The following is a 487,587-nucleotide window of genomic DNA, read 5'->3' as shown; positions in this document are numbered from 1 at the left end:
GGGACACGGGCGGGGAACCGGAGGTCAAGTCCTGGGTAGAGGTGGTGTCCTACGGACTATATACTAATAATTCGTGGATTTGCGGAGCAGAATGAAGCTGCCCGGCCTTCTGGAGGGAGAGAATGGAGGAGAGCAATCCTCTTCTCCACTCTTGTTTGCTTTCTGGTGGTATGGGGCTCAGTGGTTGTCCCCGGGGCAGCCTTTCCCTGGACCAGGGAACGCGGGCAGTGTTAAGGCATCCTCTGGCTGTGCGCGAAGGTGGGCAGAGAGAGTGAGGCTGGGGCAAAGGCGCCTGTTACCGCAGGGTCCCTACTACACTCCCACCCATACAGCGGAAGACGAACGGTAATGACAAGCAAGGAGGAGCTTCTCCAAGAATGGCAAGCGAGACTGAACGAGACACACCGGGGAGGCTGTAGGTCTGCAACTTTGCCTTACGCACTAGGATACCCACCTCCCCAGCCGCTGCCAAGTCGCTGGGCCGCAGGTAACATCAGTCCTCTGGTTTATTCTGCCAGACCCAGTTGGTGGCTTACTGGATATCACTCGGGGGAGCATAGGACGCGGGAGATCCAGCCCAGGACACAGTCTTCTAACCCCCACCCCATAAGTACCATAGTCCGCGGTGCGCAGGTCCCCGCGGCACCTGCTGCTCTAGCCCAAAGGCGCTAGACTGGGAAAGTCTCGCCGCTCCCCCAACCTCCAGTCTCCCAGCCTTCCCAAATCCTAGGCTACCCCTTCCCAGGAACGTGCGGAGGCGGGAGAATAGGACGACAGGAAGGGGGTGGGGACATAGACTGTCCCAGCCTTCCCCTCCCGCCACCCCCACCCCAACTCGGCAGCCGTCACGTGGTGCCTGGAGTGGGTGGGTGGGGGGAGAAAAGGCGAGACTTTTTTGGGTGCTCCGGATCGCCAGTAGTTCTTCAGCTTCAGCAGCCAACTCTGTAGGCGCCGCTCTCGGCCGGGTAGCGCAAGCGAGAGGAGCCGGGACCCGCAGCTCTGAGCCCCAGCGCGGGCTATGCTGGAGCCGCGGGCGACACCTGCGGCTCCTCTCGGCGGCAGCAGCACGGGCCCCGGCAGCTTCAGCAGTCACAGCCACTGCGGCCCGGGCAGCCTCCGCTGCGGTGGCCGCTTCTGATGTGCGCCTGCTCGCTCCCAGCCCCGCGCCTCCGGGAGGATGTGGGTCCTCGGCATCGCGGCAACTTTTTGCGGATTGTTCTTTCTTCCAGGTAAGAAGATGAAGAGGAGAGCAATCCAGCCAGGCTCAGACACCCCATCTACCCTCTGGTCTCTTCGCCCCCAGTGTGCCCAGCTACGGGCCAGCGTTGTTTGGGGATGCCCAGCGGGAGTTTGGTGGTGGCGGCTGTGTCCAGAGGCGCTAGACTGGGAAAGTCTCCAAGTCCCGCGCTGCTGGAGGAGAGCCGGGAGCGGCGGATTTACGCGACTCCCAGCTGCAGCTGCTTCGGCTGCTCTGTCCGGAGAAGCTGGGTTGGGGAAGAGGGAGGGTCAAAGCAGTGCTGTGGCCTCTACGAAAGAGAGAGGACGGCATCCCCTGAACCCCGCCAAGTTGCCAAGCGTTTCTAGCAAACCATGGGAGTGGCGCCGCCGACAGGTGAGCGGCGCCCCGCTGCAGCCTGCTGCCGAAAGGCGACAGGGCTGGGTTGCTGCACTCCAACTCCGAGCTCTATCAATGTGGGGCTAGAGGGGGCACACAGGGGCAGAGGGAACGCTAGCAATTAGTTTTAGACAGAAGCATCCAGACCCAAGGAGAGCACCCGCTGAAGCAATGATAGATGCAGATGCCTGGCTTCCTCTTTGCTACCCAGCTCCGGACTGAGCTCTGCAGAGCTGGGACCCGGACTGCTAGACCCTAAGTCAACGCTTACCCTGAAAGTCCGCGCGGGGAAAGAGCTTGCAGGGTAGCGGTCCAGGAAGCGCGCGCAAACGTACAACACAGGTTGTCTTCTACCAGCTGCAGCCACCCTTTCCGCCGCGAGAACAATTCGGGAGAAGGACCTGAGGACTTAGGGCGCAGTAACACTTGGCGTCCGGCGCCTCCTCTCGGGTTCCGGGGTTGTAGCGCAGGAAGCCTCGGAGCAACAGCACAGGAACGCTGACTTCAAATATTAAATAAATATAACTGAAAGGGCGTCTGTGAATGCAATCATGAATGGTGCCAAAATAGTAATTAAGTAATTTGTAACCAATTAGCAATTAGGCAAATCCTCTGGCATAGACTGGAGCTGAAGCTCCTCTCTAGAACTACTTCGACGTCGGGTTTGTATCCCACCCTCCTCTTTTCAACTTCTTGGGAAAAGAACCCAAGTGGTGTTGGATGAGCTCTTTGTGTCTAGAGCAGGGATCTAGGGGTCGCAGGCAGCGTTCCACTTTATCCTGGGAGAACCTCGGTACCCACCTCCCTCTGCCGGTTTCAGCTACATCTATGAAGACACCAGATCCGCAAGCCTCCTAGAAACCTAGAACCGACAGCTCTGTGGGGCAGGAGGCAGTCGTGGGATCTGGGGTGAACTCTGTGCGAGCCCGTTATGAACCGACTGCATCTGTTCTGCAGGCTTTGCGCTACAAATCCAGTGCTACCAGTGCGAAGAATTCCAGCTGAACAACGACTGCTCCTCCCCTGAGTTCATCGTGAATTGCACGGTGAACGTTCAAGACATGTGTCAGAAAGAAGTGATGGAGCAAAGTGCTGGTAAGAGCCCTGGTGAGACTCTCCCTCCGCCCTTCAGCCTGTTGTGAGGAGGGCGGGCATTAAATTACAGGAAAAGGGACTGACTTTGATTTAATGTGTATGTACACACACTGGTTATCACAGATTTACTTTTACAGTGCTGGGAAAACGACGAGTTCCAAGTTACTTTAATCTCATTAGAGTTAATTACCAGGGCTTCTCCCCAAGGGACTTGGGAGGAGAAGTGTATTTAAATCAGTGTCTCTCCTCTTTTTATTTACTCCCCTCACCTCCCCATTCTAAAAGCAGATCAGAGGGCGGAAAATATATGGATAACCAGCCTCAGCCTGGGAAACTAGACAGTAGCCTGTGAGCGATGTCAGCCTGAAATATGGAGCTAGTTTAAGTTCCCAGAGGTCAGAGCTTGAAAAATGTGTTTTGTCAGAGAGCCACACCATATTTCTTTGAAGAACACTATAGGATCTTTATTTAATTTTAGAACTAATGCATCAAATTTCAGGCACAAATTGCTAAGATCTTTCAAAGAAATGTTTCCAGCACCACTGGTGTAAGTAACTGCTGGTTGGCTGAGTAGGGGGCCTAGGTATTATAAAAGGGATAAAGGCGGGGGGAGCAGAATTCACTTTAGTTAACTAGAGTAAGGACTCCCCAGCATGCCCCCTAATTGTCTTTTCTCAATTCAAGTCCCCCAAAATGTAACTGAAATTTTAAGAAAATATTTGGAACTGTTGCTTCACTTCCAAGGTCAAACCCATAAAAAGAGATATTGCCATTTAAAAGCTATTGAAAAAAATGGGAAATACCATCACGTGATTAATGATATGAATAAAGAGGAGCTCTGCTCCTCTTTAGTTCAGCAAACTGCCCACAGAGCCCCACAAAGTGATTAGAACTATTATGTGATTCCCTTAACCCTTAATCAATGCAAGGATGGTAGTTTTAAAACCTGCACCTTGGGAAAGTAGTTTCCTCTCAATAAGGACCTGAAAATGTCTTGTTGCTCACCGCATGGTTATTTGGGGAGTATGTCTAGCTCCCCATAGCTCATCTCCTCACTGTTCTGTGATGTGGTGTGTATGCGTGGTTTTACACGCTGTTCTTTATGTTCTTTAAAGCTCTTTATTGGCCAGGATGTGGATTCTTTCTACCAAAATCACTCTTCTGGGAAGGTTGAGTCTTAACTGCTCTCAAGAATAACTTGTCCCAAGAAAAGCAGTAAACATTTTTTTCACATGGGATTGGGGGCTATTAAAAAGGCAGAACAAAACAAAATTTAATGGTGATTCTCTAGCTAAGACTGTGGATAATTTTGACAAATGATTTCTTATGTACTGTATTTCATTCTTACATTTTACCCAAGCCCCACATTTCTTGCCCTTCTACCAGAGGGACTGCTGTGGTTTTAGTTTAATCACTGGGAATATTTTATTATTTCTTCCAAGTATTTGTAGCTTTCTTCCTTGGAGTAGATAGAGCCAGACAAAATGAGGAGGTACTGTGAATACCTGAAGAACTTTTTCAGCATCCATGAGGCCTCTGATTACCTGAGCATTGTATTTTATAACCTGGGCTATTGTTGAAAAAGTGATATGACCTGAATTCAAGTAAGAAGGGGTCCTTTTTTTTTTTTTTTAACCTCCCCGAGGAACACTTCTTGTATATCTAAGAGGAATACAACACACTTATTTTTTCACCTCGCTCCATTCTCTTCTCCAAACCACACTATGAAAAGGCAGAGCAGCCATTATAACTCCCACTGTATCCAAAGAAAACTTCAGCACAGAGTCCCCAAGTGCCTGACCTGAGGTTGCTTGCTTTTTAGTAACCCAAGATGGATGTCTTATCTACAAACCGGGTTTCTCTAGCCACAAGTTATTAGCCAAAAGCATAAGTTCATCTCAATTGTGAAGTTTGGAAAACAAGAGCAGTTGTTGAACACAAAAGAAAAACCAGTTATGAGGGAAAGGCACTAGGTCCAAATGTGCACAAGGCATTTTGATCCTAAATTTCAATAGAAGTCAGTCAAATCCACTTGTTTCTGCATCAGAGAGCAATGCCTGGGGGATGATACTCCCTAAGCACTTTCATGTTTATTTTCATGCGATCATTAGAGATCGGTTAAATTGTATCAACAGGCATGAAGAGCAAACCTAAAACTTAAATTGTTAAATGACAACAATGTAGTATAAACATCACAGCAACAAGAACTAACTTTTGTTGTGCCCTATGTATCTGGCCCTTTTCCTAGCACTAAATATAGTGGTTCATGAAATCTGTTAATCCTCTTTTGAGAACTGTTTCACCATGCTCAATCAGTCAGCATTTAATTCCATCTGTGGTCAACTTCTCCACTCAAGAGAGAGAAAGTAATGCCTGTTAAATGGTACCATTAGGAATTAAAATCAGAATTAAGGCATTGAGGGTCTTGCTGCCTTAGAGTTGAAAGGGCCCATTGATTCCTACTTACAGGAATCTTCCTAGAGTTTTGTTCAACTCCACGTGGACACCTCCTTCCCCCACAACCTAAAGTTCATTTCATAGTCCATGATATATCTGGCCATGGATCTTTTATAAGCTCCCCAAGTAATCCTGGGGTAGTCTAAATTAAGAATTGCTGACATTTTTGTGTTAAAACAGAGCAAGCTCCAGAAAAGTTTGATACCTGATCCAAGCCTACCGCTCAACTGTTAGTAAGAAGGACTTGAAACCTTCTTCCCAAGCCAAAATCTTTGCTATAATACCACCCACCAGCCTCTTATATAATCAAACACACCATGGGTTTGCCTGAGAAGATAATTCATGTCAAGTTCTAAGGACTTAGACAATTTTTATCAAGTTTACCTGACAGGCTCAGTAGACAGTCCAGATAGTAGATGTGGAAAGAACATGAAGATCAACCTGTAGGATTGTTAAAATTTGAGTGCTGTGTGGCCTCACATTTTTCATAGATCTTGAAAAACTAGAACTTTAAATGGACTTAGAAAGTTTAATGAACTAAACCAGTCTGACATTAAGCGGTAATGAAAGGCACAGTCTCTCCAAAAATACCAGCGGTGCAGTATGCCCAAGCCTTCAGTTAGTCCTTTCTGGATTAAGTCTGCAAACTCAGCTCTTATGAACTTTAAGTCAGGTACATTTAATTTTCAATTGGGAAATACATTTTAAATTAACCTTTACCTATCCCCCAGAGTGGCATTCCTATTAGGTGTTGAGATTATTTGCTGTTGCTCCCTTTCCCTTTGGTCATTTCTAGAATAATAAGGCTTAGGCTATGGGAAAAGAAAGTTTGCTACAGCGTCTTTCATTGTTCTTACTAATTGATATTTAAATGTTTGCATAACTAATGACATGTGCTCTCACCAGCTCTGCAGTTAATGGGTTAGTGTCTATTTACCAGTACCCTTGATAATGACACTTCTTTTGCTCTTGTTTATCATTGCATTCCATAAAATATTTCAAATATTGATTTTCATTTCAGAATAGAAGCTTCCCCCACCTTCCAGCATGAATTTTTAAACCAGGGTATAAAGAATGTGAATTTGCATTTGTTTGACAGTGCAATCTTGTAATTAGAGTTTTTCCTCTTGACTAGATACAGTGAAAGGGGCATAATTTAATTTTTATAGACTAGCCAATTTCTACCCTTAGTAAAATATAGCTCTGTCAGTGAGCAAAATGTTACAGGTTCTCCCAAACCTTATTTAAAAGTTAAATGCAGTATATTGAGAGAAAGTTCATGGTCTGAATCAGTAACCTAATCGATCTCTTCACCCATCCTTTGCAACATGCATTAATCTATTTGTCTGTTTTGCAATACAAGACTTACTGATTTACATGCCATGTTGCATTCTACATTATAGCTGTATAAGTAAAGGCGATTTTCCTTTTGGATTAGTTAGTTGCTCATTAAGTTGGGCAAGGATGGCTGTAGGCTTTGGGTAGGTTCATTTCATGATCTAAATAAAGGATAGCAAGAGGATAGATGTCCATAGAACAATCAGTCACACTCTTAGAAGAGAGAAATGGAAAGGTAATCACAGCCAATATTTTCTTAAGTGTAGCTCTGCTTAATTTTACCAAGATTGAGAATCATAGGCTCTAGTTTGTCCTTGGTGTTGGCTTGGCAGGAAGGAGACACAGTTCTGCTCATCTGTCTTATACTACTGTCCCTTTATCCTGGATTCTTTTATTTAAGATGTGTGCATGCATTCAAGCACATACACATACACATACACAATGGCATATGTCTGTGTGAGTTTATTTTAATATTTTTGCCTGTGTATATTTGCATATGCCTAAATATACACACATATGTAATCCTTGTAAGAAAAATATTGTCTTTATAGATGTTCAGATTACAAGTTATTCAATCCATGTTATGTTGTAAGCATAAAGACATTGTCTAACATTTTTTCCTGAAGCACTTTATTAGGTATACTGGTGATATTGGTCAATCTTCTGGTGTCTTTCACCTGCCCCTTATCTTCCTTCCTCCTGTCGGGCCTCTTTGTTATGTCCCTTTTAGATATCCCACCTGTAGTTCTTAACTTTCTCACTTTTACACCAGTTCGAATTAATCAGATATATTATGATATATGTTCTACAAATAAAGAACAAAAATTTTAAGATTCCCATCATTTAACTTTGGAAAAGGAAACTTCAACAGGTTAAAGAAAAACTTGAAAACAAAAGGAATTCCAATGTCAAGAAAGATATCCGCATATATTAACAGCAGCCTTGCTAAAAAGGTTTCCATGTCCACTTCAATAAATGTATATGAATTATACAGGAAGAGATTCTGTGCCATGAATGTCAATATCACTCCTCCTTGCCTTTCCGGACACTAAAAGAACACCTTTCTCTTTGGGGCAAGACATTTTGCCAATCAGCTTGCTCACTTAGTTCTCCAGATGCATCCATCTCTTTAATGTGACAGGCAGAGATGGCTTGGGAGGAAGTGTTTGGAGGGGGGATATCACATGCCTTTAGTCCCTGGATTCTGCAGTAAGTGAAGCATTTGTTTATGTTAACTTTCCAGCTGAACAAGCAGCCATGCTGACCTCCCATCTCCACAGATGAAACGTTTGAAGATTGATCCGTCTCTCCCATAACGCTAATTCCTCCCACTACAATTTCATGAAAGCTTCCGTCATTGATGAGTTTCCTAATGAGTTTAAACAGAGAGGCTTCAAAGCTGGTTTTTTTTTCCCCCAAGTGGAAATGAAACAAAGTATGAAAACAAAACACACCATTTCCTTTGAACTTTGAAAAGAAAATCAGTTTTCCTTATATACTCCTGAAACAAACAAACAAACAAACAAAGAAACCCTAAATCTCCAGCTTCTCCAGCCTGTGCTCACTTGCTTACCTGCTCTCTTTCTCTCCCATCTGTATCCTTCCCTCTCTTCCTCCCTCTCTCTACCTCTCTTCCTCCTTTTCTTTCCTTCTGGTAGAATGACTGAGTTAGTTTTAATATCCAAACTAGGCAAATATTTCCTAGCATACTGTGCAGAAGGGCTTGGCACTTCAACCTTTGTTTTTCACTCATTAATTGGAAAGGGCACTTAACTCCATTAGGGGAGAGAGCTCCCATGTTCCAGTCTTTCCATACTCGAGAAATTTGAGGTACTTAATGTCTAGGAGCTTACCTTCTTCCCCTGGAAAATGTAGAAACAGGCTGACTGTTTTCTTATGAGATACAGCACCACAATGAAAAATGCAACCATTTTAACCCCCTTAAAGGAATTGGTCTTAAAAGTGGAGACTTACCTAGATGCTGATGGAAGTTGCTTTTTCCACTATCCATACCTGCCTTGGCTGGATGGTCCAGATATCCCAGCACTAGCTACTATGCACACTGTTCCATCATTTCTCAGATTGACAGAGTACTCAAATTCAACCTTTCATTCCTTGTAATGGCATCCTCATCATTAGTCTGAAAGGCTCCCAGTGTGATCATATCTCCACTGGATAGACATGGACATGTCCTGCAATTTGCTCAAGATCGCACTGCCTGGGGACTAGAATTCTAGTGCCAGGGCATTTCTAATTACTGTGGTACCATTCTCCAAAAATTTTTTTCTTTTCTCTGAGCTTTTTTAAAAACAATTTTATTGATATATTTTACCTACCATAAAGCTCACCATTTTAAAATGTACAGTTCTATGGGTTTTAGTACATTCACAGTTGCTTAACTGTAACCACTATCTAATTCCAAGACATTGTATTGCCCTAAAAAGAAACCTTATAACCATTACCAATCCCTACCATTTTCCCCTCCTCCCAGCCCCTGGAAACCATAAATCTAATTTCTCTTGAAATGGATTTCCCTATTCTGGACATTTCATAAAAATGTGACTTTTGTGATTGGCTTCTTTTGCTTTGGATAATATTTTATGGCTCATTCATGCCATTTTCCATTATGTGATAACTCTTTCCTCTTACCAGTGTAAGTATCTGAAGAGGTATCTTCAGTTTTAGCAGATGTTTAAATGAGTAGGATGGGATGAGATGGGATAGGATATGGTGGTGACCACTAGAACTCCATGAACTAAATAGTTAATTTGCTGAGTTGAAGTAAAACCCGTGCCAAGAGCAAGTCTTTCTAGTGAGCTGTAGAGCAAAGGATTTCATGTTCCTCCAACAACTGGTTTGTGCTGAATATTGGAAGGTCCATCCATTGAGCAGTTAATCTTGAATTGGTTTAGATTAAACATAAAACTCCTCAGGCACATGAATATGAATATGTAGTCCTAATGCCTGATGCTCTTGTCAGTGGTTCCATCTGCCACTTTCCATACATGGCCTCATGCACAGGCAGCAACCCTGAAGCATCATGCCCCTCCAGAGGCTAGAAGGACCTTAACCTTTCTTGTCCATCACTTTCATTCCATAGATAACTTCACTACGGTGCAGTTTTCTTTCCCGAGAGTGTGATCATCTTGATCCCTTTCTCTTTCTCCTCTTGAGAAGGCTTGAGGCTAGAGCCAACTGAGATTCTGGGGAAAGATTTTGATTAAGGAGATCAGATCCTAGCCTGATTTGGTCACCCCCAATGACTCCTGGGTTCCTAAGTCTAGAATTCCTCTCTGAAACCAAATCATTAATAAGAGTCCTTGTATAGGCAGAACTACTGTTTTCATCAGCTTTTTCACTACTGTGACTAAAAACCCAACCAGAACAATTATAGTGGAGGAAAAGTTTATTTGGGGGCTCACAGTTTTAGAGGTCTCAGTCCATAGACAGCCAGCTCCATTCCTCAGGGCTTGAGGTGAGGCATAACATCATTGTGAAAGAGTGTGGCAAAGGGAAGCAGCTCACATGATGATCAGAAAGCAGAGAGACACTCCACTCGACAGATACAAAATATATACCCCAAAACCACGTCCCCAATGCCCACTCCTCCAGCCACAGCCTACTTGCCTTAGTTACCACTCAGTTAATCCCTATGAGGGGATTAATTCACCGCATTAAGATTCTCAACCCAATCATTTCTCCTTTGAACCTTCTTGCATTGTCTCACATGTGAGTTTTTGGGGGATACCTCACATCTAACCCATAACTACTTACCCCTGTTATTTCCTGTCAAAGACCAAGCTGTTTTCTCCTTGTTGTTTTCACTGTATTCTGGGGTGTGGGGGGTTAGTTGCTGATAGGAGACAATGCATTTTCTCTCTTGGGTACTTTGCAAGAAGGCATATCTGTAACTTAGGAGCTTCCATCAAATCTGGGATGATTGAGCCTATGAGTAAATCAAAAAATTGTGATCTATGCCATTAATTCTTTCTAGATGAGGTAAACTTTGGACCGTGGCTACATTGTGATTCAGAAACTGTTTTCATAGACCAGAGCTGTAGGGCATGTTCTCTTATTAATAAATTGCTTCCAATTTTCTGATTGCTGCCAACACTACAAAGCAAAGCAGGAGATGGACTGAATTAAGTGTTTTAGATAAGGTGAAACCATTGAGAGTTTGTAATAAATTGCTTTTTTTAAAGGATGCGTTAAAATAGAATAGAGCAGTGATGGTTCAAGCTGTTGATTTCAAGGGTTTTATGACTTTGCAAACCATAAGCAGGATTCACATGCAAAAGTGATAAAGTGTTGTATTATTTTAAGGAAGTTGTGATACTTGGTCCAGCGCGTTTCATTTCTCACCGGACATGGACAATAGCTTTTTATGTTTTTCTATTTCTTGGACTTGTTCACAAGCGCGGTGGAACGACTACAGACAGTGCCAGAGGCGGGTGGTGCCAGGCGTGCTGCTCTGAGCCTGCCGTAGTCCGAGCACCCTGCACACGGGATGAATACGAATGTGCAGAGCTTGATGCTGCTCTCCACCGAGACTTCTTCAAAGAGCATCAGCGAAGCAGTTGTATTAAGTAATACCGGGCACTAGGTTTTACGCACTCTTTTACTGCTTATGCAAAACCTAACAAACCATTTGGGTCTCTGGTAACTTAAGAAAACCTATACCAAATAGCAAGAAAGTAGGCAGGGTGACTAGTTTTCCACCCAGTTAAGAATCCAAACTGAGAGTGTGAAGGGATCTCAGTTACAAAGTGAGATTGTCTGGAGAGTTTCACTGTCTTCAGAGGGTAGGGCAGTGGGCGGGAGCTGCGCCTGGAGACAGATGAGTTAACTAACTTCCCCTGAAAGGCTGGACAACTTCCTATTCAGCCTGTCACTGGCTTTTGGAAGGGAAAGAAATATAAAGCAAATCAGAAGCAGCTGTTTGGCATAAGAGGGGGTAAAGATGGTTTGCTTAAGCCAGCCTCTGTGACACCTGAATCTGTGTGAAAAAGCCAGCTAGGGGACCTGCTCACCTGCACCCTGTTGGGAAGCATCTCTAGCAGTTGCTGTAGTGCTGACAGGAGCCTAATAGAAGGATGTTCTGGCAAGTTCAGCTTGATCCAGTGTTCTCCAGCCAGCAATTTGCCTAGTGCCAAATCATTTTCATATTTTAGGGTATATTTTTCTAATTCAAATTGAAGTACAGCTCCATTCACTAGGGCCTATTATTGTTCTTCATTTCTGTACATGGGCTCCTGAAAGGATGCTTGTTGTCCAAGCATTTTTAAATATTATATCAAAAACAAAGGTGCTCAAATCTTTAACATAAGAAAAAAATAGAATAAAGACAGGTAGAATGCATCTACACTTTTTAGTTAAGCTGGAAGTAGCTGACTAATGCCTTTGTCCTTTAAGAAATCAATCTGAAATATAATGCAACCCCGGATTTTCTAATTTGTCAGATTGCTTTGAAGGCTGACCTGGCTTCACTTTGAGTAGGAGTGTTTTCAGGAAATGAACAGGTGTGTGGGCACATATACTCTCCAACCAAGCTAACTTGGGATCAAGGCAGTTGGGGAAGCAGATCAACACTAGCCAATCTTATTACCAGGAACTCAGTTACACCAATTTCAGCCCTGGTCTTGAACTCTATGGGGAAGAAACAACTTCCCCCCCACCCATATAATGATATTCCTCCCTCCAAACCCCTAGTCCTCTGCCATACAGGAGATGCACATTAAAAATACCTACAGATCAACTCCACAAGACACATGCAATTCAGACTTTCAACTGGAGAATGTACAACTTCTAAACCATTTAGTTGGAGCAAAGTAGACCACAGAGAAAAGCAAATTAAAAAAAAAAAAGTTTTTACTCTCCTGCTATTTATCCTTATATTATTTCATCAGGCTCTAACAATCCAACTAATTGCTTTTATCTTTTTTTGGGGGAGTGTACCAGGTGCACTTAACTACTGAACCACATCCCCAGCCCTTTTTTATTTTGAGACAGGGCCTTGCTAAGTTGCTTTGGGCCTCACTAAGTTGCTAAGGCTGGTTTTGAACTTGTGATCTTCCTGCCTTAGTCTCCCAGAGCCCTTGAGATTATAGGTGTGCACCACTGTGCCCCACTAATTACTTTTATTCTTGCCCTTTGTATAGAATATTATTAGTGTCATTATCATGGTATTAACAAAGCCTGAGTGCTAGCTATTCTAGGGCCTGTCATAGCCCCTAGATATCAAGAAACATTTCAGTCTATCCCCTCCATTATTAAAAAAATCAGTCAGTTGTTGCTGCCATGAAATTCACTTCTGTTTTTGCCTACACCTTGGACCTTGCTTCCTCTGTAACTTAAAAATGCTTTTGACTGTAACAGGGACTTAAACCATGAAGATATTTATTACTTACAAAAGGAGATAGTCCACAAGGAGGGGGTCTTGGGGTCACTTCCATATCACAGCAATGCCATCAAAGACCTAAGCTTTCTCCATTTTCCTGCTTACTTTTCCAAGCATGGTGTGCTTTGTATTCAGGCTCAAGGGCACAAGGCTGACCACTATGTTCCATTTGAAGAGACAGCGCTATGGAACTTTCGTCTTCACCTTTGCCTTTTAATAAGAAAACAGAAGCTTTCCTAAAGTCCTCCAAAAGAATTTTGCTATTTCTTCTCAGTCAGATCATTATCTCAAGGCCACTAGAAGCTTTAAAGGTAGGTATTGGAGGGTTAACTGTCAGTGTCTGCCAAATTACCTTTTAAGACACGCATGCACAGTTGAAAAAAAATTGATTTCAGTGCTTCCAAGGACTCCAGGAGAAAGGACATGGATAATTTCCTCTCTCAAATATCACCTGCTCTTTTTCCTAAAAACACTGAGATGCATAGTCAAAGGATCTTAATCCTGATCATTGCCACCTTTTGAAAAGGAAGGAAACGTATACCTACATGCAATGTCCTGAAATTTAGCACAAAATATGCATGACATTCCAGAAATCTTGTTCACTAAGTGTTGTCATATAAATTTATAACTAAATTTCAGTTTGAGGCTATTTCCTGCAGAGGAGAATGCCGTGTTTGTGGTGACAAATATAGGGTTGCTTTGGGTTAAATGCTTAGCTGTTCTTGGATCATTTCCATCTGGAGTCATCTTGCCCCTTTTTCCTACATTTGGGTGAATTTGTATGCAAGATATTGATTAAGAACCTTTGGGGCTGCGGTTGTGGCTCAGTGGTAGAGTACTTGCCTAGCACGTGTGACGCACTGGGCTTGAATGTCAGCACCACATATAATGAATGAATAAAATAAAGGTCCACCACAACTAAAAAAATTTTTTAAAAAAAGAATCTTTGGCCCCCACTTTGTTAATCTTATCATTTGAGAAAAATAATGAGAAGGACATCAAAGTTACAGATGCAAGCTCATGTCAGGCATGGTGGCGCACACCTGTAATCCCAGCAGCTGGGGAGGCTGAGGCAGGAGGAACACAAGTTCAAGGTCAGCCTCAGCATCTTAGCAAGGCCCTGTTTCTAAAAAAAAAAAAAAAAAGGCGGGGACTAGGGATGTGTCTCAGTGGTTAGGTGTCCCTGGGTTCAATACCCAGTACCCTCAAAAAATAAATAAGTAAAAAGGAATAAGAGCATAGTTTTACTGAGTTTTTTGAATAGCACTCTAATAAGTCATCAATCCGTTCCCTCCATCCCCCATGGCAAACTGGAGAACAAAGACACCAGCCGAGGAAAAACAGGTGACTTCACAGAAAATTTCCTGGCTCAGAAAATTATAAACAAGCAGAGAAATCCAGATCGAATGCAAGACTAAAGTAAAACTAACAATTGGCATCATACATTATGGGTTGGTTGTTTGCTTGCTATAATTAAGTTGGCATCAGTGGTTAACAGCCTTGAAAATTAAACTCAACAACAATAACAACAACAACCAAAAAAAAAAAAAAACTTCTGGAAAGGGTAATCAGAGTCTTCTGCATAATGAACTTAGCACACCCAGTTATAAGGAAAAAGAATGCATTTTTTCTTTTTTTTGTGGTGCTAGGGATTGAACCCAGGGCCTTGTGCCTGTGAGGCAAGCACTCTACCAACTGAGCTATATCCCTAGCCCAGAATGCATTCTTGGGGTAGCTTGTTTCATGTCTATTTTGTTGCTAGGCTTATTTTAATAAACATGTTTATTTTTATTCTTAGGGGTCATTGGAACCCCAGAGTGTTAGTCTCAATTTCCAGTTCCACCTGCTAGGCAAAGATGGGCCAATGGGTCAGCATCAATATGAATGTGCAGTGCAAAGCTTGGCACTTTTTTCTTTTTTTGGTCCTTCTAAAATGGATTGTTAACATTCTTGTTTGGTTCCTCTGGCCATCTGCAGCTAAAATGGAGGGGACTTCTTTGGCCTTTGAATATTTCACATCCGTGGCAAAGGAAAAGCACTTAAGAGCCAGCACACAAAATTGTTCAAAAAAGAACTACCTTCCAGGTCTGCTCTCTTTATGCCTGATCACCAGTGCCCATCATGGCAGTAACAGGCATAAATATAGATAAGCCTCCTCTTCCTGAGTTTTTGCCATTAGAATGCAAAGAATGTCATATTTTCTTATGTGGTATTCTTTAAAGAGAAAAAAAATACTTGGGAAAAGATCGAAGATCTTTTTTCTTGCCATTTCTTTCAATACTCAGTGAAAATGCATGTAGTTCATTCCAATTACCCTTTCCCAAGCATTTTTCTTTGAGGAACTCTTCCTAGTCCTGCATAGAATATTTATTGTGATGTGATCATAACTATGGTACAGTAAGCGTTGGGTATTTTTCAAGTAGAGAAAGATTAGTCTCACTCCCTGACAGGCATTCACACAAGTAGTAGTTTACCATAGAAGTTGGACTTTAAGCTAAATTGCATATGGAGTGAAAAGTAATGTACTATTTAAAGGCTCCATTTAGAAATTCTGCATTGTTGTACCAGCAAACAGAACAGAAGCAAAGTAAACTACTAGAAAATTTAAATGCATGATGGTCCATAATGGGAGAAAATGAGGTTTTTATGCCTCTATTTTAATTGAACAATGTTTCCTAATCCCCCAGAGAATATTAATTTCTAGGACACTATGCAAACTGGGACATATGTAACCTATTGGGGTCTAATAAGGGTTCAAAAATTGTCAGTCTTCCTTTTTATTCAGGCTCTGATCAAATTGGGAAATAAATGAGGAACAAGGCAGATGAAGCCAAAAATATCACTGTTGTAACCAAGAAATACTAAGATGGAGGGAATAACTTTGGAGTAAGAGATTGGTTTTTGAATTAGCATCTCCAAATTAGTTGGTCTACCCAGTCAGAGATAAGGCCAGATAGAAGAAACATCTTGCCCTGAGGAGCAGAGCAGAATATTTCTTTAATATGAATCAGTAACGCTAAAGAAGGGAAAAGTATGAGAGGAGAAACATGTTCCATTAGAGTCTACCCAAACCTAGCAAAAAGATATGTCACTCCACCTACATTGGGGAAGAGAAAGTAAAGGTGGAGGGAGATCAGGAGTTACACTAATTCAGTTCCCTTCATATGGAAGAAAACACCAATACCAAGGGAGAAACATTCCCCCAGTAATCTTCCCTCAAACCCAACATACTGAAAAAGAGTCATTTTAGGATCCCCCAAGTACTTTGAGGCAAGAGTAAAACAGTTAAATAACAGGGACATTTAGGGTTATGCTTTTTTACCTACACATGGACATATACACTCCACTGGTCATCAACATGAGCAGTAACAAACCATTCTTTGTGGCAGCATGTGTTAGGGTATATGTAACACAGAGCATATAAACGTGTCCCTCACATGTACCAATGACTTTCAAAAACAGGCTTTTTATTTTGAAATAATCCGAGACTTACAAAAAAGTTGCAAAAATTGTACAGTTTCTGCATACCCTTCACCAAGCTTCCATTAAATGTTAACAACATGTGTAACAGTATTTCAGTGATCAAAACTAAGAAATTAGCACTGGCACATTACTATTAAGGAACCCATGCTTTCTACTAGGATTTCCCCAGTTTTTCCTGTTATGGGACCAGGGTCCCATATTGCATTTCATTGTCGTGTCATTCTCCTCTAATCTTGAACATCTCTTCATTCTTCCCTTGTCTTTCATGATCTTGACATTTTTTTTAAGAGAGCTAGTCAGATTTTTGTTTGTTTTGTTTTGTATACTAACCCTCAATTTGGGTTTGTTGGACGCTTTATCATGGTCAGATTGAAGTTTTGCAGTTTTGATACGGATTCTCAGAACTGATGTGCTGATGTGCCCTTCTATGGCATCATGTCAAGCAGTAACATGCTGTCAGTTTATCTTATTACTGGTGATTTTAACTTGAGCATTTAATTCAGATGATGTCTGCTGGGTTTCTTCAATGTGAAATTACTGGTTTTCCCTTTACAATTAATAAATAACATGAGGGAGAAAATTTGATATTGTATACAAATATCCTGTTTCTCTTCAAACTTTACACAATAATTTCAGTATCAATTATAACTATAGTGTTCTAATCTTAATTTCTATTTACCTCTTTCCTTTTACATTTGTTAATTAGAATTCTTGTGTAAAGAAGAGCTGTCCCTTGCTCTCCATTTATTTATTCAGTCATTTTTAGTAGTATGAATTTATAGATATTTACTTCATATTACTATGATTACTTATTTTATTGCTCAAATTGCTCCAGCTTTGTCCACAGGGTGGTTGACCCCTATGACCATTCAACGTGCCCCATAATTTTTCAAACATGTCCTTTTTGGCCCAAGATATTCCAGGCTTATCTCAAATTTTCCCTCCCCAACCTTGCCTATTACTTTTCCCCAGTAGCTGTTTCTTTTAATTAAAAACAAACGAACAAACAGACCACAAGCCAAGCAAGCTGATCTTTCTTAGTCACAGCTATTGGCTGGCACAGTCAAAGGTGCTCTCTAAACACTCTCATCTTATCCCTCACCATTTTACTCTGTTAGGTAGTATCCTTGCTTTTTTAAAAGGGTAAATTAAAGTTCATAGAAGTCAAGTGCATTCCTCAGAAAAGTGGCCCAGGGAGGATTCTAGCCCAGGTGTGTTGAATTCCAACAGAGTTCATGTTCTTTCCACTGAGTAAGAAATTATTTCAGAAGTAAAATGAAACGGGGATATGATCTGCTTCAGTTTCCTTTGGTAGATGAAGAAACAGGCCAAAACAGGAGAAGATCAAGACTTTTGGAAGCCCCAGAATTTAATGGGATAAGTTAATGGAAGAACCTGCTCTTTGGACATTTTAGCTCAGAATTTCTTTACATTCTGACATTGTCAGTAATTCTTTCCACCTTGTTTTCACTGATAAAACTATTAACAATTTCAACTCATTATTGAAACATCCATTGGTTACCTTGTGACCAAATACCATTGCCTGTCAGGTTACCAATAACTATTAATGGAAATTTTTGAAACTGAATAGTCACTTTGACAAGCCAAGAAATAATACATCAAAGAATGCACTGAACAATAGCTCCTTTTACAACCAAATACCTTTTTAGTAAGTAACATGGCTATATTAACTCCAGACTATCTCTTTGGCAATATAAATTCACTTGAAAATAGTATTTTCTAAAAGAAACAACTATTAATTTTTTTCTTTTTTTACTTCTCATCATCAAGTATGATGTTTCAAAGGAGACTTAGAAAAACATAAAATTCCTTAAAGTGCATCTAAAAAATTCCAGCTAAGCCCAGTAGGGAAGAAAGTTACCACACTTATTTTATATGACACATTGAAAAGTTTTTTTGTATGAAAAGTAGAAGAGAGAAGAGCAGAACCCAACCCTCTGGACCCAGCAGGGTTACAATGAGGACATTACAGAAAACAAGGCATGCTGGAACTTTTGTGTTAGACCTCCTTAACTGAGGTGGCTTCTGAGTCATGCTAGACATTGAAGAAAGAACTAGACAGGAAGTCAAAAAGAGAAAGACGGGTGCCCTGATAGAGAACCTCAGGGGAGGCTCTGCACAGGTTTTCCTGCAGGGTTGTGGTTTTAAATAGAACAGCACCATAAGACATCTAAACGCTAGTTTTACTCAACAGGCCTGCATCCGGGCCATGCTGGTTACAGCCTTCAGGTCGTGACTCCAACTTTGCCTTTCTTTTTCCTTCTCCCCTGTAGCCACTGCTCTCCATTCCTGTGGATTCTGAACCAACTGCAGGGTTTGGACCTGCTCTGAAGAGCAGGCTTACTGCAGAGACAGTTCAATGAAAAAGCATTTTAAAATAAGAGAAGATTCTACAAATCCTATAAAACTTGCGAAGGCCTTTGATAGAGTGGCCTTTGAGTAGACACATATGGAACTCAGAGAGACCCTTTTTGAGTTTGTCTGAAAGCAAATGTTCCAAACTGTTGGTGGCTTCCCTCATATAAGGGCAGAAGGAAAACTGAGTGGAAGGGGCAGTTTTATATTGTAGCAGTGATGGGATTTTGATAGAATAGAACAAAGGTCAGAAAACTCTGACACTCAGGCCAAATCCAGCCCATTACCTATGTTATGAACAGAATCATGTCCTACCCAAAATTCATATGTTGCATCCCTGGTCCCCAATATAATACTATTTGGGAGAAGGAGCCTTGGGAGGCAATGATGAGGTCATGAGGGTAGGGCCCTGGTCTGATGGGATTATTGTCCTTATAAGACAGAGAAAGAGGTACCTTAGCTCTCTTTTTCTTTTTTGTTGGTACACACAGAGAAAAAATTATATGAGAACACAGAAGGCAACTAGCTATCAACCAGGAGGAAAACCTTCACTAGAACCGAATTCCCAGACACCTTGATCTTGAACTTCTAGTCTCCGGGACTGGGACAGTATAGATTTCTGTTAAGCCACATGGAGTGTGGTATTTTGTTATGGCAGCCCTAGCAAAAAACTATATCCTATTTGTGATATTTTGTTATGGCAACCCCAGCAAAAAGCTATATCCTATTTCTGTAAATAGTTTTATTGCAACCCACGAAGCCTACTTGTTCCCACCAGAATATCAGAATAGACTAGCTGTGACAGAATATCCTTTGACCTGCAGAGGTCAAAATTTTTATTATCTAGTCCTTCACAGAAAAGCATGTCATCCCTGGAATGGAAACTTCCTATGTACAGTGTGAATTTTAATATACCAGGAGGATATTGAAGGGCCAAAGGAAAGAAACCATCTTAGTGAGCAGTTGCCAAATTAGCACTGGCCTGATCCCCCTCAGGAGTAACTTAGATTACTCACCTGGTTACTTATTGGCAAATAGTGAGGGCGCATACTCTCAACAGTTGAAGTTCTTGAAGGGCAGGTGCCTGGGGGAGCCCATCCTCCAGTGAGGCTGACAGGGCATGTCAGCCATGACAATGGTATAAAGGAAATGACTGATTAAGCACCAGCCTGGATGGTGATGAAGAAGGGGCTGCCTCACCTCTCTCTCCATGGCTGCAGCTCCTTGGGGTGTTGGAGACTTCCTCAGTCCCTGCAATAGAGGGGGAGCCAGGTCGTAATGCAGAATGAAATCTTTGCTCTAAGTGAGAAGACTTCTCCTTAGAAAAATTAAAATGTGCTTTTACAGTCTATGTACTTTCAGCATCTTGAAGAATTAATTTGGAAAGTTAGATCAACTGTGTCAGAATTACCTGTGGGTTCTGGAAATCTGCATATTTAAGGAATGCCCAGGTAATTCTACACACAAATGTCTGTGAGGCAACACCATTTGAACACTTCTCGCGTGGTGAAATTCTAGCATGGCTCTTATCAGGAACAGGGAGCACCTTCAGGCAGTCCCTTGGTGAAGTACTAAATACTTGGCAAAGTGCCTTCAGTGAAGGAAGGTTTGGGCCAAAGGGATAATGCCATGTCAGTGTTCAGTTCATTAAAATACATGTAATTTTCTGCTGCCAGTCAGGTCAGCTTTCAGGCTTCTGGATCAGAATGCTAGTCTGAGAAGCATGTTCCAAATCTCTGTAATGTGAAATTCCAAAGCTCAGACTCTTCTTGAGCTCAGCTTGCTCTCAAAAGGGTGTTACAGGTACTTTTTATTCTGCTTTTTATTCTGCTGTGGTGACCCAGCTGTATTAGGAACAAGTAAAAAGAATGATACTCACACAAAGAGAAAACACCATCTTTTTTCCCCCTCTTTGTTATTAATAATTCAACCTTGTAAAGCAAGCCTGATACCTGATGGAGTGCTCACTACCTAGGAAACGGGGCCAGCCAGCATTCACAGCAACTTCCAAACCCTCTTGCTTTCTCAGTCCTTCTGTACCATCTCCTGGTTTGCCTTTGGTCATCCTCCATCTCAAAGCAAAACTAACATGTCTGCTGAAATGTGGCCCAAAGATGGTCCAGGAGGAATAGAGCTAGAGTGTATAAAGCTGGGGGGAAGTAGAAGGCAATAATTTTAAGTGTTGAGTAAATAAATCAGTGATTATTGAAGTCACTATCCCCTCTGGGTTAAGCACCCTGAGGTATGTAAATGCAAGAGCTAGCTACTTGTATAAATTAAAGGCATGAGTCAGAAAATGTCTCCTGGGCAGAGATGATAATAATAATGACTACAGCAGCAAACACCTACTTTGTGTCCAGCACATTTCCAAATACCTTACACATAATAATTCATTTAACTTGGAGGGATCATTTCTGACGTCTGTAAAACAGGACACACCATAGTGGAGAAATGCTATTGAGCATCTCTTTGGGTGCTTTTAAATCTAAATATATATTAAGCTCCAGCATTTAGGGTATAGAGGATTCAGTTCCTTTTTCCTTATTTCCATATTCTACCTTTTCAACATAACTCCTGGTAGCATACATTCCTCCATAGCCTAATTTGATAGGTCCTGTGGAACAGGTACGATTGCTACAATGGAATGAACCCCCCTGGAAGTAACTTCAGTATTTTATTTTTCCTTTCCTTCATTCCTTGGCATGCCCCTCATTCACAGCCTAAATAAGGCAGATTAATAGAAATTAGTTCCTTGGGGAGAACCATGTGTGGTAATTTTGAAGCAAGCATGCATAGCCACCCATCTAAATCCAAGAGCCCCCAGGAGGCCATCACCTCTCTAAAGACTTAAAGAGGATTAAAGTTTTAAATGCTGGGCGTCTTGATTAATTTGGTGATAGTGGGTGGTGTGTTGCATGAACAAACATCTGGTTTGCAGATTAAACCTGTGAGAAATGACTTGGCATTGATGGGATACATCTCTGTGCCCCTGTGGAGTAGAGCGGCAGGAGCAATTCCAAGCTGGGATTAGCCCAGCCAAATTTGATAGACAGCCCTTCATCAACCAGCAGAGCCTGCTGGCCCTATGTCTGAATCTCCATTACCAAGATCAGAGCCTCTCACAGCTCTGCTTGTGTCAACCAAGGCCTGGAGACTTGTAGCTCTATGTAACCTTACTACTCAGTTCGTACTGACCTAGGAATAAAATTCCAGCCACAATTTGTCAGAAACATTCCCACTGTCATGGGACCTGAAGACCCCCTTTGTATTATCCTCCTCCTCCCTTTCATTTACTCATTTCTTCCTTTGATAAATACCATTGAGTCATTATGTGCTGGACACTGTTCTTATTACTAGGGGTTATATTCTATTAATAAAGATAATTTAGTAAAATATCATAAAATATTAGAAGTGATTAAGAGAAAAACCGCATGGGAGTTGTGGTCACAGGAAGCATCTCTTAGCTATTTGGGGAAATCTCCAGGTGTCTTGCTTCTGCTCTTGGTCATTACCTTCTTTTGCCCTAACCCAGCAGTGGTGGGCAACTGGGAGCTCAAGGTCAGACATAAATGTTCAGAGGAACCCACCTGTAGCCAACTGCAGCCACAGTGCTGCTGAAGTCACCCGAGCCATGGCACCCTTACAGGGAAGCCCTATTTGTGAGGATGGGATGCATTCTGGCCACCATGATATGGATCTTCCTGTCACCCCACTGCCACTTGCCACTGCTGTGTTCACCAAGTAAGTCTTAGAGATTACAGTGAAGTGGGTTTATATTCATCAATTCTATTAATTTGTAATTTACAGATGCAATCTGTGAGTATATTCTCACTGTAAATCATTCAGAAATCACAAATAAATCAAAAATGGTTCTTGACTATTACCCATCCCTAAAGGGAATACGCTGTTTAATGCACAGCTTTCTGGACCTCTTCCTCTGATTTTACTTAGAAATATAAACTCACACACTCAGATATGTACACACATTCCCCTACCAACCCTGCAAGAGTGGGTATGTTATTGCTTTGTGGGGCCTTTTTTTTTTTTCTCCTTACATACATGGTATATTTGAATGTCATTTTGGAACTTCATTTTTCTACTCATTGTGAACTTTCCAAATTAGTATAGAACTTTGTAATTTCCTTTCCACTGCTCTTTGACATCCCATGGTATAGTGTGTTTTGTCTTAAAAGGTAAATGCTGAAGAATGGAACTGTTGGATATATTTTAAATTATTATTGGGCTGGAGGTTTAGCTCAGTGGCAGAGTTCATGCTTAGCAAGAGCAAAGTCCTGAATTCATCCCCAGCACCACATAAACAATATATGTGTATATTATACATCGTTCCAATCTTATGCTGATATATACTCCCACCAGCAGTTCATGAGAAGGCCTTTTCTGCTTTCACTCACAAACCTTCCTCCCTCAGGCCCAGCCCTGAACTCATGGAGGCTGGACTAAAGCAAAAACAGAAAGATACACACAAGTCACCTTGCTCTGTGATCCCAAGACTCTGGCTTTGGGGCACTGTCTCTGAGAGTGTGTTCATTCCCAGGAGCCTCTAGAGCAAACAGCTAGAAGACCTTTGATGCTACACTGGGAAAGAGAATCCATTTGATAAAAGGGCTCACAGGGTGTTGCTTATTTTAAAAGGTCATTTTTTTAAAAGGTACTTTATTCTCATGGTCCTGATTTTAAGTAGTTAATAAAGTTAACAGGTGGGTTTTATCTTACTCCCAACCTATGGTCACCCAGTACCACTCCTCAGAGATAACTATTAATATCTCTTTGTTGTATATTATTTCAGAAATATGTATATGTAAGTAAAATATGCACTTATGGGTGTAACTTTTACCATTTCCCCCCAATGGATGCATATTTTTCTATGGCAGGCAATGTAATAGAAGGTTTGAGCATATAGATTCTAAAGCCAGGCTTCCTGCATTCAAATCCCAGCTCTACCACATATTACCTTTATGGCCCCTAAGCAAATAAGTACTGTCTGTCTCAGTTTCTCCATCTGCAAAATGGGGCTTATTGCTAGAGTTACAAAAAGATTAAGTGGGTTAATATTAAAACTGTATCTGGGACACAGAAGCATAAATTTATTTGTTAGTTTACAAAAAGAAAGAAAGAAAATAGGGAAGGTAGGAAGGAACTGTCCAGTTGCAACTTGTTTTTAACAAAATACCTGAGTTTATTCCTCATTCTTTTACAGCTGTGTGAAATCCTTTGTGTGAATAAGATACTGGATGTTTTCCAGCGCCCTCATAAAGAGTGATCATCTATTCTTTTTCTTCTCAAAACCACTCTGATTAATAGCCCTGTCAATGGACATTTTGCACGTGTGTGAATGTCTGCTGAATAAATTCATCAAAGTGGAATTGCTGGGTCAAAGAGTATGTGCATTGTAATTTGATAGCTTGTTGCCTCTTTGCCTTTGTGGAATTTACAACTGTTTACCCTTGTGAACAACAGTGTGGGAAAGGGCCTGTTTCCCAGACCCCTGAACACAGTGCTAGTGAGCTTTTTGATCGTTACCCAAGTGATAAATAAGAATTGTATCTCAATGTGGTTGTAATTTGCATGTCTCTTTATGATGAGTGAGGGTGCGTATCTTTTCATGTGTTCTAAAGCTTTGTGTCCTTGTCTGCAAACTGTTCCTTTGCTTTCTCCTTCTTATAAATGTGCTATTATTTATTTATTCCTTACTGACTCATTACTTCTTATTTATTCCTTACTGATTTCTAAGATATTTTGACTTATTAAGGAAGTTTGCTCCTCGTGATTTGAATTACATTTACTTTCCCCGTATTTTACCTGTCTTTTCACTTTTGTTTTAGGGAATTTTAAAAATTGTTTCTGTAGTCTAATTTATCAATCCTTTTGTTAATGGTTTTGAGTGTTGTGCTATGGAATAGCCTATAGCCTTTACTACTCTTATGTGATAAAAGAAATTGCACACAATTCCAAAGGGTCTTTTAGTACTTTTATGGTCTTATTTTTTCCAACATTTTAATCTGAAATCCACTTGGCATTTATCATGATAAGCTTGTGAGTGGTGGAATGGTCATAGTTCTGTACTCCCACCTGCCCCCTCCGCAACCTAGCAATATATCTTATTCCCTTTCAGATGGATACATTGGACATATCTCCACCCTTTCCGCTTTGGAATTTCTCCAGTGGCTTTATGTAGCACTCCTACCATCCCTGGTTTCCATATGCCAAATCCAAAGACATTTCCTATAAGCTCCCTGGAAGCTGTGTGATATCTAGTCACATATTCCTTCCAGGACAATCCTTAATATTCCCCAAAACCACTCCTGTTTGTCCTTGGACTTCCTTTTCATTTCTAGCTGCTTGCTGAGGATAGAGTTCACCCTGAATGCTCTCCTTTATTTATGTGAGACCCTGGGAGAGGTGGCTTTGCAGATTCCAAATGATCAGCCTCTCTGCCCCAGCCTCCCTATACAGCCCCATCTTACCAAAGGTATCATGTCACTCTACCATGAGTAAAACACATTTCTGATTTTTCAGAGTCCTTATTAATCTGAAATTCCCCATTTCTCATGGTACATTTTCTACCTATTTCTTCTACCACTATCACAGTTTAGTATTAGGCATTTTTTCATTGTTATTTATGAATATCTCCATGGCCAACACCTACACACCTGCACACTGACCTTTCATGAAGTTTAAAACCTCTTTTTTCTTTAACCATGATAAAGGTTCATGAGAAGAACTCCATATGTAACTGTTCCATGTTCCCCATGCCCACTCCTAACACTCCCTGTACAGCTTCCTCCCCTATTTCCTTTATTTTTTTTTTACATTTTTTTATTGTTTCTTTTTTGTTATACATAACACGAGGATCCATTTTGACATAATTTAGAAAACATGGAATATAATCTGCTCAAATTCAGTTCCTAATATTTCCTACTTCCCTTCCCCTGCCTCTCTGTTCCCGTCCTTCTACTCTACTGATTTTTCTGCTATTTACTTTTAGATTTCTTTTTCTTTCTGGTTTGTGTCTTTTGAATAAACACAATGGTGAAATTCACTGTGGTATATTTATGGATATACATAGGAAAGTTAAGTTAGATTCATTCCTCTTCTTCCTTTGTCTCCTTTGTCTCTTCTTCCTCCCCCTTAGTTCCCTTCATCTAGCCCAAAGCTCCTTCTTTTTTTTTTTTTTTTTTTGATGGAATCCCTCTCTCTTTTCCCTTTCTCTCTTTCCTTTTTTTCCCCCCCTCCTTATTTGCACTAGTTTCCACATATCAGAGAAAACATTTGACCTTTGGCTTTGTGAGTCTGGCTTATTTCACTTAGCATGATTTTCTCCAGTTCCATCTATTTTCCAGCAAATGCCATAATTAGAAACCTCTTTAGTCACATGCATTCTCACCCAGAGCATCTCTAGCTATACTCTTCAGGCTAGGACTTCCACTATGAAGGCCAACAATTGCTTTCAGCCTCATGGCTCTGGCTCCCAGACAATATATCTGTCTGCCAGCAGACTCCTTTCTCTTTCTTCTCTTTTAGAACCCAGGAAATTCCCCTTTTTGTGTGGAGTTCTCAACCTCCTCCTTTAGATAGTCTTTTTGTGGCATTGGGATCAGTTCATGAACCACCAGATCAAGAGCTTGTTCCTGGCCATAGATCTACTCTCCTCCCAACATCCCTTATGAAGATAAATTGTTTCTGGTTAAAGACACGAGGGTGTCATCAGATGTACAGATTTTGGCTTTGCTGGCTCTTCTCTTCATAACCTCATGTTCTCTTTAACCTATTCTGTCACTGATCCACAACCCTAAAAAGTTATGCTCAAAAATAAACCTCCATCAATGTCACTATGCAAAAATGCAAATTGAAGAATGGCACATTGGGTGTGACACCATGGACACGTGTGTGCAAGCACACTCTGTTTCTCCATGGATATGTATGTAAATATACAGAAGTAGGCACTGGAAGAGGCACACCAAACACAATGGCAGTATGCCTCAAAGATGCCTCAAAAGTGACTGTGAAGGCCTTGGGTTAGGCAGTGGTGGTCAGGGGCCTTTTTATTTTTATTTTTTATATATTTATTTATTTTTTTAACCTTAGCTGACTGTTTGAAATTTGCTGCAGTGAAAGATGTATTCAGTAAATATTTTTGGGTTTTAAAAATTCACTTAAGGAAAAGAAGTTCATTGTAGTTGAACTGGCAAATGACAATACTTTTAGAATTTAAGAAAAAGACAGTGAGTAAAACTTAAATTTCCTAAAAAGGGATGATGAATAGAAAGCGTAGAGAACACTGAAGCATATTCCTTAGAAATCAAACAATGCCTCCCACACATACACATACACACTTCCTCTGTGCATGGGCTTTATATTGCTAGAGCTGTTACCTTTCAGGATTTTCTAAAAGTGCTAGAAAATCAGTCCTTACAAACATGCAGTTATAGGGGAAAATGACATAAAATTGCATGTTTTAAGGCAATTCTAAAGCATTTCTTTACCTCCCACTTTTAAGTTTTAGACAGTTTGATTCTTTACTGTTTCTACATACCCAAAGTGGTAATTCTCAAGGAGGAGGGAACTCAAGCCCAAACTACACCTGTGGGGAATTAGTAGGGAAAGGCCCTTGCTACTGGTGGGATGTGCAGAGCAGTCAACAGACAGATTATTCACTTCCAAGTTCAGCATCTGTCAAAAAAAGTAATTCATATAAAGTAACCACACACAACAAAAACTATCTTCCAAGTAAAGTCATACCCACCCCCCATTTCCATGGCTATTTGGATGTCTTTTGTGCTGGCCACAGAGAGCCAGAATTCCAGTTTCAAATATCAGCTATTCCACTATCTACATGTGTGACCTTGGGCAAGTTACTACACCCTTGGCTACTGGCCCTCAAGCCTCTGGATCTGTAATGGTAAGGGTGGTCATGAAAACCTCTATTGGAGGGCTGCTCTTGGTATATGTTAGTCAGTTTTCCATTACAGTAACAAAGATGATGAACTGAGATAATCGGCTTAGGCAAAGGAAAGATTTATTTTGGTTAACAGTTTTGGAGGTTGCAGACAACAGTTATGGGATGATGGCATGGCAACACATCATAGCAGAGGACATGTGGAGGAGCTCCCCATCTCATAGCCAGGAAGCCAGGTAGGAACTGGCTAAAACCCCTCAATCCCCCTTGAGGACATCCCCCAGTGACCCAAGATCCCCTACTAGGCTCTGTCTCTTAACGTTTCCACCACTTCCCTGTTGTGCCTTGCTAAGAAACAAGCCTTCAACACATGGGCCTCTAGCAGACACTCCAGATTCAAAGTACAGCACAGTTGTAAATGAACTAGGATATGGAAGGCATCTGAATAGTGTCTGAAATCCAGGAGAGCTCTTAGATAAACTTATTATTCAATATGAGTGGACTCTTGGCTTTCAAAAGTCAAATGATTATCTAGGACACCCTAATTTGTTGACTGCACTGCAACTGGACAGGGCACATATGTTCCTTCAGACAAGCCCTCCAGTCTTCTCAGGAAGCTCCTTTTTGTGCCCAGATGGTGTACATTATTGAATGCCCGCTCTTTGATGCCAACTTGGCAAATGACCATTTGTCCTAAGGGCAGAGCTTCTTCCCTTAGGATGAGGTTGTCCTGGGCACACTGTCAGCCAGACCACCTCTCCATCAAATCCACTAGACCATCAACTCTGGGAAAAATAAGGGCCTGTGCAGTAGGGCCTGGATTAATATTTTTTTTTGGGGGGGAGGGTTGGTCTTTAGTCAAAGAATTCTAGGATATAATAAACACACAGTTGAGAGCCATCTCTCTGTGGTCACTGATAAAGTAATAACAGCGGTAAGATCTAGACATGCTGTGTGTGGTCCTCCTGGCATGAGATATTTTGAACCAAGAAACGTAAATAAAAATCTCTGTGTTGAGTACAAAGTATGAACACTGGCTTAAAAAACAGGCTTTGATTTTAACAGCTCTTTGTTCACTGGTATTGGCATCTAGAATACCTTTGGAACATTTTTGTCAAAAGTAGTGAAAGGATGACTGCCTCTTTCATATAGATCTTGTGTATTTGGGAAGTTCAGTGAAACAACCCTGGGTCCCACCAAGTCGCTGGCTCTGGGAGGAGTAAGGAAGAGCTGTCCATTTGAATTTGGGCTCTCAGAGGAATGACTGCGCTTTGACCAACACCTTAACCCAGCTCTGTGGGTCTGTGTTGCAGGGATCATGTACCGCAAGTCGTGTGCATCGTCAGCAGCCTGTCTTATTGCCTCCGCCGGGTACCAGTCCTTCTGCTCCCCAGGGAAGCTGAACTCAGTGTGCATCAGCTGCTGCAACACCCCTCTTTGCAACGGGCCAAGGCCCAAGAAAAGGGGCAGTTCTGCTTCGACCCTCAGGCCGGGGCTCCCCACCACCATCCTGCTGCTCAAATTAGCCCTCTTCTTGGCACACTGCTGAAGCTGACAGAGATGCCATCCCTACCTGCATTGTTCTTCTGGCCCTGGCTCTTCCACCTCCCCCACCTCTTCTGAGTGTCCTTTTATTCTGGGTAGAGAGGGGTGTCTGTGTTCTCTTTTGGTTCATTTGCAAATAATGAAAGAGCTCCCTGTAAAACACTTTTGTAAGCTCTGAATAAATTCAGTCAGACTGAATTTTCAATGTGTACTCAAGGGAGGGAATGGAGCAAAAGTTCAGCACCCCTGTCCTTGTAAGCAGTCTAGACAAGGCTGGCAGAATCAGTCCTTAGAAACCGCAAAGGTGGGCATAAACCTTTCCATATCCTCTGGCTTCCATACTGTCCGTGATGGGGGCGCAGTTTATTTTGTGACTTGCTTTCATGGGGATAGGGTCGGTTCCCATTCAGTTTCCTTAACATTCACACTTCATGCTCCTGAAAACCATTCTCTACAGCAGAATTGACTGGCTTCGACTCTGAGCTGGGCTGTAGTGACTCCTGACTCAGTTGCTGGGACTGAGACTCCGGCTTGGCCTCACTCTGAAAAGTGCTTAAGAAAACCTTGTTAGTTCTCCTTGCAGAAGAATTACGCTGGGAAGCAAAGAAGATGAGCGGACTGCGGATGGAACGGGCACTGTCAGTGGTGGAGCGCCCATGGGCGCGCAAGTGCTTCTCCTGGTTGGCGTGCTGGAGTGTCAGGTGGCAGCGCAGCACCTGCCCAAACACTCTGCGGAACTGCTGCGAAGACACGTTGTAGAGGAGAGGGTTCACCACGGAGCTGAGGTAGAAGAAGGTGTCCGAGAAGGGGAGGAGGATCATGTACGCCTGGAAGTAGGACCTGGTCCAGTCATGCTTGGGCTTGGCTGCAGCCATGATCCTCCGAATCTGGTTTGGCATCCAGCATACGGCCAATGTCACAACAATCAGCCCTGAGTAGAAGAGAGAAAGGAGAGGGGAAAAAATAGCATGAGAACAAAAATAAATAATAATAATAAAAACCATAAAATATTTAGCCCCTCGGTTCTGTGCTTACTGGCCAGGAAATGGTACCAATTTTTCAATGTTGTGCTTGACAGCTTCTTTTGCCACTAGCAAAAGAGAATTTAACGCTGCTTCAAGCTCCAGGGAGTTGGCTGTGTTAAAGACCATTAAATGCTTTAGACAGTGTATTTATACCTGTTGATGCCTGTTAATTTTAAGAATGTTTTCATTGTTGCTTGTGTATCCAGAAAATATTTTATGTTGTCCATAAATCTGGTTTTGTCATTTTTGTTTTAAAGAAATAGATATATGCAAACAGTATAACCATATTAGGTGAAACAATATTTGTATTTTAAAGTATGTTTTCACAAAGAAGATCCAGTGATTTTTTAAGTCAAATGGAAGGAGTTTTTCTTTAATGAGGAAGCGTATTTAGCAACACTGATTTTCCGTTCAATTCTAAGGGAAGCAAAATCAGGGGTAGTCTGTCACTGAGAATGTTTTTTGGACAAATATGTGCTAAGTATGCACAGCTATAATTATGATGCTCATATCTACAACAGCACCTCTGCTTCTTTTCAAACACTTTTAGATACATTACCTCTTCCACCTTCATGTGGGAAACATTCTCCAAAAACAAAACAAAACAAAAAAAAAATACATTAAACTTCTTTCAAGTTCAACCAGGAATGTACTCACTGTGTTTGTAGCTCAGTCCCAGCAGACCAGAAACCATCTGGCCCTAGTAAAAGGATGCCACTCGATGGCCCCTGTGTAGGTCAAATGTTTGCTGCATGTACATCTGTTTGCATTCTCACTTGCTTGCATCAGATTTATGTAATCATTGCTATTCTGTGATTCTGACAGAGGCAAAGATGCTATATAGCCCACAAACAAATAAAATGGCAGTTATCATGAGAGTTTTCTATAGTGACAAAACAAAACAAAAGGAAGACCTGGGCTTAGCCTCACTCTGAAAAGTGCTTAAGAAAACCTTGTTAGTTCTTTTTTCTCAAGAAATTAAGAACATAAAACATAAGTTCCCATGTAGAGAGCTGATATGTTCAAGCAGTATTTACATGTTCAAGAATACTTCCTCCTTCTAAGTGGGAGTCATAACATAATCATAAGGAAAATTCATTCACATTATCAAACCTTCTGATTTTCTAGGGAAGTAATGATTGACAGTGATTACATATTGCCTGTGATTGATGGTAAATATTATTAATAAATGTTCAAGGAAAACAGCCATGTGCCCATGCCCTGCCTGATCATCCCTTGCCTGGTGGTGGAGGGACCCTTGGCATGTTCTTGTTCTTTGCACTGAAATAACTACCCTAAGGACAAATCCTCCACAAAACCTGTCTATCAGCAACAGTGGCCTAGAAAACTCTGCCCTCTTGTTAATTTCCAAGGGTTCTTCCTGTCAGACCTCAGCACAGGCTTTGAAATACAAACCAATTTGCTTATTTCTTCCCTTTGAATTTGTTACCCTGAGAACAGTCAGTAAATCTAAAAATAAAATAGGCAAAGAAACATATTGATCTGATGAAAAGGCAAAAAAAATATATACCATCTTAAGTCAAGAATGTATTCTGAATCACCTAGTTACAGCTGTTGGATGAAAACAAAAAAGTCAACATTTTTCTCATTTAAAAAAAAATGCTTGCATAAGAAAGAGGGAGCTTTTTTCAGGGCCTTGAGGAGCATGCTTCCAGTCACCTGTGCTATCACACATTTGTTCTTCAGTTTCTGCTCCTTGTTTTCATCGAATGCAGTTCTGAGTGAGTGATTCCTCCCATCTCATTGTGAAGGGAGATAGAAAGTCTCCCGTACCTGGGGAAGCTACGTATCTTCACAAAGTTTTACATTTTTTTTTTCTCTTCACTGTCACTGAATTTCACAAAACAACTACAGTCATCTACATCTGAAGATGTTATTTCTGAGAATATGGAAATTGAGTGCATGGTTTTAGATATGTGTGATGCTACACGGTGGGAGGTTGTTCTTCTGGTGGCAGAATCTAAGAAGGAGGTGAAAAGCACCTTGTATTACCAGGGACTGAACATTGCACAGCTTTTAAAAATCAACAGGCAAAAACAACAAGAAAGAAGGTGGCGTGGGGCAAGGGGAGAGAAGTTACAAAACTGCTTCTCTTCTGCCCTGTTTGTTCCTCCTTTTCTGGATCTCTTGCTCACACAACCCTTATTCTGTTAGCTCCCTAAAGGCACTTGCCTGGTCTCAATTGTCCTTGATAGATCACCCCATCAAAAAAAGCAGTTTAGTATAAACCAAGACCCAGCATCCAGGTAGGAGACAAGGGATGGGGACAGATCAAGTGCTATGGCTTGCTTTGTAGTTTTAGCTGGGATAAAAGTGTTGCCCTGAAATTGAAATGAGTTAGTAAGTGGGAGAGAGCTCAGTCTGAATAAGTAGCAGAATATGGGGAACCAGATCAGAGATTCTTACTGATTAGATAAAAAGGAAAATTCATCTGTCTGGGGATAGAAATAGGCAGATATGACAGCAAGTACAAACTTGAAGAACAAGAGACACAGGATCTGAATTAGAAATGAATCAGAATTTTAAAATTAGGCATCTGAAAGGTCTTGAGATACAACCAAGAATAATGCTGAATAGTTACTGAGTTTTCTCTATGCCAGTTTCTGTGCTGAGCACTCTATTTGTCATGTGTTGCTCCTGACGTCAACCTGGTAAATTCTGACCAGGGAAGTCAAAACAGCAATTTATTTAACAAAAGAAAAAGTTTAGTCTCAGAGGAGGTTGGCTGCCCATGTGCTACAGCCAGGACACAGACTTGCCAAGCTTCAAAATCCATTTTACCTGTTTCTCTCTCAAGACACAATATTGTCAGTTTGAAAACTACAGAAACAAAGCCAAAAAGTAAACTTTAACTAGATTATACCATGTAAAATGAGTATAGAGCTGCTCTGCATACTAAAAATATATAATGTAGCCATAAATTTGACTTAAAAATTTCAAGTCGTCACATTCAAAAGTTAGAGGTAGGTGAAATCAATTTTAATAATATCCCCTAATTCAATGCACATATAATTCAGTTTCACATGTAATTTCAACATGTAATCAATATAAAAATTATTGATGAGATATTTCTACATTCATTTTTCATATGCCTACAAAACTCAGTGTGGCTTTAATTTTCATGGTATATCTCAATAGGTCCAGATGTATATGGCTAGTGGCTCCTGTACTGGACAGTGATGATGAATAATTCTTCCTAGCCCCTCCTCAAGGTAGCAAGCCTCCCTATTTCATCCTCTTCCCATGTCCCTAAATGCCCCTTTCCTGGCCACATATTTAGATATGTCCAATCACGGAAGCTCCAAGGAATCTCCTCTGTAGCCTCTCTTTGCAAAAATGTATGTATTCTTGGTTTATCCAGTCTTCTCATATAAAGCTGTCTATAGCAGAAAACTCTGAATTATTTAAAGTCCAATTCTGAAAGTACAAAGATGTATTTTGCCTGTCTCATTCTAGACTTTGCCTAACCATTCTGGAATAATGCAAATTGTGCCGGTTACCTGGCAGGATCATTGGAATATACTTCCCCCACCTCAACTGAAGTTGGGAAAAATGACTGGTGACTTTCTTCCTGTGTTTTGGAAGATAATTTTATTCTAGAAAAAATGGAGCTTTGGGCACTCAGGTACAGTCAATGACAAATGTGAGACATGTACCCATGGATGATGTAATAGAGGTTAGCCTCTCCAGGAAAGGAAGTCAAACTAGTCCCCTTATAAAATTTGTCATTTTAATAATGACAGATAATTGCTCACTTTTGCATTTGAAGAAAAAATAGTTCATTATTTGAGATGAAACACTGTTGAGAATAAATACCACACCCGAAGTTAACTTTCTGTTCTGGCTATTTATAATTGATTCAATGCTAGTCCCAGTTATTCTGTATTCTGTATCTAAGACAAAGCTTTAAAGTCTTATTCATGCCTTAATAGAGGATATTAACGATCTGACTAAATTTATGTTTGACTGCAATCATTTGGATATGTATATTACATTTGGGAAAAAAAAATCTATAATGCTTTGGTCTTTGTAGTATAACATTCAGTCCACTGTTAAATAACTTTAGTATGAACTTGAATGAAGATCTGTGATCTGAACCCACTCATGTAAAGCAGGTAAACTGTTTTAACAAGATTATTGATAGAACTGCATTATATTCCAGACAACCTTGCATAGAGAGTTATGAAATACCTTCATATTTTATCTGTTTTTTCCACAAACAGTACTTTCATTTTTCCTCTTTGATCACTACACTAAAATGACAAGAGCCATTTGATGATGACACAGATTCATCCTTAGCAAAGTAATGTTTAAAAATAAAAAAACGGAGATGCAGACATACAACAACATCCTGCACGGTAGACCAATGTTTCAACAGCACTCGAGTCAGTCTACTTGGTTTAATTTTCAGAAGTGCCTAAGGTTCTGCAGACTGGGATGTGGCACCCTGATATATCTGACATGGTGCTCTGTTTTCTCCCCTCTAACCTTTAAAGTAAAGGTAACTATTTGTGTGTTCCCCAGAATGTTTTTTAGAGTCTTAGAGAATGGAAGAGCAGGAAGAGACCTTGAAGTCCACCCCTTAATCTCACAAAGGAGGAAACTGAGACTAAGGGATTTGCCCAAGATCTCTATGGGTCAGGGCAGCAGAACTCCTTCACCCTGCAATGCTGATCACAACACTGGACCCTACCCTCAGTTGCCAAGTGAGGCTATTATTTTTTACTACAGTTCCCCCACCCTCCATTTTAGGCTCAAGTGCTGACCATTCAGAAAATGGAATGTAGAGAGACAGGTCTACACAAGACCTCCTCTCAACCTCTTAATTCAGCTTTAAAACTGGGTCCCCACAAAATAGGCACTTAGGAAAACTCTGGAGTACATGTGCTCCACTCAAAGGGTAAAGCCCCAGTCCAAGGTAGTTGAAGAATGTTTAAAAAACAAAATATAACTTCAGGTCATGACCTGGTACCCTGGCTACAGGGACTCCACCTCTTTGTCCATCCATCCACTCATATCCATTCATTGACCTATGTCATTCATGCACTCATGGGTCCATTTTAATATATCATCTATCTTCTATCCATCCATTCATTCATGTATCCATTTTACGCAAATGTCTACTAAAATAGGTTATTTAGCTAATACTAAGCAGAAAAGATCTGAAAACATGATCTCTCCTCAATAAAGGTAGCTGTGTGATTTAAATCCCCAAAATTTCCTTTTCTTCCTGATATTGGAGTCACATTTCATTAAAATATAAGAACTTTGAGGTACAATGGGAACTTAGAGGATGCTTTGGGATTTCTATGATGATTATGGCTGCTCTATTCTTTTCTGCCTATTTCTGCCCCCACGTTCCAATTCTAACTCTGGTTATAATTGGCAGCAATAATTCACTCAGCAAACCTCTTTTAATTGGTTGTGGTCTATTATGGACCCTGTCCTAGGTAAAGATGGTAGGAAGCTGAGAAGAGCAGGGCAGCTGCAGCCTGGTTTGCTAAGGACCATGAGAATGGTCTGAGCAGAGCAGCATGGCAGCAAAAAGAAGCCTTTGCTGACCTTCCCCCATAAGGACAGTGAGAACTGGAAAGGGCAGCCTGGGCGAAGACATAGCATAGCATGGGATGGAGCAAAGCCATGGCACCCTTCTTCCTGAGAACTGCCAGGCTCAGTGTGGCTGCCACAAAGGGGTGGGCGGAGATGACAGGAAACCAGCATGGTTAGAGAATACTCCATCAGGGTTTGTGGACAATAAATTAACTTGCATATAGTAGGGGGAGGAACATCTGCTGTCAACTGACATTTAAATAGCAATTGCCAGTGGAAAGTAAGCATATGGTTAGTTGAATGAAGAGTCAGGGAAAGAGAAATACATTCAATAAAAGGTTTTAATGCTTTCTTCATTTATACATTAGTGTTTGCCAATCTGCTTCTGCAATCCTCTTGATCTCACTTGCTAACCTTGTCTTACCCAAGAAACCCAATAGAACACCAACCTAAACTTAGATTCTAATCTCTAAGACAGTGGTTCTCAAAGAGGGGTCTCTGGAACAGCAGTATCAGCACCACTTGGGAATGCACAAGAAATGCAAAATTTCAGGCTCCAACACAGAGCTATGCAAACAAAGATTCTGGAGGTGGGATCCCAAGATCGGGAGTTATCAGACCCTCCAGGTCATTCTGGTGCTTGTTCCAGCTGGAGAAAACTGGTCTAAGAAAAACGTGAATTGAGTTGAAACCCTTATCAGTGGGCATGGGCCCAATCACTGACTCCTGCTTGCCTTTGAAGAATCATTTTAACATATATCTGTGGTCTGAACTGACAGTAACTAAGAACGGCCTCCCTCTGGTTCCTCTTTCTGATGACCACCTGCCAGTCCCTCTCCTTTCTGAGCAACCAGCTCTCCCCTTTCATCCTGTTATCTTCTGCTCTCCTTTCTCCCTCTGTATCTCTTCCCTTCTATCTTCTCATTTCCCCCCACTCCTTTCCTCTTCCACCTACATTTATCTCTTTCTTTACACGTTTCCCTGGTATGTTAAGCAATGGCATCTTCCCTTCCTCTCCTCTCTGCTTTTCCTCCCTGCCCACACCCCACCACCCGCTGTCTTTTCCAAAAACTACAAACCAAGTCACATGCAATGTGTCAACTCATACCTCTCCTTTTCCATTATTTTCTCAGATGGGCCTGAGAAGATGACTGGATCAGTTGCAGAAAGGTCCTTAATAGCCAGCAGCTGGATGCCAGAGAGGGCGATCCACACTCGTTGCTAAGTTTGAGTAAAGTAGAGAAGCTATGGATTCAGCTCAAATGGGATGTAGCTAGACATGAACTGAGTGTACCCACCACTGAGAGCCAACCCTAGGTCCCATATCTTCTGACTCTGCTAGGACTTGCTTGGACAACTTGCAGTGACTCTCAGCTTAGTGATCCTTGTCTAAACAAATCTGCCTTCTTGCCCTCTTTCTTATTGAGAAATTTTCTTTAGGAGAAGATAGAAGAGCTGTTGGGGCTTGGTTTCCAGAGAAGGGCACAGGCCACAGCTTTAAAATGATGTAAACGCCACAGATGGCTGCTTCTGTCCACGAAGACAGATGGTTTGATGTCCCATCCTTGCCCCAGCAATTTGATGGAGCCCAGGAAAGAACTCTCTCCTCAGTGTGACTCCATCCACCATGTGGAGGCCAGAGACCTCTGCAATGTGGCACAGAAGCAGATTCCAAATGGTCTGCAATTTACTAAGCATTACATCCATCTCATTCTGCTCTACAAGCTTCAGTCCAAGAAGAAAACTATAAATCACTACAGTAACAAATATATATTTCTAAAATAAGCCCTCCTGTCTGAGAGCTGTAAGACAGGCACTTGCACTCAAAGTAAATAGCATTTAGGGTCGTCATTGTGGTTTAGTGCCTCTGTTCCTTTATTATGCATGGAAAATGAACAACTGGAATTCATTAAATAAATATTTTTCTATATGGATCTCAACTGTCTGTGGCTGGTGTGGCTTTCTATGTAGACAGTCTGCTCTAAATGCTGTGATAGTAAAACCCTCAAATGTGGTATAGCTACACAGTGTGGTATAACTATGTAGGCCTCTGACTATTTCTCAGCATGGCACTTGAAGCCAAAAGCTTCTTACCTCTAGCACACAGTATGGGAGTGGGTGATGGTAACAGGGATTTGATGCACCCAAATCTGCCAGGGAGCTGTGGGCCATGAGATATGGAAACTCGGCTAGGGCATCTCCCACCACGCAAACACTAAGCATGCCAAGTTACTACTGATTAACAGGTGAAAGGCTGCATTTTCTAATAGAATTTAATTCCTTGTAAATATTAGAGAAGTAAAACCATAGAAACCTGGTGCTAAAAAGACCTGTAGGATACTGGTGAGCCAGCAAAACTCCTTGAGATATGGGATGAGGTGACCCAATTCTCACAGCCCAGGGTCTCTCAGTCTGGCGGTGTTTGCCCTTCTGCAAGCTCCCAGAGCAAGCCATGCTGCAGAAGCAGCATCTGCATTTCAGGATGTCAAGATAAGCTAATGTTCCTGCAGGCCCTAGTCCCTCCCCCTCTCCTTTCCTGAGGTTCCCTTTGGGTACCCAGAGCCTGGGAGAATCAGTGATAAATGCCTGTGACTGAGGCAGAGGAACCCTTTCTTTTCAGATGGGTGAGGCCTCTTCTGCAGCTCAGGAGAGAGAATCAGTCTCTTAAAGGCTAGGTGTATGAGGTATTGTTGACCTATATTATCCAAAAGGTAAAGTCAGACAGCAATACACTTCATGTTACTGCTTTGGAATTAGTGATAAGAATTAAAGGCAAGAGGTAATTTCTTCCTTTGCTTTTCTAAATATGGGTGCATTAGACAGCCAGTTTATAGCTGTCATGCCACAAACTCAGTGACTTAAACAACAGAAATTTGTTTCTCACAGTTCTGGAAGCTGAAAGTCCAAAATCAAGATACTGAAAGATTCAGTGCCTGCTGCAGGATTTCTGAGAGAAAGAGGAGAGATGGAAAGAGAGAGAAAGAACTCTTCCTCTGCTTATAAGGCCACCAATGCTATTGGATCAGGTTTCCACTCTTATGATCTCATCTAACCTTAATTATCCACTTCCAAATACATTCATATTTTATGTTAAGGTTTCAACCTATGAATTTTGGGGAAACACAATTCATAGTATGTGGTGTGACACCCCCTACTGACTTCTGTACACCCGTCTCCATGACTTCACACCATCCAGTCGCTTTGGTCTCAGGCCTCTGCACATACTGATCCCCTACCTGGACCACACTCTCCTCATCTGTTCTTCCTCCGTCCTTTCTCCCTCCTCTCAGTTCCAACTGCCCATTCTTTAACCAGCTCTTAGTCTAGAAGTTTCTCCTTAAGTGTTACTGCCTCCAGGAAGCTTTTCTTGTCTATACAAGTCTAAGTCAAGTTCCCTACTATGAGTTCAACAAGACCTCTCCCACCTCATCCTCATAGCACTACAGTTTAAACTAGACCATACACTCTATGAGAACAAAACTCTGTCTTCACTGTTGTATCCTCAGTATATTGCATAGTAGCTGATCAATAAAAGTTTTAAGAGGGAGCGGGGAGAGAGGAAGAGAAGGGCATTAGATACTTCAGGTGAGGGGCTGGAATAGTAAGGCATTTAACATACGTGCCTGTGATGTATATAGAATTAATGTGAAGCCAGCTTCTCTGGCCAGCAGGGTCAGTACTAATTCTCCTGACTCAAGTCCTAGTATCTGGTTCATTTCCATCTCCATCCTGAGGGAAAGAGGAGAGCTGGGAATTGACAGAAGAAAATACGTCATTCAAGCAAGATCAGAAACCCTAGACCAAGAAGGAGGACTGGAGGAGGATTAGAGAGTCTTGGATTCTGACAACTGCTTTCAGGGACCAGCAGTTTTGGCCTTAAACCCCCTCTGGGCTGACTGACACTGGTTTCTTTCCCTGATCCTCTCCAAGATGGCTCTATGAGATACAAACAGAGTATAAATTAAGATCATTGGGTGAAAGAGAATATAGAAAAACACATTTACCAGAGAGACATATTGGAAGACATTCATTTGTCCCAAATAACTCATCTTGAGCGCCCTTTAAATCACAGTCTCCCATGAAGATACTCCAGGTATTTGTCAGAGAAGCTGCAGGCAAAGACCAATAGAGAGGGCTGAGCTGTGCTCCGAAGAGAGAAATATAAAGGGATGAAGAAGAAAACCCCAGAAGAGCATCCAAGGAAGGCACTGTGTCTATATTCTATGCTGTGTGACCTCACAAGAATTAAATCTAATAACTATAATCCCCAAATTTCCCTCTGGGCACAAATAGATTACCATGGGAGAGGACCTGAAAGTTGAAGATAGACAGATTGACTCCTTTTCGGCCCCATGCCTGCCACAAATGTCTGGAGAAAGTACTCCCTGGGCACCTTAGGCTTTTCCTCCACATGATCTGGGCACCTTCACCAGAAAAGTCCCTCTCAGTTTTACTCTACAAAGCTCAGGATTCTCATCTGCACAATGGAGATAACACCAGTGCTGATTGAACAATGCAATGAATGCATAGTGCTAAGTGGAGTGCTGGCTGCCAGATAAGGGCAGCCATTGCTGGTTAAGACTACCATCACCTCCATGATCATTTCCACCTCTGAAACAACCAATGCCACTGGAACCAGCACCTCCATCACCATCTTCATCTCTACCTCAACTTCTATAATAATCACCACGACATCCCCATACCATCATCATTATCACCTCCACTAAACCATCATCCATCACCTCATCTATTATCATCACCATCATCATCACTACTGCACCACCAACATCATTACTGTCACCAACACAGTTCCCAGACGTCAGAGATTTAGGGAAAGGCAAACTAAAACCAGAAGATGTCAGATTCCAACCAATCCCAAACTCCCAGATAAAAGCCAGAAAAATGTGGTGCCTTTCCCAGGGCTATTCCGAGCCCTGAGCCCTGTCTGAACCCTCAATCCTCACTCAGCTCCTCTCCAAGAGGGATATGACAAGAGATATGGATGCACTCAAACTGTCTGGTCACCTGGTTAATTGTCCCAAAAAGCCTCTATTCCAGGGACCTTGATCCTTGCTTCTTTCCTTCATTCTTCACTCTCACTATAGAGTGGAGGGGGCAAGGACTGGGATTTGGAGTCCACATGGGTTTGAATCTCACTTTAATTATTAGTTATGTGACTATGGACTTATATCTCTGTGGAATGGATAAAATTATGGTATCCTTTACATTATTGCAAGAAAAGCTAAAGGAGATGAACTCGTGTCAAGCCCTGAGCTTAATAGCCATTGATGAATGGAAGCTTGTGTCACTTATTACACAGTACAATCAGCTGCCCCAGGATAGAGATAACTAACACACAGCTAAAATTAACATCATGCATATATCACAGACACTCTTCTAGGTGCTTGACTTACACTTGCTTAAGCTCCACAAGATATCCTCCACTTAATTCCTTAATTCTATTGCTATTAAACAATTAAGAAAGCTGAGGTATGGATGGGTTAAATGAACTATGAAACTCACACAGCTGGCAAGTATCAATACCAGAAGTTTGACCCAGGGCACATGGTCCAGAATCCATGCACTTAAATGCACTGCCCCAGCCGACCCTCATCTGCTGAGAAGCACCTCAGGAGATCAAAGATCAAATGCTTGCTGAGTCTCAAATGCAAACTAAAATAATTCAATTCAAATGGCCACAAGTTCAGAAATGAATTTCTTCATGGTGAAGAACACAATCTCAGCTGTCAAGAAATAAAGATCCTCTCTAATGCATCTCAATGACAAGGTAAGGTATTGTCAAGAAAGTGCCCTTTTACATTTAATGTGAATACAGTAAACTTTTCTGTTACTAAGAGAGATGCTTGATGGAATCAAAAGAAGCAAACTAATTTGAATAGGAATCTAGCAGGCTAGACCATTGCAGATTGTCTGCTTTTGATTAGGTTTATTTTATGGCAGGCAAGAACCTCCATCCCACACACCCCCTTGCCATGCTCAGGAGTAATTCCTGGGAAGAAGAAAAATTTCCTATGAAAATTTATTTAAATTCTGAATTGAAGAATGTTCTCACCCATCCCAGGCTGACTCAGCCCCTCCCCACCAATGCAATCTAGAAGTCACTTTCAAAGTAAATTAGAAAATGATTTAAGTTCCCCATTATATGTTTATCTCATGTAAGTTAGCAGTGAAATTGTTAGAAGAATCTACTGTTGAATGCCAGGACCAGAAGCAAAAAATGAAATCAGCTGATCTGAGAGATACTGAAAGAGGTGCACCAGGCACTGGGCTCATCCTGTGTTTGATTTAGAGCTCAGAGTCCCAGCTGAAATCAGTAAAGCTCCGAGGAAGTTTGAGGAGATGGTATCAGGCTTCTAAGATAGGGTTCTGTAGGAGAACGATTAGATGAAGATGCCTTCCCATTAATGATTTGAAAATGAAATGACTGTTGCATGACACGATAAGAATAAATCTCTCCTGGTGGGTTTTTATTTGATGGGGTAAAAAAAAAACTTTGAAGAAATAGTCTCACAGGTTTGGGAACATTAAGTATAATTTCTCTCATCCAAAGGCAGCAGTGTCAGAGATGAACATTATTATAGATAATGAGTACAGTAGAGTACAACAAAGAAAAATTCTGCATCAATTTTTAAAACTGGTCCCCATCTATTTTCCTATTTGCTGTCTCCTCACCTGATCACCAAGTGACAAAGCACCTTGGGTGCTGTCCTCATCTCTCTTCCTCCTGATGGGCATCTCTAGTTTGAAATACTATCTCTAGGGATAGACAATTCCCAAATCAATGTCCCCAGCCTCAGTAGACAGCCATAGCCAGGATCTTGCAGCCAACTGTTTACCCAATGTCATGGCTTGGATAGGTTGGATGGCCCATAATGGGACAATCCATACTAAGTTAATGACCAGCCAAACACCCAAGGTCATTCTCGGTCCACTAATCCCAATCAGAATATCCTCTTCCACTACACACTGAGTTTTCCTAGCAGGAAATCTGTAAGTCCTCCAGTTTTACTTCTTCCTCCCTCTCACACCCAATTAATCCCTAATCCTGTTGTTATACATCCAACATCTGTTCTCTTCTCACTGTCTCTACTGCCACCCCTCTAATAGGGGTACCATTAGTTCTCACCCGGACCTGACAGCCTCTCCCCATCCCAACCTTACAGTCACTAATGCTCAAGCCATTCTCTGTATAAGCTGAGGTCATGGTAAGTCACAAAGCCGTTCATGCCCCCTGCCTGTGCTGAAAACACTTCAATTATTGACTTTAGCATGAGGCCCCCAGTCCATAACAAGTCCTATGACATCTGACTCAGTTCATGTCTCATCTCTCCACACACCACCCTCCTGCTTAGGGACACTGTGCCAGACTCCAAACCTTTCTTGGTTCCTGGAGCCACAACTCCCTTCCACCCCAGGGTTCTTCCCCAACCAGTCTCTTTCCTCATCTTAATCCTTACTCATTTTTCAATGTAAATGAAAAGCTGTCGGAGACCTCCCTGCTGGTTCTTCCTGTTACAAATGCCTGTGCTTCTTGCCCATGCTGTGTACATCTGAACATATTTAGTTGGAGCTTGTGTAGTTCATGTCAGTCTTCTAGTCATGTGAGCTCCATGTGGGTTAGTGCAGGTAGGCCTGTCCTGTTGTGTGTCTGCACTGCTGGACAGCATTGGACACATGGCAGGGATACAATACATTTGAGAACTGTTGACTTGATTCTCCCAATGGAGTAATGAAGTAGATGTGGTAGAAGCTCATATTCTCATTTTACTGGTGGAAAGGGTGAGATGAACTACACCGAACCAATCTGGTTTGGAATACAAAGAAAATAAGTGAAAGACAGTATAAAATTTGGACCTTCTAATTAAAGATGTACTCCACGTTTGTCACCCGCAGTGTCATTTCTCCACATTCCAAATCCTCTTCCTGAAATCCAGTTCCACAGTTTCTGAACCCAGAGGTTGGGCCAGAGAGTGAGGCAAACCTGGGAACTTTCCTAGGATGAACTGAGGACTGTCATCCAGCCTTTGTCCTTAAAGACCTAAGTAACTATGGAACAGCACATTCAAGTCACTGATACTGGGCTTTTTTGAACCTGGAATGATCACAAAGAAGACAGATGAGTTTCCTCACCTGTAAAATAAGGAATTATCATAGATTTCTGAGACCTTTTATAGATATAAAACTGTGGTTGTTTAACCAGTACTGCAGGATCCTCATCTAAAAATTATGGACTGGTCAGCACAGTTGTGCATGCCTGTAATCCTAGTGACTCTGGAGGCTGAGGTAGGAGAATTGCAAGTTGGAGGCCAGCCTCAGCAACCTAGAGGGACCCTATCTCAAAATTAAAAATCAGAAAAAGAACTGGAGATTTAGCACAATGGTAAAGCACCCCTGAGCTCAATCCCCAGTATCAAACAAGTAAAATTAAATTAAGAAGTAAATAAAAAGTATGGGCTGCATGAATCACATTTTACAGGGGTTTGTGTATGAACTAAATTTGATAGGACATTTATAAATTTTAGAATTTCCAGTCACGCAGATTCAAGGGATTATAATAATTCCTGTATATAAAGTTCCCAGTGATTAAATTGCCTTGTCTTGCCACACAGTGTGGTTCATGGCATCTCCTGAGAACTTCTTAGACATGCAGAATCTCAGACCTCACCCTAGACCTGGTGATCAAAATCTGCATTTTAATGAGATACTGGTTGACATGGTGCCTATATTAGAGATCAAGCTTCTTAGCATCATATCCAGGCCCTTCATGAACTACCTTTTGCCTGTCTTCTGAACCTTTCCACCAGTCCCCTGTGAGCCCAGTGCTCTAGTTTTTCAAAAAGGCTTACAATTCTGGGAGGCTCTATGTATCTACCCAGGGTAGATTACAGAAGATTCCAACCAGCTCAAGTATCCTTTCCTCTGAGACGAGCTCCCTGACTTTTCAAAGAAAAGGGACCTCCCCAGATCTTTCCTTCCACAGTAGTGTCCATGCCTGGCTCACTGTGAGCACCTGGAGAGTAAGTCTCATGTCCCAACCAACAACTCGTATCTGGTATAGCCCAGTAGGACTTCAATATGTGCTTATTAAAAGCATGAAAGAATATTGACTTCCTTTAAAATATATGTCAATGTTCCATCCACCTGAATTTCAGATTAAACTAGAATCTACTGTATTCATACATGCATGTACACACACACACACACACACACACACACACACCATTGTACTAAGAAAAATGATTTGGGACTTACAGAAGAAAAATCGAATAACTTTTCCCAGCTCAACCCCAGAAAAATATGCATAGAAAACAGTGGCTTCAGATTATTCTAGAACCTACACAGTGATGGAACAGGAGGGCAAAGGAGTGGCTCAGTGATTCCTCTGGGAGGCCATCAGTGGTAAGAAGCAGGACTCTGGCTAACTCCTGCAAAGTCTCTGGCTGGCACCACACTAGAATCTGAAGGTCTCTCAGGTTCTATAGGACAAAAAGCCTGTGGCATTCTGAACCAAGTCTGAGACACACTGGAAAAAGATGCAGGAGTCCAAATATTTCCTTTAGGCAAACAAGTAACAATAAGAAAAGTCAAACTGGGAAGCAGAGGGTGGCACAAGCCTCTGGTCATCAGGTTTCAGAATCTTTGGCACTCTGCTGAGAATAAGAGATTGTGGGACAAGATACTTGAGGATGGTGGCCATCAGCAGGAGTAAGATCAAGGTATGTGTATGTGTGTGTGTAGCAGACACCCATGCTCTGAGTTGCATTTGAGGTGGGAAATGGAGGAAACATTTAAAGCACTAGAAGAAGAATGAGGGGCATGGGGGACCAGGTTGGCCTGGTGTATGTTGGAAGTAAGCACAATCAAAAGCCCAGGGTGTACACTCAAGTTAGAATGGCAAGAGTACAAACAACAATCAATCCTGGCAAGAACGCAGGGGAAAGGAACTCTTATATGCTGTTGGTGGGAATGTAAATTAGTACAGACACTATGGAAATCAGTTTAGAGGTTCCTCAAAAAGCTAAAAATAGAACTACCATATGATCCAGCTATACCACTGCCGAGCATCTATCCAAAAGAATTAAAGCCAGCATACTTTAGAGACACATGCATACCCATGTTTTTCACAGCATAATTCACAATAGGCAAGTTATGGAATCATTCTAGGTGTCCATCAACAGATGAATGGATGAAGAAAATGTGGTATATATACACAATGGAGTTTTATTCAGCCATAACGAAGAATGAAATTATGCCATTTGCAGGAAAATGGATGGAACTGGAGACCATAATTGTGAAAGAAAAAGAATTAGACTCAGAAACATATTGTATGTTTTCTCTCACAAGTGCAAGCTAGAGGGATGAAAAGGAATGCCATTGCCATGAAAGTAGAAGGGAGAACATTAGTAGAGGGAGGGGATCAGGGAGAGGGAGAGAGGGAGTGCGTGCTGAGGAGTGAAAGTGATCAAATTGTAATTTCATGTATGTGTAAATATCCTACAATGAAACTCACCAATTCTCCACTAATTGGAGAAAAAAAGAAGCAGCAGCAGCCACAGCCCAGTGTGTGACTTCAGAGTCACCTAGGAAGCAATTGTGCCTGCCTGTATCAGCACTGGCACAAACAGGCGCCTCCTTCACCTGATCACAGATAGACCAACACTAGCCTTGGAGCAGTTGAGACATACCCAGCCCTGGCCATGCCATCACTGGAGAAAGGGAGGCCCAGTGCAGGTGAGAGACTCATTCAAGGTTGTTCAGCTTGGACAACTGCTAGGAAAGGAGAAGGACCTGGGTCAGACCTTTTCCATTCCCCTTGGCCAGGGCTCCTTCTTTCAACTCTGATGTCTATGATTCATGCTGCTCTGGACACTGATACCCCAGTTCGGAAGGTAGCACTCACAGCGGGTAGAGCTTTAGAACCAAGAACTATGGACTGAGCCCCCCTCACTGACTAGCAAGTTACTAACCCTCTTTTCTCAATTTCATTGACTGTGAAATGGGGAAATTAATATCTTCTCTGCAGGACAAGTGGAATACAAAGTGAGATTTTTGTCAATATTTGATATATTAGTACTCAATGAATGTTATTTTCTTTCCTTTCTGCTTCTTGGAATCCTGAGTTTGAAGGAAAGACAAAGTAGAATCTTTGCTACCATCCCATCTCAAGCATGCTTTTCTGATCCCTGTGGTACTCAGGTGGTAAGGTGGACATCAGTTTTTGCACCTGCTTAGAATGAATCCTCCCCTCCTCTGCCAAGAGCATCCTAACATTCCTTTTCTATCATTGACTCAGTGGGGATCAGTCCCACTCTCTACCTGACAAGGTGCTGATAGAGTGAAGCGGTGGACAGCCAGAACCACAGTGGCTAATTCTATCCATGATGAACCCAGACCCAGCCTTCAGACGTGGTTGCAAATTCTGGGAAGAAATCATCCACTGGAATTGCTAAACAGGGTAAACGCAAGCCTACAAACACTGTGGCCATGACTTCCCAGCATGCAAGAGCATTCCCTGAAGGTTCTCCTTTATCAATACAAAGAGAGAGGAAGAGAAGAGAAAGCAAAAAAGAGTATGATTTTGAATATTATTTGAGCCTGGAGTCTGTAAATCCTGAAATAAGGTCTACCTGTAGACTTTTCAATTACATGAGCTAATACATTTTCCATTTCTTTTCCTTTTTTTTTCCAACTTGAAAACGAGTTTCTTTTACTTCCAACCACAAGTATCCCAATGACTTATTTAGTGATGTGCAGATTAGATTCTTGAGACCCCAAAGTGACATCACTCAGTCTCTCCAGCATAACGTGAACCTTTCCACCTGCCAATAAACATTTGCTTTTGCCCATCTGAATTAAGAGAAAGATAGAAGGATAGCTGTTCTCCATTACCCATACCACTGGGACTTTTTTATTTGAATTCCGATTTCTCCCCTTTCTCTTTATTGACAACAGAAACACAATCCTGTCCTTTCACAGGAAATCTATGCTTATTTACTGTTTACTGTTGCAAAACAACAGCTATCCTTTTTCTTCCCTCTTGCAAGCTACTGTTGAATGTAGAACTTACAGTTGGCAGGAATGCCAGGGGACACACTTGTAGGACCTTATTATTTAACCAGTGAGAAAGCAGAGGGTGAGCCGGCAACCAGCACCATCAGCATCTGAGTCCTCTGACTTCCAAGCCAGGCCTTCCCTCTGCCCCTAATGCATAAATAGAAGATATCAGGGCATCTCGATGACTTTACACATGGTCGCAGTTTTTATGCATTTGTTTAAATTTTGAATACTTCCCAAAATTCCTTTGGAGATATCCTGGTAGCCTTGGATTCCAGTCCCAGCTCTAGGCTAACTAGCTATGTGATCTTTGGAATGTCATTTAACCATTCCAGGCTTGTTTCTTCTTTAATAAAATTAGGAGGCTCAACTTATAGGATCATAAAATGTCAGAAGTAAATTGGATCTAAGGCAAAATCATGGACAGGGAGAAAGCAGAGTGCTAAATCAGTGTCACATGGGAATAAAAATCCATCCTAGTCCTGCACTCTGAAGGTGAACATCTTTAAAAGATGCAGGAAAGGAGACCATTGAGAGCACTGCAAAGCTGTGCCCTGAAAACATTATTCCTTCTTCATTCTTATTCCTACAGGAGTCCTTAGTACCCTGGGATTTGCCTTCTTAAATCTTAAAACTGGAACACACTGGGTACCGACCCTTCCTGTTTGCCCAATTTTCCTGAGGTCCTGGTTTGTCCCAGCTTGTTTATTATCTCCCCTTTTTTTATTTTCAAAATTGTCCAGCATCAACAGAGGACTCATAGAATATGGAAAGCATTCCCATACAACACCAAGAAAAAGTAAGACAATCCAGTGGGGGAAAAAATGGACAAAAGACTTGAAAGCACACTTCACAAATGAGGTCATCCAAATGACCAATATCCCAATGCAAAGATGCTTCTGACCATGAGTCACCAGAGAAATGCACATTCTAAGTATATTGAGATATTGCACATAATTACCAGAATTCTTAAAATAAAAAGATAGGGGGATATGAGGATATGAAATATGATCGCCCACCGCCCGCGGGGACAATCACAACGCGTACGCTCTTCTTGAGCACAGGAACCAAAAGGCCAAAAGGACCTTTATTAGAGGAAGTGTCTGGGTTATATAGCAAGCATAAGCCAATCAGAGTCAGTCTGAGATATTAGCCTATCAAGGATCAGTCTCCAGGCAGTTACAAGAATCGCCTCATATACAGCAGCCAATCAGAGTTACTTCCAGAAACTTGTTTATGAGTACGGCTTATTCTGGCAAGCTGCCAGGTGCCATCTTAGAGCTCAGGCCAGGGTGCAGCTCTGGGGCCCTCAGAGCCCGCCCCTGACAATGAAACAACTGTAATTCTCCCGTTCTGCTAGTGGGAGGGCATAATTTGGTATAATTACATTGAAAAACTATTCAGTGGTGTTTGCTGAAGCTGTGCATGTGTAAAGCCCATGACCCAGCAACTCCACTTCTAGGTAGACAGCAACAAAATTACATAAAATCTGTGCACCTAAAGACACATACAAGAAAATCCATAGCAAACTATAATAGTACCAAATGGAAACTATGCCAAAGCTCCTCAGTGGCCAGATGTGTAAATTAATTGTGGAATATTTACACAATGGAACATTATACACTGCATATGGCAGTGAGAGGGGCAGGCTACAATCGTACCCTACAGCACGGTGAATCTCACAGTGTTGAGTGAAGAAGGCAGACACCCAAGACTACATATTGTATAGCTTTTTATATATAAAATACAAAATCAGGATAAGCTAATGTATGATATTAAGAGTCAGAATAATGATCATTCTTGGAGGGTTCAGGGCAAGGAGACACAAGGAGGTTTCTGGGGTACTAGTAATACTCTGATTCTCAATCTGGTTATGTAAGTGTATCCAAGCTATAAACGTGTCATTGTTCACTTTGGGTATGCATGTTGTATAATTAAAGGGTCCAATAAAAAGTTTGAATATGATTTTAAGAAGTATTCCAGTGTAGAAAATAGATGCTATAATCACTATCATGGGCTGAATTTTGTTCCCCACAACCACCTTCAGTTTGATGAAGCTCTAATCTGCTGTACTTCAGAACCTGACTATTTGGGGAGAGGTTTTTAAATAAAAATAGGTGATTTAGGTAAAAGGAGGTAATTGTGGTGGGCCCTAATCCCCTAGGACTAGTGTCCTTTTAAGAAGAGGAGATTAAGACACAGAAGGAAGATATGAAGACAAAGAGAAGAAGGCTATCTACAGGCCAAGGACAGCAGCCTCAGAGAAACCCAAACTTCTCGACACCCTGGTCTTGGACTTTGAGCCTTCCAGTTGAAACAAATTAAATTTCTGTTGTTTAAGACATCCATTCATGGAAGCCCTAGCAAATTTGTATAGTCACTCTGGTTATTCTAGGTTTCTTATACAGGCCATTGAGAAATCAATTAAGCTGTTCCCTGGGAGGTGCAAGAGTCTTGGGCTGCCATGGTGGAGGGGAAGGAATGGTAAGGAGTATGGGGGCTGCTCTTCTATCTCAGCATCAGCAATTGGGTTGCTTCTGGCTTCCTCATCATTCCAGAACCTTCCCTGACTTTAGAGCAAAGCAGCAAGCACTGGTCCCAAGGCAATTTTGCTGATTTCTCCATCTCAAAGGAATCACGACACACAGAATCTTAGGATTTTTATTTAAATAAGTGTATTAGTCAGCTTTTTCACTGCTGTGAATAAAGGACCCAACCAGAGCAATTTTAGAGGAGGAAAAGTTTATTTGAGGGCTCATGGTTTCAGAGGTCTTAGTCCTTAGAAGTTCCATTCCTTGGGCTAAAGGTGAGGCTGAATATCATGGCAGGAGAGTGTCATGGAAGGAAGCGGCTCAGGTTATGGTGATCAGGAAGGAGAGAGAGTCTCCATTCTCCAGATACAAAATATATACCCCAAAGTCATGGCCAAATTCACATCTCTTTCAGCCACACCCTACCACTTCAGTTACCACTTAGTTAACCCCTATTAGCAGCTTAAATCACTGATTGGGTTAAGACTCTTACAACCCAGTCATTTCTCTTCTGAACCTTCTTGCACTCTTCACACATGAGTTTTTGGGGGACACCTCACATCCAACCATAATGATGTCACTGAAATTTTTAGTGTTAGAAGAGTTCATCTCATCTGGTCTTTTCATTTTATAAAGAAGAAGAAAGAAATGTCCATAAAAGTTAGGAAACTTAGCCAAAGTCACACAACTAAGTTAATGATAGAGCTGGAACTAAATCAGAACTCTTATGCTCCAGTTTCCAGACCGGGACTCTGTGTTCTGAGTCAATTTGCCATCAACTTTTTGGAGGGCCATAGGGAGGAGGTATGGGGAGAATAGTTTAGCTTTATAAACTTTTAACTTTACCCCTGACTTTGAGGTGGCACCTATACGGGTGCCTGTCCCACCCATCCTCTCTTCTTCTCCTACCATCCTCTCCTTGTTTTTCTTCCCTGCTCACCTCCAATCTTCAGGTTTTCCTTTAAGTATGGGGAGCCTGGAGTTCAAGGCACTAGATTTGTCTACCTTTATGGCTTTAAGCAAGTCACTGAAAAACTCTGTCCTGAGGTTTCTTCTGTTCAAAAGATACCTGCTGCCCCTCTGGATGATTGAGAAGGCTCAGCCCTCCTGAGGTCCTCCCACTTCCTCTCAGCAGGGGAATGGGGTGAGGTCAGGGGAGTTTGAGAAGGGTCAGGTGGAGTGGCCTCTCCATGCATATCCCTTCCATCATTAACCTGTTCCCACCTATACCTCAAAATGGCAACTTGACAAGTATTAGGGTAGGTGGGCACTCTAGCATGTGCCCAAGGTTTACAGTGATAGAGACACCTGCAAGGCACTGGCTATCTTACAAAGAGCTGGCATTGCAGATGGCAGGAAAGCCTTACCCCTGATGACACAACTGGAAAACAAAGTGAAGCTGTGCTCAATCTGAGTTAAATTGTGTTGCTGCCGCTCTTCACATGGTCTGCTCAGACCAAGGGCATGGTAGCCCTGGACACCACATATAGGGAGCTGTAAGCTTTAAGTCATGGTCATCTGCAGCATTGCTAGTGACACTTTTATTTCCCTGTTAACTTGCCCTTTGAGAGACACTTCAGTAATGAGCTAAGGGAGTTCACCTGAGTATAGCCAACTCTAGAGAGGAGGCAGGGACTTGGAAACCTTCCATCACAGCTGAGAAAGGGACTTGGGGGATGGAGTCAATGCCACGCAAGCAGCTGCAGCTGAATGAAAACCACCCAAGTGGGAGAGACACAGAGTAGACCTTTCCAGATTCCTCTGGAGAGCAGACACATCAAAAATAGGAAGGTCATGGGTTGATAAGTTAAGTGGACCCTGCTGGATGAAGGAAAGAGAAAAGAAAAATGAGGTGAAGGAAAGTATTCAGGCAAATTTGGCCCCAAAAGACACTGGGGGATAGGGAGGGGAGGTGTCCTGCAGAAGCAAGAACCCTCATTCTAGGACTTTCTTGTCTATGCAGAGCACCTGATCTGTCCAGGGCGGAGGGAGATTCTGAGCCAAGATGTGAGTTATTGACACTGAGTGCTAGTGTTTGCAGTGAACCTGGGGACTGTGTGGCCTCTGAGATTCTAGGACCAGAAAAACTGAGATGGAGTAGAGGGGAGGGGAAGGTGGGAGGAGATGGTTGAGTGGGTCGCTAAAGACCTCTCCCCAGAATGTTCCTTGAAAGGATGTGTCACATGCTAAAAGGTGTTGTGGGATCATGGCACAGAGAATGAGGAGCCCTTTTGGGAAAACCTCCAGTCCATAGGGCCCCACCGCTAGCATCTGGAGCTAAACTGTGTAGTGAGACCAGGACCTCCGAACTCAGTAGGGAATTGTGTTGATATTTAATTATCTTTTATGCAAATAAAAATATCCTAGGAAGTTGGTGACAAATACAGATTTCCAGATACCACCCCTCAGGAATCTGCATTCTGCATGGGTATATCCCAACTGACTGACACGAGTGGACAGACCACACACATGAAGCCCCAGAGGCCTAGCCAAGGAGTTGAGCATGTGGACACCAATGTATTTATTAGATTACCACCAGGAAGGGCAAAGCTGCACACAGTGGAGGGGAGCACCTGGGGGCAGGCTTCATTCAGAGAGTTTAGGCAGGGGTGAGGCAGACTGTTACACAGGACACAGACATCCCGCATGACAACCTCCCATGTAATTCCCACTCTAGGGAGAAGCCTGATGCCCCACCGTCCGCAGAAAGGGAGCAACACTGGAAAGAACAGGGTTGGAATCTGGGCTCCCTCTGATTTCTTGACCTTTCTGTACCTGTCTGTATGTATACTAGGTCTGATGTTGGCTGACACCGTGTTACACCCTCCAAGGTGGGAGGAGAGGAAATAGTTACCCCTTTCCTCCTGGGACTGAACAATAGTGCCATAGCTGAAGGCACCAGTCATGGGCATGGCAGTCAGGGACATATGAAGCCGGCTGCAGGGCCATTAGCGGTGCCTGCCTAATCTTGCACTGGATTTCTCAGCCATCTCCTTCCTATCCTCCACCCCCACCTGTGGGTCTGAAACTGCTGCCACTTTCAGTGACTGCAACTGATGTGACTAGAACCCACCACAAATTCAGCTCTGGACCCAGCAAAAGAAAGAATGAGCATGTGTCATGTGGTGACCTTGTGCAGAGCCGGGTTGACCTCAGAAGGAGAAGCAAACATTGGGTTGCAGAGCCCACATCGGGAATCCTGCTTACTGGAAGATGTATGGGTGGGATAGAGCTGCCAGGGCCCTGAGCAGAGACTGACTACACTCAGGCTGCTGGGGTTGCTAGTGGCCTAAACCACAGTCAATGCACCTGCAGACAGTCTGGCAGTCTTCAGCAGGTTCCTTTCCCAAACCACAGACTAGCGAGTTGTACCCTCTTGGCCCTAGCATTCTGGTCCTAGAGTTGTCCTTGCCCTTAGCCTTGCTCCCACCTTCAAAATACCAGTGGTTCCCTTGAGACCTCCCCAAGCCCAGGGCCAGCAGTGAAGCTGGTGAATAAAGGTGTTGTAGGGGGAAACTAAAGACAGAAAAGGATGGTGGTAGAATGAGAGATGATGAGAAAACCCAGGTGCCTGCTTACATAGGAAGTGGGCTCTGTGTGCCCCTGACACACGGATGGTGACCCCATCCAGCCCAGCCTCCCATCCCTCCAATGGCAGCTTTGATTTCCCAAGGTTCCTTGGCACCCACATAAGGAGAGGCTGTGTACTTAACACTTCTTTACTCGTTGTCCCCATTTAGTCATAATAGAAGCCGTGTTCTCAATCTATTGTCACATTTATGATCGAGAAAGCCCTAATTCCCTGCAATAATCTTAAGTGACAATTCAAGGCTAAATGTACTTTAATGTTTTTGTAATGCTTCTGAAGCAACATCTCAAAATTATAATATAGCCCCGGAAATGACTAGTCAAAGTGAAAGAGGGAATGAGCAACTCGAAAATGAAATGAAAATCTAGCAAATTGATATAAGGCTGAAATGATGAGGTTCAGTAAGTTTCAGTGATACAAGTGGGAGAATGCTGGGGTGACCTCTGTCAAGTGGCCAGACAGCCTGGCGGTGGAACAGACATTTATCTCATGGAATGTCTTTTTTTCCAACTTTCCCTGCTAATCAGCCAGAATCTTCTCACCTGGCTTTTCTTAGGGTTGGAAAAGGAGGAGACATGTTTAGGATGAATCAATCTGTTATTGTTTGGATATGAGGTGTCCCCCAAAAGCTCATGCGTGAGACAATGCAAGAAGGTGCAGAGGAGAAAAGATTGGGTTACGAGAGCCTTAACCTAACCAATAAATTAATCACCTGATGAGACTGAGTGGGAACTAAAGGCAGGTGGGGTGTGACTGGAGGAGGCAGGGCATTAGAAGTGGAGATCTCTGTCTCTCTGCTTCCTGATCATCGTGTGAGCTGTTTCCCTCTGCCACACTCTTCTGCCATGTTGTTTCTGCCTCACCAGGAGCCCTGAGGAATGAAGCTGGCTGTCTATGGACAGAGACCACCGAAACTATGAGCCCCCCAAAAAACTCTTCCTCCTCTATAATTGTTCTGGTTGGATCTTTTAGTCACAACAGCAAAAACAGAACCCTGTAGACTAAGAAGCATTTTGGAGAAGGACTATAGCAAGAAGACTAGAGGGAGGTCAGTGTAGTGTTGGACCAGAGAGTGCCTACTTTCTGCAATTAAGAGGTAATACTCTTAATTCCATCTATTTTTTTCAGTGCTTTCTCTGGACCATTGTCTCATTTATTCCCAGCATTACTCGTAAGTATCAGAAAAGGACAGTGAAGCTCATAGAGGTTAAAGACTTAGGTGAAGTAAGCTGTGTGGCTTGTGTTTAAGTCTAAATTCAAAGCTTATGACCTTAATCTGAATTTTTAAAAAGTGTTTAAGAATAAAAAGGCTTTAGAAAAATAATATTACCCAGAGAACAAATGAAAAGATATGCTGGGGAAAACATTTTCTACACATATGACAAACAAATACCTAATTTACCCAATATAAAAAGAGTTCTTAGAAATCAATAGGAAAGAACCAAAACAATACTCCCTTAAATAGACAAGACATGCACAGACAATACTAATGACAATAAACATGTAAAAATTAACCTTATTAATATATAAAAGAAATATATATATATATCAAAACAATAATTAAATCTCACTTTTCACCTCTCACAATGGCAAAGGCTTTATAAGATTGTTAATATACAACATTAATGAGGTTCAGGTATAGAAGGGATAGAGAAACTATCTCACATGCATTTAAAGAGAAAACCAGATCAACCTCCTTGAAGGCAACTTTGTAACAGCCTCCAAAGCCCACAGGTACATACCATTAGGCCCAGGAACTCTATACCTAGGATTCTAAGTCATAAAAACCTATTCAAATATGCAAAGATTTCAGTACAAGGAAGTTCACTGCCAGGAAATATTAATACAACTCAAATATTCATCAGCAGAGGATACTTAATAATTATAGTACATCCCCATATAGCTGTTAAAACAAATGAGTCAGTTCTGTGTTCACTGAAATGGACCCAAGGCTACATTGCACATTAAGTAGAAAAAAAGGAATCCACAAAACATATGTATCATTTGACTGAACTATTGGAAAAACCAAAGAAATGTGTCCACAGATAGTTGTGTGCCTGTGTATTTATAATTATATATAGAAGAAAGGGTATTACACTCGAGAGTGGATACCTCTGGGCAGTAGAAGTGGGAGGGGAAGACTTTTAATTTCTACTTTATATACTTCTTTCTGCTTTGAGTCTTCCAATAGTTTATTGAACAGAGGAACTTTCTCTGGGAGGGTAATGAGAGAAAAACTACACCATGGTGTCACTGCAATGCTGCAGAGAATCACTGGAGCAAGCCCAGTCTTTGCCCTCGAGCTGTTCAAACTCATAGAGAAAAACATCCCAGTAGCAAGAGATCCTACAAAACCAGATGGAGGAAGACCCAGGACAGAGAAAGAGAGAACCATTTGCACTTTATAGGGGATGGAGGAGGATAGTAATTGACTAAAGAAAGTTTCTTAATAAGGTCATGGGTCTTGAGGAGGGACTAGGATTTTCCTGGTGGGAATGGCAGAAAAGTGTGCCCAGGAGAAGGAAAGATGAGCAGGGCAATGAGAGAATATAGAACAACACTTCACTGGATAAGATGAAGGGGTCCCTTTTTTCTCTAATCCAGGTGCTAGCAGAGCTAGCCAGAGCTAACAGCCCCAGTGCACAGGGCAGATGCAGACAGGTTGGTTGGGCAGAGAGAAGACTATCAGCTCCTAAAGTAATCCAAGGAAACTCACTCAGCTCAGCGCTGTGTTCTTCAGTCCACATTTAGAACCAGGGTCAGTCTAAAAGCTCAACTGTGAACAAGTCAAATTGGAGAGTGGAGATTCTCCAATTTTCCCTTCATATTACCTCAAGAATCTCCTCTGTACATTGCATTTCTCAGTACATGGGCACTCAGAGTCCCTCTCACCCCTTGCCTTCCCTCACACTCAATCCCTGTCATGGAAAAAACTCAATGTCTTTACCCTGCTTGGTGGCAGATGTCCTAAGGGCAGCTCGATGCTGGGAAGTCAGACAAACCTGTGCCAAATCTTGGCTTTGTCTCTTCCTAGTTGGGCAAAGGACAACCTCTCCTAGCCCCAGTTTTCTCATCTGCAAAACTGAGATAAACAGGAAGCTCATAGGCTTGTTGGGAGGACAGTAAATAATAATTGAGACTGGTCCTGGCTCAGAATCCTGAATATATCAAACTCTCAATACACAGCAGCTCTTCTACAGAGGAGGGGTGTTAGAGACTGATAAAACATTTCAGGGTTCAGTAGAAAGACAATAGGGAAGGGAAGGTTTGCAAGAGGAAGGGGAGCTTTCTACATTCCTGTGACTCCACCATGATTATTTCATCTGTATTGAAGGATCATCTGCCTAATACATTTGGGTCAAAATCAGGGGTTTCAGGTAGCAGGTGGGCAGTGAAATAAGCAAGGTGCCTAGTGCACAAAATTTAAGGAGACACTTCATTTTCAGAGTTATGCAAGTGCAAAGTCAGTGAGAACTCCCTAAATTGTGTATGCAGAGTGCCTGACTTGCTTTACCCTAGTCTTGGCCCAAATGGAAACAGTGGCTTAGAAGTGAAACTCTATGAAGCAGAATTTTAATGAAATAGAGACACCGATGTCGGGAGGAAACAAGCAAACAATCCCCATGCCTGGAAAGATGTATGTGTTTAAGGGTGGGAGGAGAGGGGCCTGAGTGCAACTGTAATTAATGACTTACCTGCCCTTGAATAAGAGCTTGCATTTAAAAGGCCCTGATATCACCTGTTAATTGCCCTGACCCTTTCCCCTGCGATTTTCAAGTCAGCTAGCATTAATGCACCCCAGGTCCCTCTCCAATAAAGCACAGCTCTGTTGGGAGCTGCCCTAGTGCCTGGTCCATCTCTGCAGGGTGGAACTGAGTTTTTAGTTAGAAAGGCAATGTGCAGTGATGCCTTCCAGAAAGGCATGCAGGTTGAAGATAACACCAAAACAGAGGTGGCCCTCCAGGTGAGGTTGAAAGAAGGCAGGGGTCACCTTCCTGTTGGAGATGCAGGATTCTGGAGAAGCACCCTGCAGAGCTTCCTTTTGTTTTCAAATATTGCAACATTTGCACTTCCCTGTGTTAGGAGCTCATGGCTATTATCACAATTCCTGATGACAGATCATGGAAAATAGGTCTTTCACAAATTCTTATCAGGTCTTTGCCGATAAGATTTAATCGGTAGGGTCCGAAAAATTAAAAAAGTTCCTCTTAACTTTTGAAGCAGTAAAGTAACCAACATATATGGGAAGCGGGGAGGTAGAATGGATGACAGAACTAGGAAGGAATGATATGCATGGGTCCAGGAAGGAGTCCTCAGAGAGGAGGTAAACTTTAATTCTGAGAAAAATGAAGGCTAAAATTAAAAAAAAATAAAATAAAAAATAGAAAAACAAGATAAAGTCATTCTTGGGGAGGAAAAAAAAAAAGATCTAAGGTTTTTGGAGTTCCTAGAGTGTATGATGATACTTCAAGAAAGCCACCTAGGATAGGATCTTGCAATTCAGCATGAAGAGAGAGATGCTAGGAAGATTAAGAAGAGAAGCTTCTGAGCAAAGGGAAATTCAAACTGAACTAAGCCATTAGTCTTGATTTTAGGCTTATAATTCTGCAGTATGTGTATGCTTATATTGGTACTTGATTCATCCTGAGTATTTTATAGGAAGGACAACACATTCACAAGTTTGTTCATTTATTCATTCATGCATTCACTCTTGTGCCTTTGCTAACTATCTATTATGAGGTAGACAATGTGTTAGACACTGTTTAACACTGGTATACAAGCATGAAAGATAAGATGTTTGCCCTTAAGAACATCATAGTCTAGTAGAAAAGGCAGATAACTAGCCAACTTCAATAGAACCTGATAGTGATGACGACTATCCTTCAATATCTACATGAGGAGAAGGATGAAGACAAGTATCAGGATGAGGATGAAGATGATAAGTTAACATTCGTTAAGTGCTTGTGGCATACTCTTCACTGTGGTTAAGTAATATTTATATAGCAATGACCATTGAAGAGTTTCTGCCTCTGAAAGACTTACAGTTCAGCATGGGAAATAAATTTATAAACAAGCAATTTTACCTTAATGCTGTGTTGTTTCAGCTTAATGTTGTGTTAATCACTTCAGGTGATGGACAAAAATTATTGTTACACCAAATCTCAGAGGGGTGAAGGAAATCTTTCTGAAGAAGGAGGAGTTTAAACTCAGATTTGAATAATGAGTATATTTTCCCTAAACAAAATGAAGGTAGAAGTAGGTTTCTGGGAAGATGTAGCAGCACATAAAAAAAATTTACACAACAGGGGAGTTTTTTCCAAAATAAGATAATGATTTATAAACATGTTTATTTTCCTTGCAAAGTGCTTATCTGGAGTGTGTCAGAGTTGAAGAAAATAGCCCATGCAACAAGACAAGAAAAAGAAGTAAAATCAAAATTTTGATGAATATAAAACATAAATTCTCTTTTTTCACGATTGTATAAAAGAAAGTCAAAAAGCATCTATGAAGACACTGTTAAAATTAATGAATCAATTTATAAAAGTCTGGATACAAAGTCAATTTTAAAATGGCAAAATTCCCAATGGCATTTGAAAATTTCTAGCAATATCTAAAAATCATCAGGAAGACCTCTGTACTGAAAACTATAGAAATTAAGGGAAAAAATTTAGAAACATAAATAAAAATGGATATGCCATTTTCATAGTTAGGAAATTCAATGTAAAAATTTAAACTCTCCCCACATTAAATCAATGAAAATTCCAGCAGATATTTTATAGACATCTCCAAGCTGATTCTAAAATTTACACAAATGTAAATAAGAATTATCACATTAATCTTGAAGATAAGGAAAAAATAGAACTTCTGCTACATATTATAATCTATTCTAAAGGTATAATAATTAAGACTGTGATATTAGCACAAAAATAGACAAACTGACCAATGAAACAGATGATCCAGAAATATACCTACATAGGATTACCTGAGTTATGACAAAGTAACACTTCAGAGCAGAAGGTAAATGGTATATGGTGCTTAACTAATTGTATCTCCAAGTAGCAGAAATAAATGTGTGCCTCGCCTGAAAACATGCAAAAAAAAACAATTCTAGAAGGAATACAGATCTAAGTGTGAAAGATAACTTTCATAAGGAAGCATAGAAGAGAACCTTATTGTCTTGGAGTAAGCAGTGATTTCTTTGCAGGAACTGATTAAAACAGGCCCTGATTAAAACCACAGGTCAAAAAATTAAAATGCATCTCTCAGGTCACCAAAGGAAAAATCAATCAAGGCTTGGGAGAGGTGTGTGAGGGCAGGTCAAATGAGCAAAAAACAGGCAGGGAAGAGATGTAAGGGTCCCCCAAGAGGAGAGATGTGTATGTCCTGGGGGAGTTCTGAGGTGGAGATCAAATTTTAATTGGATTCTATGAAGGAAGGAAAGCCATGGAAGGTGAAAAGGACAAAGATGTGTGGGCCTTGCTTCTTGGAGCAAAGAATTATCTGACTTGAAGTCCTAGAGCTTACATGGTGATTTAAGCAAGTCAATTCAGGGCACTGCAATGTGAGATGGATGGAGAGTGACATGAGAACACTATGAGTAGGATAGGTTTCTGGGAAAAGAGAAATGCACACTGAACTCTCACACTTGCTTGCCTTTAGGCTTAAAATTCTGCAATGTAAGTATGCATGTAGATGAGAAGCTCAGTTTTGGTCATGGGGGCAACCAATTGATTTTGCATAATAAAGTCTAATGCCTCAAATTAAACACTTCACTAATTGTCCCTGAGTAAGGGAAATATGAGATGCTTACTACTTGTAGATGCTCATAGAAGGAAATCCTTTTAGAACAAATGCAAATAAATTTTAATACTTTACGTCATATAATTTGGATCCCAGGTGCTGAGGAGACAGAGATCTGGGCATACCAAGGGAGCAGAGGAGACAGAGATCTGGGCATTCCAAGGGAGCAGAGGAGACAGAGATCTGGGCATTCCAAGGGAGCAGTAGCATTATCAGATAAAGATTCTTGGGGGAGAAGTGCCTTGAGCCATGTATACTATTTATAGCACACTATTTACAAAACCACCTTCAGAAACCTTTCCTAGGAGAAAATTGGTCATAGCAACTTCAAGAGATGGATAGGGATGCTTAATTGAACTAAACTGGGATATGCAAATTGTTTAGACTTTCTCCAGTGTTCTGGGGCTTACTGATTTCTCACTTAAACTTGCACTTGCTCTGTCACTTGAAAATAAAAACCAAATCAAGCCATAGACACTTCTCGGGGACAGTAATGGGAAAGCACGTATTACTTGAGTTACTTTCAACATGTCAACTTGCCATTAATCTTCACCACCTGGCATGGTTAGGCATCTTTGGCAGCCAAGTAAGAGGCCTAATAAATCTAGATGCCAGTCTTTCTGCAGGCCTTATGATTGCAAGGAAAGAAAAATTGTGTTCTGCAGCTGCTGTTCTCCCATAAGGAATTAGAAGGGGCACTTTGCCCTGACTCAGAACATTAAGAAGTTGGGTGCTTCAAAATCCTGCAGACCATGATGTGGCAAAGATAGCTAACTATCCTACACGGAGACTATTTCTCAGCTTCCCTGGAAATCAGACGTGGTCATAAGATCCAGTCAATGAATTGAAGGCAGAAATGATTGTAACCCCTTCAATTCTAGTCCTGGGAATTTCCTAGATCTATTTAGTCTATGCCCTTTCCTCTTCCACTGTCCTGATTTAGACAGCTTGGTGACTTGGAAGCCATGTATTGACTGTGGCAGACCCCTGGAGTGAAATGATCTTAGATCTCTGAATCATTATTTGGGAAGTAACTCCCACTCTGGATTTTAAAGTAGTGAGAAGGAATCTTCTATCAAGTCGTAATGAATGATACATTCTGGAGTTGTTAAAGCAGTCAGTGTTATCTTAACTAATACAGAATGTTCCTGTATGATGACCATGCCTAGGAAGCTTGGTGATTTGACAGATTTAGTACTAGAACTCGGGTCATTGTGAACCAATAAGCATCAAACCAAAATATTAATATTAATCATAAACTATAGGTAGCATATAAATATGTACAGTGGGTTGTTAACCAAAGGGTGTTTAAATTGAGTCTTGGGTACCAGGTAGAACTGGAGGTATGAAGAGCACTGCAGAACAAGCTTGCACTAGATTACAAAGCTGGACAGTCAGTCCAGCTGGAGTATAGTGTACAACCAGGGTTGACGCTGAATAGGTACCCTAAAAAAAGGACACCAGCAAAGTGCCTCCCAGACTAGGCTAACAGGTGCAACCCCCCCTCCTTCTGTTGGGGTGGCAGGCAGGAAGGACTGGGACCCAAAAGACTTGCTTTGAGTGTATTGTGGGAGAGCAGATAGATGGCACATACGCGGCAGAGTAGTGACAGAGTCCCAGATAGAAGAGGCTTGGGATAAGGAGGGGCAGCTAAACTCACCATGAGAAACCCAGAGCCCGCCAGCTTTCCATGCATCAGAAGTTCCCCCTGCTGGCGGGAGTCTGTCGGAGGGCCCAGCTGCATCCCTGCATGAAAAGCCATCTAGAATAGTGGCTAGGAACATTGACTTGGTGTTCTCCAGTTCCATCCACTTACCAGCAAATGCCATGATTTCATTCCTTTGTGGCTGAGTAAAAATCCATGTGTATATATCTCACATTTTCTTTATTCATTCATCTGTTGATGGGCACCTGGGCTGGTTCCATAACCTGGCTATTGTCAATTGTGCTGCTATAAACTTTGATATGCCTGCATCACTACAGTATGCTGGTTTTAGTTCATTTGGATAATATCATTCTAAGTGAAATAAGCCAGATTCAGAAAGTCAAGAGTTGAATGTTTTCTCTTATAGGCAAAAGTTAGACCAAAATATGGGGGAAAAAAGAGGTGGATCCCACTAAATAGAAGGGAGATCAATGGAGTAGAGGAACGGGATTGAGGGAAAAGGAGGAGGGATGGGAAAATGGAGAAATAGTGGGATAAAATTGGTTAAATTATGCTATGTATATAAATGAATTTCACTTATGTGTGTGTGTGTGTGTGTGTATATAAAACAAATTTAAAAACTATAAATAAATAGGAGAGAGACAAGTGGAGTACAGAAATGAGAACAGGGGACAGGGAGAGGAGGAGGAAGCAGGGGAGGGAAAGAAATAGTACTGGGGATTGAAGTAAAGCAAATTATATTCCATGTATATGATCATGTCAAAATGAACCCCAATATTATATACATATAATGCACTAATAAAAACATAAAAAAGAGATATCCCTGTTAAGGTGAAGGATAAGTTGTTGTACCTGGTCCCTCCCCACTCCCACCCAAAAAAGAACATTGATTTGGGAATTAAACTAGACCCAGATTCCAAACCCAGTTACACCCTGTTGTTCTTAGCTGTATGATATTGTACAAGAGACTTTACCTCTCTGAGCTTCAGTCTTTCCCACCCATAACAATTGGTTTAATACCATCCTTCTCAAATATTGCATGAGCTACTTACTATATGTGAAGCACGTAGTACAATGTCTGGCACACAGTAAGAGCTCAATAAATAGCTGCTCTTAGTATTCTGGCCAGAATTAAGGAAGAGCAACTGGCCTGACAAGAGTAGAAGGAGACACAACTGACAATAAAGTAAAATGACCTATTTTTCCCCTTGCAACCCCTCTCCTATCACCTGGCTGGATATAGTACGTCATTCTCTCTCTGAGGTTCCATAGCCTGCTTACCTCAAATCCGTTATCTGCTGTCACATGCCCTCCCACCTCTGAGTTTCAAATAAAGCATGCAGGCACTTTTGTTTCACGTCACACACTGGAAAACATCCTCCCTCACCAACCTTAAACAATGACACCCTTTACCCCTATTTATTTATTTGTTTATCCATCTATTTATTACTCTTGCAGGTCCATTTGGCCCTGTGATGCTGCTGGGTCTTCTGAAATACTGCTGAGAGATCAATCATGAAATCCCAGCTCTGCACTGAGGCCTCAGTAATGAGCTACTTCATGCCAGGAAAATGCCATCTCAAGTGCTCATCGATTCCACCCGCCCTGTTCCCGCACCCGCCCCAGCTTCGCAGCGGAGGAGCTAATGGCTACTTAAAGGTGAACTGACCCCAGATGTTCTCAGAGCACCAGCAGGGGCCCCCAGGGCAGCAGAAAGGGCTGAGAAATGAATACATGCGGTGTCTGTGGCCACTCTGGCAACATCCCGGGTGCAATGGCTGTGTTTCTGTTCCGTGGGGTTCCAAGGAGCGGGGGCATCTGTACCTGCTTAGCAGTGACCAGTTTGCCAGCTTGCCAGCCTGCGACAGGCCACTCAGCAGGCCAGCATTTGAACTGTAAACAGTCATTTGACAGATGACAGGATTTTCTAGAGCTGAGTCAGAAAGAAAACAGTGGGACGGAGGCCTACAGAGGAGAAACCCTCACAGCGAGAAGCTGACAAAATTGGGCCTGGAAATGACAGGAAGCCAGGGGATGTTCAGAAGTCATGTGCAGGGGGCTCTCTTTATGACAGCTGGGAATTGTGCATGGACTGAATTTGTTCAACAATTTAATCATCATAAGTGGTGTATCCAACATGCCCAATTCTGCTGCCCACTCCCATAGAAATTGATTTCAAGGAGCAGCTGTTTTATTATGTTTGTTGTTGTTGTTATTTTGCTTTCAGTGTAATTACAACAAATGCTGAAAATCAAACTGAACAAATGCATCATTGTCAGAGATGGTTTTTTCTTTATAGATGATAGGCATTTTCTTTTTCCTTTTTTAATTTTTAAAAATTTGTCACTTAAATTGCTGATGTTTCAGTGGGGGGAGACAGAATATTTAATTGCATGGCACTGTATATCATATTCCTCTCTCCAGAGGTTTCATTATAGGCCTGAAACCAGAGAATTACTCTGCCACCTCTTGCCTTCTCTTCCAGCTATTTCTGGGTTTTAATAATTATTCATTAATTGCACACTATGATAAGATCCTCACTGTTTTGAAACATTCTCCCTCTGGCCTCCATACTATTAAAGACCCTGATTGCCTGCCAAGAGCGTAAAATTAAAAATCAAAGCACTACCTCTGAAAGGTTTAATACGTGCCATATTGAAAGAGTTTTTGCAGCTTACAGCCATTTTATTGCATCAGCAGCTCGAGGGAAAGTGCAGCTCTATGTTGAAATTGTTCTCCTTTGAAGCATAAGTCAACAGGACCAGCATTGGGGGAATTTTTCTCACAGCTGTTACCTCCTTTGGATGAGCTGCTTGTTCCCCTAGATAAAATTTGCCTCTTGCTGATGTCAGACCTCAAGGATAACTTTAGACTGCAGGAGAGAATCTCCCTCAAGGTTCTCTAAATTATAGACAAGCATTAGTTTAAAAGGGTGAATCCCACTCAGACTGGCCCCTGAGGCCCTTAGAAATAGAATCCTAGACATTTTCCTGCAAAGCCTAGAGCTACCCTACTTGCTCTCCCCCTTTAACTCTGGACTTCATACCCCTTAAGGGAAGAGCAAGAGACTGATGTTATGGTCAACCCAGTGAACTTTATACAGTATAGGATGAATGAATGAATACAGAAGCTTAGCCAAGGACAGGAAAAAGACAAGCTAGAATTTCTTTAAAAAACAAAACAAAAACAACTAACATCTTGCAAATTTTGCAATTACTGTCACCCACTGAAATATACAGCCCAGAGCAAGCTAATACTTGGGATACAAAATGATACCCAAATTATCTTTTCATGCGGATGCTCACTGCTTTCTTTTCACCATGGAAATGCTCCAATTCACATCATCACAGACTTTCAAAAAGTTTCTCAGACTAGACAGTTAGTGGGGAAAATATACACTGAGGCCAGAGCTAAGTAGCACTGACTGAACTGTCTTTCCTTGATTGTGGCAAAGGTGGCAAACTGGGGAAGGCAGAGGCAGGGTTCTCTGTCCCTGGAGTCCTCCTCTGCATTCACCTCCACCCCTTGCTCACAAGCAGACTCAAAAAAGAAAGCTGAGGGGCTGGAGGTGTAGCTCAGTTGCCAGAGTATTTGCTTTGCGAGCATAAGGCCCTGGGTTCAGGAATGACTTGGTGGTTGGTGAAACATGATCATTTTGCATAGAAGAGAGTCAGGATGACAGAATAATCTGGAACAGAAGAATGGAGATGGACAACAGGAAATGGGGCACCCACTGAAAATCTTTTATTAAATCTGAACCATTCAAAGCTCCTGTTGCTCCCTCAACCAATAAAATGGCAAATCCTGACACCCAGAACCACTGCAGTCTGGCTCCATACACACTCTCCCCTGGCCCACATGAATCTCACTGGGTTCAAGGAGGATCTGCTGACTAACAGTATACTGGGAACCTTGATACCATGTCTTCATTTTGGATGTCCTAAATAGTAGGCATACATTTGCTGGCACATGAAGGCTGTCAAAGCCTGTAAAAACGCTCCATTTCACTAGTCTATTGCTTTCTAACAAACCATTCTAAAACTTAACAGCTTAAAGCAAAAACCATTTTAATATGTCTCATGCTTCTGTGGATGGACTGGGCCTGCCTACATGGTTCTTAACATTCATATGATGGCAGCTGAGGCTTTTCCTCTCGCAGTTAGAACAGGCTGGAATGTGTCAGATGGTTCCCTCTCATGTTTTGCCCTTTGGTGGGATGGTTCAAAGACTGACCTCAGCTGGGGTGCTGGGATGGTGGGACATTGTCTCTTCATCTCCATGGAGTTCCAAAGCCTGCCCTTCTCACATAACCACATGACCTCTTTGGCAATGTGTGCAGATGTCCAGATGTTTTATATGGTTTCTCAGGACTCACCAAAATCCCAAAATTGGAAACTGCCAAGTCTTTTAAATGCTTAAGTCCAAGACTGACAAGGTGTTATTTCTACTGCATTCTATTGGTTAAAGGGTATCACCAACCTGACACAGATTTGTGAGGGAGTAACTATATAACACTATGAATCATCAATGTAATATGAAAATATCTTATATGAATATGTAACAATGAATCCCACTATCATGTGACATTATAGTGTACCAATAAAAAATTTGGAAAAAAAGAAAATGTCTTCTATTTCATTACGTAGGATCATAAGTAAGGAAAACATTTTCAGTTAGAAGTTAATGAAAATATATTTTTAAAATTTTATTCAAGTTCTTGAACCTCCTGAATTCTATCCTGTGAACTCCTGTGGTTCAAAGGACCCCAGATGAAGGACTCTTGAGTTGAGAGCTGAAGGCACTCCTAAAAGAATATTGGCACAGCAGACCACAGACTGAGGATGGGTATCATCCATGTAGTCTAGTCCAGGGTTACAAACTCATATGCATTTATAGGCCAGGTACCTAGGGGAAGGTATTAGCATCTCTTCCCAAGGAGCAAGATGATAGGGAGAGTTTCCGCTTGAGGTTGAGTGAGACAGAAAGTGCCTGCCCCATCTACAGCACATGACTTTCCTCTGCTTTCCCTCAACAACAGGGGGAGGCTCCTGGTTGTCATTTGGTCCAGGCATTATGGAAAGGCCACAGAAGTGAGCAGAAGGCAGGCATCCAAGACCACAAAGAGAGGTTCTAGAGAACCCAGGTTTCTGGGCTGTGACTGGAGGTGAGTTCCAGGATCACAACTTTACCAGCTCCCATTTCCAATGACTTTGACATTGCCAAAGTCATCCCTTGTATACTATCTCCATTAACATCCACCTTGCAAGAGAAAGAAACTCTCATCCCTCACACGGGCAGATAGAAAGCACTTCTGATCACTACACCTATAACCACTCCTCAGACCATCCATAAAGCAAATAGCTCATTTCTTGATTTTTCCCCTGAATATCCTTTTTCAAGGCCTAAGATTAGAGCTTACTTTAACAAACATGCAAAGTCATTTGTTCCAGAAACCTTATAACCCTTGTTCCTATCCTTCCTAACCTGACAACCCCTGTGTTTTGATTCTACCTGCTGGGGCTTTGTCTCTATAAAATATTGAAATTTGCCTCACCCCTTGCACTGTTCTGATCGCCCCCTTTTCTAACCTCTGATTGTGCTTTGCAGCACTAACCTCATGTTCCCTTACCATCTTCTTACTGTTAAGTGGCTTACATCTCCTTCTCAAATATACATGACTTTAAAAAGAAGACCCCAAGAGGTGGTGCCTAAGGAAGAGTTGAGCATTCTAAAGGTGGGACTTCGGAAACGGTGGATGCAGCTATCATGCAGCACAAGTGCCTTCTGGTTCTCAGAACTTCTTACCATGCACAATGCTTTAAGTCTTACTTTGATCAAAAACTTGTCGATGGCTTGGCATTGAGTTAAACCACTTGGTATGTTATATTTCAGTTCACCCTCACCACAATATAAAGATAGGGAATATTTAAAAGTTCATCTTACAAGTGAAGAAACTGAGGCACAGAGAGGTTCAATAACTCACCTGTGTTCACAGAGCTATCACATGTACCTAACCAGGAATTCACCCTTCATTTGTGGCACTAGAACATTTCTCACTCTGTATCAGATTACAGTCTTTATTTTGCAGTTCTTTGGCCATGTTGGGAGCAGAAGCTCATAGAGGAAGCAGCAAGTTGCAACCAAGACCCTCCTTCTGGACAGTTCTTCCTTAAACCCCCCCACCCAGGCCCCTTTCTGCTCAGGGGTGAGACTTTGTGTTCCCAGGTAGGGGAGACCACAGCTGGGCCAACCTGCCATGGCGTCAGGTGGCAAGCCTGCTAAATGAAAGTGACAGCAAAGCCCATGAATATGTTTGTAAGAAGACAACTCAGCATCTCAATTTAACTTGAACAAAATTCATTTTCACTTGGGGAATGATCTCCCTTTGGCCTCTGCTACCCTGCCCTGATGTCTCCGTTATTTAAATGTGTGCAGCTGGAAGTGTCCACTGATCAGTTGGCCCCATGCCCCTCAGGGATTCTTAATGTAGAGCAAGGCACTGCTGGATTCATTAATTCCCATACCAAATACCATCAGTCTTCACTGAATGCTTGATGGAAGATATATTTTAAAATCCACACAGGGCAGAGAAGAAGATGAATCTATAGGTTTCTATGGGCTTCTGCCTTCTTTTGCTGTATGCCCCATGACATTTTCCTAGGCCAGTGACATGAAGGAAGGACCTGGGGCAATGGGACACACTTCAGCTCCCTGCATCTTTCTAGAGAGAAGAGATGTCTCTGGAACTTCTGATGAGACAATCATCTTAGCTATGCCAAGAAGAGTTGAGCCTCTGGCCAGACCACTGGGCCAGACTAATGTCCCTGGAATATACTCATTCCCACACCTATGGCTTAGCTCATGGCCTTTCTCCTTGCCTGGGATGTCCTCTTACCCCATCCCACCCAGCTCCTCTTCATTTGCCTCTTTCTGATGCTGACTTCTTCCTGAAGCCACATCACATGACCCTGATCACAAACAGAAAGCCTGCTGGTGAAGGGCACAGGACTGGCATCAGGCTGCCTGGGATTATGTCCCAGCTCCACCATTTACAATTGTGTGAACTTAGGGGCATTTCTTTCCTAAGTACATATTTACCACACCTCAATTTTCCCAACAGTAAGATGAGGCAAATAGTACCTACATCATGTATGCTATAAAGATTAAACAGATAATACTGTGAAGTGCTCAGTATGGTGGCTGACACACGGTAAGCACTCACTATTAATTATTATTATTATTATATAGATTCATTTCTTACCCTCCATACTCTATCCCACTATGTCTCTTTAGCTTCAGCTGCATCAAGCTGCTCCCCATTTTCATATTTATATGTCTTTTCTCCTTTTAGTTCTCTTTGCCTAAAATTCTCTCCTGCTGCTTCTCACCTAGCAAACTCCTACTCATCTACAAAGTCCAATTCAAATATCCTTTCCTCTGGGAGGTCTTCCTTAAGCAGCCCAGAGAGAATGACTTGGCCCCTTCTCTATGCCTTCATAGAAACTTTATATACGTCCTTGTACAAAAAAGGCACTTACACCTCTGCTTTATGGTTAGTTGTTTAAAAGTATATCTCTGCCCTCAGACTACAGACCTCTCAAGAGACAAGTCGTATTCATCTTTATGTCTACAGCACCAAGCTCGGAGCAAGATGCTGGGTTTAATTGGATCCTTCTGTGTAGGGGTTGTATTCTCTCCCCAGGACTGTTGGCTCAGCTTCTTGTGATTCAAGGCCAGTGTCTTTTATGTCTTCATAGCTCAGAATTCAAAGGTTTTTTTTTTTTTTTTAAAGGGGTGATAATGAATGCCCTCAACAACCATAGTTTCTGAATGCAGTTCTTAGAGTAACAGTGGTTCAAATGAAGAAATCACCTTTCTTCCTTTCCTTTTTTAAATCAGTCTAGCGAAGCTGATGGAACATCTATCATGTGCCTGGATATGGACTGCCTGCTGGGAAAGAGAAGGAGTGAGCATGACAAATGGTGACACTTACACCCACATCAAGTGGTGAGAGCTAGAGGACAGTGTCTCCACCTGACTGTCTCACATGGGCTGCTACTGCACACATACACAGAATAGCCTGAGACTGGGAGTAAAAGCAGAAGTTCACATGCTACCAAGTTGACGTGGTGGGGAGAGAATGGATGCAAAATGCAGAGCATGGCTTATTTAGGGAAAAGTTCCAGAAGTTGGCAAGTCCCAGGCTGGGTTGTGAAGCAGATGTATGCAAACCCATGTAATCAGCACAAATACACACGCATCCAGGTGCACACACCCTCAAGTGCACACAGATCTTTTCCTTTCCCTCCCTTCCCCATGCCTAACACTCTGCCATCATTATAGTACACTACTTAAAAATCAGGCCTAAATACTACAGTGGCATGAAGCTGTGGCCTTAACTACTTGGAAGGCTGGAGACATAAAAAGTCTGTTAAGAAGAATGTTGACATTTCTGGCTTTTGATTGATAGGTCCTGACTTTAGGAGATTTCAATAACACATTTCAAACACACACGCCTGGGCTGGGCTTGTGGCTCAATGATAGAACACTTGCCTAGCATGTGGGAGGCCCTGGGTTTGATTCATGGCACCATAAATTAATAAATAAATAAATGTCCATTGACAAATAAAAAAAATATTTTTAAATGAGAAAAAAACTCATACATGCCCACAAATGATCACCTTTAGACAGGACTTCTGCTGGACCAAACAACAGAAGCCTCCAAGGTGTAGATTGGTGTGGGTGGCCTCTGCTTGGGGAGACTCAGCTGTGAATTGGACATCCCGAGTGGATGATGGACAGCATTATTGGATGGACACCCTCCAAACCTAAGAGGAAAATTTCCCCCATACCTTAATCATGGGCAGGCATATGGTATATTAAGAATGGCTTCAAATGTCCCCTCCTTGGGGAGATAACCTCTAGGACATGCCTCATTTGGCAAGGAGAATTGGAGCTAGATTCCAACCTCAGTGCATCCCCTTGACTAGACCCACTGGTAGGGCCCAACTTACACAAGCATATGTGATGGTCTTCTAGTTCCCAACCCACTGGAGACCTTCACAACCACATATTACTCCCAAGCTTGAACATTGGAAAGCACAGCCCCTGATTCTTCCCCCTATGAATAATAAGCTCATTCATATAGCTCAGTGACAAAATATCAAAGCAAGAGGGACCTTAGAAATCACCTAAAACAGCTTCCTTATTGTCCCTCCTTCCAATTATGGACATCAAGCTCCCCAAAGAGTACAACAGTTTGCTCACAGTTTACTTTGTGGTGCTGAGACTAGAATCCAAGCAGTCCAAAAAGCAGCATTGGCCCCAGGCAGAGAAAACTCTTCCCCACACTGTAGGCATCCCTTCTAGTCATTGCCTAGGGTCTTGAAGTTATTACAAAAGGACACAATGCAGCACACCTATCCCTCAGAAAAACATGAAAACAAACATTCCACCATATTCTTCTTATTGTGGACAGCAGAAGCATCTTGACATATTAAAGAAAAACAACTTTTTCAAAAGTTTTATTTCTAAAGTTGAATGGGGAGTAAAATCTGTACCTTCCTTTGGAAGTTTGTCAAAAATGCAGTCCTCTCAAGTCTGGAAGTCCCACACCAGCAGGAGCCTCTTCCACTCCTAGTGGAATTTAGGCCTGAAGAACTGGATGAATGGAGAGCCCATCCTTCCTTCATACAAGCCATCTTACACAGTCATAAGGATGGTTTGGAGATTGCCACTCAGCCTTTCTGTGGCCTCACCACCTGACCTTACCAATTGTTTGCACGTTTTCCAGCTGCCAGTCCTCATGTCCTTCCTCTGCATGTCCAGACATTACTCATGAGTCCAACCCCTGCCAGCTGTGTTCTTAGTTCTTTGAGGACTGGTTTTCGTTAGATGTCCCTGGTAACCTGCATAAGTACAATGCTACTTATAAAATCTCAAGGCCCTAGACTGCTAAGCTTTGAAGGGACTACTGTGGTTTGAATGCCCCACCCAACTCATGATGAAATGTAAACCCCACTGTGAATTTTAAGAGGTGGGAAACTTCATCCAACTATGGTATTTGGAGGTAGGACCTTTGAGAAGTAATTGAGGTTAGATGAGTCCATAAGAGTGGGGCTTTGATCCAGCAGGACTGATTTTTAGGGGGAGATGACTCTTGGGCTAGAACACTTGGGCTTTCTGACCAGGGATACCCTGAACTGGAACGAAGGTCTTCACCCGATGGGGCCACCCAGTCTTTGCTTCTCCAGAAATGTGAGTTGAAGATCCTTATTCTCTATTTATTGCTCAGTCTATGGCATTCAGGTATGACAGCAGAAAAACAACAGGGATTTCCAGGATTGCCTACTCAGGACTTTCAGAGGTTAGCAGGGATCCACATCCCCTACAGAGCCTATAAGAGCCTGTCTGGCCTTCTCACCTATGTGAGAGGTCATTTTAGTTTGCATTGTGCAGAATTATGAACGTCCTCATAAATTCCAAGTTCCCTATTAGATCTAGATGCTGGTGACTCTTTTTTTCTAGTCAGCCCCTCACCCTACAGAGGGGTGGTCTGATCCTTCCCCAGTTCCACCTGAGGGGCAGTAAAGCTGAACCCTTTGGAGTGCTAGGACTCAGTCATCCTGGTCGCTTTGTGTATTTTCCACCATATCTGTGCCCTTTTCCTAATTCATGTTAGAAAAAGGAGCCTTTAAAGAAGTGACAAAAAACTATAAAAATTAAAAAGACAAAAACAAAATATCAAAAGGAATTGCTTAAAAAATAAAAGCAAAAACAAAAATGAACCCATCTCAAACTATATTAGAAATTTTGAGGGTGGGCCAGAGTCATCATTATCTACTTTTTAAAAAATCACCTTAATGATTCCAAAGTTCAGCCAGAATTGAGAGCCAGTGGACTTCTCGAAGCCAACCTCAGTCAAAACTAATTGAATACCTACAAACAAAAGTTTTAAATAACTAAGACATTAAACCAATTTGTATGCATCAGCCTATGATCATACTAACTAAAGATAAGGTTGAAATTCTGCAAGGATAGTGAAACCTCAGGGGCTGCCACCATCTCACCCTCCTGCCTTTGAATTGGAGACTGAGGTGAAGCTAAAAGTTACTAGCAAATCAGCAGAGCTCTGCTTGGCTGTGGTGGTTAACACCCTCAGCACAAAATGACAAAGTCAAAGGCACCAAGACTGCTCCCTGTGCACAGGTACTGGGCTTTGGGTATGGGGTCGGTAACCCCCATGTGACCACCATGAGGCATATTCTCTTTCCTAGACTCTGATTTTGAGGGCATTTCCACCTAGTGGGTCAACAGTTATAGGAGGTACCCATTCATGTCACCTAATAGAGAATTTTCCATGACTTTTATATTACTTTTTTGGCTTGGGTGTCCCTATCAGATACTCTTCAGGTGATCTATAAATGGTTCATGAACATACATCTAGTGGGGAAACTACACACCAAATTTCTATCCCTTTACATTGCCTAGTAAGGTCCATACACTCAGAATAGTATTAATTTCTCAGGCAGGATTTCTAAGAGTGTTTCTTGCTCGACTGCTTCCTTCTCTACCTGACAAGTGCTAATGATTTTAGAGTCCACTGAGTAAAGCCTTGACTTCCTTCCTCAAAGTGAAGCAAAAACCTTTACTTCCTGCCCTTTGAGGAGATTGATGAGTAAAGGTTCCTCTGAGCACCAGCTGCCCAGTTCACCTTCCCAACATTCCCAACAAAAGGAATGAGCCTATGAAATTCAAAGCCAGGGAGAAACTCAGAAGAAAGGATCCACGGAAGTGCAGGTGCAAGAGTCAAAGTTGTTATTAGTGCCCGAGAATGAGTAGCTGATGTTCTGGAAGGGAATGAAAGCAGAGCTGCCTACATCTAGGTGAAGTTACCCCCGTCCATGCCTCCTGATCTCAGCTGAAGTCAGCTTTCTATTCAGGTGTTTAGAAAACAGAGACTGGGATCCTTGACTATTCTCTTGCTGTCTGGGCATTTAGGTCTAGCATTAGGCCAAGAGTTACAGGGTTACAGAGTTTTTCAAGCCCTATCTCTACTCTTGTTCTGACTAAAGTCTGGTCCCATCTCTCCTACATTTATGACTTGAGTGCTGAATGTCCTGCAATGGGAATTGGCACAAGGGGAAATGTGTTTCACCAAAAGCAAGACTAAAGCATAGCAATCAAACCACCGAGAGATAATCATAATAAGCCACAGCAATATAACACTAGCTTTGCACAACAGACATTTCTGATCAGAAGGCAAATCAATGGTCCTCAAGCTGGGTTGTGTCTGAGTGTTCCCTGGGAACTTTTTAAAAATATGTACACTGAGTTCCATTTCCAAAGACCTGGATTTAATTGAACTAGGGTTCATTTTGGTCATTAGAATATTTTCAAAGCTTCTGAGGTGATATAATATTCCTAGCCAAAGCTGAGAAGCACTGAGGCAGAGGGACACTGGAAAAGCAGAGGTAGAGACCACAAGAGAGGCGAAGAGAATTAATAAAACTTGGAGAGAGAAGAGGGAGGAGGGATTTATACTGGGATTAAAGTGAAAGAAAAGGGAATGAAGAAAGAAGCAGAAAAAGACCACCAGGCAGGAAAGAGAAGGGAAAAGGGACCAGCCCAATGGAGATCATGCAGATGGCTGAGGGACAGGGGAGGGGGAGGGCTATGAAAACAAAAAGAGAGCAAACAATTCAGAATAGATCCAGATGGCAGAGAAGGAAAAATGCATGGTATTTACTGAGAGTTTACTATCTGCCAGACCCACTGCACAGGGGGGTTATGAAACAGAAAGGGAGACAGGCAAAGAAAGGAGGAGGAAAACTATGATGCTCCCCAAAGGCTTGTGTGTTAAAGGCTTGGTGCCCAGTCTGGGGTGCTATTAGGAGGTCTTGGAGCATTCAGGAGGTGAAGTCTGGTGGGGGGTTTAGGTCATTGGAGGTGCTCTCAAAGGGGATTGTGTGACCCTGGCCTCTCCTCTTTCTCTTTTGTACCTGACCATGAGGTGGACAGGTTTCCTACCCCTACAAACTCCTGTCATGATATGCCACCACAGACCCAAAACAATTGAACCAATCTGTCATGAGCTGAAACCTCCAAAACTGCGAGCCAAAATAAACCTTTCCTTTTTGTAAGTTGACTATCTCAGGCATTTGTTACAGTAATGGAAAGATAACACAGAGAGTAAGGAAAACCAAGCCCTTAGCCACAGGCAACAGAAAAGGAAGGGAGTTTTCATGCAAAAGCAAAACTGCCTGAGCAAACACAGGCAACCTGTTCCAGAGAGCCCAGTCAACAGTCTTTTGTAACCAATTTCAATAAAATTACAATGAGGGCAATAAAACCCAGGTTTTTCATTAAGCTCAAGTTGGTCTTTTTCCTTCCGCATGCAATTAGTCCCTAACACCCTAAAGATGTTCTTCCTAGTTCTGTGCTAGGGAACAGATCAGCCTGGAGAATGAGCCCGGCTCCCATGACCTAAGAGGAATTGCTTCTTCATGGGGGAGGGGGGGCCAGGAAGATCTGGCTGCTTCAAAAAGCTCTGCATTTGCTGAGGCTCTCTAAAATGAACTCTTCTTAGCATCCATTTTTTTTTTCCTTCTCTGAAAACAATCAAAAAAGAAGGGACTGCCAAGGGAGTCCAGGAGCACAGTTAAAATTAAAGTTTCTCCAGCATTTTCACTTGAAACATACTTTAGTGGTTTAGACCTCAGCAGTAAAACTCAGGCTGCAGCACTGGTTCTCATGGTTCAGGGTCTCAGTAGGAGAGGAGTCCACGAAACTGGATTTGACCACAGCAGAACAGGGCACATTGTGACCACTGAGTCACGATACTGAGTACATGCTTCTGGATGTTAAACTGGCTCCATAATCTCCCTCCGCACAAAGAACGATTTGATAAAAGTGGAATGAGTCATCCTCGTTACCTGAAGGAAAGGATTTGATTCCACAATTAGCAGGAGATACACTTTGAGTCATTTCAGTGGGCGGGTGTGCTTCTTGCCTTCCTCCATGCAGTGAGGAAGTGATCCAGGACAGCCGCCTGCAAGTTCTCAGAAACAAAAGGAACTCCCTCACCCACCGGAAAGAACCAAATGTAGAACTTTGGGAACTTTAGCTTCCGGTGGGTTGTGAATTAACTCCGCAAGAATATGCTATTGGTATCACCACCCACTGGCCAGTCCTGATGCCATCGATAAAAAAGAAAAAGTCAGTTCACCCCTGAATACCCAAGACCACGGCTCCTTATACAGCCTTCACTATGGCATGCAATAGGCCAAATATTCCAAGTGCTTTACAAATATTAAACTTTTTAATCCTCAAAACAACCCAGCATAGTACAGAAACACAGTCACATCAATGTTTCTAGCCGTTTAATTCACAGTAGCTAAACTATGGAACCAACGTAGGTGCCCTTCAACAGATGAATAGATAAATAAAATGTGGTATATATACACAATGGAATATTATTCAGCCTTAAACAAGAACAAAATTAGGGCATTTGCAGGTAACTGATAGAGAATATCATGCTAAGTTAAATAAGCCAATTCCAAAAAACTGAAGATGGAATGATTTCTCTAATAAGTTGATGCTGATTCATAGTGGGGGGCGGGTAGGGAAGAATGAAGGAACTTTGGATTAATCAGAGTGAAGTGAGGGGAGGGGTGAAGTGGTGGGGATGAGAAAGATGGTAGAATGAGGCAGAAATTATTACCCTATATACATGGATGAAATTTTTTTAAAAAATAAAAATAAATTTAAAAAAACCCTATAGAGATAAGTACTATAAAATCATTTTATAGATGAGCACACCAAAGCACAGGGTGGTAAAGTAGTTTTCCCAAGAGAGAAAGTGGCAGATTTGGAATAAAACGCATCCTGCCAATCGGACCCCAGAATCACCCTTTCTATTCTACTTTTAAAACCTCAGTCCTCCTTGCCTTTTCTGCTGCCCTCTCCTGCACACTCTCTCACTCCCTTTCTGCTGAGTGAAGTTGAAAACTGATGCTATTATAGATTATTCAGGATCTGAAATACTCCAAACCCAGAGCCAAAGTGTTTGGTTAGGTTTGGATAAGAGGCAGGCAAGAGATTAAATTATCTGCATAACTGTTTCAATTCACTACTATTAAATATTTAGTGAACATTTACTATTTGCCAATTTCTATGCCCAGAGGAAAAGAAAAGATATACCAGATCGGACCAAGCAAAATCAGTTTTTTATTACTCTAAGATCCTTTGACATTACTATCATAAAAATTTTACTATCTAATAAGAGGCAAGATACATGCAAACAGGGACCTTTACATACACACACACACACACACACACACACACAACTAACAGCTAAACAAGACCCTTTTCAGACTTAGAGATCACTTTAGCCAAAAAGGACCTGAGAGATCATTAAATCCAATATTTCTGTTTGAAAGAATTGTGTCAAACACCCTAGACTTGCCAGGGTCACCTGGCACCAGCCCCACCCTTACAGGCAGTTTGAAGGCAGCATGGGTGAGTGAGTATGCAGTAAATGGCAGATCATCTCCTGATTGCCAGAATGGTAAGATTCTCCCCTACTGGCTGTCAGGAGTCATTCCTGTTGAATCAACCCCGATTACCTTAAAGATGTGACTGAGTAGTTTGGCACCATTCAGGCTTTCAATAGCATGGAGGCCTGGCGGAAGGCACCACTAGAAAGGGGATGGTTGGATACAAAGACAGAAAGAGCTCCTCCAAAAGCCAGCCAGACAGTATGCCCATCCTCCAGAACCACAAGATCCTGGGACTTGAACCTCCAAGATATCCCATCGGTTTCCTGTGATTTTACTTCTCTAACCAAGGCCTGGCCCTGAACACCAGCCCTATTCATTTGCCTACTTGCCTCAGTACTTAGATGACTAAAACTCACATCAAACCTAATACATTCCAATACAATGCCTGGTATCCTCATGCCAAAGCCTGCTTTTCCTTTCCCCATCCTATTTAACCCTGCCCTTCCATGTTCAAGTCAAAACGTAGACATTATCCTGTGTGTAACAGAGAATGACTTGCCTTTGTCTCTAGCTCCTGGAAAAAATCTCTGAACTGAAAGGAATGTGTTTTCATGTTGGGGTCCTCAAACCATGCTTTAATGATTTAAGCTAATGTGATTTTTGGTGGGTCCCTAGATAATTTTTGCTAATATGATAACTCAGATGGGTCTGGTCACACCAGAAAGATCAGTCATGTGATTAGAGGGTTGGAATTTTTGTGCCAGCCTATCCTTCATGGGGGAGACTGAGTCACATGGGAAATGATTCAATCCATCATGTCTATGTAATGAAACCCCAATAAGCACTCTGGACACTGGTTGGCAATACACTGAGTATTGTCATACACTGGGGTCAGGAGGGCAAGGCATCCCTAAGGATGGAAGCATTTTCCTTTGGAACCCTGTCTTCATCCTACAGACCTCCTCTAATTTATATCCTTTGGCTATCATAGAAATGTAATCATCAGGGGCTGGGGAGATAGCTCAGTTGGTAGAGTGCTTGTCTTGTAAGCACAAGGCCCTGGGTTTGATCCCCAGCACCACAAAAAAAAAAAAAAAAAAAAAAAAAAAGAAAAAAAAAATGTAATTATCAGTAAGTTCCATGAGTCTTTCTAGCAAATTATCAAACCCAAGAATGATTATAGAAACCCCCAAATTTGTATCAGAAGTTAAGGTGGCCCTGGGGATCCCTGAATTTGCAGTTGTCCTCTGATTAGCCACAGTCTTGTGGAGGACCACACTCTTTAAAGTTCAACTGCACTCCAGTTGTCCAGATACCTCTATTTCTCTTGGGTCCCACATCTCATCTTCCAGGAAATTCTGATGATTTCAGTATTATAATTTCTCCAGAATCTGATCACTTCCCACCATCTTCACCACTTCTACCCTAGCCCAGGCTATAAGCCTCTCACTTGGATCACTGTGTTAGGTTTCTAACCACTTGCCTTACTTCCCCTCTGGCCCCTTTATCTCTACTTTCAAAGCACAGTGTCCAGAGCGATCTTTGTAAAGCCTCAATCAGATCAGATCAGTCACTCCCCAGTTCAAACCAGTGGCTCCCATCCAACTCCAAGCAAAATATCACTTCTTTATTCTGGCCCCCAAGGTCTAGTTCTCCCATCATCACCACCACCATTTTCTCTAACATCCTTTCCCACTACCTCTTCTTCCCTGGCTCTGCTCAGCCACATGGACCTCACCTAGCATACCAGGTGAGCCCCCACCTAGGGCCTTCACACTGCCTAGGTCTTCTACCTGGAATGCTCTCCCACCAGATGTCTTCATGGCCTGTTCCACCACTAACTTAAGTCTTTGGTCAAATGTCTGTCTCAATGACCCCTGAATGACCACCCTCTTTAAAATTTCATTTCTGTGCTTTATTTTTCTCCTTCATACCAATTGCCATTTAGCATGCTAAATGTGTAGTATTTATTTTCTTATTGCCCCTACCAACTAGGCAATAAATTCCATGATAACAAAGATTTTTGTTTATTTTTCTCTCAATGTGCAGAATACCACTTGGCATATAATGGACTCCTAACAATTATTTATTGCACAAATGGATGAGTTCTTGTTGACCAAGTAAACTTATGAGTATAATTTAAGTTCTCATTCATTGCGGTGAGAATGTGAAATGGTACAGCCACTCTGGAAGGCAGTTGCACTATACACCAACCACATGATATATATATATCATGTAACCCAGAAATCCCAAAACCTCCTCCTCAGCTATTTACTCACATGAACTGAAATCTATATTCACATAAATGCTTGTACATGATTGTTTCTAGCAGTTTTATTCACAAGTCCCCCAAACTGGAAACGATCAAGATGACCCCTCCTGTACTATGCTTATCCATTGTGAATGTGTTGACCTATGGATACATAAACTAGAATCTGCATGAAGTGTGTTTCTTATTCTACATTCTCATAAATTATCGACTTGGCAATTAAGTCTTTACACTTCTCTCTCTAGGTGGTTGGTGTGAAGACAGACCTACTCTCACTGTGCTGGCAGCAAGGATGGGGCAGTACTTGGACTTAGATGCCATCATCATGACAAGTTCCATTTTCTACAGTCTCTTGACCTTCGTCGGCAGTTCCTTAACACAGCACCTGGCCCTACCGTCCCAGCGCAACACATTTACACGGCTTCAGCAAATGATTAGTAGGGCACAAAGGGTCATCGGTCCTGCCCAGTCCACTTTTCATTTTACCCATGTGTAACAGGGTCAGAGCACTTGTCCTGGGTCACTTAGCTAATAAGGGGCACTCCTCTGAGGGCCTGGTCATCGTGCGTGCATGTGTGTGTGTGTGTGTGTGTGTGTTCACATGTGTGCACACGTGTACCTTCAACCTCATTTGTTCTGTTTTCTCCTTCTGGTCTAAACTTTTCCCTCCCATTCTTAATTCCTCAGATTTTTCTTCTTAATCTAATGAGAAATAAACTTAATAACTAGAAAATACTAGCAACGAAACTCAAAGATTGGCCAGTCTATGGTTTGTTTAAACTCTGCTTTTCAGCATTTTGCAATAGACTGTTTCTCAATAGCTTCATGTTTTTGCTTGATTTTGACTAAACTTGCTTTCAAGTCAAAGGATAAATGGTAAAGTCAGTTTGTAGTTTAGTTCCGCTATAAAAAAAAAAGAAATTAGAGAAGCTTAATTTCTACAAAGGCATTTTTGTGGTTCAAATTAATTTTAAACCAAGGTAGTACACCCACAGGGGCTTCTGAGAAATAAAATTAAGGTACATCTGTCCCTTTCTCCGGCATATTAAATTACAATGCCTTTCCTACCTTCTCACTTACTTTAATAAAACTCATCGCTGAGACAGAGCTGCCCCATGTCCTGGAGCAGTAGGGAGTAAAGGAAGACATTCCTTCAAGTTAAGTGTAATTTTAATCTTTATGTGTGTCACACTTAGAGCAATGGGACACCTTTTATTTGGAAAATACTGTCAGCTTGAGCTGAAAAATTAAAAAAACCAAACAGGAGTTTGGTAATGCTCTTCAAGCGAGAAAAACAAAAGGAAAGATCCCACAAACTCCCTTGGTCTAGGAATAGAGGCCATTGCTCATGGGTACTTTTGCACACACAGCCCTGACTTTCTTTGATATGCCTGGTATGCAGCGATTTCAGCTTGGGATAAGATATCCAAGCTGGAACTCAAAGAGGAGCATGGTGCTTATTAGTTCAAAGGAAATTAGCTTAAAGGATATGAAAATTTTATCAGATACACAAAATTAATTGAAATTACATCTCTGTCTAGAAGATGTGCACATGGAATAAAAGATCTGCTGAAATGTGACAATTAAAATCTCATTATGTATCAGTCCCCAGTGATCTATGGGAGACTTGAGTGGAGGTGGGAGGGGAGGCTGGAGCCTCTTGGCTCACCAACAGATGTGGAGGAAACATGGTTGCCAGGTAACCACGCAGTAACCAAGGAGGCAGAAAGACAGTCAGGGGACACTTGCCAGAAAGGCCACCTCTGGGCTTTTGTTGAAGACATGGTTTCCATGATGCGTTACCTGGACCTACTAACACAATAATCACTGGAGAAGTTGGGAGGGTGAAAATCTCTTGGTCAGTAAATTTGTTTCAGGTGAATACAACTCAAGCAACTAATCTGATGAGTTTTAGAGAAATAAATCAACTTTACCAATCAGTTCCTTAGGCATTATACATGGCCTAAGTTAGAGCTGTTCTTACAGTTGGAGCAAGAATGGGCGGTTTTTGCCCTTGGGTCCTTCCTTCTTGAATCTACTTTGTCACTTAAAGCTAAGTATATTTTTCAAAGGTTGCTGCAGAAATATCTCCCATCTCAATCTGGTCACAGTGGCATATGCCTATGATCCCAGTGACTCAGGAGGCTAAGGTAGGAGATTCACAAGTTTGAGAACAACCTCAGCAACTGATTGAGACCCTGTAAAAAATAAAAAGGGCTGGGGATTTGGTTAAGTGGTAAAGAGTCCTGAGTTCAATCCTTAGTACCTAAAAAATAAAATAATAGTAATAATAAATTTCCCATTCCACATACTCTTCTACAATGTAACTTTTTCACACCTACACCTAGAGATGAAATCCAATCCTCCTCCTCTTAGTGTGAGGGGCTTGGGATTGCTGCTACCAATGGCATATGGCATGGGGACATTCTGTGATCTCTAGGGCCAGGTTATAAGAGATGATGTAGCTCCTATCTTGTTCACTGGAACATTCAAATGTAGAGTCCTGAGCATCCATGGATGCTGCAGGCTCTTAAGCTAACTCTCCTGAGGCCACCATCCTAAGAGAAAGACAAGTGACAAGCAGTCTTACTCCTTCTCTTTCAGGCATCCCAGCCAATGTATAAGGGGCTGGACCAGTTTCCAAAGAACTTTAATCCATACATTGCTAGACACTGCCTACCTTTTTGAACACTGCCATCTTCTCCATCACAACTATAAGGCTTTTCCCTTTTTCTCCATCTTCCCTCCCCTCAAGTTACTTTCATAGACTAAACCTTGAAGGATGCCAGGATTCCATACTTTATTAGCTACACTCAAAGCCCTGCATAAGAGACCAATACCAGTACCAATAGTACAAAACTCACACATCTTAAGGAAACTGACTTTCAATCATTCCTCTTGACATGCATAATAATCTGCTTTCCATTTTCCATCACCAAGAAACAATGACATGACCAGGGAAAGATAACTTATTTTAACGTTTGTTAAACCTTACAGAAAAGCAAAAGATAATCTCAATTTTCAAGTATTTTACTATAATTCAAAGCCAAATGATACAAAATTTGAGACTTTTATAGGGGACCTTAACCCTAATAATACTGATCCTACTCCAACAGTCGCTATTTTGTAACAATATCCTATTTATTTGTCTATTATGGAGTTAGCTGAAAATAAGTGACTAAATGACCCAAGGTTTCCTAATGTGCTGTAGAACCTCGGTTTCTATGTCTTTCTTTGGAGTTATTTTAATTTTTTAATAAAAATATTTTTTTAAAAATAAATATTTATTTATTTAGTCCACTCTCAGCAGGTATAGAGCTGATAAAAAACCACAATGATAACCATGGATTAGAATTTCATGGGTTCACCCTTCCTGAACTAAAAACTTATATCCACAGTCCCCACTGGAGGACTTTAAAGTGTTTTAATCACGGGAAGGGGGTACATATCTTTGATCTTTTAATGGTGCAAACTCTTAACAATTCAAGAAATGCCCAAATTTTTAAATCCTACTCTTTCCATTGCAAGCAGTTTATGATGTCTTGTCCTGGGGAGCATTAACTAGAAAGAATAAAACTAACCACTTGTCCTTAAAATCTGGGAATATTTCTGAGAATCATTTGAAGCCAGGTAGAAGGAGAAACAAATCAAAAGTCACAGTGGACACAAATCTCCAATTCAGTCACCACCACATTCATTTGAAAACCCAGCATTCTGTGTGCCATGCAATAATGTCTGAATAAATCCCTCCAGACTATCTTCAATTATAAGCTTGAAGGCTATTGCCTTCTGGTTTAAATATGATGGTGCTTGTCCGACTGACTCTTGCCAGCAGCTTTGCTACGGAAACTTGACTGATCTATATCCAGCAAGGCAGGAAATGAAGCCTCTAAATTGTTTAATTCCACCTAGGATTTCCAGGAAGTTCCCTAATGTTGCTTCAGTAGAGTGAATCCTCAGGGATGCCACCCAAAACAACAGACCTTGCAGGTGGTATGGCAAGTTTCTCCTAAAGTTTCTCATTTGGCTAGGACTAGAATGGAAGGAGACTTCAGTTAGCCAGCATGCCTTTCCAAATTCAGAAACTGAGCGCGCCTGTCACTGGAAGGTTTTTAAATGAGTTCCCTGAATAACACTAGGCGCAGGGTCTGCGATCTGTTGTGGCGCCTTGGGGATCACGAACATACTGCTCTCATCTATAAATACTGTCTATAAATGTTGCAAGTGGATGGCTTTATATTTTTGTTGCTTCCTCCTCTCTTATTATTTTAAGAGTTGGAGGAGACAACACAGATATTTTACTGTCTTGAGGAACACCAAATGTTCCAACATTAGTGTTATTAACATGTATATTTGCTCCAGCGCTTGGTTCTTGCAGCGGTGACTCCTACCTTCCCACCAGCTCCAACAGCCGGGAATCACACAACACTAATGGGCATGTTAATGAACTTTCTTCAGCGGAATTGGTCGCTCCAAAAGGGGCATTAAAAAAAAAAAAAAAACCGAAGAGACTGATTGCCGTTTGTTGATTTTTCCCTTCTTCGTCCCCCTTGCCCAACTAAAACATTAAAGCCAATTCAGGAACTCCCGCCTCCTGAGCGCAGGAATGAAGACAGGTAGCGACGCGACCAGGTCCTGAAATGCGTTTCCCAGTACGAAGTGGCGGATTAGAGGCACTCAATTAGAAAACACCCGGTTTCAGCTGACCTAGGTGAACAGCGTCGTGTTCACCCCCTGCTGCGGGGCGAGTTCAACTCCACCAAGAAGCGCGCGGGGCTGACACAACAGCTGCGTGCTGAGGGTTCGGACAGTGTCACCTGAAACCTGCCTGAGGAGGGGGAAGAGAAATATAGTGGTCGTCGGAGACCGTGGAGCTGTGACGGCTTTTGGGTGGCTCTGAATGCAACCTTCCCACGCGCTTGAATGCGCTGGGAGAAAGCAGATTTTCCGCGAATTCAGAGAACAAATGCGCCAGTGCAACCCACATCAATCACCTGGAGAGACCACAGGGAAATAAATCCTTCTGCTCCGATGAACGTGGTTGAAGGGCTTGCGGAAAGGAGGGCGAGGGACCCCTGGGAGCAGGAAGTGATTCTCCTCCAAGAGCCCCCGAGGAGCGACCAAACATTCCTAGACTGGAACAGCTGGAATGGGGATTTAGGGAAACGGACTGGTGGTCAGGGATCCCCCAGAGCCTAGTTAGGGTCTTTGGTGATGTGACTCTCTTTCAAGAGAGCCCCAACCTTGCCAGGAAGTGGTTAGAGATGGAGGTTGTTATTCTACATCAGTGGCATACCTCTTGAAAATATTATTTATTATTTCATTTATACAAGAGCTCCTGATATGTTAAAGAATACTGAAATACTAAACCAGTACGAAAATATTGGTTATTTTTGTGTTGTGTCCTCTGGCAGGGTGGACTTCTTTGCTCACCACCTGGGCCCTGATGGTGAGGCACAGGTCTTCCTGGATCTAGTCAATAGCTCTTCTCTGTCACCCAGCAGGTTGATGAGGAGGTTTTGCGATCTCTGGAAATCAGTCTCCATAAATTCTCTCTCCCACTGTTAAAAGTCCCTAACCATGAATTTGCAGATTATCCAAATGAATGCAGTCAGATTAAGAGGATTATTCAGCTATGGGGTGGGCCAATACTGGTAATCATGTTATAGGCATCCTGTTTTCTACCAAATTGCTTCTGAAAGCCTCATTTGCATTGGAGCAGTATGCTTTTCACAACAGGGTGTTTCACTTAGAAGCTTCTAGAAGTGGGTGAGTCCCTCCCACACTCCTTTTACTTTCCTTTGTGAAATGTAACCTGTTTTCCTGTGAAAGAACTAGAACTTTATCCAGCCCATCCCCCTAGAGGGACCACTAGCTTACCAGGGCAAGGCACAGAATCTTCTCACTTGCCCTCACTCCCCTCTAGGTAACTCCCAGGCTTCTTTGTAGGAAGGAAGCCCTGGGGAGTGTCTGTGCCTTCTCTTGTTTCAGAAACTTCCTCTTCCTACTCAAAATTCAATAACTCCCACTTGGGGAGAGTTGCTTCAGCAGTGTTTCTCACATTTACCTATGAATTGGTCAGCTGCTTTCTGACAGTCTGTTTGCCTTAGAGATCCCTTGCTCACATCCCTTAGAGCATGGCTTCCCTCCAGCATTTCACACATAAACTGTTCTCTGTATTGATCACAGCTCTTTAGCCCTGGGGCCTCAATCAAGGCCAGTCTGTCCCTTCTGCACCTGAGTCCATGTCTCCACTGATGTGTCCCACCATTTTAAAGTACAGCCCTTCCTTCAAAAGACACCAAAAATTCTTCTCCCCTGCTGGAAATGACTCACAAAGGCCCATTTGTTAAAGGGTTAGTCGCCAGCCTCTGGCATTACAGGGAAGTGGTAGAACCTTTCGGAGGTGGGGCCCTGTGGAAGGACTAGGGGGCATACTGTTGAAACAGATATTGGGACCAGGACCCTTTCCTCTCTTTACCACTTCTCACAGACTTAAAGTGAGTAGCCTCCTCTGCCACACACTCTCGCCATGATGTACTGTGTGCCCCAGGCCCAAAGCAAAAAACCAAGTTACCATGGACTGACAACTTTAAAACACTGAGCCAGAATAAACCTTTTCTTCAGGAGGTTGATTTTTTTGTTATTTTGTTGCAGTGTCAGAAAGCTAACATAGGACCCCCATAAGAAGACTGACCTCAATTGGAAGTTTGGTTAGTGTTCTTATAACAGTGTTTTTATTTTAAATTAGATTAACCATGCCCAATGTGGAGGCAGTTGGTAACACTTCTTTTTGAGGGGTGCCTGTATATGTTGGATCTCATGTAGGAAGAAGTGTTTGCTAGCAGAAAAAAACCCAGAAGCTTTAATTAAAACATTGTGACCAACAAGTAAATATATTTCATGTTATTACTCAGTAGACAAACACGTGGCATATCTGGACTATAGTTCATGAAACAGTACGTACTACTTTGAAGAATGCTAATTTCTCTATTCAGTTTTTTTGTTTTTTCAATTCTTACTGTGAATTACTCAATCTATTTTGCAACTTGCCAATGGGCTGCAGCCCAGTTTGAAAAGTACTGTTTTAGAGAGGTAATGAGGTATGAGAGAGGTGTGGGAAGGAGAGTAAGACTGGTCCAGGGACCTGATATAGCTAGGAAGAGCAGGGAGGTCCTCTCTGCTGTCCACTTCATATTCCTTGTGGGGAATCCCAGCTAATTGGGAGCCCTCCCCCTCAGAGATGCTCAGTCAGCTTGACCACTTGACCACTTGACCACTGCTGGTAATCCCCTTGGTTCCAAGAGGCTCCGACAGTGGGCAGGGTGGCCAGGTCCTGCCACTTTGTCTGCATTGTTTATCTCCAGCTTTAACGTAACCAAGAGAAAGGAGCCAGCAAATGATCATCTGGTCTCCTCCAAATGGCTTGGAGAGGCATCATGTAGATTGGAAATAAAACCTGCCTGAAAGACAAGCTGCATCATTTAAGGATTACTTTATCCAAGCTCTTCCCCCATGTAATCATGAATAGAAACAGTAGCTCACCAGGATCTTTAACATCACAGTCTGTGTTTCTCAGGAAAATTATTGATAATCTATTGTACAGTCTTTTACCTGCACGTGCTCCCCACCAAAGCAGTACTTGGCAATCTGGGGTGATTGTAGAGAGTCAAACCAGCCTTCTTCTCCCCACTCAGCACCTGTAGCTTTGACTCAACCAGACATGTCCACCTGCAGATGATGTGTAAGAGACCCTGAGGACAGATGGCTGGCCACATCCCAGCACACCTGTCACTTAATCACCCTGCTCAGATGTCTGGCATGTGACTCCAGCAGCAGCAGGGGAAGCCAATCAGCAGTGTCTCCCAACCACAGAGCCATCTGCCTTAACTAGTTTGGATTCTTGTGTTTTGTTTTTAACAGCTGCAGCAAACAATACCATAGTTATATAAAAACTCAGTAAAGTGGAGTTCTTGCCACACACATTCTTGTTTAGATAACTAGTCACAAAATAAATCACTTCCACTGAAAGATGGGCCCTGAGAGCAACTTACTTCATTAACCACTTAATAAAGGATTCTCAGTGGGAATAATTCCTTCCCTGAAGAGGGCAGCAATGAAAGTCAGTTTGGTTTCCTTAACAATCCCCCTCCCCCTCCAATTTGCCTGAGAGTCAATCTATATCTCCTGAGAACTTAAGGCCCTCCCTCCTTATTGATTCAAATTGCATTTCTCCAGAAATACTGGAACTCCAGTGCTTGTGCTAAGTCAGTGACCACCTGGCATTTGATTCTAGATTCTTGGTGTTTGATACCAAGAGCAATAGAGAGAAGCAGGGAAAGGTGCATGAGGAAAGATAAGGTCATCAGCCAGAGAGAATGGATTTTGTCCCCAGGGAATTTTTAAAAGCATCTGTAAGCCCTTGCATGGCTGTTGAATATATACTGGGACTCCTGGACTTATTAAGTGTTTTACCAACTTTTAGATCACTCTTCCCATAAACAAACAAACAAACAAACAAAAAACCACTACCCCTTTCTCAACAATCCTATGAAGACTCCGGACTGAGTATTGCACAAAAGGAAACAAATACCTTATAGAGGACTGAAAGGTTTCCTCCCAACTGGCCTTTCTTGTTCTGGTTTCCTGTCCTTTGGTTAATCAAAATGATTTAACAAAATAAACCCCACAAAGAGAGATAGTTGCTGCAAAACTAAGATATTCAGTGAATTTTCATAAATCGTGCTCTGCCCAGAGCTTTTCCCCAACACTTCCAGTCATTTGGTCCCTTCATTACCAATGATACGGTACTGCTGTTGGGTTATTTCTTCCTTAACTTTCATACTATTTTAAAGGAGAAGTCAGTTTTGCTATGAATTTTCAATGAATTTAAGCAAAAGGAAAAATTACAAAGTTGGATTTGAATACTACCCAGTGCATTTGTTTCTGTTTAATACCTGGCTTGGGACATGGTTGGCATTCTCTGACTAAGGTGAACACTTATTGCACCATATCTAGTAAATATGGTTGAGTATGTAAATAACAGTGTGTAAGTAAGCATGCTTTCAGTTTCTAAAGACAAAATTCTCATGCACAATCAGAAACTTGCATTGATAAAGTCAATTGGCTACTCTCTGCCACCTACACTTTCTAAATGTCCTGACGACTAACAGAGAGCATTTGAGTCAGTTGAAAGGAAAGGGTTTCCTTCATGATAAAAATCTCAGGTCTGGAAGTAAAGCCAGTCTCTTGCTCATTAATGCAGTTCTTTTTGCCAACAGACAAAAACAACCAACATTTAGTGAGTGCAAGGCACTCCAGTACCTGCTTCATCCTTTAAACAAGCCTGAGCAGCTTCACAGGTTTCACAGATGAAGAAGCTATTGGTAATAGCAAATTACCAATATTGGTAATTTACACAATTGTGCTGGAGCTATATAGGTAATATGTGTAAACAGGATTCCACATCCAAATTTTTCCTTTACAGTCCATATCAATAATCCTTTTGCTAACACATCTCTTGTAGAATTCACAATTTCCAGAAACTCCAGGTTTTAACAAAAGCCAATTTTTTTAACCTAAAATGAATGAAGCCAATGTTTCAGTAAAAGATGGAAACTGCTGGCAATTCACAGCCAGTTTTTCCAATATCACATAATCTTTTTGAGGCTTCACAGAGAATTCATCACTTCATTCCCACCATGGAACTTTGAATAGAAACATTTAAGAACAATCAAGAAGGAAAATGTATGTGCTTCATGCTGAAGAATTATTTCAGGATAAATCAGAGGAGGAAATCATATAAGTTTTCAACAGATTCCAAATATCTTTGCTCAAAAATACAATAGAAACTCAGTTTTCAGTCAACTATGTCTGGCAGACCCCTCTTAATATTGTTAAAATGTCAGCCTAACATAGCAACCGATAGCAAAATATATGGAGCAAAAACTGGGTAGAAACAAAAAAAGAAAGACAAACCCACAGTTCCAGTTAGGATTTTAACACCCCTCTCTAAACAAGTAATAGAACAACTAGACAGAAAATCAGTAAAGATATAAAAGAACTCAACAACATCATTAGCCAACCGGATCTAATCAAGATTTATAAAACAGTCCACCCAATAGCAACAGAAAAAAAATTTTTTTTTCTAGTTTCCCATAGAACCTATACCAAAACCAGTTCATATCCTGGACAAAAAAAAAATTAACAAATTTTTAAAACTTGAAATTATGTAGAATGTTTCTCTGATGACCATGAAATCACACTAAGAATCGGTAACAGAAAGACAATAGAAAACTCTCCAAATACTTGAAATGAAACTGCACTCTCACTCTTCTAAATAATCAATGAATCAAAGAGGATAACATGAGAGGAATTTAAAAATACAATGACTGATCTCAAGGATGGAAAATGGAGATGGAACATACCAAATGTGTGGGACAGCTGAAGAATGCTGAAAGGAAAGATTCCAAGCATTTAAAGCATATATTTAGAAAAGAAGAAAAACTAAAAACAATAGCCTTAAGTTTTCATGTCAAGATCTTCAAAGAAATAAAAATTTAAAATAAACCCAACACAAACAAGAGAAATAAAATAATACAGGATAGAAATGAAAGGAATTGAAAACAGAAAAACAAAAGAAAACAAATGAAACAGAACTATTTCTTTCAAAGGATCAGTGAACTTAAAGAATTTCTATTAAGACTAACATAGAAAAAAAAAATAAAGGAAGCATAAATTACCAAAATCAGCAATAAAATAGGTGATGTTGCTACAGACCTTATAGATATCTAAAGAATGCCAAGATCAAAACACAAGCAACCCTATACAACACATTTAACAACTTGGATGAAGTAGTCCTATTCCTCAAAAAACACAAAGAATCACCACTTATCCAAGAGGAAATAAATAACTTAAATAGCCCTGTAACTATTAAGGAAATGTTTAATTTTTTAAAATTACCAAAAAATAAATCTACAGCCCAGAGGATTTCAAGAATTCTACCCAATATTTAATGAAAAATGAATAGCAATTTATACAATCTCTTCCAGAAAAGAGAAAAAGGAACATATCTCCATTTGTTTTTTGATGCCAGTGTCACACTAATACCAAAATCAAAGCCAGTACCACTATGTTTAAAAAAAGAAGAAAACTAAAAATAATATTGTCATGGTTATTGATATAAAGATCCTTAACAGAATATTAGCAAATTCAGCAATATATTAAAATAATGAAACACTATGGAGAATTGTAAGTCAGTAAAGATTTATTTCAAGAATGCAAAGCTGATTTAATACATGAATATCAGCCAATATAATCCATCATATCAACAAACTAAAGAAGAAAAATCAATGATCTTATCAACTGATGTGGGAAAAGATATTTGAGAAAATTCTAAACCCATTCATGATTTAAAAAAAAAACTCTTAGAAAAAATAGGAATGTAGGAAAATTTCCTTAACTTTTTAAAGACAATCTAAAGTTAACATTACACTAAATGAAGAAAGACCTAATGCTCTCCCTTTAAAATTGAGACCCGGGAAAGAAAGTCTATTTTTTTTTTTACCACTCTTACACAACATAGTGCTAGAAGTTCTAGTCAGGGCAATAATCAAGGAAAATAAATTTTAAAAGATTGGAAATTAAGAAGTACATTTGCTCATATTTGAAAATGACATGATTACTTACATAGTAATCATTTAATTTACTTAAATGTAAAATGTAAAACTACAAAATTTTGGGAAAAAAAGTAGCATGATTACTTATATAGTAATCATGTCATTTTCAAATATGGGCAAATAATGACATGTTACTTATTTCTACGAGGAATATACTTATATACTTATATTGCTTATAGAAAAGGAATCTACAAGAAAAAATACAGAAATAATGAGCTCAGCAAGTTTACAAGATAGAAGGTCAATTCACAAAAATTTATTGTTTTCTACATACTAATAATGAACATCTAGAAATCAAAATTTAAAAGACAATTCCACTTACAATCACTTAAAGAAACTAAATATAGGATGTAAATCTAACAAAACCTGTAAATCTTGCATGATAAAAGCTATACAATGCTCTCTAATAAAAATAAACAAATATTATGGCTACTAAAAAACACTACACAATGCTGATGAGAAAAATCAAAGATTTAAATAAATGGAGAGACATACCATATTCATGAATTGAAAGACTGAACACAATATAGATGCCAATTTTCCTTGAATTGGTATGCATACTTAAGGCAACCTTTCTCAAAATTGCTGTGAGAGTGTTTGTTTATGATGACAAAATTATTCTAATATTTATGTGGAAAAGCAGAGGAACTAGAATATCCAAAGCACCCTTGAAAAATAATAATAAAGTGGGAGGAATTCATCTACCTTCATTTGAGACTTATGTAGCTACAATAATGAAGAATGTGTTATTCTCTGTAGTATAGTCACGTAGATGAACAGAATGGAATTGAGAAAACAGAAATACACTAACACATATATACCAAACTGATTTTTGACAAAGATGCAAAAACAATTTCAATGGAGAAAAAATAGCCTTTCAGTAAATGGTATTGGAGCAATTGGATATTGCAAAGCCAAACAACAACTGAAACAAAAAACTTGGCCTAAGTCTCACACCATATATAAATTAACTCAAAATGGATGAAAGACTTAAATGTAAAATGTAAAACTACACATTTTTAGGAAAAAAATAGCATAAAATTTTGGGGACTTAGAACTAAGCTTGGCTTTGTTCACCAAAGGCAGAATCCATAAAAAAAGAATTGATAATTTGCATTTCATTAAAATTTTGCTCTCTGAATATCCCTGTTAAAAGGATGCAAAGAAAAGCAAAAAGTTTGGAAAAAATATTTTCAAGCCATTTATTCAACAAAGGACTAACATTTGGAGTATATGCATAACTCAAAACCCAACAGTAAATTAAAAAAATTTTCAAATTAAAAAAATGGGTAAAACATTGCATAGTCTACTTGGGCTGTTATTTTAAAATGCTACAGGCTAGGTAACTTACAAACAACTGAAGTATACTTCTCATAGTTCTAGAGGCTGGGAAGAATGAGATCAGGTGCTGGCAGATTCAGTGCTAGTGAAGGACTGATTCCTATGAGCTCTGTGGTATCTCTTTTATAAGGCCACTAATCCCATTCATGAAGACTCTACCTTGATTTCCTAATTACTTCCTAAAGTTTTCACTTACTAATACATTACTTTGGAAGTTAATATTTCTACGTATGAACACTGAAAGAATACAAACATTTGGACCACAGCAGACAGGAAAATACATTTCACTGAAGATACATGGAAAACAAATACAAAAGGTTCAATGTCATTAGCTCTTAGGAAAATGCAAATAAAGCCACACTGAGATGTCACTGTACACTTATCAGAATATTTAAAATAAAAATGTGACAATGCAAAATCCTGGTGGGGATGCAGGAAAATGGATCATTCATACATTGCTAATGTGACTGTCAAATGGTATGATCACTCTGGAAAACAGTTGGACATCTTCTTTTAAAATTAAACATGCAACTACATCTGACCCAAGAATTGCACTTTTGAGTATTTATCCCAGAGAAAGGAAAGCCCACATTCACATGCACACTTGTATATAAGTTTATAGCAGCTTTATTCATAATAGCTCCAAACCAGAAACGACCTAGATGTCCTTCAATGGGTGGATGGTTAAAGAAACTATGGAGGATCACATAATGGAATTATTCCGCAATAGAAAGGGACACACAGTGTGATACACACAGTGACCTGGATAAAGCACCAGAAAATTATGCTGAGCATGTGTATAGGGAGAGGGGATTTCAAAAGGTCACATACTGTATGATTCCATTACATAACACTCACGAAATGACAACACTACACAAATAAAGAATAGTTGGTGGTCTCCAGGAGTTAAGGATGGGGAGGATAGGGTGGGATGCAAATGGAATCTTCGTGGTAATAGAAATGCTACATTTTTAAACTATATCTATGTCAATATTCTAGTTATGATATTTTATTATAATTTTGGAAGATATTATCATTAAGAGAAACTAGGTAAACGGTGTAAGGGATTTCTATTATTTCCTGCAATTGCAAACAAATCTATGTTCACCTTAAAACATTTAATTAGAAAGCACAAAGAAAGAAAACACAGGTGTGTATTCAAGTGATTGTAAGGTGGAGGAGAAATTTTAAGAATAAAATCAATGGACAAAATTATTAAATGAAAAAACTGATGGATCTACCCGTAAAGCACTTAATGCTTTTTCATATGTGAAAATGAACTACCACAAATTATTTAATAGCATACTATATTGCTATAAAAAGAATAAGGAAGCTCTTTGTGTATGGATATAAAGTTGAACTCCAAAATATAAGATAAAAATGCATAGAGAAGTACATATATTACTTTATCATGAGTGTAAAAAGGAAAATGAAGAATATAGAAATTAATTTATAAATATGTAATATGTAGAAGAAAGTCCACATATGCATGCAAGAAATTGGTAACTATAGGTTCAGTGGGGGAATTCAGTAACAGGAAAGCAAGACTGGTGAGAAGACAATTTATTCTCTTACTACTTGTCAAAATTTGAACAATGCAAATGTTTACCCTATTCAAAAGATAAATTATTATTTATCAGACAATAATAATAGAAAAATAAGAAGTTTTTTTGAAAAACAAGTTTTAAGTATAAAGAACAAAAGTTAGTAATAAACCTAATAGATATTGCAATGTCCTTAATATATAAAATTTCCTGTTAATCATTAAGTGATATATATAGAGTTCCTGTTAATCATTAAGAAAAATGTACAAAGAACATAGATAATTTTTGAAAACTAACATAAAAATGACTAATGTGCAAAATGATAATCATTCTTATTAGTAATCAAAGATGTGAATTAAAAAGAGGTAATTTCACCTATCAAATTGGCAACAGATTTTAATATTAATACTCAATGCTGATAAGAATCAATAAATAAAACTCTACCTTGCCTCAAGAATGTAAGCTGGAATATCTTAAATGACAAGTCCGTGGAAACAATAAAAATGACCAAGAAGACAGAAGTGTTTAAATATAGTATGGTAGATTCTTACCTTGGAATATTACATAGACATTCATGATGATTTTGGAAAATAGCATTGGTTTATGAAGTTCATCATGTAATAAATAGCAATGTATAAAACTGAATACATAAAAATATAGCAATTAAAGTTGTAGAGCTCTCTAGCTTTGACTTTCTTGATTGTAGAAAAGTGATAGATATTTTGGAAAATAATTAAAATTCAGCGCTTAACTAACTTGCTGGGGATCCAAAGTTATCAGATAAAAGTTCAAAAGGATTTCTTACTCCATCTGGTTTTTTTCTCAGCCAGTAGAAATTTTCTTTTCTTTTCTTCACATTACTTCTATCAGTGGCAGCTAAGATTCGCATTCAATTAGTTTTAGAACATTCTCTTAACCCAGCTTAGATTCTTGGATATGGAATCTTTTCCTTGCCTATTGAGCTTGTCAATCAATCCATCAGATGGGAGGGACCCAGGGGATAGATCTCAAAGTTAAAGGAAGAGCAAAAAACAATTTACCACCCAGGAATTGCTTCCACTTTGGCTCTTGTGTCTGCCTCAGTGGAAAGTGGCAAATGATTCTGATTACCTTCTTGTCACTTTGACTGCCAGAGGCACTGTCTGCCAGCCTTGCTGTGAGCGTGGCACTCTGTCCTGTGCAAGTATTCTGCTTGAAACTGCCTGACCCTCCCTGCAATCCCCCTCTCTCCACATCACTCTGAAACCTTCCTGATTGCTTTTCTTATTTAGGAATCCAAAGTGTCACTCAACAAAAGGAGAAGTAAGCAATGAATTGGGTGATGGCCAAAGCCTCCCTGGTCAGCTACAGCAACAGAAGGAGAGAGAAATGGAGGCTTTTGAAGCTCTTCCAGAATCTTTGAAAAATCATATTTTCCAAGTTTCTCAACATAACTTGTCTCAGAGCCTTAGCAAAACCATACTTCCCACTTGGAAATCTCAGACCTATGTCTGGCCATTCCTGAAAGGTGAGTAGGGATAAGAGCTGGAGCAGTTACTTGACAAGTTGGATGATAGGGGAGTGAGGACTGGACATTCAGCTAGTGGCCATTAGGAAAGAATGTCACTATTTATTTTCTTTTTCTTCTTGTAACAGAACCTGCACCTTCCATCTGCAGAACCCACTCTTTCTGACTCTGTCTGTATAGGTTGGCATGTGACACAATCCTAGTCAATGACAGCATCCCATTTTATTAGCCAAAACAAATTCAGGGTTGGGTAGCTAACCCAAGGAAGGCAAATCATAATCAATTCTGTGATGTATTCCCTAGGACCATGGATAAGCGGAGCTATTTACTTGGGATGGATACCTGGCAGAGTGCAAGCCAATGGATATAACTTAGCAAAGGACCTGAGACTGATGACAATAGAGCTCAGCAGTCTCCTGTCAACCCTGGCACCATCTGGACTCAGGCAGACCTGAACTCCTATAATGTTTATTTTCATAATTCAACCAGTATCTCCTTCCTTTTAAAATATAATTCAGAGTGAGATTTCTCTCTCTTCCAACCCAAAGAGTTTGTAGTAAAACAATCAGCCTATGAGGACACCCTAGTGCTCAATCTTATCTGGACAGATAGGCCCTGGGGAGTAGGAAGAAAGAAGACTAAATACAGGACCAGGGATGAACTCCTCATCTACAAACCCCTCAAGAACTTGTCCCACAGTTCTCTGGAGAAGGGACTTACAATTAACAGGGGGGTGAGAAAAGGTGCTGGATTAAGTAGCCAGCAGGGCTGTGGCATCTGATTACTAATCAGAGAACACCTGGCGAAGAAGGAACAAAAGTGAGGCTAATTTGGACACTCCAAGGTCATCTGCTGCCATGTAAGGCAGTTTGGTAGAGGGAGGCGCCCCAGTAGCCAGGAAGGCTCAAGGTACTTAAGTAGTGCAGGAGAGGCACCCCACAGGTGTCAGTGGCCTGTGGGGAAGGGGTGCTGCACAACAGATCACTTAAAGGAAGGACCCCAAACCACAAGCTTACGCCACAGTGCCTGCCCACCACACCTCGTAGCTCATGGTGCTTTTTTTTTGGTCTGTCCAGCTTAGCCTCCTCCTAAAGGCACAGCTGGGATCTCCCACCCTCCCCATGAATTTGCTGGCTATTCCAGGACTCATAGATCTTCTCATCTGGGCTCCACTAGCATTTAGCATCTGTGCCACCATTTAGCATTTAATTATACAGACTTTCACTGAATGTTTGCTTTTTATGGGGTTAGTTTAATCTCCTCCAAGAGAATGGAAGTTGATGACAACCAGGCCTGGCTCCCGTTGCTTGGGCGCTGTCCACACTCCTGACTGACACCCCCACAGTGCCCTGCCAAGGCCTCCAACAACACTCTCCACCCACTCCATAAGATCCCACTTCTGCTTCCCAGCCTGAGTTTACAGTCACTTCCAAGGACAAGAGTAATGAAACTCCAATTTAGACACCCAACTGTTTGATTTTAATTGCCCATTCTATCTATTTGTGAATTTTTACAGAGTAGTTTTCTTTTCAAGGAAAGATCTTCATTCCAGGACCTTGTGATGGATTTTTTTAACCCCTGATTTTCTAGTCTCAGATATTGCAGAAAAGGGCTGGGTTTTCAGAATGTTTAAAAAACATTTTTAGCCTGATTACAACCAGAATTATCAAACTTTCACTGCAGAGTAATTTTAATTTACTATCCTGAGTTTAGATGCCAAGTCAAAATGTGACCCTTTTATGAACAGACAGTACAAGATACCTCCCCTCTTCGGCCAAAACTGTCCTAGGAAGACATAGAATCAGAAAATAACTCAAATTTTGGATCTAGGAAGACAATCTTTGTTTAATACTTTATCAGAAATAAATCAGAGACCTGGCGAATAGATTAGATGTCAATGTGGAAAAGGAAATTTAAAGTACCAAATGAATACCGTTTGGGCAAAATACATTCATTCATCAGCAAAAGTGTGTATGTTATTTTATTTTTATTAAAAATAAAAATAAATTATTTTAAACTTATTTTAAATTTTATTAATTTTAATTTTGACTATAGTTATTAACTAATATCGATTGAACATATTCATGGATTTTCCATGCTATTTCCATATATGCATATATAATGCTTTGTTCTAATCTACCCCCTTCAATTCTTTCCCTTTCCACTTATCTATTAGTCCCTCTCCTACTCTCAGATCCTCATTTTTTAAGCAAATGTTTTTGACCTCCCACTCATGAAGCTCAGAGTAATCCATGCAACACTGAGAGAAGCCCTGTCCATGGTGCCTGCTGTGAATGCTCCCTATGATTACTTCTAGGCCCTGGGACAAAAATAGCTCCTGCCTCCCAGAAAGTTCAAGGCTATAGTAAGTGTTAAGGAACTTAGCCAAGATCAAACCTCTTCCAAAAGTGGCCCAGGATTCTACCTCAGGCTGGTTTTTCCAAAGCCATACCTGTTCTACCAGGCCATGTTGCTTAAGAAAGATCCTGGGTTTGGTCACAAAGTGATCACTGTGACCTGGAGTAAGTGAGTTTCAGGGACAGACTGAGAGAAGAAGGTGCACTGTCGTGGACTGGGAAGGGGTGGTGGTGTGGGAGGGGTGATGAGTCTGGATGACTCTTCTTTGAAAAGTGGAGGTGAGGACATGAGTAGTGGAGGGGTTCCTTCTTTTCTCTTAACATAGGAGAAACCTGAATATGTTTTAAAAATGGATAAAGAAGAGTAATTTGTGAGACAGAAACTGAAGGTTTGGGGGAGAAAAGATGGTCAACAGGTAATACAGCAAGAATTCCAGATAGGTGGGAGGGGAAATATAGGTACTAAACATGAAATAGATATAGAGATCTTAGAGGACAGAAGAATAAAATAAGAATGACAGAAGCAAGCAAGGCAGTCCCCTTGAAGGGGTGGATGTGTATGTGGAGCAGAGATCAAACCCAATGGACAGAGTGGGTTCTGAGCACTGGTGGTGGTAGTAAGAGGTTAGAAGACACTTCCCAATGGGGACAGATGTGATGGAAGGGGCAAAGAGCAGGACAACTGGAGCCTAGATGAAGGTGGAGGTAGGAAAGGAGGAAGACACAAGGACCACAGACATGGAGGAAGAAGGAAAAAGTGCAAGTGGCCATCATGAGGGTAGTCAAAATGAGGCCCCTATTGCCAAATGGAGACTTTGAGCCAACGCTCACCCCAAGACCTGCTGTAGGGGAAGTGGCCCCCCAAAGTGTGCAGTACTCTGAATCTATGTGACACCAAACTCCAGGCTCATACTCAATGCTGGGGGACCCCCATGCCTGACAAGCTACACAACCCTCTCCTCATCACAGCTCCTGTTGCATGTGGGAGGCAGCCTCAGAGAATGTGTGAGTCCACAGCTCCAACACAGCGTTTGTACAATCAGTCACAGGCATCTGTGGGCTCCCCACATCTATCAACTCAACAGCCAGATGAGCTGGAAATGGAGCTCAGTTAGTTTCACTGAGTCCAACTTCAGTGCAGACTTGGTCAGTCATGCTCAAATTATTTGAATAGATTCCCAGCAGAGGGGTCATGGGAAAAACTTGTTCAAGCTTTCTAAACTATTAGAGTTCTAGTCATTCCTACAAAACCCCACCATCTCTCTTTTCATTCTTTCCAATTATTTTACCTCTTACTCATTGCAGCAGAAGAAAAGTAGACATATCAAAAAACTTACAGCATGCCAGATACTGCAAAATTCATTAAATGGCACCACAGCAAAAAAACAAAAAACAAACTTGGAGGTAGATGCCAGTCCCATTGTATGGATGATGTAACCATGGTACACAGAGTTTAGTTGAATCAATTCAGAAAATCAGCAATTAGAATTTAAGCCTGAATCTGACTCCTACAAGATTTGCACTGTCTTCCTTCACTGCACAAAACAATCAGTAGCAGACAAGGTCTGCCCACCAAGGTCACTGACTCTTGGTGGCTCATTTGTGGTGGGTAGATGGCTTCACCAGAATTTGCAGAGCTTTACACTTTGCAGGAGATGCTGTGCATGGCAACTTGCAGGACATGCTATAGAAGGCCTCTTTGGAAACTTCCAGCCTGGGATCCTGATATGCTTTTGGCCCACCCTTGCAGTAAGACTGGGTAGAACAGGCAGCCCTTCAAGGAAAGAAGTCTTGAAGACTAGGGTTTCCTATTTTAACTGACTTAGCAGCTCCATGTTAGGAACCTGCTTACTTTTTGCATTCTGCAGTCCACATCAAAGAAATCCATCTTCTAGTGCATTTACCTATAGTCAAAAGACAGCTGCAGTGGCTCCAAGCATCACATCCTCACTCAACAACTTCAAAGACTGTGAATGGGAAAAACAAACAAACAAAAACTTCCTTCCTAAAAAAAGAAACTACTCCTGAATCTTCTTTCTCCCTCTTCCACCATCACATCTCATTCATAAAAATGGCATCATTTGCCCAATCCTAAATGAGCCATTGGTGAAGGGAATCAAAATGACTTGATTTTCTTGGACCAGTGATCCTGGTTGCACATTACAGTCACCTAGGAGCTTTTAATATCTATTTCAGATCAGTGAAATCAGAATTTCTAGGGGTGGAGCCCAAGGATCAGTATGTTAAAAGAATTTCTCAGATGTTTCTAATGGGCAGTCAGGGTGGAAAACCACGGTTGGACTAATCAAATTTCACCACCTGATGCTGAGCCAGATGCCTGAATAAATGCCAGGTTCTGTCAACCAGGAAGGTCAGTGAAGACAGGTACTGGTAGTTCAGTTATTGTGGTTGTCAGGACCAGTCCCATTAACAGGACTCTGAAGAAACACAAGAGAGGAAAATGCTCAGGGACAGTGAAGGGCACTGGAGGAGAAAACCCATTACAGTATGACCAGAGAATATATATCTGGGAGGATACCAGTGTGCAAACCCCAAACCTTTACCCAAAGCCTTCAGTAACTTGCACATCACAATACATCCTGTTTCCCACCATGCCCCCCAGGCCCATCCATACCATAGGACTGAGTTTGATACCCAAAAACATTGCAGAGAGATTAATCAGGTCATGGAGGAGGGAATGGTGGGGTGGGCAGTGGCAGATCAGCCCTGGGAAGAAAATCGTAGATGGGTAAAAAGACACTGAAAACAAAGACTCCTGGCTTTGAGATTTTTGTGGCCTAATGCTGCTTCTGGTCTCCTAGGAAACTCACCCAGTCATGTGTGCTCATAAAGAATCTAAATGGGACCAATGTCTCTGCAGGCTCACAAGAGAGGATTCACAGAAAGGCTGTGACTTGCGAGATGTGAGTCCTTCCACCTCTCTTCTCAGTCTTTCTCATTTATAAATGTCAGTGGTTCTCAGTCTCAACTGAATACTGGAATCAACTGGGAAGCTTCTAAAACATTTCTGATACCCTGGCTGACCCTCACACCACTAATCCAGAATCTTTGGGGCCAATCATAGGCATCAGTATTTTTTATATTAATTTATTTTTAATTGACATATAGTAATTGCACATATTTATGGAGTAGAATATGGTATTTCAATATATGTATACAATGCATAGTGATCAAGATAATGGTAAGTAGCACACCTATTATCCAAAACATATAACTTCTTTTTGTATTAGAAACATCAAAATTCGTCTCTATTAGGTAGTTTGAACTATTCAATTAATATTTGTCAACCACAGTTATCCTACTATGCCACAGAACATTAGAAGTCATTCCTCCTATCCAACTGCACTTCTGTATCAATCAACCATCAGCTCTCTATCTCTCCTTTTGCACCCCTATAGATAACCACTATTCTGTTCTCTACTTCTTTGAGATTAAATTTAGCTTCCACATAAAAGTGAGATCATGCAGTATTTGTCTTTCTGTAAGCATCAAAAGTTTTAAAAACTTCCTAGGCAATTCCAAGCCAAAACTAAGAACCACTGTCTCAGGTTCAAGATCATAGTAAACCCATGAGTACTCTCATTTAAAAAGCAATCATGTAATGAGAATCCTTATCAGTGGATCATAGTTTTGGGAGAGTATAAATGTGTTAGGTTTGTAGACCAGTTGGAGAGGGATTCCACCTGAATCTTCCAAACAACATAGATGACTTTTTTTTCAGGATGGCCCAGGTATCTACAAACCTAACACAAGCCAGAGTGGAGAAGAGAAGGGTAAGGGAGTTGGAAGAGGGAGGGGGTTATAGAAGTGTATTGTTTCCTCACTGCCTACCCAGGGCAGGGAATGAACTCAGTTTGGATACCTGGTAACAGGGAAATAAAATAGAAAATTAACCTGAGCACAGGATGAAAGGAGAAGGGAGGGAAATCCATTAGCAATGACCCAGAAATTTACAATAATTGTGTTCATTAGCCACATCCATTTATTGTTTTCAATGTCATTCTGCATGTTTCCAGGGATGGATGGCCATCCATGGAGACAAGTGATGTCACACAGGCATCCAGGGACTTGGGTTAACTTACAGTCAATTAGTTGTTGGCACAAACAAGCAGCAGTGCCTTTAGTGTCAAAGGGCTTAATCTGCAAACTAGTACTACCACTTTCCTTCCAGCAGCATCAAGCACAATGGCTGTTTTCAAGGGAGACTCCCACCTCAACTACTTTAGTTTAACCAACAGGATAAATATGTTCCTGACAGTTGGTTTTCTCATTCATTCATGACAACAGATTTTTTTTTTCCAGGTGAAATGGGCTCTGTCAGAGACCATGGGAGGACAGCTATGGAAGTGTTCCAACACTTTGCTTTTCATTACAATCACCAGGGAGTGTCCACAAACCCTGATGTGGATGTCAGGATGCTTCCTACCCAATTACAACAGTATCTTAGGGTTGGACCCGGGCACCCATTACTTCCTGAAGTTCCCCTGGTGATTCCAATGCACAGCCAAATTTGAGAACCAGTACACTGGAGGAGTCATCCTTCACCCAAGATACCCATTAGAACCATCTGGGTGCCTTTAAAAACACAAATGTAAGGACCCCACTCTCCCAGACATTCTTAATTAGTTGGTTTGATTGCCTGAGCAGGCCTGGGCATTGGGATTTTAAAGTCCCCTGGTAGGATTCTAAAATGCAGCCAGTATCAAGAAAGACCGAGCTGGAGGGCAACAACCAATCACAACCAGGCAGTGGTCACCTTACCTTAATGCACTGGTTCTTGGACATTAGCCAAGCTCATAGTTTTGGAGGACTTGAGAAGAATAGGAAGGTCTAGATATGTCCTACTTTGCTGAGCTAGGGTCCTCACCTGCTTTATAGATCTCCAAGTGAGTCTCCTACTCACCCATGCTCATTAGGTGGAAGGAGACATGGGTCAGTTTTATACCTGAGCAGTTTCTCATGCCCTGAACTTTCATAAACTGGATACTTATTGGAAATGCTCAAGGGAAGCATACATTTGAAAGAATACTGTTGGCAGATAGGTCTTCGGTGAATTCATTTGTAAATGCAATCACCACCTCTCAACTTGGGTTCTGAAAGAGTAAAGCTTGTAGAGTTTGTGTTTTACCTTCCTATAGCCTGAAGTTTCTTGTTTTGTTTTTGTTATTGGGGATTGAACTCAGGGGCTCTTAACTACTGAGTCACAATCCCAGTCCTTTTTTATTTTTAGACAGGTCTGAGTTGCTTATAGCCTCGTTAAATTGTTGAGGCTGGCTTTGAACTTGTAATCCTCTCACTTCAGCCTCCGGAGCCAGTGTGATTGAAGTTTCCTTTTTAAAATTAATTCAGTGTTAACCTCACCTCTGGAATCAGAGTGAACACCGGCATTTAGCAGAGTAGGATCCATTCTATAGCCCTGGGGGCAAAGGACAGGACCCCCTTCTGTGTGGCAACAAACACTGCTCTGCCATGCTTTCATGGGATAGATGCTATTTCTTTCCAGGGGAATATTTTCATTTGTGTTATGTTTGGACTTGTGTAAGGCTGAGAAAATCCTTGCAACATTTACTTTGGATTTAAATCTTTCTCCCAACAATTCAATGAACTTTCGATTCTTTTTGTTTTGCTGCATGAACTGGTTGTAAGACTATAGATTTCAAAGAAGATGGGTTCATTCATTTATTCATTCTACATATTTTAAGTGCTTACTGTGTGTTTGATATTGATACTATGTAAATAGTAGGTGGTCCCTGCCATTGACTGACTCATTCTGAGGTTGGAGGTAGCACTATGTGCTGGGATGCTCCCAGAAAGAATATTTAACCTAGTCAAGGTTGCCCTGGAGACTTTCTGTAAGTAATAACACCTGAATAGGATCTGAAGGAATAGGGAAGAAAAATTGGCCAGGCATACAGTAGGGGCTACCTTACATTCTGGAGGAGAAATGAGTCTCTACAAATGTAAAGAGCATGGAGAAAGCCTGCAAGGCAGCTCAGAAAGGCCAGAGTATGCTGCCCTTGTTGGACCCACAGGACCCAAGTCTGGAGAATTAGGCAGGGTCAATCATAAAGTGTCTCATATAATATGCCAAAAGGCTTGTATAATGCACCAAATAATTTTTCCAAAAGCAATAGAGAGTTACTGAAGGATTTTGAGCAGGGGATAAAACATAATCCAATTAGAGTTTTAAGAAAACCACTTTAGTGACAGCATGGAGGATGGATTTGAGGGAGAAAAGATTAAAGCAGTGGCTCTTAACCTTGGTTGCATGTGGGAGTCATCTGAGCTTAAAAAAAACCACACAAGCACCTGGGTCTCGCTTCTCAAATTCTCATTTATTGCTTTGGGGTATGTCCTGGGCAGTCAGATTGGTACAATCCTCCTTTGTGGTTAATCTGTTAATCTGAATTGGGCAAGAGTGCCCAGACATTTGTTCAAACAGCATTCTGGGTATATCCGTGAGGGTGTTCTTGGATTTGGATCCACAGACTGAGTAAAGCAAATGATCTTCTCCATGGAAAAAGCAAATGATCTTCAGTCCATGGAAAATCCAATTAGAACAAAAAGGCTAAGAGGAGACTTCTCCTACCTGACTAACTGAGGCAAGACATTGGTCTTTTCTGGTCTTGGCACCTGGACTGAAACATCAGCTCTTCATGGGTGTCAAGCCTGATGGCTTTCCGATCAGAACTTACACCATTAGCCCTTCTGGTTCTCAAGTCTTTGGATTTGGAATAGAAAAACCTCAGCTCTCCTGGGTCCTCAGCTTGCCAAATGCAGATCTAGAGGCTTAGTCTTCATACCACATGAGCCATTTCCTTATACCAAGTTACACACAGACACACACACACACACAGACACACACACACACACACACACTACTGGGAAATACTGATTAATATATGCTCCAGTCAACTCTCCCATATGGCCACAGTCAAAAGTAACAGGCATTTGCAGAGAGGTCAGGTGGAGGCAAAGGGAGCACAACCCACCTTCTAGATCTACTGATTCTGCATCTAAGGACTCAACTATCAGTGAATTCTAAAAACTTGGGGAAATTTTTCATCTGTACTGAACATGCAGACCTTTCTATCATTGTTTCCTAAATAATACAGTATAACAGCTATTTCCATAGCATTTTGATTGTAACAGTAATCTAGAGATGATTTAAAGTATATGGGAGAATGTGTGTAGGTTATATGCAAATACCAAGCCATTTTATATAAGAGACTGGAGTATCTGCAGATTTTGGTATCTGCATGGGGTCCTGAAATTCTCCCTCAACCATGGATACACACAGACAACAGTAATTTGGGTAAGTGAATGAAGGTGTGCAATGCACTAAGCAGTTGTTAGGGACAGGCCCATTGTTGATAGCAATGAGGCAAGGAGAGGAGTTTAGAAAAACTCCCAAGTTTGGGGTGTCTGGGAAGGGAAGTAGGGGTACAATACATTTGGAGTGTGATTAGAAGAAAAAGTAGGTTTGGAAGAGAAAGAATTTGTTTTGAAATGTGAGGCACTGATGTAGATCTGACCAATAGGGAGATGAACAGAAGAGGAGTGGACCATATAAAAAGAAGGTCCACATCCCAGGTGTGGGTGACATACCCAAAGAAGAATGTTTAGGGTTAGCAGAGGAGGGTTAGAAGAGGAGAATAGAGCTGGGATCAGAACTCTGGGAAATGTTAATTGCAAAGACTAGACTGAGGAAGAGGAATCAGGAAGAATCTGAGATAGAGGGGCCAAAGAGAATCTGGAGAGCCATGAGGAGCACTGGCAATTAGCACTCTAAAGTGCTGTAAAGGACAAATTAGACCAGGACTGAAATCCTGGACTGGCCATCAGAAAGTCACTGTTAACTTCAGACAAGCTATTTCAGAGAAGTGGGAAGACAGAAGTCTGATAGTGTAGGTTACTGGGAAGAGATGAGAAGAGATAAAGAAACTGAAAATGGGGGTTTGCTCTTTGAAACAAACAGGTTGTACAATGAGGGTGAGAGGCCATGGAGTAACTAGAAGGGGATCTAGGATCAAGGCAAGTTTCTCAGCAGGATGGCTGTAAGATAGTGGGGCACTGAGCAGGTTTCTGGAGGAAAAGAACTGGTGAAGGAAAGAGCTCTAAGCTGTATGGAAGAGGAGAGTGATGGGTGCATTGAGAGCCAGCAGGAGACCAGAGAGAAAAGGCTTCCAAAGCAGAGCAGAAGGTTCAGGCAGGCACTGGAAAGAACATCATGGTGGTGGGCTATGGAAGGGAGATTTGAGGCAAGCAGTAAAAATTTAGTATCACCACTACCAGGATTGGAAGAAGGAGCTAGCTTGCTAATGATCACAGGCATCTCTGAGAGCCCAACAGAGACTGAAAGCAACTCAAATGTTATTGCCAAGTGGGGACAGCTAAAATCTATCAGGGCACAACAATCAGGTAACAGACTCTGACCTTCAGTGCCATCATCCACCTCCATCCACCCAATTTTTACTCCTGCATGCACTGATTCAAAGTCTCTGTACACAACAGCAGGCTAAAGGCAGCAGTCTAGGAATTACCCTGGAACTCATTAGAAATGAATGTATTATCCCAGATCTCATTCTGCATAAATCAAGACTCTGAATGAGATTTCACACATCAAAGTCCCAAGGCAATTGGAATACATGTTATCATTGGAGAACCAATTCTCTGGCCTTTTCCAACTGCTTGTTGCTTCTGAATATGCCACAGTATGTGTGTGTTGTCCTCTCCATGGAACACTGGTCTCTCCCTTCTAGCCAATTCTATTCCTTTAAGACTTTGTGTCAAGGTTATCTCCTCTCTGACTCCCACTGAGAAGAACCATTTTCTCCCTTGAATGTGTTTCCATAGACTTCATCTGGGCACTGTAGTGGTTTGGATATGAAGTGTCCCCTAAAAGCTGCAGTGTTCATTCAGGAGGTGAAATGATTTGATTGTGAGAACCATAACCTAATTCATAGATTAATCCATTTGATGGATTAAAAATTTGAAAGGACTACTGTACAGGGGGACAATTGCAGGCATATAGAGTGTAGGGGGAGGAAGTTGGTCACTGGAGTTTATATTTTGTTACTAGAGACTTGCTTTCTCTGCTTCCCAGCTGGCATGATCTGAGCAGCTTTCCTCCACCATGCTCTTTTACCATGATGTTCTGCCTCACTTGGACCCAGAACAATGGAGTTGGCCAAACATGGACTAAACTTCTGAAAACATGAGCTCAAAATAAACTTTCCCCACTTTATGTTGTTCTTGTCAGGTGTTTTGGATGCAGCTATAAAAAGTTAGCTAACTCAGGTACTGCCATATTACTTTCATTTATCCTCAGCACCCAACACAGCCCAGGTGAAGTTATAGTTCTGAAAGTTGCCTATAGTCAGTGAATGAAACCCAGGATCCCATTCTCAGCCCAGTGCCCTAACCAAAGTGCTATGACCATTTTATACACAAGGAAAACCATACCTGTTCTTAAAATAAAGCTATTCTTTAAACCTAAGTCCCTCACCTTATATTGATTGATATTACCCCATAATTTGGGAAAATATTACATGTGCTTACAAAAAGTATACGTATTGTAAAAATAAAAATATTACATGTGTTCTGAAAATTCAAAAAGCTGTAGTTCACTCAAATCATTTTATGTTCTACATAAAGTTCAAATCTCAGTCCTAACCTGGACAGCTCTTTTCCCAAGTGGCTATAAAGAAATGCAGAGTTTAAAAACATCAGAATATCATTAATTGTGTCATTTTCCAAGTGTGGAAACTTTCTAAGGAACTGGTCTTCCAATAGAGCAAGGAGGATCAACTAAATTACAACCATCTTTTTCTTAATCTGTAAACTTCTGGGTATGAAAACCCAGTTCTTTGCCTTTATTCTATCTTTGGGAGGGCTTGGCATAGAACTTGTGCTTAATAAACCTATTTCTAATCAACCTCCTCTACCTATTACAGTGAAACTGAGCCAAGAAAGCTGTGTTAACTGGGCAATCTGTCGAGTTATATGTTTATCTCCTCCTTCCAGATCTGCCCCTATCATTTGGAATTATCCCTTGCAAACATGGGCTGATCTAATGTTTAAGAACTAATGTTAAAGAATTGTTGTATTATTAAATAAGTCAGGAACTCAGGAGCTTCAGGGAGCAAGGGAAGAGCAGAGAAATCTACCTCAAAGGGATCTCAAACCCACCATCTTGTTAATCAGGTCGGAAAACAAAATGCTTTTTTTTTCAATGTTTTCAGAAATTCTAATATTGAAAATTCTTTCCCTGCTGTCCCCAGTTCATTAAGACCTGCTTGCCAGTTGCGTTGTGTGGGAAAGAATCTATCTCTCTGTCACTGATGTTGCCTTAAAAATGGCAAAATTTTTGAAATTGATGCAAAAAAATTCATCTTCAAAAAAATAAGAATTTGTCAAGAATTTGTCTCAGAGTCCTGGGGCTTTTGTGCATCTGGAAGAGATGTGTGGACCCCTTCAATCAAAAAAGGGCATGAGAGGAAATGAGAACAACACATGTCCTCCTCCACAAGACCCTATTCCAGAACTTTCCATAGATTATATTACTGAATCTTCACAAGAGACCCTCAAAGAAGGTACTGGTAATCTCATTTTATGGACCAGGTAACTGAGGATTGGAGAGGCCAAGAAAAGTATCTAGAATGTTATAGCTAGTGAGACTATTGAGAATTATACTTCCTTAGATCACATTCTGCCTATCTCAAAAGCTATGCTTTCAAAGCAACAAAAACGACACTAGTTTGGAATGCATACTGTTTTTCTAAAACATGTCTGTGTTAGTCAGTTTTTCATTGCTGTAACCAAAAACCTTGACATAAACAACTTAAGAAAAAGATTATTTTGGCTTATGGTTTCAGAGATTTTAATCCATGGTCAGCTGACTCCACTACTCCGGGTCAGAGGTGAGGCATAACATCCTGGTGGAAAGACCTGGTGGAGAAAATCTGCTCAGCTCATGGAAGCCAGGAAGAAGAGATGGGATGATGGAGGCCTGGGACAAGAAATACCCACCTAATTCTTCCATCCATGACCTATTGGTTATAGTTTCTACCACCTCCAAATAGTCAATTCATTTATCAATGGATTAATCCACTGATGAGGTCAGAACCCTCATGATCATTTAATTGTTTCCCAAAAGCTTCACCTCTGAACAGCATTGCCTTAGGGCCAACCCTTCAGCACATGAGCCTTTGGGGAACATTTCAGATCCTAACCATAATAACATCCTTTGGAATTGGCACATAGTCGGCGCTTAATAAATGTATTCATATAATACAAAAGAAGCATCATGAGCTAACTTGAAAGGCTTTCCTACCAGAAATCTGATTTCCCTTGTCTCTCATGGTCATTGAAATTCTCAAGTTACCCACTCTATGGAATTAAGCCAACTGAGGCACTTCATTAGAATGCCAATGTTTCCTGCCATGAAGGGAATTCCAAATGAGAACTCATTAAATGTTTATTAACTGTTTATTTTACCCAAGGCTCTATGGTAGATGCTGTGGAGAACACACACACACACACACACACACACACACACACACACACAAAAACACGTGCCTTCAAGAAACTTAGAAGTTATACAGTAATTTAGGATTTAAACAATAGTTCAAGGTGGCGAATAGAAGAGTTGTCACCAGTCCTCTCTAATTCACCTGTACAAACTGAGTTACCAAATAAATTTTATACCCAACTTCTATAGGTATTAAGACATAACAACCTTACTGAATACCTTAGTAGCTTTCAATATGAATTTCAGTAACGTGTTTCCTGCCACCCACCTGAGGAAAGAAACCTGAGATTGCATTCAAGTAGAATGGAAGAATGGAGAATGTATCAAAACTGGCTGTATAAAGTGGGAATGGCTTAAGGAGTATGTATTGAGGGGGAGACTTTAGAAAGAAAAGCCTTAGTTTGGATTTGTATATGCCACATAGACTTGTCTGCGTAATCACATCCTATTACTTTAGCTGCCTTAGAAAGGGAGGGGGGCAAGAATGGAGGAAGGAAGGACTGTATAGAGGGAAAAGAGGGGTGGGAAGGGTGGGGGGGAAGGGGGAAAAAATAACAGAATGAATCAAACAACATTACCCTATGTAAATTTATGATTACACAAATGGTATGCCTTTACACCATGTACAAACAGAGAAACAACATGTATCCCATTTGTTTACAATAATTAAAAAAAAGAAAAAAAAAGAAAGTATAGATGCTGCTTTCCTAAGTGAAACATTAAAAAAAAAAAAAAAAAAAAAAAAAAAGAAAGTCTCAAATACTCTAGTTAGAAAGAAAATCAAGCCTATCCTTTGACAACCTTTGTTTCATGTACAAAGGACGGGCAATTGGAATCATCCAGACCCCTTCCTGGTCACAGTTTTCTCAGAATCAGACATGATAAGTTAAAAATTTGCTTAGAACCAGTGGTGTGCTCCATGGGGCTTGTATGTACTTGCTACAGAAAGATAACTGTGAAATTGGAATTTTTGCAAGATAGTTGTTAAACTGTTGGTAACTGGCCAAGGTGGGAGCATTTAAACTGTGGAAATTTGCAAAAGTTACAAATCAAAGCTTTTTACAGACAATCCTCAATTTTTGACAGTTTGACTTAAAGATTTTTCAATCTTATGATGGTGTGAAAACAATACAAATGTACAAACTGTATTTCAAATTTTGAATTCAAATATTTTCCTGGGCTAGTGATATGCAGTAGGATACTACCTCATAAGGCTTGGTAGTGACAGAAAACCACTATTTCCTTTCAGTCACACAATCAGAAGGGAAAACAACTGACACTCTGCAGTATGCTGAGTTTCTAAACTCTAGTAGGCTAGGTGTATTTGATGAATTTTTTTTTGGATCAGAGATTGAACCCAGGACACTCTACCACTGAACCACATCCTCAACCCTTTTTTGTATTTTGTTTGGAGATAGTGTCTCAGTGAGTTGCTTAGGGCCTCCCTAAATTGCTAAGGCTGGCTTTGAACTCGAGATCCTCCTATCTCAGCCTCTCGAGTCACTGGGGTTACAGGCATGCCCCACTGTGCCCAGCTACTCAATGCATTTTGACTCACAATATTTTCAACTTATAAAACATTTCTAAGTAAATATACCTAGTGTAAGTTGAAGGGTACCTATATTTTTTTGGAATGCCAATTGGCCAGAACACCACTACCTTGTCTTCTCTTTGATTTATAAATTTACATAAACTCTGTCATAAACTCCTCCTCCTCCTCCTCCTCCTCCTCCTCCTCCTCTTCTTCTTCTTCTTCTTCTTCTTCTTCTTCTTCACTATCATCATCAACAACAACATCATCATCATCATATAGGAACTTGTTAGAAATGCAAATTCTCCCGCTTCACCCCAGATCTAAGGAACCAGCAACACTAGGGAGGGGGCCCCAGAAATTTATGGTTTAGCAAGTCTTCCAGGTGAGACACTAACCTATAAAACCTTATTCCAAAGTGTAAAGCAATCAAACTTTTGCCTTCTACCATTTAAATATTGTGTGCACATTTCACACACATATGTAATAAAGCATTAGGTACCTTAGAGTTCCATTGTGTCTAAGTTCCATCTAATAGTCAGTCTTGAAAATGGTATTCAGGCCTTTTTACTTTCTTCCCACACTGAATCATGAATAATCTTTGTGACCAACAGAGTATTCAGAAATGTCAATCAGTGACTTCTGAAGTTAAGTCATAAAAGGCATCACAGCTTCCACTGTTTTCTTGAGGCACTTGCTTTGGGGGACACAATCACCAAGCTATAAGGACAGTTAAGCAGGCCTACGGAAAAGTCTATGTGACTAGAAGAGACACACCAATAGCCAGTCCCAACTTGCCAGTCATCCAGTCATGAGAGTGCACCATGGGTCCTCTAGCCCTACTTGACCTTTCAAATGACTACAGCCCTGCATAATTAACTTTCTCTCTCTCTCTCTCTCTCTCTCTCTCTCTCTCTCTCTCTCTCTCTCTCTCTCTTTCTTTCTTTCTTTCTTTCTTTCTTACTTTCTTTTCTTTCTTTTTCTACTGGGTATTGAACCTAGGGGTACTATGCCACTGAGCTGCATCCCTAACCCTTTTAATTTTAATTTGAGACAGAGTCTCACTAAGTTGCCAAATCTGGCTTTGAACTTGGGATCCTCCTGTTTCAACCTCTCAAGTTTCTGGGATTACAGGTGTGCCTTAGTCCCTGGCTAACTTCTGACTGCAACTACATGAAAGACCTAGAGCTAGAACTACCTGGTTAGCCCCTTCTTGCTTTCTGTATCCATAGAAACTGTGAGATTTAAGGCACTAAGTTTTGCATAATTTGTTTCACAGCCATAGACAACCAATCCACTCTACCAAGAGTGGATGAAGATAAATGTGGCAGCCATCTCTGGGAGTTTGAATGGCACAAAGATATTTGAAACATATTTTCCACAACAGGTTAGTGTTTATATGGGAGATACATAAGCACTAAAAGTAAAAAAAAATTGATTCTGGGGATTGAACCCAGAGCTATTTTGCCATCGAACTGTATCCCCAGTCCTTTATTATTTTTTAAATTTGAGACAGGTCATTTCTAAGTGCTGAAATTGTCACTAAATTGTTCAGCTGGCTTGAACTTGCAATTCTCCTCCCTCATCCTCCCAAGTCACTGGATTACAGGTGTTTATCACCACACTCAACCTAAAAGTAAAAGTTTTTAAAGGAGCATTACTTATTGTTGACTTAAGAAATAATACAAGTCCAGGGAAAAAAATGCTCATGCAGAACCTTTGAGAAATGAACTGTGCTACAAAGTCAAGTTTTCCATTCTGCTTTATGCCCCTGCCAAGCTTTTAATCTGTTCCCTTTCTAAATGTTCTACTACATACTTACTTAGCTTTCTCAGCACAGCAAATAGGAAATCCTTTTTGCTGATGAGGTAAGGCTGCTGTTGTGAAACTAGTTTATATTGGGCACTCAGGATGTCATTGCAGCTGTCATTTGGGGGTCAGGGCTGCATGTCAGTGATGGCCCTCAGTATGCCTGGGCAGCATAAAAGATAAGACCAACCCTTGGCTTCAAGAGTCTACATATATCATTTCATTCATTCCTTACAAACTCGTGTTCATGCCTTTTTCCTGGTGTGAAAACTACAACTTGGAGCAAATGAGTGAGATTGGACTATAACTGACTCCAAGTCATGCTTTTCAGAATCCACCATGTGGCCTTCAAGGAACTCTTTCTTTGCTCAGAAATCCCGTTGCCTTGCATTTCATAATATTTGAAGGTAATACATGTTCACTAGATAAAGCCCAAAAGGTGCCCAAGTCAGGTTTCCTAGTCAACCACCAATAGCTCTCTTCTCTGGAGGTCACTATGTCTTCCAGTTTTTTGTGTGTTTTCCTCTCTCTTTATGTCTAAACACATATACCAAACACATACAAACACAACATATACACATATCCATAGATACAGACACATACACACACATACGCACACACCCCTATCGGTTCATAGAGAAGTTTTGATATTATGAGATTAAAAGACCTTTCAATATTTAATTTTAGTAAATTTCTCATAAAATTTCTCCTTTTGACCTAAGTTCAGAAGTTGAGCTATAGTGCAGGGTAAAAAGTGTCCTAGGCATTTATTGTCTCCACAGTTTGTACCCTGTAAACGTCTACAAATGAAATGTTTTGTTAACTTCAGATAAGCCTTTGGTTCTGAAGTAATGTTCCACTAAAGACATAAAAACATGATGGAATAAGACACTAAAAAAATAAAGAAAAATTCCTCTGCCCATCCTTGCACCAAGCTTGTGATCCAGATGTATGTGAGGGATATTGATAGTTTTGGGATAACAGGAACACTTAGAGCTACTGCCCTCTTTTTCCTTAATGTTAGAAATCTCTGATTATGAGCCTAGCCTTGGGAGAGGAATTGTTTTTTGTGTAAACCAATTAAGGCCATCCTTTTCCCTATTTTTCCAACTTCTCTATACCGTGGTTTAACTCTGGACAATAAGATCTAAACAGAAGATGCCTTGGGCATTTCTGGGAAAGCATTTTTTCTCTTTATAACAAGAAAAATACAGTTGGCTCTTCCCCTTCCTCTTTCTTCATGCATCAAATGCAGACATGATGTCTGGAACTATAGCAGTCATCTGATGACCGTGAGAAAACCGTCAAGAGAATCACACATCAAACTTGACATGGAGCTGCTGAAAGAACAACAAAACATCTTACATCCACACTTCATATTATATCAGAAACAATAATTTAAGCAGCTTTGGTTAGGTGTTTTTTTGTTTTGCCTTTTTTTTTTTTTGCTTCTTGCAGCTGAAAGCATCCCTAAATAATACTAATGGTGATGAACTGCAACCGCAAAACTTAGAGCAACAGAACATGCAATTTTTGCTCTTCCTCCACTTAAACCAAGGGAAACAGCTACAGCAGGCCTGATCTACCTTCCCAAGTCACATCTTTCCCAAATCACACATGGTAAATCCAGGGTAAATTTTGCCAAAGTTCTCCAAAATGGTGCAGTTTAATTGGCATTATAACTCATATTATAGTTAGAAATGCATATTGGTATAATGGAACAAACATATATTACTGTGACCAAAATACCTGATAAGAACAACTTAGAAGAGCCAGGCCTGGTGGTGCACACCTATAATCCCAGCAGCTCGGGAGGTTTAGACAGGTGGATCACAAGATATCAGCCAAAAGTGAGGCACTAAACAACTCAGTGAGACCCTGTATCTAAATAAAAAATACAAACTAGGGCTGGGGATATAACTCAGTGATCAAGTGCCTCTAAATTTACTCCCCAGTCCAAAAAAAAAAAAAAAAAAAAACAACAACTTAGAAGAGGAAAAATTTATTTTTGGTTCATGGTTTTAGAGGTCTCAGTTTATGGTTGGACAACTTCATTGCTCTGGACTTGAGGTGAGGCAGAACATCATGGTGGAAGTCCATGGCAGAAGAAAGCTGCTCAGTTCATGACAGCCAGGAAGCAGTGAAAACAAGACAGAAGCCAGGGACAAAATATAATTCCCAAGGACACATCACATCCCCAGTGACCTACTTCTACAGCCACACCCTACCTGCTTCCATTTTACCACTCAGTAGTCCTTTCAAATTATTAATCCATCAAATGGATTAATCCACTGATTAGTTACAACTCTCCTAACTTAATCATTTCACCTCCTGCATTAACATAGGAGCTTTTGAGCAACATCTCATATCCAAATGTGATATGAGATGTACCCAGATGAAGCCTATGGAAACATACTCAAGGGAGCAAATGGTTCATTCCACATCCAAACATTCCTGCATTAACTATCACATGAGCTTATGAGGGAACATTTCATATTCAAACCATAACACTTAGTGAGCATTAACATTGTGATTATTCTTCTATGGGTCTCATTTTCTCATCTATAAAATGAAGAAGTTATACTGGATAATTCCTGGGGTCCCTTCAGATCTGATATGTTATATAAACTGTGAACCAAAATAAACTATTTTTAAAACTATCAAAATTTCTCTGTTTCCTCCTAATTTGCTGGCTGTTTTCTAACCACTATAGTTGACATTCTAATTCCTTGGGTAAGTTTCAAAAAAACAAATTCATGTGAATTTGCTCATAAAATATATCTATCCTGTCTTTTCAAAGTACATTGGAACAAATGCAGTGGCAGCTTCATACCATGGAAATGACAGCTGCAACAGAGGATCCTACTGTGTTTTCCAGGAGTGAGGTTCTTCCATCACATAGAGCTGTTTCCCAGTACCCAAAGACAGGCCTGCCTTCTTCCAGAATTGTTAAACCATGATGGACAGATTCAAATTCTCCCTGTAGTCATTCTTCCCATGTTCGCTAGCTATCTATTTTCTCCTTTTAAAATTAGCATGATCTTTTTGTGCTTCTGTCCTTGATCTTTCACTTAAGGGAAATTAAACTATTTACAATAGATGACTCTCTCAGTACTTAACTTTATTATACTGCTTGCATATTCATTATTGTCCAGGCTGCCATTTAGCTTATGCTGTGTGGTGAATTCTGAACTAGGCAACTCAGCTGGATAATTTGATAGGCTTTCAGGAGAAGGCCCAGATATCTCCCTTTTATCTTTTTTCAGCAACTTGCACAGACCCATACACATGCATGAAGCCAGTCAAAGGCACTGCACTGAGATATTGGCATTGTGCCAGTCATAGCTTGAGTTCTGGGTAGTCAGAAATAAAAGGGTCCTCTTGACCTTAGAATCCTACGATTAAGTAAAGAACATAGATAAGTGGATTAATACTGTACTACAAGGTTATAAGTGTAGCCACTGAGGTATGTGTATAGCACCATAAGCCCAGCCTAACCCCACATGTGGGGCCTGCCTTGGTCCTCCTCCCAGGTATTTCAGGTACCTTTAGAAGGGGCCTAGAAATCAGGTCCATATGTAAAGTCTTGGTCTCTGGTATGGTGGTATTGGGTAATGCTACAGACCTTTAAGAGATGGATGTCTAGTGGAAGGTCCGTATGTTGTTGAAAACACCCCTCCAGGTAACTGTGGGACCCTCATCTCTTTATGCCTCTCTGCTCCATTTTGAGATGTTCCATTTGCTCCTACAGATATGTGAACATTCACTGCCCTCACCAGAGGACAACTAAGTAGAGATGTGTGATCTTGGATTTTGAACCTCCAAAACTGAACTGAACAACCCTTTCTTAGGTATTTCATTATAGTAACACAGCCTAACATACAGCCAAAAGGGTATGTTTATAAGTATATACACTTTTTAGACGGTTTCACAACACTATGGATTCTGGAAATATGGAATCCAGATAATGAAGACCTTGCCTTGCTTTTGAAATTTCTAAACGAGCTATGTAGAGGATGAGTTTTCTCAGACTTTTGGGGATGGGTATGGGGCTGTAAAGAGTCTTGTGGTCAGAAAAGAGCAAGTTCAAAAACACTACCCAGTATAGGTGTGGAATTGGGGCTGGGTACCCAAAGGGAAACAGCGCTTTGTTCTCAAGGCTGCCTGTTCCCTCTAGGACAGTGGGTGTCTCTTACATCTCTGATGGACAAATAAAACAGTGGGACCACAGAGGAAAATCTCTCAAATGATGGAAGGATTTAGAAATAAGCCCCTAGCAGAAGAAAGAAAAAGGAAAGGAGAAGAGGGGAAGCTGAGGGACAGACTAAGTTCAGTCTTTCTAAACTGTAAAGAGTTGTCAGAAAAAGGGAATTTCTCTTCCTTATTGTTGACAAAATAAGCCAAAATGGTTTCTGGGGTCACCTAGTATCCCAGGAAAACCACCCTGACAGTGATACTCACTGGGGAGATACTGAATCCCTCTCTCTGGAGGACATTAAAAGGAAGATGGATTCTCATCACCACTGGATGGTTTACTGTGGCCCAGCTCAGAGTAAAGTGCAGATTAATGGACTCCCAGGTCCCTTCAAGTCTGCATATCTTCTGCCAAAAAGAAGTTGTGTGTTCTGCAAGTTCCATCATAAAATCAAGGGCATGTTAAATGAACATGCTTACAGCATTCCAACCACTCCAATGCTGATAATTTCTTCTCCTCCTTCTTTTTAAATTTAAAAATCAGACTTTCAAATTATTAAAAAAACAAAGGACTATAAATCAGGTAGAATAATTCATTTGGCCATTTTACAATAGATATTCCCTCTTACCAAACAAATTGACCAGCTTACTCCATTTTCTAGTCCATAGAAAGTATTTTTTATTCTGGATATTTTGAAGAGTACAAAAAGTAGAGAGAATGGTATAGCAAAGCCCATATATTCATTACCCTGATTCAACAACATAGCTAACAAAATTAGTGATATTCTGTGGAATTAAATGTCCTCAATTGGTCTAGATCATAGCTGGTTTGCTCAAATCAGCATCCAAATATGGATCTTGCATTGTATATTTGTGTTCTGTCCCTGAATTTCTGAAGTCTCACACCCTTGACTATTGCAGTAACCCACAAAAAACAGCTCACACTCCAGATTTGCTTCTTTGTGGTATTTCACTTGTTCTTCTGTTTCCTGTATTTCTAAAAATTGGAACTTGACTTTTCAATTTGACTAATTTCAGGTTCAGCTTTATTTTGGCAAGAACTCTTCTGAGGCAGTGCTGAATGGTTTGTATTTCAGGAGGACCACAGGACTGTTTCACTCATAATGATGCTATCATTAATCAGTAGGTTCAGGAGGTGACAGTCAGACCCCTTGCTATGGTAAAGTTCCCTATCAACCTTTAACTATTGATTTCATCCATGGATAGTCGTTGCCTGAATCAAAACTTTCACCAAGGATTGCAAAATTGTGATTTTTCTAATTTTACCATTCTTCCACATTAATTTATACATCCCCTTTTTTGTCATATATTTTGGTTTTAATGAGGAAAAAATTTACCCAAATATGCATCAATGGAAGTGGTTGATGACACTGCAGGAATTAAGGAGTATCTCTCACCTAAAACTAGAGATTTTGGCTTAGGAGATAATGGTGATGTGAAGACAGAGGGTAAAAAAAAAGAAAAGAAAAGAAAAAGAAAAAACTCTGAGCTCATAATATAAGAGAAGCATTTTTAGAATGGGGGCCATAGGCCTGGGGATCCAGCAGGTTTGAATACTCTTCTATATGGTCTTCATGCTGGCTATAAGTCCTGAGAAGTATGTGGATTCATGGAAAGAAAAAATAAAACGCATGAAAGCAAGACTGGGAAAAAGAGGAGGGGAAGAAGGAGTATCAGGCATGTGAGGAAAGTATCTGAGTGAAATTTGGAGACACCAGGGCATCTGATGTCAAGGTGGGTGAGAGAATTCAAATCTACGTGCTTCTAGAAGGCCTGAAAGGTGAGTCTGTTGAATGAAGGGTCCAGAGGCATCCTGACTCCACTCACCGGGTCTAGAAGGGAAAACCAGTATAAGCCCACTTACCACCTTTATCCATGGGGAGGTCCAAGGGCCACTAATGCTGGAGAGCAGGCCTGGCAAGGTACCTGCTGTAGCTATCCCTCCTGTGCCAGACTGCTCCTGACTCAGATCTTCTTTATTTCTTCTTCAGGGGAAACATTATCATCCTCATTTGTTCTCTGTTCCCTACACAAACCTACCTGGAGAGAAAATGGATATCAAATTTGCTTACACAATCATCACCAGCTTAGTTAGCTGCTTTTGAAGGCCTAGAGTGTCTATATAGATAAGTTGCTCCAGCTGACACTATTTAGTAATTAGAATTTCCTGCTATAAAATGAATTTGTGACCACACTGCCACTCTCGAGCCAGGCAGTGTGTAAAGGCAAGAAAGGGGAAACCTCTATAAGAAGTTACACAACCATGCTGGGGACTGTCTCTTTGGCTCAGATATTTAAATGACAGGGACAAAAGATGGAGAGAGAGACATGCAAGCCAAGATGACTTTTTAAAATAGATCTAGGTATTGTTAGAACTTCCTTCAAATAAAAGCCCCAAATCATTGAGTGTTATGAAAAATAAAGACAACAAAGAGGTATATAAATGATATTTGCAACAATAAAAGAAAAGGACTGACACACTGGTGACGGCATGGCAAAATGGTAGGTAGCACAAAACAAAGTTTTGAAGTCCCAACTGGGTTTTTATTTCTTTTATTAAAAAAAGAAAAAAGAGTCTTTCCAAAAGGAGAAACAAAATTAGTCAACAAATAGAAGAAAAAAATGTTCAACATCTCTAGCAATCAGGAAAATGCAAATTGAAACTACATGGTGATTTGATCTCACTCCAGTCAGAATGGCAACAATCAAGAGTATGAACAACAATAAATGCTGGAGAGGTTGTGGGGGAAGTGTGCACTTATGCATTGTTGATGGGACTGCAGGCTAGTACAACCACTCTGGAAAGCAGTGTGGAGATGCCTCCAAAAACTGGGGATGGAACCAGCATATGACCCGTTATCTACTACTTGGTGTTTTCCCCAAAGATCTCAAATTGGCATACTATAGCAAAACAGCTATATCAATGTTTTTAGTAGCAAAATTCACAATATTTAAATTATGAATCAACTCAGGTACCTGTCAATATGTCAATAAATGGATTAAGACACTGTGAAATATAAATTGTGAAAATACACACACATATATATATCACATGTGCACATGCACACACACACACACACACACACACACACAAACACAACAATGGCATTCTACTCAGCCCTAAAAAAAGATGAAATTATTGCATTTTCCAGTAAATGGATGGAAATGAAGAATATCATGCTAAGTGAAATAAACCAAATTCAGAAATGTAAAGGTCAAATGTTTTCTCTCATATATGAAAGTCTGAATAAAATTAAGGGGGAGGGAAATGTTTTCTCTCATATGTGAAAGTCTGAATAAAATAAAGGGGGAGGGAACATAAAGAAAGGAGATAACATAAAGAACCAATCAAATACAAAGTAATAGACAAGCAAAAGCAAGTCTAGCAGAGTACAGTAAGGAGAACAGGAGCGTTGGGGAGGACAGGAGGGAAAAGGGGAAAAGGGGGAATCATGAACTGAAATCAATTTCCACGCATGTAGAAGATTTTTGGGATGAACTCAACTACTAAATATAACTCTAAAGTTCTTATAAAAAAAAAAAAGAGGGAAAGAGTCTTCAAATTGGGTAGTGCAGAGTCAGTGTCCTAGAAAACAACTGAAGTCCACAAGAACTCAGGAGGTGTAAGAAATCATCAAGCTACATCAGGCACTTACTTATGGGTGGAAGTGGAGTGCTCAAAAAAACTTTAGAGAACCTGTTAATAAAGCCCATGGGTCCCTGGAGAAGCCAGGAGACTGGAGTGGAGAAAATCCTGCTTCCTATAAAGAGGAAAAGGCTGATTTCAGAATGTATAGGTAGTACATTCTGACCTAAAACCTCATTAAAAACATAAATGCATTATTCAACAGGTTTGTGAGCATCACAAAAAGACACACTGATCTCTTCTACCAATGTATATTAACAATAAAGATGCCACATTCTGGGCTGTACATTACACGACACTCTTAGGACAAGTGTCTTAGAAAGTCATTCTGAAGCTCTCAATTAAGAAAATCAACACTGGTCAAAGTAAGATGATGCAGTAACCAGGCAAGGATTTGATCTTGTTGCCTTTCATAGTGTGAGATAGTAAAACGGACATTAAGACTCATGAGGAAAGTTCCTGTTACATTTGGAGGGATGGAGTTTGGGGAGAAAATGCATAGCCTTAACCAAAGGAGGAAACCCCACTCAACACCCATCATGTATAGCTTCAGGTATGACATACTCCAGACACCAAAGATGAATTAGACTTTGCCCTGGATCCAAAGATACCACACTATGGAAATCTCACATGTAGACACCATAGAACCCTGTGTGTTCATGCCCGTGTGACAGTATGAGTTGCTTCAAAAGGGAAGGGTCTAACTCCTGTCCAGACAAAGCTTCTAGCTGAGCTGGGATATGGAGGTGCATTTGATGTGGCTCCTCACGAGAGAAGAGGATGTTATCTGCTCTGAATCTAGGGGGGGAAAAATGAACATTTGATTTGAAGATAATGACACAGGAAAAAAGCTGAACACAGCATGTTCATGGGAAAGTGTAGAGTCCAGTTCTCCAGAATGAAGGACTGAGGCTCATTCCTTCGTTTGTTCATTCATTCTATAACTTATTAACAGTGAGATGCTATTCTAGACTCTGACACTCTAGTGAGTCTGAGAGACTCAGCCTCTGGCCTCATTGAGCTCACACTGTAACTGAGGACATGGAGAAAACAAACACAAAACTCATGCTGTTGTTTTCTGTATTATTTTTTGAATATAAAATATTTGATACATACACAGATAAGTATTTTGTAAATAAACTTATAAGGCACTCACTGCAAACTGGAGAACTCACTAGCCAAACCAAGGCTACATTTACATCCACTTATAATTAGAATGAGTGCTTAGAAGAATATGTGTGTATGTGTGCTTACATGCATGTATGTAAGAGAGAGAGAGAGAAAAATACAACGATGAATCACAAGGGACCTGCCTGTTCTGGGAGAAGGGGATTAAGGAAGCTTCTCTAAGTAAGTTTGTTAAGAAATGAGAATGTATAGTCAGGCAGGAACTTTGAATGACAGTCAGGCATAGGATTTAGACTGCACAATGCTCAGATTAGTAGTAACAATAAAAATAATAATGGCAAACCATCCTGGGGACTTACTGTATATTCTGCTAAACACTGTACATATCTATTTGAACTTTGCAACATCCTATAAAGCAGATCTTGCCTTCCTTATTTTACAACTGAGGAAACTGAGATTCAGCAAGGTTGAGTGATATATGCAAGGTCATAGAGCTGGTAAATTGAGAACTGAGAGCTGACATGTGGCAAAATGGGGCAAGAAATGAGAAAAATTACATTTGCTGGCTTAGCAGAGTTATATTCCTTTCACTTGACTATTTTCTAAATGATGTACTTCAAATTACATATTTATTCACTAAGTCTATCCATTAGGCATCTAATATGGGGCACTACTTTCAGCTCAGAGAAGATGGTCTAACTCCCTGGGCAGATGGGCCTTTAGCTAAATTTATAGCCAATTAGTGCTGGGAACCAATAGCATTTCCTCCTATGGAAAGTTGAGTTCGTTTTTCATCAAAATATTATTTAATGGCAAGACCCCAAGTGGAATGTTCCAGAAGACCTTTAGCAATTGTGCACTGCCTGTTATTTAAACTAAAAACAATGCTGTGAAAAATTGCACTTCAGCACGAGTCGCACCAAACAGAATTGGCCGGCTGAAAAGGAGACATGATGATTGAAATATTTTCCAGACTATTACATCCTTGAAGGGTTTAAACAGTGAGGAAAAAGACAGGGAAGGGGAGGAGGGTGATTTAGGGTGGTTCATTTAAGAACAACAGGATTAAATTAACCTTGGGAGGGGTGCAGGAGGGAGAGTGGCTGGGAGAAACATTATGCAAGATGCAAGAAGCTTCCCGAAGGAGAAGTGTTCTGGGCTGCAAAATTTTCCAGCCCAGCAAAGCAGGCAAAGCCATCTATCATTAAAGTCATTTACAAGCAAACTTGACAAATTGCTGAGAAAATATATGATGGGCCACATTCCTAAACAGTGTTAGGAATGGACAAACTTAAGAGGTCTTTTCTGCCTTTAATTTGGGAAAAATTGACAATTTCTTGACACTGGTTTTCCTGCATTTTTGAAGCCTCTTTTCCTCCACTTTAAAATAGATATCAAGAAATCAGGTCCCCACTGTGATTTTCAGGTGTCATATCAATTATAGCTATAATATAATTTTGATCCAGGAAAAGAGATGGATTGCATTACAATTTTTAAAACTCAACTAACTGAATGGTTGACTTCTTAATCCTAGTTTAGTTATAATTTTCAGTCAGGCTGCAGAAATTCTAAATTACACAAGGCAGCTGAAAGATTAAAAAAAAATATTTCCAGAATTAAAACCCGGCAGACCTAAACATTTATTGACTTCTCAGCATATTGAGAAAAATCAAAAGTGTGCCTGTGGGGGAAAGGGTGTGACAGTTCCAGCTTTGTCAGGCCTGAAAATCTTCTATAAATCTCCTCAGCTATCTTCAGTGCTTTGCTATTTCAGAGACATCTCCAAACTCCAAATCCACATGACCAGAATTAATGTCTGTGCATTGCTGCCCCCTGCTGGATGCTTGGAACCCATTTTTGTCTGGGGTCCAAGAAAATTCCATTTGCAAATTTCAATTACTTTTCAATTCCCTTTCCTTCCATCTCTCCATTCCCTGACAGCTCTCACCTCTCCAAAGGACTCTGGTAGGAGACGGTTCCATCTGAGCTGATGGGCAAACAGTCCTTATAGTGCAATTAGTGGGCTTTCTCACAGAGTAACCTCAGTGAACCTCCATCTGCATGGCTGGCCAGAGGTGGTGAAAAATATGAAACGCATCATTTTGTTGCTCCACGTAACACTTTATGAAAACATTCCCTCGAATAAACATTAATTCAGGCACCAGTGGTTTATCTTCTTAGAGGATCCAGGGGTAGCCAAAATGTAGCCAGCCCTTTCTTTCCTCTCTCCCCTTCATTGATATTTTATATGCTTCCTTCTTGCCCATAAGGCTGCTACAATCCTGGGATCCCACCCACCTCAAATGCCATTAAAGATCAGGGCTCTGCCCTGAGATGACAACGAGCCATCAAGGTATCAGGGTTCACTGAGGCCTGGTGGGACTGTACTGAGTTTATTTTTATAGTTATGTGTCTGGAATATGGCATGCTTCAGAAGAGTGGAGGGAAGGAAGGAAGGAATTTCAGTAGGGATGACCCTGTCTCCACCGTGCCAGGTAGTGGGAGTCCAGGAGGGACAAGTTACATGCCACCATCCTTACCCAGCTTACAACTTAGTGGTCAGATCTTAGGCTCTCATCCACAAGAGCTGAGGTCTCAAAGTCACTCTTAACAAAATCCCTTCCAGCAGTATCACCCATACATCTTTCTCAGAGCTTCTTTGCCTGCCCCCAGATCTGTCCAGTCTCCACCCTCACCGCATTCAGCCCATGCTTGCTGGTGTGCCCTCACAGGCCTCTTGCAATAAAACAGTGATTCTCACAATTCAATGAGGACCTTAGGCACTAACCCAGACCTACTGGACTAGAGACTACAGGGGGAACCCAGCTACTTGTGTTTAATAAGCCCTTGGAGTTATTCTAAGACATACTAGAAAACTGTTGCTATACATTTTTTCCATTTTCTCCACACACCAACTGCCAACCAAAAATGGCTCTTGCCTAGGTCACATTAATGTCGATGGGAAAAAAATAAAATTAAGAAGTTTGATAAACTGTTCTTCATACCAATAACTGATGCTGAAGGATTATTCATCCCTGGAGGCCTTGAATGAATATGAAACCTCTTGGGAAATTGGTTCCTCACCTGCCAGGTTCTGGTCAGAAAAACTCTTATTGCTCTTTCTGGTCAGAAGAACTCTATCACTCCCCGCTTCTGTGTGGATTCTCCACGGGTGACAACAGTGGTCATGTAGCCTCATGGCATCCCCTAGGAGCTTGATGGCAATGCATAATCCCAGGCCCCACTCCAAACTGGTTGATTTGAATCTGATTCTAAGGAATATGTCTAATTGGTCCTAGGTCATTGAAAGTAGAGAAGAAATATCAGAGTCAGATGCTTTCTGCTTGTTATGTGCACGCACACACACACCACACCACACACACACACACACACACACACACACACACACACACACCAGGGATTGTGGGATGGTTTTAGGACAGTCTGTCTTATTCAGCTCTGGGTCTTTGGGATCTGGAACAGAACCACATATATTCAATTTCAGTATTAATAAGTGTTTGATGAGTAAATAATGAGAGTGAACAAAGGACTTCCTTTGCTAACTAGGGATGCTTGAAAATTAGAAAGACAAAATCCAGGAATAAAAGTCTAATTGTGTGTTTTCAAGCACCATGGTGCTCAATAGAACCTGCAAGGTTATGGATGGGGGCCCTTAAATCACATCACGGGCTCAATTATAAGTGACGTTTACTCAGCATTTGTTAAGCAGCTGCCAGGCATCCACTGCCTGCCTGATTTCTCACCCACTCTGGAAAGGGAGTGAAGAGCTGTCAGCTTAACTAGTGACTCTGGTGTGGAACCCAGAGGAGTCCAAAGTGAGGGAGTCGGGGAATAGCAGTTTTGAAGACCAGGCAGTGCCATGTCACAGATGAGGGGCAAGCATGCAGAGAGGTCAGGTGGTCACTGTTCCCCATCCAGTCTTGCTGGACTGGCAGATAAGGGACCAGAGCTCAGACTTTGGACTAGGCTCTTTTAAATACCAGTATTATGCCAAAACTCACCACAAATTTCTCTTCCACAATTGCTGCCCCTACTACCTCCATATGAACAGTGATGCTACTGTGACTGCTAAGACCTAATCTACAATGAGATAACAGGTTCCTGTTTCTCTTGTAAAAATCCTAGCAGACAGGTAATATAAGGATTAAAGTGGCTCTGCTCCCTGTGTCACCCAGCTTCACCATCCTTAGGATGTCATTTCATGAACATGGTGGAAACTGGGCCTCCATCCCCATGCTGGGGTTCCAACCCTGAGAAGGCAGATGAGGAGACAGGGAAGCATCAAACGTGCTTTTAAGGATGGGACTTGAGCTGCTCACATTCCTTCTGCTCACATCAGCCTGGCTGGAACTTAGACACTTGCCTCATGGAGCTGCAAGGAAGACTGGGAAGGACAGGCTCTACCTGGGTGGACTTCTGCCCAGCTCAAACAGGATCCTTCCTTTATTAGAAAGAAGGAAGGGAAAATAGAGGTTGAGGGACAGTCTCTGCTCAGGCTGCTCTACTAAGTGAAGTCACTGGGAGCTTGGTGTCTGGAGGAGTTCGGTGTTATAATGGAGAACAAAGTCTCTACAGGAGAGCAGGGCAAGTAGGAAAAGGATGAAGAGGGAGGACACCAGACTACACTGTGTGGACAACTCACTGACCCTTGTATGAACTACAGTTGACCCTTCATATCCACGGGTTCCAACAACAGATGGAAGTAATTGGGGGAGGGGAATGTCTCTATACTGAACACAGACTTTCTTTTCCTTGTCATTATTCTGTAAGCAAAGCGTTATAAAAACTATTTACATAACATTTACACTGTTAAGTATTTTAATGATTTAAAGTATACGAGGAGATGATATGTGTAGATTTTATGCAAATACTGCACCATTTCAGATGCAGAACTAGAGCCTCCTTAGATTTTTGTGTCTGTGAGGGGGTCTCGAATCAATCCTCTGTGGATACTGAGGGATGGTTGACTGAGCTTTGCAGCCTCCAAAAACACAACCCTCTACACACACACACACACACACACACACACACTCAGAACACATATTTGCAGACCTTCTCCACACATGGGGCTCAGTTTTCCATTGTGGTGACAAGATGACCTTGTTCCTCAGGTTTTCCCTCATCAGTTCTCTTCAGGCTCACCTGGGCCCTGATTCCCTCCCTGACTACAGAATTCTCATTCCAGCCTCCTCCTCCTGGAGACTCCCAAGACCCAGCATTCTCATCACCTCTTGCCTGAGGAGCCATTCCACAGCCAAGGCTGAACCTCTCAGACGTCGGATTTGCTTAAGGAATAATGGTTTCAGCTCATTCCCTAGGATGTCAGCAGAAGGACCAGGGTCCACAGAGGCAGCTGATACCCACTGAGGGGGAGACAACCTGAGCAGATGAATCAAGGTAATTTCTGAACCATCGCAAAACAACTGCACCATGTCTGTAGTAACAGGCTTTACTTGAGGTTGCTTCCCAGGCAGCCACTCTGCCCCCCAACATGCACACACCCTGCTGTAACCAAGTCCAGTACTGTTCACTCCCTCACTGGCTGAGCCATGCTTCCCAGAGCATCCCTGCACAACTCCAGGGGTACTTCCATAATTTCTGACCACCCCTGACTTTTGCTTCCCCCCACCCATCCCTGTCCATATTTCTTCCTTCCCTTCCCAGGGGTATGATAAGAAGTTCTATTTGATGTTGCATTTTTCCATTGAGAGTTCATAATATTTTCTAGCAGAAATGGAAATGAAGATTCAGAGAAGTTAAAGAATTTGCCCAAGGTCTCACATAGTAGTTACTGGTAGATATGGGATGAGGAGCCAAGCTTGTCCATGTCCACCTGGCCTGGCAAGCTTTCTGTCCTACCATGCAATGGTGTTGGAAGGAGGAGTCTGTGAAAGGTGATGGGTTCTAAGGGCAGGGCCCTCATTAATGGGCTCTTGTAAAAGACCCTGGAGAGCTGCCTTGTCCTCTCTGCCATGTGACTGTGAGGAGACCATGGTCTATGAACCAGGAAGTGGGCCCCCACCAGAACTGACCTGTAGGTAGCTGAACCTCAAATTTCTAGTCTACAAAACTGTGAGAAACAAATTTCTGTTGCTTATAAGCCACCATCCTGTAGTATTCTGTTGTGGCAGCTGGAATGGACTGATACCTCTCTCTGAGGAACAATATTACCATTCCCTCTATTTTGCTGATGGGGTGACAAAGACCAGGATAGAAAAGGAATTTGTTCAACTGTGCCTCTGTCTCCTCTACAGGTGTCAGTGCAATCAATGAGATAAAAAGTCCCAACCTTTCGGCCTACATCTCACCCCAAGTCACCCTGCCTACCTCTGCCTCTTTTCTTCAGGGTTACCCACATTCCTCAATACACACAACAGGGTGACCTACTTCATTTTCCTTCAATTTCTAGTCGTTGATGAGGAAGGTAGAGTTAGTGGATAATAGAAAACCATGTAATATCCAAAATGTGCTTCTTTTGCTCAGGGAATTCGGGATATGATTTCCTTTTCCAAAAGGTCTATTATTCCAACTAAGGTTCAGGTTTATTACAGAGAAATTCCCTGTCTCCTTAGCTGACCCTGGTTCCCAGAGGGAAAGAGAGACTGAAAGACCAAGCAGTGGGACAGAAGTGTCACCCTAGCAGAGGCACCAAGCAGATAATCCATAGGGAAGCCTGGAAGTGGGCTGCCAGTGTGGGAGCACCACCAGTCAGATTGATTCCAGGTTTTATAGAGATTGTTTTCCTTTGATAGACAGCTCATCTGGAGGAAAGACTCTAACCCCAACCGAATTTCAATTTCACACTATACTCTGGAGCCAAAGGATGTGGGCGGGTGTCCTGGTCAGTGGTCAGCCAGGACACTGGCAGCTCTCAGGGGGCATTTCACAGTGATGGCAGCAAGATTGCCTGTAATAGCACACTTACAGCTGATGGGCAGCAGCTGAGATAAAAAGACAAACCTGCAAGCCCAGCAGCCAGGCGAGGGCTATTTTAACACTGAAATAAAAATGATCCTTAGCAGGCTTGTCCCTCCTCTCCCTTCCCCTTGTTCCTCTAGCCAAGCTTCTAAAAGGATATTCTAGTGTCCTTCTCACAAACAGCACAATCCTGAGGTCCACCTGGCAGATGGGGCTCCAACAGGACTCAGGCAATGATAGTGTTCTAGAAAGTGGGGATGTGGGGAGCTCATCAAGATGCTCAGGACCCCTGTAAGATGGAAGATCCAGGGCTGTGAGGCTCATGCTTGCTGTCCTGCTCACACAGCTAGCTCTGCAGAGCCCTGTCTCAGCTTTAGTGGGCCTTATCAGGTGTGAAAATTCTAAGTTTTTTACTTTACAATGGAAGGAAAGTTTTCTGCCACTTTAGAGGAGTTTTCACATGTGGATGCATGCAAGAAGTTTGGGGGATGGGAGTGAAGGAGATTTAGAGGGTGGAAGTACAAGAAGTTTGAGAGTGGGAGAGTAATAATTGGGTGATGGAGGTACAGGAAGATTGAGGGGGTACTTAACCAGTTTGGGAGATAGATAAATGGAGAAGGTATGAGTGAGGGCACACATGGATTATCTTGATCCTCCTAACACTAACACCCTACTTTCTCTGCTCATACATACGTGGAGGGAAAAAACAAAACCAAAACCAAACACGTGTGTGTGTGTCTGTGTCTATGTGTATATATATATATATATATATATATATATATATATATATATATACACACACATATACGTATGTACAACAACAAAAATGTGTGTGTATATGTGTGTGTGTATATATATGACTTGTCTGGGGCTTTGCAGACCCTAATGTTTCCTCCATCATAATTCTCTGGACTGGCTTACAGAGTCCTCCACGTGGGCCTCTGGCCTCTTTGCAGACTGCATTTTCCAGAGTAGCCCAGCGACACCCATCCCACACACTCCTGTTATGCATTCTTGTTATGCCCCTTCATAAGAGGGGCTCTATTTTCCACCCCCTAGAATCTGGGCAGGCCCTATGACTGCTTTCATGAACAGAATATGAGAAGCAGAAGCTCCAGCCGCATTAATCATCCATCAAAGAGGAATCACCCAATCAGGTGCTACCCAAATTATGATCAAAATAAAATGGTTGTCTGAAGCAACTACTTGGGATTGAACCTAATTTGTTACTACTAAGTAATGAAAACAACTCCTCTAGTCCAAAATGTTTTCCCTGATTCTAATTCATTATTAGTCAGCCCTGTGGGTTGAAGCTCAAACCTTGCTAAGTATAAACAGCATCTAGAGATAAAAACTAGAGCTTATCCACCCACTAGGACTGGAGCACAATAATGAGATCCTTAGGAACTAGCCATGCCCTGAGCAAAGGGGCTATTTCCCCTATACCATGATATGGGAAGATAGAAGAGAAAGTCCAGAATATTTGGGTGCTGAGTGGGGTGAGCAACTTTGGATAGTAATGCTTAGGGAGTGGTGGAGCCATTCAGTAACCCAGAGGATACCTGCAGGATCTGAACCTTCCCTGGCTGGACTGTGTGTCTAACATGAAAAAAACAAAAAACAAAAAAATAAAAACAAAACATTCTGGGTTGAGTAAAGGATCCCTGTGGACTTCAGCTACAGGAGGAGCTGAACTCTGCATGTACTTCAAAGACTCCAGAGCTGGCCTACCCTTGGTGGAAAGAAACCATTGGCCTGGCAGCCTACTGGAATAAAACCTGCTAAGAGGCAGGATGGACAAGAGAGGGTCCCTCCCTGCTCTGATCTCTGCGAGTCCTCAGTCCTCAAGTCTAAAACCCTTGTGGTCAATTGTGCTTGTGAATTCAGAATTCCCCAGATATTACAAAGGAAATATAGTAATATAGTGTTTCTACTGGAAGCTACAAAACATCTCCAACAAGTTCTGGGAAGAATCTTATACCTACCCTGCCCTTAAACACACACACACACACACACACACACACACACACACACTCATTTCTGCAGCAAAAGAAATAAATGTTCACTCAGTAGGATAAATACCAGCAATATCTCCATATCAGGTTGGTTAAGATTTGGCTGCCACATGAATTTTTCAGAACTTTTTTGTGCCTGTATCTGTGGACCTGTTTTGTTCACTGTCAGTCTGTTTTTCCAGGAAGGGCATTTGTCAAGGTGTCAGTGAAAAGGTCACTTCCAAGCCAGATGCTGGGATATGTTTGATGTTGACTTTCTTGGATCATTTATCTCAGAGGTTCCCAGGAAGTGACCCTCCTCCCCTTTGGACACCATCAGTTCTTCCCATCTGGCTGCAGTTCAGGTAATGAAGGAATAGTATGAAGGGACATGTGTTTCTTGGCACACACATGCACTGTGCCTCTCCAACTGGCTTGGGGATCATGTCTGGGACCTTTCTGTGCCTCCATGAACTGTTAACACCATGCCTGGCACATAAGGAGCACTTGCAACCGTCTGACTACAAAGGGAAGGATCCATTTCTCCATCTTTTAGTAAGATGGAGCAGAAATAGTCACAGTATTTGTAATTCCACTTGCTTCTCAAACGGGGATAAAGATTAAGCAAATGGGAACTTGTTCTGTCTTCCAGCAGCTGGAATATGTGCATGCTTCACCATAAATGATGATGAAAGTCAGGAAGCACTAGTGAGCATAAACAATCCCTGGCCTGAGCTTATATATAACACCCCTTGCATTATAACCCCATACTGCTGTCACACCACGCTGTCCCAACATTTGTAAGGAAGATATTATTACCTCCATTTTACAAATGAGGACATGGAGTTTGTCAGGATCTCACACTCAGTCAATTTCTGAGCTGAGACTTCAACCCATGCTCTGAATTAATCCCTATGCTCCAAATGCAGGAATTTAGAAGTGACCTCCAACTTGAGGTGGGACTGAAGAAGTTCGAGAAATGTGGGGAAAGAAAATCCAGGGAGCTTGATGGAACTCGAGGCATTCCAGCGGTTGTCTGAAGGAAAAGGAGGGTTCGAGCAATGTCGATTGGGCAGCTGATGGGTACAGGCCAGTTGGGTCATGGGGTCCATAAAAGCAAATGTGGAAAGACAGGAGAGCACCAGCTTCCACTGGGGATTCTCAGTGCTCCATCTGGGCTTCAGTACAACTTGTGTGAAGTGATTTGTAGAAGAAATTATCCTAAGTGTGGATTTAAGGAAGAAAAGGAAAGGAGATTACTGTAATAGTGTCAGTAAAATAATAATAATAATAATAATAACGTGGCAATATATTAACATGTGTCGATTCTGAGTGCATGTTATATGATCCTCTGTTCCTTCTATATCTTACATGTTTATTTCCTTTAAAATTCAACTGATGGGCACTAGTTTTGGAAGCTTTTTCATTTCAGATTATAGACATTGGATTTATTCTGTGGGTGTCTTGGGAAGTGAACATTTTATTTGGGAGAGACCCAATCACAGCTGTGCTTTGGAACAAAGATTCTGGCAAACTAGAGCACAGTGTACAGATGGGCAGTCAGCCACCACCACTACGTACCAGCTTCAGCCAGCAAGGGCCTGAGACCCAGTTATAGCTGATCAATAGCAAAGTGCAGGGTGCAGCTTGTCCCAACTCCTGGCAATTCAGATGTCAGAGACAGCTGGATGGGAGGATGGGATCCCCCTCTCTGTAAATTAACATCACTACCACTGCTAGCCTGGGAGGTAGGCACGGTTGTTCCATGCTTACCTATGAGAAATCTCAACAGTGGCAGGTAATCCATGATTACCACATCCAGGTAAAGTCTCTTTCTGGGACTGATGGATTGGTGAAGAAAGTGTGGCTTTAGCTGAACACTAACCATGGAAATGCAGACCTGCTTATTTCCCCGCTTCTCAGGTGTCTCAGACTGCTGTTGAATCCAAGTAACTACCGCTGGAGCTGCCATGGTTTCTAAGGTGACAGCTTTCTCTACCACAGTGGTTCTCAAACTTGAGTATGCATAGAATCACCTGAAGGGTGCTAAAAATACAGATTTCTGAGCCCTGGTCCTAGATTCTGATTCAGCATGTCTAATCTGGGATCACTCTGAAAATTGCTACTGATCATGGTCCCAACTCCTCCCTCAGGTAGCAGGTCTTCGGCATGCGCTGAATCTCCACAATGCCCTTCCTCATAAGATCAAGGTGAAAAATAAATTGCCCAATGTCATACAAGCATTGAGCAGCAGGGCTAGGACTGGGTTCTCTTCTTTTTCTATACTTCTTATTCCCTAAGCCCGCAGTTGATGACTGCTAGAATTTTCATGGGTCCAAGCTGAACTGAATAATACAAGGACATTGTATTTCATAACATTAGTTAACCTGAACTCAATTTAATGGGTTGCTCGTTTTTTTCTAAGATAGGCCATTTATATTTTAAGGAGTTCAAACACTTTTATGAAATGATGATGGCAAGAGATGATCATTTTCTTTGATGTTTTTCTTTTTACAATCTTTATCATTAGCAAAATACATAGGTGAAGACCCAAATTCAGTCCCTTCTCACTCTCGTTTTTAAAATTTCTGGTCTGAGAAATTCCTGGTGACAATTCACTGCCACGTTGCCTCCAAAACCTACAGGCTTCTTCAATTTACAGAGTCAGAATGACTCAGAGTGATTTGTCAATTGGGCGGGTGGCAGCAAAGGCAAAAATGACAGGTTCTTTAGAGGGTGTGGCCCTGTATGGGGTAGCCCTCCTTCTCCTGGGGCAGCTGGAAACCACATGGCCAGGCCTTGGGGAAGCATTTACTGTTCTGGCAGCTACCATGCTGAGAATAAGGCAGGTAGTAAGGAAAGTTCACATCAAGGCAGCTTCCTGCTACTGACATTCATTTCTATTCTCAGGTACTTGTTAGAATAGAAGGGAGCTGGCTGGTGTCCTCATGTGGAAGCCCCTGAGTCAAATAGAGGGAACCTCTGCTTCCTGTCCCAAATGTTGCAGAAACAAATGGTGGCTTCCACTCATGTGAGAACACAGGATGTGCAGGGTCTACACAGGTGGGCCCTGCCACACACAAAACCCAGGGCTGACTCATGCACTCCTACATATTGGCGCTGTTACCTTAGGCTAGCTCAGCTACTCAGTGTCTCTCTCTCTCTGGCTTAGTTTCCTCTCCATTAAATCAGAATTGCAGTACCTGCTTCATAAGGTGGTTGTAAAGATTAAACGTGTTAATATATTTAAAAAGCAACAAAGAACAACGCCTCTCATAGATAATATGTTTGGATGCTGTCTTCTGTGGTTACTTAGTATTTCACAATCTCATTAAACAAACATTTATGGAAGTCCACCATTCTCTCAAGGGGGCTCTATGGAAACAGAGATGGATAGGATAAAGTCTTGCTTCTTTAGAACCTCCAGCAGACAAATAAATGAGCAACTTCATTAGAGAGGAAGAAGTATATTTGCAGAAGCACACAGGTTAACATGGGAGCACAGGTAAGGAACTGCCTGGAGAAGTAAGGATGGGTGTGTTGATGGTTTGCATCACAACACAAAGTGCCCAGGCTGACCTCCAGATGGATAGGACTCTCACGGCAAAGGATGGGAAAGTAGATCGCTATGCCACATCTGTGGTCACAGTTACGCCACAACTATTGACTTGTAACAAAGGGAAGGGGAGGGAAAGCCATAACTTGTACCAGCTTGAATTATAAAATGACTGAATAATTTCAGTAGTTCTTCAATGCTCATAATTATTTCAGGGGGAGGAGAGAGAACCCCTTAGAGATACACACAGAATAGGAAACCCCATCTAATGAATGAAGACACAGTACATTAAAGATGGAAATTAAGAATTGAAGAGCAAAACAATTGAATTCCACAAGTTTTTTTTTTTTATTATACAAATTGCTAATCAGTATCCAGTGTCATGTTAGCTAATTTGTTCAATAAGAGCAAAAAAGATAGAAAGAAAGAAAAGGATCCCAGAGACTGAGATGAGGCAAACAGCCTGGTGAAATCAATTGTGTGTGAAATGTCAGAAAGTCCTTGACACTGTTTTTAGGAGATGCAGGGAACTATGCTGAGGATTTTTATTCTGGATCTAGAGTCATGGAGTTGTGAAAAACTCACCTCTATGGTGTGAGTCCGAGGCAAATGGCAGCACAAAACCTGAGTTTTGTCATGTGGAGTGTGCATTCTAACGACTGACACAGCCCATAAACAAGTGAATAACAACACAGAGAATTTCAGAGAGGAAAATAAAACGAAAATCATAGGAAGACTGTAAAGCAGTGTGAAGGCCATCTTCCCACCCAATATCCATCTCTTGCCTTCTTTACCTACAGAACTCCGAGTTTTCTGGGGTAATATTTCCCAGGCTCCTTACAGCTGGTGGCACCTGAGCCATAATACCCATATGACCGAGGAGCAAGCAGGTTACTAGGTGGACATCCAGAAAGAAGTCTCAGCATGCTGCCCCTCTGCCCTTATCCCTTCACCTTTCCCCCCTATTCCTGTTTGAAGAACAAAGTCATCCTGTCACCATGAAGAGGAGATACTAAAACAATGACAAAGGAGCAACAGAACAGACACTGATAAGATTGTGATTCACTGCACCAACCTTGAATGGCCCATTGCCAGGCTTATTATTAGATGGGAGAAAAAGAATCCCCAGTCTTGTTTAAGTTATTGTTCCTTGAATTTGCTTCTACTCATAAGGTATTACAGTTCTTAGCTGAAACAGGTCACTGTCTCTGGTCCCTTCCTCTGTATTTCTTTCTCATCAGAGTCTGTAAGCAATCCAGAAACACTTGTAGGGGAGGCGGGGCTAGACAGTCCCCAGTGAACCTGATTCTCCCACTTTCTGCTAAAAACATTTCAATGGCTCCCAAAGCCATCAAAAGGGACATTACATTCTTGACTTCTTAGGCATTATGTCTCCAATCACCTCCTCCTTTTAACAAACACTACATTTCTTGAGGGATCCAGAGAATCCGTGAGACTGGACCAACCAATACATGTTTGCTGTTGTGCATGGTATGTAGAGTAGGTAGTCTGGACTCTGTAAAGAAAGGATCTTAAAGCAGATACCAGGTGGATGAGTCAACTTCAACACCAGTCCTCTCTTGCGGGAGAAAGTGCCTGGGCTGATCCTTTCTGGGAGTTGACTGAGAGGTCATGCTTCACATGTCAATCAAGAGGAAAGGCAGTTCCCTCACGCCCAGAAACCTCTGCCTCACTGGTCCAATCCATCAGCAGACATCCAAGGCACTCACTGAGCATTAGGTACTGACCTTGGCATGGGGACTCAAAAATGCATGAGGCAAGGTCTTTTTTAACGTGGCAGATGGGTGCATAGCATTATGACTAATATGTTTATATTTGCTGAAAGCATTATAGCAATGACGAGCAAAGGTAGTTAAACTACCTGGGGTGGAGGGCAGGACATGGCTTAGACATGCCCTCCTGGAAGAAGTGGGGCCTAAGCACAGTTTTATAAAGGAAGCCGACTAAAATTTGGTGAGGAAGAAACCATAGGAGTGGGGAGGGAGGGATCATTTTGTTAGAGTGATGTGAGGCTGCAGAGTTGGAGGAACATAAATTATAAGTCAGAGGGGGGATAAAGAGAGGAAGGGGAGAGAAGGACATCAGCAGGGGCCAGACCATAAAACAGCTTATACACCCCTGTAATGAAAAATACAGCCTCTGATCTGAGGGTAATGGGGAACCATTGAAGTATATTTAGCAGCGTGTGATGGGAACCCATTTGCATTTTAGACAGATCTCTCTGATGGTTGTGTGGATGATGAATTTGAGGCAAACAGAGTTGGCAACCAGGAGACCAGTCAAAAACCTCGTAGCTCTGAGAGGAAAAAGGGTGGAAAGAGCAATGGCAAGATTGTGGCAGACTGAAGCCTTTAAAGTGGCATCAGAGGGCCTCCTGGGCTGGCCAGCAGCCTAAAATGTAGCTAGCTATAAACATCCCTAGGCAGGAACCTGGGTGGCTTTCCTCCCTCCTCCTCCTAGCAACCCATTTCATTAGTGTGAGGGTCTCCAAGTGATGAAAGCCCCCAAACTCCAGGCTCACATTACATGTCTCCTAGTTTGCAGTAATCAAGTTCAATGACAAATGGAGTCCTTGTGTTATGCCTCAGAATTCCTATTAAACTTTTATAATATTAAACAATTAAAATATTCTCCTAGATTTAAGTCTGCACTTTCTTCAGGAACAGTGCCAGTGAGATAAAATACTCCACAGCTTCTTATTCCCCAAACATATATTTGACAATATGCTTCGTGCTATGTTTGATATCAAAGCAACAGCACTAGTTGGAAGTCAAGCTTCCAAAACAATTTTTTAAGTGCACTTTTCACAGCAACAAATAACAGTAATAATAATAAAAAACAACCTTCCTTTTTATAAGGCCACAATTGGTGAAGCCAAGCTCTGATAATGAGGAAATGGGATATTTATGAGGATCTGTTCTACCTTTATTAGTGGGCAAGGCGGGGATGGTGACAGGAACTGTAGCCAATTCATAGAGATTGTAAATTTGCCAATGACTTGCAAGACTAACTGTAAAAATTAAAATGTAGGTTTTGCACACTCTTTATGGCCATTGAGCACACAAAGCCCACAGTCACTGTTACAGGTTAGGTATAAGGTGTTCCCCAAAATCTTACAATGCAAGAATTTTCAGAGATGTAATAATTAGATTAATCCACTGATAGGGATTAACTGGGTGGTAACTACAGGCAGAGAGTGTGTGGCTAGAGGAGGTAGGTCATTGGGGGTATGTGACTTTGGGGTTTATATTTAGTCCCTGGTGAGCAGAGCTCTCTCCCTGCTTCCTGGTTGCCATATGCTGAGCTGCTTTCCTCTACCACACCCTTTTGCCATGGTGTTCTGCCTCCCCTGACCCAGGCTATGGAGTTGGCCATCTATAGACTGAGACCTCTGAAACCATGAGTCAAATAAACTTCCTCCTCTAATTGTTCTTGTCAGGTCTTTTGATCACAGCAATGAAAAAGCAGACTAAAACAGCCTCCAACCTTCGAAACTCAAAGAAGTAATGCTTTATTATAATTGAAGAAATTCAGTCTAGAGTTGACCTGTCCCACATGGTAGCCTCCAGCCACATGTGGCTATTATTCATTTGGAATGAGGCTAGACTGAACTGAGATGTGTTATAAATGTAAGGTACGTTTTAGATTTTGAAGACTTAGTACCAAAAAAAAAGAACATAAACTATTGTGTTGATGTTTTCATATTGTTTAGACATCAGGAGACTGAGGCAGAAGGCTCAAAGGTTCAAGACCAGTATTTGCAAATCCTGTTTCAAAATAAAAAATTCCACTGGGCTAGGGATATAGCTTGATGGCATAGCATCCCTGAGTACCATCCCTAGAACTGAAAAAAAAAAAATGACTTTGGAAAAATAGTAGTTTGGATATATTGAATTAAATAAAGCATATCAAAGTCAATGTCACCTATTTCTGTTTAAATTTTTAATATGGCTACTAGAAGGTTTTAAATGACATATGTGGTTTGAATTATGTTTGTATCAGTGATCTGGTCTGCAGAATTCATTCAAAAGGCAGTTGTCAGGGATCAGTTAGCAGAGGAAGACTGTCTCTGCAGACCTCTAACAATTCATTAGATGTTGGCCCACCAGAGGACGCAGCTGTCATGAAGCAGGAGAACAGGGCGGGTGAGACAACTCTCAAGGTCCCTCACCACCAGGTCTCAACCATGCATTATCTGGCAGTACATGGAGGTTCATCAAGTTGAAGGAAATAAAATTCAATAACAATTTTTATAGCGAGCTGATTTTGCTGTTGCTCATTAGTGGTTGTGAGCTAAATTAATTTGAGCTTGATTGTCCCCTAATTGGAGAGGGACATAAATCCAGCTGAATGTGCTATTACCGATGACACCTTGATCCTGCACAATCTCACACATCTGCATTTACAACATTCTGCATGAGAGGCGAAACCCCAGCTTCCAACAATTATCCAAAATGTAATGATTATTGACCAAGAACATTATAATAAATGGTATAATGTGCTAGGTCATAATATATTTTATTAGTAAAGGCATGAATCAAGTCTTCATTAAAATAATATGTTAAAGTACAATTATTATGACTCAGGAAATTACTAATTGTTATTAAAGTGAAGAATATGAGCCACTTATTATGCCAGTACAGTTACAGTGCAATGATAATTTACCATTTCCCTCAGAGAGATAAAAAAGCCCCCCATGGATATATCAATGATGTCAATGGTCTCCTCAAACTCTGATGTTTCCCACTTTCTTCATCTAAAGTTATACCCATAACAAGTGTTCAACAGATTCTTGTTCTAAGAAAAGATAGAGACATAAGGACTAAAGGCCATTAAGACATATTCTTATTTCTGACTGGCCATCTGTGCACAGTGAGCAGGTCATCCCATGCTTGAATTTTACCAACTCTTTCAACAGTTAAAAGCATTGACTTGTAAAGTTGTGTGTTTAAAGGTAGAAACTGCCTGCGAATTAAGAAATGAATAATGTGATTCGCCCCAACTTAGAAGCAAAAGGATGTATTAGTATTTAAGCATTTCCTTTGAGCCAAGACACTTTCTCTCCTTTCTTCAAACAGGAGGGCAATGATTCAGATGAGATAGATTTGGCTGGAATGAGAAGGATCAGATTCTATTATGAAATCAATTTTGTCGTAATGGAGGAGAACTCCAGTCATATGCTACACTGGGCACTAGATAAGGGAATTCAACCAGAATGTTACCCTGAATTAAGGGACTTAGAGGACAACTTTAAGAAGAGGAATACATTCCCAGGCATGCAATTTTTAAAGACATAGTAAAGTTTCCCTCTCCTAACTGCTTCTCTGTTCCTTCCTACCACCAACCTCTCTACACCCCAAAAGGTAATTATTTTTATTAGGGTTCTGTGTATTCTTTTAGAGTTTCTATATGTTCTTTTAGAGTTTCTTTTTCCATGACTCATGAAAGTATATATTCTTATTTTTCCTCTCCTTTTTCTTTCTTTCTTTTTTTTAAACACAAAAGTAGCCTAGCTCACACACAGTGGGGATAGTAACTTTGATTTTTCATTTAGAATTTCAGAGATTTCTTCATATGAATACACAGAATGTCTGCTTTTGTTATAAGCTGCTTCATTGGGTCTCATTATACAGTTATAATTAACCAGGTCCTACAGAGGGATACTGCATGATGTTTCATGTTTTGCTATTAGTTTATAATAATAATGTAGGAACTTTAAGCTAGCACGGTATCATGCATATGAAGTTATCTTCCTTCCTTTCTTTGTTCAGTTCTGCCTTCCTTCCCACTTCTCCATCTCCCTCACAGCCACTCCCTCTCCCACCCTTCCCTTTCTTTTACTCCCACAAACGTTCCTTGGGTGTCCCCAATCCCGGCAACATATACCTCTCCATATTGAGATCTGAAGAAATGGCCAATGATGCTGAGGATTTCAATCCCCTGAAAACCCACTGGGCAAGAGAAGGGCACAGAAGTCAGTCTCCATGGGCTCAGAAGGTAGAAACAAAGTGTAGGGATGACAAATGAATAGGTTTCCTTACTCATTGCAAGGGTTGTAACTGAGACCCTGTATCCAAAGACAATTAACATGAGAAGAGCATAAAAATTTACTTAATATAGGTTTTACACATCCTGGGAGTGTTCAGAAATAAAGACCTAAATTCCCAGGGAAGGTGGGTACAGAGTCACACACCTGTAATTTCGCCAACTTGAGTGGCTGAGGTAGGAGGATCACAAGTTCCAGGTCAACCTGGGCAACTTAGTGAGATCCTCAACAACTTAGCAAGACTCTAATGCAAAAAAAAAAAAAAAAAAAAATATATATATATATATATATGTGTGTGTGTGTGTGTGTGTGTGTGTGTGTGTGTGTTAAAGAACTGGGAATGTAGCTCAGTGGTAAAGTGACCCTGGGTTCAATCCCTAGTATACACACACATATATGCACACACACACACAAATCCTAGAGAAAACTGTGTATTTTTATGAAAAGTTTTTCAGAAGTATGATTGGAAAACAGAAGAGTATAAGCAAATGGTGAATAAGATGTACTTATACAGATCTTTCTTGTCCCTCTGTGTGACACTTTTTCTTTCCAGGTACATATAGGACAGGACCCTTGTCATATGAGGGTCTTCAGGAGAGAAGAAAAAAAGAAGATCAAAGAGTGACTTTCCTAGATTTAATGGTCTGCTTCAAGAAGGAAGGGGTGAGAAAAATTCTAGCTACCATGGCCCTCTTCAGGAGAGAGGGGTGGGGGGGAAAGGTCAGAAGATCTGCTTCTGTGGTCTTGTTGATTTCCTTCAGATTGAAATAGTTAAAATGTCAAGGTACCCTATTTTGGGATATTATGTACCAATCCCCAGCAAAAGTGACATGTGGGACTGGTATCTGAGAAGGACCAATAGGAAGGAGTCAACTGTCAAATATTCAACAAATATTTATTAAGTGAATACTGTGTGCCAGGCATTGTTTCATCTACTGGGGACACGGCAGTGAACAAGAAAGTCCCATCCTTGGGAACTTACATTCTAGCTGGAGAGGTGGTCAGTTAATAAATCAGTAAGAGATTGGCTACATGTCAGTGAGTCACAGGCTCACATTTGCTCATCCACTGCCCACAGGTAGTCACTGTGGCCAGGTGAGAATCAGAGAGTGAGGAGTAGCAAGTGGTAATCCTGCAGAACACCACGTTTCACCAGGGACTTGCCAGAGTCACATGGCAGGTACCACCAGAGTTACCAGAACTGGTACCTACCACCAAGAATTGAATGAACTTCATATGGGCTGATGGTCACCGCCACTAGCTACTACATAGGGAATGTAGGTTTTCTGAAAATATATTACTATGCTTTTCCCTTTGCATTTCCTCAAAGGAAGTGTCTTCCACATCAGTCAGAAGTAACTATTGTGCCTGGTAGGGTGACTGATGGATAAATCTGGAGGGTTAAGATTATTATAAAGAGAAAGAAATGGTTTTTCATGTTTTTGTTACCAAAATGGCATATTTTAAAGACATTAATCTTGACTGCCAGACATGGTTCAGAAACAAAAGACTTTAAAAATGTTTTCTCTGGCATTTATTTAATATGTCCAAACCCAAGTTCAGAGGTGTAATCACAGTGTCATATACAGAGTAGAGGGTGCTCCTCTACCTGTGCCTAACAGCCTCTGAGCAGAGTTGCTGTGGTGCAAAAAAAAATGCTTCAGGGAGGCTGTGAAGCCTAAACCTGTCTCTGTGGGCCGGGGGAATGTGAGCAGCAGAGGTGGAAAGAGCTGGAGGGGAGAATTCAGGAAGTTACCAAAGACCTGGGAGTTCTGCCATAAAGAGAAGTGGGGATAGGAGACATGGGGACAAAGTCAGCTTGATGTAGGTAAGCCTACAACCTCCCAGGTCACCCTCTGCTCCAGATGTACAGTGGGAAAGCCTCAGCCAAGGGGTCCAACTTAGTGCATGAGCAGGAATGGGTATGGGCAGTGGAAGAGGTGGCTAGGCCACAGACTCTTGAGTTCTGACATGCCACTGTAAGGGGTCATGGAGGAAAAGGACAAGGGACAAAGAAGTCAAGAAAAGAAGCAAATGGTCTGGGCCAGAGATTCTAGAAGTGAATCCCATTATGAACAGGCTGACCAGCACTGTCTCTGTGTTCACTGGGAAGGGGAGCCTGCCTCCTATGCCACAAACCAGCAAGGAACCCCCAGAGGTGTCTTGGGAAGAAATCGAAGGGAGACCACTGCTCACTCAAAGAATCTCTTTAAACCAGTCATAATGGAGAACTTAACTTCGATTTAATTGAATACTCAAATTGAAAGGAAACTCTCAAGCTGGAAAAGACAAAGATGTTAATTGACAAGACTGTTTCCCAGCTATCCAGGGAGAAAAGAAAGAGAAAATAGCAGAGAAATGAATCTACATTTTTTGACATACCTCAGTATAATGTATGCAATAGCTGCAATACTCGGATTGCTGACATTAATTCCTTCCCTCACTGTATGCACAAGCTGTTCCTGTATGGAGAGGCAAAACCCAGGGGCCCTCCATTCTGCATTGACTTTAGGGGTTTACTTGATCAGTGCAGCAGAAGTGGTAGCATTTGACTTTCAATGCTTGGTCATAAGAAATCCTGTAACTTCTACCTGGGGCTTTTGGGCTGCTCATTCCTGGATACTTTCTTCTTAGAGTCCAACCACATGCCACATGGAAGCCACATCTAGGTGCAGCCAGTGTGACTCAGCCATCTTGGACAGACCAGCCCTTTGTGCTCCAAGCTGAGCATAGCCCCAGCTGACTCATGTGGAGCAGAACTACCCTATTGAGCCCAGTCAACTCACAAAATCATGACAGATAACAAAATAGAGTTTATGTTATGTTTTTAGGGGTCCTTGTTAGGCTTCAATAAAGAATAAGAACATTAACATTAACTGACAAATCTAAGTTTCCCAGACACCCTGAGGATAAAAAATAAGAAGTACATACATACATGGATAAATGTATACATGCATGTGTTACATAGTCATGTCTGCTTGATTTCTGTTGCCATGACAAATACCGAAGATAAATTCACTTATAAGGAGAAAAAAATTATTTTGGCCTATGGTTTTATCACTTGGCCCCATTGCTCTGAGCCTGTGGTGAGGCAGTACCTCATGGCAGAAGTATGAATTGGAGGCACCGCACTGCAGTCAGGAACCAAACAAAGACAGAGATAAGGAAGAGCTGGGGCCCCAATATCTTCTTCAGGTACCTGCCCCCAATTACCCAACTTCCTTCCACTAGACTTCACCTCCTAAAGATCCCACCACCTCCCAGGCATTAGACTGGTGAGCAAGCCTTCAGCATGAAACATTAAGATCCAAACCATAACAGTATGTATGTATTAGAGAGTGGCAGACGGCCAGTATCCAGATGTAACAGAGGTAGTAGGCATGAATGTATGAGTGTGCTCTGTGTAACTATAGTCACGCATGGCAGGACCCTGCATACAGCAGTAGTCCCTTAGTAATGCCGATTCGTATTTCCTAGTGACATCACAGCTGTAGTTACATGGTAGCATTACTCACAGGTTTGTTGTCATGCTGTGTAAACAGACCTATTGCACTGTCAGTGGTATAAAGTGCAGCACATACAATTATGTACAGCACATAACACTGGAAAAATAATAATAAGTGATAATGTTGCTGGTGATTGTTATTTATGATGCTGTACTTTTTATCATTACTTTCAAGCATACTCCTATTTATTTAAAAAAGAAAGTTTACTGTAAAATAGTATGCCCTATTACTATTTACTCTAGCAGCCTCATACAGCTTATGTCTATTACATCTCTTGATTGCATCAAGAGGATACATCCAGTGATTGACCTGTACTGCCTTGGTTTGTATAAGTACACTCTATGATGTTCATACAATAATGAAATCATTTAATGACACATTTCTCAGAATATTTTTTCATTATTAAGCAATATGTGACTATATTCTGAGCAAAGCACTAGTATATATTTTATAGTCATAACTTTACTCAATTTTTACAACAACCCTAACAGATGGAAACTATTGTTAACCCCTTAGTACAGATGAGGCCACAAGGCTCAGAGAGATAAGGTAACTTCCTGAGGTCACACAGTTGATAAAAGGCAGAGAAGTAATTCCCCTGATTCCAAAGCTAAGGTCCCCAACCTCTTCTTTGCCTGAAATAATTCCCACAAAGACAAACCATAACCACCAACCACAACCAGACTACATCTACATGGACAGGACTAAGAGAGTTAAGAAGCCATTAAAGAGTGCTAGAGAGGAAAAGGCTAGGCCCCACCTTCAGTCTTTTGGGAGACCTCTGAATGAGTATCTCTTCGAGAATCCTTTAAACTTCCCCACTGCTGGGTTTGGGTAGTGTGCTGAGCCAACCCCAGTTAATCTGGCCTGTTCTCCCAGTGAATGGTTCGATACTTCCCCTAATGGTCTGTATGCTTTAGATTTACTTAGAGTTTAGCAACTCCTGCAAAGTTTGCAGGTACAGAACCACAGAGGCAAGAAGGAAGAAATACATCATCACTCTGAGTCACACACTCCATCCTAGGCAAACAGAGGACCAATTTACAGCTTGACTCCCTTGAGAGAGGCAGAAGGGAGCCCTCAAGCAAATACAGGACCAGCTTCTTACACATGCATTGTTTGGGGGCTGGGGACTTGAGATAGGTAAAAATACTGACACTCAATACCATGAGATGTTCACCACTAGACCCTGTGCTTTGTGATACACAGACAGCAGACGGTTCAAGGTACGGAGTCTACAGGAAAACTAGTGCCGGTAGCCTGGGTTTGAGTGATCATTTGGTTTGGACTACAATATCTGAGTTTTCTCATCTGTAAACCGGGGAAGACATTGGTGATGGCGCCTTCTCATGGAGTAGTAAGGAGGATAAATAGCTGACACTAAGAAATGCTTCATCAATGATGCCTGGCACATACTAAGCACTAAGTAAGTGTTTGCTGCTATTTTCCAAGACAGCAAATGGCCCCCTACCCTAACATGCTACTTCAGGAAAAATTAATCACCATTCTCTGAACAGCCAGTCCACAAGCTTGGCAGAGAAGTCCAGAGCCCTCTCCCAGCACCACATCTTTTGACTCATGAACCCTTCTCAGAATAATAATCTTTCCAGTTGCTTTCAGAATTTTAAAAAGTTCTGTCATTTTTGTTTAGAATCTCCTACAGAACTGATTTTTAAACTCAAGATGTTTCATGTAGGTCAGTGTAGTAGTAAAGAGTGAGTCAGAAATTTATTTTAATTGTAATTAACAATATTCATGATATATAGTTAAAATTTTACTTATTTCCATTTACTAAGTGATGCACATGGTTTAATTTCCTTGAGATTAATTATATAAGAAAAACACAATTTACTGACAATGAATTCCAATGTGTTATACCTTATCAGATGTCGTTAGAGGAGTGAAAATATTGAAATGCAGATTGAAGTTTGTATTCTGGTGCATCAGAAACAAACACACCTGACTTTTATCACATGATGCTAGAAGCTCCTTCAACAAATACCTTAAAAGTGAACTCAATAATTTTTATAATTTTAGATTTTTCCTATTAGATGATGAAATAAAAGGATTATGGTTTAGACTCTACCCCCACTGTCAGCCTTTTTTGGCATTTCTCTGCAAATATCACATTTTGGGTAAAGAAAATTATTCTGAATAAATGAAAAGACAAATTGGATATAATCACGTCTCTATTATCTCTTTGACATTTGCTTTTGGAGTTTGGGAGCTACCCTGATGAACTGTGCACACAGGGCAAAAAAAAAAGAATGTAATATAAATTGAGGTAAAGATCACCCAGAGTCACATTTGAAGAATTATCCTCCTTGTTCATTTCCTATATTGCCACATCAGTGTTCCTTACCCATTTCATCAGCTCTATTATGGTAATAAACAAAATAAAACCAAGAACAAAAAGAACTAAACCCTACACGGTCGTCAAAACTGTAGGGCAGTCTCTGGGTGGTGAACTGACCCAGTTCTCTCCCTTTTCTTGCTTATAGTTCTCAGGAAAGATGGCAATGTGCTGGGAATGCAATGTTCTGAGATACAGAGGGACTGGCTGGAACAGCACAGGCTCTGTTCCAGTCCCAGCCCACCCGTCAGGGACAGTATGTTTTTCAACAACTTAGCCCAGTGAGTCTGCTGGTCTCCTGGGTATCAGGTAGAGACCAGGAGGTGAGAGGATACATCACATTGAGTGAAAGATGGAGTAATCAGGGTAGAGTGAGGAATCAGTTCCCTCTCCAGTCGTCCTGCTCAGCAGTTTCCTACTCCACCCTCTTCCCCACACAGTCTGATCACTTTGAATTTCTGTGAGGCCTGTCCCTCTGTGTCTGCCTCCCCTTCTCTTGGGAGAGTAAAGAACCTGTGCATTTAATGAGTAGTCCAAGCACTCAGAATTCTGCACCCTAGAAACTCTGGGCCTCCTGGTCTAAGCAAGAGACTGGTGGACAGTGGAAACATAAGGTTGGGGTGGGCATCACTCTGTGACCCATCCTCCCTTGTGAGCATTTCTGTTTGTAAAATGGTGAACCAGAAGCCTCTGCTCAGCTTCCAGTCACTGACAGCAGATGACAGCTCTGATGTGCTCATCACCCTTGGTTGCAAGTGACTGCTAACTGCTCTAAACAGCAGCTGATTAGATATATGATTTTTAGTGAACTTAACAGGAGGAAAAATCTCCTCTGGCTTGAGGGTCCCAATTAAGTACAAGATATATTTTCTGTCCAAATGGGTGGCTTCCAGTCTTCGAAGAGGAAATCTGCATTCTCTATTGTTTGGACCCTGAGCATGTAGTCTTCAATTCTCAGAAGGTCGTGGAGTCTTAGACAAGAACTCAGAAGCATGATTCTGTTTAGACCAAAGGCACACTGTAGAGGATTCAAGCAGAGCACAGAGAAAGGAGCTGAGTGTCTTCTAGAGTCCAGTGATAAGCATCTGGAGAAGACTGCTTTGTGGAGTAAAGAACATGGCTGGCCTTTGTCCCTGGCTCCTGGGAGGGAGTATCCATACCTCTGGAAATTCCCCCAAGTAACAGAAGAGTAATTGTTACACAAGGTGGGCCCCTCAGATCCACTTTGCTAAGGAAGTGGCTCTTGATGAACTCCTAGATGGCTTCAGAATGGGGGTTGGTCATGCCAGAAAGACCAACCATGGGGTTAGAGAGTTGGGTCACTGAGTCATGTTATCAGCCTGAACTACCAATATTGGGAAAGGAACTGGAAGTGAGAGATTGAGTTGAATCAAGTGGCAGATGATTCACTCAATCCTGCCTACATAATAAAATCCCAGTAAAAAATGCTATATATCAAAGTTCACTGGTGATTCCTGGTTAGTTATGCTAGGAGGGTGACACGTTTTGAGGACATGGAAGCTTTGTGATTGGGACATTCTCAGACATCAATTGTGCTTCTCTTCTTTTGTCTGGTCCTGATTTATTTCCTTTATAAGAAAGCTGTAATCATAAACAGTGGTTTCCTAAGTTCTGTGGGTTGTTCTAGCAAATTATCAAATCTGAAGAGGTCAAAGGAACACCTAAATATATTGCTAGTTGGTCAGAGGTGCAGGTGGCCTGAGACAGTCCTCTTCCCAACTTTGTGGTTGGATCTGGAGCAAGATCAACTTTGAGGGGGATTCTGCCTTTAACCTGAGAAATTTGAAGTAATTCCAGGTAGCAAGAGAACTGCATGCAAACTGCTAGAGTTCAAACCCTGACCCTGGGCTGTCAACCTGTTCCATCTATTGGGGCAAGTTCTTATCCTATCCAATCCTAACTCAATACCAACACCTAATGCAATGAAGTAAGAAAACACATATGAACGGGGCGATCCAAGATGGCAAACTAGAGGATGACTGCATCTCCTGTCACTCCAGAACCCAGGATTCAAGAAGGGGAGGCATTGAGAGACTCAGACTAACATAGACCCATGGGGTGAGTCTCCCCCACTGGGTGAAGCTCGGCCCGGGTAGCAGGCCCGGACAGGAGCAGCTTCTCAGGGCAGGGCAGGGCAGCTAGAATCTTCCCCAGGCAGCTCTGCTACCTCCGGTGGCGGGCTCCTTCCATGGCCAGCTTCTCGGAGCAGGCCACCCAGTAAGAGACTTTCTGCACAGAGCCAGCTCCAAGTCCCAGAGCCAGCAGCGAGCTCCGGCCCACAGGCAGCCTCTGGGACCAGGGCAGAGCAGCCAGAGACTTCTCCAAGCAGCTCTGCTCCCTCTGGCAGCAGGCTTCTTCCACGGCCAGCTTCTTGGAGCAGACAGCCCAGTGAGAGCCTTTCCGCACAGAGCCAGCTCCAAGCCCTGGAACCAGTAGCGGGCTAGGGGCAGCTTTCTTTGGAAGCACTGCATTATCAAGTTCCTCCAAGGCTTCAGGCTACTGAAGGCTGGGAGGTGATATACTGAAAATCTACAGGGACACTATAAGCCAATAGAGGAAATCTGCAATATCTCAGAGTCCCACTGATATCTGACCAATATGAGAAAACAAGGGAAGAAAATGTCCCAAACAAACCTAGATACTATATCAATAAAACCCAATGACAGCACAGCAAAAGAAATGTCAGAAAGGGAGTTCAGAATGCACATAATTAAAACAATTAGGGAAGCAAACGAGGAGATGAAAGAGCAAATGCAGGCATTAAATGATCGTACCAATCAACAGTTAAAAGAGCAAATACGGGAAGCAAGAGATCATTTCAATAAAGAGTTAGAGATACTGAAAAAAACAAACAAACAAACAAAAATCCTTGAAGTGAGGAAACAATAAACCAAGTTAAAAACCCCATAGAAAACATAACCAATAGGACAGAACACCTGGAAGACAGAACCTCAGACATTGAAGACAAAATATTTAACCTTGAAAACAAAGTTGAACAAACAGAGACAATGGTACGGAATTATGAACAGAATCTATAAGAATTATGGGATATCATGAAAAGGCCAAATTTAAAAATTATTGGGATTGAGGAAGGCTTAGAGAAACAAACCAAAGGAATGAACAATCTATTCAATGAAATAATATCAGAAAATTTCCCAAATCTGAAGAATGAAATGAAAAATCAAGTACAAGAGGTTTATAGGACTCCAAATATACAAAATTACAACAGACGCACAAGGCACATTATTATGAAAATACCTAACATACAAAATAAAGACAGAATTTTAAAGGCTGTGAGAGAAAAGAATCAAATTACATTCAGGGGGAAACCATAAGAATATCAGCAGATTTTTCAATCCAGACCCTAAAAGCTAGAAGGTCCTGGAACAACATTTACCAAGCCCTGAAAGAAAACGGATGCCAACCAAGAATCTTAAACCCAGCGAAACTTACTTTCAGATTTGACGATGAAATAAGATCCTTCCATGATAAACAAAAGCTAAAAGAATTTACAAAAAGAAAGCCGGCATTATAGAACATTCTCAGCAAAATATTCCATGAGGAAGAGATGAAAAACAATGATGCAAATCAGCAACGGGAGGAACTAGCCTAAAGGAATAGCCAAATAAAGGAGAAACCAAATCATGTCAAAAAACGAAAATGAGTCAAATGACTGGGAATACAAATCATATCACAATAATAACCCTGAATGTTAATGGCCTGAAGTCATCAATCAAAAGACATAGACTGGCATTAGATTAAAAAGAAAAATCCAACGATATGCTGCCTGCAAGAGACTCATCTCATAGAAAGAGATACCCATAGAATAAAGGTGAAAGGATGGGAAAAAATATACCATGCACATGGACACAGCAAAAAAGCTGGAATATCCATCCTCATTTTAGATAATGTGGACTTCAAACCAAAACTAGTCAGAAGGGATAAAGAAGGACATTACATACTGCTTAAGGGAAGCATAAATCAGCAAGACATAACAACCATAAATATCTATGCCCGAACATTGGTTCATCCATGTACGGAAAACAAATCCTTCTTAATTCCAGAAATCAAATAGACACAACACAATAATACTAGGTGATTTTAACACACCTCTCTCACCACTGGATAGATCTTCCAAACAAAAATTGAATAAAGAAACCATAGATCTCAATAACACAACCAATAATTTAGACTTAATGGACATATATAGAATATACCATCCAACAAAGAACGAATATACTTTCTTTTCAGCAGCACATGGATCCTTCTCTAAAATAGACCATATTTTATGCCACAAAGCTACTGTTAGCAAATACAAGAAGATAGAGATACTACCTTGTACTCTATCAGATCCATAATGGATTGAAATTAGAAATAAATGAAAGATTAAAAAACAGAAAATTCTCCAATACCTGGAGATTAAATAATACACTATTATATGATGAATGGATAACAGAAGACATCAGAAGGGAAATAAAAAAATTCTTAGAAGTAAACGAGAACAAAGACACATCATATCAAAATGTCTGGGACACTATGAAAGCAGTACTTAGAGGAAGATTTATTTCATGGGGCGCATTCAACAAAAGAAGTAGAAATCAACAAATAAATGACTTAACACTACAGCTCAAAGCCCTAGAAAAAGAAGAGCAGACCAACACCAAAAGTAGTAGAAGACAGGAAATAGTTAAAACCAGAGCCAAAAATCAACGAAATTGAAACAAAAGAAACAATCAGAAAAATTAACAAAATAAATAGTTGGTTCTTTGAAAAAGTAAACAAAATTGATAAACTCTTAGCCACACTAACAAAGAGAAAGAGGGAGAAAACTCAAATTACTAAAATTCGGGATGAACAAGGAAATATCACAACAGACACGAGTGAAATACAAAACGTAATTAGAAGCTATTTCAAAAATCTATACTCCAACAAAACAGAAAACCTCGAAGATATCAAGAAGTTTCTACAGACATATGAATTACCTAAACTGAATGAGGAGGATATACACAACTTAAATAAATCAATTTCAAGCAATGAAATAGAAGAGGTCATCAAAAGCCTATCAACAAAGAAAAGTCCGGGACTAGATGGGTTCTCAACCGAGTTCTACAAAACCTTTAAAGAAGAGCTCATTCCAATACTCCTCAAAGTATTCCATAAAATAGAAGAGGAGGGAACCCTCCAAAACTCATTCTATGAAGCTAATATCACCCTGATACCTAAACTAGACAGAGACACATTGAGGAAAGAACATTTCAGACCAATATCCTTAATGAACATCAACACAAAAATTCTCAACAAAATTTTAGCAAATCGCATACAAAAATATATTAAAAAGATAGTGCACCACAATCAAGTGGGTTTTATCCCAGGGATGCAAGGTTGGTTTAACATCCAGAAATCAATAAATGTCATTCACCATATCAACAGACTTAAAGTCAAGAATCACATGATTATTTCAATAGATGAAGAAAAAGCATTTGATAAAATACAGCATCCCTTTATGCTCAAAACACTAGAAAAAATAGGGATAGTGAGAACTTTCCTTAACATTGTAAAGGCCATCTGTGCTAAGCCCATGGCTAATATCATTCTAAGTGGTGAAAAACTGAAAGTATCCCCCCTAAACCTGGAACAAGGAAGGGATGCCCTCTCTCACCACTTCTATTCAACATTGTCCTTGAAACTCTACCCAGAGCAATTAGACAGACCAAAGAAATTAAACGGATACAAATAGGAAAAAGAAGAACTCAAACTATCCCTATTTGTTGATGACATGATTATATACTTAAAGGAACTGGGAAATTCCACCAGAAAGCTTTTAGAACTCATAAGTGAATTCAGTAAAGTAGCAGGTTACAAGATCAATGCTCATAAATAAAATGCATTTTTATACATAAGTGATGAATCTTCAGAAAGAGAAGTTAGGAAAACTACTCCATTCACAATAGCCTTGAAAAAAATAAAATACTTGGGAATCAATCTCACAAAAGAGGTGAAAGACCTCTACAATGAGAACTACAGAACACTAAAGAAAGAAATTAAAGAAAATCTGAGAAGATGGAAAGATCTCCCATGTTCTTGGATGGGCAGAATTAATATTGTCAAAATGGCCATACTACCCAAAGTGCTATACAGATTCAATGCAATTCCAACTAAAATCCCAATGATGTACCTTAGAGAAATAGAGCAAGCAATTATGAAATTCATCTGGAAGAATAAGAAACCCAGAATAGCTAAAGCAATCCTCAGTAGAAAGAATGAAGCAGGGGGTATCACAATACCAGATCTTCAACTCTTATTACAAAGCAATAGTAACAAAAATGGCATGGTATTGATACCAAAATAGACAGGTAGATCAATGGTACAGAATAGAGGACATGGACACAAACCCAAATAAATACAATTTTCTCATACTAGACAAAGGTGCCAAGAACATGCAATGGAGAAAAGTAGCCTCTTCAACAAATGGTGCTGGGAAAACTGGAAAACCATATGCAACAGAATGAAATTAAACCCCTATCTCTCACTCTGCACAAAACTCAACTCAAAATGGATCAAGGACCTCAGAATCAGACCAGAGACCCTGCATCTTATAGAAGAAAAAGTAGGTCCAAATCTTCAACATGTCAGCTTAGGATCAGAATTCCTTAACAGGACTCCCATAGCACAAGAAATAAAAGCAAGAATCAACAACTGGGATAGATTCAAACTAAATAGCTTTCTCTCAGCAAAGGAAACTATCAGTAATGTGAAGAGAGAGCCTACAGAGTGGGAGAATATCTTTGCCACTCATACTTCAGATAGAGCGCTAATTTCCAGAACATATAAAGAACTCAAAAAACTCTACACCATGAATACAAATAATCCAATCAACAAATGGGCTAAGAAAATGGACAGACACTTCACAGAAGAAGATCTACAAGCAATCAACAGATATATGAAAAAATGTTCAACATCTCTAGTAATAGGAGAAATGCAAATCAAAACTACCCTAAGATTCCATCTCACCCCAATTAGAATGGTGATTTTCAAGAATACAAGCAACAATTGGTGTTGGCGAGGATGTGGGGAAAAAGGTACACTCACACATTGCTGGTGGAGTTGCAAGTTAGTGCAGCCACTCTGGAAAGCAGTATGGAGATTCCTCAGAAAGCTTGGAATGGGACCACCATTTGACCCAGCTATCCCACTCCTTGGCCTATACCCAAAGGATTTAAAATCAGCATACTACAGAGATACAGCCACATCAATGTTCATTGCTGCTCAATTCACCGTAGCCAGATTGTGGAACCAACCTAGATGTCTTTCAATTGATGAATGGATAAAGAAACTGTGGCATATATATACAATGGAATATTACTCCACCATAAAGAGTGATAAAATTATGGCATTTGCAGGCAAATGAATGAAATTGGAGAATATCATGCTAAGTGAGATAAGCCAATCTCAAAAAACCAAAGGACGAATGATCTCGCTGATAAGCGGATGAGGACATATAATGGGGGGTGGGAGGGGTTAGTGTTAGGGTTAGGGTTAGGTTTAGGGTTAGGGTTAAGGAGGATGGCAAGAATGGAGAAAGGAAGGACTGTATAGAGGGAAAAGAGGGTTGGGAGGGGTGGGGGGGAGGAGAAAGAAATAACAGAATGAATCAAACAACATTACCCTATGTAAATTTATGATTACACAAATGGTATGCCTCTACTTCATGTACAAACAGAGAAACAACATGTATCCCATTTGTTTACAATAAAAAAAAAAATACATATGACATGCTCAGAGCAGTACTGACGGCTTGAGTCATTCATAAATATCCCCATCGCCACTGATAACTACGTACTCCCAACTCCTGCCCTGGATTTTCTGAAGGCCTTTTCAGTCTCTTTTAAGGTCCTCTCTAACATGGAATTCTCTAGGCTGCCCTACATCTTTGCTCATTCACTGAGCACTGCCTAATATTATTCTTTAGTTATTTGTGTATAAATAAGAGTATTTCCTATTTACATTCTTATTTATTAGCATTTCACATGGAAAGAGATGGACAGATATTCACCAAGTTTGAAGACATGTTGGAATGATCTGACTCCAATAAAAAGGCAGTGTACTCAAAATCTTCTTTGAGGTATCACTAGAACACCCATTGCTTTTCTTTTGCACCAAGAAAACATTACCCTAAACAATCCAAAAAATGAACTCAGAATTTTTAGCTGTGGGAGAACTTTGTAGGTGTGACCAAGTGTTCATTGATTCTTTCAAGTCATTACTTTCTAATTCTGCTTTATGTGGAAACACAAAATACATTACACAAAATGCCCTGAGTAGGAGCTAAAATTGAGAAAGGTGGGTGCTTTCTACATTGGTCTGAGGAGAATCTCTGTGTGGGAGAAACAGACTTCTCTAAGGTGAATAAAGAATGCTCCCAGAAAGAGTGTTTCACAACTAGCTAGGATAGAAGTTCTCTCTTGAGGGCTGCAAGCCCAAAGAATATTTGAGCATCCCAAAGATAGGCAGTCACCATTCAGAATTTCTGGAACCTAGGCCCACAAGGCTCAGTAACAAATGACTTTTTGAAATATCTTGCTGTCTTTCACAAGTATTGGAAACCAAAGTTCCATAGGAGAATTGTTTTGCCAATTAGGAGACATAAAATGCATATTTAGATACCCAGGCAAGAGAAAACAAATGATGGCTTTAAACTCCCAGTTGCTAATGAATAATATATCAGTTTAATATAAAAACTTGGACATAATTGTAGGCCCTGAACTGTTACTATAATGGAAGCATGAGCCTAAAGTGACACTGATCCAATGATAAAGTCAGGTTGGAGCTATTACTGGGACTGGAATCCAGGTGGTTTTCCACAAAGAGCTGTGAGTCTCTGCAGGGTGTGGTTTGCAGTAATGAACGTATTCACTGGATACTGTTGAGTCCTTCAAACCACTCTCTTCTCTTTTAGACGTTCACATACAGGATCTGTTTCTCAGTAACCATCAGGAAGTCATTAGGACAGATTCTCCAAATGCGGGGGATAGATTTGTTTCAGCTCCTTCTCCTTGGGCAGCTTCCGGTGAGTTGGAGCAGGAATTTGTTCATATGCTCTCTAGACTATGTGTTATAAGTAGGGTGTTAGGAAGAGCTTTGCTCCAAAGTGGGAGGTAATTACAATTCTTAAGTAATGATTATGTACAAGTCCTATTTGAGCCAACATCTGTCTTTTTTACTGTTTACATAATGACACATGGGCAAGAAAGGTGTGCTAGTTTGGATCTGGAATGTTCCAGGAAAAGCTAATGTGTTGGAAGCATGGACCCCAGTACACTCAGGTTCAGAGGTAGGGCTTTTAGGCAATAATTAGGGTTCTGATCTCATTAGTGGGTTCATCCGTTTGCTGAATTAATCCACTGATAGCTGAATGAACTGACCACTAGGCAGTAACTGGAGGCAAGTGGGATATGGCTGGAAGAGGTTGACCACTGGAGGTGTGGCCTTGGACTGTCTCTGCTTCCCAGTAGCCATGAGCTGAGCAGCTTTCTTCAGTCATTATGTTTTGTCTTACCTCAGGCTCAGAGAAAAGGAGTAGGTGAACTATGGACTGAGACCTCTGAAACCATAAACCCAAAATAAAATTTTCCTCCTTTAAGTTGTTTTTGTCAGGTATTTTGGTCACAGTGACAAAAAGTTGACTAATGCAAGAGATAAAAAGTGGAAGTCCAGAAACAGATCCTCTGCTATCCATCTGGGCTGGCTTAAGAGTTCTTTCTGAAGTTGCTGAAAGTCACAAGAGATAACATTATCTTGTAAGTGCCCACACCTTTATTCTGTTGGCCTCTCCCACCTAATCAAAACCACTCTTCCTCTCAAATTCAACTTCAAATGGGCCAATGAGGGTTAGTGAGTACGGGAAATATCTTAGAGGGAGGGTGAGTAGAACACATGACAACCTTAAGAAAATCCAGACAATTTTCCCTTTGCTTGAGGATGCCCATTTTAGTGAACCCTTATTGGCTATTTGGGATTCATATACAATGACATGTTGACCTTCCTGTTGATCACATCCTTCCTATGTATACACACAGCTGTCCACATACAGTTCAGGATGTGGTCCTCTGGAAAATCCTGTGATCACTGGCTTGGAAGTTCAGCTTTGAAAGAAGCACACAAATAAGGATGTCACCAGATAATTGTTCCTGTCAGGATGGCAAATTTTCACTGTGGCTGCATAAATATGGAAGTAAAATTTAGAAACCAAACAGATATTTTAAAAATCAGTGCAAGTCAGTTTCTTTCCCTCCTGCCTTTGACATTGTCCTGTGCTGTTCCACACCCAAGGAACCCGAGTACTACTCCATGACACCACGGAGCTGTCAGATCTCCCTAAACCAATTCATCAAGGCTGCTAATGGCTCCTGGCATCGGGTGTTCGGGCCATATTGCTGCAATTCAGGATCCCGGCAGCCCAGCAACATAGGACAAAGTGGAGCTGACGAGAATATGCATCGAATTTGCATATATTTGCACAGCATGTCAGAAATACTTCTAATCTCAAACAGACCCTGAGTTGAGGTGAACTGGAGAGAAAGCAAAAAGGTTTGGTAGAGGGGGTGATGGAGTTTGGCCAATGCCTAAAATCTCTTCTCCCAAATGAGATCTATACTTCCATTTTAATCACCTCACTGGTGATTACTAATTAAAAAAAAAAATCATCACTGGGTTATTTTCAGACTACCACCTTCATTTTAAGGTGACTGATTTATTTATTCGTTTATTTATTTTTGACTATGTGCTTCATTTAGCAGCAAAGGGAGTTCTGATGAACAGATTTTCCTGCTGGAGGCTAACATGTCTTCACGTGCCTGAGAAAATAACAAATAATTACAGCGACTCTATATAGGAAATGTACACTACTGTCCTCTGATATTAACCTGTCCAGCAGGAGTGATCAGCAAACCCACTGAGTCAGACCTTCCCCTTGTTTTCTGAAATGAAGGGGCATAAATGAAAATGTTTCCAGAAGGGGAAAAGAAAGGCAAGCAAAACGGCGTCAGGACTCTGCACACCATCTGCACTTGCATAGATCACTAATGGGGAATAATTACATAGCTCCTGCAGTCCAATAGCTGCAAGTCTCTGGAAGCGAGACTGGTTTTCCAGGCCTTCCCAGCGGCTGTGGTCTGGCAAGAGTGAAAATTGGAAGTCCGAAGCCTAAATGGCTCATTAAAAGAATCTTGAAAAAGAGACTTGCTCTTTGAATCTTAAAGACGGTAATGGGTAACCCAGCAGGCTGTACAGAGAAAGCTTTTCCTTGTCCCTAAATTAATTTTCAGTGTCTAGGGACCCAAGAGGAGCAAAGTCTTTAAAGGTAAGGCTCAAGAGGGGGAGGGAAGGGAAGGGACCAGGAGGAGAGGAAGAAAATACATGCTCTTGCCAGATACTGCTAAAACTTCTCCAAGTAGACTCCCCGGGAGAAGCACTCACCAGCTGCTCCCTGGCAGGAAATTTAAAACTGTCAAGAAGTTCCATTTATTGCTGGCTGACGAGTCTGCAAGGAAGGGATGCTCTGTGCGCTTTGAGTAGAATTTCAATCCAGCCGTTCCTCTCCGCTGCAGAGGTTAGGGAAGAAGATAGATCGAAATGGGCAGGGATGACCATGCTTATCCAAAAAGTTTGGTCAGAAAAGGCAAGTCAAACAGTCAAGCAATGGAGAACAGTCTCCATCACATGCTGACCTTGGCAGAGACCACCTCCCTGGGGGAAGTCCACACTAAGGTCCATAAACTGCCATCCCACAGCCTGTGTCTCCTCTCTAGCAAAGGTTAAACCAGATGTCCAGTCACCCACCCGCCCATTAACTACTGCCACTCTCAACTCTTTGACAAGTGTTAAGGTTCACTTGCTCTATTTAGATCCTATATCTTTTCCAAGACTGAATTCAACCCAAGTCCTCCCTGAGGTCTTCTAGACATGTCGATACATATGACAATCTGTTTTTTTTTTTTTTTTTTGATATCCCATACATCCCTACCAGAACCACTCATGGTGACACAAACTCCTACATGGCATTGGTAAAACATTCTCGCCCTGGTGTCCAATTTGTCTTGAACAAGGCTGAAATCTCTGGAAACCTCCCAGGACTGTGGATCGCATACCCATCTCTCCCATATTCTCAGGGTATCCCCTTTACCTATGTCATTTTCCTTAAGTCCCCAAAATCAATTCTACACAACTTTTTCCATTTACCATCCTATCTTTCCCATGATTAAAGTAGAACTTCATTTTGTTCCAGAAGGCATTTGAATAAACTTGGAAAAATGCGTTCAGGATAAGAAACATAAATGGAAGGAAATGAGGAAACCAGGTGAGGATAGATAAGCTAGGAATATGTGGGATGGATTCACACAAAAAGGTGTGCCTGCACGTTTTCTCATCTACCACAAATGGGATGCCAACTTGGCTTAGTTTTTCATGACCAAAAGCGTATAGAGAAACATAAAACAAGACGAGTGTCCCTGTGATAGAAGCAATGCTACTGTTCAGGAGAGGCCCAGTCATGCCTAGAATTAAGTCTAAGGGAAGTTTCTCCTCTGGGTTTCATAATGGGAACCCTGGGTGAAGGACGATACAGTGAGCAACAGGAATCAAGGCCTATATGACAATAGGCATCTTTTCATGGCTAGGAAACAAGGCAAGATAGAGGTCCGCCTTTATAAATCTTGAATTTTACTAGAGGAGAGATGGGCAAAAATACACTCATGGTACACTGGTTTACTGGAGAGACTAGAGATGTAGCTGATGGAATGTACAGAAGGAAATGTCCCTCAGAAGGATGCATAAGTGTCAGTCAGGTAAAACTTGCATCATTTTTGTAACATCCACTGGTCTGGTCAGTGAATCTAAAAACTGATTCAGGGAAGGCATGACCAAGACTCTTGAAAGAGTTCCCTACATCCTTCACTGTGTCCAACTTGCCTTCTGCTCCCCTCCCTCCAGAGAAACCACATGAGCCATGAAACCAATGAGGCCACTTTGCCACTAAAAATGTTTACAGTCCTTAGTTGACTGGAAGTGTTTGATGCATGTATTTCTTTCTTTATTTTTATTGTAAACAAATGGGATACATCTTATTTCTCTGTTTGTACATGAAGTAGAGGCATACCATTTGTGTAATCATACACTTACCTAGGGTAATAGTGTTTGATTCATTCTGTTATATTTTCCTTCCCCCCACCCCTCCCACACCCCTTTTCCCTCTATAGAGTCCCTCCTTCCTCCATTCTTGCCCCCTCCACTTCCCATTATGTGTCATCATCCGCTTATTAGCGAGATCATTTGTCCTTTGGTTTTTTGAGATTGGCTTATCTCACTTAGCATGATATTCTCCAATTTCATCCATTTGCCTGCAAATGCCATAAATTTATTATTCTTTATGGTTGAGTAATATTCCACTGTATATATATACCACAGTTTCTTTATCCATTCGTCAATTGAAGGGCATCAAGGTTGGTTCCACAATCTGGCAATGGTGAATTGAGCAGTTATGAACATTGACGTGGCAGTATCTCTGTAGTATGCTGATTTTACATCCTTTGGGTATAGGCCTAGGAATGGAATAGCTGGGTCAAATGGTGGTTCCACTCCAAGTTTTCTAAGGAATCTCCACACTGCTTTCCAGAGTGTCTGCACTAATTTGGAGCCCCACCAGCAATGCATGAGTGTACCTTTTTCCCCACATCCTCGCCAACACTTATCATTGCCTGTATTCTTGATTATTGCCATTCTAATTGGGGTGAGATGGAATCTTAGGGTAGTTTTGATTTGCATTTCTCTTATTACTAGAGATGTTGAAAATTTTTTTCATATATCTGTTGATTGCTTGTAGATCTTCTGTGAAGTGTCTGTTCATTTCCTTAGCTCATTTGTTGGTTGGGTTATTTGTATTCTTGGTGTAGAGTTTTTTGAGTTCTTTATATGTTCTGGAAATTAGTGCTCTATCTGAAGTATGAGTGGCAAAGATATTCTCCCACTCTGTAGGCTCTCTCTTCACATTACTGATAGTTTCCTTTGCTGAGAGAAAGCTTTTTGTTTGAATCTATCCCAGTTGTTGATTCTTGCTTTTATTTCTTGTGCTATGGGAGTCCTGTTAAGGAATTCTGATCCTAAGCCGACATGTTGAAGATTTGGACCTACTTTTTCTTATATAAGGTGCAGGGTCTCTGATCTAATCCCAAGGTCCTTGATCCATTGTGAGTTGATTTTTGTGCAGGGTGAGAGACAGGGATTTAGTTTCATTCTGCTGCATATGGATTTCCAGTTTTCCCAGCATCATTTATTGAAGAGGCTATCTTTTCTCCATTCCATGTTCTTGGCACCTTTGTCTAGTATGAGAAAATTGTATTTATTTGGGTTTGTGTCCATGTCCTCTATTCTGTACTATTGATCCACCTGTCTATTTTGGTGCAAATACCATGCCATTTTTGTTACTATTGCTTTGTAGTATGGTTGAAATTCTGGTATTGCGATACCCCCAGTTTCACTCTTCCTGCTAAGCATTGCTTTAGCTATTCTGGGTTTCTTATTCTTACAGATGAATTTCATAATTGCTTGCTCTATTTCTGTAAGGTACATCATTGGGATTTTAATTGGAATTGCATTGAATCTATAAAGCACTTTTGGTAGTATGACCATTTTGACAATATTAATTCTGCCTATCCAGGAACATGGGAGATCTTTCCATTTTCTAAGGTTTTCTTTAATTTCTTTCTTTAGTGTTCTGTAGTTCTCATTGTAGAGGTCTTTCACCTCTTTTGTGAGATTGATTCCCAAGTATTTTATTTTTTTGAGGCTATTGTGATTGGGGTAGTTTTCCTAACTTCTCTTTCTGAAGATTTATTACTTATATATAAAAATGCATTGGATTTATGAGCATTGATCTTGTAACCTGCTACTTTACTTAATTCATTTATGAGTTCTAAAAGTTTTCTGGTAGAATTTCCCAGTTCCTTTAAGTATATAATCATGTCATCAACAAATAGGGATAGTTTGAGTTCTTCTTTTTCCTATTTGTATCCATTTAATTTCTTTGATCTGTCTAATTGCTCTGGGTAGAGTTTCAAGGACAATGTTGAATAGAAGTGGTGAGAGAGGGCATCCCTTCTTTGTTCCAGGTTTAGGGGGGATACTTTCAATTTTTCACCATTTAGAATGATATTAGCCATGGGCTTAGCACAGATGGCCTTTACAATGTTAAGGAAAGTTCTTACTATCCCTATTTTTTCTAATGTTTTGAGCATGAAGGGGTGCTGTATTTTATCAAATGCTTTTTCTGCATCTATTAAAATAATCATGTGATTCTTGACTTTAAGTCTGTTGATATGGTGAATGACATTTATTGATTTCCGGGTGTTGAACCAACCTTGCATCCCTGGGATAAAACCCACTTGATTGTGGTGCACTATCTTTTTAATATATTTTTGTACGCGATTTGCTAAAATTTTGTTGAGAATTTTTGTGTTGCTGTTCATTAAGGATATTGGTCTGAAATTTTCTTTCCTCCATGTGGTTCTGTCTAGTTTAGGTATCAGGGTGATATTGGCTTCATTGAACGAGTTTGGAAGGGTTCCCTCCTCTTCTATTTCATGGAATACTTTGAAAAGTATTGGAATGAGCTCTTCTTTAAAGGTTTTGTAGAACTCGGCTGAGAACCCATCTGGTCCCGGACTTTTCTTTGTTGGTAGGCTTTTGATGACTTCTATTTCATTACTTGAAATTAATCTATTTAAATTGTGTATGTCCTCCTGGTTCAGTTTAGGTAATTCATATGTCTCTAGAAACCTGTTGATGTCTTCGAGACTTTCTATTTTGTTGGAGTAGAGATTTTCAAAATAGCTCCTAATTATGTTTTGTATTTCACTCGTGTCTACTGTGATATTTCCTTGTTCATTCCGAATTTTAGTACTTTGAGTTTTCTCTCTCCTTCTCTTTGTTAGTGTAGCTAAGAGTTTATCAATTTTGTTTATTTTTTCAAAGAACCAACTTTTTATTTTGTCAATTTTTTCAATTGTTTCTTTTGTTTCAATTTCACTGATTTCAGTTCTGTTTTAGCTATTTCCTGTCTGCTACTACTTTTGGTGTTGATCTGTTCTTCTTTTTCTAGGGCTTTGAGCTGTAGTGTTTGGTCATTTATTTGTTGATTTTTTCTTCTTTTTTGAATGCACTCCATGAAATAAAATTTCCTCTAGTACTGCTTTCATAGTGTCCCAGAGATTTTGATATGATGTATCTTTGTTCTCATTTACCTCTAAGAATTTTTTTTTTGCTTTTCCTTTTTTTAAATTTTATTTATTTTTTTTATTGTAAACAAATGGGATACATGTTGTTTCTCTGTTTGTACATGGAGTACAGGCATACCATTTGTTTAATCATAAATTTACATAGGGTAATGCTGTTTGATTCATTCTGTTATTATTTTTCCTTCCCCCCCCTCCCCTCCCACCCCTCTTTTCCCTCTGTACAGTCCTTCCTTCCTCCATTCTTGCCACCATCCTTACCCTAAGCCTAAACCTAACCCTAACCCTAACCCTAACGCTAACCCCTCCCACACCCCATTTTATATCATCATTCGCTTATCAGCGAGATCATTCGTCCTTTGGTTTTTTGGCTTATCTCACTTAGCATGATATTCTCCAATTTCATCCATTTGCCTACAAATGCCATAATAAGAATTTTTTTTTATTTTCCCCCTCATGTCTTCTGTTATCCATTCATCATACAATAGCATATTATTTAATCTCCAGGTGTTGGAGTAGTTTCTGTTTTTTACTCTTTCATTTATTTCTAATTTCAATCCATTATGATCTGATAGAATACAACGTAGTATCTCTATCTTCTTGTATTTGCTAACAATAGCTTTGTGGCATAAAATATGGTCTATTTTAGAGAAGGATCCATGTGCTGCTGAGAAGAAAGTGTATTTGCTCTTTGTTGGATGATATATTATATAAATGTCTGTTAAGTCTAAATTATTGATTGTGTTATTGAGATCTATGGTTTCTTTATTCAATTTTTGTTTGGAATATCTATCCAGTGGGGAGAGAGGTGTGTTAGAGTCACCTAGTGTTATTGTGTTGTGGTCTATTTGATTTCTGGAATTAAGAAGGAGTTGTTTGACGTACGTGGGTGAGCCACTGTTTGGGGCATAAATATTTATGACTGTTATGTCTTGCTGATTTATGCTTCCCTTAAGCAGTATGTAATGTCCTTCTTTATCCTTTCTGACTAACTTTGGCTTGAAGTCCACATTATCTGATATGAGGATGGATACCCCAGCTTTTTTGCTGAGTCCATGTGCATGGTATGTTTTTTTCCCATCCTTTCATCTTTAGTCTGTGGGTATCTCATTCTGTGAGATGAGTCTCTTGCAGGCAGCATATTGCTGGATTTTTCTTTTTAGTTCAATCTGCCAGTCTATGTCTTTTGATTGATGAGTTCAGGCCATTAACATTCAGGATTATTATTGTGATATGATTTGTATTCCTGGTCATTTGGCTCATTTTTGGTTTTTTTGACACAACTTGGTCTCTCCTTTATTTGTCTATTCCTTTAAGGTAGTTCCTCCCTTTGCTGAATTACATCATTGTTTTTCATATCTTCCTCATGGAATATTTTGCCTACAATGTTCTGTAGTGATGGCTTTCTTTTTGTAAATTCTTTTAGCTTTTGTTTATCATGGAAGGATTTTATTTCATCGTCAAATCTGAAGGTAAGTTTTGCTGGGTATAAGATTCTTGGTTGGCATCCGTTTTCTTTCCGGGCTTGAAAAATGTTGTTCCAGGCCCTTCTAGCTTTTAGGGTCTGGATTGAAAAATCTGCTTATATCCATATTGGTTTCCCCCTGAATGTAATTTGGTTCTTTTCTCTCACAGCCTTTAAAATTCTGTCTTTATTTTGTATGTTAGGTATTTTCATTATAATGCGCCTTGGTGTGGGTCTGTTGTAATTTTGTATATTTGGAGTCCTATAAGACTCTTGTACTTGATTTTCCATTTCATTCTTCAGATTTGGGAAATTTTCTGATATTATTTCATTGACTAGATTTTTCATTCCTTTGGTTTGTTTCTCTGTGCCTTCCTCAATCCCAATAATTCTTAATTTTTACCTTTTCATGATATCCCATAATTCTTGTAGATTCTGATCATGATTTCTTACCATCTTCTCTGTTTGTTCAACTTTGTTTTCAAGATTAAATATTTTGTCTTCAATGTCTGAGATTCCGTCTTCCAGGTGTTCTATCCTATTGGTTATGCTTTCTATGGAGATTTTAATTTGGTTTATTGTTTCCTTCATTTCAAGGATTTCTGTTTGTTTGTTTTTTCAGTATCTCTAACTCTTTATTGAAATGATCTTTTGCTTCCCGCATTTGCTCTTTTAACTGTTGATTTGTGCGATCATTCAAAGCCTGCATTTGCTCTTTCATCTCATCATTTGCTTCTCTGATCATTTTAATTATGTACATTCTGAATTTCCTTTCTGACATTTCTTCTGCCATGCTGTCATTGGATTTTATTGATGTAGCATCTAGGTTTGTTTGGGGCATTTTCTTCCCTTGTTTTCTCATATTGCTCAGGTATCTTCCCCTCTAGTAGTGAAACTCTGAGATATTTCAGGTTTCCTCTGTTGACTTATAGTGTTCCTGTAGATTTCCAATAACCCACCTCCTAGCCTTTAGTAGCCTAAGGTCTTGGAGGAACTTGATAATTCAGTGATCCACAAGGAAGCTGCCCCTCTAGGGGTGGTGGCCTTCAGGTGGGGTATATACCCTGCTAGTGGGCAGAGTTGCCTCCACTTGTTGGCTGATGGTCAGCCTGAGGGGGACTAGACTGCAGGCTGGGGCACGGCTGATCTGGGCCTGGGTCTCTGGTTCTATCACCCCAGTGGGAAATCCTCGCCCAGAGGGGAAAACTCACCTGGTGGGGAAGTCTCACTGGGCAGCTCTCCTCCAAGAAGTTTCCTTCAGTCTGGAACTACTGCCTGGTCCAGGGAGCCTCACTCCACAAGTGAGTCTTTCACTTGACAGCCCTCCTCTGCAACATTCCCTGTGGTCCGGAACTACAGCCTGGGCCAGGGAACCTGGCCCTGCAAGGGAGTCTCTCACTGGGCGGCCCTGCTCTGAGAAGCTGCCTGTGGTCCGGGCCTGCTGCCAGGTCTGGGGTAGCCTCGCCCAGTGAGAGAGACTCACCTGGTGGCTCTGAGTTGGTCCTGAGTCTCTTAATACCTCCTCTTCTTGAATCCTGAATTCTGGAGCGACATGAGATGCAGTTGCCCTTTAGTCCACCATCTTGGTTCTCCTGATGCATGTATTTCTATTGATCATTCCCTACCTGGAATTCCCTCCTTTTTTCATTTCATTACCACCACCACCACCCCCACATCATTCATTCCTGGCTTTCCTCCTACCTCTTCAGTTACTCTTTCTCCCTTAGTTCTATAACCTGATCTTTTTTTAAAAAATACTTTTAGGTGTAGATGGACACAATACCTTTATTTTTTATTTATTTGCATGTGTTGCTGAGGATCGAACCCAGTGCCCCACACATGTGAGGCAAGTGCTCTACCACTGAACTACAATCCCAGCCCTGTAGCCTGAGCTTTAAATTGCTTCTTGAATGGTAACCTTCTCTGGGATGTTGAGCCTTCTGCTCCTCTCATTCAACAACCTCTCTTTGTGATTTCAACATACCCAAAATCTCTGCAAATGACTCTCATGTCTATTTAACAAAGCCTGTACCACACTGCTAAAACCGAGGCCCATGAGGCCACCTGCATTCTAGAGAATTCTACATGACTGTCTCATACGTATCGACCATTCAACTGTTCCAAATTTTTCCTTTCCAATCCATTCCTCTCCCAAATTCCCTATGCTCATGTGGTCACCATCTCTACCTAACTGCCAAATCAGAAACCTCAGACTCATCCTCCATGCCTCCTCTTTCTTCCCTCATACCTAATCCTGTTCATTCCACCTTCAACATACACTTCTTATTACTACTTTCTCTCCATACCCATGAATAAAGGTTAGTAACCAATGTTTGTTGAGGACTTATGTGCCAGACATTGTTTTAAGCACTCTAGACTACACATAATGTGTCATATAAATCTTCCAATACTTGATAGAGTAAATGTCATTAATATTTGCATGCCACAGGAAAAGAGATGGAAGCACAGAGAAGTTGTGTGGCTAGCTCTAGGTAACACAGCAAGGAAATATGAAGAGAGGGTAAATTCAGGCAATTTCTGACTTTGGGGTCCACATACTACTGATGCCTTCGAATACTTATCACTCCGATTGCTACAAATGCTTCCTCCTAATTAATCTTCTCCCCTATAGTCCTGGCCCTTCTCCACATTGCTGCCCCACAGTGATTTCTATTGAAAACTCAAATCTGATCTTAGCACCCTTTGTTTAAAACTCTTCCATAGTTTCCTCTGCACCGCAGAATAAATTTTGAAATTTATTAGAAGCCCGACCCTTCTCATCCACCTGCACATACGCCATTGGGAATTGTGCCAAGATTTCTGGGCAACACAAAATGCAGTTCCAATCATTAAGAAAGTGTTGAAAAAGTGAGAAAGTGAAATTTACAAATGAAAAGTTAAACATAAAATGCAGCCTGAGATTACAATTTAAAGAAAGAGAACTCAGCCTGTATAACTTAGTGGTAAAGAGAGCAGACTGTCGAGTCAGACTTTTAATATACGCAGACTTATCTCTCCAACAAGAATTTTTTTTTTCATCCAAGCTAGGCGTTTGTGAATGATCAGTTCAATCCTGGTTTAGTTTGAAAGATACTTTAATATTCCCATATTGTTCCAGTTCAGTACTTTTAGAAAATGAATAGTCTTGGTTCTGGTTCAAACTGGCTTACTAGGTGTTGCTGTTTTGAAAAGTCCTTGCTTCAGTGCTCAGCTCAGTGGGGGGAAAAAAGTGATTAATTTGGGGCTCAGCTTGGTTCAAGGTTCACAAATTAGAGCAGTTCCTTCCATTTGTGGGTCACACTTGAGCTGATGCCCCAGCTATGAATTCAGCTCTATTTAATGTGGTCTTTCACTCCAGGGGTCCCATACGGCCCCCTTGGCCCTCACACAATTATCTCAGCCTCCCTCCAACCCAAGGAAGATATTTGCACAGAGCAGTGTCTCAGGGTAGCCTGGCTCAGGGTTCCTGAAGCAGGGGGATATAAGGTCAGGGCAACTTTTCCTTGGCTGAGGACTGGCTATAGGAAGGAAACCCAACCACTCCCTGGTAATCTTAACTGCTTTGCCTCACACAGGGTGTGTTCTTCTCACCTGGTCTCTGACATCTTCCATGGTCATCCCTAAATTGGCCTCCATTTCTGCTTCCCATCTTCATATCCCCATCTCTTTCCCTTGCTTTGTTCTTCTTTATGGCATTTATTTGCAAGTGGCATGCTCGCAATTCTGAGTTGTTATCTTCCCAACTAGACTGTCAGTACTATGAGATCAGGGATTTTTATTCATCTTTTTCATTATTATATCCCACCCCCACTTACTGTCTAGAATATAGTGGGAGTTTATTAAATATATATTAAATATTGAGTGAAATGTCTCTTAGCTTTCTGTTGCTATGACAAAATAACTGGAATAATAATCTTATAAGAAGGAAAGGTTTATTTTTGACACATGGCTTCAGAGATTTCCATCCAGTCACTTGGCCTGGTTACTTTAGACTTGTGTTGGCACAATACCTCATGATGGCAGGAATACATGGCGGAGGAGGCCTCTTTGCCTCATGGCTGCTGGAAAGCAAAGAGAAAGGGAAGAAGGGCCAAGGTCCCAATATCCCCTCCAAAGACACATCCCCAATGACATAACTTCCTTCCACTAGGCTTCACCTCCACCACCTCCCAATAGTGCCACAGGCCGGGGATCAAGACTTCAACACATGGGCCATGAGGGAACATGAAGACCCAGACTATAGCACTCCCTTGGTGTAAATCCAGAGCAAATAGTTAAAGATATCTTAAGAGAAGCAGAATTTGGCCTAACACCTGTATTTCCTTACATTATCAAGGATATGTCATCCTTAGTGGGTTTCCCCTTCTAATATGTCCCCTTCCTCTCCTTCCCTTCCATCTTTTGCTGTCTTCAAACGCAAGTGTGGAGTACAAAAAAGTATATGTGCATTAATGGGCTGCCTCCTTTGCTTCCAAACTTCTTTTTTTCTCTCTCATTAGTGATGAATTCCTTTGGCTCTGCTAGGCAGAAAGGCTGTTGGGCTCCACATGAGCTGGGCTCTGGCAGAACAGGGTAGTATGCTTGATGCTTGCACAGAAGGCAGGGGAGAACAGAAGCAAGCAGGGAGATAGAAGCCAGGTGCCCAGAGGACCACCAGGGGAGACACATGGCTCACCAAGATGTTCACGGGGCCTCAGCAGAACTGACCCATTTCCTGCAAGCTTCTGGGCCTGTGTCCAAAGTGACTGGGCCTGAGCCTGTCCTCCTCTCTAAAGTAGCTTTTCAGTGACTAGTTATAGATTACATTTGCATTTACATCAAAAGTGATAAAGTATACAGCCCTCTTAACGTGGCAAATTTTTGACACTGCAGTGCATCAATAAAAGAAAAAGAATTAGAATAAAGATTTGATCCACCCATATCAACATTCTATTTAATTGGTCAAACAAATGTCTCACTCCCCCTCCTTGTCCCCATTCCTAGTCACACATATCTATTTCTCTTTCTCAGGACATACAGCCACAGTGATTATCCCAAGTCAAGTACATGGAGCCCTCTAAGGGCTAATTGGAAAATTCTCTGGGCAAACGTAGAGTCACATAATCAAGTAAGTCCAGGAGAAGGAAGTAATCAAATTTATGTGTTTACTATTTAGTTTCCCTGCTGGTCAATATGGAAAGCAAATAGGACCTTAAAATGGGCTGATTTTTAGAAAGCTACACACAGTTTTAATCCAAATACTTTTTTAAATTGTTTTTTATTTTAATTTTTTATTTGTTCTAATTAGTTATAAATGACAGTAGAATGCATTTATGCATTTTGATAAATCATACATAAATGGAGTATAATCTCTCATTTTTCTGATTGTACATATAGTAGGATCACATTGGTCAGGCAGTCATACATGTACATGAGGTAAAACTGTCTGTTTCACTGTACTATCCTTCTACCCCCATACCCATTCCCTTCCCTTCCCTCTCCTCTCCCTACATCAAATAATTTTATTATATTTGTCTTTGGTATTATACTTTCTCTGGGATGTGTCTAGGTATAGACTTTCAAATTTGATCTTCTTGAGAACTAACGTACTTCCTCAACTTATTTAATCTCATTAGTTTAGGGAAAGTTTCAACCACTATTTATTTGAGCATAACCTCTTTCCCAGTATTCTCTTTTGTCCTTGTGAATGCTTACTAAATATTTGTAGACCTTCTCATTCTATCCTTGTAAACTCTCTTTCATTTTTTCCTCTCTTTGCCTCTATGAACTGCATTATGAATACTTTACTTAGATTTATTCCAGTTCACTAATCTTCTTTTAATCTGTGTCTAACTGGTGGTTGAATCTATTAAATTTCATTTATAATAGTTAAAGTTTGACTATTATAATTTTTATTATAATTTTATTGCTAAATTTTTTTTTTATGGTTTGGATCTGGAATGTACCCTAAAGATTCATGTGTTGAAGGCTTGGTTCCCAATGCAGCAAAGTCCAGAGGTGGGATTTTTGGGAAGTTATTGGATCATGAGGGTTTTGACCTCATCAGGGGATTAATAATTTGAGGACATTATTGGGAACTGGAGGAAGTGGGATCTGGCTGAAGGAAGTAGGTCACTGGGGACATACATTCAGAGGTCTCTGGTCCCTCCCTTCTGAGCAACTGTCTTCCACTAGGCCCTTCCACCATGTTGTTCTACATCACCTCAGGCCCAAAGAAATGGAGCCAGATGAGCAAGGACAGAAACTCCTAAAATGGTGAGCCAAAACGAACCACTATTTTACACATGTATTTGTCTCAGGGACAAAAAACCTTGACACAAATTTTGATTTTGTTCTCTGTCAAATCCTTCTGACCACTTAAAATATTATGCTCCTTTCTTATTTTTTAATTTACTTTATTTTTAAAACATATTAAATCTAATTATAATCTGTGTTTTCTAAGGCCAACTGTCTGTTGTTTTTCAGGTTCTCATTGTTAGTGCCTTATTTCCATGGTTGGTTATATAAATTTTCCCCTGAAGCATAAACTCATTTTTTTCCCCCAAAACATTATCAGTGCAAATTGTTTGATACCTGAGTTACAGATGAGTTCCTCCAAGGAAAATGTGTTTCCTTCTCCCAGGTGAATCAGACACAACCAACCTGGATTTTACATTAAAACTCAATCTTCCAGAGGCTTCTTGGACCACCCATACACTGTGAATTTAAGCTGCAAAAACTATATACAGGTGTATAAACTCTTACGGGAGAATCAATCTCTTATATTCAGAACCAAGATTTGAGATAGACAGTTTTCCTTGTCATTCCCTGGGGCTCATTCCTTCTCAGCCTTACTCTGAGCAATTTGGAATCCTAACAATGTAGGTTGGGATAGTGGGAATCTCTAATTAAACTTCCCATTTTGGACAAACCATCTGAGAGTCCTATATGGAACTTTTTCATCTCTCTCCTATGACTGTACAAACCAATAGTCGAGTTCACCTAAATTGGCAAGTGACCAAAAGGGGTCATAGTACCTCTTTGTTGTCCACTTTTATTTAATCTGTGGCCTCTGAGTTTTTTACTTTTTGCCACTCCTTGTGCCTTTTGCAATGATAAGTAGCTTAGCCAGCATTTTTCACTTCTTTTAAGCAGGAAAGTTGTTATTATGATTTCTCATCTGCTAAACAACTAGATATAAAAGGCACAGAATTCCCTTTACCATGCAGCCCCAGGGATATGTTAGCATCCATCAATGGGCACAGGTATGTTCTTTGGACACTGGCCTTCAGTGCTAGCCATATGTCTATAGCTAGTGCAACACATCTGTGATAATAAGTGAAGGTGAATTTCACTAAAACATAAACTTTAAGCTTCAGAAAGTTCCTATGAGAGGGAATTTGGATCATTAACCCAAGCAGGATCCAGGGTCTGCATTATGCACTCAGTTTCATGGGGTTGAGTATATGAGGTTGAGTGGAGACATCCTCATCCAGACCTGGGTAAACTCCTACACTCTCATTATTCAACCAATAAGGGGGAAACTGACATACTGTTTGGATTCCCAAAATGGCATATTCCCAGTTACCTCCAACCAGAGTATTTTGCACAGAAAAGTTGTTATCTTTTTTACTAGGACAAAGTTCTCTGGGTATGAGCTCTGGATAAAGTTCTCAGACACCCCTGAGGCTTGTGCCCTGTGCTCTGGGAGAGATTGCAATACTGAAATACTCAATATAAATATGGATGCAGTTTGAAACATTTGATGACATCCAATGGGGGTACAGACTGAAGAGCAACTGGATACTGGAGAAATGATGCCCTCAATGGATGAGGGTTAAATATCTTTGTAAGTGACAGCAGCAGCCTGTTATTGGAGTCTGGAATAACACTAAAAAACTGATCAATCACAAGAACTGGAGTTAGCCTTCATTCAGGAAGTGAAGGGGTGCTGCCACGCTCCATAGTCACATGGAAGTGAAAGCAATATACAAGGCTTCTTGCACTGCCCAACATTTGTGCCCTGCACCAACCAGTCACTGATGAGACAAAATGAATATGATAAGATGTGGGCCAGAACCCACAGGATGCATGGATGTGAGCTGACCTTGTACTCAACTGCTCCAACTGTCCCACCACTAATTATCTACCTTAAATGTCCATCACTGAGCAACAACACAACAAAACACCAATAAGAATAGTAATTGACATATCTTGTCTGCTACTTCTGTGTCCAGTACATGTCTGAATACATATAATATTCATAACAACACTATGTGGTGATAATATCGCCTCCATTTTATAGAAAAAAAAAAACCTGAGTCACGAAAAGTTTAAGAAACACACACAAAGTTATAAAACCAGTGCATGGCAGATATTTGAACATGGGTGATCTGGTCTTTGCTTTCCATTGTTTATGTATATTTCTGTGCACTGTGAGATATTATTATGGTACTAAGTGTTGTAAGGTTACCATGTATGTTAGTTTAAATATTCACTAAGTACTCACACTATAAGTACTTCTCTTTATAGAACATGTGGACAAAGTTTGATTCTAAGTCAACACACTGGAGGAGAAATTGGTATTATTATAAACTATTTTGGCTCCATCTGATTTGTAAACTAATAAGAAATTAAGGGTAATGAAATCAGGAGCCTTGAAAATGTAGGTTCACAGGTACCAAAAAACTGTTAACAATCTGGTATCAAAATATCTGTTGTTTCCAATGCTTTTATATACAGGAATGTAGATTAATACCTAGTGCAGTCTCCAAAGATGGCAGACATAATACCTTCTGTCCAGGGCCTTTGCCAACCAAATCTAGAATCAATATTCCCTCCCTTTGAATCTGGGCTAGACTTTTACTTGCTTTGGTTAATATAATTTGGTAGAAGTGATGCTTTGCCAGTTCAAGATCTGTTAAACCTGACAACTTTCACTTTTGTGCTCTTTGAAGCCAGCCAACTTCTAGGAAACCCAACCATGCTGAGTTCACCGTGCTGTGAGGTGGGCCAAGCTTGTCATGTGGAGAAGACTCAGGGAGTTGCTGCAAGGAACCCCTATCCTAACCCTGCTGCTCTTTAATTTCGGCACAGAGGCACCACAATGGGGCACCAAAAACACCAAGTAAGCCCTGCCCAGATTATAGAATCAAGAAGAGTAACAGATCACAGATGTTTTAAGGCCCTAATTTTTAGAGTGGTCTGATACCCAGAAATAGGTAACTGAAATACATTGTTCAATGGGATAATCTCTAGCTCAGCTTGTCAAATCTGCTATAAGGTCATTGGACATGCAGAAAATTCATAGCGCAAATAAAGGAAGGAGAGTACAAATTAAGATGTTCTTTGTTTACTTAATAAAATTATAGTTCAATAAAAAAATGTGTAAACAATGAATGCCATGCACAAACTAGCCCACCCATTCCAGAACTGTTTCTAAAGTCATCTGCCTTCCCCTGGAAGCCACCACGTAGCTGTTCAAGCCCAGGACAGAGGTCCAGGACTTTGGCTGTCTCTCAACCAAGAAAACCTGGTGACTTCTATAAGAAAAAGTTCTGTAACTCTGGATCTTGCCTAGAGAAAGGCAGGTCAGAAGCCTTTTGTTAAATGAGGAGTACAGATACCATAACCAGAGACATGTTGAGTATAAAGCCCTATAAACACTGAAAGGAGATGAGGGAATAAAAAAATCTTTTAGTCCTTCAGGCTGAGAAAGGGGAAATATCATGAAAGAGGAAGTGAACCAATGTGAGAAAGGGAAATAAGTCAAGTACCAGGATTTGGACCTAATCAGTTAACTGCTTGGTCATAAGAGAGGCAAATGGACTGGCAAAGGAACTGAGCACTGAGCCCCACTTGGGATGCTGATCCACTGCTTAGCAGACATCAACAACATTGAGGGAAGGGTCTGCATGTTATTGTCCAGTCCAGGGAAACACCCCACTTCCCTCTGCTGTGTCCTTGTTGCTCTGTGTGTCAACACTGAGGGTTTAAATAAGGCAATCTCTCTTGGACTAGATTCTTTAAATACAGCTTTAACCCACAAGCAAGTGCTTGCTGACAAGGTCAGGAGGAAGCCAGGTATGGGGAGCTGAAGCCAAAGTGGGGTGTTTGCTGTGAGTGTTGTGTTCTTACCCAAGATTAAGGAAATTGGGTTGCAACTGCCTACAAAGAGAACCTGGTTTTGATTTGAGTCCTTCCCTTAAACTCTGCTCCATTTCAGAGTGCCATTTCAACCATTTTTTGTATATCATAATTCAGTAGTTCATTATTAACAAAATATTTGATTTGATGACTGTCAGTAAGGGATAATTTTCAACGAGAGATATTCCATCAAGATTCAGCAAGACAGAGTTATATTACTCCTCACACGAATCTATTTCTACTACCACCAGATATTTTAATTGATACTCTGCTTCAACATCTTCAACCTATTGTTAAGTGTGTGTCTAATAAATTCTGACTTGTGATTGTCAAGGGCATGTCTAAATGATTTTCATTTTGATGACATCCATTCTGTCTGCTCTACCATTATTTTCTAATATTCTGATTCTCAAAGGAGCAGGGAATTTCAATTTGTCCTTTAACAGGTGAAAACTAAACTATTCAGGGAAGGGAGCCAAACAATGAGGCCAGCACTTCCTCTTCCCATTATTTTTATCTTTGTTAGACTACTAAAGAATCCACAAGAAAGTTGCGGTATGCTAAGCAAACTATAAGGAAATTCAGGTGGACATGGGCTTCCTAAGTTTGTGAAGAAATAACTGTGGTCAGCAATTCTCCAGCATACAGAGGTCAGGACCATGGGACCCTTGTGTCAATCTCTCCTTCTTCATCGTCAATGATCGCATAAAATGAGGGAATCTAGAACACAGGGGTGATAACAGAATAAGATAGGAAATAGGACCGAAAGGAAAGAAACTGGGAGTTGAAGATGGACACCCCTGGGTGTGAATTCCTGTTCTGCTCCTTACTGGCTGTGTGTACTTACTCAATACCCCTGAGCCTCCATTCTGTCTTCAGTTAAATAATGTCCACTTGTAGAGTTGCTTTAAGAAGTAAATACTTGGTCAAAAATGTTCAGTACTCACTCAGTAAATAGAGCTACCATTATGATAGTAATGACTAACATCAAGTTTATGATGGTTATCATCCAATGTATGTAAGATTATAACCTCTTTATTGTCAGATGCCACCAACATTCTCTTCAATTTCTTCCTTCCTTCCTTCCTCCCTCCACTCCTGACACTCATACCCTACAATATCTATGTGAATTTCTCCACTTGCTTTGAACGTAGTCAACAGGAATCACATAGTTAGAAATATACAATTATATTTAGTGAACTGATTAGCACTGACTAAAGTTGAAGTCTCCTTATTACATTTTTGAAGGGCAATATAGTGATGTGCATTGAGGTCTTTAAACACATACAATAGTACCTCTCCCTATCCACAATTTGACTTTCCACAGTTTCAGATATTCATAGTCAAACAGTCTAAAACTATTAAATGGAAAGTTACCAAAATAAATAATTCATAAGCTTTAAATTACACAGCACTCTAAGTAACATGATAAAATCTTGCACTACAGCACTCTGTCCAACCTGAATCATCCAGGGTATCCATGCTGTATATGCTACCTTCCTGTTAGCAATTAGGAGATCTTGGCTTTTAGATTAATCATCACAGTTTCACAGTATTTGTGTTAAAGTAACCCTTCTTTTACTTAATAATGACCACGAGGCATAAGAGTAGTGATGTTAGCAATTTGGATATGCCAAAGGAAGCAATCTATTTAGGGTTCAGATATCCACTGGCTTTCTTGGAACACATCCCTTGTGAATAAGAGGGACAGATGTATGCCATTTTAAATGAATATTCTATTTTAAGGAGTTTATGCTAAGGAAATAATAAAGGATATGCACTAAAATTAAGTTATAAGATTGTTTTCACAGTTTTTCCTAATGACTATGATGACCATATTCTTTATTGTTCAAACCGGGACACCTTTAAGATTAAAAGGCAATGCTATTGTTAATCATTAAACAAGGCATAAAAAGTGTAACCCAAGAGTGCAAAATAGAAACAATTTAGTCATGCAGATGTGTGTGCCTGATAATTTTTGAAAAATTCAGATTGCAAACAAGTATACACAGTACAATCTTTTACACACACACACACACACACAAACTCACCTGCACAGACAGTACTCTACCCCCACGATATTGAAGGACAGATGACAATGTTAATAGTGGTTTATCTCTGTGTGATAAGACTATGGGCCATTTTTATTCATCTGTATTTTATAAAATTTCTATAATGAATATGTATTGCATTTACAATTTCAAAAGCTGTTATTTACAATTTCTTACAGAGTCAAGTATTATTTTATGAAACTCCTCTCAGAATGTAATCTGTTCTCCAAAGCCTAAGGTGAATTTTCTAAGCACTTGAGCCTTTCAGGGCTAAAATATTTATGCAATGTGTTAAACAAAGCTCAATCTCACTTCAGCATTTGCAACCATATGCTTACAAATATCAGTGATACAAATTCTTTCTGACATAGATGACACAATAAAGACCATAAAATTGCATCCCATTATAGTCCCAAATGCTGGCCTTTGAAAATGTCCCCAAGTGTTTCTTTCACCTCCTGGTATAGCAAATATTAAAAAGATACTTTGCAATACTCAAGTGGGTGATTATCTGGTAGACCAATTCACACCAGGTGAAAACCAGGCTATTTCATTGCTCTTCTTTTCCATCCTTGACAGAATTCTCTTAACTGTGAAAGCACAGATTTGAAATTACAAATCTACTACTGCCAGCACTCTGGGAATCTTGAGGTGGTGACCTTATAAAACACTGACATGAATACATTTGTAAATCTCGCGTCCCTGTGAAATGTCTAAATAAAGAAATAAGCTCATACCTCTGAGGCTGCTTCCAGCTTAGATGAATAAGTGCCATATTATAAAGGGCATTGTGTCCATTTGACCTGTTTGGGAATTAAGTTTCTAATGAAAAATGATGGGAATTCTGTTTTTAAAGGGTGAGAAAGAGCATTTTTCAGTAAAGGAAACTTCACAACTCCCTAATTTTCAAAACTACTCCTGAAGAACTTTTAACCCCAAATCAAAAGATTATGTAGAAGAATTCATAGGAGATCTGCATTCCCAAATGTGCAGCCCACCTTCAATTCGAAAAGATAGGAATGAACCATTGAGTGAGGCCAAAGAAGTAATTGAAGGTCAGACACATGGGAACATGTGAGGAAATGCAAAGCAAAGAAGAGCTTCCAGGAAATCTTAACACAGTATAACTAGACCAACTCCAGCACCACTGGCCATAACTGCAGTCAGAATTTATCCAAAATTCAATTCCTTATCTCTTCACATAAATCACTCTTTCTGGGAATGGCTCCATCATTTTCTCATTAGCACACATTAGAAACTTCCAAGTTGTCTCTGACTACTCCTCTCCCTATCCAGTATCCAGTAGGTGCCAAATCTTGCTAATTCTGCCTTGATAACTCCTATTTCTTTTTTTGTCCCTGTCCTAGTTACCTCTCACCAGGACTAGTGCAACAACCTCCAAACTGATTTCCCACTTCCTCCCTCTTCTAACTTCAACACAAATTACACCACATCACAACCTCTGTATTCTTTAAGATTATTATGATTATAGTAAAAAAATAAATAAACTTTATTCATTGAGTGTACCCACGTTGTTATAAATGCATTCTACTGTCATGTACAATTAACTGGAACAAATAAAATAAAATAAATTTTAAAAAATGAAACAGATCTCTTGGAATTTTCCATCTTGCAAATCTGAAACTCTCTACCCATGAAGTAACAAAGCCTCTTCACCTCCTCCCCCACATTGTCTAGAAACTACCATTGTACTTTCTGTTTCCATGAATTTGAGTATTTTATATACCTCATATAAGTAGAATCACTCAGTATTTATCTTTTTGCAAATAGTTTCTTTTACTTAGCAGAATGTCCTCATGTTCATTCATGTTGTAGCATGTAATGGGATTTACTTTTGGAGGGGCTGGTGCTCAATAATATTCCCTTGTGTGCAAGTATGTGTGTATGTGTGTGTATACATACTACATTTTGTTTATTCATCCATCAATGGGCATTGGGTTTTTGCCATCTCTTGGCTGCTGTGCACAGTGCTGCTATGAATATGGGTATACAAATATCTCTTTGAGAACTTGCTTTCAATTCTTTTGGAAATATTTCCAGAAAAGTGGGATTGCTGGATCATGTGGTAATTTTATTCTTAAGCTTTTGAAGAACCTTCATACTGTTTTCCATAGTGGCAAGGCCATTTCACATACTCACTAACAACACTATACCAGGAGTCCAATTTCTCCATATCTTTGCTAATACTTGCTGTTTTCTAGGCTTTTTGTTCATGGGTTATAGTAAACACCTGCTTAGGTATGAGGTGGTATATCATTGTGGTTTTGAATTAAGTTTTTCTGATGATTAGTGATGGCAAGCATTTTATCTAGAGTCTTGTTGCCCCTATCTGGTCAGGTCCTTTCCCTTGCTTAGGAGTTTGCCTAATGAATCAAGTACAAATCAATTCAAGTTCTTCATAACCATACAACATCCATTTATTTCATACTATCTCATTCCACAAATCTTCCACACCAGCCCAATTAAATGCTTCATCTTCCTTCAAATAGATCTGAAGCTTTCTTTTCCTTCTACAAATATTTACAGTTCAAATCCATCTCCCTTAAGTGGAGTGCTTTGTTTTCACAGTCAGAAGTCTATATTCTTTCAACACTCAGTGCTTGCTTTTATGGTATGTATCACATTTACCTTTTCTATACCAATTTATTCTCAGGTCTCATCTCACTATTGAACAGGAAGTTTCTTCAGGCCATAAATCAGCCCTGTTCAATCATTTACCTCCCACAGTGCCTGGAACACTGTAAGCCTTTAATACATAGTTATTGAGTAAAGGACTCAAAAATTTAAGGTGTAATCTGTTGGTTAAGACCATCAAAATGTCTACAATTTCAAATCAACAGTACTGTTCTCTGTTTTATGTACTGGGGAAGGGAGCAGAGTGGGGAAAGAAGTTTTTTGTTTGTCTGTTTTTTAGTCATCCAGACTCATCTTCATTCCCTTGACCACGTTATTTAACTTCCAACTTAAAAAATAAATTGAATGCCAAGTAGAGCCCACATCTAGTAATTGAACAGCCAGCTATTGTATTTACCCTCCTAGTGGCTACCAGCTGACATTTAAATACTCCTCTTCCCTTTCCAAATATTAACCACGTGCAGCTGGTCGCTTGGGTTCTGAAACAACATTTGATGAAGCACACTTCAAATACAATTCTGGAAAAATATTCAATTACTTCATTTTCATTTTACTCACTAAATGGTAGCTTCCCTCCCAAGTTCAATTAAACTCACTTGAAATTAGAATTCACAAGAATGCATTTCATTTAGATTTACTGGAAGATGTCAGACACCAGTTAATTGGCCTTGAAGCAGCACAGCCATGAGGTCCCCCCTGACTGAGCTGTCCATCTTTGACATGTAGCTGTTCTTGTTAGATAGCATTGATTGGGCAGCTCATCCAGTATTTGGGGGCCAACCAATAGCTATACAATACTCTGACAGATAAATTCCATGTAGATTTTAAATGACTTGTGGGCGCCCTTCAGAGATCATCAGTTTGGGTCTGGGGTGGTCTGTTTTCTGTGTTCAGTAACTTCTAATTTATTTGAATAATTGGATAATTTTGCCAGATAATTCAACAAACATTTAGCAAGAACCTATCCTGTGCCTGGCACTAAGTCAGACACTTCTTTTATTCTGCAAGTTATTAATCCCTCCTTTGTGCCAGGCATTTGGCCAGGGATTGGGGGATATAACTCCTCCCCTCAAGGAATCCAGCAAATGTTTTAGACTTGTGCTTGGCTGTCTGTGAAAACACAACATTCAGCAGTTTGTGGTTTTTTAAGAGTCATTATAATGCTGAGTCCCAATTAATTTCAATTTTTCTGGAACAGTCAAATTTCAAATAGTTGGTGGTATACCAAATTAGGTGTGAGACTGTCTGAATTATTAATATGGTGAGGGTAAAGGGGATAGAATAAGCTGCTATAACATTTTTTGAAGGTTATGGTCTTGATTTCAAGTTTATAAATTGCTGGGATTAACTCCCAGCGAAATCATGATATCAAATGTCTTCCCAAAGAGTATTTACCAAGTAGCCATTATGTAATCAATTTTTTGTGAGACAAGAAGGAACATGAAAGCAGAAGGCAATTCATATTCATTAATTATCCCAATTGTGTATTACACATGGTATTTTCTTTTAAATCAGGTATGTGGAAGGGTTAGATATTTTAGACTTTACACATCTTTGTATATAGTCGTTACACACTCTCTGTTGAAACTATAAAAAATAGTCAATTTTCAGTGAATGTCTGTGACTATGTTCCAATAAAACTTTATTCTATAAAGGGGCGGAGGACTGGATCTGGCCTTGTGACCACACTTGGTCAATTCCTGCTTCACACCATCTTCCCTCTGTCCTGTGCTCCTCTAAATGCTCTACCTAAAAAGCCCTGCCCTGTGCCTGTCCTTCAAAGTCCTGTTCATGTACCTTCCCTCTTCTGATTCAAATTTGGGAAATCTCTGAATAATAATAATTAGCTTTTTCAATAGTACTTGAAATTTTTCAAAACCTTTTCTCTCTGACAACCATCTTCTAAAACAAGTAATTCAGGCATTATTACCTCTGGGTTCATGAAAAACTGATGTGATAGCATCTTGAGAATTGGGAATGGTGAGTGTCAGAGGCAGAGGATCAGCAGGAACTGTGATCCTGAGTCTGTGGTTCCTCCCACCACAGCTGGAGGCTGATGCTGTGGAGTCTTGAATCTCACTTCCCTAGAGATGCCCAGTGAGGTTTGCAGCAATGCCTGGGGAAAGATGGATTGTGGAAGGGACTTAGCCATTCACCATCTCTTCTTTCCTATAAGTGACTATTCAAAGGCATAACAGCCTGTCCTCTATGGCTTAGAAACAAGCTACTTTATACTGTGACCATCTTAACCAAGCATCATCTGCTTTCCCTCCATCCCTTCCTCACTTATTTTCTCTCCACATTCTCAGTGCCTGGGATGATATCTCTCAAAAACATTAAGACAGACACTTTACCTAGGCTTTTTTTTTAGGGAGTTTGAAGTAGAAAAATTGGGACCAGGAGACCCTTAGCATAAGGTTATGGAGCTTTGGAAACCCTCAGTATAAAACTCTGGAAAAGATCAGGAAGCAGTCCTTAATATCCAGGGGCAAGTTGAGTATAATTACCATAATGTGCAGTGAGGTTGGAGTAGCATCTGGAACCCCTTGACCAATAGAAATCTATGGTGAAGGCTAATAAATCATGGTGCAAGATAGGTACATAGCTGGCTAAGGTGTTGCCTGCCTGGTATAATAAAAAAATAATGCACACACACACATACACACACACACACACACACAAACTCACAAAAGATCGTGAGCATAAGGTTGACATCAGTTTACCACAAAGGGAAATCATAGTCCCCTCATCCACTTTCCAGATTGTCAGTTCATAGACCCAAAACTCTGTACCCAAAGTGTGGATTAGCAAAGCCCTACAATTCTCTTAATGTATAGTCCATTACTTCCTATAATAGGACCTGTATATCCCTGTTCAAATGGTGGTAAATTCTGGCACTGGTTATTGTTGTGGAGACCATGAGAGGTAGTGAAAGAAAGACTGAGATGTCTGGGTCTCTTTCAGCAAGAATTCTACACCACTACAATACTAGAAAATACACTTTAATTCTTCTCCCAAAGAGACTAGAAAACATTTTCCACAGCAACTTAGCTTTTGAGAAAGACATTCCAAGAACTGTTAAGTTGGGGGAAGGGGGGAAGGGAAGATTGGGGGAAGGGGGGAAGGGAAGAATGGAGGAAGAATGGATTGTGTAGAGGGAAATGAGGGATGGGAGGGGCGAAGGGAAGGAAAGAAGGGAATGAGATAAACATCATTACCCTATGTACATGTATGATTATACAAATGGTGGTGACTCTACTTTGTGTACAATTGGAGAAATGAAAAGTTGTTCCCCATATGTGTACAATGAATGAAAAATTAAAAACAAAAAGAACTGTTAAGTACATGGTCTAAGCTAACACTAATACCAAAAGCCCTAAAAATGCAACCATGCCGCTCTTGTTAGAGTGAGAACATGCTGAAGCACAGTTGTAGCCCAAGTCACAGTGTGCCTACTGAGTCCACTGGGCTACATCAGGGTTTCTTCTTCAGTGACTTGTTGGATAATTGGAACAGATACACTTAGCAATGAGCAGAACTCTCAAGTTTGTTCTCTGACTGTAGATGAAGAGTCATTATGGTAATAAGTCAGATAAAATTGCCCCCTTTTCTTCAAAGATGATAAATTATATGCAATACTGCATTCCTGAAGGAACTGAAAAGATTAGTGTCACAATCAAAAAACTGAAAGAGGCAGAGATAGTGGTCCACATCACATTTCTTAATTTACTTGACTGTCCTCTGCAGAAACCAGATGGATCATGGCAGATGACTGTAGGCTGCTGTAAAATTAGTCAAGTGGTAGTCCCAATGTCAACTGATGGATTACACATAATAATATCTTTACTAAAGCAAATCAACATGGACTCTGGCATTTAGCATGTAGCTACTGAGTTGATAAATGGTTTTTTTTAAAAAATACCTATTATAGCAATGGGATTAAAACCAATTTTCCTTTCCCTGGCAAAGACTACAATACACTTTCACTGCATTGTATCTGTGGCTATGTTCACTCTCCTGTCATAATGTAGCCCTTGGGGAACTTCATTTTTTAATGTTCTACAGAAAATCACACTGCTCCATTACCTTGATGATATTGTACTAATTGCACTGGGGAGTAGGAAGTAGCTTAGATTCCTCATTAAGAGGGTGAAGGAGATAAAATCCTCAAATACTTAGAACCTAACAAGTTTTTGACTTTTTAAGAGCTTCCAGTGGCTTGTGGAATGGTGGACACCCCTCTAAAGTAAAGACATGTTTGCATCTTGAACAGTTAGCTAGTACTTGTTGGAATTCCTTGAATTTTAAAGCAATAATTACCACACTATGAGAAATTCCCCAAGATATATTAATCTGGTGACTCAGGAGGCTGCCAGAGAAAGAGAGGACCCTGCAGAAGGTTCAGATGGTGGTGGAGCTGCCCTACCATTTGATCAGCAAATCCAAAGAGAAGGATGCCGGGCAAGCTACAAATGAGATCTGTAGAGAAGATCTAAAGAATTCTCTGCAGCATAAAATAATTCTATTTGAAAAATATCTTCTTATACATTATTGTATTTTAACTGAAAGTAACATCTGACACTGAAAGCCCTATGACTATGTGACCTGAGCTATCCATCATGAGCTAAGCTTTACAAAATCCATGCAGTTATATGGTCAAATTGGTGTAGTAGCAATTCACTGAAAGATTAAAGAGGTACATTTGTACTAGACTCAAGCAGATGATCAAGAGCAAATATTTTAAAAACCTACAGTTAGGTCATTTACTTTCATGGTACCAAAACCACTGTTTCCCCACAAACCATAGGCATGACCTCCCATTTTCTAAAACCACCTGGGGGGTGGGTGGGAATGGACTTGGGCCTAGTTCACAGGTGAGTCATAGGATATGTTGGCACTGGAGATAGACTGCTGCTGTATTACAGTCCCACTCAAGAATGCCCTCCCGGGAAGCAAATGTGCAAGCAAACAGTTAGTCATACCTGTAGTACAGAGAGGAACTTGTGGAAGTGGTAAATGGCTTGGCCAATGGGTCCTGAGCTGAGGGGAATAAATTTCAAGGTCAGTCACAAGGAGACTAGATGAACATATAGAAGTGACCACAAAGCTGGAAAACTTTGCAACACAAATTAATGCCCAGAATCTTCTCCAGATAAAGTTCTCAACAACCAAGTTAGACAAGATGATGTTAAAGGCTATTAGCAGGTTTCCTTCCTCAACCCTCTGGACTTGCCCAGGGACGGAAGGTATGCATAGACCCCAAATTATGGGTCCCTTTTCACCAAGGCTTGTCTCTCTATTTTCATGACTGAATGACCAATTTATCAGCAGCTCACACTGACGCTTAGTCCTTAGTGTGGCACTATTCCTTGTGAAGACCAGCCTGATGGCAGGTTGATTTCATTGGTCCCCTTTCTCATTGAAAGGAACATCAGTTCATCCTCAGTGACAGAAACATACTGCACTATGAGCCTGCCTGCCCTGCTTCTAATACTTCTGTCAGAAATTTGGAGCAAAGGCTTATAAAATGCCTCCTCTATTGAGAGTTATCCAGATAGCATCGTCTCCCACCAAGGGATCCATTTTATTGCAAAGGAAGTACAGCAATGACCTGGGGCTAACTACTCTTTGCCATCCTCAGAGTAAAGCTGCCTGAAAAAATGGCACAGCAGCCTGCTGAAAGCTCAGTTAAGGCCTCAACTCATGAGCGAGAGGAGAGGGGGATAACATCGTAAGACTGGGAACTAATTTCAAGATGTGCTGCAGAGATTGAACTGATGGCTGATAGGTGACACAATGCTCCCAAAAGTTAGAATAAACTGATCTAGGTGAACCAAGTGGTAAAGGTAGAAGAGGCCCCACTCCCATGATCAACTGGTAGAATTTGTGCTTTCTCTTCCCACAATGCTTGCACTTGACTACATTCCAAGGCAGGTCACAAACACTAGTGGATGCAGTAAAGCTTCTATAGAGCTTGAATCTACAACTACCACATGATCACTTTAGGCCCTTATGATACTAGATCAGTTAGCAAAGAAAGGACCTTGTGTGGGGTCATCTTTTCCAATGAAAGCTGGGAGGTAGGAAGTTGCCAACAAAGAAATGTTTTTCTCTTCCTTCTACACTGATGAACTATTGCAACTCAAAAGTGGTTCACTATGTCCTGTCCAGAGATACCTCATGTAACTGGAAAACTGAGTATATCTTCTTGTGATGCTGTGGCAAACTTGAAACAGATACCTTTGCTTCTACTTGACCTCCTTATTGGCCTCATTTCTTTCCCCCACCCAATACTCTGCTCTGGGAATACAGTGCTCAATAAAGCATCAGTATGTAAGGAAACCCAGCTAGGTGAGACATCTGCATGGTACTAAGAAGTACCAAGAAGCAAGAAGCCAAGAGACAGTGGATTTCAAGTCAAGCTGAATGCCCAAAGGATAAGCCATGGATTGATTGAGCTTTACACAAAGAGGTTATACAGAGACCTCAAACAAATCTCAGCCAAGCAGGCCCACACTAAGAAATCCACAGGGGAGAAACTGGCTCCCTGCTGCCTTGGTGACAGGTACACTGAGTGTCAGGTGGGAGGTAGGAAATCATGAACTGGCTCATCATTTAAGATCCTGACCAAATGCAGCTAGAAGCTCTTCTATATTCTTTGCCTTCTCTGTCTGCCCTTCCTGAGTTGGGAGTGATACCTCTTCTCTTGGCTCTCACATATGCTTCCTTTACATTACTGGTTCACCCATTTGCTTCATAATTCTAGGTTGTCCACATTCACAGCTGTCTCTTATCACTTCATTGCTTAACCACTGCCATGTCTCCCGTTTGACTTAGAATAGAAGCCAATGTCCTTACAATGGCCAGTAGAGCATTTATCATCCACCTCCAACCCCATCTCTCTGACCTCTCCTCCTTGCCCACTCTGTCTTCTCATACTTTTTGGTTCTCTATCACCCAGACTTCCCAGTTACTTTAGAAAGTACCAGCCCCAATGTGGTCCTCAAACAACCTTCCATTGGATATCTTCAGTGCTAACTCCCTCACCGCCTCAAGACTTTGTTTTGATGCCACCTCAGTGAGACCCAGTTTAACAAACTTCCCTCCTTAACACATATATATGTCTACCTTCATCCCAACCCCCACAGCACTCCCAGATCCACATGACGACAGCTCTACCTCTGTCTATAGAAATGCTGGTGTCATCACTAACTGGGAAGATATTGTGGTGCACAAAGACATTAACTCCCACTCCCTCAAACTCAGGAACAAATGCATCAAACACTGGAGGAGGCCATATCCACTCATAATTACAGTCCTCACCACATGAAGGTCAGTCTGCTGACTGCACTAAGAAGCCACACCATCTCATGTGGTCACCGTTTACCTTCACCCATACACTTGTTCCATCCCATCACTTCCCAATACTTACCTGGCACCTGGCAGACTTCCAGCTGTTACTCTGTCTGTGGCCACTGTTGCCTTAGCAGATCCCACCTGTTGATATTTTCTTATACTCAGAACTTTGGGAACCACAGTCATGGCTAGAGTGGGAGGTTGAAGAGGGACAGTTGCATCTGGCTGCCTCTCTTCCTATCCATATGTAAGCAGGGCTTGCCTCTAGGAGTCAGAAAAGTTTCTATTAACAGTGACACGCCCTGCAGGTGTTTCAACAGTAGAACCAGCTACTGAATTCAGACTCTCTCAGTGAGAGCAAAGTCACTTTCTCCCATTAGTTAATTGTCTCTGCCTCCTCCTCCTTGCCTGCATAACCAGAGGATCATTTACCTACACACACTCCCTGTTTTATTAAAGCCGAAGGAAGTACAGGCCTCAGTATAGGCCTCAGTATCTCCGCCTGTTTCTAAAAGGTGTTATTTGTGATTCAATTTCACATGGCCTGCAGAGGCAATAAAGGGCAAAGGGAATTACCCTATAATGTATTCCAAAAGTGCTCCCTGCACACCCACACTCCCGAGGATAACAATTTGCCAATATAACCTTTAATTAAATGAACAGAAATCATGCAGACCCCATGGTGTAGGAAGTCACTAAATAGAAGAAAATTATGTATGAGTTGCCCCCAGCCGCTCATTTTAGCTTGAATAGGATTTGTCTGTAGGAGTTTAAAGTGCTCTAAGCTAAAATGAGAGGCAGTTCTTTCCCCTATCAGCCCTGTAGATGGAGGGGTCTGTCCACAACCACTGACGTGAGACTAGGCGCCACCTAGAGTCCATACACGGGGAAAAAAGAGCAACTAGCAGAAAGCTGAGCCACCACCAATCCCAGATAATGGCTCCAAGGCCTTTGCATCAATTGAACAACTTTCCAGCAAGGCAGACTCTTGCCCTCAATTCAGAATCACTGCCTAGGCAGCAAACATCACTGTCAGATCTCAAGGGCAGCATTCCCTGGTTGGAAAACAGCAACATTGTGGATAAAATCAACAGTCTCCTGCAATCCTGAAATGACCATCTATGTGACAGTGTATCTTACCTCAAGTGGAGAAAAGCCAAGTGCAGTCCTTTCTCTCACCCACGTCCTCCTTTCCAGGCCTGTTGACACTGCCCTGTGCTCTACCTTCATTAAGACCTGTATGTCTGCTACCAGACAGAGACTTAACCTGTCCCATACTTCCTCCTTCTGCTTCACATACATGCTATGACTGGAACACCATTCTCAATTCTGTGACCCTTTTCTGCTCAAAATCCACCTGGATCCACCCATAGGATAACCTAACCTCTCTGTTTCATGTTCCAAACTGCATCTAGACTTCACTACCATGACACTCTTTCACAAACCTAGCCTCATCCAAGACTGAACTATTTCTGCACCTGTCACCTCCACGTCTTTGATCACTATGTGCCCTCTGAATGCAATGTCTCCACCCCCACCATTTCCATATTTGTAAAACTTCAGATGTTCCTTGTGGGCCAGGCTTATTTCTTTCCCTGCCATGAAGTTTTCCCTCCCTAGGATTACTCAAATCGTTCCTTCTCACAGCTCCTCTCACATTGTACAAGTACTTTTCCTCCTACTCTAGAAGGCAAGGAACCTACTCACTGTTGCATTTGGGTCTATGTATATACTTCAACCATAGGTACTTGATAAATACTGGTTAATTTTGGAGATTGTTTATTTTTGTGGGACTTGCCAAGGGATCAGCTTTATCTAGCAGAGAAAAGAATCTCCCATCCTGCTACACATCAAACAGTGGTGGGGGACAGGGCTTTAAAGGAGATTTTTTCCAATAGCTCAGGCTTCAGGAAATTAGAGTTAAACCACAAGGCTCTAGAGGGAGGGTGAGAAAGGAGTGGAATTTAACAGTTGAATTTTATTAACTCAGGGCTACTGGATACATAATCTAATTTCTCCTGGGAAATTCTCTGAGGCTTAAGAGAAAAGTGGAAGCAGATTCACTCTAAGAGTGTATGAAGAGTTAATCAATGTAGATACTGCCTGACCCTTGGGTCCTATCATTCCAGTTTCCTCCAGAAAACCTTCCTAACTGTTCTGGGCTACTGTATTCCCTGCTTTTAGCTGACTTTACTACCATATAGCCCAATGCTAAATTATATATCACCTTTATTATCCATTAGAGTTTCATGGGCAGTAACTGTAGCTGACCAACTTGACTACGGAGACATTACATCTGGAGCTTCTGCATGCCCCACAAGGACCCATGCCCTGCTAAGTATATGGCTGTGCTCAATATCTACCTATAGAATGACCTCCTCCTTTTATGCTTCTCAAGAAGACTGAAACACTGTAGTGACTCCACTTGGCTCCAAAAGGGATTGGAGAAAATTTCTTGTGATATTTGTTATTGTTCGATATTTCTTCTACACCTACAACTGAGAGTACCACTGTCAATTAGTAAACATGTATAAGCACCATGTGTGGCAGATACTTTTCAAGGTGTTAAAAAAGATAAAACACAAGGTGATTGGGTGACTTTGCCATGCAAGAGGAGTCAGTTCATGGTTCACTGTGTGATGGAAAACTTCTACATACTGAAATATAATAACAGTGCAAGTCAGGGTACGCCGGTTTAAGGAAGCTATTGAAACATCAGGTGATATCTGAGAGCAAAGGTCACTCTTTGCTCTGGATATTTTCACTGAAAAAGAAAAAGGACAACCCAGAAATTCTCTACCAATCCTTCATCTAAAATTATGTAGTCTTGAAGAGAATACCAGCTGGTACCCAGCAACTAATTTGCACACAGTAGGAGTTCTTGCTCGGCTCACTCAGTGTGTTGAGTTCTTGAAAAGGGCTCAGGCTGTCATACCCCTGGGGGTTACACTGCCCTCTTCATACTCAACCCTGCAGGAGAGGAGCAGCCAGAAGCCTGGCACCCCAGGGATTTTCTAGTAGACACCACAGAACTCAGTTGACCCTGACTTCATAAATGGGCCCCAGAGCTACAAAGCATGCTGAAGCCCTTCCTGACCTTTCCAACAAAGTACATTTCATTACTAGCTGGAAGGGAAACAAAAACCAGACTGCAAGGAAAATAAAGTTGGAAAAAAGGACAATCCTGTGGAAAGAATAGTGTTTTATTTACTTTTTTCTCTCCCACTCTTTCTCTTTTTGAACTTTTTGTAGTGACCCTGCTATGACAAAAATAATTGTGGGTGAAAAATCAATTCAAATTATAATTGCTGAAAATTGAGAAAATATTTGAGACCTATGTCAGTGATAAATAGTTCTTTAGTTATAGTTCTTTAGTTCTTTCTCAGCTAAGAAATGGGTCTGTCCAAGTCTCCATTGATGTTAATGTACAATGACTGCTCAGAGAGACTCAAGGTCAGGGGAATGTGAAGCACAGGTCACCCAGAAAGGCTCAGATCAAGAGACGGATGATGAAATGGGCTTTAAGATTTAAGCTTCTTTTAAGCCTCTTTTTCCTCATTATAAAAGAAATACTTGTTCATCACAGAAACAACAGAGCACATATAAGCAAAAATAAAAACAAATCATGTAGCAAACATTCCAGCACCTGAAAGAGACACAAGTTTAAGAAGCCTTTTCTTTATGCTAATGATAGTTTAGCTGCATTACATGCACTGCCTAACTGTACTTGCACAATGACTCTGAGTTTATGACATTAATGATCATGAGGGTTAATTAATCTTCTTGAGGTCATATAGCTATTCAGTGGTAAGCAAGAAAAGGAATCCATCTTCGTTAAATTCCTAAATCCTCTACTCTTCATTTTAAACAACTCTCTTCCTCTTCTGAAGCAGGAAGTTGTTCTCCTTTCAAGAGCTGTGACTAACCTAGAACACTGGGCAGATTCCACCTTAAAAATGACAAGGGAGATTCTATGCCTCTTCCTTGCCACTCAGGGATTCCCCAGGAACAATGATGATTGTAACAAAGAACTATATGGTAGCCAACATCTTCACAAGTAGCACAATGGGTTGGAGGGGGGCTTGGAGAATCATGGAGAAGTTACACTCCATGACTGACTTTCCCTTCATCATAGTTACATATTCCAGGAGCCACTGGAGCTCCCAAGGACTGGGTGATGACTATCACCTGATTTAGGAACAAAGAAGAAGGATACCTCTTCAGATATAGTTCTAGTAACATGTCCTACATATTTATTCCAGGTGACTGCCCAGATCTGGTCAGAACATCATGTCTTCTTTCATGGATTTTTGCTTCGGTTTTATCTTAATTGATGCCTTCTCATTGAGTGAAAGATGCTGTTTCTAGGGGTTACAAAAGGAACCAATCATTTTTACATATTCCAAATCACCACCTACTTATTACAAATTAAATGAATTGCATTCACAAATCCTGCTAATAAGCAAGTCAAATCCTTCTAATAAGCAAGTTAAATCATCTCTTTAAAACACTGGTTTATAATCACCAGGCCTGCTAGCACCTTCCAGCTTTAGGAAGATAAGACATCATTTCTGTTAATTTTCTGGTCCTATCCCATGGCACCTGAGAAGTGGTTCCCATCTTCTTAGAAGATAAAAAGTGTAAGAGAATAAGACTAATAATACCAGGATCCTCAAGATCACCCCTACATTTGGATACTTGTTGAAAGAATTCACAGGACTGCCTACAGTTATACTCTTGGCAAAAACTTGTTGCATCATTCTAGGAAGAATATACAGCCAAATCATGAGGAAAAGACACAGGTATTGTCTGGGAAAATCCAAGCACAGGCTTCCTTCTGCCCTCTCCTCCCAAGAGAGACTACATATAACCCTTCTTTCCTGGGCAATAAAACACAGCAATATTCGTGAGATGGTTTTGCCCAGAGAAGCTAATTAAAGTCTTCCTACCAGAAGTTTTTGTTGGGAGCTCATCACTAGAACACCCTCTAAAAATTCCAGATGCCCTGAAGGAAAGCAAGGGTTCAGCATAAACCAATGGTTATGCACAAACGGTCCAGGCAAATTGAGCCACTCTTATCAGTTAGGGAACAGTGGAACTCTCCTGAGATCAAGTTCCTAAGTGCCAGCCAAAGACCAACCCTGAAAGCAAGTCTTTCTAAGGATAACACCCTCAAGACTTCGATGCTTAACTTACAACACACAGTTAACATTGAGAGCCTTGTCTACATGTATGTGGTCTCAACAGAGTGGAAGAAAATCATCCAGTGGGTGGCACGGCCCTGGGCATTCCTCATGATATGCTCATAGAGACTTTCTTCAGCCTTCTTATCACAGTTTCAATAACAAGAACTATGTAATTTTCAATTTAACATCTATCTTGTGACTGGAATCCAGACTGGCCTGTGGCTTTCTTTGACCAATAGAATGGGGCATACACAACTCCGTGAGTCCCAGGACACTGGACTGAAAAGGTCGTGCAATTTCTGTCCTCACTGTGCTGGCATTTGTCCTCAGATCACCATACAGGAAGCCAAAAGAAACCAAGGTGTGGAAGGTTGCAGCCCCACCCACTTCCAGATGCACAAGGGAGCCAATTGGGAACCTTCCCATCCTGCCTGTCTTGCTGTTTAATGAGTCAGACCAACAGAGGAATTAATGGATAACCTACAGGACCATGAGAAATAAACTTGTTTCAACTTACTAAATTCTGGGTTGGTTTATTATGTGGCAATAAATAACTAATAAATAAAAGTGGGGCTTGTTTTCTTTGCACCTTGTTTCTTGGCACTCTTGTGAAATTTATTTTACAAATGAGTTTATTTACTAGTTTATTTAATAAGTTTTAATTTAACTTCCCAAGGTAGGTCTTTCTCTGCTTCTGTCTTTCTCTATCCATTTTCCTAACCCTAGACCAAACTTGATGCACAAACTGGAATAATAAAACAGGATTTTCCTTCGTAAGAGAGAAAGTTGTGCAGGTGGCAGTTCCCAGAGAAGACAAAGAAAATAGACTGTGTGGAAGACACTCTTAATGAATCATGTGTTTATCATCAAACAGAAAGAAGAAACAGAGATTCTGGACCTCCAAGAACCTCAGACCATCCCATAATAAAAGAGAAATCCATACTGCCTCTTCCCCGTGTCTTGCATAGGGGAGCCCAGTTGTCCCCTATATGGCCTCCCTTTTCATTTCCTCTTCCTTCTGAACACTGTGCCAGTTGTAAATATCTTTCAGCTCATTTCTTGCCTGTCTTCTGTTGGCCCATTTCCATACTAACAGCCTCTAGTTTCCAAGGTGTTTGTCTACGTTTAAGTCAGCCTTTACATTGCTGTGACCAAAATACCTGACAAGAACAACTTGGAGAAGGGAAAGTTTATTTGGGTCTCATGTTTCAGAGGTACCAGTTCACAGATGGCTGACGACATTGTTCTAGGCCCAGGGTGAGACACAGATCAAGGTGGAAGAGCCTAGCAGAGGAATGATGCACTGTTCATGACGGAAAGGAAACAGAGAGTGTGAGGGGAAAGGGGCTACAGGGAAGATGAACCCATCCAGGGCATGGCCCTTGTGACCTGCCTCTTCCAGCCACGCCCTACCTACTTACAGTCACCTACCAGCCAGTCAGTCCTTTGGAACTAGGATGGACTAATTAAGTTACAGCTCTCATAATCCAATCATTTATCTCTGAATATTACAGCATTAACACAGGAGTTTGGGGGGAACACCTCATATCCAAATCATCACCGTCTCATTCTCTGATGGATTCTGTCACCTAGAACAGGCTGGTGCAGGGCAGGTTTTCTTAAATAAGTATTGATTGAATGGATGAACATATGGTTGACTGGATGAATGAATAAATGGACAGAGCATATTTTTTGGTCTGGTTATTCTAGCCTTAAAGGAGGAATAGGAAGAAAGGCTGAAACAAGCAGAATAACATTATTATAGACTCACAGGCTAAAAATAATAACATTAGTACTTATATAGTATGTTTTGGACACTGGTTTAGTATTTTACATTCATTCAATCTTTCCTCTACATAAAAACTCTGGAAGTAAGTTGCTTTATTTACATCATCTCCAGTAACAAATGAGGAAACGAAGGCATGGGGCAGGGGAGTGATTTACCTCGTGTCCCCATTTAATAACTAGCAAAGCCTGCACCTGGACCCAGGCCTGCTGACTTTAGATGCTATTAATTATCACATGGCACAACCTCTCCAAGACAAGCCAACAAAGACTGGAGCATTAAAAATCAAATGTACAAGGGAAAAGTTGGAGAAAATGGGGAGACAAGGAGAAAGAGGAAGCAGTTTTTCTCACTGTAGTAGAAACCCTGAAATTAAGGCTTGCCATCAGGAGCATCCTTGACATCTGGTGAAATGGGGAGGGCTTCAAAAGGCTGGACAATTAGGTATGCTCCCTAATCTGCTACCACGAAGAAAGCCCAGTACAAACAACCCTCATTATAAAAGGGACAGGTGCATTCTTGCTTATTCCTGAGTGGTGGTTTCAGTCTCATTCTAGCCTGCAAAATTATTCAAACAAGTCACACCTATCTTCCTGGTAGCCATTGTCCCTGTGACAGTCACTCTGAGCTGCCTGATTTGGAATATTGGGCTACCAGGAAAGCTTGGGCGCATGGTGCTTAACAGACGCCTACTGAATTAATACAATAAAATGAAAACTATAGGTAGTAAGTGCTTCATGATTAAGCTCTTTGCAAATACCCCACTGCCACTAAAGTGGTTATGGGGGAAATTACTTATGACAAAAAGCTACATAGAAACAGCAAGCAAAAAAATTGTTTGTAAAATAAGGTTTTCACTTGATTTTTTAAAAAGCTAACTGTATGAGGAAAATTACTAAGAAGCTACAGACTAAAATGATTATAGCAGTTGAGTTAGAGGGCTGAGATTATTTTGAATGTTTCTTGTTCTTCCTAGTTTCCAAATTTTCTGAACTGTGGTATGTGACTTTCAAACTTGAAAATACACTCAGTAATATTTTTAAGTAAGCTCCTCTTCAGCAGGAATTAATGTTGAAACCATTTTTTACATGCCATTGCCTCTAGCACAATGCTAGGAGTCCAGGAAGCACTAGAAAACATCTACTGTTGGTGGCAGAGCAGGAGCCAACCCTGTGACACACTGGGAAGGGATTGTGAGGTCGGAGCCAGAGGTAGGGGCTCCAGCCTGTGCTGTCAGGAGCCACTTTGTAATTACAGGCGAGCTACTTCATTTATCAGCATCTCATTTTCCTCATCTGTAGAATGAGAATACTACCCATGAGGGTCCTACATTATTATTCTCAGGCAAGAGTCATCAAAGGAGCCAGATGGCTTTGGAATGTTCTTGGCAGGATCCACATTCACATCCTCTCTGCTCCTCATACATCCCCGCTCTCCCTCCCAAAATGCAACACAGGCCAAGTCCCTCAAACATTCCCTCCCCCTTCCCAGTCCACTTTTCTACCAGGGATGGAAAGTCCTGGATTGCTTATACCGTCTCATGAATTCCAAGATGTCCCTGCTGGCCTGTTCTTGGCTTTGCTGACCCCAAAACACAGCGCCCCTACCCAGAATGATCCACTTCTCAGAGTTGGATGTGCTCTGTAGTCATCCCATATGGGGTCACTATGTAAGTGCCTTATTGATAATGAATGAAATTAAAACGACTAGTATTTCATCAACATAGAAGTTAAAGGTAAGGTGAAAAAAAGAGAGAGTAAAAACAATGGCAGAGTTTTCAAATCCATCATGTTTTAAGTATACCTTCCCAGAAATTGTAAATTAACCTTTCCCTCCTCTTTTTGTTCTCTCATATTTAGAGAAGCCATGGTTTGTTCCAATAAGTCTCCAACTGGCTGAGGTCACAGAGACTGCTCTGGTTTGAATTACCATTTTAGCTTCTCCAGCCCTTTATCTTGCTGAAACATCTCAGCTTGAGCACTGATGAGCTCATTGATTGGTTTCAAATGCACATTTCCATTCTACTCCAAAGGCTTCTTTTTCTCTAAAATAAAGTCTTCTCCCCACACCCAGGCCATCTCAGACCCAGAGCCTGATTCTAGCATAAACTGACCTTCAAATGAGCCAAATTCACCCATCAGAGAAATTGCACCTCTGTGGTTTGTGGGTTATCATATAAAGGGCAAGATCAGACAGCAAGGTCAGGAAAAACACACAAAATGTGACCTTGAGTGAGTCTGTGCCTATTTCCTACAGCTAGAACATAGGCACTGGACTGCACTAAATCAGTGATCTTTTGGAGTCTGGAAGTGAGGGTGAAGATGGAGAAATAGAGTCCTAGGAGGTTATACTAGGATTGCATGGGTTTTTTGTTTTTTTAATTTGTTTATCAAACTGTGTTAGTAGTCAACTTTCTGTCTCTGTTAAAAAATACCTGAGATAATCAACTTATAAAGAGAAAGGGTTTATTTTGACTCACAATTGTAGAGTTTGTAGTACATGATTGCTTGGCCCATTGCTTTGGGCCTGTGGCAAGACAGCACATTCTGACGGGAGTGAATGGTGAACAAAACCACTCACTTCCTGTCCAGGAAGTAAAAAGAGAAAGAAGAAAGGACTAAAGTCCCATAATCCCTTTTGAAGTCACACCTCCAATGACCTCGGGACTTCCCACAAGGTCCTTTTAAAGGTTCTGGGACCAAGTCTCTAACACATGGGCCTCTGGTGCACATTTAAGATCCAAACCATAGCACCACCTACCCTACAATCCTAGTTTTTGAAATTCTTTTATTTAAGGAGGGCTGGGGACCCTTATGATAGTCTTGACCTGGTAAGTCCCTCTTCCTTTTAGTTCTGTGAAGGTTTATGGAAAATAATATTCCTGCAAGACAACTCCCCAGGAAAAATGGAGGAACAGTGTGGCTCAGGAGAATTAGTCAAACATTAAACCTCTCCCAGTACATCCTTTCCCAATAACAATGGGACCTGAGGGGAAAAGCAAACTTTCATCCCTTCCAGGGTCCATCCCCAGCATCTCCACCAAAAGCAAACATTTACCCCTTCCCAATCCCAGTGGATCTTGAAGGAAGGAGTCAAATACTGAAAACGCTGGGCCCTGGACTTTTACCCTTCCCATGACAGATGAGCCTGGAAGGAGAAAAGCAAATAGTGAAGCTCTAGATAGCAATGGAGCCCAGAGGAAGGAAGATAAGCAGTGAACACCAGTTGTGAGCTTTTCCCACTGACAATGAGTTTCAAACTATTGACAATCGCCTTCCAGAGTTAAAATTTTAACCTGTACAATGAGGTCCCTGACTGTCCAAACTGCACATCCACAGTCTTCAATGAAACTATAAAACCCAGACTCCTTCTGTAACCCGGGGACGATCTCCATACTCAGAAAATGAGCCCTACCTCTCCTGTGCCTGATCAATTGATTTTGCTACAGAATAAAGGCAAGCATGCTGATCCGAGGTTTGCCTCCTGTCTCCCGCTTCCATCATTTGTGGGTTGTGAGCTTACATTTTGACACTCAGGAATGTGACTATAGGATATGAGCTACAGGAATGTGATCATACTGATACTGCCAGTTACAGTGAGGATGGGTCACGGTGACCATGAGTTTCCATAGAAGTTGAAGTTTGAACATTGGCGAAACACTGAGGCCAGCATAGAAAGCAAGTTTTATTTAAAGAATAGAAACAGACTTCTCAGAGGAGGAGGAAGGAGGCCATGGCAGGTATCCGAAGAAGTGGGAGCATCCGGCCCTTTTCATACATCTTAGATTTTTTGTTGTTGTTGTTCTCATGCCCTCCTTCCCCTTTATCTCTCCCCAACCTGCATAGGTGACTAGTGGCCAGGGTGAGCCGAATAGTAAGGGTCAAACAGGCAAGGGGGAGGGCCAAAAAGTGGAGTGATTCAGGCAGTAAGGTAACAGCCAGGAGGTATTAATTAACAACACTTACAACTCCCTGCAGAGAGGAACAAGTCCTGGGACAGGTTACCTTAGCAACAGGTTGCAGCAGGAGCAGGAGGAAGGGCTTTGGAAGGAGGAGGGAAAAGGGCAGCATTTGCTTTTCTTTCCAGCCAGTCCCCATCTTCCTGATCCGACCCAATTACTTACTATCTACAGTGACCGTCTTTTTGTGCCCTGGCTTCAATACAAGTGACAAAGGCTCTAAACAGGGAATATCAACTTATAAAGAGAAAGGGTTTATTTCTCTTCATGGAATGGAAACATCTTCATGATTAAATATCTATCCTATGTAATACATGACAAGGACTCAGTTATCCAACTGAGTAAGAAGAACGTCCAGGAAGTGAGTACACACACTCAGAAATGAAGAGGCACAACTAAAATATTTCAAATATTATAGAAAATTCTAAGACTACGGTAATAATCCAGAAGCATGCATGCAATTAGTGACTACAGTGTAGAATAATTTGTGCCAGTATTAGAAAGGATGCCCCATGACTTAGTCAAAGATGTTACAATCAGGACAGTGGATGCGATGCCCAGGGTGGATATGAATACAGTGGAGATTTAGAGGCCGATGGTCAGCATAAAAGCCTTGGGGGAACAAGGAATCTGACCTCACTTGGAGATGGTCAGATAGAGAAAAAGCTGCCTCTTGGGGAACTGGAAGTATGGGAAAACAGGCTTTATGTTAATGAAGAAAAAAAGACTGCTCAGAACAGGCTGAGGTTTTCCTATGTGAATGTTAGAGCACACAACTGATACATTCTTCCCTTCGTAGCAGTAACCTTAAAGTAGGAGATACAAACAAAAATTCTACCTGTGATGAACCCAGGAGACATAGAACTGTGAAACACAAAGTAGGTGGCTGGGCACGCAAAATAGTGGAGCCCAGAGGTGAAGAGTGCACATTCTGGGGCTGTTGTTTTCAGGAGTGAGAAAGGTACACTCTAAGGAGAGGAGTAGACCCCAAAGGATAGAATCAAAATCCCATCTTTGACAAGTGGCCCCATGTTGCAAAATGCTGTCAGCAAGTCTCCCTATATCCAACTTTGTTCTGTGAAGCAGAGATGGGTTGAATAAGGAGTCATACAGGGCACAGGTGCAAAAAGCAGACTTTGCACATGATGGGGGAGCACAAAGGCTTGGCATTATGAATAGCTTTACAATTGCTTATTTCATCGCCTGGATAGAGGCAAAGACTAAAAGGCTCTCATGAAACACTGGAATGGAGGTCTCATCCCTAAACAAACTTCCACAAATAATTGGTCTGAAGGAGAAAATTCAACTAATTCAAAACTAAGTCATACAAAAGAAATAAGTACAGGTTTAAAAAATAAGGAAAAGAACAGGAAAATTAACAGCAAACAATATTTATAGGAGAAATATCACCTTAGAGCAGACCGACAAAAGATGTGACTAAACACTTTGCCATGTATTTTTTAAAACTGAATGAAGCAATCACATACACACAGAAAGACAACAGAGATACATAAAAACTTATGGAAAATGTGGTAAGCCAGAAGAATTTGAAATATGACCTAATGAAAATCAGGAAATAAATGAAATTTCTCAAAAATAAAATCATTAGTGAAATAAAGGCAAAAATTGAAATCACTACAAAGAAAACAAGACACTACTGAGAACACAGGACATAACAGTCATAGGAAAAATGAAATGGAAATAAGTGAAGAACTTGAAGGGATAGAGAAAAATGATAGACAAGGAAGACTGACACAAAGCATAAAAGAACATTTAAATATATTATTCAGTAAATATTCTCAGAAATAAAAGAAATCATGAATATATTGAAGGTTATGTAGTATCAAGAAAAAACTAACAAACATAATTTGGTACATTTATGAGTCTTTGAAAATAATAAATGAATCTTTGGGCCCCCAGGCATCCCTCACTTAATGGGGAAGCAAGACTCAGACTTTACCATTACTTCATTTAATATTAGAAAACTGTGGAGTAATACCTTTGAATCTAGTCGTCATGGAACAAAGTATGACTCAAATATTTTATACCCAGCGAAAGTATTGATCATTATAACAATAACAAACCAGCATTTTTGAGCATACAAGAGCTTGAGTATTTTTTTTCCATCTTCAAAAGCTATTAGAGGAATATCTTTTAATCCACCCAGAGACGAATGGAAAACAATAGCCAAGGCCTAGTGAGAAAGGCTGAATCTGTTGAAATATAGCACTGAGCCTAAAACAAGTTGGGTTCACTATTAAAAGCAGGCTGGCTGGGTACAGTGGCACGTGCTTATATTCCCATTGGCTGGGGAGGCTGAGGCAGGAGGATTGGAAGCTCAAAGCCAGCCATAGCAATTTAGTGAGGCCTTTAAGAAACTTGGTGAGACTCTGTCTCAAAATAAAAAATAAAAAGGGATGGGGATGTGCTTAAGTGCTTAAAGGGCTCAGTGCTTAAGTACCCCTGGGTTCAATCTCTGGTACCAAAAACAAAAGAAAACAAAACAAAAACAGGCTGTAATTGTCATAAATTCTGACAGTCTACCTCTACTACAACTGACAGCGATAAAAGGAAGGAGTAAGAAGCTACTGTCTTCATTATCTTCTATAACTAGGAGGTCAAAAGTATCATTAAAAATTGATATATTTATTAATAGCGGAAAAGTAAATCTTTAAAAAATGGCATAACTAACTGAAACAGTAGAAGATGAGAAGAAAGGAGAAGAAAATACTAGGAAAAGATTAATCTGCCACAATTCTCTCCATGTAGCCTGTTGTTCGACCTGTCTCATATAATCACCCCTCACCTAGCTGCTTGGAGCCCAAAACACTAATAACTTTCACCTACCCATTCATTCATTCACTCAACAAATATTTACTGAGCATCTAAAGGGAGCCGGGCATCTTCTCAAGGCACTGACAACGGAGCAGGGAGCAAAATAAGCAAGGTCCCTACCCTCGTGAAGCTCACACTTAATGGGGGAGACATACTGGACTTTAAACAAATAACTATAACAACATGCCAAGTAGTGGTGAGTACTATGAAGAAAACTAATATTGAGTGGGGAGAGAGGGTAGTGAAAGGATGAGGGTGAAAAGGCATCAGAAGCCAGAACAAAAGCATGGACGGAGACTTTGAGTAGGAAAAGGAAAAGCATTTCATGTGGACAGAACATCAAGGCCTATGACCCAGAGACAGGTGAGAAGCTGGCAATTATCCAGGCTACTCAAGCCCAGGACAGAGGCATCCTGCTTCTCTCCCCACAGTAATGGAATAGTTCACCCACCTCTGTACATCTGAACCTTCCTCCCCTCTCTCCCAACCCCACACCCACCCTTCTTGATGGCAGTGTGCTCTCAGCTTGCCCCAGTGCTGCCCACAGCACCACCCTGACAAACAGCACCTGGGTCCCCTTCACCTCTTTCCTCAGCATCTCTTTTCAAGATGCTGGAGCAGGTCATGATCCCACCAGCCCTTTTCCTTTTGCTCTATCTGTAAGGATTGGAAAACACTGGAATCTGGACTGAAAATCAGAAAAAAATTAAGCATGTAAGGCAAACGATCAGGAAAACTTAGGTCTTTTCACTAAACTGATTCTAGAGTCTTTTATAAGCAAACAAAAAATGAAATCCAGTAGTCTGCTGGAACTGTTTGAAAACTGGGAATTGTAGATATCAGTTAAAAGGAAATAATGTGCTGTTATTGATATTGTGTTAGCTCAGCAGCCTAACACTGGAAAGGAAGAAGTTCAAATTCCATACAGAAAGCCTTCTTGTCTCTTCTCCACTGGTGTTCAATTCAATGTCCCTTCCCTAGGCATCTGCCACCAGTCAGTCACCTGGCTGGGGCCTCAGAGACTGTAGGCAAAGAGAGCAGGGAAAGAAGAATTAACAAGTATGAGGAGGCTGCCAGGTGCCCACACTATGCCAGGTACTTACGCTTTCCCACCAAACTTTTTCAAATCCCAGGCATAGAAAATGACAATAATGCAGATTAACAACAACAACAACAAAAAAGGAACAATCATAAGGTTAATGATGTCAAAATTTATAAGTCTCACTGCTAAATCCCTATAGTGAAATATCCATAGCCAAGTAGGTACCAGCAGGAAGATGGGAATTGACTCCACACACCTCTGATTCAATGAAACACAACTATAAGAGGGCACAGCAGAAGGCACAACCTGGGCAACCTCCCGCTTGCATCAAGTGTGTGCTGATGGGCAGTAGAGGCCTCAGCCCACACAGCTACCACCAAGAGATAAAGGTTCTGCATCCAGACATGCCAGAGAGCTTTGATCCCAGCATGCTTATGCAAACCTCAGTCCCAGAAGGTTTCCATGGGGTCCCCCTCCACCATGTTGAGGCCTGGACTTTGAGCAAAGGGCAACAGAAACCCAGTAGCTTTACACCATGTGGCCACCTATGGAAGCCAATATATTAAATTCTACCATCCATCTCTCTGCCCCACCTTCTCTACTTTTCAAGTTATCTGACTCAGCCCACACACTTCTGCACTCAAGGTTTTCAATGACCTTTATAAGATTATATCAGGGGATATTACAAGATTTAAGGAAGAAAGCAAGGTAGGGGATATGGCAAAGGGGGGCGGGAGAGAAAAAGATGTGAGACCACATTGGGCCTACAGGAGAAGAGAGAAAAGAATTACTTGGTTCCTTTATATTCCAGGTGGAAGGCCGACAGGAAATGATAATAAATGCCAATCATCCAGGCCTGCTGAAAAACACTTTAAAAAAATCAGTGCTTCATTAAAAACACACTTGCTCCCAGTTCAACTGGGGAACAAAGATGATGAGAATTGAAGTGGAATGTTTTTGAAAAGTGAAAATAACAAAAAGGACTGATGAGCAGCCCTCAAACCTGATAACTAAATGAAAATTCAGCAGCTCCATGAAGAGAATGAGCAGCAGGGCCAGAGATCTTATTGGGAGAAAGGAGATTTGCAGAAACCTTGCCGAGTGTCAATAGCAGCTCTAGCTACATTGAAGGCTCGGCTGCTATTACTCAAAAACTCAATCGCTTATTTTGACTATTCTCCACTGCTCAACTATGGCTACGAGTAGAGGATTTAATACCATCTGCAGTGGTATTTGTAAAGCTGCAGTTTGCAAACAGCCTGCAGGAGTTTGCAAAGAGCTAGCTGGGAAAGGCAAAATCATTTTTTCCTGAAATTTGCGTTCTCCACATCTAACAAGGCCCTAACCCTCCCAATCACCCAGGAGGGTACTGAGAAGGTATTTGGGGCTGCACTTTGTGGACAGAAGGGGAAAAAAATCAATTTCAGATTCCCTGGGTCAGACCTGACTGCATGACTAATGAAAGGAATGATTCTTGCAGTAAATATACTTTTAGGTGAGTTAGTGGCAGTTGGCGGGAAATGGGTGTGTTGCAGGTTTTGACTCAATGAGACATGAAACAAAGCATGCCAAAGTTGTAAGACAGCTTCATCTAGTAGGTCTCTGCATTAGTGAATATCCCTAGAAGGATAAATGTCAAGCAAAAGATGTGGTCCAGGAGCAAGAGGAGAACTGTGTCATTGAATTGAGGCACGTCCAGTATCATTTGTGAGTTATAGCAGACAAAAAGGCCCCCATGTGCATCTGACAAACCGCAGGGGTCAGCGCCCAACAACCAGCCACCAATTCTCACTTCACTCACAAAACACATATTTCATGGACAGAAGAACGTTTCTTTTCTTCTGCATGTGCCTGAGCAAAAATTGAGATTCCCAAAAAAAAATTTAAGAAAAAGCTTTTCCTGATTTTTGTCCTCTAGCCATCAATTACCTTCTGTTTGGTTATCAAGTGAGAACCCAGACTATCAACCCTATAAGCAGCTTGAGGGCCACTTTCATGTGACTTTACTATTCCATTGTCATCACCAGCACCATCTTGCTATTCCAGGACATGCGTGCCCAGGAAAATTACTTGATCATTCATTATAAGAACTTCCAGAAGGACCCATCAACTCTTCCTCAGAAGCATTGCTCAACAGACAACATTTTTCCTAAACTTCTTGGAATCCTTTGCCTCAAAAATGCTTGCCTTGCTCTTCTCACCAACATTAAACTGTTACATCCCCTAATCAAGTCCCTTCCCTCCCCCCGTGAAAGATCTAGATCTGCCTTAAACCAAGCTCCCAATTCTTGACAAAAATCCAACCATGCCTTCCCAGGCTCCAAGACTGCAAAGTGGTATTTTCCCAGTGCAGCATCCTGTCAGAAGGTGATTATACTGGGCTGGGGATATAGCTCAGCTGGTAGAGTGCTTGCCTCGAAAGCACAAGGCCCTGGGTTCAAATCCCCAGCACCACAAAAAAAAAAAAAAAAAAAAAAAGAAGGTGATTATACTGATGATATTTGGAAAGTGGGCACTGAACCAAAGGAAGCAAATGGTTAAAAGCTGTGTCAAAATGCCAAGCCATACTCAGATAAATAATCTCATTCTTTCTTTCTTTATTAATTTTTAAATATTGGAGGTGGTGGTGCTGGTGATAGAACCCAGGGGCACTTTACCTACATCCCCATTCCTTTTTCTAATTTTTAAAATTTTTTACTGGTGCATTATAATTACACGCAATATGAGATTCATTATGCTGTATTTCTACATGCATATAACATAATTTGATCCATTTCATTTTATTTCTCTCCCCTTCTCCCTCTCCCTGATCTGCTTGCTCTCCTCATCTCTCTTCTACATTTATTGTTTTAATTAGTGCATTGTAATTATATATAAGTGGATAGATAAGTGTGGTATATTCATAAGCACATGGCATAATTTGATAGATTTTATTTCCAGTTCTTCCCCAGGTGCTCCCCTTCACTTTCCCTCTCAATTCCCTTCCTCTACTGTACTGGTCTCCTTTCTATTTTAATGACATTTCACCTTTTAAAATTATTGTTCCCCCTCCCCTCTCTCTAACTTTCACATGTAAGAGAAAACATTCAACCCTTGACTTTCTGAGTCTAGTTTATTTCACTTAGCTTAATGTTCTCCAGTTCCATCCATTTACCCACAAATGATATAATTTCATTTTTCTTTATGGCTGAGTAAAATTCCATTGTGTATATATGCCACATTTTCTTTATCCATTCCTCTGTTGATGGGCAAGTTGACTAGTTCTATAATTTGACTATTGTGAATTGAGTTGCTATAAACATTGATATAAAACCAAACATACACTTTTTACTCTGACATTCTAAAGATTTTTCTCAATGAATTCTTCTCCATTACTCCAGCTTTGCCAAAATATTTGTGAACACCTGTAATTTCTGTTCAGTTAAGACTCTGAAAGAGGTAAGCTGTCCTCAATCATTGTGCACTCTGAGCAGGCATGTGAGACACATTCATAATCATTCATGCACATATTCATAGTCATTCACATATTCATAAGTATTATCAAACCAGTCTTTTGGGAAAGTTATGAACCTGAACTATGGTCAGTCTAGCAGCTAAGGATCTCCATAAGCACAAGAGTGAGAAGCAGGCTTCAGTAAAAATGGCAGTCAATAATGGAGAAAAGGCAAGTACTGGTTAGCTTGGAAGTTACCTGTTGATCATTGTGCCCAGCCACTCTCAGTCCTACCTGCCTGATTGTGTTCCTCTAGGCAGAAACTGTGCCACCTCTAACCCACACTACCAGTTCTGGGAGGGTGTCCAGATGGAATTCTAAAACCTCAGGAAGCTGGTCCATTTAATTGTGCATGACCCATGAGAAAGTGTCCTAGTCTGCTTTGTGTTTCTGTAATAGAATGTCTGATACTGGATAATATACTCAGAAAAGAGGTTTATTTGGCTCTAATTCTGGGCCTCAAACAGGATGGCACTGGTGTCTAGCGAGGGCCACCTAGCTATAGCACAACATGGCAATGACATCACATGCTGGAAGAGCATGCAAGAATGGCTTGTGTGGAAGACACTCAACCTGTGGGATGCCATTCTTAAAACACCTTGCTCTCATGAGCACTGATCGAGTCCCACAAAAGGAAGAACAAGAACCATCTCCTGTGAGAAAAGCATTAATTCCTCTTAAACACCTTGTCAGAGTTTGTATCTGGACTGTCCCTGCAAAAGTTCATGTGTTCAAAGCAGGGTTCCCAATGCAGTGAGGTTCAGAGGTGAGACTTTAGGCAATGATTGGAACACCAGGGGTCTGATCTCAGTGAATCAATCCATTTGATTAATTTCAGCAAATGGGTTAATCCATTGATAGCAAAATGGACTACTGGCAGGTGTGACCAAGCTGGAAGAAGTAGATTACTAGGGGCATGCACTGGAAAAATTTGTCTTCAGAATTTAAAACTCCAAAGACCAGTACTCACATAAAGAAGGAATCCTGGTCCTGATGGAGGCACTGAGAGAAAAATGACATCTTGACAGAGATCAAGATTGACAACCAGAAGTTGCAGCTTCAAGCCGTAGAGATGGAAATTGCCCAGGTGCTGGGGAATTCAAGGATCCTCAAGTTTGGATACCAGTTTATGTAGCAGAGGCCACCAACAAGCGTGGCAGCTATCATCACAAAGAATAATGACCTGTTTCATAAGAAGAGAGGTGAAGGGTACCAAAGATAAATTTTCATAAGGGATGAAGTTTCACCATGGAAACCATTTAAAAACAAACCAACAAAAACTTTTCTCCTTCCCCTTCAGGACCACTTTGTCAAAGGTTGTTCATTTCTGTTAACCACACAGCTAGTAATCTAATTGTTATTCTTTTTGGCACTATTTATCTTGGATTTTTTAATACATGCAATTATTTTATTTGCTGGTAGGCACCTCTGGCAACTTTGCAAAAATAGATGAATTCAGATCTTAAAGAGTGACAACAAATTGAAGCTGATTTTAACCCCCCCACACACACACTCACACACGCATGTGCAATAATAAAATATCTGAAGCATTACAAAAAGTTAAAACAAAATCTCAGCAATGAAGCTCTACTGAAAATATAAACCCAGTTTCTCTGTGCCATTCAGACTTGGTTTCTATTCCTAATAAGTTCTTAACTCCTTGTTATTATATAATTTTATCTTTGTCTCCTAACAACCATAAGGGCCTAGAGAAAGACTTGGTGTTTAACATATCTTTATCTCCGTATGGGTAGAGTCTGCTGGGCCCAGGACTTGGGAGGTGATAGTAAATAATTAATAATGACTGGAGGGGTAGGGCAGGGGTGAAGGCTAAGGTACCTAGAGCAGCTGGGAGGGTATGGCAACAGGCCCACTACTTGGTTTCCACTCATGAATGATTTACAACCAAAGCTGCAAAATTCAGCACCTCTCTACTAGGCAGTACTTTGTCTGTTTCATGCTTTCACCTTGTCTGCCCAACACCTTCTTAAGTCCCTTGGGACCAGGTCTGGGTTATTTCTGTCCTTACACATGGAACATATGTCCAGACCCCGATCATATTGCTTTGCGTCTCTGCACCATGACACACGCTGTCTCTGAATATCAAAAAACATCTCCCCCCCCAGTCTGTTCTACCTGACTCTACCTCCATCTCTGCCCCTACTCCACCTTCACCCTCCCATTCCACCTCCATCCCACTCTTCTCCTCCACTCTATTCCATCTTTCCCCTCCCTCATTGCTGTTCCTGATCCCACCTCTATCCACTCCTACATATTCTCCATCCCTGCCCTCAGCCTATCTTTATTCCTGCCACCTTCCCCCTTACTCCTTTCAAGCTTAGCCTTGACAGAATCTCCTTTGGGAAGCTTTCCAAGACCCAGGCAGAAGCACAAGATCCTTTTCCTGGGAAAATCCTAGCATCACCGGGCTGTGAGTTCCACGAGGCAGAGATGTTTACCTGCTTTATCCTTTCCTGTATCCCAACAATGGCCTAGCACGATGTCTGGCATAAAACTGAAACTCCATAAACACTTGCTGAAGGAACGAATGCCTCCACCAGCACATTGCCTTAGCTCTGTTTTAGCTCTTCTGCTCTGAATTGCAACATCTGATTGGTGTGTCTGTCTACTCTGTCGTATTAGAATAAAACAGAATTTGGAGACCATTTTTTAAAGGATTTGTGCCTCTGAGGCCCAACATGTGCTAGCCACGTAGGAGATGCTCATCAACTGGGTGAATAAAAAGGTGACTGAACGTGCTATCCCTTTGTTGGGCATCTAGTGGAAAATCTCAATAAAAATGTATGCACTGCTCCAGTCTAGAAAGCTCTATACCAATTAAGAGAAATTTTAAAACATGACTTGCAAATCTGCTTTAATCCATTAAATAACTGAGTAATAACCATTAGCCTATTATCTGAAGAGTTGCTCTGTGTTCTCTGATGATTCACACCCCACTACATGCCATCTCCTTAGTCTAAATAACCACCCTGCCTCCTGGTTTGCCATCCCTCCCGCAGGCTTTTCTGTGCTGATTCCTGTAACTGAATGAATGTCCACGGCAGTTGACTAGGTCAGACAAACCTATTTCCTCCCAAGACTCCCCTTGACCAATGACCTTCACCTCTCATCAGTACAGGGTCTGTGCTTGAACAACACCTGGTACAAATACCAGCAGTGTCTCCTTTTTACCCTAATATGTTTCTAAGAGTCAGGTCATCATTTCCCCATAGTAACAGGGTTGTGTTGGAGAGTTACATTTCAAGGTTGTCCTCCAAGAACAAATTAGTGCAAAATAAATCACAAGTATGACCAGAAATTTGTCATAGAAGAAAAGACAACAATAAATCTCTGTATACAGTTTAAAAGCCTCATAAAACAATGAAAGAAAAGACTAGAAGGCAAGCATAAATGTTCTATGTCAACTATAGAGGGGCTCCATATGCCAAGGTTGAGTATATTATGTCATAAAATTAGGCCTAAAATAAATATGATAACTCTAATATATGTATTAGTCAGTTAAACTTTTCATTAACAAATCATGTTATTTGCCCAGGAGGGATTTTAAAGGAGTGATTTGGATGCCACAGCACTAATAAAAACTCCAAGCTAAGAGACATAAAGCAGTCCCTTTGTTTTCAAATTTCTATGTAACAAAAAAGGGCCTTTAAAATGATCCCATTTTAATCATTCAACTCTAAAAATGGAAATTATGGAGACATGAAAAAAAATGACAAATTTAAACAAAAAATCAGAATATATATAATTTATATATAATGCACATTCATATGCATACACATATGAATGTGGACTAGAAATATGCAATTGCGTGTATATGTAGAAGTTAATATGTATTAGGGTTTGAATATGGATTTCTCCAACAAAACTCACTTTGAGGTGATGAGAAGTACTGAAGCCTTGAAGAGGTGATCGCGTCTTTAAGAGGGATTCATGCTTTCTCGTGGGAGTGAGTTCTTGCTTTATTGACACTGGATTGGTTAAAGAAACAGTGTGTTGTTACAAAGCAAGACCTCTTGCTTCTCCTGTATGTGCACCCACCTGCCCTTACTTTTTTTTTCCCTCATATTAAGATGCATCTTGAGGCCTTCACCAGATGCAGTCCCCTGATTTTGAACTTCCCTAACACTTTTTTAAAAATAAATTATCCAGTCTCATGTATTCTGATATACCAAGAGAAAATGAACCAAGATGCTATGTAACAATGAAAATAAATGTGTTAGAATAATGACTCATGAACAATATTAAAGGACTGTTTTATAATTTTTAAAAACTGTGATATTGCTGTCTTGTTTTGAAAGGGGTATTGGGGAGGTGGTAGGAGTCAGTGGATGGACCTATGAATTGTATACAAGTTATCTGGCTTTCAGTTAGGAGTGTTTGGGAACGTGTCATCCACTCAAAGATTTCCTTTCTGTAATAAGGACTGACTCAATATTTTCCACTGGATCCTCACTGGTTTTCTCAGGTTAATCTAAGCTGGTAGAACCACTGTTACTATGAACTAAAGCACATCAAAACTGAAGGAATCAGGAGATATCAAGCCATCCTCTCCTTCATAGCACCTGTGGCTGATAGCTCTGGACACTTGACCAGCAGGCGATCTTTGAAATTACAAGGCCATTAGCCCTGAATTTTCAAAAGGAACTGCAACACACCTTCCCTCTAAATTCTACAAGTAGGTATCAAGACTCTAGCAAATAGATGCAGTTAGAAGCCTACTTAGATTATAGTGGAATCTCCTAACTCCACAGACTAGTAATTTATAGAATTCAACCACCAGCTAGTAAAATGAGAAAAGATCAATAGTTTGGGTGATACTAAGTTGGAGTTGTACAAGAATAAGAATGAAAGCCCACATAAATATTTCAAAGTTACTAATCAACCCAATGAATTATTCAAGAAAATGTATTCTACCCTCTTTCCCTGACAAACACACTTTAATAATAACAAACTTAAAAAACATGTTTAGGGATGGATGTGTAGTCTAGTTACATTTGCATAGCATGCATGAGGCCCAGGTTCCATCCCCAGTACCACAAACATAAATAAATAAACAAATAAATAAATAGGCCGTAATATGACTAAAAGTTGTAAAATACCAAAGATTAACAAATTTACCAATTATTGTGTGTGTCTGGCTATTCTGTGAATGCTCCAGAAATGTCAAATGAGTGATACAATAAAAAAAGAAATAATTTGTAAGTTATTATATATTTTTCATCAGATCTATTTTCTTGCCTGCATTGTAGCAAAATTGCTAGTAATGTTATTAAAAGTAAGAATTTTAATATTATGTGTATTCTACTGATCATAGTAAAAACAATAAAATTTCTACATAAAATTTAAACATATTTTACCAAAATTTAAATTGTAGTATAATTTAAACTGTAAAGTATAAGCTTATAAATTGGTAATTTACTTGTAAATTCATAGAGTAAAATTAAAATTATAAGATGTAAATATTAAAATTTTCCATGAAAATAAAAAACAAAATACTAATATTGTATATCAAAATTTAAATCAGGGTTATTTAAATACAGTTGATTTTCATTTGCATTTTAATCTAAATTAAATCTTCGTAAATAGGTTTATAATAAGGTTATCCTGCCAGGAGCAGTGGCACATGCCTACAATCCTAGCAGCTTAGGAGGTAGAGGCAGGAGGATCACAAGTTCAAAGCCAGCCTCGGCAACTTAACAAGGTCTTAACAACTTCATGAGACCCTGTCTCAAAATAAAGAAATAAAATAAAAAGTACTGGGTGTGGTTCAGTGGTTAAGCAGTTAAGTGTACCTGGATTCAATCCCTGGTACCAAATGTATATGTATACATATATGAATATATACATATATACACACGTATACATATGTATGCATATATACATGCACACGTGTATAATATATATATATATATTTATAAGGTATCCTTAATTACAGTAGTCAATGCCTAATATAGTCTAGTTGCTAATGTAAAGAATCAGTATTATGGGCTGGGGAGATAGCTCAGTTGGTACAGTGCCTGCCTCACAAACACAAGGCCTTGGATTCAATCCCCTGCATCACGAAAAAAAAAATCATTATTACCTAATATGACATTTTTAATATTAACAAATGCTCTTTACTTGCTATGTGCAACTGTTGGAGAATGAGGAGAACCTCTGAAACCACAAACTGTGTCAAAACAGAGAAGGAGGAACATGGCACTTAGCACTCTGGGGAAACCACACTTCATTACATGGGAATCTATTGCATCTGTGCTATGAGAAAGGAAGAATTTGATGAGATAATTAATGTTATTTTTCTCTTACCTAAGCTCTTCTGCCACTCAAATCTTCCCTGTTCTCCAAAGCCATGTCTGATTCTGCCATTTGCAGTGGAACAAACCAAAAGCTTTCATGGTGATTCAGACACGCCCACCTTCTGTATCATGGACAGACCAGAGATGTTGGGAAGTATTTCCCTGGGACTTGAGCTGTGTTGACTGCAATCAAGAGAGTGGATGTTTAGAGTAGGGTCATGAACCTGTCTGAAGGGCAAAGCATCTGTGTGCTCTTCCTGAGAGAGAGAGACAGAGAGAGACAGAGAGAGACAGAGAGAGAGAGGTATGCAGGGTCTTCTAAAGCACAACGCTGAGGCTGGAGTCCAGACATAAGGATCCAACTACAGGACCCTATGTCACTCAGGCAGGGAGTGAGTTTGTGATGGAATCTAGAATTTACTATTGTCTCCATGGATTCATTGGAATCACCATATGTTTCTAAAAGGGTGTTAGGTTATCACTCAATGCAATTTTAGTATCTCAAGATTCACATATTTCTATTTCTTAGATCCAACTGCTTCACCTACTTTCCAACTGAACAATCACATCATTTGTTCCAACAGGGAAGGAAAAAGTGCTTGGGTGGGACTTACTGAGAATGTAATTTGTCTGTGGTATGAGATTTCTAAGGGATTTTCAAAGGCAATTGTGACTCAACAGGCTTTTTGCTTCTAAGCCAACTTTAAAGCTTAGTCCCCAAATAAGAGATGATTCCACCATGAGGGAGTAGGAATGATAGGAATTGAAGTAAAACGGTCTCAAGCAGCAGGTAGAATTCAAGGCCTGAGTCAGAGCACATGGTATCATGTTCCCAAAGTCTCCTTCCAGGGTCAAGGTTTGGCAAGTCTGAGTCTTAGATCTCAAGGGCACATAAAATTTCTTTTCAGAGGGCAATTGACACCCTCCTATTAGTCCTAGTGATACATAATCTTAAATTAGTTTAAACAATGTGCTTTTCTCCCAACACCTAGCATAACAGATGAATTGAAGAAATGGAAGCTTGGCCTCAGTGGCAAAAGAAGTCACTGATAAAGCACATACGTTGCTCATTCATTAGTGACCTTCCAGAGCCACTTCAACACACAACACCAATCAAAGCAATTTTGCTGCATGGCTTTGTGAAGAACAACTGTCTCCCTGACTTGAAGGCCAGTCAAAGTCTTAAGTCTTCACGTAGCCTCAGCTTCTTCTTTGGTAGGTGTTCAGTAAATATTTGTTATCTGAAAAAAAAGTCATGAATGCATGGGAAGAATGTCTGTTTTGGAAGACAATTCAGTTGCTAAACCAGAAGTTTATAAACTCATATTTGGAATGCAACATAATTGTAAATAGAGAACTATCTGCCCTGACCACAGTACCTCACAAGGCTTTGCCTCCTAGTTGCTGGTATACATTTCTCATTTCCTCTTCTGGAAGCTCCAGGGAGCACACAGGTGGGCGAGTTGTTTCCTCTCATTTGGGGCCAAGAGAAGAGGCTGAAATCTAACAGACATACTATGATTATTTACAGAAAGAATGAAGGAATAAAGAATGGAGAGAGTCACTTCAGCTCACATGGGCTTTACTGGGGGCAGGGCTAAGACAGAGAAGCCAAGAGTCACCAGTCCCTTCCACAGCCATGGCGTCATGATTCTGAAGGAGCAGCAGTCCAATAAAATAGGTGAATGGCCACTGTGCTGTTCCTTCGTCCACCAAGAAGAAGGATGACATCACCAAACTCCAGACTTTTATACACTAATTTATGTTGGCTAAGGCCCTTATCCACAAAGACAAACAGCAGAGAAGAGTGTCCTTCAGGAGGATGAAAGAGAACTGGCCAGATGGAATGTCAGTCTGGAGCACTTAGAGTCCCTTGGTGCTGCTAAAAGTTTTGCCCTGCACAGGGCACATGTGTCTCTCAAGTCCTTCCTGATGCCAGATGCAGCTGAGCCACTTCAACCTCTTTTGAGATTCTTTTTAGTGACAGTGCTTCCATTAATATCCTTTTGATCTCAATGACTGAGAAAGATTTAAAACCAGCACACCTTCTAAAGGGCTTTGGCAACCTCAGCATGAATTCCTTCCTTCTTCAATGACCTGGATGGCAGTGGTGATTCTGTTTGGTTAACTAGTGGATCTCATTCCCTTTTCCACTAACCCATCAATCCAATTTGGCATTTACTGGTCCACTCCTGGAACTCAAATTAATATCAAGGGTACTTCCAGCTGCTCTTTCCTTTTTATCTATCAGGCATGTCAGTTCCCTAAGAGGCTGTCCCTGTGTGTCGGTTCATAGCCCTAGGAAGGGGGAAAGGGAGATTGGAAGCCAGCAATCTAGCTCCAGAGCATAACTTCTCAATTCACCACCTTCTTGACCTAGTCTAGTGGAGAATCACAGCTCAAATCATTGTGAGCCAAGTTAAGGGGGTGTTCCTCAAATCTTCCTGCCACAACAAAGTTCGCTGCAATTAACTACTGACAGAAAACTGTCACCAGCCCTTAGTTCAACATTTCTTCCAGCAGTGGTGAAAGCAAGAAATGACACAATCCTATGGAGAAGGCTGGAGTCTGTATCTATGATGGGGATAGGGGAACTCTCAGATGTTTCTCCAGAAGTCTGGCTGAGCGTCAGGGAGTTGCCAGCTGTCCACAGACATCTGTGGCAGGGTCTAGGAGTCACAAAATGATGAAGTAGAATGGGGATAAGTTGGTACCATGTTTTGGTGTGCACCACAAACTGACCATTCATCTTCAAATCAACTCCCTTGTAGACAAATGTGTGGAGCAGTCTGATGCAGCCCTGCAGGAAGGTGGGCCCTCAAGGATAGATAACTGGAGACAGCATGAGCAGGTGAGTGGTGTTCAAATTCTTTACAAAACAAGCAAGGAGCATAGGGCCGAGCAAACAGAGCTTTTCCTTGTCACCACTCACTAGCCCCTCGGTCTCCATGTTGTGAAACCTGATTGGTGACTCAGAAAAAAAAGTGGAGGGGGCGGATAGACACTCCGTACATTCTTGTTCAGATTTTGAAAAAATCACTTCTCTCTTCAGAGTCCTCTAAACCCATATCGGAATGGAGCCATTCAGGAATGAGCCCCTGCAGAATCATCTGAAGCAAATTCAAGTATTTCTCCCAAAACTATTCTTTTTCTGGAAGGCATTCAATCGTGATGTTCCTCAAACTTTCTGTTCTCCTCGTAAGTGGTAGCTTTTTGTTATATGGAGAAGATAAGAACGATCTCAACCCTATCTGAAGGCATCTAATTTTCTTGTAACAAAAGTACCACCGTTGTCAAGTGGAGCCTCGTCTGAGCTGCCTGCACAGGACAGCTCTATATTTTCAATAGAGCTGTTGCAGTAATCTGTCCTTCACGACCACTTGCCAAGAGCCTCTTGGCATATACCTCAGTGATGTCTGAAAGGCTATTTCTATCCCCAAAACCTTTATTTTGAGTTCACATTAGCCTATCATCAAAGTACTGTTACTACAAAAATAAAATGAAATAAAAATAAAAAGTAGCCATTCACCTTTGTTTTTTCTTGATTTTAAAATAAGTGAGGGGCTTGGTTGCATTGTGATTTTTCCAGGTTTAACTGATTATTTAGATCAAATTTCACATTGCATGTTTATTACAAATGACCAGGCGGAGTGTGATGAGAAACCATGTTTGCTATTTGGCCTCCCGAGTTATTTATTTTGGAAAAATGGAAAGCTGCATCATGAGGGGATATTCTTATGAATGTTGTTATAAATGGCATCAGGGCCACAGCTTAGCATTTTGGCATTTGGCACTAATCACTGACGAGCCACATGTCAAAAGAATTAAACAGATACGTGCTCAGTGCTACATGTTAATGTGCTTCCAGAGTCGAGGGAGGAGTTCCTGACAGCCACAGAGTGAGGAAATGAACAGTCCTGTGCATCTTTCCTTCTCTTCAGTGTGTGCCCTTAGGGTATGACAGAAGGCAGGGAGAATGACAAAAGGGTGATCCAGAACTAGGCAAGGCTGTCCACCTGAAACAAGAGGGCGCTTTGGGATATAAGGCTCTGGCACCGGGGCTTTGCCTCCAAAATTTTTTCTTTAAAGGGCCAGATAGTAAATGCCTTAAGTTTTCTGGGACCACATAGCCACAATCCACAGATTCCTCTTTTCTTTTTCCTGCAACAGTTTCATAATGTACAAACCACTTTTCCAATACTCTGCAGATACCATGTACAGAAACAGGACTTGCCCACGGGTGGCTTGCTGGCCCTGACTTAAGGGCATTAAGTGGTTGTCTGCCATTGGCCCCAGACCTCCTGAGCACATAAAACCCATGACTCAGTTCAGGAGCCTCCTATTTGAGTCAGAGCTGTGACCTGATTACAGGAGCATTGCTCATATGTGAGTGGTTGGATGTTGCATATTGGTCTCTACCCTGAGTGCAACCACAGTCCTTCCGGACAGGAACTGAAAATACGCTTCCAGATTAAGCACACATGCTGCCTCTTCCAGGAAGCCCTCTTTGACAGCTGTATCACACCCACCCTGCCCATGTTCATTAGTGTACCAGCCTTTCCACACATGGTGATAATGTTAATGAAAGCATAACTTCAAACTACCAACCTCCTCATGACACTTTAAGGCTCACCCTACACTTTCTCCAGCATTGTCTCCACAGGCTGTAAAAGGTCCATTGTGTTGCCCAAGGTCACAAATAGAAAACAAACTTGAACCTGGGGCTGTCTATCTCCAAAATCAATGCTTCTTACACAATTCACCTGATCCCAGTTCTTTCAAGTGTCTGCCTAGTGGCTGGCAATTTCCTTGTAATCAAAGGTCATGCCTTGGGCTTCTCCGTAGTCCTTTCTGACAGAGTTTAATAAGTAAAGTCCCATTCACAGTGGCTGCTCACTAAATACCTGTGCTGACCTGAGATGTGAACCCAGGAATGTAGACTAAAAGTCCCCAAGATGCCACAGTTGCAAAGCAGGAAAGTGAGAGAGGCAGCTGTTGCTGCCTCCCCCGCACCCTGCCAGCCGGCCCAGACACAACATGACTGTCCCAGAGGGTAGAGCTTGTGAGCAGTCCCCATCCACACCTCACACTTCCAGTCACCTCCAACACCCTTCCCAGTCAGTCACACACCTCTCTGTGTCTCTCTTCCCAAGAGAGCAGCCAAGGAAGAGTACAGTAAAGTGCAAAATTTTTCAAACTCTGCTCAAGACTAGCATTTTTGCTAATGAAATGAACACAGCAGAAAATATCAAAATGTATCTCAAATTTTAAGGAAAGCAAGGGTGAATATGTTTCAATGACACCTTTGTTTGCTGTGCATGTACATATGTATATTGTGTTGCAATATAAAAGTTCAAGCCATTCTCACAAGGTGGTTAATACCTCAAGCCCTGCTGTCAGCTTGCCTGGGTTGAAATCTACCTCTGACTCTTAATTGTTACGCTACTTTAGGGAGATTCTTTAAACTTTCTGTGCTTCAATTTGCTTATACCTAAAATGCCGTAAATAATTGCACTCAACTCCTAGGACTTTTGTGCAAGTTCAATGAAGAAATACACAAAACACTCTTAGAACACCAAACAAATAACAAGTACTAAAAAAGAAATGTTGGGTACTATAATTAATGCTCACATTCATCCACATAATACCACTGCAAGATGAGGAGACACGCTGCTGTTATCCTTATTTGACTGATAGAAACCGAGGCAGAGAACAATGTACCAGGCTCAAGAGCCAAACCAGCTTGGAGAGTTTCCAGCCTCTTCTCTACCCACCAGGCAGCACTGCCCCACATCTATGAATTTTCTTTCAGCCCAAGAGCTCTTTACTAAGCTGAATATAATTACAAATATTAACTGCTACCAACATTCCGCAGCTATGTGATAAGGATTGATGGGATACTGTCTGCAAAGTGCTCAGAGCACCTCACAGACAAGTGCAATATAAATCCAGAATGTCATTTTAACATTCTCATTATTATCATTAAAATGGGCAAAATGGGGAGAACATGATTTCAGTGCCTCAAATTTTAATGGGCATTAGGAATGTGGGTTCTGGGAACAATTGGTTACTACAACGCCTGCATCTCAGATGGACTAGTGTGACATAAGTAATGTCTAAGCCATCAACTGTTTATTTCATGATGAAAGTCATCTTTCCCTCCCTGGGGCAGAGTTTTTTGTGTTTGGGGAAATAAAGCTTGGCTTGATGACAGTCTTCCAAAAATTTATTTTGATTTATTGATTGCCATGGCCAATAATGCCTTGGCCTTACAGGTATGTGCAGAAAACATCAAGATGATCATTTATCAAAAGCTCCCACCCAGAATGGGCTGCCAGGGCCTGGAGCTGCTCTTTTCTTCCAGTAACTTCTCACAGGACAAAGGTCAAGGGCAAACAATTTCAGAGGCACAGAGACCTCAAGGAACCTCTAGGCCCAAACTTTTCCTTTAGAGATAAGCACATCTGAATGTTGTCCAGAGGCTCCTCAAAGCCATCATGAATCACCTTTCCTGAGCTGTCACTTGTACTTTCTAAAAAGAAACTGCAAACATGTTTACACTGGATCAGGGAATAACACAAAGAATGAAATGCAATTGCCCATGCATTTTTACAGAACAGGGGAGACTTGATAGACTTTCTTCTCTAGGGTGTGCTTAGGTCTAGAACCTAGAACCCCCTTTATGTGTTATTTGTAAGAGGACTTCTAAGACAACTCTTCAAGTTCACCTCCTCCATGCTTCACAGAAGGAAGCAGGCTCTGATGTGTTCAAGATGATACAAGTAGTGGCCCAGCAGAGACTAGAACCAAGTTCTCTTGAGTATTCCACCAGAACTTTTTCTGTAATAACAAGGTCACTATAGACAATTAGTGCTTACTAAAGATTTTCTACATGTCAGGTGGGCACTACACAGGAGAACTCTGTATACTTCCCATTGAATGTGAAACCAATCTTGGCTGTGTCTAACAGAGAGGTTACAATACAGAAGATCTGAACTGAAAGGACTTTGCCCCAAGTCACACACTCTTGTAGGGGTATAAAGGGAACTGGAACACATATTCCTTTTGTTCTGTTCCACAATGTCTCTTTATAGGTTGGGAGACTGGGCTCATGTATACTTTCTTGTATTCCTTTGCCAGCCATAGCAGTTTGAAGAACTTTCCCCCAAGATATCAGGCCCTAAACCCTAAACTATAAATGCTACCTTATAAGGAAAAAAGTTATTTCTTTGCAGAAGTGATTAAGATAAGGATCTTTAACCCTGGATTATCAGAGTGGGCCCAAAATTGCATCAGAGGCACTCTTAGAAGAGGGAAACAGAGGGAGATTTTATACACACAAACACAAACACATACACAGGATGTTATGGTATGGGCACTTTTGTCCCTCCTCCCCCACAAAATTCATATGCTGGAAACCTAATCAACAATGTGAAGGTATTGATGTGGCCCTTGGAGGATGAATAGATTATGAAGCCAGAGCCTTTGCATGAGTCCATTTTCTGCTGCTATAATAAAACATCCGAAGTTGGGTAATTACAAAGAAAAAAGGTTTACTTAACTCCCAGTTTTGGAGTTCAAGTTTGGGCAGCCGCATCTGTCTGGCTTCTGGTAAGCACCCACCTGGCTATATCACAGCATGGAAGAAGGCATTAGGGTGGAAGAATGCACTAGAGGGAGAGATCCCATGGCAAGACAGAAACCAGAGTGCCAGAAAAGGTCAGTCTGACTCTTTTTATAACAACCCACTCCATGGAAAGTATCTTACTCTAAAAAACCAGCATTGATCCCTTTGGAGGGCAATGTCCCAAATACCTTATTTTCTCCCCCAATGCTCCTCCTTTAAGGGGTCCACCACTTCTCATATCACCACACTGGGGACCAAGCTTCTGGTATATGAATCTTTGGGGAACACACTCAAACCATATCCAAACCCTTATGAATAGGATTAATGCCTTTAAAAGAGGCCTCGGAGATCTGTCTTCTCTTCTATCATGCAAGAACATGGCAAAGTAGTCAGCAGTCGGCAATGTGGAAGTGGGACCTCACCAGACACCAAACCTACCAGTGTCTTGATCTTAGATGTCCCAGCCACCAGAATTGTAAGAAATAAATCTCTGCTGTTTATAAGCAGCCTCTTATAAAAGTAGGTGCAGAAACCTCTGCCTAGGACAGAGAAGATGATATGAATGTAGGAAAAGATTCAAAGATAATGACCTTGGAGACTAGAGTGATACAACCATAAGCCAAGGAATGCTAGCAGCCACCAAAAATTGGAAATGTCAAAGGATGAATTCTCTCTTAGAGATGCCAGAGATTTTAAGACCTGCTGTCATCTTCACTGGGGCCCAGCAAAATGAATTTCTAACTTCTGGACTCCAAGACTGTGAGAGAATAAATTTCTTTTTTAAGTCATGGAGTGTGGGATGATTTGTTATAGCAGCTACAGGAAACCAATACCCACCTTTGCCATCACTCACCCCATTTAAGATACAACACTTACATACTTAGGCCCTGTCCACCAAATGTGAAACCCACACATGTCACAATCTCTCTTAGTATCTGCAGGTACATAGCTCACATCAGGTGAGGCTTGCCTGGTGTATGGTTACTCCCATTCAGGAAACATCACCAACGGAAGTGACCACTGTGAGGAACTGCTTTGGAGAGCAAACTACTCACCACTTAACTTGCAAGGAGGGAAAATAGTTCCTATTACAGTGGTCGAATCAAGTTGATTAAAAAAAAAAAAAAGCAAAGATCAGCACCCCAGCGTGAAACTAAAACCTTTTCTGAAGAAAACTCTTCACAAATTACTAGTTTTTCTTTCTTAAATAACTTTTTGTATTTCTAGAAGACAATGTATTCATTTTCCCCATTTTCTATGGTACACATCCTTGATATCAAAGGTGGGATTTTACACCTGAACAAGGAATCTCTGCTTAAGGCCAATGCCTTATTGAGATGTGGTTGGAAAATCCCCAAGAGACAAAGCTGCCATCCAAAAGCAGAGGGAATATCTGACTGGGAGGCACAGCTAGAGAGCTTTGTTTTCCAGGTCAAAGTTCAAACTCAATCTGATTTTGTGGTGATGAAAAACTACAACCTGATACCCAGTAGGTGACCTCACAGAATGACTCAGGGTCCCAGGCAGGAAACACCCAGTGGATTTAACATTAACCAGCTTCTGGCAGTAGCATTTTGGAGGCAGGAGGTCTTACTGCTGGTCCCTCCTCTCTGTCCCTCTAACGTGCTCACACACTGAGATGATCTGACTCCTGGGAAATGTTGCCCAGGACTAAGTAGGGTGAGAGGAAAGTATGGAGAAATAACCACTATTAAATTGAACCAAGTTGTGCCTAAAGCTGCCTCCCTACATATTTTAATTTTAGCCTAAAGTTGCTTCATACACAATGAACTATAACCTAACAATGTGTAAACAGACTGTAACTTACCCTAGTAACAAGTAGCTAAGGCTCAGCCAATCACAGCAGCTGAGCTTCAGTCAGCCACAGTCAACCAGTCAAGTTATCTCCGTACCTCATTTCCGCTTTCTGTCCATAACTCTTTCCAGATCATGTTGCAAGCAGAACATTCTGAACCATTTTGGGTTCATCCCACTGCCTGATTCCAGAATTGCAAATGAAGACAATTAAAATCTGCGGAAGATTTGTTGTAAATTTTCTCTTTTAACACTAGAGAAGAGAGTCTGGGAAAAGTTTGCAGAGAGCAAAGAAAAGAAGAAAGTCTGGGAAAAGTCTGCAAGAGCAAAGAGACTCAAGGATGATGAGGCTTCTCACCACAGACCAACCCTGACAAGGCCCCCGCAGAGGGTGAATTTGAGCCTAAATGGAGTGACCACAAACATGGAAAAATGCAAGAAGATGATACGCCCTTGGTGGTGCAGCCCAAGCCAGCTACAAATGCCTGCTGCCTAAATCCTTGAACAATCTGGTTCTTTAGATTTTCCTTGAGATATTCCTTATACTTCCAAAATTTTTCTATTTTATTTATCCAATTCAGGATTGGGTTGGTAGTGGTTTGTTGTCAAAGAATCTTTTTTTTTGGTACTAGGGATTGAACTCAAAGGTACTCGACCACTGAGCCATATCCAAGCCCTATTTTGTATTTTATTTAGAGACAGGGTCTCACTGAGTTGCTTAGTGCCTCATTTTTGCTGAGGTTGGCTTTGAACTTGAGATTCTCCTGTCTCAGCCTCCCAAGCCACTGGGATTAATATAGCCACCAACTTCAGGGCCTCCACAGCCAGGCTCAGCTTCCTACCTCGTCCTTAGTCTTGGCTACACATTAGAATTACCTGCAAGCTTAAACAGTACCAATGCCCAGGGCTCCAGGGCCCCACCCCCTAAGGATCTGATATAAATAGGCTGGAGGGAGGCACTGTTAACACCCCCAGGCAACTGTACTGTGTAGCAAGTCTACCACCTTTGATGATCCTTGACAGTCAAGCCTGCCCATGCACTGCCACCAGAACCCAAGGCCATTCCACACTGAACCTCTGTCTTTCTGCAACACACACCATGGTCTTATCAGTCTGTTTGCACTCCCTTCTGCCTCTGCTCCTCTTGAAAGCCTTCCATGGCTCCCTATTGCCTCCACATGCAGTCTCTTCTTTAGCCTAGCTGTCAACTTCCTCTATATTTGCTCAATAGAATTTCCAAACTAAATCCACCATTCACTGCTCTCTTCAGGGTCCTTCATGAGGATCTATTGCCTCTTTTCTGGACATACAGAGTTCTTAGTGAAAACAACAAAGCCCACTTCAATTTCTACTAGAAATGAGGCTATGATTTATTTCATATAATCCCTATAAGAGCCAGAGAATCTGACATGCAGCCAGGGATCATATCAGTTTATCCTACCAGACTACACCAGTACAGTGGTGCTGCCAACGTCTGGCCCATGATGTTACCTTAGTTCTCCTCTCTTTGCCATTTGTCACACATTGGTCCTGTCCCCAAGAAGACTCCATGCAGCTCCTCCTCATTATTCTCTTCCAAATGGTTCTCTCGTGCTAGCCTAGGTGATTGGCCCAGCCAAGGTCATACACTGTCTGCAAGGGATGCTGGGAAAGCAACCTTCTGACCATCGTCTTGGGGAAGTAGGACTCAAAAAGAGGGAATTCTCCAAACCCAGGAAAAGCACCAAATGGGTGATTGGTAGCTGAAAAACCAGATAAATGTCCACCAGACTTGGCATCATGCTTTCTTCCCTTCCACCCTGGCTGTATATCGCAAGTACCACCTGGAGCACAACCTCCTGTAAGGACCCATCTCTCTGCTCAGGGAAAGAATGTGGACTTTGGAACATGTCAGATCCCAACTCAGATCTCAAAGGTCGATGACTTTGGGCAACTCTACGATGGAATGAGGATAATGATACCCTCAGGAAATGAGGGTGATGTTGGAAAGAACGGACGCCAAACATCGAAGCTGGCCCTTCGACTGGCCCTCATGTTCTGGCTTACTATGGTGCAGCATCAGAAAGCAGAAGGCAACATGTGAAGCACTTTGAGTGAAGGCCTAATCCTCATTTCCTGGGTACCTCATACCTTTCTAATTTTGATAGAACATAAGGAAGAGGAAATTCCTGCCCTCACCAAGATGTTACTGAGATCAAAATTCTCACCACCTTGCCAATGAGATCTTGGAGCAAGATTTAAATATCTATTTAAAAATAAAGTAATGGGAAGTGTCTTGTACCTAAGTATATGGTAGAGCAAATTCCCACCAGTTTCAACTCCACAGCACTTATCACCTCTAGTGAGTTTAGTTGTTCCCAATTCATCCTTTTCTAGTCTTTTTCAAGTGAAGAATCCCCTCCAGGCGTTGCAGAACAAGACTTCTCACACTTCAACACTAGGGCCCAGAGTTCCGAGGGATCTGCTTAGAATGCAGGTTCTGATTCAAGTTTATAAGTTCCCAGGTGCTACTGCTGGTTGGTCCACTGGCCACAATGAATATCAAGGCTATTGGCAATGCCTCTGGAGTGAAGTCAAATTATCCACTCTATTAAAAATCTGGAGCTAAGAACTAGCTTGTTTCACAGTCACAACCCTCTAACCTTCCTTAATTGAAAATTTTAAGCTTCTGGTAGGTGCCACCTCAATACTTTTATGCCACAGTGGAGAAATATTAAACTCTCTGAAAGGAGAGAATAGGATCTTCATCTCTACAGTCCAAAGGGTATTATGCACATTTTAAGTTTTATAAATATTTGGTAAATGAACCTTCAAATGAAATATAAAGATCTGTTTAAGTGATTAGAACATGGTAAAGTCAATCTAGGAAGGTTTCCTGGAGGAAGTGGGCTTGCAAAAAAATTCAACAATAAAGAAAATCTGAGACCCAAGAAAGAGAGCAGTTGGCTTCTTCACAGATTTCCTTCATCCTCCAGACAGTAGCCTTCAGTCACCAAGGTGACCCATTCATCACCTCTGTCAAGACAAACTAGAATTTGAAAAACAATGATAACACATCAACCTTCTTTTTAAATATAGAATATGCAGCTGTCATTTCAACATGATATTTAATTTTTCAGAATGGCAGCATATACAAAGTAGACCCATAAATTTCCCCCAAAACTGTGCTTCTGCTGAATACATCATGTCTTCCAAAGAATTTTAATGTATAAAGCCAAATGTAATATATAAAGCCAAATGACTTTTGTTCAAACACTGTGTGTGAAGTGTCTTATTTCTAAGGTAGGGTGGATTTTTTTCCCCTTCATTAGAGAAAGAGGATGGTTTATCTCTCCAAGTGCAATGAGCCTCATCATTCCCTACTGGGCCTGACTCCTGTTTCTGCATGCCTTTGGTTTCATAGCCAGTTAGACATTTAACAAGTACAATAACAACTTAATGCTTCAGTCTTGCCTCCTGATCTCTGTCTGTCATATCCTGGTAATACCACTGCTCTCCAACAATACAGCCACCCTTGAGATGTGTAAAACAGTGGGATGAGATGTCTGAAGAACCCTCTTCCTGCCAGAATGGATCCTACACACTGTAAGTGCAAACAGGAAATTTTGTCAGGTTTCTAAATTGGCAGAAACCTTAAAGTTAGAAAACGGTAAGTTTGTTATTCCAAGACATCTTTCTTATTCCAGCAGCTTTCAGCTGTGGGGTTGGCTTTCTCTCCCTACTGCTTTTTCCATCAGGAGCTAAATGATGAAGGATATAGTTTTGTGGTGAGGGAGGCTTCTGGAAGCAACAAAGCTATCCACGCATTACTGCATTTACAGAGCATTTATTCAGCACCTACTAAGTGCCAGACTATGAAGAGGAAGAGCAGCCAGTGCAGTGAGAATTACAAGAACAATCCAATATAATTTTTTTCTTTGATGACTAACATATTCAGGAATCCAAAAATGCAGCTAGTGGGACTCATACCTGCAAATATGGAATTGGTGAAACATGAGTCTGAAAGTCCAGTGAGCCGTCTGTGGTGTCCTGGACTGTGGTAAACTTCTAGATCACTGAGTATTGAGCAGGTGATCTCTAGACGGTTAGTGAATTTGTGAGTATCTGGCCCAAGGAGACAGTTCTGAGATGGTGAGACTGTTCAAAGAGAAGTTTCTAGAGATTGGACCTGTCTAAAAAGACCTAAGTAAGGCAGGACATGTGTTTACTTGGAAGCCCATAAACAGCCCATAAACAGGGTTCATTGAATTTTCATTTTCTATTACTACATAGCAAATTATCACAAACTTAGAAGCTTAAGGCTTATTAATTAGGGATAGCATGGCTGGGATCCCTGCTCAAGGTCTTAGGGTGCAGGCCAGGACAAGTTCTTTTCCAGAGGCACTAGGGAAAAACCCACCTTTGAGTTCACTCAGGTCCCTATTTCCTTGCAGGTTCTCAGCTCCTAAAGGTTACATGCATCTTCTGCCATGTCCAGCTTCATAGATAGAGCAACAAGGAATTTTCTCCTTGTCAAAACCTTTGAACTTCTAAGGACTAGGTGACTTGATTAAACCCACACAGGAAATGTCCCTATTTTAAGGTCAACGGATTCAGGACCTTAATTACTTCTGCAAAATTCCTTCACTGTCACACCTAGATTAGTGTTTGATTAAATAACTGGGAAAAGGTAAGTGTAGCCGGGGTCAGGAATCTTGGTGGTCATCTCAGAATCCTGCCTATTACAGGGAAATAGAGGAGAGGAAAGGAGAGCTGAGATCACTTCCTGAGCATCATAGTTTAGGGGGGTCTTCTTCCATTACAGGAGCAGCACCCACTGTTTGAATGGCAATCAGTCTATGAAGAAGTATAAAGAGTATACAAGGTCTGTGATTTCAGGAGGCTCCAGGTATAGTCAGGGGACACAAGTGCCCCCATCTGAGGAATAACTCAGATGGCTCACCATGCATAGGAAGATCATTATAGACCGGAGTTGTCCCAGAAACTCCAAGGAAGAAGTAAGTGTTTGATATTGTCAATGAAGAATGGATAGACCTTTGTACCACAAAGATAATCTTTAGGCCTGCTGTAACCTGGTTGTGCTCCTTGAAGATACCTACTAAACAGAGCCTCAGCTATGCTGGGGCAGTTTGAGCTTGTGTGCCGGGAAAGTGTCAGGCACTAAAGAGAAGCAGAGTCACTCTCTAGCCATGAGGGCTGTGGCAGCAGCAAGACTTGGGAAAACTAAGAGAGAGCAGACTGGACTAATGGCAGAAGGACTCACTAATAACAGCTGCTCTACCACAACTGTGTACCAAGGAAGGGCTGTTGCCTTTTTATTCTAGGAATACTCTCAGCCCTTTTTCCCAAGTTGCAGTACAATAAATGCCATCACCTAGGGGAAGAAGTACAGGTTCATTGGTGCTTTTTTTTTAGTCTTTAAAAGCCTTCCTTGGCCTCCAAGGCTAAAATTTCAAACTCCTTAGCTATGGTCTCATCTGGAACTGACTGATCTAGTCAACCATGCTGGGGTCCTGGCACATTAAAGGGAGACCTATGGAGTTTTCAATCCCTTTTCACCCTTCACAAAGTCTGGCTTTTAAGATAATTGCCCAGGTAAAGAGGTCAAGAAACACAGACTGGGTTTGCAAAACTGATCCAGGACACCTCTGTAGCAGGCAGTACCTGTGTTTGCCTCCCCTGAGCAATAAGCTTCAGGGTTCAGCCTGAAGAGAGATGACTACAAGCAAATGTACTTTAAGGGGGAAATAAAAACACATCAGTCTAAAATTTTCCATGTGTTACCTGCACTGCATCCTTTCTCCATTACCCTCAGTACCCACCCCCTCGTTAGCAAGTGGTAAAATGCCTGTTAAAATATAATGTTTAGAGTTGCATTACCGCATAAGCACTTTTTTAAACAGAATTCAACAAGGACTATTAAACACCACCCTAACCTTGATTTCATGGTACTCCTGTTAGATACATATGGTTAAAGCTTATCTTCAGGAGTCCATCAGCACAGACAGTTCTTTTGCTCAGGGGAGAGAAAAGTGTTGTTCATGATGACCTGACTTTTTAGAGGCCTCAAAGGAATCAGATCCCTTTCAAAGAAAGCTCAGGCTAACCAGAACATTTTTCGAGGGATTATAAACTTCCACAGGAATACATGTCCAAGGGAAAACAGAACTTTGCCTTCCAAATCCAAGTGAATCTTGCTCACTTATGTATTCAATCAACAAATATTTATTGATCATCTGCTATGTGCCAGGTGCTGTGCTAGGAAGGAGGTACAATGTCAAGCAAAATTAGAGATAACTCCTGCCCTCAAGGAAGGAGAAGGAAGACAGAGGTCAGTCAAATGATTACACAACTAGATGTAAAATTACAACTGTTTCAAGGGAGTTTTAATGAAGTAGGAGAATGAACCAAGTTTCCCTGAGGAGATCCTGGAGAATGAGAAAGAGATTAACCTGGTAAAGTTGGTGGGGTTGGGGATAGGCAGAGCATGGAATGTGACAGAAAAACATTTCCAGTGGAGGAAAAGACCAGGTACCATCTATCAAAGGAAATGATGGGGACCCGTGGGTCAGAGCAGTTAAGGAATATAATAGGCTACACATCCAGTGAAGTCCATGGTGTCTGGATGAACAGGCTTGCTAATGAATGGGGTCTCTGATTCCAATGTTCTCTTCCTCAGAAACTACACATCTCTCCAACAGAGAATTGATATCTTTGAGACAGCTTAATTATACAAATAAAGCAGATTATTATCCCCCTTAAGTTCATATGTCAAAGCCCTAAACTCCAAAGTGACTATATTTGGAGATGGGGGTTCTTTAGCAAGTAATTAGGGTTAAGTGAGGTCCTAAGATGATAGGATTAGTGTACCTCTAAGGAGAGGGAGAGACACCCCCAGTGTGCATGCACAGAGGAAAAATCATGTGAAGACAGAGTGAGAGGGCTACGTGCAAACCAAGGAGAGAGGTTCAGGAGAACCAACCTTGTCCAGCACCTTGATCCCAGACTTCCAGCCTTCAGAACTGTGAGGAAATAAATGTCTGCTGTTTTTGCTCCCCAGTTTGTGGTTTGTTGTTATGGCAACCAGAGAAGACTGATACGAGAGGAAAACAGGCAGCCAGCAAGGAGAGGCTTTTGAATCAAGCATTCTGGTCTGTGATTGACATGAGAGCCACTGACTGGCTTTAGCTTGTTGGGGTTAGAGATTGGTCACCAAAGAGGTCCCAGGGGCTGGGATGCAAAGAACAGCCCTGACAAGGGCAAAGTAGATGCAGATTCTTCCAGGGATGGCAGACCTGGAAGTTAAGTCGAGGAGCCTCACCAGACTTCAGGCTTTCTAGAAACAAAGTAGAAAGGGCACTCTGGGAGTGTAAGCTCTTTGAAAGTGCTTGTCAAGAAAGGTGCCCACCATCGAATGTGGCTCAGGGAGGTTGAATAGCCTCCATTGACAAGAACATACAGCAGCAATGATGGTCAGTCTTCTCTCCAGTGCTCAGTAAGCATCCAACAAACAGAGGAAGAGAAGCCATTGGCCAAGGAGGTGACAGAAGGAAAAGGAAATGAGAGTTAATAGGGTATTCAAGTGGTGGATCGGAGGACCTTTTCCAGAAACTCATGACAGGGCTTCTTGACTCCCTTCAATATTCTTCCTGTGTGCTGTCTCAGCATACAAACAGTTTTTATTCCAAGCAGTTTTTAGCATTTATCAGCTGAATGCTTTCCTCAGCTAAGGCCTCTGCTGCCTGAATATACTTTGGCAGCCCCCATGAGGCATTCAACTACGACAGATGAACAGGCTTAAATGAATGGGGTCTGGGATTCCAATATTCCCTTCTTCAGGAACTATGCATCTCTCCAACAGAGAAAAGAAATCTCTGAGACAGCCTGATTATACAAATAAAGCAGCATTATTATATTTGTCTGCCAGGCTGATCACAGGACATTTGCAATTTATGACAGATATCACAAATAGAAAAATAAACATGAAATATCATTTATTACAGGCGCATCTATATCAATAAAGGGGAAAAAAAGAAGGCAGACAATAATATGAATATTTGAGGCAAAACTTTTTCTGATATATTCAAACATTTGAATCAAAACACTATCTTGCACTAAAAAGTCACTGATTTAATTCTTGTAATATTTCCCTGAGAGATTGGATTGATACATCTTTTTACACCACAGAAAAAGCCTTTGATAGGAAAATTAAAGGTGAAAACAAGATTGTAAGACCACTATTTAAGTTAGTCAAAAAAAACAACTATTAAAAAATTCTCAAGGCACTTTAGAAGTATTTTAAGATGATGATTCTCATGTAATCCTTGATATATGCTGATAAAACACAGAGGTTAATTCTTTAATTATATTTTGGAGTTAAGGCCTGCTCATGGGTACTGAATTTCATAAAGTCAATGAAGAGGGAGCTGAGGACACACAGGAATCAACTGCCAAGCTACTGACAAATGAAGGCCTATCTGAATTAAACCAGGTAATTTTGGAACAATAGAAAATTGACAAGGATGATCTCAGGACAAGTGCTTCAGTGAGGATGATTTAAATATCAAAAATTAAGAGAAGCCCTTAGGAGAAAGCATTCTTTATAATTTTTCTGAGAAAATCAAGCACAAAGGCTATCATATAGTTGCATCAGAAAAATTATTCCCATCGAAAAGCCACACGTGGGCCCCCCCACACCAAGGTCAGACACCATCACTGAGCCCGCCCGCCCCTCCACCAAGGTGGGTCACCACACTGAGCCACCCCACCACCTCGAACAGACTGGCACTGAGCCCCCGAGCCCACCCCCACACAAAAGATGGAGGTCGGTAGCTAAGCCTGCCCACCTGCCCCCCTACTGCTGAGGGACACTGCACTTGCCTCCGTGCTGACTCAGCGCACCCTCGCTGGGGCTCCCCAGCTTCTCTGAAGGCTGGTGCAGGCATTTTGAATTATTCCTGAGGGTGTGGCCATCATCATTGGAAGGGCAGCTCCCTTCCTGAGACACCTACAGGAGACTGGAGGCCCTTTGATAGGTACCTCCATTTACTCACTTACATCCTACACCCTTCCCCACCCTCTTGTTCACAACTAGAAACACTGTAAATGGCAATCGAATGAATCCTCTTTATTTTAACAATGTTAAAGTCTTTATAGGGGCTAACTGGTTCAGGGCTGCATTTTCTGTGTATTGGATGCTACTGGTATTGATCTCCCCTTCAAAGGAGAAGTAGTGGAAAACTGCAGGGTCATAATAAGCCTGCTGGGGGGAACTTCGGTATCTCTGATCTTCACTGCTAGAGGGGAATATAGAGAAACAATATGAAAAAACAGGGGAAGAAAGTGTCCCTAACAAACCAAGATGCTATTGTGATAGAATCCAATGACAGCATGGCAGTAGAAATGACAGAAAAAGAGTTTAGAATCTGCATTACTAAAATGATCCATGAAGCAAAAGATGAAATAAGAGAGCAAATGCAGGCAATGCATGACCATTCCAGTAGACAGTTAAAAGAGCAAATGCAGGAAGCAAAAGAACACTTCAATAAAGAGAGGTTCTGGAAAAAAAAAAACAAAACAAATACTTGAAATGAAAGAAATGATAAGCCAAATTAAAAACTCAATAGAAAGCATCACCAACAGAATAGACTATAAAAGCAAGAAGGGCCTGGAACAATATATTTCAAGATCTGAAAGAACATGGTGCCAATCAAGAATCCTATACCATACTTCAGATAGAGCACTAATCTCCAGAATTTATAAAGAACTCAAAAAACTCTACACCAAGAATGCAAATAATCCAATCGACAAATGGGCTAAGGAAATGAATAGACACTTCACAGAAGAAGAGCTACAAGCAATCAACAAACATATGGAAAAATGTTCAACATCTCTAGTAATAAGAGAAATGCAAATCAAAACCACCCTAAGATTCCATCTCACCCCAATTAGAATGGCGATTATCAAGAATACAAGCAACAACAGGTATTGGTGAGGATGTGGGGAGAAAGGTACACTCATACATTGCTAGTGGGGCTGCAAATTAGTGCAGCCACTCTGGAAAGCAGTGTGGAGACTCCTTAGAAAACTTGGAATGGAACCACCATTTGACCCAGCTATCCCACTCCTTGGCCTATACCCAAAGGACTTAAAATCAGCATATTACAGAGATACAGCCACATCAATGTTCGTAACTGCTCAGTTCACAATAGCCAGATTTTGGAACCAACCTAGATGTCCTTCAATTGATGAATGGATAAAGAAACTGTGGTATATATATATATATATATAATGGAATATTACTCAGCCATAAAGAATGATAAAATTATGGCATTTGCAGGCAAATGGATGAAATTCCGAAATAGACCATATGCTATGCCACAAAGAAGCCATTAGTAAATACAAAAAATAGAGATACTACCCTGTATCCTATCAGACTACAGAATATCATGCTACGTGAGATAAGCCAATCTCAAAAAACCAAAGGACGAATGATATCACTAATAAGTGGATGATGACACATAATGGGGGGTGGGAGGGGTTAGTGTTAGGGTTAGAGTTAGGGTTAGGGAGGGGGGCAAGAATGGAGGAAGGAAGGACTGTATAGAGGGAAAAGAGGGGTAGGAGGGGTGTGGGGGAAGGGAAAAAATAACAGAATGAATCAAACAACATTACCCTATGTAAATTTATGATTACACAAATGGTATGTCTTTACGCCATGTACAAACAGAGAAACAACATGTATCCCATTTGTTTACAATAAAAAAAAACTAGAAATGAACCAAAAAAAAAAAAAAAGAATCCTATACCCAGCAAAACTAACCTTCAGAATTGACAATGAAATAAAATCTTTCCACAATAATCAAAAGTTAAAAGAATTTACAAATAGAAAGACTGCCCTGCAAAACACTCTCAGCAAAATATTTCATGAAGAGGAAGTGAAAAACAACAATACAAGTCAGCAAAGGGAGGAACTACCCTAAAGGAAAAGCCAATCAAAGAACAAGTAAAAAATCAAAAATAAGCCAAAATGACCAAGATACAAATCATATCTCAAAAATAACCCTGAATGTCAATGACCTAAACTCAATAATCAAAAGACATAGACTGGCAGATTAATTAAAAAGAAAGACCCAACAATGTGCTGCCTTCAAGAGACTCATCTCATAGAAAAAGACATCCACAGACTAAAGGTGAAAGGATGGAGAAAATCTTACCATGCACATGGACCCAGTAAAAAGGCAGGGGTCTCCATCCTCATATCAGATAAAGTGGACTTCAAACTAACATTAGAAAGGATAAAGAAGGTCATTTCATACTGCTTAAGGGAAGCATAAAACAGTAAGGTATAACAATTTTAAATATTTATGCCCCAAACAATGGAGCATCTATGTATATCAAACAAACCCTTCTCAATTTTAAGAATCAAATAGACCAAATACATTTATAGTGGGGGACTTTAACACATTGCTCTCACCACTGGATAGATCCTCCAAACAAAAACTGAACAAAGAAACTATAGAACTAAATAATACAATCAATGATAGAGACTTAATGGATATTTACAGAGTATTTCATCCATCACCGAGTGAATATACTTTCTTCTCAGCAACTCGTGAAAACTTCTCCAAAATAGACCATATGCTATGCCACAAAGAAGCCATTAGTAAATACAAAAAAATAGAGATACTACCCTGTATCCTATCAGACTACAATGGAATACAATTAGAAGTGAACGATAAAATAACAAACAAAAACTACTCTTACACCTGGAGACTAAATAATATGCTATTGAATGATGCAATGATAACAGAAGACATCAGGGAAGAAATAAAAAAATTCTTAGAGGTAAATGAGAACAATGACACAACATATCAAAATCTCTGGGACACTATGAAAGCAATACTAAGAGGAAAGTTCATTGCATTGAGCTCATACATTAAAAAAATAAAAAGTCAACAACTAAATGACCTAATATTACATCTCAAAGTCCTAGAAAAAGAACAGCTCAGTACCAAAAATAGTAGAAGACAGGAAAAAATTAAAATCAGAGCTGAAATCAATGAAATTGAAACAAGAGAAACAATTCAAAAAATTGACAAAACAAAAAGTTGGTTCTGTGAAAAAGTAAACAAAATTGATAAACCCGAGCCACACTAATGAAGAGAAGGAGAGAGAGAAAACTCAAATTACTAGAATTCGTGATGAAAAAGGAAAGATCATGACAGACACTACTGAAATACATAACATAATTAGAAGCTCTTTGAAAATCTATACTCCAACAAAATAGAAAATATCAAAGACATTGACAAATTTTTAGAGAAATATGATCCTCCCAAACTGAATCAGGAAGATGTACAAAATCTAAACAGATCAATTTCAAGCACCAAAATACAAGAAGCCATCAAAAGCCTACCAACCAAGAAAAGCTCAGGACCAGATGGATTCTCAGCTGAAGTCTATAAGACCTTTAAAGAACTGATACCAATACTCCTCAAAGTATTCCAGGAAATAGAAAAGGAGAGAACCCTTCCAAATTCATTCTATGAGGCTAGTATCACTCTGATACCAAACCAGACAAAGACACATCAAGGAAAGAAAACTTTAGACCAATATCCCTGATGAACATAAATGCAAAAATCCTTAACAAAATACTGGTAAATCGCATACAAAAATATATTAAAAAGATAGTGCATCATGATCAAGTGGGGTTTATCCCAGGGATGCAAGGTTGATTCAACATCCAGAAATCAATAAATGTAATTCATCACATCAATAGGCTTAAAGTTAAGAATCACATGACTATTTCAATAGATGCAGATAAAGCGTTTGATAAAATACAGCACCCCTTCATGTTTAAAACACTAGAAAAAATAGGGATAGTAGGAACATACCTCAACATTGTGAAGGTTATCTATGCTAAGCTCACAGCCAACATCATTCTTAATGGAGAAAAACTGAAAGCATTCCCTCTAAAAATTGGAACAAGACAGGGACACCCTCTTTCACTACTTCTACTCAACATCATCCTTGAAACACTTGCCAGAGAAATTAGGCATACCAAAGAAATTAAAGGGATACAAATAAGAAAAGAAGAACTTAAGCTGTTACTATTTGCTGATGACATGATCCTATATTTAGAAGATCCAAAAAATTACACTAGAAAACTTCCAGAACTAATAAATAAATTCAGCAAAGTAACAGGATATAAAATCAATACACGTAAATCAAATGCATTTCTATTTATAAGTGATGAACCCTCTGAAAGAGAAATTAGGAAAACTACTCCATTCACAGTAGCCTCAAAAAAAAAAATACTTCGGAATTAATCTAACAAAAGAGGTAAAAGACCTCTACAATGAAAACTACAGAACATTAAAGAAAGAAATTGAAGAAAACCTTTGAAGATGGAAAGATCTCCCATGTTCTTGGATTGGCAGAATTAACATTGTCAAAATGGCCATTCTACCAAAGGCACTGTACAGATTCAGTGCAATTCCAATTAAAATCCCAATAACATTCCTCATAGAAATAGAGAAATCAATCATGAACTTCAACTGGAAGAACAAGAGACCTCGAGTAGCCAAAATAATCCTGAGTAGAAAAAGTGAAACAGGAGGTATCACAATACCAGACATTAAACCAGACTACAGAGCAATAGTAACAAAAACAGCAGGGTATTGGCACCAAAATAGACAGGCAGACCAATGGTACAGAATAGAAGACACAGAGACAAAACCACATAAATACAGTCATCTCATACTAGACAAAGGAGCCAAAAACATACAATGGAGAAAAGATAGCCTGTTCAACAAATAGTGCTGGCAAAATTGGAAATCCATATGCAGTAAAATGAAATTAAACCTCTATCTCTCACCCTGCACAAAACTCAACTCAGAATGGATCAAAGACATAGGAATTAGACCAGAGACTCTGCACCTAATAGAAGACAAAGTAGGCTCGAATCTTCATTATGTTGGCTTAGGATCAGACTTCCCCAACAAGACTCCCAAAGCACAAGAAATCAAAGAAAGAATCAATAAATGGGATGGACTCAAACTAAAAAGCTTTTTCTCAGCAAAGGATACAATCAAGAATGTGAAGAGGGAGCCTACAGAGTGGGAGAAAATCTTTTCCACATGCACTTCAGATAGAGCACTTATCTCCAAAATTTATAAAGAACTTACAAAACTTTATACCAAAAATACAAAGAACCCAATCAATAAATGAGCCAAGGAACTGGACAGACACTTTACAGAAGAAGATATACAGGCAATTAATAAATATATTTAAAAGTGTTCAACATCTCTAGTAATAAGAGAAATGCAAATTAAAACAACTCTAAGATTTCATTTACTCCAATTTGAATGGCTATTATCAAGAACACAAACAATAGATGTTGGTGTGGATGTGGGGAAAAAGGCACACTCGTACATTTCTGGTGGAGTTGCAAATTGGTGCAGCCAATCTGGAAAGCAGTGTGGAGAATCCTCAGAAAACTTGGAATGGACCCACCTTTTGACCCAGTTATCCCATTCCTCGGTTTATACCCAAACGACTTAAAATCAGCAAACTACAGTAACACAACCATATCAATGTTTATAGCAGCTCAGTTCACAATAGCTAGATTGTGGAACCAACCTAGATGCCCTTTGACAGATGAATGGATAAAGAAACTCTGGTATATATACACAATGGAATACTATTCAGCCATAAAGAAGAATAATATTGTGGCATTTGCAAATAAATGGATGGAATTGGAGAATATCATGCTAAGTGAAATAAGCCAAGCCCAAAAAACCAAAGGCCGAATGTTTTCCCTGATAAGTAGAGAATGATATACAATGGGGGTCAGGGGGGTGGGGAGTGAGAGAAGAATGAGGGAACTTTAGATTATATAGAAGGAAATGAGAGGCAGGGGGTATGAAAAATGGTGGAATGAGACAGACACCATTGCCCTGTGTATGTGTATGATTACACAAATGGTATGAATCTATGTCATGTACAACCATAGAAACGAAATGATGTACCCCATTTGTGTACAATGAATCAAAATGCAGTCTGTAAAAATTTTAAAGATAAATAAAAAATAATAAAAAAGCCACACATGATTCATTCTGAATAATTATAAGATTAACCTATACTTATAATTATGATCTTTATTTAAAATATACAAGGTAAGTTTCTTCTCTTAATTTTCACTTTCAAATCAAATCAAATCTCTTTTCACATGATATTTTGGAGTCAATTTTAAGGGAACTATAAGGGTTCTTTTCAGGTCCCCAGATGAAGAGGATAACAGTCAATATCTCAGAGTGCTCTCTTCTTCTCCTGCTTTTCCTCCTCCTCTTCCTCCTCCTCCTCTTCCTCTTCCTCTTCTTCCTCTCTCTCTCTCTCTCCCCCTCACCCCCCCCCATTCCTCTCATCCCCTCCTTTGGTTTGGCTTCTAAAACTGGAGTCTAAAACCTAGAGGATGTGATTCTGATCTTCTCCCTGCTTCCACCATTATCTAAATGTACATCAACCTTATTTTAGAGCAGTCCATGAAAGCAGCAAGTCTCACCTTTTTCCAGCCAAATACATACAACAGCCATCCTATTCTTCCATGAGCAACCCAAGTCGGTGTGCAATTTCTACCACTAGATGTAATTCCTTCCCTTTCTCTCTGACTCAGAAGAGCAAATCAGAAAGTTAAAAAAAAAAGTTCAATTACTATGGAGTCTTCAATCTTCCATGATGGTCCTTTAATTTTGTAACTTTATGATTATGTGTAAAAATCTTTTCTTCATGACCTCTATTAAAAGCCTGTCCCTGCCCTATATGAGGTCACTTCATGCTCTTGAAGATACAAATACAAACTATATCTTGAACCACTCTGTTGTTTGACTTTGCATGGGTAATATTTGACAGGAAGCCATGTGTCCATGGACCTGGGTGCCCTATGTATTTGAGAATCATTCCAAGGGAAAGTTCTGGGAAAATCTTCCCTGAAAGGAAATCTTATTTTGCACATGGTCAACATCCAAGGAGCAAAGAGCCATATGCACTGGTTCCTTTCCCCCAGAAGACACAGAAAGTCAGACCAGCAACTTCTATTCTGACACTGGACAAGTATCACCATGGCCACATTAGCAGTGACCTTGTAAGGAGAGATAAGCTGCAGTGCTGATTTCTCACTGAGCTGACAAAGGACAAGAAGAGAACTCATGTTTCCAGGAAAGTGCACTTTTGAATTATTATTTTTTCTTCTGCAAATTGCTTGAGACATCATAGGCATCTGAGCAGTTTTTTCCTCTCCTGGAGTTCCCAATTTGTTTTCATTATTCATCAGTCCATCACCTCAACTCGACTGAGGAAAGATGGCAAAAGATGAAGAAAGGAAAATTAATATTTTCTACACAGACTTCCTCATCATAGATAGATTTATGAATTTTGTTTCCATTATGCGGAAATTAGGATTTTTTAACCATGAAGGGGGAAGAAAACCCTTAATTGTATTTTTATTGCCTTGAGAGCTCCAAAGACATCTTGTGTGATGTCGTCATTTACATTTCACATTAAATTCAAAATATGTTTGAAATGAGCAAATATTAGTTTTGATTTGATCCATCTGTTAAATTAAATACTTAAAACACAGTTAAATCACTATATTAAACTCAGTGATTTGTAAACAATTTATATGTTCATTTGTTCTGAGTTAAAAATGCCCCAAAGCACAAGTTATATGAAGCCCCAAAGTAAATTGCATTGTATTAATCTGATGGATGCAGGCCATGATTTCTTCCTCTTCACTCCATTAATTTATTTCCTAACTTGAGTTAATTAGTGAGGTCCCTATTTTTAAAAGCTCTTTGAAATTCATTGGGAGAAGGGGACATTTTCAAGAACTGCTTTAAAAACCTACTGCTGAGGAAATGGGCTAAATACAAAGGATAAATTTCCTGAAGATACTATCACACGTGGAGCACCTGACTGCCCTTCAACAGCCTTTATACTGGCCATGCAGTGGGTGATTAATATACAGTTGTCATGAGAAAGAGGGAAAGAGGTAGAAGTAAAGGAGAAGAGCAGACCTGAGATCAAACCCATTCCTGGTCATTACTAACCCAAGGGTAGGATCCCCACAGTCCTATCCACCTCCAAATGAAAAGTCTGTGGCATTCTGGTTTTATGCTACCCAGTGGGGACTGACTTTAACTTGGAATATCCACTGAGAAAATAACTGACATCTACTCAAAAATAAATAAATAAATAAATAAATAAATAAATAAATAAATAAAAAACAAATAAATAAAGACTGGTCAAATAGAGAGCAAAAGTAAATCAACTATTTTTTTGTTTGGTCAAGGTAGCCAAGATTTCTAAGTTAGAATGGGAAGGGGAAAAAAAAAGAAAATTCATTCACATTAACCTATAAATTATAGCAAACAGCTTAAGATATGCCTAAGAGGATGTGGAGAAAGGGAGAACTGGCCTTTTAACAAATGTTCAAGTTTTAAGCTAGTGCAATGTCCATTTCTTCCTGTTTTGGACAGCAGCCAGTGGGCAACTATGACTGAGCAGGGTCCCCACATGATCTTACCTGCCATGACTCCCTACTCCAGCTTCCCGTGAGGCTGGCTGGAGGAAGAGCAACTCCAACAGGCTACTCTAGATAAAACCTTCCTTGTTGAAGCCTTATTTCATTTTTCCTTTGCCAAGTGCCGGTCAAAGTCATGGCCAGACACTCATTTTCCTGCCCCAAGATGTAGGGGGAGGAGAATCTTGGTACTGTACATAGAAGATTTTGATCTGTCTTCTGTAAGCCACAAATTCCTCCTCTATAAAATGGAAGCATAAATCACCAGCACAGCTCCTGAGGCAGAGTTGGCATCCAAAAATTGCAAGCCCTACCCATCTCATTTTGCACACTTAGATTAAAATCAAATCAGCTGTTCACTGATACACCAAAAGTCAGGAGCAAGGCCGACACAAAATCTACCTGCCATCCAATATTCTTCCCTGTCTAACCCCTGATCCTGGAACCAGTTACTCAAGTTTCCCACACCAAAACAAACAGCACCATGATTTATCCCCTCTCTTGCCACCACACTGCAAAGGGGAGAAGGGAGAAGAAGAAACATTTGCAGTATCAACTCCCCCTTGACTCACACACCTGCAATGCTGTTTTTCTTGTTTTTGCTTTAAAAAATTTTTTAAACCTTTGTTCAGACACTTCATGTGTCCTTGTTAAAATCCAGTCTCCCAAGTTTAGTAATGAAACCCCATTTTCTGAAGACTTCAGGGCCTTACAGACCACAGTCTCCTTTGAAACACCCCCTTTAAACTCAGAGAAGCCCTTGTATCACAACAAAGTTTGGAAAACAAACAGCTTTCCCTACATGGGAATTGGGTACTTTAGGAGATCAGTCAAGTCCCGGAAATCTGCAAAGCTGTAATTTCTGAATCAGACAAAGAGGCCATTCAGTCTTGCCATGTTTCTCTGCTCTGGAAAGAAATGATGCACAGCCTCAAAAACCCAGGCTCCTGGGCAGGACATGTTTGAGAATTCCATTTTTTTTTTTTTCAAACAAATAGAAGATCACTCCAGGGGGAATAAAATAACAGTCTACTTTCTCCAGAGGAGGCGAAAAGTGGGAACAAAATCTAATTGACTGAGAAAGGTCCTACAGGATTGAGACAGTTTGAGATAAGAGGGCTCCCTTTATCTCTGCAGAACTTGGTTCTTTGCAAAGGACTTTCACCTCTTCTGCCTTACCTAATTTGTCCTTCATATTTCCCAGTATTATTATGTCTATTTTACCCAAGGTATTCAGTGACTTGCCCAAAGTCACAGAAATGGTATTCCAGACCTTCTAACCCCTAGTGTTCTTTCTACCATAACCCACGACAAATCCTGAAAACATAGAGAAGAATCATAAAGACCCAGATCAATATCAATGCCCTCATTCTGCTATGACTCTTCAGCCTCAATGAACTTAAATTTATACTTCTAGGGCAAGACTTTCCAAGAAGAGGACCACAGGAAATGTGAAAGGTGGGATGCTGCTCCCAGGTCACCCTCCCTAGTGACTCACTCAGGAAGATGATGGTTTGCCTCCTCGCAGTCCGACTCTCCTCACTCTCCGACTTTCTCAGCTGCAGTTGGTGCCCAGTCCCGGTCAGCGTGCCCTGCTTGCTCCTCATGAGCACTTGCATCATGTTCCAGCACATGAAGGCCACTGAGAGCAGGACCAAGAGGTAGACGATGAAGGCACCAAAGATGCTGGACTGGAACACAGTCCAGCGGTTGGAGAGGTTGGTACAGATGGACATGTTAGAGGTCTCAGGATGCTCGTGGTGGCGGGTTCGGGAACGGTTGCAAGTGAGACCCCGGTGATTGGGCACATACACCAGAGGGTACTCAACACCCAAGGCAAAAAGCAAGGGCAATGCCACCAGGGCCGAGGTGACCCATACAAAGGCAATCAGCAGTTTCACCTGGCAAGGCCCAGACACAGCCTTGTACCTGAAGGGATGACAAATGGCAACATAGCGCTCAAAGCTGAGCGTCAGCACATGTAGCAGCGTGGCGTAACTGCAAGTCTCAAAGAGGAAAGTGTGAAGCTTACAGGACAAGGAATAGCTGGGTGTGGTCAGGGGGTTCCAGATGATGCTGTAGAACTCCATGGGCATGCCAATGAGGAAGACCAAGATGTCTGAGCAAGCCAAACTCACCATGTGATCTGTCACCTCCTTCTGCAAGTAGCCCTTCTTCTGCAGTACCTGGGTAACCCGAATGGTGATGCTATTCCCCAGAATGCCTACCACAAAGATGATCAGGTACACCAGGAAGAGGGTGATTTTGATCCAGGTGGCCACCTCAAACTCTGGGACATGGCTGTGATCAATGACCCTGGAGCAGTCACTGCTGGAGCCACTGGATGAAGCCATTAAGAAAAGTCACTCCACCAGATTCGAAAACTTCTTGGACTTCCTTTTCTCCTCCCAACAGAGACTGGACTTCTTTGGCTGCTACTCACAAGTGGACGCAGGATTTCCTCTTGCTTGAGATCACTTGGCAAAAAGGATAACTCAGTATTTCATGCGCTTTCATGGAAGCTTCCTGGAGCAGACCAACCTAGGAGAGACTGGTGGAGCCTGGGGGTGGGGTTTTAAGAGGAGTGTGCTTGAGTGAGGCGGGGAGAAGGAGGAGGAAGGAGGTTCTATTCTCCCCACCCCCGCCGGGCTGAGATACCCGCAGTCCCTGGCGCTCTCGCCCTGCCCCTCTTTGCACTCGCCCTGACCCGCCCTCCAAGAGCACCCTTTCTGGGGTTGCAGGAGGCGGGGAAGTCAGTGATCAATCATTAACCACAGTCGATTGTGATCTGTGGGCAGATCTAGCCTAGCCGGGGAGTTTGACTCAACACATAGGTATCGTCTCCGGAAAATGATGGCCCCTTCTCCGGGGTCACCACGCAGCCACTGCCTAATCAGCAGTTGGGGTCTGCCCTGAGGAGCATTCCAAGGAGATGCAGCACCAGGGAAGCTGGAGTGCGCGCGCTCCGGACTTTGAGAAAGACAAACTCCCCTAGCCCGCCCCGCCCCCGCTCCCACCGCAGTCCTAGGTCTCTTCAAATGTTAGGTCTTGGCCAGCTTGGCGGTGTCTTGCCCTGAGCACACGCCTTCGCGTCCGCTACCGGCCGGGCGGTCCCGGAGGAGCCAGCAAGCAGTCGTCCCTTGGTGCCCTGACTTTGGGACATTCGGGGCGTCTGCTCTGAATGGCTGGAGTGTGCGCTGCCTGGAGCCGCTGCTCTGGTAAGTTGGTTCCATCCAGGGCAACAAGATCCGCATTAAAGCCCTGCCTCTGTTCAAAGCCTCCCAGTGCTCTAAGGGCCTTCTGACTGGCCTTCCTGCCGACGACAACCTTAGCGGGAGTGTGGGGTCCCTCCTTTCAGTTTCACTCCACCACACAGAGGGCTCTCTCCACAGCTGCCTCAAGTCTTTAATTGGGAACGTGTATATGGATGAGGATGGCCCAATCCTTTGGGATGCTCCGAGTTGGAGGGAGTTATGCCCAAAACACCAGGAACAGCAGGACCAGGCTAATGTGGGAATATTGGGACAGGGCCCCGCCATAGAAAAACTACATTGAGGATCATGACATTTTCCCTCTCTGGCGAAAGAGAAAATCTCTAACAGGTCCGTTTTCATCTATTAATTCCAAAATCAGAGATTTGGAAGGAGGGAAAGTGGGGAGGGAGACTGTCCTTTGTATTGTAGGACACTTCAATAGCCAGGGCCAAAATGTCTACAGACTTTGCTCAATGAGGTGGGGAGGATTGCTCTAAGCCATGAACCACTGGCTTGAGGAGAGTAAACTAATCGGCTTCCCAGCACAGACCCTGTGCTGAAACATCCTTAAATTATCACAACGGCCACACTGATGTGATCATTTTAAAGACTAAGGACCTGGTGTACCCAAAGGGTAGGCAGGTGCTTCCCCAAGGTCATAAAAGAGCATGTGAGAGCAAGATTTCACTTCTATGCAGAATCTTGAAAGAAGGAAAAAAGGAAGTCAGTCAAATACAGGGGCGCAAACAGCAGAACAAGAGTGGTTACCAGAGGCAGAAAGGGAATGACAACAGGAAGTCACAGGTCAAGGGTTCAAAGTTACAATGTAAAAGATGAATAAATCCACCATAATCCCAGAGGCTCAGGAAGCTGAAGCAGGAGGATCCAGAGTTCAAAGCCAGCCTCAGCAAAAGCAAGGCGCTAAGCAACTCAGTGACACCCTGTCTCTAAATAAAATACAAAATAGGGCTAGGGATGTGACTCTGTGGTCAAGTGCCCCTGTGTTCAACCCCCAGTAACCCCCCACACACAAAAAGATGAATAAATTCAGCATTCTAACGTACAGCTGGAGGACCATAGTTAATGGTGTTGTAATATGCCTTGAAATTTTGCTAAGAGAATAGATTTTAGCACACACACACACACACACACACCCTGTCACAGATTTAATTTCCTTGACTACAGTAATCATTTCACTATGTGTGTGTGTAAAAGTGCTATGTAGTACATCTTTAAAATATTCAGTTTTTTAAAAAGTGAGAGAAAGACTTGAAATTAACTTGGATCTGACCCCTGAACCCATCTTTTAACCCTCACAGAAGGGAACTCTATGAGAATGGCAGGTGCCCAGGCAATGTGTCTTGAATGAAATAGGGGGTCTGTATTTTCTGAGGAAAACCCAAGACCCACAGTCTATGACCTCAGGGATTACTTGCCCTGGGGAGGGAGGGCTATGTGGCCACCAGATCTCTATAATTAGCTCCATATGTGGTTTCAATGTTTTCTGTCTCTCTATATACTTGTTCTCTCTGTTAAATTACAAACTCCAAAGCCAAGGAATGTATCTTCTTCCTCTCTAACAGCTCTCCATAGCACCCTAAATAATGTTTTACTGGAGACCTTTCCATCCCCCACGTGTGCTATTTGACCTCCTTTCTAGCAAAGAAACTCCTAACTCACTTCCTTTTGGGTATATGTTTTTAGCTAGAGGACCTAGATGACATTCTACCTGTCCCAGAAAACTCACGAGATAACATGATGTGGGGTAGACTGGACCCTTGGAACTTTCTTAACTCCAGACTAGAATCCTGAGTGGGCTCCTCTGCAAAAGCCCCTGGTTGCTTGCTGCTCCAGAGAAATTGAGAACAAGGTGATCTAGGTCAGACGTACAGACTTCCCTACCCCCAACACACATACACACACACACGCATACACACACACACACTCACTCACATGCACCTATGCGTACACATTCCACATCCTTGCTTCTGACCACTTCTTTTTTCTCAAAAGTATAAACAAGCTAGGGCCCTTTCCAGTATCCCCCACCCCAGTCATAGATCTCTGCTTTGAAATTCTCCTGTTAGTATTTTTCTAAGCCCCTATTATGCATCACACACATTCATATAATTCATTTCTTTCCATCCTTACAACAATGTATATTATTGCCCCCATTTTACAGATGAGGAAATTCAGGGGTGGAGGAGTAAGTGACCTGCCAGAAGGTCTAGAGGCAGGATTCAAACTCATGCCTATCTGACGCACCATGGTGTAATCTTTCTGTGCAAGACAAGACTGTGCCAGATGGAAGAACGTCATTCTGGGGAAAGGCATTGTTTTCTGTCACCAGCCCTGATACTGTTCATCTCTCCGACCTCAGTAAGTCCATCATCCTGCAATATATTTGATAATCCCAGTTTGTTCGGCTCAGACAAGAATCCCATTACTGTCCAGTTCCTTGCATCAATTTTTTTTTCTCCCAAAGTGTGAATACAGATTACAAATGCATACCCAAATGGCGAGAATCAAGCTAATTAACATTTGTCCCTTACAACAGAGATGGAAAAATACATTTTGAACAAAGGCCCAGAGAATTAAATTTTCATTTCACCTTTGCTTTTCCTAACCAATTAAAAACTGTTTAATGTGTTCTTATTGTTGATAAGACTGGCATGGCACCTGGCCTGGGTCTGTGTAATCTAGATTTTTTTATTAGTTTATTGCATAGAGAGAAAAGGTACTCAAAAAGGAGAAGGAAGAACACTTTAGGTACCTTTTTATCTCAATTCTACTCAGGGTAACTCTACTCTGGGGCCTACACAAATTTACATTCACATCCTACATATTCTAGACGAATTTAGGGGTCACAAGACCTAGTAGCTTTCATGCTGTTTTTTTTAAACATTAAATCTCATTTTTAAAATATAATCTTATACTGGCACCCAAGAAAATACACACACACACACACATTTTTTTTTTATTGTAAACAAATGGGACACATGTTGTTTCTGTACATGGAGTAAAGGCATACCATTTGTGTAATCATAAATTTACATAGGGTAATGTTGTTTGATTCATTCTGTTATATTTTCCCTCTCCCCCCCACGCTCCCACCCCTCTTTTCCCTCTATACAGTCCTTCCTTCCTCCATTCTTGCCCCCCTCCCTAACCCTAACCCTAACCCTAACACTAACCCCTCCCACCCCCCATTATGTATCATCATCCGCTTATCAGAAGATCATTTGACCTTTGTTTTTTTGAGATTGGCTTATCTCACTTAGCATGATATTCTCCAATTTCATCCATTTGTCTGTAAATGCCATAATTTTATCATTCTTTATGGCTGAGTAATATTCCATTGTATATATGTATATACCACAGTTTCTTTATCCATTCATCAACTGAAGGGCATCAAGGTTGGTTCCACAATCTGTCTATGTGAATTGAGCAGCTATGAACATTGATGTGGCTGTATCTCTGTAGTATGCTGATTTTAAATCCTTTGGGTATAGGCCAAGGAGTGGGATAGCTGGATCAAATGGTGGTTCCATTCCAAGTTTTCTAAGGAATCTCCACATTGCTTTCCAGAGTGACTGCACTAATTTGCAGCCCCACTAGCAATGTATGAGTGTACCTTTTTCCCCATATCCTCGCCAACACCTGTTGTTGCTTGTATTCTTGATAATCACCATTCTAATTGGGGTGAGATGGAATCTTAGGGTGGTTTTGATTTGCATTTCTCTTATTACTAGAGATGTGGAACATTTTTTCATATGTTTGTTGATTGCTTGTAGATCTTCTTCTGTGAAGTGTCTGTTCATTTCCTTAGCCCATTTGTTGGTTGGATTATTTGTATTCTTGGTGTAGAGTTTTTTGAGTTCTTTATAGATTCTGGAAATTAGCGCTCTATCTGAGGTATGGTTGGCAAAGATATTCTCCCACTCTGTAGGCTCTCTCTTCACATTACTGATAGTTTCCTTTGCTGAGAGAAAGCTTTTTAGTTTGAATCTATCCCAGTTATTGATTCTTGCTTTTATTTCTTGTGCTATGGGAGTCCTGTTGAGGAAGTCTGGTCCTAAGCCGACATGTTGAAGATTTGGACCTACTTTTTCTTCTATAAGATGCAAGGTCTCTGGTCTGATTCCGAGGTCCTTAATCCATTTTGAGTTGAGTTTCGTGCAGGGTGAGAGATAGGGGTTTAGTTTCATTCTGTTGCATATGGATTTCCAATTTTCCCAGCACCATTTGTTGAAGAGGCTATCTTTTCTCCATTGCATATTTTTGGCCCCTTTGTCTAGTATGAGAAAATTGTATTTATTTGGATTTGTGTCTGTGTCCTCTATTCTGTACCATTGATCTACCTATGTATTTTGGTACCAATACCATGCCATTTTTGTTACTATTGCTTTGTAGTATAGTTGAAGTTCTGGTATTGCAATATCCCCCTGCTTCATTTTTCCTGTGAAGGATTGCTTTAGCTATTCTGGGTTTCTTATTCTTCTGGATGAATTTCATAATTGCTTGCTCTATTTCTGTAAGGTACATCATTGGGATTTTAATTGGAATTGCATTGAATCTGTATAGCACTTTTGGTAGTATGGCCATTTTGACATTATTAATTCTGCCTATCCAAGAACATGGGAGATCTTTCCATCTTCTAAGGTTTTCTTTAATTTCTTTTTTTAGTGTTCTGTAGTTTTCATTGTAGAGCACTTTCACCTCTTTTGTGAGATTGATTCCCAAGTATTTTATTTTTGTTGAAGCTATTGTGAATGGGGTAGTTTTCCTAACTTCTCTTTCTGAAGATTCATCACTTATGTATAAAAATGCATTAGATTTATGAGCATTGATCTTGTATCCTGCTAGTTTACTGAATTCACTTATGAGATCTAAAAGTTTTCTGGTGGAATTTCCTGGTTCCTCTAAGTATATAATCATATCATCAGCAAATAGGGATAGTTTGAGTCCTTCTTTTCCTATTCGTATCCCTTTAATTTCTTTGGTTTGTCTAATTGCTCTGGCTAGAGTTTCAAGGACAATGTTGAATAGAAGTGGTGAAAGGGGGCATCCCTGCCTTGTTCCAGTTTTTAGGGGGAATGCTTTCAGTTTTACACCATTTAGAATGATATTAGCCATGGGTTTAGCATAGATAGCCTTTACAATGTTAAGGAATGTTCCCACTATCCCTATTTTTTTCTAGTGTTTTGAGCATGAAGGGGTGCTGTATTTTATCAAATGCTATTTCTGTATCTATTGAAATAATCATGTGATTCTTGACTTTAAGTCTATTGATATGGTGAATTACATTTATTGATTTCCTGATGTTGAACCAACCTTGCATCCCTGGGATGAAACCCACTTGATCATGGTGCACTATCTTTTTAATATAATTTTGTTTGCGTTTACTAAAATGTTGTTGAGAATTTTTGCATCGATGTTCATTAAGGATATTGGTCTGAAATTTTCTTTCCTCAATGTGTCTCTGTCTGGTTTAGGTATCAGGGTGATATTGGCTTCACAGATGAGTTTGGGAGGGTTCCCTCCTTTTCTATTTCATGGAATACTTTGAGGAGTATTGGAATGAGCTCTTCTTTAATGGTTTTGTAGAACTCGGCTGAGAACCCATCTGGTCCCAGACTTTTCTTTGTTGGTAGGCTTTTGATGACTTCTTCTATTTCATTACTTGAAATTGGTCTATTTAAATTGTGTATGTCCTCCTCGTTCAGTTTAGGCAATTCATATGTCTCTAGAAACCTGTTGATGTCTTCGAAATTTTCTATTTTGTTGGAGTATAGACTTTCAAAATAGCTTCTAATTATGTTTTGTATTTCTCTCGTGTCTGTTGTGATATTTCCTTGTTCAATCCTAATTTAGTTATTTGGGTGTTCTCTCTTCTTCTCTTTGTTAATGTGGCTAAGGGTTTATCAATTTTGTTTATTTTTTCAAAGAACCAACTATTTATTTTGTCAATATTTTGAATTGCTTCTTTTGTTTCAATTTCATTGATTTCAGCTCTGATTTTAAACTGTTTCCTGTCTGCTACTGCTTTTGGTGGTGGTCTGTTCTTTTTCTAGGGCTTTGAGCTGTAGTGTTAGTTCATTTATTTGGTGATTTTTTCTTCTTTTATTGAATGTGCTCCATGAAATAAATTTTTCTTAAGTACTGCTTTCATAGTGTCCCAGAGATTTTGATATGATGTTTCATTGTTCTCATTTACCTCTAAGAATTTTTTAATTTCCTTCCTAATATCTTCTGTTATCCATTCATCATATAATAGCATATTGTTTAATCTCCAGGTGTTGGAGTAGTTTCTGTTTTTTACTTTTTCATTTATTTCTAGTTTCAATCCATTATGATCTGATCGAATACAAGGTAGTGTCTCTATCTTCTTGTATTTGCTAATGTTAGCTTTGTGGCATAATATATGGTCTATTTTAGAGAAGGATCCATGTGCTGCTGAGAAGAAAGTGTATTCGCTCTTGGTTGGATGGTATATTCTATAAATGTCCATTTAGTCTAAATTATTGAATGTTTTATTGAGATCTATGGTTTCTTTGTTCAATTTTTGTTTGGAAGATCTGTCCAGTGGGGAGAGAGGCATGTTAAAATCACCTAGTATTATTGTATTATGGTCTATTTGGTTTCTGAAATTGAGAAGGATTTGTTTGACATATGTGGATGAGCCACTGTTTGGGGCATAGATACTTATGATTCTTATGTCTTGCTGATTTATGCTTCCCTTAAGCAGTATGAAATGTCCTTCTTTATCCCTTCTGACTAACTTTGGCTTGAAGTCCACATTATCTGAAATGAGGATGGATACCCCAGCTTTTTTGCTGAGTCCATGTGCATGGTATGTTTTTCCCCATCCTTTCACCTTTAGTCTATGGGTATCTTTTTCTATGAGATTAGTCTCTTGCAGGCAACATATTGTTGGTCTTTCTTTTTAATCCAATCTGCCAGTTTATGTCTTTTGGTTGATGAGTTCAGGCCATTAATATTCAGGGTTATTATTGAGATATGATTTGTATTTCCGGTCATTTGGCTCATTTTTATTTTTTTTGACATGACTTGATTTCTCCTTTATTTGACAATTCCTTTAGGATAGTTCCTCCCTTTGTTGATTTGCATCATTCTTTTTCATCTCTTCCTCATAGAATATTTTGCTGAGAATGTCCTGTAATGCTGGCTTTCATTTTGTAAATTCTTTTAGCTTTTGTTTATCATGGAAGGATTTCATTTCTTCATCAAATCTGAAGGTAAGTTTCGCTGGGTATAAGATTCTTGGTTGGCATCCATTTTCTTTCTGGGCTTGAAAAATGTTGTTCCAGGCCCTTCTAGCTTTTACGATCTGGATTGAAAAATCTGCTGATATCCATATTGGTTTCCCCCTGAATGTAATTTGGTTCTTTTCTCTCGTGGCCTTTAAAATTCTGTCTTTATTTTGTATGTTTGGTATTTTCATTATAATGTGCCTTGGTGTGGGTCTGTTGTAATTTTGTGTATTTGGAGTCCTATAAGCCTCTTGAACTTGATTTTCCATTTCATTCTTCAGATTTGGGAAATTTTCTGAAATTATTTCATTGAATAGATTGTTCATTCCTTTGGTTTGTTTCTCTAAGCCTTCCTCAATCCCAATAATTCTCAAATTTGGCCTTTTCATGATATCCCATAGTTCTTGTAGATTCTGATCATGATTTCTTACCATCTTCTCTGTTTGGTCAACTTTGTTTTCAAGGTTAAATATTTTTTCTTCACTATCTGAGGTTCTGTCTTCCAGGTGTTCTATCCTATTGGTTATGCTTTGTATGGAGTTCTTAATTCGGTTTATTGTTTCCTTCATTTCAAGGATTTCTGTTTGGTTTTTTTTCAATATCTCTAACTCTTTATTGAAATGATCTTTTGCTTCCTGTATTTGCTCTTTTAACTGTCGATTGGTGCGATCATTCAATGCCTGCATTTGCTCTTTCATCTCCTCATTTGCTTCCCTGATCATTTTAATTATGTACATTCTGAACTCCCTTTCTGTCATTTCTTCTGCCATGCTGTCATTGGATTTTATTGATGTAACATCTAGATTTGTTTGGGGCATTTTCTTCCCTTGTTTTCTCATATTGTTCAGGTATCAATGGATCGCTGAGATATTTCAGATTTCCTCTATTGACTTATAGTGCCCGTGATGATTTCTAGTGTATCCCCTCTTATCCTTCAGTAGCCTGAAGTCTTGGAGGAAGTTGATAATGCAGTGCTCCACAAGGAACTGCCTCTCTAGGCGTGGTGGCCTTCAGTTGGGGTATATTCCCTGATAGTGGGCAGAGGAGCCTCCACTTGTTGACCAATGGTCATCCAAAGGGGAACTAGGCTGTGGCCTAGGCAAGGCCTGTTTACCGTCCTTGTGGGAAAACCTCACCCGGCAGGGAAGACTCACCCGGTGGGGAGGTCTCACTGGTCAGTTCCCCTCCTAGAGGTTCCCCTCAATCCACAACTACCGCCTGGGCTGGGCAGCCTTCCTCTGCAATGTTCCCAGGGGTCCGGACTTACCTCCTGGGCCTGGGAGCCTCGCCCTGTGCAGAAGAGTCTACTTAGGCTACCCCTCCTCAGAGAAGCTGCCCGCAGTCCTGGAACCTTCGCTCTGCCCCTCAGCTTGTTTCTGTGCGGCTCTTCCACTGAGAAGCCGCCTACGTCCTGGGACCATGCTCTGCACTTAATCACCTGGAAGTGACCTGCCGCACGCCTCTTCCTCCAGGCAGCCTCCCGAGCTCTGGTGCGGTCACTCTGAGTCCAAGCAACTCACTATGTACCTCCTCCTCCAAGCAGTCGCCCAGAGCTCCAGTGTTGTGGCTCCAAGTAGCGACCCACCACACTCCTCCTCCTCCTCTGGGCAGCTGCCTGGAGCCCTAGTGGGTTGCTCCGAGTCCAAGTGCTGTGCTCAGCGGCCTCCTCTACAATGCTCCCAGTTGTCGGAATTCACTGCTCCAGTGGTGGGAGGGGTGTCTTGTTGGGCAACTCTACTTCACAAAGTTCCCTGCGTTCCGGGACTACCGCCCCATCTGGGACACCCCCCCAACGGGAGAGACTCACCCAGCGGCTTTGAGTTGGTCCCAAGTCTCTCCATATCTCCTCTTCTTGAATCCTGAGTCCTGGAGCAACATGAAATACAGCCACCCTCTAGTCCGCCATCTTCCCTTCACACACATATTTATATATAAATATATTGTTTTTTTAATTTAAATGTATTTTGTATGCTCAAATTGATAACATTTACTCATTTGAAGTCAACTAACAATTTACATGTACTCTGATTAACACCTTATTTACAAAGATTCATGGTAAAAATCATAAGGACCTTATATTAAGCTGCATTTCACACATTTTCAAGAATTATAAACAGTGCAGATGACTTATAATGCAATATTATACCTTATAATGCAATGTGACTAAAAATTAACATAAAAACCATAAGACTGAAACAAAAAACTCTACCATATCAAAAAAGAATTTTAAAATCTCTAAAACAAGTCTTAGTCAAAAAGAAAGCCAAAATCAAAATTACAGACTATCAAGAGAACAATGAACACAAAAATAACACATATCCAAACTTATGGAAATAGCTACAGGAGCTCCTGAGGGAAAAATTCATAGCCTTAAATGTTTCTAATAGACAAGGAAGAATGAAAATAAATGAAGTCATAAAAGGGTTAAAATTAAGGAAGACAATAAGAAGGGATTAACAAAGATGAAAGTAATTATGAAGGAACTAGATAGAACTAATAAATGAACTCAAAAGTCCTGCTTTCTTTTCTAAATTAGAACTTTTTAAGTCCTACTTTTTAAAAGTCCTGCTATTTAAGTCCGACTATTTTTTAGGCGCCATCAAGACCAGTTCCGCGTGATCAGCCTGCACTCCAACCACGCTCATCAGAGAAGACAAGTGCTGTGGTTCGTATTTTAAATGTCCCCCAAAGGCCCATGTGTTCAAATCTAGGTCCCCAGCTTGTGGTACTATTTAGAGGTGGTGGAGCCTTAGGAGGTGCAGCCGAGCAGAAGATACTAGGTCACTGGGGACATGCCCTCCAAGCAGGTAGTGGGACCTGGCCCTTCCTTTATCTGTTTCCTGATACCATGAGGTGAGCAGCCTTCTCTGCCATGTGCTCCCACCATGATGTACTGTGCTACTGAGGTAGGGTAGAAAAGAAACAAAAAATAAGTGAAAAGGAGACAAAAGGTCAACAAGAGAACTCCAGGTTTTATCTTAAAGCCTTATGCTAATGTTCCTCACACCTTCAGTACACAAGCCAGTTATCTCTCCCAGACTGGTCACTCCCAAATTTCTGGGAAATCTACAAATCTTCACTTAAAGTTACTGGAAATTCACCTGTTTATGAAAATTTCCCTGTTCACTGTTAATTAGCCCACTAGTAGATGTACTTTTAAAATAGATTGAGCAAAGGGAGATATGAAACCTCTAACTCAGGGCACTTTCCCAATGTTATCTGTTGATCACATGATGGAGAACACATCATCCTAAGGATTCTGACAATTGTCAGAACACCACAAGCCATCTTGTGATCATCAGACTGATGTCATGCCCACCCACCTTCCCATACACACCCCTCACCTTTTAAATGTCCTTTTAAAAAATTACCCAAGACCCCAAAAGCATGTCTCACTCTCAAGATGGTCCACATTCTCCCTTGAATCTGTACTCCTTGCTTTTCTAAATAAACCTCTCTGTGTCAATATCTGAGGTATGCTAAAATCCTTTTCTGTCACATACACTAAGGATCCTATAATCCTGAGTTAAGTCTCCCTCTCTAGGACCTCCTTAGAATCCCTCCAGTGACACTACCATAGGCCCAAAGAAATAGGACTGAAACTTCTGAAATTGTGAACCAAAATAAACTTTGTCTTCTTGTAAGCTGATTTGTCTCAGGTATTTTGTCACAGTGACAAAAGGCTACTAACAAACTGAATTTACAAACAAATGAGGTAAATCCTGGGGTCACCTAGACTTGCTTTCTGGAAGCACTTGCTGACATGTGGCAAGGAGAGCTCCAAGTAGAGCACAGTCACCTTGCTACATGTAATGAAAAACAATTTCACCTTTTTTTTCACCTTTTAAAATGTGGTTACTAGAACATTTTAAATTAGATGTAGCTTGCTCTCATGACACTGAAAAACTAAGTGAAAAGGTTGATAAACTTTATTTCATACAATTAAAAAAAGTTCTTCCAGGCAAGAAACACAGTGAACAGAGGTTAATAACAAATGAAAGCTTATAGAAAACACATGTAATTGTTATCACACCATGATGAGTAATATCCATAACAAACTCAAAGCAGATAAAAATATACATGCCTTTATTAAACTGATCAATCAATTCACTAAGAAAAAAGAAATGGGTCAAAGAGATAAATAGGTACTTCATAAAAAAATGGAATCCAGATGGATAATAAACAATGAAAAGTTACCCAACCTCTTTAAGCAGTGAGGGAAATGCAAATTAAAACCACAATTAAATATAACAGCATACCTGCCAGATTGGTTAATGATTAAAGATAACCCATACCATCTGTCCCTGACGGTATGGTATTATGGTGACTCTCATACATTGTGTATGGAGAGTAAATTAGTGCAATCACTTTGGAAAAGAGTTTGGCAGTATGTCTGGTAAAGTTAGGTGAAAACGTACTTCAAAGTCAGCAATTACTCTCCAAGTTATAGCTCTAAACTGCTGTCATCAGAATTCACATAAGAGAAAGTTTATAGCAACATGGTTAGTGATTATCACAATCTGAAAACCATCCAAATGTCCATCTATGTGAAAATAGATTTTAAAACAGAGCATAAAGACTTTACATATTCATGAAAATAAATACCCTACTGCTACAAAGAACAATGTGGTAAAACCTTAGAACTATAATGATGCATGAAAGAAGCAAGACACAAAAGTCCACTTACATAACACTGAAAAACAGACTAAAACAATAATATTGAGATATGTGTGTGTGTGTATATATATATGTGCATATATATGTATATATACGGCATGTAAGTCCACATATATGTGTGTGTGTTTATACATATGTGCGTATATACACACACAAACACACACACACACACATACATATCCAATATTATTTTTTGGTCTCTTTTAAATGTTATGTAAGTGGACTTTGTACCTTGCTTCTTTCATACATCATATATATATGTGTATGTGTGTATGTGTGTATATGTATATACACACACATATGTGTGTTTGTGTGTATATATGAATCCTTGAGGGTCACACTCAAACTATATCCAAATGCATGGACCCTGAGGGTTTGGAGTGTGACCCTTTAGGTTCATGTGTTGAGAGTTTGGTTCTAAGTGTGGCAATGCTGTGGAACCGTGAAGAGGTGGGGCCTAGTGAGATGTCCTTAGGTCTTAAAGGAGCTGCTCTCAGAGATTAAAGCAGTTCTCATAAGACCTCTGAGGTCTCAAGAAGGTGAGTGTTGTAAGAGTGATTATCATCCTTACAAGATAGCATCTCTGGCTTGCTATCTTGCCATGTGATCTCTTGCTCCAGCACATACTCACACCTTGATCGCATCCACTGTTAGACCTTCACCAGAGGCTGAATCAATTAGGCTGCCTGATCTTAGACTTTCAGTCTCCAAAACTGTGAAGTTTATAAACCTCTTTTCTTTATAAAGTTATCCTGACTCAGATATTTCATCATAGTAATAAAAACAAAGTACCAAATGGATCAGGGGGAGGGAAGAGGGGTGGTAAGAAGAGGGGTGGGGAATGAGAGTGATTGAATTATGTTATGTGTACATATAAATATGGCATAATGAATCCCACTATTATACATAATTATAATGTACCAATAAAAAAGTAAACCAAGACATATTAGGTTATATAAGAATATATATCATATATAACATGAAATAAAGACTTTATTTATAATACGTAATGTATATAATATGTATTATATGTGATATTTATATTTATTTATATATAATACATATTTTTAAAATGTATTTATTTATTTAAAAGCAAACGTATAATTTCCATGAAAGAAAAGAGGTCACCTTGTGGGTTGGGTAGGTGTGTGACCTGGAAATGCCCAGTGGATTGGCGTTGGGGACTTCTGAGTGCTAACAGAATTCTATTTTAACACCTGGGTAGTAGTTACATGGTAGCAATTATATGATGCTTTGGTTCATGATTCCCTATTATGTCGTTATTTTATCTTATGAACTTTGTGTGTGTTATATTTCATATTACTGTAACACAAAAAATTTTAAAGACAAATAATATCTATGTAGCTTGTTGGATCAGCTGAATCAAACTTGTTTTTCACTCAGTGAGATGACAGGGCTGTAACCAGTCACTTCTTCAGGGACAGCAGAAGTAGCATGTCCCACTATTAAAACCTACTGTGTTACAGACCCTATGCTTGTTCTGATCTAACCTTTCCAGATGAGTGTCAGTACTTCTATGTAGGTATCTGTTAAACACGCACCCACTGTCTCCTCTCCAGTCTACTCAGAGCCTGGTCCTTCACATTTCCTGGCAACATGAGTATAGGAGCAATGACAAGTTGGACCCAAAGAACCACTAAAGTGTAACCTGAAGACTTTGTCCCTCCTTCTTTCACCCCTGGAATGCCACCTTGGCAGGCAGCCTGAGGATACAGCTTCCTGAACCAGAAGAACAAGGCCAAAGAACATCCTGTGAAAGATGGCTCATCTTCATGGGAGCTTCCAGCTTCACAAATTCAGTGTGTTGATGGTCCTTCCCGGGCAGCGATGCAATGCTGTGCCACTTCCATTCTTAGCTGAGCCCTAGCCCAAAAACGACAAATTTTTTTCTCAGAGAATCATGTTCTCTCTTTCAAATCAAAATTTTAGGTAGTAGTTTCCCTTTCTTTCTCCATCTAGAAAAGGGGGTTAAAAAAAAAAACAAAAGGAAAAATATCCTAAGAGTTTGGGTAAGGCACAGCTGACAAGTTGTGGTTTCTGTTCAACATACATCTTTTTTCTTCCTTGGATCTGGCCATACTGAGCTCACTGAAAAGCAAGGAGCCTCTCTGTCACCTGTTAGATATTCCATCTCAACTTGAGAGCACAGTGGCCATTAAGTCCAGGGACGGCCAGGGGGAGACAAGCCCCCATGTGTGTGCTCCTCTCCACTGCTTTGCGTTCTGGTATATTGGCAAAGCTGCTGCAGGTCAGTGCCACCTGGACAGCCTCCGATTGCACGCCTTGCATGCTGCACATGGCAGGCTCAGAGTGTAGGGAAACCGCAGTGCCTACTCTTCAGCTTCCCCATCCTAACCCTCATAAAGAAGCGGAAGTTGAGTCTTTTTTTTCCCCCCTCATCTTCAAATACTTCAAGCAACCATCTTTTCTTTCCTGGCACTATTTTTCCAGCCCATTTGAGAAGAAATCCCACATAGCCTTAGATTCCAAATTTTTGAGGGATATTCTGTTTTTATTCTTATGAAAATTGCAGTCATATCGTCTTATAGAGTAGCAGTACATGGTCCACCACGTCTGGCTGTGAGAACCTACACTATTCAGTTCACGAATAGTCTTCCATCTACTGACTGACTCTGTTGAGCACACTGAAGCATGAGGATTAAGAGGACACACTTGGAAGCCAGATCTCCTGGTTTGAATCTGGGCCCTGCCACTCACTTAGCTTCTTTGCACTTTAGTGTTTCATATATAAACTGCAGATAACAATAGGACTCATCTCCTGCATTTATTGTGAGGATTAAATAACTTTGCATAAAAAGTGCCTGGCATATAATATATAAGTACATCTATACTAGGTCTTTTCATAGGGGCAATATTGGTCAGTATGTAAAAACACGTTCTCTGGAGCCAAACTGCCTGGAGTAGAGTCTGTTTATCCCAGTTATAGAACCACGGGTAGTGTTCTTCACCTCTGTGCCTCACATTCCTCATCTGCAAATTTGAGGACTAACATCAGTCCCCACCTCAAAGAGTAGTTTTCAGGACCAAATAGCATAAGAAAGATAAAGCTCCTAGGACAGTGCCAGGCATATGGACAGTGATGTCACTGGTGTCACGTTCACAGTCCCTGAGCTGCTGTTGATCCCACTGTTGAAACTGGGGCTCTGTGAGGTCCTAAAGCACATTCTAAACACTCCGGGTCCCACCATGTTGTGAGCGAGTAATTTTAAATACTACCTCTTACTGAATTCTGCAGAAATCAGATCAACAGATACTGGCTCAGTATATCCTTTATGGAAAGCACTGTGGGAATTAAAAAGTGGTAAGATAGTCAGTTCTTTGAAAGGGTTTATCTGCAAGTCAATCCAGGAGCAGGTCAATGGTTAGATCTCATAAGACAACAATTACCAGTCTGGAAAACAATCCCATTTATAATAGTATAAGAAGAATAAAATGCAAATAAATTTAGCTAAGATAGTGAAAGACCTACAAAGTGAAAAATATAAAACACTGATGAAGTATAAAAATTGAAGAAGACACGAAGAAATGAAAAGATATTCTGTGTTTACAAATGGAAATAATTAATATTATTAAAATGTCCATACTAACCAAAGATAGAGATAGATTCAATGTAATTCCAATGGCATTTTTTTCAAAGAAATAGAAAACATCATAAATCAACATTAATTGAAAGTGTTTTCTATAATAACTCTATGGTTTGTGGTTCTTATGTTATGCCTAAAATTTTTTGCCTATCCCCAAATGAAAATACTTTCTCCTATATTTATTTCTAGATATTATGTTGTTTTATATTTTGCATTTATACCTATGATACAATTTGAGTAAATTTTCTTAAATGGTGTGATGTAAAAAAAAAAATAAAAGAAGAAGAAATAGAAAACTAATTGTAACCATATGAAACTACCAAAAGCCTTGAGCAGTCACAATCAATGCTGAGAAAGAAAGACAAATCTGGAGGCTGCAGTAACCAAAACAGCCTGGCACTGGAACACAAACAGACACATGGACCAATGGAAGAGAAGCGAGATCCCCCTGAATAAATGAATAAATTAATAAACTCAAGCATATGCGGCCAACTAATTTTTGACAAGGCAACCAAGAAGACACAATGAGAAAAGGGCAGTCTTTTCATTTAGTGATACTGGGAAAATTGGATATCCACATGAAAAAGAATGAAGTTGGACATTTATATAATGCTACACAGAAAACTCAACTAAAATGGATAAAAGATATGAAAGTAAGATTTGAAATGATAAAACTCCTATAAGAAAGCATTAGGGGGAAAAAAAACCTCCTAAATATCATGCCCCAAATTCAGGCAACAAAAGCAAAACTAAACAAGCAGATCTATATCAAGCTAAAAAGCTTCCACAGAGCAAAACAATCAACCACTAAAATTAAAAAGCAGCCATGGATTAGGAGAAAATATTTGCAAACCACGTATCTGATCTAATATATATCCAAAATGCATAAGGAACCTAAACACCCAATCACAAAATACCAAATAAAACCAAACCAAACAAACCATGAAAAACTTGATTGAAAATGAACAAATGACCTGAATAGACATTTCTCCAAAGAAGATGTAAAATGGCCAACAGGCGTTGGGTAAAGTGCTCAGCATCACCATCATCAGGGAGATACGAGTCAAAATCACAATGAGATAAACCACCTCACCCACCTTAGGTCATTGTGGAGGGCAATTACCCAAAACAAAAGAGAAGCTGTGCTTGGTGGCACATGCCTGAAATTCCAGCTATTAGGGAAACTGAGACAGGAGGGCTGCAAGTTCAGGGCCATCATGGGCAACTTGGCAAGACCCTGTCTCAAAATATAATTTAAGTTTGAATCCATCCCATTTAACTTAACTAAGCTTCTTCTCAGTAAAGGAAACAAAAATGTGAAGAGAGAGCCTACAGAATGAGAGAAAATCTTCACCACATGCACCTCAGATAGAGCATTAATCTACAGGGTATATAAAGAACTCAAAAAACTCAACACCAAAAAACAAATAACCCAATCAATAAATGGGCTAAGGAACTGAACAGACACTTCACAGAAGAACAAATACAATCAATCAACAAATATATGAAAAAAATCGGGGCTGGAGTTGTGTCTCAGTGGTAGAGTGCTTGCCTAGCATGTGCAAAATGTTTTCTCTGATATGTAGATGCTAATTCACAATGGGGAATGCTAGGGAAGGATAGAGTTACTTTAGATTAGGTAGAAGGTAGTGAAGGGAGGTGGGTATGGGGATAGGAAGGACAGTAGAATGAATCAGACATTATTACCACATGTACATATATAAGTATACAACTGGTGGTAGTCTACATCATGTAAACCAGAAGGAGAAATTATACTCTATTATATATGATGTGTCAAAGTGCATTTGGGGTAACCAAATAAAACAAATTAAAATTAAAAATTATAAAAATGTAAATTAGTACAGCCACTATAGAAAACAATATGGGGGTTTCTCAAACAAGTAAAAATAGAGCTACCATATGACACAGCAATCCTGCTGGATACATATACAAAGGAAATGAAATCAGCACCTTGATATTTATCCATGCTTCCGTGTTCACTGTAGCATGATTCACAACAGCAAAGATATGAAGACAGCCTGTGTCCATTGATAGATGAGTAGGAAAAGAAATCGTGGTACATATACACAATGGATTATTATTTAGCATTAAAAAAGAAGATACTGCCATTGCAATGACATGGATGAACCTGGGGATGTTACGCTAAGTGAAATAATCTAGACACAGAAAGAAAGATACTGCATGATCTGACTTACATATAGAATCTTTTAAAAAGATGAAAACATAGAAAGTAGAAGGATGTTCCCAGCGGGTAGAAAACATGGCAGAAATGGGTCAGAGAACATAAAGTTATAGGTATGAATAGGTCTAGAGATCCAATGTCTAGCAGGAGGACTGGAGTCCATAGCTAAGCGTATTACAGACAGAATATTGAGGAAGTAGATTTCACATGCTCTCACCACACACCCCAAAACAGGTGACTATGGAGCGTGGTGGAGATCCTGATTTGCTTGACTGTAGTCGTCATTTCATTAGGTATATGCTTATCAAAGCCTTGTTGCACACCTTAAATATATACAGTTTTTAAAAGGAAAAAAAAAATTGCCAAACTAATCTCTCTTTGCCTGTTAGCTGCAGCAACCGCTACAGACACTTACAAAAAGAGACAAAATTCTGGTCTCTGAAAATTAGGGATGCGCGTATGACGTGTAGGGAATCTTTATAATAACCAGATATTTCATCCAGAACTCCCTATTTTCAAACTGCACAACACAGAATTTACTGAACAACAGGGACTCCACAGTTTCCAACTTTATCTTCACTAAAAATGAGCTTTGCGCTGTTTGCAGAGTTGTGGCAATGAAGTGGCAACAGGCCAGGTTAAGCACACGGCTTGTGGCCTCAATGCTTTTTATAAGTGCAAAATGAAAAGGCTACTCTAAGAGGGTCTGCAAGTGTGACCTTAGTTGCATTAGCATCTGTGTGGGCTGATGGAGTCAATCAGCCTGTGTGACAGGCTTCAGAACAAGCAGCACCAGCCCTGCCACACGCTCCTTGTCTCAGTGCAGGCTTCATTGTGAAAATTCTTTGATGCATTCAAAACAACCAGGCAAACAAACGCACCAACTCCAGAACTGAAGTCAGCTACTCAAAACCATTTCTTTTTTTTTTTTTTCAAGTTCAGGCAGCCCCCATCCTAACAGTATTAACATATAGTTAATACTGACCGCAACAGTTGTCATAGCTGTCAGGCCGTTTTCTTTACCACTATGAAGCTTCGCCATTAGGAATCCACTAGTTGGGTTCAAAAGTACAGAAACAAACAACAAAAAGCTGAGATAGCTGTCTCAAGCCTATGTCGACCTTCCTCCTTCAGCTTACACTGCGGATAAAATGGGTATTTGTGGATCCAGTCAGACACTGTGATTCTGTGGAATAGCATGTGTTATGAGTTCTGGACCTTCAAACACAGTCCACTTCAGGTTGGGAATAAAAGGAGGGATTTTGTATTTATAATATCTTCCCCTACCTTAAAAACATATTTTCCCCATTGGGAGGATGTTTACAGTTTGACAAATATGAGAAAAAGCGAACTATCTCACAATTCCTTCCAATGACTGCTTTGTGGCCATAAACAAATCCTTCACTGTTGCAAACAGAGAAGTCAACAAAGAATGACAGAGATATACTAATCCAAAACTCAGTGGCAGCTCATCTCCATCTTTGTCTAGGAAAAACAATCAAAGTCAATTATATCCTAATCTCTAATGTTTTAACAGGCTGGAAGGAGATTTTGAAAAAGAAGAATAAAGCTTTGAATGGAAGCAACTAGTGGCTTAGAGTCCTTGACTATGAAAATGGTATTGGGACTGGATCCAGGATTCCTTGGCAGATGGAATCAGCACTAAGTGTCACATGTTCTGCAAGAATCAACATTGTAGGTTTGGCCTCTTCTTTGGGCAATAAGCCCAGAGTTAGTCCAGATGAGCTCTTGACAACTCCGATACTCAATATTGTTACCAGTATATCCCACAATGGGTGACCTTGTTAACACCTGCTCAAGTGTGCTAGAACATGTGGTTTGTGCCAGCTGGGAGACCAGCAAGAAGCGTGTCTGATCTGGTCTGATTTGCCATCACTATTGGATTGGGAAGGCAGACACTTGGATTTCATGTGCTGAGGACATAAAAACAAAGCCCCAGCAATTTAGGATGATTGAGGAAAAAAAATAAAAGTGATCACTATGACATTATTGTTGCTGCTGTTAGTCTCACAGCTTTGCTGGAGGTAATGAACCCACACATGGGAAACTCTGAGGGATAATCAGCAACTAGTACAGTAATTGCTTCAGGTTATGGGAGAACAAACTCTTTAGTATGACTTTCAAGATTGCTTTAAACCTGCCTTCACCCAAGTTTCCAATATTTCCAACCTTACATCTGCCAACCATGGCAGATTGTATTTTCATAGCCGAGTAAGAGATGGAAATTGCTAAACTGATGTGGTCCTGTAGTGATAGAAATGGCATCAAATTATACCCACCCTTCAACCTCATTATAAATCCTACTTCCTCTGGAACATCTTACCTTCACATCCCAAGCCATATTCTTTTCTCCCAATAATGAGATACTTAGCAATGTGCTGAAGTCACTCCAGACCATGAGAGCTCATTGTGTGCATCTCCTCCCAGCTCTTTCAATGACTTCACATTAGTTGCTTGAAATTGATCACAGAGTATTTACACCACAGAAATTGGCAAAGGATACACTGAGGCTTTCCCCACTCTTTTTTTTTTTGGAAAACTGGTTTTTAAGCATCACCCTCTGGAGATATCTCTCACCTGGTATCCATCAGGGGTTAATTTCTGGAGTGGATGATGTAATGTCAAAAAAAATGAATCTTGTATATTTTAGAATAACTAAAAGGAGGATCTTAAAGGGCCTCACTACACAGAAATTATTAGTATTTGAAATGATGGTTATGCTAATTAGCTTGATTTGATCATTCCAGAATGTATATATGTATTAAAACATCACATTGTACCCTATAAATATATGCAATTATTATTTGTCAAAAATGAAACTTTAAAAAATGGATCTTCTGAGAATAAAACTCTTAGAAAATAATTGGATGCATTGGAGGAAAGAAGATAAGGACTTCCTAAACCACACGGAGCTCTGCTGGCTGTGAGTCACTTGGCTCTGCTATGGATAACTTGCTGGTTGCTGGATTCTCTTCTTCTTCACTTTTTAAATTTTTTTTTTTTAAGAAGAATGTTGCAAAACTTTTACAAGTCTGCCAAGGTGGTTAGTAGATAAGCTTAAGCAACTCCCAGGGCTTCTATAGTCAGACTGGGGAGGTAGCTGTTTGCTGACTCCTGGACTTTGGCCACCAAAGCCAGAGATGAGGGAATTGACCCACTTCCCTGCTCAGTTCTCACTTGCCAGTGAGGAAGAGTTACTTCTCTTATACCTACAACGTGGATACGAGGTTTCAGCTTGAAGCAGTTGCCTATTATGGACAATGATCACATTTTCTGGGTTAAATAGTGCCCCCCAAAAGATATTGAAATCCTAATCTTTGACACCTCAAAATATAATTTTAATTGGAGATGGGATCTTTGCAGATAATAATCAAGTTAGGATGAGATCTTTAGGTTTTTGTTGTTCTAATAAGAATAAGAATTATTCTAATAAGAAAAGAGAAGATAGTCCAGCTAGATGGCGTATGCCTGTAATCCCAGCAATTTGGGAGACTGAGGCAGGAGGAACACAAGTTTGAGGTCAGTCTCAGCAATTTATCAAGACCCTGTCTCAAAATAGAAAAAAAAGAAAGAAAGGGCTGGGGATGTGGCTCAGTGGTTAAGCACCTCTGAGTTCAATCCTGTTACCAAAAAAAAAAAAGAAAAGAAAGAAAGAAAGAACAGACCCAGTGGCAAACATGAATGCAGGAAGGACTGTGTAAAGACAGGCACTTGGGGAGAGCGCCAAGTAGACTTTATTTAAGAAAACAAGCAAGAGGAAAAACAACAACAAAAAAAACTAAACAAAAACCAGGTAGCAGGTTGGATCTGACTCATGGGCTATGGCTTGCCAACTCCTGGCCAAGATTCTCCCCCTAAGTGATGCGGACTCATTTTCCCAGGACTTCCTCTTAGGTGGACTGTGACTCCGGTTCTCAGCTGAGCCCCTCTCCAGCTCAGATGGAGAGAGCTGCTTCTTCCAAGGTCAAACCCGCTTCTGAGGGCAACCTGGACCCAATGACCGTGGAGTCTTGATTGGGACAATTCTAAAGGGCTCTCCCCACTCCCACTGAGATCAGCTGAGTCCTTTGTTGTAATCACCACAGTTCAACTTCTCCCTCTGCCAATTCCATCTTCATTGCCCACCAGGTGTTGACTCACCAATAGTCCCCATAAACTCATGCCTGGTGTCCAGTTTCTAGATGAGGACACTCAATCGGAGATGGAAAATAGAAGATGGAAAGTAAGCAAAGGGGCCAGGCACGGTGGTGCACGCCTGTAATCCCAGCAGCTCGAGAAACTGAGGCTGGAGGATCAGGAATTCAAAGCCAGTATCAGCAAAAGTGAGGCACTAAGTGACTCAGTGAGGCCCTGTCTCTAAATAAAATACAAAATAGGGCTGGGGGTGTGGCTCAGCGGTCAAGTGTCCCCTGAGTTCAATCCCCAGTATCCACCCCAAAAAAGAAGTGAAGGAATAATAAATAAGGACATCCCAGGATAAGAAGTGGAAAAATACTAGATTGAGTCAAATAAATACTAGAAGAGATAGTGAAGAAAACACCACTGGTCTGACACCGGCAGAGTGAGTGTCCGACACTTTGATTCCGGCACTAAATACCTGGAATTAGTACAGACCCCTTGAGTAAAGACTATCCCATTTCAGATGCAAGCAGCAAGTTCAGGGTGTCCCTAGGTCACCCACTTTTTTAACACAATGGCTACAGATATCAGAGTTCCACAGCATCCTCAGGTTTAATCTTTGCTCACATGATTCACACACCCAGGAAGGCATGTGTGTTACCCAGCTCTCCATTATTGTGACAAAACACCTGAGATAATCAATTTAAAAAAAAAAAAGAAGGAAAGGTTTATTTTGGGTTATGGTTTTGGAGGTCTCGGTGCAGGATCCCTTGGCTCCATCACTTCTGATCCTGTGGCAAGGCCAAATGTCACAGCAGGGAGCACATGGTGGAGCAGAGCTGTGACCTCGTGGCAGAAGACAATCAGGGAAAAGGCACTTGTTTTTATGACAAAGCCCCTCTCCCCAAGCCCATTAGGCCATGTGTCCATAAGTGGATTAATCCATCTATGAGTTCAGGACCCTCATGATCCAACCTCCTCCCAAAGGCCCCATCTCTGAACACTGCTGCTTTGGTGACCACACCCTCAACACATGACTTTTGGGGGACATTTAAGATACAAACAGTGCTATACTTATGATCAGAATTTTATGATAAAAAATACAGATCATGAACAGCCAAATGAAAAGATGCATCAAAGGAGGCCTAGCAGGGCCCTAAACACACTTTCCATGGCCTCTGCTCTCAGAATCAGGATGCCACATGCCACCCTTCCACTTATTAACATGTTCACCAACCAGGAAGCCCCCCGAGCTTGGCATCCAGGGTCTCTATTAGGGTTCACTGCCTAAGAATGATTGATGAAATCACTGATTGAATTCAATCTCCCGCCACCTCCCCTTTTCCTGGAGGTAGAGCTGGCTCAAAATCCCAACCTGCTGAAGACAGGTTTGGTCTTTGTGGTGGACAGCTTCTCTCTTGAAGATACTACGGATGCACTAGGAGTCACAGAAACACCACAGAGTTTAGAAGCTCCATGCAGGAACCCAGGACAAAGAACTGCCAAAATATTTATTCTTCAGCAATTCATCTAGACCTATTAGAGAGAAATCTAAATGGAAAAGAGAATATTACCTGCAAAGAGTTCCTTGTATCATAGGTCTCATCAACACCACTAGAGGAACAGACTTTTAAGTAATATTTTTTAAATGTGCCAAGAAAATAATTCAGACCTTAGAATTTTCTGTATGTATATGAACAAGTATTCAAACAATAGATAATTTGAAAAAATAATTATATGCCATGTTGTCACATATGTTGATTCTTATAATGTCATTGCTATCAAAATACAGGGGTTGTGGGTACAACTCAATGGTAGAATGCATGCATAGCATGCATTTCAGGGTAATGAGTTCAATCCTGAGAACTAGGAGAAGGAAAAAAATACAGAACTGTTGGAACACCACAAACTTCTCCCTTATAGTTACACACATGCTCTCCCTTATAGTTACACCCAGTCTTCTTTGACTTACAATTGCTAATCCCTAATCTGTTCTCCATCTCTATATTTTTGTCAGTCTGAGAATGTTATATTTGGAATCATACATATGTGGCCCTTTAAGTTTTTTTTCCCAAAACAGCACAATTGCTTTGACATTCATTCAACTTATTGTGTATATCAATAGTTCATTCTTTTGCATTGCTGAATAGTATTTCACAGTATGGATTACCACAGTTAGTTTGCTCATTCACCTGTTGAAATAAATTTTGATCAGTCCCAGTTTTTGGTCATCACAAATAAAACTGCTATGCACAATTTTGTACAGATTTTATGTGGATACATATTCTCATTTACTTGAGGAGTACAATTAGAGTACTTGAAGAGTATAATTATATAAATGTGTTTAGTTTTGGAAGAAACTGTTGAACTGTATTTCACAATGACTATGCTGTTTTACATGCCTACCAACTAACATCAAAGATTCAATTTTTCCATATATATCTTCACTAATATTTGGTATTGTTGCTATTTTTTATTTTAACTACTCTAATAGGGGTGTAGTTGTATCTCATCATGGCCTTAGTTTGCATTTCCCTGGTGGTACTGAATTGAACATCTTTCTATGTGCTTATTTACCATCCATATACCGACTTTAGTACAATGTCTTCTCATGCCTTTTGCTTGTTTTCTAATTGGATTTAGAAATTTTTATCTCATTAAAACTTCATTTATTAGGTCCAGACCCCCAGGAACGTTGCCTGGGAAGGCTGCCCTGCCCAGGTGGTAGTTGTGGACTGAGGGGAACCTCTAGGAGGGGAACTGACCAGCGAGACCTCCCCACTGGGTGAGTCCTCCCCACCGGGTGAGGTTTTCATACAAGGACGGTAAAACCAGAGATACAGGCCCAAACAGGCCTTGCCTCAGCCCGCAGCCTAGTTCCCCTTTGGATGACCATTGGCCAACAAGTGGAGGCACCTCTGCCCACTATCAGGGAATATACCCCACCTGAGGGTCACCAACCCTAGAGAGGCAGCTTCCTTGGGGAGCACGGCATTATCAACTTCCTCCAAGACTTCAGGCTACTGAAGGATAAGAGGGGATAAACTAGCAATCTTCAGGGACATTATAAGTCAATAGAGGAAATCTGCAACATCTCAGCAGTCCACTGATACCTGAACGACAAGAGAAAACAAGGGAAGAAAATGCCCCAACAAATCTGGATGTTACAGCAATAAAATCCAATGACAGCATGGCAGAAGAAGTGTCAGAAAGGGAGTTCAGAATTTACATAATTAACATGATAAGGGAAGCAAACGATGAAATGAAAGAGCAAATGCAGGCATTGAATGAATGCACCAATCGACAGTTAAAAGAGCAAATACAGGAAGCAAAAGATCATTTCAATAAAGAGTTAAAGATATTGAAAAAAAAACCAAACAGAAATCCTTGAAATGAAGGAAACAAGAAACCAAATTAAGAACTCCATAGAAAGCACAACCAATAGGATAGAACACCTGGAAGACAGAACCTCAGATATTGAAGACAAAATATTTAACCTTGAAAACAAAGTTGACCAAACAGAGAAGATGGTAAGAAATCATGAACAGAATCACCAAGAACTATGGGATATCATGAAAAGGCCAAATTTGAGAATCATTGGGATTGAGGAAGGCTTAGAGAAACAAACCAAAGGAATGAACAATCTATTCAATGAAATAATTTCAGAAAATTTCCCAAATCTGAAGAATGAAATGGAAAACCAAGTTCAAGAGGCTTATAGGACTCCAAATACACAAAATTACAACAGACCCACACCAAGGCACATTATAATGAAAATGCCTAACATAAAAAATAAAGACCGAATTTTAAAGGCCACGAGAGAAAAGAACCAAATTACATTCAGGGGGAAACCAATACGGATATCAGGAGATTTTTCAATCCAGACCTTAAAAGCTAGAAGGGTCTGGAATAACATTTTTCAAGCTCTGAAAGAAAATGGATGCCAACCAAGAATCTTATACCCAGCAAAACTTACCTTCAGATTTGAAGATGAAATAAAATCATTCCATGATAAACAAAAGCTAAAAGAATATACAAAAAGAAAGCCAGCATTACAGGACATTCTCAGCAAAATATTCCATGAGGAAGAGATGAAAAACAAAGAAGCAAATCAGCAAAGGGAGGAGCTATCCTAAAGGAACTCTCAAATAAAGAGGAACCAAGTCGTGTCAAAAATAAACAAATAAATGAATAAAATGAGTCAAATGACTGGGAATACAAATCATATCTCAATAATAACCCTGAATATTAATGGCCTGAATTCATCAAGCAAAAGACATAGACTGGCAGATTGGATAAAAAAGAAAGATCCAACAATATGTTGCCTGCAAGAGACTCATCTCATAGAAAGAGATACCCATAGACTAAAGGTGAAAGGATGGGGGAAAACATACCATGCACATGGACCCAGCAAAAAAGCTGGGGTATCCATCCTCATTTCAGATAATGTGGACTTCAAGCCAAAGTTAGTCAGAAGGGATAAAGAAGGACATTTCATACTGCTAAATGGAACCATAAATCAGCAAGACATAACAATCATAAATATCTATGCCCCAAACAGTGGCTCACCCGTGTATGTCAAACAAATCCTTCTCAATCTCAGAAACCAAATAGACCATAATACAATAATACTAGGTGATTTTAACATGCCTCACTCCCCACTGGACAGATCTTCCAAAAAATTGAACAAAGAAACCATAGAACTCAATAACACAATCAATAATTTAGATTTAACAGATATTTATAGAATATACCATCCAATGAAGAGTGAATACACTTTCTTCTCAGCAGCACATGGATCCTTCTCTAAAATAGACCATATATTATGCCACAAAGCTAATGTCAGCAAATACAAGAAGATAGAGACACTACCTTGTATTCTATCAGATCATAATGGATTGAAATTAGAAATAAATAAAAGAGTAAAAAACAGAAATTACTCCAACACCTGGAGATTAAACAATATGCTATTATATGATGAATGGATAACAGAAGATATAAGGAAGGAAATTAAAAAATTCTTAGAGGTAAATGAGAACAAAGAAACATATCAAAATCTCTGGGACACTATGAAAGCAGTACTTAGAGGAAAATTTATTTCATGGAGTGCATTCAATAAAAGAAGTAAAACTCAACAAATAAACAACCTAACACTACAGCTCAAGGCCCTAGAAAAAGAAGAACAGACCAACACCAAAATTAGTAGAAGACAGGAAATAGTCAAACTCAGAGCTGAAATCAACGAAATTGAAACAAAAGAAACAATACAAAAAATTGACAAAATAAATAGTTGGTTCTTCGAAAAAATAAACAAAATTGATAAACCTTTAGCCACACTAACAAAGAGAAGACGAGAGAAAACCCAAATCACCAAAATTCGGAATGAACAAGGAAATATCACAACAGACACGAGAGAAATACAAAACATAATTAGAAGCTATTTTGAAAATCTATACTCCAACAAAATAGAAAATTTCGAAGATATCAACAAGTTTCTAGAGACATATGAATTGCCTAAACTGAACGAGGAGGACATACACAATTTAAATAGACCAATTTCAAGTAATGAAATAGAAGAAGTCATCAAAAGCCTACCAACAAAGAAAAGTCCAGGACCTGATGGGTTCTCAGCCGAGTTCTACAAAACCTTTAAAGAAGAGTTTTTTCAATACTTCTCAAAGTATTCCATAAAATAGAAGAGGAGGGAACCCTCCCAAACTCATTCTATGAAGCCAATATTACCCTGATAGCTAAACCAGACAGAGACACATTGAGGAAAGAAAATTTCAGACCAATATCCTTAATGAACATCGCCGCAAAAATTCTAAACAAAATTTTAGCAATTTGCATACAAAAACATATTAAAAAGATAGTGCACCATGATCAAGTGGGTTTCATCCCAGGGATGCAAGGTTGGTTCAACATCAGGAAATCAATAAATGTAATTCACCATATCAACAGACTTAAAGTCAAGAATCACATGATTATTTCAATAGATGCAGAAAAAGCATTCGATAAAATACAGTACCCCTTCATGCTCAAAACACTAGAAAAAATAGGGATAGTGGGAACGTTCCTTAACATTGTAAAGGCCATCTACGCTAAGCCCATGGCTAATATCATTCTAAATGGTGAAAAACTGAAAGCATTCCCCCTAAAAACTGGAACAAGGCAGGGATGCCCTCTTTCACCACTCCTATTCAATATTGTCCTTGAAACTCTAGCCAGAGCAATTAGACAGACCAAAGAAATTAAAGGGATACGAATAGGAAAAGAAGAACTCAAACTATCCCTATTTGCTGATGATATGATTATATACTTAGAGGAACCAGGAAATTCCACCAGAAAACTCTTAGAACTCATAAGTGAATTTAGTAAAGTAGCGGGATATAAGATCAATGCTCATAAATCTAAGGCATTTTTATACATAAGTGATGAATCTTCAGAAAGAGAAGTTAGGAAAACTACCCCATTCACAATAGCCTCGAAAAAAATAAAATACTTGGGAATCAATCTCACAAAAGAGGTGAAAGACCTCTACAATGAAAACTACAGAACACTAAAAAAAGAAATTAAAGAAAACCTTAGAAGATGGAAAGATCTCTCATGTTCCTGGATAGGCAGAATTAATATTGTCAAAATGGCCATACTACCAAAAGTGCTATACAGATTCAATGCAATTCCAATTAAAATCCCAATGATGTACCTTACAGAAATAGAACAAGCAATCATGAAATTCATCTGGAAGAATAAGAAACCCAGAATAGCTAAAGCAATCCTTCGCAGGAAAAATGAAGCTGGGGGTATTGCAATACCAGAACTTCAACTATACTACAAAGCAATAGTAAGAAAAACGGCATGGTATTGGTACCAAAATAGACAGGTAGATCAATGGTACAGAATAGAGGACACGGACATAAACCCAAATAAATATAATTTTCTCATACTAGACAAAGGTGCCAAAACTATGCAATGGAGAAAAGATAGCCTCTTCAACAAATGGTGCTGGGAAAACTGGAAATCCATATACAACAGAATGAAACTAAACTCATATCTCTCACCATGCACGAAACTAAACTCAAAATGGATCAAGGACCTCGGAATCAGACCAGAGACCCTGCATCTTATAGAAGAAAAAGTAGGTCCAGAGCTTCAACATGTCGGCTTAGGACCAGACTTCCTCAACAGAGTCCCATAGCACAAGAAATAAAAGCAAGAATCAACAACTGGGATAGATTCAAACTAAAAAGCTTTCTCTCAGCAAAGGAAACTATCAGCAATGCGAAGAAAGAGCCTACAGAGTGGGAGAAAATCTTTGCCAATCATACTTCAGATAGAGCACTAATCTCCAGAATCTATAAAGAACCCAAAAAACTGAACACCAAGACTACAAATAACCCAATCGACAAATGGTCTAAGGAAATGAACAGACACTTCAGAGAAGAAGACCTACAAGCAATCAACAAACATATGGAAAAATGTTCACATCTCTAGTAATAAGAGAAATGCAAATCAAAACCACCCTAAGATTCCATCTCACCCCAATTAGAATGGCGATTATCAAGAATACAATCAACAACAGGTGTTGGCGAGGATGTGGGGAAAAAGGTACACTCATACATTGCTGGTGGGGTTTAAAATTAGTGCAGCCACTCTGGAAAGCAGTATGGAGATTCCTTAGAAAACTTGGAATGGAACCACCATTTGACCCAGCTATCCCACTCCTTGGCCTATACCCAAAGGACTTACAATCAACCTACTACAGAGATACAGCCACATCAATGTTCATTGCTGCTCAATTCACCATAGCCAGATTGTGGAACCAACCTAGACGCCCTTCAGTTGATGGATGGATAAAGAAACTGTGGCATATATATACAATGGAATATTACTCAGTCATAAAGAATGATAAAATTACGGCATTTGCAGGCAAATGGATGAAATTGGAGAATATCATGCTAAGTGAGATAAGCCAATCTCAAAAAACCAAAGGAAGAATGATCTCGCTGATAAGCGGATGATGATACATAATGGGGGGTGGGAGGGGTTAGTGTTAGGGTTAGGGTTAGGGTTAGGGAGTGGGGCAAGAATGGGGGAAGGAAGGACTGTATAGAGGGAAAAGAGGGATGGGAGGGGTGGGGGGAAGGGAAAAAATACCAGAATGAATCAAACAACATTGCCCTATGTAAATGTATGATTACACAAATGGTATGCCTTTACTCCATGTACAAACAGAGAAACAACATGTATCCCATTTGTTTACAATAAAAAAATAAAAACTTCATTTATATTGAGGACCCAGTGAAGATATTTTTATACATCCTAGCCTCAATAGGCTTATCATTAAAAACTCTATAAAGACTCTTGGAGAAGTCATCTCGACAAGAAGAAAAATGAATTCAAAAACATGCTACAAGATGTATGGCAATGGAGGATGAATATAACTTAACAAGGTTTCTCACTGAGTAAAACTGCTGAAAGCAAAAGAATTAATGCATCCTTAGCAACATGGAACCTGGATCTGATAGGCAAGGGAGGCTGGAGTCGAGGAAGACGCAGGGGAAGGCTTTGGTAGGCTTGGATGTTGAGTCCCTGGGAACTGGGGTTTAGATCCGACATGCTCTTGTTTCCCGGCTGGGCCACGTCTCACGCGCGCGGCCTACTCCAGCTGGGCCACGTCTCACGCGCACGGCCTACTCCAGTGCCTGGAGCACAGTGTCCATGGAAACACATGCGACAGTCTCAACCTTGTGGGTGTCAGAGTAAATGGAGAGTCAATGTTGCTGTCATTTGAATGTGTCTCCCAAGTACCTGTGTTGGAATTAAGTAGCTGAATTCTGATACAGCAGTGTTTAGATCACAAGCTCTTCAACCTCGTGAATTGGTTAAGGCCATCTCTCAGGTCTGGTTGGTTCTCATGGGAGTGACTTTGTTATAAAACGAGCCTTTCACACAGGCTCACATCCTTCTGTTCGTGACGCCCTCTGCCATATTACAACACAAAGACCCTCACTCTAGGCCGCCACTGTGCCTTTGGACTTCCTAGCCTCCAGAACCATAAATTAAATGACTTTTCTTTATAAATGACCCAGTGTGGTGTTTTGTAATAGCAACAGAAAACAGACTGAGACATACATGTATAGAAGGGAACAGGTTTGCCTTCATTTTAGTCCATTAACTCACCCCTTCCTTTCCGTCCTCCCACTCCAGCTAGTTATCCCAGTAACCATGAGGTCTGCCCATGCTGCACAGAATCGTAAAACATAGAGACGGGCATAACAATCATCTGCTTCCAGTTGTTCAATCAAGGAGACTTCCTGTAGTCAATAAAGGCTGATTGGTATCAAAGACTCAAGTAGAAAAATCTGGAAAAGAATGCTCATTGCAGGTGATGCTAGGTGCTAACACACAAATACACATTCTCATTTCCCTTTCCTACCATCCCTAGGCCTATGCTTATCCTCTCTGCAGAGCGAATGGATGAATGAAAAAGAGCTAGAGAGTAATTAACTGAATTACCATAGGCCCAGTTTTCCTGCTTGTGAGGAAGCACTTATAACACAGGGCCTCAAGTTCTACCTCTAAAAGGATGCAAGTTTTACCTTCACAGGTGCTAGGAAATTTGTTTCTGTTCGTTTTGTTGTTGTTGGAAGGCTTCTGATAGATATAATTGTGAAATGATTTTGGACAAACAAGGATAGGAACTGCTGGGGAGTGCCCACCTTGGGTAGTGTAAAGTCAGACTTTCTTCATTACTCCAGAGTGACACCCCACTGCTTGAAGAGGGGGCTATTTCCTGGCCATCCGAAGGGCCAGGTGTCAAAGGAAACCATTTTTCTATAGCAGCCTCAGCTCAGCACACAAACACCTGTCTCTAGGCCTTTATCTCCCTGGTTATTTTTCCTTTCTCTTGAATTGTTCCCAATTAGTAAAGGCCCCTCATTGGATATTCTCTTCTAAAGGCCATTGATCACTGAAGTGGGAACATCTTGGTATTGTCATGAATATGTCACAGCATAGCTGGGAGCATGGAAAAGTGCACATTTCTAGAGCAAAACCACTCTGGATTTGAAACCTGGCTCACAACCACTGTGCTCCTCAATTTTCTCATACATAAAATAGGAGTAATGCCTGCCTCAGAGGGAAAATGGGAGGAGTCAATGAGATAAAGTATATAATACATAATAGTGGGCACAAAAATATAATGCTTATTAAATAATGGCTCTTTTATTTCCTGTAAAATGACAATGACTCCTAAGGACCAGGAGGGGATTTGAGTCACATTTAGAAGACCATGTTAAACAGACAGATCAGACATGGTGCCATCACAGCCAACATTCCGTCATAACTGAGGTCTTCAGCAACACAGCATGAGTGATTCTCTGTGCTTTGGGGAGTGGCAATTGAATAGACTGGGTGGGCACCACTCACTCCTGAGCCTGGCTAAAGACTGGTCAGGCTCTTCCCAGTGGAAGAGCAATCATGAGCCAAGTCATGAGATCTGAACCAGGTTTCTGGAGTAGGAAATGAGCCAAAGGAGGAGAGATTAGGGATGCCAAGTAACAGAGACCTAGTCAGCCAGGAAAGAAATACCAAATCCACCCTGGAGGACAGATGCCATTGCTGGAGCCACACTGTTTCTTGACTGGTTACCCAGGTCCTGTAGCAGCTCAAGGTTTTGGAGCAATAAGCCCTTTTCTCTCAGTTGACTTGAATCAGTCTGTTCCTTGGAGCCAAAGAAACTTGCAAATATATTCTGTAACATACCTCAGTGAAAAGGAATCTGCAGTTTGCTCTCCTCTTTGAAAGAAATGGGTGGGCATCTCAAACTGAGCAATCACTGCAGAAGCACGTGCGTAAAATGACCAGGGAAAATGCAGGACACCCATAGAAGACAGATATCACCAGTGTAGCAATACTATTCACTTATATAAATGCCCTGGGTAGTGAGTATTTGTCAGGTTCTATTCTGACCAGAACACAAATCTCCTTTCTAGTTCTTGGACTCCCTCAAGACAAGTCTTGGTGATGGGCAAGGCATAGTCAATCAAAAGTGAGAGATCAACTCTTTCTACCTCTGGCATTGCAAGCATAGACACATGACCTTAGTTCAGTCAATGGAGGACCCCAAAGGATTCTGAATTTCTAAAAATGACAGATGCATAAAAAGATACTATTGCATTAGATTGGCAGTGGTAGCCCTATATAGCCATGGCAATGGCATGCCATAGGAAGGTTACAGGGCGGGAGAGTGAGAGGCCCAGGGCAGGGGAGTGTACAGTGGGTGTGTTCAGGAACAGTGGGGTATACAATGGAGAGACAGTAGTTTGAGGATCATCAGGGTGCTCATCAGAATTATTCCTGCTACCCATCTTCCCTTGGTCTTTCTCTTGGGGTCTCTGTTGATTCTATAAATTCCAACCATTCTTAATCTATAAATTCCTTTTTCACCTAACTCATTCAAAGTTGATTTCTGATGCTTACAACCAAGATCTTTGGTTGATATTTGGTGCAAGAAAAACATGTCATCAGTGTGTATAGAAGGTGCTGGGAACAAGTGAGACTTTAACTGGTTTTTGTGTGCCTAAATTTTAGACCCATCAATTAAAACAATGGAGTGACTGATTAATGAGATGTAACCCAAGGGACCTAACAAGCAAATACTCTGAAAGTCTCTCCCAATCCTACTTTAGTGGGTGCTGAGATTTGTCACCAGTTCCCCTTTAGAACCAGGCACTCGCTTCCCAGTTACCATGAGTGTTGGCTGCTGGTGGATCGTCACAGCTGCCTCCTCTCTGGGAATCACTCTCAGCAAAGGAGTTTCTACACCCATGTCTATGTCCCCTCCAAAGGGATAACTTGCAGTGAATAATTAGTCATTGCCTCTTTTGGAGTCAACAATAAAGCTCGGTCCCAACCTCAGAGTTCTGTGGACTCAACTGAGTCCTTGGCTGTCATGGCACCATGCTTCAGCTTCTCTCCCTACCTAATTCTCTCTCCTCTCTCCCTATTTCATTCTCCCAATGGGTCTTGTTCCTCATACACATCTCCATCATATTACACTTTCCAGGAAATCCAACGTAAGACACTTGCCTACTATTATGCTTTAGATCTTAAATGTCCCTCAAAGGCCCAGGTATTGAAGGCATAGTCCCCAGACTGTGGCACTGACAGGAGGTGGTAGAACCTTTAGGAAGTGGAGCTAATGAAACCAAGTTAGGCCACTGGGGTCGTGCCCTTGAAGAAAATATTGGGACCCAGGTTCTTTTCTATTTCTCTCTCTTTTAGCCTCCTGGCTATCAGGAAGCAGACAGCTTTGCTCTATTACCTGCTCCCTCCATGATTTACTGCCTCACAAAAGGCCCAAAGAAACAGGAAACCAAGTGACCATGTACTGAAACTCTTAAACCATGAGCCAAAATGAATCTTTCATCCTTTTAAGTTGTTTATCTTGGGTATTTCATCACAGTGATAGAAAGCTTACTAGCACACCCACTCCATCCCAGGAACCAATTTCTCTCTCCTTAAACAAACAGAGCACACTGCTCTGACACAGCGGGGCTAGCTACCCAGCTGCTCTTTCAAGAAGTTGCTCTGGACAGATCACTGACTGCACCCTGGACCTAAAGCCAGCACCACACAGTTCCTCAGGGTTAGACACAGAAGTAGACTGTTCTAGATAACAAATGGTTACCCCTACAAAGACTGAAAGTAATTCTGTTCCAAACTTTTGGAAAGGAGTTCTAACACCTATCACACACAAGTCTCTGCAGCTATGCCTATGTATTATAACCTTTTCTTGCTGAGGTGATTGTTCTTTTTGGGGTAATTATTCTATTCATATACATAATAAAACAGACACTGTAGCAAGCACATTAATGGATGCTTTAGAGATATTGTCTCTAAACATTTAATAATTCTGTATCATTTTATTTTTTCTAGTGGTGGACTGATAGACTCAAAAAAAACCTCTGATTTATAACATTTGTCAATGTCTGTGGTACAAAGACTCCCAACATGACTAATTTCAACCCATCTACATGACTTTGCTGAAACCACCAAAGTGATGTCACTAAAGGTGGATCAGAGAGTCTAGTCATTGGCTGGTGTGAGCCAACTCCAACACCCACTGCTTATTTCCCTTTGGCAGATGGTGTGTCAAAGGTTCAAAGAAAATCACCTTGCGATGCCTTCACTGGAAGAATGTAAATCCATGCCTATATTACCTTTAAAAATAGGAAAAAATAATATCTCACATTAAAAAAGGTCTGGAAACATGGCACTTCCAAGAGTGTCTAATGTCATTTCTCATGTTCATCTTTGAAACAACTGTTCTTCCCATCTTTCTTTGCGGCATCTCAGAGCCAGCCAAGCACCCCTAATGACCACACATGACTATCTCAGTTCCCAGCATGGACGACAACATCCAATAAGCAAAAATCTTTTTATCTTCTTTATCAAGAGGAAAATCAGTACATATTTTTATATAAGTTCACAGGACTCCAGGAACACACATACTATTCTTATGTAGAGATGGGATTTTTGTTCTTTGTGCAGGAAGGAAAATCTTCTTTGTTTGCATGATGTTCTTCACCAATGTCCCTGATCTTGTAGCAGTATTCTAAATATCCTGGACCTCAGACACCAGGAGACTCGTGGCATGAAGGGATAAGGAGACCTCACAATTGTCCCATGTTGTCACCGACCAGTCATATGACTTTTCTCTCATTTAACCAAGAGATTAGTTGAGTTAAATTATTGCATTTTATGACTTTTTGTTTTCATGATCAAACCCATTCTGGAATCTTGAAAAGGTAAGTCCAAATAATGGAAAACAAAATAGTGAATGCAACACTCAGAGCCCAGCATTGGAAGCATTCCAAATTTTACCTTCCTTTCTCTCTCTTCCCATTGGTAATCCTCTCCTGAACCTGTGAAACTTCTGTAATTAAAAAAAGAAAAATACATGAGAACACTTCATCAAAACATGAAAAAGGACTTTCCTGAAAGTATGTGTAAGCTGTTAGTAAGGGTAAGCGGCTTTTGAAAACAGGGGCAAATTGCCAAGGAAGCCTCTGGGCCGCCATTAACATTATTTCCCTGACTTTGTTTATCTGCTGGTCATGAGTGTTAATAAGTGGATTCCAGGACATTCAGTTGCTTACTTTGCTCCAAAAGATAGGAATAAAGGTTCTGCTTTGATGTGGCAGAGGTGCAGGGTGCCACCAGGCAAGTTTGCCATTCTTGGCACTTCCAGACTGCCACAAAGCTCTGCGGCAATTTGTCTCATCAGCAAATTCCACCTTGTCCTGGTTTTCAGGGTGCACTGTCTGCTCATCTGTCCCCAGTTCCCTGGCAGGCCTTATTTCTGACATTTCCAAGAGATACAACTCTTGACAACTCAATGCAAAAAGTCACTTTTTTAGCCAAAGGCTCTGGGGTTGAGGCCCTGGAGACAGTGTAGAGATAAATAGGGCTCTGACAGCCAACAGGCATTGCTGAGCACCCACTAAAGATTATGTTTAAGACTTTTAATCACCTTAGTGAATAATGTTATGTCCATAATGTAGGCATGAGGCTCAGGGATCTTCCACATTTGCCCAAGGTCACCTTGCTAACCCAGGATTTGATTCAGGACTGTCCCATGGTAAAATCTCTGCTGCTTTCTGAATTTAACCCTAGGACAGGACCTTGAGAGAAAAGATGAGGCTAGAGATACTTGGGGGTCATGAGCCAAGAGAAAATTGGTTAACCCCAGAAAACATGAGCGAGCTCTCTCAGGGTGATCCGGGGAGAAAAGCAAAAGCCCAAAGTCAAAAGATGAGAATTTATCTGTTAAGGGAAGAAGGATGTGTAGAACTCAGAGAGATTAGAAGCCCAGGAGAGGAGAGTTACAGTCCCCTTTGTTTTGGTTTTTCAATTGGGGGTGTAATAGAATGACTTGTCCACTATTCATCCAACAGCTTCACTAAGTGCTTATTCATGGGGTTACAAAGGCCCAGGCAGGTAAGTAATACCAAATGAGGTGGCTGACAAGAGGCAAGAGGTAAAGGAGGGGACTGTGGAAAACTTGTACCTGTCAAAAACAGCAGCCAACTCTCAGATTCAGTTGATTCCAGCAAAATCTTTCAGTTTTTTCAAAAGGACATGAAATTTTCAGTTCTATGTTATTTCAATAGAACATAAACTGGAAGTAGCCTGCAGGTCATGAGTTTTCTTATTCTGCCTCAAAGGGCCAAAGCATTCCTACCTCAAAAAATATTAACACCGGTCCCAAGGTTGCCTAGGTTCTGGGGTGTCCCAGAGCCCAAAGCTAAGTGTGTATTTTTCATGTATATTTTTTAAGTTATGGTAAAAAATCATATATTATTTTTCACATGATCTGATTTGGCAGAACAGAATTTGTAGTGAAAGTGATTAATATTAAATCTTGACAGTGCCAGACAAAAATGGTACTAATGAGAAGAGGAAGGTTAAAGGTAACCTCCAATTACAGGTTGAAGCCAAAGGCTGGAAACAAGGCATTTTGAATGACTTTGCAGACAAGAAGCTTGATAGGAAGACTAGAACACGGGTAACAGTCAGTAACATACATGCAGGCAGTAAGGGACTTTCCATTTTTCTTCTCCACTTCCTCCCTTAATAGGTGCATGTTGGGCAGAATAACAACTGCTCTTTGAACTGTAGAGAATGCTAGAAAAACAAAACAAAATAAACAAACCCTCGTCTAAAGACAGTCATCACTTAATAAACCATGGGAGAACTGTCTGTCTTGAGGTTGCCTGAAGGAGCTTTCCACTGGCATCCATGTGTTTGTGGGACAGCATTGTCCTCCAACAGTCAGTAAGTACAAGTAAAACTAATTTAAGGCAAGTCTGCCGGAGCCTTCCCTGCCTGTGTGCCTGTGTGTCTGTGTGCTCATCGCACATTTCTCCAGGTCATGCTTACAGTGTGCTTTACTGGGTAAGGTAGATCTGCACTCCCTGTATCAAAATAGATCACCTGTGTGAGGTCCGACCTGATTTGCAGTTCCTGCCTACCTGCCTCCACAGCTAGCATGCTGTGACCATTCAAGTCTCATCTATAATCTCAGTCTTCTAATTCCGTACTCTAGGATCTGGCATCACATCACCCCTGTGGCCAGTCTGACCCTCAACCTTTTCCTTTGTCTTGGTTCTCAAACCTTGTGACATTTAAATCCTGCCTGAACTCTGAGAGCTGCCTCCACTGGTACCCTGGGGCCATCTTCCACCTGTCTGCTGCGATGCCTGCGTGCCTCTGGAACATCTTCTCTCCAGCTCCTCTGCCATAGCATGATCTGCACCACTCATTGCCTGTTCCCTATCGGCTTGGCTTGACCTTGGAGCACTCTTACATCACATTTTGAAAGACAGCATGTCAGAACTTAAGAAGAGAGAGAGATTGTCCCAGTCCCATAAGCACACAGAAGATGAAGCCCAAGAAAGGACTAACATTATCAGAAAGGGAGAATCATTCAGCCTGAAAAGAGAAAAAGGGAAAAAAAGGAGAGAGATAGGCAACCATAATTTCTCTTATCTAAAATATTCATTCCTGTTTGACCTTTGGAACAAAAGTCAGGCTTCCTCCAGCAGAGGTTCGTGAAGCACCAACTGTACAAGGTAAGGTAATAGGAGTCAAGAACAGAGACGACTACAACACAGCAGAGGCTCTGCCCACAGAGATCTTCCATGAATGGGGAAGACAAAGATGGCATTGAGTGTGATCCTCATGTTAGGAGAGGCTCACAGCCTGCAGCTTCTGTGGATGAGAGATGAGGGGGAACCCTGGAATTTGGAAGCCAGGTGGCTAGCATTAATGAGGTAATGAGGCACATTCAACACAGCCAATGTGCACAAATTATCATGCATGTGTAGGAAAGAGCCTGAACCTGGAATCATAAGGGTTGGGCTTGATGTGCAGCCCTGCCCTTGTTTTCCACACAACACTTGGCAAATCTCTTATCCCATCTTGTTAGAGCCTCAGTTCCTGGTCTATGAATGGGGATTTTTTAAAAAGCCTGCCCTAGCTGCTACTTCACAGGTGGTAATAAGAACCAAATGACATTCTGAACAGAAATCACTGATAAATGTGCAGTTGCCTACCTTTATTGTCATTTCTGAGTTATAACTCCACATTCAACCCACACCAGGGTGATCAACTCAGCCGCTTTGCCTGGGACTTTGCTGGCTTCTGCAGTGACAGTCCCAGACTTCAAGAACCTCTTCAGACTCAGATAAATCAGGGCAATTGGCTAGTCTGGCACGTATTCTGACCACAGGAGCTGTGAGGTCCCTGCTGATCATAACATTGTTTTAAAATTTCCTAAGGTGTATAATTCAGTGTTTTTTATTTTTTGTTTTTTGTTATATTCACAAAATTGTGCATCCATCAAAGCTACCTTATTCCAGAAAATTCTCACCACCCCAAAACCAACTCATTTTCAGTCCATCATAATTCTCCCCTACTCCCCGTTCCTGGCAATGACTAATCCCATTCTGCCTCTACGAATTTACCTATTTTGGATATTTGATGTATGTGAAATCAAACAATATAAGGCCTTTGTGTCTGCGTATTTCACTTAACATAACTTTTTCAAGGCTCATCCATGTTGTAACATGCATGATCAGTACTTACTGATAATACTCCATTTTATGGATGTACTGCATTTTATTTATCAATTAAGAATATTTGGCTTTTTACAACTTTTTAGTAATTGCAAACAGTGCAACTGTGAACATTCATGTACAAGTGATGGTGTAGACACATGCTTTCATGTCTCTCAGGCAGCTCTCTGGGAGTGGAGTTTCTGAGTCATGTGGTAATGCTGTGGTTAACTTTTGGAAGAACCATCAAATTGTTTTCCAAAGTAGCTGCAACAAGTTGCATCCCACCAGCAGTGTATGAGGGTTCCATTTCTCTACACTCTTGCCAACATTTGTTATCATCTTTCTCTTTGATTATAGTCATTCTGATGTGTGAGCAGTGGTACCTCATTTGTGGTTTTGATATGCATCTCCCTGAAAGCTAATGATGCAGAACAATTTTCATGTCCTTATTTGATCATGACATTGTAATTCCAAAAGTAATGGTCATCTCACTGTCCCAAATCTCCTTGTATAGACCTAGTTCTGTCAAGGCTCCTACTTCTGGACAGAGAAAGAGAAGAGTCACAGTCCAGGTCTTTATCAGGTTCAAATACCTGTTCACTGCTAGAGGAAAGTCCAAATTCTTTTGTGGCATCCTTCACTATTACTCTCTAATTTGCTTTTACATTCTCAATTCTTTTTATTTTCCCTACATGAACTCTTCACTCCAACCCTACATGATCTATTTATTGTGCTCTGAAATACATGGTTCATAATTCCCCTTTGGATCGCTAGCTGAAGGAAATCTCAGTTCATAAACTTGAAAGTATAAGAAATGTCACATCTTCCCATTTTCTATTAATCAACAAGTTCTACCCCTTACGACTTTCCTGAGAGACAGGTAAGAAATTCTGCCTCAGTCACTCTGAGGGCTCCGCCCAATCCTGGAATAATATCAGAGTTTCAGGGTCTTACACATTATCAAAACATAGTAGTGGGGATTGGAGGGTGGGGTGTAATGTAGATTAGCACTGAGAATGCTTCTGTTCTGATACTCATGGCCCCTTCAATTCTGGTGGCTCCTCCAAAAATGCCAGAGGCACTACAGTCTTCCAGAGTCTAGAAGTCACTGAAGCAGACCAGGTATCCCCTCCAAAAGGACCCCCTACTGTGGGGAGAAGCATATGAATCATTGCTTTGAACTCTACAGCCTTGGACAGCAAGACTGCCGCTTCTGGGAATCTTTCCATGTGAGGGTGCTGAAGGACATGCCCATTTGCAGGTGGCCTGGTTATCCACAATTGCAGAGATTGCAGGGTGTGATTTTCTATTTCCTTCCATTCGACATCCTTTTTTCAAGGATTCAGCATGAATATGAGAGCGAAGTCAGAAAGCAATCTGAGAGACTTGTACCATACTAATTCAAAATTCTTCCTAGCCGGGTGCAGTGGTGCACACCTGTATGTAATCCCAGCGGCTTGGAAGGCTGAGGCAGGAGGATCTCAAATTCAAAACCAGACCAAACAACTTAGTGAAGCCCTAAACAACTTAGCATGACCCTGTCTCAAAAGCAAAAACAAAAAAATGGGCCATGGATCAGTGTGTTAAGTACCTCATGATTCAATCCCTGGTATCAAAAAAAAAAAAAAAAAACTTCCTTCCAGTTACCATATATTCCAGTTATTCCATTCCTTAGTACAGAGTAAGAGAAACAAAACATGTCCACACAAAACTTGTAATGAATGTTCACAGCAGCTCACTGAGCTTATTGATAACAACCCCAAAGTCTAGAACTCAAATTGATGATCCAATTAACTAATGATCAGTGGCATATTTGTAATATTGGAATATTATAATTACATGTGGAATATTCCTCAGCTGTGAAAAGAATGAAGTTCTGCTGTAACATGAGAGAACCTTGAAAATTTTATGATAAATGGAAGATGCCAGACAAAAAATGTCACATTGTCTGATTCCATCCATGTTAAATGTCTAGAATCCACAAATCCACAAAGACAGAAAGTAGAGTAGTGTTTGTTCAGGACTAAGGAATTAGGGAGATTGGAAGGTGATGGCTAACAGACACAATATTCTTTTTGGAGTTGATGGGAATTTTCTAAATTTCATTGTGGTGATGATTACACATTCTGTATGTATACTAAAATATTATTGGTTTGTACACTATACATAAGCAAGTTGTTTAATATGTGTATTATATATTAATAAGCTATTATGTACTTACCCCATTATCCTTAGACACAGACTGTTTATTGTCTTCCTTAGGATGTCATCCTATAAGTTCCCTCAATCTTGCAAATGGAACCCTACTGGACTTTCCAAGTGTATATACCCAGGTACTTCTGAATTTGCAACAGGAACACCACTGAGGTTACCCTCAAGGATCCAAGCTACAAGTGCTTGTTGATAAGGATACTATCAAGCAGCATTTGAACTCTTGTCCTAGTTTGAAAAGAAATTAGTATCTAAGAGTCTTGCATTTTTCACTGATAAGTGAGGGTGTTTTCCAAAGTTATCCATCACCAACCTCAATCCATTTCTTCACCTGTATCTCATTTAGGACTGAGAATGACACAGATGTGCCAAATACACGTCTATTTAATGGTCCCACACCATTAAATATAAAATCCACAAACTTGTTCTACATTGTAAACATCTAGGTCTGATTAAAATTTTGTGATACTTCATATTCACAACAACAGGCGTAAATCAAGTGTTAATAGGGAAAGTTTAGTATTATTAACATTACCATTACTGGCCATATTTCCAATAGAGAATCTATTTTCCAATCAAGATGAAGAAGTGAGAAGATGAAGAAAGATTATAAAGGATGGCCCTTCAATCACCACCAGAAAGAATACTGATCTTTCAAAAGGAACTGAAGAATGGGACCTCTGGAGTCAAACACTGGGGCTAGAGAGGCTCTGTGTCAGAAGCCATTTGTACGCTGACTAAAGCATTCAGCCAGCATTCTTAAAAGGAAATTAGAAGGAAGGGAATCAAGTGAACCAATTTAGTGGAATCCATTGCTACAGATTTGGTAGTACAGTCTGCACTGTGAGCAAACAATCAGGCCAGAACTAACACCAAGAATGTGTTCCCTCCAGCCCTCCAACAGAGTAAATCCCACCCAACACCATCATCCCACCCTTCCCAGAAGCAAAGGATATTAAGTGGCATCAAGTCAAGACTTCAGCCAAGAAAGGAAGCTCACTGGGCTACAGCCAGTCACAGAGTTGGTATGGAGCAGTTCTCACATTTTCTTTGAGCAAGAGCTATCTTGCATGTTCTGAAAGGTGAGTTCAGCTGTACCAGAAGAAACCCAAGCCAGAGCTTTAGAGAGCTCTGAATAACATCACCTTACTTCAGAGATACAGGACAGGCACAGGGGAAAGTGAGGCCCAGAAAAAGGATAATGATCAACAGAAAACAGGAACTTTAACAACTGGTACAGTCAGGAGTGTGTCTTTAAGAAGGTTCATGCCAGGCCAGCAGTCAAAATCAAGAAGGCAAGCTAAAAGTGGGGCATCTGGAAGAAAAGAAGTCAGGGCTGTGAGACATTTGTCCACAACTGTGCACAGGTCTCCATGGGTGGATGCAGGGAGCACAAAACTACCTTGGTGCTGCTAGGACTGAATTTCCACCACAGCTGTGGGAGGCAACAGGTACAGCTGCAAGGAGTAAATCAGTCTGGTGGGTGTTTAGCCTGATCCTTAAAGTATTAATAATAGGTTGCAACAGCCTCAATTGATGGCAGTTTCACCAACCTGGTGGCTCTCAGTCCCAGGTTCTGAGAACTGGTTGAAGATATGACATTCATGTGGCTTCTTCTTGACTTTAGGTGGCCTGATTGTGATTCTCTCCAAGTCAGAATTTAATTTCAGCAGGGAAACTCATCCTTTAGTACCCTTATTGATAAGGAAATGGAACACACAGGACACAAGATCATTTATGTCATTTTTTCCTGAAAACAAACACATTGTATTTTAAGAATTTATGGGCTTCAGGCTCATACCCACAAAATGTCTTGGCAGTCCCATAGTGGACCAGTAAAAGCAAACTGTCAGACCAGGGCCAGGAAGGATGTGACCCATTCACCAGGTAGTTGTGTGAATGTCAGAGAAACAGGATGTAGTCAATTTGCAGACACTAAAGGGATAGGACAGGGTTAGCCAAGCAGGAGTACTGCTACAAAAAGCTGGTGTTAAGAGAACCTGGGTCAGAACTGGTCCTTGCCTTGCCCTGGGAATTTGATACTCCTCTGCTAGGGGACCAAGAGCAGCTCACCCTGTGGTGAGCAAAATAACTGGAGGCACAGATTCTGTCAGGCAACCAACAATAACTCACCTGGAACTCCAGCTCCAGACCCTTGCAGGCGAGAAAGTCACAGATGTCTTCAGGCATGGCCATACAACCCATGCTGTGGCCCAATTCAATGAGTGCGCCTCTTGTTGAGTGCAAAGTCGATAAGCACAACGAGGAGTTAAAGGAGAGAGAGGCTTATTTCTTACAGCAAGCAAGAAAAGCACTGGAGTTAATTTTTCAAAGCACTGTTCTCCTGAACAAAACAAGCAGGGGCCTTTATTGGGGATGCTTATGAATATTCATATAGTGAAGACCCCTCATCTCATGGAGAGGTGAACACCTTCCTGAACACAGAATTTAGTCCTTGTATATTTCTCCAAAGTACCTGAACTGAAACAAAAAGTAAAACAACTCCGAAGGGACATTAACACTTTTAAAGGGTCAGCAGCCCACCCACAACTCCTCCACCCCTATAAGTATGAGAATCTGCCTATAAAGGGGCCTGCACCTCGCTGAAGGCAGATGTGACTTAACACAGGCGAAGGGAGTTTGAAGAACTGTTCAGGAAGTGAGGCTTCACTGGTCCCATTCTCAGGGTCTAATGGTAACCCTCCAATTTTCTCACAAGCTCACTTTCAATTATTCTGTCACAAAATAGTTGAAGATTAATGACAAAGACCCTCTCTTGACCAAATTTTAGTTAGATTCCTGAACCTTCTTCTCATTTAGGCCTCTACCTCGACTTTCCGTTGTCTGTCCTTCATGGGGCCCCAGGTTAGCAGGAATCCTGCTCAGTCCTTCACCACCCTTGAGACCTGAGCAAGTTCCTCATCCCCTACGCTGAGTGTCTAAGTCCTCCACCTGCCTTTAGCAAGAATCCTCACACCATTGATGTCTCCTCTTGGTAACTGTCCATCCACTGACCCCTTTATTCTGTTCCCCAGCTATCATCTCCAGCTCTTTGCTGTATTTGGAGTTGAGTTCAGAATCTCTCCCTGTTGCAATAGTTGATTGACATTACAAGTCTCAAATAAATTCTTCCTTACTGTTTCACCCAGTGTCCAGTGGATCTTTTTTCTTCTACAGCAACTCCCATTATATTCTTTTCTTAAAGTGCCCTTCTTAAAGAAAGATAGTGGCCCTATACCTGCTTTGTCTTCCATTTAAATCATCAAATGACCATCACACTTCACACAGACCTTCTTACTCTAAATTTTCATTCAGTCTCCTTTGCATGAAGGTTTGATGGTTTTGCTGATTAATGCAAATGGCACTAAGTACCCTGAGAATTTCATTTGGAAGTTAAGTGGAAAAACCAATTGTGCATTATGTATTTGAAATTACTTTCATTGGAATGCCTTGGAATGGAATTATCAAGACTTTCTTTAATTAATTTTGTACAGAAGTTTATTGTGAGGCACTTCTGGGATAATGCCCAGGCTCTGATAAGAGAGGTGAAGGCTGCCGGCTGCCATTTGAGTGCTTGAAAGCCTTGTCTTTACAGTCTGAAGAAGTCTCCCACCCTGTGCCTGTTCCCTGGCAACTCACAAATGGGCTCAATTGCAGGCGGAAGTGAAAAGGAAGGCCCAGAGATGGCTTCCCTCTTCTGTGCTCATCAATTATAAATGAGACTATTTTGCAGGTGAGTTGAATATGAATGGCAGTGGGCTTTGTCAACCTGATAAAGGAGTGGGAAATTTCAAGAAAGTAACTGAATAAATAAAATGAAAGACACTCAATAAGGTGAAAGTTTCACTCTTAAAGGGGAAAACACATACTTGGGTTCGGAAAAATTCATATTTTTTTTTTAAAGTGAAAAGTTTCACCTCCTAGAAGAGAGGAGGTTAATCACTCTAACAAACATAATTCCACTTCCCAGACTTTTCCAGAGCACAACACAGATGTAGAGCCCAGCTGTGGTGGGGCAGGGTTTGGGCAATGCCGCAAAACCATAGAACAGTTCCAACTTCCTTTAAAGACACTTCATGATTTTCAAGATTTACCCCCAAATGTGCTTTCTGTTGTGGGGAATTTTTCACAGTATTTCCAATAAGGATATTTTAGCATATACTTTGCTTTAAAAAAGATTTTCCCTTATTTTTATAAAGTTAATACTTGTTTTATTTTGCATATCACTTCCAATTTTTTAAAAATCAAACTACTAAAAAATCTTCAAGTGAACTTTGACTCTTAACTCTCTGATCTGACTTTGCTGGAAATGGAGTACTTTGGGCTGCTGAGCCTGTGAGGAAGTTCAGAGGACATTTTCTCGGTTTTCCAGCGAGTTAGCTGGGATTGCTGTCTTCTATCAAGGCTGATGTGGACAGTTATTCTGCATAGCAGAAAATTCCTTTGGGCAAATCTGGAGAGGAGACCCCAGAGCCAGGACCCTGCCCTTTATGTCCCTACAAATATAGGCAGCTCCAGAGAGAGGTTGTATGGAAGATCAAAATACACTGCCCCAAATATGACCACAGGAGACCAGAATATGACACCCTATGATATGCCTCTTTCACACAGAGCTTATTTTGAGCTGATTAGTTTGAGAAACTGCAGACACAGGATTGGTTCTGAAAACAGATTAGAGGTTACTCTCTGGTAAGATAAATTTTTATCTATAAAGGAAATCTCCATGAGTAAGAGTGTCTCCCCTCTGCACCAGGAAGAAGGATGACTCCAGATCACTGGAGATGCCCATCAATAGAGAAGGCATTGAGGAACCTGCAGAACAAATCTCATCCTTGCTCACTGTGCTGTTCCTAGGTACCCCCCAGAACTATCATTCCCCACAGTCTTCTTTTCTGTTTGTTTTTGCTTTTACAGACAATGGTGGTGAAGCCTGACCTTGAAGTCATTTCTTTGAGGTTCAGTGGTAGAATGTTTGCCTTACTGGTAGAGCATGAGTGTGATGCCCTGGCTTTGTTTCCCAAACAGGAAAAGAAAAGGTATCTCTGAGATATACAATTATTCCTCAGTATCCACAGGGTTCAGAATGTAGGACACAAAAATCTGTGGATGTTCAAATCCCTTACATAATATGGCATAGCATTATCAACATACTAGAGTGACATGGCCACGCCAATGTTTATAGCAGCTCAATTCACAATAGCTAAGCTATGGAACCAGGTTAGGTACCCTTCAACAGAAGAATGGAAAAACAAAATGTGGTATATACACACAATGGAATATTATTCAGTCATAAAGAAGAATGAAATTATGGCATTTGCTGGTAAATGGATAGAACAGGAGACTATCATGCTAAGTGAAATAAGCCAATGCCCCAAATCCAAAGGCCAAATGTTTTCTCTGATATGCAGATGCTAACACATAATAAGGGGCAAGGGTGTAAAATAGAAGTTCATGGGATTAGACAAAGGGGAATGAAGGGAGGTGGGGAATGGGAATAGGAAAGACAGTAGAATGAACTGGACATAACTTTCCTATGTTCATATATGAATACACAACCAGTGTAACTCCATATCATGTACAACCACAAGAATGGGAAGTTATACTCTGTGTATATATAATATGTCAAAATACAGTCTACTGTCATGTATATCTAAAAATAACAAATAAAAAATTATTAAATGGCATAGCATTTGCATAGAACCTATGCACACCTTGTTCTATACTTTAAATAATCTCTAGATTACTTATAATACTGAATATAATAAAATTGCTATGCAAATAATTGTTATACAATATAACAATTGTTATACAATATAACAAGAAGAAAAAAAGAGTCTGGACATGTTCAGAATAGATGCAATATTTTTTCAAATATTTTCTCTGTGAGTTTGGTTAAATCCACAGATGAGGAACCCACAGATATGAGGAGCAACCATTCATTTTCCCTTGCACATTGTGTTCATGTTAATAAATATCCGTCTGCTTTTCTCTTGTTAATCTGTCTTTTGTTACAGGAATATGTCTAAGAACTCAGGGAGAAGGAAAATTAACTCCTCTAGAGTTTTCAACCATTGATCCAGTCCAAGAATTTGCAAGTTTTTCTGCAATGGGCAGATAGAAAATAGTTTAGATTTTGCAGGTCAAGAGGCAAAATTGAGGCTACTCTGTAGGTACTGACATAGCCACTTAAACTGTAACTGTTTGCACTTGTAAGAATCTTTCTTAATTGATGGATCATACAGAAAGAGGTGGAACAAAAAGCTAAATCCGTATGATTCCCCGTATGAGGTACCTACAAAGGTCAAAATCATAGAGAAAGTAGAATAATGGTTTCCAAGAGCTGGGAAGAGTGGGAGTCAAGGAGCCGTTGTGTGATGTACACAGAGTTTCAGTTTTGGAAGATGGAAAGGGTTCCAGAGGTGGATGGTGGTGGCAGTCGCACACAACATGAATGTGCTTAAACCAGTGGATTTTATGCTGGAACATGGTTAAGATGTTAAATTGTATGTCATATGTATTTTACTATTTAAAACTAAAATGTTTTAATTTTTTTTTCAAATTTAAAAAATACAGGTGGGGGCCATATTTGCAGTTGGCTTGTCAACTCCTAATCTAGTCAGATAGCATATCGAGACCCACATCTGCTTCTGAAAATGATGAAGGAGTTAGACAGTCAAATGGAGATGAGGCTTCATGATGGGGAATAATAATCATTCTCATCTATTCACATAACATCTGAACAGCTGTGTTCATGTAGACAGAGCATCACTCTTATGTTACAAAACAAACTTAGAGCAAGGCCTTCCTGTGCTACACCTTAGATCTCGTTTTTCTTCCCCTTGCCTCTTCTTCCTTTCTTCCTCTCTCTGAGTAGTTCCACATTCTTTCACTTTCCTCCCCACTTGTCCCTGCCCATTGTCTGGGCCACAGGATTTTCTGCAGGGAGGTGACCATCCAGGCCAAGGATGCTACTTGCTGCTGGTTTGGATCAAATGCCCATCTTGGAAATTATTCTCTTTGGGGCTCTATACATTATTCTATATATCCTCTCCTCTGTCAATATTTCATCGTGGCACCATGATACAGATGAAGAAAAGTAAAATAAAAAGTGACTCTTTATTGAAAGTTTATTTTGTGCAGGGTCCTATTGTAGGCACTTTATTTTTTTTTAATTTATTTTTATTGTAAACAAATGGGATACATCTTATTTCTCTGTTTGTACATAAAGTAGAGCATACCATTTGTGTAATCATACATTTACCTAGGGTAATAGCTTTTGATTCATTGTTATTTTTTTCCTTCCTCCACCCCTCCCACCCCTCTTTTCCCTCTATACAGTCCCTCCTTCCTCCATTCTTGCCCCCCTCCCACCCTCCATTATGTGTCATCATCCGCTTATCAGTGAGATCATTTCTCCTTTGGTTTTTTAAGATTGGCTTATCTCACTTAGCATGATATTCTCCAATTTCATCCATTTGCCTACAAATGCCATAATTTTATTATTCTTTATGACTGAGTAATATTCCATTGTGTACATATACCACAGTTTCTTTATCCATTCATCAATTGAAGGACATCTAGGTTGGTTCCACAGTCTGGATATTGTGAATTGAGTGGCTATGAACATTGATGTGGCTGTATCTCTGTAGTATGCTGATTTTAAGTCCTTTGGGTATAGACTGAGGAGTGGGATAGCTGGGTCAAATGGTGGTTCCATTCCAAGTTTTCTAAGGAATCTCCACACTGTTTTCCAGAGTGGCTGCACTAATTTGCAACCCCACCAGCAATGTATGAGTGTACCTTTTTCCCCACATCCTCGCCAACACCTATTGTTGCTTGTATTCTTGATAATCGCCATTCTAATTGGGGTGAGATGGAATCTTAGGGTGGTTTTGATTTGCATTTCTCTTATTACTAGAGATGTTGAACATTTTTTCATATATCTGTTGATTGCTTGTAGATCTTCTTCTGTGAAGTGTCTGTTCATTTTAATTCTTCCAACACTTTATACAAGACTCTGGAGTGAGCCTGGGTTGTTTAATCATTATGGATTTGGATCCAAATCTTGGTTGCATTCGTACTTACTATGGGAACTTGGCAATGACTTACCTTCACTGAGTCTCAGTTTCTACATAAAAGCAGAGATAATATTAACTAATCCACAAGGATTAAAATAATAAATATGAATCAAGTATTTAACATGGTGCCTGTCATTGCACAAGCAGTGGGTGCTGAGGAAATATAAATCTCCCTCTTTCCAAAATAGAGGGAGAACATGAGCAATGTTAATTATGTTGTGTAGGAGACAGACTGGGCAAGATCATCAGAAGTGAATGAGAGTTATGTGGACTGTGGTTGATGATGAAATGGTATGTTCAATAAATTTAGTCTATGAAACAAACTGACAGTAGACAGATTAACAGAAGAAAAAAACAAGCAAAATCCATTACATGTACCAGCATGGGAACCACACACAATGTGAATCTCAACCAAAGAACCAACCAAATGACTGAGGCTTAAACAGCATTTGGAGCTACAGAAAGAACAGGTGATTGAGGCTTGTGTACTAAGGGAAGGTGATGATGGGTTTATGGAAGGGTGAGGGGAAAAAATATACTGAGACTCAAGGTTGGCTTATGCAATAAGACGGACAGTAATAAAGATAGTCTCTTGGTGGCATGGCTTGGATCTATAATATCCCTCAAAGGCCTAGATGTTGAAGGTTTAATCCTTGAAACAGCAATGCTCTGAGGTGGGACTCTTAGGAAATAATTGAATCACAAGGGCTCTGACCTCATCAATGGGTTGATCCATTGATGGGCCCATAACTGATTGGGTGGTGGTAGATGCTGTAAGGGGTAAGACCTAGCTGAAGGGGGTGAGTCCTTGGCAGAAAGCACTTGGGGGACTATATCTTTTCCTGACCCCCTTCCCCACCCCCCCCCCTCTCTCCTTTCTGGCCACAATGAGGTGAGCAACTTTCAACAGGCTCTTCCACCATGAAGTGCTGCTTCATCACAGGCCCAGAAACAATGGAGCCAGCCCACCATGGACTGAATAGTCTGAAACCATGAGCCAAAATAAATCTCTCTCCCTTAAGATGATTCTCTTAGCTATTTTGTCACAGCAATGAAAAGCTGACTGACATACCAGGTATCAGTCCTCAGAAGACTACCCGTGGTCGTCTCCTCCTGGGCCAGGCGTCACACCCCCGTCTCTTCTCCCTGCGAAAAGATACTTGAGAGGTGGAAAAGGGAATCTCAAGAAGAAAGCTCTTCCCTGTATCCATTGTTTACTAATGTGGATTGATGTGAGTTTCTTTTTACAAGAAGACAACTTTTCAGAGCCATTTTGTGTCTGCAGAGGTCTGTGGTTTTTCTGAATCACCAACTCAGAATATGTCAAAGAAGCCTGTTTGGGGTGGGATGATTTCTCCTCCACAGGGGGAACAACTCTTGGGTCTTTTCTGGTTAACTTTTCAATTCAAGATCTTAGCTGAGATCCTAAAACCTCCTCTCACTAGATCTAAAGGTGGGGAGCCTCAATGGTACCTTGATTCTGTAGTATGTGTCAGCAAATGTGAAACAGGAGTCAAGCCATTATTGAAGGCTTTGGTGATAATCTTTAAAGAAAAAAGGAGCTGTGTTAAAGAAGAATTTCAGGGTCCTTAAGCATCTACCTTCTTTGGAAATGAAGATAAGAAAGGTACCCCATGGAGATAATAGCTGTTTCCCCCACATTTTGCCAGGAAGCCCATTTGCACTTTTAAAAAATAAAAAATAACAGTGGATGGATCCTGCTTTAGCTCAGGTTTGGAACACTTCTGCTGTTCAAGCTTCTGAGGCATCAGGGAGTCCTTTAATCCAGATAGAGACCAGCACCTCTGGACACTTTCAGGGCCCTCACTTAAATTATCAGCTTCTACTGGTAAGGCTAACTCATCCTGGGTGGAGGTTCCCAGGAAAGGCGTGTGCCTTAGGCTAACTGAGCAAGAGGATATTTTTTAAGAGTTTTCAAAGAATATTCTGAGTCAAAAAGAAGCCAGAAATTTCACTGAATCAAACATTACCCTGAAAGCTGATAAGCAAGAAACCTTTTGGTTGTAAGGAAGGGGAAATCACTTGAAGTAACTAATACTGAAATCATTTGCTTCATTTTTTAAAATTAGGATCTGTTGCATAACAGCTGGTAGAATGTCCAACTGGATCTCAAAGCAATGAAAAACCATTAGAAGCTGGAAAATCCCCATGACACATTAGCTGTTGCTACAACATGATTCATGATATACAGCAATAGTGACAAAACCTTGTGCGCAAAGAGCAAAACGTCTTCCTTTCTCACACCTCTGCAGGTTGGCTGGGGCAGCTGTGATCTTGAGCAGCTTATCTCCTGGCGTCCTGGAGGTCAGCCGATGTGGGATGATGGTGGAGTCAGCTCTGCTACAGACCATGAGTCTGCAGTCTGCTTTATGTCTCTTATCCTTCTTGGAGAAGCTGATGAGTCAGACCATGATCTTCTCATGGTGTAAGAGAGCAAGTGGAAACACTAGGCCTCTCCACGTCGAGGCTTGGGATTATCCCACCATCACAGGCAGGCACATTGCATCAACTCAGACCAAATATGCCTCACCTTATGTAATAAGAACAAGTTTACATGGTGTAGCAGATGCCAGGTGCTCTACCTGGATGCCCTTGAATCCCCCTCACCAGTTCTCTGCATACATCTCTTAGCTTTTCTATGCTTTGTTTCTTCTGGACAGCACGTTACCCTCTTCAGAGACTACCCTTGAACTACTAGGACGTGTTCGAGTATAAACGCCCAGCTTCTTAGTCCTGAGGCAGGATAAACTGTGGGGGAAATTTACACTTCAGATCTTCCCACAGGATCAGAATGAGGCTGGGACCTCATTTGAAGTGACATCCCTGCTTGGCTCCTTCCCCTTCTCCCATGCCTCCAGAGAATGCTTCATAAACGATTTACATGAGAACCCCCTCTCAGGGTGTGCTTTGAATCTGGCAGAAGACCAGAGAGAGAGTGGGGATAAGGAGGAAGCGAAGGACCAGGCTGCTATCCAGTCCACATGTGGTATCTAGTTCTGTCTCTGGAGCTGTTCTTTTCTCCCTTCTCTCTGTAGACAGATATTTTCTGAAACATTCTTTGTCTTTTGCTGCCCATAAATTTCTTTCTTCTTCATTTCTTTCTCTCTCTTTTTTTTTTTTTTTTTTTTTTTTTGGTACTGAGGATTGAACTCAGCGGTACTTGACCACTGAGCCATATCCCCAGCCCTATTTTGTATTTTATTTGGACAGGATCTCACTGAGCTAGTTACTTAGCATCTCGCTTTTGCGGAGGCTGGATTTGAAGTTGCCATCCTCCTGTCTCAGTCTCCCAAGCCACTGGGATTACAGGCACACACCACTGTGCTGGGTGCTCCCCACGGCTCCTACCTCTGGCTGTGCCTTGCTGTATGTAAACCTAGGAAAAGTTCAATTTTCTGAACAGCACACCTTGAAACCCCAACCCACTTTGTAACAATTAATCAATCAGAAGTGCCTATTCTTGTTTCTACTAATAAGCTTCAGTGCTGTCTGGTTAGATGTAAAAGTTCTTTGTTGAAAATCCACATATAAAGTCTTGCTTCCCTCACAGGCTAAGTGCAGGACCTCCTAATTGTGCACTTCATGACTGAATAAGACAATAATGGAGAGTGCTCCAGCCACTGCCCTTCCTGTGTGAACATCACCCCCTGGATTCTGAGGACCCCTTTTTTCCTTGTGGAGCTATGACACTAAGAATCCCAGCTTCTCAAGGTTCGTCTGGCATCCTGGAGTTGCAGCAACAGATTTGCCCTGCTTTGATCTGACCCTAGTATTCCCGAGTATCTGTCTTTGGAGTCAATGAGGACAAATTTAAGGAAAAGTATAAGTAATAGGCAAGAAGGCCTCTCTATTAAACCCCAACCATTGATTTTCACCCTGACACTGACCTGGTAATGCAATTTCTTACAGCAACTAAATCCTTTACTCAGTACTCTACACTGCAGTCCTTGGAGACAGTTCAGATTCACCACACTTGACCAAGGTATCAGCCCTAGTCCAATCAGTGGATAGTGGAAGTAGGACTGAGTCACGTATGACTACTTCATTCCATGCAGGGGCTGGAACTGAACCTATTTCTTTCAGGAGGGTTGTGGGTGGGGAGAAATGATTAGGGTTTCCTGAACAACCAATACCAACTGCTAAAGAGGAAGTAATGATTCCTCTGCAATAGCAAATGTTCTCATCTCACCCCACCCCCCATCCCATATGCATGCCACTGCTTCCACGCTCCGCTCTGTGCATGTATCCTTAGTTCATCTAACAATTGGGCATCAGTTTCCTTTTCTGAAAAAGAGACTCATGAAAACACCTACCTCCAAGACTACGTTAAGACCAGTGCCTGACACCTGGTAACACTGGTTGCAGTTGGAGGTGTGGTTAGGAGACAGTCCCAAGGTGAATTCATTGTCCAAGCATATCATTAAGGACACAGATTTTCTTCTTCATCTTCCATTCAGGAATTTGACTTTTATTCTTAAGCTTATTACCTCCTGATAGCAAAATGACTGCCAGAGAACCGGGCATTGTGACCTCAAATAAACTCATCCAAGGGAGGAAGGAGGGGTGGTTAAGAAGAGCTTTCCTCACGTGTTTCTCTTCTGTAATCAGAAGAATTTTACCCAGAGCACTGTAGGATACAAGGCCTTTAATGCTAAAGCCAAGAAAGTTGCAGGCAAACCTGGGTTGGTCACCTACTTAATGTCAGAATTGGTTCACATGGATACTTCTACTAAAAAGGAGGCCAGCATACAGAATATGGGATACTGTCTCTTGTGGGTGGCAGGGTCTTCCAGTAGGAAAAAGAGGGACAGGAATAGTTGCTGAATAAGAGGCGAGTCACCTGCCATACAGGTATGTCTCCTCACTTCTTCCTAAGAAAATCCCAATTTTTGTCAGGAATCCACCCTGACCACATGACTCAGCCAATCATAGCAGTCTTATTTCTGGTTCCTTTACTTGTGACTAAAAATGGCCGTGTGATATAATCTGGGCAATGAAGCATGAGGCTTCCTTTCATGTCAGGGCATGGTTTCTTGAAAAACTTAAGTTTTTTCAGTCTTAAAAAAGACTCAAGAAAAATGAAGTTATCATATGACTCAGGAACCCCACTTGTGAGTACGTACCCTAAAGAATTGCAAGCAGGGTCTCCGTACTTGCACACTAATGTCCCAATGGCATTATTCCCAACAGCCAGACTGGAAGCAACACCAGCATCCATTGTTGGATGGAGAGATAAACAAAATGTGGTATATATGTATAATATAATATTATTTGGGCTTTAAAGAGGGAATTCTGTTTTCTAATTATTGGATTTTTTTAGTTATACATGACATTAGAATCCATTTTCATATATTTATACAATTATGGAATGTATCTTTTTTTAATTAGGATCCCATTCTTGTGGTTGTACATGATGTGGAGTTTCACTGGTCATGTGTTCATATATGAACATAGGAAGATTATGACCAATTCATTCTACTGTCTTTCCTATTCCCATCTCTTCTCCCTTCCCTTCATTCCCCTTTGTCTAATCCAATGAACTCCTATTCTCCCCCACCTTATTGTGTGTTAGCATCCACATATCAGAGAAAACATTCGACTTTTGTTTTTTGAGGATTGGCTTGTTTCACTTAGCATGATAGTTTCCAGATTCATCCATTTACCAGTAAATATTACAAAGTCATTCTTCGTGACTGAGTAATGTTCCATTGTGTATATAGATCACATTTTATTTAACCATTCATCTGTCGATGGGCATCTAGTTTGGCTCTATAGCTTAGCTATTGTGAATTGTGCTACTGTAAACATTGATGTGCCTGCATCACTGCAGTATACATTTTAACTCCTTTGGATATATACCTAGGAGTGGGTTAACTGGGTCAAATGGTGATGACACTAAAGGGAGGAAATTCTGACACATTCTACCACATGAATGAACCTTGAGGACATTATGCTATGTAAAATATGCCAGAACACAGAAAGACCAACAGAAATACCAACAATGTATGATTCCACTTAGATGAGGTAGCTAGTGTAATCAGGGGCTGGGGAGAGGGTGGGTAATAGGAAGTGATATGGTTTGAATATTTGTGTCCCTCTGAAAGTTATGTTGAAACTTAATCGCCAATGTAATATCATTAAGTACTAGGGCCTTTGGGAGGTAATTAGGTCAGGAAGCCTCTGCACTCATGAGTGGGATCAGCATCCATATAAAAGGGCTTGAGGGAACTAGTTTATCCATGAATCCCCTCCCACCATGGGAGGGCACCGCATTTGACCTCTCCAGAGGATGCAGTCACAGGCATCATCTTAGAAGGAGAGAGCGAGCTTTTACCAGACACTGCGCCTTGAATTTTCCAGCCTCCAGAAGGATGAGAAACAAATTTCCATCATTTATAAGTTATAACATCATCAATGGAATAAGATGGGGACTTGTTGTTTAATGGATACGGAGTTTCCCTTTTGTCAGGTGAAGCGTTCTCGAGATGGGTGGAATGGTGTTTGCACGTAATGTGGATGTCCTTGATGCCCCTGCCCCATATCTTTAAAAGTAGTTAAGATGGTGGATTTTGTGTTATGTGTTTTATACCACAACTGGAGAAAGGCTGGGGGAGGAAGGAGTTGCTCTAGGAAGAGAAGAACCTGGATTTCATTAGGTGAGGTCGTGGCGCTCCAACTCTGTAGAGCCATCGTGAGACAGTGAGGGAGCCTCCCTGGGAGCCAAGACAAGTGCTGAGATGTCAAGGTGCGAAGGAGAGAGACCTCATCCTTAAAGACTTCACTGCGCTGCCGACCTATGTAGCCTGTAGCCCCTCTACTCTCAGTCTCTTTATTGTTTAACTGTTTATTTGTAGGGGACTCAGCCTGGCTGACGCAGCACTCACATGTGGTTGATGTGAATACTTCCATATTAGCAATTCTACCTGTTCCCGTGGGTCTTCTTATTCCAGGCTGTTTATCTGAACTTTGGACAACTGCTTTTCCTATTGGCATAATCTATGACCTCATCTGAAGGCCTGACCTTTGACCTGCCGCCTGTCATGTGCACAGGAGGGTCGTAGCTACTATCCCCCTCCTTCTGGACTATTAGTTCTGCTTCCTTGCTACAAAAACCCTTCCATGTAGGGCTCCTTTGACACATTTGTGGGCACACAATGCAGGCCTAACCCAAACAAGGCCCTTTCTTGGACCTGGACTGAAACAGTCATAGAAGAGGGTCTCACCTCCTGGGGTTTCCAGGAGTGTGCGTGATGTAAGCCAGGAGCTGCTTGTGGTCACTGGCACACCCTGGCACTATTAGCCTGAGCTGCTGCATGCTGGATCCTGCCAGCTTCTGTTACCCTGGACCAAATAATGGTGTTCTTTAAAGATGGCATCTGTAGATCGTACCCTGCCCAAAAACTGACCCAATAAGAACCATGCTAGAAGCTCTCACCCCACTAGAAAGCAGAAGCAGGAAATATTGCTGAGTTAGTCAGTTTTCCACTGTTATGACAAAATACCTGGAATAATCAACTCAAAAGAAAAAAACGTTTACTTTGGCTGATAGCGTCAGAGATTTTGGTCCATGGTTGTTTAGCTCTGTTGTTTGGGGGTTGTGAAGACTCAGCACATCATGGCAGATGTGCATGGCAGAGAAGGCTGCTCACCTCAGAGCAGCCAGGAAGCAGAGTGAGAAGGGAGGAGCCCAGCTCCCAATGTCACCTTCCAGGGCACAGCCCAGTGACCTAACTTCCTTCTGCTAGGCCCCACATCCTAAGAATTCCACCCTGACCCCACAGCCCCAGCAATTGGGAACAAAGCCTTCCTTCAACATTTGAGCCTTTGGGGGACATTTAGGATCCAAACCATAGCACTCTGCCTTTATGTAAATGTGCCTGGGGCAGTTGTGTGTGGGGCGGGTGCTGAGTTGTGATCTCTGTCATCTCTTAGAGATGGAGTCCCTGTTTGTCTTCTTTGGAGATGGCAGGCCAGCCCTAGACCTCAGGAACTTTGCAGGGAGGTCCAAGGCTTTTGTCTGGTTCCTGTGCATCTTTTTTTTTTTTTTTTTTGGTGGTACTCGGGATCGAACCCAGGGCCTTGTGCTTGCAAGGCAAGCACTCTACCAACTGAGCTATCTCCCCAGCCCCTGTACATCATTCTTTCCAAGAGTAATGACTTAACCTCTAGTATTCATTCTCAAGTAGATTCTACAGAATCACACGAAAGACAGACAAAAGCTGCGGACAGTCCACACGGCCCAAGTCATCCTGTTCGTCCCCTCTGAGTCACCAGCCCAGGCTGCAGTCAGTCTTGAAATTGACAAACAGCACAGCTCCCGGGCCTCCCAGCTAGGGCCCTCAGGGAAATTGCAACTGTGTGCCCTTTAGCACAAACAATAGAAAGAGGATTAATTTTTACTTGAAGCTATGCACTTGACATAAAAGTTCCCTAAAGAATTACTAGTCTCATGTTGAGAATACCTGTGAGCTCAGGAAGAGATTTCACACTTGACTGAGATTCATTTATCAGTTCCATTAAAATCAGCAGAGCCATTTTCTAACCCTGTTGATTTCATCTTCTTAGAAAAAAGAAGCTAGAAAAAGAAAAGAAAAAAAATATATCCCAAACTGAAGATAAAGCAAGACACACCTTCTTTTCATAAAGTCTCCTCCTGAGGTGTCCCTTGTGCCAATCCTAATCCCCCAAGAGATTTATTGGAGGAAAAGCCCATGAAGAGGGAGAAGGTGTAGCTGGGGAGAGACTTCAGACCCTGACCAGGTGTGAGGGCTGTTAATGGAGGGAGAGAAGGGAGGCTGGGCGATCCAAGATGGCGGCCTAAAGGGAGACTGCACCCCCTGTCGCTCCAGAACCCAGGAGTTAAGAAGGGGAGGCATTGAGAGACTCGGACTGAAATAGAGCCACGGGTGGGTCTGCCCACTGGGTAAAGCTCGGCCCGGGGGGCAGGCCCAGATAGAGGTGGCTTAGCGGAGCCGGGCAGGGCAGCTAGAGTCATCCACAGGCAGCCCTGCGCACTCCGGCGGTGGGCCCCGCCCACACAGCCAGCTTCTCCAGGTTCTCGGAATGGAACTGGCCCACTAGTGAGAGCCTTTCTGACCAGAACAAGCTCCGAGTCCCGGAGCCAGTGCAGCTCAGCGTACTCTGGCACGCAAGCAGATTCAGGGTCCAGACAGGGCAGCCAGAGATTTCCCCAAGTAGTCTGGACCCCTGCGGTGGGAGGTGCCGTTCAAGGCTAGCTTCTCAGAGCTGACCGCCCAGTGAGAGACTTTCTACATAGAACCAGCCACAAGCCCCCGAACCAACGGAGAGCCTCGATCCGCAAACAGCCTCTGGGATCAGGGCAGGGCAGCCAGAGACCTCTTCAGGCGGCTCTGCCCACTCCAGCTGCAGGCTCTCTTCTCGGGGCGATCCAAGATGGCGGCCTAGAGGGAGACTGCACCCCCTGTCGCTCCAGAACCCAGGAGTTAAGAAGGGGAGGCATTGAGAGACTCGGACTGAAATAGAGACACGGGTGAGTCTGCCCACTGGGTAAAGCTCGGCCCGGGGGGCAGGCCCAGATAGAGGTGGCTTATTGGAGCCGGGCAGGGCAGCTAGAGTCTTCCCAAGGTAGCCTTCCACACTCCGGCAGTGAGCTCCTCCCACACGGCCAGCTGCACGGTGCAGGCCCACAGTGAGAGCATTTCAGCACAGAGCCAGTTCCAAATCGTGGAACCAGTAGGGGGCTAGGGACAATTTTCTTCGGATACGCTGCTTTATCAGATTCCTCCAAGACATCAGGATACTGAAGGCTGGGAGGTGATACACTGGAAATCTACCGGGACACTATAAGCCAATAGCGGAAAACTGCAATATCTCAGGGTCCCACTGACAACTGACCAATATGAGAAAACAAGGGAAGAAAGTGTCCCAAACAAACCTAGATACTACATCAATAAAACCCAATGACAGCACAGCAGAAGAAATGTCAGAAAGGGAGTTCAGAATGTACGTAATTAAAACGATTAGGGAAGCTAATGAGGAGATGAAAGAGCAAATGCAGGCATTGAAGGAGGAGATGAAAGAGCAAATGCAGGCATTAAATGATCGCACCAATCAACAGTTAAAAGAGCAAATACGGGAAACAAGAGATCATTTCAATAAAGAGTTAGAGATACTGAAAAAAAAACAAACTGAAATACTTGAAATGAAGGAAACAATAAACCAAGTTAAAAACTCCATAGAAAGCATAACCAATAGAATGGAGCACCTGGAAGACAGAACCTCAGACATTGAAGACAAATTATTTAATCTTGAAAGCAAAGTTGGCCAAACAGAAAAGATGGTAAGAAATCATGAACAGAATCTACAAGAATTATGGGATATCATGAAAAGGCCAAATTTAAGAATTATTGGGATTGAGGAAGGCTTAGAGAAACAAACCAAAGGAATGAACAATCTATTCAATGAAATAATATCAGAAAATTTCCCAAATCTGAAGAATGAAATGGAAAACCAAATACAAGAGGCTTATAGAACTCCAAACATACAAAATTACAACAGACCCACACCAAGGCACATTATTATGAAAATACCTAACATACAAAATAAAGACAGAATTTTAAAGGCCGCAAGAGAAAAGAATCAAATTACATTCAGAGGGAAACCAATAAGAATATCAGCAGATTTTTCAATCCAGACCCTAAAAGCCAGAAGGGCCTGGAACAACATTTACCAAGCCCTGAAAGAAAACGGATGCCAACCAAGAATCTTATACCCAGCAAAACTTACCTTCAAATTTGACGATGAAATAAGATCCTTCCATGATAAACAAAAGCTAAAGGAATTTACAAAAAGAAAGCCAGCATTACAGAACATTCTCAGCAAAATATTCCATGAGGAAGAGATGAAAAACAACGATGCAAATCAGCAACAGGAGGCACTAGCCTAAAGGAATAGCCAAATAAAGGAGAAACCAAATCATGTCAAAAACAAATATGAGTCAATTGACTGGGAATACAAATCATATCACAATAATAACCCTGAATGTTAATGGCCTGAATTCATCAATCAAAAGACACAGACTGGCAGATTGGATTAAAAAGAAAAAATCCAACAATATGCTGCCTGCAAGAGACTCATCTCATAGAAAGAGACACCCATAGACTAAAGGTGAAAGGATGGGGAAAAACATACCATGCACACGGACACAGCAAAAAAGCTGGAGTATCCATCCTCATCTCAGATAATGTGGACTTCAAACCAAAACTAGTCAGAAGGGATAAAGAAGGACATTACATGCTGCTTAAGGGAAGCATAAATCAGCAAGACTTAACAATCATAAATATCTATGCCCCAAACATTGGCTCATCCACGTACGTCAAATAAATCCTTCTCAATTCCAGAAATCAAATAGACCACAACACAATCATACTAGGCGATTTTAACACACCTCTCTCACCACTGGATAGATCGTCAAAACAAAAATTGAATAAAGAAACTATAGATCTCAACAACACAATCAGCAATTTAGACTTAACAGACATATATAGAATATACCATCCAACAAAGAACGAATACACTTTCTTCTCAGCAGCACATGGATCATATTTTATGCCACAAAGCTACTGTTAGCAAATACAAGAAGATAGAGATACTACCTTGTACTCTATCAGATCATAATGGATTGAAATTAGAAATAAATGACAGAATAAAAAACAGAAACTTCTCCAATACTTGGAGACTAAATAATACACTATTATATGATGAATGGATAACAGAAGACATCAGGAGGGAAATAAAAAATTTCTTAGAAGTAAACGAGAACAAAGACACATCATATCAAAATCTCTGGGACACTATGAAAGCAGTACTTAGAGGAAGATTTATTTCATGGGGTGCATTCAAAAAAAGAAGTAGAAATCAACAAATAAACGACTTAACACTACAGATCAAAGCATAGAAAAAGAAGAGCAGACCAATACCAAAAGTAGTAGAAGACAGGAAATAGTTAAAATCAGAGCCGAAATCAACGAAATCGAAACAAAAGAAACAATTGGAAAAATTAACAAAATAAATAGTTGGTTCTTTGAAAAAATAAATAAAATTGATAAACCCTTAGCCACACTAACAAAGAGAAAGAGGGAGAAAACTCAAATTACTAAAATTCAGAATGAACAAGGAAATATCACAACAGACACGACTGAAATACAAAACATAATTAGAAGCTATTTCGAAAATCTATACTCCAACAAAATAGAAAGTCTCGAAGACATCAACAGGTTTCTAGAGACATATGAATTACCTAAACTGAACGAGGAGGACATACACAACCTAAATAAACCAATTTCAAGCAATGAAATAGAAGAGGTCATCAAAAGCCTACCAACAAAGAAAAGTCCAGGACCAGATGGGTTCTCAGCCGAGTTCTACAAAACCTTTAAAGAAGAGCTCATTCCAATACTCCTCAAACTATTCCATGAAATAGAAGAGGAGGGAACCCTCCCAAACTCGTTCTATGAAGCCAATATCACCCTCATACCTAAACCAGACAGAGACACATCGAGGAAAGAAAATTTCAGACCAATATCCTTAATGAACATCGACGCAAAAATTCTCAACAAAATTTTAGCAAATCGCATACAAATATATATTAAAAAGATAGTGCACCACGATCAAGTGGGTTTTATCCCAGGGATGCAAGGTTGGTTCAACATTCGGAAATCAATAAATGTCATTCACCATATCAACAGACTTAAAGTTAAGAATCACATGATTATTTCAATAGATGCAGAAAGAGCATTCGATAAAATACAGCATCCCTTCATGCTCAAAACACTAGAAAAAATTGGGGTAGTGGGAACATTCCTAAACATTATAAAGGCCATCTACGCTAAGCCCATGGCTAATGTCATTCTAAATGGTGAAAAACTGAAAGCGTTCCCCCTAAAAACTGGAACAAGGCAGGGATGCCCTCTTTCACCACTTCTATTCAACATCGTCCTTGAGACTCTAGCCAGAGCAATCAGACAAACCAAAGAAATTAAAGGGATACGAATAGGAAAAGAAGAACTCAAACTATCCCTGTTCGCTGATGACATGATTATATATTTAGAGGAACCTGGAAATTCCACCAGAAAACTTTTAGAACTCATAAGTGAATTCAGTAAAGTAGTAGGTTACAAGATCAATGCTCATAAATCCAATGCATTTTTATACATAAGTGATGAATCTTCAGAAAGAGAAATTAGGAAAACTACCCCATTCACAATAGCCTCGAAAAAAATAAAATACTTGGGAATCAATCTCACAAAAGAGGTGAAAGACCTCTACAATGAGAACTACAGAACACTAAAGAAAGAAATTCAAGAAAACCTTAGAAGATGGAAAGATCTCCCATGTTCCTGGATAGGCAGAATTAATATCGTCAAAATGGCTATACTACCTAAAGTGCTATACAGATTCAATGCAATTCCAATTAAAATCCCAATGATGTACCTTGCAGAAATAGAGCAAGCAATTATGAAATTCATCTGGAAGAATAAAAAACCTAGAATAGCTAAAGCAATCCTCAGTAGCAAGAGCGAAGCAGGGGGTATTGCAATACCAGATCTTCAACTCTACTACAAAGCAATAGTAACAAAAACGGCATGGTATTGGTACCAAAATAGACAGGTAGATCAATGGTACAGAATAGAGGACATGGACACAAACCCAAATAAATACAATTTTCTCATACTAGACAAAGGTTCCAAAAATATGCAATGGAGAAAAGATAGCCTCTTCAACAAATGGTGCTGGGAAAACTGGAAAACCATATGCAATAGAATGAAATTAAACCCCTATCTCTCACTCTACACAAAACTCAACTCAAAATGGATCAAGGACCTTGGAATCAGACCAGAGACCCTGCATCTTAAAGAAGAAAAAGTAGGTCCAAATCTTCAACTTGTTGGCTTAGGATCAGATTTCCTTAACAGGACTCCCATACCACAAGAAATAAAAGCAAGAATCAACAACTGGGATAGATTCAAACTAAAAAGCTTTCTCTCAGCAAAGGAAACTATCAGCAATGTGAAGAGAGAGCCTACAGAGTGGGAGAATATTTTTGCCAACCATACCTCAGATAGAGCGCTAATTTCCAGAATCTATAAAGAACTCAAAAAACTCTACACGAAGAATACAAATAATCCAATCAACAAATGGGCTAAGGAAATGAACAGACACTTCACAGAAGAAGATGTACAAGTAATCAACAGATATATGAAAAAATGTTCAACATCCCTAGTAATAAGAGAAATGCAAATCAAAACTACCCTAAGATTTCATCTCACCCCAATTAGGATGGCGATTATCAAGAATACAAGCAACAATAGGTGTTGGCGAGGATGTGGTGAAAAAGGAACACTCATACATTGCTGGTGGGGTTGCAAATTAGTGCAGCCACTCTGGAAAGCAGTGTGGAGATTCCTCAGAAAGCTTGGAATGGAACCACCATTTGACCCAGCTATCCTACTCCTTGGCCTATACCCAAAGGACTTAAAATCAGCATACTACAGAGATACAGCCACATCAATGTTCATTGCTGCTCAATTCACCATAGCCAGATTGTGGAACCAACCTAGATGCCCTTCAGTTGATGAATGGATAAAGAAACTGTGGCATATTTATACAATGGAATATTACTCCGCAATGAAGAATGATAAAATTATGGCATTTGTAGGCAAATGGATGAAATTGGAGAATATCATGCTAAGTGAGATAAGCCAATCTCAAAAAACTAAAGGACGAATGATCTCGCTGATAAGCGGATGAGGACATATAATGGGGGTGGGAGGGGTTAGCATTAGGTTTAGGGTTAGGTTTAGAGTTAGGCTAAGGAGAGCGGTAAGAATGAAGGAAAGAAGGACTGTATAAAGGGAAAAGGGTGGGAGGGGTGGGGGGGAAGGGAAAAAAAATAAACATCATTACCCTATGTAAACATAAAAAAATAAATTAAAAAAAAAAAAAAAAAAAAAAGAAGGGAGGCTGGGGCTGAAGGAGACTCCACCAGGCTAATGCAGACAAGTGCCCTGCAATGGGCAGGAATGGCTGGACTCTCCCGCTGGTCATGCTCAGTATTGACTGGGAGCAGCCCAGGAAAGCAGGGCCTCTGAGGAAACATGGTGATAGATCCTGAGTTGCAGCAGCTAGTTATTGTCCACTACCTCTTCTTCTTGCAACAGGTTCTCTTGCATGGAGGTGGCAGTGGTACACCCCACGGCCTCCTCAGCACCCCTCAAACACCCCTCTGCCTCCTGAATCCCAGCTCACCTGCTACTCTGGCCCTCATCTTATTACCATTTCAATAAATGCTACTTAGGCAAGGGAACACAGAAGAACCACAGCAATTCGTTCCTTCATCCTTCATCAAGCACCCATCTACCACTTGGAGACACAAGGACAATTTAGATTTATTGTGCAAGAGACTCAAAGTCAAGGCCAGGGGTTCCCAACATTGGCGGCACATGGAAACCAGCTGTGGAGTGTTAAAAGTGGGGTCAGAAGGCTATACTCTGCAGAGCCCCCAGTTTTCATGTGACACACCAATGGATTATATACTTTTAAATGTTTGAAAAAGTGAAAAGAAGAACATTTCATAACTTGAAAATTATTTGAAATTTTAATTTCAGTATCATACATGAACTTCTATGGGAACATGGCCATGTTCCTTCCATTATCTATCATGTATGGCTGTCTTCATGCTGTGGTGGAAGAATGGAGGAATTGTGACATGGACTGCATGGACCACAAGCCTAAAATATTTACTATCTGGACTTTTATGGAAGAAGTTTGCCAACCCCTGAGTGAAGGCACTGAAAGTATCCACACAGTTTCTGTAATAGAAGCTTCTTGGGGTCCTGGGAAAAGCTGTTTTGGAGGCAACTCAGGTGAGCCCCTGTGTTCAGATACACCATATGCTAAACCCCACTAAGAAGAAAGGAGAGGAAATGACAGGTCTGTTGACAATCCTCTGCATTGCCTGCACTTGCAGAAAAGTTTACTCTACAGACTAAATTAGAGTAAAAATTACTCTGGTCTACCTTGGAAAGAAAAGTTGTACTGCTCACCTCTCCAAATCAATGAGCTCTTCCTTGTTCCTAGGCAAGGCCCAACAAAGCAGTTTCTAGCATTAATTTCATTCCCTCTGACACAATCTTTAGACCTGCCTCACTTTGCCATCTTTTATCTTTGCTTCATATCCTCCGAAAAGAATCTTGGACCATCTGAGATGTTGATAGAGTTTTAAAATCTATAATTACAGCTTATAACCCTGTTTGTGTGTATGATTCTGGGGACTGAACACAGAGCCTCCTGCATTCTGGGCAAGCACTCTACCACTGAGCTACAGTGGTAGCTAGGGGTGGGGCTTCTTCTGCTTGCAGTAGATACTTTTACCTGATTTAAAGAATTTTTATTTTTTATTTACTTATTTTGAGATGTGGCCTCACTATATTTTCCAGGCTGGTCTTAAATTCCTGGGTTCAAGTGATCCTCCTGCCTGAATCTCCCAAGCAGCTCAGGCTACCAATGCATGCAACCATGCCTGGTTTGTCACCTAAACAGAATAAAAGGTATAGTTTTGTTTGATATGAGCCAAATATAGAAGAATCTTCTCTCAAGAATATAGCTGGGGAAGAACTTCAGTGATAGAACGCTTGCCTAGCATGTGCAAGGCCCTGGGTCTAATTCCTGGCACTGAAAAAAAAATATGGTTGAAGAGATAGAATAAATAAACACAAATAATGGATGTACATCTCACAGAGGCTTAAAATTCACCATAAGAGGACCAGGGTCATAGCTCAGTAGTGGACCCAGTGGCCCTGGGTTCAATTCACAGCGCACGCATGCGCCCATGCACACACACACACACACACACACACACACACACAAGAAAGAAAGAAAAGGAAAATGCACCATATGAAAATCTAATATCACACAAAGTTAGAGTGAATAGTAAATGGTGCTGGTGGGAGATGCTGTCAAGGTAGGCACTTTGCTTTCTTCTCAGTTCCGAAAAAGAATTTCAGGCTGAGTCCAGCTTTGAACCTGTTAGCTTTCCCTTCTTCCCATAATCACCTGCATGCTCCTTTTGTTTCCCCAGCAAATGCTCTGTATACTCTCCATTATACTGTGTATTTTTGCTTGGTGACAGTGTGTGGAGAACCCTCTCCATGGAAAATTAGTCTCTGTTTTTTTTTTGTTGGTTTTTTTTTTTTTTTTTTTTTTTTTGCAGTGCTGGGGACTTGAACCCAGGGCCTTGTGCTTGCGAGACAAGCACTCAACCAACTGAGCTATATCCCCAGCCCTAGTCTCTGTTTTTATTTCAGGGATAATCATAAACTGTTTCCTTTACTAGTTCTAATAAGAAAACTTCACAATAACAGCAAGAACCAGCAAGTGAACCTGAGTCTGATGAGACTTTTTATAGATAGTGCTGAGGTATAATACAAAACCTCTTTTGACATTTGGATATGGGAAGTTGGACACATTTAAAGAATTTGCCAGCATAAAGAAAGCTGGAAAGGTTGGTCTTCTCAAGGACTTCAGTATTTTATTGTTGATCACATTAAATAAAATATTAAAAGTCTTAGAGGATGACTCCTTTCTTAAAAATCTGTTTTAGAGCTCAGTGGCCCATGCCTGTAATCCCAGTGACTTGGGAGGCTGAGGCAGGAGGATTGTAACTTCAAAGCCAGCCTCAGCAAAAGCGAGGTGCTAAGCAACTCAGTGAGACCCTGTTTCTAAACACAATACAAAATAGGACTGGGAATGTGACTCAGTGGTCAAGGGTCCCTGAGTTCAATCCTAGGTACCAAAAAAAAAAAAAAAAAAAAAAAAAAAAAAAAAAAAAAATATATATATATATATATATATATATATATATATTTTAGGAATTGGGAAGGGAACAGGGCAGGGGGGAAAGGGTCAAAGAAGAAGGGTGGATGAATGTCATCAATATATTTCTATACTGATAGTTTGGTTTTTTCCAAGAACTCCAGGAGGTGGATGTATTATCTTCATTTCATGATAAGTAAACAGGTGCAGGGAGGTGAAGTGTGGCCACAGAGCAGAGACATTTCACTGTTAAAACTACACTACCTCCCACAAGTCATCTGTCACTGGCATTCAAAGAAAGGGACGGTACTTGCTGGACATCAGGGAAGATTTCAGGGGTTGTGAATGAGGAAATATTTGCAGGCTTTTGTGGGGGAAAGCACTTATGATAGAGGAAAAAGCATTAAAAAGATCTTTCTTGTTTCTCTTGGCTTTTTCTTTTTGTTTGATTTGTTTTGTTTGCAGGTGGAATCCCTCTTTCTAGTGCCCATAACAATTCTTTGCTCATAGTGGGCACTCATATGATAGATAGTAGTGCCAGACTGGACAGATGTACATTGAAGAGATGCCCAGGTTCACTTGGTAACAGCTTGAGAACTGGACCTAGTTACCTGAGTCAGTGCATTTCTCTTTTCTAGTTAAGGTACTTTAATCTTTGTATTTTGTCACTTGCCACTAAAAGAATATAGCCTGAAAGCAACTAGTTAATAGGGGGATACATCTCACCCCAGAGCCTTAAGCGGTAACCAAAAATTCTCTTACCTTGCTGTTGGCCCCACCTTCCTTGGAATTGGTGCCAGACAAAGAAAGTTGCTTTGAGCATGGCAGGGAGAAAATATCAGGAATTCCTAGGACAGCCTAACTACTGCTAGGAAGACAGCAAGCGCACTATCCACCCCCACTCCACCCAGTCTTAGGTTTGTCTGAGGGGGTCTACTTGCCAGCCTTGTCTCTAAATCAGGCAGGCCCAAGCAGCTACATTCTGGAGAGCAGCTGCAAAGTCGGTCGTGCGGATGCCTAATTTGGAATCTAGATTAGTTCTTACATAAATGAAAGGAAAAGATATGTCCGCTGGGATTATTTTCAGATGCATTCAAGAGAAGAAACATTTGATGGATTATGTTGAGAAAAGAAATTGGCATGAAGAACCCACAACCTTTTTAATGCTCTGGTCTCAAAAGTGTGTTCCCAGATTGTACCAACAAAAAAACTTCAGAACTTGCTAGCAATGCAAATTCTTGACCCTAGCAATCTTTGTTTTAACAAACCCTCTGGGTGATCTGATGTCCATTTTAATGAGTTTGAGAGCCATATCAAAAGAGGGTAAAGACTGTGGTTTACTTCATTCCATCCATAAAAGTGTCTTTATGTGTGATGTTCTGTGATTTAAAGTGATCTAATTCTGCATCAAAAAAATTCAAAAACAAAATGTTATTATATTCCATAGAAGTAAGTGATAAGGCTACTCCAGAGCACAGGAGTATAGCAAATGCCCCCCAATTAATCAATTAATTCCAATATTGCTGTTGTACATAACAGGAGTAACTCTGGCAATGCAATACCTGGTGGGATAGGAGGTAGATTTCTGAACCTGTCTTTCTATTTGAGGCTTCTAAAGCAGAACTATCAGTCACTCACATTGTAGGTTAAATGAGGGACCCCTTCCTGCTGACACAGGAACATTCAGAAACAAAGGACTACATGGACAAGAGAAAGAATATTCTTCCAGTATGCTATAGAAGAGATGAAATTTGAATGGAAAAGGAGATGAAAGGATGTGAGGATGGATAGAAATTTTTCAGGTTAAAGTTGAGGAAATTTGCATTTTTAATTTCTGTCTTTTCCATTCACCATCAACCCTCAGTTCCTCAGTGGAATGGACTTTGGAGGGAAATGTAAACCAGGATACCACAGAGATTGCTAAGCTAAATGCAAAGGTGGGTCCAGATGAAGGTCTCCGAACCTTGAGGGAAGGAAATGCTAGGATTTCCCAGAGCAAGATGACAGCTCTCTCCCACCAGCCACACTGGTTTCCCAGTTTCACTGCCATCTCCCGCCAATGCTTCTGGACTTTCTGTGAATCTTGTCCTTGATCATCTTTCTGGATGTAATAAAAAGAGACCCTCCCATTCTCAGTCAGTCTGTTTGCTGACTTCCTAGGAATGTGCCAAGGTTTTGCTATGGGGACCACAAAAATAAATTATTTCTTTCTGCCTCTAAGCCATGGAAGGAAAAGACAAAGGTAGATTGTTAAATGTGTGGGCAACTTAGGGTTGTATGAGTTCACACAAAAATGAGTGGAAATCTAACAAGAAAAAGGAAAATAATATATGCTTGAAATGCCTTTCTGAAAAATAAACCAAGCTTTAGGGTAAAGGGGGATAGGTTTGATTGACCTCCACATTCCAATCAGTTTTCATCATTCCAAATCCACCTAAATATCTTTGTGTTATCTGTGAACAAAGTTGGTCGATTGATGATACATATGGGTCCCCTCAGTTGGGCTGCTGGACCTGGCTCTAGATGGAAATAAAGTTGATGTGGGCAAGTCCATCACTGGAGAAGGGGTGGCATCCCAGAGGGTGCAGCCCACAGGCCCGTCAGGAGCATCATGGGAAGGGACATCACAGTCCCCTTCTAACCAGAGATGGATGGCACCCTCACTCACAGACCCTTTCCTCAACTCGGTCAAGCTCTTCACCTCCCCTAAATTCTCTAAGTTCATATCGTCCTCTCTCTGCATCCACAGGGGACTGGCTCTAGGACCCCGAGGATATGAAAGACCCACAGGTCCTCAAGTCCCTTATATAAAATGGTGTAGAATTTCTATATCCTCCTATATACTTTCTTTGTTTGTTTTATAGTACTAGGAATCAAATCCAGGGCTTTGTGTCTGCTAGGCAAACTCTCTACCACTGAGCTACATCCCCAACTTTTTTTAAATTTAATTTTATTTTGAGACAGTGTCTTGCTAAATTTCCCAAGTTGACCTCAAACTTGCAATTCTCCTGCCTCAGCCTCCTGGGCAGCTGGCACTACAGGAGGGCATCACAATGCCCAATCTATAGGCTATACATCATATCTAGATGACTTCCAGTACTGAATACAATATAAACAGTTGTTACATGGTGTTATGGGGGAATCAGGACAAGAAAGGAAAAGTGTGCATGTTCAGTGCAAGTGCAACTAGTTCAACATTTTCCATCCACTGTGGTTGAATCCACAGAGGCAGAATCCACAGATTTGGACAACAGAGTGTGCTGTGCATATGTGGAAAGATACTGGCAATTGCCACCTCGCAGTCCTTGAGGCTCAGCTACCTTCCAAATATGCCCTGCATGGACGTTCTCTGCACCACCATGCTCATTTTGTCTCTGACTTCCTGTTCAAATGACTCACTCTCCTACCTGGGAAGAGGCAGATCTTTCTACAGCATTGCCAGGTTTTTTTTGCTAAGTGCAACTCCGAACAATGCAAGATCAGCCTTGGGTGTTGACTTCACAGCAAGGTTGGGCCGGAGCTGGGGTTCACTGGCCCAAGCACATCCTGCCAAAGTGCAAGGGTCCTTGGAGCAGGGCACCAGCCACCCATCCCCAAACACCTCATTGCCTGGTGGGGGGGCTCCTGGATCCTTTGGCTCCTCCCATCTCCCATCACATCTTAGGGCTTCTAGAACAGACTCCAGAGGCGCTCTTTTCACCCTGTATTCAAGAATTCAAGACACTCAGATTCCAGAGTTGAGCTAAATTAAAGGAAAAATAAAAGAGGAAGAGAAAAAAAAGTGTAAATGAATAAGGAAGGAAAGATTTCAATTTTTGCTACCATTGACCTGCATATAAATAAAGATGACCTGATTTCCAGACCTTGTGGATTATAGTCACAACTTTTGCGTGGATTCTCTGCCTCAAGAGTGACACAAAAAGTAGTGGGGAGAGAGCACGTCACCAAACACTCAGCCTGTCCTTCTGCCAGGGTGCCTGGAGGAGGGGGATATGTCCAGATGGCTATGGCAGGCAGCAGAGCTGGCAGGTATTGGAAGGCACTGCCGAGAGGCCCCACAATTGCCCCAAGCAGATCCTTGCCTGAGCTGGCAACTGCAGCCACTCAGTTCCCTATCACCCTGTCATCAATCATGAACTTGGAAAATTTTTCAGAGCTAGAGTTTATTATCAGCTCTTAATGAAAATACATGAGTTTCACAGAATAGTCTGAAAGTACAGAGGGTCTGAATGCAAAATGGCAAAACTGTTTGATTAGGTGCAAGGGCCAAAGTGATCGCCTGATTACAGCTGGGAACAGAGTGAGAAGAAAGGCCACCTGGCACAATTGCCACTTGGGGCATGCTGGCTCCTCTGCAGCTCCAGCAGGGGTGGGAGTAGCCTACTCTGGAAAGTATCCAGAGGCTTTGCTCAAAGAAGTCAAAGAAAAGTAATAAAATTTAGTAAGCTTCTATATTGAACACTTAATATAGAAGGGGCTGCTCTGCAACTCTAACTTTATTCACTCCTCACATCAATCCCATTTTACAACAGAGGAAGCTAAGGCTCATACACATTGGTAACTTAGTCGGGCTCACTAGGATTCAAATCCAGTTCTGTCTGGTCTAAAGTCTGAGCTCTTAAGTAGGGGTCAGCTAACTTATTTTGTAAAGAATCAGATAGTAAATATTTTAGGGTTCATGGGCACACATGGCCTGTACTTTTATATCTTGGTTGCCTGACTTATTGTTTTTGCAACTATTTAAAAATATAAAAACTTCTGGGCATAACAGCACACACCTATAATGCTTGGGAGACTGAGGCAGGAGGATCATAAGTGGAAGGCCAGACTGGACAACTTAGTGGGAACCTGTTTTTAAAAAAAATAAAATTTCCAAAGAGCTGAGAATGTGGCTCAGGGGTAGAGCACTTGCCTGGTCCCGGGTTCCACCCCCCATACCACACACACAGAATAAAGAGTAGAAACATTCTTAGTTTTCTGGCAGGACAGACCACCAGGTCAGTTTTCTGACCACCAGATAGATATGGCCCATAGACTACAGCTTGCTGACCTCTGTTCTTAATTGTCAGACAACATTTGGCATCTAACTTGTGATGCTGAACAAGCAGTTCTCTCTTGGCCACAAGTGGGTCCTTCATTGAAATGGTTTACAAAGTAAACACAAAATTCAAAATTGGAAAATGGGAGGACATTGTTAACTTCCCAGTGCTCTGGAAATTTTATGTAGCTTAAACAAAAATTGCAATGGAATTACATTAGGGGGAAGGAAGAATGGATAGGGAGAGGGTGGTGTGGGAGGAACCAGGCAGAAGAGTGACTGTGAGCTAAGTCTTTGCCTTCCCTAATGGGGAGTCAATAGGTAATAGCTCAGACTGAAAAATATCAAGAAATTGCAAAAGAAGCTTGTTATGTAGAGGCACAGATGTAGTTACCAGAAGAATCAACTAAAGTAATTGAAATGGTTGCCTCAGGGCAGGAAATGGTAGAGAAAGCACCAAGGATGCCAAAGATGCTATTGTTTATGATAAATCTTGTGGAACTATTAGACTATGATTATATATACTTAAATAAAATAAAACCCAATTTAAAAAATTAACTGTAAGAGAGATGATAGATTATTCAACAAGCAGTGTTGCAGCAATAGAAGAAATATTTTAATTATCTACAGTCTACAGTCTCTTCTCTTGCAACATCATATAAATTAGCTCAGAGGCTATTGGTAAATAAAGAGATGAGTTCAATATAATGTGGAAATGATGTTCATGTTCATTGTTTCCCAGCAAGTTAGTTTGGCAATCAAGTAATAATAGCAGCTGACCACAATGTACACAATCTGCAAAGGAATGTAACTCTGTTTGTACTGCCTGTCCACCCCACATTTTTCTCTTGGCCTAGTTTGGTAACATGCTCATGGTGAACCTTCCCCAACCTCTGCATGCGGTCATTATTGCTCTACTTCACAGCCTCCACCTTTTCTTACTCTCCCAACCAACATGCTGTCCTCATTTTATTTCACTGTTAGAGTTCTATATTTGTTGTACTATATCATTATTTATTAGGCATTTAAACTGTCTTTTAAAAGTGCTAGTAGCTTTATTAGGATTCTTACCATCTTTTAGTACTTTAGTTACAAAGTAGCTTGGGTTTTGAGTGGTCCTCCCTTTTGTCTTATTTTGCAGAATACAAGGGTCCTCAGGAAAACTTTATCATATTATAATAAAAAGTCTTATACCACCTTAATATTATATATATTCATTTAAATTCTAAACATTCTATGAAAAGCTGATTTTTTAAAGCAGAACTTTCTTAAGACATTGTGATAGCAGAATTCTAAGATGACTCCCCACTTGGGGCCCACAAGTCATGTATAATCTCCCCTTGAACATGGGCAAGACCTGCCAATATGATGAATATCACTGCTATAATGATATGTTAAATGGATAAGGCAAAGGGGGTTTTGCAGATGTAATGAAGTTTGCTAATCTGTGACTTTGAGTTAATCAAAAGGGAAATTACCTGGGTGGGCCTGACCTAATTATGTGACCGCTTAGAAGAGGACCTAGAAGTCAAAAATGCTCCTGCTGGCATGATAAAGCAAACCACCAGGAGTTCTATGGCTGCAAAGAAATGAATTCTATCATGGGAACTCAGAAGAGGACCTCAGGCCTCAGATGAGACTCTGGCCCCAGCCAACTTCTGACTTTCTGACTGCTGGCCTGAGACAAAGACCCTGCTAAGCCATGCCCCGACACTGTGAATAATAAATATACATATATATATATATACATATATATATATATAGTTTTAATCTGCTAAATTCATGGTAATCTATTATGTAGCAATGGAAAACTAACACAGAAATTAATTATTTTTATTCTACTTTAAATTATCTTAATTTGGGGTACTGTTTTCTAAAGCAGATATCTATAAGGGAGAATTTTGATTATAATATAGAAGTCATTATGAACAGCATAAATACCAATAACATGCAGAGGAAAAAATTTTCAGCACATATACTTAATCAGAGAGAAAGTAGACTTGGCCACTGAATAGAGACAAGTAGCCTCCTCCAAAATATGATCAACCAGTATATGAACAATCTATAGCATGCAGGATGAAGGATGGGGCAGAGCATGGATGATAGGCAAGACACTGTAGTCTTTCTTGTCATCCTGATGGAGATGCTGGGACAAAGAGGGGTTCCCAGTGTTGCCATTTCAAAGTTGGAACTTTGAACACCTTTTGCCATGAACATAATGACTCAGTAGCCTATCGAATCTACATCACAGCACAAGTGACTGGCATCTCTGCAAGCTGATGAGAAGGAATTCCTCCCCATACTCTAACACGATTCCTATATGAGTGACAAAGGAGAAGACACTGGAGCTGCATTGCCATTTGACTTTTCTAAAATTCAATAACATTTAGATTCGCTGGAATGTACGTGATAGGAACCCTCAGTTAACTGGAGGTTCGGCATTGTTTTTATTAGGAGAAGAAAGAGATAGATCACTGAAACACAAAATCCAATATCTAACCTTGATTGTTTGAAATGTGCCTCTTCTATGAAAAGTCCTAGGGACAGTATGCATTCATCCTAGTTTTCATTTCTGTTTATGACAGCCTGAATAGAGAGATAGAATGACCAAGACAATGACCCTGGATGTCTGGACAAATTTGATCAGTAAAAATTAACTTCGGCTTCACGGATTGTATTTTGAAGGCAGGACACCAGACAAAAATATGTTGGAAAGATTATAAAACAGCCAAAAACTGGAACAATTTTAGCATGATTGTCTTAAGAAATGCACCTAACCTTGGAGGATGATATTTGGGAGTGAATGGTCACGATTCCCACATAGTTCACTATATAATGCCAGAGAGAGCGGCAGAACCCTGCATTCCTGAGAGCTCCCAGATAGCACAGTGAAGTTGGGACCATTCCACATGTCAGATAAAAAGGAGAATGTAATTACCCAAATAATTTAGCCTTTTTTGAAACCTCTCAGTTGAAAAAAAAAAACAGATAATTACAAATGGCTTATTTTGTATTCTGGGCATATTTTAGATCATGTCTGAATTATTCATATGAATTCTTCCATTGTTCATTTAGGTTTTCCTGTGTGGAACTACTCCAAGACTGAGAAGAAAGCATGTTGGCAGTGGAGTCCTGGATCATGGATGAAGGCCCCAGAGTTAGAGGGAAATCTCAGCCAACTGAATGACCAGAGACATCTTCATTTGAAGAACAGGCAGGTTAAATGCAAGTCTTTCTGGCCCTGTTGGGGGCATTGCTTTTTAGAGCCCAATCAAGAAATTATTTGGATTCTGTTGAATGCCGCAAGTCCAGTACTTTGCAGCACACAGGATAATAATCATGCTCAATTACAGCCTAGCATGTGGTTTCTGGCACACAAAAATTTCCCTGCATCAAACCAATCTTCAAGGAAAAGAAGAGCCTGTTTGGCACTCTTCCACACTGCTAAATATCAATCCCTAATTTAGTCTCCAGAGGGCTCCCAACATTTCAGATCAGTCGTCAGCTGCCATGGCATCCCAGAGCTAACATGTGACCTGATGGCATTGATATTTCCAGGGTACTTCAAGACCCAACCTGATTCTGGGATAAACAAAGGATTCTTACTGTCCCCATCTAATAGAAATGGATCCCTGATGAGGCAACATCATGAGAAATTAAATCAGAAGCAAAGCTCAGGGGCGACCAAACAGAAAACGACCCACTTTTGAGGGTGGATGCATTTTGATTTTAAGGTTTCAGCCAAACCTGCTCATTAGTTCCTTCTTACAAGCACATACCGACCAGCTGTTTCAAAAAAGAATTTGTGAAGCCAAGCCAAACAACACAAAACAAGCCCAGGAGCAGCAAGGTAGCAGATGCAGTGGCATGTGCTACCAACTCAAAGGTGGTATTCCAGGTAAGCCACGGTTTCTCCCTGTCTGTGACTCTGGCACAGAAGATGGATTCCCAAGGCTGAAGCCTGAGATGCATTTTAAGAATCTGTTCATGCTCTACGATACTAAAAAAATGTCAAAAACATTGGTTTCTTGGGTTGAATTGTTTAAAATGTATTCATACTCACATATTTCAAGGGACTCCAATTTGGACTTATTATCTAGGAGATTTCAAACTAACATGAGAAAGCAAGATGTGGCCAAATGTAGCAGAATGTGATGTAGAGCAGAGGAAGAGGGATGATAACATGCTGGCTAAGAAATCGGCATTAAGTAAATTACAGATATGACCAGCAGTGTATAGAGAAATAACCATAAATGTTTACAATATTGAGAGCAAAATTATGCATCTATCACTATAAAATGGTCATAAATAAACCTAATACACTGATTAAACAATGGACCCCAATGTTCTATAAAATGTTATGTAGCACATAATAACCCTATTATAAATGTTATATAAAATTAATATGTGAACTTTAAGCATCAAACATTTTATATGCCTTTGTTAAATTAAGAAGCAATTGGAGGACCAATTTAGATGTCTCAAGATCAGAAAAAAAGATGTCAGCTTTTGAGTATCTAACCAAATCTTACCTTTCTTCCATAAATCATTCCGTAGCAGAGACATTCAAAATTATCCCAGAAAGTAAACAGCACTTTGAAAAAAAAAAAAAAATCCTGCAATTGCAGTTCCACCACTCACTGCTAGATTTTGTGCACCTGCATGTGAAACTCAGGGGCTCAGAAATCTCAAAGGAAAGTCTGAATTTATCAGCCTGATTTGAGTAAATATTTGGAAAATAATTCCAGGCTGAAGGATCAGTACTTCTCATATTGTCTGTAAAATGAGGTATGCCTACAATATGTCACCTGTTGTAATTGGTTAGTAGGTGAGAGATTCTATGTGAGGGAACTCCTGAAGACCTTTTCTTCAAAGTTAAAAATGATGCACTTAGGAAATCTAGATCAGGCAGCCAAGAAACTCAGTTGTGAAAAGCATCTGAAAAAAGTGTGCTAATTTGAAGGGGCAGGGGGCATGCATGTTGTAGACAGTGACCTTGGACACATGGGGTTTGGACTTCCAATGCTCTTGCAAATATGTATTCCAAAGGGAATTTGTGACTCTGAGTGGGTCAGACATGTCTCAGGAAAGACTGTGGCTAAGGAATATGGACAATTTCAACCCCAGGGGAAACTGACAACTGTTCAAATGGGTCTGAAGTTCTCTCTTCACCTCTCCTCCCTGCCCCCTCAAAAGTCATTCCTTCTCCTGACCTGTCTACATTCCCAGCTTTCCCCATCAAAATCTAACTGCCTATGTCCCCTCCTTTGGGGGCCAATTCCCACCTAGGAAAGGAGGACCAGCTAAGGTGCTAATTGCACTCAACAGGGTATCTTTAACAAACTTCATTTGCATTTTAATAGAGGCCTTTGGGGCCTTGATAGAGAAGTTTATTATGAGGCCTTCTTGACACTTTTGAGAGATAAATTAGGGTCCCCCTGGTATTTACCTCAAGGTTCTTTTCCTAGCTGCTCCTTAAATGTTTTGTTCCTAAACACTTCCAGAAGACTATCCTCACCAGTGGCTCTGAGCACTTCCCCAGAATTTTGTGTGTCACCCACTTGCAAGCACATTCAAGCCACAGGAAGCCACAGGATAAAGAGGTGGAGCTCTTTATCCTATCTGTGGGAGGCCCTTCCCAAGACCAACTGAGCTCAGCATATCCCTCTGCTACAACCCAACACAAAAATGGCAATAGGGGAACTAAAAATGATCAAAACTAAAAAGCAGGCAGGAAGGTGAGTAGTTGATATCTTACACTCTCATGCAAATTCACACTGTGCCCAGAATCAACAAATTCTTCACAAGACACCTTCCCACCTGCAGTGTGAACAGATGCTCCTTGGTCTCTCCAGGGAGAGTGGGATATGATCATATTCATACCTGAGTCTTCCTAGCTCTAAGCATCCTCTTGCCCAGTCAAGAATTTCAATTCTCAGTTTTTCTCCTTCACTCTACATATTCCTGGGAATCCTCCAGGTGAGTCTTACATGTGACAAGAGTGAGAGGGGCTTCCTCTCACCATAAGTCTGTATCATGTCCTCATCTCTGGTCCAATCGCTGTCCCTATGAGGACACGCCCTCCAATAGGCTAAGTCTGAGCCCTGATCTCAGCTCTGAAGCCTGCAACCCGAGCAAGGAGAACTCCATATTTAAACGCTGGCATCTAAAGAGGGCAGAGTAAGATCGCCAAAGAAAAACAGGTGCACTGTTATCCAAAGAAGGAATGCTAGGTAGGGAAAACAAGAAGTCCACATTCAGTGACTTTGGAAGCCTCTCCTTCTATAAAATTACATCACAGTTAACCACTGGAGCTCTGAAGATAGGGGTGGGTTTGAGTCCTCATGGTTTCTGTGAACTTGACAGATGGTTTCACTCCTCTCTCCCAGTTTTCTCATCATGAAATGGGGACATATGGGGTGTGTGAAATGAGATGAAAGTAAATATTCACTCGATGTTGGATACTGATAGTCCCTCTTCCTAATTTATACCACCCCTAGCCTAGATTAAGCTGAATGAAGATAAAGCTCTTGTCTTTTTCTTCACGACTGTTTTCCCAGTCCTCCTATACAATGAGCAAACTCCTTTGCAGCTGGTTAGGTGTCAATATTTTGTTGAATGAATGAAATCAAAAAGTTTCTGATGAATTCATGTTTTTCAGATATTTGCTTCCAAGCCCAAGCAAATAGAACTAACCATTTCTTTCTCTTTGCCTGAGACCCTTTTTGTCTAGCCTTTACCAACCAGAATAAGAACCAGAATCTAGTGTGTCTCAACTTTAGATCCCATGGCCTAGTTTAATTCCCAACACTAGCACAGTGCATGTTGCTAAATAAAAAAGATTGCCTAGTCCAAATCTCTCTCATTACAGATGTTGTCAGAGAGGCCCAGAGAGGTTAAACAATCTACCCAAAGCCCCACAGTTTATTTGAGCCAAGACTTGTAGACCATTACCATTTTTTTTTTTTTTTTTGGTACCACGGATTGAACCAAGGGATGCTTAAACACTGAGCCATAATCCCAGTCCTTTTTATAATTTATTTTGAGACAGGATCTGGTAAGTTGCTTAGGGCCTCACTAAGTTGCTAAGATTGGGTTTGAACCTGTGATCCTCCTGTCTTAGCCCCCCAAACTGCTGGGATTATAGGACTGTGCCACTGTACCCAGCTGCATTACTCTTTCTTCTACATAGCACCATCAGGACTCTAGTCTGCCTCTCTTATGCTGCTATGTGTGAATGATCACACTGCCAGAAATAAAGGGAAGTTCTTGCTCCTCTAACAGGGAAGAGTCATCTTCAATATGAAAAGTCTCCAATAGAGCATCAATTTCCAAAAGATTGTTTAAGGATTGTTTACTTGCTGTATCCCACATTTGAAAAAAAAAAAAAAAAGCATTTTGAGATTTTCCCATTACAACCTCTGCTTCTTTCCAATAGTTCAGATGGGGCTCAGACATTCCACCCATTTCCCACAACATATGCACACCCAGGACCAATCTACTGATAGCCAGGCCAGGTGCCTCATTGGGGTTGGAGACTGAATGTCAAAGTCTACAGCTATAAATTGTTCATCTCTGCACACTATTCCATCCCTTCTTTTCTTTTATCCAAAAGAAAAAGCTGTAGTGGGTACAAGCCAGACTCTCTCCTTCCCTGACTATTGCTAAACCCAATTTCCCAAAGCCCAGTTAACATCTATCAAAATAGGCTGTGGGGTGAGGAGGGGTAGAATATAAATCCAATATATTTGACAAGGGGGAATGAAGGGAAGGGAGGGGGCTAAGAAAATGAAAGACAGTGGAATGACTCTGACATAATTTTCCTATGGACATATATGAATACACCATAGTGAATCCCCCTTTCATGTATATCTACAAGAATGGGGTCCTAATTAGAATAGGATATATTCCATGCTCATATCTTTATATCAAAATGTACTCTACTGTCATGTATTACTAAAAAGAACCAATTAAAAAAAAAAACAGGATGTATCAAGAACACATGCAAGATCACTTATGCTATTCTTGTTGAAGACCAGCAAAAGACATTCCTTATATCTATTTATTTATTCAACAAACATTTTATCAGCCTCTCTGTGCAAGGCACCAATCATACCAGAGCAAATAAATAAATCACAAAGAATGTATCTGCTGGCTAAGGCAGCTATGTGTAATATAATAACAGCATTTGTTCAAAAATCCCTGAAGTAGAGCATTCTCATTTACCAAGTCTCCCAGCCCCCCAGATATAAACACCAATATTTAACCCCAAAAAAATGTTTCATAGAGCATATCATTAATAGCTTTTTAATTAAGAATAAAGTTTTTTTTTCATGGTAAACTTGATCTTTTGACTGTCAAGAAGGTGTTTTTCTTAAAAGTAAAATATTAGAACAGCAGGTGGCTTCATGCTGCTATATAATATTATTAGAAAGAAGATTGAAAAGTGATGTGTCCACTTAATACCAGGAGGAAAGGCTGCATCTAAATTCAAAGTGTGCTGAATATTTTTATGTGAGAAGGAAGCAAAGCATGTAGGATTCCATCAAAAATCCCTTTTGCAGGAGCTCAGAAGAGCAATTTTCTCCAGGACTCAGGTGTACAGCAAACATATCTCAATGAATTAACTTGGCTGTGCTTAAACTATTTTACTTACATTCTCATTTGTAATTAATTCATTCATTTTTCAAGTTTAATAACACTACCTTGTTAGTATTAGTTGGACTTCTGGAATGTTCCTTAGCATTCCAAAGCTCCTTCCTTTGAAAGTCATAAGAAAATTTCCCTGTTAGTTTATAAAAAGACATCTTGACTTTTTATTTACCTAAATATCTAATTTTTAGTGAGGAAACTGAGGCCAGAGTGATTTACTCAAGAGCACACATCTAATTAGTGCTAGAGCCAAAACTCTTAACTCCAAATTCAGAATTACATTTAAAGAAGCCCATTAAATAATTGTATGCCTTGAAATTTACGTTATAGTCTACCAATTATTAAGGGTCTATTATATACCATGTACTTTACGTATTTTTTTTCTTTGAATCTTCACATAAAAATCTCCAAGATAGGAGTCAGTAATGGATGCTATCAAAGTGCTTAAATAATACCATTATGTAGTTCTTAGGGTGTACTAAGTACATCCTACATATTATTTCCAATTTTCACAAAAACTCTGGAAAGTATCATTATCCTCACAGATGAAAGACCTGGGTCTCTGAGGATGCAGCAACTTGCTAAAGTTACACAAATAAGAAATGACTGGGATCTGGATGCAAAGCCTTTGTGCTACCCCTACAGTGCCACCCAAGTAGGTAGCAGTTCATACCATTCCAGCCTAAATAAGTAGCACTGAAGATTTCCCCCACTTGGTGTGCCTATTGGGCACCATGGAAACATCCCACAACATGGGACAGCAAACTCCAATGACAGCACAACTGTTGAAAGTCAGCTGATGCTTCTAGAAAGGACTGAGCTCTCTGCTGAAGATACTGGGTGAGCTGACTTTGCACTAGAGTCTATTAGAGCCTTATCTTGCAGAAGTCAGGAAGATAACCCTAGGATTTCCTTTAGGAGTGTCTGGCGCCTTAAAAATAAATTCATAGAGGTTTCAAGATGGCGGACTAGAGGGCGGCTGCATTTCATGTTGCTCCAGGACACAGGATTCAAAAGAGGAGATACTGAGAGACTTGGGACCAACTCAAAGTCGCCAGGTGAGTCTCTCCTGTTGGGGAGGCGCCCCGAATGGGGCAGTAGCCCCAGAATGCAGGGAACTTTGTGAAGTAGAGTTGCTCGCAAGACGCCCCTTCCCCCGCTGGAGCGGTAAACATGGACTACTGGGATCATCGTAGAGAAGGCTGCTCAGCACAGCGCTTGGACTTGGAGCAACCACTGGGGCTCCGGGTGGCTGCCTGAGGAGGAGCTGCATGGCGAGCTGTTTGGACTCAGAGCGATCACTTCGGAACACCGGGGGGCTGCCCGGAGGAAGAGGAGAAGGGCAGCGGGTCGCTTGGTCTAGGAGTGACTGCATCAGAGCTGTAGGCGGTTGACAGAGGAGGAGGCGAGTGGTGAGTTGTTTGGACTCAAAGCGACCACTCCTGAACACCGGTGGCCTGCCTGGAGGAGGAGCGCGGTAGGTCGCTTGGTCTCCGAGCCACCGCTCCTGAACACCCGGGGGGCGACCCTGAGGAGGAGGAGGAACAGGGCGGGTCACTTGGACTCGGAGTGACTGCCTAGGACTACGGGCGGTTGGCGGGAAGAGGAGACGCAAAGTGAGTTGCTTGGACTCCTAGTGACTGCGTCAGAACACCGGGCGGCTGTCCGGAGGAAGAGGTGTGTGGCGGGTCTCTAGGTCTCGGAGCTATTGTAAGGGGCTCCAGGTGGCGGCTCAGAGGAGGGGCTGCATAGCCAGGCGACGAGGTGCAGAGCAGGGTCCCAGGACCTAGGCGGCTTCTTGGTGGAAGAGCTGCACAGAGACACACCTAGGGGCGGAGCGAAGTTTCCAGGACTGCGGGCAGATTCTCTGAGGAGAGGCAGCCTAAGGAACTCGTCTGCGAAGGGTGAGGCTCCCAGGCCCAGGAGGTAGATCTGGGCCCCTGGGAACATTGCAGAGGAAGGCAGCCCAGCCCAGGCAGTAGTTTTAGATTGAGGGGAACCTCTAGGAGGGGAACTGACCAGCGAGACCTCCCCACCGGGTGAGTCTTCCCTGCCAGGTGAGGTTTTCCCACAAGGACAGTAAAACCAGAAACACAGGCACAAACAGACCTTGCCTCAGCCCACAGCCTAGTTCCCCTTTGGATGACCATTGGTCAACAAGTGGAGGCACCTCTGCCCAATATCAGGGAATATACCCCACCTGAGGGTCACCAACCCTAGAGAGGCAACTTCCTTGTGGAGCACCACATTATCAACTTCCTCCAAGACTGCAGGCTACTGAAGGATAAGAGGGGATATACTAGCAATCTTCAGGGACATTATAAGTCAATAGAGGAAATCTGCAATATCTTTACGACCCACTGATTCCTGAACAATATGAGAAAACAAGGGAAGAAAATGCCCCAAACAAATCTAGATGTTACATCAATAAAATCCAATGACAGCATGGCAGAAGAAATGACAGAAAGGGAGTTAAGAATGTACATAATTAAAATGATCAGGGAAGCAAACAATGAGATGAGAGAGCAAATGCAGGCATTGAATGATGAGATGAAAGAGCAAATGCAGACATTGAATGATCGCACCAAACGACAGTTAAAAGACCAAATACGGGAAGCAAGAGATCATTTCAATAAAGAGTTAGAGATACTGAAAAAAAACCAAACTGAAATCCTTGAAATGAAGGAAACAATAAACCAAATTAAGAACTCCATAGAAAGCATAACCAATAGGATAGAACACCTGGAAGACAGAACTTCAGATATTGAAGACAAAATATTTAACCTTGAAAACAAAGTTGAACAAACAGAGAAGATGGTAAGAAATCATGAACAGAATCTCCAAGAACTATGGGATATCATGAAAAGGCCAAATTTGAGAATTATTGGGATTGAGGAAGGCTTAGAGAAACAAACCAAAGGAATGAACAATCTATTCAATGAAATAATATCAGAAAATTTCCCAAATCTGAAGAATGAAATGGAAAACCAAGTTCAAGAGGCTTATAGGACTCCAAATACACAAAATTACAACAGACCCACACCAAGGCACATTATTATGAAAATACCTAACATACAAAATAAAGACAGAATTTTAAAGGCTGTGAGAGAAAAGAACCAAATTACATTCAGAGGGAAACCAATACAGATATCAGCAGATTTTTCAATCCAGACCATAAAAGCTAGAAGGGCCTGGAACAACATTTTTCAAGCTCTGAAAGAAAATGGATGCCAACCAAGAATCTTATACCCAGCAAAACTTACCTTCAAATTTGACGATGAAATAAAATCATTCCATGATAAACAAAGGCTAAAAGAATTTACAAAAAGAAAGTCGGCATTACAGAACATTCTCCGCAAAATATTCCATGAGGAAGAGATAAAAAACAAAGAAGCAAATCAGCAAAGGGAGGAATTATCCTAAAGGAACTGTCAAATAAAGGAAGAACCAAGTTGTATCAAAAAAATAAATAAATAAATAAAATTTTAAAAATGAACCAAATGACCGGGAATACAAATCATATCTCAATAATAACCCTGAATGTTAATGGCCTGACCTCATCAATCAAAAGACATAGACTGGCAGATTGGATTAAAAAGGAAGATCCAACAATATGTTGCCTCCAAGAGACTACCTCATAGAAAGAGATACCCATAGACTAAAGGTGAAAGGATGGGGACAAACATACCATGCACACGGACACAGCATAAAAGCTGGAGTATCCATCCTCATCTCAGATAATGTGGACTTCAAGCCAAAGTTAGTCAGAAGGGATAAAGAAGGACATTTCATACTGCTTAAGGGAAGCATAAATCAGCAAGATACAACAATCATAAACATCTATGCCCCGAACATTGGCTCATCCACGTACGTCAAACAAATCCTTCCTAATTTTAGAAACCAAATAGACCATAACACAATAATACTAGGTGATTTTAACACGCCTCTCTCACCACTGGACAGATCTTCCAAACAAAAATTGAACAAAGAAACCATAGATCTCAATAACACAATCAACAATTTAGACTTAACCAACATATATAGAATATACCATCGAACAAAGAACGAATACACTTTCTTCTCAACAGCACATGGATCCTTCTCTAAAATAGACCATATTTTATGCCACCGAGCTAATGATAGCAAATACAAGAAGATAGAGACACTACCTTGTATTCTATCAGATCATAATGGATTGAAGTTAGAAATAAATAAAAGAGTAAGAAACAGAAACTACTCCAACACCTGGAGATTAAACAATATGCTATTATATGATGAATGGATAACAGAAGATATTAGGAAGGAAATTAAAAAATTCCTAGAGGTAAATGAGAACACAGAAACATCATATCAAAATCTCTGGGACACTATGAAAGCAATACTTAGAGGAAGATTTATTTCATGGGGTGCATTCAAAAAAAAGAAGTAGAAATCAACAAATAAACGAGTTAACACTACAGCTCAAAGCACTAGAAAAAGAAGAGCAGACCAATACCAAAAGTAGTAGAAGACAGGAAATAGTTAAAATCAGAGCCGAAATCAACGAAATCGAAACAAAAGAAACAATCGGAAAAATTAATAAAATAAACAGTTGGTTCTTTGAAAAAATAAATAAAATTGATAAACCCTTAGCCACACTAACAAAGAGAAAGAGGGAGAAAACTCAAATTACTAAAATTCGGAATGAACAAGGAAACATCACAACAGACACGAGTGAAATACAAAACATAATTAGAAGCTATTTCGAAAATCTATACTCCAACAAAACAGAAAACCTTGAAGACATCAACAAATTTCTAGAGACATATGAACTACCTAAACTGAACGAGGAGGACATACACAACTTAAATAAACCAATTTCAAGCAATGAAATAGAAGAGGTCATCAAAAGCCTACCAACAAAGAAAAGTCCAGGACCAGATGGGTTCTCAGCCGAGTTCTACAAAACCTTTAAAGAAGAGCTCATTCCAATACTCCTCAAACTATTCCATGAAATAGAAGAGGAGGGAACCCTACCAAACTCGTTCTATGAAGCCAATATCACCCTGATACCTAAACCAGACAGAGACACATCGAGGAAAGAAAATTTCAGACCAATATCCTTAATGAACATCGATGCAAAAATTCTCAACAAAATTTTAGCAAATCGCATACAAATATATATTAAAAAGATAGTGCACCACGATCAAGTGGGTTTTATCCCAGGGATGCAAGGTTGGTTCAACATTTGGAAATCAATAAATGTCATTCACCATATCAACAGACTTAAAGTTAAGAATCACATGATTATTTCAATAGATGCAGAAAAAGCATTTGATAAAATACAGCATCCCTTCATGCTCAAAACACTAGAAAAAATTGGGGTAATGGGAACATTCCTAAACATTATAAAGGCCATCTACGCTAAGCCCATGGCTAATATCATTCTAAATGGTGAAAAACTGAAAGCGTTCCCCCTAAAAACTGGAACAAGGCAGGGATGCCCTCTTTCACCGCTTCTATTCAACATCGTCCTTGAGACTCTAGCCAGAGCAATCAGACAAACCAAAGAAATTAAAGGGATACAAATAGGAAAAGAAGAACTCAAACTATCCCTGTTCGCTGATGACATGATTATATATTTAGAGGAACCTGGAAATTCCACCAGAAAACTTTTAGAACTCATAAGTGAATTCAGTAAAGTAGCAGGTTACAAGATCAATGCCCATAAATCCAATGCATTTTTATACATAAGTGATGAATCTTCAGAAAGAGAAATTAGGAAAACTACCCCATTCACAATAGCATCGAAAAAAATAAAATACTTGGGAATCAATCTCACAAAAGAGGTGAAAGACCTCTACAATGAGAACTACAGAACACTAAAGAAAGAAATTCAAGAAAACCTTAGAAGATGGAAAGATCTCCCATGTTCCTGGATAGGCAGAATTAATATCGTCAAAATGGCTATACTACCTAAAGTTCTTTACAGATTCAATGCAATTCCAATTAAAATCCCAATGATGTACCTCGCAGAAATAGAGCAAGCAATTATGAAATTCATCTGGAAGAATAAAAAACCTAGAATAGCTAAAGCAATCCTCAGTAGCAAGAGCGAAGCAGGGGGTATTGCAATACCAGATCTTCAACTCTACTACAAAGCAATAGTAACAAAAACGGCATGGTATTGGTACCAAAATAGACAGGTAGATCAATGGTACAGAATAGAGGACATGGACACAAACCCAAATAAATACAATTTTCTCATACTAGACAAAGGTTCCAACAATATGCAATGGAGAAAAGATAGCCTCTTCAACAAATGGTGCTGGGAAAACTGGAAAACTATATGCAATAGAATGAAACTAAACCCCTATCTCTCACCCTACACAAAACTCAACTCAAAATGGATCAAGGACCTCGGAATCAGACCAGAGACCCTGCATCTTATAGAAGAAAAAGTAGGTCCAAATCTTCAACTTGTTGGCTCAGGATCAGATTTCCTTAACAGGACTCCCATAGCACAAGAAATAAAAGCAAGAATCAACAACTGGGATAGATTCAAACTAAAAAGCTTTCTCTCAGCAAAGGAAACTATCAGAAATGTGAAGAGAGAGCCTACAGAGTGGGAGAATATCTTTGCCAACCATACCTCAGATAGAGCACTAATTTCCAGAATCTATAAAGAACTCAAAAAACTCTACACGAAGAATACAAATAATCCAATCAACAAATGGGCTAAGGAAATGAACAGACACTTCACAGAAGAAGATGTACAAGTAATCACCAGATATATGAAAAAATGTTCAACATCCCTAGTAATAAGGGAAATGCAAATCAAAACTACCCTAAGATTTCATCTCACCCCAATTAGAATGGCAATTATCAAGAATACAAGCAACAATAGGTGTTGGCGAGGATGTGGTGAAAAAGGAACACTCATACATTGCTGGTGGGGTTGCAAATTAGTGCAACCACTCTGGAAAGCAGTGTGGAGATTCCTCAGAAAGCTTGGAATGGAAACACCATTTGACCCAGCTATCCCACTCCTTGGCCTATACCCAAAGGACTTAAAATCAGCATACTACAGAGATACAGCCACATCAATGTTCATTGCTGCTCAATTCACCATAGCCAGATTATGGAACCAACCTAGATGCCCTTCAGTTGATGAATGGATAAAGAAACTGTGGCATATTTATACAATGGAATATTACTCCGCAATGAAGAATGATAAAATTATGGCATTTGTAGGCAAATGGTTGAAATTGGAGAATATCATGCTAAGTGAGATAAGCCAATCTCAAAAAACTAAAGGACGAATGATCTCGCTGATAAGCGGATGAGGACATATAATGGGGGGTGGGACGGGCTAGCATTAGGTTTAGGGTTAGGTTTAGAATTAGGCTAAGGAGAGCAGTAAGAATGAAGGAAAGAAGGACTGTGTAGAGGGAAAAGAGGGGTGGGAGGGGTGGGGGGGAGGGGAAAAATATAATAAACATCATTACCCTATGTAAACGTAAAAAAAAAAAAAATAAATAAAAAAAAAAAAAAAGAATACAAGCAACAACAGGTGTTGGCGAGGATGTGGGGAGAAAGGTACACTCTTACATTGCTGGTGGAAAGCAGTGTGGAGACTCCTTAGAAAACTTGGAATGGAACCACCATTTGACCCAGCTATCCCACTCCTTGGCCTATACCCAAAGGACTTAAAATTAGCATATTACAGAGATACAGCCACATCAATGTTCATAGCTGCTCAGTTCACAATATCCAGATTGTGGAACCAACCTAGATGTCCTTCAATTGATGAATGGATAAAGAAATGTGGTATATATATACAATGGAATATTACTCAGCCATAAAGAATGATAAAATTATGTCATTTGCAGGCAAATGGATGAAATTGGAGAATATCATGCTACGTGAGATAAGCCAATCTCAAAAAACCAAAGGAAGAATGATCTCGCTGATAAGCGGATGATGATACATAATGGGGGGTGGGAGGGGTTAGTGTTAGGGTTAGGGTTAGGGTTAGGAAGTGGGGCAAGAATGGAGGAAGGAAAGACTGTTTAGAGGGAAAAGAGGAGTGGGAGGGGTTGGGGGAAGGGAAAAAATAACAGAATGAATCGAACAACATTACCCTATATAAATTTATGATTACACAAATGGTATGCCTTTACTCCAGGTACAAACAGAGAAACAACATGTATCCCATTTGTTTACAATAAAAAAATAAATAAATAAATTCATAATAGCCATGCCACAAAATAATATCATATAATAATGAGAATGATATGATATGCTACTGATAATTACCATCTATAGAATATATGTCACACATAATGTGTTTTATATAGTGTCTCTATGTATTATAGAGATAGATCTACCTGCCTGAGGAATAAAGCCTATTTTCTATTCATGACATATCCTTGTGTTGAATAATGGTGGTTAAGAGATTTCTTGATGAACAAAGAATTGTTGCAGGAGGAGGTAACGTCCTATCTCGTTCTGTAGTGATCTACTAAATATCCTCTAATAAGGGGCCATTGCCATAAAAATAACTTGCCAGAAGTTAATTCTCATTACATACAAGTTATTGTCTTTGTCTGTTCAGGCTGTTATACAAACTGGTTGTCTCATAAGCAACAGAAATTTTTTCCTCATAGTCCTGGAGGCTGGGTGCCCGAGGTCAAGGCATTGACAGTGAAAGCGTGCTTCCTGGTTCATAGACAGCTGCCTTTTCACTGTCTTCACGTGGTAGAAGGGATGAGGGATCTCCCTGGAATCCATTTCATAAGGGCACCAATCACATTTTTTATGAAGGTCCTACATTGTTATCAAGTATACCAAGAGAGCAGAAAAAAACTAAAATCAAACTGTTGAACTGAAATAAAGAAAAAAGAAATTATGTCATTTTCAGGAAAATGGATAGAACTTGATACTATTATGTTAAGCAAAATAAACCAAACTCAGAAGGTCAAGGGTTGTATGTTTTCTCTCATATGTGTAAGCTAGAGAGGAAAAAGGAAAAGAAAGAGGGAGGGGGTTCTCATTAAAAGGAAAGGGAAATCAGTAGAGGAAAGTGACCAGGGGTTGGGAGGAGGAGATAGAGGTGGGAAGTGCTGGAGAGTGATACTGGTCAAATTGTTTGTTTGTTATACCGTGTGCATGTACTTATATGTAACAACAAGTCCTACCATTGTGTACAACTATTAGCACCAATAAAAAATATGGAGGAAAAAATAAAACAAAGTGGGATGAGGATGTAGCTCAGTGGTAGAGTGTCCTTGGGTTCAACCTCTAGTACTGCTAAATAAATGAATATGTAAAAAGTTTTTAAAAAATGTTGTGCTGAGATTAGACACAGGAAAAGTTGTTGATAGGATGTAAAAGTCAAGTATACAGACTCACAAATGCCCCAGCTCTATCATCTTGAGGTTGTGATCTCATTTGGGGCAGGTGGTGATAGGCCAGAACTTGATGATCCTAGAACTGAAAAAGCCCTGGAAGGCTAGGTAAGGTCTCCACACATCCTTGGCTGTTGGAGAAACTACAAACACGTGCAAGGAGACTCAAAAGAACCTGATGTAAGGAGAGAACCAAAGAAGCATGAGAAATGGTAGAACATTGGGTGCACTTCCCAACACACACACATCCACACTCATACACACACACTTTCTTGTACACACACTCATTCACACTCACACCTGTATATATTCACACATGCACACTTTCTCACACACATAAAACATACCACTCATATACACACTTAAACTCACACTATCTCACAACCATACACACACAATCACACCCCCACACACTAATGTATATTCACACACACTCATCCACACACATACTTACACACATACTACATGCGCACTTATATGCACTCATGTGGTTACATACTCATACATGTGCACTTACAAACTGACATATTCGCATACTCTCACATACTTACAAACTCCCATACTTGTACAATTACTACATACTTATGCACTTGTACAAACACTTTCACACTTACATATGTACACAAGTTTACACAGTCATGCACACTTGCATGCCCACTCTTATATATTTACAAACTCAAAGATACATCCTCATTCACAAAAGCACACTTGTGTGCTCTTACATGCTTATTCACACTCACACACTTATATATTTACACACTGACATATAGTTATACACTTGCTACTTAATGGTTACACACTTATATACACCCTCATTCATATTCTACCTGCTTACATGCTTGCATACTTGTACACATATGTACGCACTCAAATACCTAGGTACTTGCATGGTTTCACACTTGCACACTTGAATACTTGCATGGTTACATACTTACACACTTGCACACCCATACATGCTTGTGCACATGCACTTTGATACACCTGCTTACATGCTCATGCATAGTTGCACACTTAAATACTTGTATGCTCACATATTTACACACTCATACACTCTCACACACAGTTACATGCTTGCACATCCATACATGTTTATATACTCACAAACTTACATACTCATGCACTTGGTTACATATTTGAGCACTTCCACTGCATACTTGCATTTACACAGTTTCATGCTTACACACTTAGGCACATATGCTTACACACTTACATAGCTACATACTTGCACACTTGCATACTTAGACACTTACATACCTACATGTTCATCTTGCATGCCTACACAGTCATATATACTTACATATCTACATAATTATGCATGCACACTTGTTTCATGATTGCATACCTGCATGCTTGCACAATAACATACCTGCACACTCATACATACACACTCATGCAGTGACATGCTTATGTGCTTACATGCTTACACAGCTATACATATTTACACACTCATACACACATGTGCCTATTTGAACTTGTGAGTTACATGTTTATGTACTTGCACACTTGCACACCCATGCATACTTGTATCTTGTGCACTTACATCCTTGCAGTTACATACTTCTACACTTACATGCTTACACACCCATAGGCACCTAAACACACACACTTGCACATATACTTACACACTCATACACACTTGCTCACTTATACACTCACATACTTACCCAAACTCACACACTTACACTTACATGCTTCCTTGTGCTTTCATACTTACACACTCACACACTCACATACTTCTACACTTGTTCATACCTACACACAGTTACACTCACACACATTCATACTTTTGCACCCATATACACTCACACATACATGTATACCCACACATATGCACATATTTAAATGCACTCACACACATACACTCATGAACACACACACTCATTCACAATCATTCACATACTCATACTCACATACACACACTCTCACATCCATACACACTCCCACACACACTCGTTCACACTCTCTCAAGCCCATATGTACTCACACTCACACACACACACAGAAATCCCAGGTATTTGGGAGGCTGAGGCAGGAGAATTGCAAGTTCAAGGCAAGCCTCAAGTTCACATGGAACATTTTCCAGATTCTATGCTAGATAACAAAATGATTCTTAATAACTTAGAAGTACTGAAGTCATATGAAGTATTTTCTCCAAACACGATGGAACTAAATTGGAAATCAATCACAGAAAGAAATCTGGGAAACCCTCAAGTATTTAAGAAATATACCTCTAAATAACCATTGGTCAAAAAAGAAATTATAGGTTAATGAGAAAATATTTCAAACCCAGTGAAAGCAAAGCCAAACATACTAAAAGGTTTGAGTACAGCTAATGCAGCCCTTAGGGGGAAATTTAAGCTGTAAATGCTTACATTAGAAGGAAGGAAGATCTATAATCAATAATCAAAGCGTGAGCTTCGAAAAGGTAGAAAAAGAAGGGCAAATCAAACCCAGAGTATGGAAGAAAACACTATAAATCAGAATGGAAATCAATAAAATAAAAGAAGCAAATAATTAACAAAATCAAAAGTTAATTATTTGAAAAGATGAGTAAAATTGGTATGATGTCCATTAGACTGACTTACAAATAACACATGCATTACCAAAATCAGAAAAGGGGGACATAACTTCTGACCCTACAGAAATTGAAAGGATTTTCTGAGAATATGATGAACAAATTTATCCTAGCAAATTAAACAGCATAAATGAAGAGACATTTATGAAGATAAAAATGATCAAAATTGATCCAATATGAAATATAAAATCTGAAAAGACCTGTAATAAATAAGAAATTGAATTAGTAACTAAAAATCTCTCACAAGGAAAAGTGTAGGTTTGATAACTTCACTGGTAAGTTTTATCAAATATTTAAGAAAGAAATATGACCAATCCTACATAAACTCTTTTAGAAAATAGGTGTGTTTGTTTTCTGAGGCTGCCATAACAGAGTCTCACAAACTAGTTTAAACAACAGAATTTCTTGAGTCACTTTTGGAGGCTAGACATCAAGAACAACATGCCAGAGGGTTGGTTCCTTCTGAGGGCTGTGAGGGAAGGTTGTGTTATTTGTCCCTTTCTTTGTCTTATAGAAGACCATCTTCTGCTTGGATCTTCACATTTGTCTTCCTTCTGTGGTTTTTGTGTCCACACACACACAAAATGTTTCTTATGAGACATTAGTCATATTGGATTAGGGTCCATCCAGTTCATTTTACCTTAATTACTCTAGGAAGTCTCAATCTATAAATAAGTTCACATTTTATGACAATGGCAAGTTAGCGTTTTAGTGTGTGAATTCAGTCCACAATAGCAGGTGAGGAGGAAATACTTTCCAACTCATTTTATGAGGCCACTATTATTACCCAGATACCAAAGCAAGACAAAGACATGAGAAGTAAAGTGTAGACCAACATCCTCATGAAAATAGATGCAAAACCTTTAAAGAAATAATATTTGCAAACTGAATATATAAATATATTTTTAAAGTTATACACCATGACCAAGTGGGAATTACTTCATGAAAGTTAGGTTGTTTTTAACATCTGAAAATAAAACTTTATACCATATTTATAGGATAAAGCACAAGAGTCACCTGTTAATCTTAAACAGCAGTAGAAAAAATATTTGACAAAATCCAAGTCATTTATGGTGAAAACGAAAAAGAAAAAACTTGCCATAAAGTAAAAAAAATTTTTTTAAATTAAAAAAAAAAATAAAAAGCAGAACTTCCTCAACCTTACAAAGAGCTTCTTCAAAGAAATCTACCACTAATTTGTACTCATTGATAAAAGACTGAAACCTTTTTAAGATCAGGAACAATCTAGCTTTTGTGAATTGAGCTGCTATAAACATTGATGTTGCTGCGTTACTGTAGTATGCTAATTTTAAGTCCTTTGCATATAAAACAAGGAGTGGGATAACTGGGTCAAAAGGTGGGTCCATTCCAAGTTTTCTGAGGATTCTCCATACTGCTTTCCAGATTGGCTCCACCAGTTGCAACGCCACCAGCAATGTATGAGTGTGCCTTTTCCCCCACATCTACGCCAACATCTATTATTGTTTGTGTTCTTGATAATAGTCATTCTAATCAGAGTAAGATGAAATCTTAGAGTTATTTTAATTTGCATTTCTCTAATTACTAGAGATGTTGAACACTTTTTCAAATATTTATTAATTGCCTGTATATCTTCTTCTGTAAATTTTCTGTCCAGTTCCTTGGCCCATTTATTGATTGGGTTCTTTGTATTTTTGGTGTAAAGTTTTGTAAGTTCTTTATAAATTTTGGAGATTAGTGCTCTATCTGAAGTGTGTATGGAAAAGATTTTCTCCCACTCTGTAGGCTCTCTTTTCACATTATTGATTGTATCCTTTGCTGAGAAAAAGCTTTTTAGTTTGAATCCATCACATTTATTGCTTTGATTTCTTGTGCTTCAGGAGTCTTATTAAGGAAGTCTGATCCTAAGTCAACATGATGAAGATTCTGGCCTACTTTGTCTTCTATTTGGTGCAGGGTCTCTGGTCTAATTCCTAAGTCCTTGATCCATTTAGAGTTTTGTGCAGGGTAAAAGAGAGAGTTTTAATTTCATTTTACTGCATACGGATTTCCAGTTTTCCCAGCACCATTTGTTGAACAGTCTGTCTTTTCTCCATTGTAAGGTTTTGGCGCCTTTGTCTAGTACAAGTTAATTGTATTTCTGTGGGTTTGTCTCTGTGTCTTCTAGTCTATGCCATTGGTCTGCCTGTCTGTTTTGGTGCCAATACCATGCTGTTTTTGTTACTATTGCTCTGTAGTAAAAGTTCTAGTATTGTGATACCTCCTACTTCATTCTTTCTGCTCAGGATTGCTTTGGCTATTCAAGGTCTCATATTCTTCCAGATGAAGTTCATGATTGCTTTCTCTATTTCTGTGAGAAATGTCATTGGGATTTTAATTGGAATTGTATTAAATCTGTATAGTGGCTTTTGGTAGAATGGCCATTTTGACAATATTAATTCTACCTATCCAAGAACATGGGAGATCTTTCCATCTTCTAAGGTTTTCTTCAATTTCTTCCTTTAGTGCTCTGTAGTTTTCATTGTAGAGGTCTTTCACCTGTTTTGTGAGATTGATTCCCAAGGTTTTTTTTTTTTTTTTTTTTTTGAGGCTATTGTGAATGGAGTAGTTTTCCTAATTTCTCTTTCAGAGGATTCATCACTTATGAATAGAAATGCATTAGATTTATACAGATTGATTTTATATCCTGCTACTTTGCTGAATTCATTTATTAGTTCTAGAAGTTTTCTAGTGGAGTTTTTTGGATTCTCTGATCATGTCATCAGCAAATAGTGATAACTTGAGTTCTTCTTTTCCTATTCATATCCCTTTAATTTCTTTGGTCTGTCTAATTGCTCTGGCTAGTGTTTCAAGGATGATGTTGAATAGAAGTAGTAAAAGAGGGCATCCCTGCCTTTCTCCAGTTTTTAGAGGGAATGCTTTCAGTTTTTCTCCATTTAGAATGATGTTGGCCATGGGCTTAGCATAGATAGCCTTTACATTATTGAGGTATGTTCCTATGATCCCTATTTTCTCTAGTGTTTTAAGCATGAAAGGGTGCTGTATTTATCAAATGCTTTCTCAGCATCTATTGAAATAATCATATGATTCTTAACTTTAAGTCTATCGATGTGATGAATTATGTTTATTCATTTCCGGATGTTGACCAACCTTGCATCCTGGGATAAACCCCACTTGATCATGGTGTGCTATCTTTTTAATATATTTTTGTATGCGATTTTCCAGAATTTTGCTCAGTTCACAATAGGTAGATTGTGGAACCAATCTAGATGCCCTTCAACAGATGAATGGATAAAGAAACTAGTATATATACACAATGGAATATTATTCAGCCATAAAGAAGAATAAAATTATGCCATTTGCAGGTAAATGGATGAAATTGGAGAATATAATGCTAAGTGAAATAAGCCAATCCCAGAAAATCAAAGCCTGAATGTTTTCCCTGATAAGTGAATGATGATATATAATAGGGATGGGGGTTGGGGGTGAGAGAAGAATGAAGGAACTTTAGATTACATAGAGGGAAATGAGAGGGAGGAGGGGATGAAGGTATGAAAGATGGTGGAGTGAGACAGACATCATTACCCTATGTACATGTATGATTACACAAATGGTGTGAATCTACATCATGCACAACCACGGAAACGAAAAGTTGTATCCCATTTGTGTACAATGAATCAAAATGCAGTCTGTAAAGATTAAAAAAATTTTTTTTAAAGAAAGGCAAGAGAGAAGCAGGGGGTATCACAATACCAGATCTTCAACTCTACTACAAAGCAATAGTAACAAAAACGGCATGGTATTGGTACCAAAATAGACAGGTAGATCAATGGTACAGAATAGAGGACATGGACACAAACCCAAATAAATACAATTTTCTCATACTAGACAAAGGTGCCAAGAACATGCAATGGAGAAAAGATAGCCTCTTCAACAAATGGTGCTGGGAAAACTGGAAAACCATATGCAATAGAATGAAATTAAACCCCTATCTCTCACCCTACACAAAACTCAACTCAAAATGGATCAAGGACCTCAGAATCAGACCAGAGACCCTGCATCTTAAAGAAGAAAAAGTAGGTCCAAATCTTCAACTTGTTGGCTTAGGATCAGATTTCCTTAACAGGACTCCCATAGCACAAGAAATAAAAGCAAGAATCAACAACTGGGATAGATTCAAACTAAAAAGCTTTCTCTCAGCAAAGGAAACTATCAGCAATGTGAAGAGAGAGCCTACGGAGTGGGAGAATATCTTTGCCACTCATACTTCAGATAGAGCACTAATTTCCAGAATCTATAAAGAACTCAAAAAACTCTACACCAAGAATACAAATAATCCAATCAACAAATGGGCTAAGGAAATGAACAGACACTTCACAGAAGAAGATGTACAAGCAATCAAAAGATATAGGAAAAAATGTTCAACATCCCTAGTAATAAGGGAAATGCAAATCAAAACTACCCTAAGATTTCATCTCACCCCAATTAGAATGGCGATTATCAAGAACACAAGCAACAATAGGTGTTGGCGAGGATGTGGTGAAAAAGGAACACTCATACATTGCTGGTGGGGTTGCAAATTAGTGCAGCCACTCTGGAAAGCAGTATGGAGATTTCTCAGAAAGCTTGGAATGGAACCACCATTTGACCCAGCTATCCCACTCCTTGGCCTATACCCAAAGGACTTAAAATCAGCATACTACAGAGATACAACCACATCAATGTTCATTGCTGCTCAATTCACCATAGCCAGATTGTGGAACCAACCTAGATGCCCTTCAGTTGATGAATGGATAAAGAAACTGTGGCATATATATATATACAAAGGAATATTACTCAGCCATAAAGAATGATAAAATTATGGCATTTGCAGGCAAATGGATGAAACTGGAGAATATCATGCTAAGTGAGATAGGCCAATCTCAAAAAACTAAAGGACGAATGATATCGCTGATAAGCGGATGAGGACATATAATGGGGGGTGGGAGGGGTTAGCATTAGGTTTAGGGTTAGGTTTAGGGTTAGGGATAAGGAGTGTGGTAAGAATGAAGGAAAGAAGGACTGTATAGAGGGAAAAGAGGGGTGGGAGGGGTGGGGGGGAAGGGAAAAAAATAATGAATCAAACATCATTGCCCTATGTAAACGTATGATTACACAAATGGTATGCCTTGACTCCATGTACAAATAGAGAAACAACATGTATCCCATTTGTATACAATAATAAAAAAAAAAAATAAGAATGGCCAAAAAAAAAAGATCAGGAATAAGACAAGTCTGCTCTTGTAGACTTCTAATTAAACTCCTACTGAAGGTTCTAGACAGAAATAGACTAGGAAAAAAAGAAATAAAAGGCATCCAGATTGGGCAGGAAGAAATTAAACTATCCTATTTCATAGATGTATGTAGATAATTTGATGGCATCTACAAAAAATCTACTAGAATTAATTTATGAAGGTCAAAAGATAGAAGCAAAAACCAATTGTATTTCTATATGTGAGCAACAATTTAAATATGAAATTAAGAAAAATATTCCACCCAAAATACCAAAAAAAGAATTAAAAATAGTAAAATATTAACAAAGAGAACTTCAAAACAATGTTTTTTAAAGATCATAATAAGTGGAGAAACCATATTCATAAGTTGGAAAATTCAATATTACTGAGCTATGGAATCAGAAAAGGTCTCCCTTCTATGCCTCATGAGACTCACACATAATCAGATGCAGTAATGGCAAATGGCAAATATATAGAAACCCAGGCAACAAATTGACCACATCCATTGTATTTTCCAGTTGATCAAGATAGAAAACACTGTAGTTTTTGTCCTTTTGCCCAACTCATTAAAATAGATTTCTTTACAATAAAAAGCACCAAGGAACATTTTGATTTTGCTGTTATTCTGTATTGTCTTTTTAAGTATATAATATATTACAGTAGCTCCAACTTGTCCATGGGGAATATATTCCAAGATTTCCAATAGGTACCTAAAACCAAAGACAGTGCTGAACCTTATATGTACTATTTTTTCTATACATATATACCTATGACAAAGTTTAATTTATTAATTAACCACAGTAAGAGAGTAAAAATAATAACCAGTAATAAAATAGAACAACAATAAAAATATACTGTAATAAAACTACCAGCATCCCTACTCTCGTGCCTTCGGGCTATTAAGTAAAATGAGGGTTACCTGAATACAGGCACTACCATGACAGTCAATCTGATAACTGAGGTGCTGAGTGACTAATGGATGAGTAGCATTTACAGTGTGTATACACTGAACAAAGGGATGAGTCATGTCCCAGGTGAGACATAGCTGGACATCATGAGATTTATTTATGCTACTGAGAACAGTATTCAGTTTAAACTTGATGAATTATTTACTTCTGGAATTTTCCATTTAATTTTTTCAAGCCATGGCCATGGATAACTGAAATCTCAGAAAACAAACCCATGGATCAGGGGAACTCTGCAACATTGAAACTGTATTTTTACATTCACTTTTATATTGCCATATAAAGTCTTGTTCCTCACCTCTCTTCCTCCTTATGGATAAAAATTTTAGCAGTTCCCTTGCTCCTTAAAGAAGAAATTTTGAAGAAAATAGAGGAATCAGAGAAATGATGAGAAAACATGTGACAATTAAGACGGAGGAATAAAGAAGAAAATAGAAAGGTCTGAGGAAGGGAAGAGAATACAAAAAGAAATACATAGAAAAAATTAAAAGCCAGAGATGGGGAATTTTATTTGGGTCTTATGTGACAGTTCCCAGACCTAAGCCTGCTTCCTTGGAGCAAGAACAAGAAGGCCTGCTCGAGTTAACAGTCATCAAAAACTCAGTTTTAAATGCACTGCATACTTCTGAAGTGGATCTTTTTGCTATAAAGGACATTACTGAGGTAAAGCCTTATTTGGGTGGTGGTAATGGGTCAATGTTAGTTTCTCAATTGTAATTGTTAGGTGGGAGAATGCCCCTCTTTATAGACAATACTAAAGTATTTGGAGGAATGGAGAATCACGTGAACAACTTACTATCAAGTGGTGTAGAGGGAAGAGCATTTTTTATTCTATTTGTGCCTTTTCTATAAAATTGAAAGGATTTCAAAAGTGTTTAGAAGCTATATGTTGATGGGTAAGACAACTTGATGTTTGTTTCGGGTTTATGGGTTAGGTTAGTAGGACCAAATAGAAGGAAACAGAAGAGGGAGGGAGGTATTGTGTTTTTCTTGTAGAACTCCAAATTACATAAGACTGGAAGTCACCCTGTTTGCTTTGTAAAATGTAAACAAAAGCATTACACTTGTGCGCTATCATAATGTGCTCTCCTCATCCCAGCTAACAGCAGGACTCCCATAATCAAACCAAATAAGCCCAGTGGATGTCACTAGGAAAGTTTGCTTCTAGGAGAAGAGGTAATTTAAGTAATTAGCCAGTCTTTATGGCCCTGATCGTCTCCCAGGCTCAGCAGGGTGGGAGGGAACACATGGCTGTCGTGGGAGAAGAGCTATTCTTCATTTTTACACTCTCACCTCCTAGCTCAAACTCTCAAATTGTGCCCAGAGAGGAGGCTTATCCTCAGTGCCCCTCAGTGTTCCACACAGGGAGAGGTTGGCGGCTGGGTCAAATAGAATGTGCCCACAAGGTTCTGTCTCATTTTTAGTTTTCATTTTTGGATTATTAGTGAAGACAGCATCACTGTTTTTCCAGGTTATAAAAGCACTCTGTGGTTGTTATTAAAACAAATTCAGACAAATAAGGATGGCTAGAAAACAGAAAGTTAAAATTATTCATTATTTTCCCTATCAGAGAGACCTATAGCTTGTACTTTAGTACACTATCCTTCGAGTTTATAGAATTATAAATAAAAATATAATTATACCAAACAAGTTGAACTATAGCCAGTACCTGTACTTTCCTCTGACTATAGCATGAGTATCTTGACATGTTAATAAGTCCATGGTATCATACCATAGAGAAAACCTAACAGTAGAATTGCCAAAAGGCTTCACCAGTCTTTTGTTGGGAATGCCCAAACATTACAAGAAAGCTCAACTTTATCAGTCATAAGGAAAATTCAAATTAAAATCAGAATGTGACACTACTGCTCCCACCAGAAGAGCTGAAATGAAAGAGACAGATGAAACCCTCTGGTGGCAAGGATACACACGTCTGGTGGGCAGGTAAACTGGTACAACCACTTTGGAAAACTGGCAGTATCTATCGAAAGTTATACGTATGTATGTGTATAGTTCACAAGTTCAATTCTCCCCTTATCTGCCGTTTTACTTTCTCAGGTTTCAGTTACCTATAGTCAACATGGTCTAAAAATATCAAATGGAAAATTCCAGAAATAATTCATAAATTTTAAATTGCATACCATTCTGAGTAGCATGATGAAATCGTACATTGCTGTCCTGTTCCACCTGGGAAGTGATTCTTCCCTTTGACTAGCATATCCACATTGTACATGCTACCTGCAATTTTGATTACCTGATGAACCATCACTGTAATTCATTGGTTGTGTTCAAGCAGCACTTATTTTACTTAATAACTGTCCCCAAAGAACAATGGCAATGATGCTGGCAATTCAGATATACCAAAAAGAAACCACAGAGTGCTTCCTTTAGCAAATAGTACAATAAGATATGGGGGGGGGGGTAATTCATATAGATTTTATTATACTACATCATTATAACTGTTCATTTTTATTGTTATTGCTAATATCTCACTGTTTCTAATTTACAAATTAAGATTTATCATGGAATGTATATATAAGTAAAAACATAGTTTATATAAGGTTTGGTACTATCTTTAGTTTCAGGTATGCACTAGAGGCCCTGGAACTTATTCCAGCAGATAAGGGGTCTGCTGTACATAGAGAAAAGAAGTGCATATACATATATACTAGAGAATAGGTATAAGAGCATCCATTCATAATGGCACCAAACTGGGAATGACCAAATGTCCATCTGTGGTAGAATGGATAAATCAATTGATATGTCTATAATGGGTAATGAAAACTGAGAATAATTCAGTAATGAGAATGAAGAGATTACAACTATGCATAATGACATGGATGATGCTCACAATTATGACTGAGGAAAAGAAGCCACCACAAGAGTACACACTGTGAAATTTCATTTATATAAATATAAAGAGCAAGTGAGCTAACCTCTGGCGAAATGGGTCAAGATACAGGTTACCCTCCTCTGGGAACAGGGACTGGTCAAGGCACAGGGCTACATCTGAGATGTGGCAAATTTCTCCTCTTGGTGCGGGTGCTGGATACATGCATGTATTCACTAAGCAACAGTGCAGAGACATGTTCAAGCAGCTCTAAGATGGCAGCTGGCATTGGGCCAAGAGGTGGCACATAATTAGTGTTAACACGGCGTGATCTACCTTTGCTTGATTGGTTGATGTCTCTTCTGCGCTAGTGGTCAACAGATGTTCCTCGTTCTTTCTTGATTGGTACCATGGTGCATGCTCCAACCGTGCTACTTAATCCTAAGCTGATTGACTGCCTTAGGATATACAAGACATTCTCTTCACCTGGGAGGAGATCACAGGAGGGAGGACTAAAGACACACCTCTAGGTTGCAGGTTGAAGGCACAGTATGCGGGATGCACCTCTGATAGCACGTACCTCTAGCACGCACCTCTAGGACACACCTCTAGGTTGTGGGTCGCAGGTTACAGGACTCAGGACGCAGGCTGCAGACTGAAGGCTGCAGGCTGCAGGCTGCAGGCCATATGCCGTATGCCGCACCCCACACCTCCAAGAAGCGACCCACCTTTAAGAAGCGGTAGACCTCTGAAAGCGTAGCCTCTCTGAAAGCATAGCACCTCTAAAATTAAGCAAAGCCTCTCTTTCTCTAAGCAAAGCCTCTCTTCCTCTCAAAGCCTCTCTTCCTCTAAGCAAAGCCTCTCTTCCTCTATAAATTAGTGAACAAGCAAGCAAGCAAGGAAACATCTCAGAAATAAAAGTAGTTCATTCCCAGTCCACCTCCAATTCCTTCCCGTGGGATTGTTGCTGCAGACGGTAACACAACAGTTGATCAAGCAGAGCACTTAGGATCTGTGTATTTTTCTGTTTATGTAACATGTCAATAAACATACCATACACCATAGTGCTACTAATAAAATTAAAGTGATCAACTTTTCAAAGCCTGGAATCTATAGGATTGTATTTAGGTATTTTTCTCACAATCAAATTATAGGTATTTCCTCTTTTTTTTTTTTTTTTTTAATGGTACTGGAGATTGAACCCAGGAATACTCTACCAATGAGTTACAACCCCAGCCCTTTTTATTTTTCATTTGGAGGCAGGGTCTTGCTAAGTTGAAGGCTAAGTTGAAGTTCAGGCTAAACTTAAACTTGCAATCCTCCTACTTCAGCCTCTAAGCAGCTGGTTTTACAAGTGTGCACCACATCTGCCAGGTTTCCCTAATTTTTAAGGAAAACAAAAACAAAACAAACAAAATAAAAACCCTACATCCAAACTGTATACAATATTAGTGGGATTTCACATTTTAACCCTTTTCAACCATTTGACCTTTCTCTACCTGCTCCTTCTCAATATACAGTGCTCTATTAGGTAATAAAGAACGTCCCCAATCCTCAGCTCCAAAGACCTAGAATGATGTTTCTTCCCAGGAGGTATGTTGGAATCCCTGAACTCATATGTGTCTAGACCAGCACAAACTAGGCTGTTGTTAATTGTACCTGTTGAGAATGTTAAGGATTGCCAGTTCAGCTCTACCTCAGAGCTGAGGCCATTCATTTTCCAAGATGCTGGAATTGTCACTGCTGAGGACTCATAGCCAGTTTCTCCCCAGGAATTATTCATGGCAAAAAGGAAGTTGGCTGCTCAAAGTCATGTTCCTTCCCCAGAGCAGTCCACATCTCATAAGTGGAATGTAGAGGGATATAAACTCCAGTCCCCTGCCTCAATAGGGATGGCTTTGAAGGTCCCTCCCTGCTCCAGGGTGCCCTATGATTTGGCTGAAGACTCTGTTGCATTTTCAACAGTTCAAATTCCCCTTACACCCAGAACTTCTTTCCCTACTTCTACCCAGTTGTTGTATCTGAGAATACTCCTTATAAATTTCAGGCACACAAATCTTCATTCCAAAATGTGTTTCACAAAGACATTTGCTTATGAGACATAATTCAAAATACTGGTTGCATAATTCAGGCCTACATTGTCCAGGGTAAGGTTTTTGGAAAAAGCAAATCTTTAAGACCACAAATAATCTATAATTTTAGAGAAGGCAACATAAAGATGACCAGATGAGGAACCAACAGGAATGCCTAAGGTTAGAGGTGAGTAAAGTAAGTTGAGGGACCTTTACAAAAGTTGGCCTAAGTAAAACCAGATGACTTTGTTGGGAAATAGACATATAGGCTGTATATCAATTAGGGTCAGTTGAGGAAAAAAAGAAACCACTTAGCATAAAGTCGGTTTTAATAGAACAATGACTGGTGATTTTTCAACAAATGACTGACAAAGATAAAGCTGTTTGGGGAAAAATCTAGCCATGATGTACCAGACTGGTTGCAGGTGACATTAGCAGCTTAAAAACCAACATGGCAGATGTGGCCACATTGTGGGGACAGATACCATGTGCTCAGATTTCAAACAGTTCACAGATGAGAACCATCTTTCTGTATTCAAAAGGACATTAGGGAAAAGGGGAATTAGACTTGTTCAGTGGTGCAACACTGAGCTCTTAAAGAAGAAACTATCAGCAAAATGCAAGAAATTGTGCTAAACCAGAGCTATCCAACAATGAACTGGACTTCTCTTTGGCAGAGATGTGCTCATATCCCTGGAGATTTTCATTAAGAGGCTATGTTGTAGCTTATCAAAGAAGAATCCAACAATGAATGGAAAGTTAAACTAGTTTAATTCCCTTTTAAGCCTGCAAAATAGAAAAGCTTAACTCTGCTGAGAAAGAACTGGCTACATTTTAATGTCTTCTAGAGACATGAAGTGAAGAAATGCTTTCAAGTTGCCTCTAAGTTTTCAACCCCAGAGGATGGAATGCATTCAGTCAATCGACCCAGTAGGAATGTTTGATGTTAGGGCATTTTTTAAAGCAGTAAAGTAGGTGACTTGATTCTACTTTCAGTTGAAGTGAAAATGGTGCATGAGTTGTCTTGTGCAAACAAGATAGGAGCAAAAAAAGTGGGGTTGTGTGTTCCACTTCCATCTGAAGCTTATTCCCATTTTTCAAAATGGAACTCTCTGCTTCTGCCTGGCTTATAGTGCCTCTCCTTTACTTCCCAGGTCCCATGCTCCCAGAGAAGAAAGGGGATCCATGCCAGCAGCAAACCAAGACCTCAAAGATTCCTGCTATATGACTACACGAGGGGACATGGAGACACAGGGCTTCAGCCAGAAAAAGGTCACATCTTTGGCTTAGCTGAATGACTCTCCTTGCATCTTCTAGTTATAACTAAACTCATGCTCAGTCTTCTGAAGCAGCCACTAACTTGTTAAGAATGTTGCTGTGACTCAGTTTGTCTTAGAGTCTATCTATTGGAAGACAAATTTTTTTCCTGAGTTAGAAAAAGACTCTGGCATTGTATTATATTTATAGCCTATTTACTTTTATTACAGTTTTAAAATATAGTTTTAAGATATTTAGTTGTATTATAGTTTTAAAATTTTGCTGGGGTTTTCAAGTTCCATTTTATTATATCTGATATTCTTTTCTCTCCTGCTTCCCCAACCACTTCTCTGAGGACTATGATTCTGCATGGTTTCCTATTTGTGGAGTAGATATTTTTGGTTCATACTAGGAGAAAGATAAAAACAGAAGGAATTTGGCTTTTCTCCTTCCTCACACTGTGCACCTCTATCTTTCATATGTACAACATTTGCTTCCAGAATGCCAGCTCCATCGGCAGTATGTGTCAGACTTGCAGGTGAGCCCAGGTCTTCTGGTGTAGCATACATTGAGAAAGTTCAACATTCCCAAGGCAACCACTGGGGGTTTGTCAGATTTCCGGCCTCTCGGTCACATTTCTGGGACCACTTTTGTTGGTGTTGCAGTGCTAATAACCACAGGAGTCAGAAAGGGAAAAATAAATGTTCCATGGAGAAATTTACATTCAGGAGAAAAGTGTTCTTTCAGCAAAGGCAGGCTACAGCCACAACTATTTTAAAAGGGTTGAAGGGAAAGAAAGTCAAGAGACAACCTCAGAAATGTTTAAAGACAAGGACTCCAGCCATAAGAATGGATCATCAATGAGGTTTTCATCTCTCTCATTTCTCCAAACTAAAAGACAGATGTGAATTTGCCAGGGAACTATATTCTTTTCAAGGACACCTACATCCTGTTGCCTAGGAAAAGGAATGTAAGAACTTTAGTGTAAAGATACTTACTAATAAAGAAATGAAACCATGGATTCATTCAGACTTACGTTCTTCAAAGGAGAGGACTTCTAGAACAGCCTCGCCTTTAGACTACAGGATGTGGAAACTTTCCTGTGTGATGTTTGCTCATTACTGTGTGAATGAGACCAAGGCCATTAGACCAGGGCCCTGGGGACCGTCTGCTGCTCTGCTCCATGGCACAGATCACACTTCTAACCTCAACCAGCACTTCTGTGATTGTATTTGGTGCATTAGTAGCCATAAGAAACCATGTAATATAGCATGTTAGTAGTCACAAGATAACCAGGTAAAAGCTATCTTATCCACTTCCTCCTTTATTTTTCTACAAAAATTTCTTTAAAAATTTTAGTACATATCTATGTAATTGTTTGGTGGTGTATTTCCTTGTTTTAAGAAACAGTAAATCAATTGCTGGTGGAGTTGCAAATTGGTGCAGCCACTCTGGAAAGCAGTGTGGAGAATCCTCAGAACACTTGGAATGGACCCACCTTTTGACCCAGTTATCCCACTCCTCAGTTTATACCCAAAGGATTTAAAATTAATATACTACAGTAACACAGCCACGTCAATGTTTGTAGCAGCTCAATTCACAATAGCTAGATTGTGGAACCAACCTAGATGCCCTTCAACAGATGAATGAATAAAGAAACTGTGGTATATATACTAATGGAATATTATTCAGCCATAAAGAATAATAATATTATGGCATTTGCAGGTAAGTGGATGGAAATGGAGAATATCATGCTAAGTGAAACAAGCCAATCCCAAAAAACCAAAGGCCGAATGTTTTCCCTGATAAATGGATGATGATATATATAATGGGGTGAGAGAAGAATGGAGGAACTTTAGATTATGCAGAGGGAAATGAGAGGGAGAAGGGGTTTGAAAAATGGTGGAATGAGACAGACATCATTACCCTATGTACGTGTATGATTACATGAATGTATGAATCTACATCATGCACAACCATAGAAACAAAATGATGTACTCCTTTGCGTACAAGGAATCAAAATGTAATCTGTGAAAAATAAACAACCAATAAATGAAAAAAAAAGAAACAGTGAATCAAATGTGAACTGGAACAATTCTCCCTTACTTACCTCATGCATCCAGTGCCTGCTTTCCTTATGGTAATCTACTATTCTTGGTGACCTACAAATCCTTGCAGAGATTCTTTACATATTTGCTGTGGTTTGAATATGGTTTGACCCATGTTGAGGCTTATTTCCTCAGGTTGGGGTGCAGGCATTTGGGTCATGGGGCAGAATTCTCATGAATAGATTAATGCTGTTCTCATAGGTTTTGATGTCATGGGATTAGATGAGAGCAGGTCATTAGAAAGCAAAGTTGCCCCTGTGTTTTATCTCTTCTGCACACATCAGCATGTCCTTTTGCTTTTCTATCATGTATGGAGGAGCACAACACTCTCAGTAGAGGGCAAGGTGGTACTGACACCATGCCCTTGAACTTCCCAGTCTCCAGAACTGTAAGTTGAAAAAGTCTCTTTTCTTCATAAATATCCCCATCTCAGGTATTCTATTAAAGCAACAGAAAAAGGACAAGATCGGTAGAGGAGAGAAAACAGGGGTTGAAGAGGTGATGATAGTCGCCAAATTATATTTTATATTATGTGCATGTATGAATACGTAACAAAAAATCCCATTATTATGAACAACTAAAATGCACCAATTAAACAATGTGGAAGGGGGAAAAACAAAAGTATCTTGTAGCCTATGTACATGTATGATTGCACGAATGGTATGAATCTACATCGTGTTTTGTCAGTTTTTTCACTGCTGTGACTAAAGGACCTGACCAGAACAACTGTAGGGGAAGAAAAGTTTATTCTGGGGCTCATAGTTTCAGTGGTCTTAGTCCATAGGAGGCCAGCTCCATTCCTCAGGGCTCAAGGTGAGGAATAACATAATGGCAGAAGAGTGTGGCAGAAGGAAGCAGTTTACATGGTAATCAGGGAGAGAGAGCAAGGTCTCCACTCAGCCAGATACAAATACATATCCCCAAACCACACCCCACCCCCTCTAGTCACACCCTACCACTTCAGTTACCACTCAGTCCCAATCAGGTGATTAATTCACTGATTGGGTTAAGACTCTTACAACCCAATCAATTCTCCTCTGAACCTTGTTGCATTGTCACACATGTGACAATGTGACACACACATGTGACAAACATCTAAACTATTACATTTTGCTCTTCCCCCCAAAAAGTACTAAGACACATGTATATAAGAAATGGGCATACACAGAGAGACAAATACTATATAACCTTGTTTATATATGGAATCTAAGTCAAATTCATTGAAATAGAATAGAATGATAGTTATCAGAGACTTGGGGGAAGGCTGAAAAGGGAAAAGGGTACAAAGTTTCAGTGAAATAGAAGAAATAAGTCTTTGGCATTGGCCTCTTTGTGTCTCTTGGTCACCTCCAATAAATTAAAATCCTACAGGTACAAAGGATACAAGTATCTAGAATGAATAAAGAATTGTTACAACTCAACAACAAAAAGACATCTCATTTTAGGAATGATCAAAGAACTTGAGTAGACATTTCCCCAAGGAAGATATACAAATGCCCAACTGCACAGTACAAAGATGCTTGGCATCATTAGTCAGCAGGGAAAGGCAAACCCAAACCACAAGGAAGCATAACTATGTAAAATGTAGTTAGTGCCACTGAACCTTACACTTAAAAATGGTTTAAAGAGTAAATTTTATGTGATGCATATTTAACCACTGGGGGAGAAAGTTTTAAAAAAATCATTGTATGAAGGTTCTCCAGAGAAATCCAACCAACAGGATTTCTTTGCTTGTTTATTATTATAAGGTCTTGATTGGTTCATAATTATGGAGGCTAAGTTCCTTGATGAGCCATTTGCAAGCCAGAGATCCAGAAGCTAGTGAAGTTCCAAGGCTTGAGAGTAAAAGAACTGACAGTGTAGATGCCAGCTTAGGTCTGATGGCCTAAGACCCAGGAGTGCTGAGGGCAATAGATTGATGTCTTAGCTCAAGCAGTCGGGCAGGGTTAATTCAACCATCCTCTGCCTTTTTCTATTTGAGCCTTCAACAGATTGATGATACCCACCCACAATGGGGAGGACCATCTGCTTCACCAATTCAAATGTTAATCTCTTCTGGAAACACCCTCACAGACACACCAGAAATAGCATTTAATCAACTTTCTAAGCATCCAATGGCCTAGTCAAGTTGATGCATAAAATTAACTACCATAAGCATAGACCATAAACACATGCAAAAAAATCACAATGAGATACCACTTTAACCTACTAGGATGCTACAATGAATACACACACACACACACACACACACACACACACACACAAATACATACACTCACACACACACACATACACACACACATATATAAACAAGTGTTGGTGAGATGTGGAGAAACTGGAACATTAGTATAATGGTGGTGGTGATTTAAAATGGTGCAGATGCCGTAGGAAACGGAACACTTCCTCAATGTATTAAACAGAATTACAACCTGACCTAGCAATTCTACTCTCAGTGATGTGTGTTCGCATGCATGCTTGGTGTGTATCTCCAAGAGAAATGAAAACATATTTTTTCAAAACTTGTACACTAATATTCACAGCAGCACTATACAGAATATCTAAAAGGGGGAAACAACCCAAATGTTTATCAACTGACAAATGGATAAATAAATGTGATATAACCATAAAATAGAATATTATTCAGCCACAAAAAGGAATGAAGTACAGATGTATAGTACAACACAGATGAACCTTGAAAACATTATACAAAGTAAAAGATGCCAGTCACGCACACACAAATAAAACCCCACACATATTTATATTGTTCCATTTACAAGAAATGTTTATAATGGGCTAGCAGGTAAAGGGTGAAAGTAGATTTGTAGCTGCTCAAGCTGGGCACGATGGGAGGGTTGGAGGTAACGATGAAGGGGCACAGGGCTTCTTTAGGGATAACTGAAAAAGATCTAAAATTGTGGTGATGGTTGCCCAACTCCATGAATATACTGAAAACCATAGGATCGTATACTTTAGGTGGGTGAACTGTACAGTATGTGAACTATACCTCAATGAAGTTGCCACAAAGCAAATATAATCTCATTATTAAGGAATGCAACCTGGGGGTGCCAGAGATCAGTGGTGGAACAACTCAAGAGCCTGTCGAACGGTGAGCAATTATCACAGTCCAGTAGGTCCAGGGCATGCTCTGAAAATGTTCCATGTTAAACGCTGTGAATTGGAGCACATCATTAGCCATTTGTTAATTTTAGACCAGTAAAAATGTTCCAACCACCATATTCACCTGATTCATCACCATTTAACTCCTGGCTTTTCTCCATACTGAAATGAACTCTATAATGAAAGAAATGTGGCACTCTTGAGACAAAGAATTCTACATAGCAGATTACCCAAAGGTGATTTAAAATAGTTTTAGGCATGCATCAACAAGTAACGCGATTAGTGGATCAAGCATGCAGGTACAGGAGGGAAGGCAATGCTCAAAGGCCATTCATCATCCAAAAATCATTGAAAAGCACAATTCACTTATTTTGTTGTTAACTGAATCCTTTAATTGACCTCATAAAAAAAGAACAAATCAATATATAAAAGACTCATTGGCAAAGGACATGCACATACAGTTCATGGAAGAAAAAAATGTATAAATAGGATTTAAAAATGAAGAAGTATCCATTCTCTTACAACAGAGATGCAAGTTTAAACACCTCAAACTCCCATGTTTTCCCTGTCAGAATGGCACATATTAAAAAGCCTAAGGCTGGGCACAGTAGTGCATGCCTGTTATCCCAGCTACTTGGGAGGCTGAGTCAAGGAGATTAAAAGTTCAAGGCCAGCCTAGGCAACTTGTCATGACCCTGTCTCAAAATTAAAAATAAAACAGACTGGTGGGGTGTGACTCAGTGGTGGGGCACCCCTGTGTTCAATCCCTAATACAAAAAAAAAAAAAAAAAGCTTGCTTATCTGGTGGGTTTTTACAGGTGGTAAGAAATGACTCTCATGTACAAAAGTAAATATACAGAGTCTTTCTGGAAAGCAGTCAGACAGCATCTAACAAACTCCACACCCTAGATGCGGCAATTCCCTTTCCAGGAGTCTTTCTAGAAATGCACTTTTCTCTTTTCTGGGTCTTTTCTTCCTCCATCCTAGCCTCCACTCTATGCCTCAAGTGAAGTCAATAAATGGGTAATAATTCCCTTAAAACTCTGCAAAATTAATTTCTCTTTGACTATAGGAATTGGCAGTTCAAAAAAAAAAAAAAAACTAGACGCCTTAATAATTAAAGAGAAACCTTAAAAGTTCATACTATGAAGGTTCACAGACATTAAAGTAATAAATGAAGCACCCAAAATACTGCTCTGTAGGTCGGGTTAATAATCCTGTTAGTTATCCCGTGTGGGAGCCTAACCGTCAGGATGTGTGCTACCTTAGCGCCCCCTGCTGGCCAAAGGTAAAAAACAAATAGACATTTTTAGCGACTTTGGCTAGCTACTCTAAATCCATTGCGTTTTCTCTGATTTGTATTTGCCTTTCCTGCTTACTACCTCTCCTCTCAAACTCTCAACTCTTTCTCTCATCGGATAGGCTTGCCTCCTACCTCTCAGGAAAGATGAAGATCTGATATTCTTAAATTCAACTCCAAAGGTTTGCTTTTCAATACCTTGTCATATTCTCCCTTCCTTGGTTGCCGTAGTTCTCTCCATTCTCCTCTTCCAGCGTGTTCCTTTGCTTCCATACTGCCTACTTACTAGGTGCCTATGTTGTACCTTGCTTTTGCATGCACACACAACCTGCTCTTCCTTCACCCAAATCCCCCATTTCACCTGCACTTGCTTGAGCACCTTCATTCCTTAATCCTGGGTTTCTCAAAGGGACATCTGTGGATCATCTGCATACTATCTACCTGGCTACTTGCTGAAAATACAGATGTGTTGATCCCCTGAATAAGACCTTCTGGAATTTTGAAACCTACTTTTATAACAAGTCACAGGGAATTCTTGTATACACACACACACACACACACACACACACACACACACATACACACACGCAGAGGATATAAAACCACCCTGATTTTTTCATGATAATATCCAGAAATTTGCCATGACTTGTAACCACCTAAAAAACTAAGTGAAAAGGACTCATGCTGGTTTTCAAGGTTTTTGGTACATTGTTCAAGTTATTTTGCTGCCGTTACCTATAAGAGAATTAATTGTATTTCCCTTCCCCATTGATGGTAGACTTTGGCCAATGGAACAAGAGTTGTCACTTTCAAGAGGACACTGTAAGGACTTTTACATAGTTTTGTCATATATTTTTGGTCCCTCAGTCAAAACTGATCACATTCCAGGTAGGGGTTGCTTCTTCAGCCTGGACTCAGAACAAAGATGCTCTGGAGCAGAGTTATTGACTGACCAAAAGGGAAATGCAACATATGGAAGAAATAAGCTTGTGGTATGATTGGGATTTGGACAGCCTGAACTTCTGCAGTCTGACTGACATAAAGTACTTCAAAATTTGCTTTTCTAATGCTAACTCTTGCTTGTTCCAACTCCAAATTGGACTGCTTGCTTTTTTCCACTCAAAATTCCTGCAAATCTTAAGTACTTGTTTACTTTCTACTCCTGCCTACCAACATCACCTCTCAAAATTTGACCACAATCTTCAAAGTCCAGCCTTTCCTCATTCCTTTGATGGGCAGGAGCACCTTCAACTATTAAACCTCTATAATGGCAACTACTATAACCCATTTATTTTCACTGGTTTTATATATCTTTTATATTACATACTCCGCCCCCCCGCCAGAAGTTCATAAACTCATTGAGATGAACTATCTCATTCATCAATGTATTCCCTGAAGGTTTGCAAATGGTATCCATGCAAATATTTGTTAAATTAAATTAGCACTCTCAATGACAGAACTGCTGTTTAATATACTTATGATGTTTTTAAGGTAGAATTTAAAGAAATTTAACATACTCATTGAGGAAGCAAACTTAAGATGCTGGGAGAACTATTTCTAACAGCAAAGATGAATGAAAAATAGCTCAGTTTAATCAATTCTCCCCACCCATTTCCCTTTCCTTCTTCCCCATGCATGCATTCCCAGCCATCTGCAAAACCAGGCAAGTCTTGACCTTTAATAAGCCCAACAGGTTTCAAGACCAACTTTGACCAAGAAAAAACTGTTACATTCATGTTGTTACTGCTTAGATTCTTATAGTTCATATGCTAAGAGCAATGATTTTTCCCATTGTGGTCCAAATGTGCTAAGGTACATTCTTACATCTAGGAAAATTTACTTCCCCATTTGTAATTAAAATTCAACAAAATACAATTTCAATTTCAAAATAGACTTAGTAAATTCCAACAGCAAAGTGCTGCCCCTACAAATCCTTGTAACAAGTAGAGTCCCTATTCTCTGGGACAAGCAGCTACCTCTTCTACTCTCTCCCACTTCTATTAACCCAATGAGACATTTTGGCACTAATTTCAAAGCTGCTTCAGGTTTTTCTGAATCTAACTTAAAAAAGATAGGAGACATTATTTTTTTAACTGCTTGTCAATGTTATGCTGTGTGTTTTACTACAAGCTGAAGGTGAAGATACTTTGTATATATTAGGGACATAAAGTTACTTGCCAGAACACTTCAAATCCTTCATCTGTGTCAAGGAAATACATTATCTTATCCAGCCTCTTCATTATCTCAGAATAAATACTTCTACCAAAAACTCAAAATGACACAAAAATTAACATGATTCCTGATCTTTCCTCAGTATTTTCTAAACCATATTCTGTGGAATGGTAGTATCTCTGCATATATGGATAGATGTTTAGCAAAAAGGCAAATCCTTGGAATTAAATATATTAGAGGCTGTCGGACCTCACTTTCTTTAAGTTTCCTCATCCTCTTAAAAATCACCTTCAGAACGTTAAATTTCATATGCAATGCTAAAGTAAAATGGGAACATACATCGTTTACTTACTCAACCACAACAGCTTTTGTTTGGTTTTGGAATACCCATTAACTTAATCTCCTGGGACACTAGCAGTGAGCAGAACTTGAATTGATTTCATGTAGGGTAAGCATACACCGTTCATCTAAAATGAGTGTAAAGAAAAAAATGATCTGAGATCTAAATTCAGGTTACAGGATATACAAGTACACTCAAGACTGGATGTTTGATTTGTCACATAGTATTTCTTTAAAGACTCATTGTCTTCATTCTGGGATGATATGAAATACTCAGAGATGGTATTATTGGCTATTTGTTTTAACAAAAGCAATGGTGACCTGCTGTGTTTTTGTTTGAAGGTACAATTTGCCTGTTAAGACTTTTCCTGAATCTTTGTGAAAGCAGTTAGCATTACATATTTAAATGTCCTTTGCTTTTGGGATGATTTGGGTCTATATGGCTAAATTTGATTCTAGAAATATTTCCTTAATGCCAGTTTAAAACTAAAAACTTGCCATGGCTTGTAAAGATCTAAAGAACTAAATGCAAAGGACTCATCTGGTTTTCAGGTTTTTGGTACACTGTTCAAGGTATTTGCTGCCCTTTCCTATAAGAGAATCGATTGCATTTCCCTTCCCCATTGCTTGATTTTTGTTACCTAACAATAACAAAAGTCTTTGGAGGGAGAATTTGGGCCAAGAGAGAGCAGGCTGGAGCAACCTGGTCTTCACTTCCACTCGAAATAACCTACTGTATTATGTCAGCTCCAGGAGAAAAAGAGGGCCCTTAACACCAATCAAAAGACTTGGAGTTGCTGGCCTTTATGAAGTACACAAGTACAGTAACATAAAGACCCTAGATTGGATGTCAGAAAGCAAATTTTGATAGTGGCCTAATTGTCAAGAAACAGTGTTCATTAAGGTACTCACATAGTTTATTGTTTAAATTGTGACACTTCTGAAAGTGAAATGGGGCACTATTACTGATTACACCAGAAGAAGAGAGGACAAAAGATGTAAACTTTGACTATCCTTAGCAAACTGGGACATGACATCACCCTATTTCTGCCACTAGACACACTCTAGAGATGCTTCTAGTAGTTAAAGAATAATGCTATGATCAATGAACTAGCTTTAATTTTTATCTTTAAACCCTACACATTAGGGTTAACAAATTACAAGATGCAATTTAAAAATAATTAGTGGATAAAAAAGAAGTTTCAAGTAACAAGAACAAGAATTTAAGAACACTATTTCCTTAAGATTTTTATTTTCTTTCTTTCATGAATCTTTTAAGAAAGGAATTAAGAAATCATTCTTACTTCCTCATTCCCAACACTTCCTTGAATACCTTATCTCAAATGCATTTTCCTCTTTTCAGTCACTAAAAAATATTTTTGTTCCATATTTGTTTGAATTTAAAAAGGCGATACCATCCCTATTTCCTGAGCCCAGTGGATGGTGAGGAGGAAAATAAAAAGGAGGGAGGTGGGGAATAAGTAGAAGAGGAGGAGGAACAGAAAAGAGAAATAGATGTCCAAGGCAGAAAATCACTTCTAATTCTACTTTCTGGGGTTGCATTTGAAATGGTCAAAAAACAATCTTAGTTCTAGAATATTCCTTGCACTGTGACATCTTCACAAGCTGTGATTCTTTTAATGGTTGTCTTTACAATGTGGTTCCCAATGTAAGCTAGACATTGTCTGGGCCAGTTCTGGACTTGCTTCACCTGAGATCTTCTGATTCACTCTATCTCAAGGAAGTGGGGCTCCTATGCCAGCTGGCTTCCAGGAAGATCCTGTCAATGTGAACTGGGGGATGAAGGAAAAACTAGAATATTTCTTCCCCTCCTCTTTTGCCTTGGCTGTCTTGCCCCGAAGGTCCTGCTCTTGCTGCTGTGGAGCCCCTTGCTCTGGGCAATCCTGGTCTTGGGCTTTCTGAACTCTTCTTCCCTTTGCTCCTCTAGCCCAACAGCATTGGCTTTCTGCTACTGCTAATATTTATTTGAGTGCTCTTTACTCTTTTGCTTGTCCTGTCAGCTCTCTCAATACCTGAGCCATCAATTTTGTTTTAAATTCCCCATGTTTAAAATAAAAGTAGCCAACCACCTGCGTGGAAGCCTAACTGCTGTAACATCAATAAAATGGTGAGTTATTCCAACTCTGGAGGAAAAACTCACTGGAAGGGCCTTATCATGAGATGGAATGCAGATCTACATGGAACTTTTCCTAGAGTAATTTAATTATTTAAAAGTTTCACCTTTTATGTTGGCTTTGGACCTCAACATTCATAAGATGCAACTAACTGCATTCAATGTTTGGTTTCTCAAAGCTGAAGATGCACTCCTCAGGAAGATCTACTTTATCAAATATCAAAGCTACATCTTAGAGGGTTAAGTCATAAAAGAAAGGAAATGTTTTGATAAAAGGAAACATTAGAAGTCAAATTATTGTTTGCCCAAAAATAGTTATGAAGTTTTTACATATTTTTACTGATAGAAAATGCTGTAAAATTTACAAATGATTTTGTACAAATAATGTATTAAAATAACTCATACAAATATTTCACATTTGGCTATTCATAGTCTGTAAAATAATGCCTCCCACATTATGCATATAAAAATAAGCAATGCTTCAAATTACATCCCAAACCAGCACAGGTTTGGCCCTAAATCAGGAGCTAACTAGGAAAATTAAGTAGCAATTAGAATAATTTTTAAAAATCATTTAAATTTTAAATCCCCAGAATCTGAAAATATTCATCTTATTAAGTAGATGAGGAATAAAATTGTATTTTTTAAAAATTAAGGTTAAAATCTACATTAAATTACTCACACCAAAGCAATAAATATCTCAAACACTGTTTATCATACACATTTCATCTTTCTAAAGTACTCTTTCATTACCTCTGACCTTTTGGGTCTGGTAATTGAGTTGACTTGATTTCTGTACTAACCATCACTATTCCTAGAAGTATTTGCATATAGCTACTGATTACTCAATATAGACCTATCAGATAAAATTTATGCTGTAACTTGACCAGAATGATGCATTCTCGTCTTACATGAATCACAGTATGTCAATACTTGACTCCAGCTTAATTTACTAGTCAAAGGGAATTAACAATATGCTAAAAAAACTAAGATGTTTCCTACATCAAAAACCTTCAACAGATTTACAGGATGACTACAAACAATGCAAACTAGGTCTCACACAAATATTGTTATCTAGCCTTTATTACTAATTTTAAGACTCAAGACTTAAAACTTTCCCCCTACATTGTATCCTGGCATTTATTTAATTTTTTGGCATTATTAGATATTTCATGTTATACTAATAAACAGAAGCATTTTAATGTCCATCTATATTCATTGTAGACTCTGCTCATTTTTAAAAGAACACATTCCAAATGTAATCACAGTGTCCAATGTGTGGGGAAAGCCTCCCGTTCAAGCCACTGATACTCTTTCTGCAGACACCCAGCAGTCAATACTTCAAGAAGACCATTCTGGATGGATATAAATACTTCACTGAAGTTCCATTTCTTCAGACCTCAATCTTACATACACTTTTCATTGTGTACACTCTTCACCACATTTACAGTAGAACAGATCTGGGGAAAGGCAAAAGGAGCCTAATGGTGATTATTTTCTTTTTCTAACAAAATAGAATTAAAAGAAAATCTAGTAGTATTTAGTCTGGTAGTCTTAGCACCCCTCATTTTAAAGATTATATATTAAAAATAATGAATTCCTTAATGGTGATTTTAAATAAAACACTGGAAAAATGATGCTATAGTAAATCATTAGTTTGGATTTGCTTCACAGCTTATTTTATGCTAAAATCAAGCAGGTGAAGAAAACCACATATTGTGAACATGCATTAGGTCACTAGGATACCATATACCAAATCCTCTAATAAAGCCATTAACTTAGAAAAGTTTCCCTATGTATCTGATGTACTTAGCCTCCATGAAACTGTGGTGGATTCAGTTGTATTAAAATATTCTTAAATATACTGACTTATAAATCTGACTGAAACCTTTAAAAGTCTAGATGTTAAACTAATAAAAGTGGGGGATAGTAAGGGAAGACTGGCCAAAGAAGTCAGCATTTTTCAAGCATCCAGTCATGCTGGGTTGTGCACTTCTTCACTTTTCGCAATTCCAGGCAGGTAACATTAACGTGAATTTCACAGCTAGGAAATGTAGGTCTACTGTTTTAAATAATTTCCCCCAAATATATAAGGAATTCAATTTCAAAGCTAATGTTCTCCCTCAGAGTAATAACTCACAAGAATGTGATCTTGGGACCAGCTGCACTACCTGGAAGCTTGTCAGCAATGCAAATTCCCAGACATGCCCTCCCTAACTCTAACCAGAAACTCTAGGGTAGCCCTAGGAATCTGTTTAAAAGACCTCCAAGTGATGTACTGATGCAAGCTTAAGTTTGGGAGTTTGCTGTCTCTCTGAACTTTTATTTGGAGGATGCTTATTAAAATAAAAAGTCTCCAACTTAAAGTGATTGGACTAAACAATTTTTAGATTTTATGAAATGGGAAAGCAATACATATCCAGTATTTCCAATTTTGCATTTTATCTTTTCTCAAGCTAGCGATATGCAGTATGACGATCTTGATCCTGGGCAGAAGCAGCTAACCAGTTTCCAGTCAGTCATGCAATCATGAGGGTAAAATGGTACTCTGCAATGTAACATGCTGCTAAGCTATGATGTTTGGTTGGTTAGGAGTATTAAATGCATTTTCAACTTAGGATATTTTCAATTTATGACAGGCTAATTGGGATATAACACCATCATAAAACAAGGAGTGCCTGTATATCATTTAAACTACACAACTACGAAGGTCTAAAAATTTAATGGGTTATGTTTTATTCTCAAATAATTAAGACAAAAACCTTCAATAGAGTTTTGCTTTAGATGGTACATGATGTAACTAATCAACATTGGATTTTTTTTCCAAAAGAAAAATTAATATAAGAGCTATTCCAAGTAAGCAAATACTGGTAATAAAAATCTAAAGCACTATTTTCACCTGGTGTCCAAAATAAGACTCTTAGAACAAAATTTTCAGCCTGCCTTGCAGGGATCCACTGAAATTAATAGATACTCTCACATGACTGACTTTATTATTACTTACCATAATTAAAACTAGGCATAGGAAAAGCAAGTAGAAAAATACTGAATGCTGAACACACGAGGATCTAATGAAAGTTAATATAAGTAGCTCTTATGAAAGAAACCACGTACTAAATTAAAACTAAAAATTTCATGAAATGACTTATTAAAAGTTCTAGTCTAGAAGTTTACTTTTCTAAAAATGCATGAAGAAAATGTTGTCTTCATCAAAGTGCCTCTCTGTCCCAAATTCCTAACTCAAAAAATAAAAATCCCATTTGTGTCACTATAAATTCAAAATGGTCTCACTGGAGATGCTGCCATTGCACCTAATCATTTCAGCAAATATGCCTAACCAGAATATTAATGACTTTTCATATGTAACTTTTCCCTAAAGATATGTCACTAATTTCATTATTTGGCTTTCAAGAGTTAATACATATTGAGTATAGGAAAGTATTGTTTTTAAAATGTATTGACATTAAAATGGTAGTTTTAATATATATTAAATCACAAGTTTTCAGGTACCCCCAAATGAATGAAAATGCAGTAATCAAATATGAGTTAAAGGTAAAATAAACATTCTAATCATTAGGTGATCTCCACTTCTGATGACAAAACAGAAAAGCTCCATATTAAAATAAACAATTGCCAAAAGTCATTTGTTTCCAATTTATAATGAAACTCTTTCTGTTCCATTTATTAAAGGCTCTGGAGAGTTAAAGGAAAATTTATGTGCACAAACCACAAGCAGCACACTCAAGAAACATGGTATTATTAATTATTGTCTAGACAATAAGGTTGATATTATAAAAAAGGACAGTGTCTAAAATTCCAAGTCTATGTAAAAAAATGTACCTTAATTTATCTAAATGGAATTCTAAGAACATGAAAGACATATTAAAATAGAAGTCTAACTTCAAATTCTGTAAACTGAACATCTCATAAATGGTGTATCACCATTTAAAAAAACAGCAGACAATATGTCAGCTATATAAGTCTGCAAATGTCAGATAATATTCATCTTGTACTTTTGCAAATTCTTCCTGAAATATTCTTTAGAATATTTGAGAAGGAGAGTAGGGAGAAATGAAGCAGGATTATAACAACTAGTATTGCTTAAAATGAAAATAACATTTGCTAATAGACTGTGAAAAAATACTATTTTCTAATTGATTATACCTTTATCCTTCTTTAAAGACATTTTATTTCTTCAATCAGTACATTAAGGATTAGTGCTACAGGCCTTATAAGGAAACCTGGTTTCCCGAAAAGTCATACCTTAAAACCCCAAATTGGTTCTGCATGATTGATTTTAAAGTAGGTATTAACATTCTTCCTGAAACTGGCTATATACTTTTGAAAACATTCACATTTAACCTTGTGAGCTCACTTTTACAGATTCAACTACAGAAACAATGAACTTTATTCATCAGCTGCCAGGGGAAAAATCAGTTTAATGTAAGGAATTAATTTAGTAGAAGCCAATATGTCAATTTAAAAATCATAATTTATTTAAAGGAATAAATATAGGTGCATTACACACACCTTATGTCCTTTCTCTGCTTTAAAAGCATTCATCCAGATACTTTTTTTAATTTTTATTTTTATTTTGATTCATTGTACACAAATAGAGTATAACCACTGTTTCTCTGTACACAAAGTAGAGTCATTGCCTCATTTTTCAGTTTTGTTCTACTTGAGATGCTGATGTTCATCTAATAGAAAGTCTTTGCAGAAAAATACACTTCCTTCAATCAAGGTCACAATTTGAAACATTATACAATAATGAAATTTAAATTATGTATGGAAAGAAAAGTAGAAGACTAAAAACGAGGTATAAGAATTCCCTTTAGATTTCAAAAAATATAATTACAGGTCAATACTGTTCTGAAAGAGGAAGGACATTAACAGTTACTTGAAAGGGACTTCTCCCAAGCATGTTTTTGAGCAGGCACTCTGATCCCAGGGCCTTCTTGCCTAACTCCCAATAATCCACAGAATGGAATAAGCCCAGCAAAATTTTTTCCTTTCTTTTTTAAAAGAGAGGATCTAGTTATGCTCCCCAAAATGACCCCAAACTCCTGGGTTCAAATGATCCTCCTGCTTCAGACTGCCCAGTAGCTGAAAAACAGACACGCACCATGGCACCAGAATTTCAGCATTTTACCTCTTGAAAAGAGGAATGGTAACTACACAGGTGGGAAAAGAAAGTCTTCAATGGCTCATTTCCCATGGCTATAGTATTCAAAATCAACGATCATTCAGATAGATAAAACTTGAGAGAAAAGATAATAGGTGGGAGAGTAATTCATACTGTTCAGCTAACTAATACAATGGCGGTTCCTTCTAAAGTTCTTCCATAAAAAAACCAGCAGCCTAGTGGAAGGAGCCCTGCTGAAAATTTGTCCACTCAGCATGTTAACTAAGGCCTACTAACCAGTTCCAGAATTCTGAATAACAAGACATTATCTGTGTGAAATGAATAGCAAAAAAATACTAAGTTCAACCTCTTTTCCTACCATATTTAAAGAATATTTTAAACTTTCCGTTGATTTCCCGTCTCAACTATTTACCTTATAAATTGCTGAAGATCTTTGTGAACAAAGAGCAAAAATAGAAAACTAGATATTTCCTAAATGATATGTAAATCGTATTATTATCTAAATAATAAATTTCAATCAAAATTAGTCTTTGAATAATTGAATTATTTCAGCAAGTTCTTTTTAAAAGAAAATTCCTTAGAAGTCCACATTCTTTTATGGACACTCTTATTTATGCTATCAAGTTAAACAGGTCAAAAGTATAATAAAATCAACATTATTTTTAGTTTAAGAATTATTTGCAGGCACCAGTGAGAAGACAGTTCTTTTTTAAATTTAATACCAGAGCAATCTTTTAAATTAATATAAAAGTTCTCAGAACTAAGCAGAAAGATGGTTAAACTTCATTTTAGATTCATAATAACACCAAAACAATTTACAAAGGTCAACAAGACAAACTGAAGCTGAACCTGGTAAAAGAAATTTTTAAAAATCAGATTCATTAAGAAATTCAGAAGAGAACTAATTTAAACTATCCTCACAAAACTTGAAAAGGAACTGATCATAATTTAAAAACCTGTGAATCCTGGGACATATGTTTACTGATAGCAAATAGTGTCTAGGACCAGATACATAAGAAGCACATATAAGACCTAAGTTTAAGATTTGTAATTAGTAATATTTTATCTTAATTTTATCTTGGTAAAGGAAAAATTCAAATGTAATTTTTTAAAGTAGAGTCCCATCTTGCCTTTTTTAATGATATTCTAACCATTAAAAATTTACTTGGTGGTAGGAGATGTGGCTCAGTGGTTAAGCACCCCATGGGTTCAATCCCTGGTACCAAAAAAAAAAAAAGACAAAATAGACTCCAGTTCTAGAGTAATCTGACCCATTTATAATGTGAAAAAATATGAAATCACTTGATACATCTGTAATACACAAATATATATAAACATTTTATTTTAATAATACTTTTTATCACTTCAATTTAAATCATTCCATTATGAAAATTTCTTAATTGAAGAGAAATAATATTTCTTTAAAACTCTAAATTAAACAGAGCTTTATCGATTAAATTTACAGCAATACAACCTTTAGAAATACATAATTCTTCATTTTACAATACTTCTCCTTTAAAAATTTGTCATGGTTTGGCACATTTTTAAAATACAAGGCACCTAATGCTATGAAAGGATAATACAGTGTATGTAGTGTAAGTGTACCAGATATTTTCTCAAACATTTATTCTCTTTAAAGTTCCATCAAATTTGCATGAACATAGTTGTTACATAAATTAAACATTTTTTTCTGTGCAGTTAATTTGCAATATTCTACAAAACTCAAAATTACAATCTGTACCTATTACAGGTAGCTTATTTTAGCATTTTATCTGTAAGAAACACTGCTCTACATACTTACATGATTTCTTGGAAACATTTTCATAATATAATCTAGCACTGAACAAATATGTAAAAACCAAGTCTCGAGAACATTAGGATTTTATTCCTTGATTAGTTCAAATGATTTCATCAACTGAATTCCTTGAGATATGTAAGGCAGGTGGGTCCTTTAGATGGACTATGGACTGGAACTTCCTATAATTGTAGTGATATGTACACAGCTACATAGTAAAGTACTTCATTATGAAAATGAAGAAAACATACATAAGGAAAATATATTTTAGAGTTTCAAAGAACTGAAACTGTTATTTTTCAGACTAGGCACTGAAACATTTTTCTACAAAAACTTTCCAGAGATTGTCGCTTCGCTGTATAATTTTCCATCATCAAGCTAAAAATAAAGCAAAACAAACAAAAAGCAGAGGTGATTAGATTGCTAATTTTCATAGTTTTAATGTTCTATAGTTTATATTTTTAAAGCATATTAATTATCTTAACATTGAAATACATGTCATACCCACTCTATGTACTTAATAACTGAATAATTGAACTCAAGGTGAGTATTAAGAACTCAGAAAAAAGAAGTTCTACAGTGATGTCAAAGGTTGAGAGTCAACAGTACCTAAAGACTGTGTAGTAGCAGTTTTTTTGCTAGAATATTTCATTACCCCTGTAGAGACACAGACTCCTGCCCAATTCGAATGCACTCCATCTTCCTTAGTTTTTACTCTCTCCCCTCTATCCATCTCTCATTTCCAAAAATACTGAAATATTGCCTGGATTGTGGGTTTGAGTGAGGATGGGAGTAACATACAGCATACCAGAGAAAACTAATACATAAATTATGGCATTAAAATGCTTTAAAGAAACCAGGCACAATGACATGTGCCTGTAATTCCAGTCAATTGAGAAGCTGAGGCAGGAAGAATGCAAGTTCAATGCCAGACAGCAATTTAGTGAAGCCCTAAGCAATTTAGTGACACCCTGTCTCAAAATAAAAAATATAAAGGGCTGGGGATATAGCTCAGGGGAAAAGCAACCCTGAGTTCAATCCCCACTACTAAAAAAAACCTTTAAAAACCAATTATGTTTATGGCAGTCATTTGTAATTTGAAGATAGCAAATAAACATATTTAGTACCACTTTCCCCCAGAACCTCACAAAAAAAGACAATAGAATTGTTTTCTTAAAAGGAATAACCCACCTGGAAAAAGAAAAGAACTGAGAGGCAACAAAATAGCAGCCACTCTTAGCTAGCAATGGAGAAATACAAACACGTATCTCTGTAAGAAGGGGTGAAGAAGCAACTAAAAACAGGAATATTGGTACAATTTCAGAAAAAAGCAGTTAAGCACTCAGATGCCCTGCCCTTAACTTTTAGAGTTGGTCTCGTATCTCTTCTCTATCCTATGAGACAATTTGTGGTTTATACTCTAAGTGGTAGCAAGAAAAGGTCTCTGGAAATCCTACATGGCTCAGTTATGATTAAATTTATTTAGTCATAAAAATATAAACATTGAATATACATCTATTTGAAATTATGCAATAACTATACACAGATGATGGGAAGGTAGGAAAGATAGGTGACTAGGATACAGGTATGTGGAATAGGAGTAGAGACTGACATCCACTTTAGTGAAAAAGTCAAGTGGAGATGCCTAAAACTGAAAAATCAAACAGAAGTATAAGCATGATACGTAGAGATACAGGGAGACAAATACCAAAAGAATCAGCTAAGAGTTTAAAGTGATTTTCTCACAGTGGGAAAAGAATAAAAGCAGGATGGGCAAGCAGGGGGGTTTTTGTTTTAGTCTTACAGAATTCTTACTCAAACTATACACATGTACAACCATCATAGCAATAAAAACTACGTTAGAAAACAACCCAACAAAGAGAAACACAAAGTCAAGACAATTAGCTTTAGATAACATGCAAATGTGTCATGAAGTCATTGAAATTTAAGCTTTATAGCCAAAGAGAAGGTTAGAAAGTGACAGGAGTCTATACTATGTTCTAGGAAAACTGGGAGGGAAAACCCAGTTGCAATCAGGAAACATTTCAATAAAAATTGCCTAACGATATCTCAGAAGAAAAGAACCTGAATCTCCAGAATTCTAGTTTTTTACCATCTTCTCTTATTCTAAATAAATACTTTTTTATCGGCCAAAAAAAAGGTTGAATTTAAGCTTTCATAGGCAAAACATTAAATATCATGAACTCTTTCTGCTCTAAAAAAATTTAAAAGGTAATATTTCTTAAAATTTTAAAAATGATGTCCCTGAAACATTGTTAAGTAAAAAAGCAAATACAGAGAATCAGAATTCATAATGTGCCAGTTATAAAACACACACACATGCCTACAGAAAAGACTGGATATTCACTCAAGTATTACATTTTTTTCTTACTTTTATAACCAGAAAAAAATACTTTTCTAAAGTATATCATTAAATAAAATAACTCTTCACATAAATATAAATAAGAATTAAAACTTACTAATCACTAATCTGAGTCGGGCACTACCGTATATACTTAGAATCTACCACGTATTTAGGGGCAATATTATGAGGGAAATTCTCTTATAACACCATTTACAAATACGATAACTGAGGCATAAAGAGACCAAGAACCTTGCACAGGGTCACACAAGTCAGAACATGGTGTAACCCAGGCATTCGACTCCAGAGGATATATTGCCTTTAGGCTGTATTGTCTCTCAAACACTAATTATGGAAAATCAATTCTGAGTACATTCCAAGAATAAGAACTTTATTCAACCAATGCCCGCTCACATACAAACCTGGACTACGGACAACAACAGCTAACTAGCTCCATCCTCCTGAGAGACACCATGCATAGGAATGAGGCTCTCGCACTGCTCACTGTCTTCTGGAACTCTTAAGAGAAGAAAACAACAGTTCAGGAAAGCTTTAGAGATGAACAGAAATCTTAAAAATTATTTATTCTACTGACTAAGACTGTGAGGTTAGAAGGCAAGTCAGTGGCAGAACCAAGACTAGGGCAAGATTTTCCAACAATTTACCCCATGTTTTTAGAGCAAAATATAAAGTGTAATCTCTTAAATAAAAAAAAGTTTTGAAAGAAAATTTGAAGCAACATTAACGTACTCTATTATGAATTATGTCCAAATCAACAAAAGTTTTCTACACTTAAATTCATTGTAGAACAATGAGCACTTTGGTTTCACCTGTGAATCAGAACATTTCTTTTCCAAAATAGAAATGAAGAAACTATCGTATCACCTAAAGGATCTGAATAAGTATTTTATTTTTTTGGCATAACACATGAATAACTTATAATCTTTCAATAATTTCTTACAAAATATCTAAGCAGCAGGTCAGCATGATATTATTCTTAAATTACTTAGTAAACATTATTTTTAAAAAGCTACACAGGAACTAAACCTACCTCTGAATTCGATGTTTTCTGCATATAAAGGCAAAAATTCTTCTAATTCCTACCATTACAGGATCCCAATTATTATAATGGCATAAAAGAGTTGCAATAAAAAATGAAAAAAACACAGGGATAGCGCCTGCAAAAAATAACCAAGAAAACTGCACCTAAAAATAAACAGATGGGGGGGAGGGGATAAAACAAACTCAATTATCAGTGAGGCAATTTCCCCCTTTAACATAAGTATTCCATTTGTGAAAACTAGCAAGATGATACTAAGTCTTGAAAATACATTATTATTAAATATAAAAATTTAGAACTTCAACTTACAATTTCACTTGCCTAAATTACCAAAAATTTCTTTTGTTTGTGCCAAATAAAAACCAAGATGGCACATTTTGAATTACTAGGTACAGTACATCAAGAGTAATACTAACTATAAATGAAACTTCTGTCTTGCATACCATGTTGCTCATTTCTTCATTACTAATTATTGCCTAATTTCAAGTGGATTCCTTCCCTCAATTTCTGAAATCATCATCAAAAACTCACAGTTTAAAAAAAAAGTTATATTTTTGCCATGTTGTACATTACTTAAAATTACTAAAACCAAATGAAACCCTAATCATAAATTTTAAAAATCTTTTGTTAGTAATTTACAAGTTGTTGAAAATATTTCAAAATAAAATAACAACCAAGTAAAGGAAAGACAATATATAAGCATATTTTCACTAATAATGTTAGCCATAGAAGAAAGCATAAAGAGAAGCCTCAGTAGTGAAGAACCCTCTGATATCACCAAGTGTGATTTTCTAATCCATCATTCATCAGGGTTGTCAAGAAACCTAAAAATTATGAGATTCCACAAATTTACCAAGAGGAAAGAAATCATTCTTCCTTTTCACTAATTTACATTTATCATCTAGACTTGCAAGGTATCAAAAATGATTTTCAAAGAAGCCTATATTGATTAACTACTGAGACTTAGGACAGCACCCTGGTCCTTTGTTTTAAAAATAATGATGAAACTAGTAACTCCTATCTTTAAAAATAGGGAAGAAAAATTGTTTGCCCTCTTTGAGAGTTTAATTTAAAAAAAGAAAAAAGAAAAAAGTTTATAATCAAAGGCAAGACTCCCTCTGGTGGAAAACATACACTATTCCATTTAATGGCAACATTAGTCAAAGCAAAGGTGTTTTGTGAGAATTTTTTTTGTGTGTGTGTAAAATAACAATGCATAAAACAAGAATAATCACTGACATTTTTTAACACAAATACCCAATATGTATAGTACCAATTCATAGGGATCAAGTTAGCCAAAGAACACTCAAGAAAGAGTAGTCATTAAGAGAAACTAAAATGCCTTCTTTTTGTTACCAAATTCTAGGCAAACTATACTATTTTCTTGTAACATTTACCATATTATTTAATAATCTAGAAATGTCAGCACAGAATTACTTTTTTAAATAGAGGGTATATATCACTGAGAGTATTCTGCCTTTATCCCCAAAACTGTACAAATACCTTAAGAAAATAACCACACAGATAGACATACACTTTTATTTCTTAGTGTTTGGAAGTTAAAAGCTTACAAACACTGAACTGTAGGATAAGTGGCTCCACTCCATGTTTTAGCATTAGGCAAAGACACACCTCTTTCCCCCTTCTATCCCTGGGAGCACTAGAGAAACCCCTCCCTTCTAGGCTGCTGAAAGAGACAGCACAGATTCTCTTTACTGAGATGTTATTACTGCCAGTATTTATCACTGGAATTCCTGCATCCAGACCAGGATTTCAAAGACAAGGGGAGGGACACCTGACTGCTAAGATGAACATTCACTGAGAAATCACATTATTCATGTGCTGCTCATTTCTATGGTAGTATTATCATAGTGTTAAGCAACCTCTGGAAACCACAATATTATTAGTTATGTGATGAAATGTATACCCTACTCCATACCACTGACTTACACTTATCTGGAACATAAGCAATTAAAAAACTATAAAACTACATATAAAGATAATGTCCTTAACTTAGAAATTTAGAAAATAATTAAAAAGCTGAAAACAGAAATGTACTATTTCTTTAGTACATTTAATAATTCCATTTACTAAAGCACCAAGGGAGAGAAGGCATCAAGTATTATTTTATGCTTGCATTCTAATTTAGAGACATCCTTTAACTCTTATTAGGTCTGTTTTAATAATATACCTAAAACATCTAATAGTTTGTCTTACCTTTTGCATACACATGTCAGCTATTATGGATAGAGGTATTGTAAGACTTAGTGCAAGTGTGCCTATCAATGATGAGGTAAGAAAGCAGCCCCTAAAAACAAAGAAAACATACATTTCTGTATGGAAAATATAAAAGAAAAACATCAAACAACGATCTTCTATCCTATACTCTAGGCTTGAGAGATCAGGAACAAAAATAAAAGATTAGGATGGACTGAAACACAAAAAATAATAAAGTTAAGAGGAACTCAAAATTTATCTCCAAATATTAAAAATATAAGTAGAAAATAAATATAAGCATAAAATTATATATATATACTTTTAAAATAAAGATAAGTATAAAAAGTTCAAAGTACTTTCAGCTATTTTCAAGATTTGATTATAGATAATATTCAACCTTGTATGTAGTCCATAGTCCATTAATTTATTTAAAAAATTATTGAGCAGTTTTTATAGTTTTGTAATCATACTTGGCTAACAACATTATTAAAACAACAAGACAATACTTCACAGAAAGACTTTAAGAAAGTGATATGCCAATGTGTCACTCTCACCAAAGCAAAAATATCTCATCTTCTTAAAAACTAAAAGTGTTACTGTTTTGACTTGGCTTAGCACAGAAAGAACTAAATATCTTTCAGATAATTTCCATATTGTTTTCCATTTTTCTAAGAATTGTACTGACCAAAAACTAAGTTCTTCATTTTATTTTTACCTAGAACTATCAATGTTGTATAAATTTTTGAAAAATCAAATAGTATATAATTTTGATTAGTTGAAGGAAAATATTATACCTAATAAGAGATTACTAATAATTTGGATACATAAGAAGAAAAAATTAATTACAAATCAAGATAAATACATAATATATATAATTAGGACTACAAACATAACAGACATGAGGAAGTTATACACAAGTGAATACTAGCCCAGAATACATTAGAACTAATAATGCTTCCCTGCAATAAAATAGGCTATCATTTTCAGAAAGTATTATTACAAATATCAATAAAGACTGGACAATTAGTTCCTACTGAAGAGATAATGGTTCAACTACTCGTGAGCTGTTCTGTAAAAAAGAGGGTTCAGGGCCAGATAAGTTTTAAAATTTGGCACATACTTTCTGATTTTTACCATGCAAAGAATTATAATAAAAAAATGACTGCATTAAAAAATTTATTTACCTTAATCTAGCTTTTCTTTATTTAGCTGTTTGAATCCATTTATCATCTATTAATATTTCAGGTTAAAAAACAGCATTTAAAATGCATGTAATGAAAGGAAAGTACATAAATTACTGGAAAACAAACTAAATTTGTAAGTACTACACAAAAGGGAGTGAGTATGGAATATTATCAACAAAACAGAGTCATTTCCTTAACTGGGCAGGGTGGGAGTGGAGCGTAGGCAGAGTGCTAAAGAAGACTTCATGGAAAATACTATTTTTGTTGTAGTTTTTTCCAAGGGAAAACTAGTCAGCAGTCTCACGTATATGTAATAAAATTAATTTAAGAGTTTAAGTATAATTTACATTTCTTTTAAAATTCCTATAGGATGGAAATAGGACAAAGTATAAAACTATACTTGAAAGGTCTCACAAAATATATAATACTGTGTTCAAACTCATTTTAAGCTGATTATCACATATCAACATATTAACTAATGTCAAACATTCAAATATATTAAAATGTCGACATCTTAATCCGATTATGGTTTACCTAACTCACTCAATATAAAAGATCTTAAAAATAAATAAAACAAAAAAGTTTAAGATCAAACATATTTCAAAGTCTCTGAAGCAAAGAAACATCCTCTATATTCTCACAGTTCACAAATTCATACATGGCATACACATCTCCTAAGTTTGGATGCCCACTAGATAATGACTACTTTCATTTGCATAACATTCTAAACACTTCTATGAATTTAAAACAAACCTATTCATTCATTTACAGATTTGTATATTCATTATTCTACAAGTATTTTTGAGCTCCTTCTATGTGTAAGACACTACTCTTTGTAGTGGGCACCAAGAAGTTAAAAGTCAAAGTCCCTAATGTAATGGAGCTAATACATTCAATTATTTTAAGTGTGAGCAGGAGGAAAGTGCACAGGAGTGACTATCAGAAGACAGAAGAAATATAAATACTTAAAACTATCCAAAAGTCAATAAAAAAACTAATATATCAAAGGAGAATAAATAGTACATACCACAACCACAGGAACTCAGAAAGAACTGTTCCAATAAGGCCATTAATAATAATGCACATTAATACTACTTTATTGGGAAACTCGAAGTCTTCAAATCCGGTATAATGAAGTAAAAAGAAACCTGGCCATAACAGCAGCAAATTAAACAGACCTACAAAACCTAAGTATGTATAAAAGAGACAAAAGTTAAAATCGTGATTTATATCAATTTTCCAAACTCTATACTCAAAAATTAAGAAACATTAGAATCTGTACAAAGGATTCCAATAGGTTAATTAAACTAGAACTTCTGTTAGCTGTTCTATTTATTTATTTGTTTGTTTATTTTTTTGGTACTGGAGTTCAAACCCAGGGGCACTTTGCAGTCCTTCTCGTTTTTCATTTTGAGATGGTCTCACTAAGCTGCTAAAGTAGGCCTTGAACTTGCAAACCCCCTGCCCCAGACTCCCAAGTCACCAGAATTACAGGTACACCACCATGTCTTGCTTGTTGGTTTGTTTTTAAGTCAATTTTGTGAATGAGCAATACTAGATAAAGCTGATTGAAAAACTGGTGATCACCACCTTTGAGGTTCAATGATACACAATGTAAGGGAACAACTACTATGGAATAAATCACTCACGACAATTAAAAACAAAGTCTGTTAACCTTAGCTACTAATAATATGATATCCTAGAACTTAAAGAATTAACTGGTAGGGGTGTGTGTGTGTGTGTGTGTGTGTGTGTGTGTATTCAACCTAAATTGATATAAGGAATTAGATGGTTTGCTCTCTGATTCAAGTTGTACTTACTTTTTAAGCATCTGTGCAATACTAAGAATAATGGTGGAAGGTTCCAAAGATAAAATTTGTTCCTGCCCTTCCAGAGTTTATAATCTAGTTGGTGAGATAAGACATATATGGCAAATGGCTATTCAACATGGGAAATAAGTGGTCACAGACTGACCACTTAGAAAAAAAGGTTATGCTGTATAGTAGTTAAAAGTCTGTGCTCCATAGTCTGACTACCTCAGGTTCTAATCCCAGCTCTGCCATCTGCTAGTAGTATAAATCCTATGCAAGATGAGGAGAAACCTTTTTGAAGCCTTTGTTTTCCAATCTATAAATATGAAATAATAACATATTGCTGGGAAGATTAAGCAAATTGCCTGCCCAATAGTAGGCACTTGATAAAGTTAGCTATTATTAATATAGAAATTATATTTATATAAAATAATATACCTGTGAACATTAAGATTATAAGAAAATGACTTCCCTTTTCCTTCCAAAACACAAAAGTAAAATACTAAACAATCACTTAACGTAAACAACATCACAGTTAACTATATTCTTACCAAAGAACATTGGAATATCCAGCTTATCTTCTCTTTCTACTTTTCTCTTAATCATAACAATATAGACAGCATAGAGCATGGCTCCAACAAGAGACCAAATGGAACCTATAAGAATCAATGTAATGATTTAAAATTCCCATTCATTAACTAATTTCATATGCACTTATTTAAAATTGAATAATAAATCAGATACTAATTCCAGAAGTGGGAGTACAAAAATGAAAATATAAGGCATAATTCATCCCATCCATGTCCTCCAGTACAACAGGAAGGAATTAATTGTATAAACAAATAAATGCAAAAGCATTCACTTCAATGAACTAATCTCTTATATGTTGATTATAAAATTCATATTAGTAACATTTCATTTTAATTTTGAAATATATACTTTGTTTCCCTACATAAACAAGTTTGACACCTGATTGCTCAACTTAACCAACTTTTCTTTCTACCTCTAAGCTATAGCTTAATATAATTTTTCTCAACCCACATATCATTTTTAATATATATTCCACCACCACTCCCATTTTCAAAGTTCTATTGAAGTCCCACCTATTCCACAAAGCATCCTCCCACTATTCTGCCATATTTCCAACCTGTCTTCTGTTTTAGACAATTTAACACTTACTACAATTAAATATATTACTTTATTTCTAGTGATTTTATTTTCTTAATCCCATATTCTATTTCAAATCAAGAACAGCTCAAACACACTACAAACACACAATTTATAAATGTTCCAAAATAACTAATTTAATGTGGAGTGCACAGTATGTGAATAATACTGGTTCTACTCTTTAACTCACTCTCAAAAAATTAAGCTTTTAAAAACAACTAAATGAGGGTGGGAGGGGTGGGGGGGAAGGGAAAAAAATAACAGAATGAATCAAACAACATTACCCTATGTAAATTTATGATTACACAAATGGTATGCCTTGACTCCGTGTACAAATAGAGAAACAACATGTATCCCATTTGTTTACAATAAAAAAAAAAATTAAAGGAGAAAAAAAAAAAAAACAACAACTAAATGATGTGCTTCTGCCAACTGACCATACTCAGTACTTTAATCAATTATTCAAAAGGCCAATGTATTATTAAGTCTATTTTTAGATTAGTTTCAAACTTTTTTTAAGCAAAGGGAAAACAGCCTGTCAACAAAATCTTGCACACACAAACACATGTATTGCCTCGTGTATAAAAAGAAGCTTGGATGAGAGAGTAGTGAAGTACAAATGATCCTAGATCAAAAGAGCATTAGTGGAAAAAAATGAGTAAATTTAAAATGGGTCTACAGAGTAGATAACAGTACTATAATCAATGAATTTTTATAACTGTGGTGTACTTATGTAAGTTGTTAACATCTGGGTAATTTGGGTGAAGGTTATATAGGAATTATGCTTTTGCTTTTTGTTATTTCCAAAGGAAAATACTAAAAAAAGGGGGGGTGCATGTGTGAGCATGAATGTGCATGCCTGACAATAAGCACAATACTTACTTTTTTACTATAACCCAGCGAATCAAGTCAGGAACTTACCTATTGTATCTCTTCCAGCAGATTTTTCAGACCCTGACAGGTTTACCAGAACAACACCGCCAATGCTATGAGAATAAGAGATATTTGTGATGAACAAATAATACACTCCTTAACAGACTAATCATAAAGATAAAAATGATTTACAAGTGGTCATGACTAATCTCAACTTTGGATAAAAGTATCAAAGAATTAAGTGATTAATAGCTAACAATATTATCAGAATAGTACAGTGCAATCATTGTATTAACTCATTTAATCCTAACAAAATGCCTAATATTGCCTTATAAGGAAGATATTACCATCGACATTCCCTTTTTATATGAGATAACTAATACACAAAGAGATGAAATAATTTGACCAATATCACACAGCTGAGAATGAAACACAGGCAACCCAGTTCTAGAGTCTAATACTCTTCAGTGTGACTATTTTTCAATTACAGAAAAATTAACTAAATTGTCATCCCTCTGCTAATCTTTGTTTTTGGAGAAATAAATAAAGCCCGAAGAAACACAGTAATGGCACTACAATTGTTTACTAGTAAAACCTAAATTAAGAGTAAAGCTTTGCTTTCATACTTACATAGTACCACTAATCCCATGATTTTTTAAAATATGTTCTTTTTAGTTATTCATGATAGTAGAGTATTTTTTGACATGTTTATACAAATATGGAGTATGTCTTATTCTAATCAGGATCACAGTGTCATGGTTATACATGATGTGGAAACTCATTGTGTAGTATTCATATATGTGATTTTAATAGATAAAAATAAGACTATATTATCAAGAAAAAAGAGGTCGTTTGTTCATCTAATTGTTACTTATTGAGCAGCTAATGAGTAAAGCACCATGTCATGGCAGAGGACCTGATGGATATGGTTGATTTCTGTCTTCACAGTGTTTATATTGCATTTTGTAAGTTGTATATATTTTTTCAAGCAAAAGAAACATTGCTAATAAAAAAAGGTAATCTTAATTCTTTCATCTACTGATCAGAAAAATCAAAGTTGGGCTCTAGAAGAGAAATATAAAAAAGTAGTTTGTTTTCCCTTAGGAAATGATACCATATTTGACTTATATCAACTGTTCATACCCTTCAATTATAGAGTCAGCTTCCTGTTAACTAATCATTGTTTGTATTGGGTCCACTATTATTTTTTGAGTACCCACAAAATACTAGAGGTGGAGATCCAAGAGGACAGAAAAGGAGATCTTGTTCCTGGCTGCTCCGTGGTATGACACCAAGAAAGCAAAAAGGCAGCTTCTCCACAGGTGGGTGAATAAAAAAAGGGGGGCAAGTATACTTTACGGGAACCTAAAACTGGACATTCAAAGAGAGTGGGGACACAGATGGTTGGATATAATAAAATAAGAAAAAAAAACCCCAGCAGCACAGCTGCTGCCACAGCCGGGCCAGAAGCTCCAGCCAGAGAGGTCCCTCTGTGAGCATAGTAGATGTTTAAGGGAATTAAAGGAACCCACATTTTGGGGAGGCCTGAGGCATGTCTGGGTATGGAGCATTTAGAGACCAAGGACACTGCCCAACAAACCTGAAGGACACATTGCATGACACCCGAGTGTGGGAAAAAAAGCCGCCATCTCTCTAGGCAGCGGGTGGAGGTCCATTTTGCAGGGATGGTATAGGGGCCAGCAACTGAGAAAACTTATTCCTGGCAAACCTGAATTTGGCCTGAAATACAGGCCCAGTAAACACATGCTGCACATGTGCTTAAGTGACCAGAAGAAAATCAAACATGGAGAGAGGTTTACACAAGAGACAACTGGTCACAAAAACCTACCAGGCTCTACCCGACCCCGTCCAATCCCACTGCTTGCAGGACCAGCTGGAAGAGACCCATTGGCCGGGAGCTCAGAAGGGTGGGGCTGGAGAAATTGTTTGGAAACTGAACCTGAGACCAGGAAATGTGGGTCTGCAGGTGAAGTAGGGGACTAAGAATTACTTCCTGATCCCATGAGTGGAACCCAGGGAAACCCTGGGATAAAGTCCTCCAGCATGGACCAGCAAGTACAGGATGCTAGAGGCACGCTGATTTAAGATCTCCAGACCAAATGTCATTCAGTGAAAAGCCTGGAGCCTTCCTAGGCCTAACCCCTCCCTCCAGGAATTCTACCTACAGGATTACCTTTCTCACTCCAGCAACCCAGACGGTGGAGCATTGCACTCCAGATAACCCCACCTAAAACTTCTGAGAAGAGAAGCTGAGAATATTTTTGAACTCCAACAGAAAGAATTCTTTAACTTTTCATCAAGATTTTTTTTTTAATTCTTTTCACTGTTTAATTATGACCTTAATAGTACATGGACATTTATAGTTTCCTATTTTTTCTTTCTTCTCATCTCTAGCATTTTTGAAGCCAATTATTTTACACGAATTAGTTTTTTGTGAACTAGGATATTCAATTAGTATATTTTAGTTTAGTTTTGTATTTTTTTATTTAAATTTTTGCTTTATGTATATTTTTTCTACCTACTTGTTTCCCTTGATTCTTTTTTTCTGCTAACAGTCAATCTCTATTTTTCTTTCACTCTTCCTTTAATCTTGTCTTCTCTCCTCCTCCCTCATAATCATCACATCCTATATCACTTCTGTTCTCTCCCCATCCATCATTTGAAAATGTAAACCCTTTTGCAAAGTTGCTGTTTTTATTATAAGCATAACTGATCATGTCATTTATTTATTGTGATAATTAACATTGTAGACCTCATAGTAAGAACTATTTGGTTTAATGCTGTATATTGTTTGCATTCGTTGTTGTTATTGTCTCCCCCTCAACAGTGAGGTACTGGAAACCTTCAGGGACATTGTAAGACCACAGGGTAGAAACTCTACCACCTCAGGTTTATACTTTTAGATGGGCAGACATGCAAACAACATGAAAAAGCAAGGGAACGAATCACCCCAAGCAAACAAAGACACTCCAATAACAGAATCCATCAATAGCACAGTGGCAGAAATGTCAGAGAACAAGTTTAGAATGTACATAAACTGATCTGCGAAGTAAAGGATGATGTAAGAGTGCAAATACAGGTAGGAAAAGATCACTTAAATATAGAGATAGAGATTCTGAAAAACAGAAATCCTTGAAATGAAGGAAACAATAAATCAAATTAAAAATTCAATAGAAAGCATCAATGACAGACTAGAGCACTTGGAAGACAGAACTTCAGGCAATGAAGACAAAATATGTAATCTTGAAAAGAGAGTTGACCACAAAGAGATATTAAGAAACCATGCACAGAAATTCCAAAAATTATGGGATAGCACGAAAAGACCAAATTTTAAGATTTATCAGAATAGATGAAGGCATGGAGATACAAACCAAAGAAATGGAGAATCTTTTCAATGAAATGTCAAAATTTATTTCCCAAAGTTAAAGAATGAAATGGAAAATCAAATAAAAGAGGTTTCCAGAACGCCAAACGTGCAAAATTACAACAGACCCACATCAAGGCACATTATAATAAAAACTGCCTACCATACAGAATAAGGACAAAATTTTCAGGCTGCAAGAGAAAAGTATCACATCACACAAAGGGGGAAACCAATTCAGATCTTAGCTAAGTTCTCAACCCAGAACCTGAAAGCTAGGAGGCCCTGGAACAACATACACCAAGCTCTGAAAGAAAAATGGATGCCAACTAAGAATCCAATATCCAGCAAAATTAGGTTCAGATTTGAAGATGAAATTAAAACCTTCCATGATAAACAAAAATTAAAAGTTCACAACCAGATGCCTGCACTTCAGAATATCTCAACAAAATATTCCATGAAAATTTTAAAAAAGGTAAAAATCAGCAAAGGGAGGAACTACACTAAAGAAATAGTCAATCAAAGGAGAAACTAATTCAAATTAAAAGCTAAAAGTACATCAAAATGACCGGGAATACATTTCATGAACAATGGCCTAAATTCCTAAATCAAAAGACAAAGGTTGGCAGACTGGATTAAAAACAAGTCCCAACAATACAATGTCTCCAAGAGACACACCTCAACGGCAAAGACATCCACAGACTGAAGGTGAAAGGATGGGAAAAAAACATCACTCACGTGGACTGCAAAAACAAACTGGGGGTTTCTATCCTCTAAAATAGACTAAGTTCTATGTATGCTATATAATTCTAATTATACAATTGTAATATTATCTTAATATATCTTTAGCATTTGTAGGGTTGGTTTGATAGCTCCCTTTCCACTGATACTTTTTCTTGCTTTTTTTCTTGATTAGACTTGTTAGATTTTTATCAACTTTTAGCTGTAATATTTCTTTTCTAATTTTTGCATATTTCTGCTCCTACTCTTATTTCTTCCTACTACCTAATTTAAAAACAATTTGATTGTTAATCTATCTTATTTCTGATACAAATACTTTAAGTTTTCAGTCTGCAACTGAGTACTATTTCCTCTCAGTGATTTGAAGATTTAAAGTTTTTATTATCACTTAGTACAAAACACTTTTTATTTACTTTTCTTGTGCTTTCTTCTTTGATCTGTGAGATATTTGGGTGTGCCATTTAAATCTGAAGTAGTTGAGACATGGAGGTGGGGTTCTATATATCTTTAGGTGATTGATTTCAAACGTAATAAATCATGCAGGAAACATAGTCTGCATGATTTCAAATTTTTTAAATTTATCAAAGCTTATTTTATGACAGAAGAAAGGCTATTAATTTTCAACTTGCCATTTTTGTGTATAACAAATAGGTCAAGGTGGCGAATGTTGTTAAGTCTTCTATATCATTACTCCTTCCAGTAAAGTGAGGGACTTAAAATCTCCAAATATGATTGTGGATTTTCTTTCTAGTTCTATTAATTTTTACTTCATGTATTTGAAATTTTATTATTAGGTACATACACATTCAGGATTATTATACTTTCTTAAAGAAGTTACCCTTTCGAGGTTAAGAAATGTTCACCTTTATCTCTGAAAATACTTTTCCTTGAAATTTATTTTATATTAATAGCTCTACTTCAGATTTCTCAGGCTTATTTTCCCCTTCTTTTGCCTTTACCCTATTGGTGTACTGATATTTAAAGTGTGACATATGTATAGAGTATATAGTTATTGTTTGCTTTTACACATGTTGAACACATACCCTTTAATTACAATATCTAGATCATTTATATTTAAATTGATTATTGGTAATGTTAAAAAAAATAACTGACATGAAGGTCAGTGAAAAATTGGGGAAATGATGTTTGATGATATAGTACTTAGGAAAACAGGTTAAACAGTCCTGCTCTCAGGCTCAGAGAGAAGACTGTCAGAGTACTTTTGTTGCAATTGTTCATCTTCATTTATTATGTGGTACACAGCGAAAGATTTATTGTTTGTTAACACTTTTTATTATGCAAATAAAAAAATAATATATACATATATATGTGTATATATGTGTACATACCTACATGTGTATATATTTGTGTGTGTGTATATATATATGTACATACATACACACACACACACACACACACACACACAAACACATATACTGTTCCATAGGCAATCTCTTAGGTATCCCATTATGGTTTTAAAGTAAAATTCTCTAATAAGAAATAATGCTGGGTATTTTTTCATATGCTTATTTGCCATCTGATTGTCCTCTTCAATGAAATACCTATTTATGTGTTTTGTTAATTTTCAATTGCATTATTTGCTGATTGTTGAGTTTTCCAGTCCTTGTATATTTTGTAAACAAGTATGTGTGTTGCAAAAAAAAAAATGTAGACTTTGTCCTTTATGATTGAAACCCATGAAACTAAATAAAAAAAAATACTAGAAACCATAAGTTTTGTTTCCATCTAGATGATGATAATAATAGTAATAATAATGATGCTAAATATAGTTGAGTACCTATTGAGCACTTTAGAAGTTTTAACTCATCTAATTATCATGATAATACTATGAGACAAATTCTATTATCATCATCCCCAATTTAAAGATGAAGAAATAGGCAAAGAGGTAAAAAAAAAAAAAAAAAAAAAAAAAAAAAAAAAAAAAAACTTGCCCAAGATCTCAAAACTAGTAATGATGAAGATGGAATTGGATTACAGGTGGTGAAATGAGATTTCTTGGCTCATCAGAAGATTTCCTTCAATTCTACTGCTGTGTCAACTTCTTCTCATAACCTCAGAAATTCAATCTCCTTAAGGCCAGTTCAAAAACAAAGTATTAAACAATGTTTAATACAGTATTTGTAAGAACATATAATATACAAAAATGTTTCCAATATCAATTTATCTAGAAAACAAGCAAGCAAACTTTCTCTTAAAAGACAGAAAGTAACAATTTCAGACTTATGAGTCATGTTCTCTCTGTTGCAAATCATATCCACTGCTGTGGCCCTAAAGCAGTTATAGACAATATGCAAATAAATAAGAATGGCTCTGTTCCAATACAACTTCATTTATTAGTCAATATTGGCAGAGCTAGGGGTGAAGCTCAATGGTAAATTGCTTGCCTAGCCTGTGCAAGCCCCTGGGTTCAGTCCTCAACACCACAAAAGTAAAAAACAAAAACTGGCAAACAGCCTACCTTAGTTTGCCAATCTCTATTGTAGACCTATTTTAATGAAAAGGAGTAACAGACTGTCAAAATACTTGCAAGTTCCTTTTTTGAACCTGTCTTTATTAAGTAGTGCTAAGAAAATTTAGAAATTAGTACACAGTTGAAATTAAATTTAATAAAAACTCATTTACTTCCCCAATACAAATACATTGCATTTGCCCAAAATAAAAACATGCTTGGTTTAAAATATTTGCCAACTATGCAAAAGAATAAATTCCTGGTGACTATAGTCTAGATGGCAAGCTAATTATGTCAACCAGACTACTTATTGAAACTACCACAGTCAACTTTCCCTCACATTTAAAAGACAAAAACACATAGTAAGAACTACCAGTCTTATTTGATTGCCATCAATCTCTAGGACAGTCATTTCCATACACTGCCAAACTTTAAAACGAGGTTGCAAAGCAGGTAATATTTTCATGATTTTCTCAACTAGGAAAACCTCTCAAAGTTTAAGGGAACTGTTCAGGGGCAAATAACAGCTCTGATTCAATTCCAGCTCTGACAAATCTGAAGTAATGGCACTTCTTTTGCTACTAAATCACTCTGCTACCTTCTTTGCTTTCTAATTTTCTCTCACAAAAATAACAACTTTATCAAATCAACACATCTTTTTTGAGTAATGTCTATGGGCAAAACCCAATGCTAAGGCTTTGGTGACACAAAGAAGTATAAAACAAGGCTTTAGTCTTCAAAGGTTTACAATTCAGAAAGGAAGACAAAAGAAACATACACGAAATTAAATAAAGATTTAAGTACAGTTACTGACAATACTGCAGCAATGCAGTAGTATAGCTTTCCAAATGAATTATACAGAAAGTAAGCAAGAAATCACTGGAGGTTGAGACAATTAGAAAAGATAGAATGTTAGATTTCTAGAAGCAATAGGAGAAATCAAAGCCAAAACAAAAAGGGGCATTTGCCTTAAGGACAAGGGAACAGATACTTGGGAAGATATAATGACTAAGTTGGCACCTTAAGTTAAATTTGAATCTCAGCATAATAATTAGTAAGTCTACAATTATATGAATGAAAACCAAAGCTGTCTTGGGATGCTTCCCTCCAGTTACCCTATCCAGGAAGAACTGGAAAACTGCTCTAGCACATGATGTAGGGTTGAGTAGCATAAAGTTCATTTAAGCCTTCTTTACTCTCCTCTCTCTTGGCCTGTGTTACTGTGTAAAATAAACTCCTGTATCACAACCAGAAATTTTTTCAACATCACATTTTTAAGCAGAGTTAACTAATATACACTATATTCTTACCTTAAAATTACAGCTAATAGTTTAGAGAGGGTAAACCTATCTCCACTGTTACTTGGAAACACTGCAGCAAGGATTAAAGTAAAAAGTCCTATGGGGAGAAAAGGACAAAAAAATTAAATGAGCTTAAATATTATCAACATCACTTACTACCAGATACATTGTTTTAATAAATTATATACCCAGCTTTTAAACTAGTTTTTTTTGTGTGCGATTTTTTGAATAAGAATGAGATTGCAGTTACCTAGGCTAAAATGTTCCAAGACAATACATAAAATAGCCATGTTCATTTCAACATTAGAGATCAAGAACAGTACAATTTCTTTTTCCTTTTTGTTTCTTTCCCTCTACCCCTGTACTAGGGATTGACTCCAGGGGTGCTTTACCACTGAGCTACATCCCTAGCTCTTTTTGTTTTTTAATTTTGAGACAGGGTCTTGCTAGGTTGCCCCAGGCTCAAACTTGTAATTCTCCTGCCTCAGTCTCCCAAGTAGCTGGAATTACAGGCATGCACCACGTGCCTGGCTCTTTTTATACTAATAAAAGAGTTAAATTGAACATTCAAAGCAACATATTGTGAGCTCATCATAATTGAGCCTGTGTGCTAAAGTTATTTTTATAGCTTCAAAAATACTTCTTTTATCTTCCAGATTTGGAAGGTGGTTTAATTTTAAAAATAAAACACCTACCATAGAGAAAATTATAGTTCTGAAATAAGCAATTACATTTAGCCAAAGGGTCTAGAAAAAGATCTTTGACAAGGAAATGTTCAGGCTATAATGACAATACAAAGAGTCAGTCTAAAAAACTTTTAATATACTGGTGCTTTAAAAAAACAAACTGCAAAGTACTTGAAGAAACATAAACAGCACAAAACTAAGGAAGTAAACTATAAATATTAAGGAGTTATAATACACTAATGTACATTAGAACTAATATGATAGAAATATCTATATATGTACATACACACATATATATATACAAGTTATATATTCAATATATAATCAATTTATAATGCAAACTTTTAAGACAAATTTCTTACCAGAAGTTGAAGACAAAATATTAACTATAGCAACTTGTGTGTCTGAAAGTGCTTCTTGATATGACAAATTTGCCAAAAACCACTAAAGAAAAAGAAAAAGTGAAATCTAATGAGACATGCTTATATCTGTCATTACGATTTACAGTCCCCTTTTTATCCTCCTCTTCCTCAAAATTGTTACTGTAAAAGGTTTTTAGAAGGCACTTTGTATTGAAAAATCACAGGTCCCCACAAAGGGACAAAAATGTATGATGGGGAGGTGGGCTGGGATGTAGCTTAGTGGTAAAACACTTGCCTGAAAGCCCTGAGCTCAACCCCCAGGATTCAAAAAGAAAGAAAGAAAGAAAAAGACAAAAACCCAATTTCACCCCCCACACACACACAAAAGAAGTATAATGAGACCTAAGATCTTGCTATCCAATATCCCTTATGAAATTAACAAAAGTTGGGAAAAAAATTAGTATTCAGCTTTTATTATATGAGGATAAAACTGAGTACCATCAAATCAACTTTAAAACTTGCTTTATTCAAGCACTGTCAGTACTCAATGTAAATCAAGTCTGAATTTGAGAAAATTCTCAAACCTTAAAGCATAGACAGATGAAAAACATAATGAGAACTCTAAGAAATTTAATGATACCCATGGGGATGGATGGAAACAGCTACATAAGAGGCTGTATTTACTTTGGAAAATTAGAAATATTCTATGAAAACTGTCATTAGCTAAATGTGACTATTTCTCTGGTTCTCAGTTTAGAGACAGAACCCAAAGTTTGTATCTAGTGAAGAAGTTTTCTAACTATAAGGACTTTTAGTTTTTTCTTCCTTTGAACATCTGTGTTTAGGATATCCTTACATTCCCAATCATGTGTCTGCTTTGATTTAGGGAATGAGAAATAACACCTCCTTTTGGTGAACCCTAGGGTGTGTGTATGTTCAAAGTTCACTTACTTTCACTGATAACTCATCCTTTTTTTGTGTGAATGAACATTTTTTTAAACTATTTTAAACAATGCTACTATGAATATTCTAAGACATACCCACCTTGTACAATGTGTTTAAGTGTGACTGAAGTATATTCTCAGATGTTGATTGCCCAGTCAACTAAAGCAAAGTAACTGTTAGTCTATTTTTGATAAGTTACTTACATAAACTGACTGGAGTTACTCCACCAAACAACTTGCCTCTATTTATATAGACATCTTGAACTATCTCATGACTTGCAGCAAAATAAGTAATTAAGATTAGCATTTTCATTTCAAAGCACAATAGATACATGATCTTAGGCACCAAACGGTACAAATGGTTGGGAGTACAATAAATAGTCTGCATTTGATCTATACTGCACTGAAGGCTAAAGTCAAAATGAAACTGTGCAAAAGTGGTTCTAATTTGTAATCCTTACTTCTTAGATAATTTCACTAACCTATCTAAATAAGAAAATGAGCAGCAACTGGTAAGATGTATAATATCAAACATACATGAATATAGGAGCTACAATCTGCCTGTAATTGAAATGCTAGAAAAGAGGCAGAGTCTGCCCTTAATTATCTTTTGGAGATTTTCTGCAAGAACAGACAATGTTTACAGGATAATAATTAGTTTTCCTGACCCATTTCTCTTATTACCTTAATACTTAAACATTGTACTCATTTCCCAACCAATCTCACTGGCTCTTGGAAATGCAAAGTAGAGAAATAACAGATCCCTTTGGTGGCAGGCATTCAACGATCTTAAGAATTCTTCAATACCTACAAACTCTTTCCAGAAAGACCTTCCTATTCCCTCTCAAGTCTAAAGCACCCTCATCACAAAAAAGACACATCTCCACTATCCTCCGATAAAAAATTTCCATACAATACGATGTCTCCCTTCATTATTCCGAAACTGAAGACGACATCTTACTAATTATTTTAGCAAATAATTTATACAGTAATTAACTTTTTTTTGTTTTTTGTTTAAGAAAATTTGCTTTAACAAGACAAAATACAAGCCTTTATTCCCTTTAAAATCTTATTTAACTAATTATTTCAATGTAAAACATTAGCATATTTTATGGAAAATAACTAGTATTTTTTTCTTTGTGGTACTGTGGACAGAATAAAAAAACATTACAAAACAAATTCATTTTTAAATTAACTGAAAAGAATAATTATCATTTTTAAAAAGCTATTTGACAAAAATTGTAGTCAAGGTGTACATGATGATTTGATAAATACATATGTTGTTTACTGATTACCAAATTAAGTAGCATATCACCTTCCATAATTAGCATCATTTTGTGTGTGTGTATGTATGTGTTTGTATGGGCATGAGTTTGTGTAAAAAACCTGTACACTTAAAATCTGCTCTCATCAAATTTCAAGTAAACAATACAGTAGTATCATCTACAATCAGTAGGCAGGACATTAGAATCCTAGAACTTATTTATCTTATAACTGAAAGTTTGTACCCCTTGACCAATATCTCCTATTCTCCAGTCCCTGACAATCACCATTCTACTTTCTGCTTTTCTGAGTTCAAATTTTTTAGAGTCCACTTATAAATAAGATCATACAGTACCTGTCTTTCTGTGCCTGGCTATTGCACTTAGCAATATCCTCCAAGTTCATTCATGTTGCAAATGATGGTACGTCCTTTTTTGTGAATGAAAATATTACATTATGTGTATGTATGTACATAAATATTTATTGATATATAGATATATATATATTATATACACATACACATATCACATATCACACACATATATATCACATTTTCTTTATACTTCAATGGACACTTAGGCTGTTCTCATTATCTTGGCTTCTCATATCAGCCAAGATATGAATATTGTGCAATGAACAAGGAGATATAGATCTCTTCAAGATATAGAGTTCATTTCCTTTGGATATATAACAGAAGATATTCTGATAAAGGCAATGTAGCTAAATAATAATATTTTACAGAAAAAAATAAACCACCATTAAGTACTAAGACAAAAGTTATTCAAAGAAAATGGGCAAATGCACCAATCTTTAACTTCTTTTGGCCTGTACTGTCCAATATACTAGACATAAGCCACACGTGACTACTGAGCAACTAAAATTGGCTAGTCTGAACTGAAACGTAGGTGGGGTATAATACACACTGGTTTTAGAAAACAGCTGTAATACAAAAAAGAAAATGAACTATCTCATCAATAACTTTTATATTGATAACATGTTGAAATATTTCATATATACAGCATTAAATAAAAATACAGCATTAAAATTAACATCTCTAGTTTTTTTTAACCTTTTAAAAATTTGTCTACTAAAAAATTTTAAGCTATTTTTTTTTTTTTTTTTTTTTTTTTTTTGCGGTACTGGGGATCGAACTCAGGGCTTTGTGCTTGTGAGGCGAGCACTCTACCAGCTGAGCTGTCTCCCCAGCCCTAAAGCTATTTATATAGCTTGCATTTGAGGTTCATGTCATGTTTCTACTGAACAGCATTGCTCTTGATCTTATCTTTCTATTATTTTTCTATTACTTATCATTCTATTGTCAGGTTTCCAAAACCTATATATCTGGACTATATTATTTTGACTTCCTATAGAAATGCCTTCACTGAAGACTAACATGTATTTCAGGTGGATTTTTTTCTTTTTAATGCAGTTAAAATGGCGTATCCCTTCCCGTAATGCACACATTAAAAAAATATTTTTTAAAATTTATTTAAAAAAATAAATGCTATTTTAAAAACAAAACAAAACAAAACAAAAGATGGGAGTATCCCAAGTGTCTACTGACAGAAGAATGAATAAAATGTGGTGTATGCATACAATGGATATTAATCAGCCTTCAAAAGAAATTCTGACATATGGTACAATATAGATGAACCTAGAGAACATTATGCTAAGTGAAATAAAGCAGTCAAATGCTGGCAAATACTGTTTGAGTCCACTCATAAGAGATATTTAGACTAGTCAAATTCATTGAAATGGAAAGTAGAATGGTAACTGCCAGGGGCTGGGACAACAAGAAAGAGGAGCTATTGTTTAATGAACAGAGTTCCAGTTTTACAAGATAAAAAAAAAAGTTCTATAGATAGATGTTATCAACAATGTGAATATATGCAATGTCAATAACATTAAAAATGATTCAAACAATAAGTTTAATACTATATTTTACTATAATTTTTAAAATATTCTTTAGAAGGGTATTATCTGCACATATCTCTAAACCTGCTACACAGAATAGTGGTATACATAAGAACAGTAGCAATGCATTACGTAATAGTGTAATACATAAGGACTTATGGTACAATATAGACTTATGTATTAGGATACAATAAGGACTTATGTATTACACTAGTCCCTTCTTATTCATAGTTTCACTCTCAAGTTTGAGTTACCAGTGGTCAACCACAGTCCAAAAATATTAAATGGAAAATTGTAGAATAATTCCTAAGTTTTAAATAACTTTTAAAGTATATATTTATAATTGTCCTATTTTATTACTATTGTTGTTAATTTCCTACTGTGCCTATTTTATGAATTAAACTATCACAAGTATGCATGGAAAGTAAAAAAAGCAGTACACATAGTGCTCAGTACTCTCCATGGCTTCAGGCCATTAAGGGTCTTGGAACATATCACCCACAGTACATTTCTCTTCAAGTTTAATGTTAAGACAAAGTTTGCTTTATCCAAGGAAGGGAGATACTTTCTTTTATGAGACAAGAAGTTATGTTTAACTCAAAGATTTTCCTTTTTTGCCATACTGTCACTTTGCCTACAGATGGCTTTATGCCCACCTTAAGTAGCTTTAAACTGAAGTTCTTGATATAATCATCCCACTCTACAGTCAGCTCCTGACCCCAGTACTCATTTAACTGGCTCTTATCTTTGCACCCTTGTCTTAACTTTTACCATATAAATGCTTTTATCACACATCACCTCAAGTCTCCTTAGAAGGGAAACAATTAATAAATTTTAGTTCTGCCTTACATTCTCTTAAAATAAGCTAACAGAAATCCCAACTAATAACCCAAATATACAAGCCTTTAAACTATTTTTATTATATATGTAATTACCACATTACAATTCCCAAAGATTTTCCTTTGATTTATGCAACAGAATATTTTAATCAAAGTATCACTTAAGCCAAAATTACTGGCCAGGGAATGAACAAAAATGGGCTATTGAATAGATATAGGAGACAAAATTAGGAAGTAACACCTCATATCATTTCACTTACACTAACATTGGCAATACACTAGTGCTTTACAATACTCAGTATAAATCTGAATCATAAAGGCTCAGGTTAAACAACCTTGGATTCATAACATTTCAATGATATGTGTATATAAAGTAGCACTGAAATTAATTTTTTAAATTCTACACTTTAGAGTTCTCATTGACTGAGACAAGACTCTACTTCTAGTTTAGCCCAAAATAATAATACTTTACTTACTCTATCATTATTCTATATGAACTCTTAACTACCACTTTTATTTTCTGTATTAACATACTATAAATGATACTACCAGAAATCATATAGAAATATTCACTATGAGTACTTGCTGAAATAATACTTGATAGTATTTATGTAAATTTAATATAAAACTGCAGAAATCTGAAAAAATTAATGAATACAATAAAATGTTTAATAAGCACATTTACTAAACAGTCCTAGTATACATCACAGTGTAAAATAACTCTATTCATGTTTCTGATCCTAAAACAATGGAAAATTCTAAGAAACTTTTCAAACTGTGTTCATATACACATATAAACACATGTGTATATGTATATAAATAGATGTAATGTTATAGGATTTATTGACCTTACAATTCTTTGAAGTGTGACTAACATTTACTAACTTTAATACTCTAGTTCCCTAATGCTATTAGTAGCTTAAAGTGAAAGACTAAGAGTCTTATAGTTCAACATTATATTGTTGGTATGTATACCATCTAGAAATGAAAGTGCCAAATATATAATAAAGAAAAGACCTACCACAAAGCAAAAAAAAAAGCTAATTTTTGCTACTTGAGTTGCAGTCAGTTTCCCCACAGTTTTCAATATGGATTCTTGTTCTTTCACCGTAGGATATGACATGCGAGACAACTTCGCTTCTAATGCATGGCTTGATGGAAGTTGTCGAATTTCCATAATGTTGCTGAACCTTACACGAGACTTTTTGGGAGCTTAAAAAGAAATCATAGTACAAAATAATTAAATGTACCCTTTCATCCAACAAAACCCAATTTTAATTTAAGGATAAATTCATACTATTTAAATTCATTTATGATCAGAGTAAGACAAATAAAACCAGTTATATTATTAACTGGAGTAGTTTTGCTCACTCAAGAGTTAACAGGATCTCCACACTACTTTCCAGAGTGGCTGCACTAATTTGCAACCCCACCAGCAATGTATGAGTGTACCTTTTCCCCACATCCTCACCAACACCTATTGTTGCTTGTATTCTTGATAATCGCCATTCTAATTGGGGTGAGATGGAATCTTAGGGTAGTTTTGATTTGCATTTCTCTTATTACTAGGGATGTTGAACATTTTTTCATGTATCTGTTGACTGCTTGTAGATCTTCTTCTGTGAAGTGTCTGTTCATTTCCTTAAATCAGCATACTACAGAGATGCAGCCACATCAATGTTCATAGCTGCTCATTTCACAATAGCCAGATTGTGGAACCAACCTAGATGTACTTCAATTGATGAATGGATAAAAAAACTGTGGTATATATATACATATGTATATATATGTGTGTATATATGTACATATATATATATATATATACATATATACACATACATACAGTGGAATTACTCAACCATAAAGAATAATAAAATTTTGGCATTTGCAGGCAAATGGATGAAATTGGAGAATATCATGCTAAGTGAGATAAGCCAATCTCAAAAAACCAAAGGACAAATGATCTCGCTGATAAGCAGGTAATGACACATAATGGGGGTGGGAGGGGGCAAGAATGGAGGAAGGAGGAACTGTATAGAGGGAAAAGAGGGGTGAGAGGGGTGAGGGAAGGGAAAAATTAACAGAATGAATCAAACACCATTACCCTATGTAAATGTATGATTACATAAATGGTATGCCTTTACTCCGTGTACAAACAGAAAAACAACATGTATCCCATTTGTTTACAGTAAAAATAAATTTAAAAAATAAATTTAAAAAAATAAAGAAGGAAATCAGGGAGAAAAAAAAAGAGTTAATGGAAAAAATGGTTTTATCTATAAAATATTTTAAAGAGCTTTAAATGAGACCAGTATTCAAAGTTTCTGCATTTAAATATTGACAAATTAAGTATCCAATAAGAATACATAAAGACCTTTCACAACTCAATAACAAAAAGACAAAATATGGACAAAGTATTTGAATACAGATTTATCCAGTGAAATACATAGCAAATGAAATCCAATACAGACTTCAGTCACAATGGAACACCACTAACACTCACTAGGATGGGTAGAATAAAAAAGAGAGTTAACTATAGCTGGCAAAGATGTGGAAAAAGCCAAACACTTATACATGGCTAATAGGAATGTAAATGGTACAGTCACTCTGGAAAACAGTATGGCAGTTCATCTGTGTAAACAGAGTTACCATTTGACTTGGCAATTATACTCCCAAATATATACTCAAGATAAATGAAAACATATTATCTACCAAAAAATAAAAAGTCACCTTGTACACACATGCTCACAGGTTCATTAAAGCCAAAAGGGCAAAAGAATCCAATGTCCATCAACTGAAGAATGGATAAATAAATTATGGTGTATACATACAGTGGAGTATTATTTAGCCATTAAAAATAAAGCAATAACACATTACAAATTAAAACATGGATAAGAATATTATGCTAAGTGAGAGAAACCAGCCACAAAAAGTCACATATTATACGATTCCATTTATATAAAATGTCTAGAATAGCCAACTCCATAGAGATAAAAAGTAAAATTATGGTTGGCTATGGCTGAAGAGATAGGTTTATGGCTAAAGGGCACAAAGTCTCTAAGTGATAAAAATATTCTAAAATTGATTGTGGTTATGTTTGTACAACTTGTGATATGAATATGCTAAAAACAACCCTGAACTGTATACTTTAAATGGGTGAATTATATGATATACAAATTATATTTCAATAAAGTCATTATTAAATATATAAAAAAAGTTTCTACATTTGTATGTATATACAACCAACCACCTGGTTAAGGATTTTAGGATGATTATTATTTTAGCATTTATAGTAAAACTTTATTTGAATTTTTCCTCAGGAACCCAACTTATAAGAATTACTTTTCTGGACAAGTATGCAGAATACTTCTCTCTACACAGGTTCATTCCTTGTAAAGGAAATTACAGATAAATAGTATATCTTTCATTAAAGCTGATATTTTTTATTTAGTAAGGCTACAGAACGAGCAAAACTACTGTAATTTACTAGTAGGGTCTTTGAGGGTATGTTTAAAAGAAAAGTATTCAGGACTGGGATTGTGGCTCAGTGGTAGAGCACTTGCCTAGCATGTGTGAGGCACTGGGTTTGATTCTTGGAACCACATATAAATAAATAAATAAAGGTTCATCAATAACTAATAAAAATATTAAAAAAAAGAAAATTATTCATGTATCATCATATATATATATATATATATATATATATGTGTGTGTGTGTGTGTGTGTGTGTGTGTGTGATGAAACCACAAAGATTTCTGGTATTTGGAAATTATTTCCAATTGACTTAATATAAAATCTATACTGTATCAGATTGATGATCCAAACAAACTTTCAGAAGATTACAGGCCTAGTCAGCCCACACAGAACAGAACTATTACATGATCCCAGTCCACCCACAAAAACACTTAAGTTCTGGGTGGCTTTAATGAAGTTAAAATTTCCATCCGTTCTCAGTCATGAAATTCTAAGTTTTACTCACTCTTTTCAGTATCGATGTTTGTGCTCTCAGGTTTTTCACTTGGAAGATCATGAAATTTCACAGGAACATATAAAGGTTCACTCTGGAATGTAAAAGAAACAGAAACAAATATAAACATGAATAAAAACTAATATATTGGCTAAATGCAAATGAATGGTATATAGACACAAATACCATCTAAAACACAGCTTTCATCAGTATGTTTATATGGCATGACTTTGCCAAAACGCAAGTTAAAGATTTAAAACTGATCCACATAGGTACAATGACAGGAAAGAATCTGTTTAAAGTTTAGAAATGTTTAGAAAGCAGTTTATATTAATAAACTTGTGATATGAATTTATATTAATAAACTGCTTTGGCACAGTAAGACAACTAAATGTTATAAATAACATAAAAAGAGACTTCCCTTTCAGCTAATTCATTCTTTTAAAAAATACATTTCAAATGCCAGGCTCAGTGTGACATAGACTTGCAGTCCCAGTTACACAGGAAGTTGAGGCAGGAGGATGGCTTAAGCCAAGGAGTTTGGGAACGCCTGGGCAACATACACAATACTGGACTCCCATAAAGAAAAAAAAAAAAAAAATACTGTGCTCCTACTTGTCAGGCCCTGTTCTAGGCCCTGGAGAAAAAGATTAAAATAGACAAAGTCTCTTCCTCAATGATCATGTATTCTAAAGGAGAAGGTAGACAATGAACAGGTAATCAAGTATACCAAATGTATTTATATTTGCCTGATTGCTTTATTACATAAGATTCAACAAAAAACAAAAATTCTTGAAAACCTTTCTTTGCTTGCTTAACAGACAACAACAAAAACAAAATACAGCTACCACTTAAGAGCTTTTACTATGTAACTGGTACCAAGTCCAAAGCAGTTAAACATACACTTCTCATTAGTCCTCACAGTAACTTTACAGAATAGGTATTTTAAAGAACTTTTCTAGAAAGAGAGATGTAAAATAACCGAGTAGCAGACAGAATTAAAGTCAGGTTTATCTAATCATGCTCTAAAGGTCCATATTTTTAGGTGATTCTAAATGCCTCAAGTGTTTTTAGAAATGTTCTTCAGATAGTCTATATTTAAAACACAATTCTCCACTGGGCTATTTCTTAAACATTAACAGATTTTTAAAATTTCTTTCTCTTTTAACTCTTGGTACAGAACTTTTACAATGAAACATATTCAGTAAAAGAAGAGACAATATGGGTGGAAATAGATATAGACTTTTTGTTATATTGAACTTTTCATTTGTAGCATTTGGCCTAAAGCAATTTGACATATCCATCTTAGAGAAAGAAGCAAGAATTAGTATAAGAGTAATTTGAAAAGCAAGGCTGCCATCTCAACTCTGCCTTTTGCACTGAAAAGGCAAATGAAATTGAACTATCCAGTCAATGCTTAAGATCCCAGAAAAAAGAAATGGCAGTTTCTCCAAGTTTCATAAACTCTTCATAATACCTAATAACCTGCTTGGCATGCAACAATGGTTCCAAAAAACAAACAAAAAGATTATACTGTCAATGAGGTCACCAAGACAGTGAATGCTTCACAAATGGGTATTATGTTTTAGAGTACCTTTAAATTTTTTCTCACATTTGTAAAAATACAGTCAAAAATGTATTTTAAAGAGATGCTTTGGAGATGATCTAAAAAGAATGGACTTTAACGTACTTTCTTCAATTATATTATAAATACTTAAAATAAGCATGTTAATTTGAATTTGCTTACTACTGTCTCCTCTCCCTTCCCAAACATACACATTTTAACACACTAGAACATAAGCCATATTTTCAGAACCTAAAACAAGGGCTTCGCACATATCAGGTACTTTAAAAAAATTTGTGGAATAAATGAATAAACGATTTGCTTATATATTCTCAGTGTCAAGCAAAAAATATTTGTTTCCAAATGATGATAACAGTGAACATGAAGTTGAAAAGCTGGTAAGAAACAAAGGATCGTCCTTTATTATTTTCACTCTTTAACTAGTATCTCTTTCCCCTCTTCTCTCCTTAGAGGTTGCTTATCTCTAGGCCCTGGTCTCCGTGCAAAGAAAGTACCAAATTACAAATTCTCATGGAAGACAGCCAATATTGAGCTATGCCTCCTAATATAGCTGTGGTACTATCAGAGCAGTTTGATTCTTCCTGCCACGCTAAATGAGAAAAGCAGCACTTACCAAAGAACTATTCATAGTTGTATCTGTTGTGCAAGCAGCAAAGTAACTTTCAGCATCTGCAAACTAAATATAGATAACAAAACAAAAATTCAGTTAAACTCACACTATAGTGTAGGACTAGTTGAGACACATCTCAAAAAAATTGAACCAAAAACTCAAAATAGATCTCTAAGAATATATCTACTATTAATATTAACAGCAGCTAATGCCAAGTATTCAACCATGTAGGGTAGGTGTTAACATTTTCTCTTTATGAGGTTGAGATTTCATCTACCCAGGCGTGGTAGCGCACGCCTGTAATCCCAGCAGTTTAGGAGGCTGAGGCAGGAGGATCATGAGTTCAAAGTCAGACTCAGCAACAGTGAGGTGCTAAGCAACTCAGTGAGACCCTGTCTCTAAAGAAAATACAAAATAGGGCTGGGGATGTGGCTTACTGGTTGAGTGCCCCTGAGTTCAATCTCCTGTACCAAAAAAAAAAAAAAAAAAAAAACAGAGAGAGAGATTTCACTTAAGTAGCAGAGTAAGGATTAAAACCCAAGTTAGAAGGTTAGGGACATGGTTCAGTAATATAGTACTTGCCCAGCATGTGCTAGGCCCTGGGTTCAATTTTCAATATCATCAATAAAAAGAAAAAAGAAAGAAAAAAACTTTTAAAAACCCAAGTAAGTTGTTTAATGTTAAAGCCTATGCCTTTTTCACAAAACTATCATAATATTTCAAGAAGGGAAAGTATGGGTGGGTCACTTTTTAACAACAGTAATATCACAGTATTGTCAGAGAATAGGTTATGACAGCCTTAACCCAAGCAATTCCCTGACAGGGATTAACTGAGTGGCAACTGAAGTCAGGTAGGGTGTGGCTGGAGAAGGTGGATCACTGGGGTGGGGCATGCCTTTGGGGTATATATTTCGTGGACTGAGCTTGGCCTTTCTCTGCTTCTTGGTGCAATGTCCAAAGCCACCTTCCTCCACCATGCCTTTCTGCCATGATGTTCTGCCTCATCTCGAGTCCCAAGGAATGGAGACAGTCTTTTATCAACTGAGATCTCTGAAACCATGAACCCACAAATTAACTATTCCTCCTCAATTCTTGTCAGGTCTTTGGGTCACAGCAATGAAAAAATGAACTAAAACACAGTGTTAATTTCATTTCACCTCCACCCCCAGAGATACCTTTCAGTATCTCTGAAAAGTCTCAAAAGATTAAATAACTTGCTCAAGGTCACATTACTAACTAAAACATGACAAAACAAGATGCGAAGACAAAAGACCAAGCTCTTAATAAATTTTTAAATGGACTGAACACAGAAAAATGGGCAAGTCAAAGAAAACAAAAGAATTCTACTGTTCAACAAATATGTGAAAAAAAAAACCCAAAACAAGCAGGTTACACAATATATTATTATTCACATATCAAATTGCTGGGATTTTGGTAAGGGTTCAATATCATACACTGCTAAGGAAAATATGAATTGGTACAAACATTGCATATGGTAATTTAACAACAAGAATCAAGGGCTTTAAAAATGGCATTACTCAGTGGGAACTCCTTCCTTTCTACCTCTCTGGCCATCTTGATGGCTGTTCTTGGTTGGGGGCCGTCCTGCATCTAAGGCAGGAAGATGGTGGCCGCAAAGAAGACGAAAAAGTCTCTGGAGTCGATCAACTCTAGGATCCACCTTGTTATGAAAAGTGGAAAGTATGCGCTGGGTTACAAACAAACTCTGAAGATGATCAGAGAGGGCAAAGTGAAATTAGTTATCCTTGCCAACAACTGTCCAGCTTTAAGGAAATCTGAAATAGAGTACTATGCCATGTTGACCAAAACTGGTGTCCATCACTACAGTGGCAATAATATTGAATTGGGTACAGTATGCAGAAAATACTACAGAGTGTGCACATGGTCTATCATTGATCCAGGTGATTCTGATATCATTAGAAGCACGCCAGAACAGACTGGTGAAAAGTAAAACACAAAAAATTTTTCTTTAATAAAACTTGGCAGAGTTTGTTTTTAAAAAAAAAAAAAATGGCATTACTCTTATTCAGCATTTACCTTAAGAAATTTACTCTAATAGTGGTAGATTAGAATAAGGCTATTCCTACTTATTATATCAAAATAAAAAGTAGGAAAAATCTGTTGAGAGTTAAATAAAAGGGGAAAAGTAATAAATTTTATTTATTTGCCTGAAAAGATTCATGAAACATTAAATTAAAAATAAAATCAGATAGAAAATGATAAAACTAAGTCAGCTTCTTTTATACACAATTTTTAATTGAATACACATAAGTATATAAGCTATAGATAAAATCAAATATTTATAGTGATCTTAGGATGGTAGAATTATGAATAGACTATTCTTATTCTTCTTGTTACCGTAACTTATTTTCAACAATATAACTGTTAGAATTATAAATACTTAACAAAAAATGTTCTAGTAATACTAAATCATAGTTTGTTCATGATATACTATTAAATGGAAAAAGCAAGTTATAAAATAGGCCATAACAGTATGATTCCATTTTTATAAAAGATAAAGTGGAAAAGAATGGTGGATATATATGCCAAAACATTGTCAATAGTTATCCTTGAATGATAGAATTTACTATTTTCTTATTTTGTTCCTTTGTGTTTTCTGAACATACAATGTACAATGTATTCCTATATATAATACTACATTGTTTATGCATTTCTATAAGTATAGACATGCATTGCTTTTTCAAAATAAGTAACTCATGTATTCAAATTTTTGTATGTTAAAATTTTGTTTGACAAAAAATAGGTTTTTCTTATAGTCTATCATTACCCACTCACCAAGCAATTTAAAATCTGAATGACCTTAAAGAAATTAACAAGTCTTTGAAGTCTGAAAAAATAAACCTTCTCTAGAAAATAAAATTTAAAACTTACAAAAGCAGCATGCTTTCCTCGAAATCCTCTTGTGCACTGTTGCCTCCATGGCTTCCAAATAATAAAGCCCAAAAGGTACAAAACGAACATAGATGTTTTTGCAAAGGTGCTGAAGAATGGTTTGTTGTACTGAGTAAAAACGTACTGTAGAAGAAAAGGTTACATAGAAAACTATGAAATGACCTTAAATCCTAGTACTCATCATAATAAAATAAACCTATTATATGATTTTTATCTCTTTAGACATTCATTTGGATGGGAAAAGTCAAAAGGAATTAAAAATATATTTTATATTCACTTCTGAATTCTGCATTAGCTTTACCTATAAAGGATAACATTGTTAAACAAAGCAGCAACAACCTTCAAAAAAAGCTTTATTCAATATCCACTAATAACCTATTGTGCAAAATGGACCTACCCTAGGGACTGAAGAAAATAAAAAAAGGTTTTCCTGCCCTTGAGGAGCTTACAATCTAAGAGAGAAGACAAATACATGAAGCAAATACAGTATAATGTGCAAAGTACCATGATAGGAATTCAGGATGCCATGGAAGCACCAAAAAGAGAAAGAACAATAGTTGTAGAAGTTTCTTGAGAGGCTTTTCCTGATCTGTGTGTGAACGACCGAAGAAGAGTCAGAACCAATATAAGAGCAACAAAGCAGAATAGTGTATGAAGAAAACTATATGAAGTTTAGTATTATTAGGTGGTTATACAAAAACCTATAATCTTCCTTTGAATTGGAAATATCACTATAAACTTACCATTATGTCTTCTAGGGAAAAAAATCCTAGTGCTCTATATTGCACTAAAAGCAACCATGACTCCTGGCCAAATCCAGGTATGGGACAGGAAATGAGCCTGGAGCATCTTGTGTCAAAAACCAAATAGGACAGTAAAGATTACTGGGATCATAGTAAAAGAATCCCAGAGCCAACTCTACGGGTTCCTACTGGTCAAAGACATGACAGAAGTTAAAAGAAATTTAACTACAATGCTTTTTTGAAACATATGACAAATATAAAAAAATACATAAAAATCTACGAACTTGTAATGATGCCAAAAAACTCAATAGTTACTACCAGAAGTTAAGGTAATTCTATTCTAAAATAAGCAAAAGGGAAAAAAAAATCAAGATTTACCCAAACTTTTGTGTATAAACTGTACTTTAGGGTAATCAAATGGTAGTTTTGGGAAAGTTCTCCTTAAAGAACTTCAGCTAATAAACACAGAAGAAATGGTCCTTAGAAAGATCACTATTTTGCAACACAATGAAATACTCTTATCAGAGCAATAATCATATGTTTATTCAATTACAAGCTAAATTTCAACAAAGAATTTTATAGTGCATAAATCTGTATCACCCAAAATGAGACTTATGGGCCCTTGGTTATGATGTTAAAGGAAATATCCAGTACTTACCAAGTTATTCTTTCCTAAAAACTCAATCTAAATTGAGACCTTACAACTAAATACCATCTTACATGTCAAACAATAAGTTTAATGACCTCCACAAGGAAGCAATCGACAAAATCATTTTATATTTTATAGTAAAACTTTATAGTAAAATGATCCAGCTTCTCCAAAAGCCAATGGCATGAGAAAAAAAAGTATGTTTTATAGTATATTTTACAGTAAAATTATATATTTTATAGTAAAATTGATCCAGCTTCTCCAACAAACCAATGGCATGAGGAAAAAAAAAGTCCTTGACACAACTGAAAAACAATTGAATGGACACTAGGTATCTAATGATTTTAAGGAATTATTGTTAATTTTGTTAGATATGTTTATGGTATAGGGGTAGTGTTTTTTAAAAAATAGAAATTGCTTTTATTTTTGAAGGAAACAGGAAAAAAAATTATTTATTTTTTTTTATTTTAAAATACTCCAGATTGTCAGGTGTGGTAAGACATTCCTATAATCCCAGTTACTTGGGAGGCTGAGGCAGGAGGATTGCAAGTTCAAGGTCAGTCTGGGCAACTTACCAAGATCTTGTCTCAAAAGAATTAAAAGTTGCAGGTGTAGCTTAGTGCTTATGGGTTCCATCACACATACCACAAAGAACAACAACAAAAAAGTACTCAAGGAAAAAAATTTTGAGCAGGTCTGATAAGCCTGGAAAAATCTGATAACTGTGAAAGGTAAGTGAAAGATACATGGAAATTTATTATACTATTCTATCTACTTTGCATGAGTTAGAACATTTAATGAAAAGATAAGATTATTTTTGAAATACACAATTTATTTGAAAAGTATTCTAGTTGAAGAATTAAGACATATTGCAGTGCTCTTAGATAAAAACACTATAAAATCTTACTAAAACAGTTTGCTTTTTTAAATAAAGGTTTCTTCTAGCTTTACTGAGGTATAACTGACAAAAAGTAATGATATGTATATTTTATTAGAGCTTTCTAGTAATATATAACAGTTGGGTTCATTCCGACAAACTCAAACATACATGAAAATAAATCTATTTCAGTTCATGATCCTCCCTTTTCCCACCCCTTTTCCTTCCCATCCTCCTTACCCTCTCCCATTCTCCTTCCTCTACTAGATTTTCTTTCACTACTCTATTAATTTATATTTGGTTCTTTGCCATTCTGACTGGACTGAGTTAAAACCTTAGTGTAGTTTGGATTTGTATTTCCCTGATTGCTAGAGGTGTTGAACAAACAAAAATTTTATTTACTGTATGCAATATGGTGTTTTGATACGTGCATACATTGTGAAAGTACTCCCAAAAACAAGTTGGTTGGGGTTTTTCTAACATTGTTTAGATATAAATTGCTAACTTATAATTTAATCAGGTGCTCTTTTATCCTAACAAAACAATTTACTTAAAACTATAAAACTTAATGGACAGTTTTAATTTTCTGTCAACATTAGATTTCTTTGAGGTAAAATTACGGAATGTTAATCTAAAAGATTATAGAAGAGTTTTAATGTGAAAAATTGTTGTATTCCTAAGCCTAATTCCAGAATGGCTAAAAAATTATTTATCACAGGATAGAATGTCAGGGTCAACTATTTACTTAGATGTGATGTGAAAACACCTGTCCCTTTTGACATTTAAATTCATTTTATAAATGCTAATTTCCTCTTTTATATTATCTTATAATTAAAGGTTGAAATGGAGTTTATTCTGAAAACAAAAGTTGCAGTCTTTTTTATAGGGATTACAAACCAGACAGAATTATGTATACAAGTAGAAAGAAAAACTAGCTTGTGAACTCAAAATACCACATTACTACCAACAGGTCATCAATAAACAAAAAATTTAACTATAGGTAATCATTGAATACTGTGTACTTTATAAATATTTATATCAGCAAATACATTAATGTGAATGTACCCAGCATATGCATAAGTAACCTGTACATGATCACTTTTATTCATTTGTCCAAAATTACATACATGTGTGTATGTGTGTGTTTGTGTGCACATGCATGAGTGATGTTAGGAATTGAATCCAGGGCCACAAACTTGCTAAGCAAGTGCTCTATCACTGAGTTACACTCCAGCCTAACAGTGGTCTTACTTTCTACTAAATGGTGAAAGACTGTTTTGTATCCTGAACAGTTACTCACTAGAAAATAATATTTATAGAGAAAGAAATTGAATTTAGAAGAAAAACAACAAAATCACCTCCACATATTAAAATATGAATATTCTCTCCTTCTAAAGTAACCCTCCCTACAATATACAAGAAGTGTATGAGACAACAAAGAACATGCTTTCAGTTTTAACTTGAAATGACACTGATCCAGTATTAAAGAAAACATAAATAATTCAATATTTGAAATACTGTTTTAAAAAGCATGAACTTGTAATGGCTAGAAATACTATAGGTTAACACTAATACTTTTTTTAAACATTAACACTTTTATTATACCATCATTCCTGGAGAAGAGGTACATACCGAAGTAAGTTCCGAGGAAGCAACCCATATCACATCAACAAGCAGGAGAATAACAATCCCAAGAGCCATTCGCCTACGCTGAGTGAAGCCACTGTTCTGGGAATTCATTCGGTTCATGATAAATACACACACCATTTGCAATCTGTTTTTTTTTTGAAAATACACATCTCATTAGAAATGATTTCCAAAGAAAACCATATAAAAATGAGAAAAGGAGTGTAACAGAAACATCTAACATTTGTTAACTAATATTCAGTATGAAAGTGATATAGCATATAAAAGCGTGGAATTTACCTGGTTTTAATGGCCTCTCTTAGATTCACAAAAGCAACGCCTGAAAACTTGGCAGCTCTCAGTCTAAAAGGAGGTGTAGAACTCAGGGCACCTAAAAAACACACACACACACACACACACACACAAATTGCTTATGAAAACGTTGACGACTCAAGATTCATCACCTTTTTACTCTTCACCTTCAAACTGAAAGAAAAGAAAAATACCAAAAATGTGTTAAATATAACCAACACTTTTCTCTAGACTTTCATGTTATCCATTGTACACTTCAAATTAATATTCAGAGAAGTATGACATGGTGGGAAAGAAATACTCAATTTCCAGCATATTTAAGAATAGTTAAATACTAGAAAATAGCTTCTGAGAGTTTTAGATAACGAACTCCCACTGGCTTCTCCCTCCAGGGGAATCCACCCCAGGGACAGTGTGTAGACATGCGCCCTTACCTAAGTGTTTCTTCTGTCCCTGATCTCCAGTGAAATGTGGTTATTTGAGAGGAAGTGATTTGTTGTGGGTCCTGCGGGGAAACTTTCCACTCAGTGCCCGTGGTAAAGAAAAAGGAGCTTCCATGCTCCCCCACCTACCCTGTCACTACATCTAATTACTTTAGATCGACACAGCGATTTACGAGGAGGGTGGGGTGACAGCTGTTTAATGGAATCCTCCTCCTCTTTGGGAGCTGGGGGGTAGCGAGTGACGTTTCCTCAGGGAGTTAGGTCAATCCGAGGCGTCCAGCACCAGCAGCTTCCTCTATTACCAGTCTGGATTCTGCTCGGATGCCCATCAGTCTCCCGCGTTCCCTGTCCCCTGAGACCGTCACGTCTCGGGACACAACGGCTGCCACTGAGGGCTGGAGGCGGGGCAGTTTGAGGGCACTGGGTTCCGGCACTGGCTTCAGGTGACTTCGGGCCCTTCCTTGCCTGCTTACCTGGCCTTCCTGCCCCGCGATGGCGTCGTGGCGGCACCATGAGCGGACCCTGCCCGGCCCCGCCGCCGCCCAGCGCCACGGCCGCGGCCTCGGAATCACAGGGTCGTCACGGCGCCCGACATTGCGCGGCGATGGAGGCAGAGCCTCTGAAGCAGCCGTGCCCCTCGGGGCGAGGCCGTTGATGGCACTCAACTCCACTCGGCCCAAGAGGGCGAGGAGTGAGCGAGGGAAAGGGACAGCGTAGGCAGCGATGGCTGCGGAGGCCCGGAGCTCGGCCTGGCTCCGGCCCCGCCCCCGGCCGGCCCGCCCTGCGGCCCCGCCCCCGGCCCGACAGCGGCGGCGCGCGTGTTACGTCACGTCGGCGCGACGACCGACCGCGCTAGGGGGCGTCTCCAGGGTGACTCGGCGGCGTGGTGTGGAATGCTGCCAGCAGCAGGGCACTCAGTGAGGAGGTGTGTCAGTGAAGGGAGGAGATAGGAGGGAAGAAGATGGGAGCGTGGGCGAGTGACCGGGGAAAAAGGGAAGGACCTAGGAAAAGGCCGAACGTCTAGACCTCCCCTAGCAAGCTCCGTTTCTTAAAAGGGCACGAAACTTTAAATAGCCTTCCTAGAGAAGACTGAAGCAAAGTTGGCTTGGGAATACTTTCGATTCATGGAGCATTTTGTATGTGAACTAGAGGCTAACTCCTGGAGTTACAAGTTGTGCCCTTGGGCAGGCTCCTCATCCTCCTGGCCCTAGGTTTCCTCATCTAAAAATCGAAGACTGTGTGTGTGTGTGTGTGGGCGCGCGTGCTCCAGGATTACATAAATTTACAAACGTAAAGTTTTGACTTAGACCTCGTGATGCGTAGTAAGAACATCACAAATGTTAGTGTTATTGAAGTGTATATTTTCTTTTTAAATATCCAGTAAGAAAGGAGGCTTGACCAGCATCGTGATTTGTATTTAGAAAACAGAAACGAGACTTAAGTGTTCTGTAATTTAACTGGAATTGTCTACCACAAGTACATTTTTAACATCTTGATGCGAAAATAAATTTTGTTATTACATGAAATTATATACATACTCCATGTATGTATATAGCATACTCTAGTACGCATAATTATATGCGTACTCTACTGACAATGAAGTTTTTGTGTTGATTTAATCAGTTTCGAACTATAAGCGTGAAGCACCTCTAATAAATCATTCAGAAATTTATTGTTCAGAGTAGAAAAACTGTAATCGTCTACTTCAAATTGTTACTTAGGAGAATTTGCAGGCATTAAAGTATTCCAACACTAGATTATTTTTATTTTCATTAACATTTTTTAGGCTGTCAGGCTCTTAATATGCATAAGAACTTTATATGCTACATATATGGTATATAGTCTGAAAAAATAATGTTATGAATATCTCTCAGAATTTGAGTCATAAAAATGGGGTTCTAATTCTTAATCTGACTACAGGTTGTTATATAGTCTTAAAGATTATCAAGGCTCCATCATGCCTCACTGTCTTCATCTGTAAATATAGATTTCTTACTTCAAATAATGCAAACAGTAGTATTTTGTATGTAAGTTACTAGTATTGCTACATATTTCCAGAGCATCTGCAAAAAAAAGTGCTGCCAATATTGTGTTGGTTAAAGTATTTCTAGGCAGACTGTCTTCAAGTAGTCTCAAAACCTATATTAATTCTTCTATTGATGTTTTTCCCTGGGTTCTGTGAAGGAAATTCCACTGGAATATCCTATAAAAATAGACTCTGGTATGGTTTCTTTGTTGTGGTACCACCATAACCAGCTCATGCATTCCTCTGGTTTTTCCCCTATGTATGTACCTTACCAAGGCTAAGTTCTTAGTTACCTCAATTTTTTTTTTTTTAAATTGCTGTCTGGCCTGATAAAGTCAACTCTTCCCCCCACCCCCGAAAACTGGAGGTGCATCCCAGGTTCTTGTACATATTAGACAAGTGCTCTACTGTCTGGCTAGTTTCCCAGGCTAGTATTGAACTAGGTTCAATCCTCCTGCTCAGCCTCCCAAGTAGCTGGGACTACAGGCATTCACCACTCTGCCAGCCAACTTCAACTCATCTGCCTGTGTGCCTGTGGCTATCTTAGAAAAATGTGTCTTTACCTTCCCTTCCTATCAAATCCTAATTGTACAAGTCCTACAAGAGTAAGGACTTTTGTTCTCCACTGTATATGTGTGTATGTGTGTGTGTACATGTATATACATGTGTATATACATACAGCATCTAGAACAGTGTGTTTTACAGTCAATTGGCAGTCAATATTTGTTGAATGAACTTGAACATTGTGCTGTCTCTTGCTCTTTTCATTATATCAAATTCCTTTCCCCTGTTCCCATTTCTTTTGGATTAGTAGCACAGTTTTCCTAGTCTCATAGACTTGATCTTTTATTTTTATTAATTTTCTTTTTACTCTTCAAAATCAATTATTCTTTAGATCCTTTTGAAATCACCCTATTGTTTTCTCTTAAAATTCATCATATTATAAATCTGACACCTTAAAAACAACCCTGAAATGCAGTCTAGAGAATGTAGCTTCCTTAGTAAAGTACATATGCCATAATATGAATGTAAAAATAAATATGTGTGTATACAAGTTAGTCATTAACTAGTATACCACTCTTAAAGACTACAATTTAAATTCAAGCCCTAATAAAATTGCAAATGACTATGTCCTGAATTTTTGGGGTCTCTAGGTTAATAGTTGAAACCAACTATAATAATTCTGTGAATTCCATGTATGGGAATAAATAAACATCCAAATGAGAATAAGCAAATTATATGAACAATCAGTCTCTGTATTTGCGGGGTTCCATATCCATGGATTCAACCAACCACATGGAAAATATTCAAGAAAAAAATTCCATCCGTACTGAACACATAAAGACTTTTTCTTGTCATTATTCTCTAAATAAACATAACTATTTACATAACATTTATTTTGTATTAGGTATTATAAGTAATCTACAGATTATTTAAAGTATACAGGAGGACATATAGGTTATACTGCGCCATTTTATATATGGGTCTTGAGCATCCTCAAATTTTGGAATCCAGGGGTCTTCAAACCAATTCCAGGGATACCAAAGGATGACTTGGATCTGCAGCTTGCCAACACAGACAGCCATTATCACTTGTGTTTGGCAGTAACTCAAAGGCAAGCAGCACAATGTAAAAACATTTTATAGTAGAGAAAAGAAAAAGATTCAGGTACTAAGTCCTGACCATTTTTAATAGTTTGCCTTTTTGGACTGGTTAGTGCAGATGTTCTGGGTCAGAGTTCTGTTTTTATATGTGCTCTATCTATTGTTTGTATATTCAGTCTTTCACAAGCATAAACCATATGTCATATATTCTCTAACACCTACCCGAATCCTGGGCACATAGTAGTTTTGGTAAATATTTGTTGACTTGATTTGCTTCTAAGATGTGGTTAAATGGATTGAGGTTCACAATTTTTAAAAAGATATATGTATTATATAAAAAGACTTTTTAGATTTGAACCTTCATTTTATGGAGTAAATCATATGAAGTCATAAACCTGGGAGGTTTTGAGATATCTAAGGTTAAAGTTGGTAAGTGTTTTATATACAATCCAACCCGATAGACTTGGGGAGGGCAAGTTGAAAGATAAAGATATCAGAAGAGATTTACATAAAAGTTCCAAAGATCTATGGAATAGGCATTTCTAGGCAATCAGTGCAAGATTGACCCCCATTCATTGTCATGTTTTGAGGCCACGAACCAAAGTTTTGAGGGCAAAATCTCTTCCTGTAGATATAGACAGAAAGACTTCAGAAAAGTGGAATCTGACCTTGATGTTAATGATGGGTAAGATTTTAATACAGGAGGGGAAAGGGTTTGGTTTTTTTTCTTGATTAAAAAAATGCATGACCAAGAGAGAAAGGTGTATCCAGAGACAGGTTATAAAACTGGTTTGACAGAGAACAGTTATGTATGTAGTGAAGTAATGAGAACTAAGACAGGTCAGGTGAGTTCTGGAGAAATTGAAACTAGGCAAGAGAGTTTGGACTTTTAATTCATATGCAGTGAGAACCTTAGGGATTTTAGGTAAGAGAAACACTTTGTGGCAAACGCTCTACTACTGACCTACCCCCCCCCAGCTGGAGAGAAATAACATAAACCAGATATTATTGGTTATCCACTCAGTGCCTACCAGTGTGGTGGTGTAGGAGTACCCATGGGGTCTGCCCTCAAATCATGTTATAGATAAAACTGATCGTCTAATTAGACCAGGCATTTGCTAAGTTAGAAGATAATGAGCCTAAATGCATTTCTTAGTATCCTCTTACCACTCTGTATCATGCAGGACACCCAACTGATGGTTGTGTGAAAATGGTCACTGGAGTGTCACATTCTTTTATACCTTAATATTGAAGGCATAAAGGGTAAGGAATTGGATAAGAAAGTAAAAGGCACATCTTATTGGCTCCTGAGCAATTTAAACTATCATTGCCCATGCCCACCTTTTGTCTTAAACAGCTGACCAAGTTCCCAGTTCGTTGAGATGCCCATGCCAACAGACAAGAGCATAGTAATAAGGAACTCATTTACAGCCACACCTATTTCCCAGCATGTTCTAGACCTCCTAAGCTTCTAACTTGTTCACTCACCTCCCATGTACTCTGCTCCTGATATCTGATACTGCTTGCTCAGAACAACCTTGTCTCTCTCTTCTCATTTACATCAACACCTGAGCTCTTATCTGCTTCTAGTTGCTAAGTGAACAACTCAGCCTGAGTCTGATAGTCCCTGGAACCATTCCCAACCCCATGTGACAAATGTACAGCCTAGATTTGATTCTCAAAAAAAGAACATCTGAATGCAAATAACTGACTAACCAACCATATGTGTAGCAGGTTGTTGTATGTGACTATTCCTATTGTCTACTGGTTTAAGCAGACCTCTTCCATCCCAAAACACAGAAAAAACAATAGATGGCAAAGACAGCCATGGTCTAAGGTGGGGTGTTATACAATCCATGTAAGACTTATGAAGGGGATATTCCAACCCAGTTTTATCATCAAGACAACATTCATGTCCAGGCTTTATGTGTAGACTAGGAATCCATGAACAGATTTGAAGAGAAGGAAGAGTCTGTATTTTTTTTTAAAACAATCATCTGGTGAGCTGAATAGCCACCTCAAAAGAACATTCAAAGATCTTGGCTCATATTCTCTGAATTGTATGCTGAGCATGTGTTCTACCACAGAGCTATACCCCCAGCCCTTCCACAGACTTTTCGAGTGTTGTCATGAAATGGTAACTTGCTGACTTCTCCCAGAACAAGAAGTATAAAAGGCAAAGCAAAACGGAAATCACAGTGTCTCCTATGACCTAGCCTCGGAAGTCACACCATCACTTTCACCATCTTCTATTTATTAGAAGTAAGTCACCAAGTCTAGTCCACATACAATACGAGAGAGAATAGGCTCCACCTTTTATTGAGAAAAGTCTTGTATTTATGGACATGTTTCAAAATCCTCACAACCAATAGACATGCCTCAATAAAAAACACAGATCTGGTACCTGAGTCTGGGAGTGAGAGGATCTGGGAGCCTATAAGAGGCTTGCTGCTTTGACAGCAAAATAAGGAAAGGGGACACTGACGAGAATGATCTGATCAAGCAGAGCAAAACAAGATGAATTTCTTAGGGGACAGAAATGGATCCCATAGGAAGAAGCCATGTTGAATTCTTAACTTGGATTTTATTCAGTAAGGGCTGGGTAGAGGGATGTGGTACCTCTAACAGAGAACTACTTGAAAAATTTGTAAGGGAAACAAGATCCACATTTCCCAGCAAAAATATTTCATGAAAACAAAGATCTGCATTGAAATATAACACATCTCTCAGCAGAAGCATTCATGAGAACATAAATCCACATTCAGTATTCTAGTAAAGGTTCAACAACCAGATCTCCAGGTTAAGAACCCAGATTTATAGTATCTGATTTCTGTGGCATGATTTTATGATTCCCAACTCCTGCCAAGGTCTAGTCCAAATTACCAAAATGACATCACTGAACATGGAGTTGGAAAAAAGATGTACAGTAGGACACCATAATAGAGTATTTCCACCACACATACATAAAAGATATAAACAAGCTCAAGAATACAGATAATGGTAAAGTATACAATAGTTAAATAATCCAGAGGTAATAAGTACTTACTACCTTTGTGTTTAATATATTTACCTAATTATAAGTTTACATATAATTTAATTTTTAATATGACTGGACTTAACTACCACCTTGTAAAATTCCTGATAATTTAACAACCAACTTTGGTGAGTCAGTACAGGAAGATTCTGGCATAGAACTATACCATCCCCAGAAGGCACAAAAGCCAGATTACAGTCAAACCAGTCCATCAAGTAAGACTTTTCTCCTTCTTACCTGGCTTTCTTCCTCTACTCTGTTCCCCACCCATGGAAGTATCAGATGTAGCCTTATGAATGGGGGAAAGGAAACAGAGCAAGATTAGAAATTAAAAAATGAAGCCACACATGCTTATTATCCCAACAACTCAGGAAACTGAGGCAGGAGGATCTCAAATTTGTGCTCAGCCTCAGCAATTTAGTGAGACCCTCAGAAATTTAGTGAGGGTATGTTTCAAAAAATAAACATGACTTAGGATGTGGCTCAGTGGGAAAGTACCCCAGGGTTCAATCCCCAATACCAAAAAAAAAAGTGAGCTAAATTCAACCGCAGGTTTTCCAGTCTGAAAAGGCCTAAATTGGCAGAGAGGTGTATTTTAAATGGATGGAGTGTTACAAGACCATAAGACTAAAATGGACTTTCTGATATCTAAAAGTACTCAGTAAAGCAAAGCAACATGCCTACTCTTTCATCTCAGGACTACAAAGAACAAATAGGGCAAGTAAGTTTTTAGGGGGAAAGTTGGAAAAGAAAAACATGATTTTCTGCTTGTGCCCTACAAAGTCCAGTTCATTCAAGAACATATGCTGAGCCAGGTGTGGCTTGTTATATGTGGGCTAGACTTAGTGACTTAACTCTAATAAATAGAATATGGGGAAAGTGATGGTGTGAGTTCTGAGGCCCTAGTTTTTATCCCTAGCACCCAAAACACAACACAACAAAAAGTTCCTGTGGAGAGGATTCATACTGAAGGCTAGACTTGGCAAGCTGAGGCAGGTGAACTGCAAGTTTAAAGCCAACCCGAGCAACTTAGTAAGAGCCTGTCTCAAATAAATACATAAATAAAAAGGACTTGGGAAGCAGCTCGGTGGTACAGGACCCAAGCACTGTAAAACAAAACAACAACAACAACAAAAATCCTGATTCCATATTTCTGCATGAAAAAATTGCTCTGAATCTTAACAGCTTAGAAACATACTATTTTCACAATTTATGTGGGTCAGGAATTTGGGACTTAGTGTAGTGGTTCTTGCTCAGGGTCTCTTTATGAGGTTGCAGTCAAAGAATAGTGGAACTGCTGTCATCTGAGCAACTTGACTGAAGTTTTAGGATACAGTTCTAAGAGAGTGCTCAGGTGGCTATCAGCAGGAGGACTCAGTTCCTTGCTGATTGTTGGCAAGAGGCTTCAGGACCTCAGCAACTCCCCATGTAGGCCTCTCCACAGGAACTTTTTGTTCTCTGTGTTGTGTTTTGGGTGCTAGGGATAAAAGCTAGGGCCTCCCATATGCTAAGTATGGGTTCTACCACTGAGCTAGACCATTAGGGCCTCTATAGGCTTCTTGAGTGTCCTCCTGACGTGGCAGCTTGCTGACTTCTCCCAGGACAAAAAAAGTGTAAGAGGGAAAGCAGAGGGGAAACCCAGAGTCCTCATGACCTAGCCTCAGAACTCACACCATCACTTTCCCCATATTCTATTTATTAGAATTAAGTCACTAAGTCTAGCCCACATATAACAAGAGGGAGATTAGGCTCCACCTTCTATTGAGAAATGTGTCAAATTTCTGGACACCACAACCAAAAAGTTGCATAAATAAGCAAATATACATGCATTGGCCATAGTTCAGTTATCTTAAATCAAGATGTGTTGCTTTATGAATTTATTAGACTTCCTTGTGAGCTTCTTTACTTCTACACTGTTGGAATTCTAGCTTGGGTCTAAGAGGCATTCAGGATTATCTGGGAATGCTTGGCAAACTGATGCCTGATAGTATATGAAGATTGAGATTTTGCTGGAAAATGATTCATACTGAAGGCTAGTAAGAAAGAAAGGGATACTTCCTTTGAAAATCCTGTAAGAAATTGAGGAGAAAGCAACCCAAATGTCCATGAATTGATGAATGGATCAACAAATTGAGGTACATATATACAATGGAGTATTATTCAAGATTATTACACAATGGAATGAAGTACTGCTCGATGCTACAATGTGGATGTATGTAGTGGTGCTAGGCTAGCTCAGACACAGGGTAAGGACGCAGAGTTAAGACCCCCAGACTCCAGGAGTTGGGTGAAAGCAGGCTTGTGGCGAGCAGCCTGCAAACTCGTTTATTGTGGGAACAACGATACATTTTATAGGCTTCTTGCCCAATCACAATGTGCCACGGGGGATCAGACCACCAGGCTCCTATACAGGTTCCCTTGGTAACACTAGGTCAATTTGGGGCAGTTATTTACTTTCCTAGGTGGCCAGAGCGGAATGCTCCTCTCCGCAGGTTTTCCTGACAGGTGTGAATGTGTGAAGGTTTTCCGTTATACACTTGAGACATTCACTGCTGCTAGCCAAGAACTAGGATTTCTCCCAACAGATGTATCTTGGAAACATTGTACTAGGGTGAAGAAGACAGACATAAAAGGTCACATATTCTGTAATTCAGAGCATAATTTAGTGACTTCCAGTTAATACAGAGAGGGATCACGGGCAGGAGGTGGGATGGCAACTGCTTAAGGGGGACAAGGTTACCTTTTTGAAGTGACTAAAATGTTTTGGAATTAGATGGAAGTGGTAGTTGCACAACATTATGAATGCACAAAATGTCATCAAAGTGTCCATCATGAAATGATTAAGTTTATGTTTTGTGAATTAAACTTAAGAACAAATCTTAATGAAATTATTGTTAAAAATAAAGCTTATCTGTGAGCACAGGTGAGGAGTGTCTAGGCACTCCAGAAACATATAAAGAGGGATAGGAAATCTTTTGGGGGGCAAGATCCAATATCATGTGTACATGGCAGTTGGAGTATAACCAGTGAAACTGAAGATATAGCTATTGCTATGAACGTGTACCCACTTGAAAGCTTGCACAAATCTAGGCTGAGTGGAGGGCACCTAAACTATGCCCTCATTATTAACTGTCCTTATGTTGTAGCCTATGTCACAGAAATTCTATTTGTCCAGGACCCAGTGGACTTGTGAGCACTGATTGTCAAGTAGAGGCGGGTATATGGTTGGGACATGGAAGAGCACCTCTCTCCTTTGGTAAAATTAATACTTTCATAAAAGACTAAACAAAACAATACTAGGAGCCCTAAGGAGAAAAAAGATGGATTTTGTACTTGATCTTGCAGTTCTCCATGTAGACTTCTGACCACTAATTTGCCTGTTTTACTCTCAAGCGTGTTGGCAAGGACAAGGAAAAAAACCCATCTAACCTCTCTTCCTCACCCCAAGTCATGTGAGAGTGCTTTCTAGGAAGCGACTTTGTTGAAGGGGACTTGCTTCTGTGGTCAGAGTACCATAGAAATCTGAAAATGGTGAGAACTTCCCTTCAGGAAAGCCCTCAAGGAACTGGTTTTGCCCCTAAAGCTCATCAAAAGACATGGTAATAACCAACTTCTCTTGTGGTGTCTTAGACTTGATAGGAAGTTACAGAAATAAAAGTGGACAGATTGAAATAGATTTTGAAAATGGCATTGGCTGATGAATGGAATGTGGGATTAACATGAGGAGTATTAAATATCATCCCAGACAATCTGCACATCTGGACTGCTTTAAAGAGTACCAGGAACATGCACATATTTTTGAGTGGATAAAACTGGTTGAGGACCTAGAAACATAAGAACCAAAAAAATAAGTATAGAACAGTGTCATCAAATTCTACTGTATGTGGTACCTTTAAAGAATATTAGAGAGAAAATTGGTAGTCAACTGTACCAGGAAGGAGACGGGACACTAATAGAATAAGAGAGACTGCTGCCAGCTCCACAATGAAATTAGTTGAGAACTAAGTAATAATGGGATATATCAAGCAAAACCTTGTCTGGCAAAATATAAGAGAGTTGGAAATGTCCTTAATTTTCCCCTGGGGGATACCTTTATACCTCTGGGTCTCCCTTTTTTTTTTTCTTTTTAAAGGAGTGAGCTATTGTGTATGTAGATATTAGGATATGGTTAAGCTATGTTTTAAAAGGTAAATGTCTCAAAATCTGAAAGACCTAGAGTATTACGTCTTCATCCAAAGTGTTCTTTATTGTGCTTTCAAGGTATTAGAATTCAATTAAGACATAAAATTATACTACAGAACTATAATAACAAATCTCGCATATAATGGCACCAAAATAGACATGAAGACCAATGGAACAGAATAAAAGACACAGAGACAAACCCACATAAATACAGTTATCTCATACTAGACAAAGTTGCCGAAAACATGCATTGGAGAAAGATAGCCTCTAACAATTTGGTACTGGGAAAACTGGAAATCCACATGTAACAGAATGAAATTGAACCCCTATCTCTCACCCTGCACAAAACTCACCTCAAAGTGGATCAAAGACTTAAGCATTAAACCAGAGACCCTGTGACTATTAGAAGGAAATGTAGACCCAACTTTCCAACTTGCCAGCGTAGGAATTGACTTTTTCAACAAGACTCCCAAAGCGCAAGAAGTAAAATCAAGAATCAATAAATGGTGTGATATCAAACTAAAAGGTTTCTTCACGTAAGGGAAACAATCAAGAACATGAAGAGAGAGCCTACAGAATGGGAGAAAATCATTGCCACCTGCACCTCAGATAAAGCATTAATCTCCAGAATATATATATAGAACACAAAAAAATTAACACCTAAATAAATAAATAAATAACCCAATCAGTAAGTGGACAAAGGAACTGAGTAGGCACTTCACAAAAGAAGAAATAAGAATGATCAACAAATATATGAAAAAATGTTCATTATATCCATAAATTAGAGAAATGCAAATTAAAACTACACTGAGATTTCATCTCACCCCAGTCAGAATGGCAATTATGAAGAATACAAGTAATGTAAATGTTCGTGAGGATATGGGGGAAAACGTGCACTCATACATTGCTGGTGGGACTACAAATTAGTGCAACCACTCTGGAAAGCAGTATGGAGATTCCTCAGAAAACTTGGAATGGAACCTCCATTTGACTCAGTTGTCTCACTCCTCAAAATATTCCCAAAGGACTTAAAATCGGCATACTACCGTGAAGCAGCCACATCAATGTTTATAGCAGCTCAATTCATAATAGCTAAGTTATGGAACCAACCTAGGTGCCCTTCAACAGATGAATGGATGAAAAAAAAATATGGTGTATATACACAATGGAATATTACTCAGTCATAAAAAAAGAATGACTTCATGACTTTTGCTGGTAGATGGATGGATTGAAGACTATTACTCTAAGTGAAGTAAGCCAATCCTAAAAACAAAGGTCAAATGATCTCTCTAATATGCAGATGCTAACATACAATAAGGGAGGGAGGGAAGAATAGAAGTTCATTGGACTAGACAAAGGGGAATGAAGGGAAGGGAGAGAGATAGGAATAGGATATATAGCATAAATCAGACAAACTTTCCTATGTTCATATATAAATACACCACCAGTGAAGTGAAATTCCATATCATATACAACCACAAGAATGAAATCCTAATTAGAATAAGTTATACTCCATGTATGTATAATATGTCAAAATACACCTTACTGTCATGTATATTTTTTAAATACAAATAATAAATAAATAGATATATGAATATAAAAAATAAAATAAAATAAGTATTTTCAAAATTAGGAATTTGTGGGTGGTCAGAAGACCAGGCAGCAAAAAAGCTCTCAGAGTCCTCACTTTAGAATGAATTTAACTTTAGTTTCTCCCCTGTCCAGAAGTTTGTCTCAATAGTGTATTCTTGGAGCAGCTGTTATCACTGAATTAGACTGAATATAATTTTTTGAGGTCTTTAAGTGTAAGAGAAGGACATATGAAATAGAAAAACTGGAAAAGTGCATTTAGAGTCCACTAAACTTAGCATTAACATTTAGCAAATGTTAAGAAAATATTTTATCATCTACTTTATTTTTATAGCAGTTTTAGGTTCATAGCAAACCCAAGTGAAAAACCAGAGTTCCCATGTGTCACTTGCTACCCCTCCTCCAACCCCACAAGGGCCTATCCCATACCAACATCCTGCACCAGATTAAGATAGATTTTTAGGGTGGATTTTCAGAAAAAATAAATTCTTTGCCTTTGTCAGACAAAAATAAGCAAATTAAAAGATTATTTTTCATATTGTGAATTTGTTGCAGCTCAGACAGGGTCTCTGATGGTTTAGCATGATTGAGCCTTCAATATTTTTTATAGAGCAAGAAAATCACCCCACCAGTGGCACTAAAGCCAGCTCCTTTGAATATCTGCATGGGTTTTCACTGATAGGATGTCAGTTGCCTTCATCCCACCACCTTCCCTGCCAGACTTCAACTGTCAATGATCTTTTCCCTTAAATGGAAGGAATAAATCTTCTGAAGATAATTGCATGCCACACTGACTTATCTATGTCTTATAATTGGTCAACCGGATCTTTGAACTTTGACTGAAATGCACTTTCATTATAAATATTACATGGGCCAATCCAACCCATCTTAATTCAATCCCTGGCACAATTTCTAGTGGACACAAATCAGTGCAAACATAGTAGTAGTCCTAGTGGGCAAGTTAGAAATTCCTTGCTTTGATTTATTAGTTCTTTCTCAAGTACCTACTATGTGCCAGATATAGTACGTGACACACAATAATAAGTAAATCAAAAATCACCTTAGTCTCTGAGGATCTCAGACTAATAGGGTGATTCTCAATGGATTGATTAACCTCTCAGAGGACATTAGCAATATCTGGAGACATTTGGTTGCCATAATGAGGAAGGTAGTATTGGCAGTTGACTGTAGCAAGGAGGGATCTGTTAAACATCCTACAATATATCAAACAGTTCCCACAAAAAAGTATTTTCCACTGTCAACAGTGCAAAGGTTGAGTATATACCTTGACCCATGACTGGAAATACAGTATTCACAGATTTACTAAACAATAAACTAAATCCTCCCTGGAGGAATCCACCTACTAGGAACTCTCATTTAAAGTTAAATGCTTGAGGTCAATGTAAACATCTCAAAATTGCAGACAGAAATAGGTCAGCTAATGTCAGAAAAATGCATAAAAATGAGCAGCTGGTTTTGCTTACTGTAATATTTTTCAGATTTTAGTACAATGATTCTCAATTTAAGGGCCACTACAGAATTACATCAGGAATTTTAAAAACTTTTGGTGACCAGGTTGCACCAAAAGTTCTTCTAGTGAAGAGCAACTATGTACTCAACACAGAGTCAGAGGCTAACTCTGATCCTATAATATATGCCTGCCTGCCTGCCTGCCTGCCTTCCTTCCTTTCCCTCTCTCAATTCCTTGAGCATTTGTAGCTTATTTCACACTTGTCTATGTTTACTCTGGAGCTATAACCTAGTCATTTCATAAGTGGAAATATTGTCTTTTCAAGAGATGATAGTAGTACATTTCATGTTTATTTTTTTGTCTTCCTCTGGCTTAATATCTTGTTAAGCACATAATATATGCTAAATAATTGATGCTTACTGACTTAAATAAGGGATGAAAGACCTGTATCTTAACATAGAATCTCACAAAGGCACAGAGATAGGAAGAGATGAGGAGCATGAAATGTGTCATAAAATGACAAGTAAAAACAAGCCAATGGGTCTGAAGGAAAATGTTATAAAGAATACTATACCCAGACATGGTGACACATGCCTGTAAACCCAGTGGTTTGGCAGGCTGAGGCAGGAGGACCACAAATTCAAAGCCAATCTCAGTAATTTAGCAAGGCCCTAAGCAACTTAGCAAGAACCTGTCTTAAAATAAAATATTTTTAAAAAAATAAATAAGTAAAATGTTTTAAAAGGCTGGGTATGTGGCTCGTGGTTAAGACTCCCTGGGTTCAATCCCCAGTACAAAGGGAAAAAAAAAAAGAAAATAAAAAAATAATAAAATTTGTAATGTACAGAGTTAACATGCAAAAATCTGTAGGGTTGGCATACACTAAGACCTGAATATCCAAAGCAGCAAACTCCAAAAAAGCTATCAAGAAAACAACTGTACTTATGAAAGCTACAAAAGAAACAAACTTAGAAATAAATTTAACCAAGGAGGATAAAGACCTGTACACTGAAAACAATGAAACATATATGAAAGAATTGAGAAAAACACAAATAAAGGGAAAGAAATCCCATGTTCATGGATTGGAAGAATGAATATTGTTAAAACATCCATAATAACTAAAACAATATAGAGATTCAAGAAAATCCCAATCAAAATTCCAAGGTCATGTTTCACAGAAATTGAAAAAAACAGTTCTAAAATTTGTATGAAACTACAGAAGATCCCACGTAGCCAAAGCAAACTTGAGCAAAAACAGCAAAGCTAGAGGTATCAAACTACTTGACTTTCAACTTGAGCCACACTACCTTCTTGTTTTTCCTCCATCATTCCTAACCTTTCCTGTCATAGCACGTTACATTTGCCATTCTTTTCCCTACACTATTTCTGAAGCATGTCAACATTATTTCCTCAGAGAGGTTTTCCCCAAGTTACTTAATCTAAAATTACTGCCCCTACCTTCCCAACATACACATTTGTTGTGTGTTGTGTGTTTGTGGAACCTGAATAACATTTAAAAATGAATCAAATCTGACTATTTTTCTTAAAGAAGGCCCCCGTTCCAAAGAAGCTAGCCTACAATTAACACATTGGAGTCAATATCCTCAACTTTTCTGAATTCTTGTGTCACTTCTTTCTTGTCCTCCTAGCAGCTTTTAAAGGCCATAAATATGGGAAGGAGGACAGAGAGGGAAAGAGATGCCGCATCTATTTCCTACCACTCCGACACTCGACACAGTTCTGTTGGAATAGAGGACTCAACATTTGACATGGTTCTGTTGATCATCCTCCCTCTTGGGGGCCATAGGCATGGCATGTCTCCATGTGTAGCTGATTTTTAATATTAATAATCAATATAGCCCGCCGAACCCCACACGGAGGTCAGATGCCATCGCTGAGCCTGCCTACCTGCCCCCCTACTGCTGAACCACACTGCACTTGCCTCTGTGCTGACTCAGCGCACCCTCGCTGGGGCTCCATAACTCCTTTGGAGGCTGGTGCAGGCATTTTGAGTTATTCCTGAGGGCATGGCCATCATCATCGGATGGCCGACTCCATTCCTGAGACACCTACAGCAGACTGGAGGTCCTTTGACAGGACTCAGGATTCAAGAAGAGGAGGTATTGAGAGACTTGGGACAAACTCAGAGCTGCCAGGTGAGTCTCTCCCACTGGGCAAGGCTCCTCGGACAGGGCAGTAGTCCCAAAATGCAGGGAACTTTGTGGAGTAGAGTTGCCCAGTGAGACTCCCCAACTGGAGCCATGAACCTGGACAACCAAGAGCACTGTAGAGGAAGGCCGCACAGCAAGACTTTGGCACAGAGTGAGGGTCCCGGGTCCAGGCCACAGGTCCGGTCCCCAGGGAATGTCACAGAGGAGGGCTGCCCAGCGAGAGACTCACTCACAGGGCGAGGCTCCCTGACCAAGGAAGTAGGTCTGGACCCCTGGGAACATCTCAGAGGAGGACTGCCCAGCCTGGGCAGTACTTGTGGACTGAAGGGAACTTCTTGAAGGAGAGTTGCCCAGTGAGACATTCCCACCAGGTGAGTCTTCCCTGCTGAGTGAGGCTTTCCCACCAGGGCAGTAGATCCAGAGACACAGACCCAGGCCAACCAAGGTCCAGCCTGCAGTCTAGTCCCCCTTTGGCTGACCATGGGCCAACAAGTGGAGGCACCTCTGCCCACTAGCAGGGAATATACCCCAACTGAAGGCCACCACCCCTAGAGGGGCAACTTCCTTGTGGAGCACTGCACTATCACATTCCTCCAAGACTTCAGGCTTTAGTTATTGGAAATCTACAGGAACACTACAAATCAACAGGGATAATCTGCAATATCTCAGAGTTTCACTACTAGAGGAGTATATACCTGAGCAATATGAGAAAACAAGGAAAGAAAATGTCCCAAAAAAACCTAGATGGTATAGCAATAAAATTCAATCACAGCATGGCAGAAGGAATGTCAGGAAGGGAGTTCAGAATGTACATTGTTAAAATGATCAGAGAAGAAAACAATGAGATGAAAGAGCAAATGCAGGCTTTTAATGATAGCACCAATCAATAGTTAAAAGAGCAAATGTGGGAAGCAAAAGATCATTTTAATAAAGAGTAAGATATACTGAAAAAAAAAAAAAACAGAAATCCTTGAAATGAAGGAAACAATAAACCAAATTAAAAACTCCATAGAAAGCATAACCAATAGGATAGAACACCTGGAAGACAAAACCTCAGACATTGAATACAAAATATTTAATCTTGAAAACAAAGTTGAACAAACAGAGAAGATGGTAAGAAATCTTGATCAGAATCCATAAGAATTATGGGATATCATGAAAAGGCCAAATTTAAGAATTATTGGGATTGAGGAAGGCACAGAGAAACAAACCAAAGGAAGGAACAATATATTCAATGAAATAATATCAGAAAATATCCCAAATCTGAAGAATGAAATGGAAAATCAAGTACAAGAGGCTTATAGGACTCCAAATATACAAAATTAAAACAGACCCACACCAAGGCACATTATAATGAAAATACCTAACATACAAAATAAAGACAGAATTTTAAAGGTCATGAGAGAAAAGAATCAAATTACATTCAGGGGGAAACCAATACGAATATCAGCAGATTTTTCAACCAGTCCCTAAAAGCTAGAAGGACCTGGAACAACATTTTTCAAGCTCTCAAAGAAAATGGATGCCAACCGAGAATTTTATACCCAGCAAAACTTACCTTCAGATTTAATGACAAAATAAAATCCTTCCATGATAAACAAAAGTTAAAAGAATTTACAAAAAGAAAGCCAGCACTACAGAATATCCTCAGCAAAATATTCCAGGAGGTAGAGATGAAAAACAATGATGTAAATCAGCAAAGGGAGGAACTACCCTAAAGATATAGCCAAATAAAGGAGAAACCAAGTTGCATCAAAAAACAAAAATGAGCCAAATGACCAGGAATACAAATCATATCTCAATAATAACCCTGAATGTTAATGGCCTGAACTCATCAATCAAAGGACATAGACTGGCAAATTGGATTAAAAAGGAAGATCCAACAATATGCTGCCTGCAAGAGACTCATCTCATAGAAAGAGACACCCACAGACTAAAGGTGAATGGAGAGGAAAATACATACGACACACAAGGACTCAGCAAAAAAGCTGGAGTATCCATCCTCATATCAGATAAAGTGCACTTCAAGCCAAAGTTAGAAAGGGATAAAGAAGGACATTTTATACTGCTTAAGGGAAGGATAAATCAGCAAGACATAACAATCATAAATATCTATGCCCCAAACAGTGGTTCATCCATGTATGTCAAACAAATCCTTCTCAATTCCAGGAGTCAAACAGACCACAACACAATAATACTAGGTGATTTTAACACACCTCTCTCCCCACTGGACAGATCTTCCAAACAAAAATTAAACAAAGAAACCATAGATCTTAATAACACAATCAATAATTTAGATATAATGGACATTTATAGAATATACCATGCAACAAAGAGCAAATACACTTTCTTCTCAACAGGACACGGATCCTTCTCTAAAATAGACCATATGTTATGCCACAAAGCTACTGCTAGCAAATGTAAGAAGACAGAGATACTACCTTGTATTCTATCAGATCAGAATGGATTGAAATTAGAAATATTAACAGAATAAAAAACAGAAACTACTCCAACACCTGGAGATTAAACAATATGCTATTGAATGATGAATGGATAACAGAAGACATCAGGGGAGAAATAAAAAAATTCTTAGAGGTAAATGAGAACAAAGATACATCATATCAAAATCCCTGGGACACAATGAAAGCAGTTCATAGAGGAAAATTTATTTCATGGAGCGCATTCAATAAAAGAAGAAAAAATCAACAAATAAATGACCTAACAGTACAGCTCAAAGCCCTAGAAAAAGAACACAGCAACCCCAAAAGTAGTAGAAGACAGGAAATAGTTAAAATCAGAGCTGAAATCAATGAAATGGAAACAAAAGAAACAATGGAAAAGTTGACAAAATAAAAAGTTAGTTCTTTGAAAAAATAAACAAAATTGATAAACCCTTAGCCAACTAACAAAGAGAAGGAGAGAGAAAACTCAAATTAGTAAAATTTGAAATGAACAAGGAAATATCAGGACAGACACAATTGAAATACAAAACATAATTAGAAGCTATTTTGAAATTCTACACTCCAAAAAATAGAAAATCTCGAAAACATCAACAGGTTTCTAGAGACATATGAAAAACCTAAACTGAACCAGGAGGACATACACAATTTAAATAGATCAATTTCAAGCAATGAAATACAAGTCATCAAAAGCCTACCAACAAAAAAAAGTCTGGGACCAGATGGGTTCTCAGCCAAGTTCTACAAAATCTTTAAAGAAGAGTTCATTCCAATACTTCTCAAAGTATTCCATGAAATAGAAGAGGAGGGAACCCTCCCAAACTCATTCTATGAAGCCAATATCACCCTGATACCTAAACCAGACAAATACACATCGAGGAAAGAAAATTTTAGACCAATATCCTTAATGAACATCGATGCAAAAATTCTCAACAAAATGTTAGCATATCACATTCAGAAATACATTTAAAAGATAGTGCACCACGATCAAGTGGGTTTTATCCCAGGGATGCAAGGTTGGTTCAACATCCAGAAATCAATAAAAGTCATACACCATACCAACAGACTTAAAGTCAAGAATCACATGATTATTTTGATAGATGCAGAAAAAGCATTTGATAAAATACAGCATCCTTTCATGCTCAAAACACTAGAAAAAATAGGGATAGTGGGAACATTCTTTGACATTGTGAAAGCCATCTATGCTAAGCCCATGGCCAATATCATTCTAAATGGTGAAAAATTGAAAGCATTCCCCCTAAAAACTGGAACAAGGCAGGGATGCCCTCTTTCACCACTTCTATTCAACATTGTCCTTGAAACTCTAGCCAGAGCAATTAGACAAACCAAAGAAATTAAAGGGATATTAATAGGAAAAGAAGAACTCAAACTATCCCTGTTCACTGACGACATGATTATATACTTAGAAGAACTGGGAAATTCCACCAGAAAACTTTAAGAACTCATAAGTGAATTCAGTAAAGTAGCAGGATATAAGATCAATGCTCATAAATCTAATGCATTTTTATACATAAGTGATGAATCTTCAGAAAGAGAAGTTAGGAAAACTACCCCATTCACAATAGATTCGAAAAAAATAAAATACTTGGGAATCAATCTCACAAAAGAGATGAAAGACCTCTTCAGTGAGAACTACAGAACACTAAAGAAAGAAATTTAAAAAAACCTTGGAAGATGGAAAGATCTCCAAGAATTAATTAGGAAGAATTAATATTGTCAAAATGGCCATACTACCTAAAGTGCTATACAGATTCAATGCAATTCCAATTAAAATCCCAATGATGTACCTCATAGAAATAGAGCAAGCAATCATGAAATTCATCTGGAAGAATAAGAAACCCAGAATATCTAAAGCAATCCTTATCAGGAAGAGTGAAGCAGGAGGATATTGCAATACCAGAACTTCAACTACACTACAAAGCAATAGTAACAAAAATGGCATGGTATTGGTACCAAAATAGGTAGATCAATGGTACAGAATAGAGGACACGAACACAAACCCAAATAAATAGTTTTCTCATACTAGACAAAGGGGCCAAAAATATGCAATGGAGAAAAGATAGCCTCTTCAACAAATGGTGCTGGGAATACTGGAAATCCACATGCAGCAGAATGAAACTAAACCCCTATCTCTCACCCTGCACAAAACTCAACTCAAAATGGATCAAGGACCTCGGAATCAGACCAGAGACCCTGCACCTTATAGAAGAAAAAGTAGGTCCAAATCTTCATCTTGTTGGCTTAGGATCAGACTTCCTTAACAGGCCTCCCATAGCACAAGAAATAAAAGCAAGAATCAATAACTGGGATAGATTCAAACTAAAAAAACTTTCTCTCAGCAAAGGACACTATCAGCAATGTGAAGAGAGAGCCTACAGAGTGGGAGAAAATCTTTGCCACTCATACTTCAGATAGAGCACTAATTTCCAGAATCTATAAAGAACTCAAAAAACTCTACACCAAGAATGCAAATAATCCAATCAACAAATGGACTAAGGAATGAACAGACACTTCACAGAAGAAGATGTACAAGCAATCAACAGATACATGAAAAAATGTTCAACATCTCTAGTAATAAGAGAAATGCAAATCAAAACTACCTTAAGATTCTATCTCACCCCAATTAGATTGGCAATTATCAGGAATACAAGCAACAATAGGTGTTGGTGAGGACGTTGGGAAAAAGGTACACTCATATATTGGTGGTGGGGTTGCAAATTAGTGCAGCTCCTCTGGAAAGCAGTGTGGAGATTCCTTAGAAAACTTGGAATGGAACCACCAATTGACCCAGTTATCGCACTCCTTGACCTATACCTAAAGGACTTAAAATCAGCATACTACAGAGATACAGACACATCAGTGTTCATAGCTGCTCAATTCACAATAGCCAGATTGTGGAACAATGCAGGAAGGAGGGACTGTATAGAGGGAAAAGAGGGGTAGGCGTGGGGGGGTGGGGGGAATAACAGAATGAATCAAACACCATTACCCTATGTAAATATATGATTACACAAATGGTATGCCTCTACTTCATGTACAAACAGAGAAACAAGTTGTACCCCATTTGTTCACAATAAAAATAAATAAATATAAATAAAAATAATCTATATATCATTAGAAACTGATTGGAAAAACATTGGAAAGGTTTTACTGTATTGGGACACAAAATACTACACAATAAAATTTAGAAGTAATACATAGATAAAATATAAAAAATAAACAATTGTAGCTATGCTCGAGTTAAAAGGAGCCATAATAATTTCCAAATATAGTTAGATAAAGAGGCATTCCTTTGAGCTTGGATGCGGTGTTTAGCCTCTGTCTCTTTCCTAGTTTTAATAGTTGATTCTAGAGATACTCTCCATAATAAAAATATTTAGATTAGTCATAAATATAATTTGTGTTTTTCCTATGTTTAGTCTAATTCTTTGAGAATCAAAATAAGATCATAGTCCACTATTATATGAATTAAAATAGACTAAATATTAACTATAAGTTTATCTCTTTGCCCTTTGTTATAATAGTAAAAGCTTTTCACTGTTAAACACTGGAGTTCATGGTGGGGGTGGTTTCTCAGAAAATCTAGTGACATGTTTGTTCTGAAGGTTGAAGGTTGGCAGATCATGGTGCCCTCAGTTTAGCTGGGAGACAAGGTTGTTTTAATTTAGCTGGGAGACAAGATTGTTTTAGTCTGGGCTGTCATACAGAGGGAATGTGTACTTTGAGAAGAAACATAGATTGTACTTTTGAAGGTCTTCCTTATTTTAAACTAACCATAAAATGATATAATCATTACTAAAGAAAAAATCTATAAAAAGTCTGGCAGAAAAATAAAGATTCAATAAAGAATGATAAAATTATGACTTTTGCAGGCAAATGGATGAAGTTGGAGAATATCATGCTAAGTGAGATAAGCCAATCTCAAAAAACCAAAGGACAAATGATCTCGCTGATAAGTGGATGATGACACATAATGGGGGGTGGGAGGGGTTAGTGTTAGGATTAGGGTTAGGGTTAGGGAGGGGGGCAAGAATGGAGGAAGGAAGGACTGTATAGAGGGAAAAGAGTGGTGGGAGAGGTGGGAGAAGGGAAAAAATAACAGAATGAATCAAACAACATTACCTTATGTAGATATATGATTACACAAATGGTATGCCTTTACTCCATGTACAAACAGAGAAACAACATGTATCCCATTTGTTTACAATAAAAAAAAATTAGCATACTAAAAAAAAATAAAAGAAAAATAAAGATTCAGATTCGGCCTCAGAACACTTGGTGTTTCTGTCTGCTGTTTCTCCACCAATCCGACAACTCCCATCCACCTAGGACCTCTGACTGCCGTTAGGGCTGGACCCCAGCAGAGAGAGAGAGAGAAAGAGACAGTTTGGAGGGGATCCATTCACTTTTCAGCTTTGACTTTACACATTGGTATATGTGGAATTATCTAAGATGATAGGAAAATCAACTATAACCAACAAAATATCTTCTCTCCTTAACTATCACCTCATCTGAAATTCTACTCTTAAGGACTAAATTATTAAGCCACCTACATCAAGGTATTGATTCTTCTTCAATTATTCAGACCATTAACAGGTTCTTAAGGAAGAGTGTTGTTCTCTATCCTAAGTGCCTAGCACATGCCTTACACATAGAGGCACTCAATAAATATTTGTTCAATAAACAAAGAGACTCCCCTGGCTAAATGTACTACTTCCTTTTTCTTGCCATTCATTTAAATTCCTATTCTCCATATCTTGACTTTATCATGCCAAACTTTGATAGTTCTTTTCCAACTTTAATCATACTTCTGGATTTTTTCCAGAAATAAATACGCTAGCTACTGGTTAACAGGTAAGCCCTTGGCAGCTGAGATGAAGGGCACATGCTTTCCTGAAATCTAATCTCTTCACCTTAATATTTAAACTTGCCAAATAAACTGATTCCAGTTCATGTGTTCCACTTGTAGTTGCCCTAATTCCCAACCAGAAGTGGATGGCATCCATTCCAAGGTGTCTGGCCTTCCTACTGGCCTCCATGTCACTTTCACTACTTTCTTTATGGATACTCATGTGTTTCTTGTCCCCATGGAGTTAACACCCATTCTTCAGGGTTTGGATGAAGGAATAGCTCCTCCATAAATCTACCTCTGACCACACTATCTAAGCTAATTGATTTCTTTCTCTCCTCTGAAATCCTACACAAATCTAAGTATTAGTACCACTTACAACTTGTTTGAACACATATTATTCCATGACATAATTTAATTGCTTCTGAATTTGTCTCTTCAAAGTAGGGAGTATATTTTGTTTTTCTTATCTGTTTCTTCCCTATTTCATCACATTTCATATGGAGTCTAACTGGTTGCTTTTATTCAGTGCTAGAATACAATACTTACTGAATTGAGTAATGAATTAAGTACTCTTGAAGACAGGAAAGATATAGCTATTGTCACAAAGTTTAAAAGCCAAAGATGAATTCTAGTCCTTGCAATTGATAGGAGGATTTCACATCAAGATCCCTATTTCAAGACTGAAGAGGAACAAAGGCCAACATGAAATGTGACAGCAATTTTCTGTCTCTGAAGTCAGGTCTCACCAAATATGGCTTAGGTTTCCTTCTTAAATACAGTGAAAACATTAGATGGGTATGGTGGTACATCTGTGGAATCCCAGTTACTAGGGAAGCTGTGGCAGGAGGATTACCAATTGGAGACCCCCCAGTTACTTAACAAGACTTGTGTAAAACTCTTGTTTAAAAAAATCTTGGGGGTGGGGCAGCACTGGAGATGTAGCTCAGTGGTAGAGCACGTGCTTAGTATCTGAGAGGTCCCAGGTTCCATCCCTTGTACCGCAAAAAGAAAAAAAAAAACTGAAAACAATTATACCACCATCCTAAGTTATTTGATTCTTTTTTCCCTCTAGTACTAAGAACTCAACTCAGGCACTCAACCACTGAGCTACATCCCAAGCCCTATTTTGTATTTTATTCAGAGACACGGTCTCACTGAGTTGCCTCAAACCTCACTTTTGCTGAGGCTGACTTTGAACTCATGATCTTCCTGCCTCAGCCTCCCAAGCTGTTGGGATTACAGGTGTGTGCAACTGTGTCCACTAGTTAATAGAATTTTTTAGAGCACATTTTTATACATGTTTCCTGGTAACAAAGTTAATCTTTCAACAGCCAAAAGTAAACTCTTTCTAGATATATTAAAAAATAAACTGGTCCTCTACTGTGGGATCTTTCTATTACATAAAATTAAGTACAGAGTACTCAATCTGAAGTCTAAGACATCTTGTCCTTCCTACCAGAAACAAGATTTCAAAGACGACTGTGGTCATATCAAAATGATTCAGGAGCAACTTCACAAACTCATACTAACAATAGATGGATCAATTTGAGCAGTAATCAGAATAGTAATTACAATGGATTTAAATATATCAAATGTGTTTGAAGTTCATAAATTATTTTTTTAATTCTTTAAAACTCATTCACAACCTTTCTAAAATTCTATCAGCTAACTAGAAAAACTGATTAGCTTCTTTTTATAGAAAAATTAATAAAGGAAGACCAATTGTGAGATATCACTCTGATAAACTTTATTACTGACCCGATTCTTCACCCCTTCTGGTATCATTTCTTGTTCTGTGAAACTTTGCAATACCATCCTTTTGAGTCACTAGTGTCAAAGTGGTTAACTAGAATAACAAGCAAATTGAAAGTAAAAAGGCTTATTGTCACTCACTGTGACAAGACTTACAAGAGGCAAAAGGGAAAGGAGCCAGCTCCTTGGTGTTCCAGTTTTCCCATGGAACAACACTGAACTATAGGTGGATGGATGCAGTGCAGACTAGAAATCATCATGTTACTGAGGATTCCTGAAACAAACGCTCCTGCCTTTTTTTTTTTTTTTTTTTTATGAACCCAGGAACTGGGAGAAGGATGGGAGAGAAAGTTTCAGAGTATAAAAGTATGGAATCAAAGTGCATAAAATGTCTCAGCCAAAGTCACCAAGAAGAAAATCTTTAGGACTACACCTGGGAAGTACCTTAGCTGAGTCCCCCAGTAAAGAGGGACTGAATGGAGGTCCCTGGGATAGGAATGTAGATGTGCAGAAGAACATGACTGGCCTGGGAGGTATGAGACCTGGGAGGTACAGTGAAGGTACTGTAACTTCCTTCAGAAATTGCAACACACTGGCAGATATCCTATGAGGTCTGACAGGTAAAGCCTGTCCTTGCCTATGCTCAGGTCTGAAAGATCATAAGTAGGATTTTGGGTGGAGGCTCATTGTTCAGCTCCCCCTGGAGGCAGGATTACCTTACCACCTTTTGACTTGGTATTTGGCTGTAAAATTACTTTGGACGAGATGAAGCGAGAGAGATGGTTAGTGAAGCAAATACTTACATGGTATGCTGCTGAGGTTCTTTGATCCTTTCTTACATTGTAACAGCTAACTGACACAATCTTCATTTTTCAACCCTAAATTAATTGTTGGATTTAGGCAATAATTATCAGTGACTGTTAACACAGAAAAACAGACAACTTTATGTGATTACCACCTATGAAACAAACTTGCCAAAAATCAAAGTTGAAACAAATCAAGTCTCTAGATCTAATTGCCAATTTACAGAAAAGAGAGGTGAGAATATAGGATATAGGAGAATATATGAAATAACTAAAATCTAGATTATGGAAAATTTCAAGGACAATTAGTTCAGTTTCTTAAACAATTTGAAGAAGGGTGGGGAGAAAAGGAAAACAATAAAACTGACTTAAGAATGATAAAAATCAATTACCAGGTATGGAATTTCTTTAGATTCCAATTAAAACAAAATATTAAAAAATAGACAGTAAAGTTTTAGAAACATCTATGTTGAGATCCAAGATGGCCAACTAGAGGAAGTCTGCATTCCCTGTTGCTCCATGACTCAGATTCAAGCAGAGGAAATACTGTTTCTCTGCAAGGCCATTGCTGCCAACCGAACCCCTACTGTTTACTCCCAATTAGTGCAACGAGATCACCTGCCATCTGCCAGAATATTGCCCTCCTTTTGAACACAGATCACTCTCTGACTGCTGCCTACCATCTGCCATTTGCCTGTTTGCCCACCTTTCACCCACCCATCACCTGCCACCCCACATCTACACGCAGATCGCAGGCCATTAGCCTGCAGATTACCTGCAGACCACCTGCGGATTGCCCACCCCCTGCCATTGTCTGGAAGTCCATGGTCACAGTACCCACAGGTTTGGTTACACACAGCTGCTGCCATCTTGGGACACCAGCCAGGGCTACAGGTATGCTGCCCCAACCGTCGCCATCTTGGGGCGCAGCCACCTCAGTCTGGGGACACTGGCCAGGGCCTGGAGGTATATTGGGGTACCTGCAGGTCTATTTGCACCTGAGATCTTTCTTCTAGATGTGCTAGTGCCCACCATCTAGCGACCTCTTTGCAGGGCCACTCCTTTGTGTGAGTGCATCCCTTGTGGTCTCTCTGTAAGTTGAAAGGGCATAGAGATCTTGGGACTGTAGAAAGACAGGGCCTGGGGAAGTTGAAGTGCAGGTTCATCAGATTGCAGCTGGGCTTGTGTGGGCCAGTCTGGGTCTGACAAGCCTGTGGAAAACTGGAGACTATGGGCAGTTCCCTGGGGAGAGCACGGGTTGAAGAAATTGGAGAAAACTGGGCTCTGTCCAGTTCAGTGAGTTCTGAAGTGTGCAGGGACAGAAGGATCTAGGTACAATGGGTGGGAAGATTGCAACAGGGTGTGAGGGCATCTTGCTATTGGTTCACCCACCCAACCAGTCCAGCACCCACCAGACTGGAGCTAACATCAAACTTTAGACAACCCCACCTATCAGCAGAGAAGGGGAAGCTAAGAGCATTTTTGAAAATCAATAGAAGCAATTATTAAATTTTCCATTGACTTTCTTTTTTCCCCCTCTCTCTCTCGCAACTCTACCATCTTTGAATCCAAATATTTTTCATGTATCAATTTATTGAGGAATGGAATGTCTGAATAATATATTAGTTTTGTTATGTATTCTTATATTTTTACTATATTTTTTAAAATCTATATATTTTCACTCACCTATCTGTCTCCCTGGATTCTCTTTCTCACTTCTCTCATACTAACAGCCAAACTCTATTAATTCCTCCTTTGCTTTTACTGTGAATTTTTACCTCTATCTTCTCTTCTTCCTCATAAACATCAAATCTAACACTACTTCTGTTCCTTCACTGTCCATCATTTGAAACAGTAAATCCTTTTAGCAAACTTATTTTTTATATTATAGACAATAACTGAACACATTATTTTTGTTTCTTGTGACAAAACTATAGATGCCTTAATAGGAGCCATTTGGTTTAAGGTTGTATATTGTTTGCATTGAAGGCTGTTAATATTGGTCTCCTCCTTTAAGGTGAGGTACTGCAAGCCTTCAGGGACACTATAAGATTACTGCCTCAGATCCATAACACTAGATGAGAAGATACACATGAAACATGAAAAAACAAAGGAACAAAGCACCTCAAACAAACCAAGATATTCCAACAATAGAATCCATAAACAACATAGTAGAAGAAATGTCAGAGAAGGAGTTTAGAAAATACATAGTTAGACTGATCTTCGAAATAAAGGATGGTATTGGGGAGAAAAATACAGGAAGTTAAGGATCACTTCAATAAAGAGGAAGTGATTACAAAAACAAACCAAGCAGAAATCTTCAAAATGAAGGAAACAATGAACCCAATTAAAAATTAAATGGAAACTATCATCTAAAAAACTTTAGAATACAGAACCTCAGACGATGAAGACAAAATATATACCGTTGAAAATAAAGTCAACCTCACAGAGAAGATGGTAAGAAACCATGGACAGAACTTCCAAGAATTATGGGATAACATGAAAAGACCAAATTTAAGATTTATTGGAATAGATGAAGGCATGGAGATACAACCCAAAAGAATGCACAATCTTTTCAATGACATAATATTAGAAAATGTCCCAAATCTAAAGAATAAAATGAAAAATCAAATACAAGAGGCTTACAGGACCTCAAATGTACAAAATTACAGCAGACCTACATTAAGGCACATTATAATGAGAATGACTAACACATAGAATAAAGATAGAATTCTAAAGACTGCAAGAGAAAATAATCAAATTACATACAGGGTGAAATCACTATATGCAGAGATAAACCAATTTGGATTTCAACTGATTTCTCAACCCAGACCCTCAATGCCAACATGTCCTGGAATAATATATATCAAGCTCTGAAAAGAAATGGATGCCAAGGGATTGGGGATATAACTCAGTTGGTAGAGTGCTTGCCTTGCAAGCTCAAGGCCCTGGGTTCAAATCCCCAGCACTGCAAAAAAAAAAAAAAAAAAAGAAAAAGAAAAAAGAAATGGATGCCAACTGAGAATTTTATATCCAGCAAAATTAAGCTTCAGATTTGAAAATGAAACAAAAACCTTCCATGATAAACAAAAGTTAAAAGAATTCACAACTAGAAAGCCTGCACTACAGAGCATTTTTAGCAAAATATTCCACGAGGAGGAAATGAAAAAAATATATTAAAATCAGCAGAGGGAGGAACTACACTAAAGGAAAGGTCAATCAAAGGAGAAACTAAGTCAAGTTAAAAACCAAAAATAACCCAAAATGACCAGGAATACAAATCATATCTCAGTAATAACCCTGAATGTTAATGGCCTAAACTCATCAATCAAAAGACATAGACTGGCAGATTGAATTTTTTAAAAAAAGACCCAACAATATTCTATCTTCGAAAGACTCACCTCCAAGGAAAAGACATCCACAGACTGAAGATGAAAGGTTGTGAAAAAATATATCACTCACATGGACTGTATAAACAAGCAGGGGTTACCATACTCATATCAGACAAAGTGGACTTCAAACCAAAGTTAGTCAGAAGGGATAAAGAAGGACATTTCGTACTGCTTAAGGGAAGCATACATCAACAAGATATAACAATCGTAAATATATATGCCCCAAACAATGGAACATCTATGTACATCAAATAAACCCTCTCCAATTTCAAGAATCAAATAGACCACAGCACAATAATACTGGGTGACTTTAACACCTCTCTAATCACTGGATAGATCTTCCAAACAAAAACTAAACAAAGAAACTATAGAATTAAATAATACAATCAATGATTTAGACTTAACAAACATATGTAGAGTATTTCATCCATCATAGAGTGAATATACTTTCTCAGCAGCACATGGATCCTTCTCTAAAATAGACTGTATGTTATGCCACAAAGTCACTCTCAGCAAATACAAAAAAAAGAAATACTAACCTGCATTCTATCAGATCATAAAGGAATAAAATTAGAACTCAACAATAAAATAAATAAATCAAAGTTACTCCAACACTTGGAGACCAAATGGCATGCTTTGAATGATGAACAAATAGCAGAAGAAACCAGGAAGGAGATAAAAAAAATACTTAGAGGTAAATGAAAACATCAATACAACATTATCAAAATCTCTGGGACACTATTAAGGCAGTACTAAAAGGAAAGTTCATCCCATTGAACTCACACATTAAAAGAATAACAAGTTGACAATAAATGATCTAACATTATATCTCAAAGTCCTAGAAAAAGAAGAACAAATCAATATCAAAAGCAGGAAATAATTAAAATCAGAACTGAAATCAATGAAATTACAACAAAAGAAACAATAGAAAAAATTAGAAAATAGAAAATATTGACAAATTAAAAAATTGGTTCCTTGAACAAATAAATAAAATTGACAAACCCTCAACTACACTAATGAAGGGAAAGTGAGAGAAAGCTGAAAAAAGAGAAATTACTAAAATTCATGATAGAAAAGGAAATATCATGACAGACATTACTGAAATACAGAAACTATTTTGAAAATTTATACTGAAATAAAATAGAATATCTCAAAGACATCGATAAATTTCTAGAGACATATAATCGACCTAAACTGAAGTAGGAAGATATATACAATTTAAACAAATCAATTTCAAGCAATGAAATAGAAGAAGCCATTAAAAGCCTACCAAGAAAACCCCAGGACCAGACAGATCCTCAGCTGAGTTCTTCAAGACCTTCAATAAAGAATTAATACCAATACTCCTCAAATTATTCCAGAAAATAAAAAAGGAGGGAGCCCTTCCAAACTCATTCTATGAGGTTGATATCACCCTGATACCAAAACCAGACAAAGACCACATCAAGGAAAGAAAACTTCAAACCAATATCCCTGATGAACATAGATGCTAAAATTCTCAATAAAATTCTGGTAAATTGCATACAAAATCATGTTAAAAAATAGTGCACCATGATTGAGTGGGGTTCATCCCAGAGATGAAAGGTTGGTTCAACGTACAGAAATCAGTAAACTTAATATATCACACCAGTATAAAGACAAGAATCAAATGATTCTCTCAATAGACACAGAAAAGGCATTTGACAAAATACAGCATCACTTCATGTTCAAAACACTAGAAAAACTAGGAACAGTAGGAACATATCTCAACATTGTAAAAGTTATCTATGCTAAGCCCAAGGCCAACATCATCCTAAATGGAGAAAAACTGAAAGCATTCCCTCTAAAAACCGGAACAAGATAGGGATGGCCCTCTTTCACCACTTCTATTCAACATGGCCCTTGAAACTCTAGCCAGAGCAATCAGATAAATGAAAAAAATTAAAGGAATATGAATAGAAAAAGAAGAACTCAAACTATCGTTATTTGCCTATAACATGATTCTATATTTAGAAGATCCAAAAAATTCCAACAGAAAATTTCTAGAACTCATAAATGAATACTGCAAAGTATCAAGAGGTAAAATCAATACCCATAAATCAAATGCATTTCTATACAAAAGTGACAAATCCACTGCAAGAGAAATTAGGAAAACTACCACATTCTCAATAGCCTCAAATAAAATAAAATAAAATAAAATAAAGTACTTGGGAATCAATCTAACAAAAGAGGTGAAAGACCTTTACAATGAAAACTAAAGAACACTAAAGAAAGAATTTGAAGAAGACCTTAGAAGATGGAAAGATCTCCCATGTTCTTGAATAGGCAGAATTAATATTGTCAAAATGACCAGACTACCAAAATCATTATACAGATTCAATGCAATTCCAATTAAAATCCCACTGATGTTCCTCATATAAATAGAGAAAGCAATCATGAAATTCATTTGGGAAAATTAAGAGGCCCAGAATAGTCAAGGCAATCCTTAGCAAGAAAGGTGAAGTAGGAGGCATCACAATACCAGACCTTAAACTATACTACAGAAAGTAGTAACAAAAATGGCATGGTATTGGCACCAAAATAGACATGTAGACCAAATAGAATACACAGAGACAAACCCACAAAAATACTGTTATCTCATATTAGACAAAAGTGCCAAAAACATACATTGGATCAAAGATGGCCTGTTCAACAAATAGTGCTGGGAAAACTGAAAATCCATATGTAACAAAATGAAATCAACCTCTATCTCTCACCCTGTGCAAAAATCAACTCAAAGTGGATCAAGGACTTAGGTACAAGAACAAAGACCCTGAACCTAATGGAAGAAAAAGTAGGTACAAATCTTCATCATGTTGGTTTAGGAACTGACTTCCTTAACAAGACTCCTAAAGCACAAGAAGTAAAATTACGAATCAATAAATGGAATGGATTCAAACTAAAAAGATTCTCAGCAATGGAAACAATCAGTAACATGAAGGGAGAGCCTACATAATGGGAGAAAATCTTTAGCACATGCATAAGGTGCATAGAGCATTAATCCAGGATATATAAAGAACTCATAAAACTTTACACCAACAAAACAAATAGCCCAATCAATAAATAGACTGCAGAACTGAACAGACACTTCAGAGAAGAAGAAATACAATCAAAAAACAAACACTAGAAAAAAATGTTCATCATTTCTTGCAATTAGAGAAATGCAAATCAAAACTACTCTAAGATTTCACCTCACTCCAGTCAGAATGGCAATTATCAAGAATACAAGTAATAATGAATGTTGGTGAGAATATAGGGAAAAAGGTACACTCATACATTGCTGGTGAGACTGCAGATTGGTGTAACCACTTTGGAAAGCAGTATGGAGAGTTCTCACAAAACTTGGAATGGAACCTCTGTTTGACCCAGCTATCCCACTCCTCGGTTTATACCTGAAGGACTTAAAATCAGAATACTACAGTGACACAGTCATATCAATATTTATAGCAGCTCAATTCATAATAGTTGTTATGGAACCAACCTAGGCGCCCTTCAGGAGGTGAATGGATAAAGAAAATATGGTACATATATACAATGGAGTATTACTCAGTCATAAAGAAGAATGAAATTATGGAATTTGCATGTAAATGGATGGAACTAGAGAATATCATGCTAACTGAAATAAGCCAATCCCAAAAAACCAAAGGTCAAATGTTTTCTCGGATAAGCGGAAGCTGATCCATAGTGGGGGCAGGGTAGGGAAGAAAGAAGGAACTTTGGATTGTGCAGAGGGGAGTAAAGGAGGGGTGGGACACTGGGGATTAGGAAGGATGGTAGAACGAAATAGACATTATTACCCTATATACATGTATGATTACACTACTGGTGTGACTCAGCCAGAGGAATGAGAAGTTATGCTCCATTTGTGTACAATGTGTCAAAATGCATTCTACTATCATGTATAACCAACTAAAATAAATAAAAATTTTAAAAATAGCAAAAATTATTTGTGATTTGAACATGGGATATGCAATATTTTAGGGAGTTATTGATAATTATTTTAGGAGTGATAATAGTTTTGTGGTTGTTCCTCTTTATCTACTGCAACATGATAAATAGCCCCAACATTTAGTGGCTTAAAACAGTAGCCACTTCATTAAATCTCATTAAATCTCACAATTTTGTCAACCAGGACTTTGAGCAGGGTCCATATTAGCAATTCTTCTGCTTTGTGGAGCATTAGCTGAAGTCAGTTGGTGGTATTCCTGTGGCAGATGGACAGATCTAGATAGCCAAGGATAACCTTAAATGTTCAGTGCCTTGAAGAGGAAGAATGAATAACTGGGTTCCATTGAGACTTTAACTCAGAGCACTTACATGTTACCTATTCAGTGTGGCACTTTCTGGGCTGTCAGAATTCTTACATGGCAACTCAGAGTTCTTGGAGAATGTGTCCTAGAGGCCCAATTGGAGGCCTCAAAGTCTCTTAAGACTTAACTTTAAGAGCCAGGGTGATGCATCTGCCACATTGCACTAATCGAGCAATTTTCCACAGTGAGCTCAGATTCAAGGTGAGGAGAATCAGACTTCACCTCCCAGTGAGAGGAGTATGTAAATGGGATGCCATCTACAAACCACTGCAGTGGTCATGTTTTTAAAAGGAGATACCTTCTAGAGGTATGTGCTAAAATGCTTAGTTAATGGTAAGCTATACAACATAACTGGGATATATTTCAAAATATTTGGTGTAGTAAGGGGCTAGAGATGTAGACAAAAACATGAAACAGAATTAGCCAAGAATTTATCACAGTTGAAGCTGAATGAATAGTTACCTGGGGGTTCATCACATTATTCTAGTTTAATGCATGTTTAACATCTTCCTTAAAAAAGTAAGTTACAAAAAAATTAAAGGTTAAATTGTCTTTTAACCAAAAGTTATATAATGTGAAAGGCAAGGCCAAAATATTTCTGGTAGTATGTATTTGGTATGTAATATATGTTTACTGATATTGAACATTGAGAGAACTTAAAAAAGTTACTACTATGGATAAGGTTCTCAGACATTTGGAGATAGAGGAGAAAGTTTCATTTCCTCAGATTACCATTGTACAATTAAATTCTCTCTATATATATATACCATATATATGGTACATGGTGTGTGTGTGTGTACCTATATATATATATGGTATATATATGGTATATGGTATATATAGAGAGTTTGAATTTACAAACAACTTATATTTCAAATATTGTCAGTCACTTCAGTGGCTATTAAGTGTTTTACAGTACCTAGTATAGTACAGACCTCTATTGGGTACTTGATAATGTGGTACAAAATTTTAAAGACTTTTATTGGCCGAATCCTTCCAGGGAAATTGACAACTATTTCTCAGTTAAAAATTAACATGTTTTAATAACCACATTTTCCCCTAAGGCACAATACCAGTGATTGAATTGTTTCCCTTTCTGTTAGATCTGCCACTCACAAAGTTTCTAATTCATGCACAACTAAAATGAATAAATAAAAGTAATAATTGCATAATGTCTGAATTTGCAAAATTTATTTTCCCCTAATAATGTGTAACCACTTATATTCATATTCACCACTCCTATTTTTAATTTTTCTGTACTAAGATAGAAACCAGGGCCTTGCACACAGTAGACAAGCATGCTACAATTGAGCTATACACACAGTGCTTTTTAAATTTTTTAATATTGAGACAGGGTCTTGCTAAATTTTACAGGTTAGGCTCAAACTTGTGATACTCCTGCCTCAACCTCCTGAGTAGCTGGGATCATAAGTATATGTCACCATGCTCAGCTATCATTTATTATTGAACAATCTGCAATTCTAAATATTCTGATTCTTGTTGCTCTCTTTATGCAACATAGATATAGATAGGTAGGTAGGTAGATAGATGGATGAGGGAGACTAGTCTACTAACATTCACATTGCTAACAATATGACCAAATGTCCTAACTACAAAGTTGGTACTTTTCCTTATGGAGGCTCACAAATACCTCACAATACCTGTACAATAGCATTTGATGAAAATTATTGCTACACTACAGTGACTGGGGATCCCAAACATTGGGGGGTGGGCAGGAGCTTCCAGCCCTATTTGCCAAACTTGGAGTGATTCAGAGGAAGAACAGCTTGGGGAGAAGGCAAATGACTTTGACATTGGTACCCTGTTTGCAAACATCAACTCTCCTCTCTATCCCAAAACTACCAAACCCCTGCTTGTAAGAGTATCCTTTCTGCAATGCTTCCACATGATGCTGAAGCAAGAATATTAGAGAACTAATTAGAGCACATAGCCACGTGACCTTGAGGAAAAATACTTATTCTTTTTGTGCCTTAATTTCATCCTCCATATAATAAAGATTATAACATCTACCACACCAGATTATTAGGACCATCAACTTATATAATATTCTTGGAAACAACTTTGGAGACCTTATAACTTTCTATGAGATATCATTAAAAGTAGTATTCTATGTACATGTTCAAAAAATGTTTTAGGCTGGGGATGTGGCTAAGTGGTAGAGCACGTGATTAGCAAATGTGAAGCCTTAGGTTCAATCTCCAGCATTAGGGGGGAAGAAGAGTGAGGAGGAGGAGGAAGGAGAAGAAACAAGAGGAGGAGGAGGAGAGGAGGAAAAGATGAAGGAGAAACTTCTCAATGTGTAGTATTTTCCACTATTTCTCTTTAAATAATCAGATGCCATCATTTTTTAAAATAGAAAAATACTTTTAACTATAAGGACATGGTAGTGACTGCTGGTCACCCACTCCATGTGCACTCTCTCCTTCCATTCCAAGAGAACCAAAATGTTATCCAAAGTGCAATGTGTTCAGTTAAAAGGCTTTATTTCCAGTCCCATCTTATAGCTAGCTTTGATATTGTGACTAATACTGAGATTATTGTGGGTCATTTAGAGATTTGGAGGCAAACACCAAAACAATAGATAAAAATGTAGGAATCATCACATTTTTCTCTTTCTCATCACAGTGTGAGCTTCTGCTAGGTTTACTTTTCTATGCAGATACCAAACTTTTCCAAAGTGATCTCAACTAGCTCTCAAATGTGGAAAAATTTGGAGGGTTTATTCACACTATAGTATTAATGGCTAATAGAATTTTAATGTTCAAAACTCTTTAAGGATGGTCAAATTTAATAAAATTCTCCAATGAAAAGAAGGAAGAGATGAAAAGAACTTAATCTTCATTTACCACAGCAAACCTTCAGTAACATATGAAAGTGATAATTGAAAGGACAGCAGTATAAAATGTAATAAGCAAAAGAAAGTTTCTAAAAGGACTCAGGTGGCCCCCGGAGAATCTCTGGATCTGTGGAGTTGTTCCCAGTGGAGGTAGGGATGCTGGGTCTTCATTCCCAAAACCCTCCCTCTTCCCATGTTTGGATCAGGGCTGCCTCCAGGGCAGTGACCTTAAGGTGAGACAGCTCTAGTGACTTGACTAGCAGATGTCAACCTTCAATACTCCTTACACTTAGAAAAATGAAAGCTGTGTTCCTAAAAAAAATGGTTGCCAGGTGAGGGAAGAGATGGATCTTGTAGCTGTCAATTGTGTCCACTACACACACACACACATACACACACACACACACACACACATACACAGAGAGAGAGAGAGAGAGAGAGAGAGAGAGAGAGAGAGAGAGAGAGTTTGGAAGCTTCTCAAAGCAATGCTTTCTCCTCCATTTCTCCCCTAAGAAACCTGGCAGAAGACTTTCAGAAAGGTTAAGTTTCTACCAATCAGGTAAGTGAACCACTGTGGAAGTGGCTCCTTCAACCCCTATAGTTCCTTCACTGGGCCCTGGATGATATCCTTTAAAAGACCACAAACCCGCCAGGTTTGGTAGCACAGGCCTGTAATCCCAGTGACTTGGAAGGCTGAGGCAGGATTGCAAGTTGGAGGCCAGCTTCATCAACTTAGCGAGACCCTATCTCAAAATAAAAATAAAAGATCTGGGGATGTAGCTCCATGGTAAAGCATCCCTGGGTCAAATTCCTAGTAACAAAACAAACAAACAAAAAAAAACATGAATCAGAGACAAACTGAGTTATTTTCAAATTCTTGGCCCACAAAACCTTGTGAGATAATAAGTATTTTTTAATTATTTTTAAGTCACTTATATTTTAGGATCATTTGTTTCATAACAATAGATAGTTAATACAGGCCTTAATGCCTTTAGCTAGAATACTGTGTCTTGAAAATTTCTTCATGATAAGAAATACTTCTTTTGGACACCTGCTTTATTTTCACCTTACAGTATGTCCTTCTATGACCGTATGAATAAAATAGCACACCTTCCCCATTTTAACATCATGCTCCATCCCAATTTTCCTGCTCTGTTTTTCTTTGTTGGCATTTATAATAATCTAATACTTATTTATTTGTTTACTATTAGTCCACATTCAAATAAAGGTTCCTTGGGAACATGAATTTTTTTGTTCACTGCTGTATTACTGAGGTTGAGAATGGTGTCTGTCTTCTATTATGTACTCAATAAATACTTGTTGTTGAGGGCAGAAAGGAAATTAAAAGTCAGTGAAGGGCTGGGCACAGTGGAACATGCCTATAATCCCAGTTGCTCAGGAGGCTGAGGCAGGAGAATCACAAGTTCAAGGCCAGTCTCAACAATTTGGAGAGGTCTTATGCAACTTAGCAAGACCCTGTCTCAAAACAAAAAATACAAATGGCTGCAGACATATGTGAATATAGCTAAGTGGTAAAATATCCCTGGGTTCAATCCCTGATACCAGAAAAAAAAAAATCTTGAAGGATCATCATGGAATCATGTGATAATGCTGAGTATATGAATTCGAACTTGGCCTGAACATAACAGATTGCTAATGTGGTGGCATATTATAGTTCTGGTCTTTGAAATTAAACCAAAGAGAAGGATGTGCAATCTCAGGAGAACAACGAAGGGCTGTAAAAAAAAGGAAGGTTGATTAATGAAGGAGAGCCATCAATGCTGGATCATAATGGAATCATGTGGTAATGCTGAGTACATGAGCCTAAGGACATATCTCAAAATCATGCATCAGGGGGCTGGGCTTGTAGTTCAGTGTTAAATTGCTTGCCTAGCACGTGTGAGGCACTGGGTTCAATCTTCAGCACCACATAAAAATAAATAAATAAAATAAAAGTATTGTGTATATATGCAACTAAAAAGTATTTTTAAAAATCATGGATCAGGAAATATGATTCTAAATAAATCATAAAACTACTTTAAGAAATCAACAAGTTCAATTATTTCATATCAGGATTTCTTCATATAGAACAAAAGAATCTCATGAAATTACTATGTTCTCATGCATTTCTATTTAGTGTACAACTACTTATGAATAATTATTGAAAGACTTTATTCAAAATAAAGAAGTTTATTTCTTCTCATGTGACTTCCAAAACAAGCTTGCAGGTTTGCGCTTTTGGGAATCCTGCTAAGCAGTTAAGTGCAGCTTTGTTAAAGAATCCAGTGTGATATTATTGACTTAACAACAAGAACAGCAGTAACAAAAAGAGGAGAATATTTTCTGAAATATGTGTGGAGTACACTATTCACATAAATCAGCAGCCTCTTTTGTTTAAAGCGCTAAAAATAAGCCGGGCACAGTGGTGCACACCTATAATCCCAGCCGTTCATGAAGTTGAGACAGGAGGAATGCAGATTTGAAGCCAACCTCAGCAATTTATCAAGACTATATGCAAGGTACTGAGATCCTGTCTCAAAAAAAAAAAAAAAATTAAAAAAAAAAAAGGTCTGAGGATGTGGCATGTGGCTCACTGGTTAAGTGCCCTTGGGTTAAATCCCTGGTACCAAAAATAAAATAAAATAAATAAAGTCTAGAAATAAAACATTTTTTTGAGGGAAGAGAATCAGAGGTTGACAATCAGGGCAAGAAAATCATGAGGGATTGTTAACATCTTGGAACATAATTTTGGATAATGATTTATGTTTTAAGGTTGTTTATCCCTTAAAATAAATATTTACATGATTTCCATACTGTCTTATCTTTTTCTATCTTACATCATTCATTTTTCTTTCTGTTTCTTCCTTACTCTGACTACCCTACAAGTTTAGTTTCACTGAGTTTGTTCATGGGGCTGCTCAACATATTTATTAAAGGTGGGAAAGCAATGATTTGCTTCCTTCTTTAGTAATATTATAATGTGAGCTCCATGCTTTCTAATTGGGTTATCCTATTTTATTTTATTTATTTATTTGTTTGTTTATTTGTGGTACTGGGGATTGAACCTAAGGCCTCATGCATGTTAGGCAAATGCTCTACCACTAAACAACATTCTCAACCCCTTTTAAATTTTGTTTTGAGACAGAATCTCACTAAGTTGCCCAGGCTGGTCTTGAATTTATGATCCTCCTGTATCAACCTCTCATGTGGGCTATACTCTGGTCTTACCTATTTAACATTTGGGCAGTAACCTGTCAAATATTTTCTTATCAGAGCCTCCTTTACTTTTTTTTTTTTTTTTTTTTTTACGGTGCTGGGGATTGAACCCAGGGCCTTGTGCTTGTGAGGCAAGCACTCTACCAACTGAGCTATCTCCCAGCCCCTCCTTTACTTTTAAGGAAGCAAATCCTAATGCCTGTTTTATTGGCTGTTTTATACCTTTTATAACATTCTATTGTTGCTTGGAAAAAAGGTTAAAGATAGCAAAAACATTTAATGAAAACTACAGTTTTTAATGCATATGTATATATATACACATATACATACATACACATAAAACTACTTGTCACAAAATAGCTCAAATCATGTTTTGAACTTATGTAGTTTCTTCCCTTTGACACTTAAAGTTTTGTAAAAAGAGCTAAGATTTATTTTCTGTGTTTACCACAGTTCAGTTTGGGAGACAAAGGGCATACTCAGTGAGAAAAGAGAATTGTTCAGGAAAGAATCAGTGTTTTGTCCCTCAAAATTGTGCTCCATCTTCCCAAATCTTCCCATGTAACCAGAATATGCTGGAGAGAAGCTCTATGAAAATATCACTGGATCCCCTGAAAGGATATTTCTGGGGATATTTTTCTATCTTCTAGGCAGACTGCTTAGCTCTCATTTAATGTGAAAGGACAAAAAATATAAAGTTATTCATACTTCTACAAGTTGACCTTAAATATATCACTGTCAAGAAATGGGTTGTCTTTTAGAAGAGAACGAAAGAATCACACCTATAAAACCTAAGGCAGCCTCCATGGGTGTTCCAAGAACTGACCAATGTACCATCCTGAGTGTTATTCTGAGTAGTATAGCAGGTAAATTTACAGAATGCTGTCAAATGAAGTCATGCTCTGTGCCTAATTAATTGTTTTACCTAGGCATTTAATACCTTTTCATCATCACATAAATGTACTATATTAAAAAACTGACCATTTGATATTGAAAGGAAAGGTTTGCTAAGTATAAAATTGATACCAAAAAACCTGTCTTAGGCTTGCAAATATGCAGGTGGAGAGTTTTATAGAATTTAAGTCGTCTTAGCCGGGTGTAGCAGTACATACTTGTAATCCCAGTTACTCATGAGTATCACAAGTTTGAAGCCAACCTGCACAATTTAGCAAGACCCTGTCTCAAAATAAAACCCCCCCAAAAAAATAAAAAGAAGGGGGATGTGTTCAGAGGCAGAATGCTCCTGGGTTTAATTTCCAGGATCACAAAGAAAAAAGGGTGGGGATTCTGGGGATGTAGCTCAGAAAAAGATTGCTTAACTAGCATGCTATTTTAACTTCAATGTGTACATGGGAATGTCATTACTAATGACCGCAATTGGCTTCTTCCAATTCAGTCAGTGATGGGTTTTTAGTCCATGAACTTGCTTTATTGTTCTACCCAGGTTTATTCTTTCTGGCTACTGTGGCAGTTCATCATGATTACATTCCCACATTCCCTTGCAGCCAGGTTGACCATATGACTGAGTTCTAGCCAATGAAGTGTTGCACTGTGCCTTCCACATGCTTTCCTCTTTTCTGAACACTCATCACATCCAGACAACAATGGTAAAGTACCAGGAAATTCTTAGCCACAAAATGCAAGAGCCTGAATCCTAAATCACCCGTGGTGAAAAGTCAGACCCAGTCAGAAACGTCTCATTTGACAGCTATGTGAGCAAAAACTGATTTTTTTTTTTTTTTTTTTTTTTTTTTTTACAATTTTAAACCACTGCAATTTTATCTTTATTTACTATAGCCACTAGAGTTACTCTAATATAGTGACCTAACCTAAGTAGTATTCCACCCTACTGGATGAAACGTGCACAAATAACACACACACAGACACATGCAAATTATATACACAAACACACATGAACACTTTGCTTTTCCCCCCATAACCTTTCTGGATTACAATTTGACAGTACATATCAGATCCCTTGATTATGTACTTACCTATGTGTGCTTAATTATGAAATTACTTTTGACTCATTCCTAGAAATTTATCCCAAGTAGACAGTCTCCACTGATATGTGCAGATTTATGTCCAGTGATGTTCAATATGGCTTTTTAGAGGTTCTAGCAGAGGAGCGCAGCTACTCGTATACCCTTGACCGAAGAACGGTCCTCCTCTATCGGGGAAGGTCGTCCTCTTCGACCGAGCACGCAGCTTCGGGAGGGACGCACATGGAGCGGTGAGGGAGGAAGGGGACACCCGCCTAGCCAGCCAGATCAGCCGAATCAACCCTGGCGATCAATGGGGTGACCGATGTCGCAGCCAGATCGCCCTCACATCCTCAATATGGCTTTTTAAAAAATATATATTAGGTAAAAATTGGAGGCAACAAAAATATCCAGGATTAGTGAATGATTTAAATACATTTTGATACTTTAGACAATGGAATACTTGAAGTAATTGAACTAATATTATAGAAGATTGCTTTATGACACAGGAAAGTGATAATGGTTAAATGAAAATACCAAGGAATAATATAACATATATAATTTGGCACAACTAATTTTTTAAAAAGTGTTTATCTATGAGTATGCGTGTATATATGTGTGTGTGTGTGTGTGTGTGTACAAAAACTCCCCCAAAACGCTGAACGAACTATACCAAAATATTCCCAGTCTTCATATCGAGGTGTTATGATTAAAAGTTATTTAAAATTTTTGGTGTATTTTCTAAATATTCTTCAAAAATATACACATTTTTATAGATACAAATATATAGTAATTAAGGGGGAGAGGTAATCCTGAAGAGTGGACTCTCTCCCATAATATGAAATGAGAACCCCAGGTCTCTGGTGGTAGTAGGGAAAGGCAGGAAGGAAGTGGTTTCTTGAAGAAATGAAGGGGGTTGGGTGTACATTAATAGAAACCATTCCACATTGAGTTGATTCTGAAGAGAACTGCAGGGGGCACTAACAGAATGCTGAGTATTTTGAAGCATCATTTAAAAAAAAAAATCAGTCCCCACAGGGCCCTGTAGCAATTCTGACCTAACATCCACAGGGTTATTCTGACCCTAAGCACTATTTCACAATACTGCAAAATCCATGCCTATGTCCAAGAAGCAAAGGTCATCATGACAAACCTATACTCTGTGTTTTTAACGTCCTCCTAATTCCTGCTTCTTTGTCTTTCTGTTCTCTGTATGTTTCTCTTACTTTATAATAATATTTCATAAATCCTTTAACACTTGAATTGTTCTAAACCTAGCTTCTTTCAAATTGGACATGTGGTCTTGAGAAAGTCATGACCCCTCTTGGGACTTTGTCTCTTTCCCTTATTCAGTGAAAGAATTGGATCAAGTTCCCCTCCTCTCCAAGGCTTGGAGATTCTGTGGAATCTGGAAATTCATCCAAAGTCCTTTCTCCTTCCCTGTGTCTTTCCTTCCTTCCTCCTCCCCTTCTCCATACTTTTCTAAATACTAGAGAATGTTTGAAGTGCTTGTTTAGACATTCATTTGGCTCACTTTTTAAATTGAGTTGTCTTTTTTACAATTGAGTTCTAAGAGTTCTTTATATATTCTCGATACATATCCCTTATCTGATCTAGGTTATCTTTTCTACTTTCTTAATGGAGTCCTTTGAAGCACTAATGTTCTACATTTTTATTAAGCCCAATTAATCTATTTTTCTCTTGTTGCTTGTGGATTAAGCATCTTATCTAAGCACTGCTGAATACAAAATCATGAAGATTCGCATCTGTTTTACCTCTTACATTTAAATCTTCAACCATTTTGAGGGTTGGAGATGGATAGATGGTAGGGGGTCCAACTTTGTTCCATTGAGTTTGAGCCTCCATTTGTCCCAGCACTGTTTGTTGAAAGGCACAGCATTTTTTATGCTAAGATTTCTGTTGGTAATACAATGACCTATATGCTCTGTCTCTTGCTGAGAGCCATAGTTTCTCTTTGAATTTCCTGAAATCATCTACGGTAATGGTTTCTTGTTTTTCTGATTTTTTTTTTTTTCAAACCTCTAGAGAGGATCATGAAACTAACTTAGTGACTCATAACCAGAACATGTTGAAAAATGAAATAGAATACAAAAATATCAGATATTTTAACTCTAGTTAAGATAGTTAAGATAGACATTATATTAAAGAAACATTGTCAGTTTTGTGTGTGTGCACACATGCACACTCACATACCCATGTGTGCATTTACGTGTGGACTGAGTTAAAGTAGAAAATATATTTCTTACATTTTACAGTTTGTAAACTTCCAACTAAATTTGGAAAACATTGATCTAGAGTACAGCATCTACCTCAAAATAGTTGATAAGTAAGTAAAATGAATGATCAAAGACTGCTTTTGTCTACAGAAGTGTTTCTCTTTTCCACATTGAATAACTGTGAAACTGGAGTTCCAGAAATCAAGAGTTGTCAGTCACCTCACCTTCCATGTTTAGAGTAAATACTCTTGGGCCTCCAAGCAGGATCCAACTTGTCATGTGTCTTTAGCATTTTCAGGTGATAATGAAGATAAGAAAAGGCTGACTCCCCATGGGGACATTGTCTCTCCTCTGGTACTGAACCAGTGTGATTCCAGTTCTAGATAGGTAGGCTAAATCATGGTTGGCTTCTTTAACTTATAGGGTGAGTGTTGTGAATCCTCTCCCTCTGGGAATATTCTCCCAACAACAGTGACCCTCCCCTAAGAAAAGCAACCCTTAAATTAGTAAATGAACATGTAAAATTGTTTAAAGTAGATACATAAGTACAAGAATAACCAGGTATGGCCCCAGGGAAATATTTAGGACAAAAGAAAGTACTTTCATTTTATGTAATCAGTCATTTTGATAAAATATAAACCAAAAAATGTAATAGTTGCTAAAGCTACAGTATACAACTCAAACCTTAACATTTTAGTTAAGAAATAAATACTAATGTAGCTGGGCACAATGGTGTACTTCCGTAATCCCAGCTACTCAGGATGCTGAGATAGGAGAATGGCAAATTTGAAGCCAACTTGGGCAATTTAGCAAGACCCTTTATCAAAATTTCAAAAGAAAGAGAAGAGGAAGGGGGAGGGCAAGAAGGAAAAGAAGGAGGAGGAGGAGGAGGCTGGGGATAAGCTCAAGTGGTAGAGAACCCCTGGGTTCAATCCACAGAATAGCAACAACAGTAACAAAGTCAATCCCATTTGGTAAATAAAGCCAAAAAGAGTTCTGAAAAATAAAAAAGAATTAAAAAGAAAAATCAACGTACTAATGTATAATCTATGACATGAGGTACAGATCATTTAAATGTATATATCTTAGTATTCATCAACTAAATCTGTAAGAACCTGGAATCAGATTTACTCAGAAATGCACAGGCCATTATCCAAGGACTTGAATCAGAACATGGACTTCAGAGGAGAAAGATTTTTAGAAATATTAAGGAACTTGCCCAATGTTATCTCCTTAACCAATTGAGGGCAAAGCTAAAAACAGAAACTGACTCTCTAGACTCCTCCTTCATGCTCCTTCTACTTAATTATTCTCTTATTTCCTTTAATTTTACTGGAAGCTACTTTAATGAAGTTTCAATTATTAATTCATAATTCATTTATTGAAAATAAATTGAATTCTTGCTATGTGTCCCACAGTCTCCTGTGAGAAAGTCCCTGCCTTCATCAAGCTCACTTATTGGGGATGACGGAGTGAATTATTAATGAAAGGCAATAATGAAGATCTTGAAAAGAAGATTAGTAATGGAGCAGGGCATATGGTTTTCTGTTAATAGTAATTTATGAACACGGTTACACCTCTATAAACAGAAAATGTACATGGAGTGGAGTATGGAAGTTCCAATTCCAACTGGATTCATGTTCCTCCATTCCAGGTGTTTAACTGCTCCCAAAGACTGGAAAGCATTACAAAGATTTAGTTTCTTGCCTACCCTGGGGCAACTCTTTTTTCCCTTGAATTGAAGGATTTAGGGAGGGAAATTACATCATAGGCCATGGAATGCCTCACAGGAGCTGGAGCCAAATTCTCTGTGATTAGATTTACTATGTTTCAAAACAAAAAGAGAAAGAGTATGCAAAACAAACAAACAAACAAACACCCAGGACACCCCTATGCCTCCAACATTACCCATTTTCATTTAAAAAAAAAATTTATTGGTGCATTATTATTATACACAATAGTGGAATTTGTTGTTACATATTCATACAAGAACACGGCATGATTTGTCATTTTCATTCTCCAGTACCTCCGCTTTTCCTCCCCTCCTCCCTCCCCCACCCCCGTCCTTTACTATTTTCCCTTTTATTTTCATGAGATCATCCACTTTCTTTTCCTTATTTCTCTCTAGCTCCCCCACCCCCATTTTTATTTTACAGTCAATAATATCCTATAAAGAAGGAAATACTATTTGGAAGCACTGTTGTTTAAAGAAGTGGTACACACTTAGAAAAGCACTTGGATCCATTTCAGGTGATGTAGGAAAGTTCCAGCACCAAAAGAAAAAACAAGCCAATGAAAAAGGTTAAAGTGCTCCTCCAATGCTGAGCCACTATAAAAGAGAGTGACTGTCTTGTAAACACCTCCGTGGGGTGGGGCTGCGTTCTTAAAGGCAGGTGAGTGACCTAGGAACCAAGAAGTCAACCAAAGCTCAACCTTGGAAGGCCCTGATCACAGAAGTGGAAGAGATTCACCTCCCTTTCTGCAGGTTAGCTTGGTAAATATTCTGCAGGTTAGCATGATAAATATTTTGTACAGAATTGGTTAGCAACGATTTTGAAATTTACAGAGAAACAAATCTTTACTCTGCAACTAAATTCGAAGATAATCCCTTGGACACAAGTTACGTAAATTTGGTAAGCATTAGATTTTTTATTTGTAGACTGCAAATAAAATTAATAACACCTACTTCAGAGGTGTAATCAGTTTGTTGAATACATATGTATTCAACATGGTAACTGGCACAGGATTAAGCCATCAATAACTTTTACGATAACTTTTAGCAATCACATTAGTAGCAAAAATGAAACAGATTCCTTGGGGGACAGCTGGATCATGCAAGCTACTTAAGAACCAGTCTGGGAAAGCCTTCTGCAAAACCTCACAAAACCTCACAAATGCACAATTCCAGACAAGATTTTCCCTTAAGAATAGATGTAACACAAGAAATAACAGTTTTGGTGCACATAAATCTAGGCCATTGTAATGCATATCTGACACTAAACTTAGTTTTTAATATAAAATAAAAAAAATTTAGTGTGGCGAATTTACCTTATTTCAACTTGTGTGCATAAACAGAGACTTCAATAATGTTTTTCATATCTCACTATTTTAAATTTGCTAATTCAAATTAGTGTGAAATTTAACTGGACTATTTACTCAAAAGTCACTCAATATCAGAGGCTATTATAATAAATGAGGTATTAGGGGTTGCATTATAGTATTCAACATATATTCCCTAAGAAAAGAAGAAAATAGTAGCTATTGTAAAGTCAGAAACACCCAGAATTTAAATTATCAGAATTTCTTTTACAGTTGCAAAACCCATAAAATGATAAATTTATCCTCAAAGAAACCCACAGAGGAATGCAAAATGATGAAAAACTAGTTGCTCCCACCCACAGTTCCCAAGATGTTTGTTATGGTGGGAAAGAACACAAAGGCTTGATGGGAAAACCCCTTACCAACTGCCTGGGCAAAAGCCAGAATTCTAATAAAGATCTATGAATGTGCTTGCAGGATTTGGATTCATGCACTTATGGTTCTACCTAGGGACCTTGACTCCAGATTCCACACTTAAAGCTAGATCTCTAATCATTTACTTGTCCAAAGATCACTGTAGGGTAATGAAGTTTTAATGCCATAATTCTGCTATCAGGAGCTGGAAGGGAGAGTTTGGGTTTTGGTTTTGATTTTTACTGGAAAGAAGCATTTCTTTCAGCTTGAAATTGTGACTAATATCTTCAGTTGTTCCTATTTCAGCTTTCTAAATGGGATGTGAATATATAATTCTCATGGCGGTAAATTATATTCATGAGATTAGGACCTGTGAACCCCACATAATTCAAAACTGACCTAAATTCTATAGTTTATTCTTCTAGAGTAATAAATACAATGCAAAGAATAGCATTTTCACAACATATAAGCCTAGAACAAATGTTTGAATACTTTAAAAAAATAAACTGCTGTGACTTAAATACACTTTTTTGCTCATCAAAACTCATGCTGAGTGGAGACAAAGATGGTGGACTAGAGGGTGACTGCATCTCATGTCGCTCCAGAACTTGGGATTCAAGAAGAGGAGGTATTAAAAGACTTGGGACCAACTCAGAGTCGCCAGGTGAGTCTCTCCCACTGGGTGAGGCTACCCCGGACCAGGAGGCAGGCCTGGACCACAGGCAGCTTCTCACAGCAGGGCTGCCCAGTGAGACACTTCTCCCACAGCTAGGATTCCCCCGGCCCAGGAGGCAGGCCTGGACCACAGGCAGCTTCTTGGAGCAAGGCCGCCCAGCAAGAGACTTCCATGCATAACTAGGCTCCTGCCTGGTGAGGCTTTCCCACTGGGGTGGTAGAACCAGAGACCCAGGCCCAAACCATCCATGCCCCAGCACAAGGTGCCCCTTTGGATGACCAATGGTCAACAAGTGGAGGCGCCTCTGCCCATTAGCAGGAAATATAGCCCACCTGAAGGCCACCAACCCTAGATAGGCAGCTTCCTAGTGGAGCACTACATTATCAAGTTTCTCCAAGACTTAAAGCTATTGAAGGCTAGGAGGTGAGTTATTGGAAATCTACAGGGACACTATAAGTCAACAGGGGAAATCTGAAATATCTCAGAGTTTCACTACTAGAGGGGTAGATACCTGAGCAATATGAGAAAACAAGGAAAGAAAATGTCCCAAACAAACCTAGATGCTACATCAATAAAATCCAATGACAGTATGGCAGAAGAAATGTCAGAAGGAAGTTCAGAATGTACATTGTTAAAATGATCAGAGAAGAAAACGATGAGATAAGAGAGCAAATGCAGGCTTTGAATGATTGCACCAATCAACAATTAAAAGAGCAAATGCGGGAAGCAAAAGATCATTTCAATGAAGAGTTAGAGATACTGAAAAAAAAAAAAACAGAAATCATGAAATGAAGGAAACAATAAACCAAATTAAAAACTCCATAGAAAGCATAACCAATAGGATAGAACACTTGGAAGACAGAACCTCAGACATTGAATACAAAATATTTAATCTTGAAAACAAAGTTGACCAAACAGAGACGATGGTAAAAATCATGAACAGAATCTACAAGAATTATGGGATATCATGAAAAGGCCAAATTTAAGAATTATTGGGAATGAGAAAGGCACAGAGAAACAAACCAAAGGAAGGAACAATATATTCAATGAAATAATATCAGAAAATATCCCAAATCTGACGAATGAAATGGAAAATCAAGTACAAGAGGCTTATAGGACTCCAAATATACAAAATTACACAAAAGCACATTATAATGAAAACACCTAACATACAAAATAAAGACAGAATTTTAAAGGCCACGAGAGAAAAGAATCAAATTACATTCAGGGGGAAACCAATACAGATATCAGCAGATTTTTCAATCCAGACCCTAAAAGTTAGAAGGGCCTGGAACAACATTTTTCAAGCTCTCAAAGAAAATGGATGCCAACCGAGAATTTTATACCAAGCAAAACTTACCTTCAGATTTAATGACAAAATAAAATCCTTCCATGATAAACAAAAGCTAAAAGAATTTACAAAAAGAAAGTCAGCACTACAGAATATTCTCAGCAAAATACCCCAGGAGAAAGAGATGAAAAACAATGATGTAAATCAGCAAAGGGAGGAACTACCCTAAAGGAATAGCCAAATAAAGGAGAAACCAAGTTATGTCAAAAAACAAAAATGAGCCAAATGACCGGGAACACAAATCATATCTCAATAATAACCTTGAATGTTAATGGCCTGAACTCATCAATCAAAAGACATAGACTGGCAGATTGGATTAAAAAGAAAGATGCAACAATATGCTGCCTAAAGACACACATCTTATAGAAAGAGATACCCACACACTAAATGTGAAAGGATGGGAAAAAACATACCATGCACATGGACTCAGCAAAAAAGCTGGAGTATCCATCCTCATATCAGATAATGTGTACTTCAAACCAAAGTTAGTCAGAAGGGACAAAGAAGGACATTATATACTGCTTAAGGGAAGCATCAATCAGCAAGACATAACAATCATAAATATTTTGCCCCAAACAGTGGCTCATCCATGTATGTCAAACAAATCCTTCTCAATTCCAAAAATCAAATAGACCACAACACAATAATACTAGGTGATTTTAACACACCTCTCTCACCACTGAGAGAGAGGTGTGTTTGATCCTTTAAACTAAAATTGAGCAAAGAAACCATAGATCTCAATAACACAATCAATAATTTGGACTTAATGGACATATATAGAATATACCATCCAACAAAGAACGAATACACTTTCTTCTCAGCAGTACATGGATCCTTCTCTAAAATAGACCATATTTTATGAAACAAAGCTAATGTTAGCAAATACAAGAAGATAGAAATACTACCTTGTATTCTACCAGATCAGAATGTACTGAAATTAGAAATAAATGACAGAATGAAAAACAGAAACTACTCCAACACCTGGAGATTAAATAATATGCTATTGAATGATGAATGGATAACAGAAGACATCAGAGGAGAAATTTAAAAATTCTTAGAGGTAAATGAGAACAAAGATACATCATATCAAAATCTCTGGGACTCTCTGAAAGCAGTATTTAGAGGAAAATTTATTTCATGGAGCACATTCAATGAAAGAAGAAAAAAATCAAAAAATAAACGACCTAACACTACAGTTCAAAGCCCTAGAAAAAGAAGAACAGAGCAACATCAAAAGTAGTAGAAGACAGGAAATAGTTAAAATCAGAGCTGAAATCAATGACATTGAAACAAAAGAAACAATCGAAAAAGTTGACAAAATAAAAAGTTGATTCTTTGAAAAAATAAACATAATTGATAAACCCTTAGCCACACTAACAAAGAGAAGGAGAGAGAAAACTCAAATTACTAAAATTCGGAATGAACTAGGAAATGTCACAACAGACACAATTGAAATACAAATCATAATTAGAAGCTATTTTGAAAATCTGTACTCCAGCAAAATAGAAAATCTTGAAGACATCGACAGGGTTCTAGAGACATATGAATTACCTAAACTGAACCAGGAGGACATACACAATTTAAATAGATCAATTTCAAGTAATAAAATAGAAGTCATCAAAAACCTACCAACAAAGAAAAGTCCGGGTCAGATGGATTCTCAGCCAAGTTCTACAAAACCTTTAAAGAAGAACTCATTCCAATACTTCTCAAAGTATTCCATGAAATAGAAGAGGAGGGAACCCACTCAAACTCATTCTATGAAGCCATTATCACCCTGATATCTAAACTAGACAGAGACACATCGAGGAAAGAAAGTTTCAGACCAATACCCTTAATGAACATCAATGCAAAAATTCTCAACAAAATTTTAGCAGATCACATTCAGAAATATATTTAAAAGATAGTGCACCACGATCAAGAGGGTTTTATCCCAGGGATGCAAGGTTGGTTCAACATCTGGAAATGAATAAATGTAATTCACCATATCAACAGACTTAAAGTCAAGAATCACAGCATCACATGATTATTTTGATAGATCAAAAAAAAAAAAAAGCATTTGATAAAATACAGCCTCCCTTCATGCTCAAAGCACTAGAAAAAATAGGGATAGTGGGAACATTCCTTAATATTGTAAAGGCCATCTACGCTAAGCCCATGGCCAACATCATTCTAATGGTGAAACATTGAAAGCATTCCCCCTAAAAATTGGAACAAGGCAGGGATGCCCTCTTTCACCACTTCTATTCAACATTGTCCTTGAAACTCTAGCCAGAGCAATTAGACAGACCAAAGAAATTAAAGGGATACAAATAGGAAAAGAAGAACTCAAACTATCCCTATTTGCTTATGACATGATTATATACTTAGAGAAACTGGGAAATTCCACCAGAAAATTTTTAGAACTCATAAGTGAATTCAGTAAAATAGTGGGATGTAAGATCAATGCTCATAAATCTAAAGCATTTTTATACATAAGTGATGAATCTTCAGAAAGAGAAGTTAGGAAATCTACCCCATTCACAATAGCAACGAAAAAAATAAAATACTTGGAAATCAATCTAACAAAAAAGGTGAAAGACCTCTACAATGAGAACTACAGAACATTAAAGAAAGAAATTAAAGCCTTAGAAGATGGAAAGATCTCCTATGTTCTTGGATAGGCGGAATTAATATTGTCAAAATGGCCATACTACTAAAAGTGCTATACAGATTCAATGCAATTCCAATGAAAATCCCAATGACGTACCTTACAGAAATAGAGCAAGCAATTATGAAATTCATCTGGAAGAATAAGAAACCCAGAATAGCTAAAGCAATCCTTGGCAGAAAGAGCAAAGCAGGGGGTATCACAATACCAGAACTTCAGCTATACTACAAAGCAATAGTAACAAAACCAGCATGGTATTGGTACCAAAATAGACAGGTAAATCAAAGGTACAGAATAGAGAACAAGGATACAAAACTAAATAAATACAATTTTCTCATACTAAACAAAGGGACCAAAAATATGCAATGGAGAAAAGATAGCCTCTTCAACAAATGGTGCTGGGAATACTGGAAATCCATATGCAACAGAATGAAAATAAATCCCTATCTCTCACCCTGCACAAATCTCAACTCAAAATGGATCAAGGACCTTGGAATCAGATCAGAGACCCTGCACCTTATAGAAGAAAAAGTAGCTCCAAATCTTCAACATGTCAGCTTAGGATCAGACTTCCTTAACTGGACTCCCATAGCACAAGAAATAAAAGCAAGAATCAATAACTGGGATAGATTCAAACTAAAAAAACTTTCTCTCAGCAAAGGACACTATCAGCAATGTGAAGAGAGAGCCTACAGAGTGGGAGAAAATCTTTGCCACTCATACTTCAGATAGAGCACTAATTTCCAGAATCTATAAAGAACTCAAAAAACTCTACACCAAGAATACAAATAACCCAATCAACGAATGGGCTAAGGAAATGAACAGACACTTCACAGAAGATGTACAAGCAATCAACAGATATATGAAAAAATGTTTAACATCTCTAGTAATAAGAGAAATGCAAATCAAAACTACCCTAAGATTCCATCTCACACCAATTAGAATGACAATTATCAAGAATACAAGCAACAATAGGTGTTGGCGAGGATGTGGGGAAAAAGGTACACTCATACATTGGTGGTGGGGTTGCAAATTAGTGCAGCCCCTCTGGAAAGCAGTGTGGAGATTCCTTAGAAAACTTGGAATGGAACCACCATTTGACCCAGTTATCCCACTCTTTGGCCTATACCCAAAGGACTTAAAATCAGCATACTACAGTGATGCAGTCACATCAATGTTCACAGCTGCTCAATTCACAATAGTCAGATTGTGGAACCAACCTAGATGCCCTTCAATTGATGAATGGATAAAGAAATTGTGGTATATATATACAATGGCATATTACTCAGCCATAAAGAATAATAAAATTATGGCATTTGCAGGCAAATGGATGAAATTGGAGAATATCATGCTAAGTGAGATAAGTCAATCTCAAAAAACCAAAGGACAAATGATCTCGCTGATAGGCGGATGATGACACATAGTGGGGGGTGGGGTGGGGGCAAGAATGGAGGAAGGAGGGACTATATAGAGGGAAAAGAGGGGTCAGAGGGGTAGGGGGGAAGGAAAAAATAACAGAATGAATCAAACACCATTACCCTTTGTAAATGTATGATTACACAAATGGTATGCCTCTACTTCATGTACAAACAGAGAAAAAAGATGTATCCCATTTGTTTACAATAAAAATTAAAAAAAAAAAAAAAAAACTCATGCTGAGGCTTGGTCCCCAGTGTGGTGGTGATAGGTAGTGATGATGCGCTTAAGAAGTACTGGGGCTCTAAGAGGGATTAGTGCTTTTCTTGCTAGAGTAAGTTCTTGTTTGGTGTGGGCTAGTCACTGCTACAGTTGTTATAAACTGAGTCCACTCCACAGGCTTCCTCTTCTGCTTTTTCACCATGTTCTAAAGCAGGTTTCCTTTGCCAGTGCCCTGCTGTTGGAACTTTCCAATTCAACAGAATCATGAGCCAACAAAACCTCTTTTCTTTATGTGTAAACCAGCATTAGGCATTCTGTTATTGCAACACAGAACAGAGTAAAACATAACTTTTCATTTGGGAATAATTTTAGACTTACAGGAAAGTTGCAAAGATAATATAGAAAGATTTCATATACTTTCGCACCCGTTTCTTCTGTTGTTGACATCTTACATTACCAAGGTACATTTGTCAAAACTAAGAAAACAACATTGGTACTATTAACTAAACTCAAAAGGTTTTATGTGGATTTCATTAGTTTTTCCACTGTGCCTTTTGTTATTGTTGTTGTTCTTATTGTTTCAGAATCCAATCCAATTTTAAGTACTTTTTAATTTGGGGAGGATTCATGTTATTTGCAAAATTATACAAACTAGTAACATTTTATATCATGCTGTTTCAAATTTACAATGTTTAAATTGGTCTGAAATGTGAATGCACTTGTATCCAAAGACTTCCACAGTTTTTAACACAAGAATGGCTGAAGAATTAACCTTCTGCAGTGGCCCTAAGCCAGCTGTATTCAAATTGGAATGGCAGGTGAAACAGAGGGAGAGTATTTTGTACTGAGTTTCATGGGAAGATTTTATTTGAAGAAAATCACAGCAGAGAGAATTCAGGGAAAATATTCAGAATAACACAAGAAATATTAAAAATGAACAAACAAGTTCCAAACTGGATATAATAGAGTTATAAAAAAATTTGTGAAATATTGCCTGGTGAAGCACCACATTATATAGTTTAAATTTATTACTGCAAAAAAAACACAAGTATAACTATGTGGTCATATATATTGTAAAATATCTTTTGTTGTTGTTCTTGTTGGGATAGAACCCAGGGGGACTCTATCACTGAGCTATATCCCCAACCCTAGGCCTTTTTATTTTCTGTTTTGAAATAGGGTTTCACTAAGTTGCTTAAGCCCTTGCTAAGTTGCTGAGGCTGGCCTTGAACTTGTGATCTTCTTGACTCTGCCTCGCAAGTCATGTAAACTACCAGCATGTGCTACTGCACCTGGCTACAAAATATTCTTAATGTGCTGTTACTATTATCAAACTACACAAGTCCTTAAAAATCAATAGAAGAGTTGATGGAGAGTGGAGTCAATTTATGGCTTATCAGCAACATATGAAAATGTTCAAATTCATTTTCAAAGAAATGCAAACATAATTTTTTAAAGCTTGAACTGGTAATGATCATGCAGTATGGACTAATGTTCAAAGACTAAGTATTTCATACATTTCCAAGGAAGCAAAAGGATGCAGCTTTTTAAAATGGTGACATTAATATATATATTTCAGTTGTCTATTGCTGATTAATAAGCTATTCCAAAATGTAATGGATTCCATTCACAGCAATTTATTATTTCGCACATTCCTGTGAGTTGGCGAGGTAGTCTTCTGCTTCATGTGATGCTGGCTGGGGTCACTCGTGCAGCTGCGCTCAGCTGGGAGCCTAGCTGGGGCTGGAACACTGAAGGCTTCCTTTCTTCTCCACATGGTCTTTCTTTCCATTTGGCCTCTCATCACACAGGAGTCTTGCCCAAGGATCCTTCACTTCGGCTAGATTCCAAGAAAGCAAACATGGAAGCTGATAGAGCTCTCAAGGACAAGGCCTGGAGGCGAAGGAAAGCTGGAGCCATTCGTCCAGACTCAGGAGAGCCAACTGTGCCTGTCTCTTCCCCAATCTGTGGTCAGTGCTATCATACTGGTAGCTTGATATAATCCATGGCGGGAGCACTTATACCCTAGATCTTTGCAAATGCTATAAATAGGGGTGTTAAGGTTTGGATCTGGAATGTCCTTCCAAAGCTCATGTGTTGAAGGCAATGCCTCAGTGTTCAGAGATGGGCTATTAGAAAATGACTGGTTTGTGATGACTCTAACGTCATCAGTGGATTAATTCACTGAATGTATTCATAATTTGGACTAAGGGGTGATAATTGTAGGTAGGACCATGGTCTGAGGAAGAGGATCCTGGTGGAATATCCTTGGGGACTGCCTCTATCTTGTCACTGGCCCCTTTCTTGTTCTCTCACTGCTTCCTGGCTGCCACAAACTGAGCAGCCTTTTACAACCATGCCCTTCCTCTATGATGTTCTGCTTCACTTCAGGCCCAGAGCAATGGAGTAGGTTGACCATGGATTGAAAACCTCTGAAATGGTAAGTCAAACTAAATCTTTCCACCTCTAAATTGTTCTTGTTAGGTGTTTGGGTCACAGCAATATAAAGCTGACAAACACAGAGGGCTTTTACATTTTTTTCATAGAGCTGATTTTCCAGAACACTACTACCTGAAAGTCACTCTGTATCACGTCTGCTGCTCTCTGTCCAAGAAAGTCATGAGGCCAGTCAGAGCCTGGTGCATGGGGTAGAAACAGATTTCATTTCTTGTTTAGAGAAGTGGTAAAGAATTTGTGGCCATTCTTAGTACACTATCATCTGCCCTCTGGTTGCAAATTGTTTATATTCTTTCTACATGCAAAAAGTGCTCACCCACTCCCAAGACATTGGACAGTCTTGTTCCATTAAAGTACCAGGCTCGATGTCCAATATTTCATGATCAATGTCATGTTCAGATGTGGAAGAAGCTCCTCTGGTACTGCTTCTGTGGATCTGGACACCCATAAACCATTTTCTTTTTTTCTTTTTCTTTTTTTTTTTTTTTCTTTTTCATTGCTAGGGATTGAACAAAGGAGTGCTCTACCACTGACTTATTCGCCTAGTCTTTTTTTATTTTTTATTTTGAGACATGGTCTCACTAAGATGTCCAGGCTAGCCTTCAACTTGCCATCCTCTCAAGTAGATAGGATTAGGGGCACAAGACACCATGCCCAGCTTTGAAGACCAAGTTCTGAGACACTACCAGGCAGGCAGTGGTGTGAAAGGGATAGAAAAACCATAACAGACACTCCATTCAACCACGGACGGTCTATGGTAATCCTAAAATCTACCTGCACTCATGTTGTCAGATTCTCTATTTCTGGGAGTGGGAGCCTAGTTGGGGCTGAACTGTCCAAAGAGACTCTCTGGGGCTTCTCTAGGTACCCTCTAGCTCACCCCAGCAGTCCCAGGTCAAAGTTCTTTGCAACATGGCAGTTGACTCTGCAAGAGCGAAAAGAGAAACTGCCAGTCTTCTTAAAGGCTAGATCAGGAACCAAAAGAATGTCACCATATCTAGCGGTGCCAGTTTTAGTAAATAGTCAGACAAGATGCCTAGCTAAATTTAAATTCAGATAAAAAAAAAACAAATCTTTGTTAGTATAAGTATGTCCCATTTTTTCTGTTTATCTACATTCAAGCTTAATTGATAAAAGGAAAAACTCCTATTTTCTATATTCCTTACATAACATTTCTGACACGAAGGACATGGGTTTTTTTTTTTTTCTCCACACCAACCAATCCCCCAATTCTTGGAGGACACCAACCTGATGTCCTATAATTTAATTCCGTTTTGACACTGACTGCCACGGGTGAATGGCTCAGTCCCAGTAAGACTTCCCCACCTAATATCACACTTCAGATGCCAATCACAACTGCTGGGTCCTCTTGATATCCACAACTTTTGCCTGACTTGGCTATAAATCAAAGGTTCCTACAACCCCTTCCGTCATTTAGAAATTTGCTAGAATGACTCAAAAAACCAGAAAAAAGTTTATTTAGTATTACTGATTGATTAAAAAAAAATTAAAGGATACCTATGAATGGTGGGGTGGAAGAGATTCTAAGGGCAAAGTATGAAGTAGGTTCTGAGTTTCCCTGTTCTCTCTGGGGTTATCACTCTCACCACCTCCATATGTTCATCTACTGGGAAGCTCTCCAAACCCCATGTTTAAGGTTTTATGGTGATTTCATTACATAACCAGAGCATGACTGATTAAATAATTGGTCATTGGTAACTGAATTCAATCTCCATATCCTCCCTCCCTGGAGATGAGGGGTGGGGCTCAAAGTTCACCAATCCTCTCATCACAAGCCCCATTCTTAGGGGCTTTCCAAAACATGAATCATTAATATAAACTCAGGTATATTGGGAAGGTGATTGTTACAGGTAATAAAAGAGGTTCCTTACATTTCTGTAGCACAGGAATTTTCCAAGAATTGTGGAAGTTTGGTGCCAGGAACTGAGGACAAAGATCACACATGTATTTCTTATTATGTTACCATATCACAACTGGGCATCCCATATTTTATCAGATCCTACTTATACCATATTCTAAAGCCCTAAAGTTGATCATTCAAAGAATAGGAAGAGACATAACCTTTTGATAGAATAAATTGCTTTTTATTTTTTAATGTGCGTCTTATCTCACTATGTTACCCCAGGCTGGTCTCAAACTCCTAGGCTCAAAATGGTCCTACCACTCAGCCTTCTGGGTAGCTGGGACTACAGGTGCATGCCACTGTGCCAGGCTAGGCTAGGGGCTTGTTTTACAAGGAGGGGAGGAGTTCATAGTAGTTACCTTTGAGACTAACACACTAAAGAAAAGCCTTAAAAATATGTTCCTCACTATAAAACCATTGTTTCTATGTCTAAAAATATAAACCAAATACAGTATAAGTATGGTCATTAACTATTTGTAATAGTAATAAATAGGAAAGAGTCTTGGTATAAAAAGATAATAAATTAATTCAATCACACTAAGTCCATATGTTAATATTATGTAACTGCTAAAAGTGATTCAGAGGTAGGTATAATGGCACATGCCACAATCCCAGCAACTCTGGAAGTTGAGGAAGAAGGATAATGAGTTCAAGGCCAGGCGGGGAAACTTAGTGAGATCCTGTTTCAAAATAAAAATAAAAAGGGCTTGTGGGTATAGCTCAGTGGTAGAGCACCCCTGGGTTCAATCTCGAGTACTCCCCCCACCAAAAAAAAAGTGATGTAGCACATTCACTTTTTTACATTTTCTTCTAAAAATACTCACAGTGCTCCTAATGTGTGCGAGGCATGTGTTGAGCCCTAAAGAGTCAATAAAGAATGTATCCTTGACTTCAATGATCTCAGAGACAAAAGAAGCAAGAGTGACCTTAAACTGATAACCACATATCTGACTAACTGATCATGAGTGTATAGTTACTATGAAGGAAAATTATTGGATTCAAGTTAATCAACAAGGAACCTAATCTAATGGGGGCTGGTTTAGGGAAAGAGGCAGGAATAAAGGAAAAGAGTGGAGGAAGAGAGTATCAGGCAGAGTGAACAGCAGAAGGATTCTAAACATAAATTTGTTTACAGTGACAGATGGTCACAATATAGTTAGTTATGAGATGTAAATAAGACACCCAAGTGGAGATTCCAGACGGTATTTAGATACATAGATTGGAAGCCTGGGGAAGGTTAGGTTTGGGTACGTATATTTGGGAGTTCCAGTCTATAGTCACTGGAGCCGGCAGTGATGTAGGAAAATCAGGAGTGGAGTATTGTAGAAATCAAGAGAAAAGAGAATTTCAGGAGGTTGAGGGGTCAAATGCTGCTGGAGTATTGAGTAAAATGGAGGTAGAAAAGTGACCATTGCATTTGGTGATATGGAGGTCACTGACAAACATTTTAGAGGGTTCAGATGTAGTAGGGAGGACAAAATCCTGCATGAAATGGATTAAGGAAAGAAAGCAAGTGATGTAGTGGGGAAGAGCATTCATTTGAGATGCTTTGATGTGAAGGAGCAGAACTGGGTAGCAGCTGGACAGGAATGGGAGGTCAGGAGCAGATTTGCTTGCTGATTAAAAAAAAAAAAAAATCCCTCCAGAGAGGAAACAGATAATACAGGAGAAAAGGGTCTATTTGCTGGAGTGAAATCCTAGAGAAGGTAAAAGGGTATAAGATCCAGAGTATAAGTGAAGGATCAACCTCAGCTAGAAGCAGAGGCACTTCCTACTACAGTACCAGGATGATAGACAGGCTGGGTCCTGTTTAGCATGCAGGCGAGATGAGAGAGTACTGTTTGCTTCTGTTTCCCATGAAGTATGAATCAAGGTCATCAAGATGGAAGAGAGGGAAGAAGTCATTATTAGACACATGCTAGAATAATTCTCTACATATTCTTTACACCACAGTTTCATTATATTAATTTAAAAATAAACATACATGCAACACTCTCAATTACCCAATAAACTATGGTTTTTCTCAATGCCCTGAACAAGAAACAAAAAGTGAAGGGTAGCCATTGTAAATATCAAGAACAGTAGTGCATCAACCAGGGAGAATATATGGAAAAATTTAATTTAACATCCTTAGAGGAATTTAATGATTACATAAAAATGAGTTGCCTCAGTTCATTTTGTGCTGCTATAACAAAATACCTGAGGCCGAGTATTTTATAAAGAAAGGAGGTTTATTTAGCTCACAGTTTCAATGGCTGAAAGTCCTACACCAGGCAACCTATTGATTCAGTCTCTGGTAAGGGTCTGCCTGGCTATGTCACAATGTGGTGGAAAAGCAGAAAGGGAACTGGCTGCATGCAGAATGGACCCAAGCACATGGGATGGCCTCCATATATAACAACTCACTCTCTTGAGAACTGAGGTTCACCTAAAACTACATTAATTTTTTCTGAGGGTGATGCCCCCAATAACCAAACTATTTCCTGCCAGACCCATCTCTTAAAGGCTTCACCACCTCTCACATCACCACAATTGGGACCAACACACAAACCTTTGAGAATTTAAATCATATCTAGACCACAGCACTGGGTTATTCATAATGAACAGAAATTTATTTCTTACAGTTCTGAAGACTGGCAAGTCCAATATCAAGGTCCTCTTGCTTCCTTCTCACATTACAAGAAGCAAAAGGGAAAGAAGGGCAGATGAATGGAGACTCGCTTGCCCTTTTATAAGGGCACAAATCCCACTCGTATGAGAGGAGCCTTCACAATCTACTTGATCTAATCATAGTTCTTCTTTTTTCATTCCCCCCCCCCAAGTAAGGATTGAACCAAGGGTTGCTTTACCACTGAAGTATACCCCTGGTCTTTAAAAATAAAAATAAAAATTTTGAGACAGGGTCTCACTAAGTTGCCCAGGCTGGCCTCAAACTTATGCTCCTCCTGCTTCAGCCTCCTGAGTGTTAGAATTACAGGTGCACACCATGAAGCCCCACTGTCATCTTCTCGTAATGGTCCTACCTCTTAATACTGTTACCATGGCAATTAAATGTCAACATCAGTTTTGAACAAGATGGACATTTATACCATCACATTCATCAATGTGATGTAATGTCAATGTAGTAATCAAGAAAATATCTAAGTCATTGATGGAGCAAGGTGTCACAATCTTATTTAAAGTCATACATTATAGAATTAACAGAGACCCAATGCTGTCTATTTTAGTGACTTAACCAATGCAGTAAATGACTTATCTCAATATTATAAAAAGTACTAAGTAATTAAATGATGCATTTATCATAAGCAAAACAGACTAGATATCAACAAACTCTTACAAGGTCAATGTGATAAAATGCAATATACTACTCTTAGTTGCATAAATTACCTAAAATGACACCAGAAGTTAATACGCCTGGGAGTATTTTTTCAGAACCTAGTAGAAAAAAACAGAACTTGAGAAGAGCTTTTGGGTCATCAGTGGTTTATATTTAGAATCTTCAAATATTCATAAATCTCAGTACTTTGTCACCAAGAGAAAAATGAAATGGGGTTATCGCCTCTTCTCACTGCTCTTCTTCCTTCTGATTGAACACACTAGAAACTTTTGTAATGGGGAAGATCCTATTATAAAGCTTAAAAATAGATATCATTGCTTTAAGATAGGATTAAAATATATTATGGTCATGAAAAGAGTATTACTATTTATGATTTTATATACATTTTTAGAACAGCAAACATTTATTGAGCACTTATGTATCAAGCATTATCCTTGCTTGTGTGCAGTATTTTATTTATTTTTTGCAATTCTAGGGATTAACCGAATAGCCTTCCTTTCATGCACTAGACAAATACTCTACCACTGAACTACATCCTCATCTCTTTTAAAATTTATTTTGAGACATGGCCTCACTAAGTTGTCCAGGCTGACCTTGAACTTGTAGATCCTCCTGCCTCAGAGTCCTGAGTAGCTGAGATTTGCAGGTGTGTGCCACTATACCCAGCTTTGTGTTTGTTATTCCGAGGAATTTTCAAAATACCTCAAACACATTTATGAAGTAGGAACTATTACTATCTACATTTTGCAGAAGAAGAAATTGTGGTCATTAAATCCAATTTAATTTAAAAAATTTAATTTCTTTAATAAAAATGGATTCTTGCAAATATTGCTTTGTTGTTCTGTACCAAATATATTACTATGCTCAGGGGATGCAAAAATGAACAAGGTTTACTGTTCACATCCTCTTGGAGGAGAGAAGACAAATAGATTTTATTTCCACGTAGCATGTTTTGTAAAATAAATAATTATATCTACTTGGACGATCAAAAAGTTTCCCAAAAGAGGTGACATCTGAGCAGGATCTTGAAGGATGGACAGTTGTTGGGAGAAAAGTGGATAAAGAAGGTACTAGTCTAACAGAAACTGAGAATTTAGTGCAGCTTATACAGAAAGAAGTGGGAAGTAAGATTGGAGAAATAGGATGAAGGCAAATTATGGGAATCCTTATGAAGGTGTGGAATTTGGAATGAATTCTATAGTTACCATGCAGCATTAGAGATTTATACACACACTGAGCCATGTGACCAACTTCGGTTTCAGGAAGACAACTCTGCATCAGACTATGAAGTTTATTGAAGGCAAAGGACTGGAAATTTGGAGAAACCTACAGAAAGTCAATGTCCAGATATGAAGAATAAAGGCCAAAAATGAGGTATTTTTTTCATGAAGTATGTAAAGAAGCCACATGTCTGATGTGTTGCTGAGTAATGATATTAAAATTTGAAGTTTATTTACATAAAATCTGAATTTATTGCCATATGTCTATATCCATGGACTAATGCTGGGAGGTTTGCAACTAACTAAACAACTACATCTGTCCCTTAGTATCTGAATAGGATTGGTTCATATCCAAATCTGCAAATGTTCAAATCCCTTACATGAAATGGTATAGAATTTGTATATAACCTATGTACATCCTCCTGTATTATTTAAATCATCTCTAAATCACTTATAATATCTAATATAATGTAAATACTATTAAGTAGTTGTTATACTGTATTGGTTACGGAATAATAAGAAATAAATCTGCATGTGTTCTGTACATTTTTTTTTAACATTTTGGATCCACAGATGGTTGAATTGGAATACACAGAACCCATGCATGTGGAGGACCAACTGTATTGGCAGTGAAAGTAAGTAGAGATACCACATTTATGATGTGTATCTGAACAAAAATATTAAACTCTGAAACACATGAAATTTGCATTTGTCACAACATATCTCTATCTTTAGATTGATGCTGACAATTATTATATGGTATTAATAGAAAATTTTCTTTTCTTTTTTTTGCCCTGAGTCAGAATCTTGCTGTGTAGTCCTGATAACCTTGAACTCCTGAGCCTGAGCTCAGGTAATACTATGCCCTCAGCTTCCAGAGTGACTGGAATTACAAGTGTGTGTCACTATGCCCCACTTGAAAGTTTTCACCTATCTGAACAACTACATCACGACCACCACCACAGCAATCATAACATGCCGCCTCAATATAAAATGCATTCTGACTTTGGATACATTTCAAAATGTGAAGGGGTGAAAGGTATGTTTAGAATGTGTGAAAGAGGAGCATACATTAAAAATGTATTCAAAGTTCAGTCGCTACTCCTTAATTCCAGTCCTTCCATCTGGGTCCAAGCCAACAGCATCTCTTTCCTGGATTATTACAGGAGCTTCCTAATAGGTCTCCTTCCTCTGCACTTACCAGGCCCCCAGCCCCTCTCATAAATCTCTTCTCAAGAAGGCAGCTAGAATCAGATTGTTTTCTCCATCTCTTTGAAATCCTCAGTGGCTTCACCCTCAGGGTCTACAAGGCCCTGCGGGACCTGAGGTCTCATGAGTCTCTGTCTCCATGATCTCATCTCCTGTCTGCATGACCTCATCTCCTTCCCTCCCCCTTTGCTCACTCCACTCCAGACACACCAGCTTCCTCCTACACATGCACATGGCTCCACCCTGGGCAATCTGTGCCTTGGTGCCTTCTGCACCACCTGCTCTTCTGAATATCGGCAAGGCTCAATTCCCGAGGTGTTGTCACCAAGTGCCGCTTTTCTGGTGGGCCTCCTTTATCTAACTGACTACAATTTCTGTCTCATCCCACCCTCAAATTCTCATATATTTCCTATCTCCTCTCCCTCCTTGCCTATTTGTTTTCTTGCTTGTTATCGGGCACCACTAACATAGCATATATTTACTTATGTACTTATTGTGCAGACTTTAAGTGAGGAGTCTGCCTGTGTGTTACCTTTCAGGCCTGACCAAACACAATTACAAGGCTTTATCTGGCAGTTCTCACCAGAGACACTGCCCTCCCCACTCTAGAGTTGGTGCCCTTAAGAACTCAGCCCCCCAACCCCACCCTTGGCTGCTTGTGCTCTTCACATTGTTATCTTCCAAGAACTGCTACCTTTATACCCAGGTTTCTATCTGTGGGGTGGAGGTCCTCTTCAAACAGCTCTGCTGAGACCTTTTGTGGGTAGGAAGAGGAAACTCAAAGATGCTGGTCCTCCCTATAAGTCAATACTCACAATTTTCCACTCCTAGTTCTTCCTCCTCCTCTTCCTCATCTTGAGGTCCATAAAACTGCCAGAGCATTTTGCTCAAGAATGCTGCACCAGTGCTGATCCATCTGACCTTGACCACTGTACCGTCCATCTGACTCTTGGGAAGTGAATCCAGGAACTGGCACTTTCTCCACCTTCAGACTATTGCTTAGGTGATACAGTGATTAAAGTCTCACTCTTGCGTTTTTGATTTGTTGCTTTCATCAGCTACTCTGACAGCTTTCCCTCTCCCAGCTCAACTGAGTTCCTAACACTTAGCTTCACATGGGTCTTTGTTTTTTGCTCCTGTATCCCAGTAATAAACTTAGAAAAATATCTGGCACATATTATGTATGCAGTAAATTTTTCTTTGGAATAAATGTCCTCCTCATTTAAAAATTCCATTATAGATCATTAAACCAAAAAATTATGTGCAATGCCAGAAGAATTATTACAAGATTCAAGTTTGTTTTAGGGGCTGGTTTTGTAACTTAGTGGCAGAGTGCTTGCCTAGCACATGTGATGCATTGGGTTCAAGTCTCAATACTGCATATAAATAAATAAAATAAAGATCCATCAACAACTAAAATATATATACTTAAAAATAAGATTCAAGTTTTAGATAAGTCTGATACTTTTTGGGGGGGCGTACTTGGGATTGAACTCAGGGGGCACTTAATCACTGAGCCACTTCCCAACCCTTTTTTATATGTTTTTTAGAGATGGGTCTCACCGAATTGCTTAGGGCCTAAATTGTGGAGGCTGCTTTAAACTTGAGATCCTCCTGTCTCAGCCTCCCGAGACGCTGTTATTACAGATGTATGCTGCCACACCCAGCAAGTCTGACACTTTTATTGTCTGTGCCTTAATCAATTCAATTGGGACTGCTCTAACAGCTGCCGTAGAATGGATGGCTTATAAACAATAGAAATGTATTTCTCACATTTCTGTAATTTAGAAGTCTTAGCTGAGAGTTGCAGTATGGTCAGGTTCTGGTGACTGTCCCCTTCTGGGCTGCAGACTGGAGAAGGTCACTGTCTAGATCTACTCTGCCATCTTCCTTCTCTTGAGACTTCAGATTATATCCTCACATGGTAGAAAACAGGGTAAGCTAGCTCTCTGTACACTCTTTTATAAGGCATTAATCCCAAACAGGAGGATTCTACCTTCATGAGCTAATTATATCCCAAAACCCCCACCTCCTATTACTCGAGGGTTTAAGATTTCAGCATAAGAGTTGTGGGGGGTAGGAACAGGAGTGGGGTACAAATATTCAGTTCATTGTAGTCCTCAACTTAGTTTCTTCTTCAAACCACAGAATTGTAGCCTTAAGTATATTTTCTAGGCGAAAAAAATAGATAAAATTTTGTTTGCAGTAGCCAAAGTTTTGTTTGGAGAGACACACTGTGAATTTACATTCCAAAAGAGAAGTGATGAGATTCCAGTTTTTAAGTCCTGGGGTCCATTTGTCACTTGTGTGCCAACTGAAGAGCTTACACTGATGGAGATAAAATTCTATCTAGTGCTCAGGTAGCTTCTCCTTAAGGGTTTTAAAATATCAGCAGAGGTAGGGAAAGTAAACTAGAGAATTCCTGTAGAAATTAGAGACTTTTGGAAAATGGTAAGCTTTCAACCAATTGTCCGTGTTACAGGTCAGGAGTTTTATGTGATTGGAAAGCATTCCTGCACTCTGTAAGAGCAAGGAAATGACTACTAACAAACTGAAAAGCTAATTATCTGTTTTAGGAGGATGTTGAGCAACCCAAAAGTTCAGGCTGTCTTGCTCTAGAGGAATTCAGCCCCAGGGAAGGTTCTTAAAGGATGCTTATCAGTTAGCTTCAGGCTGCTTCAACCTCAACTTCTACACTGAGGAGCCTCAGTGAAGACTTTGTCTACTATTAGTGCATCAATCTCACAAGTCCGGTGGCTCCAAGGGCAGCTTTTTCCTGTTCTACCTACTCTTGAGTTGGTAAGGGATCATCTGAAAAGACTTATGATAGTCTATAGTCTGGGCAAGAAAGAAATAAATGGAATCGACAATGGCCACAACATCCTGTATACTCTGTCTCCCTTAAACTGTGTCCCAGTACTTTTAAGCCACCTCTACCACCCTGAAACTTTTCCAATAGGGCCCATCACTACTCACTGTCTCAGGACTTTCCTCACTTTCCACAAATCCAAACTTTTTCCTCAGCGTTCTGAAATGCTTTCTACTAAGCCAATAAACAAAATCACAGGACTTGATGGACAAGAATTGCTAGTATTGCCTCTCCCAGAAAACAGTTGTTCCTATTCCTGCCAGTTCCAAATGCAGCCAACTAAAGTTGTAATGATGGGCAAAAGTCCTCTCTTGCTTTCTGACTTCCAGCCCACGGTTGACCTCATCAACATCCTCTTGTTGACTAGTCATAGGAGGAAAATTGGATTACGTTCTTTGACTCACAAATGAGTGAAGGACAAAGAGCCAGGTTGAAAGGCATTCTACCACTCCCACAGGAACTCTAAATCTAACTGATTGAATGGAATTGCTGGTTGACAGATTTTGGATCTATTTATTACCTCACTGCAGAGCACATGGCCAGAGGCAGGTCCCATGACAACTGTGCCAGAACATTACTTTAGCTCAGAAGTGACAGAGAAGAGTTGGTCACAATGGTGCATACCTATAAATCCAGCAACTCAGGAGACTGAAGCAGGGAGAATCACAAGTTTGAGGCCAGCTTAGGCAATTCCAAAATAAAAGGGACTGAGGTTGTAATTTAGTTGTAAAGCACCCTGGGTTCAATTGCTAGTACTGAGGGAGTGGTGGGGAGAAGTGACAGGAAAGAGGATGATCAGGGACCTAAAAGTCTAACCATGGAGTAACTGGAAACTTAGTTCACCTTACATAAAGTGGGTTTTTAAAATTTTCTTACTTAGCTAAAAATAAGACAGATTAAGCTGGACTTAGTGGCACATGTATGTAGTTCCAGCTACTTGGGAAGGTGAGGCAAAAGGATCTCCTGAGTTCATGAGTTTGAGAACAGACTGGACAACATAGCAAGATCCCATCTCAAGAAAACAAAACAAAAATTCAAAAAGTAAGACAGTTTAAACAGACATTTCTCTGAAGAAGATGTACAAACAATCAATAAAGCATGTGAAAGGATGCTCAACATCACTAGTCATCAAAGAAGAGCAAGTCAAAATCACAATGAGTTACCACTTAACACACATTAATATTCCAGAAAAAATTTTAAGTTGAGAAAATAATGAGTCTTGGTGAGAATATGGATAAATTTTGATCCTTGCACACTGCTAGTGGGCTTTGGAAAACAGTTTAGAAGTTTCTCAAGAGGTTACCATTTGATCTACCAATTCTACTCACAAATACATACTCAAATGAAATGAAAACATTTGTTCACACACAAAAAAAACTTTCACATGAGTATTCATGGTACCATTATTCAGAACAGACAAAAAGTGGAAACAATCAAAATGTCTATCAATGAATGAATGAATAAACAAAATGTGGTATATACACATAATTGAATATTATTCAACCATAAGAGGAAATAAAACATTACATACTGCAATGTGGATAAACTTTAAATCTTATGTTAATTAAAAGAAGTTAATCACAAAAGACCACGCACTATATGGCTCCATTTATATGAAATGGAGAAATAGGGAAATATAGAGATAGAAAGTAGGTGAGTACTTGCCAAGGGCTGGAGGGAGGGAGGAGTTTGTTTTAGGGGTCATGAAAATGTCCTAATCTTCTATATTATTGTGACAATTGCAAAACTCTCTGAATAAAACCATTGATTTGCACACTTTGAGTGAATTATATGATGTGAGTTATATCTGAATAAAAATGTTAAAAAATAAGAAGGAAGATAGCTTTTAATTAAATAGCAGATAGTGAAAATGCTACTTTTTCCTTTAGCAAACTCATCAAAGCCTTAAAGAGGAAAAGACAATCTGTGTGGTTCACAGGGCTAGACTCCATGACCAGGAATGGATCCCTTAGAGACATGGCAGTAGTTAAGAGAAGAAGGCAGAGCCTTTGAGAAAAGACCTTAATGCTCTAGGAACCAGGAACAGATTAGGTCTCCGTCTGTAATTTTAAGGAAGACCTGGAAATCATGAACTGCCTTTGCAAATCCACACCACTTCCATATAGTAATCAGATCCCTGAATTCTCCAAATCAATGATTTGCCATTGTTCAAAATTAGAGGCTACCCAGGGAGATCAACTTGTCCTGGGTTTGTCCAGAATTTTTCCTAGGTTTGATACTCAAAGTGCTGTGTCTCTTTTTGCTATGGGAATGACTACTTGTTGGGATGATTACTTATTCTAGGACCACCAGACAAAGCAAATGAACCTTGGAAAACAAATGTCTGCATTTTTTTATTATAACCAACAAGCCACAGTAGGCAGAAATTGTTGCAACACTTTTGTCCCCCAAATTGACTCCCATCTTCCCCCCTGGTATCCTGTGACTCACTGCTGCCCTTACTCACCTAGGAAAAATGACCTGAGTCCAGGAACAATCCATGACAGAAAATCACAATTCAGGTTTAAAAGCACCAGAAAACATATCCCACAGGGGGGAATTATGTCCAGCTTAAACTTGAAATTCACAGCAAAATTTACAGTATAAATACAATGCTTGTCAATAAGCAGAGGACAAATAAAAAATAAATTCTAACCTGAAATTTAAAGAATAGATTCGAAAATGTTCATTAATGGAGGGGACTTCCAAAATTCTATGTACTTCTTTGGTTAAAAAATTTCAAGAAACTTAATCATAGGTCTCTGGAACATCTGCTTAATAAAATTTATAATTTATACCTAAACTTCAATCTGATCATCAGAATGAGCAATATAATCTTAAAGGAATGTCATGTTACCTACCACAATTGAACTACTTCTTATATTCTCTCTCTCTCTCTCTCTCTCTCTCTCTCTCTCTCTCTCTCTCTCTCTCTCTCTCTCTCTATCCAGTGCTGTGGATCAAATTCAGGGCCTCCTATAGGCTAGGCAAGCACTCCTACCATTGAGCAACACACCCAGCCCCAGCTACTTGCATTTTCTAAAGAAGAAATAATATCCTCTCACAATCAGTTGCCAAAGTTTAAGAAAATACCATATATGTTTTTATTTTTATTTTTTTGAGATAGAAACATTAATGTTTTAAGTGTAGGGTACTTCAGAAAAAAATAATTACCTGAAAATAGGTCCAAAATATACTTTTCCAGAACTTTTGTTCAACTTCTACATATTAAATAAGAAATTGTAAAGAAAATGAACAAATAGTAGTATAAAAGATTTATGCAAATAAAAGTAAGTTTCAATAGCAATACCAATGATGTAGGCCTACCCTGAGAGCTTCGTAGCTTCTGTATAGTCCATTCAAGTGATGTCTTAGGATCAGTTGAAGCAGACTGTTTGACAAAAGTAAACTATGAAAACTTTTTGTCCAAGATTCGTGCAAAGAAAATAATTACAATTTAAGAGGCAATGCCAGATTCTTCCTTTTCACATGATGAGCTCATCATTTTTTTTTTAGCTGTTACACATGAAAAATTCATTTGATCAAATATAACTCAGTTTGTTCAATAACTTATAAATCTGTGAAAGGGAGGAAAGACATCCTTTCTTCCTTCCTACCTATCCTGAGTTTCAATAAGAGTGTGTTTTTGTGTGTTTGGGGGGCGGGGTGTATGTGTGTGTGTTATAATTGGCAGAGGCCAAATGCATTTTATGGCTTTGGAAGTGAAACACATGCTTGTTACTCAACTGATAAATCCCACATGACAGTCATAGGATCAGTTGGTTGTTTTTTCCAAGATGACAGTATATCGTGCTTCTTCTCTAGCTTTAAACTACTCAGCTTCCTAGAGATCCCATTTTTTCTGCAATATACTTCTTTGTCATGAACTTAGAAAGAGAAACTTCATGTTACTTCTGTAATACAACCTAAAACAGGATCCTGGATTTCAACAACTGCTGTTAAGCCCTCTTCAGTTGGTAAATGAATGAGGCAGCAGCTGAGGAGGCAATGGAAAGAGGACCTTTTCCTGTCATCAGTTACTGTGATCCCTGAGGCTGAGATGCCTCTAATCAGACCCAGAGCACCCTTGCTATAAAATAATGAGACTCTCTCTTTCCCTTTCACATCCCTTTATCCTGGTTATCTATGAGAGACTTTCCCTCCTTTAGATCTGTTCTTAAAACTCAGATGCGCCTATTACTGCCTAGATGTAGTTTTATTTGACCCATCTCATGATTCCAGAAACAGTACAGAATCCTATTTTCCCTGAGGACAGATGGCTCTGATCTTACCTGGACAGGTGTTATATTGTATGAATTTACTGTCTGCAATGGTAATCATTTCTAAAAATAATTTGAGTGGAGATGTAAACTCCTCTTTTATTCTTGGATTCTTTTATTAATTGGATCAACAGCCTATTGTTTCAACTGTGAAAGGGAAAAGTACTTTTTCGGGGGGGGGGGGGGGGGGGGGAGGGAAAGCTTTGGAATACTTCCCTGGGAGTAGAACAGGTCTTATCTGGTAAATGGGGAAAAGGAACTAAGTATGCTCAGTTTAACCCCTTTGCTTTATTTTTCGGTTTCTCTGCCCTACCTTTCCTCAAGAACCTCTCATTCTGTGTCTCCAAGAGGAAGATTTTCCATTTCATGAGCTCACCTTAAGGCAAGGAGAACAAAAGCTTGGAATGAGTAGGGTTAATTCAGAGGAAAGTTATTAGAACACCTAATTTTGGCTAATATCTATGCTTTATTCTCTAATCTAGCCTGGCATTTTGGTTATAGAGCTGAGTATTTGTTCTTAAGCTATTTGATTCTTGTGTTTACTTCCCAAGTGGTTTTGAACTTCCCAAGAAGGTTGATAGGAAATTATCATTTCTTCTATAGAAATGAATAACCCCCTTGTATGATTTTTATATGGTTTGAATGTCCCCCCAAAATTTCACTTGTTGAAAGTTTGGTCCTCAGTGTGGCAGTGAAAGGTAGGAGGTTTAAGAGATGGGGCCTCCCAGGAAGTCTTTAAGTACTGGGGAGCTGCGCTCAGAAGGGACAAAGGAGTTCTCCTGGGACTCCTGAGCTTTCATGAGACTGAATTGTTACAGCAGCAAGCCCAGCACCTTGACCACTCTTTGGTTTCCTGTTTTGCAATGTGATCTCTTGCTCATGCATATGCTCTTGCCATGATACTATTATGCCCTCACCAGAGTCTGAACCAATGAGATGCCCAGTCTTGAAATTTCAGTCTCTAAAACAGTGAACTAAAAGAACCTCTTTTTTTTTTTTTTTTAAGGTAGCCTCCCCAGGTGTTGTGTGATAACTAACACATCCTGAAATCCTAGTGGCTAAAACAACAAGGTTTATTTCTCGCTCATATTACATGTTCACTGGGGGGTCTGGTCATGTACTTTGACTGTGCATTTTCACCCAGTGGGAGTTAAGAGTTTTAAAGGATCAATTCGAATGCTAGTACTTCCAAGTAGGACTTTTTCAGAAAATAGAACCAGAAACAATTTTTCAGATTTGGATCTTGGGGTATAATTACAAGGACTGTGCCAGAGTGCTGTTTTCAAACTTAACTCTTTCCATTAGGGAGCCATATTTATAATAAACCACAAAAAGAAATATCCTCCACAACTGAATAGGCCTTTTCACATCCCCCTGATTTGCTGAGAATTCTTTTCCAGAATACTTAATTCAGAGCTTTTCTTTCAGGGTGTTGGCACTTTTGCTTTTTGAATATGAGTTATACTAGACCGACCTCTATTATTTCTGGATTACATGTCAGCGGTGGAAAATGAATTGAGTGCTTTGAGGAGAAAAAAATCATTACCAGAAAGATGAATAGACCGATTGTGTCAGGTTACTAAAAGTAAAGGCTCTGGGAAGATCATTGGTTTGATTTTCCTGGAAACGTATCTTCTTGGATACTCTTCAGAGTTATGATAAATTCCTCCAGCAGCAGGTGGGAGGTAGGTCTATTGGTAGGGCACTTTCTCCCAGCCCTGGGCTTTTGGGACTGACAAGACCCATGCTGATTTCAAAGAAAGGTCTTTCTTTGCTATGTGGTATTCAAATATAAAAATTTCTTTGAACTCTCAAATTTTAGGCATTTGGGAGTCAACAGTCAGGCGGATTTACATATTTACTGCTTTAGCCATAGGGATGGAGTGATCTTTCCCCTATATGCACACCAGTAATGGTATCTATCCACTGGATGGATATGTATTGTTCCCAGTGTGTGCTAAATAGTTCTGTGTGCCTATGATACTATAGTGATTAAGACTGATATAAGTTGTCACCTAATACAGTTCTCAGTCTGGAAGGAGGAAAGTAGATCTACACAGGTAAACAGTTTGGTGTGAGCAGTACCATGATAAGGACACATCAGGTGCTCTGGTATCTTAGAGGAGATCAGGGAAGATCTTCCGAAAGAAGATCTTATAATTGTGACCTGGGGGATGGTGAGTTTTAACCAGAAGAGACAATAAGCAAAGTTCCAGAGGTTGGAGAAAGCGTGGCATACCCAAAGGACTGAGAGTAGAAAGTACATGTGTTAATGAGGGAGGGAGACATATTTTTTTAGGAAATAGACAGGAAAGGGACAAGGTATGATGTTAAAGGGGTAAGCAAGTAAAAGTTCATAGGGATTGTCTAGATAAACCTGTCAGGATGTGGCCTCTATCCCCAAAGAAAGAAGAAATTTTAGCAGAGATGATCAAATGTATGTTTCTGGAAGCCTCTGATTTCTCTGTTACTAGTGGATTGGGACAAAGACAGGAAACAGAAAGACCAGTGAGGGAGCTGTATAGTCTTCCAGGTGAGATGGTGGCTGCCTGCAATTATGTATTGGCAGTGGAATGCATAAGATAGGTATATTTGAGAAAAGATAGAATTTATAGGACCTGGTGAGAGATATGATATAGATGATGTGAGAAAGGGAAGAATCTATCATGACACTAAGATCACTCAAGTTTCTGGTTTAGACACTAGGTTGATAGTGGGGTTGTTCATTGAGACAGGAAACACAGGTAGAGGAGCAGACTTAAAGGTTAAGCTCTTGCATTCAGCCTGGAACATGTTGATTTGAGATGTGTAGTAGATACTGTTGGTGACCCTCTCATATTCCCTCCATCTACCATTGAGTTTGCCTGCAGACAGTTCGTGTGTGAAGATGGCTTCCAAATCTCTCTGCCTGAGGTCAATCATAGAGCACTAGCCTGAGCTTAACTTTAGAACAGACACAGTCAGAACCAGAGTTTCAAACAGCTAATGCCCCAGGAGTGAACATCAACCCTGAGGGACTGGAAGCAATAGATAAATACCCTAGCTTTAGTGTCCAAGGCATGTTCTACATGGTGTTTCAGTCTCCAGTGAGCCTCAGTCCCCATTGCCAACAGTGACAGTCTGCTCATGAACACACTTTTTCTTGGCTTTCCTTATTTTCCTATCTCATTTCCCATTCTCTTAGAATGTTTCCTGATAAAGTCTTTGCACTCAAATTGCATTATCAGGCCAGGCATAGTGTCTCACATCTGAAATTCCAGTAACTCCAGAGTCTGAGGCAGGAGAATCACATGTTCAAGACTAGCCTGGACAACTTGAGTGAGATCCTGTCTCAAAGTAAAAAATAAAATGGACTGAGGATGTAGTTCAGTGGCAGAGCGCCTCTGGGTTCAATCCCCAGTACTCTCAAGCAGGGGAGAAAAAAAGCAATATCAGAGTTTAAGACAAAAGTGTTTGTGAAACAACCAAGTAAAGGTCTCAAAGTAAATAAAAAGTTCTGAGACTCAAGAGCAAAAAATTGGGAGTCATCGATAAACGCTTTCTCCTTGAAGTGGTGACTGTAGATGATATTGCAAAAAAGTATGCAAAAGAAGAAGAGGGCCTATCATAATAAATACTGTCATTTAGAGGGTAGGCAGAGAGAGTGTTGACTAATGAAACTGAATACAAATATGGAAGTGGAGAAGATGCATCAGAGTGTGGGGTCACAAGATCAAGGGTAGATGCCAATATTCCAGGACAGAAGAGTAAATAGTGCTAATGCGACATTCTCAGAGGTCTGTAAGTGAAGAACTGAGAAATGGTCATTGGATTTGGCTACAAGGGAGTAATTGGTGACCTTTGGCAACACAATTTCAGTAGAAGATGAAGGCAAAGTCAAGTATGATGGATTAAATTATAAATGAGAAGTGAGAAAGTCTGGGCTGAGAATTTAAGACCTCCTCTCAAGAAATTAAGCCTTGGAGAAACAGAGAATGATAAAGTAGTATTTGCAAATGGATATGGAAAAGAGGAGGGTTGTTCCTGCTACTTGTTTATTCTTTTAAGATGGAAGCTAATACAGTTTAGATATGAGCTGTCCCCCAAAATTCTTATGGTGATGCAGGAAGCAAAATGATTGGATTGTGAAGGCTGTAACCTAGTAAGTACATCCTAGTTTGAATGGACTAACTGGGTGGTAACAGTAGGCAGTCGGGTTGTGGTTGGGGGCAGTGGGTCAGAAGAGGCAAGCCCTAGAAGGGTGCATTTTCCCTGTGGGGCCTGACCCCTTCCAGTCTCTTTCTCTTGACTTCCTGGCTGCCAGGAGGTAAGCAACTTTCCTCTGTCACACCCTTCTGCCATGATGTCCTGTTTCACCACCAGCCCAAGATGGAGTCTGCTGACCATGTACTAAACCTCTAAAACCATGAGCCCAAAATAAGCGTTCCCTCCTCTAAATGCTTCTTGTCAGGTGTTTTGGTCACAGCTACACAAAGTTGACTAATACAGGGGCTTTTGGGCCTTTTAAGTTCTGATAATTCTGATGATCTTGATTTTGAGTTCCTCTCCATAAATACTGAATAGTTTCAGCACTCCCAACTCTTCGTCAAATGTAAACTGAGAATCTCCTGTGTGTCCAGTATTGTTGCTGCTATGACTGTGTGGTGAGTGAAGTCTAACAGGAGAGAGAAACATCAAACTAATAATTACATGGATAACGTGGTCATTAGGACTATGAAAAGCTATCTAAACAGATACAAGAACATACTTTGAGGAGATGTAACATAACTAGGGATATCGGGGAAAAAAGCTTTCAAAAAAGGTGAACTTTGAACTATCAAGGATAATTAAAAAGTAGGTGAACAAAAGTAGACTGATATTTGGTGGTAGGCATGGGGGGTTGGGTCGGTATACAAAACTTGCACTTTTGGAATAAAGAAAATAGACAGAAGGCCACTAAACATGGAGTTCAGTAAATGAAGAAAAGAAGGTCAAGACACAGAGCTGAAGAACTGGCTGTGCAAAGATCCAACTTAATTCCTACTCCACCCATGAAACTTTCCTAACACCCCTTAATGAGAATTGACTGTTCCCATCCCTGAATGCTCAGTTCTCTTTGGGAGGAAAAATTTCTCAGTAACTGAAAATATGATATGGGCTATGGATACAGATAGTCAATGCATGTTTCAAATTCTAGTTTTGTCAATTAACTAGCTATAGTGTTTTGAGCAACTTAACTGAATCTGTTTCCTCTCTATTTGACTAATCTCAGAACATAGTGCACATGCTCTCCAACTGAGATACTCATGCTTCCTCTTCTATAAATCAGAAATAGTCACTACTTCATGGGATTGCGAGAAATATTAGACAATGTATAATGTAATTTACTATAATTTCCATGTAAAGTCCATCACCAGGCAGCATCTGGACTCTACTGGGCAGAAAGCTCTTCGACCTTTGTCTACTAAGCACTTGCTAATTACATTTATAATTATAAGTATTTTCATATTTGTATTATCTTTACTGACATAAGTTCTCAGTTGTAGGGTATTAGTTTCCTATCGGTGCTGTAACAAATTAGCACAGTCACTTATCACAACATAAATTTATTATCCTACAGTACTGAGGATCAGAAGTCTGAGTTGCATCTCACTAAAGTAAAATCAAGGTGTTAGTATGACCCTCTGGAGGCTGGGGAGAAACTGGTTCCTTGCCATTTTCTTTTCCAAGTTCTATATTCCTTGACTCGTGGTCCTTTCCTCCATCTTCAGATTCAGTGTAATATTTTCAAATCTCTTCCTCCTTCCTCTAATTTAAAGAATTCTTGTGATAATATTTGACCCATTCAGATAATCCAGAATAATGTCTTTTTCAAGTCAGATCATGAGAAATCTTAATTCCATCTACAACCTTAATTTCCCCTTGCCATCTAACATAACATATTCCAAGATACTGGGGACTTATGTATGCTTTTTTCTATTCATAGTTTCATTTTTTTCTTTTAATTGGCACTGGGGATGAAACCCAGCACCTTGCACATGCTAGGTAAGTGCTCACTACTGAGCTCTACCCTCAGCCCTTATATCTCCATTTTAAATACTGTGTCATCATTGTGTTGTACCAAACTCTTCTAGAACTAACATTTCCAACTTTCATGATGTTCTTGTACATAATGCATTGTTGCACAACAAAATATGTATGGTCTGAAAGCAGCAGTGATGGTTTTTATTTTTTTATTCATAATTTATATAAGAAACACAAAACTCAAACTTTCAAGCCAAATAGTAAATATATTATGTGGCAAAAAAGTAAATATTCATAGGACTTTCCCCCTTGTCTTCCTAAAAATGACAAGAGAGTAGCTCAAAGATTATGAAGAAGCACTAAATATTAAACACCAATGGAAATCATGACTGTGTATAGGCTCCCAGAGCGTACAGTAGATCTTTACTAATGAATGATTCTTCTTCAGACAAGGGCTGGTTCCTGAAGTTCTTTATTGGCACTATACCTATAAAGCTTTAATGAACTCTGTTCCACTCTGATCTGGGAGGGAATGCAGAGGTAAGGAAGGGAGCACAAAAGTAGGCACCCTCACTATGCATGAGGACTCTGAAGCACAAGAAGGTACCTTCAACAGCTTGCCCGAGCATTCCCTACGGTAAGGTGGCCACCTCACACGGGGGCCCAGCCCTAGACACACTTCTAAAGGTACCAGTTTTAAAGTAAAGAAGTCAGTCATTAACATCTCTGTGATGATTCATTTACTAGAATCATTGGCAGGTCAGCGAAGGACTGAAGGGAATGGGATTTTAAACTGGCAGAAAAACAATGAGTTTATCAGAGTTATGTTTCAGGTCACCCAAGGCAGAGTAGAGGAACTGAAAACCAAAGGGGACTTAAACCATCTTCATGGACTCTTGTACCTCCTTGTGTTCCTATACAAGAAAATAACATTAATGCCCTGTCAGATGAAAATAGTTGCCATCTCCTGAATGCATGTTAAGCATCACACCTAATATGAGCTACCTTATATACATTATTGGATTTAATCGTATCACCAGTTCAATGAATTCCTTTTAATGCATGCAACTTACATGGACTTAGTTACTTACCTAAGGTCACCCAGCTGATGTATTTTTAGAACTGGGATTCAAATTCAAGACTTCTGACTCTACAGCTCTTCCTTCCAACAAGCAAGTACCTTGTATGACCTTTTCCTCAGGATGGATGGATGATTCAAACCATCAGTCCATAGTTCCCTATGACAAATGCCTTTTTCTAGGGTTATTGAGAATAAATTCTAGGACAAATGCATAAAATAAAATAAGCAGGCTTTGTAAAAATACCAGCAGGGAAAATAAATGAATGATAGGTGTTTTGCTCCATTCTGAATCTCCAGTAAGACAGTTAACTTATGACTGCTTAAGTATGGGGTAGTAGGGATGTATAATATTTCAAGTCAACAATTACTTATTTAGTGTCATCACCAGGAACAAAGGTGACCTTGGTATTTTACAACTTGTCCTCAGAAAGCCTGTTGGACCTGACTTTCCTCTCTACCCTTGAGAGACATGAAGTTGCTAAGCCACATGGGGAGGAACGTGCACTGAAATTGCTTCCCACATCTCCTGAGACCCGGGGATCCCTGGCTCTTCACTCACATTGAGATATCCTCATTCAGCACTCAGGGCATGGACAATGAACTGTAACAGAATGTGACTGGGTGTGTCATGACAATCTACAGTCTATAGTTAGCTTGACGTTTTACACAAAAGGGTCCTTACTATATTTAGCACTGTATTACTGTACAGATGAGCTGGAATTACTTCCTCATTCTTTCTGAGAGATGTATGGGAAGGGTTGTTATTGTGTTAACAGAGAATAGGACAATATGGCCAAGGCAGCAAAACCTTGTTGATGCTTATTGTGGAAGAAAAACCTAAATGCCAAAATTGTGGACTCCTTTTTGTCTTATTTTTATTTATTTATTTTTTGTTGTTGTTTTGTGGTTTTTTCTGGTACTAGAAATTGAACCCAGGACTTCTTAACCACTGAGCCACATCCCCAACCCTTTTTATTTTTTTATTTTGAGACAGAATCTCACTGAGTTGCTTAAGGACTGGCTTTAAACTTGAGATCCTCTGCCTCAACCTCTCAAGCTGCTGGGATTACAGGCAATGTGCCACTGTGCCCAGCTATTTTTAATTTTTAAAATTATTTTATTTAAAAATTATTATATAGTAGATGAATTTACTTTTTGCTTCAGTACTGGGGATTGAATCCAGGGATGCTTCACCACTGAGTACATCCTCAGCAATCCGCTCCGCGCCCCGCCCCCCAACCACACACACACTTTTTAAAATTTTGAGGCAGAGTCTCACTAAATTGCCCAGACTGGTCTCAAATTTGTAATCTTCCTGCCTCAGTCTCCCTAAGCAGCTGGAATTACAGATGTGCACCACTGCACCTGGCTAGATTTGATTTTCTTGATGTACAGTTCTATTAATTTTGATACATGAATGGATTCATGTAACTACCACTGTGAAAAGGATACAGAACAATTCTATCATCTTTCAAAATCTTCCTCTTGTTATCCGTTTCTAATTGCCCACTCCTGGTCCCTGAAAACCACTGTCTTTTCTTCGTTACTGTAGTTTCTTCCTTGAGAATGTTATATAAATGGAATCTTAAAGTATGTCATCTTTGGAAACTAGCATCTTTCAATTAGCATAACGCTTTTGTGATTCATCCAAGGTATTGTGTACCTCACCACTTTCTTTTTTCTTTTTCCTTTTTTAAAATTATTTTTCTTTTTAGTGCTGAGGCTTGAACTCAGGGCCTAAGACATGCCAAGCACACACTCTACCACAGAACTACACCCACAGCCTCAACACTTACTTATTTTTCTTGCTAAGTAGTATTTCATGCTATGATTATATCATCATTCTCAATTTCTTGGAAATTAATTAATTTTTTTAATTGACATAATTAACATGTGCTATGATTTCCTCTCTGAAACTCATGTTGAAATTGAATCCCCATTATGAAATATTAAGAGGTGGGACCAGGTGAGATCTGTTAGAGGAGATTAGGGCTTTGCCCTCACAAGGAGATTAATCCATTCATGGAACTGATGGATTACTGTTGTTAATGGATTATATTGAAAGTGGATCTGCTGTAAAATCCAGTTTGGCTAGGGTATTACTTGGTTTTTGCATCATTGTGACCAAAATATCCAACAAGAACTATTTAGAGGAAGAAAGTTTATTTTGGGCTCACAGTTTCAGATGTTTAGTCCATAGTTGGCTGCATCCATTGACCTGAGAAAAACATGAGGCAGATCATCATAGTGGAAGGGTACAGTGGAGGAGTATTGTTCTGCTCATGGAGACCAGAAAGCAAAGAGAAAGAAGGGAAGGAGACATGGAGAAAATGAACCTTTCCAAGGCATGATCCCAGTGACCCACCTCCTCCAGTCATACCCCGCCTGCCTACAGTTACCATCCAGATAATTAGAACTAGGATTAATCCATTAGGTTATAGTCCTTATAATCTAATTATTTTGCCTCTGAGAAGTCCTGCATTAACACAGGAGCTTTTGGGTGAAAGCCTCCTTCCAAACCAATAACAGCTAGGTCTCACATTCTTCCTTGTCTCTGGTCATGTGATGCCCTGCACTGCCTCCGACTTTCCAAGAAGACTACCACCAGATGTAATCCCTCCATCTTGGACCAGAACTGTTAACCAAAATAAATCTCTTTTCTTTATAACTTATCCAATCTTGGGTATAATGTTTATTAGCAACAAAAAATGGATTAAGACAACATATCATAAAATTAGTTGCTTTACCTTTGTTTTGCAAAAAGAAGAAATGGATCAAACAATAATTCTCATTCCATAAAAAGATAATGATTAATCTAGAAACAGATTTTTAAGCACACCATGTTTATCTGACTTTCTCCAGCTTCCAGTCCCGTTGTTCTTCTGCCTTTGGAGAGGAAGAAGAAGAAAAAAAAAGCATATTATTTCTATATTTGGAGAATTGTTCAGTACAAGTTCTTTCTCCATCTGCTTGTACTCATGTTATTAACAAATGCTCACTCCTCTCTATCGATTTCATATGGGCTCTCCAACAGTCTACACTGTCTTCATTCTTTCAGTTTTTTCAATAGGTCATATCTGTATATTGCATGAAATATGAAAAGCACAAAACTGTAGGCCAAGGTAACTGAGTCTCCTTCACCTCATCCCATCTCCCAATAACTCAGTCTCTTCTCTGAAGGGACAACAATTTTCTCAACAATTTTTATCATTGACTAGAGCTATTCTATGCATTTACAAATAAATATGCTTATCAGTGCATACATGTGTGTGCGCGCACGCTTTGGTCAGTTTTTCATTACTGTGGCAAAATACCCGAGGAAAAAAACAACTCAAAAGGGGAAGGGTTTATTTTGGCACTGTTGTGCCCAAAGGCTTGAGACCCCACAAGGACCACCAGAGACCACGATCAATGCAAGCAGCAAAGAGTCATTTATTAGCGAGTTCGAACCCGGTCCTCTGCGTCCTTAATCAACGACGCTAGGAGAGGCCCCGAGCCCTCGTCAGCAGGGTTTTTATAAGGAAAAGCAAGCAGTTTTACAGTGTTCTTCTAATTGGCTAACATTCGAACAGCTAAACCTCCCCTGGTTGGGTCCGGTCAATCTATTTGATTTTCATTGGGTCCGGCCAGAACTGGACGGTCCTAGAGGAAGAAGGGGGGAGGGAACAGGTGAACTATTCAGGAGCTGAGTCGGGGCTAGGCCCTGCTCTCGTCCTTGACGGATAAGGTCTCCAGGCAACTGCACATTCCTCGGACAAATATCTCTTAACAACCTTGGTAAGCACAGGGGCCCAGCAGTCCTGTTTGTCCTTGAGACAGTTAGCAGCACAGATACCACCCTGCTCTCAACATCCCCCCTTTCCAAGAACATTTAGAGAGCCAATCTTGGGTCTCTACTGTTCTAATTCTTGCTGCTTAATGGGCTGATATTGGGCCTTTAGCACCATTAGCTGTACTGTATTTATTTTATCTTTAACAAAAGCAATTATTGATTATACAAGGTCCTATAGTTAAAGCTAGTAACAACAATATTAGGGGTCCCACTGTAGTGGACACCAGAGTAGTTAACCAAGGGGAAAAATTGAACCAGGATTCAAACCAGTTCTGACTAGCTTCCCATTCTTTCTTTCTGTTTGTTAGTCCTTCTCTGACTTTTGCCATGGATTCCCTCACTACTCCAGAATGATTAGCATAAAACCAACATTTTTCTCCCAGAGCTGCACATAGACCTCCTTGCTTACAGTCTTTAAAGTCAGGTAAATTTGGTAATTAATGAGCTCCGGAGATCCTTGACATTTTATTCTTCCAGGGGCAGTCTCCAACTTCCAAAGGCAGATGGCTTCATGGCTTCATTTCCTCAAATTGACCCGATTCCCTATTTCTACACTAACTACCTGTCCTTAATTCTGGCTTCATTCCCCCCTTTAGCTATAGGAACTCCCAACTGCTTTAAGGAAAAGGGGGCGTCGGTCGTTCTCGCTGCTTCGAAGCTGAAAGGGGGCAGTGAGGGGCAAGCAGTTTGGAGTTCCTTTTTTTTAAAAATCGGGTCAATCGAGGGGTCCAAGGCAGAAGTCTGGTTGGGGAAGAGCAGGTTGTAAAGTCATCTGGGGGTGGGTGCTTCTATGATAGAAGAACAAAAAGACATGAGTACTGAAATGAAATTAGTACAAAGTAAATGTTGCAGCATCTGGAGCATGCCACTGAGTATCATGAAAATGACAGAAGTCAATCTCTCACCAGGAGGTGGAAGAACTGAGAAATTGTTCCCATAACTAGACCTAGCAAAGGCTGGAAAGGACAAGGCCTTTATTTGGGGGCTTTAACATTGTACAAGTTATCAGGAATGTAAACACAATATTTAACTCTTAATGTCATTGAGGTCCCCAGAAAATATAGTTAAGCTACTTAATGTCATCTGATTTTTGTAAAATATCCCTTATTGGTATAACCTGTGTTTAGTAGAGATCTCTATACTTCTGTTACTTAGGGCTAGGTAATCATACGAGCAAACATAGATCAAGTCTACCTGTATAGCTTAGGAAGGTCTGTAGGCCTTAAACTGACTAAAAACTTCTGACTCTGGCAGTTTCCCTTGATAGTTATCAGGCACATTTGCCTAAGAATCTTTCTTTTGTAGCTTCCACTCTTAATTTTAGTGGGTTAACACAAGTGTACATCTTGTTACTTTTAACTATTATTTCTTTTAAATGCCCAAGAATGGCTATATTTTGGTTTTAACTGTTTTGCTGGGTATCCAAGACCAAGCTGGTCAAATTGACCTGGTTCCTGTCTTGTTAAAGAGTCAGCTGAGTTTCCACAGGGGCCACTCATAGAGAACTTAAGAGCAGCTTCTTAGCTCCATTAGTGCCATTGGTTAGGCAGGGTCTTCTCGATGAGGTGGCTTTCCTTGAAAGCATTAGGGGTGTCTCCCCTTTTCCATGACCCTCCTCTGCAGCAGATGCACTGA

The 487,587-nt window shown here is 39.4% G+C and overlaps 4 protein-coding genes and 1 long non-coding RNA gene across 5 annotated transcripts; 3 read left to right on the top strand and 2 right to left on the bottom strand.

The window, feature by feature from the left end:
• Positions 1–911: 911 nt before the first annotated feature.
• On the top strand, positions 912–31,404 carry Lypd1 (LY6/PLAUR domain containing 1). The gene is made up of 3 exons (XM_047547678.1): positions 912–1,229; positions 2,573–2,710; positions 28,992–31,404. The coding sequence occupies exons 1-3, from the start codon at positions 1,178–1,180 to the stop codon at positions 29,225–29,227; spliced, it is 426 nt and encodes a 141-aa protein (XP_047403634.1). The 5' UTR covers positions 912–1,177; the 3' UTR covers positions 29,228–31,404.
• Gpr39 (G protein-coupled receptor 39) lies at positions 27,792–241,117 on the bottom strand. Its single transcript, XM_047547677.1, has 2 exons — positions 240,067–241,117; positions 27,792–30,154 (listed from the first exon to the last, which is right to left on the bottom strand). The coding sequence occupies exons 1-2, from the start codon at positions 240,920–240,922 to the stop codon at positions 29,646–29,648; spliced, it is 1,365 nt and encodes a 454-aa protein (XP_047403633.1). The 5' UTR covers positions 240,923–241,117; the 3' UTR covers positions 27,792–29,645.
• Positions 241,118–241,396: 279 nt separating this feature from the next.
• Positions 241,397–317,833, top strand: LOC124981283 (uncharacterized). The gene is made up of 3 exons (XR_007107955.1): positions 241,397–241,786; positions 244,005–244,201; positions 317,646–317,833. It is a non-coding gene; the product is annotated as an uncharacterized LOC124981283 (long non-coding RNA).
• A 47,362-nt stretch (positions 317,834–365,195) lies between these two features.
• Slc35f5 (solute carrier family 35 member F5) lies at positions 365,196–404,772 on the bottom strand. Its single transcript, XM_047544846.1, has 16 exons — positions 404,469–404,772; positions 403,541–403,631; positions 403,247–403,388; positions 399,325–399,468; positions 396,415–396,477; positions 394,229–394,310; positions 391,271–391,461; positions 385,290–385,371; positions 384,251–384,338; positions 376,396–376,460; positions 374,859–374,963; positions 373,524–373,683; positions 371,313–371,403; positions 369,087–369,241; positions 368,458–368,554; positions 365,196–366,051 (listed from the first exon to the last, which is right to left on the bottom strand). Exons 1-15 carry the CDS (start codon positions 404,506–404,508, stop codon positions 368,479–368,481), a joined length of 1,575 nt encoding a protein of 524 aa, XP_047400802.1. The 5' UTR covers positions 404,509–404,772; the 3' UTR covers positions 365,196–366,051; positions 368,458–368,478.
• On the top strand, positions 398,036–398,383 carry LOC124979926 (60S ribosomal protein L30-like). The gene has a single exon (XM_047544847.1). The coding sequence runs from the start codon at positions 398,036–398,038 to the stop codon at positions 398,381–398,383; it is 348 nt and encodes a 115-aa protein (XP_047400803.1).
• Positions 404,773–487,587: the final 82,815 nt, after the last annotated feature.

Source organism: Sciurus carolinensis, chromosome 3 (assembly GCF_902686445.1).
Source record: "Sciurus carolinensis chromosome 3, mSciCar1.2, whole genome shotgun sequence".
In the NCBI taxonomy this organism is placed as follows: domain Eukaryota; kingdom Metazoa; phylum Chordata; class Mammalia; order Rodentia; family Sciuridae; genus Sciurus; species Sciurus carolinensis.
This window is presented reverse-complemented; position numbering and strand designations above follow the sequence as displayed.

Excerpts from the sequence above, each read along its gene's own strand:
- Lypd1 (XM_047547678.1), top strand. The coding sequence starts at position 1,178 with ATGTGGGTCCTCGGCATCGCGGCAACTTTTTGCGGATTGTTCTTTCTT. Across the intron at positions 1,230-2,572 it reads CGGATTGTTCTTTCTTCCAG|GCTTTGCGCTACAAATCCAG; the intron begins GTAAGAAGATGA and ends TCTGTTCTGCAG. Across the intron at positions 2,711-28,991 it reads AGTGATGGAGCAAAGTGCTG|GGATCATGTACCGCAAGTCG; the intron begins GTAAGAGCCCTG and ends TCTGTGTTGCAG.
- Slc35f5 (XM_047544846.1), bottom strand. The coding sequence starts at position 404,508 with ATGGTGCCGCCACGACGCCATCGCGGGGCAGGAAGGCCAG. Across the intron at positions 371,404-373,523 it reads TCTGAGTTCCTGTGGTTGTG|GGGCTGCTTTCTTACCTCAT; the intron begins GTATGTACTATT and ends CTTTGTTTTTAG. Across the intron at positions 369,242-371,312 it reads CTGACATGTGTATGCAAAAG|GTGCAGTTTTCTTGGTTATT; the intron begins GTAAGACAAACT and ends GTTTATTTTTAG.
- LOC124979926 (XM_047544847.1), top strand. The coding sequence starts at position 398,036 with ATGGTGGCCGCAAAGAAGACGAAAAAGTCTCTGGAGTCGATCAACTCT.
- Gpr39 (XM_047547677.1), bottom strand. The coding sequence starts at position 240,922 with ATGGCTTCATCCAGTGGCTCCAGCAGTGACTGCTCCAGGGTCATTGAT. Across the intron at positions 30,155-240,066 it reads GCAAACCATCATCTTCCTGA|GGCTGATTGTTGTGACATTG; the intron begins GTGAGTCACTAG and ends TCTTCTACTCAG.